Source organism: Carassius auratus, chromosome 30 (assembly GCF_003368295.1).
Source record: "Carassius auratus strain Wakin chromosome 30, ASM336829v1, whole genome shotgun sequence".
Classification (NCBI taxonomy): domain Eukaryota; kingdom Metazoa; phylum Chordata; class Actinopteri; order Cypriniformes; family Cyprinidae; genus Carassius; species Carassius auratus.
The window spans coordinates 24,787,122-25,236,756 of NC_039272.1; the positions used below are offsets into that span (position 1 = coordinate 24,787,122).

Consider the following 449,635-nt stretch of genomic DNA (forward strand, 5'->3'; position numbering starts at 1 on the left):
GTAAATACATTCAAATTGCAGAGGCTAAAAACAAACAAACAAACAAACAAAAAAAAAAAAAAAAGAAGAGAAAAAAGAAAGAAAGTTAATTAATCCAACCCCTGATCCCACTTTAATTTTTCTTGCCAGCTTTATAAGATTCTGTCAATACACCAGATTTTCTCGTTTGTGTTTTATGATTCATGAACAAAGTAGCTTATGACAAAAAGATTGCTTTTCATATTCCGATATATACTTTTCTGGTGAGTACCTCACTCCTTAAATGCTTATCTATCCATCCATCCATCCATCCATCCAATCAGTGTGATGTTATGAAAATAGAGTTGTGCCCATGCACTTGACTTTAATTCCAAATGTGATCCCTGTTTGCTTTCAGTCCTGTTTAACATTTGCACATGGCATACCTCGCATCTGACTAAGTGTCATTATTGTTCCAGTTTCTGGAGATTTCCTGTCTTGTAGGCACAGATGAATCATCTCTAATTGGTGGAACAATACAGCTGCCTCAGCAGTACAACAGAGATTGGGCACATCCATTTCAGTCAGCATCAGTCTATATAAATGTGAACTGAGCGGAGACGGTGCCAAGCATGTTTAGCCAATAAATTAAAAAGTGTCTACTCATCTCTTACCATCCAGAGCCAGCTATTAATCAGATTTTGACAAATGACCACAGCTCTCTGGCTATTATCTAAAATCCCACTGTTTGTTAAAATAATTCATGGATATAAGCTTAATTAGAAGTGCAAGTTCTCATCCAGGCCATTTCTGGCTACATTATACAACCAGACAACCAGTGCCCTATTAGTGACAATTGTAAATGTTATCAGTTAAATAGAGGTATAGAGAAGAATTTCAGTAAGATCATCTCTTATTTGTTCATATTCATGGAGTACGTTATCAAGCAAATTTGGATGGTTTTATCTTCTTAATAGAAGATTACTGGAATAGTTCACCCCAAAATTTAAATGTACAAAATAATTAAGCACCCTCAGGCTAGGGTTGTGCGATATGATGATTTTTTATCATAGACGTCTCCAAATCTGCTTTTGAAGAAATATAATATAGTGCTACAGCACACATTCAATCAGTTGCAGTTCTGGCGCCTCTGTCTCTATAATGTACAACTCCACATACATTCACATCAATGCTAACTCTGCAGTATAGTTACACTCACGGGACACTGCATTTACTCACAATCACAAAAGCTCATTATTTGCATGTGCTTCAAAGCCTTGCTGATTAAACATTTCATAGATGTGCTGATCTGACGTGTGCTTTTTCTTAGCGCGTACACCTGAAGCGTGCACACTAAAAAGCCAGTCAAACAGTGCCTGATTGGTGAACTATGTGATCTTTTGTGCTAATACTATCAAAACACAAGGTTTACATATAGACTCATTCAGGTTTAAAACTACTATTGAGTGAGTAAACGATGGTATAAAAATAAAACACTATGACAGAATTAACATATTATATAATCTTAATTTTTGTGTGAACTATTCCTTTAATGTTAATAAAACAACAAAACACAAAGAGAAAAATCACTACTTGACTGAAACTTGCCGTTGCTTTAATAAAAATCATTATAGTATTTTATTTTTATGTTTGTTCATTCAGTTTCTTGAATGCTTCTGCTATATACACTTATTGTACCTGAAATAAAGCACTGCTTGTTTTATTTTGTAGATTATGTGTATTTGTAATGTGTATCTTTATGCAAATTTTTTTTTTTAAACAAAGATACAATTATGTCAAAGATTTTTGTCTTTGCCCACTTTGGCCTAAATATCTGCCATCATTTTTATATCTTGTTACCTTGATAGGCTTTGTCTTAATAATAGGGAAATTAGTTTGTCAGTACTGCTTAGACAACTTTCAAAATAATAAATCCAACAAGAACTGTGATAAAATCATGAATCCTGATATTTAAAAAAAAAAAAAAAAAAAAATTGCGATATGATATTTTTGCCACTTTTCCCACCCCTATCTCAGGCCATCCTCATCGGAACATATTTGGAGAAACTGAACCTTACATCACTTGCTCGCCAAAGGATTCACTGTAATGAATGGGTGCCATTAGAGTGTGAATCCAAACAATTAATAAAACATCACAATAATCCACAAGTAGTCCAAAAGTAATGTACTCCAGTCCATCAATTAACATCTTGTAAAGCAAGTGTTTTGTTTAAAAAAACAAAACATAAATAAAAAACAATCTATCATTAAGATTTTTTTAACTTGTCTGAACCAGGATGGAAATATACACAGAAGGAATATATACTGATATAGTGATATACTGCCAAATTCCTACAAATCTATTAAAATGAAGACATAAAATCATCTACATCTTGGATGACTCAAGGATAAGCAAATTTTTAGCAAATTAAACATTTTGGGTGAGCTATTCCTTTAACGACTATTAGAATCAAGTCAGCTCACTAGATTGTTAAATAAAGCTATTATCTCCTTCAGTGGTGATCTGAAGTGCTTATTAACAGGCCTCTCTTTGAAACCTATCAGACAGCATTAAATTATGAATTAATCAATTTAATTTGATTAATCAAAACAATCAATCAATTAATTAAATAGAACTAATCAATTGTGGACAGCACTAAATCACAGGACCTACTGGCAGTGTCAGATAAAGCCATTAAAAGAGAGCAATGATTTGCTATCTCTGCTTTGGAATCAGTTCTTCTATTATTTAGCTACTTAGGATCTTCTAGCACTCTGTAGTAAGGTATAAATTAAAATGTTGGGAGTGGTCTGGGCACATCAGGGGCCTTTCACATTTGACTCATTTTTATGTTGTTGTTGAAAACATCTAGATGGAGCACAAAGGCATTTTCACGATTGAAATTTGCAAATAAAACAAAACAACAAGACTTATTTCAGAAAATTCAAATATAAACCATTTCTGCAGCTCACCAGGACCCCCTGCTGGTCTGGAGACTTGGGCAGATGCTCAGCAGGCCTGTGCATTAATCTATGTTTGTCTCAGTTGTCCAAGACTCACAGAAAAGTCTCCATTCCTCTTAATGAAATGACGGAAACACTGTGGTTGGTGCAGAATGAAGATAGAGCATCAGCCATCATAGCCCATATGCTGTGTGCTCAGTTGAAACAATACTTATTGTCACATTTCTTCATATACACCCTTGTTATGCTCGAAATATTGACCCATAGAGAAAGGTCACACACACGGTATTACTGCTGTAGAATGGCCTGGAAAGGTATAATAAATGACTCTCAATCATGGACAGAGCTTGTGGGGAGGCCGCACAGTGTGTGCATTTTGGAATGATTTCAATGAACTTGGTTACCTGGTAGTCTTTCAGAACAATTCACCTGTTTTAGAAAATAATTTATAAAACTCACAGAGATAGAGTTACCGGTGTAGGCAGGAGTCAAGCTGTCAAGTGCCTAAGTCTCAGTGGGCGGGGCCTAGTTTAGATTTACTCTGCTTGACTGAAACCTGGCTAAAACCAAATGATTATTTTGGTCTGAATGAGTCTACTCCACCAAACTACTGTTATAAGCATGAGCCCCGTCAGACTGGTCGTGGCGGGGGTGTTGCAACAATATATAGTAATATTCTCAATGTTACCCAGAAAACAGGATACAGGTTTAACTCTTTTGAAATACTTCTGCTAAATGTTACTCTGTCAGACATGCAAAAGAAATCTAATGTATCTCTTGCTCTGGCTACTGTGTATAGACCACCAGGGCCGTATACAGAATTCCTAAAAGAATTTGCAGATTTCCTCTCAGACCTTCTAGTTACAGTTGATAAGGCGCTAATCATGGGAGATTTAAATATTCACGTTGATAATGCAAATTATACATTAGGACTTGCGTTTACTGACCTAATAAACTCCTTTGGAGTCAAGCAAAATGTCACCGGGCCCTCTCATCGTTTTAATCATACACTAGATTTAATTATATCGCATGGAATCGATCGTACTGCTATAGATATTGTACCTCAAAGTGATGATATTACAGACCATTTCCTTGTATCGTGCATGCTGCGTATAACTGATATTAACTATATGTCGCAGCGATACCGTCTGGGCAGAACTATTGTTCCAGCCACCAAAGAAAGATTCGCAAATAACCTGCCTGGTCTATCTCAACTGCTATTTGTACCCAAAAATACACATGAATTAGACGAAATTACTGACAACATGGGCACTATTTTCTCTAATACATTAGAAGCTGTTGCCCCGATCAAATTGAAAAAAGTTAGAGAAAAACGTACTGTACCATGGTATAACAGTTATACTCACTCTCTCAAGAAAGTAACTCGTAGTCTTGAACGCAAATGGAGAAAAACTAACTTAGAAGTTTTTAGAATTGCATGGAAAAACAGTATGTCCAGCTATAGACAGGCTCTAAAAACTGCTAGGGCAGAGCATATACACAAACTCATTGAAAAGAACCAAAACAATCCAAGGTTTTTATTTAGCACAGTGGCTAAGTTAACAAATTACCAGACGCCACCTGATTCAAATATTTCACCAACGTTAAATAGTAATGACTTTATGAATTTCTTCACTGATAAAATAGATAACATTAGAAATACAGATAATACATAGCGAATGTAGATTCTACAGCATCTAACACTTCAGTTTCATCCATCGCACACAAAGAGTCCTTACGAGGTCAAGAAAATATGATCATATTACCCCAATTTTACAGTCTCTGCACTGGCTACCTATTAAGTTCCGTATCAGTTACAAATTATCATTACTTACCTATAAGGCCCTAAATGGTTTAGCTCCTGCGTACCTAACTAGCCTTCTACCACGTTACAACCCATCACGCAGGGTCACAAAACGCTGGACTTTTGGTCGTTCCTAGGATAGCAAAGTCCACTAAAGGAGGTAGAGCTTTCTCACATTTGGCTCCCATACTCTGGAATAGCCTTCCTGATAATGTTCGGGGTTCAGACACACTCTCTCTGTTTAAATCTAGATTAAAAACACATCTCTTTCGCCAAGCATTCGAATAATGTATCTTTTTAATTGTGAGTGTAGTTGCATCTGATCAAAGGTGCATTTTTATTCATTAGCTTGGGTTAAACTAATTTTACTTTGTTGGATCAGCAGCTATGCTAATGATGTCTGTATTTTGTTTCTATGTTTCGCCACTTAACTAGGATTTACACAAGCTCCAGTCTGGATCCAGAACACCTGAGAAGAGATGATGCTGACCCTCAGAGGACCTCAGATGTTGCTAACCCTGAATCAACAAACAGAACTAACAATTATTGCTAAATGTGTGACTGAATCAAATAATAACTTAATTAATAATATTGATAGTTCATCGTCAAGCTGACTACGTCTTGTATTATTATTATTATTTTTATTTTTTCTAAAATCCTGTCAAATGTGCACAAACTACTAGCTACTACTAAATATTGTAGAAACATAATTTACTGTAAAGTTGCTTTGTAACGATTTGTTTTGTAAAAAGCGCTATACAAATAAACTTGAATTGAATTATACTTTTCACAATATACAAATTACACTTTCAAATAACAATAAAATGTACACTTTCCAAACCCTGATAAAATTTGGCCTTAATTACACACACACACACACACACGTTTATCATGAATTTTCGATGAAGTTTAGCATGTGAAAAAAAAATAATTTCCAAGAAATTCACATGCAATGTTTCTGGTTGCCATGACAACTTATCTTCCTTCACAGTAAAAGCACTTTAATAATAAAAGCTTCAAATATTCCTCTATGATGACATTTCTCACTCCTTTTGCTTTAATACTTATACATGCTTATACATGCTTACAGCATTTACTGATCTAAATGATTCCGGTAACTTGTTAAGCTTGCTTCTAAAGTAACTATTTCAGGTTTCAGGCGAGAACTTTTAAATAATTAAATAATACATAAATAAAGGTAAAAAAAACAGCATTTTTCTTCAAATCATAAATTCTTTGAAGTTGTAATGTACCCAAGCTATCGTTGATGCCACTCTCTGATCAAAAATGAGGGCTATTATGATGTCTAGCTTTACACTTTGAAATTCTGTGGAAAAAAGCTTTCTGTTGCCTCTTTCATTTGATCTGCAGCACTTCTTATCAAAATCACCTCAGTCTATACACATCATAGGCTCTTCAATGGACCAAAAACCCTTTAAAACTTTGATAACACACCCAAGGAGAGGCAAGTGCTCAGTTTAAAAAAAAAGTGTTATTAGTTTAAGTTCTTACCTTGTAATTGTGTTCGCTCTTATTGTCACAATGGTTTTGTGCAGCTGAAATACAATTTGGACATAGTAGACTCATCTGTCTAGGTTTTGTAGTGAGAATGCAATGTTTATGACCCCGATTTGATCCCCATTTTTTTGGACAGTCATTTGGCATGTGATAGCACGAAAAGTGTGCCATTAATGCTTTCTGTATGATATAAAGTCTGGCATTGTATGCTTAATCAATCAATGTACAGTAGATATTGACTAGCTGAACAGATGGTTCCAATTTCATCATTTGCAGAGAGACAATGTAGTCAGTTAGTCCTAAACATTAAATCTGATAATCTATTGGGATCTGTGTGCAGCATGAACAAAGCCATGCACAGCTTCAACTACAGTCAATATCAGAGACTGTATGGTTCCAGTACCTATAATTACAGCTATAGCTCTGAGCTGTGGACTAGAGAAAGGGGCTTTTTAAAGGAAATATTCCAGGTTATTTACTATTTAATATCTGTGCAGTAGTTTTCAAATTGCTTTCGAATATCATGAGACCAGTGTGATGCAGTGGTCTTGCCTGCTCAGTTGCTATGCCTACATTGTAAATGAATACTGTAAAGGCACATTCTGTTCTCTTTTTATAAGCTAAGGGACAAGTATACATTTTTTTTCTCTGGAACTCAGTAGCATGCTTGAAAGCTGTCCATATTCATTAAATTGTAATTGACCCTGGATATTCCTTCAAGTATCGGCAGGCCTTTGATGTAGAGCATCAATCAATCATTAAATGTATAATTAACGCAAAATAAAAATTCTGTCGTCATGTCGTATAAAACATGTATAACTTTATTTCTTATGTGGATCATGGAAGAAAATGTTTTGGTTACCAATGACTTCCACTGTATGGAAGAAAAAAACATATTTCTCAAAATATCTTCTCACTTATGTTCTGTTTAAATGCAGCATAAAATATTCAAAGCCAACATTATAAGTAAACATTTAAGCAAGGGGTTCCAATTCATTCTTGGTAAGCTGAAACTATTAGCCTTAAAATATTTACTGAAACACCCTCTGAAAGTTGATATTTTAATAATTTAATGACTTGCACATTTTGCATGTTCTGAAATTGGTTAAAAGCTTTTATTTTAACCTTATAAACATAGTGTACAACTTCACCAAAAATATATTGTGATTATTTTGTTTTAATTTAGTATAAAAATTAAATTCTTATATTGCTACTTTCGCTGAGACATCCGGACAAAAAGAAAAAGAAGAATGTAGCCAACAAGCACTACAAGTTATAATCACAGGAAAACCCATTAAACTCACAGTGCTTGCAGAGATCGATTTATGAAAAACAGCATTTACTGTGAAATGAGCCCATGAAACACTGTATTATTAACTAATAAAATATGAATTAATCATCAGCTTTTCATTAATTTATAAACCTCCTGCAATTTCCTTATAAACCTTCATGGGTTTGCAAAGCCCTGTTTTGGAAACCCTGCTTTAAGTTATAAACGGAAAACTAGATTGAATTAAATTGTAAATGATAATGCTAATAATGGGTTTTTGTTATTATTAGAAATGTGAGTGGTGATTAATTGGAAGGTGTAAGAGATACTAAAGTACATTTCTGTAAGTGCATGAATTTGTATTAATTTAGAGGCTATATTTATGTTGAAATTTACAGAACACTATAAAAAGTGAATAAAAGAGTTGAAAGAACTTCTTAAGTTAATCCGAAGAAAGCCCGGGGCCACTCCAAAGCTCTGATTGAAAAATTGCATTAATGTTAAAGAATACTACTTAGACTTTCTATCATAATTGAAAAACTAAACTTTACACAGTCGTGAACCAGGTGAATCATTATTCAAAAGGACTAAAATCATGATGATTTACTCACAGGCACCCAGAACTAAAACAAGACTATTACTCTCCATACATGTGTCCTTTTATTTTTCATTTTATTAATTAATGTCTTCAATAAAAGCTTTCAGTTAGGATGCATTCCAAATGAACGTTTCTCTGCACTCCATCAAATGCCGGCAACTCTGTGATGTGCGATAACTCCCAACCTTTTAATTATGAGTGGCTTTCAAGCGGTGACATTCCTGACTCCCAGCTGATGAAATGTCTGGAAACATTGCATGGTTATATTAAAGGCTACTTCGCCAGCTGATGTGTGTTTCCACAATACACATACCCGGGGAGTGATATTACACTTCTCTTTTCCAGCTTTATAATATCAATCTTTGGTTACTGCTGCCTTTGTGTCAATGGTCTCTAAAAGAAGACCTTGGCTTTGTACCAATTAGACCAATGGGCTGAAGACAGGTTTTTTTTAACCATGGAAGACTGACAGATTTCCCCTATAGACCAATAGATCTGCACTGTGATTTAGAGCTTTTCTCTTTGATGACAGATGGTTATATACCTCCCAGGGAATTGACCAGTGTGAGAGTGTATGAGTGTGACTTTATTTATGACACACAGAGAGTTCAAAATCTGTTTTGTAGCTCTGAGATATACATTGTGTTGACACAGACCCCAATTTACATAAAGGACGATTACAAGAAGTCAAGGTGCAAAAGAGGCAGAAGCGCTTTTCTTTTCTCGCATTTCGGCCCAATATCACAGATCTGTAAGTGACGAAGTCTTTGCACCAGTTCAAAACCCACATTATTTCCCATGGTAGGTTTAAGCACAGACTGTACATCCTCGAAGGCAGTCACAGATGCCATGAAGGCGGTTGTTATTCTTATTTTACCTGCTACTAACCTCTAGAGTGGTTATGTGTGAGTCTGGTATTACAAAAGCAACGATCCGAAGCATTGAATGCCAAGCACAAGCCATTCTGAAGCACCTGAATATGTATTGAAAATCATAGAATTGTGTAATTACTGTTAAAGTAAAGTTTGTTGATTAAAAATCTTTCATTGCCTTATGCTTTGTAAAGTTCGGGAGTTAAGATGAATCCTTTAATTTAAAAGAACTGTGCTTAATTGTATTAAATGTGCACTTGGAGTATACATTTCCAATTTTTCATGTTTAAGAATTTTAAATGCTTCATGTACTGTACATGCAGATTGATATAATAATATCTTACTGAAATAAAAGACCACTTAGTGGTAATGAAAAGGAGTACTCTTATTTCTTAAGTTAAACTATAATTTCATAATTACTTCTGTTGTCTTTGAAATATGGTTAGGACTGCCAAATGTACTGACAGGCATATTTTTTCCTTACATTCTTTCTTGTAGCAATTCCCGCTAAGTCACACACCTGACTGAAGGGCTCATTATGCAGCTCATTATGGAGGCCTTTGTCTTCCCAGGTCTGAATCACAGCATTATGCATGAACATTCACGCCCTCTCGCATATACCTTTTCTACACAAAAAGTCTTAGAAAATTTAAGTCAATATATTGTATTCTGTATAGGAGTAAGATGATTTTCACATCATTTTGAAGCAAAAACTATAGACTTCAAGATCCAGTTCTCAAAAGTCTTGTGATCAAATGTTCTGTATTTGTTTTATGGCCTTATTTCAGTGACTTAAATTTATTTGTTTTTCACTAAACACGCATTAGCGTTGCTTTCTCAAAAACACAATCACGTACATGCTGCTCACATATGAGATTGTGCAGATTACAGTGTTATTAAACTTTAGACATTAAAAGTTTGCAAGTAAGCACAAATGTCAGGGCATGTAAAAAATTTTCCAGTACCCCCAAACACCCTCAGATCCCAGAGGGTTACGGTTAAATATAATACACTTTAAAAACACAACACTTAAAGGGGGGGGTGAAATGCTATTTCATGCATACTGAGTTTTTTACACTGTTAAAGAGTTAAGTTGTACGTTTGAAGGAGTATTTCTGTTCCAAAAATACTCCTTCCGGTTTGTCACAAGTTTCGGAAAGTTTTTTTTCGAGTATGGGTCTGTGTGACGTTAGATGGAGCAGAATTTCCTTATATGGGTCCTAAGGGCACGTCTGCCGGAAGAGCGCGCGCTCCCGTATAGCAGAGCACTGAGAGCAGAGACATTCACTGATCAGAGCGAGATCGTCGCGAAATGTCACAAAAGGAGTGTGTTTTTGGTTGCCAGGGCAAGACAACCCTGCACAGATTAGCAAAGAAAAAACAGCATTAAGGGACCAGTGGATGGAGTTTATTTTTACAGAGCATCAACGGAGTTGTGCAAGTGTTTGTGTTTGTTCCCTGCATTTCGAAGATGCTTGTTTTACAAACAAGGCCCAGTTTGACGACGGATTTGCGTATCATTTATTTCTTAAGGATGATGCAATCCCAACGAAAAAGGGTCACAATCGTGTGTTGGAACCGCAGGCGGTGAGTAAAACTGCTTAAAATATCTCTGCCTCCTTGTTAGTGCGTCCACCTCCCATGCCGGAGACCCGGGTTCGAGCCCCGCTCGGAGCGAGTCGTTGCTGCTGCTGCTCTCGTTCAGTTTCAGCCTCGGGATCTGATTCTGGATCATAAATAAACGGCTGAATCTGACTGTTAGCCATGGTTTGTTTTGGATGATGGTTTTTTCCTCAAGGTAATGTCACAGCTTCCAAACGCTCTCAACGCGAAAGCCTACTGGCGCTCGTGATTCTTTAGCTCCGCCCACACGTCATGCCTCCAGTCGGTCGTGTTTTTCCGGGAAAAATCGGTACAGACTATCTTTCTCTTATGAATATAATAAAACTAAAGACTTTTTGGAGTTATGAAGGATGCAGTACTACTCTATAGGTACTCAAGATTAACAGGATATTGAGTGAAAACGAGCATTTCACCCCCCCCCCCCCTTTAATACATATCAGTTGGCACCTGTATGCCATGCATTTTAACATATTTGTAATTACACCAGTGGATGATAAAGTTGCTATTTTTAAGGTGTACTTGTTGCACTTTAACTATATATTTGTAACTATATATAAAAGTTAATTGCATTCAATTATGCATAATTTATTGTTATTACTATAATGAAGTACATAAAACAAGTGCAGCACATAGACGCTAAAATAAAGTGTTAACTAATTTAACATATTTACAATATTTTACATATTGCTACATTTGTGTTATTTAACATGTAATTATTGCAGGTTAGCATCATATTCAGAGTCATATATGTTTTAATTAATTTTGATGAATACTAAATTAGTTTCATTAATGCAGGTTCACATTTAGTCTAGAACTACATCATGTTCACAGAGCACACACAAGGCCTGGGTACTCTGTGTTTTTCCACCACAGGAACCAGGAACTAAATAAAGTTCTGGATGAAAAAAAATGCCCCCCAGAAAGTCCCTGCTGGCGAGGTAGTAATTTTTCAAAGTTCTTGAACTTTCGGGGGCGAGTCTTAGACGCTAAACATCCTGATTGGTTGAGTTCACGCAGCATTGGCTGGTTCAACCACCATTTATTCGGATCATTTTCAAAATATTACTGTTATTGTGTCATGAAATATAATTTTAAAAGTATTTCAGGTGAGAATGTAGTTGTTTAAAACTCAAATCTGTGGTTTATTTATAAAGACAGTGCCTATTTAAAAATGTCTTTCGCCGATCTCCGAGATGTGAGCTCCACTCAATCAGCAGGAGCACAGTGCTCATGTATCCGCCAAGAAGCAGCCTTACCTCGGCTAGACCTTCTGATATGTGCTGCTGGTTCTGATGTCTCTTCGGTTAAACATAACATATAATTCGTTTTGGGTAAATATTTAGGTTATCTTTGGTCTGTATTCAAATTATCTATATGTAAAAATAAAAAATAAAAAAGGCAAATTTATACAATATTTAGTTTCACTGTAATGGCTGTATATATATACACACATATCCCTGAACTAAGTACATTTCTGCAGCTGTTATTATGTTTAAATGAAAACAAAGGAGGCAGTGGTATTTAATACCCCATTTAGTTTTATTGTAAATATACAGAGAAGAAAATTGCAGTAGCCATGGTCAGCTGACTGAAGTTATCAAGTACGCTGCTGTGTGCAGATTTACCGGATTTGCATCTTCGCGGACATCACACTCCCGAGAAGAATGCACAAAGTCCGCACTACCGAGGATGCTCGGTATTGAGAAACGCGCGCAGACCTACGTCATCAGTCTATTTGCCTAATCTTCCCGGTACTTTACACCATGGTGGAAATGCAGAAAGCAACAGATCTGGGGGGAAAAAAGTTCCAGGTACAAATGTTCCGGGTAATTTTGGTGGAAACGTGGCAAATGATGACAGAATTTTCATTTTTGGGTGAACTATCCCTTTAAAGTTTAAATGTGTACAATAACAATGTACCCATTTTGCTTATTTCCTCTTAACACTTAATAATTACTAAGTGTTAAAACAGGCAATTCCGCAAAAAGCTCACCTTGTCTCACTGTCACATCCACCTCACTGTCACTGCTTTCACCTGGCCATGATGAGAGGCCTGCTGCTGCAGGGTCTGAAACTGAAATATATGTCTTCAATATATACTTTTTTTTTTAAAGTGAAGGCTAAGTACAAGTTAATTGCTGATTATGTGTCTGTTTAAAATAAATGCAGTCTATAGAATCACAGGGTACACTAACCGCCAAACTAGACATTCAGTTTTTGAATTACGTTTTAAAATAAGTCATTTTCAATCATTAAGATGTGCATTAGACTGAGAACAATCTTAATGTAAGAGCGTGCGCGAGCTATTTTGCATAACAATGCGGCAAAATAGGCGCTAACGATCTGTGTTTTCGCTGGTGTTAGATTTTGACAATGGAGGGAAATATACAGCGTTTTCATGTAAACTTCTGACTCTGGGGAGAACTCCTCCAAGAGTAGATATTTATGTTAAAACAATGTCAATGCTCAATGATGCATTTTGGAGCTCACCTTTCTTTAAAAAAAAAAAAAAAACTGAGTGAGCAACTGCTTGCCCTCATTTGCCTTTCTCTTTTTAATCTTCTTTTCTAAACGATTTTGAGCCCCTGATTTTACTTTCTTAAGGAAAGACATGACTCTTCCCCTGTCTTCCTACTTCATATCACGGCTAACTCCAGCTCCTGTCTCTCATTAACTGATTCACCGCAGGTCCGCAGCAGAAGCACCTGAACTGCGGGTCGTACCATTTACATTGATTCGAGAGGGGTTGGTGGGGCCTAATAATAATACACCAATTAATTTTCAAAGACGTCTCCTCATTGAAGAAAATTCATCAGTGCACATTTAAATAAATAAATGAATAAATAAAATGTTTGTTTTTACAATTTTTTATTTAAAATGTAACAAGTGGCTTAAGCGTTGTAAAAACACTGCGCTGTGAGTCATTATTATAAAACAGCAATTTTGATAAGAATTATTATTATTATTATTATTATTTGTTGTTGTTGTCTGTTGATTACTGTTAACAAACAGCAATAGTCTTTATAAATAAATTAGCAGCTGTCTAGACAGCTCAGTAGGCTCATTAGACAGCTTTTGTTTGGACACAGCATTATAATACAAGGTACATTGTCAAAAAACGCAATACACAGACGCACACACACACACACAACACCAAGTTTATGCATTGTATTTTCTTTAATACTTACATATAAGGAGGGAAATACAACAGTTGTTTTTTTTTTTTTTTAGGGAGGATACAGGATGTTGTAACAGTGCTCTGTACATTAAGGGTATGGCAGCACATGGCTGACAGTACCGTGCTTCAGCAGGTCAGAGAGTACAGCTCAAATCTACACCACAACACTGCATGTGGTCAAGGCAAAGGCCTAGTAGCAGCTCCTCTTGAGAAAGAAAAATGAAAGCGCAGATATCGCAAATGCCGTTTCATATACATACATACATCAAATTAAAGTAGAAAGCAATATGAAACCTAAAATGTCCTGATAGTGATGTTAAACTTAGTAAAATAATTTTAGGAAATGGAAAAGTGTATTAGCTGCTACCAGAGACTTGCTAGTAGTCATATTGAGTCTTACGTACCCCATCAGAAGACTTCCACAGAAGACAGTGGAAATTATGTTCATTTTGATCATCAAGGGACAGTTTAAAAGTTTACATTCAGTTCTGAGCCTCCATAAAGGTCAAGTGTGTGTCAAACTTAACCACTGACCAACACTCCAGCTATCAAAACCTAATCCCTTGACATGTTATATAATTTCATCACACATCATGACTGAGGGTTTACTCATCAGAGGAGGTTACAAATCAGAGGACAAAGGTGGAGAGGTGTCAGTAACAAGTTCTCTGTAACTTATCTGGAGTGCAAAGGACCCCTGATTAAACTAGGAAGTTTAACTTTAAACTAGAGTTTAAAAAAATTATGTTATAATAAAATCTATAAAACAAAGAAACAAAATATAGGTGTTCCTTCCTAGTCACAGGAAAATGACTAATAAGCTATTAAAACAAAGTAATGGGTACATCCTGCATGTCTGAAATACAGCACAGTGGAAAAACAAACAGTTAATACAGTGCGTGAATTCTGATGTCCTGAAGAAACTTGGGGGGGGGGGGGGGTGGGTATCTGTAACCCTGAAACTAACCTGTGATAGGTCAGCAGCAATACAGATATTTTTTTTTGTGCCTCACCACAAAAAAAAGGTTCTAGACCTGTTACCAGCTTACCCCTTTCAAAACTAGTAAATGTTTAACATTTCGGGCTTGATCTACTGTGCTACCTCATTTTCTTTCTTTAACAAAAATTTAAAAGAAATAAACTAACCCCAAAACCTGCGATTTACATTGTGGCAGATGTTACATCTAGCTTTGAGATATTTCTTGGTATATTAATAACAGTAACCGTGGTGCTATATCAATATCTGGGGAGGATCTACTTCAACACAATAACCAACCCCTCCAGTGTGTTTGCATAGCATTTTATCCTTAACAGAGATCTTAACTCTATTACCGCCTGGATGGGAATTCACGGTGAGATCAGTAAAGATACAGAAAAAGAGAACGAGAAAAGAGAGCCTCACTGAAATTCAGGTATCTGGCTGCCAGGTCCCTATATGGCATCTGCCTTCCCTATTCCTCAGGCTAACAGAGTAATCAAGAGTTAAGCTTCAGCAGTCGTTATGTACTGAACATGGTATGTACACAGGAGGGAGGGTCTGGCACATGCATGTAATGCATGGTAACATGATATGTCCTCTATTATCATTTATGTATGATTAGATAATTCTCACAATACAAACATATACAAAAAAAAAAAGAAAAAAAAAGAACGCTAATTGTGCCTCCAAGTCTCCATTCATGCAGAGGAATGTTGGAGAAGATAACTCCACAATGTACAAGCTCCTGCCTTTCCCATGCCGACACATGTTTAACTGAGATACAGACTTCTATAGAGTTGCCCCGCTTTGACCCATACCAATGTGAACAAATGTGGTGTCAGCATAGAGCGAAGTTGTGACAAATGAAATCCATTTAATAAGGCATTAGACTTAACCAAGACAGTGAGAGAAGAAGAGGTGGCATCCAGATTGAGAATGAGTATGAAATACCAAAGACAGCGGAAGAACTAATTCAGCAACCAAGGCATGTGTTGAACCAAGATAATGGCAGGGGGATAAAACCATTCAACATTTCCAACACTGATAGAAAGAATCCATGGCATGTTCTCACGAACGTCTCTGACAGTGTCTGTGTCAGGTACATCAACAATGGCATGAAAATGATCCATCTTAAACACAAATCTGGGACAAAAGTAGAATCTGCACTTCAAAGGCCTCTTTGTTGGAGAAGAATCTGTTGAATTAAAAAAGAGAAGAAGAAGAAAAACAACAATGGACACAGTGCCAAGACTCCAGGCATTCCTCTGAGAAAGATCATATCCACAGCAGGGTGACCCACACATGATTGAGTACTTTAGGAATCCATTTTGATATCAGTGTTCACAACTGAAATTCTGTTTCCCTTAAAGATTGTACAGTCACCCTTCTGCTGAGCAGCAATCATACACACCGCTAAAGCCATTTTTGCTAGAATCCCTTAGACTCGTCTTTGGCTTCCTTGGCAGCGTCATGAATATTTTTTAGTTCGTACAAGTGTCAATGTGTAAGGGAAACAGCACTGTGCAGAAAACCCCAACAAAACTAGACACTAGGCCTTGGTTGTTTTTTCTTGTGAAAAGTACCTCCTCTAGAGTGAAAATTAAGAGAGAAAAATAGAAAGGAATGTCTTTAGAAAGCACATAGCCCGGTCAGGCTATTTCCTTTATCCTGCGCATGTAGTCGTGGAGTTCCTCTGGATCCTGAAAGCCCATGTCTTGGCATACCCACTGAATGTCTTCTTCGTTGGCAATGGGGATAGAGTTGTAGGGTAAATCCTCAGTGGGAAGGGTGAAGGTGGTAAACTTGACACGTTTGCGTTTGGAGGTCGGTGAGCTGGCTTCCTCTCCGTGGTCTTTGGTGGAACCTCCGGAGCTGCCATCTCCTCGGCCGTGGACTTGGCTTTGTACGCTAGTCTGGGAGCTGCCGCTACTGTGGTGGTCCCCATGACAACAAGTCTGTACCGCCTCCAAGGTGTTGCTGGGGCTCTCTACCGTCTGAGGCGAGAGATCACTCTGGGTGCGAAGGGGTTCCCCATTACCCAAGAACACCCAGTGGTGGGAATGGTCCATGTTGGCTTGGCCTTCAGGAGGGATGCGCTTATGCCGATACTTCAACACAAACACAATACAGTTTATAAGAAAGACCATTATAGCAAAACAAAACACCACGAGGAGAGCATACATGCCGATCTCCAGGTCGGTCATGCTGTGGGGACTGTGCACAAACTCATCATCCTCCTCGTCTTCTTCGGTTGGTTCCTCTGGATTGCTTATTGTAGGAAAGTTGGAGTAATCAATGGGCACACTCGCAGGCTGCTCATTAGATGGCTCATACCCTCCACCACCTGCGTTGGAATCGATAGCGGGCCTTCTCGTGTTGGAAGGTATTCTAGTGTCTTTTTCAGTCACTGTATCCGCTTCCTCCTCAGAGTCCTCATCTAGTCCAAAGCGGACTTTGACCAACACAGGAGAAGAAGCAATGACACTCTTGCGTTTAGTCTTCTGGCAGGTTTCACTGATGGTCATCTCCACGTGCACTAACTCTCCTGTGCCCTCACCTTCGGCCACGATGACTGGCCACCGCTGTTGAGGTTGTTGAGCCACTGTTACCACCTTATCGTCTGCTGTGGTGGCATTGAGGTTATAGTCTTTTGGGTCATACATACTCAGGGGGGCGGCGGTATTGTCACTGTAGTAAACCCAGATGGACAGACTGGCCTCCTACAAACACAAAATGAAAGATTGTAAGCTAAATAATGTTCAGTTTCTTGCACAGACTGATCGTTTCACTTTATAAGACCTCAATATGTCGTCGAGAGCCAGATATATTCATTTTGTGTTCTTTGATATGCTTTTTTTATTCTGTCAACTCATAATTTTAATTTTAATCACGATTTTTCATCAAATATTTTGTGCACTCTGGTCATCAGATTCACTGGTATTTTGACATAAAACACATCCGTCTATAGTATGGGTAATCCTGACTCAAAAAATCAGTATTTCCTATTAACTATTAACCTTCTGATAAATCCAAAATATTAGTGCACTATCGTCCTATCAGTCATCTCTTCTTACTCTATTTATGTGGTAAGCAAAATTTTATCTACTGTAATTTTTTTTTTTTTTTTTTTGTGCATTTTTTTTTTAATCACCAAGCATCAAGTTTTTAGTTAAAAATCTTTACTGATCTACTGAAGAGAAAAAGTCACTTGCTGCACATCCCAGATGGCCTGAGGGTAGTAAATTAACTGCAAATTTTCAGTTTTGGGTAGTCTTTACACTCGCTTTAATAATAATAATAAAAAAAAACATGAGCAGCACTCACTGATGCAAAATAATTTTCAGTTGCCTCTAAAGTCGTAGCTGGGTGGTATACTGAATGTCCAGTACATTCAAACAAAACAATGCTTTTGAATTTTATGGTGTTCTACATTGTCAATTTGCTGCTCCAGGTGTGCTATGCCAAGTGGGGATCCTTTTAAATCAAACCCTACTTAGGAATTATAAGGGGATTCTTAATGCAACATCAGCACTAGCATTAGTATAGCACACTGCTTCAATAAATGTTAAAATGTTGTACAACTTTTAGTAACACTTTAATTTTAGAACCCATTCTCACTATTAACCAGTTGCTTAGAAGCATATTGCTAGCTTTTTAACTGTTAATCAGTACTTATAAATCACATATACATGCTTTATTCCGCATGAACATATTTTTATTCAATCCTTTACCTCAACTTAACAACTACCTCACTAACTATTAATAAGCAGCAAATTAGTAGTTTGTTTGGGGAAAATTCTTAGTTAATAGTAGATGTGTTCCCTATTTTAAAGTGATAACCACCTTTCTCTTTACAACAAAGAGATTATCAATACTGTAAGTGTTATCATCTTTATCTCTCCTGACTTTCTCCTGACTCCAAAAACCTTTAAATATGAATTATCCTGAGTTTACTGGTCCATACAAGACAACTGTCTTGAGCAAGCAACATGCATCAGCATAACATCAGAAGGGCTTGCATGCTTTGACTGTTAGAAACACTGGCTGAGGGGAAACAGAACTGGTGCGACGCTTGTGTTCTTGTCACCTCATAACAAGCTTAAGCTTGACAGTTGCCTTCCTGCTTTGCTCTCTGCTAAAGGAACAGCACAAGACCTTACACCTGTTGGCAGGCAGACAAAACGAAACCACTCTGCCAGAGTGCTTTTAGTCAGAAATGAAGTGTCGCTTTGCTTTTATATTCAGAAAGAGAAGTATTTATCTGCCTCCAGTCAGCAATGGCCTGTTGTGAGGCTGTAAAAAAAAACTCTTCTGTCGCATCACTAACTTCAAGGTTGTTCTGACATTCGTGCTCAGGCTCTGTCAACGCTGCTTGTCAAGATGAAGAGAGTCTTTGATATGCATGATCTGAATAATACATTGAAGATGACGTTGTCTTCTCAGACCTTTCGAGATCACTCTAGCCACTAAATAAAATGGCATCAATCACGAATGGCCCTTGATTTTTGAAGCTTCAGTCTTTGGGAGATGACACTATAACTTTTACATGGATATGCCATTCAATTTCTAACGGTTAAAAGTGTTTGAGATCTATATTGAAGGTAATTTTGGATTCACTGTATGTAACAAACTACAGAAGTAAAATGTTCAAGCATCCAAGACACTTGGAACTTTGAAACAGAATAATTGCTTACACCAGCATACAGCAAAATCAATTATTTAAGGCTGCTGGTGAGACAAAGGAAAGGGGCATCTAAAATCTAAAAGAAGAAACAAGAAAACCAGTAACATGTTATGCAAGAAGGTTCAGTTTGTTAAGATTAATGCAGTCATGAACAACATTGACAAAATTTTTCAATATAGGAGAATATTCATCTTTACAGATATTGTTTAAATTACATTAGTTTGGATAAATTAACAATTAAATATGTTATCAACATACTTGAATTAGCAACTAATAATAAAACACTTTAACTTAACTACTTGCTTATTTGCATGCACATTACTAGCATATTGGCTGTTTATTAGTACATATAAAACACACATTACCATATTTTTCTGTACAACCATATTCTACATCCCTCGATCTTACCCAATACCTAAACTTAAGTAACTTACAAACTATTAATAAGCAGTAATTAAGAGTTAACTGAGGCAAAGGTTGTAGTTAAATTGTAGTGAATAGTGAGAACAAGCCCTCAAGCTAGGTTAATTGTAGCTTAAACTTGACATTGTAATTTTGGAATTATTTTAACTATCAACTAGTTGCTCATTGGCATGCATATTACTAGCATATTGGCTATTTATTAGTACTTAGAAAGCACATTTAATGTCTTATTCTGCGTGATCATATTAAGATCCCTTAATCCTGTGCCCATACCTTAACTTAACAACTACCTTAACTAACTATTAATAAGCAGCAAATTAGGAGTTTCTTGACACAAAAGCCATAGGTAATAGTTAGTTAATAGTAAGAATTGCTCCCTAAACTAAAGTGTCCCTTCACTTTTAACAAATTCTTACATTATATCCATCCTTTTGAACACAGACTAATAAATGCTATAGTTGTTCTTAAATGTTCACAATAACTAATGCGTTAACTAACACCCTCAAATTAAACTGTAAAATGTTACCTGGAAATCTAAGGCAACTGTAGGCACAAATGGTCACAAATTTAGTTATTTTGTGACTGCGGAGGTGAAGTAGGTAAGTGCAGTAAAGGATTGAAATGATGGAAATGCTGCAGTGGGGGAGGAGGAGGGTCATCAGTGATGTTTATAGCACAGTCTCCACAAGCACTTAGGCTGATACATTACGCTAATTAAAACCAAAGGTGGTGAAGCAGAGAGCGGGGGAGAACCGCTGGATGTTAATGCATGAATTAAAAGCAGCCACCCTCATCTGATGTTGGATGTTGGTCACAGGCTAAGTACAGAGCAAGAAAAAGGACCCCAAGCTCTCGCACCGGGGCTCCGTGACCTGCCCAAGACATTGTATAAATTAGCACAGCAGCATACGAGGTCCTCACTAGAAAATGTGAGCCAATGTGCTCTAATTAATGCTTTGAAAATATTATACAGCAACCGCACAAAGCTCCCCCGATGACACTCCAGAACAGCAGAGAACAGAAGCGGCGGTGGCTTCTTATTAAGCAAGATGCCTGCTCATTTGGTGTGCTGATATTAAAGGAGATTTGAATATGTCTGAATGCCAAACAAGGCTTCATTAAAGCAGTGAGGGTTGGCTGGAAGACTGAACTGAGGCTAATTTGCTGATGGTGTGTAACCTTCATGGAGACTCGAATCATCAATATGAGGCTAAACTCAGCCAGACTTTAACTCTTCACGAGCAGAATGATCCTGAGCAACAAGGAGGAATTTCACATAAATGTCACTTGCGTAATTAAAGCAAGGGTCCAAAGGTTAGAACTTTTTTTTCTGGACACAGCTGCAGAGAGTATGATGATGAATGACACTGTTATATTGAGACCATTATGTGAAGATATACATTTGTATGTTGTGTTGTGTAGCCTATAAATTAATTTATTTAATATTCTATAATACTCTTTCAAATCAGAATATATGATTTTGTACGACAATCTTCAGTGGGTCTTCATTCTTAACTATGATACAATGAAAATTCAGCTAAAATGAAACAACAAGAAAACAACAAGAACAACCAAAAACTCAAGATGGTTTTACATGGTTTATAGGTGGTTTATTGATGGTTCTATATGGGTTTTTAGAGATGATCAGCTGGTTCTGCTAATAAATGGGGCCCAAGTTTATTCGATGGTAGAATTCTTTAGACCAGTGTTATTTTAGTATCAGTAGTATTGATATACTATAGTTTTTGTTCAAGCTTTTAATACAATTTTATTGATTAAATATTTATAAAAGTTTTGTTTTCACTTTTATTATTATACAGTAATTTTGTTTTGTTTGTATTTTTTTTAAATGTCTATATAGTATTTGTTAATATAGTATTTTATTATATAGTATTTTATTTTAGTTTATGTAGTTTTAGTTATTTTAATACTTTAAAATATAAATTTTTTTTGGCAACTATGGATTAAAACATTTAAAAAGTTTAATTTATCACATTTTTTGTTTATCAAGAATTTCTTTTAATGGTTTGGTTTCATTTTAGGTAATAATAATAAACCTCCCTTGCACAATAAAACAAACCACTACAGTTAGTTCTAAAAATTATCTTGAGAACCTTAAGGAGAGTCTTCAGTCTGCTTAAATAATAATTCAGAACTTTAGACTGTCATAAAAAAGTTCTGATCTAAGATTATACCAGAGGATTTAACAAAATACCACCAAGAAAGCAACACGGCATGCCATTTATTGTAGAAGATATGAAAAACAATGAAGCAATCAACTATACCTGCTTAAGAGCTGAGAGAGTCTGCAGGCCAGTTGCCTTGGCAACCATGGTATGGCTGTTACCAGGGCTTGGCTGAAGATTAAGTGTCAGTCCTGAGATGGCATGAACACGTAGCTCGACTATGGACACCTTATCGTCTACCACAGAGAACTGCGTTTCACCCAGCACCGCCTCCACTGCCAGTGGAGATTCAACCTGAAACCAGCAAAACATGATGATATTTTACAGTAAGAAAGACAGCCTAAATGGAATAAAGCATGGGAAGGAGTGAAGACACAAAGAGAAACATTTAGTGGATAATCCCACGTATTCAAGACACAGCCCGCTGAGTATGAAGCATGGGAAAATACACCATTTCTCCAGAGGACGGCCAGCAATCGGCCTGCACATATATCCTCCACCTGACACTTCAAACCCATTATATGTCACGGTTTCTTCACCTCCCACCACTGTTAAAGGTCACCAGGGACTTACCAAGTGAAAAGTCAAGTGGGGCGGCACGACTAGGAGGGTCAGATATTCTCATTTCTTTTTTTCTGTGTGCCTTGGCTGAACCATGAGACCCTGGCAATCCCAAGAGCCACAAAGCGCCATGTTAGATAAAACAAGCTGCAATATAGGGATGGTTTTTCACTTTTCATAATTCAGGAAGATTTATTTGAACTCGCATTTTGCAAGATAAAAACAAGTCAGCCTACGTGGAGTGTTTTTTTGCCTCAAGAAGGACATAATCAGAGGGAGAAGTACATAGAGCTTGGATGAATTTTAAAACAGACTGAACCATTGCCAGTGGCCAACTCTTCAGTCTCTCCATGACAAACAGAAGTTTAAAGAATTATGACTAGTAAAGAACACTAAAAGATGTTGACAGAAACTGAAGTTTGTTTTTCTTTGACACCATCCGCATATGTCAAAATTAATAGTTCATAATCTTTCTTTTCAATTACAGCTATTCCAAACAAAGAACAGAAATATTACCTTCATATAATTGGCTTAATCACAGCAGAGCTAGTTACACTTAACCACACAGGAGGAAGCAAAGCTCATTTTTCAAGATAATTTAGCCCAATAAAGCCCATAATGACTTTTAATGGTGTTCAAAAATCTCCAAGCTCCGCAGCAAACATTTTCATCCGACCTGCTATTACTTGCCTCTTCAAAATTACCCATCTCCAGCTAAAAGCCCTCGACGCTGATGTAGGTTTATGAGCTAGGCATGCTGTTGATTCTACTTCGCCTGTGAAGTGACCATTCTCAGCCATCTTTTGGCATAAAAATCCCATCCAACCATTTTCCAGTTTTCTCTCACTGAAGCACATGGTGCTCTCTTGGCGTGCGGTGGGCACCAGGGAGCTGAACCCAGGCTTTTCCTAATCCAACCTAGACTTGCGACCCACATGTCCCAAATGCACATTGTTTGTGTCCCAATGCACTAATGTTTTGGAGCAGGCTGTTACAGTTCATTGACCATCCAGTCCTATAAAATCCCATCTCCTTACCTCCGGCTGGAAAGGGGATGTATACCGGGGGGGAAACCAGATGAATGTATAATTGAACTGAACTGTTTTGTTCCTGCATTTTTTATTTCCTGCATTCAAGGCAGGCTTTAAAGATAAATCCATTTGAAGGAGAGAGAAAAGGAATAACAGATAGAAAAGGGGGAACTAAAAACAAATTCTTTCCAGAATGGCTCGTCTGTTTGGTATCCAGGCGGTTGCAATTAGTTTTATTATACTTGCTGATATACCAGCTTTTGATGTTTGCATTATAACCAGAGCTTTGGATGCTTGAATAGAGTGTGTTCAAAGGCTAAAAAGGGTCTGCCTATTCCCCCAAAACCTAATTACTGTTACTTGGTGGACCTGGAAAGCCAATTAAGTCAAAGTAAATACGTACATGGGTTCACAGGCCCATTAAAGCTCAGTCAATGCTACGAATGGGTCAAGAATACCTTCTGCTCTTCATAAGATCCTCAAAACAGTGTGTTGTGAGAGACGTTCTAAGCATAAGGTTATGCATCTTTGTGTTTAGGTCATAGTGATGGGTGGAGGATGAACACTGTGGCAGATGAAGATCAAAGACCCACCAAATAAGCTTAAAAAAACCCTGTTGTGAGTTATAAACAACATTATTCATACTTTTATTTTATTTTTTGTAAGGGTGAAATGATGCTCGGTGCTCAGTTTCATTTATTTTCAGCTCTAATTCAGTGAAAACATTCCAATTCTACATTGGCCATTAATTATTAATGACCTTTGCAGTTTCCCCTAGTTTAATTACCAAACTTTTTCTTTTATGCTCAAATTTGTTTATGTAGAAAAACAGACACTCTCTGAAGCCAAACAACAGACAACACTTTTGGAGAGGTGTGATCAAGCTGTCACGAACAATCAAAACTCCCTCTGTTTGGACACAATGAACTGATTGTGTGCTGATTCAATGGAGAGAAAACCTTCAAGAATGATTCCCCCAATTTAACGCCATTGGAGTTTCATACCACACAGATAATTCTCTTTCCAAACACCCCAGCTTTTGAATAGCCTACTGGGACTAAATATGCATATGAAAAGCCTTCTAAAGAGGCATTAAAGGATAAAGACAGGCAGCAGAGCTGACTTGATAAATTCAAATAATTTATGATTTTATGTGTAAACTAAATTTATTTAAATTAGGAATCTGTCTATTTAAAAACAATTTGCTATGTTGGCTCTGGACTGAGAGCAATTGTTGTCACAAAATGAAATGGTGAGATTAGCAGAAATGATAAAATCCATTTATAGTTCCAGCAAACAAATCAAAACAGAAAAATCTAAAGAATAATAAAAAAATACTAAATAAATAAATAAAAATGAGTCCCCCTGCCAGTATACAAAGTATAACACCAGATAAATGAATAAAACTAAAGTTTTCTACTTGAATATACAGTATGAGACTGACTATAATTGTCCCTAAGACACTTTGTATTATGTTTTGACAGGTATAAAACCATAAGTAATATTAGATGAAGAGAATGTAATATAGTAAAATGTTATTGTAGGTTATATAGTTGCATTGTTATATGGTATTGCTCACCAAAACACATTTTTCATCCATACACCTACCCCCCCCCATTAATTCATCAATCTTGTATTTATACGATCTGTTCTTATTTGTATTCTACCTTCAGAGTGGATGATCCAAGCTCATTGGCCACGAGTACCGTCCTGTCCACCAGCTCAGCCACCCTGGCATCCACCACCTTCAGATGGTCTTGCACCAGTTCGGTCACATCCACTTGCCAGTCAGGACCCAGCATAGTGATCATCTGGTTTGTGCCTTCACTAGAGGTTGTGTGGAACTGGGTCAGAACCTTGACTTGGGCTCTCTGGTACTGCAGTGTACATCCTCTGCTCACTTTACGGTCATCATCATCATCATCATCGCTGTCTCTGGCCGTTCTGAGAAGATGAGTGAGAGGTCATTATGAGTTTCAATAGATAAAGAAATCTGTGTTCAATTCCATTCATACGAATCATAATGTGGAAAAACAGGCACACCAGCATGTGCTAAAAATGTTGGTCTTCCACTGTTTATTAAGTTAGCATTCAAGTTTAGTGAACTTTAAATGACAACTAACAAAGTGAAATGAGGCTAGACTAACAGATGATCTGAACATTTGCCTTTCAGTAAAAATACAGAAATAATCATATGTGGAACCACTTCTTTTTTGTGTGTAAACATGAATAATAGTGAATTCAAAGTTCAGTTTAGTAGGTGATGTGCACGTGTTAAAAAACTGTTCTGTAGTACACTTTAACATAAATTTGTTAATGATTAGATAGCTGAAAAGAAAAGATGTTTCAGAGGTGGAGCAAGTTATTACATTTTAATTAAAGATTATAAGGAAACTTTCTTTTTTTCTTTGGAGTAAGGTGGAGTAAGCAAACTATAAAGGATGAAATTATCAAAAATCACCAGTCTTTAATCTAATTGAATAATCCAGCATCCCAAAACATTATTTTGAACCTGGCCAAAATGTTATGGCATAAAGCAAAGCACAAAACAAAACAAAAAGTGCAAAGCAAAAATGTTTCTTGCCATGTTTGTCTAATTACCAAATTAATTTGCATTTCAAGAGTGTTAAAATAATAGACAATGCATGCAGAACAACATTCTATTTTAGTGAATTCCCCACACCAAGTTTGTTAGAAGTTCCAACATCAGAAAGTGCAGCATCTGGAGACCTGTTTCAAGGAGGTTTTGCATCAGTGCCTCTTGCATGCCTCACACATACCATCACATTCAATCTATCTCATCTGCTCCCTCGGCAGCATGACACCATGTGAAGTAAGTTAGAGAAAGCAGGGTAAGGGCTGGTCGGATCTTCAAAGCCGAATGCCACTTCATCCATTCTACACACATAACTAATTAATCAGATAACAGGAGTTGTAGAGACAGCTGTCTGCCTCTGACTGACAAAGCATGTCCTGCCCATCGATTAGCTTAAATTGAGCTGAATGTAAAGCGATGCGTTATCATGTAAGGAGACGCACTGCTTCTTCTCAGCAACGACAAAAGATTGACAGGCACACAAATGCAGATGGAGAAGACTCATGAAAGTAGATAGCAATTGTTGATCAGCACTTTGCTCTCTTCTGAGTTAAACACAGGCTTCTGTTGCCATGGAGGTGAAAAACAAGAGGCTCTTTCATCAGTTGAAGAGTGCTGAACCTGGCAGATAGAAGCACTCTGTGTTCTTGAGGACAGTTGCACTCCTCATACAGGTTAATAAGAGTTTCAGAGCAGAAGAACACACCTCAAATGTGGAGCTTTGCTTGAACTCATTAGGATGTTGGGAGAACTGGAGATTTCATGCACGGGAACCCGCTCATCCAATAAAAATCAGTGTCCAGTTTTGCAGATACATTATTGTTTCACCTGTTTAGTGAGCTATATCGATCAATCTGTGTAGAGGGCCAATGCGAGAAACCTGCCCACTGACACGTCTCAACATTGGGCAGTGTAGTGGAATGAAATGGACAGAGCAGAGGAGAGGAGGAAAAAAAACTAAAGGAAGGGAAGAGGGAAAGGAAATAAGAATAAGGGATTGTTCAAACAGGCAGCGTATTCTGTGGTGTATTGGAATCTGGTTAGTTTTTTTTTTATCATAATCATATGTATGAAAATACGTTTCAGTGTGAATGGTTAAATCAGGTTTCAAAATAAAATAAAAAAGTCATTTGGGATGGAATGTAAGAAGCATCAAGACACTAAACAGAGCTGAACTGCTGTGTCTGAATTTGCTCCTTTCTGCTTACATGTGAAATTCACTATGAATAAGAGAACAAATGAGTGGCTTTATACACAGAATATGCATGAATGTGTAAACAATACAGAAATGCCTTTGATGCTTGTGTTGCCTCACGCAATTTCCTTCCTTTTCTCCTTTCCCCACAGATCTATCAGTGAGGCTTCAATGGCCTTTATCCACACAAACAAGAAATCGTTAACTCATAATATACTGGATATTTCCTAGTAGTTTATAAGAATGTACATACTGTGCATAATGTTTAATTGTAAGTATGTCTGAGTATGTGTATATTGCACATTGTCCTGTTTAAGTCTGTATGTCTATATGTAAATTGTTTCTGCACTGTCTGGTGCATGCTCCCAAGAAGGCCCATGTGTTGTGGTGATGTGACAATAGAAGTTATTTGATTTGAAAAGTTTTTGCTGTTGTTGTAGTAGTAGAGAAATCATTACTTTTATTAAGCATTTAATCGCGAGACAGTAAATATTTATAATGTTACAAAAGATTCAAAGATTCAAGACTTTTTGAAAATCTAAAAGCGCAGAAAGTTTTGTGTGAGGGGTACGTTTAGGTGTAGGGTAAGGGGATAGAAAATAGTCTGAACAGGATAAAAACCATTATGCCTATGGATAATTCCTGTAAACCACCTATAATGTACCAACATGTGTGTGTGTGTTTTACACAATTTCCATTTCATGTTCACTTTAATTTTATAAGTCTCTCTTAAAAACAAACGATTTTGTAGGTGAAAAAAACACACTAGTCTGCTATTAGCATTGTCCACACAAATGTATAAACTTGCAGAGATTACACATTCTTTTTGAACATATTTCTTTAAAAGTTATTGTGTATAAAAAGGAACTGAAAGGAGATTCACCAGGATTCGCTGGCAGCCTGTTAGGTCTTATGAACCATAGCTCAGCACTGTGATATCAGGATGAATGTGAACAGAGACCAAATATTCAGTTTTGCCATCTTCTCTTTCCCTCCATAGTGACAGCTTATGTCTTTTGGTACCATGCTAACTCTTAAGTTATTACTACACTAACCAGATCAGTCTACCAGATCTGATTTCTTCGCTTGCAAAATGCCAGTGCAGACACTGGGATAAAGATTGGAACTAGAAGACAAATCAGATTTTGAGCTGATCACACAGAGACTGTATGTGTGAACAAAGCCTTGGAGATCTCGGGTCCTGGGAGGAAGCTAAATCAAAGGCACTCAAATTGAGGTCAAATGCAAATGTAACAACATACTTGCACTGTGTGTGTGTTGTCCATATAAAACAGGGGGAAAACACTGAAATATCACAGCACTGAGAGACTTTGCATACAACAGCTTGATAATAGTGAACCTTAATGCACTATCTATAGTTAATCTAGTGAGCTAAATGCATCCTAGCAGCTACACACGTGCACACAAACTGTATAGTTGATGAGAATAAATGATTTTTCAAATTAATGATTTTTATATGTTCTGATATATTCAAATGCTCCAGTGTTGCTTAGGAACCAATATGCCAAAGATAAACCTCTACCTCTGAATTTCTAATGGTTGACTTTTTTCTTCAGTCGCATGGCAGATGCGTCACACCGCCAGCCCTACATGAAGGCTAGATGTAGATTGACGATTTGCTCCCAAATTGGATTAGCATAAACGAATCAGATCATATTTCCATTTTAATGGCCCATTTGAATGAATTTAATTAGAGATTTACATCAAAAAAGAAAGACCTCTGTAAGGGAGCAATAATGATACTAGTGAGTTACCAGAATATTTTCCATCATGATTAATTCTGGAGAGGTTCCTCATAAAAAAGGCCTGTGCTGATATTCTGCCATGCATGGTGTGACAACACCCCTGCTTCAATTTGTCAAAATCACAGTAAATGGCCTGTATGAAGAATGACATTCGGGTCTCATGCGGCATCAGCTCTATCACCGTATTGTAGCTAACACAGCCCTTAGTGACCCAGCATTAAAGCTTTTAACAGCTCCACTAATTAATCTATAACACTGTTTTATCACCCTCATAACACCCACAAGTATAAGGACAATCGAAATAAACAAGCAACAAAATAAAAAGAAACATGCATTAGAAGTGCTACCAGGGAAATCAGTATGCATAAAAAGAGTGCAAGTATTTTCATACGCTTAGATCAGTGATGTTTCTTACCTGCGGTCGGGTAAGATGGGCACCCTCCAGCCCTTGATGAAGCTCAGTCTGTTGTCTGAGAGCTCCACTTTAAGGGGCAGTTTGGGCACCCAGACTGTGAGCTCAAGAGGGGCACTCAGGTGCTCATAGCTGAAAATCACCCGGGCGTTCATGGAGCCACGCGTCTCTTTTCCATTCACATACACATATTCACAGCTCGCGGACACCTGTTGAGGAGAGCAAAGAGAGATTTGATTGCTTTCACTGCATTCTCTGGAGAGGCTGCACAATACAAAAGCTCTTCATGGGCAACTGCAAGCGGATGTCAGTTTGAAGTCGGGCTGCAAATTAAACTTTTATTTGACTAAATCCAAATTAATTACATATCAATATTTGCCAGGGAATGTCACCCAAATTGATGTTGGCTCTAAAGCAGACTACTACCTAATGGTCTATGCAGCATTGCATCACCAAAATGTGGACATGGATGGGGACCGAAAGGGCTTAGGACATTGTTTTTTTTACAGCATCTCACACCATGAGCAACACACTTTTAAGATGCTATACTATAAATGTCATTCGAGACTACATTCATTGCGCTACGTTCAGCTGCTTTTTAACCGAGAACGCATCCAATGAATGGCTCCACATCATTTTATAAGTGTGGTTTGCAATGCCAAATAGCCTGTAGTGCTGTATGGGTAAAGGGATAAATGCAATATTTTTTATTTTTACCATATGCTTCACAATATTTTTTTATAATAAATTTATTAAATTAACACATTAAATTGACAGGCGTATTTTATCGTCATTTTCCTTTCAAACCAATTAACACTAGGGTTAAAGTGTCATTCTGATTTACTCTCAAAAGCATGAAGTAAAACGTGGAAATCATGCATTCAAAAGTAATAGCAAAAAAAGATCTTTTTACTCGCAACATGTTTCCTAAAATAACAACCCAAAGGAACGGGGTCTGACAGCTTTTTTCCTGAGGCATTGTGTTTTTAGTTTTTTTTTTTCCATAGAAGCAGTTATTATTCACTGCATTCTGTCTTCTTTTTCTAAGTGCACAAACAGACACACTAACGAACACAACACACACATATTTATAAAACTTAAAGTTCTGGAAATTTCATTACAGCACCCAATTTTTTTTTTTCTCTACTTCTCCTTCCGGTCTGCCAACACATTTCATATGTGCACTCAGCAGTCTTTAATAATAAATTATTTACTGTAATAGATAGCTGAAGCTTTGCTTTGGGGTACCATCTATGATTTATCTAGGGGTCTAAGGCAGCTGACACTGTAATCAGAGAACGTAATCTCCCTCAAATGGAGGTCGGGAGCTGGAGTCTATCCAAGACTAGAGATTCATCATAGTGGGGGATATCTGTGTAATAAAATATGTAGGCTTGCTAGACTGCTCCCCCTCTTATCCATACCATCAATATGGAGAATTGATCAGAGGAGACGGTTCTCTCTCCCCAGTAGCCTTTAGGAGAATCTGTGGGAAATCTCTGCTTGCCCACTTCATTTCTTTTTTAAAGGTACTGTTATTCAGTAAGAAGAGAGAGAGAGAGAGAGAGAGAGAGAGAGCGAGAGAAAACTGACATATGGTGAACGTGTAGAGAGGATAACAGCAGCGAGGGGGAGGTACAGATAGTGCTTTTCATGTTCAGATGAACCATTTCCTTGCTTGGCCTAAATCAAGATGTACAGAATCTGGTAACCTCATTTTTTTTAAGTATAGAAGATTTATAGTATTTTTTGTTAATTTTAATTTTATGCTAAAATGTTTTCCACCTCCGCAGCACCGCCTGTCTAGATCTGCTATGAGGTTCTCCCTACTTTACCTTCAGCAGCAACAGCGTAGCATATAGTCCGCCAAGATAAATCCTACCTACACTCTATTCTTATTAATAAATTGCTTTTAAATCAATATTGAGACTTGTCATTATTGAACTAAGTAAATCACTATGTGACGGCATCAATATATTGCTCTGTTTGCATCCCTATCGGCCAGAAAGCACAACATTGGCTCAAACAAGTTCAGTAAGTTCAGGTGGTTTGTAAGCTTGACAACTGGCAAACAGGGGGTATGTTTACTTTTTAATAAACACAATGCTATTTACATCCTATTTACATAGGAAATTACACCTTTACATTTCAGTCTGCTCATCACAGAAAACTATCGTATGAGTTCAAAAGATCTAAATAACACAAAACGGTCCTTTGGTTTTCAACGTAAGAGAAAATAAAAATAAACGATGTGAGTGAGATACTAGTAATACTAATAACCCCAAATAAAATAGTCACTATTGTTACTATCAGTAGGTGCAGGTGGGACACAACAAAAGCAGCAGTAGTCTGCAGTGTTGAGCATGTCCTGTCTGGTTTCCAGTGCATTCTACATTCTCGTAAATGTGTTCCTGCTGTGCAACTTCTGTTAACGTGAGCTCAGTCTTGACCCAGATGCTCCTGGGGCTTCTAATAAACTTGGATGGATAATTTTAAGTCAAAAGCAGTTAAGGACTGTGGGCGTCACTAGCCAGCAGGGGCCAGCTGAAAGTACTTTTTACTTGCCAGTCGGCAGTAAGAGTTCCACGGAGTCACTAATCCGCCCTGGCACCTTGCGTGGTTCCAGAGGAGTGGCAGGGGCGAGGTCAGGATAGTGCCTCTTATTAAGATGCCTCCAGCTCAACACACCCGCCAGCTGTGTTTAATCCAAAGAGCACCCCCTGTAACCCTCCACCATCCAGACTGCTGTCACACAGTTAAGCAGATGCACTTTTATCTGTGTTGATGGTATCATGCAAAGGCTGACTATACATGGTTAAAGACAAACATACTGCCTACAGCTTGAAGCAGAAGCTGATGACTTAATGTAAAATGACAGCTAGCTTCTAACAAACAGAATGTTTTCACATTTAAAATATTGGATTTATAATGAAGACTTCCAGTCCTGAATGCTTATTGGCAAATACAGCGTTCCAACTCTGCTAAATTTAAGCAACAATGTACAAGAGGCCAAGCTATATTGTAGTCATAGTGAAAGGGTGCTTAATTAAATTAAATTAGGAATGCACAATATATTAGTACAATATCAATATATTTATTGGTACTGACTGATATTGGATTTTGGATTTTAGTAAAATATAAATAAAAAAATTTAAATCATTAGCAAATCTTAAAACATTGTGATATTTTGTACATAATATTGTATAAAATTTGTATAATGCTATCATATGTATAATAAATAATTTTTACAAATAATTTTGATTGATTAATTAGTGGCTTTTATGTATTGACCAGAATTTCCCAACCGGTGCGTCCTAAAGTAAAATGTTATTTTGCAAAAATTCTGCTTCATATATTTCATATGACAATGATAGTGTAAATGTGATTTGTATCAAAGTGTAATGCATAGCACTCCTGGAATTCTGTATTGACCAATCGGTATCAAGGACCAGAATCAGGGCCGGCACCACGGGGGGTGGGGGGTGTCGTCCCCTCACTCAGTATCCCACCCCCTCACTCAAGTTGAGAGTGAAAAAATATTTTATTTATGAAATATAATGGTTTATTTAAAAAAAAAAATAGTTGCCAAATGCATAGGCTTTCTAGCATTAATCTAATGCTACTATAGCTACAATTTAGGACAGTCCATTTAACAAAGTCAAATTTTAATTGTTACATCTGAAAAACCTTTTGCGCAAGCGTTTCAGCTAAGAATGTAGCACTACTGAGTAACCTAAAGGGCTATGATGAGATAACTCCTTAATGTTTAATAGAGGGCTAGATGGTCGTAGTTAGTTGATAGTTTCGCTGTATTGTTATGGTCTGTTGCTTTTCAAGTTGTTCTAACTTAAATGATGCATCTGTTAAATCTGTCAAAATGAATGTAAGGAAATCAGTCGCAATAAGCTTGTGTTTTTATTGTAAAGCAGACACAAGTGTTGCTGGTGATTGTGGTGACTACACTTGTCTGCATTTGTATTAAAACTGCTGCCTAAAAGACGTTATATCCTGGATGTCACATTTTCGAAACTTGTTGCCTATGCGATTTTGTTTTATTCAATAGCTACTCTGCCATCTGTATTTGCGAAGTAACTTTAAGTAGGGATATTCATTCAGAATGCATTTTTCATTCCACTGTAGTTTTTCAAACATTGTATTTCAAACTAAATGCGCTACTGACGTCTTTGAATTTGTGCTTGAATGCTGCGCTACTCTCAGGTCATGTTAATTAATTAACAGTGTAATTAGATTACTGTACAAAATACTCACTCAAAAATTTATTTAATTACTTATTACTATTTACTTTCTAAATCCTATATCAACATCGACAAGTTAATGATACAAGGAAAGACATAAAATGCTTCTTTTAATTCATTCAAGTAACTACATAAATTATTCTGGTCACACTATGTTCTCACTATTAACTAACTATTAACTATGATTTTTGCCTCAAAATACTCCTAAATACAGCTTATTAATACTTCGTAGAGTAGTTGCAAAGTTTAAGAATTTGGTAAAATTTTTAATAAAGTCTTGCAGAATAAGAAATTAATATATGCTTTTAAGTAATAATAAACAGCTAATATCCCAGAATGCTAATAACCAACAAGTTAATAGTGAGAATTGGACATTAAAGTGTTACCAATATTCTTATGTAAAGTGAAAGTATTTAAAGTGAAAAAGGTACATAAACAGCAAGCATTTTAAGGTTAGACTTTAAACTTTGATGTTAAATCCACTATTGTATTGCGTATAAATGTTCTACAGCCTATACACGGTATTAAGATCAATTACATAAGAAGTAACTGTAATTAAATTACAGAAAAAAGAGAAATCCCTTACTTTTTCAAGGGAAAAGTAACTGAATTACAGTACCCAATTACTTAGTAATTAGTTACACCCAACAATGTATACTATTAATCTTTGATAGTAGAAACTATTTTAACATTTTAATTTAAAAATACATCATCTTTAAAGGCAGAATTTAAAGATTTAAAGGCAAATTTGCTATTATCATACATTATACATTATTCAGACATTAACTGTATTGTACCAGTATCAAGGTACGTGACTCATCTAATTATGGCTTCAGTTTTCTCTACATGGGTATTAATGTCTAAATGTGTTTGCTGTATTAGAAATGTGTGCAGTGAGGATGCAAGCTAAGAACTGAAATGGAATGGGAACGTGTGTTCTCAGATGGCCAGTGTGATATTAGAGTCTTGAGATCAGCTGGGACAGACTGTTTACAGCTTCCTGCTCCCAAACAGAACAATGTAGATGTTCATGACAAACACACAAATAACTATTTTTTATGCAAAAGATACACCTTACTGGTCATATGAGAGTTTTTTATGACCAGCCTTTATACAGGACCAGCGGCAAACATGATATTAAAAGTAATTTCCATGCATGCAGCATATAATGTCATTCTCACAGCCATGCATGTACCCATCTGTTCTGGCATCCCTACACAGAAGTAAAAGCATCGGCTCTAGGCGAATAAGCCCTGTTACAATAGATACTCGTGACTACCTTTTGAATAAGATAAGCAAAAAAAAAATGTTACTGGGCCCTGTAACCTTTGCCATTTGTATGACGCTTTGTTCGCCACTGCACATAGTGTTTTATTGAACTGTCAGGACTCACGTTGTCTCAGCTTGAAGGGCTCATCTTGAATTAGCTTCTAAAGTTCAATGGCCCGGGCGGCCAAGCAAACCCACTCAATAACACCAGAGCTAATGCTCTGCCCAGGCACTGCGACACACACGGCTATTCTGAATCTTAAAACAGATAAACAACAAATGCCCTTACAGACCATCTCGGATGACTTATGGATCTCAATCTTGCCGGACAGATGACACTCCGAAGCATAGTATTATTTCGCTACATTTTGGATATGGTTTATAGTCAAATTGTTTTCTACTTTAGATTCTGTCTTGCCATGGAACAGATGGCGAAGATTGTTGAAATGATTGTTTCCTTCAGAAAAGGACACAGCAATATTTTCTGGCCTGTATTTATAAGCCCCTCAGGTGGAACCAACTGTCCCTTTGTGTAAATATAGAGAAAATAAATTCATTAATTGACTAAAATATATAAGCTTAACCACTGAATTGATAGGGAATTTAGCTGAAGACACAATTTTATTTTAAAGCAGCAGATTTTAACTTTGTTGAACTGATGGCCCTTCATTGTCTAACACAATTTTCAAAGATATTTCCACTAGTAGTCTTTTTTTTTTTTTTACATACATTTTAAGAATTTGTAGGCATTCAAAAAAATTCATTTTTCAATTCAAGAAATTTTTAAATCATTTTCATTAAGTTATATTATAATTATTATTAATAGCATTGGAAGTAACAGTACAGGTAAAGCAAGTTACATAATCAGATTTAAGTGTCTACATCACTTTGTGGAAATATTTGTGTAATGCTGCCCAAATGTTCACGCAAAAAATGAAGGCATGGTTTTAGTGATCACAGTTAGTGTTAAAGTAGCCATGTCAGGGAGATGCTGTGTGTTTCTAGGCAAAAGCAAAATCACTTTATTTGGCCTTTCGCAAGTAGATGCATTTAGGAATCTTTAAGATTAATTACAACAGAACAGCAACGCTTTTTATGGACGACTGTTTCGTACTTTGCTACAACAATCTGGTGTAGCTGAATTAGCTACTGGAAGTATGTTTTGTTATTAGTTTAAGTATCTGCATCGTGTGTGTGTGTGTGTGTGTGTGTGCGTGCGTGGATGTGTGTGAGAGAGAGAGACAGGGTCACACAGTGGAGTCAGCTGTCTTTACCGTTCGTCCGTGGCATGTGTTACTACATACACATACAAGCTTCATCACTGTGTCTGTCACCCGAATCTGTTCCTCTTTCGGCCTTGAACTGATGGTAAAACTAAGGACTTTATTAACTGTCTTTATATTTATTTTGAAAGATGACGCTCATGGTTATGGAAAGGGGCATTACATTTCTGATGAGTGCTTGCTGTGTTCGGCCAATCACAATGCACTGGATCAGTTGGCCAATCAGAGCAGACTGCTCTTGTCAGAAGGAGGGACTTTGTAGAAAACAACACATTTGAGAGAAGCGGGGAATAGAGGATTTAAATAATGTATAGTATTTGAAAAATAATGTTTTTTTTTTTATATTAAAGCATGTCAACATATTCTGTTACTCCAAATACACAAAATAATGATCTTTAAAAAAGCATCATGTGACCCCTTTAAAAAGGAACAGTTTACACAAAATATATCGTTTTTGAGTCATAAGCTTACTGGAAGGAATGACTATTACACAATAGCCGCATTTCCACTGTCGGGCCAGTGCGAGCCAGGGCTTAAAGCGGGCCGGGCGGGGCTCATAGCCTCGGGCCAGTAGCACCGAGGCCAGAGTAGCGCAGGGTTTCCACAGGGGAGCTTGAAGCTCCGCTGCTCATCACTAAAACATGCCCTTTACACGCCTCTCAGAACAACGTCATAAAACCTCATTATTTCACTAGAGAAGTTATCAGAAAACTAAGAAATAAGTCACTGGAACATGCGCGATCACCAAACGAACATGATAAAAGCGGCCGTTTGTTTGCATGCTTTGTTATATATTCAAATTCAAAAGCATGGATGTTTTAACTATTGAATCAAGACTCAAAATTAATCACACATAAATACACTTTCTATTTTATTTATTTATTTTTAACGCTTATGAAAATAGCCTGCTTATTCAGTCGAGCCTGTTTCTGTTTATTTGTAGTCACAGTGGCCTATACGTCACATTAAGAATGAATGATATCTTTATTTTTATAAAGGTTCCCGAACAAAACATTATTATATTTTTATAATAGGCAACATGAGCTAAACTCTCGAGACGAGGCTTGTTGTAGATAATATAAGTTACTAAATAAATACACGATTGTGATAGAGAATAAGAAGCTGACGTCTGATTTCTTCAAGTGGTCATATTTACCATGTTTAATGTTAATGCCCAGCGTGCATAGTCTTTTACATCGCTTATAAATATTTCTGCCTTGTTTAGTGATTATAATCCACATCGGATCAAGTTATTTCAAACACTCGCTGCTGACTAAGAGTGAGTTTAGAGCTCAACTGATTTAAAAAAGTCTTTAATGCTGGTGTTAAAGTTGTTATCTTTCTGAAATGATTCGCGCTGACGCTCTCTAGACACGGAGAAACTCCGCCTTTGTTCGTAACCCCTCATCTAGCCCCAGCTGGCCCGCTTTGGCCCAAGGATTTCGTCGGGCCGAAAAAACCTGGCCGTTGGCCCCAATGAAGCCCCGGCGAGGCACGATTAAGCCCTGGAAGTGACAGTGGAAACGCGACTGGCCCTGGCACGCACTAGCACGCCCGGTCTTAGCTCGATAGTGGAAACACGGCTAATAATTACTTATAAGTGGATTTAGAGGCCTTATGGTGCTTCATTTTTGGACTTTAAATATCATGACAATTAACAAAGTATGGAAAACAGCTACATGAAAAAAAAATCCTTTCTATACATATTTGCATCTATAAAAGTTCAATATGACTTTGAGGTAAATGACACAGTTTCCACTTTCCCTCTCTTTAAACCGAATTGTCCAGCTCCGCTTGCAACTAATCCTCAAGATGTGTCATTTTAGTTTATAAAAAGAGCTTTGGTGCCCTGCTTTCTAGAAGACTCTTCATTTAAGGGGCATTAAACACAAGTCAAGTGTGTGGCCTCTGATGCTATTCAATGGGAAATGCTTCTCTGCAGAGCACTCAACCCTTCTGATGTACTGTCTGAGACTGAAAAGACATCGATACCTCAAGGGGATCATGAAAGCAGTGGCCACAGGAGCATATATAAACTCCGCTTAAATGAGGTTTTGATGGTCATTTTATGGTCTCTTAAGTAGACCGCAATTGATTATGAGAATAGTAGAGGAAGTCCTGGATCACTAAACCGCTCAATGTAGGCGGGACGTACCTTGACAATGTCCTCATTGAATGAACTGCACTTCAAAGGGGATTGCACATCAGTGACTGCTCCGTTCAGCTCTATGGAAACCACCTTGACAGGGATGGCCACAGTTCGGCCAGTAAGAACTGCCGTGTTGATAATCTCAGTGTCCTGGATATGGAAGAAAGAAAGAGGGGGAATGAGAAAGAGTATGAGTCAGGAGGAAAGTAGAAGTTCACCTTTCCAAAGACCTGAATGTTCAGGAAAGCCCTGGAGTCATGGCTAAACTGCTTAATAAAGTGTAAAAACAGTATCTATATTAAAGTCAAAAGCGATGGGCTTCCCTCTCTCTCAGAAAATGTCAGAGCAATATAAATTCTGGTTGACTGGAATTAGAATTAATTCAGACACCTGAAATTAGAAGCGTTCACGACGCAGGAATGCGTCCCTTCAGATTTTCCAATGCAATTTATTCAAAATGTGTATTTTTGATAATTATATTGCGTGATTTTTCTATAATAGTACAATATTGCAGAATAAATGACTGAAATTCAGTCACTCTCTGTAAACAAAATAGTCTGAAAAGGTTTGCATGATACTGATGCTCAACACATAAAAAAAAACTTTCAAACAAAAAATACCCACAAATCTCCTTAAATTTCCACACACAGATGCCAATGCTTGGTACATGAATCATAAGAATGGTTACAAATAACAATGATTATTTGAGAAAAGTAACAAACTCATTCTGACATCACAAGACAACTAAAGTTACCACTTGTGACACCATCATCAACAATAACAATGTAGATAAAACTGGCAAACAGTCAAACAATGCAACCATATACATTATTTATGCCTCAGTGAATGCTGGGAAGAGAGCAAATAGGGTTGATCCACAAAACCAGTGCAGGCTGACCTGAACTAAAATGTTGTGCCTATTTGAATAAAATAATAATAATGTAAAAGCATATAAAGCATTGAAAAGTGCATTGAAATTTATTTATTTTTTCTAAGGAAATTCTGTATATATATATATATATATATATATATATATATATATATATATATATATATATATATATATGAAATGCGCTGAATTCCTAAATTGAAAATAAATGGCAAGAGCATTTTGCTTTCTTAAGAAGAAAGCACTATTATGATACTGGAAAAGCACAATAGCTGTAAAGCTTTAAATATCTTATCTGAAATAAATGCTAAACAGAACATAAATCTTAATCAGAAAGTAAGAGAAGAATACATGCCGTAAAATATACGAAGCTTGAAGAATCGGATGTACCTGTTCAAAATAGTGATTTGTGACAAACTTAAATGGGATTGAGATTCTCATTTACTTTTTATAAATCCTCTTGGGCTATAGCAGTTATAGTACTCCACGGTAATGGATTAACTTTTAAAATACTCTGTCCTGAGCTTGCCAATTTAAAAGTTTCCCTGTTAGATGACACATGCAAATAAATCTATGCTTTCAATTACATCTCAAAAGCTGAAGCCAATTAAAGAGCACATTGGCTTTACAATTGCTTTCCAAGAAAAATCAGTTCATTATTTTGGATAGAATTGCTGCAGGGATGTTGCACAACTAACTGTAAATTATTTCCCTTGTGGCCGACAGGAATAAAGCAAAGATTATGCAGCTCTCTCTCCACTCTCACTCTCTCCCTCACGTTTCAATCAAAATGGCATATTTGAGAAGAAACTTTCTACCGAGATCCATTGTTTTTAAACAGGCATTTAGAAAAGTACAAATAAAAGCATGCATGTATGAATGAGAAAGCCAAAGTCTTATTTGAACTGGTTTCAAATCAACATCACTTGAATGTTTTTATGTCTAAAGTGCCCTTTTAGGTTGTCAGGGTGGAAAATAATGTATTCCAAATAAAATGGCTTGACTTCATTTGGAAAAGCTGATTTTCTTATCTTTTTGCTTTGGCAGGCTAAACTGCTTTAAAGTCCAAACCAGGTGCATCAATTTTGTCCACACTGAATGAAGAAGAATGATGCCCAGGGTTCCTGATCACAAAACATGCCATAGTCCTGCTGCAGGGTGGTATGAGGACTGCAGATGTGGCTTGAGCAATAAACTGCAATGTCTGTAATATAAGGCTGATGATACACTGGGCAACTTTTTGAGCAATGTTGCCAGGCAACTTTGGGAAATGTTGCCGTCAACAGGCAACCAGGTGAGACACAGGGCCCACAACTGATCTAAAATATCCAGATAGAAATTTATTACCAATTCTCAATGGGAATGTGCCCAAGCCAAAATATGCCCAGCAAAATTGCTCAAAAAGTTGCCCTGTGTATCATCAGCGTAAGACACCTAAGACAGAGCTACAGGAAGGACAGCTGATTTTAACCATGTGTCCCTCCAAACATATTCATGAACTTGCGAGTGCTTTGGTGGAAGAGAGTGGAATCATCTCATAGCAATAACTGGCAAATCTGCTTTAGTCAATGATGATGAGATGCACTGTACTTAAAGCAAATTTTAAAAAAATTGTCAACTGGCCACTAGGGAGTCAAGAGGGCTCCCCCCATAGACTCCCCATGTTAAAATGCCCAACTTTACAGCAGAAAAAAAAATGTTTACAGCCTGGTTCAAAAAAAGTTTCTTTATGACTGTGAGTTTTTATTTTATTTTTATAACTCATCCATTTAAATTATATTAAGCCTCAAAGTTTTGCATAATTAAGGACATGGCCACTTGAGTGACAGTTGGATTGCTACTGCTGTCACCACCGTCGAGCTAGGTGTGCGTGGTTTCAGCAAGCAGCTCCCGTCTCTTTCACCATTTTCGATTATCCGTGAGTGACGCGCTGCCAAGATGTCAACAGCTGGCTCCACTTACTTTAGGCTTCAAAAACTCTCTTTCAGAAACCTAGTGGTGACGTCACGGACACTACGTCCATGTTTTTATATAGTCTATAGTTAATACCACTAATAATAATGGTAATAGTACAAACATTCATGGCCATATATATATACATAGATACATACATACATAAAAAAATGAGAGAGAGAACTCGGTTGAGAAACAGTTAAGAAATCAATGTACATATAAAATACTGGTCACAAATTATTCACCACTTTCTAAATAATAAAAGTATATCGCATCGAACAATAATTATATATATATATATATATATATATATATATATATATATATATATATATATATATATATATATATATATATATATTGTCAATGCAAATATGTAATAAACTATGCATCTCTATACAAATTACAAGTTGTATCTGATGCACTTTTATGCTGATGCACTGATGTGAATCTTAGCATATACTATATATATATATATATATATATATATATATATTAATTAATGAACATTATTTTTTATAGTTTTATTTTTCACTAACAATAACAACCACAGTTGAATGGCACTAGGATTTTGTCACATTATTGCATTACATATTGTGATGCAGTATTTTCATTTTATTGAAAAGCACATACTTTTACTCTTTATTATCTCTCTCTCTTTTTTAGCATGAGAGAAGTCGTAAATGTTGTACTTGCAAATAACATCTGAATTAGGTTCTCTTTAATATCTCCCCACTGAGCAAATTAGTTATTATCTCAGAATTACTCAGATAGCTTTAGCTGAAACTGCATAATCATAATTTTAATTCAAAGTGCATTTCTGGCCTGCCTGCCATGTGGAAGTCCTGGGTACTTGCACTAAGAAATAAAATTCATTACAGGCCTCTGCAAAGGCTTTTCATCCTGTAGCCGACCGACTCTATTCTCTACCGGACATAATATTTTTATGCAAGGTAAACTTTAAAGGTCAACAACATCCACCCAATGAATTTATTTTATTTATACGATTCATGTTTGGAAAAAGCCTATTGTGCTGGTGTTGCCTACCACTGTCATTTCCTCACCTCTAAGCAAAAACTTAAACAGATGGTCATGGACACACAGGGACTCTCAGCAAAGAAAGCTGATTCAAATCCAGGTTTATTTTCAGCAAATAATAACTAAGCTCAGAGAAGACTACAGTAATAACATGAATAATAACATGAAGATTTACCTTTGAGTTTATTGAGTCTCTCATCCCTTGCAAAAAAATATTGTGCAGTGGTACTATGATGACGTTTCAGATGATAATACCATGGAATTTGATTCATAAAATGCTGTAGTATTACCATAATACATATGACCCCATACCATTCCTTTAATTCTTTTTAACCTAACAATTCTACACTTGCATTTACATGGTTCCCGGGGTAATAATAATGTGATAATAACATGTTTTTAATGATGCTTTTTAGTATCATAGTAATATAACAAACTGCTTCAACATAAGAGACGGGTCATCGCTGCCTTTCATTCTGAATCATTTTAAAGTGACAGCAGTGTGCGAGCATGTTGTTGGGAATGCAAGTATCATTTTCATGGTGGGCAGTATTTACAGTGACAGACAGTGACAGTGCAAGCTGAACAGTCCCACGTGATGGGTGAAACCACCAGCTCAGATGGATATAGACAGCTTTAGCTCTAAATAACAGCACGGGAGCTTTTGCAAGCCATTAAACATTTCACACACAGCCGGAGCAGGGTAAACCTGAGCCTGTTATCACATACGGAAAAGATACCAAAGATACAGGCTATTTGATATAAAACACTGCTGAGGTGACAGACTGTCCTAACCATGAGATTTTTCGAAGCAATTTATAGTTGTGTGCACTGTACTATGAATGACCAGCTTGGTATATAACAGCAAATGCTTTATGGATTCAAACAAGGATGTATGTTGCTGTGGTCAGGTGGCTTGCTATAAAATATGAGCATTTTACAGTCAACTTGAAATGGCCATTTGAATTCTGTAAAGTGATATAAAACAGGATATTTTACCTGATATTTCTGTCTGAAACATGTAAGGTAAGACTAAATTCTTTCAGTCAGAAATAAAACAGATTGTACTAGAGTGACTGTTTTAAAGTGAATTTAACGCTGAAAAGTCATATGTATCATATTTTTATTTACATTACATTCTAAGGTCAGGTAATTTATGACCCTGGACCACAAAAGGGTCATAAGGGTAAATTTTTTGAAATTGAGATTTCTACATAATCTGAAAGATGAATAAATAAACTTTCAATTGATATATGGTAGGACAATATTTGGCTGAGATAGAACTATTTGGAAATCTGGAATCTGGAAAGGAGCAAAAAAAAAAATAATAATAATAATAAAAATTTGTATAAAGTCATCTTTAATTTGTCCAAATGAAGTTTTTGAAATTGGATATTACGAATCAAAAATGAAGTTTTTATATATTTAACGCAGACAATTTACAAAATATCAAAATGATCTTTACTTAATATCCTAATGATTTTTGGCATTATATATACAGTATTGTTCAAAATAATAGCAGTACAATGTGACTAACCAGAATAATCAAGGTTTTTCGTATATTTTTTTATTGCTACGTGGCAAACAAGTTACCAGTAGGTTCAGTAGATTCTCAGAAAACAAATGAGACCCAGCATTCATGATATGCACGCTCTTAAGGCTGTGCAATTGGGCAATTAGTTGAATTAGTTGAAAGGGGTGTGTTCAAAAAAATAGCAGTGTGGCATTCAATCACTGAGGTCATCAATTTTGTGAAGAAACAGGAGTGAATCAGGTGGCCCCTATTTAAGGATGAAGCCAACACTTGTTGAACATGCATTTGAAAGCTGAGGAAAATGGGTCGTTCAAGACATTGTTCAGAAGAACAGCGTACTTTGATTAAAAAGTTGATTAGAGAGGGGAAAACCTATAAAGAGGTGCAAAAAATGATAGGCTGTTCAGCTAAAATGATCTCCAATGCCTTAAAATGGAGAGCAAAACCAGAGAGACGTGGAAGAAAACGGAAGACAATCATCAAAATGGATAGAAGAATAACCAGAATGGCAAAGGCTCAGCCAATGATCACCTCCAGGATGATCAAAGACAGTCTGGAGTTACCTGTAAGTACTGTGACAGTTAGAAGACGTCTGTGTGAAGCTAATCTATTTTCAAGAATCCCCCGCAAAGTCCCTCTGTTAAAAAAAAGGCATGTGCAGAAGAGGTTACAATTTGCCAAAGAACACATCAACTGGCCTAAAGAGAAATGGAGGAACATTTTGTGGACTGATGAGAGTAAAATTGTTCTTTTTGGGTCCAAGGGCCACAGGCAGTTTGTGAGACAACCCCCAAACTCTGAATTCAAGCCACAGTACACAGTGAAGACAGTGAAGCATGGAGGTGCAAGCATCATGATATGGGCATGTTTCTCCTACTATGGTGTTGGGCCTATTTATCGCATACCAGGGATCATGGATCAGTTTGCATATGTTAAAATACTTGAAGAGGTCATGTTGCCCTATGCTGAAGAGGACATGCCCTTGAAATGGTTGTTTCAATAAGACAATGACCCAAAACACACTAGTAAACGGGCAAAGTCTTGGTTCCAAACCAACAAAATTAATGTTATGGAGTGGCCAGCCCAATCTCCAGACCTTAATCCAATTGAGAACTTGTGGGGTGATATCAAAAATGCTGTTTCTGAAGCAAAACCAAGAAATGTGAATGAATTGTGGAATGTTGTTAAAGAATCATGGAGTGGAATAACAGCTGAGAGGTGCCACAAGTTGGTTGACTCCATGCCACACAGATGTCAAGCAGTTTTAAAAAACTGTGGTCATACAACTAAATATTAGTTTAGTGATTCACAGGATTGCTAAATCCCAGAAAAAAAAATGTTTGTACAAAATAGTTTTGAGTTTGTACAGTCAAAGCTAGACACTGCTATTTTTTTGAACACACCCCTTTCAACTAATTGCCCAATTGCACAGCCTTAAGAGCGTGCATATCATGAATGCTGGGTCTTGTTTGTTTTCTGACAATCTACTGAACCTACTGGTAACTTGTTTGCCACGTAGCAATAAAAAATATACTAAAAACCTTGATTATTCTGGTTAGTCACATTGTACTGCTATTATTTTGAACAAGACTGTATATATATATATATATATATATATATATATATATATATATGTATGTGTGTGTGTGTGTGTGTGTGTGTGTGTGTGTGTGTGTTTTAAATTTTGACCCATACAATGTATTGTTGGCTATTGCTACAAATATAGTGACTACTACAAAACAAAATGAAAAATAATAAAAAATATATAACTTTTTTTAATGCAATGAAAAATGCATTTCTGCTGTGAACAAATAAATGATCATGAAAGCCTGATGTATAAAAAAGTATCAATGTTAAAGTGTCAATGTTACTTTAGAAAAAGGTCAAGTTTAAAGTCTTAATCTATCCCTCAGGTTTAGAGCCTGAGGAAAAAACATAAGGTCATCATGACCTCACGTCCAGAATCTTCCCTTTTTCATATAACAAGACTCTTCCCTTGTCCGAAAGTTTGTGTATGTGTGTGCTCATGATACTAGCCCTGACTGGAAGGCTGTGTCATATTTTATTTATGATGTACTATTGAAGCAGGAGCAGAAGTGAAGCCCATGTAGGCAACACATCCTCTGTCCCCCGCGTGCTTATCCAGGACCGCCTTCACATGCCAAAACTGAGCTATTTCAAGAAAACACACTGAGCTGATCCTATATGCGTGTCTCTCGCTGGCCAGGTTTGAAAGAGCAGTTTATGAGGTTGAGAGACTGGCTTTGTCAGGTAAGAGGGCTAATTGTGGCCAGACTGAGCCTGTTGGGAAAAATGGCAGAGGTTATACATAAGTCATAGTGTTTCATCCAGTATGTAGAGACCAAAGTTCTGAGAACACCTCTGAGAATGCTTCTACTGAGGAAAAAAGGTAAATAGATGTTTTAAATTGAAGTGCAAAATTTGCCCAGAATATGTCTTTAATTTAATAAATAAGCTTTCAATTGATGTATTGTTTAATAGGATCGGACATTATCTGGCCGAGATACAATTACAGAAAATCTGGAATATGAGGGTGAAAAAAATCTAAATACTAAGAAAATCGCCTTTGAATATGTCCCCATAAAGTCTTAGCAATGTATATTACTAATCAAAAGTTAAGTTTTGATAAATTAACTGTAGGCAATTTATAAAATATCTTCATGGAACATGATTTTTACTTGATATCTTAATGATTTTTGGCATAGAAGAAAAATTTATAATATTGACCCATACAGCGACTTAAGGTTTTGTGGTCCAGGGTCACACATGTCAAATGTAAACAGATATGAAATATGATATGAAAGATGTAAAATGTAAACAGATCAGATACTTAGGTACCAAACTGATACAAAAAAAGTAATCTTAAAAGTCTTTTTAATAACATTTGTATTACATCTCAGATTTCAGTGTGGTTTTTGAATCCCACTGTGCTTAAACACCCACTTTCTCAAACTCTGCTTTGTGTCCAGGGATTTATATGTGTGATTCAGAAATTCATATGTGTGTCACCTATTGTATACGTATATGCATGGTGTTGTATCTGTATATGGGCGCCTGCTCTGTATGGGATACTCATTAGATGATCTGAATGTGAACGTGTCTGTGGGTGTATGAAGTGGGATTTGCTCGCCTAAATCAGTGCAGGATTCATTTCATGCGCTTTGCATGCAACATTTAGGATTTGCCATTGTTGTGTCTATAAACACCTCTTATATGAGCCTTACTGATTGCTTCCTACTTACAAATTCCCCAGTGAGGGCGAGCAGACTTCTTGTGTATTTAGAACATTTATAAAGAAGGTCTTTTCATGCATAAAGCCCACATAAACACATGGCATATCATGTATATTACATATTTTCCAGCTATTGAACACTCACATCCATGTGTCTAACACTTAAGCTCCGATCCAAAACCTTGTGAATTGCCTCGCTGTCTGCTGATTGATATAGACTCTTGTAATGACTGATTTGGAATGGTCTACATATTCACAAAATGTAAAAAACAAACAAAAAAAAAAAAACATGAAGCTAATTTTATTAACTATATAAAAAAAGTGTTTTCTCACAATCTTTGATTTATTTTTGCAGTTTGTCGCAGTACATTCTGGGATTTCCTACTCCGTAAATAATAAATGTGGTGCCACCTTGGAATTTAGGTCGAAATAAGGTATCTCAGGAAGCAAAAAATATCGGAGCCCACCAACTACGCTTTGAAATGCTGCCTACGGAAGCAGCTGACTAGGTTTTGGAACTGAGCTTATATCTGTTCTTATATTCTTTGTGTGTGTGTGTGTGTGTGTGCATGAAGGGAGGTAGTGAAAAATTGAGGCCTTGGCTCTTGCTCTGCCGCAGTTTTCAGTATTTCCCTCATGATTGCCTTGTTTTGTATTCACTTCTTGTTATTTGAACTGCTATATTCTGCCTGTGCGGGGCTTTGGAAACACAGCGATAGGTTTCAGGGAGGGATAGAGGATACTGACAGGTCAAAGAAGCCTCTCTACATGAAGCAAAGTGTCTTTTCTGCTGCACCTGGTCCCCGTGTACTGAATCATGCTAGAGTTTAAACATACACACATATTACAGGGGAGAGCTAATGGCCCTAAACAACCAAAGATGAATTTTGATAGCTGAACAATAGAGTGTGGTACTTAAGGCGGTCGCACACCGGACGAGAAGCGCCGCGTCGCGTCGCGCCACATATAGGACAACTCAAGGTATCGCACACCAGACGCACACATTCTATATGCGTGAGCTCAATTTCGCAGCAAGATGGGAGAGTTTTAACTTCATCTATTATTATTATTTTAAATATATGATTTTAATTGATAAAAGCTGAGTTTTGAACGTTAATTAATGAAAAGAATCTGTGTTGTTATAATAAGTCTGTTATTGTTTTGTTGTATCTGTTGTCTAGGCAACTGTGCAGCTGAAAACGTAACCAAACACTTTTTAATATTTTATTTGAATGAAACAAGTGTACTGTATTTTAATTTCAGTTTCAGTTTATAACATCTGGGTTTTTTAATATAAAACTATGTAGATGGCGCTCTGTGGCGCGGCAGAAATTTGAACAGCGTTCTGAGTCGTAGCTGGGCGCCGCGGACAGATGCCGAATGGCGCCGCCGGTGTGCGTACTCCCATAGAGAATAATGTGTTCGAATTTTAAAGACGTGGCGCGACCCGACGCGGCGCTGCGCTTCTCGTCCGGTGTGCGACCCCCTTTATAGGGGGAGTGGGTAAGCATCAGGAACCCTTTCTAGCCCTTTCCAGAGACCTATTACCTTTAAAAAAAACTATGGTGAAAAGTGTGATTTTTTTTTTTTTTCTTTTCTTCTTTTCATTTCGGACTTATAAAAGCCTTGAGAAAAAGATGTACACTTCAACAAACTTTTATATATATGTGCTGACCTTTATTTTGTAGATAAAAGAACTGCACTCTCTCTCTCTCTCTATATATATATTAATAAACAAACACAAAAGGGTTATGTGCATGGTATTTTGTGATTGACAGGCATTCCTATTCAGTGTGGCCACAGATGTCATGTGGGCCTCGCGATAAAGTATAAACCTATCAAAACCTATCAAAGTCAGCCTACTCTGAGCTCTAAGGTTGTTAAGTCATGGTATACTGTATGCATCTGTAGGACCCAAACTTCAGTGTGATTTCCATATCATTTTCAAAATCCAACAGTGTTTGCAGAATTTTGCAGGATGATTTTAAGAACCTTTTTTTTTTTTTTTGCTTCCAATTACATTTTTTTATTTGAATCGGGAAAAATAATTCCAGAACCAAGGCTGCTGAAAATGTGTCCCCTTGGAATTATAAGGTTCTATCTGACATTTTTGTCAAAATTGAGTTATTCACATATTCTTATTCTTATTATGTGATGTTTTATTTTAAGTTGTGTACATTTTGGGATTTTTTACTGAAAAAACAAAAAGGTTCTATCTACAGAAGTCTATGGAACACAAAAACTTTAAAGCTCAATATCTCAAAACTACTCAGAACGCAGATAGAACCTTATAATTCCAAGGGGACGAATTGTTTTGACATACTGGTTTGACAAGTTAAATTACATTTACAATTTCTCAAACTTTATGACCCTAGGTGGCAGAGAGGAAGAACTTCTTACCATTAAAAGTGGAATGATGGCTTGGATGTCCTTCTGCACAACCGTCAGCTCTGTGACCACCTTTTCTGCGTCCGAGGCTGGATTCTGGCCCCTGTAATCAATATTCCAGTTGATTCTTCTGGTGACTGATAGACTGGTGAAGTTCTCCATCTCAAAGTCTAGCTGCATAATTTCGATGCTGGCAGCCATGTCCCTGAAGAGACACAACAAGATCACATGACAGGGAGTGCCCTTCATGTATCAATAATAAGGCTGTAAGAAAATAACAAAAAATACTGGCTATCCACCAGATTTAACCATTAAGCTCATTTAGAAGAGTCTAATGAGGGTCAGGTATGTATTTAAAGCTTAAATGGTTTAATATGCTGGTCTTCAACTAAAACAGATGGTCTGTCATGTATTAGGTATTATATATTAAAACAATCAGCAAATTAATCAATCAGAGAGAGGCCCATCTGCTGTTGGGGACTTGATTATAGGGGCTAAAAATGGATTTGCAAATTACAAATCTAACAGAACAAACGAAAAGAGAGCGTGTGTGTATATACATGACCAAAACAGGTCAACATGCTTGAAGTTTTACTTCTTTACTTATCAATTAAGGTGCCTCAGATTTTTGGTAGGCAATTATATGTGTGTAAAGTCATGATAAAAGCATTTTTCATTGGAGAAAATATGGAGTCATGTGACACGTGCACATTTGATGCATTTTTATTGATTTTTTTTTAATAGTATTTGAGCTCTCCTCCTCAGATAAATGAGTGTTTGTGTGTGTGTGTGTGTGTGTGTGTGTGTGTGTGTGTGTGTGTGTATATATATATATATATATATATATATATATATATATACATATCAGTAATATCTAAGTATTACTATTTTACTGCATTTTCACAGCTTTTGAAGTGCATAATTTCTGTTGCCATCGAATCTGTTTGCAAAAATATTTTCCTGAACCCTTTTTTGTCTTCCATTGTTTGGTGAAACCGGACGTCCTGCCTCAGACTGTCTTGATTGGTTGAGCCTACCAATATTTGTGTGTTGGCTATTTAAACAAATTAAGAAGTGTTTTTGCTTTTTGGGGGAATAAACCTATAAATGGCTTACTTGTAGTTATCCCTGCATATTAAGCTAGGATAGGGGAAAATAGTGCAATAAAATGTATTATTATTACTGTAACAGGAAAAAATACACATCACCTTTAATAAAAAGCAATTTAAGCAAAAATGCTGCACATTCACATAACAATAATCTTTGATTTCAAGTGCATTGGTGAAATGAACACAGTCATAAAAACAGCTGAGCACAACATTTAAGTAGCATATTGGAATTAAATTGGTGACACGGAAAATATACGGCAACTTCGCCCGGCAGATAGTTTCTTCAGAGCCTTTGCAGGAAACCTCCATAATGCATAGTGACAGGCTAAATGAGTTCTGTCGGTTGATCTCATGCACACTCATCAAGGATTATTTCCTTTATCTGAGACTCCTGTTCTACAGGTAGATGTGTTGATAGCAGCTGACAACCACGCTGAGAGAGAGCGGCCAAAAAATAAATTCCCTTTCTGGGAGTGTGTGCGCCTGTGGAAAAATGCTGCAGGGTTATCAAAATGTTATCTGTGGGGGGTAATTAATGTGTCAGGGCTGCAAAATCAAGAATTCTTATGGGGAATAAGATACTTAGAAGAGTTTTATATGTGACATGAAACTAGACTAAATAATTTAAACATTGAAATGTAAAAGTTGATTTAAATGTACATTTTTTACAGTCTTACAGTGTCCTAAAAACAAATTCATACTTTATAAGCCATACTTCAGATGTAGGAATGTAAATGATTTGCATGACAAAATGTAAAAAAGGGACATCTTGAAACAAATTTCTTTCACTATTATTCATTTTAAGTGAATAAATGAAGTTTCACTTAGATGTACACTAACATTCCCAAAAAAAGAATAAAAAAGGCAAGGATGCATTAAATTGATAAAATTGACAGTAAAATGATATATAAAAAAAGTATTTCAATTAATATAGATTTCAAATAAATGCTGTTTTCATCTAAGGTTTCTTCCCACAGGCAATCTGCTTCATGAACAGTTAAATGTTCCCCACTTATGCAATAAAATGTGTGTGTGTGTGTGTGTGTGTGTGTGTTGTTGTTGTTGTTGTTGTTGTCTTTGTGTACTGGAAGCTTATGTCACTAAAACAAAATCCTTGTATGTGAAAACATACTTGGCAATAAAGCTCTTTCTGATTCTGATTTCTGATTCTTCTGCAAAAAAAAAGTTTTCTTGTTTCCATGAAAATATCAGGCGGCATAAATAATTGCAACATTGATAATACTAATAATAAGTAAAGCCTCTTAAGCACCATATTAGCATTGAGAATGATCTCTGCATTCTCTGCTAGAAAACAAATGCTGTATTTGGTTTAGTCTTTTAGTGTACACTACACTACACTAGTGGCCAACTCTATGGTCTACAATGCCCCTTTGTTAGAAGATACTGTTTTGTCACTAATTGTTGTTGGGATAATTTGCAACTGATGTGGCTAATTAGAACTACAAAGCCATTAAGTGTGACTTTCCCACTAAAAGTTTAATTACTTTTCCTTTTGTTTGGACAGAAATATTTCAAGGCGAATGGGAATCAATCTGTATCAAACGTGTTTGCTTTCTTGATGTCCGTTCGCTGGACACTGCATTAACAAAGTTAATATTGCCTTAATTATTTAGCCATTGCTGAGGATCGATTGTCCAGCACAACAAGAGAAGAGGCCAGGGAAGAGTTTTGCTAACAATCAGTCATTAAAGCATTGCTAGAACAGGAGCCAGCTTTTAAAACGCCCTGCATTTAGAGTCATTTTAGGCTTGCTTAATTCTGGAGTGCAGAAACACAAAGAGAGAAAGAATTGGCGCGTGTGTGCCAGCAACTGAATCACTAATTGAAAATACACTAATGGAATGATGAGGCTTGTCTTATACTGACAAATAATGCCGGCTTTGCCTCCAAGGCCAGCCCTAAACCAAATGCGCAACGTTTGCTCCTAGCAGTGGACTCACTCATTAAAACCGTCAGAAAAGATAGATGGTGAAAGAATATGGGTGGCGTATGCAAAGAAATTTGCAAGTCTAAGAAGTGAACTGCAGTCTGTGGACAGAACGAGCTGCGTTAACTGAAAATCTATACAAGGAAACGGCGTCGACTTGCTAAAAAGTATTCATCTTCTTAGACAACAAGCTCATGCAGGCATTATTCTGTTGCAATACAAAAAGCCCCCAGCCTGATCTAGACATATATTCTCCAAAACAAAGAGATGGGTTCAACTGTGAAATAGGCTCAAAACAAGCAGTGCATTTTTGTTAGTTGTGGTGAAAAGTGCAAAGCTGTTTAAACTTGCATTAAAAATAACAAGCAACACCTCTCTATAGTCTGGTGTCACATTGGCGCTTGACAAAATGTCAGAGGCTGCTGAAATGTGCTGCACATAAATAAACTGTGATAAGTTTTACAGCAAAACGTTCAAATTTTGCCATTTAAATTCCATATAAAAGGAATCATTTTGTGTGAGTGTCAGACAGTTCAATAAATTGGTAAGGAGGTGATATATATATATATATATAATGATTGAAAAAAAAACATGTCCTACCATTTTTGTAACAACACTGTAGCAAACTGATATTTTTTTTTCATGTTTGCATTAATAATAGGAAATTCTTTTTGAGCAGCAAAACAGCATTTTAAAATGATTTCTGAAGGATCATGTGAGACTGAAGACTGGAGTAATGACTGCTGAAAAATCTATATTACCATCATCCCAGGAATAATGTATTACCTACGTTTATTTTAAATGTTAATAATGTTTAATAATTTTAGTGTTTTTACTGTATTTATTTATTTTTTTTTCAAATAAATACAGCCTTGGTGAAGATTAACAAAAATATTTGGATAGTAATCTGGTTATTTTTGTACTAACCATTTAAACCATTAGAATGGATTTCCTATTCTGTAATTGCACTCAAATGAAGATGGCTTTAAATAGCTTTAGTATGCTACATCGTATTACTTTTTTACAGCTTCAAGGCTATGGATATTAAATCAAACAACAGGCACTGTGTATGTACCATAAGAGATTTCGGTCTGACAATCATTAATAAAATAAAAAACAAAATAAATTAATACAATTTTGGAAAACCTTCTCTCTGCTGTTGTATTATATATTGTCTTTTGCTGGGCTGCTTAGTTTTAATTGGTAGTATAACTTTTCCTTTCTTTTTTCACTTGACTTAAGCTCCATCCTGATGAAACACGTTCTCTGTGGCAGCTGTCAGAATACACTGCATGCCAGGAAAGGCAGGAGGTAATCCTGTAAAAGTATAGTTTTTCTGGTAGCATGTATTCAGTCAAATTGTAGGGTTGCAGGTGAGTGACATGGACTTTTCACATGTCTGACACAAAAAGAAAATTACATGCCAGGGTCCACTTGATACAGAGGAAAAAAATAAGTAAAAAGTAAAAAGGTTAAGAGGCTTAGAAACATGTACAAAACAGCATGATGTTTAATTCAAATGACCTTGTAGATAATCTCTAAGTCGACTCTCAATCACCATGTCTTGACCTACGGGACAAAAGGCAATTCACGAGTTCATCTTGCCGATAATAATGTATAGAGAAGAATATTATGTGCATTTGGTGTGCTGCCCAGGGAGAGGGCTTTGAGCTCGGCATCGGCCTGAACACAGAGCGCTTCCCCCCAGGAATGGGTCAACGGTGAGGAGTAGCTGATGGAGGGATGCTGAAAGACTAGAGAGAATGAAGGTAAGGCTGCTATGATTATTTATAGTGTTTCACTCATAGTGGTTGGATAGATTACTGTGATTACTGATTGTGAATTAGATGCGCTGATTATCTGTGCGTGCTGTGGATTTATAGAAATGTGCATCTATTTCTAGTTCAATTAATTTGTGTTTATAAAGAAATATATATTCAAAAATCAGATCGATAATATCTTTCTCTGTCTCTCACTCTCTAAAGTCAGAAATCAGTTAGAATTATAATTTAGAATCAATCCTACAAGAATACTATTAGGGTCAAATAAGAAGCCCCATGAAGAAAACATTATCCTATAGATACATTTGACATTTTTTATTCATTCAAGTTTTTGTTATTTGATTTGGACGGCTTTATTTGATTCCAATAGGATTAATTCCAAATTAGGGTTTACAAAAGGACTTTTATGTTTCCTTTTCTTTCTTTTTTCGAATAGTGACTTTGAATAGTGATCTTTTAATGTAAGCCCTGCAATAATAATTTAGCATGAAAGAATACACAGGAAGTGTTAATTAATATTAGTAAAAAGGTTTCATTGAATGTAAGCCTCTCCGATTAAACATCCTTAAACAAAGGTTTTAACTGAACAGACGGCATTCTGTTTTAGTTGAGAGTTATTCAGATTAACTACAGTAGCAGATGAGTGGGTGAATGTTATGAGTCAAACATGAAAGTTTTTGTTGCTGATCTGCAACCATACAGCCATTCACTACACAGTGCTTAGTTTTCCACTGGGGAAGCTGTTTCTAGATCAGTGTACAAAAAGTGGGGAAGCTGCCTTACCCAGGGACTCCACTGATCTTGCTGGCTTCCACGGTTGCAATGGAGTGTTTGGCCCCGGATTGAACATCCCATTCAACCTTCCATTGGTTACTCCTCGACTTGGTGCTAAGGAGGTTCACCCCTTTCTTTGCTTTCACCCTGTAAAAACAAATAACAAAACAGTTATGCATTTGAGGATTCAGAAGGTGATACTGGAACACTGGACACTGCAATACTTAAAAACACTGTTTTAGTGGTAACACTTTATTTTAAGGACCAATTTACATGATCAATTATCGGCATGCATATTACTAGCATATTGTCAGTTTATTAGTACTTATAAAGCATATATTAATGCCTTATTCTGCATGACCAAATTTTTTATCTTTAAACCTGTCCCATGTACCTAAACTTAACAGGTAACTTACCTACTATCAAGTAGGAAATTATGAGTTTATTGAGGGAAAACAAAGTTTTTTATGTTTGTATGTTTTTTCATGGACGAGAAAACTTTGCCTTTTTTTTTTTTTTAAGTCTGCATATAATTGGTCAGTTGCGTGCAAAAATCGGACCAAATTTTCATGGTGTGCCTTTATGTCGGTGTGAAGTTGGTGTGAATTACGTTTTTTATTTTTGCTACTGAAAAGAGCACGATACAAAACCAAAATGTGAATGGACTTATCTTGCAAAAAAACAAAAAGAAAGGAAAACAACAACAACAACAAAATAAAATAAAATAAAATAAAATCCGTGCTTAGTACTTGCAGATTTGGTTAATGTTATATGAACCCCACTTAGAAACATATTTATAGAAGGACTATAAATCTGTGCTGCAAAACAAATCCTATTTCCCATAGATAGCACACATGGCTTCTGCATCTTCATTATGACCTCTGACTGTACATCCAAAAAATAAAATAAAATAAATAAATAAACAAAAACTTATGAGCATCTGTTTATGCACACTAAAGCTTATATCCATCATACAGTCCATTTCACCTCTGAATTTCATTTCTGAATGAAAATTCAAAAACATCAGCCTTTTCTCGGATCCAAAACCAGATTTCGATGATAAAATCCCTGTGGAACACCCCCCGCTCTCTCACAGAAGCCATAACATCAAACAGCACAGTCGTGCTGGGTTTCCAGCAGCTTATGTTTCAATAGATGGAAACTACTGCTGTTCTGTGAGCATACATGTACTGCTTAACACCTTGAACAGGTGCAGTGACACAAGGCATGGTAAATCATGCATGTTTTAGCCTCTGGATTACTGAAAACTATCTGTGTCCCTACTCTCTGATATCTGCCAATGAAAATCAACCACTCTGAGGTCTGGCTGCAGCAAAGAGCCATGCAACTGCAATGCAGCCATGCTATACAGAAATCCTATAGCACACATGCAAGACATGAGGTCATAAATAGACAAAATGAGACAGAAAAAACGGAGAGAATTTAGAAATCATTAAAATAGGGACGATTTCAGCAGTTAAGCAATTAGTTCTCTATCAAATTACGAAAAAGTTTAGAATTATATCAAGATGTTTCTCACACATTATTAATCCTGCTTGTAAAAGTGGACGAAGCAGCTGTACATATACACAATTGTGACTGCACATCAGTTCAATTCTATATTAATGCCAGCATTATATTTTATAAATTTTTTGGACATTGTTAATAAAGATTACTGGCATTTAAAAAAAAAAAAAAAAAAAACTATTTCACATTTAGTTAAATGTGTCACTTGCAGTTTCTTCATTTTCAATTTCTGAATGAATGAATGAATTTTTTTTCTGTGTACTGAGTTGCAACAAACAATTAGAACGTCTAGATCTATCAATTAGCCTTCAGCTAATTAAATAAAATAGTTAATGAGGCTTATTCGCTATATCACTTCGCAAAATAATTGTTTACAGTGATTATTATTTTTAATTAATGTCTTTATTTGAACACTGGTGTGTTTTTTCATGTTGCTACTATTTAATATCAACAGGCTGTGCTGCAGTGCCTAAACTTCCTTAACCGTGATAAAATCATCGTAACGCATTGAGGCCTCACATTGATCATTGCTTTTATTGAAGAACTAGCTAAGAACTTTACAAGAAAGTTCTGTAAGACGGCTGTTCTGCAGTGCTTTAGAGCCTACGGGAACCACACTAAATGGTTGACCAAACACTCATAACGTGACGAAACATTCATTGATAGCAGAAAGTGTCTCCAGGATTAACCTCAGACATGTTAACCTCAAAAACTCAGGCCTTTCTCTTTGAACTGCTGCTTCGTATTGCACTTACCTGATAAAAGGCGGCCTCTGCTTTGAGGAGCAGACCATGACCAACAGCAGAAGCTTCAGTCACCCATTTCAACAACACGGTCAACAGAGCCTTATCTCACCCCCTCAGCCTCTCCATCAAGCACAGTATTGATGATCATAGGCTGTACTGCACTTTTATAAATAATAAATATAAAGAAAAAACGCAGGTCTGACAGCAAAGCCTGTCTCATTTTCAAATCAAACACAATATCTTTTAGATAGGAGCAGTAATCACAGATTTTTGATGTAGCTCTTCACTTTACACAGCAAAAAACTGGAAATGGAGATGACTGGCAGGCAACCTCATCATTTTGTGTGATGATAGAGAGTACCGTGCAACAATTAGATTATTCAATTTATTAAGCATAGCGCTGAATTACTTTATCTTAAAAGCCTTGCATTGTCCACGTTAATTAACAGCAATCCACACTCAACCGTCAAATTTAACAAATGTCTTACGTCTTCAGGCCATATGTTACTAAATGAGCAATTTCAATATCTGGATTTTTTTTCAAAGAAACGAATCAGCACTTGAAAGTACATTTAGTGTGTAAGTGACTCCACACACACACACACACACACACACACAAAGCAAGTGACCACAGTGTCTGCTCTATATAAAATAAAAAAATAGAAAAACACCTTACAAATGAATGTGACCAATTTTATATCTTCCCTTCAGTAAGGCCATTATTAGGTATACAGAACGTGAAATAAATTAAATTAACACACAATCATATTCCTAGTCTTACTCTGATAGATTGTTGCATGCATCTCTTAAAAAGCTTTTTAAAAGCTTCTACATTTTATTTTAAGGTCCAGTTCTCACTATTAACTAACTATTGACTTGTGTTTCAATAAACTCCTTATTACTGCTTATTAATAGTTAATAAGGTAGTTGTTAAGTTTAGGTACTGGATAAGGATGTATCATTTGCGGTTATTTCAGATCGATTCATACTGAAGACCGGAGTACTGACGGCTTAAAATTCAGCTGTGCCATCAATGGAATAAATTTGATTTTAAAATATTAAAATAAAAAATCAGATGAAAATCAAATGTGTACATGCTTTATGAAACAGCAGCCATTGCAACCCTTCAGAAAACACCAGGTGTCCTCTGTGGTGAGAAAACAGTGATGTTTCTACAGAAATGTGCCCTTTGACAGCCTGTGCATAAACAAAACACTTAAGCTTATAGGGTTGATCTAAGATATGTTCAACACAACAGAAACTATGGTTTGACTTTCTATATCTAGAACAATGACCAGACACTAAAGTAGCCTATAGCACAGTGTGAAACACAAGCAGTGATGAATAACTCTAGCCTTCCCCGTAGTCTCTTACCATAAAAATTACCGTAAAAAAAAAACAAAAACAAACAAGCAGGATGAGAAATGTCAGCAGATGCATGTCTCTAAGGCATTAGGCACGCACTCCCTCTTTCTCTGCATTACTGCAAAATCTGTCCCTCTCTTCAATGTCTAAATCTGGCTGGCAAAGATTTTTTTCCACCCATTTGTAGAACCAGGGCTTTCCATTAGTTCCACTAGAGAAAGGGCCACTTGACATGAATAAATGATTGCTGGAGGTCTGCAGGCAAACACATCCAAGTCACAACACACAAAGTTTAGTGCATGTCACTGGATCTTTTCCTTTAAATATTAAAATGACACCCTCACCCTCAAGTGGCACATGTACGTGAAAACAGCTCCTTGTCCAAACAGATAATAATTTTTAACTTAAAAACACCAACATCTACAGATCATGTTGCGGTTTTATCGCTGTTGTGAACTGCAATGAAATCAAGATGCTATCAATGTCAGACAGCATTAGTTCCACCGACGCCTTCATTAAAATGGCCATTTGTGTCTTGGATCAGTATTTTTAGACCATGTATTTGCATGAGTTCCGCCTTCCATTTAGCACCAACAGAATATCTGTTCCATAACAAGTGTTCCATACGTACAATACTTCCCCTAGAATGCCTCCGAGCCTATTTGGGTGTAGATCTATCTATGCATCTATTTACTGATACATAGAAATGTTTGTTTATTGATACATGATATATATAAACAATCAAAAATATCTGCTTTGATTAGATCTACTCCCGCACACAAGACTGAACTAATTAGACTGGCCATCTGAGACAAACATCAATAGCTCACATGATCGGACTCATTCTCTGTGTGTGATTGATCGTTTCGTACTATTGACTAGGAAGGATCTATAGAGGCAGATGTTTATTTTGCACAATTCGGTGTACTAAGATCTGCCACTATTCAAAATACTGTTAAACTAAGCACAATGAAAAATGACAATGTGTGTGTGAGAGAGAGAGAGACAGAGACAGAAAGAGGGTACGCTGGCACCGAGAGGAAAGGAATTATGGCGTTTCTCTGTCACTTCGGAAGAAGATTTAGAACTGAGTGAGACAGGGCTGAACCTGCCAGTGAGGATTTGGACAAAGATGACAATTCATCAAAGAAGGAAAAGCGGATATTCAGAGCAAAATTGGTTCACCATTTAACTTAGCAACACAGGGCATTCAGAATGAGATCATATCTACTCAATCTATTTGACTTCCGTCATATCAAATAAAAATGCTGAGGCAATTCGAAAATGCTACGGCTGAAAAAAATATGAAGGGGATGTGACACTATTCATATTCTTTATGACAGTATAAAAATGCATGTAGTCTGGTTTTTTTTTTTTTTTGGTGGTGAATCTAGCAAAAATATAGAACAACACATAAACAATACCATTTAAAAGTTCGGGGTCAGTCAATTATATATTTTAAACTGTTATTCATAAACAGACTTTTACATTGCGAATAAAAAAGGATATATTTCAAAGAAATGCAGTCTAAAGGACTGTGTAACAATGAAGACTAAATTAATGAAAATTTAGAAAATTACATTTTAAATATATTCTCAAATACTAAACGGGTATTGTATAGGTGACAACATTTACGATAACACTGCTTTTATTGTTGTTGTTTTTGTTTTGTTTTTCGATCAAATAAACGCAGGCTTGATGGGCCTAAGAGACTTTCAAAACCATCAAAAAAATCGTACCGACCACAGACTTTTGAACGGTACTGTACAAATCAAATATATTATGAAATACATATGAAATAAAATATATTATATTGAGGACTGTTGAATACTGAAATAAATCTATTCAGATTTTAATTAAAAATAATTATCACAATCATTGTAATATAGTGATTAAAGTCATCTCATTATTACCATTTTTATTAAAATCTGCATAAATGAAATATACTGTAGTTCAACAAAAACTACCATAATGCAAAGTAACTTTTTAACTTAATATACTGATTGATTATTGATTTCACGTAATTATAATGTGGAAATGTACTCAATGTACTCAAACTAATGCAAAAAATATAATGGATAAACTCGATCAATTATTTAAAATAACAACGTCACCACATTACTACATAGTAAGCCTTGATACAAGAGTGATGCAGAGACTCAAGCAGCCCCCTCTCCTCTCTTCCTGCTGAAAGCTGGGAAGGTCCTGTGTTTTCAATGCAGAGAGAAAGACCGAGAAAAAAGAGAATGAGCCAGAACAATACAGGGAGAGAGAGAGAGACTGAGGAACAATGAAGAAGAGAGAGAGCGAGAGCCATGCGGTGGTTTGCAATCCTCCTGCCTGGAACACAATTATTCTAAGTAGTTTTCCCATCAGTAGCAGGCATGAGCAGAAGACCCTCGGGTGAGCCAAAACCTTTTCTGCCGAGGCAACAGGGGGAAAAAAGCAGCTCTCCAATTTATTTGATAAGGCAAGCGGAACTCAGTCCTGCCAACTGCTGCAAAGAACAGGAAAATCACCCTCGTACCCTCAGCCAACTCTCACCAGGCAGCTGACATTTCGTCGGCCACTTCAAAACCGTGATATGTAACTTCATGATTCATATATGTGACCCTGGACCACAAAACCACTCTTAAGTGACTGGGGTATATTTGTAGCAAAAGCCAAAAATACATTGTATTGGTCAAAATTATTGATTTTTCTTTTATGCCAAAAATCATTTGGATATTAATGAAAGATCAAGTTCCATGAAGATATTTTGTAAATTTTTCTACGTTAAACATAATAAAACTTAATTTTTGATTAGTAATATTCATTGGTAAGTGAGACAGGGCTATATATATATATATTATCCGATCCTAACAAACCATTCATCAATGTAAAGCTTATTTATTCAAATTTCAGATGATGTATAGATCTCAATTTCAAAAAATTCACCCTTATGGTTTTGTGATCCAGGGTCATATATACTGTAGATGTTTAAAGTGTGGGAAATAAAAGTCTTTCTGCAAAGGGTAGAGCAAATCTGTACAACTGTTTGCACAGTCTATGCAACTAGTCTATACAGCTGGGGAAGCCATAAAAAAAATAATAATCAATTAAATTCAATTTTTTAAGAGAAATACCTGAAAATAATCCTAATCATTTTAAAAGCCTACTTTGTGTTTATCCATAAACATTCTCTCTTTCTGAAAGTGGCAAGGACTGTAAGGCCTGATTCCATATCACATTGTAACCTACATAAATTTCTTCGGTGCTTGGCCAACAACAACAATAATAATAACAGATTCAGAAAATGAGAATCCAAACCATAAAATCTAATTCAACAAAATGTTCAAAGCTTTTTGTTTGGGCACTTCCTCAGCTTGGCTTCCCTGCTAATGTTGCTTACACTGAGATGACTGCAGGGAGCAGCAGTGAGCATGTTATTGTTATGGCAACCAAATGTATTGCAAGCTGATTTGCTGAGAGAGATGGAAAGTATCAGTAACTTGCATCAGCAAAGAAATGCCATTTCTGCAATATCATCTAACCAAAAGCAATAGGAGACTGCAGTAAGAAGTCAAAACAGGGACATTTTAATGAAAAACTGGATATCTGGTCACCCTATGACTAAAATATTATGAAGCATCGAGTCTGTGATATCAATTTTATGGCATGTTATTACATAAATGCTGGCGTAGTGCCTTACCACACACTCATGAGTACTTTCCTAATCTTCACTAAATCACTCAGTTTTAGTGTGGATGTAGATGATCTGGGACACAACTCTAGTGTTATAGTCAGATTTGTCTGGATGCATGGCATGCTGGGATAGATCTGACGGCAGTGGAAACCACAGGAGGCCGCACACTGGGATTAAGTACAAATCAGATCTGAGTTTTATGTGAGTTCTAAGAGATTTTTTATTTCCATTTGCAAACATATTCATCTGCAAGCTTCCCTCCTTTCAGCCCTTATAAATGTCAGGCCGAGTGCTTCTGAAGTTCAACCAAATATCAGTTTCTTTTTCAACACCGAATCAGTGTCAAAAACAATGAGAGAACCAGCAGTTTAAGAGGACAGATGAGAAAGCAACAGACAATCGAGTGATAGCGACCAAAAGGCTTTTGAGAGCCCTGTACTGACTACTCTATGAAACAAAACCTTATCTCTCATAATAACAATAGACATTTTAATAGCTTATTAAAGAGTGTGAGGTTGTGACCTTGAAAACGTTTAAGGTAAACCAGAAGTTAGTATGAAATAAATCAGGCAAACTGTTTGCCACAAATCTAATGTGCATGAACGTGGCAAATTTGCAGTTATGTTTGCCACAGGGGTTTAGAACACATACTCTGAAAGAGTGTCTGAATGAGAGAGAAAGATGAAAATAAAGGTGTAAGGAGTGGAAAAAAGTGTAACGTGGAATTTGAAAATGTAATTCTGGCAAGGACTGCACAGAAAAACACTCATACATCTTATTGCCACTTGAGCATTTCAAGTGGATCAAGCCTCTATGGTGTGGTGACAAAACTAGCACAAGAGCCTTTTCTAATTAACTCCTCATGACAAATGCAGCAAAATACCACTCTCTCTCTTCTTTCCATTCACTCTCTTCCCATTTTTTATTTTATTTTTTTCAAAATTGAATCAGTGTCAAAGACAATAAGAGCGTGAACTGTAACAGGACAGACGAAAAAGCAACAGAGGACAGAGGAAGACAAAGAGTGGGTGAACGAGCAGCTTTGACTTCTGAGAACAGTTAATTGACAGCAAAAAACGTATCTCGGCCAATGGCAAATAACAGGTTTCATAATAAAAAAAAAAAAGTCAAAAAAGTCTTAAAATGTAATTTAAAAGTTAAAACCTTTAATTATTTTTAAACAAAAACTGAATAATTATCTCATTAATATCATTAGGTTTTGTGGGAATCACACCGAGGGAAATTTAGCAACTTTGGCATGCAAATATTAAATATTAATATCAAGCGCAAGGTTGGGGGTTCGATTCCCCGGGAACACATGATAGGTAAAAGTTGATAGCCTGAATGCACTGTAAGTCGCTTTGGATAAAAAAGCCAAAATGCATTCATTAATTTAATTTAAATATTACTAAGCAGTGAAGTAGTTTTGTTTAAAAATTTATTTTCCTAAGAAATAATAATAAAACCAATATAGACTCATAAGCTGTGTCTGAAATCGCTCACTCATTCACTCATTCACTAATCCCTACATAGTGCATGGCAGTTGAGTTCACTATATCAAGAAGGAGTGAACAAAAAAATAAGTGAATGGATTCGGACAGTGACGTATAGCCTACACTGCGCGTGAGACTTGGAGCTGTTGCAAAAACATTGCCATATGTACTTTTATATTACATGTACCTAATTTTAGAAAATAATACTAATAGCAATAATACTCAAAATTACTTTATATTGCAGTTATACATACCTCCGCGTCAGCTTTGTGGTTTCATCGATGGTAACGTTATATAATTATTATTTTTTTTGTAATGCTTTTATGTTCATAATCATTAAATGCTATTAAAATAACGTACTGAGAACAAAAATAAACACACATAAACACGTTCAGAATTATGTATTTATTATTTTTAGTATCTTGACACTCGCTCAAGCAGGATTTTGAGCTCAGATAAAATGGTTGTAGAGCGTCCTCAGGTGACCGTTAATTTTACATCAGAATAGACTACCTTTTATTAACGAAAAAATTTAAATTATCCACCAAATTATCATCATTTTTGTAAGTTAACGACGATGCCACCTCAGTAAATTAGTCAAATATTAAACTGGGTTATTGCCTACATAACATATTTTAATATAAATAATGTTGGAAAAACGTCAAAACAGAAATAATGAAGATGTAAACTTCATCTCTCATTCAAACTCGCTCGCTCCCGCTCTCGCTTCCAGCTCGACGCTACTCCGCATTGGATTGTGGGAAATAGTGCTTCAGCGAATGTACATCGGTTGTACACTCGAAATCAGAATGAATTGTGGGTAAAAAGTAGTGGACAAATGTAGGGAATGAAGTCGTTCACTCGGAATTCGGACAGCACTACAAAATGGCTGACACCCCATATAGTGCACTATATAGTGGATAGGGAGCGGTTTCAGACACAGCTTCAGACTAGTTTTTTATATGACCTCAAAATACTTTTACCATAAAACATGATATGTAAACTGTTTTACATCACATAACAAGCTCCATATGTATGGCTTTTCTAACATAGTAAACTTGCTCGGTAGCTCACCTGGTGCTGCACTGTACTTGCGATCTAGAGCATGAGTAACAATAAAAGATCTCAGAGATTCTTAAAAGCAAACTAAAATGACATGATTGCTTCAGAATATTGTGTTTTTATCTCATGTTTGCTTTTGTTAACACTATAGGTTAGATTTAGTGTAGATGGCACATTATTATTCTAGAGCACTAATCTTTAGCACAACTTGTGTGTGGCAAAATATGCAAATTGATTTTATTTAATTTATTCAGAAATTATGATCATCATACAAAATGTTATGTATGAACTACTTTTTTTTTTAATACCATCATTGACCCATCTCATAAGCACATTACAGTTGGTTTAACAGCGTAAAAAGTTTAACTGTAAAAATTAGTACATTAGTACATTAGTACATTTGTTGCAAATATTCATTTGCATGTGAAAATAACATTCATAACTCGCTTGCCAAACGAATCAGACTTCTATGTCAGGATGTCAAACCAGCTGAGGTGTGTGTTTATACAGCTTCAACACAAGAGCCTTTTCTCATTAACTCCTCATGACAAATGCAACAAAATGGCACATCTCGACTGCGAGAGCAGGCATATCTCTCGCTCGCTGTCTCTCTTTCCATTCCACTTCTTACCACACATCAATAGTTATTACATTCAGACCACTATCTTTCACCACCCACCCTTGCCCAGTCTCTTTCTACCTTCCATCTCTCCCACACGTTCTTGTGTATTTTTTCACTCGTACATGCTTTTCCTCTTAAATAAATCACTTCTTACTGCACAGATGCTCTATGAAACTTTCACTAGGCTTTGCTGGTGCCTCATCTCGATAATCAAGTCTTTCTTTCCTTGTAGAGGTGCTTGGAAAGGCTCTTTGCATTTATCTTTCACTTTGCAATGCCTGGAGTGTTACAAGCTCTTTGTGGACCAGCTTTATGATGGAGTCCACTTAAATAGGTTCTTGTTAAGACAGATCTATAAATAAAACACTCTAGTTGAAGTAATATGTGTTACATTGGGGAGTCGTTTTCTGTTTGTTCTCTTTTTCTTCCAGACACCATCCCGTATGAGCTGGGACACATGAAAAGCATTTAATGTACAGGACTGTCCTGGGAGAAACGGGACATCTGTTCCTTTCTCCTGTATTTGGTGTGGTGCAGCAAACCTAACTTCTATAAACCATGAATTTCTATAAGCACAATATTTATTGTCTCACAGATGGATTTTTTTGAAAATCTTCAGTCCACATTCCTCCACTCTGCACCACAGGAGGGAACTCTACCAGAACACAACACATTTTGGCCTTTTGCCACTTTTATTCATTGGTACAGTAAAGAAAGAGACAGCTTATAATGAAAAGTCGGGTGTGTTGCAAGCTGGATTCAAACTCATATTGCCTATGTTCTCACCCCAAGCATATGGGATACACACAAATGATTTCAAATTGTAAATAGGCAGCTAAATTGTTCTAAAAACCATGTAACACTACACACACAATCATTCTTAAAAAAAAGTTTGTTTCACATTATTTTCACAATTGAATGGAACTGAAGAACTGAAAATATTTATAAACACTGTCTAATTTGGTCAAAGCTGAGTATCTTAGAAGGCAGAATAATTGTGCTGTCTCCATTTAGCACGCCTGTGTTGTGTTAAAATGCTCAATAGACAGTGCATTGTTTTCAGCAACTATTTTCAGAGCTAAGCTGTCACTTTAAGTCATGGTTTCATCATTAAAATCACACAATGTTTTGTTAGTCCAGGAATAAATGCCACAAAGAAAGAGAAATTATATAAGGAAACAAAACAAGTATGCAATTGAGCAGACTCAAAGACTACCCCCCTCTTTGATCTTTGGCTCTCCACCACATGCCCGTTCTTCTGTTTAATATACTTAGCTGTCCTTATGGTCACCTCTATCCTAATCTTCTTCCCCTGGCACTGCTTAAACCGCTGTGCATCAGTTCCTGGCTTCTCATTTTGTCCCTCCTCTCGTTTGCTTTCACGTATGGATGCACAAACGCATGGCAATGTGCACAAATGCATGCGCACCCACATACATATACACAAACATTCTCTCCGCTGCTGTTGTCTTTGTTGTTGTTGTTTCTTGGTAGCTCTGGTCTAATCAGCCCACAGCAATGATGCAGTGATGACTCTGCACCAGTTATCTGAACTCATGTGGACATTGTGTATGCTTACAGGAACATTTTATTGCTCAGAGGTTGCTGTTTTATTCTTAAGACCCTGTGGCTTCATATGAGGAGGAATTATATTTTTGTGAATTTTTCTGAAACTGTACATGCCAAAGTATTTGAGTCTGGATGTCCTGTACAGATCACATTCAGGGCTTTTCAGAAATACCAAATGATTTGATGTTTCACCATGACCACTCCATCTCCTTGGTCTTCAAAAATGTCTGTAATTAATTTAGTGACACTCTTGTGGAAATATTATAATATTTTGAAATTATCATTTAAATTTGTCATTTTTGTGGGCCATAAATCAACATCTCAGGAAAATGTTATGGGGTTTCAAATCAAAATATGAATTTCTGTTAAGAAACAGGACGTTGATTTCATACATGTCCTTATATGAGGACACCGGGACTAAAAGCATGTTTATTACGCATTTTGGGAGACATAAAATATAAACAGTGAAAGAAATCATATTTCAATATTCTATGAAATATTATATATTATTATGAAAATCTTGTCAATTATTACTCCCATTATTACACTTATTTTTTCAATACATTTTGCCCCAAAAACACTTTAATATGCAAATTAGATTTAGTTTATAGATACATTGTATATAATGAGAAAACCTGTTTATGGCCATTTTACACATTTAGCAGAAAGAAAAATGGTATACTGAATAATTTGTTACAACATAGTTGAGAATCATTTTTATACAAATATCTTGAAAACTAAAAATGTATCATAAAATTCAATTGTTTTTGCATATATGCATGTTAATTTGTGTCTTTTTATTTTTACATTTTTTAAGAAATTGAGGACATAGCATAACAATACACACACACACACACACACACACACACACACACACACACACACACACACACATGTATATATATATATATATATATATATATATATATATATATATATATATATATATATATATATATATATATATATATATATATATATTTCAAATGATCTAAAAAAAGTAAGGACATTGAACAAACTTTTCCTAACACTTTTTTTTCTGGGGTATTAAGATGATAGCTCAGTAAACCTAATGTTGATGTTTCAATGGTATATTAACTGTTTTCTCCTAAAATTCATACAGAAGAAAAAGCTAACAAATAAGACAACTGTTAACATATACATATAGATTACACATATAGATATATGAAGTATAGTAATGTTTAGACTTTGCCCTTTTAGCAAATCTATGCACAGAAATGATTCATGTCTCTTCTGGAACTCTAAAGGTAAAGTGTGAAATTACTGGGTGTTTTCCTCAGGAACAATCAGCAAAAAGTATACTCTTCATTTAATGTTGTTACTGTCTAAATGAAACAACTAAGATATTAAAGAGATCTCATTTGTAATCTTTGATCTGAAACTCAAAACAAAAAATTAAAATATCTGAAAAAAAGATAGATCTTATAAATATTTTATCTGAGACAAAAGAAAAGAAAAGGACAAAAAGATCCTTTGATCTGAAACAGAAAGCAAAACAGAACAGAAAAGCAACTAACAAACACAAATTACAACAAAAAAACAATAAGCACTGCAGTAATACTGTTTTTTTATATATATATTTAAAGTATCCATGTTAACATTTAAATAACTCACAGTATTATAACAACATTTTACTGGTATATAACACAAAGTGATATTACCTGGTATTATCTGATATATCAATGAACCATTGTACCTATACAGATTTTTTTTTTTTTTTTTTTTTAAGAGACTGCAGCAATTCCAGCTGGTTGAACACACACTGAGCACACATTTGATGTCCATCATAATATTTTACACTCTGCCACACACACTATCATACATATTTCTTCTTTGTCTCTGATTGGCTGTGGGATTGACACAGTGACAAAAATCAAGATTTCTCATCATTAAATAATGACACATAAACCATTCACTACATGGACTGTAAGGTTGTGAAAAGCACTAAGAGTCTCAAATGTTAGTGAGATCCAGCCTGTTTAACAGACTCTGACTCTTTGGCTTGCTCAAGACCCAGCTTTAACACAAACATTCAGTCATCCATGGCACTCCTTAACTGCACCTCTCACTTTATTTGTTTGTGATCATACTGAGAGACACATTTAAATAAAAAGATGATATAAAGCAGAAACCACAAAACCAGTCTTAAGTTATATCTGTAGGAATATTTGTAGCAATAGTGAACAATATATTGGATGGGTCAAAATTATGGATTTTTTTTATGCCAAAAATCATAAGGGTATTTAGTAAAGATCATATTCCATATTATATTTTTTCCCCCATATTATTCCAAGATATTTTGTAAATGTCCTACCATAAATATATCAAAACTTAGTTTTTGATTAGTAATACACATTGCTAAGAACTTCATTTGGACTTTGAACTTAAAAGGCATTTTTTGTCGTCCAGGGTCACATTTGTGTCGGCAGAGTTTAACTCACATAAAGCCTGAAGATTCTTTGAAGATGAAAACATATAAAGGATGGAGTTATGAAAAAGTAGATCTGGAAGACAAGTGGAGGATGAGAGAGAACATTTCCGCAATCCAAAATCTGCGTTCCATCAAGGGATCAGACCAGATTACCACACAGAGCTGATGAGGCAACATTTACTTTTCACAAGCTCTGAAGACAGTCGCTTTATACAGCAGCGTTTGCTCATATGGAACAAAGAATTCTTTTTGTGTGTGTGTATGCTTGCATTTGTGCTTTGGGGGATTGTGTGTGTGTGTGTGTGTGTGTGTGTGTTAGGGGTCAGGGACTGTGGCAAGGATTCTCATAACTGAATTTCAAGGACTATCTGTTTTACCATACGATCCCCCTCATAAATTGCATTGTTTTCCACCACAAAAAAAATAAATAATGCTCATGCAATACAGATCCTGATGTTGACATTAAGCAAGTGACTAACTTTAACACTTCAAAACAACACAGCTGCATAAAAATAAAGGTATGAAAACAGCTATAAACTTCCACAATGATTTTTCGGATGGCACAGTTTGATTTTCACGAGCATGCATTCCCCTGTCTGACAGAATGAAGATGGTAAGGCTCAAATAACACTGGAACCTTCAGCTGTTCAATCATTTTCCTCATTATGTCAAATGAATCTAATGATTTATTAATGTAGAGGCAAATGCGCCAAGCTAGGTTTCCATAGAGACAAATGATGCCTTGCACCCAGCAAATTATAATATAATGTATGCCAATTTGAAGGGAATTGAGTGATTTTACTCAATTTTTCAAAGCTGGATTTAAAAGGCCTTTTTAATTAACAAAATAACATTCTAAATGCTGGCCAGCTGGGGTTATTTTTACTCCAGAAGTATTTTAGATTATAAAAGATGACATTTTTTATTTATTTTAGAAGACTCAAGTTCAAGATGTTAGCAAAGAGATTGCAAACTCTGAATCCTGACAGGTAATATAAATATTAGTATTCTGAACTACTGAACTACTTTTTTAATCCAAATTTCAACCCATCAATGCTGCATTTTATATATATATATATACATACACACAGTACAGACCAAAAGTTTGGAGACACCTTCTCATTCAAGGAGTTTCTTTATTTTCATGACTATGAAAATTGTAGAGTCACACTGAAGGCATCAAAACTATGAATTAACACATGTGGAATTATATATGGAATATTATACATAACAAAAAAGTGGGAAACAACTGAAAATATGTCATATTGTAGGTTCTTCAAAGTAGCCACCTTTGCTTTGATTACTGCTTTGCACACTCTTGGCATTCTCTTGATGAGCTTCAAGAGGTAGTCACCTGAAATGGTCTTCCAACAGTCTTGAAGGAGTTCCCCGAGAGATGCTTAGCACTTGTTGGCCCTTTTGCCTTCTGTCTGTGGTCCAGCTCACCCCTAAACCATCTGGATTGGGTTCAGGTCCGGTGACTGTGGAGGCCAGGTCATCTGGCGCAGCACCCCATCACTCTCCTTCTTGGTCAAACAGCCCTTGATGCCTTCAGTGTGACGCTACAATTTTCATAGTCATGAAAATAAAGAAAACTCTTTGAATGAGAAGGTGTGTCCAAACTTTTGGTCTTTACTGTATATATATATATTTACAATATATACAACAACATTACATAAAAAAAAAAAAAATCACGAACGAATGAATGAACGAACCAATGAATGATTGCAGAGTTGGTGGGTGTAAGAGACTTTTTTCAAAATCATTTAAAAATCATACCCCAAACCTTTGAATGGTTCTGTAACATGGTGTATGAACATAGAATCTAAAAGTATAATTTATTATAATTTACCATATGACACTGCACCATGGTAATGCCTCATAACCCTTTTGTAAGAGAGTGCAATAATCTTAAAATGAAGATTAAATAAAAGCAATTACTAAAATGTTGCTTTATTTAGTGACTATAGAAGAGGTCATTGAGTTCACATAATGTGTCCAGGGGAGAATTGTGTACCTTAATTAAGGCAGACATAATTAATCAAGCAGATAAATACTTATACTTTTAGAAGGTTGAATATTATAATCTGCAAGTTAAAAGCAGCAGTTTTAAAACAGAACAAAACTGATACTATTTGGAAAAGATGGTAATGCTTCATTGTGCGTATAAAACAAAAGCTCATGTGTGGATACGACAAACTTAAGTGTTACACAATGAAACAGCTGCAGTTCTGAGCACCCATTGATACAGTAGGAGCCAAACTCTGAGACTTAACATTTGCATATCTTTATGCACCTGCATGCATATTTTGCCAAGAGTACAAAGGTAAGCTCGTTCCAGCACTTCACATCTACCACCTTTCTTTTTCGCATTCACACACACTCCTACACACCCCTGTAACTGTGTAACTACCATACTGAGGTTCACCCCAGCGTTCACTCTCACCCAGCACACCATGAGGCTGAAACCGGCGAGGACCATCCATTACACACAGAGAGGAAGAGAAAGAGCACAAGGCCAGCGAGAAGCTATTTTCCTGAGGCAAAGTCTGTCTTTTCTCATCAGCTTACTTGCTCACTCTAAACAGGGTTTAGGTCCAGAAACCTACTCATGAGGTTGATAGAGGGGGACAAGTTGAGCTTTGCTTACCTACTGTTTGGGAAAAGATCAACCTAAAGGGAGTTGTGCTTTCAGAGAAAATGGAGACCTATTAGTCTTAAGGTGCAATCACACAGACAGGGATTGGTCGAAGCAGTCGTTCATACTGCTGGACACCATAAAGCTACTGATGTCTGGCTATTGAAAATCTGATCACAAATGGGATGTAACAGCAGGAAAAAAAAATCATGTGTCACTGTAATTTTAAATTAAACTATTTATTTGGCATTAAAGTAGCATTCTGGTGGGAAATGTAGTTGTATATAAATCACAGCAGTGCATTATATAATCCATCATGAATAAGATTTATGATTATTAATGCATGTATCAAGCTCACTCAGAATAAAAACAATAATACATGATGCAACCATGTCAGAAATAGTTTATACCCCTTTGTGTCAGATGACAAGTCATATAGTTAGCTAGATCATATAACTAGCTAGCTAAGGTTAGCTACGTCTCAACTATTTACAAAAAAAAAGTCATACATTTCATAAAGATAGACAGATAGATAGATAGATAGACAGACAGACAGAGACAGACAGACAGATAGATAGATAGATAGATAGATAGATAGATAGATAGATAGATAGATAGATAGAAGCTACAGCTAGCTAGACAGAAAGACAGACAGATAGACAGAATAGGTGAAGTTAGCTAGTTAAGTTTCAAACTAGACAGAGAACCAGTTATAAACTAGATCGTGAAGTTAGAATTATAAACTGCTGCCAAAAAGACATAACAGCATATAGTCCTGACCTAAAGATGATAGATCATAAATATAATACCACATACATTTTTTAATTGTTATTTAGGAGAAATTAGATGAGAACAGACTAATGTTATTACGACAAAGCGGCCAACTCTACCCCTGTTCTGTGAGCACCCTGAAGTCCTGCTTAAATAACCAGTTTATCTTTCTCTTCCTAAAGCAAATCATCAAGATCTTTGGACTCAAATTACTTTATTTAAAAAAGAAAGTGGCCCTCTTAAGAAGAGGGCTCAGTGAGGGACGAAGCACTAAACAGCCATTAAAGATGATCGGAGGCCAGCCGTAAAAGCCAGAGCGACTGTAGCTCAGTTGGCATGGAGGCGCCCCATAACAAGGCCACACTAAGATTCTCCCACTCATTTAAACCAGCCTCACGGAGTGGCCTCAGTTGCTGTGGCGCCCAGCCATGGAGAAGCGAGTGCTTCACATACACACAAGCACACACACACACACAGCGGTTTGAGCTGTCATAGGCTTCATGCTTGTTGTGAGTCTGTTGTATCATCCCAGACAAAGAAAGAGAGAAAGCACTAAAATAAAACAAGCACTGAGGAAAAAAAAAATATTCTCAGCAGGGCTTGTTGGCTGAGATAGACTGCAGAGATGTACAAATATGTTTTCTAAGATTCTCCCACTCTGAACTGCACAAGACAAAGATGAAACGCATGATTCATATATGAAGTCGGAATACATTTAACAACTACGTAACACACATAAACACACACCAGTGTTTCTTTAAATATCAACATTTTTCTGAACCAAAAAAGGTAAAAATAACTATTTAAATAAGTTTGAAATAAAATGGCTTATTTCATTACAGTATAAATTCAGCATTTCACAGTTTGCTTAGATTCTCATAGTTGTAATATATACTAATATGTTTTTTTATGATGGGTTTTTGTATTTTAAGTTTGAAAGACTTGGATAAGTAAGTAATTAAGTAAATACATTAATAAATAAAATTATTATATGGGAAATTCAAATGTAATATATCAACCTTAAGGCCAACAAAAATGCAGGAAACATGCATATATGGAGATACTGAGAAATATGAGGTATGCTCGTTTACAACGCACAGAAAAAATAAAAATAAAAAAATTATAATTTTACACCTACATTTAAAACCTGCCTGATTGTCACAGAACTGAAGCATCAAAAATGCTGTAAATTAAACTGATAGTGTAATACACCATTAGCCTGAAGTGCTTTCAGAAGAGATTGGAATAATATTATGTCCACATAGGATTACTGCACTTTTCTTTCTCCATATTTTAAAGGTGAATACTTGAATACACACTAACATGAGGAGAGATATGAGGAATGCCCCAGGGGTCTTTACATGGCATATCACCATTTTGGCAGGCAAAGCTACGAAAGTACTGGGAAAAATATATATTTTATAATGTCTATTTACAGTACCATTGCATTGACAAAAATCTATGTAAAGGAACGCTTGCCATGCCTCGGGGGGGGGCAGAGATCAGCAGCACCGTGTGATCATCTATTGGTGTAAATATATTAAAGTGAGCAGACATCCATATCTAGGGCAACATTCATTTGCTACCAGTTGTTATTCTAACCATTTCTTTGCTGTGAAAGCTTCTATGTTAAGAGCATAGATTTAGTTCAAGTGTGTAAGAGATTCATGAGACAAGGTGATAATGTGCTTTTACAGTTAAAGGTGAAGAACCAAATTCTGGGGTTGGATCAGAGTGTTTTGAAAGCACTGCCTCAGAGTTTAATACTGTTTGATGTAAAGACCTATTTAACAGTGGTTTCACACAGCCATCACCTGCTGCAGCCTTGTTGACTCTATTCACCTAACATAAAAACAGTGTAAAAACACAGTGTGGTGGACTGTGAATTATATTTCTTTTAATCTGTGGTGTAGTAGTTAACAAATGTGTCACAATGGTTAATGCAATGACCATGTATTACCAGTCATGGCTGTACAAGGCTTCAAAGGGACATATGGGTGCCCTCGGCTAACATTTTAATATCACTCAAACAAACAATTAATAATTTTATCATTTTATCCCATTATTTGACAATAAGATCATGGAATAAAATAATCAAGACTGACATTTCCACAATGGCATAGGTAACTAAAGATGTTTGTGTTGCGCCAAACCAAGCTCTCCCCTCCAGCCACCAGTCACTTACAGACCACTTTTCAAGATCTAATTAGTTTCCTATTCTCCTTTAATAATATTTCACTTGTAAATACCTCACACTAAAGAAGCAAAATGAATTGCGAAAGCTTTTTCAAGTTGACTTCAAATGTATAACGTAAACATGCACAGAAATATGCAAATAAGGACTGAATTGTTTGGATACATGTGCAAACACTCACTTCTATCAGGGAAAAAGAAATGAAGAAAATAACCACTTTCATCTTCTGTGCAGGAAATTAAAGCATTTTTATGCGTTATAATTACAAAAATGAAATAAATTTATTCCGCTAATCTTTCCACCTTCAACTGGTATGATTACATTTTTCAGGGCCCCACAACACGAGACGCTGAATTACAATGATCATAATATTTCCTATATGCCCTTTTAATTGCAAAATTAATTTGTGTCACAGTGAGAAGCCTCTTAGACAAGTCTACGTACCCCTCAAAAGAAGCTGGTAAAGATGAAAAAGCAAAGAAATGAAAGTTAAGTGTAAGAGGCTGTGCTGCAGTCGCAGTGCTGTAGCTACAGGGAAGATGTGAGCATGAGGGGTCTCATCCATCACATCTCATCCATCAGCTCCCTGAGGACTGGACACAACCCTCATGCTCCAGCAAAGCTGGATAGTGGAACCTGTATGAGTGTGAGAAGAACTTTTTTTTTTTTATAAATATATATATATAACAGCAGCACTTCATGATTTGCCCTGAGGGTGTGTGGACAGTTTGTAGCTTGAAACATCACCGTCTCTGAACCTCATCTCACTAGCTATGTTTTCATACAAAGATGCAAATTTTACTTATGCGCAAAACTGGAATATCGCATAAAACATTTGCGAATAAAGCACCGTTTCCATCCAATGATTCAAAGAGAACAAAAACATCACTTCCTATTAAACTGGCACTAAATATCTCTAAGAAAACTAGGAGAAGCCACTGAATATAATAATTTTCATATGTTATAAATTACTTGCGCTTCAGAGAGAGCAGATGTAACACAATAAATCCAGTCATTGCTTTTATAGGTGGATGCCTGCTGTTTGGGAAAGCAGTTATGTAAGAACGTAATTATACACAAATACTTTGATGACAGACTTTCCTTAGGCATGTCAGAATGACCAAAAGAACATATAGATGCTGTGAACGAGATCAGTCTGCTGGCTAGCCGGTTTACCCCGTCTCATAGCGCAAAGTCACATGACGTTTTCAATGCGCATTGTGGAATTTATCCGGTAAATGTTTTTCCATTGTAGTTTATGCATTTTTTTTCTTATAAGATAAAAAGTTAATCCTACTCAGTTGTGTGCACAAGTTTTTATGTGCATTTTTGGAATTGATGCGCATTATGGCATTTCCATCCAGCATTTTTTTATGTGATAATCCAAAATGCACATAAAAATAGGTTGATGGAAACATAGCTACTGACTCCAATATTCAAAATCAATTTGAAATTGTTATGAATATCCAGTGCTGCGTAGATTACTAAAAATTGTAATCTGTTACTGATTACAAATTACACTATGAAAATTAGAGTCAGTGATGAGTCAGTGATGTAATCTAGTCACAATATAGTTACTAATTTTAGGTAATGTATTTTGACGACTTTTGGATTACTTTTAGATTATTTTGTTTATAGATTTAAAATATTGTTATAAAAATAAACAAGAAAAAAATTATTCGCTATCAGTAACATGCACTGAACATTACATTTCTTGAATCTGATTATAACTATTTTAAAATGTAATATAATCTAATTACAAGTATTACATTTTGAAGATCTGATTATGTAATCCAAATGACATGATATCAGTTACTACCCAGCACTGTGAATATCCAAATATATACTCTATGAAAATCCACCCACACCACTTATATATTGTACTTTCATGACTGCAATCAATTCGTAGCAATGAAGGAAGAGGTATCATATCGATCACAAGTGCAGTATGGAGTACCTCAAAGCTCAGTACTAGGGCCGCTACTCTTCACGCTTGACATTTTACCCTTGGTAGATATCATCAGGAAACATGGTGTTAGCTTTCACTGTTATACTGATGATACTCAGCTCTATATTTCTTCACAGCCCGGTGAAACAAACCAATTTGAAAAACTAATGGAATGCAGAGTAGATATAAAAAACTGGATGACGAGTAATTTCTTACGGCTTAATTCTGAAAAAACAGAGGTGTTAATTATAGGACCTAAAAACTCTGCATGTAATAACCTAGAACACTGTCTAAGACTTGATGGCTGCTCTGACAATTCTTCGTCATCAGTTAGGAACCTAGGTGTGCTATTTGATAGCAATGTTTTCTTAGAAAGCCACATTTCTAGCATTTGTAAAACTGCATTTTTCCATCTCAAAAATATATCTAAATTATGGCCTATGCTGTCAATGTCAAATGTAGAAATGTTAATCCATGCATTTATGACCTCAAGGTTAGATTATTGTAATGCTTTATTGGGTGGTTGTTCTGCACGCTTAGTAAACAATCTACAGCTAGTCCAAAATGCAGCAGCAAGAGTTCTTACTAGAACCAGGAAGTATGACCATATTAGCTCGGTCCTGTCAACACTGCACTGACTCCCTATCAAACATTGTATAGATTTAAAAATATTGCTTATTACTTATAAAGTCCTGAATGGTTTAGCACCTCAGTATTTGAATGAACTCTTGTTACATTATAATCCTACAAGTCCGCTGCATTCTCAAAACTCACGCAATTTGATAATACCTAGAATATCAAAATCTAGCTATGTTTTCATACAAAGATGCAAATTTTACTTATGCGCAAAACTGGAATATCGCATAAAACATTTGCGAATAAAGCACCGTTTCCATCCAATGATTCAAAGAGAACAAAAACATCACTTCCTATTAAACTGGCACTAAATATCTCTAAGAAAACTAGGAGAAGCCACTGAATATAATAATTTTCATATGTTATAAATTACTTGCGCTTCAGAGAGAGCAGATGTAACACAATAAATCCAGTCATTGCTTTTATAGGTGGATGCCTGCTGTTTGGGAAAGCAGTTATGTAAGAACGTAATTATACACAAATACTTTGATGACAGACTTTCCTTAGGCATGTCAGAATGACCAAAAGAACATATAGATGCTGTGAACGAGATCAGTCTGCTGGCTAGCCGGTTTACCCCGTCTCATAGCGCAAAGTCACATGACGTTTTCAATGCGCATTGTGGAATTTATCCGGTAAATGTTTTTCCATTGTAGTTTATGCATTTTTTTTCTTATAAGATAAAAAGTTAATCCTACTCAGTTGTGTGCACAAGTTTTTATGTGCATTTTTGGAATTGATGCGCATTATGGCATTTCCATCCAGCATTTTTTTATGTGATAATCCAAAATGCACATAAAAATAGGTTGATGGAAACATAGCTACTGACTCCAATATTCAAAATCAATTTGAAATTGTTATGAATATCCAGTGCTGCGTAGATTACTAAAAATTGTAATCTGTTACTGATTACAAATTACACTATGAAAATTAGAGTCAGTGATGAGTCAGTGATGTAATCTAGTCACAATATAGTTACTAATTTTAGGTAATGTATTTTGACGACTTTTGGATTACTTTTAGATTATTTTGTTTATAGATTTAAAATATTGTTATAAAAATAAACAAGAAAAAAATTATTCGCTATCAGTAACATGCACTGAACATTACATTTCTTGAATCTGATTATAACTATTTTAAAATGTAATATAATCTAATTACAAGTATTACATTTTGAAGATCTGATTATGTAATCCAAATGACATGATATCAGTTACTACCCAGCACTGTGAATATCCAAATATATACTCTATGAAAATCCACCCACACCACTTATATATTGTACTTTCATGACTGCAATCAATTCGTAGCAATGAAGGAAGAGGTATCATATCGATCACAAGTGCAGTATGGAGTACCTCAAAGCTCAGTACTAGGGCCGCTACTCTTCACGCTTGACATTTTACCCTTGGTAGATATCATCAGGAAACATGGTGTTAGCTTTCACTGTTATACTGATGATACTCAGCTCTATATTTCTTCACAGCCCGGTGAAACAAACCAATTTGAAAAACTAATGGAATGCAGAGTAGATATAAAAAACTGGATGACGAGTAATTTCTTACGGCTTAATTCTGAAAAAACAGAGGTGTTAATTATAGGACCTAAAAACTCTGCATGTAATAACCTAGAACACTGTCTAAGACTTGATGGCTGCTCTGACAATTCTTCGTCATCAGTTAGGAACCTAGGTGTGCTATTTGATAGCAATGTTTTCTTAGAAAGCCACATTTCTAGCATTTGTAAAACTGCATTTTTCCATCTCAAAAATATATCTAAATTATGGCCTATGCTGTCAATGTCAAATGTAGAAATGTTAATCCATGCATTTATGACCTCAAGGTTAGATTATTGTAATGCTTTATTGGGTGGTTGTTCTGCACGCTTAGTAAACAATCTACAGCTAGTCCAAAATGCAGCAGCAAGAGTTCTTACTAGAACCAGGAAGTATGACCATATTAGCTCGGTCCTGTCAACACTGCACTGACTCCCTATCAAACATTGTATAGATTTAAAAATATTGCTTATTACTTATAAAGTCCTGAATGGTTTAGCACCTCAGTATTTGAATGAACTCTTGTTACATTATAATCCTACAAGTCCGCTGCATTCTCAAAACTCACGCAATTTGATAATACCTAGAATATCAAAATCAACTGCGGGCGGCAGATCCTTTTCCTATTTTGTGCCTTAACTCTGGAATAACCTACCTAACATTGTTCGGGAGGCAGACACACTCTTGCAGTTTAAATCTAGATTAAAGACCCATCTCTTTAACCTGGCTTACACATAACACACTAATATGCTTCTAATATCCAAGTCTGTTAAAGGATTTTTAGGCTGCATTTATTAGGTAAACCGGAACTGGGAACACTTCCCATAACACATGATATACTTGCTACATCATTAGAAGAATGGCATCTACGCTAATATTAGTCTGTTTCTCTCTTATACCGAGGTCACCGTAGCCACCAGATCCAGTCTGTATCCAGATCAGAAGGTCACTGCAGTCACCCGGATCCAGTATGTATCAAGACAGTGGGGACCAGGACAGCTAGAGCCCCAGATACAGATCCCCTGTAAAGACCTTGTCTCAGACGACCACCAGGACAAGACCACAAAAAAACAGATGATGCTTCTGCACAATCTGACTTTGCTGCAGCCTGGAATTTAACTCCTGGTTTTGTCTGGTCAGAGGAGAACTGGCCCCTCAACTGAGCCTGGTTTCTCGCAAGGTTTTTTTCTCCATTCTGTCACCGATGGAGTTTCGGTTCCTTGCCGCTGTCACCACTGGCTTGCTTAGTTGGGGTCACTTCATTTAAAGGAATATCATTGACTTGATTGCAATTGAATGCACAGACACTATTTAAAGGTGCTGTAGGGAACTTTTGTAAAAAAAATTTTTTTTACATATTTATTAAACCTGTCATTATGTCCTGACAGTAGAATATGAGACAGATAATCTGTGAAAAAAATCAAGCTCCTCTGGCTCCTCCCAGTGCTCCTATTGCCATTTGCAGAAAGTCATGCGCTCCCGGTAAAAAACAACCAATCAGAGCTGCGGTCCGTAACTTTGTTTGTGTTCAAAATGTAGAAAAATGAACATAATGAGCGAGTACACCATGAATCCATTTTCCAAACCGTGTTTTTAGCTTACACCTATAATAAGTGTTTATTTTCGGACTATTTTAGATTGCTTCGGGGGTACCGCGGCGGAGTAACCCAGTACCTTTGTGATTTTTCATAGACATAAACAGAGAGAAGTAGCTCCGGCTGCAATGTTTTTACGCAAGACGCAAGCAGTTCTGTTTATTAACCGCTAGAGCGTCAAAAGTTCCCTACCGCAGCTTTAAACTGAACAGAGATGACATCACTGAATTCAACGATGAACTGCCTTTAACTGTCATTTTGCATTATTGACACACTGTTTTCCTAATGAATGTTGTTCAGTTGCTTTGACGCAATGTATTTTGATTTAAAGCGCTATATAAATAAAGGTGACTTTTCTTGACCACACTTTTTAAAATGGCGTCAAGTTAAATCATGTATATTTAAAAAATAAAGCTGAAATTGGTTAAATTATTTAAGTTATGAAAAAAAAACATTTTGCCATGACTTACTGATTATATCTATATTATAATATGATATTATGCAATTATAGATATTATTATAAATACACAGAATATAAAAAATAAATGTATATATTTTTTTAAGTTCTGTGTTGTACACAGTGACATATCATTATGTCATGATGCCTTAAAATATATTTTCTTGTAATTCTAACATTGCAGAAATCAGGCTTTAAGTTGTGGTTTGGTTTAATCAACAATGTTAACTATTAATTTCATATTTAAAATAATACATTTTTATAGAAATCTGTCCTATATAAAGTGAGATAACCCATGGCTAGAAAGAGGCCACACCTATGTCGACATTTATTTTTTTTCCTCATAGATTTTTTATTGTTGCAAATTGCATTTTTACATTTTATACCATCCCACCAACCATATGCAACCTTACCCAGCCCCAACAAAGCAATACCCAATTTATGTCCGCATTTTAACAGGTAATCGGTAAAGGTGTGTGCATGTGTGTATACCAATATATCTGTGTGTACGAGGGGATATGCAGTGGTGCCCAGAGCCTGGCGTGTAAGTCCTGACTCTTTTGTTAATACAGTTGCACATAAGACTGCCTTATCTTTGGGCCCCAGGCAAACCACCATGAGGATTGTGTGTGTGTGTGTTAAGAGGACACCGAGAAAGGAAGGACCTGTCTGAGTAGAGTTGTTCAGACTGCAGGACAGTATGTCAGTGTCAGAGTAATTACTGTAATGTACTCCAATTACTTCCCTTTTAGTCTCATTCACTGTCTGCAGTTTAAACCGATACTCACCACACCAGTAGACAACGCAACAGCACATAATATCATCACTGCAATCTTAACCAAGACTATTACAAATCAAATCAGAAACCTTCACTACTGTATTACATATAACTACTGCATAATCATGTCTCTCCAATGGCAGTATTTAAAAGTTATTTTTGCATCATTCTAGGGCACTTTAAATGACCAGAAAGAGAAAGACTTTAGGAATACATTTTATGTATCCTTTTTAATGTAATCCTGTAAGTGTCAAAACAGAAAACAAGGCTGTCCCACATACAAGCTAAAGTCCTTCGTTAGACATTCTGACTACTCATGTTTTCCAAAGTCGCTCATCCACTGGAAATGGTTTGGAAAGATGTATTTTCAATATTCCATCGACTGAATAATCAACATCCAACAGTACAAACAAACTGGTCCTGGCCAGTCTTACTTGTATTCAGAGTAAATTATGGCATCTATCCTGATAGATAGGCTGTATTCTCCTCAAAATTGTTTCAATTTAATAGGGGGAAAATTTTACACAAGTACATAAACTTTCAAGTCTGCAGTTTCTCAGTGTTGACCTTCATCAATGCAGACAGAATATACATACAGCTGATAAGAATGCATCTCTATCAGTGCGCATCCACCCAGCAACAAAGATTATCTCGGATAATTAAATTTACTTTTGAAAAGTGTTTATTTTGTGCCACAGATAATTGATGAATGTTGTTCATTAGTGCTTTGTCAAATGAAATATGGTGTCTATAATGACTAAAATCTATTAGTAGATGGAAGCATAGTTAAATGTTACAGTATATACCAAACAAAAAGTAAAGGAGGACGATGTGGAGAACTTTAAATGATGTCCCAATTCTGATAAGGTCTACAGAGTTTGTGGGAGCAGGTTCCGTGTGGGCCTGTAATGAGTCATAATGAATTCAATCATGAAAAAATATCCTGCAGTGTTACAATTACCAGCTGGATGGCTTGGCGTAGAGTAACACCATGGTAATCACCGGAGAAAAAAAAAACAAAGTGATCTTTTCTTAACATAAGCGAACACCTACCACAGGCTTTCTAATAAACATGCCCTTTCGACAAGCACTACAGCAGAATAAAAAAACAACAAAAAAACAAACTGTGACCTTTTAGTCTTTAATAATTGTCTAATAAAGCGACCAGCTCAGAGACATGTATGAATATTCAACCATCTCGGCTCAATGACATCCATCTATATCACACAGCAGAGAGCATTTATCATGCAGGCGTTTCTAATGTGCCAATAAGGGGGCCCGAGTTCAGGAGAGTCATCAGCACAGGCATGTAACAGGAGATCTCAATATATTTGCATTCATTTTTATACTTCCGTGCCAACACTAGGAGGGAAAATGCATTTATAATGTCACCTTTCGCATGCATCCACCCCCATCTGATATAAGCATATACCCACACACACACACCGCTGCACGCCAGCACAGTCTAGTATTCATATAAGATAATTAATTTGTGGGATCTATCTGCCAGTACATGTAATGATTTGGACCCTCAGCCAATGGGCAATCCTTCTTGGCACTACGAAACGTAGCATGTGCACACTGGAATCAATATCAATGTCAGACAGTGGCCTTCTGACCATGCCATTTCATGCCATTGTTTGTGTCAACAGAACAGTGCCATGGAACAGAGGATAAATTATATGCACAATTTTATGTCATCTGTCTGACAGCAAAATGAGTTTGAATAGGTGATAAAATGAATGGAAGTATTTTGTAACAGCACCCAGAAATTTGCGCCTTAGATCCTCCTGAGATATTGAAGGAAAAACAATTGCTGTAAAGACATGGGAGGCACAGACCTCTTTTTCTAGTGTGAGAGCTTGCAAGAAGGGGCTTAGAAAGCTTCTTTTGAGACTGTATTGATCTGCACAAAAATGCAAGATCAAAAACATGAAAATGAAATAGCTTCAGGAAGCCTAAGAAACCAGTCGATAGAAAATGCTCAGGCAAAAATGGGTTGAAACTGCCTATTGTGCTCTGAGTCCCTCTTGCTGCGGTAATGGTAGATGATTTTGAGTGACTACCAGGAGTGGGAGGGGACAGTGCTGTCCCTTCTCTGCTGGGAGCCAAAGATTTCTGCATGATAGACAGGCAGAGAGTGTGGTAAACCGTTGATGGTTTGGGAAAAAAATGGTGGATAAGCTTTGCCAAACCACTCATTTACTATGAGCATTTTCATGTTTTCCCAGATGGTTGCATAAAGGTTTTTCATTTGTTCCTCAAGACAGTTTTATTTTTTATTGAAAAAAAAAATGTTTTTTTGGAATATACATTATAGAATAATATACGTTGAATAAATGGAAGTATTAAAATAACTACAACAATATTCAAATAGACCAGTCCACCTCATGACTTGATTAAGTCTACAGACCTACTTTTGGTTTATCCTAATAATTCCCCAAATCCTGGGACATTCCATACATTATTCCATAATTTTAAATTCTGTTATTTAAAAAAAAGAAGGAAAAAAAAGTGAGAAGCACATAATTAAGTTACAACAACAAAAATAAAAGGTAATTCAAAATATAATATAGTAATACAGTATATAAGTAATACTAAAATAACTATTTGGAATGCTGCACTGACTAGAAAATTAGTTTTCTTTGCAAAGTCATCTTTAAAGTAGAGGTTAATTAATGTATGCTGCTATGTGCCTGTGGTGTATTAATTAAAGGCTGTTCATTAATAGACCTAGGCCCTGTCCCACATCCCTAAGTTCTTTGTTGTCACATTTTAGTGACATGCTGCATAAAGTGTTAGGTAGGTGTCTGCTGTGGATCAAGCATAGGCAAAAGGTTACATCAAAGGCACATAGTGGCCACAATGGGGTGCTTATGTGCACCCTTCTGAAACGTAAAATGTCAGATTGGACACCCTATGGTCTTTTGGACCTCAAGGACACAACGCAAAACAGCAAGTACACATTAAATTGCAGCACTGTGCTGGTGGGGACACTGAAACAAACACAAATGTTTTATGTACTTTGCTGGGAGACCAACCTTTGTTACAGTTACATGCATATTAAACTGGAAAAAAGAAAATGTTATATAACAGAAGATTTACACACTTTTACCTTAACCACAGTAGCTCATTTGTACACATCACACTGTCAGAATGTAGCAGAGATGAATGGAATTCTTCAGTGATACTGAAATAACCAGTTACTGGCAGTACAATACTAGATTTGTGTAATATCAATTTCATGACAAATTAACCAATTATTCAACAGGAAGTGTTCTTTAGGAACGTTCACAGTCAGAATAACAGCTTGATTGCAGTACATAAGCACATGGCAAAATTCACTGCAGAATTGAAGTGTTTCTTTATAGCTATAATGACTCTGCTCTCTGGTAAATTCCTTGGTAAGCTAAGGCTTTCAACAATATTTATTTAGGTCGATCTTTAAAGACCCCATTAATTTACTTGTAGAATGCTCTACAAGTAAATTATTCTTTCCTGTTACCATATTTCCTGTTGAAACAGGAAGTTGAAGAGGGAGAAAAAAAAAGGTGAATTGTAAAAATTTAGGCTATTCTTATATATATCTAATCTCTCTCTCTCTCTCTCTCTCTCTCTCTCTCTCTCTCTCTCTCTCTCTCTCTCTCTCTCTCTATATATATATATATACACATTAGAATACGCCTGCATGGAGAAGATAACATCAAAGCTAACACACATGGATTAAATACTACAAAATTCCCTTTTTAATACAATCTCAAACCAGCCTAAGAATGTCTCACAGCATGGGCAAGCTGGGTTTTTTTTCTTCTGTGTCTTAGCTAAAAAGATGGATTCATTAAACTACATTCTGTGTAAAACAGCGCAGTTAACATAAGTCCTTTCCAAATGGCACAATTACTTGTTTCCTTGACCTTTGACTGTATGTGTTCATTAGCCACAAGAACATAGGGTGTAAAATTTGTCATTTTAGTATTAAGAAGGGTCCCTAAGAGTGACCTCTTTGTGTGTGCTATACATTCGTTTGTGTGCCAACAAAGTGTGGATAAGCTAGCCTAGCTTTGCTTTTGGCAAACGGAATCTAACTTTTATGTTGTTGGTTGTGTTTTTAAGATGGTACCAGAGAAAACAGAAACTGTGTGTGTTCTGACTGTGATGTATTTGCATGAGGTCAATTTTAAAATCTGTTTCTGCATCATCAAAAAGGTAAACATATGTTGGTTAGTGTAGTGAGAAGCGTTTAGCTTCTATCTTGGTCAGACTTAACCAAGCGGGGAAGAAAGTGCCGTAAATGTAGCACAATAAGATTTCAATTGACTTTGACAGAATGGTGCTGCATGACCAATTTGCTGTAATGATATAATCCTTGGCGGCACAGACGGCCATGTTTTATGAGCAAAAGAACTTGGCAAGTAAACCATACTGTTTTGCCAATACTGCTATTGCAAACATAAAATTAAGTGGCATCCTCAGGTGACAGCAGTTGTGTCGCTTTATACAAGTTTTATTTGAGCAAAGCTCTGAATTCATTTCTCCAAAGACATTATAATACCAAACCAAGGTCTTGAAAATTGATGCTTAAGTTAACAACCCCTTAAGCTCAATGAGTAATTTTATATGTGATATATTGTAATTAAAAGGCCTTGGTATGAACTAAAGGATTGTAATGTAAACACAACTGCCGAATCTGTGTAAGTTTGGCGGTATGCAGGAGGTGGGACACTCAGCCTTTTCTCAAGTATGTTAAATGAGAGGATGATGACTGCATTTGATTCAAATCTGTCTGTTTTAGCACTTAAATTTATCATCTGAAGGATAAGAGGCGCGGGAGAGAACAAGAGACCTTTCTCCTTTGAGAATAATAAATGTCATGTCGCATTTCAAACTGTCGATTAGCAGTTCCTAAATGTTACAGCCAGTATTTAAAAAGTTCAATATCTTCTAAAAAAAATCATAGAAAAAAAGTCCACAGGCAAAAAGACCTTTCATGTAAATTATTTCTTCTTCATTCTTCTTTCATTAATTTAGCTTGTCTTGTTGTAGTAATTGATGTTCTGGAAAATCTCTACAACCTCGTTGTTTCATTGTGAACACAACATTACCTAAAAGAAAATTATGCAATAAACTAAAATGCTCCCCCCACCCCAATTCTTTTTAGTGAATCGGTTTGTTTGGATCAGAAAAAAAAAATATCTATTTTGAGTCCTTGCATGACACTGAATGTCAATTTTCTTGTAATGAAACAGAAGCAGCAACAGATCTCTTATTCTATGTTGTGATGAACAATTGAATGTAATGGATTATGAAAAAGAAAATGTAGGGCTGGGACTTGTTTCTATGTTGTTTGTTGATCTGATTTTGAAATTGCAGATGTGTATGGGCTGGGTTTAACCTGTTAAATGTCACCCCGTCCCGTATACGGGACACCTACGTTGACTATACTATATTACAATCAAATCTAATCTAATCTTGACAAACTATATATTGTTGGAAAGGTCTAAGACTCCCAAATATATATTATCCCAATATTTTTTGTAAAAAATTATGTAGGAAAAGTAATAGATCAATTTATGATAAGAGTGCACCCTCAAAAATCTACATTACAAAAGGAGCTTTGACCTTTGTTTAAAAAAAAGACTTCCTCGTTGCCTTTTTCTATATCACATTTTAGAAATCATGAGAAGTTATATATCACTTGAAAACATAAAATCTCAAAATTCATCCTTCAAAACCCATTTTAAAATCAGACATTGCATTACCATGTAAATGGCACATCAAAATCATGTTACAAAATGTTTTCAGTCATGAAATATAAAAATTTAGGTTTGTATCATGCACATTCAAGTCTATCTTCAAAAACGTGAGTGACAGTTATCAGGTTAAGTGGATTAAATGTTTGGAGAAGCCTAATATATTGTCTCCAGAGAAAAGTCTGTCATTTTCATCAGATGACAGAGTATTAACATTCTGATCAAACAAGGTAAAACAAGCCAACAAAATAAAACACACATGGATGAATATTTCACAAATAGAACTATAACATTCATTTATAAAACAGATGAGAGCGTGAATTTCATTTCATGCCAATTTTAATTGTATTTTAAGTAATTGATCAGTATTTGATTTGTGAAGTTTAAACTTTTTTTGAGTTGGATAAATACTGCTCTGATTTATTTAATTAGATGAAATGTATATATTTAATTAAGTAGAATAAATAATTACTTTGAATAATTATTAAATACAATTTGCTTCCTGTTTAAACTGCTTCAATATAGTGGTTAACAGCTTGTAAATGTAGCCAACCACTTGCCTGCTAAACCACTTCCAATTATGTGTAGCAAAGTTGCTTCCCCAGTGCTAATTATCCGTTGTTAAACGTTTCCTCGTAAGGCACAAATAACCACAAGCTTGAGGTGAATGTTCGCACAGGTGGTGCGTTTAATTAAACTTTTTTTATGGCAGAAATAAAAAAAATCTAAGTGATGGCTATAAAAATTTAAGACTATGGGTGCGGTGAGCAGTGGCCAATGTCAGTGGGCCTTGGAATGGGGCATTGTGGTTGATTGCTACGCTGACGAGAGCGAGTATGACGAGTCCAGATGTGGCTGACCAGCAGAGCATAGTAGCATTGAGGTGACACCTCGTTGAGTCGCCCAATCAGACGTGACGACAGCAATGACACATCCTATAAGAAGCGTGGGGACAATAGGGCTCACTGAACACAATGAGCTATAGAACACAGTGCGACGATACACAACCTTCAGGCAATGTAGGTTTTTTTTTTTGAGAGGACTAAACCTTCCGCGGAGTAATTGGAATATATGTGCTTTCATAACCTTCACCCTCTGCTACAAACATCATGATAACTCATGGATTGTTTTGTGTCTTGCAGCCGCTCTGTTGTCTCTAACGGCTAGCTTGTATTCCTTTAAAAGTTACAGTCCTCTCATATATCGTTTATCTTGTCATAGATAGATGGATGTGAGCTGGAGCTGAAACATGCGGTCACTCTCCTTTCACTAAGTTGCTCTGATACACAAATGTTAACATCTCCATCATTTCTGGCATATTCAGACAATGGACGCCAGTTCTTGAATATAATTTATGAATTCACTAAGACATAAGATAACAATGATAAAGACATGCAGAAAACATTGTTTCAGCCTCAGCATACTGCCATGATCAAATGACTATGATAACAGAATTCATTAATCCAATAAAGCCTACTGTATCTTATTTGATATTTAAATTTGTGATCAAGACTTTGCCACAAAACCTGCTGTACATTATTAACAACATGCCTTGCATTGTCTGGTTGATAGTTTACACTTTTTAGCAAGCAAACAGCCTATAAGTATAATTATGTATTATGTTTAGTATGTATTTCAAGATGAACACGTACTAGATTAAAGCAACTCAGGTTTACTTGATTTTATATATATATATATATATATATATATATATATATATATATATATATATATATATATATATATATATATATATATCTATTTCAATCATCATGGAATTGCATTGCATTACGTTTTACACCCCACAATAACATCATTGAAATAACATCTTACAAAAACATGCAATTATATGTATTTTATGCGAGTATTCTGTTATGCTGTTATACAGATCTGACTGGCCTTACTTTCTTATTAATTCTAATGTATTTTGTATATCATGTTACATGAGCCATAAAAGCCTTGTGTATCATTTAAAGGGGACATTTTTTTACCAACTTGTACCAACAAAATGTTATTTTCTCTAAAGTTTCAATAACCGGTTCCTTTCATATGTCAGGCCTTACAGTGTTGTATATGTATGCAATGGATGAGTTGGGCAATAAAGAAATGAGTTCGTTGATAAAGAAACAGCATGCTGTTTTCCCATTATTACTTCACTGTTTGCTATCCAAAACTATATGTGAAATGGGAATGCAATTAATTTTCATGGCTTGAAAAAAAAATGTTCAAAACTAATGCAAACAGTGATCAGAACTTGATTTAGCATACACAAAGTGCAGTCTGACTTCCACAATGCTTTGGCTTTGTTAAGGTGCTCAGAATGTTGCTATGCAGTTTCTAAGCTATTTTGAGTTGTTGCTGCTTAGTGGTTACTAAGGAGTTTAGGGTTGTTGCTTACTGGCTCAAATCCATGGAGTCCACCTCTCATCTCTTATTTCTCGTCCTTTAATATTGACTCATTCAATGCATATTTAAGAGGTTGTTTTGACAGTTTTAACATCTGCAAGCCGAAGAGATAAATAATAGCAACAGCTCTTCAGAACATGATTCATGTCTGTAGATTCACACCAATATGCTAAATTAATAAACACTAACTAACCATATTCTGATAACTACTCTGGCCAAGGAACAAGGTGACAGGCCAACTATTCTATATTCAACAGCTCTGCATTCAGCTTGAAAACATTACATTTAGAATTGTTTCATGACCTCCTGGGTAGGCAAATGATTGAATGTTGCTACTGTTTTTTGCCTCACAACATCTGTTTGTCTGAATTGCTGGGAACCGATTGTACACGTTCTAATGTAGTCAATTTAATTTAAAAGACATTTAAATGCTAATAAGATACTCAGAACAATCTTGTATTGCCTCAACAGCTCTGAAGTAGCCCCCTGGCAGACCCAATTTTTTTCTCAGTTGTTAGACATACAATACACTGTTATTCCGCAACGGTGAGCCGGTCATTTTTACTCTGCGATTACTAGGGGGTCGACAATGTCAATGTAATATTTCTCCATGATTAATCCTTTTAAGATGCAATCTCTGTAAATAACAGATAAAAACAGTTGAAGATCTTAAACTGTAGGAAAAATGAAAGGAACCTGATGGTGGGAAGGAATGTGAAGTGGGTGGCGACTTCAGCTGAGCTTAATTCATATTTAAAGAGTTCCTTTATTACATCTTTAATAGGCCTTTTTGTTGGTATCCCTCAACTTTTGGCTCCCAGCACAGTTTAATTCACCTCCCATTGAGTTGACTGGCTCAGAGCTCTCAACTTGAGACTTTCATCTCCTTTCTTTCTGCCCAAGCTTTTATTGCTCTTCAGCTTTTCCTTGGAGAATTAATGCCACCATATTGGACCACAAAACTCCAATACGAGTGCATAAAAGTATGAGGTCAGAGAGATTTACTCTTTGGAATTTAATATCATAGCAAACTGAAAAACTACTGCAGATGAACTTTCATTAAAGATATTAGGTTGGCAAAAAGGTATTAAATCATTCCCTCATGACATGGAATAGAAATTAGGCAACTGCTTCTTTACAATATCAATCAGGTTGATGGCACTTTTTGCCAAAATTCCCCGGGATGAAATGCCTCTTCCAGATTTCACTTCCAAACTAAGGATAATTCTCTACATATGCCATAACATTAAGAGGATTAGGTTTACAAAATGGATCATGATGCTCGTAGTGACAAGCAGCAATGTACTCTGTCACTATCTGGAAATATCACTTTGATATGCCCACATCTGCTCTGTAATTTTAACAGGTTTTTCTTTTAAAGGATGTATGACATATAATATTGATTTATATGCCTTCAAAAGGAGAGCTGTTTTTAAAGGTGCACTCAATAGTTTTTACGTCATTAAAAATGAGATAAAACACAAACAAATGAACGGCACGTGTGAAAAATCTATTTAAATCATGCACACTCATATAAAAAGGAGCCTAATAAAAACTGATAGACTTTCCCACATTTGTCACAATATTGAGGCACTCTTGTTAAGAACATATCCAGATGAATATTATTTCAACAAGCTTCCTGTTGTTAGAAATCTTTGGTTGTTGAATAAATGAATCATATCTGCGAATAGGGCATAGTGTGATGCTGCATCCACACCACTAGGTGTCAGTATACCAAGACAATGCCATAAAAATGACAACCCAATGCATTCATTGTTACAGACCCCCACACATGACAAGCAGGGAAAAAATATAAGGCTAAATCGTGTGCACGATTTATTAATTTGTTCCCTCAATGTACTTAAACGTGTACACTATTATTATAGTTTTCCCTCGATTTACTATTGCTTTCCCTCGATTTGCTAAAACTTGCATGCTCCGTACATTGTTGCCAACTTAGCAATATTGCTGCAAAATTTAATTTCAATTCAGTATCAATTTACTTATAAGGCACAACCAAACACAACTACCATTGACCAGTGTGCCGTACAAAGTAACCAACCACAAACAGAATTAAAAACAAAGACAAAGGATAACAAATAGAACTAAAACACAGGGCAGAGCAATGCAAATCAAAAATAATAAGCCAGATCAAATCAAAATGTTTTTAACCTGGATTTAAAATGGATAGTGTAGGGGCAGTTCTGATTTCTGCCGGAAGACTATTCCAAAGTCTCGGAGCAACTACGGTGAATGCTCAATCACCCCTAGACTTGAGTCTGGATGTAGGAACCACTAAGAGCCCTAAGTTGGCAGACCTTAGAGCTCTTGTGGGTTGGTGGACTATTAACCGGTCCGAGAGGTAATAAGGTGCTAAACCATTTAAAGACTTAAAAACCAATAAGAGCACTTTAAAATTAATCCTGTAGTGCACAGGTAACCAATGTAACAACTGCAGGACAGGAGTGATATGCTCACGGTTTTGAACTCCCGTCAGGACTCTGGCAGCCGCATTTTGAACCATCTGAAATTTAGCAGCTTTTCACAATAACCTAGCATCTTTTTCTTCCAAAAGCACCTAGCAACAAATTTAGTTATTTTTAACATTTATTTGGCAACTTTTAGCAACTTTTGACAAGTGACTCAAACGATAAAAAGGCACACATTTTCCATTTAAATTACACAGAATGAGGAAGCCAAAGATGCATAGTAGTACACATTTCATGTGAATTAAGTTAGCTGCTATTAGCAATTGCTCAATTTAATAATAATAATTCAATAATTTAATAGTTGTTCATTTATGATACACCTTGTTAGTAGCTTGTACCTGCGATTGTTGATCAGTTAGTACACTGTAAAAAAAATATCTAGAAGAATGGAAAAGGTGCTATTAATTTTTAGGGATGCAATGAAATGAAAATTCTTGGCCGAAGCCGAACAAGATTAAACACTGGGCCGAAGGCCGAATTCCAAATACGGAACACAGGTTTTCACATTTTCCCAACTCACATTTTTGGAGTTGCTTCTTTTTCTCTGCTTTTATTTTGGCAGGAATATCTCAGTGCTTCTTTTTGCTGACAACAGCATGCAGATTAAAAAAATATTCTCATTATGATTTTGGAAAGATGTTTGTCGCACGTATCACTTACTACAAAAACGTTACAAAGCAACTGACGAGTAACAAGTCCAGTGCAGATTTTCCTCTCACTTTGGACTTTGAACCCTTGCGCCGCGAGCTCATGCAGTGCTGTCAGAATGTAATTTGTACGTGTGTTTGAAAACATAATATTCTGCAGTTTATTTGCTAATCGTCTGAAGTAATTTCGTGACTTCAGTCATCATACAGTAACCTAACCACCAGCATCAGCCACCTCTTTTTCCCATCGGATACATGATGCAGCACAAAACAGTCTCTCACTGTTGGTGCTTTGTGCTTGTAATTAGTTCTGCGTCTTTCTCTGATAGTTTTAAAATACTGTCACACTGCCGACATGTTTGCTGCATTAGTGTGTGTCTCTATTTGATCGTGTTAGTCATTGTTCGGTACATATTATTCAGCCTTTTTGCTTTTTCGGCATTCGCTTATATCATATTGGTTGCCGAATATTCTGTGCATCCCTAGTAATTTTCATACCTTCATATTAACAAAGTAGATTGTGCCCTATTTGTACAGATATTTTCGTAGAGTGTAGCATACTAACTAACTGATAATACACTGCTTAAAACTATAATTGTTCAGGGCTGTGTTTTTCAATAATGATTGATCTTAGTTCTTAAGAGTCATTTTACGATCATTCCCAAAAATGCACTTAACGCAATCGCACGTCGCTGTGCTTTAAGTTCAACTTAAAAGTTGCTATCCATTTGTCATGTGCTGAAATGTCACCTAACAGAATGAGTCGTAATTGTAATAAACACTAGTTTATTGAAATGTCAACGTAATGCTGTGTTCCAGACAACTCGGATATAATAACAATTATATTATATTATATTATATTATATTATATTATATTATATTATATTATATTATATTATATTATATTTACATGTATAATATTGTTACATAATAATATACAATATACTTTATACAAAAAATATATTATAGTATGTAATATCTATTATAGAGACATTATTTTGGGGTCCAATACACTGGTTCTTGTGCACATCAGTAAGTCATTGAAAGATTTTTTCCCCCCAGTCTTTAAAGCATTTTTCCTATATTACTTCTTTTATTTATTTATTTATTTTATTTATTTATTTATTTTTTTTTTGGTTGAGTTTCAATTTAGATGAATTACTTTATTTCTAATACTTTCCTGCAGGTGACCACATAAATCTGTCTTCTTACGATGCACTTAGGGCTTTACAATTACTCCAGAGGTCTCATATATCTACAATGATTTTTAAGTGCTAATTAAGTTACGATGCTTTTGGAAAAAAAAAAAAAAAAACCTGTAATACTAACATCAGTCATACGATAGTTTTCAGGAACTTATTAGGCTTACGAAGCTTTTGGGAATGTGCAGTTTTACTAGTTTACTAACTAATAATAATAATAAAAAATTAAATTTTAGGCCCTAATTGTTCAAAATTTGTAAGTATTCAATAATTCAATGTTATATTTAAAAATACAGTTATTTATATTTTAATATTATATTACAAAATAATATTACATACTGTATATAAAAACATTTTTTGCTCAGATTTGAAATAGTGACAATTTTGTGTTGTAATTATGTAATGATGTCATCGTGCAATGATATTACAATGTCATTTAGAAACTTTTAGTAACAAACTGACCTTCTTTTAGCAACTTCCAATGAAAATTAGTTGGCAACACTGAATGCACCCCCCATTATTTTTCTTCAGTACAGGTGCAATCCATAAAGTCAAACAATAATACAGCCTACATAAAACTATATAATACTCCACACACTGCAACATCTTCTGGTGCATAATGACTGTCAGGCTTCACAAAAAAAAAAAATAATAATAATAAAATGGGTCTACTCTGTAGACACACACACTAAAGTTCAGACTATGTCAGATAAAACTTAATGAACTATACTTGCTAAGGCTACACTACAGTTCTGCCTGCTTCTGTTCGGGTTAATTAGTTATCGAAGCCTAATTAATTTATGGTGAATTTCTAAATTGAAGTCTGTGAGTTTCCATTACAATTAGAAAGACTCTGTTTATTAAGTGTTCCTTCTACATGCCTCGAAGAGCAGCTAATATCCTACCTCCCCTCCCATTTATCTCATAAAAAAAAAAAAAATCCTCCTCTTTCAAAGATTTAAAGAATACATTTACTACACAAGAACCATAACCCTCTTATTTGGTTGACGATGAGAAATAAAATAAAACACACAGGCCAGATGAGAAATATGCCTCATATCCCCATGGCCCTAATTCGACAAGAACTGGGTCAAGCTCATGATAAATTTAATTTGAACAGATGTCAATTAATACCCTTTATGTCTTTACTTTGAAAAGCAGAATCCTTCTCACAATTTCCTAAAGCCTGGCACTCCACTAGAGATTTAGTTAGATCCTCTTGTGCCCCGTCTCTTTCCCAACTCTCAAATAAAGACAATGAATGACACAAGAATAAATTGTGACATGGTGCATATGTACTGCTATGCATTAATGGCAGTGCATATGCAATAGCTATGCAATAACTTATACTTAATAAGAAGAATTTGCTTATTATTACATATTAGCCCTGCTAGGACACCCCATGCATACGTAAATAAGAAATAAGAAAATAACTAACTTGAGTGTAAACTGCTCCACAGTAGAATTTGGGACCAGGAGCAGGTAGATGTTGAGGGTCTCTCCTGGTTTCAATGGCCTCTCTGGTAGCCTCAGAAAGAGGTTCTTGTCGAGCTGCTTGTCTACCACCAGTTGTTCCTGGCTGGGCTGGTACAAACTGATGCTCCCAATACGGAGAAGGGGTTGTTGGGATGAGTTCTCCCCTCTGGATGCCCCTCCTCTGCGTGGGTAGCTATCCCCACATTCATCATTGCTGTCTGGATCATGGAGGGTATAGTAAAGCTCCACTTGAAGGGTCTCTCCACTCAACTCAAGCCCATCTGTCCCTGAGGACTTTCTGCGACCCAAAGGCGCTACATTAACATTAAACCAAGTGGAAGGGAGATCCAGTTGGGCCAAGCACTGCGCTAGATTCCCTTGAAGTCTGCAGGATGTTTTGATTTCCCGAACATCTCTAAAAGCATGCAGTCTCACACATGGAAGCTTGTCCTGAAACTGGAAGTCATCCCAATCCCGTCCTGCAATATAGAACAGAACCCGAACCAGTGGGTTACTAGCAAAAACTCTCGATTGTACAATAAAAGCCCGGACCTTCCAGTTGACTGTCAGTCTTCCAGGAATGTCCAAAGGACTTGACGGCTGCAGTAGGTCCTTGGACAACGTCTGGTCTTGGGTGAAAGGTCCAAGTGAGATGTTGATTGCAGGAAGCTCCTTAGTCTGGAAGACCACAAAGCTTTCTGAACGCTGAAGAGGGTGTCCATGTTGGCTGTTATATGGTTGAACTCTGTTCTCTTGGAGAAAGAAGGCCAACTGTGTGTTGGAGAGCTTAAAGTTGGCAGGGAGGTAAACCTCTGGTGGGCTGGAGGTGGTACTAGGAACCGGGACAGTGAAGAGGGCATCTGAACTGGTAGGAGAAACTTTACCAGCAACTGCAAAGACAAGAAAGCAAGAAAAAATACAGTTATATATGCACTGACAAAAGACAGTATTGGTTGTACTTTATTTTACAGTACGTGTACTAACATGTACTTATAGTGTACTTACAGTGTATTTATCTAAGAAAGTTCTGGTAATACAAGGTAACTACATGGGGTAGGGTTAGATTTAGGGGTAGGTTCAGGGTTAGTACCTAGTTATTACATAGTTATTGTAATTACTATAATAAGTACATTGTATGTACATGAGGAACAGGACTGTAAAATAAAGTGCTACCACAGTATTAGCCAAGAATTGGAACAGCTAGCACATCGGTTTAAGATCAGTAGAGCAGATTCAAGAATTCAAGAACTCTAAGGTTCAAGGAACCCTGCACAGAACCCTTAAGTTGGCACTTAAGTGGGAACTTTATACAGCTTTACAAGGAAAGACCCTTGAGTTACAGCCCTGCAAATGGCTCTTGATAAAATAAATAAATTAATACAACTACTAGAAAATTACAGGCATCAATGTGCTGGCTTTATTACAACTTATTTCTGCATAAAAAAAAATTCAAGCGGTTAAATATTCTCTAATGTGCAAGAAAGTGAATGCTTGTTCTCCTTTTCATGCCTTCTGAGATAAGTTGGCTCTGACAATAGACACTGATTAATGGCATGCAAGAGTGTGAGGTTTCAGATAAGATGGATCTGTATAAATTCAAATAATGAGCAACAAATTCATACAGTGAATACAGTGCCTTCAAAGAGAGGACAGTGCTGGTCATTTTTAACAGAAATTCACAATTGAAGTGAGCGGAAATATTGACTTGAATGCAAGGGTTTGTCCGATAACATATTGTACACAGAAGACATCATTGATCTCTATTTCTTGGGCTTCTAAGATTAACTACCTAAGACTAGATGCCCAATCGATTGTTGAGAAACTTCAATGCACCGATCATAATCTCCCTGTACTGGAGAGAAATGGACACTTGAACTGTAACATTTAAAGCAAAGTTGACTATTATAAGAATAAAAGTATAAATCTTTCAAAGCTATAAAACCCCCCAAACTTGTATGGTAGAGTTACGGTATAAAACGAGACTGCCTTATGTTTTTGAGGGCACACATGCACTCTATTCAACTATAGAACTTGCCCTCACAAATCAGTTAAAACAGTAAAACATACTTATCATAATGACAAGTCGAAGTGTACAGAGAATCCATGGCAAATCCACTTGAACAACAAAATGTCCCATATTCCACAAATGCTTTGCATTTAAACAGGGTACTTCACAACTTGAATTACTTCATAGGTACACACACACAAAAAGTATCCATGCAGCTAAAGCCAAACCACAGAAAATTTTGATAGCTGCAGATCAAGCTCAGTTCAAGCTTTGGAAACCTGCTCAAAGTCTCCAAACTTGAAAGCACATGAGTAGTATCCTCTCAGTAGTAATCCAACTGTATCCAGAGCTTGCTCAAAGATCTGAGAGAGACTGATCACTTGTGCCTGTTGGGAGGCTCCGAAAGCACCTCCTGCCCTGCTGCATGATCGGAGTTAGTCCACACTAACATTCACTCACTCAATGTATTCTCCGCAGTTCCTATATGAGTGTGACTCCTCCTAGCAGATCCCGTTCTCCTCTCACAGCCCGAGACAAAGCCTAGACACCGCCCTGTCTCACCACACCTCACCTCAAACTGTAATAAACTCTTTAGCTCTCATTTACAGCCAGTGCAAAAGCACTCCTCCCAGGGCATCACCGTGGCAGACTACAAACTACCCTATTACATTCATCTTCTCCCACTGGAGGTGTTGAGGCAGACTCTGAATGTGTCTGTGTGAGGGAGAGTGTATTTGTTAGGGGGGCTGGGTTTGGGGGAGGGATGCACAGCTTGAGCGCCTTCAGGCAAAGAGTCGGGGATTAGTAGGAAGACCATTGATGAATTAGCTCGCTTCCTTTCCTCGTCCAGCAGCCTCTGCAAGACACATTTCAATTGAGATGGGGGGTGGGGGTTGAAGGTGGTGGATTGTCTACATTCCAATTGCCCAGAGAGTTCTCGGGAGCTCAGCGAAGCTGGGACGATGCTCTGTGCCAAGCTAAGCTACTACTATGACAAAAGAAAAGTCTACACAAAGAGCAGCCAAATATAATTAACATTTCTGATCAGTGCATTCCTGAGCCAGAATATGACTTATCGTGTGCCACTTTCTGTGATGACATTCATCATCATGCTCCACCAGAAAGACTCAGATTATAAAAGCCAGAAGATTAGGTTTCACTCAAGATCAGAGGTTTGAACACATTTTGGTGTGGTTATGGCCTGTGGAAACAGATATGAATACCTCTTAAAGGGATTAGCTAATGCCTCCGAAAGGCAATCCATTACAAACACATTGAACACCAAAGAGCTCCTCTCAACTACTTTTTTTTTTCTCTAGACACAGGCAGTCTAATGTATATATTTCAATAACATCATCATATTATGTGCTTGCAGTACCCATAGGGATAGATAATATTAGAGGTCACAGATTCAAATATATCATGGCCATCACTACCGCATTTTCCGGACTATAAGTCACACTTTTTTTCATAGTTTGGCTGGTCCTGCGACTTATAATCAGGTGCGACTTATTTATCAAAATTAATTTGACATGAACCAAGAGAAATGAGCTAAGAGACATGAACCAATAGAAAACATTACCGTCTACAGCCGCGAGAGAGCGCTCTAATGCTGCTCAGTGCTACTGTAGTCTACACTGAGCAGCATAGAGCGCCCTCTCGCGGCTGTAGACGGTAATGTTTTCTCTTGGTTCTAAATAAATGCGACTTATAGTCCAGTGCGACTTATATATGTTTTTTTCCTCATCATGACGTATTTTTGGACTGATGCGACTTATACTCAGGTGCGACTTATAGTCCAAAAAATACGGTACTTAGGTTCTGCACGGTGTCAAAAAGAAGGCACATATGGGACTACAACATGACACCAAAAATCCACTCCGATCCCTCTTACCAGCCCCACTAATAGACCTCTGGCTATAGTGGAGTGTCGACTGCTGTTGCTGAACTGAGTAACAGGATACACATCTGTTGGTCAATGAGTGTGGCTCGATACAATCCTGGGGGCTTTCTGCAGCCTTTTAGCCACAGCCTTATGAGAGATAATGGAATCGTCATGTGTAATACGTCTTTGAAATCCTGGAGTTTCACAGTTTAATTTAACTCGCCATTACTGTCATTTTTCTCTGTAATCCCACACTTATTTATTTTATTTTTATTTTTTTTTGCCACATGGGAATGTAAGATGCTGGAAGGAAAATAAGAAATTCCCCACAAGCATGCAGATTTCTTTTGAAATAATCTGTCTAGTGGGGCAATTGCTCTAGGAAATAATCCATGAAGCTTTTCCTTAAAAAAAAAAATAAAAAAATTAAAAATGACAACAATAAGCATTAGAAAAGAAATCCCCCCACCCACGTGCACACATTATGAAAGTGTGTGCAACCTACATTTGCAATCTTGATGCTGTTGTTCATTTCAGAGTCTGATCAAGTCTGAAAATGCTTAAATGGCATTGCATTTCCTGGGTTGAATTACTGAACAAATTGAACAGGGTAGTGTGGTAATTAATGAGCTGTACCTCAGAAACATCTCTATAAAGAGACAGGAGAAGTGCTAGTGGAATTGTTCCATTTGAATTATTGCATTCGAGTGTACCCAAAGGAAATGCGCAGAGAGGAAACTGAATGAAGAAGAGGCAGCAAGAATACAAAATGTGACAGTTGATCAAAGATTGGGATGATGCAATTTGAAAGGTAAATCACCATATGACAGCTAAAGAGAATGCAACGTTTGATTTGCAAAAATCTAAAATATACATAATTCTTTGATTGATAAAATCAAATCTGTTAAACTGATGTGAGAGTTAACTTCATAAACAGCTCTAGCATTTAAAGTAGAGGTAAAACAATCATCTATAACTGCTGATTGTTTCATTTGATACTGTAATAATTTCATTTTAATGAGTACAATTAACATTGATATACTTTTTTGGGGGGTGGGTGTCCCCTTGCGATCTCAGGTTATATATTGCGGTTACATGCGTCTACAGAAACCAGTACATTGAACAACTTAACATTCTTAGCATGGAAAACAAAACTGTAATATTTTGTATAAACTGTTTATAGAATGGATTCACAGCATTACAATGCTCCCATTATGTTATAATCACTAAAGCTGCTACTGCAAAATAAGGTGAAATATAAAACATTTATTTGCGTATCTATATCTGTGCTTCGGACTGCTGAAATCTCATCAGGTGTTTATTGTTATTGACAGGTCTAAAGAGAAACTTAAATGCCTCTTATTTACATCCCCACGCACAACAGACGCCCCTGCAGTTGCTTAAAACACTCAACTGAAGCAAAAAAAAAAAAAAAAAAAGAGACATAACTAGAAATGTATGATGGAAACTCATTTAGGCAGACCTAAATGGAATAGTGCAATCAATTGTTTCACGTTTAGTTAATCATTGCAGTCGTAATCATAATCTTGATTGTTTATTCGATTAAGTGCACAGTCTTTTACATTTGTTCTAACGTCAAATAAAGACTCCACTAATTCACCAAAAATACATGCAACAGGAATTTATAACTACAGGAACTCTGAAGCGCACACCAAACCTTTTGATCCATGGCTATGCTAACGAGTCTGTCAGTCGGAGTGATTCAGAGGCTATTGAATGAACTCTGGCTTGAGTTAGCATGAGAAGCAACAGTTGCAAATGAAGTGATTTACATAAGAAACAGGCGCTAGCATCACATCAGGCCTTGCCGTATCACAAATAGTAACTACCATTGCATTCTCTTCATTACAGCACTATGGGCTTCTGTTTTCACTGAAGAGAATGTGGTGAAAGGAAATATTTAAAGGGAAATTGGCTTTTCAGATATTTTGACTCTAAACCGTTGACCATATTTTGCCATTATTTCAGCATTCAATATCATGAGGCCTAATGTATTTTCTCCTCTTCGCGCCACTTGCCCTTGTCTGTCCTCCAAGTGGCTTTTGCGATGAGTGGATGAAAATTGACTTAATAACAGAAAACGTGAGATACTGAGCAGGGAGCTGATTGCTAATGCAGTAGCACTGCTCTGATGCAAAGTCATTTATGGCAGAATTAAATGAAAGGGAATGAGGAGATTTGTCATTAAGCATTTGACAGGATATAAATCAGAATCCAGTGAATTCGGATGGTGAGGCACATTGCCACACATTCAGATTATGAAATATTTAAGTGGCTAATTATAGCAACTAAGCAAAATTATGATTCTTGGCACAGCAGAGAAAAATATCCTCATTTCCAGAAGCTGTGAAAATGTGAGAATGACAATTTTAGCATTTGAACATGTATGGTTTTTATCTATTGATAAACTATATTATTTTAGAAATATATAAACTACTTTATAAACTACATAAAATTCATACTGTTGAATACTGTTATTTAGCATTGCAATGTGATTTGACTGGCTTAAAACTCATGGATGAGAGTGTGAAATAAGATGCCTGACATAAACAAGTGTATTCATACCTGTCCTCAAATACACACACAGAAACAAAAAAACAATCATTTTTGATAACTGCATTGATTGTACTTTAGAAGACTGTTTAACGAGCATGAAAAAAAAAAAAAAAAACTATAGAGAGAGACCCATTCCACTGAGAATTCTAATGAGTGTATTGACTGAGAAGACATCTGGGTACGTTGATAAATGATTATAAGTGCTTTCATTGCTTTCACCTTCATAAACAATACAGTCTGTAGCATCTTCAGTCCACAGAACAGATTCTTAATATCTGGGAGGTGTCTAAAAACATTTTAAAGGATTATTATTATTTTCTTTACAAAATTACTTGTGTAAAATCTTCTGCATTGCATTTGCTTATCATTTATTTAAATACATGTTTATTAAACATGTGGTTTGGTCATTTGGTCATATTTTATGCATATTTTAAGGTGCAAAGTAGATTTTAGTAGTACAGGTAGGTTGGTATATTAACATTATATCTCAGTTAATATGTATAAGGTAAATGGCATAATTTAGTCCTGAAGTGGCAATTTTATTATGTTAAATAATTATGTTTAAATATTTTATTTGTTTAATTGGGTTCTCTTCGTTTACATTCAGGACTTTATTAGAAAACCTGATTGTTTTGGGTCATATTTATGCAGAAGATTTAATGTTAATTATGCACCCTGTTGTGTAACAATTGCATTTTTAAACATTCCATGTACTTTAAATTATAAAATGCAATTTACTATATAAAATGTAACATGTAATTTACAACATAAAATCTAAATGCATATTAATTATAAAATAGGTAGCATGGATTTTTATTTCAACTTGAAAGCTTTAGATGGAATATGTTACCCAACAGGGACATGCCAACGACACATTGTCATCATAGTTTTTCATTAGACATGATTTGTACATCATATGGGAAAAGCATTATGGAGAGCTCTTATTCATAAAAACTTCATTAAAATTCAGTCAACAGAAAACAGAATCATAAATGTAATAAACATGTGTCTCTCATAATTTGGTTCTCTTCTTCTGTTCCAAAAGTAAAGAACTCTAAAATTCCCTTCCAAGTCACCATAAAACCAGCTTAAGGTTTAAGGACAGTACTTGTGAGGAACAAATGACAATAATACACCATAAAACCTTAAGCCTCGAATATTACGGATGAATTTGAAAAAGATTGTGATCTTGGCCTGTCAGCTGTTGCAATCTACAGTAGGACACTGCTATTCATAATCTATGAGTGCACTTACTCAAACGTAATCGTGATTTAAAAAATAAATGAAACAGACATGTGTCTCCCAGTTTGGTTCTTGTCTTTTTCCATTCCCATAGTTAAGGCCCCTAACCCCCATATCAAGTGATCACAACAACCAACAAGTTTTGGTACAATATTTATAAGGAACAAATAAAGCTAGAAGTGAGAATATCTTGCAATATCTTCAGATGTTCTATCTTTGAGCCTATCGAATGCAACAGATTAAGACCCACCACAAACACTTTTCATTAATGTCTGCACCAAGAGCACTATTTTGGAACAGTTTTCATTCAAGAAATGCTAGTCGTGGTCTTTTATTGGAATGATTTCACTAAGCTGGCAAGGATTTGGAGATGAACACCCTTCCCATTCCTGACAAACTGCTTATTGACAAGTAGTAAATACAATAAACCATAAGACCTTAAGCCTTGATTATTGCTGATGAATTTGAAAAGACTGTGATCTTGGCCTGTCAGCTGTTGTGAGCCGCAGAGGATTCAGCTCTTGATAAGCTAAGATTGTACTTATTCAAATTTATGGCAAATACGAACAATAAAGTTGAACGTTGTATTAAAAGGCACAGCTAAAACAAGGTTAAAAGCCAGACTAAACAACCGAAAATTACATGCACTATTACTGCTTTAGTTATAAAACACAGACATTTTACTGCAAAAGACAATTTTTATTAATAACTACACACTCATGTGACAAGTTCATTCAAATAATTACTGATTAGCCATTGGATATAAACATTGGCATGACATAAACGAAGATATTCAGGAAATTGATGTGACATGTCTTGTGCATCAACTGTGCCACTCAAGCTGTCATCAAACTCTTTCATGCACGACTGTCACTAAAATGCCTCTAAATCTCAGTGTGTCTGCAGGCACAATGGAACAATCCAGAGAATATGTAAGCATCATTCATATGAAGACCTAAGAGATGTATGTCTTTTGGCATTGCAAAACTCTTTAGGATCAGTTTGCTAATCACTCACTAATCTTCTTACATGATTAGGAAGAACCTTTTTGACATTTCAAAGGATGCACTGAACCCACTGGCAGAACAAGCAGATGGGGTTCATCATAGATATGTATCCATAGGTGACTCACTAGTAGTGTTGGGCAGTAAAGCATTACTTAGTAACGCATTACTGTAATTTGATAAAAAAATTTAAAGTAACAATTTTGAGTAATTAAATCCATTATAATTTTCAAGGTCTCTATATGCTACTGCCGCATTACATTGCTGAAAGAATGCAGTGTGTTAAAATCTAGATAGTAAAAAGGATATGCCACACACACTGCTCTCCGACGAAACCCGACTCAACAGACAGCGGCACAGAACATGGGTGAGTGTGGGTGCGGGCAGGTATAGACACTCATGTGTGTGCGGCTACGGGAGAATAAAATGATTCAATGCACTCCCGCAAAATAGATATCTTTAAACAAAGTATCTGAAAAAAATTAATTGTTATTCATCTACTGCACAAAAGCAAAAATGCCTAATACAATATATATAAAAAAAAAGATTAACAGGTGCAAGTGTAGGCAGTTTTTATTCAGGCTATAAAGCATTTGCTGCATTGAGCAATGTTATTAAATAAATTCAATGTACACAGACCAAAGTAGTTTAAGTCTTTGGTTCTTTTAATTATGATGATTTCGGCTCACAATTAACAAAAAAACAAAACAAAACAAAAAATTCAAAACGAGTCAACGTTCGTTCGTTATCTGGCTCGGCTCGGTGTTCATCTTCATTTCTCTCTTCACAGCAGTTCAGTCAGTGTACTGTTTGAGTAAATGAATTACTCCGGGATATTGGTTTGTTTTAACTCAGAGGGAGTGTCAGCCACATTAAAAAAGTTAACAGCTTAAGTCATTTGTGGATTAATGCTTATTGGAGATGCGAACCGTTTCAAACGATTCAGTTCGATTTGGTGAACTGGTTCAAAAAGATCCGGTTACATCGAGTGATTTGTTCGCGAACCGGATATCACTAAACTGCAGTGTTTTGAACTCTCTCACAACAGACACGGAAGAGAAGACAATGATGAATAAAGTCATAGTTTTTGCTATTTTTGGACCAAAATGTATGTCGATGCTTCAAAAAATTCTAACTGACCCTCTGATGTCACATGGACTACTTTGATGATGTTTTTATTAGTTTTCTGGACATGGACAGTATACCGTGCATACACTTTTAATGGAGGGACAGAAAGCTCTCGGACTAAATCTAAAATATCTTAAACTGTGTTCTGAAGATGAATGGAGGACTTACGGGTTTGGAACGACATGAGAGTCATTAATGACATAATTTTAATAAATGGGTAAACTAACCCTTTAATAAGGGGTTTCCAAGAACTAATGGGGAGGAAAGCCTCTAAAACTTGAGATCAGCCACATATGAGGTGGTTCTTGGAAGTTATAGTACATAAAAAAATTATCATGTGACTTTAACATATGCCAGGTGACCTATAAATGCGGAAAATTGTAGTTGCAGTTTTGTGAAATATTACTTTTGCATGAAAAACCACGTCATGCAAGTGTAAAAACCTATTCGCATTTTTGCAAAATTGACGTTTTTCCTTTGGGCAAATTTTTAATTAGCGTAATTCCAATTGAAATGCAGCTACTAACTGGTCACAAACTGTCAGATTTTGCCACTACCTCTCCTCTACCATCACGTTCAGCACAGGCTCTCCACAAGGCTGTGTATTGAGCCCACTATTCTACTTCTTGTACACTTTTGACTGTACTCTCACACATTCAACCAACACCACCCTCAAATTTGCCGGCGATACTATAATGATTGAACTTGTTTCAGGAAATGATCAATCAGTCCACAGAGAAACGAGATGTGTGGTGGTCTGATAACAACATGTTTTGGAACACCTCCAAAAAACAAATGCGCTCATTCTGGACTTAAGGAGATAGTACATCACATTTTCTTCCTTCACATTTGATGACCTCTCTTGGTCTGCTAACACCTCAGCAACAATCAAAAAGGCACAACACTTCCTCAGAGCTCTCAGGAGAAACAACTTAGAGTGTAAGCTGCTGGTGTCCTTTTACTGCTCCACCATCAAAAGCATTCTAGTGTACTGCATTCCAGTGTGGCCGTCCAGTTGCACCACAGCAGACGAGAACTCTCCAAAAGAAAATCAACACGGTCCAAAAAATTGCTGGCTGTTCACTTCCCTCCCTGGAAAGCATTGCTCCCTCCCACTATCTCTCAATGGACAACACATCAACATGGACACATCGCACTCAGGAAACTTGTTTAATCTCCTGCCCTTAGGCAGGTGTTGGAGATCCTTTAGAACAAGGTCTACTTGCTTATGGGACAGTTTCTTCCAGGTACTGTCAGGACTTTAAACTCACTAATGCACTAAGGCAAAGGGCAATGTGAAAATACTATTTTTGTCCACATTATTCAACTATATAGTGCTGCTTGCTAACAAGTTTTCTAACAAGTCCTGAAAGTAAACAAAGAGAACCCAATTAAACAAATAAAAAAATTTCTTCGTCGTTTATTTATTGAGAAAAAATTACCTACTGTTACATATGTGTGCATTGCAGGACATCTGTCCGAGAACTGAGGATCAAGGGCTTGGGCCCAAGCATATAAGTTGTTTTTACCAAAGAATGGTTAAAAAAAGAACAAATTTAATATTTTGGAATGGCTAAGTCAAAGTCTGGACCTTGATCCAATTGAACTGTGGTGAAAGGACCTGAAGCAAGCTTTACATAGGAGGAAACCCACCAACATCACAGAGTTGCAGCAGTTCTTATACTGAGAAATGGGCAAAAAATCCTACAAGCATGACTAATCAGCAGTTACAAGAAACATTACCTGCAGTTATTGTTGCAAAAGGGGCTCACACCAGATACTAATAGCAAAAATTTTGCAACACAGAGATATCTAACACTGGATAATTTTTCTCAATACATAAATTACAAACAAAATATTTTTTTGTGTAATTTGTTTGATTGGGTTCCTCTGTCTACTTTCAGGACTTACTTTCAGAAAATCTGATGATGTTTTGGGTTATATTTATGCAGAAATATAGAAAATTCAAAATGGTTCACAAACTTTCAAGCAGCCCTGTAGTCTCTTAATGCATTGCATTTTTTCTGTTTGTACTGCTGTGCATATACAATATACAGAATGTGCGATATGATCATCTGTACACTTTATATATCAGGACTTTAACAAATGCTCTAAGGCCCAATTCTACTCCTAAGCCCTTCCCCTAGGGGTGACTCGATTCTCTTTTGGTTGGAGGGGTAGGGGTAAGGGGAAGGTCCAGATAGCCCTTCAAACGAAGATTTTTCGTGACCACACTTCAAACGAAGGGGTATGAATTATCTCCGCAACTTGGCTGCTACAGTGAACAAAAAAGACACATTAATGTAAGCTTTTTTGGCATAAATAAAGATTTTAGTGAAAAGTAATAATTTGTTTTATGTTACATTCAATTGTGAGTTCATATTAACGAGAGAGAGAGAGAGAGAGAGAGAAAGAGAAATGGAGGTTGCGTGTATCTTTTTAGAGTGAGTTTACTTAAAAACAGCAACTGTATCCTCTCGTCGCTGGAAAATATAATGTAGCGATTCAGTATTTAAACTGTATTTAATAATAGTCGTGGGGCAGTGTTGACAAGTTTATTTTCTCCTCTATGTGTGAGCTGCACAATTTCCGATATGTGTGTTTGTTAGTAAGCAGCTCATTAATACAGAACGATAATTAAAGGCTCTAATGCACACCAGCACACCAGTATATGTGTGTATTGTAAGTGCTAGACGACGAACGCTGATGACGTGTGACGTCATGGTAGTGGTGTCCAAATCCTTGACACTCCATTTTAAGGGTACAAGGGGAAGGGGTAGGTGGAGGGGAAGGGGAAGGGGAAGGGGAAGGGGTATAAAATAGAATTGGGATTGGGCCTAAATGTGGCATGTTAAGGTGCAATACTATACATGCTCACTAATCACGACTGCCATTTATTCCATTTCAGTTTGTATTTTTTGTATAAACTTACTGTTTCATATCAATGTAGAGGTCAATTTGCAGGACTATCAATGATCAGACTGCTTTACTCAGATTGCTCAGTGTGCAATATTATGGCTCAGTCACAGTTCGTAGTCTTATGTAGTCTTATGTAGTCTTATTTATTGTCTGTGGTTATATGTTTGTTTTCTCACACCAATCTGGAGAAGTGCTCCTAATTTTGATTTATATAGAAAAATACAATGACAAATCAACCACTTAACCAGTTGTATAACTTAACATTTGGTACACATACATACACACATACATACATACAGTACATACACATTGTAATATTTCAGTGATATATTGTAAGTTTTCCATAATTTTTCACTAAAAACCTCAGTAAATTATTTATGATTGGCTAATTATTTAAATAACAGTATTCATTATATGCTTTAAACACATCCATCACACAGATTTTTATTAATAGCATTACACCAGTTAATTTGTGACTGTTATAGGTACTGACATTTTCAAATGTTGTATGTGTGTGAATGTGTATATGTGGATAAATGTATACATGTGGTTATGTTATATGTAAGTTATATGTATGTTATATTTGTGTATTTTTAACTGTACATACGTTTCAGCACATTTATGGGCCCCAGGAAGACTAGCAACCACATTGTGGAAGCTAATGGGGACCCAAATAAATAAACAAATAAATAAACTATGTAGTGAGCTAATGAAACTATATGTTAATTGTAGAACACTGTGAAATGACACATTAATATTGTTATGGCTTTTTTAATGATGTGATTCAGGTTGCACTGAATATTCCCATAAAATGGCTCTAATGAAGCATGGTTTATGAGGACGAGCGCAGGCCATCACAACAGCAGTGCAGTTCATTCTGAATGTTCAACAGGTGTTTACTATTGTTTTTGACAGAGCACAATCAGACGATAGACCTCAGTATCGATGGGATATCTATACCCTGGAGCTAAAGCGGTCATGTCAATAGATTGTTACCTGCTGACACTTCCCCAGAGAGAACAGAGCTATAGATGTAGCCTTGAGTTTGACAGGGGTCATCGATATCACAGCGCCTGAGAACTCATACCTCAGCTTCAGTGGCCGCACATTTACACCATTACCACTGACCTCCAAATATGACAGTTTTACTTACTCAGCAGACAAAAACTCACACAGTCCAACTCTTGGTACATTTTGACAGATTTGTTGTCCATTGTTTAGATTTGATTAGATTTGTATGTATCATTTTTGTATCTTTTTTTGCCAAACAACCAATAGGTGCCACCACGATGACTTGCTACTTCCATTGTAAAGTTTTCCATGACCAGTTTCATTAAAAATGGATTCAACTTTTACTGCATACAAAATTATTTGCAAAGCAAGAATTAAAAACTAGCTGGGATTCAATATGTGACCCTGGACCACAAAATCAATCTTAGGTTTTACTGGTATATTTGTAGCAATAGCCAAAAATACATTGTATGGACCAAAAATCATTAGGATATTAAAGGCACAATTTGTAAGATATTTGCAGTAAAATATCCAAAAACCACTAAGCTAGTTTTATATATGTTGTTCAGCTGATTACTAACAATATCTCTAATGTTTTCAACTACTTGTAAATTATGAGAAAATTCCCATTCTAAACAGTGACACGGGGCAGTGCAGTCGCCTGTCAATGGCGTTAGTTACCCTTTGTTACCGCCTTTACTGACGTAGAAACCACGACAACAGTGTCGTGGACAAATGCGGAAGTAGTGTCTGGTGTCCAGCAAACCACTAGCTTGCTTCAAGCAGTTCCTTATTTACTTCTTCTTGTACGTTTTATGGTGGATTGTGTTACTTATCTATGGAACATAATTACCGTTTACCGTCTGCCGCTGGTTCTGTCGACAAGGACAGCTCCCGTAAACGCAAGCGTACGGGCCAACAAAACGACCCAAGAAGATTTTGGGACAAGAGGAGATGCATCGTGTCTTTAGACCCGTGCGAGGACGCTTCTGATCCATAGTCTGATCGCGTCTTTTCATTCGTTAAATCCATGATTTATCTTTCCGTCTGATTGATGGCCGTCAGCGTTTGGGTTAAAAGACAACAAATCCCATCATTCCATGCTCTTTCTTAGCATCATCAAACCACTCGATTGTTATTGTTTTGGTAGTGCGCCCTCTCGTGGTAGGACCTACAACCTGTACCTTTAAGTAAAGGCCATGTTCCATGAAGATATTTTCTAAATTTCCTACCATTAATATATGAAAACTTATTTTTTGATTTGTAATATGCATTGGTAAGAACTTAATTTTCTCAATATTTAGATTTTTTTGCACCCTCAGATTCCAGATATTCAAATATTTGTATCTAAGCCAAATATTGTCATATCCTATATTTCGGAAAATTGATACTTAAGACTGTTTTTATGGTCCAGAGTCACATGTGTTCTGACTGCCACAAGAAAAAAAAAAAAAATTAAAAAAGAGAAAAATTCTGTAAATTAAATAAGAATGACCATGCACAGCACGATGTGCATTCATTTGATTTGATTAATTTTATTCAAAATACATACAGGGGTTATTTTTTTAATACATTTCAAAATTTAATTTATTCTGGCAATGACAAAGTTTAATTTTCAACAGCTATTACTTCAGTGTCACTTAATTTAATAGATGTGTTAAGTAAAAAAATGTTAGTCTGAATTAACTGTAAGATAATAAGATTAACTTTGGATAAAAGCATCTGCTAAATGCATTAATTTAATTTAATTTAATTTAATTTAAGTGTTCACTGTTTTTATTAAAATTCACTTTTGCTCAACTATCACTTGCTGTCATTTGCTTAATAAAAGTATTTATCAAAATAGTTACTTAATACTAAAGACAATATTCACTTGCAGGACTGTATATTCTGTTTTGGTTCCAATTACATCTCTGAAATAAATACCAAACCATTTCTGGGGGACCAAAATTATTCTTATCACAAAGTCTATACACATTTTCATGACCTTTCCTGCCCAAGTGGCCAGACAAGGCTGCAATGAGGATAAAGCTTTATGCTTTCTAATCAAAAATCTAATTAATTAGCACCAAACATAAAGCGAATAGCAGCCAGTTTGAGTCACATTCAGATTAGGTAGGCCTTTTAAGGACACATGTGATATCACTGAAGTCTTTTTCAATGGGAATGCTTCCAATTTCATAAAAGCATTGAAAATGAGGTCATGCTATTAGGTCAGAACAAATTGAACCTGTTGCACAATGCTTTCAACTCAGACTTGTCATGCTTCAGATCAGACCGATAAAAGGAAACAATGCAGAATCAATGGTTAGCGATGATTTCTTGATCTCTCTTGCGAGAGCCAGCAGATAAAAGGAAACAAGCCATTTCTATTAAATATTCAAGAAACTCTCACAAGCCAAGCATATGATTTATTGATTTAAAAAGCGGAACAATAGAGAGCAACTTTTTTAAAAGCTCCTTGGAGTGAAGGCAACTTTTTATTAATGTGTAAGAGGAAGAACTAGCAGGACCTCTCTAGAGCCATTTGAACGTTTAGCTTGGCTGTACTGGGTTTACACCATTCACAACACGCTAATGGACTGCCCTGGGAACTTTTCTCAAAGCTAGCACCAAGGTTAGCCTTCCTTCCAAACAATCCTTTGGGGGAGATATTAAATCCACCAAGAGACTGGAGAAATAGGCTGAGAGGGGGAAAAGCTGAAACAGCAATTTGTTTTTTAAATCAAGCAGAGGCTTGGGAATACCGGACGTTCAGGATCACCATACTACAAGCGCCTTTACAAAGTGGGTGTTTTATGCTATGTTGGGCTTTTGCTCCTTAATAGGCCACAGTAGAGAAGTCGTTTGCACCGCCGCTTTGCAGTCCATTGCATTTTGGCCTATCGATGCATTTATACAAGTTGTAAAGGCCAGTGTCCGTGTGCGGTTAAGATTGTCGTACCCCACCAGCATACACAAGTTTTGTTTGAGCTAATTTATGTACTCTAGCCTACAACAGTCTTCTCAACCTCTGTCCCTGGTGTCAAAAATAAACAGTAGAGTTGTTCTTCAGTTTTTACTGAAACTGGTACCTGTACCTTAAAGGTACTGCATAATTTTTGAGCCTGTGAATAAGTAATATTTTTCTTAATATGGGTCTGAAATTAAATTAAATTCAATTCAATTCAATTCAATTCAATTCAATTTATGCATTTAGCAGACGCTTTTATCCAAAGCGACTTACAGTGCATTCAGGCTATCAATTTTTACTTAACATATATATAAAACGCTTTATACATATTATCAAAGTTATTTCTTCGTTATGTGCTTGATGGAGCTGTAGTACAGTAGCAAAGGGTGCTTATAGATAAAAAAAATAAAACAATTGGTGCTAAAATATGAATTAGTTTGCATATTAGTTAGAATCAGAAATTAACAAAAGTAACTAATAAGCCCTGATAATCAATTCATTTCATTATCGAAAGAGCAAACACAGACAATACTAAAATGTAAGTCACTTAATATTAACTTGTTGTTTATTGAACTGTTGTATAAATCATATCACAATTGTCTTTGTGCTGCTATTTGAGAACAGCTTGCACAATTCATGCATTTTCCAAATCGCTTATCCTGTGAAGGGCCACAAGGGTGCTAGAAACTATCCCTCCAGCTTGGGTTATAAACAGTCAATATTCAGTTTTGGGGCATTTTTATTCATCTTGGTGTTATTTAATTTTGGTAGTTAATTTCCAACCTGATTATTAGCATCAACACAAAAATGACTCAGTGCAACATTTCCGTAAGTGTAAAATATACATTTTGTTTGCTTAAATGTCTTTGGCTTTTTAATAAACAAAATTTTCATTTATTAATTTATTTTTCAGTTTTGGTAGAAAAACTGCTTGAATGAACCACTATGGGTGTCCTGCCTCAGCCGTCTAGCTTGTTTGATGTCTCATCCCAGTCATGCTCATTGCCAAGCATGTTTCGTAGCCAGAGAGATTGGAGCGCCAGTTCGAGATTGCTGATTGGAGTTGTGACCTCATTATGAATAACAAGCAAGATGTTACTGTGTGACTGAGTAAACAAACATACAACATTAATTGCATTAAACCAGTAATAAAGTGTTGTGCAAAAGTGAAAGTGCTCACTTAGTCCTGTTAATCTTGTGAATTAAATTACTAATGAAAATTGGTGTTACCAAAAGGCACATGGATTCTGTCAAGTAAAACAAAGGTGGGACCAAGAAGCAACCTTCCGGTTTCTCTCATGAAACCAACATGGAATTTACTAAAACTACAATTTATTGCCTGCTCGATAGAAACTGGTTCCAAAAAAAAGTCAATCCCATAAGACTCATCGGGCCCTATTTAAACGATCTGAAAGGCAAGTGTCAAAGCGCGAAGCGCAAGTAACTTTGTGGGCGGGTCTCGGCGCTGTTGCTATTTTCCCGGCGGGATAAATGGCTATTGCGCCCGGCGCAAATCTAAAATGGGTTGGTCTGAAGTAGCTTCATTATTCATAGGTGTGGTTTGGGCGTAACGTGAAATAAACCAATCAGAGCGTCATCCAACATTCCCTTTAAAAGCAGGTGCGCAAGTTCCATTATGGATTGCTATTATGGCGTATTTACCAGGCGCACGCCAGGAGCGATTCACAGCCGAGGAGACTGGTGTTCTTGTAAGAGCAGCGAAAGACAGAGAAGTTGTATTGTATGGGGATGGGAGAAACCCACCCAAAATAGCGTCATGATTTCCGTCATCTCATGTGTTAATATTTTTTTAGTGTAACAATTTATGATTTGCAAAAATAACTGTTGCATCTGTGTAGATTACATGAGCAAAGTGTATGCGCGTTGTGCACGCTATACATTATGGTCAAGCATGCGCCCCTAAAATAGCATAATGAACAACGCGCAACGCGCCACTGACTTTAGACTAGGTTTTTTCTGGTCAGTGGCGCAATTGTTTAATGGAACAGCAAAATAGCACCAGGGATTGTTTGCACCGGAACACGCCTCCTTTTTTGCGCTGAACCGCCCAGGGAGCGCAAGTTCATTCACTAGTTTAGCGACGTGCTTCTGTGGAGGGAAAAGCGCGCTTTGCGCGGGTGCAAAATAGGAATGACTCATGCGTCGGTGTACAAAGTCAATTGCGCTGGGTGCAAGATAGGGCCCAATATGTTAAAATGCCCAACTTCACAGCAGAAAACAATATGTTGACAGACTTGAGTGACAGGGGGATTGCCACCACTGTCAACATAGGTGGGCGTGGTTTCAGCAACCATTCTTTTTTTTATACAGTTCTTTGGGTGGGACAAAGTGACAATTAGAGAGTCAATTACTGTCAGTTACTTTAATCATTAAGCCCGGAACCATCAACATCGTCAGTGGTCTAAGCTGATGACGCCTTTACGGAGTGTGTTCATTTTTTAATTACAGAGAAGATCTTCACTCCCAAAAACATTGTGAGCACAAGTTTATCGTAAACCAGTTATACTTAAGGTCTCTTTGGTCTGCTAAGAATCACAATGCTTTTTGGAAACGTGACTCACTGGCATAAAGTTGGCTTGATTATAGAAGCTCGGTATTTGCAAATTCAGGGACCATCTCTAAAGTTAAATACATTAGTATATTGTTTCTTGTTCCAAAATCATTTTAAGAGAATAGCCAAGTGTTCTTTGACGAGTCAGATATATTCAGTAATATTTACATATGATTGCGAACATCGAGCGCCTAGCGAAAAACCAACTTTATGCCAGTGGATCACATTTCCAAATGGTTTTATGATAATGGTTTTATGATAACCTTATGCTCACAGTGTTTTGGGGAGTCTTTTCTCTGTGATTACAAACTGAAGACAAGCCTGAGTAACCTCCACCGAGTGTCTAGAGGCATCATTCAAACTCATAGACGATGTTGTTGGTTCTGGGCTTAATGATGTAACTATGAGAATAAGTAACTGAATTCAGTCGCTATAAAAGAATTAGAAATAATAATGTGAATCTGTGAAAATATATTGGATCTCTCCAGTTGATCTGGCACAACAGTAGACTAAAACATGGGCACAACACACTCACAAATCGGATACTTCTTTGTGAGCTCTCAACCAATGATTCATCAGCGATCCATAAGGACAGCCTCCCTCATTTCCATGTTGCACACGGAAAAGTAAAAAGAAATAAATGAATAAATAAATCTGGAAATAAATACATGTAGGAATATATTATATGTATGGAAAAAGATGTAATAAATAAATGCATGAATAAATACAAATAAATAAATAAATAAGTTACATATAAAAATTAATGAAAGTATAAGTAAATAAAAGTTAAAAATAATACAAATAAAATGTTAAATAAATACCTAAGAAAAAAGTCATTTAAAAAATAAATTCAGGATAAAATGTAATTTTTAATAACTATTTTTTTTGTCACATCACTTGTTTATTTTCCTTTTATTACATTTATTTATCTCTCTCTCTCTCTCTCTCTCTCTCTCTCTCTCTATATATATATATATATATATATATTTCATTCATTTATTTTTAATTTCTGCAGGTTTGGTCCACCATAGAGTGGGGAATAAATTTGTAAATATCGAAGATATCAATTAACAACTCAATAAAATGTTTTTGAAGTAGAAAATTCTATAAAGAATAGCTTTAGGCTAATTACCTAAAATGCACTTATGTCTGAAAAAAAAAAAAAAAAAATCTAATAATATATAGTATGTAGGCTTGTATTCACAGCCATTATTCTTTTCATTCAATTAACTGGTGAGGAAACTAAATTTGTTCTGAAGGTTTTGCATTTATATAAAATATCTCACACAAAACATCTAGAAGTATCTTCCTTTTAAATTAATAAATGTTGTTCTTTAGAACTTTCTATTCATCAACATAAAACAAATAAATACATACAATAAAAAACACAAAAATCTTTCTTGAGGACCAAATCAGTGTTTTAGAATGATTTCTGATGCACTGTGTAACAATAAAGATGGGAGTAATGACTGAAAAAATTAAAATTATAGTATTTTACAATAATACTGTTTTTACTGTATTTTTGATTAAATAAATGCAGTCTTAGTGATCACAGGAGACTTCTCAAAGTTTTTAAACAGTAGTGTACAACATATGCCGCGTTTCCACCGCAGGAACTTTACCCAGGAACTAGGGACTTTGGCCTGGTACTTGGTGTGTTTCCACCGCAGGAACCAGGAACTAAATAAAGTTCCGGGTAAAAAAAATGCCCCTCAGAAAGTCCCTGCTGGCGAGGTGGTGCTTTTTCAAAGTTCAGGAACTTTCGGGGGCGGGACTTTGGCACTAAACATGCTGATTGGTTGACTTCACGCAGCATCGGTTGAGTTTAACCACCATTTATTCGGATCAACATTTTCAAAATATTACTGTTATTGTGTCATGAAATGTAATTTTAAAAGTATTTCAGGCGAGAATGTAGTTGTTTAAAACTAAAATCTGTTGTTTATTTATAAAGACAGCGCCTTATTTAAAAATGTGTTTAGCCGATCTCAGAGACGATGAGCTCCACTCGATCAGCGGGAGCTCAGTCCTCATGTATCCGCAGAGAGCAGCCTCACTTCGGCTAGACCTTCTGATATGTGCCGCTGGCTATGATGTCTCTTTAGTGGTTAAACATAAAATATAATTTAGCTGCGGGTAAATCTAACGGGTTTTCTTTGGTCTGTATTCAATTTATCTATATGTTAAAATGAAAATAAAAAAGGCAAATTTATATAATATTTCGTTTCATTGTAATGGCTGCATATACACATATCCCTGAACTAACGTTAAGTACATTTCTGCAGCTGTTATTATGCTTAAATGAAAACCAAAGGAGGCGGTGGTATTTGATATCCTATTTCGTTTTATTGTAAATATACAGAGAGGAAAATTACAGGATTCGCGTCTTCGCTGACATCACACTCCCCAGTCGAATGCACGAAGTCAGAACTAACTACCAATGATGCACGTCCAAAATCAGTGTATTTATTTTCTATTTTTTAAATCAGCGGTAAGTTACTTTGTATTGAGAAACGCGTGCAGACCTACGTCACCAGTCTATTTGCCTTCCCGGTACTTTACACCGCGGTGGAAACGCAGAAAGCAACAGGTCTGGGGGGAAAAAAGTTCCTGGGAAAAAAAGTTCCTGGTACAAATGTTCCGGGTAATTTCGGTGGAAACGCGGCTATATTGAACACAACTATTGAATACTGACTCAATTTTTACAGATATCTTTATCAAGACATAAAAATGATAAACAAGCTAAAACAAGCATATAAATGAACAGTGATCCTAATTTCATAGTATCCCATTTTTTCAATTATAAGAGCAGTTATTTGTGATGAATAAGAGCTTTTGGCTCACAGAGAACCAGAATTGAGTTTGGCCTGGATCATGTCTGAATCAGATTCCCCCTCTCTCGTATTTACTTTCCTGCCAATAAAGGGCAAAAAAACCCCCAAAATACAGTGTAACTTACTATCCATTTCTGCCTTGTATCCTTTTAACATTTTTGCAGTTTCAGGTTCTTTGCCCTACAAAGCCTTCAAAAAAAAAAAAAAAAAAAAATCTCCTAACAAATATTTCTGTTTTTCTGTCAGTCAGTGCCTTCTGAAACTGTCGATAGATTCCCTCGAGTCCAACAGGAATGTAAGAGGCTGAGCTCCATTATGTGCTTGTGCATTCTGGTCGAGATGCACTTTGACGAAGAACAGGGCACAAGGATAAACAGCACTAGCAGTTTTGTCAAAAGGGTTTCCTTGCTTGTGGAGCAGTCTATCACATCTCTGTCTCTGTCATGGTGATAAGAGGTGTGAATGGGAGATTAACGGCCCGCCTGTGACAGCTTTACCTTGGTTCTGCCCTCATAGAATAGCTAAAAAGACAAGGAAGCTAAACCCTCGGAAAACACTAACTGTCACTACTTAAATTCCCCTCACCTGCGAGTGACTGTGGGACAGGAGTGCTACAGTCTTAGCAGACTGAAGCAAAGCAGAATGTTTCACTTAAGTATGCAGTGCTTATCTCTGTGCATATTCATCATAAAAATTCTGCCAATCTAGGCCAACATTAGGGACATTAATTTCCTATGTAAATACATTTCCACTGGTCTGGATAGCAAGTCTCAAAAATATATATTTTTTTATATTTTAAACATATAAATATATTAAATATTTTTATATTTATTATTTTGTTTTCCCCCCACAGTTACACACTTCTGCTGCAAAGAACTGAATACAATGCAAAAAAAAAAAAGAGAAAAAAAGTCAATGTTCAAACCTGCGTTATAAAATTACATAGGTACACAATTACTGAACAAACTGATTTATGAACCAGCCTAAAACTCTCACACTGGTCCAAATCACCCAAAGGTATTGAACCGTTTGTCTATAGCAGTGGTTCTCAGACCTGTCCTGGAGTACTCCCAGCCCTACACATTTTGTATGTCTCCCTCATCTATAACACCTGATTCAGCTCATCAGCTCATTAGTGGAGACTGCAAGTCCTGAAGTGGGTGTGTCAAATATAGGGAGACATACAAAATGTGCAGGGCTGGGGGTACTTCATGGAGAGGTTAAAACAAGCAAAAAGTCCATACAATTCTTTATAAACTAATAAAATATTTTTGAAATCAATATGAAAACTAACAGGTAACCAGTGTAATGACTTTAATATGATCTGTTTTTTTTATTTGTTTATGTCAATATTCGAGCAGCAGTATTTTGGATTAATTGTAATTGGTTAATCGCATTCTTTTGTAAACCAGAAAAGGCATTACAGTAGTCAAACCTGCCAGTTCTAAATGCATCAATTAAATTTTTTTTTTTTTCTGTGTTGGTCTGAGAAAGGAATAGTCTTACTTTAGCAATGTTCTTCAGATGATAAAATGCTGTTTTGGTAATATTATGTACGTGAGCTTTAAAGTTAAAATCAGAATCAAAAGACAACTCCTACGTTTTTTTGCTACATGGCTTGGGCTTAATCAGTGTATATTTAGTTTAGGGGTCAATTTCTCTCTCCTTCAGCTTTATCTTGATTGAGTTGTATGAAGTTTTGTGTCATCCAGACATTTATGTCTTGGAGGCAGTTTGCGAATGAATCAATTTGCACAGGGTCTTCAGGATACACGGTTACATAGAACTGCTTGTCATCAGCATAGCTATGAAAAGAGATATCATGCCTTCTGATGATGATGTTAACAAGAGGTAACATACATAGATTAAAAATTTGTGGTCCTAAAAGTGATCCCTGAGGAACCCCACATGGTAACATGTAATATTCAGACAAAGTATTATTTATAGATACTACAAATGTTCTTTCACTAGGATATTATAAATAAAATAAAATAAATTTAACTGTTCCAGATAGACCAACAAAGTCACTTCATCTATTTAAAATAATCTGTATTGTATCAAATGCAGCACTCAAGTCAAGATGCACCTGAACTGAAGGCCAATTTCTGTCAAGGTTTATGTATATGTCATTTACAACTTTAATGGAGCAGTCTCTGTACTATGGCATTTTAACCAGACTAAACATCTCTAGTTTCACATTTGCATTTAGGAATGTACTCAACTGATTAAAAACTGTTTTCGGAATATTTTACTTATAAATTTAAGATTTGAGATGGGTCTATAATTACTGTGAGTTAAAATATCTGAGCTCCATTTTTTATACACAGGTTTTACTAGGGCATATTTGAGATCAGAAGGGAAAATGCCAAGCAGTGATTTAAGAATATCAATAGATATGGATTAAAAAATTATTTTAAAAAGAGAGGTAGGGATTGTATCAAAGAAACAAGTACCCTTACGGAAATTAACCATGGTTTTACTACAAATAAAACCAAAAAAAACATGGTTACTGTAGTTAAACCATGGTAACCACAAATTAACCATGGTTTTGCTATATTAACCATAGTTTAACCATGGTATTTGTAGTAAATCTGTGGTTTTACAAATGGCAGTCAATACGCCAAAAAACCATGGGTTACTACAATTTTACTATAATAAAACCATGGTTATTTTTTGTAAGGGTAGATTGCCTCAGTTCTGTCACAACCTTTAAGTAACTTCAGGGTCTCTTTATTAGTTGCTTAATAGCATGAATATTACTACAATATTAGCCATCTATTAGTACTAATTAAGCACATATTCATGCCTTATTTTACATCACCTTATTCAACAACAATACTTTAACTTAACAACTATCTTACTAACTATTAATAAGCAGCAAATTAGGAATTTATTGAGGGAACAGTTGTCGTTAATAGTGAATACGTGTTCCCTTATCCGAAGTGTTACCAACCTTTCTTAGTTTCTCAAAATCAAAGTAAAAGTAAAACTTTCCATTTTAATAGTATTCTCTACAATTAATAATGGAGGGAGCATATTTAACCGATTATCATTTATTAAACAGATTCCTGATATAATGTTTATAACTTTATCTCTGAAGTAGCAAACAAACTCACATTTCAAACTTGGTAAATCAGAACTCTAATGGATTTTATGATTTATTAGTGAAAATATTGCATTAAATAATAATCAGGGGTTATGAATGTCTGCATTTATAAGGTTTGAGAAATAAGCTTGCCGCGTTCAATCCAGTTTTTTTAATTATTGTAAATTTTAAGATTTGAAGTTTATTTCTAGTTTAGTTTTACACCATCTTCATTCAGCACTTCTACAGTAGTTTCATGGTCTGATTTGTCTTCCAAGTAATTTTCTTAGCCCTAACATCCGATGAATTGTCAACATGTATGTTAAAATCCCCAGTTAAAACACAGTTGTCATAACTCATAAAAATGTTTTTAAATTTAAAACAAGGTCTTTACCAGTGAGACTAATAAAAGTATCCTATATAAATATTATTCCAAAATGTTAAAATCAAACAGTGTTGGTGCGAATAAAACAAAGATGCAAAGTGTTTCATTCATCCAATTAAAAAAAAAAAAAATTAAGGTAATGAATCACATATATATTTTTTTACTTGAGCCAATGAAAAATAAATAACTATTGTCTCAAGTTAAAATAAAAATTATCATCCTTTACAGAACTGACGTTTACTTCTGGCTTTTCAAACATGTATGCAAGTTCTACTTAAAAAAAAAAAAAAAAATTAGCTTTGTCACGGTTTAGTCCGTTTCGTTTCTTGAGCTGAACATCCTTCACTGTCTCCACGTGTGCAGGGCGGGACTGGTACAAATACACTTGCGCAACTTCAGTGAGCGCTGGAAAGAGACTCTCATTTTGTGCAGTCCGCTTCCTGCTATCTGTGCGTCAGACGTGTAGCTCTGCACTTCCAGTGCTGATCGGCTGCCCGTGTCCTGCGTACAGATTTCAAAATATTTCCACACAAATTACATGATAGTGAATGATTACAATGTAGTCTGTACACACGGCCACATTTACGGGAAAATCAGCCAAAAAAAGACCAAAAACCGGCCGATTGCTGATCGCGTATTTAAGCAAAAACCGTCCATTTACGATTTATGGCTAGGAGACAGCCTTCGCTCCAGCCTTTGCTGCAGAAAGGAAAGCACGACCGCAATCGGGGCATCTTCTTCAGCCATTGAAGCTGATTGCGGCCACTCTAGTCAAAGCTTGTGTTTATTCCAGCCGTGGCACACACCCAAAATCCATCAAAATCCCACTGAAATCCATTGCCATGGCTTAACGCGAGAGGCAAAAGGTTATGTTTTAGTTGCTAAAATGATTTGTGCAAATCTGTAATGGAAATGCGGCTAATGTTTGCGTGTTTTCCAAGCACATCACAGAGTTTCGTGTGTATGTACAGTACCTTAGTTCTGGAAAACCAATGCATTGCTGCTTTAGCTTTTTAGGAAGGGAGTGAAAGCCCTCAGACGAAGGAATCACCGATTATCACAAGGCGGCAGCCATTGATAGTGAAGGTGGAAGAAATGTAGAATGAAAAGCGATCAAAGTTTGCTGACAGAAGTCATGTCTCAACACGCCGAAATTATTTGCCAACTTTAATTTCAGAGGTGGCAAAGTTTCATGCATTTCTTGCATTTTGCAATGCAACTTGGCACTTAAATATGCCACTAAATATGCAGGTAAATTATGTGGTAAATAATGTCTCGAACCTTACATATAATTAGTGGATTAGAGCTTTCTGGGAAATGCTTTCAACGAGCGCCTGAGAACCAAAAACATAATAACATGATTACAGGTTGATTCAGTAGACAGGATTTAAAAAATAAACATGAACTCTGCTGCACTCACTGTGGATTTAGGCAAAATACTTATCAAAAAAGCCTGGCAGCAATAATAACAATTCTCCTTCCTTTCTGCATCAGTTTAAAGTTGTTTGTTCATAAAGGATTACAGTTACAATATCTGCACAATTTTTGTTTGACAATTTTTTAAAGCACAATTCCCACAAGGTCCACATTTTACTAATTATATAAACATATTAATTGTAATTTTTTATATTTTTACAAATCTGATTGCAGATCAGATTTTTGTTTGTAAACACTGGAGAATCTATGGTTGTGTTATTAATTAACCCCACATTTTTTTTTGTAATTCTGTGTAGTAAATCAATCAACTCATGAATTCCCATTCACATTTTAAATGACACACAGAAACTGCAAAATGTAGGTCTACACATTTCATTCAATGTTTGTACAAATTAAAGGGATAAATCACCCCAAAATGAAAATCCTGTACTCACTTTCAAGTTGTCACAAACCTGTAAACATTTATTTCTTCTGCTGAACAAGTAAGTGGGGACTAGTTTTAATACTCCCATTCTTCAAAATATCTGCTTTCATGTTCAACAGAAGAAAGAAACATAGTTTCGGTCTCTTTAAGCCTTCTTGCGCCACAGTGTGTTTATCTAATAGCTCCAAATTTAATGAATACTTCTGTACTTTACTGCATGTAAACAGAGTCATTGTAAAACTCCTTGCATCATATATGAGCTGAGCTATTTACAGTATCTTGTTAAAAATGCTGAAAAAGTGTTCCTAATGTATTCTCTAGGTGGTTTAATCTAATAAATATTCCAAGTGCAAGTCTGTGCAAGTGGAGTTCTACATCCTAAAAGAACGTCTAACATTTTTTCTTTAGTAGACAGCTTTTTTTTTTAAATTGTGCATCTTCTTACAGTTCGACTTCCAAAACCATTTTCTTGCAAAGTGGCTGCCCACTAGTGAGTATTTGCTTGCCAAAGCCAATTTAATTTGCATTTGGAGCTTGGTGGGTGTTAATTTTACACTCTGACATGAGATGACAATTTTGTCATATCTTAAAAATGTGCAAAAACAAGATGTCCACATGCACACCAGCACATCCATACGTTGGTGGTTATGCTGCCCTACAAAGGCAAATGCAGTAACTAGGCCAACATTGAAAGTGAGGGGAAAATAAGTTTTAATTTTGATTTTATATTTGAATCTTCTCTTTGATTGTTGAGCGAAAACTTGCCTCCTGAGTCCTGGGGTTTGAGAAATATCTTGCACACCTTTTTTAGAGAGACGTTAAGGAATTTCTTAAGATAAACTCTTAGTTTGTAAGAATGTTATTTGCACTTAGTCTTTCTTGTGGTCACTTGGATACTACATGTGTGAATATGTCCTGTGCATTAGCATTCTCATATGCAGTGAAAAAGTCGGTTTTGTAAAGTTGTAACTAGGGCTGTCACTTTTGGTTCGAAAATCGTTCGCACAATCGATCGGACCAACCAAAAAAAGTTTCGAAAATGAAAATAGGGAATCGATTTTAACCAAATATGTACACTATTTATTTTAAAATTATTAAACAATAAAAAATATAAATGTAACAAAACTCACCAACAAGCAGAAAAAGAAAATAAAGAATTCCGAAAGTGCAGTATGGGCTGGAAAGCTAGACAGAAAATACCAACAATTTTACGCGCCTATAAGACCCAGTGACATCGAAAGCGACCTCTCTGCGTTCACACCAAACACGATTAGAGTGTCTGGCGCAAATTATTTCAATGTTAAGTCAATGTAAAGACAGGTTTACGCGCGTCTGGAGGTCTTGCGGCGCTGTAGACGCGAATTTGCCTCATTCGCGCATCTACTTACAGGAGATTCTGAGTTATAAAACTGACAAGCTGACAGCGACCCGCTTTTGTGATGGAAAATTGGCAGTAATACCCTCAACTTGGGCAACTGTACCTGAGTGTCCCTGGGACATCAGTGCGGTCGGAGCGCGTTTTCTTTTTGAACAGTTGTTTGAAATGGATTGAATCATTATTTCAAATAATCTTGGAGATTTTTGAATAGCCTAAATCATAAATGCAGCCGGGTTGAAGCCTGCAGTGATGTTTTTGTTATGGCAGCCGTCACCTCTGCATATATATTTTTTCGAGAATGTTGCACTCCTGTTGCTGTTTGTTGTCCTGCACGAAACTTCATGCCAATAAATAAAAAAATATTGCTGACTTGTGCGTTTCCAGCGCTCTTTACGTTCGTCCGTTATTTGACGTTGAAAAAGGAAACGTCTTTAAAAATCGAAAATGATTTTTTCACAAAAGTGACAGCCCTAGTTGTTACTGAATTTAGAATTGCAGCAAGAAAAGCACACTTAATCATGAGCAATCATTGTTTACATTATCTATAAATTGGGTCACTTCAGAGAACTTCCAGATTAATATGTAGGAGACACACAAACATTAGTGAATATATCGAACTAGTAATATTTTGAACAACCTAATACATTCATTAAACATCTCACCTTTGGGGATTTAAGACCAGTCAGATTGGTGTCCTAACTTCAAGAATATTTCTACACTGTAAGAAGTGAATTTAACTGTAAACGGCTATAAAAATTCTAAAGTAAAAACATGTTAAATGGTTAACGGCAAGTTCCCCTTCAATATAATGTGGAAAGCTTAACTGGACATTACATATAATCTTATGATAGTATACCATTTTTGAAAGTGGAATAATAATGTATAATTTATAGTGAATAACCATAAACTGACATTCCCAGAAATCCCTGCTTTACCTTTCAATTATTATTATTTTTTCAATAACTGTGTGTCCTAGTTTTTTTTTTTTTTTTTATCAGCTCTGTACATTAGGGTTGTATTTTACATCTAATGTTGTTAAATGAATGTTTATTGCATTATTTCAGTTTCATGTGTGCTACCTTGATGGTGTTTAGTATTTGTGTAAATGACACTGTGCACCTTCTATATGTGTTAATATTTAAAAGCTGCTTGTGATGGGCTTTGGTTCATTATGTGACTTTCTTATCACCACCTGCTTTTGGTGGTTATCATTGTATTACAAAGGTACACAATAGATTTCAGTTCTTCAATAGGTCGCTATATTAACATTATATCAGTTAATGAAATTACAGGATTTAAATGTAAATTTAAGTTAAATTCATAAAACCTAAAATGTTTCTACTGTAAAATTCTGGCAACCACAGTCTTTTTTTACTGTAAATTTAAAATTAAAACTATAATTTTACTATAATAGTTTTACTATAATAAAACTATAAAAATTATTTTCAGGAATTTGGAGTTTCTCAACAAACAAACAAACAAACAAACAAAAAAATCTAGAAAAAAAAGACACAAACATTCTTAATAAATGTTTTTAAGAACACTTAAACTATTTATATATATATATATATATATATATATATATATATATATATATATATATATATATATATATATATATAAAGAATTGTATTAATCTGACTCCAAGTTTTTTGTCCTAACTAAATTTTGATAAAATGTGTAGATACTGGTTTTTGCCTTTGTGCAGCAGTATAGTATAATGCTAAAGACTTAACCTGTTAATTCAAAGGCTACAAGTTAAATTCCAAGTCGGGCTGACTTATCATCTGGAGATTAACTGAGATTCCATTCCAGCCCCATTGTGTTCTCCAGCAAGGCGCTTGACCCTAAGTAGCTCCAAAGGGAACGTCCCCTACAATTAATACAATGTAAGTTGCTCTGATGTAAAGCATCTGCTAAGTAGCAGCCATTGTTCTCTTTGCATAATCTTAAAAGCTCTGCTGTCAACTCAGAAACTGTTTTCACACTCCAAACATAAACATTAAGCTATGTTCTGCTCCTGTAGCAATGGCGCTGAGCAAGCTGCAAGCTGGGTCCATCTGTTTGCATCTGCTGTATTTAGTACCCTTATGTGTGAACATCTGTGTAGAGGTCCTAGCATCTCCACCCTCATGTACGGGCTTGAAACAAAAGACTGTCTGCTCGCTGTAATCACACTAAAGCTCTTCTGATGTTGTCCCACGATACAGGAAAGCCACTTCAATTATGCATGAGGGCGGCATTAAAAAGGCTCTGGGAAAGTTTTGTATCTTTTTTTTTTTTAAGAGGTGGGGACATATTGAGGCTTGCCACTTCTGAATACTGTTTGAAGAGCTATTTAAACATATGCACAGGCATTTGTTGGCAATCTCTCTGCAATTGGTTATAACATTTAATGAGCAGAATGAAGCACTGGTGTTAAGGATCGAGAGTTAACAAAAAAAGAAAAGAAAGAAAGCACAGGCATTTATGGCACAGCATCTTTAAAAAAATGATCAAATATGGCATAAAAAAAGGTTTCTGTGATTTCCGTTCAGCTCTGAAACAAAAGGATGTGACGGGTGATGCCTAGATATAAACAAAGAAGATGAAAATACATTTTTCTAATTTGGCTGTCAAAATGACTGTGACAGCATGGTACTTAAGATTAATCTGCCCTGTGGTCGCGGTTCAGTCTTAAAGCTTTTTACTAAAGCTGTGCAAACATTAGATAAAGCAAGACTGGATTCAAATGAAATCCACTCCAGAGGTTTAGATATTAGGTAACCTCAACCAACCCAATCCAGCTTCCTGGAAGATGTACAAATGCATAACATTCACATGTGTTGTTTGACATACAAATTGTAGCAAATAGCAAAAATGTTTCCAAACGCAGATGTAACATTTGCATGATATGTGAAAAGATAACCAAAAAGGGATGACACAAAAATATAAAAAAAACTGATTAGGTGTTTTTCTTGCTGATTAGATGTATTTATTTTTAAGAAATTAATACTTTTATTTAGCTGAAATCCTGAAAAAAGTAGTTGAATTATATATATATAATATATAGAATAGTTTCAAGTGACGCTGAAGACTGGAGTAACGGCTTTCAGCTTTGCGGTCACAGAAATAAAATAAACTTTAAAATATATTAAAATAAATAAAAAATAAACTTTAAAATAAACAGAAAAAAGTTATTTTAAATTGTAATAATATTTTACAATATTTATCACACCCCATTGGACTTTTGTCATGTTTTCATCCCTCAAGAGCTCCTAGTTTTCCCTCGACTGATTGTGTCATTCGTGACAATGTGTATCATTGATTATCATTATCTGCCTTATGTATTTAAGTAGTGTTCAGTTTTCTGTTCCTACAACATCCCTATGTGTGCATCCTGCCTGTCCATCCTCTATCTACTCTCTTGTGGATTATTAAAGATTATTTGCATTCAACTACTACCGGAATTACACCACTAATGTATTATCCAGAGATTCATCTGTCATTTATGGTGATAATCTATTTTTAAATGTAAAAATAATAAATAAATAACACAAGTAGCATCCAAGTGATTATGAGATTGTAAGTCAATTAATATCAGTAAACAGTCTGCAGAATCTCAAAAATGTTCTTCGAATATTTTATTTTATATTATACGTTAGAGCATCTTTATTTCTGGCAGTCTGGTGGTAGCACTTTTAGCTTAGCATAGATCGAGTCTGATTATCATCCGTTAGCATCTCGCTTGAATATGACCAAAGAGTTTCGATATTTTTCCTATTTAAAACTTGACTCTTCCATAGTTACATCGTGTACTACGACCGACTGAAAATTAAAAGTAGCTATTATGCAACGCCTGAATGTTTGTGTAGTAGCAATAGCAGAGTTGCTGGGGACTATTTTCAGGTGCTGCGTAATATCATTGTGTCTGCTGCACCTGTGGTACAGCAGCAAAGTTCCTTGATTATTCCTTGATTAGATCGGCTAAATAGATTATAAAACGGTAAAACTCAACTGTTTAACACTAGTGGAGTTGGAAAATGAGGATTTTTTTAAGTGGAGCGTTCCTTTAAGGTTACAAACTGGCAAACCCTTATTAAGTGATAAGAATTACTTTGAGGATCAGATTTGTATTCTCTCGAGCAGTATGAATGTGTCAACACATGATTGTTCATTTCAGTTGGCTTGTGAAAGAGAACTGTGCTTTACACACGAACGATTAAAGTGATTAAACTCTATGATTGTAGAGCTGGATGGTACTGTCAAATAAGCATCACAAACACAAAGCCAGGCAACCTTTAGCCTGTATTGGGTGGTAATAATGAAAAGCCCTGTAGCCGGGCTGCTGAGCTGATCTTTGATATGGCCTATTTCCTCATTAAAGCCCCTGACAGCTGTCCACTTCTTCTGCCGTGCGTCTTGCTAAGTCAGTATCAGTCCTACAAGACAAACACACACTGACAGATTCCGAGCCACACAAACAGATCCCAGCTAATTAAGCTGCTTTGCTTACTCTCAATCCTCCCTAATCATCCCAGGATACTAAATACAAACAGATTAGCACTGGAATCAGGCCTTTAACGTAGCCACAGCACAAGCCTGGACATACAGTACTGTTACAGGTAGAGAACAACACGCTGGCAAAAAGTTAAAGCAAAAAGCAAGTTCTTCACTCGAAAAATACTGTTCCGAAGGTATTTAATAAAAAAACAGTGTGCTGCCATTTCTTTCCATTTTAAAGAATCTCAAAATAGTTTATATTGATCAGGGGCCTCATTTTGTGTAGAAACCATCCTACATTCGATCCTAAAATCAATTCTTAAATGCAGGTACATTTGATTCATTTGAGAAGGGGCGAGCAGCAAGAATCGCGTTTCCAAATATCTGCAGTACTGTGAAAAAGTGTGAAAATGCACGGAAAATCGTTCTTTAAGCCAGCTCACAGAAAGGACCAATGATTTGTTTCGGAATGGGACTGATTTGTTAGCAAACAGAAGTTCAACTCATTGATTTAGCGATCCGGTTGCAACAGTTCTTGAGTTCAAAGCTCAGTAAAGGAGAAGACTATTAGTGAATAATGACTTAAATTTTAGTCTGTTTCTTGTCACACGGATTCAATACCATCTTAAAACAGATTGTGAAGGAACTTCTATCTTGAACGTTCAAGGCTTCCAGAGTCAGCCACTTATTTTACCTGTATTGCAACTTGGTAATTATCATTTAATTCATTACTGCAATCATACGCTCACTGGTTTGTTGTGGAAATTGTTTTCTATTGTTTACTGCACTTTAGAAGATAATGAATCAGAAATGTTGCACTTTGACTAAAAGTAGCTTACTTCCACATATAAAAAATGTGGTGGATTTAATATTTATTATATCACATTAATATTAAAGACTTAAGATACAGTGCACAAGACATATGATACAATTTTAATGTGTGCATTGTATGATTATTATTATTTTTTTCTTTGGAGCTGAACAGCTGTGGTAATTGAAAACCACTGGTATTGAAAAAAAGAGGGTTAAGATTCTCAATTTCTTTCTTTTAAAAAAGAAAGTGACTAATGGGTTTGAACATGAGGATGAGTAAAAAATGACAGAATTTTCATCTACTTTACTACTTTACTAATGTTTGCAACAGAACTTCTGCCATTTTTGGAGGAACATTTTTTTTACCATTCACTTGCACTTAAAGGCTTAAATTCTGAAAGAATTCAAATATATGCAGGGGCCAATTTTGTGAACACTGCTTAACTTTTATGACATCCCCCCCCCCCCCCCACCCCATTTGAGTTAATGAAATCTCTCTCTCGCTCTCTCTCTTTTTTTTTTTTGGCATTTTAATCTGTTTGTCCAACTGTGACGTTCCACAAATGGTGACAGACAGTTCATTCAGGGTTGACTGTTGGATCATCAGGATGACTTGCCTGCCTCAGAATAATTTTGCCTGCCAACAGTAAAAGTGTCACATTAAAAATAGAGTGTCAAGGTGTCTCTTGAAGCCAGAAAACTGCTTCTGACTGCTTTAGAGTTGTCAGTGATAGCCACCACACTTTATTTATTTGAATACTATAATTAATCATCTCTAAATTAGTAAATTAGAGTGAACAAAACCTTCGCAAGAAATTTTGCTCTATAGATAGACATTTGGCTTAGAAAAATGATAATGTGACTACACTATATCAAATGTTTTGTGAAATTAGCTAAAATGTATTTAAACTGCTAATATCTAAAGTAATTTATGAAAATCACATCTGTATGTGCTTTTATCTAAATTAAAGGGATAGTTCACACAAAAATGAAAATTTGATGTTTATCTGTTTACTCCCAGGGCAGTAATGTAGGCAATGTTGTTTCTTAAGTAGAACACAAAGATTTAACACAAACTGTTGCAGTCTGTTAGTCTTATAATGGAGGAGAATGGGAATTACTGCTCAAACATAGAATAAAAAACAAAACAAAAGAAACATAAACAAAACCAAATTAAACCTTGCGGATCGTGACAATACATTGATGTGTAAAGACACAAAACGATCGGTCTGTGCAAGAAACTGAACAGTATTTGTAAAGGTTTCTTTTTTGTTTGTTTGTTTTAATGAAATAATGAGATTACTAGATCTGTCATATTAGAATACTGAATACTGTGTAAAAAAACAAAAACAAACAAACAACAAAAAAACCTTAAAGCCCAAAAATGAAAGTTCTGTGATTATTCACCCGCACTTATGTGGAAATCTGAACTGGATGACTGACTTCTCCAGAGCACAAAATAATGTTTTGAGTTATTCTGAAGAATGTTGGTAACCACTTGTGGTAACCAATGACGTCTTTTGTATGGACAAAAAACATTCAGACACTTCTCAAAATACCCTTTTTTATGCTCCACAGAAGTCAGTGAAATAGGCCTGGAATGCTTTGAGTCTTGCAGTTTTGTACAAATAATTATTTCAAATAGATGTAATTTTATCATCAAAATAATGTTTTTGTATACAATCTTTTCTATTGTCATTGTGCGTCATTGTTTCCCATGTAAATTTAGCTAAAACAACTGATGCTACTCAACACAAAAAGTTAATATATGTTTAATTAACTGTTTATATTGTTCCTTGGCAATAATTGTTAAAAGGTTCAATACATCTTGAAGGTCCCTCTACAGAAACAGACTTTCAGAAATAAATCCACCCTGAAAAATATTCAGTGAAATCCCCCAAAAAGTGTAAAGTCCCCACTTACAAAAATGAACACTCGGGGCAAAGATGCAGATGTTAGAGATTCAAGGAGAAAACAGTTCAGTGGCTAATTGCTCATTGCTGTTCTTTGAATCAGCTGAATATTTCCTTATATTTCCTCTTAATGGTCACATCTGGCAAGTTATGTGAGACCAGTTATGTTGAAATAGTGCTTCTGTTCAAATGAAGTGAAATTAAATTTGCAAAATGAGGCTCACGACACTTTCAAGTTACTACTGTTCTCTTTTTAAAAATACAAAACAGCACTTAATTTAATTCACTGTTCTGTAATAGGCTGCCTAGTAAAGTATTGGATTAGTGAACTACATGAACCTAAACAGCTGCTGGGCAGTGATTTCTTTCAACTTGACCTATTTTTATTATAATCTGCTTTTACTGTGTATTGCAGGGAAAAGAGTGGAAGTCAGAAAATTCAATCAAAAGCACATTTAAAGCTTATATTTTCTTCTGAATAGGCCGTAATTGGAATCAATGCAGCAGCTATTTGGCTAAGTGAAGCATCACCGGACAACTCCCCTTAATCATCTGAACAAAAATAGAGATAGCAATTTTCAAAAGAAAGATGACCCAAAATAGAGTCAAAACAATCTCCCAGAAGTCTGTTTTTCTCCATCTGTAAACACAAATGCCTCAGCACAGCTGTACACTACTGTTTGCTATAAATCATACACAACCCCCCTCACGGTGAACCAGAGCTATTGCTCGGGCCAAAGGGGTCCTCACAGGAAACACCCAAGCGAATCAAAGAAGCACTTCTCCATATTTCAACCAATTATTCCTAGCCTCAGGTGAGGTCCACTGGATGTGAATCAATAACAATTATCAACCTTAATAATGTTGCATCATTGTGCATAAATGGCTGCAAGACTGTCTAAATTAGTATCTTTGTCGTCATTTTTAAGTAGAAATTTCTAAATGTGCTTTAAAAGTTACATTTAACTGAGAAGGAAAGCCGAGTAAGATATGAATAGTTATATTATGTTCTGCTTCACTTGTCTGCAACATAGACTCACTAAATATAAGCAGGTTTTCTTCTCTACATTTATCCCGTTGTAAGAATGCTGTTAATAGTGCACTGTGAGTGTGTTATTGCTTTTAAATAGAGTTCAATGAACAAGTGAATACAAACCAAGGAGTGTCTATATTGTGTGTGGCGCTACTTTCATAAGCCAAAGATTCAAAATATGCAGGAAAAGTGTTTAAGACCTTGTTAATAATTCAAAAATGTCTTGTTGAAATTAACCTAAATGAACGGGGCAGCGTGATTGTGTTCTCAAGAACAGTAACAGTTCAATAAGAAGGCAATGTTGAGTAAATAACTTTTTTAGAACAAATTTTCCATTTATTTTATCTGTTTTTGTTCCGCCCATTAAAATAATTTTTTTTTTTTTTCAAACAAAGTCACAGCAGAACCCATTGTAACAAACAAAAGTAATGGTATGTTGTTCCAAAATGGCTTGGAATTTTTCAATGAATCAGATGAGTTAATTCTTCTATAAATAATGAATCAGCCTTTTTGCACATTGAATGAATGATTCAAATCATTAAAACAGTTGCTGTGTCACAATTAGCATACTATTCATCCTAACTAAGATTTAAAATTAGAATTAGCGTGTTCCACATGGAAGTATATTGAAATGAGGATCCCCAAGGTACCTTGATGGTCTACTGTTTCCACTGGACATTTGAAATGCAGATCTATTGCACACACTAATGACTATAGCCCCAGAATGAGTGTGCTTTGAAGGATTATTTGGTTGAGAACTACAAACACAAAAGCATTAAAAAACTACAAACATGGCAGAGGTGCAAGAACAATACTTAAGTATGAGGTTAAGATAAAGTGATTAATAATAAATATATTTTACAAGTTTGGCCTTTCAGCTACATTATAGTGATACAGTAGGTCTCTCGTTATTAAATTAATCAGTCCCCATATGGCAATTCAAGTAATAAATGAAGTAATCATATAATGCAAAAATTATAAACGCAAAGACTCCAGAGCAGATTTTATTTTTTCACCAGTCAACTGATGGCTTGTCAACTGCATGTCAATACAAGCAGTGAATTCGGCCACAGATCTGATTTAGCCACAAGATGATAAGAGTTCCGTGTGGACATGCTTGTCTAAATGTTTATGCCTGAAGCACACTTTGTTTTATGGATTGTATTAGATGATAAGTAAATGTATTTAATATTACACAATAAATTAACTCAGTCAGTTGGGAATGTTTTCTACAAACTAATGGTGATGAGATAATCTGAGTAGAGCATTCTTTCATAGTTTACTGGAATTATTTATTATTATATGAACAAATGGATGAAAGGTTCGTCTTCACAGCCATTATTCTTTTCATCCATTTGACTGGTGGAAAAACGAAATCTGCTCTGGAGTTTTACATTTGCACACAAAACATCTAGAAGTGACTTGCTTATATATATATATATATATATATATATATATATATATATATATATATATATATATATATATATATATATATATATATATATATGCCTGTATGTAATGTACATCTGTACAGTCCCAAAGGTGTGGGTGATGTATCACTCATTGCCATTGGATGGCATGGCGCAACATGTCACTAGAGGCTCATTATTAGCAGAGAGGTAATGTCAGTCGCACAACTCACACACTATTCTCAACACCAAACTACTCCAAAATCAGACAGAAATTGCCCCATCACTTCCTCCAGTCTTGCAATTATAATCCACATTGGCAATGAGACAGAATTCACCGCCATGTACAAAATCCAAAAATCTGTATCTCACATCACAGCTGAGAAATCTAGCTTAGACTATGTTTCATTTCCAGGTCAGTTCATGGGTCAATGACACAACTCAATGTTTTTGTCCCATGCATTAATTAAAAAAATACAATACAATTTTAAAGCAAACACATTCACCTGAATACACCTCTGCTATGATGCACATGTTTTAATTACTGAATTGAAATGACTTCATACTGTCATACAGTTATAATTAGGCTATTGTCCTCATAAAATAGTTTGGTGTGTGTGTTCAAAAGTTTGGTGTCGACAAGATTTTGTAATGTTTTTGAAAGATTTGTATTGAAATAAATACAATATAGAATAACTTTTCTTTTTTTTACATTTTAAAATGTGTGTGTGTTTTTGTATATATATATAATGTCTATATATATATATATATATATATATTACGTCTATATAATATATATATATATATATATATAATGTCTATATATATATATATATATATATATATATATATATATAGTATAATTTATATATTTATTACATTAGACGGTGACAATGGTTACATGATCCTTTTAATATGCTTATTTGGTGCTCTAGACACATTTCTTATGAATGTCAGTGTTGAAAAATAAAGTTGTGCTGATTTTTTTTTTTTTTTTTTTTTTAAGAACTATACATACATTCATGACCACTTCTTAGCAATTTTAAGTATTAATTCCTTAATATTAATTACTTTAACCTTTTTACTGTTAACCTTTTAAGTCAATTTAACTTTAACTTTAGACTCAAAACATATTGGTATTTATTAACTTCATACAATCGTGTCAATATGCCAATACTTTTTACTGGATTACACCATATGACATTTTTAGAGTCCTTAAATGGCAACACATGCTGGTAACCAGCTCAGGTGTTTTGTATCCGTTTGGTTGAGGACCTCCCGTGTTCATTTGAATTTGAATATATTGTGTCGTGCCTCACACTTTGAGTGATCAGAGCAATCATTTGTATGCGTATGAGTGCCCATCACCACCTCCACAAGAAGAAGCGTGATGTCACTGGCTCAGGGTGACAGGCGGCTGCTCGTGTCATCCGTCAGAGCCTCTGACAGCCTCGTCACTGGCTTGTCATAGCTGTTGTTTGTCAGGTCAGTGTGGCCGCCAGCAAGTCCACAGCCTTCGGGACAGCATAATACACCAGGGAGTGCATCGCAAACTAGGCCTGCCTGCCTTTGCTCACTGTGGCCATCACATACTCAGCTCACACATACTGAGGTATAATGAGACAGGGGAGACCGGGGCTGGAAAGGGAGTTGAGAATTGTTAATCTCATCCCGCACGGACATGGACTTGTTGTTTGACAGAGACAGATGCATGTCCATGGGCTAATGTGAGCGAATTACAAACCACCTAACACAAGACACTGTGCGTATGAAGACGCGTATATCTGTAAGCGAGCCAACCGCAACACATTTTGTGGTTTTGTGGGAAAGGTTGTGGATCTCAAATGTGAGAATGAGATAGAAATACACACAATATTGACACAATATTAAAATAATATTAAATATTATATTAAATAGCACTACACGCAATACGAGTGGTTTTAGGCAGTTTAGGCAATGAGATTTGAGGCCCTGTTATTATCTAGTATTGAGATGCATTTTGGTTGATCGTATCACAAGTAGATGAGGGAAACACATTTCTGTTTATACCTGCTGTTTCAAATTTGACCACTTTCGACCTTCTTTGAGGGAAGGGTCTATGGTTGTATGAGTGGGCCTTTTCTGATCTTTTGATATGCATATTTCGTTTCTGCTCTGATGGCAACAAAACTGAACACTGTGGGTTTGTTTGAATCAGGACTGATAAGAAAAAAAAATTTTCACTGTTAAAGCAAACTTACAATTTCAGACGGCAAAGTCCCAACTCGCTAACGCAAAAGTTGTGTGAACTTACTAGTTCATTATATGAAGCAGACAGTCTGCAACTAACTGAGGTTAATGTTAAGGTTAAAGTTAATAATAAACAGGGATGCACGTAAGTGGTGCAAAGGTGAGAATACATGACAAAAAAAAAAAAAAAAAAACCTTGTGTGTGTATGTATACAGGGCTTAAAGTATTCCGGCACCGTGCCGGATCTCCGGCGTGTGGCCGTGAGAAAGAAAATATAATCATTTTTGAATTTTTGCTGTCAGCAGAGGGATAGCAACAAAAAGATGAATCTTGAAATTTTCAGTAACTCGAGAAATTTCCCTTATTTTCAATGTTGACTTAACCTATATAAATGAATATTCAGATGTTATGGTCTCTGTAGTCGCGCCTCCATGCAGGAAAGCGGTGTAAAGTTAATCCATTCTCATTTTATTTTCCCCATGGCTATTATGTGTTGCGCTATTACACCCCACAATACAGCAACGGTTGAAAATGGTTCAAATAGATTTTTAATTCATCAAATTAAGACACACGGATGAGAGGGAGTATGTCTAAACACTGCGCAGTAGTCCGAGTGGCAGTAAAGGAAGCTTTCAACGTGGCGGCCACGCCAAGTAATGACGTCACGACGCCCAAGCCCTATAATACTGCCTGCTGATGCAGTGTTTATGCAAGTGGTACACGTTGAAAAATAGATTTTAGGACAATGTAAGGTTGCAATAAAATTAATAATCTAGCTAAATTTCCTTGCGCTCAGAAAGTTTGGCGTGACTTGCCTGGAACGGTACAAACTACAAAGTCGTTAGTCTTGGTTTGAAATAGTGACTTACGAGCTCAAAAACCTGCCTGGAACGCAGCACCAGACTCCGGTCATAGAGCCGCTGCCCATGCACTCAAACTTACCACGACGTTGCCGGGAGTAGAGACCCGCGCGGGAGGGATTTTTCCGTCCCGCTCCCGCAAAAATGTGTTATTTTCTCCCGTCCGCAAAATCCCGCAGGTAAACGTATAGCAGTTTTTTTTTTTATACATTGCATATTCTGCCTGCTACTCTTTTATTTTTTCACTTGCTCCCCTGTTGAATATCAATTTAAAAAAGAAACGGAAAATAAACAAATGTTTCGATTTATTTGCGTTTAATTAAAAGTATGAACATGAACAAGGAACTTTAGAACATAGAAACACAGTAAAAAAAAAATAAAGAAATATATATATATATATATATATATATATATATATATATATATATATATATATATAAATATATATACCTATAATAATTAGGCTATATAGCATAATAAATTATATATTAGTAATAATAAACCTGGATTTATTTCATGTTCAAAGGAAAAGTAGTTGCGCAATTCCTTCAAACATTTAACAAAAAAATCCTTATTCCTCAATAACAAAATAGACCAATTTAAAATATTTAGCTAAATAAATAAAAATAAACTGAATTCACAAAAAAAAAAAAAAAAAAAAAAAAAAAAAAAACTGTAAGACTACTTGTGCCCATGCAGGAATATCATGTCGCTCACTGTTGAGAGCTTCAGTTTAATCCGTCTCTGCTCCAGTATGCGACCGCAAATACTGAAAGCCCTATGCTAGCTGGAATGCAAAGTACATGGCGTGTTTGCTTAATCTCGGAAATTCGTCTTTTCCACCACTGGAGGACATCATCTGGTCTGCGTGCTTCTAATCCATCCAATTTGACCCTTAAATATCTCGCTATTTCGGAATCGAATTGCACGTCGCTGTCTATGGTATCATCCGCAGCATCCTCCCATTCCGCTAAGTCTATTTTATTATAAATAAAGGTCTGTTTGTTTCTAGTTATTTTATTTTGTTAGATATTTCCACTTTGCGGGAGTCCCACAAATAATTTTATTTTCCCGCAACCCAATAATATCTTGCCGCCCGCGTCCACATTCACTCGTCAAATACTGTCCCTGGCCGCACTCGGTGCAGGTCTCTAGCCGGGAGCAACTATTAGCTGACACACCGTTGTCTATGACTGACCATGTCTGCGATTAAAAAATACGTTTGTGCACATTTTTATACCAGAACATGATTTGTCATTCAGAATTTCGCAGCCACCTGTTGGTTTCAAATCATCATGCGAGTTACATCCTAGGAAAAAAAAGTGATAATAGCCTTGATTTCACTTCTAATCTTCAGTTTGGCAGTTCAGTTCTTTAGCACTTTGAGCACTTAATTATTTAAGCACTTTAAGCACTTGTTATTGTTTAGAAGAAAACACTTTATTTGACATAGTACTTTTAAATAAATGGTGCCAAACATAATTATTGAAGAGATTCATGTCTATCTCAGTCTGTTTACCATTTTTGTAAGCACTTTAAGCTGTTGTTACTGTATTTTTGTTATTATCGTCAATATTTGAATTAAGTCTGTCTGTGGAGTTTCTCTCCAAACCCCCCCATAAAAAAAAGTTCAGGCTCAGGATTTTTTTCCACTTTAACCCCTGTGTATGTGTGTGTGTGTGTGTGTGTGTGCGTGTGTGTGGCATATATATATATAAACTAAATAGAGTGCAATAACATTACTATCAATTTTATTTTCTATAGTTATATTTAATGGGTCACATTATGTGCAGATTGAGCACCTAACCAGATCTCCAGGTGTGTTCCTGAGAACCAGACTGAAAAACGTATTTGCACCCCTGTTAATGCTCTAAGTCCACGGTGTAGTTCCAACACTATTCTAGGTTAACTTTAATTTCATATCCACCAAATCTGGAATATTTAAGTTACAGCCTTGGTAAGCATAAGAGACATCTTTCAAAAGCATAAAAAAAAAAAAAAAATACTACCAACCCCACATAATTGTTCAAACTTTATCTTAGAAAATCTGTCAAGAACTGGTCTCTCAATACAAAATCCATTAGCTTCCCTTTATGGTGACATCTATTTCAATATGGGTTATATGAAAATAATAGATGTGTCGAATAACAAGAAGGTCACAGTAAAATGATGTCACCTCATTTCATCTGCACTCCTTTTTTTCCCAACCAGTAGGACTCTAATTTAGCTCTTTTGGGACTTTGGGCCAAAGCAATGGGATGGGCTTCCAAAAAACCCGGTAGAAATTAGCAGGAAATACATGCACTCTCTCTCTCCCTCCAACGAACATGAGCTAAACTCATTATCTGGATAGAAGGGCATGTGTTCCACTAATCTCTAACATCAAATCTCCGCTCATGTCCAACATGTCTGATCAGCTTGATTTGAGTAAGAGAGGTACATCGCCCAGCAAGATTATTCAGACAGATCTAGTGCAGGATGATTTAGTCGTGAAACTAAATCCCTGGTACATGACAGCCTATCTTCTGCAAAACACCTTTTAACGTCAGTTCAAGAGTTCTGTTTAACACCGTTATACACCATTCTGGCAGGAATGTCTGCAGAGGATCAGGTCGCGAATTTTCCCATCTCGGATTGATCTCGACATCTTGTGGCACTGCACACTCATCTCAATCTTACCTTGAAACAAATCTAGAAATTTGAAATCCGGTATTCACAAACGTTGACTGCGTGGCTTGTGATGTAGTTTCTGTGTGATGTGGTGAAAAGTACCATATTAAAGCACCTTTCAATAGCATCTTATGCCAACGATGTGACCCTAAAACAAAAGCAGTATCCCTCACCTTCTTGGCTCATAAGTAACAATAATGTGGCAGAGCCAGGCCTAATACATGCCTAATATCTTCAAGAAGTATGTCATGTTAATGACTGAGGAGGGGGAGGCAGAGGAGGATCTGATGCGGCGCTGACACCGTCTCGGAGAGTCCTCTGAGTGGCAGCTAGGTAATGAAGTCTTGTGACGAATCTGAAGGGAGATGGAGCAGTGATAAAGCACAGGCTTAATATACCGCAGCCCTGCTTGAGCCCAGTGCTTACAAGTGTACCGTGCTGCTACGAGTTAAGAGAAACAAGAACTCTGCCCTCTTAACAAAATAAAAGGCTTTTCGGATTTTTCAAGTAGATCACGCTGACAGACAGATTCATGCAGTTATTGTGTCAAAGGCAGTCGTCCTACGAATATCAAGATATACAGAGAGAGGAGAAAGAGAGAGAGACAGAGAAATAAGGAGGAAAAGTAAAACCCTACAATCTCTCCCATCTTCCATAAACAAAATGGCACTCAAAAGGGGGTTGGTAAGTGAACCCCCTACCTGGTTTAAGAGGAGAACACCGTCAGCATTTCAATGACCAAATGCACTGTGGTCACCAGTGGAATGGGAGGAGATTTTGCAGTGCTGCGACTCAGTGGTATCTTGCAGTGGATATTGCTCTGGCCTGTGTCTCTCAGCAGGTAACTCATGAACACAACGAATGCAGCCTGAGAGATCATTTTCTGGTGGGGTGGAGAGAGGGAGCATTTGTTCTTGCTCCATGTGCGATTCATATATAAGCAGGACATCAGTATAGCAAACACGTGTCAACCTTGGCTGCAAAGACTCCCTGCTTTATTCTTCTGCCCTCAATGGCAGGGCCATTGCTGAAGCTGTGAGGTGCACAACACCCCTCTGTGCACTTTGGCTTCTACTTTTTATTTTGTGTTCTTTCTCTCATACTTTCTGACCCATATACTTCCTTTCTCCCACTTTCAGAAGTTGCATCTTTGTGAGATTGATAGCACCAGCAGGGCCTGGTCCGAACTGGGGTGAGATATGGCAAGACTTCCACAGGCAGAAGATAAAGGCTCCTCCTATACCATTACACAACCTGGCAGCCCTACTGAAAATCAACAAGATATTATCTGTCCTCCAAGATTAATATGAATCTTAATATCTTTTGCTCCAGAAAATAAGCTATATTCTTCAGGAGATTCATTTCCTAGCAGAAACTGGGAGTGCAATATTATTTATTGGTGCAGATGGTATTATTTACTTAACTTTGAGGGCTGCCTTCCACAGGTTATTAAAAGATTCAATGTAGCTTCTTGCAGTGCAATGATGGGGAGTAGCTAACTGAAAGTATTGAAGCTGCTAATAAAAGCATCAAAATACAGCAGCTTTTGCAGGAATGTATAACTAAAAAAAAAAAAAAAAAAAGTATAGTATTAGCTATTATATAGCTATTAATGTCACATTGTATTGCGGATGCAGCTTTACTCGATTGGAGTTCAAGTTAATGGTCCAAACTTATATTAGGTGTCTTTAAATACTATGCACTTTTTTCAAAAAAATAATTGCTAGGTAAAATTTACTTATACTGTAGTATTAAAGTTGCATTAAAAACTCACTTTTGCTGCTATTAATGAGAGTTACAGTTAAGGTAAGAGACAGTCGGTTTATCCTAAATTATTCTCTCACATCTATCATCACAAAGTCTGATTCATTCTAGTGAATTGGTTCCTTGTAAATGATCATTTAGTATCAGAAAGTCTGATTCATTCTATTGTCCACACTTTCATGACAATGCCAATTTGACTGTCAGGTAGAAGTCTGTCATGGAGCTTGCCTCAGTGCGTGCTCGACAGAAGTGTGCATAGTGGCTGAAAGCACCCTTCTAAAAGCTAAAATGAAGAATGGGACACTGTACAATCTTGTGGATTTAACATATTCATACACTCAGCGGTCATTGTAAGTCCACAAGACAGCAATTGTGCATGAAGTGTGCCATTTAGAAAAGAACACACATCTAGAATCAGAAGGTCTGGTTCTTTCTATCGAATCGTTTCAACCTAAAAGGCTTTCTCAGATCAGAAAATCTGATTAGTTTTAGTGAATCAGTTTGTCCTTCATGATCCTATAGCTATCATAGGTAGTTTGCTTGCTTATAGGAATAAACATGTTTTTAAGGTTTACTTTTTTTTTTTTAATCCATTATCTAGTTTAATTATTTGTATTTACTTTAAATTCATTTAATGCTGTCATGCAATTTTTTTTTGATATTCAATCAAAAATAGTAATTGTTTTAACATCAGAAAAATGCTGCTTATTTTTCTCTTTTGGATCATTATAGTTTTAAAATATATTTCATAACCCTACAGTGGTTGCATTTTAGTGGCTTCGATTCATTTACACCCCAAAACTATGCTCAAGCAAGGTTGTTTGAAAGCAAAAAGAAAGATGGAAATGTGCAACGCAGGAGAGCTCTGTACTTTCCGTCTGAGCTGTGATCATGCATGTCTTTCTGATGTCTCTGTTAATTGGCAGCCTATTAGAAGTGCTAATAGTGCAGCAGGAAGCCACAGCTTGAGACATAAATGTGACCGGGCCAATCATTAGTCACGCCTCAATCAACCTGTGCCTGACACCTGCTGCCACCTATAGCAAATCAATCGGGCTCCATAATCTTATTAACCATAGCTGTCACACCATCTAACAAATCATGTAAAGTCTGAGGCTGCGGAAACACATGCAAACACACAATCAAGGTTTATTACATAAATTAAGCATGTGGAGAGTAAGATAGCTTGACACCTCATGGTTCAGTATAAACAAAGCTCAGTGTGATAATGATCATGGAAAATACAGGAATCATGTTGTTTATCTTGTGACATAATGCATCTTATTGAAATAATAATAAAAAAAAATAATAATAATTGTGAACCTTGAGCCATACTTGGTCAAAAAAGACCAATTTTAATATTTAATTATAATGGAAGTAGACAGCATAAATGAATACATAAACCACAGATTTATATGCAGTCTATCTGAAAGATTTATGCCAGTAAAACGTCTGCATGGGTGGCCATGTGGGGTCTTAAACTATTATTGATAGTAGATATTTCATGAAGTGCTTTCCTGACAGACACAAGAGGGCAAAGCAGGAGTCATTGATCGAGGAAACGTTCTACATTAACCTTCCGGAGATGAAATACACAGCAAAGAAAACATCTGTTAAAGTGCCTCTGAAGGTTGAGACGAAAGGGTGAGACTACAATCAGAGGAAAAGAGGGGGCTAAAATAAAATGTCTAGTCATTAAGCATAATAGGCCCATTTTTGACGACCTAGATGTAAATACACAGTAAAAACAGTAATATTGTGAAATATTATAACAATTGAACTCTTTTCTCTTTCAAAATGTAATTGATTCCTTTAATGGCAAAGCTGAATTTTTAGCAGCTTTCTGTTACTCCAGTCTTGAGTGTCACATGGTCCTTCAAAAATCCATTTTGATAATGCAATTTTTTTGTCCTAGCAAAAAAAGATAAAAATACTAAAATGTATTTGAAATACATTTATTAAATTCTATGTAAGCTATAAATACATTTACATACGTATATACTGAAAAAAAAATGGCAATTGTATTTTTGTTACTAAACTGGTATACTTAAAGTCTGCTAAATTGGAACTAATTGGAACTAACAACAACTAATTTTGTATTTAATGCACATTAATTGTGTGGAATTAGTGCTGAAGTCCAACTAAAGATATAATTAAGTATATTTGATTGTGATAAAGTGGAACTATTGTAAGTATACACTTCAAATATCTTGTATTTAAAGACTGATATTATTCAAAGATCATAGAATCCTCATCAATAATAACATTAAAACACATTTTAGGCTCCATATTAAGAAATGTGAGGAGTACAATTAACGTTAAATTAAAAAATAAGCAGTGAAAAAAATATATATATGTAATATATTCCATTTAAAAAAAAAAAAAATACTATCTTTAAATGTATAAAAAGTATATTACCATCATGTTTTTGACTATTTTCACAATACAACTTTTAACACACTTTAAAATAATTGTATTTTAGTATTTTTATAAAAAATATATTTTACAAAAATATACTGTACTTGAATTGAAAGTTGTTTATTTTTATTTTTTATTTTTAATCTAGTATATTCATTTGCACTTTATTATATTTTATAAATATTTTTTTTTAACTGTGTGCTGGAAATGATCATTGTAACAATGAATTGAAAGTATTCTTTTAAAGTAGATAATTAAATAACCTGAAATTGTAATATATTTTAAGTCACATTTTTGAGTAGCTTTTAAAGAGCCAGTTAGATGAAAATTCTAAGCTTCCTATCACTGTTAATAAGTCCTGTACAACAGGTTTAAATCCATCCAAGGTTAAAAAAACATTGTCATTTTGTCAAAATATCATTTTAAAATTACCTCAATTCTCAAAGATTCCCAAACGGTTCGCGCGAAGCTGTTCAAAAGATTCAGTTTCCTTAAAACCCACCTTTCGGTAGCATACTGTGTTCTGATTGGTCAACTGATATAGTCAGTTTTGATTGGTTGTTCCGCACACAACTTCACGGTAAACAATGCGTAAGCATCTTTTTTGGGTGAATTATGTCTTATTCCTCTCATCGCGAAGCAAACAGTAAAATAAAAAACTTGAAGAACAGTCTCGCTGCTTTTTCTTCTGTGTGGGCGTATTCAAGCCGCGCGCTTCAGTTTGAATCTGAATAGTGTGTTCAGCGCGGGGGCGTGGTCATGAAGGGAGACATGAAAAACAGACATCGCGTTGTTTTCATATGGATTACTTTATCACAGAATATCTGTTTTCGGCAGCACTTGTTTAGTTTTAAAGTAGACATGTCAAGCTTTCTATAGATATCTCTCTCATGTCTCTTCGTTGAGTATTCACGGAGTTACACTTCATTTTAATGACGTGTTTGTAAATGAAGATCAGCGCAGACAAAGGCTGCAGACAGCACACCTTGTTTGTTATCTTTATTTTATAAGTGCACAAAGTTATGTCTGTTTCCCAAAAAAAGTAGACCCTTTACAGATTCGATTGATGTATTGCTCTTATCTGTACGATTAAAACTGAAAGTGTCATTTAAGTTCTTTTCGGGGTTATCAGGGGAAAATGACTTATAAAGCGTATCCGCGTTAATCGACTCCAGAGGGTTAACATATAGTGCTAGCGTGACATACTTATAAGACGCTCGGGAGAAAACAAACACATAACTTCATAATCATACTTCGCGTTGTGATTCGGAGATGCTTGTTGGTCCAAATAAAGTTGGTAATGAACCCTCTTTTATGGCCAAACGCTTTGAAAATCCCGCCTTGAACTCACCGAGATTAGAAAAGCAGTCATCAGTGAAAAGTTGTGAACACAACAAAAGGGATCTGTTGTACTGCTCTGGTATTGTGGTAAAAATGAATTTTATTAAACACTGTCTATGTTGCATGGCCAAAAAATAAAGTTCACTCACTCCGCATTAATATTGTATCACTGCAATATTATAAAATATAATTAAAAATTTTATGGAGAAATAAAGCTGAAAAACAACAATTGGCATTGATATCTGTATAAAGCTGCAGAAGTAAGTTTTTAGTCTCTTTCAATACTGTTTGGAAGTGGGATGAGATATAGTTTGTCTTTAGACCTAATAATTACAAATTTACATTTGAGTGATTGAGGATGGACAGCAAATACATTATGAGGCACTATATAAATGTTGCGGATATATTTAGCTGAACATCTCTAAAACATTTTCCTCCTCGCTGGCTCTTTAGCTAAAACACAGAATCTGTTTGTGGTGGATGCAGAAGATGCCCCATCCTCACACTTGAAAGCCATCAGGGACATAATTTCACAGAATGTTCCATCACTAAACTGTACAACAGAAATGTTTCTCTTTTAAAGAGTCATGTTATTATAGGAACGATAAAGAACACCAATCACTGAGAGAGAGAGAAAGAAAAACATGGTTAGTGCATTTTATGTTTTGCAATGATAAAACCATTTGAGCTTTAAATAAACACTGTTTGAATTGTTAATAATGTGTCTCTGACTGTCATTGAAGTTATGTATTTATTGTAAAGGCCTTAAAAAGTGGATTCAGCATTGGGAGAAAATGAGCATATTTTTATTCAACAATAATACATCTATAGCATACTGCTTGTGCGTTTTAAAGACACTCATAATTAATTCGTAATGTACTTGTGATACAAAAACAAAGTACACTTTAATATCACTAATCAAGCATGTAATTAGGCATATACTTAAAGTTGTTCCAATATAGCATATAAAAGTACACTAAATACACTTAAAGTTATACTTTACTATAATTTGTTCCAAAAAAAAGCACACTTAAAGTTAATGGATCATTAACACACTTGGATCACACTACACAGGAATTTAGTTTGTCTGAAAGTATACTTAACATACAGTGTGTGTGTGTGTGTGTTAAGTATACTTGGGTGCTTTACTAGGGTGGTGCTCAAGAAACATTTATTGTTGTTATATTAACATTGAAAACATTGTTGTACTTCATAATATTTTTACTGTTTAATATTTTTATGGACTTTTAGAATTATTTGCTGAATAGAAAATCATTTTGAACATTTGAAATTGTTTGTAAATTTCCAAATGTATTTACTGTCACTTTTAGTCAACTTAATGTGTCCAAAATGAAATTAATACAATTTGTTAATTTCTTTAAAAACAAAAAGAATAGAAAGTGTGTATACATATAAATCCGAGTCTAGTATGTTAGAGCATAATGTCAGTGTTCATCACAACATAACCAAAGTGGTCATGAATACTTCATTTCATAAACTGACAGGGGGCATCCTTGGAAGGGAAGAGTGGAGAATTCATTTAGCACACTCACATATTCCCAAACACATACACACAAATTCATATGAAGCTCCACTGAATTTTATAATATTAAACAACCAAACAGGAGAGAGAATCAGATGGAGGGCCTCTTTAATCGAGTTATTCTGGGGGCCACTGAAGTTCTGCTGGCCCTTTTATGGCACATTAGATTCTAAACTGCAGCTGTCTAACCCCCTCCCCTCACTCCAAGCATATGAGTGTAATGAAATTAGACAGTGTGCTTCATGGTTCAGCATTGTCCTTTGCCTGCCTGGGCTCTTCCCTCACCGCTCTCCAGAGAGGAGTTACCAGGATGTTTCTAATCTCTCACAAAAGACGGATTAAGTAAGGAGACAACTGGGAACAGAATGTTAGGCCACCGCACCTGCTGGCCAACATGACAATCAAAACATTGCCCCCATCACCCACTGATTTCAGGACACCAAACACACATAAAACAAGCTTGCACGTTAAGCGCTCTAAAGAATAGAATGATGTAAGGCAGACTGGCTAGCTATCAATTTATTATTATTATTTTTTTTATGCAGTCAGATTTGTCCATATGAATGCTTGCCACCTGCTTTTAAAACACAAGAAAATAAAAAAAAGACTCATCATGATCAAGATCAAGATCATGCCATTATTAATGAATAAATTAAAGCCTAAAATGCACCATCATTAAAAATAGTTATCATAAAAAAAATTCTATTAGATGATCATATTAAAGGCAGCATGTTTAAAACATTTACAGTAAATAGTATTTTGCTTCATATTTTTCCCCTCTACCAAATTGACATATTTGTTCTTTTCTTAAATATAATAAGAGTAGAGTCTCCCCACAAGATGTTTGATGTTAAACATTAATGGTGGACAAAAGGAATGATTTTTTCAGCCCACAGACATTTTTATGTTCTTCTTCAAAGTGACATCAGAATGTTTCTACTTTTTTTACTCTGGAACAAATAATCTCAGATTCCAACTCAAAGAGCCATGGCCTACTTTTGTGGTGCTGTGGCTCTTAGCCTTCACAAAGAAACTGGACCTCCTTAAATGAGGGCTTCAAGTTCTGATTGTCACCCACCCAGGGTTTCTTTCCATTACACTTTGATCAGCTTTTTAACAGACCTGAAAAGACAAGAACCAAAGCATCTCTTATGATGACAAAGCTTTCTTATCTCTGTTCCTCAGGACGCTAACAAGCTAACAGACGACAGCTGGTGGCTAAATTATCGCTCTTCCTTGGAAAAGTACTGCAGTGGATTTTCTTTATCTCAGAGAACATATCCACTGTAAAGCTGCGTTACAATAAAAAATACAAAGCTCATGTTCTTAATCTGCTGCTTGTTAATGGTGTTGCACTTCTAAGGTATATAATGATGAGGTATACATCAGGGTTACGTACTCGGTCCTCATTATCTTCCTAGGTGGGCAGAACTGAAGAATGGTTTAGGGCTAATCACACCTGCAATACAGGGTAAGGCTCTTTTTTCTTTGAAAAAAAAAAAAAAAAAAAAAAAACTTTTGTGCACAGCAGAACACGATCCTCTATGATATTATGTCATCATTTTAAGAGATTTGCATAAAACTGTATGTATAAAAATGGCATTCTAAATTAATAATAACAATACAAGTAAATATATTTTCTTTTTGAAGAAATACATAACCTGCAGAACTCATCTCATGTTTAATTCAGCAGCCTTGGTGGAATCCTGGGAAGGCTACATTCGATGGTCCCTCAAGCGCGTCCAATTTCAGATAGGTTGACTACTGCAGCACTGAGGGGACCTGGGGAGATATTTGGTTGGCCAGCGATTTTGGAAATCCAGTAAGCTCAGGGGTACAGGGATCAGATCTCAGTGAATTTATAATAGGGGTTAGTGGGGGGGATTGAAATGGGGTTATTGAGTTACCAGAAAACATAGAGCAGGGCATAACTGCTGAATGACAATGACCTTGAAATGAGGCGTGAGGAGAAAGGTGATCTTTCATGCTGATCTGACATGAGTTAGATATTCCCTTTTTTGAGGATTCAGGGTTGAAAGGACTTATTTGTCGATTAGAGCCATGTGTGTGTGTGTGTGTGTGTGTGTGTGTATGTGTGCATGTGTGTGTGTTTTCTCTCCAAGCAATTTCAGATGAGTTCAGTAAGATGGTCCAGCTTAGTCAGTTGTTTAATACAGTGAAGTTATAGGGACTTTGGATATGCTTTAGTTTTTCCAGCACAGATCACATAAGAAACTGTTGGTAACTTCTTGGAAATAACAGATGTCAGTACATTTTAAATGTGTAAACTATTTTGTTCTTCTGCATACTTTTTTTGTTTGTAAGAATTTAGTTAACTCTTAAGGCTGTGGTCAGCTGTTAGCTAGTGTTGGGTCATTTTTGAGTGGTCTAGTTTTTGTGGTGTGCTCCACACCATTGCCCCTAGTTGGACCTTGGTTTAAGAATATTAATTTGGTGGCAGAACCTGTCAATGACAGAGATCTCTCTGATGGCTGTTCAACAAAACCAGCACATGAGAAGAAAACTGGAAGAGATGAAAGCAAGCAAATAATGAATTCAAGAGGGCACAATTCTGCTCTCAATTATCGTCTTCATCTCATCTGTGCATTATATTATATAAACGGTTTGTAATGAAGAAAGTAAAGCATTGCTTTATTTATAGGCTGTAAGCTAAAAATGCTGCCAACAAAGGTAGGATATAGGGGTAGTAAGGCAACAAGGCCCTTCTGAATCCAATGATTGTGTCATATCCTGTCTACTGAATAATTCATCAAGGCAACATAGATGTATCCTTTGTTGCCTATGATATCCCACTATCCAGGGCATTGGATTCCATGACAGTTGGGCAATTCCATGAAAGTACAGATGGGAGTGAAAAATTCTGCAGGTGATTTACTGACAATGATCATTTCCATAATGTCTAGCGCAATCTACCAAGAACAGCCCAAATCACTGCATCCTTTAAGACAAGTTTTTTGGGGGCATTAAATAATGGCACAGATACTAGTAAGTTAACAAGCACAAACGTTAGTTAATCAAGCTGCGTGATTCAATTTAATACTCTCCTCCCATAAATTTTGTATCTGAAAGTGAAACTCCTACAAATGCATATTCAATAAGGTCAGGTGTCCACGCATTTTCAACATTAATTCTTTACTGCACATCTTTAGTAAATACTAAATACTGACAGTAATATTTGAACACCAATTATGGTTTGTGCTGGTGTGAGCTGTTAGTAAATCTGGCCCTGTATCTGCAGTCCCCCTTTGGTTTTGCTGCCACCTGCTGGTATGGAGTGTTATTTTGTCTCCCGTAAGAGTAGAACGTTTGTGCCAATTGGCCATTTGCTGAAGCCTTTTCAGTGCGTACTAATGCTACTTTTTGGCCCAGATTTAGAAAATCCAGAGTCTGTTTTCATCTGCACTAGTTCTTTGATGTCGGTTTGTTGTGTCACACAACTACATGACCTCAAAGCTAACACACATGAACTAAAATGAACTATGATTAGCTGTGATGTGATTGTGATCACGCAACGCCAAAAGGTTCAATCTATGTGAGACTCTTGTGCTGCGAGGATACTGCTGTTTAATCTTCAACTAAAAAGCTGGGACAGTGAAATATAGCTATATGAGTATATCCTTTTTTAAAAGTCCTTGCCTAATGTCCCTCAGGTAAAAAAAGAAATAAATAAATAAAAAAACAACAACAACAGATCACTGCATATTGTTCGCCCTTGTTGATTGGAACCGAGAAGGTCAACTTCCTTGACAATAATTTAATGAACAATTACTTTCTGTACCTCATAAATTAATTACCCCAAACCCAGGGTGACAAAAACATAAGCGGCTAGTGAGGTGCCTCAGGCTCTTTGTTCTAATTCCCAGCATGCATGCAACCAATAAAGCAGGATGCTGTGATAAACGCTGACAAATCTAACAGACATTTATCCTGACAACTGACTTCCATAACAATCTGCAGGTACTTTGCTTGAAAGGGGCCGAGAATGTGCAATCTCGAAGGGCTTCGCAAAGGGATAATTGGATTGCAAAGTCTGTGGCCTAATTAAATTAAAGCATAAAAAGCAAAGCTGTTGCCCCTCTCATGTGTGGGAATTCATGCTTAATATGGACATGTCGCAGTTAGCTGGTGATGATGTCACCATCATTTGTTTTCCATGTTCACTTGGTTGGAGTGAGACAAGAGTTGAAGAGGGATGGTGAAGGTCAAGTGGAAGGAGACTTTGTTTTGTCAGAGGAAAGGGGCCTTTTTTCTCTCATTTTTCATCCATCTCGCTTATCTTTTGTTGCAACTGCGTAAGTGCTGCCAACTGAAGTGTGATATTAGTATCATCTGCCTCTTCAATTGGAAATGCAATTTTACTTCAACATGTCCCTTCTGGGGGTGGGACATTCTTAATGAAGGCCGTGCATCACCGGCCGTGCATCAGCGATCGTGCACCTGACTCGTTTCACATGTTGTGAAGCTCTCATGTAGTGTTGAACAACTGGCAGTAGATCAATCTCATTCTGTCTTCTTATGCCTACCAGTTTTGTAACTGGGATGTTGTTCTTTTCATGTATAACAGGGTCAAGTTAAATGCCTATGGATTAACGTATGCTAAACATAATTGTGGTATATTGTAACACAACAGTAAAGCATTTATCTCCAAAAGGCAGACTCATATTTGAGCTGGTTCTTGTGGCTTGTTTGTTGGTACAGAATATGACCAGCATGGGGACATGTGATACCAACAGTGTTAAATGCTGTGCAATCCATTAAATGCACCAACAAGCAAAGTCAGAACAATATGAGAAGCACTACAGCAAGTCTACTGTCAATCACAGCCTCCCTGACACGGTCCAGTACAAAACATCATTGCCCAGAAAATGAAAAGGAACAATTATGTCACTATTTGTTGTTCTAAAACATTCTGATGTTTATTTTTCTATATAGTACAAAAGCATCTTAACATTATTCATACAACCACAGTACATAAAATCTCTTTCAAGCTATAAAATGTGTTTTTTGTCCTTTTTGGAGCTTCACAGATGGGGCAGCTGAGACTGTTGTATGGAAAAAGAGTAGTACAAATTCTTCTATTAAAATTAATTTGGATATGTTTGTCCAGATGATATGTTTTCAGAAGTATTTCATAAGAAATGTAAAATCTCTTAATTTTGATTTCAGACTGTCAGATTTGAGACAAGCTTTTGCAAAACTACGAAAACATACATGGAAGTAAAACAACTACTTTTATTATTTTCATCAGTTATGGTTACAGGGATGGATTATCAATTAATAAACACTTATATTCACATGGTGGCCTTGAAGAATACCATGTTATGACCTTAAAACATTTTACCATTTTGAATGATTCATAAAATAATAAATTTGGATGTTTATATCCCATATTCCATCCCAAATTTATGGCTTTTCTGATGTAGTAAACTTGCTCGGAAACTCACAGCATTACAAAGCGCTCGTAATGAAATACGAGTCATAATAAAACAGCTTAAAGACTTGTAGATTTTTTTTTACATTGTCTAAATGTAATAATAAAATATGCCTTATTCGCTGATGTGACCTATCTATGTATTTTTCTCTTGACAATGCAATTTTGACCAGGTGCAACTTATTCGCTGTAAAATACATTAAGCAAATTAAGGTCTTCATGTGATTTCATGTATCAATTTCAAGGAGAATGGACTGAGTTATTAAAGGAATATCTCTGATGGGAAGGCTTTCTGCAGGAAAAAAAGAACGAAAGAAACCAATGGATTTGACTCTGAATTCCCATATACATGACATAAAAGCAAGAGAAATGGGATTAAACAGTTGAGTCACACTGGAGGCTGCTCAACTTGCCGGATGGAAAGAAAGTATTAGTAAAGGAGGGCAGGCAAGCAGAGGGATGAGTGAGCCTCTAATTGCAGCAGCCCCAGTGGATTGGGTTTCGGACTGAAGCGGTGTTGGCTATCAATTCTGCTATAGAAATCAATGATAGACTAAAGCTCAGTGAGGCTGGGCCTGCCATAATAGAGCTTTTCCCAGTCCTGAAGTAACCGAGCTATGAGAGACATTCATGTAATACCACTCACTCAAGAGACCACAGAAGAAGAAAAAGAATCTGAAGAAAGATATTTGAAATCCTAACAAAGAGCGACAAAGTTGAACTTGGAGGGGTGAACTCAACAAACAATTGTGCCACTTTCAGAATTAAAACTCTCAATCTTATTCACTGAACAGTAACAACATGACATGGTGAAGAGTCCTACAATAGTAAAGTACACCAGATTGTGCTATAGTGTTAAATGGGTATTTCAACTGTTACATTTTGCATAATCCAAAATTAGCTAGAATGCACAAAGTCCAGGTTCTGTACCTCATGTAAATGCTGGTCCTTGATTAGAATTTAATTAGAACGAAACTAAGTAGCAAATGTCACACAAGCCGGTCAGTCAATACAACTCCATTAACTCAGCATGCAGAGGATTACCATGCTGCACTTGTTCCGCCACCTACATCAGTCAATTGAGTCCTCTTTAATCTGCTAGAGACCAATGTAGAGGAAAAGCACTGCAATCATGTGGAAACACCCACAGCTAGCATTTATTTACACTTCTCAGGCTTCTCATATTGTGGGTTGTGTACTGCTGGAGGAACATTATGCTTATCAAGTGGTTAACAGGTTCATTCAAACCACTGCCAATGAAAGTCAACTGAAACAGGAACGGAGAAAAACACGATTTAGTAAATATTTGAAGCTGGAATGAGGTAATTGTGACAAGAAAATGCACAGTAGATAATTTGGCAAGTGTATTTTCATACATTTTAATGACCTTGTTGTCGCAAACCCCCTGCTTTACCAGTCAATTTACAGGAAGTTACAGCCCAGTAAACATCCCAACCTTTCCCTTAGCCTGACCCCTTGAAATCTGATATTTGTGCAGTTCGCTGTTACTAATGAAGCAATTTGGGAACATGCTAAACCAAATTCTAGTCAGGATTTGTGACTCGATTGATCGTGATCAAATTTAGCCTCTGCATGCAACACCCATTTCTTGTCTATTTAATTTCCTCCCTAAACGTGGTTGACATGCAACTAATAAACAAATGCAGATTTATAGCTTCTGCTTTTATAGAATATGGAAAATAAATAGCTTTTGATAAAATAAAGAAAATCACTACTGTAATGAGGCAACTATGACATGTATTGGCATGGCAGACATTTTAAATTATGTACAGTGTTTTCAAGCAAGGCTTTTTAAATTTTCATGTGTTTTCTATTAATATTGAACACATGATATTTACTAGTCAAGCTATAGTGCTTAATACCCCACTTAGCATCACAATGTCCCATTTGCCTTTAAAATATGATATTTGTGCGGTTTACTGTTACTTATAAACCAATACTTGAACATTCCCAGTCAAAATTAATTTCGTTTTCTTTACTTGATTGATCATGGTTAAATGTAGCCTCTGCAAAATCAATTCCTTCAATTACTGAACAGACTTCCTCATCTATTTAACGCTCTAAAATTGGTTGACATGTAACCAATGAGTGTATGCAGATCTGCCACTTTTGCTTTTATTGAATATGGAAAATAAATAAGAGGCACACAACAAATGATGTTTTGACGAAACTGAAGTGACTTGCGTGCTATTTCTCCTGTGTCTTGGCTTTTATTTCGCATGACATCACTTTTAAAATTGTGTCTGTGCTCAGATTCAGTGCTCTAACAATTTGAATACCATGAAGTGATTGCCAAACATGAAAATGCTGTTATAGAGAGCAGGACGGGTAAATAATTTACTTGCAGCAGTGCACCATGCAATTTGGAGAATAAGTTTTATTTATGTGTTTACTTCCCATAAACAAATCATTTTCAATCTTTCTGTGCTCTTTGACAGAGGACAGCCCATTTTTGTGTCTATTCATTTATTTTTTAACCGTGCAAAGGATGCAAAGCTTATCTAATTAACTAGTCACATGACAGGCAGCTGCCATGTTGATAAATGCCAATCCCAGTGCACAAGTCTGTGCAAATTAAACAGACAGCCATCCCTTGACAAATAACAGCTTTCTGAATTTACGCTCGCCTTATAGCTGTCATTCTGAGGTTATAGGCCTCGGGTCTTGATATACGACTCAATCTTCGGACGGCCTGACTTCATGACAGTGAACTGTCGGGCAGAGAGGAAATTCATTTGTTTTGCTAATTCAGTTTCACTCCGAGGCTTTTTCCACCAAAGCTGTCGTTTGGAGTCCATCATGGATGAAGCATAAGTAGCATCTGGGCCAGTATCCCCTTCATAAAGAAGTTACATCAATGCCATTGACGGATGGTGCATCTTAATGGCAGAACTGTGTTTTAGGGCAAATTGTATTTGCTTTCTATGCGATTCTTGGAGCTAAAAGGTCATGAGCAATTTCCTTCCTCCTCGAAAACAAACAAAATGGATGTTAAAAAATGTTATGTTTGTCTTTTGGCAGTAATTACAATGAAGAAAGACTTTGAGACTTGCAGTGTAAGTAAATTATTCAGAAGCTGGTGTACAGATTTCTTTTATCATCACTTTGCAGAATTCAAATAAGACTCAACATAATATTATTGGCCGTGAGTTTGCCGGTTCAATATTTTGCCTTTATGGCACACCACACCTCTTCCACAATTTAACTTCATCTTCCTCACATAAATCAAAAGCATGGTTATATAGCATCCTCAGCATAATCTGCTTGAAGAACAGAGAGAACATGTCAAAGCTTATCTTAACCAACCCGCAGCTGCTTTTTACATGAGTTATGACACAAACTCTCAAGAGTGCATGTACTAGATAACTTTAGTGGTTTATCGAGCATACATAACTCCTTACAAGAGGTTTAAAATTAAACTGCAACCGACCTATAACTATCTGTAACACTGTATCATCAGGTACTTTTCTCCACATGTTTTGGGAATGTCCAATTGTTGTCAGAAGAAAACACGACAAACAGTCCTTGGGTATGACAAAAAAAAAAAAAAAAAAGATCAATATTGAATTTTATTTTACATATAGGGACAGAATGGTAATGAGTCAGAGAGAAATTATTAAAATCTGCATAAAAATAATTATCTCTCTTATAACACACTTGTATATGTGTTTTATGGGGACCATCCATAGACGTAATTGTTTTTATACTGTACAAACTGTACAAATGTTATACTGTGAAAACTGTTAACTGTACTATTCTGTAAAAACTTTTCTTTTTTCTCAGCCACTTGGTTTACGGGGACACAGGGGTGGTCTGAAAGGGTTGATTTCAAATATGATGCCCACGTCACAGTCATAATGGACTATGGTTGTCTTCTTAGTCTTAATGTCAAAGCATGATAAATATCCAATATTCTCAACCGAGTGGAAAGCAAGGTCTCTCTATACCACCAACAGCTCCTCAGCAGAACAGCAGGACTGGGGTCAACACTGAATAATAAAAAATACAAAAACACCTTTTTTCTATCTTAATATGAACTTACTGCAAACATGACCTTTTTTGTTATAATATAACCATGATATTGGCACTAAAAAGCCATAAGATCCTGTGCATTAAATGATACATGACAGCAATAAATATTTCTCTGCCCGAGCTTTTTAACAGCCGACAGTTAGAGTAAACCAAATGATACAGGATCTAAAGAGGCAAATATGTAAATGACAATATCCTATAAGCAAGTCTAATGCTGATTAATCTCTCATTTTCATGACGTTCTTTTTCCAGGATGCCTCCAGGCATTATTCATTGCAAAATGAGTTCTTACTAATGCTAAATATGGTATATGTTCAATTTGCATGCGTATTTCAATACAACCACTGTCACCTTCAAAAGCTTTCAAAAAAAAAAAAAAAAAAAAACACTCACACAGCTGTGCTTTATTGAAGAGAACCAGCTGTAGCGTTTGGTCTGTTTCTTAGCTTAGGCTATTACTTAAAGACAATATTGTAATAAAAAATGAATGAGGCCAGAATCTTATCCTAACCAGGCCTAATATCCTGCTGCTGTCATTTGACAATAGACAAGCTAATAGAAATGTCCTTTCTTTAGATAGGAGGCTGGGTTTGTGTCGATAAATGCAAAGGATCTGGACTGAGGGCTGGGTTTGACTATGGGGAAGACAGAGACAGATGCACTCTGCATACTAATCAGGATAATCACCTTGCACAATCTCATGCTGAAATTCTCTTTTTCCAGGTAAGATTATCCAATGGGTGCTTATGAACTAGCCTTCTCTGTAATACCCTGATTGTACTCTGAACTCCCATCTGTATCGGGCTCCATTATGACTGCGTGAGTGATGACAGATGCACGGGTCAAATGCTCCGGCCACATACTGCAGTTTTGTCATAACAGACATAATCATTTCAGCTTTTAAAACATAGATTAATTTGCATGTGATGTCAGACTTGTATATTTATGACAGTTATTATCGCGTTCCGTCCATATAAGCTGCGAATGTGCTGCATACCCAGACCATCTGAGAGAATGAGTTCACGGGCTAATTAATATAAACATACCGTATTTTTCGGACTATAAGTCGCACCTAAGTATAAGTCGCATCAGTCCAATTTTTAGAACATACTCAGAATTCGTGCTCTGCATTAAAGCCATCCAAAGTGCACACACACACACAGCAGTGAACACACACACATCGTGAACACACACCCGGAGCAGTGGGCATCATTTATGCTGTGGAGCCCAAGGAGCAGTTGGGGGTTCGGTGCCTTGCTCAAGGGCAACTCATTCGTGGTATTGTCGGCCCGAGACTCGAACCCACAACCTTAGGGTTAAGAGTCAAACTCTCTAACCATTAGGCCACGACTTTCCTCATTAAAAGAGCTTATCAAAAAATAAATAATAAAAATGATGGTAACCACAGGCATTTAGAAACTCAAGGTTGGCGCATGGAAGGTCACAGATTTCTATATCTCTGCCTGGATTACATAAACATTGAGAAATAGTAAATAAGTTATAAATAACTACATTATTTAATGCCAGACTATTTTGTGCCTAAAACAAAAGCACTCACTAGGACACAGTCAATGTTTCTCAATGTGACATCTATCTATACACACTTGCATGGTTCTTGACGAATGTTATTGAGATTAATTAATTTAAAAATTTGTAAATAAAAAAAAAGGGATTTTATCAAATGTAGAAAATGGTCTGTCATGTGTTTACCTATGCTAATTATTACATTCTGAACTTAACATATTTATAGATGTTTAAGAACTTTGCCTAAAAGACATTATTTAATGCATCATAATGTTTCTCTTTGGGTTTATACTGCATTACTCCAAAAGTGAATAATAAAAAGTACAAAAAAAGGTAAACATGTAAAATAACATAGTATATAGTTATACAGTATTATACAATTATTTAATGTTTTTAATAGCATGTTTATTCATTCAATATTTGCTTGTGTAAATAGGTCTCTAATACATGAATATACATTAAAATGTGTGCAGCGGCTTACAGCACATCTGTGAAGCCCCCTGTCACGAACGAGATGGGGCCCCTCCCACAAGCAGTGATGTAATGTATGAACATATATTTTGCACCTGCTCCAACATAATACATAATAATACATCTCACCATTTACAACTGATTTAACAGTAATGAATGTGGTGAATTACCATTGCATTGATGCATTTGATGTTAACATAAAATAACATTATATAAGCTATACAATGTACATAGTGACTTGATATCGCTGTTTAGTCAAAATGTCACTGAAATCCTTGAAGAAAGTCTACGAATGTAGTAATTAGATTTTTATTTTAGCAAAAGCAGGAGGATCCTTTAACAATAATAACACACAAACATCTGTTATAGGCCATGTTAAGTTATTCACATGCTTTTTTCATCTTTGTGCTCACATCTTGTGTCTTTTGCAGTATCTTGACCATGACACAGTGTTCTACAAAAGTTTAGAAAAGAGACCTAGCATTTCTTTCCAAATTCCACTGCTGCATCTTGTGGGGGTGTCCTGCAAGCGACTGCATGTTGCGTATGTTTTAGGAAAATGTTTGTTACTCACAAAACCATGCAATGTGAATGTTGCCATATTTCAGCTCTCTGCGAACACCCGAATGCTCATCACCTGCAAAAGTGTGACAAAGCAGCTCGATGGCACCTAGATTATCAAAATGAATTTTGAACGTTTCCTATTTGGTGGCACAAAAAGGTCTGTGGCTAACACCTGTGAATGTAAAACAATTATCGCCAGGATAGGATTAGTTTCCAAATAATCACAGTGTTTTTTCTTACATAAATCAGGACTAAAAATGTGTCTGAAAAATTAGTTTTTCCAAACATCACATACATGCACCTGGACAAATCCCCACCTGCTCCCTCTGCTCTGTACCGCATGAATAAGCATGTGCTGGAACCCAACCAAGAGCACATGCACCGTTTCAAATCGCAATACCATCCTCCAGAGACGTCTGGATGGCCCATTTCTACCTCAAAGTTAGCCAAGGGGAGTGCACTAGCAGCTGGTAATTAACGTGCATATGGCTCACCCCCTTAATTAGCACCAGCACTCCAAGTTTCTAATGAGTTTCGATTTTATTTCATTCTGTTTAAGAGACAACTAAAAGAAAAAAAATGCAGCATACAATAGGCCTGGCAGTCTGGATGTTTCACATATAGCGTAAGTGATGTTGTGACAAATAAAGTCCTGATTTGGCAGGCTGATGCAAGACTCAAGCAACCTTTTCTTTTATATCACTGATATAATTTTACCACTTGGTTCCTGTATATACTCCAGTAAAGCTCACTGAACGAAAACTATTTTGAAGCAGGAAGGTCTCATTGAATGCACAGTGTCTAATTTGATTTGTGATCATGGTAATTGATGTCAAAATACAGAAATGACATTGACTGAATCAGCAGTTTCTCTTGCTTAATTTGACATAACCATGGAGGCTTTTGATCTACATGTTTAAGATTTTTGTATGTATATATATATATATATATATATATATATATATATATATATATATATATATCACACTGTCTTTAATTTGTTTAGAATTGTTAGTCTTTGTTTTATTTACGTCTTTATTAAATAAACTTTACATCTATATACATTTTTGTTAGACATTTGAAAACCTCCACTGGTTTATATAACATTACACAAAATGAAAACTTGATGAATGTGTCCTTATCCTCAGGCTATCTAAGATGAGTTCGTTCTTCTTAAATTTAAAGTTAAAATGCTTTAATGGTGGATATGTTTCTTACAAACATGCAACTTTTCACTTCACAATTTTAAACATTAATTGATGGACTGCAGTCAAATGCTTGTGGATGTTTTTATCAGCTGCTTGGACACTCATTCTGACGGCACCCATTCACTGCAGAGTATCCATAGGTGAGCAAGTTATGTAACGCTACATTTTGCCAAATCTGTTCTAATTTAGTAACAAACTCATCTAATCTTGGACGTTTTTTTTTTTATTTGAGCAATTTTTATTTTTGGGTGATCTATTAAGTGGGCTTTATCCACTATAAAACACACACACACACACACGCACACACACACACACATATATATTTTACTGATTGGTTGCCTGACAGATTTATTGTGTCAAAATTCACAGAAAAAACTTTAATAACTTACATTGTTGTTTGTTTGTTTTTCTAAAAATGGATTTACCAATATAACATGCTGTTTTCTGTATATGGAAAGCTATTCACAAAACTACACAGAACAATATTTGCATTAATAAACTTCTTATTCAGTAACCCAGACAATAATTACATTTCTAATAAACTCACCAAGCCTAGTTTTTGTGTATAAAGGCATTTTGCCTCAGGATATTCCCACTTACACTCAATACACACTCTCTCAGCAATTATATAGCAATTTTTACAATCTATTTTCAGCACGAGACCGATATTATGTATAAGCCGCATGTGAGAGGAAAAGAAAATACAGAAAAAAAGAATGATCATGTTCCTCTGGGAAAGAAGAAGAAATTAAATAGAGCCATTTATACCAGAAAGAAAATAGTTGTCCGTTTCTATGCGTTACACTGTGCAACATGTACGTATGATATTATTTCTCTTATTACAAGTATTTGTGTTACATATTGAATGTGCTATTCACAACATTAAAGTGTGTACATCTATGTGCATTTAAGTCTGCTTTTATAAAATAATGTCTTATTTTCTGATAATGGCCTAATACACTTTAATACATTTTGAAAGACACCAGAAGCCAAACAACTGAAAGACAATGTTAGACTACTCTCTCACTTCATATTTCTCATGATTTCATGGTTTAATCTCAATCGTCCATACACATTAATACTTAACGTTTTGCATTTTCTAGACCATGAAATACATGTATTAATCATAAGACAGCTGCTATGTGCACTGTCATGAATTACAGGAAGGATGTTTCTATTTATACAGTATCAGTAAAGTGCTCATGGATTTTGTTTGTCTGGACAACAAAGCAAATTGACTGATCAATAAAACGAAGGCCTCTATGAAGTGATGTCATTAAGAAAAATGTATCCGACAGGACGTCCCCTAAGCCTTTAGCCTGTGTCCAGTTTCAACTGGTTTTGCTCTTACTGGAGGCATTAGAGCTGTAATCTGAAGTAAAAGCTAATGCACAGGCTCAGAGAGGCTCATTTTGTGTTTACACACTGGGTCAACTGTGACAGGGAGCTGCAATAGTTTGTTTGTGACGGACTATAAGCTGTGGCTATAAACATCACATTATCATACACTTCTATAAACCTGTGGCCAACAGGTTTATGATGTTCAACAGACAGGACATTAAAACAGACACCTATTAAGCAACACTCCAGTCTGTGCAGGCTTGTGTCTTGGTGATCTGGTGGATTCTTATTTATTTATTTGATTCATTCTTATTGGACATTTCATGCCACAAGCCAACTTCTCATTCTTTAGAATTTATTTATTATTATTATTTTTTTTAATGCAAGTGTGATATGCAAATCTACAATATAATAAAAGTGAAATATAATGACAGTGCTTGTCATATTTTATTGATGGACCAATACTAACCCTAATGCAAATCACTTGAGCAGCCTACTGTTGCTATGGTAACCTCCTCAGGTGAACGTGACTTCTATTTGCAAAAATCTTTTTGTTATCAGATGAATATTACTAAGTTCTAACTTCTAACAAACATTTTACTCTGATTTTGACTCCTTATATAGGAGGGTCAGACCCAAAATGCCTTGTAAAGATAGAGACAAAACAAAACCCAGGTTTTGATTACATTTTAAATGTGCATGAATTTTTTTCTTTAACTAATATTAAATGGTAATAATATTAATAATAATATTACTGTTTTTACTGTACTTTCAATCTAATAATTAAAGAGACCCCCCCCCCCCCCCCCCAATAGTAGTGTATTATATAATAGTATTTTAAACTGAATAACTCAGTGACCCTGCAATAATTCTTATTTACAAGTAGCAAAAATGGTTGGCTTCATTTTTGCTGAAGGTCGAGTTGTCAAAGCGCTGCCAAAATAAAGCTCATAAGAATGCTTGTACACAATTATATCATTATAACACTGAAACCGCAGTCCTGTTCTCACACAAACAGAAAAGAAAAAACACTACAGACACACAAGAGCTCTCAGTCTACATCTACAGAACAGAATGTTCAAATTAAACTGAACTCCATATCTGGCTTATGAAAAGAACTATTTTTGATATATAAAATGGACTACGCTACCTAATAGATGTGAGGTTTCGATGACCTTTAAACTCATTCTGAGAACAGGTGGATAAAATGATGCACTTTTAATCTCTAATTCCCAGTGATGTGTGATACTTTTTTTTTTTAGGCCTTTCTCTAAAATGACCATCCATTTTCATTTCCATTTCACACCTTCAAACTTCAACTTAGACCTTGCAATGCCCTCATATATTTAGGTGGCAGTTTTTTTCTTTCACATTTCAGAAATAATGACAAGCTAGATGATTTGTCAATACCTAATGGCAGCCCTGAGGCCCAGGCATAAGGTTGATGCATGACTTTTGACCCTGTTTCATAGTTTCAAAAGTTTATTCATCATGGCTGTCCCATTAAATGCATTTGATGTTATTGAATGCAGTGCAAGGAAAACATGTTTTAATGCCATCATTGATTGTTAGTTTACCCATTGCCTGTGCATGAGCGATAGCTGCAGAGCTCCCTACATGTGAAGGTTGAACTATATATAGTTTCTCTGAAAGACCATTATTGTGATGCAGCCAAGAAAAATGCCTGCTTCCATGTTAAATAGCTGAAAAGGACTTACCTGCATTGTTGCATCAGGAATGGAGGAGCATTAGAAAAAGAGAAAGAAATAAAGAAAAACAGTTAGAATAACTTTGGCATCTGATAAAAAAAAGCCATTTTATTTTTTTCTGTTTTCCTAATTGGAGTGTTTTATTTAAAACATGCTTTGGTTTGGCTTGAATCACTGCACTGACAAACACTGTGAAAGACACCTTGATGAGTCAAACAATAATGCTTGAATCAAATTAACCCAATAACCACATACACACATCCATTCCTCAAATTTACCTCCTTCCTTATCTTCGCCCCAAACTCACAATAGGCACATCAAATGAAAGTTCAACACTGGAATATGTTAACGCATAAAGCAAACACTACATGGAGATAAAAAACGAGGATGCCCTGAAAACAGAAGGGGTGCTGTATTGATAAAGTTGAGCTGTCAACATTGTTAAAGGTTAACATCGCTTCTTCCAGTCAGCGAGTGTAATGGAGTGCCTTCATCACAGGTGATTCACTGCTCTGCAGAAGGGGAAAGACTCCATGCTGAGAGTGACAAATGCTGAATCCATGTACTGCTTAAACTCTTTGGAACACCTGGAGCAAAGCTAACATAGCTAGACTAAAACTACTCTCAGCCTCACGCCCACGGACCGTTGGCTAAACAGCTGATGCATATGGGACACAAAAGTGGAAACACTTCAGCTGTTTTTCGAAGTCGTCATCGGATTGGTTGAATTCCACGGGAATTCCGGGAGACCCATGTGTCGCGTTCTTTAATGTTTCGTCTAGAAACAAAGATGCCGTGTCGCCAAACCCCCCTTACGAAAGAAGAAAGCCTTTGAGTTTACAACTGTGACGACGAGTGCTTATCAGAATAAACTAAACACTGGAGTTTCAAAAGTAAGTTAAATATTTAACGTTTGCGGCATAGAATCTTTAAAATATGTCCGAGTTTTACACACTGGTCGGTTAATGTGGCGACATTTCCACACTCCGAAATGTGACGCTGAATGAAACGAACTGTGATTGGTTGTTTGACATGTCAGTCAAACGGCTTTATGGGCGGGCCTTGACCAATGAAAGCTACCATAGATTCCAGTACCTAAGCCATCAGTCTGAAGGTCTGGCTACATGAGACTAGACTACAACTATCAACTTACTACAGTCATTATGACCATTCATTCAATGGTGGGGTCCAAAAACCCAGATGCCTTTAACATTTTCTAATTAATTCTTCACTGCAAATTATATTATCAGCATAAAACCTTAAGTGAAAAGTTACACTGAAAAGATTAAAACTTCAGTCTTAGTATACCTTGATTTGAAAGCAAACAGTCTGTGCTATATACAATGATTTCAAAATGTTTCAAAGAGCATATTTTGCTTCAGCGGAAGTGATATCATCTGACATTTTAAGGATTTCTCATGGTCAATGTCACAAATTTGCTTGATTTGTGACCTAGAAATACTGTACAATCTTAAATATTTCTACTACGTTTCACATTACAGCTTTAAACAAATTGGTTCCCACTGTGCATATACTACAGTTTTTTTTATCTCCCAAGGACTTTTCATCATTTGAGCTAAAAGAACAGTAAAACATTTATATTATTACATATAATGCATTATATTAAAATGATTTCTGAAGGATAGTATGAAGACTGGACTACTGAAAATAAAATAAATCACACAGTCGGACGAGCATAAAAGACTTTTCAAAAGCAGTCAGAAATCTTTTTCAATGTCAGTGAAACTTTTCAAAGTCAGTGTACAGGTAAACTCACGCACACAAGTCTACTACTACTACTACTACTACTACTACTAATATTAATAATATAAAAAGTAAGTTAAATACAATAAAAATAAATATAATAAAAAAAAATGTGCAACAGCATTTAAGCACAGTATATATATATATATATATATATATATATATATATACTGTGCTTAAATGTAACTGTAGACTTTTTTTTTACTTCAAATAATTGACAGAGTATGTGTGCAGCGGTTTTGATGTTTGTTTTTTACCCATTACCCATGAGGCCAATCATGAGGCCAGTTAGAGTATGGGTGGGCAAGGACAAACTACAGAAATGTTTCTCTTAGATGTTTCCAGTGCAAAAGCAAATGGAGCACACACCATTTTGTACCTTTGCTGTAGAGTTTTAACAAATAATGACATTGCCTTGAGGGAGAAGGCAACATGTAGTGATTTACATTGAGTTACTGTGCTCTGCCAGCTGGGGATGTGAACACTTCTATGAGAATCCGGCGCCTGCAAAGTGAACATTTTTATTCTATTTATTGTTGTCACACATCTATTCTCTTTGTTCACAATAAAGTAATGAGACATAGCGGTTCAGGCCTAGCTTAGCCCATTTGCACAATAAAGAAACAGAGAGAAAAGGAAATAGTTATTTCTCAAGAAACCTCTAGGTACAGTAGGATGTTTGCCAACACCTCTAACTGTGTCAATCTCGCCAATGAAAGTGTTAACGAAGACGAGACGAAAAAGATGTCATGATGATAAAGGATTCATAAAAAAAAATATCAGGAATAGAATAAGGTAAATAATCCTTAAATTATATATTATGTCTTTAAATGCATATGTGAATGAAGTTACGTGCAGATCAAGAATGTGTAACCAAAATCTATTTAACCATATGCATTATTCAGGGTCACAACTGTGACCTTTGGTGGTAAAAACAGATATTAATGTATTATATGTGACCCTGTACCACAAAACATAAGTTGCACACGTTTAATTTGAGCAATAACCAACAATACTTTGTATGGGTCTAAATTATTGATTTTTCTTTCATGCCAATAATCATTAGAATATTAAGTGAAGATCATGTTCCATAAAGATATTTTGTACATTTCCTACCATAAATACAGTATATCAAAACTTTATTTTTTATTAGTAATATGCTTTGCTAAGAACTTCATTTGGATGACTTTAATGGCGATTTTCTCAATATGTAGATTATTTTTGACCGTTTAGATTCCAGATTTTCAAATAGTTTTATCTCGGCCAAATATTGTCCTATCCAAACAAACCATGCATCAATGGTTGTATAAATCTCAATTTTAAAAAATTAACCGTTATGACTAGTTTTGTGGTCCAGGGTCACATATTTGGTTTCACTAATATTTATACTTTCATATTTTGTATTTTGAGGAGAATTTCACACTACGAGACAATTTATTGTTATATCAAAGCACCGTCGCTGATTTGTAGACTGTATCCCCGCCAAAAGCAATTTTTCATATTTCCCATCCATTTACTATGGCACTTATTTCTGACTATGAGTGTGACTATTTTTAAGACCATTTAGCCATTTTTGATTATGTCTGCAGTTTTTTGAGTGGGTGTTAAAATGCAAGTGACACTGTTTTTGAAATCAAATCTTTGCATAGCTATGACAGGAAACACAGGCATCTAACAATGCTTTGAAAAAAAAAAAGTTATTCTTTAAAAATAAAGCATATTCAGGAGTCCAAATAGGAAACAAAACAGTTAGTACATAAGTGTAGTATTCTGTGTCCAAAACTCCTGAAACTTTGGCGTCTCATATTTTAGAGCAGTCAATACAATTTGGGAAATAAATCAATCAAATCTGTGTTTGTTTGAAAATCTTCAGATGTAACCCCTTTTTAACTTCAGTAACTAAAAGAGATTACAGCTACATTTATTTTGTAATTCAATTATGTAATTCCATTACATGTAACTAGTTACTCTCCACCACTGCACATCTGTGTACGATTTGCCTGACAATGTAGTGTACGACAAAAGTGAACTAATTAAGGCTTTGAAGGTGGAAGATGCTTCTGTGGTACTTAAACACACTGACTCATAGCTAATACTGAAGGGAAGGTGGGAACACAAACAAAAATGCAATTCAATTATACAGTGCTCAGTAGTGGGGTGAATGGAATAAGAAACTCCCTTTCAAAGGCCTCTGAGCATCACCCACACACAATCAAAATGCTGCTTACCCAGAGTCCCTTGCTATTACAAGAACAACATCGACCGGTCGCCCACACAGGACAAGAGTCATGACAAAAGCCACCAGGACCTATCCCATTTACATTTATGCATTTGTAGTCATGTATAATCTCTCGTGTCAAGCTGTTCCCTGCGCCGCTGCTTGAGATGTATCCACTATGTGTGTTTTTAATTACATCTCACTCAGGATTTGACCGAACAATAAAGAACAATTCTTTTTCTTGGCTTCTTACCCTGAATCGTGGTGCAGCCTTTTGCAGTACAAGCAGGATTCTGGTTAAACTGCACTGCTGGGCTCTTTTGAGGGAGCTTGTTACAGCATGTTGGAGAGATCACAGGACGGGTAAAGTTCACACCACCAATCCTTTTAGGAGTCCAGATGTTACCGTTGTTTAGTATTCTGCATACACTGTCTCTGAACATGCGCAAGCTGCATAGCAATTACACGAATGACTTAATGCTCACCAGAACAGTAGAACAAGATAGTGGAAACTACATTAAACACTCCAAGGCCATTGGCCAAGGTAAAATTCAAGAAAAGTTGAGCAATTTTGCTCTACCCAAATGGTTCACCTACATTCACTGAAAGAGATAGATAGATAGATTTAGACCTATTCGCTTTTTAAAGCATAAACTTCACTACCTTTATTACTTCATTCAAATATTGAAAAAAAAAATTTTGGTCCCACTTTATATTAGGTGGCCTTAACTACTATGTACTTACATAAAGAAATAAGTACAATGTACTTATTGTGTTCATATTGTATTGTAAAACACTTTTGCTGCTATTGAGGTGGGATAGGGGTAAGGTTAGGGAGAGGGTTGGAGGTATGGGTAAGTTTAAGGGTGGGTTAAGGTGTAAAGTATGGGTCAACAGTGTAACTATAAATGTAATTACAGAAATTAAATACAGATGTAATTACAAGTAGTTTTTTTTTTAAATATAAGTACAATGTAAAAGCATGTATGTACACAATAAGTACATTGTACTAAATTATTAATTAAAATGTAAGTACATAGTAGTTAAGGCCACTTAATATAAAGGGTACAATTATACAATTTTTTTCTCGTCAATTTATCTTATTTTAAGGATATTTAGATATTCTACTGGACAAAGACTAAAATGGCAAGAAAGTGATTTTTGCAGTGTATAACTTTATAACCAATGTATCTTTAATTGAACTGTTTGTAAAAATACAGTACAGTAAGCATCAGAAACGGCAGATTATGCAATATTTTCTTTCATTATATATATATATATATATATATATATATATATATATATATATATATATATATATATATATATATATATATATTTATTTTTTTATTTATTTTATTTTTTTGGGGTCTTCCACTTCATCTAATTACATATTGTCAAATGTTTTTAAATTATCAATTTGAGGAGCACATCTTTGTATTTTTCTCCTGCTTTGCAATCTGTCATAAAATTGTACTTGCAATCTAGACATTTCGATTCTGTTAGAAATGAATGACACCTCAATGGCACTAAAACTAACAATTAAGTCCAACAGTTTTGACCCAAAGGATTGAGGCTGTCTTCATTCTCTTTGTTACATGCTTTTCACACTAACACAGTTCCAGCTACATTTTAATTTATTATTATTATTATTATTATTTAGGTAACTCATCAAGTTACAAGGCTGAGATATGTTAAAGTACTCAAAATGATGTATAGCATATGTTAACACATAACATTTCTTTTTATTATAGCGGCATATATTATTTATACTTAATATTTATAAATACAAATATTTCAGCTCCAGCAATATTTCTAGGTCACTAACCAAAAAAAAAAAAAAAAAAAATTTGTGACACAGACCATGTGACATGATCATCAAAAGGGGGAGAAATTTAGTTTCTAGAATCTTGCATGTTGATTATATTAGTCTGTAAAAAAGGCTTAATTTTGGAAACCATCAAACAAACAAGTCTTGTGTGAAATTTCAATTGAGGAACCTGTAGCAGCCCCCCTCCATTCTCTCTTAACTTTCATGAGTCCTTTCTTCTCTTTAAATATGATTGAATAGTTCAGTTCGAAAAGAAAACACCATGCTGAGACTAAGCTTGAACCATTTTATAAAGATTAAACCCATCTCAGAAGAAAAATCATAATTGCATAAACGGTGTCTCTTGGCGTGTGGCTAGAGTTGCATATACGGCACCGCTAGGTAACCAACTCCGTTCAAAATATTCAACACATAATAAGGCGATCATGTTAATCCTTTTAAAGAGATCTAAGTAGCTAAGCCTCCTAAAGCTGAAATCACCAAGAGAAAGATAATAAGAAAATCTAAATAATAAAATTGTAGGGGAGGATGAGATTAATGGTACAGAACTAAAGAAACTAGATATACAGAGCCGTTTTCTTAGACAGAATCAAATGGCTTAGAGGTTTCCGAGTTTTCGTTTTCAACTTTCTGCTTTATGTCTTTGCTTCAAGGCTCAAAGAAACGAGTCCGAACGCTACCAAACCAAGCTTAGCTGTACTTGTCACTTGAAAAGTCATTTTTACCCTCTGAGGTATCTTATAAAGACACTGTACAGGTACACTTCAGCAGACAATCTCGTTCCCTGGCCTTGTGGGTAAAGGTCTCTATGAGAGAGTGGATATATCAGGCTCTCCTCTCGGAGATGTCAGCTGAAAGGCAAGACTATGACTCAAGCCTCATTATATTTTATGTGTACGGGGTATGTGACTTTTTCTCATCAGCTTACTGTCAGAAAGCTTAAGAAGGGGACTAATTTATCTGACACAGATCAAACCGTTCTTAATGCATATGACAGCCGTTCTGATGAGGTCTCTGCAATGTGAGACCAATAGGTTCTTGTACAAGAGGGTTGTTTAATTGACCCTCTCGCTCCATGTTTTATTCTAAGTTAATAGAGCAGTCTTTATTATCACCGGCGTGATTTCTGAGGAAGACAAAGTGAGAAGGTCTTTGGGATGTTAAGAGCCTTACACCTGCTCAATTAACACATGACACGTCGTCGAGAAAATCCCTTTCTCTGGCTCTTTAAGTAAGAGAAATACATTTCAACTATTTCAACTCAATATGCCTTACTGTATGTCAATATAGTTAAGGAGTTCAGGAAGAGGCTACCGTTTTTTACATCATATACTAATGGGCCTCTATCTACATTCTCAACTTTAAAAAAGAATTGAGATGTGAATGTTGGAGTGAGTGTGCAGTTTACAGCTGAAATTAACACTAGTAAAACAACAAAAATGCATTTCGTTCTTACACAAATGATCAATACAGGGACAGAATATCAATTAAATATACACAGTTTCTTAAATAATACTATGTTGTGAAACATCTTTACCACAGTGCATGATATGTAAATTAATACATATTAACTTTTGCATCTATTTAGCCATTTTAGTAGTTTACCTGGTTTAGCATAGCAATTGCATCCCGTGAAACTAAAATGGCATCATTTTTAAACACTATTGGTCAGGGTTTAGTTTAAGTGCTACTTGCTGCAGTGTGTTGTGAACATTGCAGCATACTATCACTTTTGCAGAAATATTGCAGCAGTGTCATATTTATTTATTTTCTCGATGAGCTTGGGTTGAAAGTTGGGGACCAGGGACTTTCCAGCTCTAAAATGATAAAAAACAACTCTTAAAAACCTTATAAAAAGTAATGTGCAATACATTTATATTTTATTTTGGGAGAGGATCAGAATTAATTGGAAGTCATTACATACTGATTATGTTTCCCTCTGAAACCTCATTTGTGCTTCTGCATATTCACGTTTGTGTTTGATTCCTGCATCTCTTGTAATCAATGATGTACAGTATGATGTCAAATCACCTCACAGCAGGGTCTTCTCAAAATGAAAAGATTTTAGAGCCATGATAATACAGAAGAAAGAAACTCAAACCAGTTTGAAACAACACGAGGGTGAGCAAATGATGAAAGAATAAAAACATTTTGCGAGAATAATCCCTTTAAGAATTCCAGACACTTATCACAGAGAATGAAGATTTTATCTTGTTATATTATTCATCTGTAATTTAATTCGAACAATCACCTCATATAAATGGGGGGAAATTTAATAACACCGCACATTCCTTCCTTCATGAAGATATAAGGGATGATTAACATATTAAAGAGATAAAAATAACATTTTAAATGGGTTCACAAAGGAAAAATCTGTTATGCACTCATCCTCTTCAAATATAGTTTCTGACTGATTAAGACACGGCCGTCAGGTGCACACAAAGTATTCATGCAGATCAGGAGTGTGTGTGATGATCTTTAACCCCCCAAGGTCCAAGAGCCCATCAAACTGCTACAGACCTCAGCACACACACAAGTCTTCACGCAACAGTAAGCAGTCCTTGGGTGATTAATCTAGTGGGGCATCCATGTGGGCGTAGACTGACGGGTCAAGGAAAGGTCTTGAGGAGATTTCACACTTGAGAATTCTGTCTTTGAGAAGTCTAATAAAGATTGAATGTGTTTTAACTTCAACTCTACCCAGAACAATATAACCTCTGTCTGAAGCTTTTAAGAGTAAGACAGTTCCCCATATAACATGGAACCAACACATGAGGATTCACAATCATCTTATTAGTCCTGTCAAAGGGATGTAACCGGAACAGACAGAGTGTAAAATCTCAGATACTTTGTCTTGTAATTTGAACTAGCGAGATAAAGATCAGGACCAAGGTGAAGTCAATGTGGAGTGACTGAACCGGAGGAGGTACCGCCTGGCCTGAATTCACAATAGCTAGAAATTTATGACCCCTTCAGCAAACACAGTGCAGGAAGAGGTGGATATTTTCCTATGACCTCCATTTAAGTTAATGAGCTTCCCTCTCTGTGTGTGGTCTGCTTGTCCTCCTCTTTGACACCGTTTTACTATTTTTAAACTCTAGGTAAATTAAATTGCTTGTCAATTAATAAGTTATAAAGTCCTGGTTAATAAACCGAGAAGAAATATTGCATTTCTCAGCAAACAATTACTTTACAAAAGTCATTAACAGTCACAATGTGATACGGTTAAGTGACATTACCAGTTAACTGAACGTTGCATATTAATTATTTAACTATTTAAAATCATCATTTGCTGTTTAACCAAATAAGCTTTAATTACAAATTCTTCAAACCCCATCTCAGGTCATACACTTGGTTTACAAACAGTTTGTTAAATGCTAAATTGCATACTAAAAGTACAGCAATTTGTTCGTAAGCATTACCACTGCTATTGTCAAATATCATGAGCTTTTTTGTCTTCACTTCCACAGGTAGTCAATGTAACTTCACTGCTTATTTGCATAAAGTTATACTATGTTCAAATCTGCCACATCGCCAATGGTTGCTGTCACTCATGTTGCCTTAAATAGCCAACTCGTTAAAAATGATTGACTTCACATCGCTGTATTAATCTGAACCACTGCAGCATGCCATTTAAGGTGATTGGCTCAAAAAAAGTTTTGTGGTTCTATGAGCTGATATTGCAGATGGGTCATGGGTGTTAAACAGGAGGCAGAATGTGTAAAAATGCATGTTTATGCTGGTGGTATTACCATTACTTGAAGCAGAATTATGTTGTTCTACAATTTCGATTAATATGCGACTTTAGAGAATAATTAAGAAAAATTACTTTTAAGACCAGACAAGTTTAAAGTACTAATTCACACAAAATTGTTATAATGTATTCACCCTCAGGCCATCTAAGATGTAGATGAGTTTTTTTTTCTTAATTCAATAAGATTTGGAGAAATGTAGTATTACATCACGTCACAACGAGAGTCCAAACATCTGATAAAAACATTAACAATAATCCACAAGTAATCCACATGACTCCAGTAGATCAATGAACATTTTGTGAAATGAAAATCTGTATGTTTCCAAATGGTGCCTGATCTGTGCATATTTCTCTCCTGATTCAAACAAGATGCCCTTTTCACTGGAAAAAGCAACAGAGAACTGTCATTCTGACGGCATCCATTCACTGAAGAGGATCCACTGATGACCAAATTATGTAATGCTACATTTCTCTAAATCTCTTCTGATGAAGAAACAAATGTATATAGATATTGGATGACATGAGGGTAAGTACATTTTCTATTGCTGGGCAACGATTAATCGCGATTAATCACATTCAAAATAAAAGTTGTTGTTTACATAATACATATGTGTCTACTGTGTATATTTATTATGTATATATAAATATACACACATGCATGCATACATTCATATATTATATGAACAAAAACCTTTATTCTGGATGCGATTAATCGCAAAATTTAATTGTTGCTTTTCAACTTAAAAAAACATCACCATCAAACCTCAAACTGGTTCTGATTGGCTGTGGTTCTGTCACATTGTTGCACCATATCGCTTTTAATAAAGACAGAATAAAAGTATGCATTGTCGCATTGCACCTGGTTAGGACATGCTGTAGATTTAAAAGACTGGAAAGGGGAGGTTATAGTGCACTAGCCTGGGAAAATAAGTGATGTGACGGAAAGGACATAATGGACTTCTAAATAGGACTCATTCTCCCTCTTTGTGCCTTTTTTCTCCCGCTGTATCTCTCCTCAGTCAGCCCACACTGCTCAGAGATAGCAGAGTAGGAGAACCATCTCCTAAAGCTATAATGGATTAAATAACTGACCGAGGAAGCGCCATCAGTCCTCTCAAGCAATCATGACCAATGTCGAATCCTGTGCGAGTCATTTGTTTCTCTTCCTCATCACTCTTTCCTTTCTCCTCCTCATCTAAAGTGGAGGACCACTGGCTGATAATGCAGCTGCGCAGCAGAAGTCATCAGCTGTGAGAGGTGAAAATTCAATTTGTGGATCTCCCGCAAACCAATAGCACAGAAACATTCACAAGCGCTTATTTGTTAAATCAGCCAGAATCCCATGCTACGGCACTGCATTACAATTCAAGCAATGATCATCAAGAGGGAACAGTGAGTAATGGTACATAAAGAGCTGGCAGCAGCTGTAATATTGACACAGCGGCAGTTTTGGCTCACTGTGTCCCTGAAAACCCCCGGAAGCTCACTGGCCTCTGTGCAGTTTAGTGCCAATGGCTGGCATTGAGATTAGTTCAGCTCTGTTCCAAAAGTTCTGTTCATCTCAAAGCATCATAAAGTAAGCATACTCTTGGTACAAATAGGTAGTCAAGATCATAATACTACATTCAGATTTAACTTTGGATAACTGAAAAAAAGTTACATTTATGCAATATATATTACATTGCTTTGTGCATGTTTCCGTGAATTGTCCAGTGAATGGAGCTAAAAGTGCATTCAGTTTTATCTGAGTAGATGAATGTGAATCTGCCATTGTTTTATTGGTTGTCTGTATGTATCGTCTACTGTATATAAAAACCCAGGTGAGTGGCGCTAAAAGGTTAATGCTCAATTACATTTGAAAATAAAGTACCACTGTTATTGTTAAAAATGAATTCCCCTACTGAGAAAATAAAAGTAATTTTTACTTATTGAACTCTATTAATTATAAGTTAAGTATTCCATACAGTGAACGATTTTTATGACTTGTTAGGGTGCTGCTTATATAGGCAGTGAATGCGTACTAAATTTTTGAACACATTGAACACACATTCCAAGTCAAGGGGTGTATAACACAACCACACAGGAACCTTTGACTTTTTCCACTAATGATTATCTTGTTGTAGAAAAAAATTATACAGTAAACTCTGACCTTAGATATTTGCTTCATGCATATGCAGTAGGAAAAGTAGATCAGATCTCTGAACTTACATTTATGACAAAATAAGAGATAATGTACAGTCAGACGGTCATTACTGCAAACTAATCCCAGACAGGGTCATCAAGGTCACGACATGCAGTGAAGGGGTCCTGAATCACCCTGAAGGAGTTTATTTTACAGTAATGACCGGCTGATTAAACATTATCGAATGTATGCCTATCCAAATAAACATATTGTGTTCTTTTCCATTGGAGACGGCAGTGAATTTTATGTATAGACAGGAAATCTGTTGCCCAAAACAATGGACAATTGCACAATTCAGTTGACATTATTTTAAAGAACAAAGAATTCTGCAACTTGACACATAAGAGTCAAGTACTTCAGAGATCTGTGTAATATGCATTAGCTTGACCCATTAGCATACTGATGCACACAGTCACAAATACATGCTACAGCTATTCAAAACACATACTGTGTGTTGCTTTAGATGTAAAGGAACAGAGGGGTATATCTGCATGAGGTAATTTTCAATTAGCTATCCAACAAGACAATGACCCACATGCACAAAACCAGAGACCGACTGCAGCCATTTACTGTAATTTACTGCACTGCTTAGCTGTGTTTCCGTGCTCATCCGTAATTAAAAATGTTTACAACATTACAATTATGCTGATGCCATTTTGGGCACAGTTGCTACGAAATTACATGCATGACTTCTGTTAACTTGCAAGCCGAGAAAACAAAAGTCGTGCAAACAATCAACTATCAAAAAATAAACAAACAACCCCTCCTGTACAAATCCCAAAATGCACCTGATGCACCTCCCCTCTGGGCTTGAGTGCCAGTGTCTGCCAGCACCGGTATGGGCAGTGGCTCATACGCAAAAGACAAGAAGTCGAGCAGCAGACTCCACCCCTCTTTGTCAGCTGTCGACCCCATTAGCAGTTTGGGGTCTGCGTAAATTATGCAGGAGCTTAAATTCATTTTTAAATTTTAATTGTGGGCTGTCTGGAGAAATGCATTAAGGGAATCCTCCTAAGTGATTCTCAGCATCCTAGGCTACACTTAACTGCTCATTACAGAGGATCGTAAAGTGGATGTGAGAGAGGGAGAGATGGATGGGAGGGGCAGCCACTTCCTCCCTTGAGAGCCTTTGCGTGGAGCTCTCTGACAACCACCGGCCCCTCAGTGGGTGGTGTATGCAGGCTCACTTTAGCCTCCACGGCTGCAGCTCTGGGGGGGAAATTAGCTGGCTTAACAGTAAGAGCCACATGTTGCAAAAATCAGCAATTAACCCACATTTAGCTACCACGAAATCATCCAGTTTCAAAGTGAAGTTTGTCAGCTAGTTGGGTTTCATGAGAACATTTTCGGAAACATGAAAAGAAGCTCCGATGCTAACCTACGTCTGTAATGCTGAATTAAATGTAACGTCCAGATGAGAGGACAAGCTGTACTATTATCAATCATTAGAAAAACTCATACATTAACATGTCCTCTCTCTGACCATTGAAATGTAATAGCTTATCTGTTGGTATTCCAATGATGCTAAAATATATTTTGTGAATAAGAAATAGTTTTTTATTATTATTATGTTCTGTAAATGGTAGGATTATTATAAAAGAGCTAAAGAGAAGCAACCTAAAATGGCTTTATTGTTTCAGCAAATATATTTTATCTTTAATTAAGTGATGAAGAATTAGTGTTTAAGGGCCATTCACCAGGTGTATAAAATAAATAACTTAAAATAACTTGATAAATAGTAGCCCAGTTATACTAAAATAATACTGCTATAATTTTACTATTTAAATAATATTAGTTGTTTTTACCCCCCACACTGCTTTCAGTTTTTATTTTTGAAACTATTTGTTTTGGGCTATGGTAATTCCAACAGGTGAGACAATGTGCTTAAGAGTCATAATGCAAACAACTGTAATAGGCTTTATTTTCTATAAGCAAAATATGATTGAACGTTGTGGAAATACCATACAGTAAAAATGTTTCTTGATAAAAAAAAGTGCTACAATTAAGAAGCCGTGTGAAGAAGCAGTAGCTGAATGTATGTTATTACTCAGAAAAAAAATTACACATATGAATGAACATCAATAGTACACACTAAACAGCTATTAAGGACACAATGTTCACCAGACTAGAGCTTTTCATCTAGACATTAACATTTTTATGTTTATTTTTATTCATTTTATTTAGGGGTCAAATATGACTGGGACAATGTTTCTGAAGTATTTTTTTTTTTAAATCACACACATATTGCCAACATAGTAACACAAGGTCGCATTCTAAAACCAATATGGGAAGGATAATCATCAGTTGTCTCCCATGCCTGCCAACAAATAGCTTTGCGCTTGCTTTGCCCTTTTCCACCAGTGTCGACCAGCGTCCCTTTTGTCAGCAGCAACACTTTAATCAGCTTTGGCTGTATGTGTGTTTACATTCAGCACACTGATTTCTGCCAAGACTGTCATTACGCATTATCTTATCATTTCATAAATATACATGTAAATGACCTCTAATCTACTGATGTATAACAGAGCGCACCAATAACTAGGACTAAGATGTCCAAGGAATTATGCAAATTCGAGGGGCCGAACCTGCAGGGGGCTTGTTTGCCCTCAAAGCAGCCCACATTAAACAGCTCATCTGGCAGAATTAGGCATTCCAAGCCAAAGTAGGTTTAATCCTTCATTAGTTTAGCTATGCATGAATAGGTACGCAATTGCGGGTGCCAGCAGCACTGACTGTACCGCAGATGCTGAGTGACACTGAAAATGTATTGGTTGATTTACATTTTGGCGATAACGTCTGTTATTACACAAGAAAATGTCCATTTCATCAAATGTGGCTCACCAAAACGGCAGAGCTAATTTCCACTACCCAAGGTCAAGATTAAATATTATTGGGCATAAAGATGAATGAAAGCGTGGCCATTCTTCTTATAATAAAGGGCCATGTCAGAGCAAATTCAACTCTTTCATTTGAAAGGAGACATTTTGAGATGAGCTAATCGTAAAAGTAATGAGAAAAGTAAAAGTCTATAAAGGTCTAAGGGTCACTGGAGTCATTAGAGAGAGATGTAGCTTTATACTGCAGGCTACTGAGTAGACAAGCAGCTCTTTGCAAATATCCCACTAGTGTTCCCATCTATTCTGCCCAAAATCTGTTCTACAGCTAGATGTCACGTGAATGTGGCTCTTTTTATGTTATCTTTTTTCAAATGTTTTCCGTTATTAAGATATCTGGAGGACCATGTGACACAATGATTGTGATTGCTACCATCACAGGAATAAAACACCCACACACAGTCTGGTCAGCTATCCTTGTAGGGACTAGGGGTGCGCGATAAATATCGTACGATAATTAACGCGCATCTTGTCAGTAAAGCCGGTTTCTATGTGATTTCACATAGAGCAGCTGTTACTTCACGGAGCCGTTGTTAACTGACTAGCTGCGCAAATAAACGATTATAATGAACGTGGATTTGCACAGCTAGTCAGTTAACAACGGCTCCGTGAAGTAACAGCTGCTCTTTGTGAAATCACACACCTGATGGAATTTACCGCTGATTAGAGAACCGGCTTTACTGACGAGATGCACATTCATTATCGTACGATATTTATTGCGCACCCCTAGTAGGGACTCTTCATAGGCTTAATGGTTTTTACACTGTATTTTCTATTGCCCTACACTTAAACCTACCCCTTACTGAAAACAATCTGCATTTTTACCTTCTGTATGATTTATAAGCTTTTGTACCCATGGGACATCAATTTAGGTCCCTACCGTGACATGAGTCCCCATGAGTCTTAGGTATTCAGGTTTAAGTCCCTACCTTGATATATAAACCTACACACACACACACACACACACACACACAATATACATAAATAAGAAATGAAAAATTGTGAGCATAAGAAACATATTTCAGAAATATTTTCAAGTCTTAAACTTTTGAACAGTAGTGTGTATTCAAGTGTAAGAGGCATAGTTAATCTAAAAAAGAACATTAATTTACACATTTATTCACCTTTGAATAAATGCATGGAACATTTTTAGGTAGACATTTAAAGATTAACTGTGCTACTTGGCATTTTCCATGATTTATTTTATTTTATTTTTTTCCTTATACGTTTTTTTTTTCTTTACGGTTTTTAAAGGATAACGGGACATTAGCATAGGATGCATTTCCCAAAATAATTATAGGCTAACTACGGTTGCAAGTCCCATAACACTTGAGACCATAGCTGCTTTTGGGAAACGCACTACTGTCCGTCTTGGCAGATGAATTTGCAGTAAAATACCGAAGAGTTTGATTAGACTACCATTAGCATCACCATCAAAAGATATGGGTAGTTTATTTTCCTTTTAAAAGCCTATTAATTCTGCTATTCTTACAATAATATGATTAGTTGCATTTTATTATTTCCATTAGCAATATACTAGTCTTTTAGAGAATCCAAAAATACAGAGCTTAAGAGTCTATAATGTAACATTAAAATAGTATTCCTCCCCATTTGCAGTCAACTCTATACAGTGAAAATGTTTCTTAATAAGAAGAGGTGCTGCAAAGAATCTCTATCTATTAGTGTAGGAGCAAAAAAGTACAAAGACACTCAATGATCATCAATTAATACACATTAAAAAGCTATTAAAGCCATTCATCCATAAGGACAGACAATGTTGTTTGACAGACTATATCTTTTCATTGAAAAAGCATCCTTTATTTTGTTTTAGTTTTAAAAACGCCAATCTGGCTGCAGAAAGAAACAGAGAACAAAACAGTCATTCTAATGGAGTAGAAAACCACATGTGGCAAATGTGGCAAACAGAAAGAGGAGAGGTCAGACAGAGATGTCCAACTGAATGCAGAATACATGTTATACAGAAAGCACAAAGAGACCAAACAAGGAAACACAAGAGGATTCTGAAGGGAAAGAAAGAAAATCTCTATAATCACCAACTGAACAGATGCCTCTTGACGTATTTGGTAATAAATACAACAAAATGGTGGCTTTGCCCTGTACATTTACAGATATTTGATGTCACTGTAAAATAAGAACATTAGGGTAATATGCAGTATGCTGAGAATCAACTATTAAGGTCTTCCAGCAGGAGAACAGGACCACAGCACAGCAGGCTGTTATGGCTGTGAATCAATTTCCCCTTCTTCCCCTTCTGATTATCACAGGTGTTTGGAGCACATAACAGGTGGCAACGTTTATGAACATGAGAGACAATCAAGCCTGGGAGGATGAAACCAAATGGCTTTTCATGCTCCACAACATTGACTACATGAAGTGTGCATAGATCGCAAACACACTTAAGCCATTCTGGCTCTTTCAGGACCCAATTCTTGTTGGGGAAAGTCGACAGAATAATCAAGCTCGGAGTAATGATTTTCCCTAGAAGGGATCAGTTGAGGAAGTTGTCTCATCAAGCAACTACTACTATTTGCGCCGGCTTGGCAATTTATATCTGTTGTTGGTAGTTATTTAGTGCAGGCTGCTGTTTGCTGAGAATTTAGCTGACTGGATTCAATGAATACAAATAGCCAATGATATATCCAATCCAGGCCTTTGGTGACATTTCTGTAAAATTATATTATGTTCCTGCACATTCCACAAAACTTTACAAGCAAAATGTCCAGTGAGAGGCACTAAAAGCCATACACAGATGAAAGTGAATCTGGAAAATGTTTTATTTTGGAAACAAATCTAGTTCAGAAATGAAACGTGACATGAGCGGTGATTAAAGATTAATGGTTTACTGAACTTGAAAGCAACATACCCTAAACCTAACCAACAATGTTAGCTAGTAAAACACACTAGCAGTGCCAACGATTCCATTTTTGCTTGCATTTAAGCACTTTTGTCGTGATTTGTTTCTTGGGACTCATACCCAAGCACTCCAGGTCACAAGAGTACCACAGTACTGGGTGAGGTATTGAGCAAGTTTACAGTTTCAAAAAATCCATACATACAATGCGAGTGTTTTTTTTTTTTTTTTTTTTCAATATCGTGCAGCCCTATTACTGGCCCAAGTTAAAAACAGCTAACCTCCAAATCTCTGTGACATTCTGTTCTGTAAATATGGCCCAGGTCCTTCCTTTAGTATATTGGATTTTTTTTCTTGTTTTGTTATCTGATTCTTAATTGGGTGTAGAGGAGTTTGCTTTTACACACTCAAACACATCATTTGAGGGAAACAATAAAACCGAGTAGAACAACAGCAGTCAGACATGATGTCACCATCTCGCATGGCTATTGATTTGGCCGTGTAAACTAATTGTAGTTGCTGCTATATATATATATATATATATATATATATATATATATATATATATATATATATATATATATATATATATATATATATATATGTAGCACCTGTTTGGTTCACATTCTTGAAACACAGAGGAAAGGAAATAACAGCAGGCGTTTGTGTACACTGACAGTGAAGAGACTAGGGAGATTAAGGGTCGACATGTGTGGGAGTGTGCGGGTGAGAGGAAGCTCTTCTTCTGCTGGCTGGGCCCGCTTCAGGTAGCGCTAATGAACTCTGCCAACCACACTCACACTCGGCAGCAGTAACTCAAGGGCTTTTAGTTTCCAAGGTGAAAGCGTAGGCATGCAAGTCTGCCACCACATGTGAAGACCTTCCAACTTTCTCGAGTGTTTCATTATGACATCGAGCCATGACAGAGTTTGTGACTTTTCAAGGGATGGTTTTCAGCAGCTTCTGTAGTTCTAGCTGAGGGCTTTGTGATTACATATGTCAGACATAAGCTCCAGTTCATCTTAAACATTCAGGCTTGTGAACCATTTGGAACTAAATTAAGAACTGCCATTAAAATTTGACTTAAGTTCAAATTAGAGTTTTAAAGGACCTGCAACCTAAATTAATAGAAGTAGAAAATGTATGCGCGCGTGTGTGTGTGTGTATATATATATATTGTAACTGCAGTAAGATGCCATTTTTAAATGCAGATTTTCAGTATGGATTGACATTCAACATAATGCAACATAAGGGGAATTTCAAGAAACATGATTAATGATTAACGATCAGAAAAAAAGATGAAAGTTGAAACAGTTGACATTTTTATACAAATCTGAAAACAACATGGTCGACTTTTTATGGCATTCTATGGAGGAAAAAGTAAAACCTCTGAAATCAGATAGAATCATTTGGAGAAACAAATATAATCTGTTAGTGGGAGAAATGTATTTACATGAGAGAGAATATATAGGCATAAGTAGTCAAAATGACAGATGTAATTATTACTGTTTTACTGAAACCTTGTTTATTTGAACATCTCTACTGACATTTACATGTACATTTAATCATTTAGCAGATGCTTTTATCCAAAGCGACCTAAAAATTAGAAGAGTTTTGATTTGAGTTTTGATTTAATTGAATTAAAATACTTTAGCATCTTTAATTGCTATCCAATAAATGCCTCATTCATATTCAAACTCAATATCATACGGGCATGGCCAATTAACTTAAAAATTCACACTAAAAAGGTAGCCATATCTTATATTCTTATTTCTTTCCCAACAGCCGGATTTGCATGCATGCTGCTACTGTGTTTGCAAAGTAATTTAACAACTTAAGAATGTACATGTGAAAGAAGCTATATATGATGTGTATATCCCAGCAGTTCAGTCTACAATGTGCACAGGTGTTCTATTGTGCATAAAAATGCATTAAATAATATGTAAAATAAGAAAATGCCTGAGGAAGCCTTTCCTTTTTCTCTTTACTCTTTTCTTTTCATAACAAAGCACGTTGTAGCACTATAAGGAATGGAGGATGCAGCTGGCTGGTCTGCATGGATACAGCAATGCACATCTCATGCTCATTAAAATGATTTCTCTACAGACTAATCACATGCTACATTTCAGAGCATATACAGTAGTAATGTGATAACACTGTGAGGAAACTGTCTTCCTCTCTGACAGTATTATTATTGAAACATATTTCTTGTTGGTACCTGCGAAAAGTAGCGCCTGCAGGCATGAGATGTTGTAAACCTTGAATATGGTGCTGGTTTTCACACTGGGTTTTATGACAATGTGATGCATGTACCTCTGGGTGTAGTCTTACGAGTGTGTGTGTGTGTGTGTGTGTGCGAGGCTCTAAGTGTCTTAGTGGATGTGTGCATCATTTGTTTGTGTGTATGTTGGCAGGAGTTGCGTCTCGCTTCTCAACTTTTTCAGAGACAGCAATCCTGTTAAGAGTCCCAGCGGCCTAGCGTAACCACAGAACTACAGTTTCTGAGTGCTGGCTTGCTGTGAAACACTGCCCTGCAAAATCAATGACCACAATGGCAAGCCCGAGTTCTGTTCTCTATAACTTGAATAAAATAAAATAAACTGGCCCAAATAAAATGTTAAAATACAAATAAGAAAAAAATTCCTATACACTTCAACATTTGATTGGCTCAAGCTTATGTGAAATATGATTTGCCACTATAGCTAGTCACACGACATCATATGTGTCATTACAATAAGGTTAGCTTAAAGGAATAGTTAATTTAAAAAAGAAAAATTGCTGAAAATGTACTCAACCTCAGACTTAGGATGTAGATGAGTTTATTTCAGATGTACAGTTGAAACCAGATATTTACATACACTTCAGAAAAAAACACAAAAACTTTTATTTCTTTACTGTCATACATTAAATCAGAGTAAACTTTTTCTGTTTTAGGTCAATAAATATGAACATATTTTTTGCATTTGTTAAATGTCAGAATTGAGCGAGGGAGTACTTTTATGTATTTTTTTATCACTTTAATCAAAATCAGAAGTATACATACACTAAGTTTAATGTGTCTTTAAACAAAAAAGAAAACTCCAGATGATACCATTCTGAGCTTAAGAACCTTCTGATAGGTTAATTGATTCCATTTGAGTTAATTGGTGGCATACCTGTGGATGCATATAAAGGCACACCTTAAACACAGAGTCTCTTTCTTTGACATCATGAGAAAATCAAGAGAAATCAACCAAGACATCAGGAAAAGAATTGTGGACCTCCACAAGTGTGGCTCATCCTTAGGTGCAATTTCCAGATGCCTGAAAGTCCCACCTTCATCTGTTCAGACAATAATACGCAAGTATAAAAAACATGGGAATGTACAACCATCATACCGCTCAGGAAGGAGACGGATTCTGAGTCCCAGAGAGGAACGTTTTTTGGTGCAAACTGTGCGAATCAACCCCAGGACAACAGCAAAAGACCTTGTAAAGATGATAGCTGAAACTGGTAAGACCGTGTCATTATCCACAGTAAAACGAGTCCTGTACCACCATGAGCTAAAAGGTTACTCTGGGAGGAGAAAACCATTACTTCAAAACAACCATAAAAAAGCCAGACTACAGTTTGCCACTGCACATTGGGACAAAAATCTTAATTTCTGGAGAAACGTCCTGTGGTCTGACGAAACAAAAATTGAACTGTTCGGCCATAATGATAAACGGTATATTTGGAGGAAAAAGGGCGAAGCTTTGAAGCCTCAGAACACCATCCCAACCGTGAAGTATGGGGGTGGTAGTATAATGTTGTGGGGATGCTTTGCTGCAGAAGGGACTGGTGCACTTCACAAAATAGATGGCATCATGAGAAAATAAAATGTTGTGGATATATTGAAGCAACATCTGAAGACATCAGCCAGGAAGTTAAAGCTTGGGCGCAAATGGGTCTTCCAAATGGATAATGACCCCAAGCATACCTCCAAATAAGTTACAAAGTGGCTTAAGGACAACAAAGTCAAGGTATTGAAATGGCCATCACAAAGCCCTGATCTCAATCCCATAGAAAATTTGTGGGCGGCACTGAAAAGGCAAGTGCGAGCAAAAAGGCCTACAAACCTGACCCAGTTGCACCGGTTCTGTCAAGAGGAGTGGGCCAAATTTCCAGCAAACTATTGTAGAAAGCTTGTGGAAGGATACCCAAAACGTTTGGCCCAAGTGAAACAGTTTCGGGGCAATTCTACCAAATACTAAGGAAGTGTATGTATACTTCTGACTTTGATGAAAGTGATAAAAAAAATACATACAAATTATCCCTCGCTCGATTCTGACATTTAACAAATGCAAAAAATATGTTAATATTTATTGATCAAAAACAGAATAAGTTTACTCTGATTTAATGTATGACAGTAAAGAAATAAAAGTTTTTGTGTTTTGTTCTGAAGTGTATGTAAATATCTGGTTTTAACTGTAGATGTAGATGAGTTTATTTCATTGGAACAGATATGTGTAGTATTACATCACTTGCTCACCAGTGGATCCTCTGCAGTGAATGGGTGCCGTCAGAATGAGAGTCCAAACAGATGATAATAATTCACAAGTAATCCACATGACTCCAGTCCATCAGTTAACATCTTGTTACACCAAAACTGCATCATTAAGATATTTTTAATCTTCAAACTGTTGCTTCCGGCTACAATACCAGTCCATAATCCACAATAAAGTCTCACTTTAAAATCCAACAACATTACCTGTGAATTATTGTTATTGTATTTTCATCTGTTTGGACTCTTATTATGTATATGGGGTTAAAAGAATAAGTTAATTATAAGTTCACAATCTCTTCTGCATCTCTTAACTAAAATTAGCAAATTAAACTTAAAAGCGCCACCCATGTATTTTTAAGCATATTTACTACACTGGTAAGATGGAAAAATAGCTAGACCCATACTGACCTACTACAAGAATTTTAGCAAAAATATTTAGCAATCCTAAGTAGTAGCTCTACAATGATTGAGTCCTAGTTTAACCAAGCATGCAGTTGATGCACACATTCTCTGAAGATTTCCCTTAAGGAATGATCTAGACTTAAGTGCATCAGCACACTCGGCTTTTGAATAATTAGAAAAACACATGGCTCCTCTTTGTACAAACTATAGATAAAAAAACACTAGTCATGTCCTTCTGATAAAAGCAAAGGTAACTAACAGTCAAATAAACTAAAAGCTAATGGAAAGGGAAAAGTAATGTACCAAAATGAACACGGCCTAAACCAAGCTCATTTTATGGGACAAGACATTACAAATGCACCTCCTTTACATTGAGCTGATGTGTTGTGCTACCTTAATTGATACAGAGAAATGCAGATGGCATGCTTTTACTTTATTCACATGCAAAAAGGATCCTTCTCACAACCTTCAACTGCACTGACAGAGTTTACATTTTTAGCTGAGCATAAATTCAGTTGCATGGCAACCTGCAATTACGTCTGCCAACCAACCAAAAAACTAGCCAACATATCTTGCGTTTGAGTTTACTATTAAAATCACACACTAGGAGAAAGGAAGCAAAAAGTGACCTGATCTCAGCTCACCAGGCCTGGTCTGATTCCAAAACTATTTCTTGTGCGATTTCATATTAGAGATCAATGCACGGCCAAAGATATTAGGATGCATATGGCTGAAGGCCAGCAGAGGCTTATGCTGTAAGGTGGCACAGGTCAGTAATGGATGTCCTGGTGCAAGAGTCTCTTTATGCTGCTGGCCACCTGCCCGGTGAGGTTAAAACTGTTGTCTGTTGACTGATGTCCAGATGATTGTGCTGCAATCCACTTTTCATTATAATGGAAACTACATCAGACCAGTGCTATATGTAAGAAAGTAAAATGATAGTGTATCACCATGAGTTGTCGAACATGCATTATTGTAACTTCTCCAAAGTACCTTAACTAAACACCATGATATACAAATAAATATGCATATTGTGTGAGTACTATAATATAATTGGCTATAGTCACATAGAGCTGTTTTGTCGTTTTTAATCTAAACAGCAGTTACACAAATTATGTGGATAGGTGTTTTTCATAAATGTCAAGTTGGGGCTCATAATGTTAAATCTTACACATTTATATTATTCATGAAATAACAATAATAAAAAAGGACTAGCTCACCCCAAAATATGTGTTTTACAAAAGTTTCTCTCTCAATTATGGTATTATCATCTGCTACTACTATCACCACCATGCCAGCACAGTAAATGTATGCTGAAAGGTCTTTTTTCATTTCACTTTTCAAACATTGGATTTTTCTAGGCTTTAAGAATTGATGGTTTAGTCTTAAACACTCACAGAATCCATTACCAAAATCTGCCTTAGCTTAGCCGTTTAAGCAAACATATAAGGCCCAGCAGTATATCAAACATATGATTCACTACTAATCTCTGATCATTTTCCTCCCTCCTGTGGTTATATAAACATTGTCCTATTTTTTAATACTTTATGCTCAGCATATGGTACTTATATCACGATTATTCTACTGTATCCTCGTTTAACTCAACTCTAATTCCCTGAACTTGTAGTCTCTGAACAGGATCCTATCGCTGGGAATCCACTGACAAGACGATTGTTGTTAGTGAGTATTATAGTGAAGCCTGGATACAAAGAACAGATTAATAAGTAATAAAAATAGGCAAGAAAAGAACAAATAAGCTTCATTAAATTGTTGAAGTGACATGTAGGTGAATACATGAACAGAACATTTTGGGCTTTCCTATTTAAATACATATTATCTGATGGATAGGCAGGTATGATAATAAATACTTGGTGTTCATCCTATAGTGTTCATTTAATGATGCACTTTTGTGATGAAAGGTTTTCAAGGACAGTATTCTCTTTTAAGCTTTGCTTTCTAACAATTTTAGTTTGGCCGGAATTTGATATGATTTTAATGTGAATTTAACACACATACACACACACCAGAGGAGATAATAACAAGATGCAATCAACATTTTCCTGACTAATGGAATGTATTACACAGTTTGAAGGTTATACAAAATAAAACTTATCAAATACAATGATAAAAATGCAGAAGTGAAATACCTAATCTTTACTACACGGCATTGCCCTCACAGAGCGCAATAAAACAAGCTTCAAGCAGAATCACACTTTTTTTTCATTCTAGCTCTGCTGTCTAGACACGAAGAGGCTTACAGATTTACACAACATAAGCTTCATAACAGATGTTACAACTTCCTAATGATATGTAGTCTGCAGGCCGCATTCAATATAATCGTGAGATTTTGTTTTTGGGCCATTTAAACTTAATATAGCATGGCAAGCCTTATGTTAGAACGCTCCATCACCATAGTCTATGCCTCTCAGATTCAAATCGCATTAGATACGTTCTTCATTTAAACATTGATATTTGTTTTGATAGCGCTACTGTATGTAAAGTCTAAAACTTTCAGTAGGAAAGTATTTCAATGCCAGGTGTGGAATTATGGTATGCTGATGCCTTGATACAAGCAGATGACACTTACCACAGATAGTGTATCAATTGAGGTCTCAGCCATTTAATATCTTTCTAATTTAATAGCGTTTCTAATAAAAAAATATATTTATTCATGTGATTTATGTCCTGTCTTAAGTATTAAATGATCCTTCTTATAATTACTACATTTTTATGGATTCGTTGTTGAACAGAATGTTAAAAAAGAATAGCATTCATTCAAAAAAGAAATATTCTGTAACATTACAAACGTATTTACTGTTACTTTTGATCAATTTAATAAATACTTGCTGAATAAAACAATGTCTGTCAAAAAAGATTTCTGACCTAAAATTTTTGAAAGGTTTTGTAGTGTATGTCCTTATTAATAAGTTTATTTTGTAACCTGTACAAGTGTCAGAAAGAATATATATATATTTTTTTTTTTCACACACACACACACACACACACACACACACACACACACACACACACACACACACATATATATATATATATATATATATATATATATACAGTATATAATATTTTTTTTTTAAATACTGTATAAGTGAAGTATAAAATGAAAATACATAAAGTATAAATCTGTGTCGATACACCATTTTCAACACAGATACTGTTTTACATTTGAGAAATTAATACAATCTAGTCTGTTATCCAGACTGTCTATATTAGTTGCTAATAAACCTGTATTTCATATTTCATGCTATGAGACTTTTTTCTTTTTTACACCGTGTATCTGTTCATAATTAAGCCCTCATTATTTTCATATTAAAACCTATAATTTGATTTTAGAGTGCATGACCACCTCAAGCTGCCAGCTTTCATATGCATCTCGATGATCTTCAGCTGAAGTAAAGCCACAGTACTCGAAGACATTTGAGTCATTGGCAGTGAAGTGCTGCACCTCACAACACGTTTCGCAGATGTTCCCTGTTAAGAACCGTCCTGAAGGATGACAGCTTGCTGTATTTTAAACAAGTGCTCTAGACAAAGCTTCTCATAAGAGGCTCAACTCGGAGAAACTCTGACATTTTCAAACAAACCTTCAACTTTCACATTCAGCCATTAGATCTGACAGCATACACTGGATTCTTGCTGCTATACTGACTTGTGAGTGTGCGCCGCATCCTAAAATTATAAGCGTTTTTGTTTTGTTTGTCCTTTTTAAATGACGTCGCACTTGTACACACTCGAAAAGACAAAGAAATGTACAAAAGCATGAAAACACATAGCTTTTGAACACAAAGATGAGCCTCTTTCATATCTACGTCACTCTGCTTTATACACAGAAGTCCTCAGTTCAACAAAGAAGCGTGATGTCGTAAAGAGCTCTGCAATGCCCCGAAATAGACACAGCGCTTCAGAGTAAAATAAATGGCGGGAAGCAGAAGAAAAGCTGCATCCATTAAGTCTTTCTCTCTCTTTTTTTTTCCTTTTTCAGTTCACAATTGCTTTGCTGTAGGCTGTAATTAACAATTATTTCTAGTAACATGCTCCAGCAATTAACTAAGAAACTGAAGATGTGGTATATATTGTGCAATGTTTCACATTGAAAAACACTGACTAAAACCATTTACATTCATGAAGTCCATTGTTACATATTGTTTTAATTTCTCTCTCTCGACCTACTCAATTAAAAGGATAGTATTACTTTTTCCATGTATAGTTGTTATATAATTATATATATAGTTAATAATAGTGTGTGTGCACGCATGTGGATAGTAGATCATTTTATGCTCCACTAGCAGTTCTGAAATGTTATGTAAATGTGATGTTAAACTATCTATAAAGGCAAGCAACATTTTGTGATGTTTTTAGTAATTCGGCTGTTTTGATATATGTAGCACATCTATTTTTGCACAATATATATTAACTGTATGAGTTTTAGTATTTTATCTTTGTTCATTGATGTCTATAACGACACTTACAGTACATACATCTGTGAACTGCACATCAGCACATTTGCCAAAAGTGCAGGTTAAATATCAACTAGCAATAGCAGCTCTCATGCTGATGAAGGATTAGTGTTAGTAAAGTAACCATGAGAGGGGTAGGGCTGGCAATCAACAAAGCATGTCCATCACTACTAAAAAAAGTGTATGTTTGACATTTGTCTCCAATTTAGTCCTAATCCACTGTTTATGTGTATTGTGATTATTGTATCAAGATTTGCTCATGCACATTTAACAACTGACCTATACTGAACAAATATAGTGCAGAAACACTTTTCAGAAATTGCTATAAAATGTAAAGTAATAAAAAAATAATAATAATAATAATTGGCAAGTAAATTTCAAGTAAACTAAATTTAAGTGAAATTAACCTTTAATCTTTTTTTATATATACACATCATTTTCTACAATGAAGGGTTGTCATTTTAGATACTACTTACTACAAGAATGGCTGAAAAATTCTACACTGGAAAATAATTTGATGTAGGACTTAATTTGAAATTGATAAGAAATTGCTAGTAAATTTCAGAATCAATTACCAATAAACAACAATAATGCACAGAAATAAAAATGTGACTTTGAATGAAACGTTTAAATGTAAAACGTACTCTAATAATCTAATAATAATAATATTAAAGGCTCTAATAATATTATTTACAATTTTGAAAAATCATTTTTACAGTGCACTAAAAAATAAATACAGTAAAGCTACATTTAGAGGGTGGGGCTTTACAATAGGCACAATAAAAGTTATATTGTTATATTATTAACTATTAATAACTAAAGCACGTTACTAAGGTATTCAGATTCCCAACTCTTTAGACTGTTGTGCCCTTTAATGTCAAACGAGACCAAAACACATCAAACTAGCTTGACTTAATAGCCAAGCAGTGCTGTCAAATGATTAATCATATCCAAAATAAACGTTTTTGTTTACAAAATATGTGTATGTATTGTGTTTATTTATTATGCATATACATACACACATGCATGTGTATATTTAAGAAATATTGTGTATGTATGTGTGTGTGTGTATATATATATATATATATATATATATATATATATATATATATATATATATATATATATATATATATATATATTAGTGGTGGGCCGTTATCACCGTTAACGTGCTGCGTTAACGCGAGACTCTTATCGGGCGATAAAAAAAATATCGCCGTTAATCTATTCTCAAAGTTGAGTTGGGAGCTGGGTCTATACTAAGCAAGCTATGATGACTTTCACCTTGATATTTTATATAACTGACTCGCTGAGGACAGCCTAAAAAGATGCTCAGGACAGTTGACGGGTCACTGCTACGCATCGTCACGAAAGCTCATCTTTCTCACGTGTTGTTAAGCCGTACCGCTTGCCGATTTAAACATTAAAGCATCCAAACACAAGACGAGGAAAAGCTGAAAAGAGTAGCGCGTTAGGTGCGCACGAGAGAGAGAGCCGCGTATCACGGACAGCGACACTGAACCGAGCTCTCTTCACCTCGAAGTTCCTCCTGCACCCGAACGAACAAATGCAAATCGCAGTTTGAACAAACAAAAAGATGTGAAAGAGCCCAATTCAGTACTCGTGGTGTTCTGGTGTTCAGGGCTCGCGCAGAGAAAGGGGTCTCAAAACACTAGAACATCGAATTTGCTTATTTTTGCTCTTGTGCCGACAAATACATACAAAATATGTCAAAATATCCACCTTGGAAATTATGCTCGAAAAAACTGTCAGTTATTTATTAAGTGGAAGTAAACAGCTGAGGAAAAAAATGGGATGTGTATTATATTGGATGCGTTCATGGTCTCTTAAAGTGACCGCGCCTAATTTAGCGACTGGCTGCTGTAATGTTAATCCAAGAAAATTAAAATTAAAATCACTCACTGCTCTTGACTGAATTTCTTTGTAGTTTTAACAGTCAAACCAAAAATTAATCAGAAACCAGATATAATTTATATATATATATATATATATATATATATATATATATATATATATATATATATATAGCAAAACTGTAATAATGTGAGAAATGTTGAAGGTGTCTGAATAAATGTAGGTTTGATTGTATATTTCATTTTTACATTGAAGACTATCCAGTGCTATTATTTGGTTTCTGTACCTTGACACCTACAAACTTGAAAAAAAAAAAACTTAAACATTGGTGTGAAACAGGAGTAATGTTGTTTGCACCTTGTGCAATGTGGAATTAGTTTACAGCTTTTTCAAGCACTTTGTGATACATTTTGGAAACAGGAGATGAGCCCCTTTTCTAATGCACCACCTAGCTTGATAAACCCCTTCTCAAAGACTTACTGTTTGTCAATATTATTTGGGTAACACATATTCTGAATGACCTCGGCAGAATTTGAATGAGCCATTTTAATCTAGATTAATCTAGATTATTTTCAAGATCACAGTGAGATTAATCTAGATTAAAAAAATTAATCTATGCCCACCTCTAATAATATATATATATATATATATATATATATATATATATATATATATATATATATAGAGATAGATAGATAGATAGATAGATAGATAGATAGATATATTTATATATAGTATATGTGTATTTATATAAACATAATACATATACACAGTACACACATTTTATCGTTATCAATCGTTTGACAGCGCTAAAGGACAGGATGTTTCAGAAAAGTGCCCAAAAACAAGATAATGTCTAAAACCTGCATTCATTACACAAGAATTTGCTGTGCTGAACAACACAGGAATGCACCGACATACTGGAGTCTGTGTTTGTGCTGAGAACCTTAGGCATGTTGTTGAGGGTGAAGGTGAGAGGCCAGAAACCCTCCCTGTATTGTTCTTTTCTGCCTGAGCGCTGCTGATCAATACAGAGGATGTTGACTAGATGAAAAGGTGCTTGTGTGTAAATCTGGATGTTTGCACAAACCTCCCCAAGCAATGTGTTTTACATTTGTTACACTTAGGGGAAGAACAAGAGAACACTTTTATTCCACATCCATAGACTGAGGCAGCATGAACCGCGAGAGGGAAGCAGGACTGTATCCAACGGCTGTTAATTGTGTGTGTTTACGTGCAGATATGTTGCAGGATAAACATGGTATGAGGCTTTGACTCAAAGGTCACCATTCTGGCATTCCCAGCACTCCCAGCTTCAAGCTGTAGGGCTTTATTTGAGCACAGCCGCATCTGTCACAAATAATATCCTACATGGGTATTACACACACACGCACACACAAAACTTTAAAAAAACAAAGACAGCTGCAAAATGGCAACATTAACAAACCATACATTTTTCAATTTAAGAAAGTGAACAGCAGTGTGGGTACATTAACATTGTTAATGTTGGCTCATTGTACTGTAAAAATGTCCATTGACTCACATCAAAGAGCAATGTCATTAGCGCTACATCTGTGACTAATATGCAGTAAATGAGTGCTGTACTCTATAGCTTTGATATATCATTTTCTGATTTGACGGTCATGTTCGTAAAGCTTTTTACCAAAATGACTAACTATGAACATTTAGGAAGCAGCCGAGAAAAAGGCTCTCTCAAAACCTGTTTGTCTGATACTCAAAAAACAATTAAATAAAAATAGCACCTAGTAAGTGTTTCATGCGCTGCATTAGATTGTTTGGGATTAATAAGATGGAAAAGATTTAGAAACAATTTTATGTAACCCTTAAACAAAGCAACAACAAAAAAAGACACATCTAAAGCACTTGACTAATATTCTCTATAGTAAATAATGATACAAAATACAAATTTTAAATGATATAAATTAAGGACGCATTAAACTGATCAAAAGTGCCAGTAAACACATTTACAGTCGTGGCCAAAAGTTTTGGACGTGAAATACAAATTGTGTTTTGCAGTTTTCAGCTTAAGCTGTTCTGGTGTTCATTCACATTGTTTCTACATTATTGTGTAGAGTGATCAGATGCATTTTAAATAATTGTTAAAAGCTTCATTGGCCAAAAAAAAAAAAAAAAAATCCTAATCCTGAAACAAAATGACCAGCTAACATTAATTGAATAATCATTTCAGCAGCACATGTGAAAGTGTGAATGAGTACTAGTCAGGTGAAATCACTATCATAATAATTATTGTAGATTTTAAGAGCAGACTGATTGCTATAAAAAGAGGGAAGGAGCTCTTTCAATCATAGTGTTCTTGTTAGCAATGGTTAACTCCAAAGAAATACCTTCAGCCAGCATCGCTTTGCTTCAAAATGGCCTCACAGGCAATGAAATTGCTACAAAGAATACTGTACCTGAAAGAAACATTTACTGGATCATCAAGAACTTCAAGGAGAGACGTTTGACTGCAGTGAAGAAGTCTTCAGGACGTCCAGCAAGTGCCAGGACTTTCTCCTCCTGAGGAGTCAGCTACGAAATCGTGTCTCCAGCAGTACAGAGCTTGCTAAGGAATGGCAGCAGGTTGGTGTGAGAGCATCTGCACGCACAGTGAGGACAAGACTTTTGGACAAGGCCTGGTGTCAAGAAAAACGTCAAGGACAGATTGAAATTCAGCAGGAAGTAAAAGGAATGGACAGCAGAAGACTGGACTGTTTGGGACATCTGGAAAATAAATTGTTCAGAGAAGCAAAGGTGAACGCTACCACGAGTCCTCTGTTATGCCAACAGTTATGCATCCTGAGACAATCCAAGTGTGGGGTTACATTTCAACCAAGGGAGTGGACTCTCTAATAATTCTGCCCAAAAACACTGCAATGGTAAAGAATGGTATCAAAACGTCCTGCAAAAGAAACTTGTTCCTATGATCCATGAACAATTCAGTGATGATCCGTGCATTTTCCAGCATGATGGAGCACCATGTCACAAAGCAAGAGTGATAAAGAAGTGGCTCGAAGATCATTATATTGAAATGTTGGATCCGTGTCCAGGCAACTTCCCGGATCTCAATCCCACAGAGAACCTGTGGTCAGTCCTCCAAAGGAGAGTGGACAAGCAGAAGCCCACAAATTTTTATCAACTCTGAGAACTAACGAGGCAAAAATTGATCGCCATCAGTCAGGATTTGGCCCAGAAGCTAATATCCAGCATGCCAAGGCGAATTGCAGAGGTTATGAACACCAAGGGTCAACATTCTAAATATTGACATTTTTTTGCCAATAAAAGTCTTTAAAACTTATGACATGCTTATTGTTGTTTTTATATTATACTATAGAAATGTGGAAAATTAATCCACAAATACTGAAGCAGCAAACTTTGCAAAACACAAAATTAAACTTTTTAATTTGACAAATAAAATGAAATCAGCATATAAGAATAAGCAGGATGCAGCTTTACCATCACAGGAATAAATGACACTGTACAATATAACAGAAAACACCTATCACGGTTAATCAAATTAAATTATATTTTTGACTTGAACAAAGCCAGTTAATTTAAATGCTTGGATGCACTGGACAAAACTGAAAGATAATTATTGAAATTGAAGAAAAACATGTCAAACCTGTCAGTTCAGACCATGTCAAATTTTCACACAAAAAAAATCGTTTTGACATGTCATTTAAATTGATGCCATCCCGAAAGGATTTTTTATTTTTTTTTTCTTGGCAAGCATCAAAGAGATATTCTTTATATAAGTCAACCAAGCCCTCCTAAAATGGGTGGTTTACTTAAGCTGTTAACTTTTTTTTTTACGTGGTTGACATTCCCTTTGAGTTAAATTAAATTAAATTTATGCATTTAGCAGACGCTTTTATCCAAAGCGACTTACATTGCATTCAGTCTAACAACTTTCCTAACATGTGTTCCCTGGGATTTGAACCCCCAACCTTGCGCTTTCTAACGCAATGCTCTACCTCTTGACTGAACTGCTGTGAATAGAGACCTTAAGATGAACACTGAGCCAGATAACGAACGAAAGATTGACTTTACAGAATGGAATTCTGTTGTAAAAGCCAGTTTCTTTCAGCTGAGACTGTTGGCTTAGTCAAGCCTTTCCCGCTGCATAAGGAGTTTGAAAGTATAATTCACGCTTTTAGAACATCTAGTCTAGACTATTGTAACTCTTTATATGTTGGTTTGGATCAGTCATCTTTTCAATGCTTGCATTTACATTTAGTCCAAAATGCAGCAGCTCATCTTTTTACTGGGACTACAAGGGATGAGCACATTACCCCGGTCTAAGTTTCACTTGACTGGCTTCCTGTCCTCTTCAGGATTGAATTCAAGATTTTATGTTTTGATTTTAAGATTTTAAATGGGATGGTACCTGCTTATATATCAAAGCTTTTACATGTCCACACTCCTGATAAAGCACTGAGGTCATCCAATCAGGTGCTCTTCGATGTTCCGAGAGCCAGGTTAAAAATAAGGTGACCAAGCTTTTTCAGTGGTGGCACCTAATTTGTGGAGTTTTTTAAATGTGCTATATAAATAAAATTTAACTGAACTGAACATGTACCTGGAAGTTTACCCTCTATATCATTTGCAAAGTTTCAACTTTAATATCTTTCTTGACTTTTTATTTAATCATACTCTTAAACATTTAGAAATGTATTTTATTAAAACTATGTATACAGTATACTGTACCTATATTTTTTGTCTTGTATTCACATACTAAGCCAAACAGAAGGCAGAATGCAGTACATACTGTTCAGTATTCACAACACAACCTACATCTGTTAAGCTTTAACCTAAAAAATAACAGATTGTGAAGCAGTAGTGTGCATTTCAGCTTTATGTTTAATACTAACATGCAGTATGCAGATACAGCAGGCATAATTGCACAGCTTTGCATGGTAATCCACATATTTTTGTCATTTATTTGTTTTATCTAATTTCTCTCACTAATCTTGGTTGCAATATAAGAAAAGTACGACCTTTTCTCTACAGCTTAAATGCTATTACCTTAATGCCCTCACTTAATGCCTCATTTATTTAGTTTGCTGATTGCCATGCTTCAGTAAAATATCTCTCCCATGAAATCTTTCTCTCACACTTTAAGAACAAAGTTGTTGGGCTTCTACTACTCACTGCAGTGGGATGAATAAAAGGAATCAGAACATGGAGCACAGACTCTTTAATCACAGAGCTTCAGTCTGTGCTCCTTTAAAGGGTTAGTTCAAGCAAAAATGACGATTCTTTCATCATCTACTCACCCTTATCTTACTTTTGTGAAGTCTAAACTGAAATTTGTCATTATTCACTGATGATCCCAGCTCTCAAATGTCCTTTATGCTTCAATATGTTCATGCCTAGCATGTCCATCTTAGCTGCATTAAATTTAATACATTAATAAATCTCACCTCCTTATTTTGTGGTGTGTGCATTTTGTCTCCTGCTGTATGCAAACAAATTGTGTGTATGATGAATGTAGCAGGGAAACTACGGCAGAAGACAACATTTTTGCCTTTTTGTTATAAATTATATGGCTTTGGGACACTTTGAATCATATGAATTACTGCTCTGGTAGTTTTTGTACTTCTTTTAGCATGATAGGCACTTTTCTGACTTTGATTTAAAAGTAAATGACAAATAAGAGAGTCCATGTTAAAGAACCATAATAATAAGATATATTTTTTGTTTCAGTAAATAAAAATTTACATTTATCAGACACTTTTATCCAGAGCGACTTAAGTGCACTTGGGCTATAAACATTTGTACTTACATATTTTTTTCAGCTGTAAATTGAACTAATGACCTTTTGCACTGCTAATGCAGTGCATCACCACTGAGCCACAGGAACAACATAATAGAAGTGTATTCCGGTTATCATAATAAAAGAAGTGTATTCGGGTTATTGTACACAGTGCTTATTGTTTAACTATAACTAAAGCTAAAAAAAATAATAATTCTTACAAATGTCTATGTAAATAAAATGCAAAATATGAATCAATACAATAACAGTATTTAAACAGTACTAAAGTAACACTCATATAAATAGCAGTTTTAACTATATTTGAATAAATTAGTAAATACATACAAAATATATAAGCATTATGTCCTTGACACAAAATTCGTAGGTTTATTCGACTGAAGAGATGACCGAGTCATGCAGCTACATAGCACAGCAAGCAACGTAGTACTCGTTCCTGTACAGAGGTTACGTTACTCGTACTGCATCTTGTTAAGACGCTTTGGGAACACAGTACATTCATCCTGTGCTAAAGTAGTTGAATGACTAAAAGTATCAAACTTCCATAAGCAATCAAAGCCCAAAGAGGAGTTTACAACAACCCAAGGCTATGATGGGCTGAGCTTCTTGAGGTCACACCCTGCCTGGTTAATCGTTCCAGAATTCGACACCCAGGGGTTGAGAGCTAACAGGTGAACTAATGCCAAATATACTGAGCATGATGGGGCCAAAGCATCTCTGCCAGATCTATTTACGCAGTGCGTGTCTCTTCAAGTGGAAAGGCCCCTGGCCTGCAAGGCCGGGACTTCCAGGTTATAAAATCTTATGAATGTGGACGGCGAGGCCCAGTAGGCTGCCTCACAAATATGCCAAAGACGAGGCGTTGTCTCTGGTTGAGTGGGCCCATACTCCAATGGGGCATTGTAGGCCCAAAGAAGAGTACGCTAGTGAGATGGAGCCAACTATCCATCTAGAGAGTCTGTGCTTCGTGACCGGAAGACCTTTGGTGTGGTTACCGAAGTTGACAGAGTTTTTCAGACCGCCCAGAACACTCATTGTAGATTGTCAGAGCTCTAACAGGGCAGAGCAGAGATAACTTTCTCTCCTCTTCAGAAGGAGGAAGCATAAAGAGCGTAATGACCTGTGCTCTGAATGAAGTGGAGAGCACCTTAGGTAGGTAAACACGGCTTGGTTTCAGGACAACTTTAGAGTCATTAGGCCAGAATTCCAGGCAGGCAGGGCTAATGGAGAGGGCCTGCAGGTCCCCTATTCGCTTTACTGATGCCAGTTCCATAAGCAGGACAGTCTTTAGCGATAGCAAACAAATGTTGGCAGAATAGCGGCTCGAAAGCGGGGCCCTCAGCACAGTGGGCAGATCCCCTGAAAGCACAGTAGGGGGACGAGGCGGATTCAGCCTCATGACACTCTTTAACAACCGGATAACTGTGCCGTTGTTTTTCTTTCTTTTTTTTTCCTTCAAATGTGCTGCTCTCAGCGAGTGTAGGTTTAGTTGAACACATTCCAGGAGGCGCTCTACCAGAGTGACGAGATGCTTCAAGAAGAGGCCTCCCTGGCCATTTATGTATTACACCACAAACATGTTGTCCGACTGGATTAGCACATGGTGCCCTTTTAGGATTGGCAGGAAGAATCGACAGGTTCAACATACTGCTAGCATTTCCAGGCAGTTGATGTGGAAATGTGGTACCAATCTCGAAGGAGGACTAGCCTCCATATGGCCAGAGCCTGTTCCGGCATGACTACAGCTCTCATTTGGGCTCAGTAGAAAATTGTTTCCAGGAATGATTTTCGCTGGCTGGGGAACAACGAGCTTTCGGCAAAATTGACCCAGAGTCCGAGGATATTAATTGTCTTATTGCGGGCTAGCACGAGTCAGTCGTCGAGGTAGTTGAGAATGTGGATTTCCATCTGTCTCAGAGGGGAGAGAGCCACATCCATGTACTTTGTAAAAGTGCGAGGGGCAGGGACAGCCCCGAAGGGAAGGAACATATATTGATAAGCATCTAAAGTGGGGACCACGCAACTGAAGCGCAGGGGTCTTCATGCGAAGTGGAGTGAATATCGTTTTATTATCCCCATAGCCAATCTCACCCCAAACCAATCATCCAGCCTGGAAGGTTCAGGATGCGGTGGAGGTTTCCACTCTAACCAGCTCCGCTGCTGAGCCATTGGTTTGTTTTTAATACACTGCATGAACCAATGACCATGCAGTTTCACTGTGTGATTGAAAAAAGGCTTTAGTTCAGGAGGAAAAAAATTTTTTTCCCAAAGCGTCTTAGCAAGACACAGTACGAGTGTAGTATGGAAAGGGAACTTTAACACCACCACTCTGCATGACCAAAAATCACATCACCTGATGTGTGCCAGTCTAACACTTGCCCTTTTAAGATGCAAGTGTAGTACAATTTGACCCTGACCCTACTTCCAAAGGGCATTGGACAGCTAATTAATGTCCATCTCCATGCTGGTAAAGAAATAATTATGCATTAGAGTAGGCAAAGGTTTTTCAGTGATACTTATCCATTATTAATCCTGAAGCCATTACACATTTTGTCCACTGCACACATTTGGGTGCAACAGCACCCCAGCAGGCAATATTTTAATCTTCCACGTCTACTCTTTGACTAAGAGTAATGTTGAAGGACAGGGACGTAAGGGCGAGCTATGCATCTAATCGAATGATGGAAATACACGCCATTCATTATTATAGTGGAGCCCATAATAGATCAAAGTACTAGAAACATGCCGCCACCAAATGCGAGCGCTTGTCTGGCATCTGAAAACCTGCCCAAGTGAAACAACAGCCGCCTTTTTCTTCATCAAATCCCTTAAATCATTTTTCTCAATGCTCCGCCAGCATGTTGTTGAATCTGCCCTGCATAATCTTTGCTAAGCTGTTACCTTTGCCATTTCCACTGCAGCCCGAGTACATGTGGTTAAACAGAAGGTAGCATGATTGGCTATGTTTGTTCAAAAAGCTAGTTTTAAACACATGTGAAATACTAAGTAATGTAGCCTACATGTTAACTTAAATTTAAATTATTAATAAAACAAATTCAAGAGAAGTTTAAAAAAAAAAATCCAAGAGAGGTTTACTGAAATGTTATGCAAATTATTTGTGTGTAAATATTTATTTATTTATGTGTATGTATGTATGTATGTGTATGTTTGGAGAACACCTGATAAAAGTTCAGAGACTATTCCTTTTTCCAGAATCTCTCCAGATCCTACAGATTCACATCTCCATGTTAGTGGTGCTTCTCTTCAGTTCAACACATTGTTTATTTATTTTTTTCTATAGAGTTGAGGTCAGAAGACTGGGACAGCAATGGCAGAAGCTCCATTTTGTGCTCAGTGACCGATTTTTGTGTTCATTTTAACGTTTGTTTTGGAATACTCTCCTGATGGAAGATCCAAACATGGTCCATTATAAGATTTCTAACAGGGGGAGGTTTAGATTTTTATCTGTTGGTATTTGATATAATCCAGGTTTCCATGCATCTGAAAAAAATATCCAGGACCTCCGGCAGAAAACAGGCCCACAACAACATTAAAGATCCAACAGTATATTTAACCGTGCAAATGGGGTACTTTGTATCCCTGTTTGTACTAAACCCATCTGGTGGGTTTGCTGCCAAAAAGCTCTTTTTTTTTGTTTCATTTAACCATAGAAGCCAGTGCCATTTGAAGTTCCAGTATTGTCTGACAAATGAATTTGCTGGAGTTTGTTTCTGGATGAGCAAGGATAATATTTCTTGAAACCCTCACAAACAACATGTGCTGGATGGAGGGGCTGTTTGATTTTTTTATTATTATTATTTTTTGATCCTTGGAGATTCTTTAGCCACTCAAACTCTCCTCATTCACTGTGCATTATGACGATATAGACACATGTCCTCTTCCAGGCAGATGTATAACATCTTTAGTTGATTGGAACTTCTTAATTATTGCCCTGATGGCGGAAATGGGGATTTTCTCTCTTTTCTAACAGCAACTTTCCATTTTGTGAAGCTCAACAGTCTTGTTCTGCACATCACTTTTCACAAAGCTGCGCCGGCACACTGTTGAACCTGCTCTGCATAATCTCCACTAAGATTTCACCTTTGCCTTTTCCTCTGCGTTCTGAGTACAACATGTGATCATACAGAGGGCAGCTTGACTGGTTGCGTTCGTTCGTGTCTCTCAGAGTAATCTTCCTCTAATACACTCATCCTCATTGATGTCCTTTGTTTCTGGATTGCGCGGTTTCTTGTTTTGCCTCCCTACTTTCTCTGTAACGTGTCAACCTATTGTGTACAACATAGAATTTCCAATTTGTACTATGGGATGAAAATGTAGGCCACAACATGAAAGCTGTATCATCTCAATGCCAGGCAGCCCGTTAGCGAATCACGCTCACCTCCTGTTTATACTGATTTGAAGAGAATAAATAGGGGGAAAGAACATCAAAATGCAATAACAGGGCAGCACTGGACACAGGTGAGTAATCAGCTTTCATGTATACGTCTTTCATGATGAGATTGTAAGGTACATCTAAACGCAGTCTTTGGCTCTTTTAGCTCAGACGGACTGAATGCAGCACGTTCACCACGAATGCATTCAGAATTACACATTAAGAGGCTTTTATTCCTGTGGCTTCAGGAGAGAGACTGCAGGCGCCGCTTTTAGCTCATCTGACAGAGGGTGAGGGTTAGTGTGCTTGTAATGATCGAAGTGTTAATGTGTGAAATTTAATTACACCGTCATTGGGACATTCATCCCAAAGTGCACAGCGCTCGGCGTACACTGTCGGAGTAAAAAAGTACAAAAAGACAAGTTGCTTACAAGGCTATCTACAGTCAGTCTGGCAGACTGTCATATTAGCAGTAGCGCATTGAATTAGAATATCAAAACAGCGCAAAAATGCCTTGTACAGCTAATTGCGTGTTTATACAAGTTGCTAGCAAATAAACAAACAAGAAAACAGAAAGCATGCCCTCATTAAAAAGAAAATAATTGGCATGGTGTCATGTTATTTTAAAACCCCATAAAGGTCACATGAGGTCAGCCACCTTGAATAGGCCAAACTTTTCAGATAGAAGAATAGTAATGCAAAGTATCTGTTAATTTGAGATTTGAGCAGGATTGGGCGATAACTAGACAGTCTTTTAGTAGTGTGACAGTAGGTCAGATGTTTTCAAAATTCTAGTGAGTTCCACTAACAAGCTGTTTAAGGTGAAGTGATGTGGAGTGAAAAATTGTTCTTTATAATTTCTACATACTGCTGTTTATCACTAAGTTTTGAATAATTTATAATGTCAACCTAATTTAGATCCTCAGTGTTTCTCTGGAAGATAGATTCTGCTCTGCACACTTTAAGGAAAAGATACTAGTTTTATTATTAAAGTTAAATAAAGTGATGTAGTGTAGGCCCACCTGAAAGCAACACCCTAGTACCCCCGACCACAAAACCCCATTATTTCCTTTGGCATTTGGTTTATTGCAGAAAAAAAGAAATAAAAGGTCTGTACAACTTTGTATAAATTATAGACATTTTTTTTTTCATTCATACTGTAATAATATACTTCCTAATCATCGGGAAGAAGGAGGCGGGAACCGGCGGACAATCAAATAACATTTTAATAATTCAAAATAAACACAAAACAGCGCACCAGCCCCTCACGGACGACTGGTGCGCTCAAATAAAAAGCAAAACATAAAATAAGGCCCAGGCCTGGTCCTCTCTCGTCCTTCACTATCGTCGCTCCAGTTTTATATCCTTCCATCTCCTACGTGGGACTCGAGACCGGCGGTGGCTCGCAGGTGTCGCTGATTTCCCAATTATTCCGCCCGCCTCACTCCTTGTTCCCACGTCCCTCGGCCCCGCCCCACTCGCCACATACCCCCATCGCCCCTCGCAGGCCGGGGGGTACCCTCGAGACTGCGCTCTACTCCCACCCCCTCCCCCCTCCGGGGGGGACCGCTCACGGAGACCTGCGGGAACCTGGGGGTATGACAGACGAGGCGAGAGAAAAGGAGATGGAAGGAGGAGCGACAGGGACGAGAGAGGGGAGAGAGAAAAAAAAAAAATCCGGTTCCCAGACGCACTGCTGCTCGGCCCTCCACCAGCTGGGTGATCTCCTCCACGGTGCCTGGCGGTGGCACTGGACGGCCCTCGGCGGATGGCACGACACTCCTCCGCCGCCCGGTGGACGGCGACGGCTCCTCCGGTTTTGGGCAGCCGGCAGGAGTCCCCCGTTCCCTGCTCCTCCGGATTCCTTCACGGAGGCAGCAGGCTCCGGCCCCCTGGCGAACGGCGCCGACTCCTCCGCTCCCTCACAGACGGCAGCCGCCCCTCCACATCGCGGGCGGCCGGCAGCGAGCTCGCCCGTCCCCGGCAACTCGCTCCAGCCCACCGTCTCGAGCGTCCATGGCGGCACACTCCCCACCTGCTCGATGGCACCGCGGATTCACCACATCAGCGAGGGATCTTCATCTTCGTAACGTTAAGCAGAATAGTGAGTTGATGAGTTTGGCGTGATGATGTTTAATATTCTCAACAACTAAAATTCTTGTTAGTCTTTGAGACGCATAAAAGCTTAAAAATCAATAATGGGGTGTTACTGATGTACATCATGGAATAAAAAATAGCTTGACCAGCTGCAGCGTTAAAGCATTTTCCATGACAAATGTTTTGAGAGTAGGTTATCATTCAGTCAATCGAAACACTGCAGCCTGGGACTTCTCTCATAAACAACAGTGCAGAGGTCAAGCTAGGCTAAGCTCACTCTCACCCTCTTCACCCACTACTCAATCCCACAGATCACTTGGGCTTTCCACCCCACTTTACTCCACTTCTCACTGCAGTTAAACTCAGTTGAGATGCAGGACTCTAACAAACTCTTTAATCTTATATTCAAGACTGGAAGGAATAAAGACCTCTTTGTTGGATTGCAAAGAATGCCATGGCAGAAATATGTGTCATTGCCACCAAATGAGGGTAATTATTTTTTAGGATTCTTTACCAAAGCAAAGTCTCTGAGAACCAGACACCTTGCACTTCTGGAGACTCCAAGTAGGTCGAAAAAAAAAATAGTGGCGCTGGAGACTAAATGGTTAATTCCTGTTGTTTTTTTGTTGTTGTTTTTTTTTTTTTTTTGGACCCTGCCTACCCAATGAGCATTTCGCTGTCCAACTGTCATGCCTTAACTTTGTCAATTCTATTGTTGCATTAGTATTGCATCCTTCTTGAGGGCATTTAATACTTTTTTTTTACTTTTCAGTCTGAGTTTAATCTCGTTTTTTTGGCTCATTTTATCCGTAAAAGGGAACTTGGTTAATTATTATGCACAGGAGTTTTTCACTTCCAGCCTCGATGGACAATTTTAAAACACTTATTATAAATAATAAAATAGAAGACAATTAGTAGCTGTGAAGATTGATGTGGTTTGGATTTGGTGATGTACTTGAAAAAAAAAAAAAAGATCAGAATATCAGAATATAATAATTATGCATGCACTGTATATGAAAATATAATAAACAATGTTTACAAATTCTTGAAGAATCACTTTCATAAAATGCCTCAAGTTTCATTTCACTGAATTTCAATTCCCCAAATCAAATCTCGCTTATCCTCCCTGTAAATGTCAAAAACTTTAGATAACCTTAAAAAAAAAAAAAACGCCCTACATATATTTAATACATGGTATAAGCAGTGGCAGTAAAATCACAAACACGTCGATCCCATCCTATTTCAGCATCAATGATTCCATCTTTCTTAGTAGCTCAACTGATAAGAGCATTACTGACGGCAAGGTCATGGGTTGATAAAACTGATACTTGAATGCACTTCAAATCACCTTGGCTAAAAGTGTCTGCCAAATGCATAAAAAAAAAGAAAGAAAAAAAAAGATAAAATTTGACATTTTCAGGAAAGCAATCATAGCTTGATATCTTCTGAGTCATACTGGATGGGTCGTGCTGCAAATACTTGAGGTGCATTTTCAGCACACCAGCTACTGCCCAGTTAACCACTCAGATTAACTGTAATTTCTAGTGCACAACACACCAAGCCGTGCAAACAAATGAGTTTCATCTGTAGCTAATTGGCCTCTCCAAGGAATCAAGAGCAGAGACAATAAAAGGTGCTTGATAATGAGGACAATTCCTACGCCTGGCCTGAGTTCCCTCATGTTGCGTCATTCGCGTCTCATTGCACTGCGGGCCGTGACCTTTGGCCAGTTATTATTAACTTAGTCTTGTTGAACAACTTTTCTGACTAATTAAATGTTCTGCTGTCTTCAAAATTACAAGTCAAATGAATGAGCATAGCAAAGGTTCTCGAACTTGAGGAGTTTTCACACGTTTTAAATAACCTAGAGGAAAGAAGCATATAAAAATATGGAAAGGAATATAGCACACCGGCACTATTTAACAATGCAAATTAAACCCAAATAAAAAAAAACACCCATGTGCAGCAAAACTGAAAAAAGAAATCACTAAACACCATCACTGGATACTTATCAGCACAACATCCGTAAATGCTGCCCGTAACATTTTTAAATCATTTTTAAAACGAACTAAACATTTTTTATGATTAACTGACCATTTTCCCTTTCTTTCTAGAAACACAGATTGACATTACAACTGTTCTTTTCCACAGATACGAGCATACAGCAAATACTTAATAATAATAATAATAATAATAATAAAAATACATAATATATGTGTATCTGCCTGATTTGTTTGCATCCAGCACTTTTGAAGAGGAAAATGAATAAATAAATAAATAAATACATTATTATTATTATTGTGGTTGTTGTTTATTTAGTTTTTTGTTTTTTAAATGAGGCTCCTTTTTCATTATTATATCAAGGAAATTGTATTAATTATTTTGACCTTATGCCCCCAAAAATGCAAAAATATCAACATTAATATTAATACAGAAATGTATTTATTAGACAGGACAGAAGAAAAACAAAAAATCATGAAATCATGTCATCGACTCAAATAATGATTAGCCTGTAGTCTTGCTTTGTCTTTTTTGGAGGACTGCAGTATAAATATACAGTTCTAATATGGAGAATAGGAGATTTCCTTTTAAGTTTCATGTAAAAAAAAAAATATATACTAAGCAGCTGGGATGACATGGGTTGAGTAAATGATATAAAACCAAATAGTGCTGCTACAAGTACACACAATCCCTCTTTGATCTGTTTGCTTTGTTTGTCGTCTTTCTTCGGAAGAGGAAAAGTCATAGTCTCCTTTAAAAACTCAAGTGAAAATCAAGATGAAAGCAAATCGTGGTCAGAATAAGAGATAAGCATGACATTTATAAACGCTTCTGTCGCTATTTGTTATTCAGCAGAGCACTTTTTTTTGACAGTCGCCATCAATGATAGTGTGCCGTGCATTTTGAACACTTGATAACACACAAACTTTCAAAAACTATGAATCATTAACTTCTAGATATAAATTTCTGCTATTACATTATTATTCTGTAAATGAATGCCAACACACTGCAGTGCATTAAATCAAAAGATTGATTTGTTCTGCAGTTAATGCAACAGACAGAAAGGCCATTTTTTCCCAGTTTCAGGCGATGTGCATCATTGTGTTTTTGAATATACGAGCACAACAGCTGTCTTTTTTGATGCTATTGACAAAGTAGTTACGATCGTGCACCAGTGTAAGTATAGCTAGATGTACAACAAGGTGGCTGTTGGCAGAGGAAAAAAAAGAACGTTTGCTGAGTTGTTTCGAGTCATCATCGTGGTAAATAAAAAGAAAGGCGCTGGAGCGCTAGCAGAATGTTTCATGTCAAGGACATTCTCAATTGAGCTTCAAGCACTGGCTGTTATTGTGCGTGCCGCAGGTTTATTGATCTCCACTGGTTTCCCAGCAGGTAAATTTATTCTCTGAACTGTAAAAGCAGTCTAGATGTAGCCACGGGCCTCAGAAAGCATGTGCAAAACGACCTGCACGACAGTCTGTCTCGCCAACAGGCTTTCTTTGAGTTGCACAATGCATCAGGTAGCTTCCATGAGCCAATTTATCTGTGTCGGGCCGCATGTTGGAACAGAGTTTCCCCAACAGCATCTGCCGACCACCCCCAAAGAACAGCCCGGCTTCAATCCATCTTAGGTAAAGAGCTTTAGGACTGCAGAATAAACATATTCTGGTCATCCTGCTTTCTCACAATGTGTCCCATTTACTAAGAATTTCACAAATGTATGCTTTCAGTCCAAGGTTCCAAAGTGTTTTTTTTTTTTTTTAACAAGAAACAGAGAATAACCATTTTGGGTTCCACAAAGAACTCTTTTTATCATAGTCTAAAGACTTTTAAAGTAACTTTTTTTTTTTTTTTTTAGTATGAAAAATGTTTTTTGCAATGGAAAGTTTCTAAGAACGTTAAAAGTTCTTCATGGAAATATTACTATCTGTAAATCTTACAATTATCATTTACCATTTTGTAATTTTCATTAGCAGACTACATTTACAATTAATAATAATATTTGAAATGTAAAATCTGACAAATATCCTTTAACATGTAATGTCCTTGTCATTAGGAAAAATACATAAATCTGACTCAATTAATCAGAAACTGGACTGACCAGGTCCTTGCATCCAAGTAGTCCAAATAATAAGTGTAATAGCCCACTGGATAGCAAGATAATCACTGAATAATGACTTTAATCATTGTATGTCTTTATAAAACTTAAAAATAGTTATTAGACCACTTTTATGGTGATTTTTGTCTTTTTTGACTAAAGCCTGGATCACACTACAGGATTTTTAGCCCGAATTAGCCTCGATTTCCCCCTCCCGAGAATCGGAGCAAACATCTTGTCGAGCACCTCGATCGGTCCTGATGTTCGGCGCGGATTATCTGGTAATGTGATGCGTTCACTGATTGAATCTCGCACCTACCGATCTGCTCGCACACAAATCAGGGCAGCCCCGATTATTATCAAACATGTTTGATATTTAGGATTTAAATCGGGATGATGATGTCTGTATGATTACGTCAGTACTTTCACAGCCGATGAGCAAAACTGCAAAACAGCCGATGTGCAGCTTCGTTGGATAGTGGAGATGGAGGAGAAAACGGTTTCTTGGCATTTTGTAGTAACACAACTGCCTGTATAATATGTCAAAAACGCATCACAAATGTAAGGAGAAAGAGAAGCGCTGGAGTATGAATGCACCGGGTGAGTGCACAAAGCTAGCATGCTAAATAAAAAAAAATAAAAAAACAGTGACGATCCCTTTGGCATGATAATCTTAATAATATCTTACAGTGTGTTGTGTGCCATGATGTTCAAATCTTGTAGTGTGTGCATGTTTAATATTTGAAGGAAGATAATCTGCAAAGATTCTCCTCATGTGTGTGCTGCAACCAGATTTCAAAATCAGTTATGATTTTAAAACTTCTGTAGTGTGAGCCCGGCTTTACCATGGTAAAATTATACCATATATATATATATATATATATATATATATATATATATATATATATAGTTTGAGACTGATTACATTCCCTGAAATAATACACAGTTCATTGTAAATTACTAGATGCCAGCACAGAGAAATATTACAGCTAAATAGCAACTAATTTAGTGATCAAGTCCTTAACTTTTTTTTATTGGTCTCAGATAAATTAAAAAAAAAAAAATAAGTATTTTTTTACACAATTATTATTTGATAGATACAATTAAGAAGAAGGTTCTGACCATGTTAAGCGCATTACACGTCTGGTCATTTTATCTCATCCAACACTTAATTTGGAAAGACAGGCTTCGTCAAAGTCCTGGTTCATCACCCTGATCTATTTCTGCACTGTCTAATGATCACCATATGCTAAAATAAAAAAAATAATAAAAAAAGTGCAAGGAAGCCTGCAAGCCGGCACTATTAGCATTGCCATGGTATTTTCCCATCATAGCCATGATATCTCTCTCCACCAGAGCACTCCTTTTACTCTAGGCTTTCATCTGCATTCAGTCCATGTTTTGTTGATCATGCAAAGCCGGTACACGCAGACAATCATCATGTATCTTACAGCCTCAGCGCTGGGGATTTGCTATATAGGCCTACTTCTCACCAACAGACCCCAGACTCAAGTGAAAGTTGAAAAAAAAATAAAAAAAAATCAAGTGAGTCTGTTAAATCCCATTCTGTTAAACCCCATAATTGGCAAGCTGCTTGCTGTGATAGATTGGAATATGAAGAAGTGATTTATACAATGTGCATGGGTAAAAGTACAGTTTCAATTTCTGCCAACTTCAGGAGAAGAAAACAGAGACACTCTCCATATCTTTTCACCACACAAGGCATTTGAAATCCACACTATGAAACCATTTTCACACTGTAAACAAAACAAAAAATGCATGGAATTAAGTGCATCTACAATGCATTTTTGCAATTATTTTCAATTTGGCTCACTTACATATAACTTCATAGCATCTGTTGAGCTTCTACCTAGGCAAATTATAATACTACATTAGAAATTACGCCTGTACATAAATATTTCAAAAGGAACAGACTTATAGTTTACCTTTTAAGAACCGTGGATTTCAGACATTTTCATGCCCCTCCCTTTTAGACAGTGCTTACACCTCTTGGAGAAACCTTGTGTTGGTTTCTATTGCTGACCTTTACATTGATGGTGTTTTTGCCTCTTTTGAACAGTTGACTTCTCAGTTTAATATTTCCCCCCAAAGAAAATTATGATATTTACAAATTTGCGATTTTGTATGAAAAAAATTGTCAACTTTCCAAATGCACCTCTACCTTCAGATTTAGTCAATATTCTGGGTGTGGATCCTTGTACTAAAGGGTCAGATTATAAATTAGTGAATGCAATTGTTCAATTGGAATCTTCAATTGGATTTACTCTTTGTCTGGTCCCAAGACATCAGTACTGAGATTAACAAGGAGACATGGAGGGCAGTCCTGAACAGGGTTTACTCCATATGTCACAGGCTCATACAGTGCAAGGTGGTTCATAGAGCCCACTGGTCGAAGACCAGGTTAGCACACATTAACCCGTCTACTGACTCAGAGTGTGAAAGGTGTCATTCGGGTTCAGCCACTTTAATTCACATGTTCTGGTCCTGCCCTGCCCTGACTTCCTTTTGGAGACAAATGTTTGTCTCACTGTCAGCCATTACCTTGGCGGATATCCCATTCTGTCCAGTCACAGCTTTATTTGGGGTTCTCCTGCCTGGCCATTCTTTGCCTTCTCACTTTTCAGATTTTGTAGCTTTTCTGACTCTTTTAGCTAGGCGTTTCATTCTATTGAACTGGAAAAGTTTTATGAAAATTAGGCACTCTCTTCACCGACCAAGCACCATTTTCATCAAGCTTTGGCAACCCCTTCGTGAACATATCAAAACTCTCCAGCTTGACCCTGCTCTTTGTGTGTGATCCCCTTATCTCCCCCCACATCTATCACCAGTCTAGATGTTGATACCATTCTGCTGCGATGGGTCCTGTGATGGTGCAGGTCTCTACTCGGAAGACGCCTGTTATAATGTTATGATCAAGGCTCTGGACTCTGAGCATAACTTGTTTTTCTATAACAAACTATAAAATATTTTCTATAAAAACTTTGAATGTCCTGGCAATGACAAACTGCTTGTTTTATAATGTATTTAATTGCATTAATGTTACAAGTTAAGATTTACGATAAATATTTTAATTGCTACTATGTAAAAGGAATACTGCTGTAATAAAAGCACCTTATTTGTTTATAGTGTTTGCAAACCAAATGTTATTGCACTTTTGTTCATGCAGCAGTACTTTTAAATGAAAAAGTGCACAATACTACTTTTGAATACATTATTAGAATTACAAAAGAAAACATTTTTATTATTGGCCAGCACTATATATATATATATATATATATATATATATATATATATTTTAATCTGAATAGGGCATTCTGCGCGGGGGCGTGGTCACATTAGATATATTGAAGGGATACGTGAAAAACTGACATTGCGTTGTTTTCATATGGATTACTTTATTACAGAATATTTGTTTTCGGCAGCACTTATTTAGTTTAAAAGACATGTCAAGCTTTCTATAGATCTCTCTCTCATGTCTCTTCGTTGAGTATTCACGGAGGTACAGTTCATTTTAATGACACGTTTGTAAATGAAGATCACCACAGACCAAGGCTTCAGACAGCGCACCTTGTTTGTTTTCTTTATTTTATAAATGCACAAAGTTTTGCTTTTGTATCTGTATACAAAAAAAGTAGACCCTTTACAGATTCGATTGAAGTATTGCTCTTATCTGTACGATCAAATCTGAAAGTGTAATTTAAGTTCTTTTCGGGGTTATCAGGAGAAAACGCCTCATAACGCGTATAAGCGTTAATCGCTTCCAGAGGGTTAAGGAAAATGTATAGTTGGGATATTTTTATTTTAAATGCCATAATGTCAGTTGAAACATTGCAAATTTTGTTTTAAAATACAACAATGAGCACCACAAAACCATTTAAAGAGTGCGTTCAGTGGTCTCTGTGTGGTATAGGAAACTTATTACTTGTACTTATATACTTGTTATTTTTGTGCCTCAATCCTGAGCGAGTAATTGTACATTTTGAGCACAGAGAACTATATTTTGCAAGCACATTACATTATATTTTGAACAGAAATTAACAATCGCAAAAAAAAAAAATTGCTTGTGCAAAGAAAAAATTCCGTGCTCAATAAATGTATTTGCTTGTTTGCTATTATCCATATTAACGTGCAGGAATAACCCCTCTCACACAGTTTACTCAGGTGCTCTCTCACAAACTTCTCTGCACTCCTGTCAAGACCCTCTCTCTCTCTCTCAACCTCTTATTCCGGGCGCGCTCAACTCTTGACATACGCTCGCTCAACTTACAACAGCGTTACAAGTGTGCCACAAAATCAACCAATCGGAAAATTAAAGGTCAATTGTGATTGGCTGTTGGTCTCCAATCAAATCGCTAGTAGAACCAAAGCCCTATCATTTCCTATTTAGAATTCAATAACGAGAAATGGAAAAACGGCTCGTTTATTCATTTTTTCCATTTAGTTTAACAAACGGAAAATGAGTTTTTGGCTCTATATCTCATTTTGTCGTTTGGGGTTTACAAATCGGTTTATGGCTTCAATATTTCATGCGAACTAGTGGGCGGCGCTGAAACGTTGCTTTCATCTGATTGGTCGAATCGCTCCACATTCAGCACGGTCTTTTCATTCTTTCGGCAGAATAAGAATCAGTACGAGTGCGGCACTGCAATGTCTCAAACCACCACTCACTGATAATTAGAATAATATTTGAAACAGATGTGGCTGGGCACATAATTCGTGCTGCTGTGACTGGCAAGTGACCCCTTTAAATTATTTCTAGGTTATAGTATTGTATGAATATTGTGCCACTGTAAATACAGTGCAAATAGTTCTGTCTCCTTGGATAAAAGTGAAGTGGAAATCAAAATCAATAATAGACTTAACAGTTTCATGATAATATGTCTGTAACATTTATTACTTTTGTCTTTTAAGTCTAGAGGCACTAGGTATGTGTGTGTGTGACATTAATAAATAATTGTGAAAATTAATATAGTTACATTTATGAAATAAATTAATAATATTAGTTTTATTACATACTAAATTTAATTATGTTTCTCTTCTTAGTATTCTTTGTTGGGCTTGAGAAAAGCCACACATCTATTCATAATCACATCTATTCATTTTATAATCCTGCTACTAGCATTTTATTCAGACTAAAAACCCTTTTATTCAAGTGAGAAAGCATGTGTGTGTGTGTGTGTGTGTGTGACTTTTGCACATCCTTACTGCGTGGCTGTAATAGACGCATTTTGCAGCATTAAGCTTATCAATTAATCGATTAATTGATCGTTAATTTACGACGATCGATCATGGAAATGATCGAAAATTTAAATCCCTTTATATATATATATACATATCCTGAGGCCACTTTAAAAGTTTATTGAACCTCTCCTAGTGGGCCCTGGCCTCTGTGAAGAGAACCACTGCTGTAATATAGGAAATAATAAGGATGACAATAATAATTCTTAAATTACCATAACAAAAGCAGACCATTCAGAAGCAGACATTCAGACTGAATACTTGTGCTGCCTTCATGTTCTCCTGGGAACTTCCTATTTATGAGTCCAGAAGTGGTAATTACGACATAATGTGCTTTCTAGTAATTGTGGTCAGAATAAAATGGATGTGTTTAGCAAAGTCATATTTATTCTCTCTTTCTCACTTACTGACAAATTCAGCCTGTTTTAGTGCTAATGCAACAAAATGAAGAGTAAAGGATGCGAGTTAGGAGTGTAACTGATGCTTTAATGTATTTAATCATGAATTCCATTCTTGTGCTGCCACGGAGAATGATGGGTAATGCAGTTCTGTTGCACAAGCTTGTCGCCTCGTGAACAGCTAAATTAGTAGGATTTCTTGGAAAGCTTTATAGATTTTCTTTATCTACAGCACACAAAATGTGTTCAAAATGAAACGTACACTGGACATGCACAATTAAAACATAATTATGACCCATTAGCATTTGTCACGATTCTCAAAGTAATTTAACATTTTAGTGGCTTTCATTTAAGCTTTTTTTTTATTTATCTATTTTTTTTTTTTTTTTTTTAGTTGCTATTGTTTTTAGTATGGCATAGCTTTTCTTTTTTCTTTTTTATCATTTAGTATTATGTTACAAAAGCAGTAAGTGTTGTAAAACTGATCACAAATTTTTATAATATATACATTTTCCAAGATGGTGTACAATATGGATAATAATAATAATAATAATAAAAAATTCCTTGCTTTTGTTTTAATATTTGTATGACTGTTGATTCATTTTATGTTAAGCACTTTGAATTATTATTGTGTATGAATAATACAATTAGTAATAATAATATTTGTATTAATATTCATGTAAATATTTCAGAAACCTTTTATTATGTATTTATTAAGAGTATATTATCATTATTATAGCACAAATTTGTGATGAAAATGAATTAATTTGAATCCACCCAGCTTTTTATGCAGTAATAAATGGTGTATCCTCTTTTTTTTTTTTTTTTTTTGTGAAAATGGATGTTTTTACATAGCAGTCAATTTATAGATGGAAAACTGGGAGTGTTAACTTCTTCACAAATCAATTTCATAATGAGAGGGTGGCTTTATATTTATCTCTGCTATCCCCTCATAACCCTGAGGGACGAGGACAGAGCGTAGTACATTTCCACTATAAAACTGTCATCACCGCGTGCCATGTCTAGACTGCTGTCGATCGCTGTGACTTTGTTTCCTTATCATGCAAATAAATGAGGTTTTTATTGACTGGCAGACCTCCCCAAAGTGGGTCTGCTAGTGATGGTGGCATGCCTGCAGGACAAATAACACCATGTGGCAGCCAATAAAGTGAAGATCATAGAATTTTTGCAACACTGTTTTAGCCAGAGGTACTCAGTCAAAACGCATAGAGCATTGCTTCTAAAAATAATTTGATCCTTACTTGCTCACCCAAAATGCATTAGGGCATGACCTATTGCCTGAAACGAAATGTTTGACCACTGGTTGGGTGATGTGGCTGTGTGGGCGGAGAGGGAAAGAGGAAAGGAAAGAGAGGAAAGAAGAGAAAAATCATAAAAAGAAAAGGATAAAACCTTTTAGAGAAAGAGAAAATAAAGGAAGATGAGAATTGCTGCTAGAGAAAAGCTGGTTAGCAATGCATGCTCAGCCTTTTGCCGTTTCTTCAGATTAACCTACAGAGCTCATCCACGGCAGAGAGAAAGAGAGAAAGACAGAGAGAAGTGAGGTTTTCACAGCGAGGTCATGGTTAAGATCATGCTGTATCTTAAAATATATATATATATATATATTATTTTTATTTTATTTTTTTAATTAATAAGTTTAATAAGATTTGAAATGTCTGATGTTGGGTGAAAAAATTTCACCAAAAAAGAAAAATTAATATGAATAGAATATTATGAGGTGTATTCTTCATTTTCTTAGCACCAAATGATGAAAAGCCAATATGATTACAAATAATTGCCACATTTTATATATATATATATATATATATATATATATATATATATATATATATATATATATATATATATATATATATATATATACTTCTTCCATGTCCAGATGAATGTAAACTAAATAACCTTGAACCTGTATAAATAAGAAATGTCTGGTACATAATTCACCATATACTCAAAAGAAAGAAAACACCAATTTGTATGAAGCCATTAAGATTTTAATGACATATTTATTAAGGAAATATATATATATATATATATATATATATATATATATATATATATATATATATATATATATTAGGGGTGTAACGGTTCACAAAATTCACGGTTCGGTTCGATACGATTCACTGGTGTCTCGGTTCGGTTCGGTTCGGTACGTTTTAGATACAGCAAAAAGAAAAAATTGGCAGATACATTTCCTTGATTTAAAAAAAATATATTTATTAAAACTAACAAAGTATGTTTTTTTTACATTGAACAATGATGGAGCTATTCTTTACCCATCTTCTATGGTGTTTTCTTAGTAGCATACTGTATAAAACAAAAACAGCTCCTTATAAAAAAAAAAATGAAAATTTTATATTATTGTTGTAGTAGTTATGAACAAATACAAAGATGTAACTTTTTATATGGAACTCTATAACTCTTTATATTGAGTGTGTTTTTACTCAATTGGTTCTCTATAGGGCTTTTGTTTTTTGGCACAAAGCAGGAATTACGGTCTGGCTGAAATGAGTTCGTGAAGGAATATTGTAACGGGGCTCAATTACATTAAGCATATTCTTAAAACCTGCGTTTTCCACTACAGAGCGCGCTCGCTCACTCAGTACGCGCGGCGCTGGACCCTGGGCTCAGCGTTGCCCTTCAGATACAACGCGATTTGGGCTGCACTATGCCAAGAGCAAAGTAGGTGGAGTTTTCAAAACTGCCCGTGCATACATTCTATTTATAACAGTTGTTCTATCTAATAACGTGCAGGCCTGTTAATTGTATCGTACTGCTCAGGAAATTCCGACACAGTACAGTACTAGTCCATTTTGATTTCCGTGCTTGCTCGGATGCCCCGATCGATTGGTAAAGTGCACCCAAACACCAGACCTGTTGGTTATTGGAGGATCTTATATTTCTGGTCTGTTAAACGCATTGGCCATTTTGCAACGAGCCTTCAGCGTGTACTGAGTGAGCGAGCGCCTGACTGAGTAGCCTATATAACATATAAAGTTGGTGTTTTTTTTTCTTCGGGGGTGTCAGGGGCGTTGCCTGTTACGTCGTTTGGGTTATTGAGCTACCTTGTTGAACGCATATCATTATATTTCACAATTTTTTATTTATTTTGCAAATATAATTAATCAGTCCAACGAACCGTTCGGTACATAATGCGTACCGCGTACCGAACCGAAAGCCTCGTACCGAACGGTTCAATACGAATACGCGTATCGTTACACCCCTAATATATATATATATATATATATATATATATATATATATATATATATATATATATATATATATATATATATATATATATATATATATACATTACAGACCAAAAGTTTGGACACACCTTCTCATTCAAAGAGTTTTCTTTATTTTCATGACTATGAAAATTGTAGCGTCACACTGAAGGCATCAAGGGCTATTTGACCAAGAAGGAGAGTGATGGGGTGCTGCTCTTTCACTGTACCACTTATTTAAAGTTCTTCAACTACCCATTCTTATGTTGTTTAGAAGCAGTATACTTTTTCTTATGGAAAGTGTTCAAGCTACTTTTTACACTTTCATACTATTAAAAGTGATTGTTCATCAGAGCGGGTCAAAACAGCATAAAAGTAGTTCATACGTGACAGGTGTGATAATCCATGTCTTCTGAAGCCATGTGCTATCTTTGTGTGAGAAAAATAAGCTTTTAAATCATCCAATTTTTCATGTTTTAATATATTCACACCAGTGACATGCTCATTTTGACATTAATGATGCCAAATGTCACTGATGTCTCATAACTGATCACGATGGGCCAAATGTTAATTGCACATATTTAAATCGCGCAGATTGCATGTCTCATTACGAATCATCAATAAGTTCTCACTGATTATGTAACATATGGCATCACAAGGATGGAATCTAGCATCCAAGTGGTACGGACTACTGATCTAGTAATTTTTATTTAATACTTGACATTCGCTCATCAACACTGCATTTCGAGAATTCATAAGGGATTTATCTGAGATCTGGGAAGGTGATAAAATACGCATTTACATCATTCAATTTCAGCAATTTTCGGTCAATTTAAAGTGCAAGATGCTCTAACACAGTCAGTCAAGTTGATAAACTGACCAGCGTGCGATGAAATCCATGGTTTGGATGCTAATTCTGGATCCAAATTAGACAGACTCGCTAATAAACTGAGCCTCTGAGCGAAGAACACACTTCCCTCTGCCAGGCAACTGTTTCTAGGTTTTTTTTTTTCTCATGAGGAGTTAAAGGATGAGAACTTCTGAGACTAAACAGATGTGCTAAAGGCTAACAATAACCTCAGGAGATGCATGCTATAAACAAGGCTAACTAGAGGTGACAGCCAGCACAAAATATTAATTAAGCACTATTAGACGCAAGGGAAGCTGGATGAATGGGAAGATGTCAGCATTTGGTTTTCTGTAAATGAGACTCTAATATAGCCCCCCTACTGTCATATAAACCCCTCTATCCGTACAAGCCACCAACTCATGCTTAAGTAATCTCTTACTCCTTCAACTCAGATTTAATATTCATTTAGGGACTCTTGAATGCTGTTGTCGTGTGAAGGCGCTGCTGATTCTGTCACTGCGGACAACAAAAGATTTGGATGGGTTCGTAATCACGTCAAGGCCAGATGGTTCAATCCACCCGATAAGACAGAACAGCGGGAGACGATCTGACATTCACTTTTATGATAACTACAAGGGACTGGGACATGCAAAAGAGAATGAGCAAATCAAAAGATTCTGATTCAGATCACAATCAGTGACCTTCATAACCTGATTTACAGATGAACCTGGAGTTGTGTCTAATAGCAGGAAGACACAGCTGAAGGTACCTGGCATTTTAGGTATGAGAAAAACTGACAGCAGGGAATGGGTCTGGTTATCCTAAAGAAATATGAGATATAGATATATCATATGTTATAAGATTTCTGATTCTAAGGTAAGATGTTTTGTAATAAAGTTTAATATTGTAACTACTCATATCTAAATTGAACCTACAAAATTAACTTACTAAACTTTTTTCTTCTTCTCATGAATTGTTTGTTAGTTATATGGTAATTTTAAATAAAATTAAATAAAATAAAAATAAAATTAATAATTACTTGAATGTTTGTACTTTACCCCAAATAACCTAAAATGTACATAATGTAATGTTTCATGGTTTCTTAAAGTACATTTTAAATATGTAAATATGTCTGTCTAATGGAAATACCACACACTGAATTATTACAAACCCCTGGATACATATACTCACTGTCATAGTCATTATTTCACTTCCCATGGTACATGCAAGAGTACAAAATAAATAAACAACTGAAAATGCCACCAGCTAAGAACATACTAGCAGTCAACATGTCTGCTGAGGCCACAAGCTCAGCCACTAAAAGCTGACATGAGCGACATATTTTGTGGAAGTGTGCTCCAAACTGTCCATACAAATTTTTATATATATTTGACAAGAAGCTTTTCGATAAAATCAAAATATTAGCTAATAACAACTAATGATGCATACAGGGCTGGTCTCAGCTGAGAATAAGATATACTGCCGAGCCTTTAATATTTACTTCATTTAAACTGACCCTCAAGCATTCTAATAAGATCAATCTCATATAGACTTCTTTAGAAACAGTCTGTTGGGTCAAAGGAGGAATACGTCTCAGACACGATCAGCTCTTTGATATTCACAGGCCGATGTCAGACGTGAGCTTGAGTTATGTGGAGTGAATTTTAGTTTACAGAGCTAATCAAAGCCATTACCTCCAGAGCAAGACGGCTTCTGGAGGATTCCTGATGCCATTTCAGAAAAAAACATCAAAAACGCCATTTAAAGGGATAGTTCACCCAAAAATGAAAATTCTGTTATCATTTACTCAACAGACTCGATAGCGTTATATGATGAATAGATTTAATTTAGTCTTTTATTCACATATTTACATTGATCAGAAAACATAGACAGAAGCTCAACTGTACTTTGCAGAAAACTGAACATTATGTGTGAGAACGAACCTAATTGGTTATCATGCATCAAGCATGCTTGAGCTTCCCTTTGCCATAACCGATGTGCGCATTGATGAATGTTTATATGTGAATAGAAATTAAATCTGTTCATCATACATCGGGATTTACAAACCCGCTGTGAACTTTTTGATGCGTCAAAAGCCACTTTTCCACCATTAAATAATTTCGCATGCTATTGAATATGAACTGTGGCATCATGAATATGCATTTCGAGTGATATTAGTCATGTTAATGATCTCTGTCATATTAGAATGTTAATTACGTCCAGACTAAATTAGTATTGCCCTGCATATGAAGTCCCATGGGAAATTCATGCAAATGCCCTTGCCTTCCAGTTCTTATTTCATGTGTTGCAGCCATCATAAATTAATTGCATGAAATTAAACATTTACAGATGACTCCGTTTAGAGAGGAAGCAGTGCTCCCCTCACATTCTGCCGTGTGACCAGCGAGGGACGAGGTCCAATCAGAGCTAATGCTGGCCATGGGTTGTGTTCTAATATTACAGACTGAGCTGTAAAGCTGAGAAATGCTAAATCATTGGGGGTTTTGGTAGTTTCACCTGGAGTCGAGGGTACTGGACATAAGAGGAATTAACTGAGGGGTTAGGCTCTAGAGTGCTCCACAGTTATAAAAAGGTACTTAGCGGTTGTCAGGACCACAGCTAAATAGAGATTAATAGATGCATAATGCTCTTAAATGATTAGAGGTAAATTGATCTTTATTGCTAGAAACTGTTATGGATGCATTACTGTTATTGAGCTATGCAACTTAACTGTTAGAGAATTTACAAAAGAGATGTCAGTATAAAATGACAAGCCAATAGCTTGTCAAAGAATCAGTTTTGTTCTGCAAGAAAATCCGGATATATATAAATGGCAATATTTGTGATGTTATAATGCTTTTGAAAGAAAAGTGTAATGGTCACCAACATTTAATTGACTTGATTTGACGGTAAAAACTAGCTTAAAATAACTTTTATTGTAACTTTAATTTTAAGTACTTTATTCCTGCAATACAAAAGCTGAATTTTCAGCATTAAGTCAAAGTGACAAAAAAAAGTGAAAGTGAACTGACATAAAGCCAAGTGTGGTGACCCATACTTGGAATTTGTGCTGTGCATTTAATCCATAAAAAGTGCACACACCACAGTGAACACACACCTGGAGCAGTGGGCTGCCATTTATGCTGCAGCACCAGGGGAGCAATTGGGGGTTTGGTCTCTTTATTGTTTGTTGTTTGGAAGAGAGCGCTTACATTCACTACTCCCGCCTACAATTCCTGCCAGCTTGAGACTCGCAGTCTTTGGATTACAAGTCCAAAGTCTAACCATTAGGCCACGACTTCCCCCGTCGCCAGTTAATCCAGTCTTCATAGTCATAATCCTTAAGAAATCATATGATTTGCTGCTCAAGAAACATTTCTTATTATTATCAGTATTGGAAAAAGTTGTGCTGCTTAATAATTTTTTGAAAAGCAAAAAAAAAAAAAAAAAAAAAAAGCATATTATTCAATATAAAAGGAACATTTATTAATTTATGGTATTTATTAATTTACTTATTAAATGACTGGAAATAGAAAACATATGTAACATTGTAAATGGCACCTTAGATCTGCATCCAAGCCAAAAAAAACTTTTATACTTTTACCAATTTTATGCCCCATACTTTACCAATTTTTAATGATGCTTTTATTTCAATTTTTTTTTTTCATATGTACTGTATAACTTCATCATATGACAAATGAGGACTGGAAAAAAAAAGTGTATTTTTTATATTCATATACACCAACTCTGAACACTGAATCATATCTAATTGTTATTCAGTGTGTTTCCCAAATATAGTAGTCAAAGTGGATCAAAAAAGTTGTCCAAAGGCAAGAACGCATTTTGGTTTTAGGACAACTTTGATGAAAGGTTTTGATCCAAATGTTGCCGATATCTTTTAAAAATATGTCTCAAAAAAAGTGTATCATATTGTCGCTAATTTTATTCACTGTGTACATCCTGTCAAGTTGTCCTCCAAAAAACGATGTTGCATGCAACCAATCACAAAACTGAATATTAGCCAACTTTTTGACATCTGTGTATAATGAAAATATATTAGTCAACAACATCGAGAACGTCTGCTGTAACATTGGCAATTAATGTATACTTTAACTAAGATCCCAACCCAATGCAGAAACAAAAACAAGAGTAGCCAGGAAGCAAAGCAACTCACAGTCTTCGCATATTTACCACATTCTTCTGTTCTGAGTGTGATCACTGGCACTAAGTGTAACCATAGCTTAAACAGAATGGGAGTTAATTAGGATGGAGAATGCATCATTTTTGCCTTTAATGAGACAACACCATGCCACCCGATTGACTCCTGTCAACAACAGCTCAACCTACACACAACATAAAGCATATACGGTAACACAAAAGCGCAAAAGCATCGGTAACAGATAGTACCAAACATGGCTGAACAACATCAGATGCGGTAATTGACTTCCTAATTGTGTTTGTTTAAGCTAAGCCTCCTGATTTCGGGGGGGATTGTTTCTGATGGCATTTTAATTTCTTCCTTTCACCAGTTCCAATATCCAGCTAATCCCACAGTGTCTAATCCTGTTTGGGTGAATTTCATCATGCAGACAGTCAATACAGCTGCACCAGCGCCTAAACACACACACACAGAGCAGCACTTCATGAGCACATATGATGTCTGATATAAACTTCACTGGAAAATAATACTGCCAATTCATCTGGTATTATCTTTTTCTTTTTCTTTTTTTAGGGTAAATACCTTTTTCCTTATTTGTATGATATTATAAACTATTAATAGTTTCTTACACTCACCAAGGCTGCATCTGTGCTTAAAATACAGTAAAAACACTTATATTATTTCAAGTATTGTTTGTCTATTGTAGCATATTGCACAATGTAATACCTGTGATTTCAGCAGCAATTACTCCAGTCTTCAGTGTCACTTGATCCTTCTGAAATCATTCGTATATGCTGATTTGCTGCTTAAGAAATGTATCTTAATGTTAAAAACAGCTGTGCTACTTCATTTTTATGCAAAAACCATGATATACTACCATTCAAATGTCAATATAAATATAATCAAATAGAAAGCAGTTAGTAAAAAAATATTTCACAATATCATGGCTTTTGCTGAATTATGGATCAGATAAATGCAGACTTGGTGAGCAGAAGAGAATTCTTTAAAAACATAAAAAAAAATCTTTGTTACAAAAACATTTGACTGGTAGTTGCATATTCTAATTGTAATAATGTTTCTATTTTTACTGTATTTCTTTATATATTGTATTTTGTTGCCCATTGAAAAAAAAATGGGCATAATTTTTTTCTCATAATTGTATGATATAAGTATGCACTCGAAATAGTGAATTATGGAGTCAGAATTGTGAGACGTAAACTGGCCATTACTCGAGATATAAACTTGCAATTGTATAAAAAAAGTGAGAATTGCACAGAATTTATTTATTTACTGAGTTTATATTTTCATAATTGAACTTTATGACACATGTGAGTTTACATCTCAAAACTCTGAGAAAAGAAATCAGAATTGCGGGATATAAACTCAAAGTCGTTCCATAAAATCATACAATCAACACAAACTTTTTCCCTATGTGAAAAAACAGGTAATATTATGAAAATAAATGTACAATAGACCATATATGCACAATAAACACGGCTCTATTCACAAAATGTGACACTACAGATCTGCTTAGAATTCAGACCTTTTCACACAAGGTCAATGATGCCTCTGTCCAAAGTGGAAGAGTTTAGAGTCTCATGGCAGTCAGCAAAAATTGCCTCCTGTAGTGTAAAGTACTTCTGTAAAGTGTAATGTGTTTGAAAACGATTGTGTATATGTGTGCGCTGAGCATGCACTTAAGTTAGCAGAAACTTGTTGTGATTTTATCAGGAGATTGAGCAGAGTGATGATGTGTGAAGGATACACACCTTCAACGGTGCCTATCAATATCTCACTCTACACTGTGAATCCTTGCTTGTGGATAAATTAACAGCTTTTCTAATCCATGATCCTTTTGCTCTGTCAACAGACAAAAGAGATTTAAAAGAAACAATAGGAGGACTCCGTGGAATTTCTTCAGATGCCTTGCGAAATATGTGCCCTTTATTGTTCAGTAGCTACATAACAAGATGATGTGATTGCACAAGTTTAAGCAAACCTTCAAAGAAATCTAACTGTCTGGCTGCATTTACTCTTCATAATGAAACTTAGATTTATATAATTATCTGCACTTACCAAATGATGTATTCTCATTTGCAAAAGTGATGGCTGTTATTTCAGAGGCTAATACATCTTGAAGTTCACTTAAAAAAGAAAAAACAGGACTTTTCTAAACCAGCACTTTTGATAGAAAAGGGTGTTCTTACTGAACTGTGAAATCATTAATATAGACTGACACTTCCCAAACCTACAAGAACCTTCAGACTCTGAGCCATGAATAAATTAGATCTACAATTCAAACTGCAGACTGTTTAAAAAGACTTAATTACAGTATTATTTCCCTTGTCACAGAGGAACTTTTTATTATTTTACAAAAAAATTTTGATGGCAAAAATTTTGTCACCATTTACTAACCATTAGGTCAATCTACTTTCTTCTGAGTAACATATATATATATATATATATATATATATATATATATATATATATATATATATATATATATATATATATATATATATATATATATAAGCTTATAGCTCAATACAACTTGTGCACTACATCAAAAGTCTTCCAAAACCCTGTCCCTGAAAATCTTGTTTTTGACAGTCATGGTCACCTTTTATTTAATGGAATAGAGAATTTACACAAATTTCAAAAGACATCAAGAATAAATGATGACTTCTTATTGGCTGAACTATTCCTTTAAGTATAAAACAACATTAAATGAAATCCAATTCCACTTTCCAATTTTACCATATGAAATGTTTCATGGCTCCACATCAGAAAATGTTGCGAGCGCATTGACCTTGATATCATAAATTCAGTCCTTCACCTTTTCTCACTGATTGTATTAAGGAGGTGTATTCATTTTAACTAGACGGTCTGGCCTTGTTTTTACACACCTATAAATTCCAGGGGAACAGGAAGTAACCGTTCATGGCGGCTTTCATTACTTTTTAAAAAACGTTTAAATTCATTTGGAATACTAATAGAGTGGTAGTATATTGTATGTTGTTAAGACATGCTTCTTATGAACTTTCATGTTCCAACTGAGTTTATGAAGAATTCATCACTAACCCAAGTGAACTTCTTTCTTTCACCATGGAATAAAATAGGCTAAGAGTTTGTCTGTTATGATTCAGACTTCTCTTTTCAGAATTGCAAGTTTATATCTCACAATTATGACTTGACATCTTACATTTCAGATTTTTTTTTTTCTTTCTCGCTATTCTGAGTAATTTATATCTTGTGGTTCTGAGAGACACACACACATACACAAAATACTGAATGGTCTTCAATAAATGACAATGTTATTAGCTGTCATTGATGTTAAATTTTAACCAACAAGCATAGACTTTAAATGGATATTCGTTTGAATATAGAAATTATGTTCATATTTTAAAACAAGCTTTTTTTGTAGAAAATTACTAACAAAATCGAATGATTGCGTTTAATGAAAAATAGAATAGTCCTGCAACTTCGCCCTGCTAATAAAATAAATGTAAAAGAGAAGAAGAACAGCATAAAGTACTCCACATTCTACATGAACTGTTTTTCTAAGGGTTCAGAGGACACGCTGCCCTTTCTAATGCCTGTGCTGGTATAACAGGCAGCTCAGAGCCCACCTGTCTTTCTTCATTTCACCTGTGACATTTTGTTGTTTGTTTTCCAGCAATTCTCTGTGGGGCCGTTTTTTAATCACTGATGATTGGGTCAGAGAGCAAAGCTTTACATCAACCCCCCGCTTCTGCCCCAAAAGCGGGTTCCTCGCGCTCTCCCAACGGAGCCTCTGCACGCTCACAGCTGTCACTCCTGTCTGGCCCGCGTCTGACCTGCTGTACGGAGGAGAAGGCAATAATCCCCTTCACTTGAGGCAGAGGGGCAAAGGAGCAGACGTCTACTGTGTGCTAGACCATCTGAGCATCAGCGTGGGAGCAGATACGAGGCCAGAGAGGTCTACTGAGGAAAGGTGATTGTTTTATAATAATGGGCACATGTGCTTTTGTAGTGGTGAATGATAAAAATTTCATGGCTCACCAATGTGTCAGCTTTATGTAACAGGCTTAATCATGCAGTCATGACAATAACATTGTCACTGAGATCAAACATCAGCATTTGGCATGATCTTATACCATTTTGATGAGTAAACAATAATATTCTGATAATTCTGGTAAGCCAAGTAAAAAGCCTTTATACTCTATTTTATTTTATAATAAAACTATTTCATTAAAATAATCTTATTTATTCAGTATTTAACATTTCATAGTTCCTATTTAATAGTAATAAATGTCAGCATATTAAGAATAAAAAATGTTCTTGCTGTCAAATATTTTTATCTTGTGTTAAGCAAAAATAATATTTTTATTGGGGTTCATGGTTCATGGTTAATTTTTTAATTATTTATTTTGCACAAAAAAATTTATTTTGCACAGCTGTTTTCGCATTACACATCACATAAATTACACAAACAAATCTTTATCTTTACTGTAAAACGCTATTGCTAAGCCTACTTTGTTTTTCAATTAACTATGCAGCGCATTTGACTGCATTAATATAATTAATAAGATGCCCTCATGCTCCCTAAGGCCAGATAATCGCCGCTTCTTAGACGTTAAGAGTCTTGCTTGTGAAACTGATGCAAAAGTGTACATTTCTGCTGCGTGTGCTAGTGAGAAATGAATGGAAGATGAAACAAGAGTAGATGATGAAAAACCTTTTAGCTCTTAAATGTATGTGTCTGGGTACATTAGCTCTTGCTATCATTTGCTTCTCAGGCTGTAATTTAAAGCAATGTGGGTCCTTGGGGATGTGAAGATGCAAGGAAAACCCATCTTCAGAACCATCAGTTAGCAATTCCTTTTATTGTAGAGCATAATAAATTCTTTCTACTTTTTAAAATGTGATTATTCCACAAAGTTTAGCAGTAACGAAGCGAAAGAGAATACATTTATCTTGAGTTAATCAGTCTGGGTTTGAGACCCCAAACCTACTTTTGTGGAATTAATTTGGTTTCTCCCCAATAAAAACGGGGGTGGACTTAGTCTATTCAGATGACCATGATTAATTTCATATTATGCCACAAATCAGCTCTACCCCCGAGATGGCTTTAAATTAGCTCATTCAAATGAAACCAAGAGGGAAATCATGCAATATCACTCCAAACTTGCTGGATTTTCTACAAGAGATGTTTAAGAATCACTTAGCCTCTGAGTTAGAGGAACTGGAACACGCTTGTGGCTTTTAACTGACAAAAACAAAAGTCTTAATGTCTCCTTAAGTCTAACTTCCATTAAAGGAATAGTCAGCGGCAAATTAAAATTTCCAGAAAATGTACTCATCTTCAGGCCAAACTAGATTTCTTAACTGAAACAGATTTAGAAAAATGTAGCATTAAATCATTTTCTCACAAATAGATCATCTGCAGTTAATGGGTGCCGTCAGAATGACAATCCAAAAAGCTGATTAAAACAATCACAATAATCCACAAGTTATCCACATGACTCCAGCTGATTAATTAATAAAAAGCTAATTCAAGATGAACTTTTTGCCCATATGCGACAATGGTTTAAAGTTAAATCTCCTTAATGGCAGATTTATGTTTACAAATCCTTTACCTATAGACTGAACATGGCACCTTCTTTAAAGACACATTTTTGTGGTTAACAAAAAGATGACAATAGTACCGTTTTCGAAATCATTTGAAACCCTTGCACAAAGTCTTGAAACCTGTTTTCAAATGTTTGCATTTTCAGACCCCCAAAACACTGCTGTTGTATAAATGAATAACACAAATGCATAAAAAAGTTTTCGATTTTTAGTTGAAAAGGATGTTGTGTAAATGCTTCCTCAATGAATGAGAGAACCATAAACTTGCGTTAACTTACCAGATCAATCGTTTCTTTGAAATGATCTAAATCAAAACAAAGATTTGTTTAGGACTCGGACATTCTCTAATGAATTCGCCAACGAGAGGTTTGTAATGACATAAGGGTGGGTTAATGATGACAATTTAACATTTTTTTGGTAAACTATTCCTGATTTTTTTGATAGTACAATCACAGTGTGAAGAGAAAACAACGTCAGTAGCTGTGAAATCCAATTTGACCATGCTAGCCACTGTGAAAAGAAATGGCAGAAGAAATGTTCATAAATTTCACTGCATTCAGCTCAAACATAAAAGCAGGTTGCTTTCACGGGCCTTTAGTGTATCAGTCCTTGTGCAAGACAAACTCCTTAAGCAAGATGCACACTGCTAGAAGATATCTTCAAAATCAATATACAGTCATGGTTTGTATGTTTCTCAAAACGCCTGGGGATTATTTTGACCTCTGTAATACTTTCCAGATTGTCAGTTTCGGTTAGAGCTTTCCATTTCATCTGCCTCACATTGCTGCACTTAGGCTGCCTTCATTTGGTGATCAATCACAGCCACATAAAACGGCAAAGTGCAGTTTACTATTTGGTTCAGTAGGCCAGCTATAAACCGGCATAACATAGGCCAGGGGCCAGGCCACATAAGGCCACCCAGATCAACAAATGAACTATCCAGGGTCAGAATATATAAATGGTTTGAAAATTATGAAAAATACAAACACATACACCATATTTTTTTGACTTCTACAATAATTGCATGACTTTTGACCACGCAGAATAAAGTAAATAATAATAATAATGATAATAAGTAGAAGAAGAAGAAGAAGATGACTGCAAATATGTTTTGCAAATATTGTTGTGTTGCTGCATTCAACCATGAATTCAACCAAAAATTGTCTTTATATTTGAATGAATTAAATTACAAACCAACATACGTATATGACAATGAGTTAGCTATTTTTATTTTTATTTAGGATGAAATTTTGTTCATATGTGTTCCACATTTTGGTTACAGAAGAAAACTGTCAAATCTCTTATAAAATTAATCAAAAATAGAAGTACTCCCGCCATTTTTAATTTGACCTCGAGACTGACGGAAAACTAAACACATACGTTTAAGCACCTCCTTTCCCCCTTCAAATGTCTATTTGAAATATAAAAATGTCAAGCCCAGATGTCTGCCCAATATTATTATTATTTTTTTTTAGGTAAATAAATTATGCAAATACATAATTCACTTACTTTCAATGTTAGTATAGCATTCTTTAAGTAAATTGTCTGTAGTGAACTTGAAGTGCAAATGATTGTCTACTGGTCGTTCAGGCACCCCACTGACTGTACATTTCAAATATCAGTTTTGCATATTCATAATAACTAACTGTTGACAACCACCACGATATGGCCCAGGTCTAGAGGTCAACATCCAAACTCACCAGAGGAAAGCTTAAGAGTTGAACATCCGGCCCCTCTACAGCAATCTTAATTAAAATGAAACACACTGACCCCAATTAAACTTTTCCTGTCAATTACGTGACATTTCCAGCCTTTCCTGAGCTGTTTGTGACCAGTGATTACATATGTCCCAGAATTACTTGACCACCACAATCTTCGTCCCGTTTTGTGTGCTGAAATGGAGTTTAATTGGCTGGAAAAAATATGGTGTCTTCCTTGATTATTTCACGCCACATTTATTAGGTGCTATAAAAGCTACAAAGAAATCCTACTGGCAGTAAGATACCATTACCAAGATGGTCCTCAGGGTCTTTGTGCTCTAAAAGAGACAGCTACTATTCCATTCACCATGATTATTTTCACTATGTTATTATATTTTCAGTAATGCAACAAAAATGTCTGCAATAGCACGTGGTCACTGTTTCATTCAGAGGAAAAAACAAATGAATCTATGAATGCAGTATTCCTTTCAGTCACAAATTAAAAAGACTTTGCAATGTATTATACGAGATGTACATTTCCATTAAGGGAACTGAATCTCAAATAACTGTTTAAATGGTAAAAGTCAAAGAGATTAGTTAACGGTCAAGGAAAAAGTTTGTGATCCCTTGGATTTAGGAGTTCAAACCCAACCGCTACAACAACAGAAACAAAGCTGATTTCAGATCAATACAAAATTGCTGCTTCTACCTAAACGACAAAAGAGGGAGTGTGATTTTGTGCAATCTCATTTAGTCTGTCAGTGAGATACCACAGCAAACACCTGTTTTTAAGACTGAGCCTCTGATCTGAAATCCAGTAAACTACAGATGAGATCACACGTACAAAACTCATCCATTCACCCCACTTGATATTTTCTACCACTTTCTGTGACACATGGGATTGTGTTTTTATTTTATTAATAGACTTTCACCCCACAGTACTGCCAAAAAACAGAATACAGCAACAACAGGCTGTCAATCACCCATGAAGGCCTACTCACAGCACCACCCACCAAAGCAAGAACGAAAACTACACAAGGATTATTGTTGCAGTCAGTGTCAGTCAAGCAACGTGCCCAAACTGAAATACCTCTCATAGTTTCTCTTCACTTTTTTTTACATGTTTCACTGAGAAAAGTTCCTGCACTCCCACAATGTGGCATGAAACATGAGAAAGAGAAATTTTGTTCCTTTCATCAACCTCATGTTAGCATTACAACTGAAGCCTGTTTCCTTCTCAGACTGAAAAAAAAGGTATTGTGACGAGGAACTACTGTACATAAACTCTTAAAAATAGGTGCTTCATAAGGTTCTTCACAGCGATGCCACAGAAGTGACTTCAACTCTTTTTTTTTTTTTGTTATTGCCATTATTACACAATGCATTTATTTAGCTAGCGAATGTGACTTTTGTTTCTCGTAATTGTTTCTACATATTTAAGAATGACTACGTATATAACAATTGCTACCGTTTCTTTTTATTATGACTATGTACCTCCGAATGTGACTATATAGCTCATGTTAATTGGACTTACAAAGTAATGTCCTGAGATATGCTGCATCTTATAACTGTTACTTTTTCTCATATATATCAGAATGTGACTTTTTCTTTCTCATTGTTGCAACCGTATTCTTTCTAGGAGACTATTTACCTCACAGCTGTTTCTGCTGGAATTGTGTATATATCTCAGAGTATGACTTTACATCGCACAACTGTGATTTTGTTTCTTGTAATTGTGACTATACTATTTATCTCAGAATGTGGCTTAGTTTCATGTAATTGCAACTACACATCTTAGAATATGACTCTCTCTCTACTGTGACCGTTTCTCGTAATTGCAACTATATCTCAAACCGGACAATATCCGGACAAACCGGAAGGAGTATTTTTGGAACAGAAATACTCCTTCAAACGTACAACTTAATTTTTTAAACTTTGTCCATGTTTAGCATGGGAATCCAACTCTTTAACAGTGTAAAAAACTCAGTATGCATGAACTAGCATTTCACCCCCCTTTAAATGTCACAATGTAACTTTATCTCACAATTAAAATATTTTTTCAAATAATCTTCACAAAGCTTTTTATAACCATCTCCAAAAAACAAAGCAGTTTAAATGAAAAACATGAACTGCACCTTTAGTAATGATGTGCATGATTAAGCGTTAATAGAGTTGACTAAGAGGAGGAAATAAAACAGAAAGCAGTGATCACGCCCAGCCACTTTTTCTGCTTCGATCTTCTGCCCCTAAAGGTTAGGCACCTGTGATGGACTGAGAATGCTGACAGATGCAATCCAGCAGCCGCTACACCAATGCTGAGTTTGCAGGGCTTGAAACCAACACCATGTGAAACTCTCTTAAAGAGAGGTTTCAAAATTAAGACCTTCACTATAGGTGAAGCTGCTCATCCTTTATCTAGTGAGCCTCAGGAGGACAGAGGCACTTGTACTGTATATCAATGAGGCCTGTGTTAATACGACAGTGTTTTTCTTACATTTTAAATGTGACTTCCAAAACATTACTAAGAACAATGTGGAGCTTTAAACGAGCTATACTTACAGTATACTCTCTATGCAACTCATTTTTCAAGGACTGCAGCTGTGCTAACCTTGCAGTGAAAAGTTAATTTTCACCACTTCAACAACCCGGGATCTGGATGTTCTCGATTCATATAACTTTGCTTTATTAAAAAAAACTGAAGTGCATTGTTTGTGTCCTGATACTTCCTTTTGGAAAGTGTCCTTCTCAGTGCTTGCAGTGCTGAATAAAGAAACTTGTATCAACATGAATTTTCATGATCACATTTTTGCTACAAAAGGCATTCATGTGTAATTGCTTATTGGTTGTGTCCAAAAATTGGCAGCGGTATCCAGGAAATGATTACCAGTCGATAGCCAAAATGGTTTGGAAAATTGGCTACATTGAGTTTTTGATGTCCATCCAAAAAAAAAAAAGAAAAAAGATATTGCAATTACAGATGTAAACGTACAAAAGATCCTTCTGCTATTGAAGCACTAAGAAATCTTATTTTTGAGAGCACTCTCCTATTCATCTGCCAGTAGATGTGACCTAGTTATGAAGCAAATTTAGCATATACAAGTTCATATGAAACAATATTCACAGAAAGACTACAATTCCCACTCAACTTTTCATATTTAATTCAAACTAAATTTGAATGATTGCAACCACCCATATATATTGGGAAGATGCAGCCAATAATCCTTCTTGATTTCCCCAGCCTGAATGTGAATCACATACAATAATTATTAAACAGTCCTCAGAGTATTTTAGTGTAACTGAATGCAGGCTGGCAGCTTAGAGCAAAAAGAGATTTCTTTCAGAGCACTCCAAAGGTTTATTTCCACTGAATCCCTGAAGTAACACTCATCAGTTCCAAAAGCAGGTTGATAAAAAAAAAGCCTTTACTTAAGTGCTTTAGAACTTTTACCCATAAAGGAAAACTGCCTGCCTGACTAGTACATTTATCACTGCTTTTACCTCAAAATTAGATCAAGAAGAAACAACACTTGAAACATCTCAACCATACTGAACTCTCTTGAGGATACTTTCTGTTGATACGATTGCTACTGGTTTAGACAGTTTGATTCAGACAAATTTCAATACCATATACATAAAAAAGGATGTTGCTCATTTTTAAAGCTCCAAATTTCATAAAACTGAATAACAAGAGTCGTTGTTAACCAAGATGCCATCCACCAGTTCTAAGCCATTGAGCCACTATCCGACCTGTCAAGTGTTGTCAATAGGCTGCTCTTGTTCCATTGGAGTTTTGTTGTTTGTGTGAAGAGAAGGAAACAGAGAGGGATGTTCCCTGACATGATGGCTGCATTTTCTGGCACAAAGCAGGATGTCAGTGCCAAATTGGCAGTGCTGACAGTGAGGTCTACCTGCAGTCAGCTGTCCCCTTACGACACAGTTCTCGTGCCCATGTATAATTAAGGCTGCAGTTCAGCTGTGCTGTCAAAATACTCTAAAGTTTCAGTTCATAAACAGTCTCTTTCTCCTTCGCCAACTCCAATTCGTTTTGAAAGCAGAGACTCTGGGCTAGTTAGACAGCAGAAGTGCCACGCCAGAGGGTTCCAGTGGTGTATTATTGTCTTTCCCCCAGGAACACAAAACAGCCACGATAATGGATAAATATAGGTCAACTTAGGCCAAACAGCAGGGACAGACATATATAAAGGCTTGGTTGCATAAAAAAAAAAAAAATTATAACATAATATAATATATATATATTTTTTTTGCCTTGAAGAAATTTGAAATCGCTACATGCTAAATGCTAAAATCAATGCCAAATGTAAATGAGGAAGCAAACCAATATAAATGGACATTGTAAAGGGAGCAAAATAAAAAGGCTTCTAAACTTTTAAACAGAGTCAGACATTTTTCCTGTCTTTAGCTGTCAAAGCAAAAGACTGAGCATACAATCAAAATTATTTAATCGGTCATAAGAAAATGAGAAATTAGAATATCCTTTAATTATTTAATAGTATAAAATATCATAATATCATTTTAGAAAAAGTTGTGTCTTCTCAATTGCAAAAAAAAAAAAAGATATCTATGTAGAATTTCCATCAGGTTTCAGGCCCCCTACCTGTCCGATCACTACCACTTTGTTTATTTAAACAGGGAGTCATCTCAATTATCCCAAGTAAAGTATGGAGTGCCACAAGGATCGGTCCTAGGTCCTCTGCTATTTTCAATATAGATATTGCCCCTTGGTAATATTATTACAAAATACGGAATTAGATTCCAATGTTATGCTGATGATACTCAACTAGGCTATATATCTCAACAAAACCAGAATAAACTTCTAAATTATCTAAGCTAACAGTGTGTTAAAATTTTAAAAGATTGGATGACCAATAATTTTCTCCTATTGAATTTGGATAAGACAGAGATATTATTTGTTAGACCAAAAAACTGTACACAGAATCTCTTGGATTACAATTTGCAACTAGACAAAACAGAAGTAAAGTTACTTCCTCTACAGTCAAAAATTTGGGTGTTATATTAGACAGCAACTTTCCTTTTGAAAATTATATTTCCCATATATATATATATATATATATATAAACAGCATTCTTCCATATTAGAAACATTACCAAGCTATCAAACATGTTACCTGTTTCTGATACAGAAAAGCTAGTTCATACATTCATGACCTCTAGACTGGACTATTGTATTGCATTGCTGGGTGGTTGTCCTGCATCTTCAATAAACAAGCTACAGACACACACTCTCTCAAAATTATGCATCTCTCAAATAATACATCTTATAATTTTGTACTGCAGTTATATCTGATCATATGCACATCATTATTCCTTAGCTTGGATTAAACAAATCACTTTTGCTTGGTTGGAAAAGCGGTTATGCTAATTATGTCTCTATTTGTTTCTCTGTTCTGTTGACATCCCGTGGTAACTAGGAATTACACAAGCTTCAGTCTGGATCCAGTCCCTTACAAAGACCTGAGATGACAGAACACCTGAGAAGAGATGATGCCAACCCCTCAGAGGAACTCAGATGATGCCAACCTTGAAACAACTTAAACTACCAAATTTTGCTACAAGTTTCATTGCAACATATAATTATTGCTGTTAATAGTGTTCATCATGTTTGATTACATCATTTTACCATACATTTCTGCCATATGTACATTCATTTGACAGTCACCACTGATAAGCTGCTACTAAATATATTGTAGAAACTTAATTTTCTGTAAAGCTGCTTTACAATGATTTGTATCATGAAAAGCAATATACAAATAAACTTTAATTGAATGAGAAATTAGCCTATTTAGTGTTTTATGTAAAATTGTTAATAAATTGTTTTTATTTTGTTTTATTTATCAAAGTTTTTTTTTTATTTGTAATGTTTTTATTTTCAATTTTTTTAAATATGTATGAAGATCTATAACACTGTGCTTTGTATTATAATACATATGGCATCAAATTCTAAAAATAAAAAATACATTTAAAAAAGGTGAGGATGTTTCTAATATGGCGGTTGTATGAGTGACTCGACTTAACTCAATACTACACAACTGTAGAATCAGACAATTGTACATCAAAAAAACTAATAAAATAAAATTAATAAAATAAAATAAAATGTGATTTTCTAACTTTTAACCACTCTTGAACATCTGTTAATACTGGTAATGAAAGGTAAAAGGATATTTATTCCCCCTCATGTCATTCCAAACTTGCATGAGTTTCTTTTGAATAATGTTGGTACTCAAACCCTTTCGGTGTTCACTGACTTCCATCCATAATGAAAAAATATATTTTATATTCCAAAGTAGAAGGAAACTCAGAGGTTTGGAACAATGTGAGGGGGTGTAAATGTTTAGTGTTTTTATTATTGTGTGAACTATCCCTTTAAGTCTTAAGCCCCTTTCACACTCGTCGGACCCGGCATATTGCCGGAACATTGCCGGGTCACCTTCTGTGTGAAAGCAAACACGTCCCAGGATTGATTCCGGCATTGAACCTGGGTCGGGGACCTAGTAACATTGCCGGGTTCAACCCGGGACGAGCGCTGTGTGAACAAAAGCCAGATCTAATGCCGTGTCGAAATGATGACGCGCGTTATCGCGAAACTCTTCTACCGGCTGTTTTGAAGGAAGATCAACATTTGCGACGAAAAACTATGTGCAAACTGTAATGAAGCAGAGATCAGTTTGTTACTCACTTTCTGCGCTGACGCCGAGATCGTTCGCTTGCTTCAGTGAAAGTATAACATGCCTAATGTTTTTGACTCGTACATTACACGTCACGCCGTGATGTCACATGTCGTTAGGGGATCTTTATGGGTTGTGTGTGAAAGCACGCACATATCCCGGGTAATCACTGGTAGTGTGAAAGTGCAAAATCTAGCGACCCGGGAACAATTGCCATAACACTTTACCCGTGTATTTGCCGGAATGGCAGTGTGAAAGGGGCTTTAGAAGCCATGAATCTAGTGCCCTCCACTATTATTGCCACCCTTGGTAAATAAGAGCAAAGGCGGCTGTGAAAATAAATTATTTTGAGTAAAATATCTCTGAAGTATATTACCATTAATATTTACAATTGTTAGCACACCAGGGGACAAGGAGCATGCAATTGTCCATCCATGACTTCATCTTCCACAGCATTATAAATATGAGGAACGCAAAGACCAAATACCCCTTAATCATCCATCACAAGAAGTAAAACCAAAGAATATAGTTCTTATGTGCAGACCAAGATAGCTGAACTTCACAAAATAGAAAGTGGCTGTAGGAAAAGTTTGAGTGGCGGAAGACTCTCCAAGGATTACAGCTGGAGAATTGCAGAGATTAGTTAAGACTTGGGGTCAGAAAACCTAAAAATAGAAAATAATTAAAAAAAAAAACCCTACATCACCACATGTTTCAAGAAAATAAAAATTCTCATTGATCATCCAAAAACAAAAACTCCAGCATATTCAGCTGGAATTTCAAATGGCACAGGCTTCTATGGTCAGACACAACTTTTGAGCAGCAAACCCACCAGATGGGTTAAGTACAAACAGGGATAAAAAAAGAACCCATGTCCATGGTTCAATACTGCAGGACCTGTAATGCTGTGGGCCTGTTTTACTGCCAGAGGTCCTAGATGTCATGTTCAGATATATGTCCTAATGTATTCAATCAGATCCCAAATGATAAAAAAAAAATCTGAACCTGACTACCTCTGTTCCAAATCTTATAATGGGCTGTGTTTGGATCTGAGCACAAAATGAAGCTTCTGCCATGGCCGTCCCAGTCCTCTGACCTGAACCATATAGAAAATGAGTGAGGTGAACTGAAGAGAAGAAGCACTAACATCTCTTCAGTCATTATAGGAGAAAACTCAGAGCTGTTATCTTGGGAAAAGGACATTGAAATAATTGGGTGCCAATAACTGTGGCCAACTTGAACTAGAGAAAATATTTATTTTATAATAAGGAAGAGATCAGGGAGATTTGTCCCCCCACTTTAAATTGCTTTACTTCAATGAAAGTTTAGAATTTTGTGAAGTTTTTGAATGAAAGATTGGTTTTATCATTATTATCTTTTTTTTTTTTTTATGGAGTTCTCTACGACACAAAATTACATTTGCTAGTTTTGCACTGTCATTGCCATCAGCTAAAAAATTTGTGATGGGTTGAGTTCCCCTCATGCTCCACTAATGGCATGAGATCATTATTAGTGGTGTCAGTGTGAACAGAGAGGCAGCAAGCTCACATACACCATATCCCATTGTGCTTAGCTATCTATTAGTAATAACAACTGTCAACAACACTCTAATTTCTATATTTCTGCCAGGACCATTTCACCTGATCAAATGCTCAAATTGAGCATCTTTTGCCAATTTATGGCTGGTGCGATGAAGTGCCCCATGAAAAATAATGCAACTCATGCAATGCATTGTGGGCCAATAAAAACAACTCCCTCATTAAGGTCCATCTTTCATAGCAGAAATTAATATTTCAAATCTCCTGTGGTGCATATTTTTTGCTTACTCAAGGCCCAGCGCAATTAAAGTTCAAGACAGCATCACTTAAAATAAGCAGAAACAAGTTTCTTTTTCTCATCTGTGGGGACACAATCTATATGACCATGTTCATAAAGAGAGAGAGATCGCTGCAATTAATTAAGAAAGACCTGGGAAAGAGCAGCAGTAGAGATAGAATGGAAATCAATAAAAGAGTAATGGTTTCATTTTGGCATGGATCAATGGGCTGAAAAGAATGCATTACACCTGGTGTGATTTCAAAGCTGGGCACGGCTGCCATTGGCAGGAGTGGTAAAACATCACAGGCTACATTTCATTATAATCTTTTTTATAGGTGAAAGAGAGAAAGATGTACGGTTGACCAATGCACTGATTATTAATAATACATTTGCAGTGATTTTGTTGAATATAAATAATGAAGCAAAATGAATACTGCAGTGCTTTTAATGGAAACCCAAAAGAGACTACCATTTAGGAACAAGGGTGTTAAGACAGTTTGCTTGATAATGTCTCACATTTAAACTTCAGCAAAATAAATCTTGGTAATTTATTCATATCTGTGAATCAGTTCAAACTTTGTTTCACAGAATTGAACTCATTTGTCTGTGTTGTTATTATTAACTAAAACTAATGCACAAAAAAAAACATTTCAGTAATTGATATTAAGGTGAAATAAAATATGAACATTAGATGAAATCAAAAATTAGAAATGTTGCTTTGGCAACCATATGAAAATAATTCGTTATTAAAGTTATTAAAACAGAAATAAAACAAACATCTAAATAAAAGCTATATATATATAATTAGAAAATGCTGTTTGAAAAATAAAAAATAATAATAACCTGAAGATTATTATTATAATTTTTTCTAATCAAGAATGAACCGAAATGAAAACATTTAGCTTTTTAATCCATGTATTTATATATATATATATATTAGGGTTGTAACGGTACGCAAAAATCACGGTTCAGTACGTACCACAGTTTTAAAGTCACGGTTCGGTTCATTTTCGGTACAGTAAGGGAAAGAAATGCATTAAACTGCAGGTTGTTCATTACTATAAACTTTTTTTATCAATTTGTTTACACTTTTTTTAAAAATATTTTTTAATAAAATATATATAAAAATTTAAAAAGAATAAGAAATAAAATACTGCTGCAAAGTTCTCCACTAAATAAAATACTTTCAGTCTCAAACCAATATCATATAATAAAATATAATGAAAAATATAAATAATAAATGACTATGATTACGTGCAGCATTACCAATCACTGCTTGGAGGCCTGCTCATATTTAAAAAATATATATACACACACAAACCAACATTTTACAATTACAGTCAGTTCGCAATCCGTCTCTTTGTACCACCTGGCGGTAATTTCACAAATGTTTTTAACACTCGGCTGACTTGCAGTTAACGCTGTGGCGGTATTATCCATTCTGGCTGTCCACCTACTGTGCGCAGACCCGTAGTGGATTTTAAAAATTATGTTCTTGATTCAAATTGTTCGAAGTTCCTTGTTGATGTGGAGGATATCCTCCTCCCATCCAGAAGCATGTGGGCACTCCAGCTCACCACAAGCCAGCACCATCCACATACTGCACAACTCCAAAGCCCACTTCCTCCTTTCCTTCAGCTCTTCCCGAGTCCTCCAGAGCTCCTCCCTGGTTCTAAGCCCAGGATCATCAACTCCAGCCCCAGAGCGATACCCAGGATGGGCTCTTGTTCTCAAGTCAAACCCAGGATGGGCTCTTGTTCCTAGGCCAAGCCCAAGATGGGCTCCTGATCCCGAGTTAAGCCCAGGATGGGTTCCTGTTCCAGAGTCAAGCCCAGGATAGGCTCCTGTTCCTGAGTTAAGACCAAGAATGAATTGGGTACAATGTCTGTTTACATTATTGTCTAAAATATTATGATGATCACAAAAAAAATAAAAAAATAAAAAATAACCAACCCATAGTCTTGTCATGTATTATACCATAATCCAAATCCTACAACTCTCAACTCAAGTCACCAACCCAGAATATTGTCAATTACATAAAGCATTTTCAAAATCATGTTCTCTGCTAACCATTTTATATTTAAAGGAGAACATGATTGCAAAAAGAGCCCTGGAAGATTAAGCCTGAACAAGGGCATTTCTATACAAGAAACCCATTTCAGTCTCATCATGCCCCTGTTTTAATCTCACCAAGGCTTCCAACCCTGTTTTAGACTCACATTTTCAACATAAAGGTGAAAAAAACCCACAGAACGAAAGGAAGGAACTCTACTAGAATTCAGCCATTCGCGAATGGTTACATTACAATTACGGTTATAGCTATTACCTAAACAGGTACCCAATGTATACGCACCATATACCGAAGCTAAACCTTGTGGAAGTACTGCGGGAATACTAATATAATTCTATTTTGTGAGTTACTGTAAAACTGGATCACACACAAACACAAAACACTAGCTGCAGGCTCTCAAAGCCTTTCAGACATGTTTTAGTATGGACACCTTCTCTGAAAACACAGAAATTGATAGAGGTGAAATGTTATTTCCCTTCATAAGCCCCACCCCCCACCCCCCAAAAAACTGACAGACAAAATCATCCCACAAGCTTCAGGTGGTCAGTTTCAGAGCACAAGAGACTGAGAGACTGTGTGGGAGGTAGAGGAGGGAAAAGAGAGAGAGAGCGCAGAGGTGAAGCAACTATTATAATGGCCACGTACAACAATGACTTTAAGGGCGCCTACATGCTACAGCAGGGATACTCAACGTCCAGCCCAAATGTGTCCTGCCAAGAATATTGATGGCCTGTCGCCACAACCTGCACTTTTGAGAATTCATTTTTTGCCTCTGTGTCTGCAGCACACTGTCAGTGGTTTTGACTGTCACCAGTCTTATGAAGAAAGCCCATTTTTTCAAGGGGGTGGGAGGCATGGACCAACTACACACCTACAGTATATGACTAAACTGCAATACATTATCAATTAAAGCCAATCATCAATGAAATATACACGAATGGTCAAAAGTTTGGGATCAGTAAGACTTGTAATGTTTTTTTTTTAAGTCATCAATGCATGTTCATCAATGCTGCATTTATTTGATAAAAAATACAGTGAAACAAAATACAATAAAAATTCAGCTTTGCTTCACAGTAATACATTAGACTTTTTTGTATGTATATCAAAATAGCAAAACTCATAGTATTAATATTACACAATATTAATTTTTTTCCTGTATTTTTGATTAAATAAATGCAGTATTGATGAGCATAAGAAACTACTGTAAAAACATAAAAAAAATCTTTCTGATCCCAAACTTTTGACCAGTAGTGTATGTATGTATGGAAATGTAAAGTATTTTATGCAATTTACTGACAATGTATGAAATGTTGAAAATAGCAAATGGGTCTTATTTTTAGTAACAAAAGTTATTTGCCTTGACATTTTCTTGACAATTGAAAAAATAAAGCACATTAGGAAAGTAATTCACCGGGAATTTGGCTGAATTTTATTTTTGACATTTCACTGACCTGATTGACCTGACCTGTACTGACCCCAAAAACTTTTAAATAGTAATGTATATTGTAATTCAAAATGTGTAATATTTGTCCTGATCCATGTCTCAATGGAGACTTTTACATTTAATTAAAAAGAAATATAAAGACCTCTTCAACTAGAACAATATCTTCCATAAGAGATTAAAATAACAGTAGTGTAATAACTCCTCAGGAAAAGCAGCGCCAGGTCCATTATAAGATAATCACTTACTATAAATTAACCATCAATTAAAATTTTATCTCATCCACTAAAAGGTGGAAGTTATTTTACAGGAGTTCAGAAAAAAAGATCATTATGCTGTTCTTTTACTAGTACAAAGGTAAAGCAGTGTTGAAGAAGCTATTGGAAGTAGTTGCTATTTGTTTTCAGATGCAATGCGTCAACACTGCAAATAAAAACTGCACATAGGGCAGTTTTTATATCAACTTTTTAATTATATACCTATGGGTCTATATTCTACAATGTACAAACTTTAAACAGTGGCTGTCATAAAAGCCTAATTTTCATGACAGATTTATTCCAACACACATTAAATAATGAAGGTTAAGTAGAAATATAATGGATTATACAATTGAGTGAATATATTTATAAAAATGTTCCTCTCTAGAATATTTTTTTCTAACAAGCTATGTACATTAAATGGCTTTCCTGAAGTAAATGTAACATTTCCTGACATACTGTTTACAAGCTATGTCTTGTGTGGTCTTAACACATACTAACTGAGCAATTACTTGAGACATGATATATTTCAGTACATTGTAATAATTCCTGAACTTTAATATGATAATTAGCTACACTGATGATATGGAGGGGGATAATATATTTTCAGTTGTGTCTGTAAGATATACATTTACTGCAGTTGGTGTACTATTATATGTATCTAAAAATTATTTTTACACTAAATACAACAAATAAGTCTATGAAACGCCACCAATTTATATACATGTAGTTGAGTTAAAAAAAAAAAAAAGGCCTCAAACAAACCTGCAATAAATTACCTCAAAGAGATCTGGCGATAGTTTTAGAACATGAACCATAGGAACGAACCAAATAAACAAAATCTGACTTATTGCTAATACGAAAGGATAGATTAGCATTGTAGCATTTTCTTGTCAAAAGTAGCTAACTGCCAAGACCTTAAAAAATCTAGCAAGAAAAGGCCTCAAAGAGACACATAATAAAAATACCTCAGAAATTGGGTGGATTGCTTTGAAAAATGTTACGTGAACCATCTGAACTAGCCAAATTAGCCAAATGAGCAACACTATGATTCTCGTCGCTACATACAAGAGCAATGTAGCATTTTGTTGTGTCACAAACGCACTGACAGCCAACCGACGTTCCAAGACCCAACTCAACATGTTCAACTGGCAAAGATGAGCACAAAGCAGTGCCAACAGACAGGGCATCTACACATCTTCTCATCCAAAGTTGCTAGCTGCTAAGCTACTGAAAAATACAGCTAATTTAACACCACTGCTGCTTTTAATTACTCAATTCCCAGCACTGTAAAACATCAGGATGTTTCTTCGCTGTAGATCTGGGAATCATGCCCCTCCCTCATATGCATTTTCTCCGTGTCTGCAGTTTCCTTAAAGCAGATTTAATTGCTCTACTGTGGAGCTCTCCAGCTAGCAAGAAGCTATTCAAATCATTATCACTTCAAAGAGCACCACACCACTGCTCTGCATCACATTTCCAACGAGGCCCCTATATGTTATCACTCACGTGGTATTAAATTTGTGCTTTGAGGTAGAGTTTTAAGTACATATCCTATTCTGATATCTCTACATTAGGTTAGCTCAGTATCCACCGTAAGGCAAGCATAATTTGGCACAATTAAGATATAAATCAAAACCGTTCTTAGTTGTTTCACTGATAAACATGAGAATTAATTACTGGAGTCATTTAAGAAACAACTGGGAGCTGTACAGGGAGGATATGCTTGCATGTATCACCTCTTGAGGCTTTCAGTAAGCCAGAGTAAAGTCTGTAGATATTTCATTTTAAATATATATATATATATATATATATATATATATATATATATATATATATATATATATATATATATATTTATTTATTTATTTATTTTTTCGATCTAGGGAATCTTTTAGACTTTTTTCCCCTTCCCATCTGAATGAGTAGCCGTGGGTGCTTGGCACCGGAAAAAAAAAGACACTCACAAACATGCTGCGAACCACAAATTTCATTTTCGAGATTGAAGATATTTGTGACATCTCAGAATAAAGCACAGATATATAGTTACTGAAAGTAAGAAAGAGAGGGAAAGAGCATTTTGTTGTTGCTGCTGTTGTTGAATTGTCTTTTAAAGTTAATATACAATGACTTGACTCATTATTCAGAAGATGTTTGTTACAATAAAACATTTTTTATATTTGATTATTCAGTTTCATGAGTCAAATAATGCGTCACAAAAAATCTCTTGTTGTGCAAACTATGGAGGCAAAATGGCTTTTCACTGCTGTTTCATGATGATTTTGTGTTAAATATAAAATTTGTGAGATAATCTTTGGGAATGTAGAGAGTAGAAATTAAAGCAGCGTTTCTCCAACTGGGATTTATAAGGGTAGTGCAGGAAGTTTATAAAAAGGTAATAAATAAATCATAAAAATGCTAAATTAAAATAAATAATTTTAAAATGAAAACAAATCTATGAAGCCCCGCACAAGACATGAGAAAAATAAATAAATAAATAAAAATGAATGAACAATTCACTAACTCGTTACCTCAATTTACCTAATAAATTGATCGACTTCCTGTCTGTATTGTCATAAAACTGTTGTTGCTATGTTATGCTATATGTTAAATGTTATGGACCCTATTTTAACGATATAAACGCAAAGTGTAAAGCGCATGGCGCAGATGCACTCAGGGCGTGTCCAAATCCACTTTTGCTATTTTAACGACGGAAAAAACGGTCCATGGAATGGGCTGTCCCTATTCTCTTAATAAGTAACGGGCATAACTTTCAATAAACCAATCAGAGTGTCATCTTCCATTCCCTTTAAGAGGGAGATGCGCTTGCGTCATGGTGGATCGCTATTTACACGGCGGAATTTGTTGGCGGAAATTTGTTCGCTTCTCAAGTGAAGAAACCGATCTGCTCGTGCGAGAAGTTAAAGTGCGCGAGCAGATCATCTACGGGACAAGCAGGAATCCACCAAAGCTTCCCGAGGTGCAGAAGGCATGGGATGAAGTAGCAGTGACTGTGTCCTCATCTATTGGCATCGCATTTTCTACCAACACGCTCTTTAAATAACAAAAAATATTGTGCCATTGACTATAGACCAGGTGCGAGTTGGTCTATGGTGCAGTCTATTTTCAGCTCCTTAAAATACCAATGTGCCAGCAATGTGCCTGAACACACCTCTTTTGTAGATGAGCACACCCATGGGCACACAAATTGGCGCAAATTAATTTGCTAATTAAAATACGTGATGCTGGACGGGAAAATGTGAATGGTGCCAGACTGAAACTAGCAAACACACTTGCGCTGCACCTTGCATCGCATTGCGTCGGGTGTATAATAGGGCCCCTTATGTTAAATGTTAAAATGTTATATGTTATGTTGCTGTGTTGTGTTATGCTATGTTAACGCTATGCTATGTTATTTTATATATGTTATGTTGTAATCTTATATGTTATGTTATACGTTATATTATTATATGATATGTGTTATGGACAAAGACACTTTAATTGCTTAATCATTTCATGCGCACAATTTAAATTTAAACACTTAAAATGAGGACAAGAATGTTTATATCAAGCATATGATTTAGTAAACCGAGAAAAAAAACAAAAACAATCCCTGCATGTCATGTGCAGGTTTCCATATAAATCAAAATTAAACACTTATTAAAAAATATATCGAGACTATTAGCCAACTGATATTACAGAGCTGTGAACATTTATTAAATTATTGAAATATTAACTTACAATCGCAGGGGTATTCATACATTAATTTATTCATTCATTCATTCATTCATTCATTCATTTATTTATTTATTAAATGTTTGTCTAACAAAGAAGTTTGGAAATCTAAACAAATCTGCACAGTGTGTTACAATACGAGCCTGATCAACCCGGTAAAAAAAAAAAAAAAAAAAAAACTATTTTATGAGGTAGTGATTTTGTATGAATTCATACAATGTTGTTTGTATTGAAAAGAACATTAATGCATTTAATGTTAAACCAAACCATCAGTGGGGTGTAAGCAGACTGTATGAAAGTGCACAAATGAGATCATTAAGAAAGTACACAAATTAGCCACCAATTTACCATTAAAAGTTATGAATTGCAATGATAGCGTGTTGGCCTGATGAAGATCCAATGGATCAAAAGGTACAGTAGCTAAATTTAGAATATTGCAACATTGTGCTTATATGCTCTGTGATACTTTATACTTTGATTCGGTACCAGTTTAAGTGTTGCTGGATGATTGTGTGCTTTATTATTTTCTTTGCCCTAGAGTTCAGATAAGGTAATTCATTTATAAAAGTAAAATCCTCCTTGCAATAACTCTCAACAGCCAGCACAGTTTCCAAAACCTAGTCATTTGTAAAGTGCACACAAACCATATTGAAGCTAGTGTCCTCTTCATAAGCCTCCTCTTTAACCTTGAATTTCCCCCTCTAGGCCGGGTAATCTCTCTCAGCGTTAGAGCGCTCGCTACTGGAATAATGAAAATTATGGCAAGTCTACATGCAACCCAATTGTGTGAGCGCAACACTCACAGACCGTAAGGCAGAAACTGATATAACAGAAAATTATTGTGTGTAATTTAATCTATAACACGGGCTTTTAAATTACACATGCATTATCACCTCTGTGGAAAAGCCTGAATACTGCTCTGAAGCATGCGTGTCTGAGGGTCAGAGAGAGGGCAAAAGCTTCAGGGAAAAGCAGGACCACCAACAAGGTCAAGTGAAGGAGACTTGAAAAAAATAAAAACGAAAAAGCAAAATCACACTACTATGAAATATTAATAATAATAATAATAATAATAATAAAGTATGTGTTTGAAAATATGGTTATGTTTGAGTCATTACATTACCATAAAGCACACAGAAGTACTTCATCAAATTGAACATGTACATAAAGAGGTTATGCGATACCAACTTTGCAAATTACTGTCTGAATCTGAATATTTGTGTATCGTCTGATATAACAGACCATTCAATATTTTTGAAAGATAATTCAATAAATAAACTGTAGTATTCAGTGCATGCAGTAGACAGTATGCACTCAGTAGTAAGCTAGAATCCATTGAGAACACAGTCAGAGTTAATTAAACTAAAACGATTTTTGCAAAACCAATTCCAGCTGCACCCATTTTGTGTATGAAAGTTTATTACACCTAAAAACACTCTAAAGGTGCTGGATCACACTCGTTTAAAATGTATAAAGCCATATACCTGACATTCAAAGAAGCAGAGAACATCTCTAAAATCCTCTTTTGAGCGATTTGAAAGTGTTTTAATGTTCTTTATTCAGCTGCTCAAACTGAAAGGTAACGTAATAAGCCAAGCTTGAACAATTTTTCAGATGGTCAGCTCTAAATACGGCGTTTCCTCTCTGTTGACTGCGTGTCTAAGTTTCCTTTAAGCTTGTTTCTAAGGCTGGGCCAAGGTCAGCCCTGCGCTCTGGGGCTGCCTCATTTTTATTCACAATCAGCTCCAAACTCCACTAATCACTCAGAGAGCCACTAAACTTTCAAGACGATGATGCAGTAGCACTGTGAACGTGCGAAACATATAACCGCTGACCTTAGTTTAACATCTTTAACCTTCCCACACATTGCACGGGGGAAGAGATCATTAGATTGGACTTACCTTCGTAGGTGGTTGGCCAGACGGGAAAAGCATAGGAGAGAGAAGAAAGAGAGAAAGGGCATAACGTTAGGAATATCATGTGCCACATGTGACAAATGCAATGCAAATCAATACAGGTATATTTCACACACTCTGATCTGATGTGGTTGCAGATGTCAGTTAATAAATGCTTGCGGTCAGAGGTGAAGCCATCAATCATGATCGAGTTAATTCAGGGAGGTGTTGATGTTTTATTAAGATTGTAATCTGCTGCATTTCTGGGTCAACCCTGTACTGCACGTATATAAGACACAATAGTTCAGTTTTTAAACCTAGCGAGATGCCTACTAAGAGAGCATTTTAAGGCATCATAGGTAAAAGGGAGACTTCTACTTTTTAAGACACCTTCTATGGACAACTTATAAAGGTGTGATCATATTTACTGTTGTTCAATGAGATTTAATTTCATTTCAGTCATTGCTCACTATTGGATCCTCTGCAGTAAGTGAATGGATTTAAACAGATGACAAAAACACCACGAAACATCACTCTATAATAACACTTCCATAATAAGGCTATGAACAACTAACAAGATGCTAATTGATTGACATGGATTATTATTTGTGGACTACCGTGTTGTTTTTGTTTCTCATTCTGGCGGCACCTATTCACTGTCTACAGAGGTCCACTGGTGACAAAGTAATGGAATGCTAAATTCTTCACACCCCTTTTGATGAAAAACAAACTCATCTGAATTCTGGATGGCCTGAGGGTGAATGAACTTTAAAAAAAAAAATCATTTTAGGGTAAAAAATGTCCTTTAAGTCAGCATTGCTTGTATCCTTCACAAAAAAGGCAATCACAATGCATTGCAAATGAGCTCAGTGGAGAGAGAGAGAAAAAGAAGCTGGTGGACAAGGCAAAATACATTATTACTGAATATAATTATACTTATTTCATTCAGTATAGAAAAATCTATACCAATATTTCAAATCTAATAAAAATTGTACTGTTTTACTCAATATTTCACTGTGCGACATATCATTAGCAACATGCTAACATCAAACTCTATTGGAATCAATTACTCCAGGATCAGGAGCATTACTTCTGCAGCGAGCGGAGCCCGTGTAGAGCGTTCCAAATGAGTCCCTTGTGAAGTTCAACTTCAGTCAGGATGCTTCCTTAGCAGAGAGCTGCCTATTTCAACATGATCTCATGAGGATTCGCATGCATTCTTAAGTAAAATGTGGTTCTACTACACATACTGTACATTACTTGTGTTTGCACAGTTACTAATACGGCCTGCTGAGAGCTTCTAAAATGTGAATCATTTACTAATGAACTTTACAGACATAAAAATGATCGTTCACGTTTTAAGGTCATATTCTCATCATTAACAAAACATTAACTAGGACTTTAACCACAAACTACTAATTTGATGCTTATTAATAGTTAGTAAGGTATTTGATAACTTTTGTTAATGTGTCGGATTAGGGATGTAGAATATGGTTATGCAGAATATGTGCTTTATAAGTACTAATAAATAGCCAATATGTTATTAATAGACAAGCTAATAAGCAGCTAGTTAATTGCGAGAATTGGTTCCTATAATAAAGTGTTACCAAATGATCTTTATGTAATCAATTAATAATTATAAAATATCAAATTAATTGATTGACTCCATTTATGATGACTGTGGTTTGTTTTTCAATTTTATTTATTAAACACTGTTTGCTCATTTACTTAATGTTTCATTATGTCCATGTCTGTTACATCAGTTTAAAAACAAATACACTTTAAAGTCTTGAAATGAGTCAAATTTCTGTAATCATTTAACCATTACTTACGTAACATTTATTTTGTTTGCCACACACACACACACACACACACACACACACACACACACACACACACACAGTGAATAAAAATGCACCATAATAACCATAAAATGCACAGTTATTTATCGATCTTCATCAACAAAACCAGAGGTCCTAACAGTGAAATCACACACTTGTTAATGTAATATTTTCAAAAGCATTACAAAGAATGGTTTTATGAAATTTGATAGGGATACGATTTAAGAAAGAGACAATAAAACAATAAATATGTACAATAATATGATGTAATGAAGTAAATTTTAACATTTCACATTTGTATAACTGTAAGACAATACTGGTTAGATTTGTCAGTTTATGTCCTTTTTTTCAGTCTCTGTCCAAAAGTACAAAAAAGTATGTTTTCTTTTATTTTTTTATTCATTTATTTATTTATTTATTTATTTTTAATTTACAAATTAAGTGAATAACAACATAGAAAAAAAGAGTCCAGACAGCACTCACTAGGTTTGAAACCGAGCCAATATGTTTGATTGCAAATGTCAAAAAAAGCAGCAAACATAATCCACATGTGGCTATGTTGTTAATGGCAGCATAATATTTAAGCACTATCAATTCACCTTATGCTCTTGCACAATGTTTACGAAAAAAGCTCACTGCGTAACAGTAACTATAACAAAACGACTAATGGAAGTAAGCGGAGATCCTCCTGTCTACCTTTAACTCTCAGGGCCACTGTCATTTTGGTTCCTTTTACGATGCAACATCAAGTGAGAGGAAGTCTGAGCTTTCATTAAATTTCCAACTTGTAATTATGAGTTCAACAAAGACATGAAGGGGTTTACAAGTTGGAAACTCATAATTACAGTGTTTCTGACATGAAAGCACAGATTCCTGCCTTGCCGTGAAACACAACATATTTATCTGGGCATCCAATTTTCACCTGACAGGTTTCTTTTTTTCCAACAGCAATTAACTATTCCTCAGCAGTATGAAAGGCTGTATCTCTGTCAGATCCATTTCAGCTAAACAAAATGATACATCAGCAGAGAGCGCGAGAACATGGAGGCTCTAAGCTTAAATCGTTAGCCAAGCTTAGTCTCTGAATTGATTTCTGAGATAGAGATGTATGAGCATATTTGTAATCTCTAAATAAGCGTTAGAAACACCTAATTTAGCAGCAGACACAATATGACTTGAAGGAAACGCCTGACTGTCCCGCTTCAGGTCCTCGGTCTAAAAAGGTCTGGCAGATGGCAGAGGGAAGATGAATGTGAAGAGTCTTTTCCAATCAGGTGGGAATGCTAAAGTGGTCAACAAAGGCCGTCAGGCATCACAAACCATAAATTATTTCAATTTGTAGTGGGGCAGCAAGTTGTTATCAGTCTCATAAGGTCAAAAGCATGGAAGCAAGTGCTCCTCCCCTCTTGGTGATGGAGTACTTTTTTTCAAAACTTCAGCAGTTAATAGTACGGCTGGTTTTATATCCTTCCATGTGAAAAGGTCAAGGTAAGTAAGATGACCAGTTAAAAGGTCACGCCTTACTCACAAATAGAGATCGGCCCTTCAGATCTCAGACAGGACAGGTTTATATATAGGGGTGCTTAAAGCAAGCCTTCCTGCTACTGTTGCTCATACTTTCAAACCTCCTGACTTTAATATTAAACTTGAGTTTATAATTCGTCCGTTTGTGTTAGAGACATGAATGATACCTCAATCACACTTCTTGGTGTGATTCTTCGGTGCGGTTTCTCTTCTAACAACTAACAAATCAGGTTGAAGACTTGGCAGATGATAAAACGGGAAGGAAAAAAGAGAGAGAGAGAAAAAAACATTGACTTACGTCGAAGCAGTGATCACAGAGACCAGAAAATAATCGAGTCAGATGGATGAGCCTCTTTTTTTATTTTTCACTACAGAACACTAACCACCTAGTAACAACTTATAACACCCTAGCAACCATCCAGAACAACAAAACCACTGCACAGTAGCTGTGTCCCACAATGACATACTATGCACTATATACTAGATTATCTATTCATTTTATACAGAGCCGATCCTCCCTATACGCAAAATATGCAAGCTGTGTAGGGCCCCCGAAACACCAAGGGCCCCCCTTGCTATCAAAGATGATTTCATTTTAGTTTAGTGTTTTAAATGTGGTTATGAAAACATGAATCATCATGAATAATAATTTCTTTTTATGCAGTGCACTGTTGCCCTTTCTACGTAAAAATCGGTCAAATCATGTAATGTGAATGTCGCACAGTCTTGCTCGAGACTAATAAAAAATAGCTGAAAGTGTACCGAGACATACAAGAGACACCATTTCTCAAGAAGGGCTTTCCGCGAACGCTATTCAAGACAGAGTGAAACACAGACAAATGTGTTTTATTAATTTGCCACTCGTACCCCACTCCTAATGTAAAATAGTATCATTGTTTAGTATTCATTGCAACATTGAGATATATCTATTAGGGCTTACATTAATTAAATAAAATAAAATATAACATATTGTATAAACCCCTAATGTATATAACACAATAAATATATTACATTAAGCAGACTCTTTAAAAAAAAAAAGATTTTTTTTATGTATTTAAATGTAAAAAATGTATTAATAAATTAATAAATCATTTTTTTACAGTGTAGATAAACTTGCTTTAATACATAGGGCCAGATTTACTAAACAGGGCAAATTAGCATGAGCACACAATTCCAAACCAGTGCAGATGGGTTTGTCAATTTCTGCGGGTTATTTACTGACAATACGCAAGTTAAAGAACACAGGCGCAACATCTCACTGACATATCAATCAACGCAAAAAGCGCAGCAAAAATTAGCATAGTCACAAATAAGCAGAAGTACAAAATAGTTAAAGACGTGCTTTTTTTTTGTGTCGTTAAATAATGGCACAAATAGCAGTAATTTGACGAAGTCAAACATTAGTAATCCGCATTGCGTGATTCATTTTAATACTCTCCTCCCATAAATTTTGCATCTAAAATGGAAACACCTACAATTGCATATTCAATGAGGTCAGGCGCAAAAGTAACTGTTTCCATGCCTTTTCAGAGCTAATTCGTCACTGCGAGTCTTTATAAAACCTGACAGTACTATTTTAATGCGAAAAAGTGCACTACTTTAACGCTTATTAATTAGTCTAGACTGCACAGTAAAATTAGGAATTTTTAGGAAAATTATGTCAATTGTGAATTTTTTTGCATCCACAAAAATGCATTCACACAAGCAGAAATTTCTAGTATTTTAATGGCAGAATATTTAACCCTCTGGAGTCTAAGGTGCGCGCACACTCAACAGACTTCAAACAACACGAGCGCTTCTTGCTCTCTCTCTCTCTTGTGCATATTAATCAACATCATTAGACACGATAGAAAAAGGGTGGAACGCCAAAGTTTCACGTGGAGCATTCGGAGATTTTTTTTCTCCATGACAGGCTGCTGGCTCCCACTGTTAATTTTTTTTTTTTTTTTGGAAAAGCACTCTCTGTATTAGCTTAAAGCCCTCAAGTTTACATTGGTTACTGTATTCTTTCAATTGCTCTAAACAAGTATATTGGGTGACCTTTTTTATTGAATGCTACACATCAAGTTGTTGTTATTTTCATCTGAAAGAATAACTATTTTTCAGTAAGCTGGGCCCTATGTGTTTAGTAAGCTTGTTTCAGTAAGCTATTTGTTTTCAAGGCTTCAAGGTTTTATTGAATGCTAAGTGGAAAGTAATGCATTCTTAGTCAGTCTTTTATTTTGTAATTTTAAGAGCAATAAACATATATTGCAATGTTAAGGAATTCATGTTTTTTTTTCATTCAAATATGTAAATCAACATGTATAAATTGTTAGTAGTCAATTAATGGGGAGATAATCAAAATCGAATCGGTCTGGAAAAATTAATCGTTAGATTAATCGATGCATCTAAAAAATATTTGCTAGATTAATCGTTTAAAAAATAATCGTTTATCCCAGCCCTAATGTACATGATTGTGTTTTTGAGAAAAACAATTGTATGCGTGGTTAGTGAAAAACTAAAAATGTTAAATCACTTGAATAAGGCCATACAACACATAAAGAACAATGGTTCCCGGGACTTTTGAGAATTGGAGCTTGTAGCCTATTTTTCTTTCTAAATGATGTGAAAATCATCTTGTTTACTCACTCACATAAAACAATATATTGATTTAAATTTTCTAAGACACTTTTTGTTGGTAAAAGTCATATGCCAGTAGGCATCAACTATCATGAATATCATTGGGATTTACACCTGAGAAGACAAAGACCCACATAATGAGCTGCATAATGGGCCTTTCAGTCAGCTGTGTCACTGAGAGGGAAGAGTTACAAGAAAGAATGTGAAGACAAAATAAATGTATATAATTTGATGTTTGTAGTTTATTTAGAATATATTTAATTATCTCACAACATAATTTAATATCCACTTGGAAGTGCAGGTAAACAGCTGACTTTGAAACTGAATTTTTGCATCATTACTCCAGTAACACAATCCTTCAGGAACCATTTTAACAATCTGATTTTCTACAAAAAATAAAAACACATTTGTTATTATTGTTATTATTATTATTAGTTATTATTATTATTATTATTATTATTAATGTTGAAAAGAGCTGAGAATATTTTTTCAGTTTTTTTAGGGGGAATACATTGAAAGAACAACATTGTGTTACATTTGTTACATTTACATTTATTTGTTACATTTATATTATTAACATCAAGCTTTTGAATTGTATAGTATATTGTATATTGTTATTGAACCTTCATAATATTTCACTTGATTATACATTAAGTCAGGAATTATAGTTTGGAAAAAGTCTAACTAGTAAAATGTTTACACTGGAAACTAGTACAAGTATATAAATAAATAAAAAGAGACTTACTCATGTTTATAATCTCTGCTGAATAAAGCGCTTCATTCTTTTTTTCCTGAGGAAATCCAAATCTCAAATCCTCAACCACATCGCATCTTATTGGGGTGAATTATGTCTTATTCCTCTCATCACGAAGCAAACAGTAAAATAAAAAAAAACTTGAAGAACAGTCTCGCTGCGTTGTCTTCTGTTATGGGCGTTTTCAAGCCGCACGCTTCAAAGTTTGAAACATTTTAATCTGAATAGGGCATTCTGCGCGGGGGCGTGGTCACATTAGATATAATGAAGGGAGACGTGAAAAACAGACATTGCGTTGTTTTCATATGGATTACTTTATCACAGAATATTTGTTTTCAGCAGCACTTGTTTAGTTTAAAAGTAGACATGTCTTTCTATAAACATATAGAGGCTTTGTAAATTGTGTTTGTAAATGAAGATCAGTGCAGACAAAGGCTGCAGACAGCACATCTTGTTTGTTATCTTTATTTTATAAATGCACAAAGTTTTGTTGTTATTATGTCTGTATACAAATAAAAGTAGACCCTTTACAGATTCGATTGATGTATTGCTCTTATCTGTACGATCAAAACTGAAAGTGTAATTTAAGTTCTTTTCGGGGTTATCAGGAGAAAATGTCTCGTAACGCATATACACGTTAATCGACTTCAGAGGGTTAAGAAATGATCTTATATCACATTTTACAAGTGAAAGGGTATCCACTCCTCTGCAGGATGAGATCAGAGGGGAACCACAGGGAAAAGCCAATCAGAGCTTTAGACTCATAACATTGCATCATCTTGTGCCTGGCACCAGACACCCCTCCTGAGAGTGTGGAAGTGCTGGAGTGCCATACGGAATTGGAAATGTTTAGATGATGTCCTCACTTCAGGATCTCTAATGTAAGCACATCAGTGCGCCAGACACAGATCAATCAAAGCTGGGAGAGAAAACTGCCCATCTTCTTCCTCTGCAGGGAAAAGGGATAGTGATTCAAGCTTTCACGTGAAAAAAAAAAAAAAAAAGCTTTCCACATGTAAAAAGCCAAGTTTAGGGCTGTGTGTGTAACTGTATGCCAAATCAATAATGATAAAATTTAACAGAAAAAATTGTGTTTGCATCAATTTCTCCTCATTGAATAATGTGTTATTGACCTTTAACCTGCATATTTCCATCACAAACCTGTGATACAGTAGCTCAATATCTTACTGTACACTTCTCAAGTTCAGCAACTGATGTATTCTTTTAAAGTTTCCTGCTTTTGCTTTAATGGGTCTCTGGAGACGATATAGGGAATCCTTTGAAATATTCAGAGTATGAACATACAAAGCCATATTCCTGAAGCCATGTGCTCTTCATCAATGCTTCTTCATATTCGTTTTCAAGTAAGTGGGGAGAGAAATGTACAGGCACCAAAAGAGAGACCCTCCCTTCTTTCAATGCTTAAAGGGATAATTTATCCAAAATGTAAATGCTGTCTTCATTTACTCTCCCTCAGGTCATTCCAAACTTATATGACTTTCTTTCTGCTGTGGAACATAGAAGGAGAACTTTTGAATATTGTATGGAACTATCACTAATCTGAGATTTCTTTAATGTTTTTGAAAGGTTCTAATGCTCAACAATTTCCTGGACCAAACGGTGTAAAAACAGTTATAATGTGAAACGTTACAATTTAAAATAACTGTTCTCTTTTTTAATGTCTTTTAAAAATGTAATTAATTTAGGTGATGGCAAAGCTGCATTTCACCTCATGATCCTGCCGAATTTTATTTTTATTTATTTATTTGATAACATTTTTTTTTAATTGTGACTGGACCACTGGAGCAGTCCTCTGAACTAAATCAAGACAAATCTACACCAAGAAAATTGCACACCACATCATATAAAACACAAGTTGCAAAGACTGTACCAATTAAATTATAAAATATTATACTTTTTTTTATTATTTTTTTTTTACTTGACAGCCATTTTGAGGAGAACTATCCTTTTCAAGATGACCACATTTTGAAGTTGTGACCATTTACAGTATTTAAAACCAGGTAAATTTGTGTACTTGCTGGGAATACAGGAATCATTCAAAGTAAGTGCTGCTTGCAGCTGGCATTCCAGCATAGTGGAAATTTAACAATCAAAATAAGAAAGTTTGTGGAAGTGTGCGTGATGAAGGCAGGGGGCGGAAGACTGAAATGGGAGTCACACAGAATAAACCCGAGGGCATTGACTGCTGCTCAGCCCATCCTAGACTTTAATTACTGCTAGTGAAGCAGCCATTCACATATCTCCAGGGTGGCTCGGCTTACCTCTGAATTAATGATGCACAGGGCTCAAGTGAATCCAGGGGCATGATTCTAGAGGTTAGATGACTTTTGACACTGGACATATGGCTATTTGAATGCTGAAACGGTTTAAGGATGCAAACTGTTTCAGAGGATACTTTTCACAGACTCTGCTGGATGAGATTTGCATATTGCCACTATGGCAACACTAGCATATATATATATATATATATATATATATAAGATTAATATATATATATATATATATATATATATATATATATATATATATATATATATATATATAGATAGATAGATAGATAGATATAGTGATGGCCAAACTTATTAGAACATAAGTAAAAAAAAAAAAAGAAATTCCAAACATTCATTTTGCCATGAAATGTAATAATCCAGTGAGATTGTTTTTTATATATATATATATGTTGCAGCCTTATTCTACAATTTTATGTTATTTTAATTCCAATTATTATTAATCAGTTACAATTAAAAGTAATTATTAAAGTCACACAAGTTAATTATTTTAATTTTACTTTTAAATTAATTAACACACCATATACCCCATCATGAAAGGTACTGAAGTACACAATAAAATACTATAAAAGTAATTGTAAAAAAAAAAAATTATATCTATCTCAATCAATCCATGATTTGTAATGCGGCAGCTTTGTGCTAATCTGCTTAATTTGAACTAATAATCATTCCCCTAAATGGCAAAGCAAGTTAAAACAGATTTATGATCATTATGCAACTTTGTAAATAAATAAACAAATAGAATTTGGAACCCCATATTTTGATAAGATTAATTAGTGGACTATATGAAATGAAACACATGAAACTAGCACCATGTATCAGATTGGTTGCTGAGGCAACAGTCAATTATATACTTTGGGAGCCATTGTACAAATACATTGAACCACAGATTGGCACAAAAGTGTATTCCAGAGAGCCGTGTAATAAGAGTTTTCAGCAGGTTTAGACTATTTCAGAAGGTCCTGTAGTACTGTAGTTTTTTTTTTTTTATAATGTTAGCATACACTATGTTTTTTACACACAGTAGACGGTTTTTGTTCTTGTTGAGGCAGTTTTGTTGACATTAATGATGACTTTCTTTCTCCAATGGTGGTTGGAGCTACTGTTGCTTTGTATTGCTCTGTCTCAACTGCACATTTCCAGAAAAATAGGTCTCGCATTAGTTTCTCACAGACCTCATCTTTCTCTTCATAGTTTTTTAGAGAAGAGTCTAATAAAAACAGTTTAAAACTTAGTGAAACCCACTGAGCTAATGAGCCATGAGATATCAAAAGGCCCAAACGAAACAAAAATGACTACAGGACGTGGGCAGATTGTTAAATTGCCACAAGGAGCCTTGAGAGTGATTTCAGTTTCTCTCATGCCTCCTATCCAGCGTGTCTCATAACTCCTCATAACTCCAGGCCTGTGTGCTACAGGGAGGGTCCGCAGAGTGACAATAACCTGCTGTGCCGTACATCAGCTTAGCGCCTTCATTAGCCAGCGCAATTGTATTGCCGCACCATAATTATCCCACTCCAATATCCCGAGAGCCACCGCCTCATCCTCATCCTCCTCTGCCTTCTGAGATGTCATAAAAGAAAGAGGGGGGAAAAAATGCTGGAAACATGTTGGATGGAGCTGAATTATTCATTCCATTCTGTTCTGTTTTGCGTTCATACTAGCCCTTTACTTTAACTTTACATGCCATTAGCTAGATGTCAAAATTATCTGAGCTACATGCAAACCCTGTTATTACAAAATAGCAGAAATAACAGCTGTTGCTTTCATGCTGTTGCTATGAAAGGCCATTGTGAAGCTATTTTAAGCAAATGAAAATATAAAATGAATACGATGGTAAAAGTGTTTTTTGGGGGGGAGGGGAAATGTATCATGTAAATACCATGGTTTATTATTCAGCGCCACAGTAAATATCAAGGTATCATGGTATTACCATTTGAAAGCTTCCTGGTGTACCAGCACTGTACTTTTCTGTAAGGGTAAGTAGAAATCATGAGATTCATCGACACTTTCAATCCCATAAAAAACACTTATCATAAGAAATGTATCATAGAAGTACGAGTCTAATGGAAATCAATGCCTTTTGCCCAGCAAAAATATATGGCAGAGGTAAGAGCACAGGTTTTGTAGAGCCCCAGGCAAAATCCCTGCAAAAAAAAGCATGAACAGGTTCTCTTCTTTTTTCTTTTTTTTATCATATATATATATATATATATATATATATATATATATATATATATATATATATATATATATATATATATATATATATATATAAACATATTTGGAAAAAAACATTTAAATAATTTAAATACAACCACTATATAGTACCATTACACCTTTATATTATAATATAATATAATATAATATAATATAGAAGAGTATCTTCAAAACAACACAAAATAAACAAATTAATAATAAATCAATCGATCAATCTGTTTATCTGTCTGTTAAAGTCATAGATATGTGGGGGGAATAAATAATGATTTAAATATGTTCATAAAGTGTTAAAAAAAATCTAAGGTGTGATTAAAATATATTATTGGAGTACACCTCATTAAACGAACAAACCATCCATCCATCTTGTCCTACAGACGCTGAATAAGTGAATTTATGTGTAGACTCGAGTGCTCTAGGTTTATATGTAATACAGCAGGACAGCTGGTGCAGTCCGTGGCATCTCTGAGGGCTGGTCGTAAATCAGCGATGTGGACTGTTAACCAATCAACAGCTGTAAATCAGCCAGGAAGCTACAGGGCTCTGGAGGACAGAGATAATATGTAATATGTGCCAATATGTAATTTGATATTGACATGGTATTCCCACTGGCCCAATAAATCTGCCGAATATAGGTCTCTCAAGGTTTCTGTTGAGAGGAGAGAGAGAAGTGTGGGGGAAAAGTACTCTGAAACCGCACAAACTTTGGAATACCAGTACCTCGGGTCTGAAAGTATGCTGTCAAAGCATGTGAAGTAATCACTCTGTAGTTTAACCACAGCACAGTGAGGCCAGTAAAGTGATGAGTCAGAATCTTACTCACACTGACATTACACACACAAGTGCAGTCTTCCACCTGCATTAAGAAGAGCAGGGAGTTTTCAGTCGTACGCCAGTGCTTCTCAATCTGCAGTCTGAGACAAACACTTCTTAAAAACAACATTCAGCCTTTCCTCTGATTAAACAAATGAAACGGACTTGAAGTCACAATTTAGCTATTATGTGTCCTCACATGAAACCTAGCAATTTTCTGGTGATCAAATGAACTCATTTCATATGCTACGTGTGTGAGGGAATTTTGGACACACAACAGCAATAAACATGAAATGAATGGGGCCTAGATAAATAAAAATTAATATATAAATACTATATGTGAGTTAATTATTTTTGTTGTTTTTATAAAATAAAATTATATAAATAAATACACAAATGTATTTGAGTTAATGATTTTTGTAGGGATGCACCGAATGTTCGGCAACCGAAATGATTCGGCCGAAAATAGCCAAAAAAGCACTTTAAACTTAAACTTTTAAGTAAAAAGGCCGAATAAATTTTGCCGAACAATGACGTTTTTAATGACGCAATCAAATAACCCGCGTAGAGTGATAGGCGCGCGCTTTATGCAGCAAACATGTCAGCAGTGTGGAAGCACTTTAAAAAGTGTCAGATAAAGATGCAAAAACGGCCGTTTGCAGACATTCTTCTGGATTTGGGAAAGCCGCTAGGTGATGGAGACTGTCAGGTGATGCACAGCGCAGGAGATGAAAACAGCGCAGAGAGTAAACGGGCTCGTACTACAGATGAGCCGCGCACAGTATCGCTGTCTGACATGTTCGATGAGATCCTCCAAGAGAATAACCCATTTGCAAGACAGAGGACAAGCTCGACTGCTCAACAGTTAGATGGGAAGTGTTGTGCCTGAACGCGTTCATTGAACGATAGTTCATGAACTCGTTCATATTTTGGGCGAACGTGAACTGAACGTGCTGTATTACTGCCTGATGAACGTTACTGTCAACTCGTTCATTCTGGTGTCTGTGAACGGCACGCTCTCTCAGGTTAACTTCGTTCAATAGGGTGCCAGATTTCTATAGAGCCTTCCTGGCGAAAACCCAGCTAAAACACACCGTAAACGGGTCTTAATATGTAGCGAAAAAACACTCAATCTGGCAACATCAGCCACCAGTGGCGCACCGCCGTCTGCCGCATGCGTGACGCGTCATCAAAAAAAAAAAAAAAAAAAAGGCGACAGCAGCATGTAGCAAGAAGGCGTATGATCATTTAAAAGAATTTTATGATGTTTATGACAAGGTCGGTGAGAATGGGAGACAAAGCATTAAAGCAACAATGGGGAAATGCTGTCCCCTCAATGCTAATGTAAACCCTGGTTGGATAAGGATTCAAAATTGGATATGATATGAAGATGAAATCTGACGCATAGCTTCATTGTTAAAACTGATAAAATAATTGCTGTCTGTGATTCTATATGGGCTGTGGCAATAATTGTGAAAAATAATAGCTTGCAGCAACATATGGAAAAAAAGAACTATGAACTAGTTCATTTTTGGAACTTAGTGAGCTTAGTTCAAAATTTTGTAGTTTGAACTATGAACTGAACTAGTTCATTTTAAAATTTGTGAATTGAACTTTGAACTAGTTCATGTAGAAAGTGAACTTTCCCAACACTGTAGATGGGTATCTCTCAGAAGTCCCCATCCCCAGGAGCAATAACCCTCTCGAATTTTGGAAGACAAATCAAGGCCGCTTTCCCGACCTGGTGCAGATGGCACGCAGGTAGGCTCCTTGTATGGGAAATTAATTTAAGATTTTATTTATATTTTGGATTATGGTAACACTTTATAAGTAGTTTCTATTTTTAACATTAACTAACAATGAAAAACCCTTATTAAAAGCATTTATTAATCTTAATGTTAACATTTACTAATACAGTATTAAAATTAAGTATCACATTTGTAATTTCTGAATTAAAAAGTACCAAAAGTGGTAGGCCTATTTGTTAAAATTGTTAATGCACTTATACTAACATGAACTAAATATTTTTTATTATCTTACATTAACGAAGATTAATAAATACCATAACAAATGTATTGCTCATTGTTAGTTAATGCAATAATGTTAACAAACATTGTAAAGTGTTACTACCTATATTTTATATGTATTTTGTGAAAATTTTACTATTTTCAGTGTAGTAAAATAGTAGGCCTACACTGGGTTTCAACCATTTCATTATCTTGAAGACATTGTTCGTTTTGAAATGAGCAACTGTCAGAAAACTGCAATAAAATTTTCAACTATTCTGCAGGTACTTGTCTGCTCCATGCACAAGCACCAACAGTGAGAGACTGTTTAGTGCTGCATCTCATGTCCATACCTGCAAACTCAGAAGGACTGAAAAAGGTGACAGATTGGCAAAATAAATGGAAAAAATGTGAAACACCGTGTTTGGCCTTCGGCCAAGCATTTCATTATTATTCGGCTTCGGCCAAGAATTTCATTTCGGTGCATCCCTAGATTTTTGTTGTTATTATAATTATTATAGTAATATAAAATTACTTAAAAAATTGCATTGTATCAACAATAGTTTATTATTATAATTATTATTATTAGTTTTTTTACATTTCGACATTATTTAAATTACTTTTAACATTTTCACATTAAAATGAACTAAAATGTTACAAATTATATTTTATAATATTACATAAAATCGCCTAAAATGATGACTGTTTGGTTGTACCGATGATGTCATACGCATGTTGAAATGATATGCTGCTTGTGAGTGTTGGAATAGAGGGAGAGGTTGAGAACCACTGTCATACACTTACAAATCAGCCTTGACTTGCCACATCACTTTGCTATATTGCCCCATCAGTCTCTCTGGGCTGATGAAGCCTCATCTATAGATCTCTCCCTAACTTGCCAGGCTGCGTGATGGATGAATATCCCACAAACCCATCTCTCCAGTTCATGTGGACTGCTGTAGCCAACAGAGCCAATTAACACAGGCCGTCTAACAGAGCAATCTAATAGCACACAGCCTGTATGTGTGTTAATGTCTTTTATATGCAGGTAATTATCATTAGAAAAATTGAGTACCAACTTAAAGACTCCTAGACTTGTGTTGTTTATCTTGCCCTTAGCTATGATAAGACACGAAAATATTGCAACCATAGGAAATATTGTTTTTGTGAGTTAATGAAAATTTCATGTTAAACATGAAAAAAATGTATTTATAAGATGAATAATTCTGGTTGTAAATCTGGGTGAATCCAAGAAAGTCTAAGGTCTTAATGAAAGTCGGTCATTAAGACTTTTTAGAGGGAAATGAATGCTTTTATTTAGCAAAGACACATTAAATTGATCAAGCGACAGTAAAAACAGTGTAATGTTAAAAACATCTACTTCAAATAAGTGTTATGTTTAACTTTCTATACATCAAAATGCATCACAGTTTCCACATAATTATTAACTGCTAAAAATATATATATATATTTTATATTTAAAATATATTTCACTATATATATATATATATATATATATATATATATATATATATATATATATATATATATATATATATATACACATACACACATACATCTTAAGTAAAATATACTTTTTTTTTTTCAAAACGTATTTTTTCAAAGTTTTGAATGACAGTGTATTGTATAACAATTTAACAAATTTATTTAAAAATACCAGCAGTATTTGCATATGGTACTGAGAACAGCTGGAAAATACACAAGTATATAAAATTATCTTTAAAATACAGTTTCCAGAAAAGGAAGAATGTTATTTTTATTTTTTGCTAAATTTAAGTGTGTTTACTAAAAGAAACAGAAGGATTATGAGGCAGGGCCAGTTAAGTCAAGCTCAATGCCTTTTAACTTTTTCACTGAAACTATAAGTCCTAAACTAATTAGTGAAATGAGCCGCTGCTTTCTGGAAATGAAAAAGGGGTGGGGGCTGAGAGGAAAATATGACAGCTAAATCAGTTTTTGTATTTTAATGGCAAGCTGCATGAAATATGGTGCAACTGCAAGTGCAAACAATACTCCATAACATACTAGTACAAAACACACACATTTACTAGAGCTGAGGAAACACTATCTCTTTGTGGCTCTTAGTCCGAAAAAGGTACAATGTGGACCAGATTTTGTTGTTTAGCCTCAGTTCAGGTTACTGAGAGACTTTTTTCTTTTGTATATGCCACTGATGGGAACAACTCTAAAATTTAGGGTCAAGAACTGGCAGGTTGGAACAACGTACCTCAAATAAAGTCTAACTAAAGAGCTCAAAATCTTCAATCTGAGGACAAAAGGGAGCAGATGCTGCTTTTCAATTGTTTTCCCAACATATGACAAGATATGACAGTGATCTGGATACAGGCCCAAATCGTCCATGCAGTAATCCCTCTCTTGTAAAAAAAAGATGATGGATATCTTTCTCTTAGGGCTTAATAAAATGCCTGTATTGCTCAAATGGGCATATAATAAAACACCTGGATTATACGCTGCCAAGGGTCAGCAAACAAAGTATGATATTATGAGGACTGTGCAAAATCACAATCCTGGCTTTCATATGGGATCACTCAAATGTGGGTTAATTTGTTAGAAAATGGAAATTACATTAAGTCTTTAAAGATCCACTTTCCACTTTATCCACATTATATTTCAACATGGAAGTTTTCTGTGTTCTGAATGTGTCTGTTTCATTAGCTGATATAGGAAAATAAATGGAACAATATCAAAGTGCAGTAAATGGTTAAACTGTATGTGCTACGAACCAGTGTGTTTATAATTAAGCCATTTTCAGTTTTAGAGGAACACTCCACTTTATTTGAAAATAGGCTAATTTTCCAACTGCCCTAGAGTTAAACAGTTGAGTTTTACTGTTTTCGAATCCATTCAGCCGATCTCCGGGTCTGGTGGGAGCACTTTTAGCTTAGCTCAGCATATATCATTGAATCTGATTAGACCGTTAGCATCTTGCTCATAAATGACCAAAGAGTTTCTATAATTTTTATTTTTAAAACTTGACTCTTTTGTAGTTGCATTGTGTACTAAGACTGACAAAAAAATCTAAAGTTACTATCTTCTAGGACGATATGGCTAGGAGCTATACTCTCATTCTGGTGTAATAATCAAGGAACCATGGGTACAGTATGGTGCAATGATATTATTCAGCGCCTGAAATAGTCCCAGCTAGGTAAATTCCAACAAGCCTATTTCCTGGCGCTGAGTAGTATCATTGCTCCTGCTGCACCCATGGTATGGCAGGAAAGTTCCTTGATGAAAATCTCTGCCAAAAAAAATTAAAAAAAATAATAATAAAAAAATAAAAAATAAACACAAATATAAATAAGCTAAAACTATATATATATATATATTTTTTTTTTTTTTTTTTACATTTCTCTTAAATATTCCAACATTTGAAGCTTCAAGAATACTTTTATGCAAAAAAACTAACAAAACAAAACACATTTTCATGTCAGATTTCGTTACGCATCATGGTCAAAAGCCTCTAAGATTGGCACGGAAATGAATAAAATGTTTTCTCTGCCTGCAAAAAGTAAGCTTCATAAAATTACAGATGAACTACTGATGTTGCATGAACTATATTATCGATGTCCCTGAAAGAGGTAGTTCTGTTTGGAATGATACAAGGGTCATTAATCCATGACAGAATTTGGGTTTTTGTATGAACTATCCTTTTAACAAACATAGAATTTTGGGAAACACTTTACAGTTTGGTCCCATTAGTTAAAGGGTCCATATGATGTGATTTCTAATTTTCCTTTTCTTTTGTGTGTTATGTAGCTTTTTGTGCTTCTATAAGGCTACTTCTACATTAATCAGGATACATTTGAAAATGGCTTTTTCATTTTAAAACACTCTCTGTCTACACTAGTGTCTCATCCACACTGAAACATCAGGAAATGTTAAATTAGCTTTCTGCGAATGCATAAAGCCCCAAAAAGGCTCACTGCAGACACTGTTCCTTTTACAACATTTATTTTTTAAACCATTGTCAAATGATTTCAAATTTCTTAAAGGGGGGGGGGGGGGGGGGGGGTTTCATGCATACTGAGTTTTCTACACTGTTAAAGAGTTGGATTCCCATGCTAAACATGGACAAAGTTTCAAAAATTAAGTTGTACGTTTGAAGGAGTATTTTTGTTCCCAAAATACTCCTTCCGGTTTGCCACAAGTTTCGGAAAGTTTTTTTCGAGATCAGAGATCTTCACTTATCAAAGCGAGAGTGTCGCGAAATGTCACAAAAGGAGTGTGTTTTTGGTTGCCAGGGCAAGACAACCCTGCACAGATTACCAAAAAAAAAAAAAAAACGCATTAAGGGACAAGTGGATGGAGTTTATTTTTACAGAGCATCAGTTGTGCAAGTGTTTGTGTTTGTTCCCTGCATTTCGAAGATGCTTGTTTTACAAACAAGGCCCAGTTTGACGACGGATTTGCACATCGTTTATTTCTTAAGGATGATGCAATCCCAACGAAAAAGGGTCACGATCGTGTGTTGGAACCGCAGGCGGTGAGTAAAACTGCTTAAAATATCTCTCCCTCCTTGTTAGTGCGTCCCCTCCCATGCCGGAGACCCGGGTTTGAGCCCCGCTCGGAGCGAGTCGTTGTTGCTGCTGCTCTCGTTCAGTTTCAGCCTCGGGATCTGATTCTGGATCATAAATAAATGGCTGAATCTGTCTGTTAGCCACAGTTTGTTTTGGATGATGGTTTTTTTTTTTTTTTTTTCCCTCAAGCAGTGTTAATTTCGTTGACTAAATATTTTCGTAATTATTTTCGTCACAAATATATTTTTGCGGACGAAAACGAAACGAAAACTAAAAAAGAAGGCACTGATGGAGACTAAAACTATGACTAAATTGATTGACATTATCGTCAACGAATAAAGGACGAGACGAAAATAGACTGTGACGAAAATCAAATCAGCAGACGGGAGAGATGCGAGGAATGAACAAAAGAACCCGCAAAACGGAACAGGCGAGACTGCATGAGAGAAGAGAACCAATCCGAGCCTGACTTATTGAGACGTGAAGCGAAGGTTTTCAGTTTTTAAATGAGCTCCCGGGAAGTCGGCATTCGAAGAGGTGATGTCTAAAAGAGCGACAAAATGTCCACAGCTCACTTCACGTTTGACGACGAACAGAACAAAACAAAACAAAGTGTAAAGCACGCGGAGCGCTCATTCGTGGCAAGAACACAACCAATTTGAAAAGACATTTACAGATGAGCCACTCTGACATTTTCTCAAATGTAATTTCACAACGATGTTCTTTTGTTTATTGAGCTAAGCAAAATTGGAAGACTGTAGTGCGTAGATGTTGTAGCATTAAATATTACGAACTGAAAGGTACTGTAAAATAGCCCCTTCTTCAAGTTAGATGAGAGCACAATACTAATACGTAATATTATGATACATACATTTGATTAATACTAATGTTTAGTATATTTTATAATGTTCTACTTGTTGACAATATCACAAATATTTCTATATTAGTCATGTGAAACGTGTATGTTCACATCCTATCATTATACATACTAATCTAGCAATATTGTAGTATTTAAAACATACAATATTGCTAGACAAATGAATACTTTATAAAATCTTGTTACTTTTATCCACCCAACTTATTAAATATTTACTTTAAATGTATGCACTTATTGTTCAGCTCAGCTGTAAGCTTTAAGGTCCTGGACCTAACTTTATTTTTCTTTTATTGATGGTCAATTGGCAGCTAGTTATTGTTTACATTATCATGACAGTGTTTGTTGCTGCACAAAAGCTTTTGAATCGAAATAAAGACACAGTTGTGTTGAAATAAAGTTGAATTTGTGTTTTATATATTTTGGTTAAGTTTGTTTCCTATACCAGCTGTAAAAAAATTGTCTAGTAAATCTGTTATTGATTTCAGTCTTATTTTAGTCGACTAAAATACAAAGCAATTTTAGTCGACTAAAATAAGACTAAAATTAAAACAAATCAGATGACTAAAACTTGACTAAAACTAAAAAGAATTATAGTCAAAAGACTAAGACTAAAACTAAATTAAAATTTCGTGTCAAAATTAACACTGCCCTCAAGGTAATGTCACAGCTTCCAAACGCTCTCAACGCGAAAGCCTACTGGATCTCGTGATTCTTTAGCTCCGCCCACACATCACGCCTCCAGTCGGTCGTGTTTTTCCGGGAAAAATCGGTACAGACTATCTTTCTCTTATGAATATAATAAAACTAAAGACTTTTTGGAGTTATGAAGGATGCAGTACTACTCTATAGGTACTTAAGATTAACAGGATATTGAGTGAAAACGAGCATTTCACCCCCCCTTTAAATATTAATCATGATAATAATAATAATTGTAAAAAAAATTACATCAGCTATCGGCCCACTTGCTTTCCAAGATATCGCATCGGTTGTCAAAAAACACATATCGGTCGACCATTAGTTGTCCAGTCCGGTTCCATTCACACAGCTGTGTTCCGAGAATGCGGTTGTCAGTTCTGAACATTTACGGGTGTGAGTTCGGTTACAGAATGCGGTTCACACCTGTAAATAACCGAACTGTGTGTGAACATAACCGTATTAAGGACTCAAATAAAGGACTGATATCCGTATTCTGCTGCTGTGTGGCCTAACTAACAAAAAGCCATACATTTGTTACAATATTTGTTGACTTTTCGTAAAGGGATGGTTCACCAATAATGAAAACAGTGTCATCATTTAGTTCTACCAAGCCTATGAGTTCACACATACTCCGTCTGCAGTCCGTATTTTTTTTTACGCACCCATGTTAACGGATTCCAGCGTTCACACTGCACGAGGTTGTGGTCCATCAGTGCATTCCAGGAGCGGTGTGTCTGCAGCAGTGCAGCGATTGTTAACGTACTGAGTCTATTTTTGCTGTGCTGCAGGCGCTGAATTAAAGTGAAAGTGCATTGTTCGCGGGAAAAATGAACATGGATTGACATGGGAATGCAGTCGTTTCAAAATAAATGTATACTAATTAAAGCTGTTTCACACACAAAACATTTGTTTTTGGCTAGGTTTAAAACAAGAAAAAGAGCACTTTTAGATAAACAAGGAAAACAATATATTCACTTTTATGGAGGCAGAAAAACAAAGTTCATTAGGATCCGTTGGATTGCTTGTGACAAAGATTTAAATGCAAAAGGCACAAGACTTTTTCTTTCTGTGGTGTTTTAATTTTAATTATTTTAACAGGGAAAAGTAGGCTAATTATTGTGTTTAAATGTTTTGCCGCTTGCTTGAGCAGCTTATTATACAAACCTAAAAGTAAAATGCATGAATTATGTGTTATTTAGTTTAAACTAATGTCTATAACTATGAAAGACTGTTACTGTTCTGTGATAAAAGACTCCCATTATACATTCATACAGACAGGTTTGGAACTAAATCTGAAAAGTTTGTTTTAAGTTTACCATAAAGATGACGTGCTCAAAACAATCCATGAAAACGACTTAAAACACTGCATGTCAGGCCGGTAGTTGGCGATGTCACTTTGTAAAGAAACACTATGAGCAAACACTAAACTAGGGGTGGCATGGTTAGCTGAAAAAAAAACAGAACCGTTCGGTTCACCCCACACGGATCGGCACTCGCTGGGACCGTGGTTCAACTTAAATCTGAAAAAGCATCTGTGTAATATATGGTTGCTATAAATATCACGTAAAACAAACTGGGTTCAACTAATATATTTTTATGTTGATGGATGCGCATTCTGGATTCCCAGACATTACAAAAATAGTGATGAGAAAAGAAAAAAGAAAAATAAACCCTGGACAAATCATTCACTCTTGATCAATGTTAATGACTCCCCATCATACGGTTGCTGACAGAGCGCGCGCACAGATGAGAAATGAACAGCACACGTTAATATGTATTTAAACTTAACTCATTTAAGTTTTGTCAGTTTAAACATTTAAGAGCCAGAGGACGCGAGCTCGCGCGTGCAGGGAGAAGATTTGTGAATGCGCTCACACACAAACCCGTGCCTCAGAACGCGCGCAAATATTATACTCTCTCTGAAGTATTGTTTTTAAATGGGCAAATTCACACAAAAATTATGTCAAAATGCCCATTTTGGTAAGTATCCTAGAGCAGACATAGCCGGTTGAACGTAGGCCTACTGTATCAGTGCATTACCTTAAAGTGACAGTCTTTTTATTAATCGAACAGCAACAACAAAGAAATCACTCACTGCTCTTAATTAAAAAGTATTGTATAGAAGGATAGAGTAGTTGGATAGAATATTCTTCTTCTTTTTTTTTATTAGAAAGTATAGTTTTTCCATAAACATAGCACATACCGAACTGTACCGAAAACCGTGATTCTAAAACCTTGAAAAAAGTTGAACCGTGCCACCCCTACTAAACACATAGCTCTAAACTAAACGTGTTGCAGACCCGCCCTGGAGGTCCACTCAACAGATGGGAAATGGTATTTTTTCAATAAAAATTGAGAGGGACAAGAGTTGTTGTGAGCTGTTTATCAAGCAGTCCTCCATGTTGTCTGAAAATGCCCAGGGTCGCCACGGCAACCTAAGCTCTTAACTATCACCCAGAACTTTGAAAACGCAGCTTAATTCTCTTCAAATACACTCATCATCTTAATGAAGTGAAAAATCTTCTAAAAGACATGTAAACACTACACAGAATATGTGAGCAGAGTGGAGCGGCAACAATTTCCCCTCCGCACTCCAAGCATTCAATAATCAATCCACTCCGGCTCCGCTCTGGGTTCACCATTACCCAGACCTCGCTCCACTGATCAGAAACACCGCTCCGGGGCTAAATTATTTCACTATGCTTGAAAAATCTAAGTTCTGTTCAGGAATTATATTAAAAGAAAAATAATTGCATAATACTAGAAGAATAGTTTTAACATGTTTTTTTGGAATGCTACAATTAGTCAAAGTCCATATTAAATGACTGCTTAAATGTCGCTTAGCTTACTTGTCTGTGCAACGTCTCTATGGCGAAGCTGGGGATAGTTATTTCAGAAACGGAAATTTTCCGTTTTTCTTCATTCCTGAATGTATGCGTGCAATCTGTCCATTATGTGCGAGCTTGTGTGCTCTGTCCGTGTGCAGCAATGTAGAAGCACATTAGTTTCGAACTGTACAACTTACAACATGCTTTAACTTCCCAGACTCGTCCATTGCCTTTTTAACCTTTGTATTTGATCCACATATCGGTCAAGCTAACAAATTATGTTTAATGTGTGAGATGGCATAATTTGTGCTTGTGACTGAGTGTTAGCGGATCGTGATTGGAGCAAGTGAAAACCTTAATGCTCCAACTTGCTAATGCTAGCTCCAGGCAAAGTCACGCCGCTCCACTCCGCTACACGTGCAAACAACAACTAATATACAGTACATGCAAATAACACAAAAATCTTCCGACCCAAATTCAATGTCGGGGGTCATTCATGTAATACACATGCAGGTGACACCACCACTTTCATAAAATCACATTTCACAAGTAGGCTTGGGCGGTAATACGATAATACGGTATACCGCGGGATCTAAAAATAGCAACGGTATGAGTTCCAATACCGTCATACCGTTAATAAAAAAAAAATAATAAAAAAAACAATGCACTTATATAGGAGACAAGGATTAAATATTAAATATAATTTATTTAATGCCTAAAAATGTGTATGCATGGTTGTCATCGCATAACAACGAGACGAGGAGAAAGAGAGAGGAGGGGAAAAGATGGCGAGTTGCGCACCGAGTGACCTGGTCTCAAAAAAAAGAACATAAATTCTGCAGTTTGCCAGTATTTCGGGTTTCGACCGAACGAGAAGGGAGAGGCGGTAAATAAGGACGAGGCTATTTGCAAATTGTGCCCTCACGAAAAAAGATGACTCTGGGAATATGCTGCAATAAAAAAAAAAAAAAAGCCGATGCAATGGCAGGTCTTGTCATTGTACAGAATGTAGCTTACACTTAACTTTGAAACTGTCTGCAAATCTTTTTTGCTTTTTTTTTCTATTGTTTTACATGTTCTTGTTAAGAAGCACGGGCATGTAAACATGATCGGGGGAAAGTCGGCTCCTTAGTCTGTTAAAAATAAGGCCGGCCGCGGAGAAAACGCACTCTGACGGCACAGACGTTGACAGGACTCACAAATAACGGTGTGCTAAGCGAATAAGTTTTGTGAAGCGCTTCGTGTTTTCGTTTCACCACTGAATTGGATCCTCATCTGGTGGAATACATGGCTCCAGCAAGAACTGTTCCCACTCGTCTCGGCTGGACTCTGTAATCATCGCTGAAGAACTGGAGAAGAAGAAGATCTTTTCCGACGAGTGGGCATTGCATCCTCTTTATCGTTGGTGACGCACCACTCATCTCGCATCAAGGAAAATGTTCTGATAATGTTCAAAAGAGTTTTTTTTTTCTTACTTCTTTCATGTTTTCATCTAGAAACCTGAGATCTTTGGGCCGAGGGTCTAGGGCAGATGCGAGAAGAGGAGTTTTCACTGCATTCTCCAAGTTAGCGGTGTTTATTCGTTGCTTGAGAGACGCCGGAACAATGTTCTTGAATGCGGTCACTTTCTGTGATTCTCCACGGCATATTTGAAGTACTGTAGAAGACCGCAGTTCATTCATTCATTAATTATTTTTTGCTTTCATACATCTTCAAATATGCCGTGGAGAATCACAGAAAGTGACAGAATTAGGTTTTATTGTGGACTTTTTTCCCTTTTTTCTTTACTTTATGGCAAGCAAAAATATGTCGAAATTAGAATATCATTTTTATTTATCAAATAATTAGAGCCGAACGAATATTATAATAATAATATCTGTGCACACCCCTAGTGATTTTATTGATTTTTGTGCGCATTTCTGCGCAAAAACTGTTCTGTATGTTTATGTTAATTTAATTATGTTTGACTATTGCTATTTGTTACTAATAAAAGTTGTATTGTTGTGCATGTCATTTTGTTACTGTTTCAGTATTAGTGTTTGGTATTCAGTTTCTGAATGGTTTAGGCACAAGCCAACAGTTTGGTGATGCTGTCTCAGCCTTACGTCATATTTTTTTTAATTATTCACGGTAATACCGTATACCGAGGTAAAATAGGGAGGAGGTTTGATGGTATCAACATTTGGATACCGCCCAAGCCTACACAGAAGGTATCAATTTCAAAAAAAATTCTTAGTTTCTTAGTTTTGTGCTTTGAGAGCCCCAAAATGCTGTTGTTATAAAAATTAATGGCCAAAATGCATACAGTTTCTAGTTGAAAATGATGTTGTGTAAACACCCCTTTAGTAACCAATTAGCAACCACAAAAACACCCTGGAAAACACATAGCAGTACATTACCAACAATCACAACACCCTGGCAACCACCCAGAACATCTTAGAATGATGGCGGGGAGTTTTGCACCAGCAGCCATCTCTCACAATCTAGTGGCATAAAAAGGCTTTCTATTTGGAAAAATGCACTATAATTACTGAGGATATGGTGCTTGAGCTAACTGGGTTTTGGGGACATACCCAACACTTTAGGGCAACAGCGACTCACAGCAGTCAGGAGAATTGTGATCAGAAAGAGGAGGCCATTAGCAGTGTGCAGTGTTATCTGCTCTTTGATCAATGTTGTAATACAGTCAGCATCAAGCTGAGGGAAATTAAATGAATAAGACTATAGAGTAGAGAAAAAAATCTCCCAACAAGGGAGGTATACACTTTCTCAGGGAGTTAAACGCTTTCATGCAATTCAATCTGTCTGATGTCATCCTGGTTCTGAGCGAGGACGTGTTTTCTCAGAGGATGGGTGGTGGTGGGAAGGGCTGATATGGCAGGATAGTGATTACTTTGGCTGGGTAACTTTCACTTGATTTAGTATCTCTGAGATGAATCGATTATCTGGATGAGGAAGCCCGAAAAGAGCTAAATTAAATTTGGCTTCTTAAATGTTATACATGTTTTTCCTGTGATCTTGTTTTATCAGTAATGTCAACGTAAACATCAGTAATTCCAATGTAAACTTTCAATGACCTGAAACATATTAATAAAAACAGTAAACGCTCCTGCATCACATGAGAGTAGTGTGATAGATAGTCATTTCTACTATGGAGGGCATTTTCATGTAATGTCAAAATACTATATAAAATATAAAATGTTCTTTCTTTTTATTTTATTTTCATAAAAATATTACCCTTTAAGAAAAAAATAGAAAAAACCTGATTAACAGAAATAACCCTCTCGATTGAACACATTTTTCCATTGTCAGCTTGAGTTTTGTTCAGTTGCCATTGAATAGAGATACCTAAAACAAGTAGTGTTACATCTCATTTGTGTTTGAGGTTACATTTCATTTCTTTCTTGAAGAGAAACTGAAAGGGGATTGTGAGTTGAGGGCGATTTCCCTCAGAATGTCTCCTTTAGATTTTTTACAAGCGCAGAAGCTCATTTTCAAAGCACAGAGATGGGGGAAAATGCACACAATGGAAGCTGAAAATGATAGCCTTGCAATCTTTGCAGTGTCCACCGCACATCTGTCACAAATGCTGTGAGCAACATTTAACATTACAGTGAAAACTGCAGCAATAAATAGTGTGGAGGAAAATGTAATTTAGCTGCAAAACTGCTAGCAGTAGAGACAATGTTTCCAATAACAATGGTGCAATAACAAACAGGATTTTACTGAATCCAACCGCTTCACCTCCAACACACTGTACAGCAGATGTATGGCAGAGAATTTTGTTTAAGTATAACTGTAATGAGCCTGTCTTCATCAAATTCACTGATAAAACCCAAAAGTAGCTAAGTTTGTTTAGCATTACTATGCTAATATAACATGAAAGTTAATTTTGCTTCACTAGTGCCTCTAATCAGAATTATAAAATAAAGTCTGTTGTTAAACTGGTTCCAATTAGACAGATCCTTATCCATGTCACAACACTGGCTGAGTTAATATATATTAGCTAACAATATTTTGAAAGTACCACAGAGTTATGGTGATGCACTTTTGAACAGAATAAGAGTACATTAACACGACAACGATGAACGAAAGTGAAAAACTAAAATGTTGTTCGTTTGTGTCTTTGAAAGGTTTCATGTGCCGATGACATAACTGTCAAAACGATCCCAGTAGGTCAGTAGCCGGGAACAATGTCAAGAAAAACGTGTATAATGTCACCATTTTCTGTCAAATTTGCATTTTCATAGTTTTTAAAAATTCTGTTGTGGTGTAAATGGATGGCACAATATAAAAAGTGTGACTTTTTTGTTGTTGTTGTTGAAAACAGTGTCGTACAAATGTCCCTTAAACCTACAAACCATGGCATAATTATATTTATCTGCATATTATATTAGGATATGGTGATAGTTCCTCAAAAGATTAGTTATTTTGATGTGGAAAATATGAAAACAAGCTGTATTTTACTCTGTATTCCTAGTAATAAAAACCAAATAAACTAGACACAAACAATTAAATTTTACCTTATGTACTGCAAAACAGGAGGTGTCAGATCAACAGTTTTGAACATTTGCATAAAAAGCCCCTTGAGACTGATTTCAATTTCAACATTAAGCAAAAGCCTGCATCCCTCAGTCTGTATGTTCAGCAGATTTTTCTAAATTAGTTTGATGCGTAATTGCATTCTTGTGCTGCATATACTGAAAACCAAACAAACAACTAATAAATAAATAAAAAAATAAAATGCAGAATAGTATAATTCTTAATGTGGCGTGTCACTGGGCCGTCATCGACGATCATGGCATGAATGACAACTCTGTAATTGTTATGGGAGAATGTGGCCAAGACTCCATAAAACTGTTACCAGGTAATAAACCAAGAGACAGATTCGTATCAAAAGTTTCAACAGCTCCCATATGTGTTGAGCTCAGGCCTGAAAGACGAGGCCGCAGGGAACACAGAGAAATATTTATTTATGACAAGCGTAGTAGCATTCTCCATCCATCCACAAAGGAGGATTTCACAGAAATGATATTATATTTTGTTATGTTTTTTGTTTTTTTTTGGTGCCCTTGAGAGCACCCTTTTCTCCTATTTGTCTCTGTTCATTTATTCATATTAGATATGCATTGACATTTCATTCTACATAATTCCCCCTTTTAATCCACAGTATAAAAAAAGAATATAAAGCAGAATTGTACACAGCTGAAAAAGTATATGAACCCCTTATTATGGATTTCCACATGCATTGGTCATAAAATATGATCTGATCTATTCAAATAATAAAAAAAATAAAAATACACAAAAGTCTTTAATGACCAAATCACCGGTCCCTTATTTGGCAGCAATATCATTTCCTCTGATTGCAGATCAGAAATTCTCTGAAATATTGATTTAGAACTTAAGAAAGAGTCTTAAGAAAGAGCGCAAAAAAAGCAAAAAAGCAAAAAAGTGCAAAAAAGTGTTTAAATAAAATATTGATCTATGACACAACAGACACATAACATCTATTTTAATGTTAATATGTAGACTCACGTGGTGAATCGAAGACCCAACCCTTCTGAAATCTTCATTTCCAAGAACAACAAAATTTCATTTTTCCACAGATAACATTAAGGGAGCAGGAAGAAAACATGTCTCCGTACCGATCAGAAGGTGCCCTGCAGATTTCCACTCTAGAGATAGTCCTCTAAACTTGGAGCCCACTCAAAAAGCATTGAATGAAAAGGCTTTCACAGCCACGCACATGCTATACTAAGAGAGGTTTTATGTTGAGTGATGCCCAAAATATATTAACATCAGATCTGTTTTCAACTGGTGCACTTAAGAGTTTTTCTATGGACTCAGATGCTGTGCTTTAAAAGTCAAGCTTTATTTTAATGTACTTCAGACATAATGTTATGCTTTGTGTTCTACCAGGTAGAAAGAGATATTATTTGGAAAAGTTTTGGCCAGATGGCTGAGAAGCACCTATAAATCATGAGCTATTTAATAGATAGCAGAAAATATCCTTTAGTAATACAATTAAAAGAGCAAAGCGTTGAAACCCAAATACACAAACTGACCCACAAAAGTAATCATGGTAATTCAATTGCTTTTGGTCAAACTAAAATTGGAATTTTGTGAACCGCACACATATATACATCAAGTGTGATGAAAAAATACAGCGGTTTTAAGCTTTTTTTTTTTATTAAGTAGTTGTGCAGCATGGCAAAATGCTGTTTTAATTTCACATTATATTGCACAAGAAGCCTTTAATTCAAGCTACTCCAGGGAATCCAGGAAGTCTATGTTTGTTTGTACTGATGGTTTATTTTAATGAATGGAAATCTGATTGAACCAATTAAATGTCTTTTCACACATTTATCAACATTACCAAAGTATTATCCATTTGTTTATGCAACATTATGTAACATGTAAATAAGGCAAAATACTTAATTTTTTTATACCAAGTAAATATTTTTCCTGGAATTTGACACAAAATATTTATACATCCTTTTCTTGCAGAAAAGTAAATAATTTGTTAAATGTTATGTTAACTGCTATGCATGTATAACATATAGTCTTTTTCATATAATCTAACAACAATTAGGAAAAATATTAAGATAACCTTTTGCATATACTTTTAGCATTTAGATATTTTTTCTTTTATTTTGCTATAAAAAAAATTATTATTTATATGATGCCAACGTTAGTATCAAAGTAGTTAGCAACGTGTCAAATGTGCCTGAGCAAATTCATAGAGCATAAAGTAGTATAGTATATACATTAAAGTGTATATTATACTATTACAGACCATCTACCATGAAGGAGAAATTTTTATATATATACACATATGCACACACAGTATATATCTACTATATGACTGTTTTCTATCATTGAAGTCTGGGAGGATCTAGACAGCTTTCACTGCGTTTTCACTGAGTGGTCGGTAATCACCACATTTGAGAAAGAGATCTCCTTATCCACAGACAATTCTTCTGTATGTTCATGTATTCTGTTTCAGCCTATGAAGCCAACTGAGAGCCTGAGAGAGCGAGAGTATGTAGGTATGTCTCTAAGACTTTGAATATAGGTTGGTTTATTGCCAGAAAAGCTGATCAGATCACTACCCACTGCCCTTTACATCCTGTCTGAGCTGGTCTGAGCTGCTATAGTGCATATTTCAAACATCCCAAAAAGGTAGATAATTTATATTATTATTTATTTATATTTGTATTTTATTACTCTTGAATGTATCGGTTTATTTGAATGAGAAATGAAATAATACATTTAGGGATGTTTGTGCGTGAAAACAAGTATAAAAAAGCAGTTCTGATCTAGTTACAGTGTCCAATATTTGCAACAAAACAAAACTGGGACCGAACCCAAATCAATCTAGCAAGATTCAGTGCCGCCACTCGACAGTATAATAACTGCTGTTCTTTTTAGCAATATCCCAAACACTTGCGAATTTATTTTGTTGCATAAATGTGTTTAGGTAGCATTATTGCCAATGCAGGTGAACAACAGCGGGTCAATTTAATCGTGAAGTGTCGGCATGGACCTCTGTTTGCACACACCACTGTTTATTAGAGGGAAAGGATGGAAAATAATGCTTCTGTAAACAGATAACAGACTTGCAGGATGTGATACAGCGTTCTGTAAACAACGCACATGCAACGAGAAGCCAGATGCTTGGCGAAAAGAAAAACGGAATAAGCTGTATTTGTCTGTTTGCTTTCAACTCTGTCCTGATGGTTCTATCACAGTTGGTCATCAAAGAGGGGCTTCTTTTACAGAAACCCGTTTGAAGTTGCTAACATTTTCCATTAAATTTACTAAAAGCACAACAACTTATGTTGAACGTAACAGAATAAACACATTCCTGAACATGCTGTTCATTTTCACAAAGTCTCTGGTGGATAAACCCCATTTTCATCTTACAAACTCCATATAAATTTGCATGCTATTAGTATCAGTATAAACAATATTCAATGCACAGGAAGTACAAAAGTGCAAAAGACACACACACACACACACACACACACACATCAGGGGGTATACAGAAAGCATGGGAGCTTTATGTACTTACTGTTGCATGCTAATGAGGCGAGATACTGTTCAATGGATCAGTTAACTGCAATGTCATTGTTTACTATGGTGTAAACTGACCCTCTACTGTATCCTCGTTCCACAGTCTTGATGCATCAGCAGAGAATTAAAAGCTACATTAATAAATACATAATAAATAAAGACAAACTGCAGCCTTTAAGTGCTCTAAAACTGTAGCAATAATAAATAAGGCGAAATATATCTTCATCTGTTCTCAGTGGCTTTTAGAAAATTAGAAATAAAATACATTTAGATTTAGGTTATGCTTAATAGGACTAGATAGTGATAAATTATCTTTGAAAACATATCTCATGCAAACTTTGCCTCAAGAAAATGTATAATTAAAAATGAAAATTTATATTGATATTTTATGTTGTCTCTAAAGGCATTATACAGTACATAGATTAAATATTTTATTTAAACACTTTGCCTAAAAGGATTGTCCACCCAAAAATGAAAAGTCATCATTTGCTCACAATCATGTCATTCCTAAACTTTACAACTTGCTTTTGTTGAACACAAATAAAGATATTTTGAAGAATGTTGGTAACTGCTGGTAAACAGTTTTGGTTCCCAGTGACATCGACTGTGTGGGCAAAAAAATACAATGCACATCAACGGGGACTGAAATTGTTTGGTTATCAGCATTCTTTAAAGGGGTTATATGATGTTGCTAAAATGAACATTATTTGGTGTAATGAAATGGGTTTATGAGGTTTAAGTTTTAAAAAAACACATTTTCCACATACTGTACATTATTGTTCCTCCTCTATGTGCCCGCCTTTCGGAAACGCTTCAATTTTTACAAAGCTCATCGTTCTGAAAAGTGAGGTGTTCTGATTGGCCAGCTATCCAGTGGGTTGTGATTGTGACGGAAATGTTTTGCCCCTTACTATACTGTGATGTCATGTGTCCCAGAGCGCAGAGACAAAATTATTAAAACCCATTATAAACAAGGCATTTGTTGCATCCTGTGGGGACATAATTACGGACTATAAAGACAATACCAGCAGTTCCCAATTCGAGTCCACGTGACCCCCAGCTCTGCATATTTTGCTGTTAACACACCTGATTCATATAATCAGCTCCGTGCATGAACTATGTTGCGATTACTTCGAACTGGAATCATGGCGGTATATCCTGTGGTGTCCACTTCGCAGGGCACTTACGTTCGAATAGAACAAATGTCTGAAGCGATAAGAGAAATATACAAAATGTATAGAGCAGGGGGGTGCAAGGACTGGAATTGAGAACCGCTGACTTATATTATCTTTTTACGCATTGCGTTACATCGCATCACGTAAACATAAAACCATGTCTGCATTTAGATCGATAGATGGACAGATACGGACAGACAGATTAATCATGTATAATATGTATAATATGCATTTACTGTTTATGTGTATATACTGAAATCTATAAAATATTCCCTAGTAGATCTAAAATACATGTAAAAATAAATGCTTCTGTAATTCTGATAGAAACAATGAGGGCCCACAACACGGGTGCATAATAGCTCACTTCCTGTCACAAATATACACACCACACTGATGACCCTGGGCTGGTACGGGGCATCCAGAGCTGAGCCAGCACTCTACATCCCCCTGTCAGCAAGTCCGGGTCTTTTATAAGTCTGGCTTAATTACAGAGGAAGGGTCCTCATGTGGGCAAAGAGGACTGTCTACATACAACACAGACATGTTCTTACTTATATATATATATATATATATATATATATATATATATATATAAAATTATCTCTGGAGGCACAAGAAAAATTTTTCATCCATTTAAACATTCAAGTAATGAAAAAAATATATTTATATTTTATTTATTTTTTTCTCTCTCTCTCTCTCTCTCTCTCTCCATAGAGTAAGATGATGGTACAGTATAACAAAAACCATTGTATTCACAGTGCCCCTGTTGACTGGATTAGCTCATAACAGTTGTTTTAAAACAGGATATTTGACATTCCGGAAAACAAATCCGATAATGTCCTGATCAGGAGTCACAACATAAGGGATTTCCACAGGAAACTGGGTGTTCATAGAAAGAGACTGAGTGTTTGAGAGGGCTGTATAAACATTACAAAGCAGATTACAGCTCCAGTAAGATGAACAGACAACACCTTTAGAGAAAACATCATCTTCCCTCTTTAAAACAGTCAGTTTAAAACCCTCAGTGTTCTCAAAAATGAAAGCTCATATCTAAAGAGAAAGATCTTTTTGGTTAATTGCACAAATTCAAGGTCAATGACTGAACAGAGACAGAAGAGTGGAGTATGAGCTGTGTGCCTCGGAGCACATTAAAGAAAGCCCAGCTTTGATCCGAGGTAGACTTGTAATCCCTTTGCAGGGGCAAACTGAGGCAGAATCTCAATGGATTACTATGTGATTTGTTTGAAGGCGTACTCCGTTTCCCCATGCTACTTTCATCTATCCAACTTGATAGATTGCTTTGTATGTGTGCAAAATGTTCTAAAACAATACTTGTGTATGCATATCTCACAATACATGTTATATGTACCGTAAGTGGATCTACTGACATTGTGAAGATCAGTGGGGCTTTAATCTGAACTTTACTGAGATTTAACTTGAACACTACAGCCTAACTTGCATCTCGTATGGGTTCATAAAAGTATACACTATAGCCCTATTCAGATGGAAATTGTTTCTCACATGGATATGTATAAATATAAATTTAAATGGAATTTTAGGGATAAAACTCATACATTTGGATGACTTTTTATACAATGGAGAAGCATGTTCTGTGATCCTACGAACCCGGGAACGTGCTGCTCACATGGGCAGTGGTATGTTTGTCTGCCATAAATAAATTGTCATATGCTTGGAATGCTCACATTCGATGGTGTCTGGCGCTTTGAAGAGGTGTTCTCTTCATGGATGAATCCTGGTTTTCACTGTACAGGGCAGATGGCAGACAGTGTGTATGGCATCGTGTGGGTGAGCGGTTTGCTGATGTCAACGTTGTGGATTGAGTGGCCCATGGTGGTGGTGGAGTTATGGTATGGGCATGCATATGTTATGGACAACGAACACAGGTGCATTTTATTGATGGCATTTTAAATGCACAGAGATACTGTGTTGAGTTCCTGAGGCTCATTGTTGTGCCATTCATCCATGACCATCACCTCATGTTGCAGCATATCCAAGCAACTTCACACAGCCATTGAAGAGGAGTGGAGCAACATTCCACAGACCACAATCAACAACCTGATCAACTCGATGTGAAGGAGATGTGCGAGGTAAATGTTGGTCACACCAGATACTGACTGGTTTTCAGACACCCCCCCATTACAGTAAAACTGCACATTTTACATTGCCCTTTTATTGTGGCCAGCCTAAGGCACATTTGTGCAATAATCATGCTGTCTATTCAGCATCTTGATATGCCACACCTGTGAAGTGGATGGATTATTTCTGCAAAGTAGAAGTGCTCACTAACACAGATTTACACAGATTTGTGAACAATATTTGAGAGAAATAGGCTTTTTGTGTACACATAAAAAAAGTCTTGGGGGCAATATATATTTGTCATTGAATCATTCATTCAAGAGATTCCAATTGTGATACAAACTTCATGATTCTTTATTTTTTTTATTTAAATGAATATATTTTTTAAAGATTTAAGTAATTAACATTTCATCACGACCACTAGTAAATTATGTAATTTTGTTTCGTTTTCTAATCTTTTTTTTCTCCAGAATCGTGAGAGAATCGTAATGTTCAATTTATAGATAAAAAACATGATTTGCAATTTATCCAGATTCGTGCAACCCTAGTTTATTTGTTGTTTATTGCTAAATATATAATATAATTTCATATAGCACAATTTGATTTCAAAAAGCAGAAATTATTATTTTTTTGTATTATGTGTTTTTCAGTTGAATAAAAGACAATTTTTCCCTAAATATTTCATTGAGGATTAAAAAATAAATAAAAAATCTTGTCTCCTTCTCATGAACTCGAGTCTCATCACACCCCTAGTAAAGTTGATTCGTTTATATATTTATGCATGTGATTGTATGCCTATATACAAAAACCTTGATATTTCTCAAAAAACAGTAGGTAATTTGACATAGGATTTTTATGCAGGTGGTGAAAGAAAAACATTCAAGAAACTATTCTGCTCCTTGAGGTCCAATGGCCTACAGATTTTATATCCAACACACTCGCCTGGAAGTTTCTAGTGAGTCTGAAGACCTTGATTAGCTAGTTCAGGCGTGTATAATTACAGTTCGAGCTAAGCTCTGCAGAACATTGGCCTTCAGGAAGAGATTTGGACACCCCTGTTCTACAGTATGATATGAACCTAATAATTCTAATCACACATACTATTTATTACTGACAGTATGCTAATTGGTACACAGCCCCAGAGTAATTAAAGTCTTTAAAGGAGAAGCACTATTCAGTTTTCCAGGAAGCTCTGTCACCTTATGTCTTTATCTAGATCCAAGATATAAATTGCGGCCAGTGGCAGGTGGAATGCAGTGTTCAGCATGTTCCTGAAGGCACAGGGATTCACACCAGAGCCCGTCTTCAAAAAACACTGACTGCGAGATAAGATTAGAGGGAAATATAGCTGCTCACTGAAGATAAGAGGTGACTAATTCCCGATGCCTTGGGCACAGTGCCTCCCAAATCCTCACTGCAGATCCCTGGAGACTGACGTCTATGGTGCAAGAGATGAGGAAACTGAGCTAATGATGAAGCTCTGAAATTTCCGTAACTCACTTTCTGCTCTGGACATTGGAAAAATCTGAAATCTAACAAGACAAAAATAAAAAATTCATTTTTTGTTTCTATTTTCTAGTGACAGTCATCTAAAGTAGGGATGAACTAATATTAAAATAATTTTCATGTTGGTTGATAACCAATGTCATTTATGCATTAAAACTGAAATGAATTTACATTTGTAACAAACGTTCTTAGATTGGGAAGGAGGTGACGGGAACCGGCGAACATTCAAATACTTTAATAATAAAATATTCAAACACATAATGAAAGTAAAGTGGCAGCCCCTCGCAGCTGACTGCCGCACACAAAACACAAAATAAATTGCAGGCCTGGTCCTTTCTCATCCAACAGTGTCAACACTCCTCCGTTTATCCTTCCGGAGCTCCTCCATGGGACTCGAGACCGGTGAGTGACACAGGTGTCCTGCATTCTCATTAACTCCACCGTCCTTGCTCCGTTCCCACGGCAATATTCCAATATTTAAAACTATTATTTGATACAGTATGAGATATTATTTTTAGATTTACATTTAACAATGTAATTAAATAATTTGTCTTTTTAAAGATTATCTTAAAAACAGCTAATGTCAGGGGGAAAATTAGCATGAACAGTTATAAATCAAGTACCAGCCTATATTTATCCAACATGATGAAAAAAGAAAATAAATCATCTAATAATTATGAGACAGAGGTATTTTATCACTGAGATATGTGTGTGTGTTTAAACAGATATTTATTACACTTTTACATATTTTAGTACATCAAGTTAAAACTAAACCAAGTCGAAATAAATAAAAGCTGGAAATGATGCTTTGCCATCTAGAGGTTTATATATATTTGGGCTGTGCAAAAAAAAAATCTATTTTAAAATGCAGGCGATTCTTTGTCGACTTTAAAAGCGATTTTGTGTTAGTTGTTGGTAAACTACATCTTTGTGTATTAACTGCCACTCCACCTGAACCAGTGTTGCCAAGTCTGCGGTTGTTTTTCATGTCCGCACGTCGAAGCAACCCCAATACCAATAACGTGATATTTAGCGCCTAAAATGTGAATTTAACCAAAGCAACCATTCCAAAAAAAATTATATTTTAACCCAGGGAAGCAATTTTTATTTTTTTTATTTTTCTAGTTTTTGACCAGTTTTGAGAAGAAACTGGGCAGGATTTGTTGTGAAAACCTGGCAACCCTGATCTGAACGCACGTGAAGGAGATATACTTCTAATTACAGGAGTGTCTTTATTTTCGTGGTCTTAATTTTAGCTTCAGTTTTAGTTAACTATAATCAACATGGTGAGATATTCCTTGTAAGAACTGTAATACTACTTTTATATGTGTCATTGATTTTTTCCATTTTACCAGTTGGAGAATTGGCTATTGAAAACCCACTGAATAATGCATCAACTGTTGAATTTGAACATTGGGCGGCTGCTTAATATCTAGTGGTTTACGGACCAAGAACTCCCCAAAGTGCCACCAACAAAAACTAAATCCTGAGCAAAGGACATGCATCTGGCACAGGCTCCAAGCGAGATCATTACATCATGCATGGATAAATCCATGTAGTTCCCAATCGCTCCCCTTGACTAAACGGCCCAGTCAATGACAGGCTAATGGGATTGCGGCCCTCATCATTGACACTGGCACTGACACAGCAACAGCCTGCAGTGCTGAGAGACATATGGACCACCTGCCATTAAATATGATGAGATCTAATAGAGGGAGGTGAGACGGGGTATTAAACCTGAAGGGGCTACTCATCAACATGGTCTAATCAATGTGTGTTCACCAGACCCTTTATCCGATGCCTTTTAACAGCAGAAGAACTCCTGCTCCAAAGAAGACTTGTTGCAAGGCACACATTTTTTTATGCTTTTATGAGCAGGTCTGAATACTGAATTGCGTTGAGTCTATATATATATATATATATATATATATATATATATATATATATATATATATATATATATATTCCACCACCCCCCACCCAATGCTAAACAAAAAGGCAAGAGAATACGGGCATAAACAATGAATAAAAAACTACAGAAGTGCTGTTATACCAGCTCAAAGGGATTAATATATATATATATATATATATATATATATATATATATATATATATATATATATATATATATATATATATATATATATATATATATATATATTCTCTCTCTTATACTACATGAACCAGCATGACAGAGGTTGGAACACCTTTGGTGCGAATGAACAATGCTTCTCTATTGTTATATTTACCCATGATCCAATGGGATCTGGAGCTCTTTAAAATGCAAACAATGAAAGAGAAGCCACTGCCACACATCGCAAAATATCATGTCCAACAGTGTCTGCAGTGAGTCAGCATTACAAACATCTTTGCAGAAATAATACGCCCTGGAGTACCTCAGGTAAGAGAGGAAGATGTAGACAATTCTGTATCTAGCTTCCGATCATAAAAAAATGCAGACATTAAATAAAGGAATGTTGTGACTGACATAGCATCTAAATCAGCCAGAAAACTGTTACAGTATGTGCATGATCAATGCATATCTTACATTGAAAGATGTATGAACGGACTTAGAAGACGAGGGGAAGATGTTAAATTCCTGGCATCTTAAATCACAGTGGAGAAAAACACAACCAAATACAACAACCACACGTTTTTCAAATACACGTTTGTCTGTTTCTAACCATCATTAAACACATACTGTAATGTTTAAAATGTAGACGTAGATTCCTGATAGTCTCCTGAAAAACAAATGCAAAAAGCAAAGCAAAACAAACAAAAAAAGCAACAAAATACAAAAAAAAAAAAAAAAAAAAAATGCAAAAACAAATAAAACCTAACAAATACAGCACACACAAATACCCCGTCCCAAAAAACAACAAAAAAACTAAAACAAAAGCAAAACAAAATCTCATAGTAATTCATTAAAAACAATACATCAAAACAACATAAAAAACTGAATTAGAAAGAAAGAAAAAGAAAGAAAGAAAGAGCAGTCGGCCTGTTTGTTGCTGCTTTTTTTCGTGCTTCAGATGCATGTTTGCCATTGATTCCGTCCATCAATAAACACATACTGTAAAGTTCTTGATGCAGACATGAACAGAGACTCCTGATATTCTCCTGAGCAATTTATTTGAATTATGTTATTCGAATTATGAGCATGATCACAGTAATAGGATTGCAGTATTCTTTTATACATCATCTCCAACTTAATCGCACTTTAAGGACGGATATAAAATGTAGCCAGTGACAGCTCTGAAGGAAAGCTAATAGTAATGATAGTCACTGCTGGACAGGTATTAATATAGCTTATGACAAACAGTCATGTCTCCAGCCTAAATGTTTCCATGTTTGTCACAGAAGTGTTTTAGCATTGGTTCCTCTGGGTAAGACAGGTTTACAATAAGCTCAATAATCTCACAAAAATGTGCTGAACATTGGGTGCTGGACAAACAAAATGCAATTAGCCTCACGTATATATACAATCTGAGAAGGGGGGAAAAAGTGTCCAAGATGCTTCTCAGGATAAATAAATGTTTTTTCACACATCATAAACTTCACGTTATGTTTTTTGGGCATAAATGCCATTTATTTCATTCTTATTTTTAAGTGTTAAGGTGGTGATCTAGTCAACACAAGTTTCAGCTGATCCCTGAAGAACCAGGACAGCTTCAGGTTTTTGACTGACAGCTGTCACAAGAGACAAATAACTGTTTGGTCACAAGCACATTCTTCTCAATCAGCTGTCACAGGAAGCACCACTGAGCTGGCATCACTCACACTTTAATAAAAATCTGCCAAATGACCCAATCTCTTGCTTTACCAATAACAAAGCACTATATTTTATTTCCATCAGATGTCTAAGAAAAGGAGGATCTCGCGTCACATTCTTCCTGTGTGTTGCCTACATGAGCCGAAGAGCCCCTGGAGGAATCAACGGATATTTCTGCCCAGGCTTGCATCAGCAGACAGCTCCACACAGCACATAAACCAGCCCTCTGATTCTACATGACATTTCTGAGCTGAAGAAGCAAGATCTAGCTTCTTTTTATAGTGTGAAAGAATTACACTTGAATACCAAGAGCTTCTGTGAAATCAGGTGAAGTGAACCGGGCTTCTGAAGGTGGTAATGTTTCATCACTCCTCGTGCCTCTTGCAGTTTGTGCTTTGAGCAACATATTCTTTGCCCTATTTCCAAATCTACTTGTACTATACAGCATCTGTTATTCTATTAATCAATTATTCTTCTTTATTATTATTATTCCAGCATATAGGCCAGAGCTCTTCATGAAATACCAAGATTTTTCTGAGTAATTAATTATCAGATCTGGGATAATCACATGTTCGTATTAAAAACAAAAGCTATATAAAATAAAATTTTTAGTTTTTATTTTATTCTGAAGAAGGAAATGCATTTTAAAGATTTGCTGAAAGCTTCTATTTTTGGACACTATCAACCTACATAAATAAATAAAAATCTTAAAATAAAATAAAATCTACAAACTGAACAAATAAAAATGCTTACTCTTACCTTTTAATTTACAAAAACGCAACTATGTGTTGAGCTATGGCCAGAAAAAAAGTTTAAACTCATACCCCTAGGCCGGTATGTATCGCTGAGCTCTAGCATAGATGACTGACATTTCTGCATTGAGTGCTCTAATAAGACAGCACAGATATTTCATCTTGATCAGAAGGCCAACACAAATGATTGACGGGTTGAATTTGGCCAACATGCTGCTAGTTTATGAGGCTTGATATAAGATGTCAATTACCCTGGAGTGATATTTAAAGCTGCTGTGATTAAGTTTTTCTACAAAATGTTTTTGTGTAGTCAAGTAGTTAGTCTTCCTCTGCCTGTCTTGAGTATACGTGACACAATGCATAACCAAACATCTGAAGGATTAAATACATATTGGGTGTTGCCTCTGTCTTCTTTTGGAGCAAGTGCACAATGTTGAGGCCAATCGTGATATGATTAATGCATATGTATACTATATATCTTCAGTTCTGCACGTATGTAAGACTCTCTTGCTCTCTCTGCTCTCACCAAAGCGACGGCGAGTGGTGCGCCTTTACAGTAGAGTTTACGGTACGTCAAACACAGGTATGCTGCGCATCCATTGAGATGAACTGAAAAATATCACATATCGGTTGACGGAGAGAGAAACTCTGAAGTGCTCAGTCAGAGTATTCGGTGAGTGAACATATATCTGAGCTAAACTTATTATTAGCCTCCAACTCACATACTGGCGAGTAAAATCTGAGAATGTATTAGCCATTGGCTAATATTAGACATCATTTAGTCGCCCAGTATGAAGATTTAGTCGCATATGCGAGTGATTTACTCACAATGTAGAGGGTCGGGTAGTTAAATTCCAAGCTCAGGCCATCTACAGAAGCTCAAGTAGAGTAATGTTGTGAAAGCCACAGAGCCAATGTTTACACTTTTCAGAGGAATCCATTTATTTGAATGGCTTACTTATATGTCTCCTCTCCACACATTACGCTGATATAGAAGACAATATTTTAACATATAAAAAACTGCACACATCCGCCTTAACTATATGGTCCTGTTGAAAATCCTATTTATGCTCAGCATATTCGGCTTCTGTAAAGTAATGCAGTTATTTTGGCTTAAGTAATAGGGCTAAGGTTGTGAGAAGGGCATCATTTTGGTCCTTTTCATGAAGTCTGGGCTCCATATACATGGAGAGCTTTCAATGTGGTTTTCAGTGATCTTTACTTACAAAAGCGAAGAAATGGTGTTGACGAAACCTTGTTAACTGTGGTCCATTAACACAGACCCTTGGGTGGTACACTGGTATTTATGGGAGCACTCTGCCGTCTTGCTAGAACAAATCCAGCTTTAGTTCCCTGACTAATTTCTGCTGCATGGGGAACATATGCACAGTGAGTGAGTCAATGGAACACCCAGTGGTGGGGTGCTTAGACAATGTCCGTACAATTTACTTACAACAGAGCTACATCTGGTGACACAAAAAAGTAAATTGGCAGAATATCAATGTGCAACGCTACTTGACAGGACCGGATGGTATAAATGATAAAACCCTGTTTCCCTTAATGGGAAGAGACATGTATCAAATCTGTCATTAAGCAGATGCTCGCTTATACAAGGTGACAGTATATTTCTTACACGGACAGAAACCCTAGAGCAACCTAAAGGCTTTTCTTAAGGGCACAATTGGAAAATGGTAACGCATCTCAACACTATGGAAAGAAAGGCATTAGAAGTCAGAAGGCACTTAAGTTAATTTATGATTTGCTGTCGGTCTGAACCAAAGAAATAAAAGAGAACTATCTGTACCATATTGAATTGCATAGCATATTTTTTTTTCCCTATTGCATTGGACCACATTGTGTTGAATCAAATAGAAATCAGATCGCACTGCATTGTTATAGGGGTGAATCGTACTGCATCATAATGGTAGCTGCTCCACATGTATCTTTAATGTATCATATCATTGGCTATGCATTGAGATTTTAAAAAAACATTTGAAAATTTATCTTTTTCTTCTGTTTTAATACAGACTTGAGAAGAAAAACACTATTTAATGAGAGTCTACTAAAACCAAAAAGCAAAGAGTATTTTAATTCTAGTAAAAAAAAAATTATATAATATATAATAAAAAAAATATATATATATATATATATATATATATATATATATATATATATATATGAATAACTAATCTTTTAGCATTGATGGCTGTAGCCCAACCAATAACAATCCCAGTTCTCTGTAGACCAAATTAGATGGGTTGAGATCTAAACGTGGTTTAGCTGATTCTTTTGATTCCTTTCATAATGGCTTATGCATTAACAGTGGAGAAAAGAAAGAGCAAACTGAATAAATGTCATAAATTGTGTTTTAAAAAGCTGCTACACTGGAGAAGGACAGATAATGAAGTGACCTCAATACCCAGGTAACCAAGGACAGCTGAGGTCTCGGGTCATATAGTTCTGCTATTTTTGAGCCTGACTCTTCAATTGGCATTTGACTCTCTTGCTCTGCCTTTTTATGACACATATCTGCAGAATGATTCATAATCAGGCTTGCTGGCAGTTAATTATCATGAAAAGGCTGCTCTGAAATCTAATAATGATACACAAAGTTCCTATATACTGTAAAGCCCAGTGAACACGATCCAGTTTTTCTTTCTGTCTCCATTGCCTGATTGTATGATCCAACCCCTGGGGAAGAGTCTGTGTAAAAGCAAGGCAGACTGTACAACATCAAGGTTCTTTTGTCAGACTGTAAGATAAGCATCAGAGGGCTTGAGTCACGACAGCTTTGACTGGCTGATCAATACCTTGTAAACACGCAAAAGACTTTGAGTTGACGGACAAAAGTCTTTCCATGAAATGTATTAATAATCAGTGAAGCGGTTCGCTAAATATATTCTCTAAATAATTCTAACAAAACATGTCCAGTTCAAGTTTTGGTCAAATTTGAGGTTTTGTCATTTTTATTATCTTTCTTTCGGTTTTAGTTATTTAGCTACATCAAATTGTATAATCGTGTATTTTATTTCAAGTCACAAAAAAAAGTTTGTTCTAATTTTAGTAAATTTTTATTTTCAGATTTTTAATTATTTATTAATATTTGAATAAGTGCTTATTTATGGTGGCTGAGATAGCTCAACACTCTGCAAATAGAAAAAAAAAAAAAAACCTGCAAATTAAGAAAAAAATTGACATGAACAACATGAACGCTGCAAATGCTCACAACAACCAAATAAAGCAATACAAAATACACTTCAAATAAAATTCTTTATTTGCTTATGTTGTGGGCATTTGCAGTGCATTTCTATATTTGGTTGTGTTGTGAGTATTTGCAGCGCACCTGTTATCAAATTAAGTTGTTTAATAAATTTGCAGGTGCTTTATTTATTTGCAGGGCGTTTCTTTTTGATTGTGTTGTGAGCATTTGCAGTGCATTTGTTGCCAAATTGATGAAGATGTTTTCTAGATTTGCTGGTGCTTTTTCTATTTGTATGTGTTTTGTGAATTTGCAGAGCTTTGAGCTCTCTCGGCCACCGTACTTATTTGTTTAATAGAGTAGAACAGTGTCACATTATTTATCCATAAACATTTTAATCTCTTTCACACACAACAATGTCATCAATTACAATAAGTATGTCACAACATGATAGACTGAATGTAAATGATTTTTATTTTGAATTTCAGAATTTCACCTCAGAAAGCAATTTTTTGGCCAGAACTGGGTGCACTTTGCTTCAAACAGTCAGCAGTTTTGAGTTTTGATGTAACTATTTTTCATTTAATCTTATTCTACCTGGTTACATGAGATTACAGCCAAAGACACGACACATTTGCACAAACGTTTGAAGAAAATACAATTCTGGTCAAGTATTCAGAACGGCAGAAGACATTTCTGTGACAGGTGGCAGTCCAGCTTCAGGAATGTGGCTGCACAAATGGGAATAATTTAAATGTAAAATGGGGAACTTCCTCCATTGTAGCTTCACTCCGTTTGGAAATCAGAATGACACTGAAGAATAGATTTCAGTGGCAAGCTTAGGATGAGAAGGAGAGAGTGCGAGAGAGGAGGGCACACAGAGACAGAACACACAATAAATCTAGGACAAACGCTGACTGCAGGGTGAAGGTTGGGAGAGAAGGGAAAGAGGCTTGTACGGTCTCCAAAAACGCTGGTACCTATTGTGCGGAAGCAAACAGAGGATCAGTTGTGAGTGGCCTCTCATGCAAAGAAAAAGAAACAGAAAGAAAGAGAGGGAGAGAGAGAGAGACTCTGAGCCCAGAGAAAACTGATAAAAGCCATCTTAACAAGACTGTACCTTAATCAGTAAAGTCAAGCAGATACCAAAATTAGCCTATTCACATTCTTAAACAGACAGTAAAGCAGATTTATACCGAATATTCAAGCAGCTCTTTTCCAGTCTATAATTATCATTCACAATAAAAAAATCATTAAAACAAATGACAGAGCCACTGAAAAAGTGGTGAAACTAAACTAAAAATAAAATACAGAGTACACTGAACCTGGCTATAATGTATAAGAATGTTGAATGAAGTAATTTTTAAATTAGCATCTCACTAGAGGGGAAAATTACATAATAATTATATAACCTGACAACTTAGAATTCCTGTCATGACATCAGAGAATGTCAAAAATTCAGAGAATGTTAGTTTAGTTTTTTTTACCACTGTAAATAAGTTTTATTATTATTATTATTATTATTATTATTATTATTATTATTATTGTAAACGTAAATTAACTTGCATGACTTACAGGTCGGATCTATTACAGTAACAGTGTTATAAAAAAGGAACTTACGGTTAACCAAAAAAACAGGTTTACTGTAGCACTTTTACAGTCGTTTACAGTTAATTGTAATGATTCTTTGGTGCATGTTACAGTAATAACTGTAAATCACTAAACCTGGCTGTTGTAATAGTACCAGTAAATGAATGCAATGATGATATAGTGAATAAAGCACAAGATGAGCATGCACAAGGTCAGAAAGGGCTTGTTATATGCAAACTTTTGCTGTAAATCTGAGTCCTCCTGCACCGCTATTGAAATCTTCAGATTTTCAGCCTTTATTCTCATAACTATTTCTGACTAATCTTTGAGTGTTTACAGGAACACAGATCCAAATGATTAGTAGAATTTGTTTAAAATGCAAATCCGTCCACCAAAGAATATGAACTACTTTGTAATCATTTCCAATAGCAAGCAGGCACTCATTTACAGAACTTTAAGTAAACTGATTGATAGACTCCTTATCCTGCTGAGAAGAGAACAGAGGAAGAAGTGGACTCCTTATGTGACAAGAAAAACAATTTCACAAACGACAAAAGATTAGGTTCATGGAGAAGGGCTGTCATTAGCATCTCAATGGAGAGTGCTGTCGACTGCAAATTGCGTTCAAGATTCAGATGATACATTTTCATGAGCAATTAACAGCAGCAAATACAACTGCAATTAGAAAAAGAAAAAATAATACATTTAAAGTCACCCATCTGCTCAATGTGGAAGCGCTCTGCACCTGAGCATTTGGCGCAGCTGATAACAGTGCCCTATGTAACATTAGATATGCAACAATAAAGAGTCTGAAGATCTGAAACATGGATTCTGTGTGGTGTGAATAATGAAGATTATTTGTGTGTGTGTGTGTGTGTGTGTGTATATATATATATATATATATATTTTAATTTATACACACACTAGTTTATTAGGTATACCTGTTCAATTGCTTGGTAACACAAATTGCTAATCAGCCAATCACATGGCAGCAACTCAATGCATTTTTATATATACATATATATATACACACATACACACACACAGGCCAGTTGAATAGCCCTCACATTTTAGATTTTTACCATCCAAAAATAAATAAAGTGAAAGTGACAAGACATGTGGCCAAGTGTGGTGAGGTGACCCATACTCTGAATTAGTGCTCTGCATTTATCCCATACAAAGTGCACACACACACTGTGAACACACACCCGGAGCAGTGGACAGCCATTTTTTGCTGTGGCACTTGGGGAGCAGTTGGGGTTGTGGTACATACACATCAGCATCCAGCACTGTAACCATTTATAATGGTAGATTATGTCTGTGCAGAAACACTAACTTTTTCTGATTCTAAGGTCGAGGTGCACCTCATTAAATACTTTGATGACTATGTCGGCTAAATTAAAAAATTTTGCTCCAAAAAATGATGAAACCTCAGTGAAAGGCTTCCTTAAATATTTGAGAATGTGCCTCGGGGTGACCATTGTTACTTAACAAATTAAATTATAGCCCTGCTCTGCAGGTGCACTATGAGAAACGCTCCCATGCTTATCTGATCACAGTTTCTTTTATGACAAAATTATGACCACTGCTGAAAATAACATTTATGCTAGGAAATTACCCTGAACCTGAGGCCATGAAAGGCCTGGGAAAAGAAAAGAGTGATAAGACTGTGTATTCATAAATACTATAGTCTTTTTATCAAAGCAATATTTAAAGAAGCAAACAGCAATATCTTGTTAGGCTGTTGTTTTGCACACGGAGGAAGGCTTCAGATCTGTGTTTTTTAATAAGACCAGTCTCATTGTCTATATACACAGGTATTTTTTATGTAATGGTCCCTACTAAGGATGGAGGTTTGGGTGCTACATCAACAAAACAAATAATACAAGTTTACATTTTCAGATTTTAAAGGGTGATCTTGCCCAGATTGGCACCAGAAGTCACACAGAATTATTGTGACATTTTACTAATCACTCTAAGGTGCAGCAAAATTCCCCAAAATTTGGGCAAGACCATGATGGAAGTCCCACACTAAGCATTCATATGCATACACACAATCATTCATATACATTCTTATCTTATATAAATGCATTGGGACACACATGCTTAATATGTTTACATGGAGAGCCCAAACTTTTTCAAATTCATTTTAAGTTTATTGTGCAATAAACCTGTCTACACCCTGCAAATAATCTTTATAAAACACAACCTAAAAATAGAGAGAAGTAAAACAAAGCCCTTGGGCGAGAACTGTCAAGCACAACTTAATCCATGCAGTAATGTTTCCTGAGTCATTAGCCACATCTGAAGTGGCTTGTAGGGAGAAATAACCTCGAGATGTGATTTTTGCTTTGTTCATCACAGGCTCTTTAAACATTTCACAGACCATTATACAAATCTCATTCTGAATCATACTAGAATGATGGTGCTTCAGAGAAATTTTAATATTTGTAGATCTCTTGCCCTTGAAAGGAGCAAAATCAGGAGTATATAAACAAAAGGTAAATGCCTGTGGGCTGACAATGGGTCTGTTCCAAAACAATGAAATTTCTGTCTACTGCCTACTAAGGCAGTACACTTAATAGAGATGGAACCTGGTAAGTGACAGATTTGGAACGCTCAATATAGCCAGCAACTCAGTAGTGCTCCAAACAGACAACAAGAGTCTACAAAAGTTTACAATCCACCTACAGTTTCAGACACAGCAGTTTTTTGGAATAATCACAGTGCCTAATCAGCTTAATTAAGTTTTCAGAATCTTTGGTTTCAATTACTATTATTTTTTGTTGTTGTTGTTTTGTTTTAGGTTGTCTGATATAAAGCACACATTTCATTTGCATGTTGCTTTCTAAAATAAACAAATCTGTAGTAACAGACCAACAACTCTGTCAATTATTTGTATTCTGTAAAACTTTGTGAATATGAAAACTTTAATTTTTCATATTTTGAATTTCATATTAGATTGTGTTGTGTTTTAAGGTAAACCTAACCAATAATGCCCTGCGAGGCCAATGAATCAGCTGCTCAAACACTAAACACTCACATGTAAATCCAAGTCATCCCACCACAAGTCTGAAAACACTTAAATTCAGCGTTTGTAATTTAATATTTCCTGTCATTACAGATTTAATTCTTTAGAATTAGCCATCAGCCACTCTATTCTCCAAAATTCAGGATCAGCAGTTCAAATAATCCAAACTAAAGTAATGCAGAAATAAAAATCGGTGTCAAAATCTAGTCATACCATTCAATTCAATGCATTTAGGCAAAGTGAAATGTTTGCCCAACGCATAAAAACAAAAATAAACTTTGCCATAAACTTCTTTTAAGTTAGTCAGAGGTACTTCTTGTTGTGTGTGCATAGGAGAAAAAGAAAAACAGAAAGATAAGTAGGCGTAGTGCGTGTATGCGTGTTTGTTTGAAATGGAGCACTTTGAGAAGATTCTAGGTTTTGACATCAGTTGGGAATGTAAGATATAAAGAGCATGATGCGTGATGTAGTGCGTTTCTGAGTTGTACGCATGTTGCTCTCTCGCTCGCTATAGAGTTTGATTTCCCATGGGTTCCAGTGCTTATTTCAGGGATTTGGTGTTCTCATCCCTCATCCTGCAACATGCTTGTCTGGGGTTAATCCGTTTCTACCAGAGGAGGTGTCACAATCTCACTGGTGCCATGTCTTTAGTCAACAATAAAAATGGCTTATAATGCCCGGAAAGCTATTTTTCTGCAAGCTATTCTCCTATCTTCTCCTGAGCTCCCTACTGAGTATAACAACACTGCAGGCAACAAGTTAGTTGATAATAAAAAATAAAGGAAGAAAAAAAGACAAAAACTCTGAGCATTCAAGGTGAAGCATGTCATTTCTACATTACTAAAGGCAAAAAAAACAGAATCGTTTTGTTGAAAATTCCAAAACTTGTCTTCTATTGTTGGTTTGCTCATTAAACTGGGATAGGAGAATAAATATGGACAAACAAGGTCATAAAAAAAGTTTGTAAAGACAAAATACCCATATTTTTTTCTTATAGAGAATTATTTCTTATATAAGAATTATAGAGAATCAATTAATTATGAATAATTTACTGTCTTTGTTCAAATAATATTGTAGGCCATAGGCCCACTCATGTAGGCTAATCCATAAAAAAAGTAACTGTAATCTAACTGTGAGAAAGTGTAATATACTCAGAAATGTATTATGTAATCCAGATTACATGTAATCAGTTACTACACAGCACTGGTTGCTAACATGTTTAACCATGTTTCCCAAAGTCAGTAGAATGGTTTAACACATTACTAAAATGTTACTAGCAATTGAGTTTCATTGCATGGACAGAAACAGGTTTACAGGTTTGGAAAAGCAAGAGAGTGAATGATTCATTTTGTGTTAACTATCTTTGTAAGGTTAATGAAACTGTTCTAATGAACAATCTGGATTGAAAACCTGATGGCCATTCATGAACATGTCAGCGTTTGCCAGGTTTTGCCAGGCATCACGTCAAAGAAGTGTGGAAACATGAATGTCTGTTGACTGATCTCAGGGCCTAGCAGACTGGCAGTGTTGCCAGGTTTTCCGGCAGAGCTTGGAAGGACAGGAAGAAACATACGGCTGTCAGTGACACTTCAACATATGATGGCTGAAACTGAGAGAAAAAGAAAAAAAAAAACTCCCAGCCACAATGCTAGAATTGCAGTACAAGCCCAATGGATTGGGTGTTTCAAGAGCAAACATGTTCTACATCTTTTTGGGAGGTAAAAAAAAAACAGCAGGGTCACAGTTTTACATGACCATCACAGAGATGAGAACCATGTTGAGGCACCACTGAGGTCTCCAGGGAAGACCATCACTGCTGTACTTGGAGGCAGCTTCTACTGTCTTCAAAACAAAGAATAAAGTCAGAGACAGAATGGGCACAGACAGGTTTGATCTCTCCCATTACTCCTCTAGACACAAAAATACTATACTGTAAAGTAGATTTAAATCTTTTATCAAAATAACTGACAGCACTTTGAACACAGTTGATTTTCAGTGACTTCTGCAGGTACAACGGTACTCTGATCAGACCTACGAGAAGTGGATCCCTCTTTCTCTTACTTTAGACTTTGAATGTCGCCATCATCTATCCAGAATGGCATGTCACCCACAAGCACGATTATTCTTGGAGGAGTGTGGAACTTCATTGTCAACTTCAAACTGACTCAGGAGGGATATTTCTGATATGATGAGCAGCTTGGAAGCAGTCTGCAAGCTATTTTAGGAGTTCCACATATGTAAAAATGTTGATCTTGAACATTTCCCTCAGACTTTCTTTCCGATGATTTGACATGTCGGTTGTCATGAACGGAAGTATTGGTCTTTTGCCAGTGCTTCTAAACCTGTCAGAAAATTTATATACACCATCCTTCACCTTTTTTACCTAATAAATAAGGCTTACATAAAGAAAAACAGACAAGGAAGGAGCTTATTGCCTTAATATGCAAAGCTAGTGTACTATCGCACGCTGACTGAGTCGTCCTTGTAATCTTTAATTCAGATCTCTGGCAGACAGCTGTGAGGTGTTTCAGGAGTAAAGATGTGGTTTCACCGTTGTGGAAGGATCCGGTAATATTGTGCAACTACATGTCCTGTGAAAAGCGTATACTGTCTTATAAAGCTCTATATAAAACGGCCAGTAAACTTTATTCATTCCTTTTAGTTCTAGTTCCCCCAAGGCCTAAAGGGAATAATGGCCCATTCTCTCAACTCAATCAACCGGTCTAGGCCAAAAAATATATACAGCACGCTTTTGCTTTACGCCTAGCAATATAAACACACTCTTACTTTAAAGGTGACACATCATGGAAGTATTTCCATGCTCTTTATTCAAAACACAAAACTCCTTCCCAGCTCATCCAGAACACTTAAGAAAACTAAGCAGCAAAATCAGGTCTTGGAAATCAGTATTTTCAGCAACAGCAAAGGTTTTCAAGGGTATTTTATTAGAATTCATGGTAACAATATTATCGCAAAATCTGTAGAAATTAAAATAAATAAATAACTGAAAACTGATAACTGGACTGAAAACACAGCAGCACTGGCCAAGAAATCACAGCAGCGTCTTTACTTCCTCCGTAAACTGAGAAGAGCCAGAGCCCCGCCCCCCATCATGTACACCTTCTACAGAGGCAGAGCATCCTGATGAGCTGCATCAATGTGGTATGGCGCCTGCAACGAGTCCTGCCGAAAGACTCTGCAACGCATAGTGAAAGCAGCTGAGAAGATCACTGGTGTATCTCTCCCCTCCCTCCAGGACATTTACAGAACCCATCTCACTCGCAAAGCCCTCTGCATCACAGGTGATCCCACACAACCGTCACACAGCTTCTTCAGTCTGCTGCCATCAGGGAGGAGACTGCAGAGTCTCCAGGCCAGGACCAGCAGACTGAAGGACAGCTTCATCCATCAGGCTGTCAGGAAGCTGAACTCGCTCCCGAACTTGCCCTCCGTCCCTCTTCTGCCCCAGGCACCACTGAATTTTCTTTTCTTTTTTTTTCTTTTTTATATTGAACGTAGCTGTTTATTTGGCTACTTGGAGAGACTGGTAACATCATGCGCATGCACTCTAACAACACGGCTAAGCACTGCTGTCTAACAGTGCCTAGAATTTCGGGCCAAGAATGGTTTTCAATCATGCCGTGCCATACCAGGCTCACGTGGAAATACAACTCTAACCGTTACTGACAGTCCTTACAACTTTTCAGCCTGATAGTAATAAAGTGGCTATATTTAAGCGCGAATGAAGGAAGTTTTGCGGGGGATGCCAGGTGTAAAAAGAATTTAAAATTTAACAAAAAATTAAAAGAAAAAATTAAAAAGAGAGAGATTATTCAACCCACCAAACGAATATTCAAATAATCAAATATTCTTGTCCAGCCCTAATCAGAACATGCTATTCAGTTTTTGTTCCGCTTTGTGTCATAGCCCACCTTCCAACAATGTCGCAGCATACAAAGCGAGGTCCATAAAGGAAGATTTACAGAGTATGATGTGGAAGAATCTGACTGACCTGCACACCTTTGGGATGAATTACCCCATCACCCAACATCAGTGTCTGACCTCAGTGATGCTTGTGACTTAATGGGAGCAAATCCCCACAGCCATTTTCCAACTAGTAGAAAACCCTTAGAAAAACCAGAAGAGCCAAGGAAAGGAAGACAAACTCACTATCACTATTAATGTTTTGGTTTTCAAACTGAATGTTGAGCAAGCACTTATGTGCTTTTTGGGTATCCGAATATATTTGGCCTACGAAAGCGTAGATTATGCCCCCTTTTAATAGTTTATTACAACTGTTGCATAATATTACACAGTGACACAGTCATTCGGTCAACCCACACACATTCCCCCCTCAGTGTGGCTCTGCACTCACAGTTTGAGGTTACTGTGCTACTGTCACTGTGCAAGCTTGAGGAATTTAAAAAGCAGCCAAGCAGCAGCCCAAGTGCCCAGCAGAAAGACTAATGAGTCACGCTGAGACTACACTGACCCAGTCAGCCCTCGTCGCCATCATCACCTCTCCTGCCACAGGTGTCGTTCAATTAGGAAAAGTAATGATGACCCCACATTAGTCCGAGACAGCTGATCTCAATATCTGGACTGCAGACCCGACCAATTTGCCGTTCTAATCATTCTTACTTTGGGTTGTGAAATCCTCATGCCAGACAAAGGCCTACAGCAGTGTAAGGAAAAACAAAAATGAAGCAAAGCTTAATGGCCGAGGGGACATCTAGCTGGCTTGGACACTTGGAGTACGAGTGACTTCTGCAGATTTGTTGCACTTGAGATATGGAGGGAGGGAGAGAGGCAGCGGCGGATATGGAGGAAGAGAGGAAGGGAGGGAGGCACACAGGAACACGTGAGGAGCCAAGAAATGCTGGAGGGCAAAAATCTGGCCATATTTCTTCAGCTTCCACTGCAGTGATCACAGATCATGGTCTCCCATGTGAAGGCAAAATGTCCAGTGGATGCTGACAATGTTTGGACTTTAAAGTGCTATTTACAACCTTGACAACCTGTTTAACATTTTACAGTGTTAGTGTAGTAATTAATGTCAAAAGACTTTTTTTTTTTAAGTACAGGTGTCCAGTATGATCGAGATCTTTTATCACAGGAAAGTATATATATAGTATATATACGTGTGTGTGTGTGTGTGTGTACGTAACATACATAAAGTTGTGTAAAAAAGTTAGGCCACCCTATTGAATTTCATGGTTTTCTGTATCAGGGCATCTGTTCCTTGGCAGGTCTTAAATTTTGAAAACTAAACCCTCAGATGAACAACAACACACTTTAATCACTATTTATTTACCAAATATAAAGCCAAAATGAAAAAGCCATGTGTGATAGATTCTGATTGGTCACAAACACACGCTTTACTAACAAGTTCTTCCTCTTTTGGGTTAGTTGTTGTGTGATGGATTTTTTTACTTCTGCTCTTAAATGTAAAGAACATAAAGCAGCCAGCCCACTGATAGCCATGCAAAAACATACTGAATCTATCATGGTAAAAATGGTAAAGCTGAATCTGTTGATGCTGGCGCATTTCTACCGTCACAGCCTAAGCCTTTGAAAATGGTTCCGATAATGATAATTCTACTCAAAAAGGCAAGATGCATTTTCCCAGCTAATCTATTTGTTTCTGTCCTAGCAAATGCTCCTATTCGACTAATTAATAGACTCCTAGAGCTTTTTCAGCCGAACAAAACATGCATCTCACATCTACTTCATGTTCCTGCAGCTACAGACAATTCTCTTATTAATAAGCATTCCTTTTGTCAAGTCACTAATCCTGTGCAGCTGGCAGGCATAAAACGACAGGCAAGAAACAAGAGTAGGAAATACAGGTTACAGTCTCCTGAGTCAGCCCTTTAATCATAGCCGCAGTCTTATTAAAGCAAGAACAGCATGCAGACATCCGTTCCAAAAAACACACGCCAAAACCAAGATGCCGCAAACGTCGGCCATTTGCGAATTTTTCCCTCATTCCTGCTGTCTGGGAGACGTTCCTGCTTGTGGTTCTCAGAGCTATCGTTTTATGATGACTGTATATGATGACAATGAAGGGTGTAAGTGATGAATGGACACAGTAGGTACCAAACTAAAGAGTCTGGAGGATACAAGCAGTGTCTCTTTCCCTGATTGGTTGACAGATGGGTCAGGCGGGTTGCCTGGGGAGAGGCAATTTATCTCGCATGACAAAGGGTCAACTTCAAACTCAAAGAGGATGTTTTAAAGATGGCAAAGTATAGCCATCTCATGCTATTAGGCCTTCCTTCTGAAGAAATAAAAGCACATTTTAAGGGATGTTGCCATGCTGGTGCGGATGTTGATCGCAGATCTTCCTTTTAAAGGGCAATGTGCAGTGAATATAAACAAGTTGCATGCTTTCAGAGGAAGGGCCATTGTGCCTTCAGGGCCGATGTGGGGGGTCTTCTTCAGTCATGCCATAGGCTATCTGTAGGAAGCACCCCTTCACGACACTGTCTTTCAGTGTAGCTAAAAGGAACAACGTTTACAGTTTCGCTGTGGGTGCCACTAATGCTATTAATCAACTATTTGATGTGCCGTGCCAAAGATTGTAAGTGCACGTGTAAGCCAGATAATTGAATGACATTTTATTTAACCCAGGAATGCTGAAATGAAATATTCTGCAAAAACGTCCAACTTCAATTTAAAACCTTTCACTTTTCTTTTTTTTTTAAATGTACGTTCAGGTTCAAACTAGGGCTGCACGATAAATCATACTAGAAGGCAATTCATCTGCGATTATGAATGCGATAGAGCCGTAGTTCACTGACAAGCTACACAATGTGTAGAAAATGGCGCTCCATCAAAAAGCACGTGATGGAGATTTCCTAATCACAGAATCGGCCTTACTGACAAGATGAGCATGACAATCGCACGCAATTTATCATGCAGCCCTAGTTCAAACAGACCTTATCTAGTTGGTAATTAAGCTGGTTGAGTTTACAAATGTCACACAAACCTAAAACCCATTAGGAAATCTCATTAGTTCTAGGTGAACCTGTGCAAATTCTGTCAAGTTTGTCAAGGACTTCATATAAAGCATTAGATAAAAAAGCAGGGCCAATTAATAATAAATGAGCACTTTCCTTGCTTGCCTAAAGGAGTGTTCGAGCTGTGTGGCTTGCCAAAAACTAGCAAAAGGTGAGCGTGTAATGGACAGAGGAGGAAACGGACACAGAAACTACCTAAGAGTTTGTCTAATAAAACAAGTTCAAAGAAAACCTTTCACAGAAAGATTGGCAATTATCTAGTAGAGTTTATACATCTGTGGCCGAAAAGTTCTTTAACATTTATTATTAACTTTGATGGCTGTTAACTTGAAACCTTCGAAATAAGCTCCAGCTGCCAATGTTTTTTCTCAAAGCACCTTAAAGAGATAATTCCCAAACATTCCATTGTCATCATTTACACAGCTTTCCAAGTGTGTTACTGGAAAGGAGTTTGAAAGAAGATATGGAAGAGTGTTTCAGTCCATACTATGAAGATCAGTGGGGTCTAAAACTTGACAAAACATACTTTTCAAAGACAAGTATTTTATTTTAGATTTTGCAGAATAAAGCAAGTCAAAAGAAATTGGAACAACATTAGAGTTGGAAAATGATGACAGCTGTTTTTATTTTTGCATTAACATTCCCTATGAAGAATGTTCCTGAGTAAACGCAGAATTTACGACAAGACAGAAATTGCTTTTTCTTTGTTCTGCTCAATGTATGATAACATAAAACATTCAAACCTCTTAAGACCATGAAATAGGAGTCAACTAAATCAGAATTCAATTAGAGATGTTGTCCAGAATAATTTCAGGATAGTTTGTCGTAAGGTTGAGGGGAAGCACATGGGTCTAACAATCAAGGCAGTGGTGCTCAAGCAATGCTCTTTTCCAGGCCTAATAAATAAAACAAGAGTACAAAACAAAGTGATTTCTTTCCAGGTGATTTGGTTTCACAAGGAAGCAGCTGTGAAACCAAACCAGGGCTCTCCGCACAGGTACTACACTGGATTAACAAACAAGACATTCCTAGAGAGCTCACGCCACGTCTCAGGTTTGTTGATGTTGACTTGATCTTTATGCCTGGTTCCTGTCTGTCACTTCTGTAACTGGAAGCGGAGGAGACACACTTGTGCTGGCCCAATTTATTGCTCAACTACATCAGTATCAACTGCAGATGAAGGCTGTCTGGATTACAAAACGGAAATGCACGACTGAGTGGCATTGCTGTCAAAACATGTGCAATTGTATTGGACGGTGCCTGACACATGACATTACGAGCACATCTGACCTTCCATCACTCCTGCGTTATATATATCCAGCGTATGAATCATGAAAGAGTGAAATCTAAACAAGTTGATCGAATTTAAATGAACAATTCCCATGGCATAACTCCTAGCTGAAAATACAAAACATTTCTAGAAACGAAACTTTCTTTCTGGTGTTCATATTTTCCAAGTTTCTGTCAAACACCATGATGGATTACAGTCAAGTCACATTACGAACCCTCAGGACTTTGATGACTCCCAAATGATGTTGCCTTTGTTCTTATGGTTTCATGAAAGGAAAATAAGGGCAGGGATCAGACCTCAAAGGAATATTTCAAAGGCATGTCTCCTCTCTACTGAGGACTGTCAATGTAATAATCTTAGGCACACTATATTGCCATAATAACATTCGGATTCTAAAGCAGCCCATTCATTATTTTTTTGTGTTTCAAATTAGATTCATCCTGATGAGATTAATTAAACAATAAGAGACAGCTGTGATAGCTGAAAAAAAAAAAAAAGAATAATAAAAAAATAAAATAAAATAATATTAATAATAATAAAGAAGGAGACAGACATAAAATGGATTCATATGACTGCAGACTGGCAATCAGATAAGCATCCTAAAATGTTATTTTACCATGTTCATTTGAAACTCCAGAGGACAAACAGAGAGCAAATCTAAAATGAACTTGAACAGGTGCTGATGCCTTGCAAACAAGCAACAGACATTTAGGAAATAATAATCCAAATATAACAAAGGTCCCCCTAAAATAATAATGCAACACTTGACAGCCAGAGAAAGAAAGAAAAAAAAAAGAAAAAAAGTCAACTTTAAATAGATCAAAACCAATTAAATCTTTCCATTGCTCATCTAAAAAAAAAAAAAAAAAAAAGTTCTGCTGTACTTTCCTGATTTACAGTATATATATATATATATATATATATATATATATATATATATATACACTGCTAGATAATAGTAATTATTAAGCTATATATATATATATATATATATATATATATATATATATATATATATATATATATATATATATATATATGTGTGTGTGTGTGTGTGTGTGTGTGTGTGTGTGTTTGTGTGTGTGTGTGTGTGTGTGTGTGTGTGTGATGAATAACGTACGCTATTTAATAACGTCGTTCTTGCTTAAAAATGCAATTCACATTGTTTTATAATTTGGGCATCTTTTAACAGGGTTAGTCTCAAGCCTCAGTCGTGCTCCCACCTTGCGGACAGTTGCTATGCTTGAATTACAAGTGTGTGTTGTGTTCAAAAACACAAAGCATTGCAGGCTATATGAATTCAAAAAAGCGCGTTAGACCCTTCCGTTGCCCCCAAAGCTGGAGACAACGAGAAAACAAGAACTCCAAGCGTTCAAATCGGTTGATTTTCAGCTCTGCGCTTTTGTGTATGCGTGCTGAATTACCAATTAAGACTTATAAAAATCCACTGCAGCCCAACATCCAAACATATAGGCTAAACCCCGCTGCAGTCATTCACAACAGCCAAACGTGATTTCGCAAACAAGTATGGTATGGAGAGAAAAAAATATATCAAGCGGACTTACCTTCCGAAATTAATATATACAGCAACAGAGTTTCCATCCAAGAGCGTATAACGGACATGGTAGTAGTTTCCACGATTAAATCCCGTTTCTTATGATAAACAACAGCGCTCCTCCAAAATATCTCCCGACCGACGTCTACAGTCCAGCGACGAATTCCCAACGAGAATCTGTTGGATTGTGATGCTGGTGAACTTTATCTAGAGCTGTCACGTCCATTATACCAAACCAGTTAAGAGTTCAATAAAAAAGACCGTGTCAACCAGCGACCGAAGGCGCAATGAAGAGCTTTCGAGAGAGAAAAGTTACAGGTAGCTCTCCGGCTCAGGTGTCTCGATTCCCTATGTCTCTCTCAGTAATCCACACGACATGCAAGACAGTCGTTTTCGTCCTTTAGGAGAGTGTAGTTCAAACTGTAATCCCGTGAAAGCGTGAAACGCCAGCAACGGTATCACAACAGCACAATACCAATGTCGTCCACGAGCTTGTTAGTTTGAGAGGTATCAGACACAAACAGCGGACACACGGCTGGTTCGTTTAATTATAGAGCTGGATGGCGATTTACGATTTCCGCTATAGTAACCTTGACATTTGCTCAAAATGTATTTTATGGATGAGATCCGGTTCTTCGATGTAGGTACACGACCTGAAGTTATGCGATGTTATACTATATATTGTCGCCTATTGATGCACGGAAACAAACGTTTAACGTTACTTGTCCGCTCCGATGGGGGAAAAAAGTGATTTCTTCCGAGAGACGAGTTGAAAATCTTCTCAGAAGGAACTGAAGTCCTGGACAAGCTTTCCTGGTACACTGTTAGGCTATATTTACAATTGATATCAATGTATGAAGCGTATCGCACCCATTTTTAAACTCTAGAGGACTAAAACAAACGCTGTATCCTTCATAACAATGCAGCGCTCCGGTCTGTAAAACAAGAGTCAGTGGAGGTTCGGCTTCACTGCTGAGCTTCGTCAGAAAAGATTTATTCAAGACCACCCCTCCTTATAGGTCACACAGCCTAACTTTGCGTTTCAACAAACGGTTTGTGAAGTGCGCGTTGCGTTCCGCTGGACTTCCAGTAGAGGGTGAATCCCTGTACCCTCCAAATCTCTTCGGTTCATGGTGGTCACGTGACACCAGTCTTTACGATCAGACCGCTCTGACGTGTCCAAACGACCGTTGTGAACGTGTGCATCTCACTGAAACATGACGGGGTTAAATTTCACCCTAAGATCAAAAGTTAAAAAAAAAAGGAAAAAAACAGTAAAAAATGAGATGATGATCATCACTTTTTTCCCTGCTGTAAGACGATCGTAATTTTTCTTTTTTTTTCTTTTTTCAGAGGTATTTTGTGATCCCAAGTTTTAAGGGAAACACACCTTTGTTTCTAAATAATTCTAAGCTCATATTCACATATCTATTTATAAAATATTCAACTTCGATCCAAACGGCCAATTATGATGGGTAACAGCATCAAATGGAAAACATCTAGACATTTTACATTAGGCCTACATCAAATCTTTAACATTTTAATTTAAATGGCTGAAATATAAATTATAGAGAGTGAGAGAGCGAGAGAGAGAGAGAGAGAGAGCAGACATTTTAATAAAATTAAATTTCAGAAAGATATAAAAATGCATAAACCATAAATAACTCTATAAATAGGCTATATAACATTATAGAAAGTCAACATTTGAGTAACTAACAAAACTGTGGAAAAAGTAGGCTAGGTCTATATATTGTTCCAGTTTGTGCAATTTTTGTGGGTTTAGTACAAGTACATAAAGTGTTAGGCTACAAACCTTGCCTGGTCAAAGTGTGTGTTTGTGTGTGTGTGTGTGTGTGTGTGTGTGTGTACATTAGCATGAACTAAATATATTTAATATTAAAGTTAATGCAGGCACAAAGTAGACATAAGAGTGACAGTGAAATATTTTCCTGCTTTGCAGCGTTATGTCTTTAGTTAGCAGGACTAACAACAAAGATGTTATTAAGACAAATTTCAAAACAAGACACCCCTAATCAACAAAATATCATCTAGAAGTGCGCGATACACAAAAGTTAATCTCATAAGGAACTGTATTTCATGAAGCTGACGTTGCTGAGGTGTCACGCGACAGTGACATCTCCTGGCGGGACACATTATTAGGGTCGTGTTCCAACATTCGAACAGCCTGTCAGTTTCACATGGCAGGACAGTGCTAAATAAAAACCACTGTCACGATTTTGACACTGTTAGGTGTTTCACCTTTTAAATAATATTTTCACTGATTGTAGGGAACACACCCTGAAAGCTGGTCTTATTTGTGTTCATTTGAAATTGTTAATGGCATAATAAATAACCGCATGCTTTAATGGCTAGAGCATTTCACTCCTGCAATTTGCATAAGATTTGTGCTTGTGCATAATACAAATAATAGAATGCACATCACAATTTCATATGCAAGCTACAGACCATGAGAGAAAAAAATGGGAATGATATTTGACAGTGCATAATATAGCTGCTGTAATAAAACGTTTCTCATTTTCTTCCACTGAGGGTAGCGTGTTAAATGTATGCTCACACATTAACTCCACGGTTTATGTTGCAGAAAACATATTAAGATTCTTCATTTTAACCATTTATTGTTTGGAAGTGCTTTTGGCTCCAGTGTCCCGTAATGTTTTGTTTAATGTACCGCTGATGGCTTTGTTTACAATGTAAGACTGCACACAGAAGGATATTGGTTACTTGGATAATCTTCCTGTATAGCACGGTCCCCTTTGTAATACACATTGGAACCTTTGGGTAATGGCCCTAGGCCTGGATTTTAGAGTACTTACATTGATTCATATCTCAGATATTAACTTGTTATACCTTCATTCTTCCTGGCCATTTAGATCTAAGGTTACACCCTAAAATGAGCATCATTTATCTGCTGTCACGTTGAAAAGCAAAGGGAAATTATTGACATCACTTATGAAACTTGAAATATTTAGTTGAAGGTAACACGTAGATGGTCTCATACAGTTTCCAAACACAGTCTAAATAAAGAAGACAGCTCTCTTTGCTTTCAGAGACAATGCATTATGGTGTAATATATTAATGAGCCAAGTAAAAAGGTGCCAAGCTGTCAGCATTAGTTCTAGTAGCAACACTGAATGCACACACACACACTGACATATTAGAATGATTTCTGAAAAATGTAGTCAGTCATACACCATAACTGCTTCATATTTTTTAGTTGCAAAGGATTTCATAAAACCTTCTGACCATTAATATATTTTGATTCGCTTTTTCCTCCTTTACGCTCAGTGCGAGGTTCATAAATCACATCTGATTAATAATTTAAAACATCTTTTTTTTCTCTTCATTTCCTTCGTTGGAATGTTAAAGACCAATATCATTCAAGAGATGTGCCATGAAGAAATGAATGAAATAGTTAATCAGGTGACCTTCTGATCACCATTTAAACATCTATTAATAATAGCAAGCAACAGTTGGAAATCACACAGGATTGAGAATGATAAATTGATGAGATTTCTAAACTGAATTGTTGCATAAGCTGTCAAAAATGGTTCACAATTCCCAATCAAAATAAAATATTAAACATTAAAAAAATTCCTCTTCTTCTTTCTTTTACAGAAGCATGAATTCTGCAAGATAGCAAACACGGATTGTTAACATAGAATTTTAGGTCAGAAAATATATAGACACTATAGTTATGCTTTATGCATATGCTTAGCCCACATTAAATCCTTTCGTCTTCAACGTATACAGTAGGCTTCAATGACCTCAGGACAGAGGGAATTCCGTTTTTGTACTTGAATATTATTAGTTTCCCATATGGGCATAAGGCACAGAGTTTGCTCTCACTCAGCAGCTTCCAAAAATAATTTGCATAACTCAGTCATTGGCTCCTATTTATACTGAGATGGCATGATTTTTGTAGGATTGCCAACTTTTGATGCAGTGGCTGGAATAGCTGAAATCTAAGTTATATTCAAGCAAAGAGATTCAGAGTCCCTAAGCAAGCAAGAGGTATCTTTGAAAGTATATTCCACACAAAATGAAAATTCTAACATTATTCATTCTTGATGTCATTCACTCACTCTCATGCTGTTCCAAACCTGTATGACTAACTTAATTCTGCAGAACACAAAAACAAAATATTTTTGTGCAACCAAACCACTTTTCAAAATCAAAATCTATTTTATGTTCGACCAGAAATATCAGACGTCAGACTCCAGTGAAAAAGCAAATGTTGCCTTTATCATTTCATTCTTTTTTCATTGTCTGTATTCACTAGTTTGTATATCAGTGGTATAGGCTTTGTTAAGCAGTGGTTATAACAAGTGTTCTGGGAAATGGGTGAAGAACAACAGTCTTTACGATAATGACTACAAACACAAAGCAAGACGTCATCAGCGAAAACTGAAAGTCAATAACAGGTGCCATCGAACACTAAAAAGGATTGTGTCCAAACAATGCACAACTGCAGCTGTAAAGTAAAAGCAAACCTCAAAATTCACCTTGAAGTCTCGGTTTCATCAAAAAACAATCTTAAAGCCGACTTCTATGAAAGAGCAGCAACTACTAAAAGTTTAATTACAGGCACCAGTGCCAAACTTTTGGTGCACCAGTTGGAACTGGAGCACCAGTATGAACTTCAATACCTGTCCTGGCTAGACAAATCCACCTGACTTTAATATCGTCAAACCACTGTTGGCTATTTTGGAGAGAAGAGTGAGAAACAGATTCCCTCTTTCAACATCTGGAGCATCTCTGAAAATCTCACTTTTCAAAAATGATACTGTATGAATCCATTCTAAGAAGGTTGGAAGCTGTTTTAAGGCATATTGTGGTAAAATACCTTAATAAAGAAATACTGCTTGTTTGCATTGTTTTGCATTGCTTTGTCCAAACTCTGTATGCATATTTGTACAGTAAATACCTAAATAATACTAATAATATGGTGATGGACTGGCTATCTGTCTAGAGAGTTTTTTCATTGCATGCAGCCCAGGATACTGGGATAATCTCATTATCACCCCATATAGGATAAGTGGTTTGGAAAATGAATAGATAATAATAATAAATGTGTTTTGGATAATTCACAATATGAATATTGCATTACTTCTCTACTAATACTCTACCAACACTCTAATGAGCTAGATGTAGGTGCAACATTACTAATAGTCAACAGAATGTGTTAAAGGGACCATCAAAATAAAGTTAAACTAAGTTATTTAACACTCCATGTTTTGAAAAATCTATTGTAGCTATGCAGCTTTCAACAATTTTAACTCAGTTTCTATGGTGTATTTACAGTCACATTTTTTCATTCATCAGACATTTTTAACCAAAGCGGCTTCAACACATTCTACAACTAAGTGAATTTTTTGCTTATTAATAATAATATTCACACTGTAATACTCTCTAAGCACCCAATGTAAAAGATGAGCTCTACTTTACTCATCAACGTCCTCCAAATGATCGATTAGTAAATGAGTGGACAGATATAACACATTAATTTTTCTGCAGTATAAGGAACTATGCAAATCAATACCAAACGTCTCTGTGCATTTAGACAAATACTTCTATTGGCATAAGTTTGGTCTCCATTGGTTTTCATTATGCTAACAGCATGCGCGATTAGCTTTAATGCTTTAAAACGACCTCTTTCATAAACAACAATTATATTAATTAAGCCTACTGCTGTTGTGAGTATCCGTTCTGCCTTTCTGTGACTTAACACAAGTGATTCTGGAGAATCCCAGCTGGATCTATTAGTAAGTCGGCTACCCTGCATTGATGTATGGTGTGAACACACATCCCATGCACCCACTAACCCATTCATCATCATTTCTATCACTCTCTCTTTATTCAGTCACTGCAGGTCATTAGGATTTACCAGGTCACACATTTCAAACACATAATTAACTGTATTTTCTATCACATGGATATGATTGTTCATCAGGACTTAATAAAATCTGAATCTTTTAATAAATGGAAAAGGTACTGTGTATAATGTGTATTGCAAGTATGACTAATAGTACAGTGTGTATATGTATGTGTATATTGCAAATTGTCATCTGTTTAAGTCTGTATGTCTATATTTAAATTGTTTCTGCACTGTCTGGAGCACACTCCCAAGAATTCCACTCATCAAGGCTCATGTGTTGTGACAATAAAAGTGATTTGATTTGATTTTCGGATTATATATTATCTGTTAAAGGAATAGTTCAAACCAAAACGATCATTTATTCCACCTTAGGTCATCCAAAGATATTTCTTTTTCTTTTGCAACAGATTTGGAGAAATTTTGTATTACAGCATTTGCTCACCAATGGGTCCTCTGCTGTGAATGGGTGCCGTCAGAATGAGAGTCCAAACAGTTAAGAAAAACCACAATAATCCTCTACTAATTCACATAGCTCTAATCCATCACTTAACATCTTGTGAAGTGAACAGCTGCATATTTGTAAGAAACCAAGGAATCATTAACATTATTTTGCTTCTGGACAAAATATGAATCCATAATTCAAAATAACACTTCCTCTAGTGAAAAAGTCTCTCCCTATTGTCAATTTAAATTACATCAGAATTCACACATTGACATTCTTATATAGAACCGTAATGGACTATTTTCACTTGTAAATGGTGCTTGATCTAGGTATATTTCTCTCCTGATTCAGGCGAGATTACTTTTTCCACTAGAGAGAGAAATAATATGTATAGAGGACATTTTGATTGAAGATAATGGTTTGAAGATAAAAACATTTTAATGATGGATTTCTTTTTAATTCAAATATTTCACAAGGTGTTATTGATGGATTGGTGTCGTGTGGACTACTTGTGGATTATTGTGATGTTTTTATCAGCTGTTTCAACTTTGATTCTGGGAGCACCCATTCACTGCAGAGGATCCATTGGTGAGCGAGTGATGCATTGCTAAATTTATCCAAATCTGTGCAAATGAAGAAAAAACTCATTTATATCTCGGATGCCCAGATTCTCATCAAATTTTAATTTTGGGGAAAACTATTTCTTTAAGATATCTGATTAACTCTACAACACAACACAATGCAAAATTCAAAATACAGGTAAAAAAAAAATAAAATAAAACTGGAGAAATCAATCAAAGGAAAAAAATTATTTTTACTAACACAGTAGATTGAGCCTTATTTTTATGGATTTTCTTAGAGGGCACTAGCAATATCACATATCAGACATGAACAATTTATTTCATAGATTTCATACAGCTGAATGATTTTTGTAAGGCCTCAGAAAAGACATCCAGAGCAGCAGATTCTCTCTCTTTAAAAAAAAAATAATGTTTTAATATTTAAACCTGCTTGCTAACCATAAATTCAAAAGGACGGTTATTTTTAGTAAGTCAGGTAAAGAGCTTCACTTTTAAAGCACTGAAAGCAATATTCACTCTATGTGTGAGTTTTCACGAAACAGTAAATCTCGTTTACCTAAATTACTTTTAGCTGCAGAACTAGACATTCTTTTACTAGTGTTAGAAGATACAAATTAGAATGAAGAGAAATACTTGGCTTTTTCATGTGAAACCACCAAATGTGTTGCTTATGCACAAAATCTGTTTATTTTCATAGTTTCCACTTTAAAAGACATGAACAAAGCAGGTCCCTGAGGAGTTCAGTTTTCAGCTCCAGTTTAATTCAGTCCTTCAAATATAACTGTATTACACTTATCAGCTTTCAGCTGAAATGTAAGTGTGTGCATTAGTTAATTTTCTTTTTTTTTACAAGCTACTTATGATTTAAGTAAAAGATAACACACTCAGTCAATTTCTGTGTATAGTTTGCAGCTTTCCCCACCGCTGTTTTAATCATATTCACAGTAGGTAGCATAAAACGACACAGCCATAACAAAATATAACAAAATAAAAGAATTCTTGGTGGGAATCTGTGGGCAACTGTTTCAGAGTGTTAGTTCTAAAAATAACCACATAAGATTAGTATTATTATTTACTTTTTTCAGTTTATTAAAAGTGGCCAAATCATTTTTAAATCATATTTCTTTTCATCTGTAAATACTTGTTTAATACTTCTGCTTAGTTTCAGTAAATTCTAGCTAATCATTTACTGAAAGCATTGACAGCTTAGTTTCAGTAAATGCTATTTTGTTGTTAGATGAGGAAAATTTGATTCCTCGTTTGTTCTTTAATTGTATAGCTGTTTGTCACAAATTTAATTATAATTAATCCTTCATTTCACAGTGTTGTATAATCGTCTGCATATGCAGATCTAGGGCTGTAGAACTAATTGTCTTACAAAGAGTTTGTCACAAAGACTGTATCATAAAGTCCCACTTAGAGCACTTCTGTGAACATGGTCCTTCAAACAAAAATTACAATAATCATTAGTAATTTTAAGACAAAACCACTCTGACATACAATCAGAAAGAGTCAGCTTTTTTATATATATACTGAAAGTTGAAATGTATTATAGACTGGTGCAAGTTATCCCCACTGTCACAGAAGGGCAGTGTATAATTTTTTTTTTTTTTTTTATATATAAATATTTTTTTTAACTTTTGTTTTATTTTTTCTTTAGTTGTAGCCAAACCATAAATTATAGATCTATAAATTGACTATAAATAAATAAATAAATGCATAAATAAACCCCCTTCCAAATATTCACTTGAGTAAACACGGTCTATATTTCATGCGTGCATTCCATACATTTTAGTTTGTTTTAGAACTTTTTTCTCGTGCTTTTGAAAAGTGACTTCTTGATCAGCATGCTCTAGTAGTTTAATTGAATGGGACACGGAGGACTTTGGAACATTCTATAAATAAGAGCAGAATTCTTTTATCGGTAGCCCTTCTTTGGCTATATGCTGCTCTGATGGTTTTTAAGTGCATTCATGCAGTGACATCCATAAAAATAAATGTCCAGTGGTGGTTGAAATGATGACATACTATTCTTGTCCAAGTGCAAAGTGATGGTGACTGCCAGCAGTTCTTTCTCTTCCTTCAGATCATGCTAGAATAAATAGATGCAACATAATGGCCAACGGCACCATCAGGCATTTTAATATTTGAAGAGCATTTTTTAAACTAAGTGCACTGTAATTTTTTGCCCAAAGTGGGTTGATGGTAACATGTCTTAGTGAGACAATGAGATGAAACCGATTATAGTAGAACTGTCTTCCATATGAAAGGTTAGCTTTCCTTCAGTCTGTCATTCTCAGCAGCGCTCATGTCGCTGGTGAAATGTTGCAGAACTTCTATTTAGAGTGTTACAGGGCTTGTTTACTGACCAGATGGAAACAGTATCGACCCATTTGGCATTTTGTTCTGACAGTCACTTTCTCTAAGACAGTAAAACGTATTTTCTGCCACAGTTTCTTGTTCGTCGGACCTCTATGGCAGAATACTGAACTCTGGTTAAAATTTAATTTGAGCAACTTTATTTTTATTCATGATCAATAAATAAAGAGTTCAGCAGAGAACATTTACTACTGATGGTTAGACCTCCGGTTGCCCCATAACACTCTGTTTTTGCCTGTGTTTTGCAATGTCCCGTCAAAAACATGTTCACTTTAAGATCCATTATTAGTGATTCTTTTATTGTTTCATCCCTCACATTTTGCTCTGCTCTCTTGCAAGTTTAAAGAAGTACTGTAGTTCCCAAAATAATTTTTCTTTTGTCTGGATTTCAGTCTGCTCCTCACACAAAGCCTGTGGCTATGGAAGACTTGGAAAAAAGCACAAGTCATATGGACTTCTTTCATGATGTTTTTTGACTCGCGGAGTTGAATGACACACAAGTTGATGCTCACATACCACAGGAAATATTTGTTTACTTTTCACAGCCATCTTTCAGCGTTAACTGGAAATTATGAGCATGATGAACACTGAACCGAGTTCAATGGCTGTGATGAATGCAAACAACAAATAGCCTAGATAACATAGCTTGACTCGTATCAACATCAGCCAGATGGCAGGTTCAGAAACGTTACTCCTTCATTTGAAGTATTGATCCTTTATTCTTTTCCACAAGAGTTGCATCATTCTCCTAGTTTCTGTGAAACAGGGGTTTGAGAATTCTGATTTGCAAATGAAAATTGCTAGGTTACTAAAGGCTTTATGTTTTATTCTAAACCTTTATCATTATATCATTAAGACAATATTGTTAATAAAAAAAATAGGTCACAATAGCTAATAATCTTTTATTGTATAGTATATCCTTATTTTTTCTTATTAATATTGTCAGAAACCACGCTAGACTCGTACATCGGTTGTTAGATATCTTTTACTGAACACTCCCGTTTATGTAAATACACATATGTAATAACCAATAAGAAGCTTGTTACAAACGCATACATTTATCACATCTTCCCCCTTTTTGGAAAAGTATGTCACTTTTACACAAACAAAATTAAATCAAAAGTTCAATTTTACTGCTGATTATATCACAAACGTAAAACAGTATGCGAAATGAATATTTCCACAAACAAGGTCTCTGTAATGCATTAATTGGACAACAAGCAAGGAGAAAAATACAAGTGTTTTGAATCCGTATTATGACTGGTAACGCAATGGCTTTCTTATCACTCGCCCACAACGTGTGGTCTTGGGTGACACTACATGTTGTGGAGTATGAAGCACAACTGCCGTAGGTTCTAAGGAAGGAACAGACGTTCCTTGATTCGCCTCGGGTAATTGCTCACTTGGAACCCCAGGTAGGTTACTTTCCTCATCTGTTGTGCAACTTGGTAGATCTTGTTCATGTTGTATAGCAGTATCCCCTGGAATTGCTTGAAGATGTTTACGATTCCTGCGAAATTCTCCATGATCAGTTGACACATAGTATGTCCTAGGCTGTTCAGTTTGACGACTTACGATCCCTTTCGTCATCCACTCCTTTTCACCATCCAGCTTTAGGCGCACTAAGTCCCCAGGAGATAGTGGTAATAAGGATCTAGCACCATACCGTCAATTGAAGAAGTATCTGTAAGAATCCTTGGCTCTGCGATCCTTAACTTCCACTCTTTTCAAGTCAGGCCATTTAGGGACCAAGTTACTTGACATCACCGGAACTGTAGTCCGGAGGTGGCTTCCCATGAGAAGCTGCGATGGACTACACCCTGTAGCTGCTATTGGAGTTGCCCTATAAGCAAGAAGGGCCAAGAAAGGGTCATCTTGCTTTAATATCTTCTTTGCTGTCTGAACGGCCCTCTCAGCTTCTCCGTTCGATTGTGGGAAGTGTGGACTGGATGTCACATGAACAAAACCATATTGTTCTGCAAATTTTTTTAACTCGACTGATGTAAACTGTCGAGCATTGTCAGAGCACAGCCTTTCCGTGATGCCAAAACGTGCAAACATGCTCTTTAGTTTGCCAATCACTTTTCTGCTTGTCCACCAAATGGGCTATTTGGGATATTACAGATATTACTGTTGCCCCTGCCAGTTTAGAAGTGATATCATCCAAGGTTGGCAAAACATACTTTTCACGAATAACGGCTTCGTTTAGTCGTTTGAGGTCGACACATATCCTAATGTCTCCATTCCTTTTGGCGACCGGCACCATTGGAGCACACCATGGAGTGGGCTCAGAAACCTCTTCAATCACGCCCAACCGCTCCATTCTGTCCAGTTCTTGTTTTACCTTCGCAAGCATTGGGATTGGTACTCTATGAGCTACATGAATGCTGTATGGCTCTGCTGTACTTTTAAGCATTATTTTGACTGGTTCACATGCCATCAGTCCCAAAGAGCCAAACACATTCTCTCTTATTTCGTCTATTCTTTTTATTAGCCCCATCTGAATTGCAGCACTGCATCCTAACAGATTCCCAACATGGGCTCCTCTCACCACATATGCATTCATGATGTACTTCTTTTTTTTTACATTTACTTTTGTCCTCATCTGGCCCATACACTCCAGCTTACCACCAGGACTGTTAAGAATGACATTTGTTTTGCTTAGTGGTATCTTATCTTTCAGGCTTTCGTAACTTTTTTCAGATATTACAGTTGCATCTGCACCAGAATCAAGTTTGAAATTGATTACTTGGCCTTCCATAAAGATGTCAACTGTCCATGGTGGAATGGGTGCATCCTTATTTTGAACCGAGCCCAAGAACATCACTGACCCTGCATCTTCATAAGATTCCTGTACTGTCTTAGTGTGGCAGACTACAGTGAAATGGCCAATCTTTTTGCACTTTCGACATTCAGCTTTTTTGGCAGGACAGTGCTCTCTTTGATTATGTGTTTTGTTGCATCTTGTGCATTTCTTTCTGTCACCCCATTTGTTTCTATAGCCTTGTCCTTTTCTCTGTCTATCAGTGCTAACTTTCCTTCCTCTGCCACGATTTTGTTGGGTAAATTTAACCTCTTCTAATTTACTTTCGCTTTGTTCTGCATTTTGGGTCTATTGAGCTCATGACTACGCGCTATTTCAATTGCTCTAGTGAGCGTCAGTGTTCCTTGAAGTTGCTCAATCCGATCACAATCCTGTCTCGGATGTATTCATCTTTTAATTCACCAAAATAACAATGTTCCAAGAGCTCATAAAGTCCTCTTACGAACGCTTCTACAGTCTCTCCCTCTCGCTGACACCGCTGATGAAAGCGTGCGCGTTCGTATATCACGTTTCTTCGGGGAATGAAGTGCTCGTCAAACTTCTGAATCACCACTTCATAGTTATCTCTGTCATCGTCATTATCAAATGTGAACGATTTGAATATATTCTCTGCATCCTTCCCCATGGAATAAATGAGAGCACTGACCTGCACATCGCCATCCACCAGTGATAATTTGGTGGCTGTTCTGTAACGCATGAATCTCTGTTTCCACCCTTGCCATTCGCTCGGCCTTTCAAACGGGAAACTTTCTGGCGGCGAAAATTTTAGCATATTCTCTACAGTGCAGCTCTTCAATTATAAAAGCAATATAGCAACAGTATATCAGAGTCCACTGAGCTAAAATCCCTCTTCTGACACCATGTCAGAAACCACGCTAGACACGTACATCGGTTGTTAGATATCTTTTACTGAACACTCCCGTTTATGTAAATACACATATGTAATAACCAATAAGAAGCTTGTTACAAACGCATACATTTATCACAAATATTGTACTTGTTATGATCTTTTCCCCCTAAATTTTAAGATTTGTCCCCCACCCAGATATTTTATTTTCCCCTCTATGAAACATTTATGAAAGCCAGGACAATTCTACTTGCCTCTTTTTTGTTGTTGTTGTTGTTTGATTGTTTTTGGAGAGAACTTTGAGAAAATTATTTTTGTTTCGATAAATCTGCTACTAATTTTTATAATTTGATTGTTTAAGCCCTAGCCCCCCCCCCCCTCTATTTTTTTTCCAAGCAGGGTGACGTTTGCACACTGACACATCTAAAAAGTGCAATTTGTGCAATTTTGTGCAATTTGTATTTGTTTGTTTATTGGAGACCCATGATAATTTATGACTTAATTTCTTTGTTTGATATTATATATATATATATATATATATATATATATATATATATATATATATATATATATATATATATATATATATATATATATATATATATATATATATATATATATATATATATATATATATATAAATTACAGACTCTACATTTTTGGTGTTTTTGGTCAATTTCCCTTTTTATTGTGAATAAAATGTTTGTTTTATTTATACTTATCTGTTTATGCTAATACATTTCATATCTCTAAAGAAAGTGACACAAAGAGCTATGATGACTATCATCCATTCAATGCCTGATTCAAAATGCATAATTGGAATGTTTTGTTAATTAAAAAACAACTAAACAATTTCACAAAGCTTTAAGGCAGCCAAGCTGGGCTCTTAGGGCATTACGGTTACATGACTTCAGTTGTTACCAATCAGCAAAACAATTTGCAATTTTTTTTTTTTTTTTTTTTTTTTTGTGATGATGGTTCAGAGTGGAGCACAGGAAGGGGGAATAAAATGCAGTGCAATAAAATGTTTGGCTTGGCTTACTTTGGAAAACTGGATCTATCTGTAAGTCTCCAGGTTTGAGTGAGTAAACTGTAGCCAGTGGCCATTATGCTGTCTCATAAACCATCCCTTGCCACTCTTTCTCATTATCCTCTCTGCCCTGTCCACACTCTCATAGCTTGGAGGCTTGTGGCTAAACCTGTTCTGAAATGGAGCCACTGGCAAACAGTCAGGAGAAAACTTTCGAAATGTTACTTTTTAAACATCCCACAGGGTGAACCACCCAAAATAAAAATTCTAGGTGGACAGAAATACAGTATACAGTTTTCTTGAGCCATTCGCCATTGAGATATACAGTATATAAAGTTCTTGAGCCATTCTATAGCATACTGGCACTTTCTTGAGAAGCAGCAATTTGTGATTTTTTTTATTTCATAGTATCTGTTAATACAAATGAGTGTCCATCTTACAGTACCTGTTTTGACTTGCACAATATATATATATATATATATATATATATATATATATATATATATATATATATATATATATATACAGTCTTGTTCAAAATAATAGCAGTACAATGTGACTAACCAGAATAATCAAGGTTTTTAGTATATTTTTTATTGCTACGTGGCAAACAAGTTACCAGTAGGTTCAGTAGATTGTCAGAAAACAAACAAGACCCAGCATTCATGATATGCACGCTCTTAAGGCTGTGCAATTGGGCAATTAGTTGAAAGGGGTGTGTTCAAAAAAATAGCAGTGTCTACCTTTGACTGTACAAACTCAAAACTATTTTGTACAAACATTTTTTTTTCTGGGATTTAGCAATCCTGTGAATCACTAAACTAATATTTAGTTGTATGACCACAGTTTTTTAAAACTGCTTGACATCTGTGTGGCATGGAGTCAACCAACTTGTGGCACCTCTCAGCTGTTATTCCACTCCATGATTCTTTAACAACATTCCACAATTCATTCACATTTCTTGGTTTTGCTTCAGAAACAGCATTTTTGATATCACCCCACAAGTTCTCAATTGGATTAAGGTCTGGAGATTGGGCTGGCCACTCCATAACATTAATTTTGTTGGTTTGGAACCAAGACTTTGCCCGTTTACTAGTGTGTTTTGGGTCATTGTCTTGTTGAAACAACCATTTCAAGGGCATGTCCTCTTCAGCATAGGGCAACATGACCTCTTCAAGTATTTTAACATATGCAAACTGATCCATGATCCCTGGTATGCGATAAATAGGCCCAACACCATAGTAGGAGAAACATGCCCATATCATGATGCTTGCACCTCCATGCTTCACTGTCTTCACTGTGTACTGTGGCTTGAATTCAGAGTTTGGGGGTCGTCTCACAAACTGCCTGTGGCCCTTGGACCCAAAAAGAACAATTTTACTCTCATCAGTCCACAAAATGTTCCTCCATTTCTCTTTAGGCCAGTTGATGTGTTCTTTGGCAAATTGTAACCTCTTCTGCACATGCCTTTTTTTTAACAGAGGGACTTTGCGGGGGATTCTTGAAAATAGATTAGCTTCACACAGACGTCTTCTAACTGTCACAGTACTTACAGGTAACTCCAGACTGTCTTTGATCATCCTGGAGGTGATCATTGGCTGAGCCTTTGCCATTCTGGTTATTCTTCTATCCATTTTGATGGTTGTCTTCCGTTTTCTTCCACGTCTCTCTGGTTTTGCTCTCCATTTTAAGGCATTGGAGATCATTTTAGCTGAACAGCCTATCATTTTTTGCACCTCTTTATAGGTTTTCCCCTCTCTAATCAACTTTTTAATCAAAGTACGCTGTTCTTCTGAACAATGTCTTGAACGACCCATTTTCCTCAGCTTTCAAATGCATGTTCAACAAGTGTTGGCTTCATCCTTAAATAGGGGCCACCTGATTCACACCTGTTTCTTCACAAAATTGATGACCTCAGTGATTGAATGCCACACTGCTATTTTTTTGAACACACCCCTTTCAACTAATTCAACTAATTGCCCAATTGCACAGCCTTAAGAGCGTGCATATCATGAATGCTGGGTCTCATTTGTTTTCTGAGAATCTACTGAACCTACTGGTAACTTGTTTGCCACGTAGCAATAAAAAAATATACGAAAAACCTTGATTGTTCTGGTTAGTCACATTGTACTGCTATTATTTTGAACAAGACTGTATATATATATATATATATATATAATTATTGGTGTTTACTTAACATTCAAATCGAATTTGTTTCAAACCTTAAAACAGCAAAATAAAATAAATAAAGATTTGTCAGATTGTCGTCAGATTTGTCGCTCAAGTCGCTCAAGGCTCGTTCGCGGCTTCAGTCGAATTCAGTGAGGCGCAGTGGTTTATGGGATGAGTAGTCCCTGCGCTCGAAATGAAAATATGTACACAGTCTTGTACCTTTGACTTTTTTTGGATTTTCTCTTAATTCTTTCACTTGAAATTATATGCTATATGCTTATGAGTTCAGCCGTTGCTGGTTATCCTCACACATGCTCTAAAACTCTTTATATGTATACGGATAAGGATTTTTTCGAAAGTCAATGGGAGAAATGAATGGGAAATTTACTTCCGCCACCAGAGCTCTCTCGGGCTGTGGGCGGGACTGTGATGCTCTATTGTTGACTGGAAAAGTATATTTGAACATTTAATTTGTTAAATATGACACTCTCTTCATAAATATTTTTAATGGGTTGTTTATTATTTTACTTCATTAGTTTTTAATCTTTTACACTTTTACATTTAAGAATATTTTTATTGTCTAGATGTACTTTAAGAAAGTTATACAGTACATAAAGGATTAACTATTTTCGTTATACTTTATTTTAATGTGCCACTGTAACAGTGTAATTTCACAAAGGAGTACTGTGTAATATTTAAAAAGCAACAAATTTGGCAGAGGGCTGTGCCAGAACACTGTTTTTTTTTTTTTTAGGAGAAGTGTAATTTTGTCTGCCAACAAGTTTTCTTTTTTTAAGTATCGAACATGACTGTTGACATCTTTACATTCAGTGATTAAATACAACTGAACTACACCTCAATCTTGGAACCTTTGATAGCCTTTCCTTCAGTGCAAATCTATAATGACTCAAATTGCACTCATGACATTTAAGTCACTCTAATACTTCCCGATTTAGGCTACTGTAATTATTATTTTCCACGACCACGTCCATGACAATCAGTTGCAATTACATACGTCAGGTATCACACCGAAGCGCCAACTCTAAATGGTTCATCTATTTCAAACAGCAGTGACACTGCCATCCAAACAACAGACAAATCACAGGAGGGACACATCATCACCACTCCGTATCTATGGCAACTGTTCAGCTGAATGAGCAGTAGTGATCCAGCCCGCTTTACGGATTCTCAGTCGCCCCTCTCTCTGCAGAAGTCTTCCTAATGGCTTTTTAGAGAGAGACAGAATGACGCACTTCGATTCTGATCTGAGGCCAGTTGCGCGGTAAGATTCCTAATGAATACTGCCAGTGTTTAGGCACAGGAAGCTGGTCAAGGATCAGCACAAAGAGGCACTAATGGCCAGTGTTAAAGCAGCTCTTATTACAGCAAGATTAAAGTCTGGTAATAAAGTCACGAAATGATCCTTAGCATTCCGTATTGGCTTTCTCTTATGACTGCTATCTCATGTCTGATTGGCTCTGAGAAGCACTTACTTTCACAGTCCGAGCAGGTGGCCAGCACTGGCACCAGCAACCTCTCAATTGCAGCTGCGTCTCCAAGCATGGAGAAAAAGCATTGACTAATTTAGTATGATGACAGATAGGAGTTAAAGCTACAGTCCTTAAGATCTGAAATTCTGGAGAGCCCCATTGCTGGTACTGATTGACAGGAATGTTCAGATTAACATTAACATGGCTATAATTGAGCATTCCTTCTAGGTCTTAATTTATCAAGGCATCCACCTGTGATTTTATATAATTGTACATGAAGGAGTTCTAGAATGCAAACATTTCCTGATTGCGTGCAGCTGAAGTGCAGAGGGTTCCTCGTTTCTGAATCAGAAAATGTTTGTGTTGTGATTTTGGGGTTAAAGGGTGTATGGGGGGCAAGGGTTCACATCAGCTATTTGTTTACATTTTTCTTTCCTAATTAAAGACTGCCAGACTGTAAACTGTGCGCATTATCAACCCTTCAGTATCATATTTGATATGTAAATGTCAAAGTCCTCTAAAGTATTAACATAATCAAAACTTTGCTGGAAAAACTGTTTTGCACAATCAACTAAATAACTTCTGTCATGTGATTAATAGTTTATACTTTTTCAGTATATTGATTCAGGCATTTTAGTATATCATTGTATTGTGTTGCATTATTGTTTTGTCTCACAATTAGAAAGCTTTACGGAGCTTTGATCATAATGTTTAGCATTTAAGATTGATTGATACTGCTATCATCTCTGGGTAAAATACAAAAATGTAAATTTGTAAAAATGGTGCAAAGTGTAGTGCGGAGTGGCGTGTAGTTTCTTTACAAGTTGCTATGTGGTATGTAGAATCTACTTAATCTATGTTGTATAGACTTAATACAGATCTATGTGAATGAAGATCGTTTTGACGACATTGTCATCTGAAGAAAAAAACTGTTTTTAAAATACAAAGGAAAACTTTTTTTTATTTTTAGTAAATAAAAGTTCATTTTCATGTAAACATACCCTTTCATTACAAGCTGTCAGAATTTCAGCATACTTTTATATGTTAAGCTTTGCAGGGTTATGTATAAATGTTATACATAACATATGTTCTTGATTCCTCTTTAAAGTTTTATTATTAGACCTACCTCATCAATGACAATTTGTTGAAACCCCAGGGCTGCTTTTCCCAAAAGCTTTGTAAGCCTAAGAATTCGTAAAAATGACCGTACAACTGATTTTAATATTACGGTCTGTTCAAAAGCATCCTAACTTAAGAAGTGCTTGTAAGTCATTGTAGATCTACAAGTGCTCTGGAGTAATCGTAAAGCCCTAAGTGCATCGTAAGAAGACAGATTTATACAGTCACCTGTGGGACAATGGGCATTCAAGTGCAATGTGATTATAATATTTTATTGTACACTTTATTACACTTTAAAGAAAAATCTAGGACCCACTTTATATTAAGTGGCATTATCTACTATGTACTTACAATTTAACTAATAATTTAGTACAATGTACTTATTGTGTACATACATGTTTTTACATTGTACTTATATTAAAAAAAACGACATGTAATTACATCTGTATTTAATTTCTGTAATTACATTTATAATTACACTGTTGACCCATACTTACATACAATATGAAGACAATAAGTACATTGTACTTACTTTTTATGTAAGTACATTTTAGTTAAGGCCACCTAATATAAAGTGGGACCAAAATCTATTTATAAATTAAACAATTAAAAAGGGCAGAAAAATAGATAAACTCATCTAAATTGAATGACTGAACCAAAAAAAGGACTGGAAGGAAAAAATCTGTCAGTGACTTACTGGCATTCACGGAAACAAATGTTTTGGACCCAGAAATAATGTCTCTATATAGATATTATATAATATTATATATACTATGTATATTATTATGCAAAGTATAATATAATACGTATAATATAATACATATAATATAATACATATAATATAATATAATATAATATAATATAATATAATATAATATAATATAATATAATATAATATAATATAATATAATATAATATAATATAATTGTTATTATATCCGAGTTGTCTGGTTAGCATTAGGTTAACATTTCAATAAACGAGTGTGCACTACAATTACTATTAGGTGACATTTCAGCACTTGACTCCTAAGTAGCACTTAAAGCACGGCTATGTGAAACAATAATGAACGATCGTAAAATGATTTTTGTAGAAAATGCTCTTAAGCGCTAAGATCAATCATTATCGAGAAGCGTGGACCAGAACAGTAGGCAATGAAAAATCAGAAATCAGGTCTCCATTAGGACCTAAAGCGATCCCATTGTGGATGCACAACAGACTAGGTACTTATTAAAGAATACAATGCAAATGTGTGTCAACTGACTGTCAGATATTAGAGAGAGTGATAATGCAGCTGGTATCAGTGTACTGATATTGCAGAAACAATACTTAATGTCAAATATTTTGTTATCAGTATGTGTATATGTATATATATATATATATATATATAAAATCTTTCTTTATACAAATATTTAAGTACTTTGCTAGCATAGGTAATAAAAAAAAATTCTAATTATTAATACTTTTCACATGATTCGCAGTACTTCATGGAAGTGGGCGTGCACTCAAGATCTTTTGGTGCAAACTTCTTTTAATCTAATGTTTTGATGTGTGGATGTCAGTCACTGACTGGTGTGGATATTATACTTCGGAATAAAAGATGTGCATCTTGGAAGTATGAAACAAATAAGAATTTTCAATGGATATTGTGATCTGAACAAGTAAGTAACAAGTCTGCCACTTTTGTTCTGACCAACTGAGGAAAAAAAGATTACAATAAATCACGCTACCAATGGCAATTCAATTTAATTACTTGTTTAGGAGATTATTTTGAACACTGGCTGGTTATATATTTGCTAAAAAATGTATTTCTTTCATTTTTAACCAAAAAAGTTACGGACAGCAGCATGATTATTAAAAGAAATAATTAAATAATTTCATTCATATATTTGCAATTATAAGCCTAGGAATTATAAATAATATCAATCTTTGTTTACTTCAAGCTTAAAGGATTTATTTATTTTTTATTTTTCATGTTAAGCATGCACATGCTTTCTCCTAAACATAAACAATGCTGACTGATTACATTCTGGGGAAAGCGCACATATTGTATGTCGTGGTACTCTCAAACATGGTGGAAGTTAACTCGATGAGAAGTTTTGGTGAATAAATTATGTTAATTAAGTTTTCTTTGCACACAAAAAGTGTTCTTGTATCTTTTCAAAATTGAAGTTGAGCCACTGATGTCACATGGATGTCCTTACTACTATTCTGGGTCTGGGAACAGTTAAATTACTGTTTATGCAGGGTCAGAGAGTTCTCAGATTTCATCAAAAACATCTTAATTTGTGTTCTAAAGATGAATGAAGGTCTTACGGGTTTGGAACGACATGAGGGTGAGTAATTAGGTTTTCAGAATTTTCATTTTTGGGTGAACTAATCTTTTAACTGTAACCGACTCGATTACATTGCACCTCAATTTAACTGGCATGGCTAATGACTGACACGTCTGAGGCAAAATTCTTAAAGCTTTTAAATATTTTATATATCTGAGCAAATGAAAAGTGTGTTAATTATCCCTGCTCTCCCCTACTATATAGTAATTGTCAAATTTGGGTGTGAGTTATATCGAATTCCTTTTAATCAACTCTTGAGGTCCCTATAGGTCATCTGTCTACTATTCCACAACATGAAAAGATAGCAGAAATATTAGCAAAATGAAATGTGCCAGTTTTTACAGAATGATCCACCTCATTTGAATACCAAAAGACATTTTGAACAAACCAGCAGTGAGTGGAAAAGTATGCAGAGCATGAAAAGAATATTAACTCCTAAATTCCTACGGAGCAATTCCATCCATTAAAGGCTGATTCTCTGTTTTGTTTTCATCACCAAAGAGAAAGACTTGAAAGCAACTCATCTCTGCAGGGTTGACTGGCTCTTTCTATTAGTTTTTCCCCAGTGTTGGGAGAGATTAGGTGGCTTGCAACCATACTGTCGAGAACATTTTCATGCTGGGCTAATTCTCAATAAATTCACATAGAAAATTAATCTGCAGTGCCAGCCCACCATAGAAATTGCCTCTCCAAGAGCCCTCTACTGTGCAGCACTAAAATCATATTCATAACTAAATTTGCTGACTCTTTGTTAAAGACCAGAACACTGTTGGCGCAGTATGTCTTCATCCTTGAATGCACGCAGTATGCACAAGTAAACACAAAACGTGTAAATAAACCTTTTTCCCATAATATTCCTGATGTCTAAGGATAACTGTGTAAAGCAAAGTTTTAAAGCAAACTATAAAAGATTTGCAAAACTATTGTGTTTGCAATCACTTGACTAACTATGAAATTACCTGCTTTAGATATCTCAAAATAACAGATTGTAGGTAAGCCAACTATCCAAACATTAATAATAATAATAATAATAATAATAATAATAATAATAGAAATAAATATACATTGCAATTTTTTATATTATAATTATTCAATTAGTTAATCATTTAATTTAAATCTTTTTTAAATAGTCTTAAAGGTTTAAGTTAGAATGCTTTAATGATGGATTTGTTCAAATGCCTTGCTGGATTTGTTTCTTACCAACACGCAGCTTCACAAGAAATAAATTGATGGACTTGAGTTGTAAGGATTACTTGTGAATTATGCTGATGCTTTTATCACTTTTGGACTCTCATTCTGACAGCACTCAATCACTTTAGAGGATTCACCGGTGAGATGGTAAATTTCTCTTAATCTGTTCTGATGAAGAAACAAGCCCATCTACATCTTGGCTAGCCTGATGGTGAGTACATTCATATTCCTTTATTGCCATCATTGCAGTCTATTTGTATAGGCATCTCTGATTGTTATGGACAAATTAACTGTTGTAAAGAATAATGGACTAACAATTGTCTATTTGATCCATCCAGTCACTAATTATTGGATTATCACCAATGTTTTAAGCTCCAGGAAGTGCATTATCACATACTGTGGCAATGGTTATCATTAAATGATTTGATTTAAAGTCTTGTACTTAGGATACTACTGAGATGCCAGACGGATAATGTCTTCCCTACTGTCCTTTGAGACTTCCAGCAGACTGGAACAAAAGCTTTCAATCTGTGGCCTTCTCGTATTACCAAAACCAATTACTGTAATCAGGTCCATGTTGTGTTGCATTTCAAATCACTTTTGACAATAGATTATGTTGAAAGTGGAGCAGAGGATGCATCTGTAACTTAAAGAGGCACCACATCAGTCTACAGCTACATAGTTAAACAGGTTGATTTGTCAACTGTTGAATTTACTTTTAAAAGTCTGGTTAAAGGACTTATTTCTAAAACTATTTACTTTTGTAAATACTGCACACGACATCATAACACAATAAATACTGGAGTTGTTAGGTGTGTTTTTTTCACATTCAGTGTTTTCAGGGCTAACAGGGCTTACAAACATTTAATGGTGCTTCTGAAATATAGATACCTGAATATTATCCTAATACAATAATGCGAATACGTTCTCAAAAAGGAGCTCAAACGGGGTAAAGCCAGTGGATGCTTGCGGGACTTCCCTGATCCCAAACAGGACGTATTGTAACTTTTGTTTCCAGTCCCACCTATGCTCTGCAGTCACCCACCGCAGCATCTGTTTGAGCATCTGGTTGAACCTTTCAACGAATCCGTTCATTTGAGGATGGTAAACAGTCGCCCATAGCTGCTTTACCCGAAGCAGGCGGCAGAGGTTAGCCATTAGCTGGGACATGAAGGGGGTTCCTTGATCGGTCAGGATCTCCACTGGGATGCCGACTCTGTGTTTGTGTTTACATATAGCTAATAATTATTTACACTGAAAATTGCTTTATGATGTGCTATTTAGTATTATATGCACAGTGTTCGCAAATTGTCTCATAATTAGTCATGTTTACAGTTTAAATGTCTGACATATTTGAACCTAAGCAATCCAATGGAACCAAGGAAAGTTTTATATGAACTACAGGAATCAAACACTTTGGACACCAGAAAACACTGATTGCAATAAAATACCAACATTTGTATTCCTTCACAAAAATTATGATTATCAAATAATCCATTATTGCATGGTTAATTGCATAATACTACTATATGACCTTCAAGCACTGTCACTTATAGTGCATGATTTGTAAACTGACACGTAAACAAACATATGTTTGCATCATACAACAAGTTCTGGCTTTTCTGACATGGTAAACTTGCTCAGTAGCCCACCTGATACAGTACTGCATTTAGGATGCAAAGGTAGGTGGTACTCTATATTTAAATGCAATACTGCATTGACCTTTTTGCATCACTCTTCGGACACTTCATTTCAGAACTGCTGCATTACGTACATCAACCAATGTGATTAAACATAGCCGGATTCACGTTCATCTGTTTTGGATAAAACTGAACAAGCGTTTAGTGCAACTCACCGGACAGTAGATTTTGAAAATGTTTTGAAATGTTTGAGAAGCAATTTGCCACAAGCATGTTTTACCACTGAGCCTGGGTTGGATGTTTCCCTTGGCAAGCAGTACTAAGGTCTAATGGCTGAGGATATGAGAAGACCTCTTTGCAGGAATTCTGTGCAAAGAACTAGAACTGTGTGCTAAAGTGATGAGAGTGCAATTCCCCTAAAATCTCCATATCTGACATTGAGAGGTTGAAATGAAGGATGAAGCTCACTCCAAAACAGAAACCTACCCTGGGGGTGCACTCATTAATGAAATTATATAATTACGAGGTGGTGACCCTGGAGTGTGGATCTCAACACAGAAGATGGCTCATCTCCTTCTCTACAAATGGGCTGTGCTATGTCATTCTTCGTGACAGTAAGCAATCTCTGGATAGTGAGGAAAAGACAAGAGCCAATGGGGCAATGTATAAATGATGGATCAAGATGGCTGATGTCCTTGAGCCTGAGCAGGTCTTGGAGAACATGTAGGATGTTGGTAGATTGCACACTGATCCGAGCTCAGTTTGGCAGGACCTCTTACAATAAGGAATTTAAGGGATTGATTTGGATGAACATAATCCTGCATCAGTGGAATAAAACTTGTCTGAGGATCAAACTGTTGTGGTTGCAGAAAGCTGACAGTCTCTTCTCTTGCCAAAAATGAAGGGTAATGAGCGGACAGGAAACATCTGGGAAAAAGGCAGCAGTCGGGGAAGCTATTGGCTAGGATAAATAAATCATTAGCAGCACCACAGTATTGTTTTTCTTTCTCTGAATCGATTGTCTTTACTAAACTATGTGAGAAGTATGATACATGGTGAGTGCTTAAAGTATCATTTAGTCATTTACTACTCATGCTGCTCAAAAACTGGATAACTTACTTTTTCCAGTGGAACAATAAATGAGATGATGAGAAGAATGTTCACACTGCTACACTGCACAAACAGCGTGATCCCATAATAATTTGTATGTATTTTATGTAAAATGTGGTTCTGTAAAACGTAAATTTACAATACTGGCAGTAAAATGTACAATACTGATATATTTTCAGCATTTAACTGTACAAAACTGATGTATTGACGACACCTAAAAATGAATCCTTATGTATATTGAAATCACAAAATTAATTTTATTATAATTGTTGTTTTTAGTTGTCATATCAATTAGCATCAATAAAAATTTACAAAAACGTACGTTTTGTGCTTGTGAATATTCTGTATTAATACCTACGTACGAACAATGAAACCAGGCTGATCTAAACGACTTTAACACATAGACTTCAGGCTGCTGAGCTCTGAAAAGGTCAAAAATCATCATATAAGCAGTTCATACAACTCATGGTCTATTTTTTTACGTTTATGTGTATGTAGGTGAAAGCAAAAGCAGTTTATTTGGCCATCCGAAAGTAAATGCATTTAGGTATCTTTAAAATTACTTACAATAAAACAGTAACACTTTCTATGGACAACGATTTCCTGAATTTAGGAGAGGAGGCAATTCTCACTTTGCTACGATAATCTGGCTCTTCTGAAACAGCTATGGTAAGTATGTTTTGTTATTATCTTAAGTATTTGCTCTTGAATGTTCACATGCAGATTTTTGGAGTGGAGTGGAGTGGAGTCAGTTGTTTTAACCGTCCGTGGCTTGTGTACTGTAAACCCATACAAGCTTAATCACTTGTGTTTGTCACGCAACTCTCTTCTGATGGTAAAACTAAGGATATTATTAATGGTCTGTACATTTATTTTGAAAGATGAAGCTCGCAATTATGGAAAGGTGCGTTACTCCAATGAGTGCTTGCTGTGATGGGCCAATCACAATGCACTGGGTCAGTTGGCCAATCAAAGCAGACTGCTCTATTCTGAAGGTGGGACTTAGTAGAAAACTACATGTTTGAGAGAGGCAAGGCATAGAGGGCTTACAATAATGTACAGAATTTTGAAAATGATGTGTTTTTACATTTAGGTATGTCAATATATTCTGTTACACCAAATACACAATATAATGATCTTTAAAAAAGCATCATATGGTAAACAGTTTAATTATCTATTTTAAATTCAATTTAATTTTAATTTAAAGTTTGTTTTAGTTAATTTGTTATGTGTAATACCCTTTTTTAGAATTTGGTTTAACTTTAATATCTTTTCATTTCAGTTAGTTTTCAAAGTGACATTTATAATTTTGGTTTAAGAGTATATTAACGTTTTATAATAGTATATTTCTTAACATTTTAGTTTGTTTCAGCTTTATTTTATTTAACAAAATAATAGTTTTACACTGACAGTGTGAAGAAAGTCTTTGAGTTTTGTTTTTCTAATAATATTTGTGCATCAGTATAGTGCATCAGTTTATGGCAAGAACGCAGTTTTGAACATGTACTCAGTTAGCAATGACATTTTGATATTTTTTTATCTCCCAAAATCTTTTATTATTATTTTGATTATTTATAGTGTATCAACATTAATCAGGAAACAGAGAAAGTATTTAATATCAAATAATGACACATATTTACTGATCAATCTTAACTTCCACCGTTAGCACTGAAATCTCATTTGCACATATTTTTGTGCATGAAGATGTGTAAGCTTGGTGTGAATGGTACTTCTGTTTTTGGTAATCAATCATACTGTCACAGTGCTACTGTGAGGGTGAATGGAGCAAGGAGCGAGGAACGAGGAGACACAGAGTACATCCACAAGGAGATTTAAATCAGATAATCCAACACAAGGGAACCAAGAAGACACACATAGCTGATGACATGAACAACACCAGACAAAAACTAACTGAATAGACTGGGGCTTTTAAACATGACAATCAGGGAGTAACAAGACACACCTGGAATCAAATTATCACTATCAAGAGGAGACAGAAACTGGTTCACGGAGCACCAGTTAGTAATATTTTACTAATATTCATTCTAATTATACACACTTACTTGCCCAGCTTCCCTATCAAACTCCTGCCTTAAACTACTGAACAAATTGCTTACATATGCTCTAAAAATAAAACGTTTTACTATGTCTTTTTGGCTTTCAAATGTACAAATATGCAGCAAGTCTCTGCATAACTAGGTGTCCTTGAATACATCTCAGCCTGAGGATACTGTACATTATGTAAGGATTATAAAAATACCTGTAAGTGCTGGGAGAGCACCACAGTTCAATAGCAGTATAAGCCTCAACACATTTAAGTTAGTAAACCGGAGAGACTGCTTAAAGTCAGAACTCACTACAGATGCTTTTCATATTCTGATGATTTGATAACACAGAGCACAGCGGACAGAACATTTGTCTTCGTCTGACAGGACGTTGTAAAGCACCATATACGCAGAGGCATTTTTACGATGCTGGCATACATCTATGTGAGGAAGGAGCCAAAATCCATCGTATCAAGGACCCTTTCGAACACACAGAGGAGGGAGGCTGAGCTCAGGCCCCGGGCCAGACGTTAGAGAATCTTATGATTAAAGAGCTGGACTTCCTGTCACTACTGTTTTTGACCTTGGCAATGTCACTCCAGCCATTTGTGCTCTTTCATACTCAATAGTTCTGCGCTCATCCAAACCCCATTCGCTCTGCAGCTGGGTCCATTTCCTCATAATTGTTCTCTGAACTGAACTCTTGATCCATCTGTGTTCACTCACGATTATTAACGCACTGTTGATTGTTTTATTTTGGAGCTCTGCAGCGGTCAAGATGGATGACCAAATGCTGGCTGCAAATGCCATAAATGTTCTCCGATACGTACTTGTGTTGGCCAAGCACACAGGCGCGAAGCCTGAATGAACCGCTGATTGGGTGTCTGCAACTGAAGTATCAATGTCAAGTTGTTCTAGAGTGCGAGGAACTGCTAAACAGGATGAAGCACAGTCCTCCTCCGCTTTGCTCTCAACTGTACAAGTGTACTCACATCCTTGTCTCCAGCACCCGGAGGACCACACCTTGCGTTCTTTGCATGCCCCACAGCACAAAGAAAAGGTCTCATCCACTTACTGCCCACACTTTGACTGCATCACACACATCAGGTGTGTGTGAAACAGCAATACACCAGGCTACTCTCCTGTATTAAAAAGTTCAGGCGAGCTGAAGTGTCAAGATCAAGAGGTCTAAAAGTGTTTGATGAAGTGGAAGAGGCAGTAAATTCAATGAAAGCCCACAGGCCGACAGGGGATGCTTTGAGAAAGCAGCTCTGGTTCTCAGAATGCAAAGACATGCTGTAGCAGCCACATGGATGGGGCTTACAATGAGCTTAATGCATCCTGACAATCATTGTTAGATAAAATAGTAGACTATTTGTCTGTACTGAATGTTTTCCATGCTAACAAGAATAGGCCCTTCAAATGCTCAGGGTCTAAAGAGCTCATATGCAACACACTTTCATTGGGAAACTAAATTATTTTTATCCTGCACCACCAAAGTATCCCTCTTGTATCTCCTTTACACAGCATTCAAATGTGTCACTGGCGGTGTATGCAACAGCTGATAGATTATTTTTTATTTTATTTTTTTGGCATTAAAAATCATCATTGCCTTCTGATACATACGTGACAGAATGCTAATTTATTTTTTTTGATTTATTAATTAAGAAAAAATGCATGCATTAAATTATTTGAATACACATCTTCTATGATGGGCATTTTCTAATTTATATAATTATGATTTAGCATTATATTTTTTTTATAAAAAATTTAAATGTATATGTTGGCAGGCACATAATATCATAATGAATTAAAAAGAAAATTATAATTTAACTTCATAATAAATTATAATAAAACTAAATCTTGAATAGAACATTTTAATACTGCGAGTACTTTGGCAAAGTCTTTTATTATTATAATTATCATTATTATTATTACAGAAGTTATACACTACAAAACTCAATGTGTAATAAAATCAGGAAAATAAATATTTCGCAAAATCATGTGCTGTAACCAACATGCAAAACATAAATATATAAATAAATAAATAAATAAATAAATAAATAAATAAATAAATAAATAAATAAATAAATAAATAATACTGTAGAGAGGATCCCTGGGGACCTCAAGTGTATTACAATATCAGATTATTTGCCATTTGTATAGGTTGTAAAAGGTATTGTGGTATGATTATTTAATGACCACTGTGAATTATGAATAGTCTGGAGTGATATTTATAAAGTTATACAATATATAATATCCTTATATTTTATTTGTGGTTACACCAGATTTTCATTAGTTATTAAATTTAATCATATATTTATGGTATGAAAGTAAAAAAAAAAAAAAAAAAAAAAAAAAAACAATATATATATAATAAAAAAAATAATAAAATAAAATAAATTAAAAATAAATTAAAATCACATGGAAATACTAAGAGTACTACAGTAAATCTGTCAGTGCAGGTTGCAGTGATATGTTAGGAAATCATCAAATAAATCTGTTGAGAAATGTGACAGTTAATCTGGCAACTTCATTGCCACAAAGAGGCTATAAGCAAATCAAGTTACCATCCATCAGCTCTGTTAAACGTGTTGATGATGTAACACCTCTCTCTGATGTAGCTTGAGTCATTCACTTGCTAATTAAGCACTCAAAGTCAGCACATGCTACCTGCCCACTGCAATTATCATTTCAAGAATTTAGGTTACGAGGGAAAAAAAATCATTGCTTACACTTGGATAAACTAATTTCTATTCAGCCCCTACTTAAGCTTAACCTGCTTTTAAAACCTTTCTTTTAAAGAGTTTTAATCAATAATACTGACCAAAAATATCATAATATCCTACTTATTCATCTTATTAATGCAAGTCACAAAGCCCTTTAGCATCACCAGCATGGTTGCCCCTAATCTCGCTTACATTGCTAATACTCTATTCACACACATTACCATTGTTTTTATGCACTGTTACTTGCTTTAATGGCGGATGTGTATATTCCTTTGAGTGCAGGTGAGGACATGTTAGAACTGTATTTGGTGCAGCTCGAGCTGGAGGCTGTGGAGAAGCAGATCCGCAACCTTGTGGAGAAGCAGTCCCAGCTGAGAGAGCGGAAAGCTGCTCTGGAAACATCCCGCTCACAAGTCCGGAGGTAAGTATATAGCATGCCACTAACTCTGCCACCACCTCTACTCTGTGTGTTTTACTGCACAGGCCTAGTGCACCCAGGACGCGATCTCTCAGATGTCCTTTACTCCAGCAGTGGAAGATGCAAGCCAGCCCCCGGGTAATGACCTCTTGCCCTCTGCATCCTCGGTCTTTGAGATTTCCACTTGGAACTGTTTCGCTTCCCTCCGCGAGATGGAAAGTGATGCTGTGATCACCGGAGATTCCATCGTCCAGCACGTCCGTGCTATGTTAGCTGAAGGTAAAATGGACACTCAGTGTGTCCCTTTTGCTCATGTTCTTGATGTTTCTGTGCAGATACCTGTGATCCTGAAGGGCGACGAGAGCATTGGAGAAGTCGTGCTTCATGCGGGGGTTAACGGCACCAAGCTGCAGCAGACAGAGACGATGAAGCGGGACTTCAGAAGCCTGATTGAAATGGAATGCAGCACATCACCTGTGATGATGATCATCATGTCTGGAACGCTTCCCACGTATTGATGAGAACACGAAAAGGTACAGTAGACTTTTTGCTTAATATTAGGAATCTTTTCTGGGATCATCCTAGACTTTTTCACGCTGATGGCCTGCACCCCAGCAGAGTCGGAGTGGAACTCCTGTCGGACAACATCTCCAGGATGCTATGCTCCAAGTAAAACAATTCTCAAATAACTGCTATGATGGCTTTTGTTCTAGTGCTTAAATGATTGAAGTTCCTGCGCTGTCCAAACTATAAAGACTGTGTCTGTTCCACGAATAGTGAGATCAAAATATTAATTTAATACAGGCTCTAGAAAAAATGTGATCGTGATTAAACCAGAAAAATGTTTAAACGAATGAACAATGTTTGGGCTCCTAAATAGTAGTTGAAATGATCACAGATAATAGATTAATCTACTCTGATTGACTGAATCTGGCTAAAACCAAATTATTCTATTGGTCTAAATTAGTCTACTCCACTAAGCTACTGTTATAAGCACGAGCCTCGTCATACTCATCGTGGCGGCGGTGTTGCAACAATATATAGCGATATTCTCAATGTTACTCAGAAAACAGGATGCAGGTTTAACACATTCGAAATACTTCTGCTTAATGTTACACTGTCAGATATGCAAAAGAGATCTATCTTATCTCTTGCTCAAGCTACCAGGACCATATACAGATTTCCTAAAATAATTTGCAGATTTCCTCTCAGATCCCTATTGGTTACCTTTTGATAAAGTGCTAATTGTCTGAGACTTTAACATTTACACTACTAATACAAATGATGCATTAGGACTTGCATTTACTGACCTAATAAACTGTTTTGGAGTCAAGCAAAAGTCACCAGGCCCTCTCATCATTTTAATCATACACTTGATTAAATTATATCGCATGGAACTGATCTTACTAATTTAGATATCGTACCTCAAAGTAATGATGTTACTGACCATTTTCTTGTATTTAGCATGCTATGTATTACTGATATCAACTATTAAATACATTTTTAGAACTGCATGGAAAAATAGGATGTCAAACTATATGCCCAGACCCGGGCGGAGCATATCCACAAACTCATAGAAAATAACCAAAACAATCCATGTTTTTTATTTAGCACAGTGGCTAGATTAACGGATAACCAGATGCCACCCAATCTAAATAGTCCCTCACAGGTCAATAGTAATGACTTTATGAATTTCTCTACTGATAAAATAGATAACATCAGAAATACAATAACAAATGTAAATTCTACAGCAGTAATACTAATACTTCAGTTTCATCCAACGCACCCAAAGAAAAACTGCAGTGCTTTACAACTATAGGACAGGAAGAGCGAAATACACTTATCACTGCATCTAAACCAACAACATGTTTATTAGATCCTGTACCCAATCAGAGTTGTTACCTGTAGCAGAAGAACCGCTTCTCAGTTATTATTATTAACTTGTCGTTATCGCTAGGTCACATCCCAAAATCATTCAAATTGGCGATTATTAAGACTCTTATTAAGAAACCAGAACTAGATCCTAGTGAACTGTCAAATGACAGATCCTTTTTTTTTTTTTTGAAAAGTTTTGTTTGTTCAACTCTGTTCCTTCCTGCAAAAAATAAAAATAAAATAATAATAAATAAATAAAAAATCTCTATGAAGAATTTCAGTCCGCTTTCAGTACCCACCATAGCACAGAATCTGTACTTGTTGAAATGACAAATTAATTGCTTCTTGTGTCAGACCAAGGCTGCATCTCATTGCTAGTTTTACTTGATGCATTCGACACCATATAATCATGACATCCTCATGGATCAATTACAAAACTATACGGGTATTCAAGGTATTCAGACTTTAAGATGGTTTAGATCTTACCTGTCCGATCGCTATCATTATGTTTATTTAAATGGGGAGTCATCTCAATTATCACCAGTAAAGTATGGAGTGCCACAAGGATCTTTCCTAACTCCTCTGCTATTTTCAATATACAAGTTGCCCCTTGGTAATTTAATTAGAAAATACAGGATTAATTTCCACTGTTGTGCTGATGATACTCAACTATATATCGTAACAAGATCAGATGAAACTTCTAAATTATCTTGGATAACAGAGTGTGTTAATTTTTTTTTTTTTTTTTTTTTTTTTCATTTGACAGAGATATTACTTATTGGACCAAAAAACAGTACACAAAATCTCTTGGAATCCAATTAGCCACTAGACGGATGTATTGTTGCTTACTGTACAATCAAAAATCTGGGTGTTATATAGGTTGTATGCACATGACGTCACTGATGACGTGCGAAATGCAGCTGGAGGGCAGGAAGTGATTTTTCTCCATAGGAATCACTACCAGAAACCTGTGTTTTGCATTGTTCATGAATGCTCAAATTGGCTAAACCGAGAAACTACAAGGAGCTTTTATCATGTCCGAAAATGTGTTGTTCATAAGTGGGGAGAAGTCAAGAAATTTATTGAAAAACACAGGAAAAAGTGGCTTGTAAACTTTGTCTGCGGTCGGGAGGAGAGTCAGAACGCCGAATAATGCTCAAGTGTGCAAATGTTTTATATAAGGTATAATAATATATTAAGATATTAATAAAGATATAAATAGATTGTGCAGCCACCTCTCACGCATTCAGCGTTAGACAGTCAGAATACACTCAGTGCTAAACGCCACACATAGACACAATGTAAATAAGAAAGGCCTATGATTTGCAGTTCAGATAGCTTCACTGAACGTATGAGATGGAGGAAAGTCCGTATCGTACTGTTAGGTATGGGGCATTTTCAAGGCATTTTTTTAATGTAGTGCTTTCATTGTATTTCTGTACACCTAATGCGCTTTATCATAATAGGGGATCTCTCTTCAATCACCACGATATTACAAGAGAAAGGTATTTATTATCACAACATATGTTGGACGTGATCCTAAAAAGCAAATAGCGTTATCGTAAAACTAAAAAGCTGTCACTTAAATTAATTTGTTATCTCACGATTCCGTGATATGAAGCTCTCAGAACTGCAAATAATATCTTATTTACATCATGTCTATGTGTGGCGTTTAGCATTCATTGAATTCTGAATTTCACCATTTATATATTTCTTTATTAATATCTTAATATATTATTATATGTTACATTAACCATTTGAACACACAAGCATTATCCAGCTCAGCTCCTCCCAACCGCAGACGCAGGTTTACAAGCTGCTTTTTCCTATTTTTTTTCAGTAAATTTTTGACTTTCTCTCCCTTATGAGCAACACATTTTCATACACAATGTGGTTTCTTGGTTTGGCCAATTTGAGCATCCATAAACAACGCAAAACACCAGCATTTTGAGTTTCCACTAGTGATTCCTATGGAGAAAAAAAATAAATAAATGCACATCATCAGTCACGTGATTGCAAACAACCTATTAGACAGCAACTTGTCTTTTGAAAATCATATTTCCCATGTTACAAAAACATAATTCTTCCATCAAAACATGTTACCTCTTTCTGATGTAGAAAAGCTAGTTCATGCATTCATGACCTCTAGACTGGACTATTGTAATGCAATGCTAGGTGGTTTTCCTGCATCCTCAATAAACAAGAAAATAGTAGTACAAAATTCAGTTGCTAGAATCCTTACCAGGTCAAGAAAATATGATCATATTACCCAAATTTTACAATCTCTCCACTGGCTACCTATTAAGTTCCATATAAGTTACAAAATATTATTACTTACCAATAAGGCCCTTAATAGGTTAGTTCCTGCACACCTAACTAGCCTTTTACCACACGACAATTCATCACGCTCCTTAAGGTCACAAACCTCTAGACTTTTGGTAGTACCTAGGATAGCATAGGATAAATTCACTAAAGGTGGTAGAGCTTTTTCACATTTGGCTCCCAAACTCTGAAATAGCCTTCCTGATAACGTTCGGGTTTCAGACACATTCTCTCTTTGGCCAAACATTCAAATAATGCATCTCATAATCTTGTACCGCAGTTATATTTGATCAAATGCACATTACTATTCTTTAGTTTGGGTTAAAAAAATAAATTTAGCTTGGTTGGAACAGCAGCCAGGCTAATTATGTTTCTATTTGTTTCTCTGTTTCTTGTAAGGATTTACTCAAGCTTCAGTCTGAATCCAGAACACCTGGAAGAGATGATGCCAACCCCTCAGAGGACTTCAGATGATGCCAACCCTGAAACAACATGCAGAACTACAAAATTTAGCTGTAAGTTTTATTGCAACATATAATAATTGCTGTTAATTGTTCATAGTTTGTTTGATTACATATTTAATTCATTTTTCCGTATATTTCTGCCATATGTACATTAACTGGCATAGTCCCCACTGATAAGCTACTACTGAATATATTGTAGAAACATATATTGTACAGCTGCTTTGCAACAATTTGTATCATGAACACCACTAAATAAATAAACGTGGATTGAACGGAGTTGAATCTCTCTAGCAAATTTTGAGCAAAACTAATATTAAAATTATATTACATTAAGACTTTTCAGCAAGTTTGAATGTGCAAAATAACATATAGTCTAGATGGAAATAGGGGTCCACGTGCACCTTCATAATCTGCCAGGTGCCAAGCTGAAATAATGTCCCCCAAAAAAATCAGGTGGCATAAAAAATACGGGGGGTGCGCGTGGACCCCTATTTCCATCTAGACTAATAAGTAACTAATTTAAAATCCTTTCAAAAAGCAGACCATTAACTGAGAACTGGTGAGGGGACTGAAAAAAAAAATAGCCTCTCAGTATTACCATGTTGGCTGTCTCTATGCAAATTAAGGTTTGAAGTGATGCTGAATGGTAAATTGTACATGGCTAAGTGACTCTTGATTCTTCTTGAATCATCTCGGTTTTAATGCATTTCTGACAGGAAGATTTTGAAGGATTTCAGATGAGTGCAGGAAAATGTCATTGCGCCAACCATTTTGAAAATGATCAAAATGGCCAGTTATATATTTAGCTTAGAAGAGATGACACTAAGCTGAATGTAATTTAGCATTTCAAGATATTACAGTTAAAATAAAGCATTAACCTATATGAGGACATGCCTAAAACATTCTTTACTGTGGTAAAAATACTGTAACACACAACATGTTGTGTTGTTTAATATTTTTATTACTGAACGACATGTAGGAATTATGAATGTTACTAACTAAACTGTTTGAAAGTACTGAAGTTAAAATGGTCAAAATCATTTTTACAGAGTACTGGTTGTTAAAGGAATAGTTCACCCCCCAAAAATATAAATTAGCAGAATATTTACAAAGCTTCAGGCCATCCAAGTTGTAAATGAGTTTGTTTCTTCAAGGATTTGTAGAAAATTATAGAATTACATCACTTGCTCACCAATGGATACTTTGCAGGGAATGAGAGAAGCCAGATTAGAATCCTAACAGCTGTTATTAGCGTCACAATTATCCATAAGCAAATCAAATGACTCCAGTCCATTAATCTAACCTTCCATAAACCTTCCATTTTCTTCATTGCCATTTGCAGGACTAAAAGTCATTGTGACATACAAATGATTTTCAAAATCATTAGATGCATATAGAGTCAGTTAAAAACATTAAAGGAACAATCCATTTCTTTTGAAAATGGGCTCATTTACCAACTCCCCTAGACTAAACAGATGAGTTTTACCGTTTTTTTTTTTTTTTTTTCAGCCAATCTCCAGGTCTGACTATTTTCAGATGCAAAGTAATATCACTGCGCCTGCTGTTTTTTTTTTTTTTTTTTTTTTTTTAAATATACAGCAATTTTCTTTCAATAATGTACAAAACTCACTGCTTATTAATTCAGAAGCAACTCACAAACTCATTATTTTCTGGAGAGAGTCAGGCAGCAATCCACTTTGAGGCTAAACAAAATGAGCCAATGCACATTGGAATGTGAGGATTGCTTTCAGATGTCACTGATCGCAGTGCAAGTATAACTAGGCAGAAGGTGCAACACATAAGTCAGTTTTTTGCTTCAGAGCTGAGCGATCACATCCTTTTGCTCCTGACTACTTTACTGGGAGAAGAAGACCATCTTTGGAGATCTTGATGTTGGCAGTACGGTGCTTCAGTGATGGGCTCAAATGATTCTCATGGTGTGGTAACAATGTGTGGGTCACAGTGAGCAAAGTGTAACCACACAGTTACACTCACTGTGTGCTCATACTGTGGTCACAATGTGAGGTCACTGCATACTCATTGTGCGCTCATACTGTGATCGATGTGAGGTCCCAGCTTAGTCCTATTCATTTCCATTAACTGGTTCATTTCGGACAGACCGGCTCATTGAACCAGTTCAAAAAGCTGATTCATTGTTTCCTGATGTCATCAAGCAATAACATCTCGAAGCATTTCTTTTTTAACAACAAAGATTCAAATAAGTAATTTGTGTCAACACATATTGAAACATCCAAATAAATAAAGACATTGATGTACAAACATGGATATGTTCTACAACAACTTTAAATGTAATATGCATGCATAATAAACTATTGTCAAATTTATTTACATCACTTGACAGGTTTTTGCAGGTTTTAATAAAATTTAAATTAACAGTCGTAATAAGCATATTTCCAGTATGCACCCCAGGCTTGCACAGTATTGTTAACTCACTCATCAGAATCTTCAGTAATCCTCTGCAAATTTTGCCATGCCTCATTCGGTTCTTGTTGAGTCCTCGGTAATCCTCAGCAAACTTTGACAGTTGCTTGAACCGGCTCAATCAGTCCTTTTTGAGTTGGACATGCTACTTCGTCTGTGCATCCTGTGTCTTCAACCTGGAACAAAGATTTGATTCAATCCTATTTATTAACCCGTTCGACTGGTTAATTCCTTAGAACCGGCAAAAAAATTACAATACCTTCTAGAACCGAACATCACTACAGCACATGCACTCACTGTGTGCTCATACTGTGGTCAATGTGAGGTCACAGCCACTCACTCTGTGCTCATACTGTGGTCACAATGTGAGGTCATAGCTCACTCACTGTGCACTCATACTGTGGTAACAATGTTTGTTGATCCTTTTGTTGATCCATGTTATGAAAACCTTAAAATTCTTGTTGAGACCAATAGCTGATTGACCTTTCACAATCCTACTCCACTCTCTTTTTCCACTTCTTTTCTTGTCAGATCTAAAATATCCTATCATAATAAAGGCAAGATCATTGCCAGATGATCTTTATCCCAGTGAAATATTTAAACTGCCTCATTTCAACATGTTCAAAATTGAATTCATAACGAGCTCACATATTAATAACATTGTATCGCAGTATGAGGATCGTTTGAGTTCATAATAAGCTCATGTATTCTTAACACTATGAGTATAACAGTATGAGGATCGTTTGAGTTCATAATGAGCTCACATATTACTCACTGTGAGGATTGCAGTATGAGGATCGTTTGAGTTCATAATGAGCTCAGGAAACTACTAACACAGAGTATAGCAGTATGAGGATCGCTTGAGTTCACAATGAGCTCACATATTACTAACACTGTGGTGATCACAGTATGAGGATTCTGCGATGTCACTGTGACCATTGCATGATCTCATGTGTTGACTGGGTGGTGCAGCCAGGGGGTACGGGGGACCCCCCTGTGGAGTGGTCGGTTGCGATGCAGTTGTGTTCTAATACCGCCTCCACCCGGCAGGGCAAACTGTGCCTGCCCTTCCTGGCCTAGGCCTGTGGAGAATGTGCCTCCATCTTGTGCTACAGCGTTACTGCAGGTTATTCAAGCTAAAAGCACTGAGGGACCTGTGCGATGATGGTCACAGTCCAGAAGTTCTGAAAGAGCTCCAAACCACAACTGATCTCATACTCCAAGTGATGAAGGTCCCCATGAGTTCTCTGGGTCGTGTGATGTCCATATTTGTGTTCCAGGAACATCACTTATCCTCCTCTCTAGCCAGCGGGTAGCAGCAGGTGGTTCGAGAGCATCGCCAAAGGGGCTACTCACACACTCTCTGCCAAATCATGGAACCAGGTAAGCGTTGCACTACACACTCAGGCCCCTCTATAGCCTAGCCATGAGCTGGGTCCCTGCGTTCCACCTCGCTGCCCCACCGCAGGTACATCAGTGGTCCTGCTTGTAGGGTGTCTGGTAGCGCTACCCAGCCCGTCCCTCCTGGGGACCATCCGACTCGTCTATGTTATTCAGTTCACCCGGCATCCTCCCAATTTTAGAGGCATCTACTTCACATCATGGAAGGCAGCAGATGCTCATGTCTTGGGTATGGAAATCATGCTCTGACTGGCGAAGGAAGTGATAGAGTCTTTCCTTCCAACCCATATGAAGACGGGGTTTTACAGACCTTCGGGCTATTCTTGTTGCCCCATGTCTTCACAAAAATAGCAGAGGCAGCCCTTGTTCCCCTGAGAGAGCAGGATATTTGCATTCTCAACTACCTTAGCAACTGTCTCATACTAGCTAAGGATTGGTTGTGCAAACACAGGGACTTGGTGCTCTCACACTTCAGCCAGTTGGGCCTTCGGGTCAACTGGGAAAAGAGTAAACTCTCCCCGATGTGGGAATTCTCAGTATGGAATTTGGAATTATCGAGTTGGATTCAGTCGAATAGACAGCACGCCTCATGCAGGAAAGTGCCTAGTCGGTGCTGAATTGCCTGAAAATGTTCAAGAACAGGACAGCGGTCCCCCTGAAACAGTTTCATAGGCTCCTGGGACATATTGCAGCTGCAGTGGCAGTCACACCACTGGGACTGCTTCATATGAAATAGAGCTGTAATCGGGCCTTAAAAGTTAGGCCCGACAGGACCCGAGCCCGACAGGTTTCGGCCCGAGCCCGACAAGTACATTTTGATTGACAGCTTTTTTAAAGCCCGAACCCGTTTACAGCCCGACATTATTCAAAAGTGCGCACGCACACAGCTCTTTTGCCTTTTGTCAACAATGAGTAATTTATTCATGTTTTAACATAATTTACTCACAACTAACGTAGACTAGACCACTTGGAAGTTGGAATAAAGAAATAAGTCCTCTGTAACATCGTAACATCTCAGCATTCTAGACATAGGCTCATTTAACCTATAAATAGACCAACGCACCAATAAAAACGAGTCATTAAAATTTTTTTTAATTAAGATAAATTTTAAATTAAGATGGGTATTTGGCAATAACGAAATTAAGATAAAGGCTCCGCTGGATTTGCTTTATTTTATAAAAGAATAATGCCAACATTAGCGTAAATACTGTAAATACTGTCAACATTATGAATTTAAGACTCAATGAATATTTAGTTATCATTTGAAAAACCTTTACTCAAAGAGATTAGGCTAGGTCTACATGTTTTTGTGGAGGAAAATGATTTAATCCACTGTAGATGTCTTCAGCGCGTTCCTGCGCTCACTGATGGTGCGTCATTATTCACTCATTATTCTCATTATAGACATGGTCAAAACTTTTCCACACCTCGCTCAGAGTTTGCTTTAGTTGCTGGTTCCTGCTGGTGCAACCAAAACGTAATCACCAGAGGCAAGCCTCCATTACACCTGCTCAGCATTCATTTTCACATCTTTCTCGCGGCTAATCGAAACACATCACATGACCACTCGTTTACCTCGCAAACCGGAGCGCAAGCCCGAGCCCTGCCCGAGCCCGCATAAGATGATATAAATTAAGACCGAACCCGTCGGGTCCCGACGGGTCCCGTCGGGTTCGGGCAAAGGTCTTCAGCTCTGATATGAAACCGCTTCAACACTGGCTCCATGTCCAAGTCCGGATGTGGATGTGGCAATGCGGCACTCACAGAGTCTAAGTCACAATGGCCTGTCGCCAAACCTTCACCCCGTGGTCAGACCTTACATTTCTCCAGGCAGGAGTGCCCCTGGAACAGGTCTCCAAGAATGCTGTGGTTTACACAAATGCCTCTACCACAAGCTGGGGGGCCATGAATAATGAACATGCAGTGTCGGGGGTTTGGACAGGCACCCCAAAGGCAGTCCATGCCCTATATTTGCTTGTCCCGTCTGAGCCTTGAGATGGTTCTTAGATGAGACACAAAGCTTCAGGACCTCAAATCAGCTCTTTGTCTGTTACGGAGCCAGTATCCTCCTGTGTTTTCACCTCAATAGGGTACTGAAAGTCCCCGGTTTAGTGTCGGCCTGAAAAACTGCTCCAGAGAGTCCGTACTGTAGACCCTGTCAAGCTTCACCATCCCCTTGGCAGCCAGATGTCGTGGAATGTTCAGCTCCAGACCGGCTCAGCTCCTCAGTGAAAATCTGAGTATGGGTTGCACCTGCTGCCTAGTTATACTCGGACTGCAATCAATGGCAGCTGGATGCAGTCATCACACGACAATGTGCATTGGCTCATTTAGTTTAGACTCAATGTGGATTGGTCATTCTAAATGAGATCCCAATTCGTCAGTCAGAGATGTGACGTCTCCGTTCCATCCTTCAGGGAAAAAGGGATACATATGCAACTGAGACGTTAGCCATGCATGACTCCTCGATTATGAGGGAAGAGAGAGAGGCAAAGGCTTGAGATGAGAGTTTAAAATCTGTGTAATCTCAATCTATGTGTGAGATGAAAGCTCCGAGTCACATAGAAGGTGTAACAGTTTCCCCTCAACCACAGATGCAGAACATGGCTACATATGAGGGGCCTTCTCTTCACTGAAGCTGTCATATTGTAATTCACTGTACAGGCATGCTTATCCGACACAAAGATACTCAGAAGAGATGCCTCAGGAAATACAAACTGCATCATGAAAATAAGACGGCTGAGCACTACTGTTTGTCAGATGCTCACACTTACTAGGCAAACTTGAACAAAATTATTTTCTTTTATTGTAGTGCTTCTCCGCTCCACTTCGAAAGGTGAAATACAACTGTAACACACAGCAGTCTTTCTAAAATGGCTCCTTTTTAAAAGATGTTTAATAGATTAATAGGCTAATTTATGTGTAAATATATTTTACAAATAATAATATAAAAATAAATGCTTCCTGAGAATTTGCAAAATTAATGGGTCCATGTTGTTTTTGGTCAAAATGGCACTCTTGTAATATGTATTACAATTATAAATATTTGATTGTAACAAACACCTACAATGAATAAATTTCTATTTTGCACAAAATAATTAAATAATTTTAAGTGATAAAGTAACTAGCATAAAATATATAAATAATTATACTGAACCATTCTTAGGTTAGTTTTCATGAGAAAAATGACAAAGGCCCCCTTCCTCCCAAAACTAATTTCTGCGCCTGTCTGCAGGTGCAACAGTGATTTGTAGCTGTTTAATTTGAAATGTTTAATTTGACTTGTTGAAGATCATAATGGATACTGAATCGTTATTTCTCAGCATGGATTTGCAAACACTGCCATACCAATTATGATACGCTAATTACCTTGCCGTTTAAACTGTCAGTCAAGCAGAAATTTATTACTTATAGCATACTGAGAAGCAATTCAAATGGACATTTACATTTTTGCATTTAGAAAACACTTTATTCAGAGCAAGTGACAGTACATTAAAAAATGCATCCATCCACACACGTGTGTGTGTGTGTGTGTGTGTGTGTGTACTTGTTTTTCTATTCTGGTGGGGACTTAAACTTGAATACACACAGACTCATGGGGACTCGTGTCACTGTGGGGACCTAAATTGAGGTCCCCACGGGTAAACAAGCTAATAAATTACACAGAATGAAGTTTCTTGAAAATCTAAAAATGCAGAAAGTTTCCTGTCAGGGTTAGGTTTAGGGGTAGGGTTGGTGTAGGGTGATAGAAAATACGGTCTGTACAGTTTAATAACCATTACGCCTAAGGAGAGTCCAAACAAGGATAGCTGACCAGACATGTGTGTGTGTGTGGTTCTGTAGTGTATTTTATATTTATTTGTAATTTTAAATATATTTGGATTATATAATGATATATTAAAGAGGCAATGATGTGGAAGAATTGCAAAAACTGTTTTCTTTTTATTTTCGTCTCTGGTCACTTTGCAGATAGTTTTTTCTCTAAATTGTTCTGACTCATCACAACTGTTACATGACATAGATATAAGTCCATAGTTTTGAGGGGCTTATAAATCAGACAGCATTAGATAAATCCCTCTTAATCAGATTTAATAGGCCTGGGCTTTGAAATGAGATCCCAAAGTCTGAACTGAAGAAACTGTTCCCCTTCCAAATGTAATAGTGGCATTATGATAATAGCAAAGCAATTCAATTTCTTCAGCTGATTCTGAGTGCTTCAGCTCTTTATGGGGACAGCAGTGTATGAAATATGACTTAAGCTGCGCATTGGCTCATCCAGCAAGTAATTCTGTCTTTTTATTTTTTTGACTCTATTTCATCCCCTGTGGGATACTGCTCTTCAATTGTATCAAGTATCAGCGATAACTATTGCATTGACATTTAAAAGATCAGCAAAATGATGGCCTGTGTGGCAAATTAGCCTAAAAGGGGAACTTGTATTCATTAATTATGATCTATAAAAGTATTTGAAATAAATAACTGGTTTGGGGAGATTCTTAACAGAATACGTCTTAGACATTCTCTAGATTACAGTAGAATATTACTCTCTTTACCACAGATAATAATATCCTAATAATCATCCAACACACATTTAACAAAATGTAGCTTGATCAGCATGATTAGGGACTCCAGTTATGAGCAAAACAACCTCGAGTGACATATAAGCAAGCCTTTATTAACACTAAATCCAAAACATATACACACATTCTGGCAGAGGAAGATAGATAAAGCTGAAGCAAAGAGAAGGATAAAAACATGAAGTTAGGGCAGTATTTGATACTCCGTAGATCTAAAGCCTGAAGAAAATATCAGTTTCTTAGTTCTGACACATCTTTGTGAAAAGAGGAAGGTGATACGTAACGTATAAGAAGACTGAGTTTAATACTCGCACGTCGTCCCTGTTTAAAAGAAAGTCCTGATGCAATTCATTCAGGCTCCAGTTCTCTCTCCGAAGAGGTATCTCTGCTGTGTTCTTTGACAGTCATCTTTTAAAGCATGAAGATATCACACCCTCAGGAGGAGAATGAGTTAATGCGGAATGGCAGTTTCAAAGGGAATGTTTGTGCTCTTTTATCTTCTAGCAAGGTGATTTGCATATGAAATTTGAATGGGTGATGCACTAAAAAACTTCAAGATTCTTATAACACTAAAATGCAAAAACAGGAATATGCAGGAAATTAAAACTGCTACTCATTGATGTCAAACATGACATACTTGTTATATGATTAACTATTCTAAAACATTAATTCAAAAGATTTATAATTTATAAAAAGGCAAAACATGCAAAAGGAAAATTAAGAGATAGGAAGATTCTATACAGTAAATACATTTTTAAATGGTTATATATAGAATGTATAGGACTAAAAGGGTTTATTAAGTAGATTCATTTGGGTTGTAAAACAGCCTTATCTTGCTGATGCGTCATTGATACTATGTTCAGATTCAGGGCAAGGAAATATAGTTATACTTTTAAATGAATGGTTAGAGGATATTAGCCTGCTGTCTTCGATGTTGTACCAGATATATAATTGGTTGTGCAAATTACAGCATCTCTCTGATTTGCTTCCTGAGTATATGTCTATGTATGTATTTTTTGTATATCTTAAAAAATAAATAAATACCAATAAAAGGCAACCTTCTTATGACCTTGGGAAAAGGTTTTTATCTTTCTTCATTTCTGAACTTTAATTAGCTAAAAAGAGTAGCACAAGACCTGGCACATTTAATTCAAATTATTGGAGATAATTCATGTGGTGTCCGCAGTAAATCGCATTAGCTCCTTCCTGTATATGTCAAAATGGCAGGAGAGGTTCATTGGAATGAAATTTCAGAGCTTCCCTTCACTAACCAAATTTGATTTGTGCTTTGCTAGTGTTGAAGCTCATTAGATTAGAGATGAATTATGACATTGTGAACTTATCCGGTGGAGAATATGGGGAACTGCTCAAAGGGTATGTAATTTATGCAGAATTCATCACACTGGCCCCATGCTTGGCCCAGATACAATTTTTGTGAACCCCAATGTATCACTCTCCCTTCCTCTCATTTTTCTCTCTGCATTTCATGTCCCTAAAATATGATAAGATACACCAGATAAAAATGCCCTTTTGAACTTCCTGATAAAACGTTTTTTTTTTTTTTTTATAATTAAGTCACAATTGCATACTTTCATTACCAGTTGGCTGGAATTCTTTTGTAAATGTGATGAATGAACACATTTCCATGAGTGCTGTAAGCAATCAATCAATCCTAACAAAACAGAATGTGGTAAAATTATTTATTTGCTCAATTTACTTTTAAATTGAATTAAAATGGTAAATGAGGTTTACTCAATTCTCTTTTGAATCGAATAAAATGGTAAAGGAGGTTACTGCAGTGTACTGTAACATACCTAAAAAAAAGAAAAAAAATATGTACACACATTACATTCATTATATTAACATTGATTTTGTTTTTGCGTGTACTCTAACATAAAACCTTTTGTTTTACTCAGTTTGAGTGCTACTGTGTTTGCTGAATCCATAGTAATTCATTCACCATACAGATTGCAAAATAAATAAATAAACCTCTCAAAATATCACATACATAAGTGCTATTCACTGCACGGGTATTGTGTATCCCATCCTACACAATAAGAGTATAGTGACTTGATAAATGTGTATTATTGGTGACATTAAGTGCAACAGTTGCATTAGCTTTTTGATGAAGAAAAGAGAGTTGGGATATTTGCCAACACACCCATTAAGAAGAATCTTAATTTAATCACATAAAGACTATTGTCCTAAAACACAGCTTTAGCACCAACATAATCTTTAAATAAATTGAGAAACAGTGAAGATAATATCATAAACTTTCATTTTTGTCTCTGGAAAAAAATCCTGGAGGTCTTAGGTTCAGCCTTCAATCACTGTTAAATCATAACTGATCATTCAGTTTTGTTTTATTCATTTTTTTTTACATAAAAAATAAAGCTGTCTGATGACCAGAATAATTCCTTACCTCCAGCGACTTTTCACTCAAATGAAATGAACACAGCAATTGGCACAATCTTACAAATTCACAATGGAGAAAATTAAGTCTTTTTTTACTTTTTTTTTTTTTTTTTCTTGGTCAATAAGCCATTTCACTTAGGTGTAAGTCACAATAAGGAAAGAATTTTGCCCAGAATGTATAATTTTAGAGAAAGTGAAATTAGAGAATAGGGTTGGAAACATCACATGTTGGAGACTGGATTTAAACCCACATATTTAGTGTAAGCACCAAGGTCCAGCTTGTCTCAAACACATTCACTAACTGACTAGTCATTAGCTGATTGATTAATTACCTACAATCACATTTTTCATAAAATTATTTCAAGGCCAAATTATTTGGGCTACATATAACCCACAATAAAAATGCAGCTCATACGCATATAAATATCAACACTGAAATTCATAATATTGGAATAAGACAAAGATAATATATATGATATCTAGAATGTTTGAATCAGTTAAAATGTATTGTAGTTAAGGTGTCATGAGATCACAAATACCTGTATGGAGCTGTCCTGATGCTTTCCCTTAAAAAAACAAACAAACCAACAAACAAACAAAAAAACATGAAGTGCATGTGCAGCACTAGAGTGGAGGATTTGTAAATGGAGTAAGAGGGGGAGAATCTGAGTTATTATTGTTGTTTAAATTATTAAAAGTTGATTTCAATACAAAAATTCTTACATTGTCTGCATCCTGAACAGAAAAAAAATTAATTAACAACATTTGTTTGGTCAAGTTTTATGTTCCAGTTAAAACGTTTGATGTTGGCAAAGATTCTTCCTTGATAGGTGTGTGTAAACGTAGAGAAGACATGCATGACAAGAGAACTGAGATGGTGAGCAAATCCCTAATGAGACATTCATCTCTTCATCAGTGAGAGGACCTGTTGCGTTGCCCAGTAGCCTACTGACAGTAGAGTTGTGAAGTTCGCGAACGAACCGATTCTTTTGAACGGCTCATAAACATGAACGATAGGAGCCGAGTCGCGACTGGAGAGGAGCCGTTCTTTCTATCGTTCTTTTTTCCTATGCGTGTTCATACAAATGAGCTCCTCCAGGAGACAGAACAGTTATAGGGGGAGGGGCGCACCCAGCGCAGGCCAACCCTTTATAGCGTGATGATATTAGTTATTAGTTGTGCATGCATTTACATTGCAGTTTGTGTTCATTTAAAACTTATTTTAAAATCATTAAAAATGTTCTTTTGTGATACTCTACTTGTATAGAAATTTTTCACTAAAAGCTGTTTTCCACAGACATTCATTGCAGCCCACTTTGTTATTGTTCATTGACTTGAAGGGGCTGATGTCCTATTTGCAAAGTTTACAGTAGTAATAGTATGTAGTATGTAGACATTTCCATTTTATTTATTCTAATTTTATCTACTTTAAAAAAAAATTAGTTTTCTATCAAAATGTTCTTGTGTGATAACAATGTTCTTGTGTGGAAGTGTTTGTAGTAAAAGCTGTTTTGCACAGAAATTCATTGCAGCCGATTTTGTTTTTTATGTTTATTTGTGAGTAGGTATTGTATGAATAACATAAGTCAATGTAGTTTTACACACACACACACACACACACACACACACACACACACACACACACACACACACTTTGTACTAAAGGTAAATCAAAATAATGATGTCACTGTCTAAGCAGAGGGATTTGTGCAACCCTATGGAATATAGTCCACACATGAGAAATGAGGTAATAATCAATATTTCAGAATAATTCAAACTCAGATATTGGTGTGTGATATCTGAGCTTTAATTATTTGACTACAAATCTCACCTCATAATACCTCCCAGTGATTATTTCCAGGATAAACTGAGATGCCCCCAAGCTGGCTTCTTAAAACTGACTAAATGTTTTAAAAAAACCAAAAGAGCCATTTCTTTTGAACGGCTCTTTGAAAGGAACGGATCGCGAAGATCCGGATCCCCTCAAAGAGCCATAAATCCCATCACTAACTGACAGAGCAATTGTACACAAACTTACCTTTATTACGAAGGAACTGAACTTCAATACACACAAACTGAACTTTATTTAATTTACTGCATGAGATGAACAATATCATACACCTTGAAGAAGGAAGTAGGAAGAAGGAAAGAGGTGGGAGGTGAAAAACCTAGGGAGGTGAAATTGTGTAGTGATAGGTACTCATGTGACCAAGAAGGTGATATTTGATATTTAGATCACGTTTCACTTAAAGTGTGGTTATGGGGGTCACAGGCCAAAACCTTAGGGATCACTCAGGGCAGAAACTTTATTCTGACCAATGAAAAGTCCTGTCTTTCCCAGGCTTTGTACCAAAGGTCTTCTTCTTGCCTCACAGGCTGGAGGCTCAGAACGTGGTCGTATCGGACACAAGCTTGTGTCTGCCTGTGGTCCTGGCATCTTTATCTGATGCCATTGGATAGTTTGCTCATGTTAGCCCACCAAGATTCAATCATTGTAGCTGACCTTTGTCCACTATTGTGGTCAGAAAGGGGCCCCACCATAAACTAGGCCCTGGAATGTGCTGCCCACTACAGTGTTGCCATACAAGCATCACAGATTCCACATTAAAACAGCAGCCAAACAGATCCTGCAGCCAGACTCTCTGGTAGCCTTGAAAGGACTGCAGATAAGGGAAACGCAGCTAGTATGGGACATAGTGAATGTTGTTTAAAAGGTGGATCATTTAAACTAGGTCCAGTTCCAGTTGAGGGACAAACAAAGTGTCCCAAGAATATATGCTGCTCATCTTATGCACACTTCGACACCAAAGGACAGCTAGTAACCCTGCCAAAAGTGCATGACACAATCCTACCTGATTACCAAGTGACAAACCTACCTGATCCCTAAGAGACAAATCTACCGGATCCTAAAGAGAGAAACCTACATGATTCCCAATAGACAAACCTACCTGCTTCTGAAGAAAGAAGCTTGTCTAATTCTGAAGAAAGAATTTTACCTTATCCTCAGTAGAAGAACCTATCTAGTCATGCAGAGGATAACTTACCTGTTGTACAGAGATCTGACATACCTGAAAGAGAATTGAACAGTTGCCACTGTCCTACTCAAACTATTCCAAAAAAGAATGGAAGCAGAGGTATCGTGGATCAAACTGAACCTGAAAATGAAAAGAAATATTTCAAAAGACAAGCTACTTTGAGTAAAGCACTTGCAGATTCCATAGTACAAAAGTACTCAGAACCTTGCAAAGTCAAGACAGTGTAGATTCCTAAGACAATGCACAGGAGCATTAAATAAAGAGGGGAGGATGTAACTCACAATAAAAATGCAGCTTATATGAATACACAATTAAATATGAACACTGAAATTCATAATTATTTCAATATTTGTATATTTTGTGAAAATATGATGTCATCACCCCACGTCTTGACTCTAGACAGACACCGCTCTGACACATATAGTATGCAACAGCAACAACAATGTGAACAAACAATAATCTCTTGTGTTTTTATTAAAAAACATTAACACAGATTAATAAATGTATTGTTCCATGTTTGTCGTCTTGTTGTTGTGTTGATTTTGGCAAGGTTTATGCACATGTTCCAAGTCTTCTTCTCAATTTTTAGTGTATCTCTGTGGCCAAATTACAGCCCCACCTATTGGTCTTATCCAATACGTCTTTTGAGACGTTTCAGTGATTTTTTGTGTATGTTTTTGATGTAACTTCACTTACCTTTTGTTACCTGTGTTATTTTTGTTTGTTTTTCTTTTCTTTTTTTTGAGCTGATCTAAACAATTAATTTGTGTTTGCTGTGCTACAGTAAAGTGTTATTTTTTATATACAAACTGCAGTTTCCTGCATAAGTTTTATATCTGTCCCCCACTTCGTTCGAGTCTAGAACTGGTCCACTGGATAGTATTCGCATTGGAGGATGCAAGTTCTACATACACATTTGTACTAATTTTATCTTGGACAAAGTTTTGACAATTTAAACATTTCCTACTTTAACATAACTGAGGAAAATCTAGTAAGTTTCATGATACAGCAATATCTGTGCAATAAAATTTGTCATCTGGGAATCAATAGCCCTGTGAATAGGTCAGATTCCATAGTTCAATGGAGAAAATGGGAACACTTTTATGGAATTGACTTTGTTGAACTAGAAAGACACTTTACAAGTTTTTAGAAAGCTCATGACTGTCCTTGAATCTGATCCCCCCCCCCCCTCCATTTGGCTCATTCTTTGTTCTCCTTGTACCTCTCTGATGGCTGTGATCATGTGACGAGAGGTTTTTCCTACTTATTACCCTCTTCACTGGAGCACTTCAAGGCATCATCCTTTTTTTATTTATTTTTTATTGCAGCTCCTCTCTGTCTTCTCCTTTCTTCACTTATAAGAAGGTCACAAACACTCGTCTCTCTGTTGGGGTCAATTTCTTTCTTTTTCTCCCTTTAGACACTCATCTAACTTAATCTCTCTTATGTTAAATTTGACCAGTGCCTGAGGTTGTGGATTTAAAGAGATATGATTTCATCATCTGTCCTTTTGGATGGTAGTATAGCTTGAGTTTAAAGAGCCTGTTACACCAGCCAGTCCACATTTTTAGGCTGCTTCACTTCAGTGGTCTTACTGCACTGACAAATGACAAAATAATTTAAATGGTCAATCAATTCCGAGAAAACCGACTTAATCTTTCACGGGAAAAAAAATAAAATAAAGTTTTAACAGTGAATTAGTGTTAAAATATAACATTATTAATATCTTTACATTTTCATTATCCCATAAATCATTTAATCCCTAAATCCATTAATTATTTAATTCATTTAAATTTAAAACATGACAAATAAATATTGTGGGGCGGGTCCGAGAGCCATGGGAATGGGTCGAGGCTGGTGGAGCAATTGGAAATGAGCGACACCTGCATCGCTCACCGGTCTCAGGTCCCACTGAGGAGCTCCGGAAGGATAAAAAGAGGAGTTACGACAGTGAAGGAGGAGAGAGGACCAGGTCTGGGTTTTATTTTGTGTTTTGGTTTTGTTTGTGCGCCACAGTCATCTGCGAGGGGCTGTTGTGCTGTTTTGTGTTTATTTTATTATTAAAGATTAATTTAAATGTTCGCCAGTTCTCGCCTCCTTCTTCCCATGACTACGAACGTTTTTACATTGTAACAGACACGAAAAAGATTTTTTAATCTAAAATATTTTATTCTTAAAATGTATTTATTGAAAGAAGTAAAGTCTATGTTGTAAACTGGTCATCTCCATTCCACTGAAGCAAAGTAGATTTGTATATAGACCAAATTAGTGGTATGTTTGATTGACAAATAGCTGCTGCTTAAAATATTCATTTGTCAAATGATTGCAAATAGTGTCTAAAAAAAAAAAAGTTCTAAAGCTGTCCATTTAAAAAAAAAAGTCAGAGTAGAGCATTTATTTACGCACGTACGTGATAATGTATAACATAGTGTATTGTGCATTAGATTATTAACTATGTAACAATTATCCATTATATGAAGAGTAGAATGATATTTAAAACCAATCAAGATGTAGTAAAGCATGTAACATTGCAGCATGTTTCAAGGTATTAAGCTAATTTTTTAAACTGTTAGATTTCCATATGCTTCGTTCATACAAACAGGCACAGCTGCAACTTGTTTCTTGCTTATCAAACAGAAATATTTCTCTTTTTAAGTGGGGGTGTGACTGCAGGACTCTATTAACCAACATGACAGTAGTTTCATTAAAAGGACAGACATTAATATTGCAAAATCGATCGTTCAGTTTATTTATTCATTTATTTGGTATCCTACCTATTTTTGGATAAGGCAACATTTTAAGATTAATTTTTTATTTAGATTTAAATAATAGACATTTTACAGCTGATATACCATATGCTAGCATATAAAACAAAAATATGTGCTGATCATGTAAAAACAAGGAACATAGCCTTGGGACGTGAAACATTTCTCTCTCTTTTTCTGACAGAAGCAAATTAGATCATGCAGTGCATTTTCATGTGAGCCAATTATCCAGTTTTCCAACAGTTTTATTGTCTCTTTTCTTTTCTCCTGACAGAATTAAATAAATGCAGCACAGAAGTGCTGATCTCAGACTGTCCCAAACTCTCTTAAAATGGGACTTGACAACATCAATGCTCATTTATCTATATTACTATAGGCAGCAGCCAAACAGCTACATTTGTCCTGTAGTCCTTGGACAGGTTGCAAAACCAATGAAATCAGCAAACAAGCAGTCCATAAAAATACATAAAAGCAGATAAACTCAGTTTTTCATAAACTCACTGCATTCCATTGACTGCACTGACATGTATTTAAACATCAGCAGCAGACATTAAAACATGAACACATACAACACATCAAATGGGAATTAAAATCACATCAAGTATCCTTACAGTAACTAATTAAGTAATAAGCAAAGCAAAAAAAAAAAAAAAAAAAAAATAATAAATAAATAAATAATTAAAAATTAACTTTTGTGCAATCTACTTTGGCACACATTTTCAGCCTTAGGTTGTCTCTTGATCTCTTAATGAGACTTGTTGCCTTCCAAAATCTGCCAACTCTTACACATTACAATTAACCTGTGCTTTCACACAAAGGTAATTTAAAAATGCTATTGAGGATCCCATGAAGTATCATAATAAAAAAGAAATAAAAGTTTAATTTTATTTAGAATAAAGAAAAAAGTGTTTCTTTTAACAACCAATCACTGAAATGTCCTTTGTAGGAACCAAAAATGGCATTTGCTGAGAAACAACTATTTTGGAACCTTTATTTTTAAGACTGTAGGGCAGTGATTCTCAAGCTTTTTTCCACTCCGCTACACTATGGTCAAAGTGCAAGTTTCAAGGGCCTATCTATGGGGCCACATATCATTGACATATTACAGTACGTCACCAATACAAACCAACCAGGTTGACCAATTTTGTGAAATTTGGCTCCAAAGGAGTAACAGCACAATGAAGTTGTGATTGTAAGTTGCAGTCTGTAAGACGCGCGCAGAAGTGTCACTTAATGCGTGACATTGCAGATAATGTGCGTTCAAAATGTAGTCTATGTTCTCACAGGGTTGCAAATGCAACGCCAAGTTTGTTCATTTAAATTTAATCAGTTTTAGCATTTAATAATTTATTTGTAATAATATCTGAAATGTAAATTGTAAGTGGGCTATAATAAACCCATGCTTATCTTTATAAACATAATTAATTTGACTTATGATGTTTTCTATAAGGTATTATTAATATCATAATCCTCATGTACACGTGACGCTGGCACATCGTATCAGACATACTGTAAACTATACAGAATGCAAGCAAGAATAACTTTCAAATAAGAAGATTTTTAAATGCCCATCCCAGCAAAAACTGCATCCGCAACACCAGCCTCAGCACGAGCACCACCGTAAGCAAGGGAACCAGCTCCAGCACAAGCATGGAGACGAGTAAGCCTAGCAGACCCATCAGCGCAACCACCGAGATTGATCAGCTCCTGTATATCTCTCCTTCGGACTCCCCTTCAGATAACATGATCAAAGAGCTAAAGCCAGCTAAAGGAGTTGGAGACAAACCGTTTCAGCCAAGATGGAAATTGCTTCATTATGTAAAAGATACAGACAAAGCCTTTTGTTTTATTTGCTGTTCTGCCGTACAGAAGAAACGAATTAATGATGCACGAATAAGGGCAGACTCTGCATTTGTGAAAGCAGCCTTTACGGATTGGAGGAAGGCCGGAGAAAAATTCAGAGAACACAAGAAATCACATTTTCATTTGGAAGCGGTAAATAAAATGGCAATAAAATACTTCAAGGGTATTGTTTTGGTGCCGCACATAATATGTCAGGTCTTAAAAACATTTATTCTTTATTTGTGCATTGCTGCAACCATTCCCTAGATCTGGTGCTGCAGGATCTCGTGCATTTGGTAGCTGATGCATTGCACTTTTGTTCAGAACATCGTAACAGTTATTAGAGAGCAAAGCACAAAAACGAGTCATTCTTCACGAAAAGCAGGATGTCACAAACATACTCAGGCTGTGTCCGGTGTTGTATCAGAGCTAAAGCAATATAAAAAATAATTCATGCCTACTTCCCTGTTTTGCAAACTCTAGATACACTTCAACAGGACCACAGTGTTTGTGGTGAAACGTGAGCAAAAGTATCAGGGCTTCGGAAGCAAGCCAGAAAAGGCAAAAAAAAAAAAAAAAATTCACCTCCTGTATCGTGAGGCAGCTTATGTGGCTGTGGCAAAAGCCCTTCAGAGTGAGCAAGCAAGTGCTGCTAGGGCACTGGAGTGTGTAAAGACGCTAAAAGGGCGCATTCATGCACTAAGAGATTAAAACTTTGTGGAAGAGATTATGGCCAGAACAAAAGCATGTGCAACTGCAAACAATCTCTAAATTATCATAGAGAATGACCTTGATTCTTTGCTGCTGCTTAGCAACATCGACATTGCAGCCCTGATGAAAATGCTGAGTGGTCTCACAAAACTCGAAAAGTTTCATAGTGTGTGTGTGTGTGTGTGTGTGTGAAGAATAGGATTTTTATGCCATCAAATTTTTTTGATGCACTGAAATTTCCTGTTACCAATTTCAATACCTCAAAAAAATTATAGCCCAAGCAAAGTAAACAGTCACAAATTATAAAAGAACAAAGATACACAGAAATTCAACCTACTTGAAAAACGTAAAAAAAAAACATTATTAGAAATATTATATTGTATAAAGTAAATGTACAAATAGACTGAATAATCTTCACTGTATAAATTCAATATACATTAATTCTTACTTATTTTACAAGAGTGATTCAGTCAAGGACAATTAATGATTTTCTTTCTGATGTTGGATTTACATTATTGACACAAATGGCAACAGCAGCAATACTAGACTGCCTTAAAGGAATAGCTCACCCCAAAATAAAAATGATGTTGTTTTTCTAATCCTGTATGAGTTTCCCTTTGCTGTTGTTCACAAAATATTATATTTAGAACAATACTGGTAACAAGAAAGAAAGAAAGAAATAGATGCCGCGAAAAATTACTTAGTGCACTTTTAACATGTGCATTTACCAACATGAATACTGCCCCACTGCTTAATGTCCATGAATAGTTTCAGATTATTTGTTTTTAAACCAAAATGCTTAAAACGCGAACAATTGACATTTTTTCTACCAGGCTATTTCCCAACATACATGGAATTTATGGCAAAACTCCACTTAATAATATTGTTAATAAGTGGAGGCTTGGTTTAGCATTTTCGCAATTGCCGTCAATCTACTCCACAGACAATCAGGGGTCCCCTCCTTGCTTGGGCTCGGGCTTCAGGCCCACCTAGCCCCATTGTTAATCCAGCCCTGCTTGTAAGTGTTCGTTAAATGAATATTGTTAATTACGCGAGTACACAGTTCTTCTCTGAAAATAATAAATAAAACACAAAATTTATTTACGTTATGAAAACATTATAGCTTATAGTTGTTTAGCACATTTTTGAATGAATCTAAAAATTCTAATGAACTGTAAAACTGGAAGTTATTTTTTTTTATTGAGTTCAGCATTGTGGGCCGCATTTGGATTCGTAACGGACCGCAGACTTGGATCCAATGGTGTAGAGGCACACTAAATTGTCCCTAGCAATAATTTTGATCAAACAATAAATAAAATACATTCATGTATAAATGCTGTTGTCTATCTGTGTCTTGTGAATTTTTATTTTTAACCTTTAACTAAGAAAACACTAATTGAGATAAATAATCTCTTTTACAAGGGTGTCCTGACTGAAATCTTGCTCTCTTGAGAACCCAGTCCCAGAACTCCCCCCAAAACAAAGCATTTCTATTTCTATAATTATGTTTTTGTTGTTGTTGTTTGTTTTTTTGTGGGGGTTCATGCCATTGAAATTATCTGGGAAGTTAAAGTATAGAAAACCCTGCTCATTGTTTAAGTGTTTAAAAAGCACACGCACAGTTCAGCTGAATGCCAAAATGTACTCTCTTTAAGTTAAAGCTTTTAAGCTGTTGAGAGTGTGTGGTTTATCTGTCAATCAGATGCATGAAAATGTTAAATTCACTACAGCAACCGCTGCGGTTTGGCATGCTCAAAAAAAAGTTAAATACTAAATTTAAGTTCAATAATGACAGATGACATGAAAAAAATTAAACAAAATAAAGTCCCTTAAAAAACTACTTTCAGATTCATCTGAATTTTAAAAAATGCATGTATTATAGTAGATACATATCTATATTTTTAATGTCTTAAAAGCAATAAACTTTCAATCCATCCAGACTGAATGATTCCACTCACCTGAACTATGGGATATATGATGTGTATATGGGATATGTAATGTATTTCACTGAGAATGAAATCTAATTCTTGGAACTATTAAATAACACAAAATATAAGATCAACTCTAACAATTATCATTGTGCCAGGGCAGTCCTTTTGTGCCATTTCTAAGTTCCTCATCTTACTCCAACTTTTCCCTAAAAAAATATTTGTTTCCAACATAAAACAAATTAAAAAATCACCATTTTAAAATGGAAAGTTATGGTCTTTTATTATGATTGCCTGAGCTGTATTCTGAGCTGTTGTAAAACATACCATAAACACACACCTGTGGCCTCGTAACATCAGTATTGTTGCACCCCTGTGGCTATGTGTTGCTTGGCATTTATACATATAAGCAATAAGCCCCATAATTGAAGGTGTTTTTAGAACAGATATGGGGGTTTTAGGCATGCTGCACATCAAATCTAACAACTTCCCATAACTGGGACTTTATGGGACTTTATTTAGTCATACAAATAATCAACAAAATCCAAAATAAATGAATAAATAAACAAATAAATAATCACAGAAGAAATAAAGTCAAATGTATTTCTGTTCTACAAAATAATGAAAGAAAGACATGTATTGAAGTGAGTAAACAATGCCAGAATTTAAATTTTTGGATGAACTATCCCATCAAGACTACACACACAAATCTCAACTTTTTTTAAATGCATGCAGTTTGGTGCAATAAAACTAAGACTGTGATTCTGTCTAGACATGAAACTACTTCTAAAATCAGGACAGTTCATGACATAGTCTAGTCACCCAGGGATAAGTATCTTCATCACTGAACATTTTTCTTACATCATTTTCCAAACTTTCTGTCAAGACGTATTTTATAGGGCTGATTTTATCTCTCAATCGTTAAATACAGTACATTGTTTGTATGTTTTCTCCCTGGTCCTCTGAGCAAATTTTTATACACACTTGAAACAGCCTTGTGCCCCGTCTCCAAAAACAGCAGATGATTTCAACATCTGCATAAAATCATCCCAGTAGAGCAGTTTACTTCAACATCGCCTTCAACATTCACTCAACTAAAAGTCTGAGTTATAGCTCAATCTGCTTCTCATGTGTCCCTGTCTCTGGCCTACAGAGATCCTCTCCATCTTATGCAGAAACTTGAGATCCCAAATGTAATGATTTAACTTACGACCTTAATTGGCATTGACATTAACAAATCAGTTACACATTCAAGAGTAGTAGTATGTGTACAATAAATAAATGTTAAAAAAAAAAATCCATAACCGAGCTTTATTTATCAATAAAATATGGATAAGCCTTTATAATTGTTAATTTATATAGATAAAATCCTGATGGATTTTTTCAACAAAACTCAGATCATTTGTAGTGTTTAAACGGCAGAGTTTAATTGTCATCCAAGCTCAACATGTCTGGCAAAACACCCTGATGATGGTGCTTTTAATGAGAAGACTGCAGGAGAACAGCTGCAACATCTATAATTCATCTTTGTTACTCATTATTTTCTTTTTCTAAAAAGAAGTGCTAAAAAGTAGACGTTTCAACGTGTAAAGATACGTTTTAGTATGTTTGGATAGACAATGAAATGAACAATATCATCATAATGACAGAATCTAAAACAAAATGCTTTTTATGAATGTACAAATTTAGACATTTACGACAGCCTCATAGCAAATCTGTGAAATATGTTTCTTTAGCATTTGTAGTTTAATTTAATGTGGCAACTTCATTTTCTCTTGCAATACTTTGCAAACATCATACCAGTAAACGTTATGTTATTACTTATTGTTCAAACATGCCTACTTTCCTATTTTCTATGTTTTTACATTAAAGCTTTATTTTTGTCCATAACGTACAGAGTGTTAATTGTAGGCAAAGGCTATTAACACTAACTCCATTTTGAGCAAGACAAAATAACAAAAGAAAGCAAGCTGATAAATGGACAATGGTGTAGACCATAAGTGGGTTTAGCTTTGGATGCAACCAAGTTCAAATCCGCTTTTTTCCTGATCTGATTCCTCTCCTTTTTCCCAACGCATATCAGCTTGAAGAGGCATTTATTTTGAACAACAATTTAAAGAAAATATTTTAAAAAGGTTGAAACAATGTGCCTGACAGGTATTTAATAGTGGTATAAATTGTTTAACTGGCAATTAATAGACTTAGGATTTAATTGGATGCATTTTGTTAAATGCTCAAAAACATGGCTCCCTTCCTGGACCACCAAGGACAGGCTTACTGCTCAGGAGGTTCAATTTTATTAAGGTTAGGAGTAGATGTAGAGTTGGGCTATAGATATAGGGGCAAGTCCCAGTAAGGCAGAATTCATTTTTATTTTAATAATAGCCTTTTACATATACACTGAATGTTTTGGTATTATTGCATACTGTTTTATAATGTAGGCTACTACAATACACTGCCACTATTTGCACTTCACATAGCCTAAAATGGTACTTACTTCTAATATATACACATATATATGTACACTGTATATATCAAAATGTTCCATGGATTAAAACCGTTTGGCAACTTCTTGGGGAGTTTTTAGCTGGATGGTCACTAGAATGTTGCTGAATAAAATTGCAGGCAGTAACTCTGGCAGAACATTGGTCAGACTGTTATGCTGCTGATTTTAGCTGTGTGTACTGACAGTTTGGTCAAAAAATAAACCCAGTACCCTTATACAAGAACCCTGTTTTTCACAAACTCCTCACTGTCTGAAAATACTGCTTGGGTTTTGCAGTTAGCGTATACTATTTTAGAGGCCGCAACTATGAAAATACCAAAAATAGAAAAAATGCTGAAGTTGCTGATATTTATATGGCAAGAAAATGAAATGAAATTCTGATATCCTGTAATGTAAAAGAATAAGATCTTAATAACAGTATTATGCATAATTCAATACAATACAATGATGAATAAGAGATGTACAAATAAATGCTCCTCAAAACCCTAATGTATCATATTTATCCTCAAAATTTAACATGATTAAAAAAAAATATATGGATAATCAGTTCAAGATAATCAAGTTGCTTCGGTCCAAATATTACTAACAATATAAAAGCTATTCTTACATTTACTTTATAAAAAGCAGTAAAGAAATGTGAACCGTGACTTGAAGGAGGAGGTTTTTAGAATGGTACTAAAAGGCCTTTTACTTGCTAAAAACATATACACTATCAATCAGATGACAGAAGGCACATAGTAGGTTGGAAAATATGAGACAGTAGGCTCTAATAAAGATATTGCAAAAATGATGTGTAGCAAAGTGGCAGCAGGAGATAACCATATCTGATGACCTTGCCCACTATCTATTCCTTTCACCTTCTCAGTGATCAGCTCACCCAAGACCTCAGTAAATCATTCACAGACAACATTAAACTCCTCAGTGACCATCTCTGATGAGCGAGTTCTGAACCTTTGACCATCCATCCTGCAATGGCATGCCAACCCCGAAACAACCACATCATCTGTCCTTCAGCACAATTCCCCTGGCCTTCTCTAATACCTGTTCTTCTGTCATCCATTCCTCACTTATCAGCATCTCTATCCCACCTGATTTAAAAACAGCTAATATAAACCCTATGCTGCAGCAAAGAAAAATACATTATAGACCACTAACCAACCTGGGACTCCAACAAACCCTACCACGAAAAACGACCTAATATTTCAGTCACACTTACTGGATGTTACATTTTCATAAGATCCACTTAGCCCATGAAAGCACACAAGCATCCTCCTAATTATCCTCATTTCACATCTGGATATGTGGATGACTGCTCTGTAGATTGCAGGCTGGACTGTGGCCACATTGGCAGCTCTGATAGAGGGCAGATGATATAGTGCTGAGAGTAAGCGCTGAGCATGCCAGGTTCAGTTGTTAAGCATGACCCACTGGTGAGGTGAAGTGAGTGCAGAGCCCACAGGAACAAACTGTTTACTTGTGTCTATTGCGTTGCATTTGAAAATGGGATTTTTGAAGCGGTTAATTACTATGATGCAAAGCTTGGACAACAGGCAATATCAGGGGTGTCTCTAAAACCCTTGTACTGCTGTGAAATATTGCTGAGCTCCAGTTAAATGATACTAATGAAACCCGATGAATCATTTTCCCTGATAATATTTCCATAAACATGCCTTGTGTGTTTTCTATCAGAACTAGCATTAACAGATTTGTGAATAATTTGATCACTCTTTTGATGTAATTGGTCAAGCGGCTTTGCAAAAGGTATGAAATTGTTCACAATTTAGTTTGATTCATTTTCGCACAGTTCACTCATATAATGAATATTTCCAGCAGTTTTTCACAGTTGAATAGTAATGTGAATCTTTGTAAGATAGATGACAAAAAGAGCATTGGATAAGGTTGATATTTCTCTTTCTACAGTCCTCTGTAGGAAACGAAATGGACAAAATGTCTTCAACATTTGTTAGCAAAGGCACCATTTAGTGCATGTGCAGCTTGTATCTTACATGTAAAGACAATTGATATCTATTATCTATCCATAACAGAATATATAAAAGAGTATTAAAATATGGGGACACCCATTTTAACGGGGGTATGTACTGATCGAAGGGCAGCAAGAGTGATGTTGCTGATTTTATATTTCACCAGTCCAATAAACAAGAAGTTAATTTCAGTAATGTACATTTTAGACATAATATTGCCAGTGGCTAAATTTGGAATAATACACCTTAATTTATTTAAATAATGTCCATGATTTATTAAACTGCCAGAAAAAATAAGTAAATCATGGCCACTAGGGGTGGAATGATACATGTATTCGTACAGAACCGTTACACTACAGACATCTCAGTTTGGTGCATGAGGCCTTACAATGAATACATGCATTCCAGCCCCAATCCAGAAGGGGGAGCCCACAACAATGCAACGCTGTTTGATACCCGGCCACCAGAAGAAGAACACTGAATGCAAGGCTGGTGCTGGCCAAATGAGAATGGATTAACTTTGCACCGCTCTCCTGCTTGGAGGCACGACCACGGAGACCATAACACCTGAATATTCATTTATATAGCTTAAGTCAACATTGAACATAAGGGAAATTTCCCGGGTTACTCATCCAAAATAAGGGTAAATTTAAACATTCATCTTTCTGTCGCTATCCCTCTGCTGACATCAAAGATTCGTACTACAAGACAGCTGCATTAACTTAACTTACGAAGCTAGGTCTGACATGACTTACAGATTGGTGTGAAATCGTGCTCTCACAACAACCACTCTTCTATCTTAAAAAGCCCAACACCACGCTAAGGTTTCTTTCAAGTAAGCAAAATGATGCTTTGAAAACATCTGTTTCGCTGGATGGACAAGGGGGTAGCAACAGGACAATGGTGACGTTACAGAGACCGACAGGTCCGATGGAAGGGCTAACAAGATATTTTACAGGAAAATACTAAAACGGGAAGACAGCGGGAAAAGAGTTAAAATACGTGAGAACCACGGGTTGACAGCTACTAACTACACTTTTGAAACACATAGTTTAAAGTAAATGTGTGAATGGTTGTTAGCACTTCCGGTTACTAAACTAGCAGCTAGGTGGTCCACAGCTTACCTTTGTCCGGATTACTATACTGTTTGGCGGTGTTCTGTCGATGTAACATAATTTGTCAGAATAGCATTCCGGAAGTTTAGTTTTATTACTCCTGGTTTAATAAAAATACAGTTTATACAGGGGTATGCTTTTTTAATAGGCCCACATTTGTGAACAAATGGAGTCACGAAAATTAACTGAAGCACAGCATATATAGGCTATGTTATGTTTTTTCCTCCCTTGTTTTTCTGTAAACTAAATATATTTCAAGAATGTATTCCTTGTATGTATAAATGTATTGCATATTGTATACGGTATATATTTAACAATGTAATAATATTTAGTATTTTCACATCTAGGAGCTTTTTTTTATTTATACTATGTGTTCAAAATACATTAAAAGAATCAGAGCATAGTAGACCCCCCCCCCCCCCCCCACACACACACACACTGTACCAAAATCGCATCGAATCGTGACCCCCCAAACCAAGGTACATACAGAACCTCGACATCTGTGTACTGTTCAACCTTTAATGGCCATATTGTAATTTGTTTACTAGTTTTGATTAATCTAAATCAAGGAAGATAATTTGTAAATTGTGGCTATGATTTTAATAAAATGAGGGAGGAAATTAGTCAATTAGAATCACTTGTTTTCTTTCTTGAACCGGTGCTTTTGGATGAACTGGTTAAACTAATGATTAAATGAGTCGTCGCTTGTCACCACCTACTGGCATAACAATGAAATTTCACTGAAATACACCCACAAATAATGTAAAAACTGAGTTTATATGGAACCACTATTAGTACATAACTCACCAGAATAATTTATATTTATTGGTCAATTGTAGCATTCTGCATTTGAACATTTTTTGGTAAATGACCCCTGAATTGTACAATCAATTGCTGTATAGTTTTATGTCCCTAACATTACTTTGCAGTCTTTTTTCTTTTCACATAACAATTTTAACTTTCTAAATAAATTGACAGGACATATTTACATACGTAATCTTGTAATAAGTGGTGTAATCCACAGCCATACACATTTTGTGGATCTGTTAACCTTATAATAATTGTGCTGTACATTCTGGGTAAGTATACAGTATTTCATATAAATATAAAAAAAACCGCAGATGAATGTATTTATGCTGTTGCATGATCAGAACTATTTTGAACTGTAATGCAGGGAGTAGTGGCAAGACTTCAAAAATCAGTTCAAACATCTTACATTTAGATAACGGAAGTTTCTATGGATAAATGTTGAAAGATGAAAAATCTATGTCCCTTATCCAACCCACACTGGCCAAAGAAAAGGCAATTTCCTGCAAGGATGTGATGAATAGGAGGAGAGAGATTATAAAATATTTGTCAGAAATACTAAAGCAATCCATGTGTGATTTGCCCCCATTGCAGTGGCAGCTTGTGTCAGATTCAGCAGCAACTAATCCTGAAGTGTCCAGAGAAGAATCCACTGACCTAGACAATAAAGAAATGGTGTCACATTTCCAAAGAGATTTTCAATGGCAGGGCTACAGAACAAAAAAAAAAATACCTGACAGGCTTGTTTGAGTGTGATTGAAAACAGTCTGTTCTGTGGAGATTTGGCTCTCCCATACTCATGGTAGTTACTTTAATTGGATTGATAATCAGCGCTAGAGAGTTGATACATATTCTTGTCTAAAGGTGAAAACCCTCATTGTTCTTGCAGGGCTCAATAAAAGCTTTTGTCTTTGTCTTGAATTGGTGCAATTCCAGAGGGAGTTCATGCATAATACAAAAGCTTTAGATAAAAGGAAAAATAAATAACCAGTAACAGATTGGATTGGTGCTTGTCCTGCTCCTAATTTAGATGTTTTGCCAGAGGGATTTGTTTTGGTCACAAAAAAGATATTCTTTGAGGTCTGCATTTCGCTCATTTGTCTTTTGCACCATTTATTCACTCTTAAATATTAAGTCCTCATGCTTGAGGATGCTTGTGAATTAAGGACCCCTTATAGTGCATAACTGCCATTATAAAGCCGTGGTCACAATAGACCTTCACCATGCAAATTTTTCTCAGATGCTGCCACGGTCATAATATGATGCCATACTCTGCAGTGTCGTTTTAATACTTTAATTCAGCACATAACTAATAATAATAAATCTAAAATGTAAAAACATACAGTCTACTACACTTTCCTGCAGCACTGCAGTTTTTAATTATGTTCTTTTAATTCAGCTATGAGGTCAAGCTGTTGTCCTGTCTGTCATGCTTGCTGAGTGGTTTGCAGATGTAGCTACATTTCTGTTGAATCTCTATCTTAATATCACTCTCTGTTGTTTAAAGTGATAAAATATAACTTAATTCCCACAATATTTCTGATATTATCTGTCAAACTATCTGATTAATTGAATCGTTCATTTTTATTCTAAAACCGCAAGTGTAGCATTTATTAGCCAGTAAACTTGTCATTTGTATTTCCATTTTCTATTCACATCTATTGCGGTTTTCTTTTTTCCTCACTCTGTTTCTTTTCTTCCTCACTCTATTTTTTTTTTCACAAGTTCAGCAAACAAAAGTGGTAAGTCAGAATCATTCATTAATCACTATGAGTAATGGCTTCTTCTCCTGCTATTGTTGTTTGCACCGCTTGCCACATGTATAGTTTAGCTCTCCCTGTTGGCGACGAGGGATTCACATGTGATAAATGCAGGGAAACAGTTAGGCTGACAGAGTAGATTTCAAAATAAGAGACACACATCCAAACTTTAAGAAAGGATAGTAAGAATGTGAGGGCTGTAGAAACAGCTTTGGATGCAACTAGCTCAGGGAGACCTGTACATTGTTCAGTTCCGGATACAGAGACACCGCAGCAGGGTGACTGGATGACTGTGAGGTGGCATAGTTGCAGGTCAAACACCTCTCTTCTGTTCTAATCAAAACATCAAACTGGTTCTCCCCACCCACTGAGAAACCTGATCAAAGTGCTCTAGTTATTGGTGATTCTGTTGTATGGAACCCTTTAAATAGAGACACCAGCCACCATAGGCCAATGTTTACCAGGAGCCAGAGAACAATACAATTAGAGATAAAATTGTAACCGTGCAATAAAGCTTTGCTTTCGACTATGCATTCTTTTAGTTTTTTCAAATTGGTATGATTTGCCAGGCCGAGAAGAAATATAGAGCTGAGTGTCTTCAGCATAACAGTGAAAACTAAAATTGTTTCCTGATGATATCTCCCAAGGGTAACATAAAAAGTGTCAAAAGTATTGGCCCTAGTACTGAGCCATGAGGCACTCCATACCGAGCTTGTGATCGATATGACACCTCTTCATTCACTGCTACGAATTGATGATGGTCAGATAAATAAGATTTTAACAATGCTAATATACTTTTACTAATGCCAACAAAGTTTTCTGGTCTATATAAAAGAATGTAGTGTCAAACGCAGCATTAAGATCCAGTAGCACTGACAGAGAGATACAAACACAATCAGATGATAAAAGCAGGTCATTTGGTAACTCTCAGTACTATGATACGGTCTAAATCCTGACTGGAAATCCTCAAAGATACCATTTTTCTCTAATAAGAAATATAATTGTGAGGATACTATGAGGATAGTACCTTTTCTACCTTTTCTGAAATATCAGAAAGTTTCTCAGAGAAAAATTGCAAAGAGCTTGAAGTTATCATCATCTATAGTGCATAATATCATCCAAAGATTCAGAGAATCTGGAACAATCTCTGTGCGTAAGGATCAAGGCCGGAAAACATTACTGGATGCCCATGATCTTCAGGCCCTTAGACGGCACTGCATCACATACAAGGAATGCTACTGTAATGGAAATCACGACATGGGCTCAGGAATACTTCCAGAAAACATTGATAACATTTTTTGACCTAAAACTCTATAGGTCAAAAAAGAAACCATATCTAAACATGATCCAAAAGCACAGGTGTTTTCTCTTGGCCAAGGCTAATTAAAAATGGACTGTGGTAAAGTGGAAAACTCCAATCAAAATTTGAAGTTCTTTTTGGAAAACTGGGACGCCATGTCATCCGGACTAAAGAGGACAAGGACAACCCAAGTTGTTATCAGCGCTCAGTTCAGAAGCCTGCATCTCTGATGGTATGGGGTTGCATGAGTGCGTGAGGCATGGACAGCTTACACATCTGGAAAGGCACCATCAATGCTGAAAGGTATATCCAAGTTCTAGAACAACATATGCTCCCTTTCAGACATCTTCTCTTTCAGGAAAGACCTTACATTTTCCAACATGACTATGCCAGACCATATACTGAATTAATTACAACATCATGGCTGCGTAGAAGAAGGATCTGGGTACTGAAATGGTCAGCCTGCAGTCCAGATTTTTTACCCACAGAAAACATTTGGTGCATCATAAAGAGGTAGATGCGACAAAGAAGGCCTAAGACAGTTGAGCAACTAGAAGCCTGTATTAGACAAGAATGCTTCACAGTTGTAAACATGGCCTTTTTTGAGATGTGTTGATGCCATAAAATTTTAAATCAACTTATTTTTCCCCTTTAAAATGATACATTTTCTCAGTTTAAACATTTGATATGTCATCTATGTTGTATTCTGAACAAAATTTTGAAATTTGAAACTTCCACATCATTGCTTTCTGTTTTTATTCACAATTTGTACAGTGTCCCAACGTTTTTGGAATCGGGTTTGTAATAAAAATCAGTGGCTATATTTGTTTTCTTCGAAAAGAGATGAAAAGTAATCAGATCTAGCCATTTTTAATGCTTTTCTGTAGGAAAGGGTACTTTCCCACCATGCAACAGGAAGTACCTAGTTTTGTTTTCCTTCAGCTGTGCTCCATTTTCTGGGGTTGGTCTATTCAGGGCGTAAGTGTGCTCATTACAGAACAGATGTAAACAGACTGTTTTCCTTAAACTTCTTTAAGCATAAAGGAGCAACTGTATCTAAAATGCTAGAAAAGAAATCCATAATTTATTTTACATAATCAAGTTGTTCCTTGGCTACTGAATATGCTGAGGAATTGAGATAATCAGGAAGATTACTTACAAAGCAGTCTTTTGTAGTAGAAGTGATGGTTGTACCACACTTGTAACAAGGATTAGAATTTGTAGTTTTAGCTATATAAAGTTTGCACAAGACTAGATAATGATCTGAGAAGTCATCACTTGGCTGCATTATTTCAACATCCTCAACATCAATTCCATGTGACAATGAGTATGACCTGTCATGTTGTTGTCTAACCCCAATATAATTCAAAATAGCTGTGAATGCTGATCAAAATGCATCTTTCTCATTATCAACATGGATATTACAATCACCAACAATTAAAACTTTAGCTGCAGCCAGCAAAAAATCTGCACATTCTTACATAAATTCTGTATGGTGCCCTGGTAGCCTGTATACAGTAACCAGTACAAACATCACAGGGGATTTATCATATTTAACATATGTTTCTCTAGATAATTTTATATGAAGCACCATTATTTCAAATGAGTTATACTTGAAGCCCGCTCTCTGATAAATACTGAAAATATTGTTATAAATTGTAGCAACACCTCCACCTTTAACTTTTGGACATGGCTCATGTTTATAACAGTAATCTTTGGGGGTAAACTCATTTAAAATAATGTAATCATCATGTTTTAGCCAGGTTTATGTCAACACATCTGATAGAAAAATCACAATACATTGGAAAGGGACCTGATATTCAATAAGCCGAGCTTATCATCTGTTTATCCGTATTACATCAGTTTTTTTATTTGTTGAACATCAACTAAATTGTTTTTTTCTTTTTCTATTTTGGGGAACAGACACAGTCTCTATAGTGTGATATTTAGGTGAAAGAGTCTGTGCTGAGAATTAACTGATTTCTGTGGTGTGAGACGGCTAGCAGACGGTTGGTTTAGCCAGTCTGTCTGCTTCCTGACCTGGGCCCCAGTTAGTCAATTAACAAACTCTAATACTATGTGCCATATTTCTAGAGAGAAGAATGGCACCACCCCAGGAGGGATGAAAACCATCTCTTTTCAACAGGTCAGGTCTGCCCCCAAAACTTGTCCAATTGTCTAAAAAACTTATGTTATTCTGCGGGCACCACATAGACATCCAGCCATTTAGTGATGACAGTATGCTATGCATCTTATCACCACGGTAAGCAGGGAATGGACCAGAGCATATTAAAGTGCCTGAATTCATACTTGCAAGTTCACACACCTCTTTAATGTTATTTTCGACTGGAAAAGTCTAACATTATTAGCGCTGGTGTGAATAACAATCTTACTGAATTTACATTTAGCATTAGCCAGAACTTTTAAATTTGCTAAGAAGTCAGGTGCTCTAGCTCCCAGTTTACAGTGGACTATGGTGGCTGGTGTCTCTATTTTCTCTAGAACTAAAATATAGGCTTCTATTTTTTATTTTATTGTTATTATACTTTACTTATATAAGGGAGCAGAAAACATGTATTTGGATGCAAATTTACCTGTCACTTGCTAATGTTTATTTTATCAACATTATTTAGCAGTTTTTGTTCTGTACATGTATTACACTGGTGAATCCATTTTTTCTTCTTTTTTTTTCTTCTGTGGTGTATGCATTTGCATAATTGTTAGGCTAACACCGTTTCTGATATTTACAATGTTTGATATTAAGGCAATGTATTTTGTACAAAAATGGCATTTTGTCATATATCCAGTATACAGCAGTTCATAACATTTGCCATCCAAAGCTTTCAGCAATCTCTTCTTTCCTACTAGCACTGAGGGATTGTTTTGGCTTGTGTTCAGTGCCATAAAATCTCCATTTAACAAAAACCCAGTGGCACAGTAATAGCGACACATTGTTATTATTTGGACTATTATTCGTTGCTCTCCTCTGTAAGGAAGTGAATTTGTGCTCATATTCAGGTAAGGTGATAATGGTCTGATAATTAGCCCCACCCTATTATGACCAGCAGACCATTAGCAGTGACAAACATTAAACACCTTTCCAAGAAGGTTTCATAGCTCATACCCTTCTCCCGCTTCAACTTGCTGCTAATGGAGCTGGCATTTGCAGGGAACCATTACTTTAATTTATTTTAATGCTGGCTCAAAAAAAAAAAAAAAAAAAAAAAAAAAAAAAAAGGGGGCTGACAAATTTTGAGAGCTATCCTTGTCGCCCAAGGAGCCACAGAGCTCCATAGATTCCCAGTAATGCATTTACATATTTAAATTAGTTCTGAGCAAGTAATTTATTTAGATAATGTTAAAATGCATGTTCTACCCAAAGAGGAATGAAGTGATTATGCTAGTCATCTACCTTTACTTTGAAAAAATAAATAAAAATAACATATAACATTCCAAAGCTCACATGCATATATTGTGCCACTCCTGAAGCAAATAAACCTCTATAAATTGTTGATCATGCTGAGCAGTCTATCACGCCTAACCTGATTTTACCAAGTGAGACATGTTCCTGGGACAACATCGTTGTTGACCCTGGAACAACATTGTGATTAACCAATCAGATTTGAAGAACCAGTTTATAGATTTAGTGAAGTTTATGCTTAAAATCAGTGTTTGGTGCTTGTACATCAGTGTCATTCATCTATCATTTCCTCTGATTTTAGGGATTACTCATGGTTAAGGTTAGGTTTAGGTGTAGGGATATGGTTAAGAATATATTTTTGGAGTAAAATGTTGTTCCAGGGTCAACAAAATATGTTGACCTAGGAACACATCGGACTTGGCAAAATCAGGACGTGCGTCTATCACCTTCAAAAACAGGGATGAATGTTTCCAAACCCTCTTCTGCTCTCTAACCCCATGTTTGTTACTAAAATAACTGTTCGGTCATTGAACTCACAAGAGGAAAGAAGTTTCACATTTTTTTGAAGGACAGTATCTCTGTCACAGAGACAGGATGTCTACACCCCAGTCAACACATATTTGCTTGTATTTCACACAACAACGGACACTTCCACAAAAGCATGGAACTAAGATTTGAGTTGAGTTCTACAATACAATTACAAAATAATTTCCCCAAATTTCATACTTGGCGCATAGAACACTTTGCATAAAATCTTTTGTAATTTTTTTTGTATGGACTGCTTTTATAGCCAGAAAGAACGAGTACAATTACAATAAATGTAGCAATAATAAACAACTTTGCTAATGATCTTCTACTATTTATGTATGTACAGAATGTATGCAATCTACACAGAAGTTTGGGGTGAGTTTTGTTATATTTTAGTGCGGGCAAACGATTAAACACATCCCCCAAAATTTTTTTTTTGAGTTTTGTTATATTTTAGTGCGGACAAGCGATTAAACATAAAAAATAAAAAAATAATAAAAAAATAGTTTCAGTATAAAACTCTGCCGGATTACTCTTCAATCTGCCACAAGAAACATTACTCTTCATTCAGTCTGCCACAAGAAACAGCAACATTAAAATCATGAACTCAAATGTCATTGTTTAAAAAAAACAAAAAAAACAATGACTGTAACAGTGCGTAAATCAGACCTTTCTGTAACGCTAACGTTAATAAGCTTAAACGAAAATAATGAAATAATTGTGTAGCGGAGTATTTTTTGTACACAGTGCCGTGAACTGTCAATCACTCCTGTATGCGTGCATCACTGTCCTCCTCGCAGCTGCAGCAACTTGCGCTCTCTCTCTTCATCAAGCTTTAAAACAAAAAGGGGACAAAAAGATCATATTGTCTTTGTGCATAGGCTATAGATTATGCACACATGCGCTATTCACTTGTATAACTTAAGGGTGAATGGGTAATGTAGTTTCTGCTCTGGGTGGGATGAATTAGGAAGCTTGCATTGTGAAGGGCGCTCTGAAAAGTGCAGGTAAAAGATTAAAACCTCTATTAAAACAGATGTCCAAATGAGCGTACCGGTACGCTACAAGCACGTTCTGGGCGCACGGAGAGGTGGCGGTACGCTCAAGAGCTATATTTGGAAGTGGCGATACTGAGTACTGGTGCGTACTGGCCCACTTAAAGCACTGGCAATGACTATACTTTGAAAATTTTTTGCAGTCCACTTAGAATTCAACATGGAAATCATTTTTGTTTTTTATTGGCATTGATTGTTTTGAAATTCAAATGGCACTTACATGCCTGTGTTTTTATTTCTGTAATAAATATGGCTTTCAAGCCAACAGTTAATTTGGAGGATATTGATGGTTTATTGCAGGTATGTTGTTTACATGAGAAAATCTGTGTTACAAGTTAAACAAAAATTCCAATAAACAATCATATTTTGAATTTAAATAGTTTATTTGTCTTGAGTTTACATTAATTATTTACATTTTACATTTACATATCCAAAAAAGTTTCAGTCTTTTAATTGCGATTAATCGCGATTAATTTTAAAAAATTGTGCAATTAATTAGTTAATTTTTTTTTAATCGATTGACAGCACTAATATATACATATATATATACATATATATATATATATACATATATATATATATATATATACATACACACCTTCACAAGAGAAAGAAAAGACCTTAGGCTGATTACATCATCATTGAGAATATAACAAAGCACAATAAAGTGCTGCTTATTCTGGTGCCTGTTTCTCTCCTCATCCACATATCCTCCATATCCTACCCATCCCAAGCCCACCCTCCAACCGCTAGCAAGATTCGCTCAAGGTATAGAACAGTAAAAAAAAAAAAAAAAGGGACACACACACACACACACACCTCAGCCCTTTCCCATTGCCACCTGTCCTTCCTACCTTTATCATTGTAATATCCCAAAAGATCTGCATAACATCATAAAGCACAGGGCAAGACATTGGACATTGTGTAAATTAAATAAATATCTCATACCTGAGAGTGTCAAGCACATCCTGACTTCTTCCCTCATAATAATAAAAAATAAAAAATAAAAACCTAGCCAGCATATGTTTAAGTCATATCAGATGTAAACAATAACCGAGCGAGAGAGAGTGGGGCCTTATTTACATCATTTAATTTATTTTCTCTAATAGCTCTGACCAACAGTCAATATTAAAGGTTTTGGTATAATGTAAACGTGCTGTAGAAAGCTCGAACTGAACAATATCCCGGTAAGAGGAGAGCCAATTCCTCACTAACAATGTATGTTGTGGTTTCCAGCAACAAACTATCATCCTTTTGGCGGCTGTCAAACAAACCAGAAGAAGATGCCTATTGTTGATAGTTAGCTTTAGAGACGATGTGTCTTTGAGCAGAAGCACGCATGGTGAAAGAAGAATGGGTCCTTTGATAATACTGGACAAGATGGATGAAACACATCTATTGACCTATGGATATTGCCACACCATATGGTAAAAAGTATCAGTAATATTGTCTGGACAAAAATCACAGTATGGGTTTTCCCTAAGTTTAATTTGCTGTAATCTTCACGGGGTTAAATAAAACCTATGGATTAATCTATAATGTATCATTTGATGATCAGGGTTTCTAGATGATAGGGGGGTGTTTGACCAAACCGTACACTAGTCTGGATCCTGGGAGATGTTAATATCTGTCTTCCAGAGTCTGAGAAGTGATAATGACTTATATAAAACTTTAGTAATAAACTTATATAACTCTGAGACAACACCGTTCATTTTACCCTTAGTATCAAAGATTACAGGAAGGGGATGATTCCCCAACTCTATACCCCAAGGAACGTTCACCCTGAGCACGCATAGCTGTACGTAACTGTAAATAAAAATAAGTGGCTGATAGATTATACACTCTCTCTAGGTCATGGAATGCACGAAGACCCTGTTCCCCTATGATGTCCTTGAGGACACAGACCCCTTTTTTGATCCACTGAGGGAACATAATTGGTTTCTTCTCAATTAAAAGTGATTGATTGTTGAAGATAGGGGATTGAGCAAAGAATGTGTTTGGGATTTTAGCAACTTGGTGGACTTTATGGCATACTGTGAAAAGATAAGAGATTATTGGACCAAAATCACGTTTAATTAACTGTTCTATGGGGTATATTAGAATATACCAGACTAGCCAGAAAATATGGATACATTAAACATTCTTCAATGGGATGCGCAAAACAAAGCTCCGGGAATACCATTCAAAATTGGGCAATTTAACACCTCCTGATAATCTGTGTCTTTGTAGAGTAGATGCTTTAATTCTGTTTTTTTCTGTTCCATAAGTAAGAGTTAATGATTGAATGTAGCTTCTTCCAGTAACCACCCAGTGGAGCTAGGGGGATCATACTAATCACAAAACTATCGCGAGGCAATATGTTCATCTTAATGATTGAAAGTCTGGACTTAAATGAAGTAGGGAGCATCCCCCATCTATTCAGGTCACCCTCTACATTTTTTATAACTTTATTATAGTTGTCAGCAGTTAACATGTTGAGTGAGGGACTGATGGATACTCCTAGATATGTAAAACTACTAACATTGGAATACTGAAAAGTGGTATCTGGTCATCCAGTTCCCCCAACAACATTAAAGCTGATTTTGTCCAGTTTATTTTATAGCCTGAAATACTGCTAAAGTTCTCAAAGATTCTAAGAAGATGTGGAAGGGATTTAGAAGGATTTTTTTTTGGTAAAAATTAGAATGTCACCTGCATACAAAGAGATGCAATGCAGTGTATCTTGAACAATGATTGTTTTTTAAAGCCTCTGACCGCCATATTGGCTGGGCAACAGGTTCCAAAAATAAAGAAAATATAAGTGGAGAAAGAGGGCAACCCCGACGGGAAGATCTTGTAACTGGGAACCTAGCAATTTTAATTTAGCAGCTGATGATATGACGCACTGAGCATTCTAATCACTCCGGTGTGACTGTATTAAATATAGAAAATATTAGTCGGCTATTTTTTGTCTTTTGGAAGCTGCATTCAAAATTTACCTGGCTCAAAAATCTGAGGGGGCATGTGCCTCCTCACTTTGAATTGACATGATGCCTCTGGATAACACATAGCACAGATTTAAATGATTTTACTCTTATTCTTACCTTTTTATCTTTGGAATTTTAGCTTGACACCCCGTGGCAAAAAGAAAACCCTAAAACAGTTTTACAAAGTTGAATACCCTCCTCCATAACAATGTAATACTTATTAAGTCTGTCACTCTGTCAAGTTGTGCTAGAGTTTGACATTGTACATTGCTTTATTCCCTGCTGCAGATGTACATGCCTGCTAATCTAATAGCTCTGACTGCTCTGTGTCTGTGATAGACAGAGATCACAGAGAGAGAGAGTCCCTGCTGTTTCACTGATGGCATCCCCTGATCTCCCACCCTGGCAGCAGGGATGTAATATCCCCTCCATGCAGGCAATAATACTCAGATCACAGTGCTGCTATATAGACATGGCGCACAATATATACAGCGAAGACCCCCTTGGCTCCTGCCTGCAGACACAGGGAGTAAAATCTACAGCAGATAAGAATAGAGAGAGATGTGTCCTCTAACACTGCTGTGAATCTAATACTACAGGAGATTCTGATAAAAGGCTATTGACATGGATTAAACTTCAATTCAAAGGGATGCATTTTAAAATGCACTGTTCCCATTTAATAGAAGTTTTCAAAGAAGTTTGATACTTTATATGCCGACAAAATCCTAAATGTGAACAGAAATCACTTTAAACAGATGTGCATACTATTAATGGCTTATATTTTCATCCAAAAGTTTGAGGTCACTATTTTATGTTTTATTGTAACTCTTTGAACAATGTGTTGACATTAAATAACTTTGCAACTACGTGTCAACTAATAGTCATTAAAAAATGAGTAGACTGTCTGCTTAATATCTGCTAACACTTTATTTTAATAGCCTCCCATTTGATTTTCTGCTGACTATAAATAACTATAGTTTGTCATTTGGAGCTTAACACCTGACTAACTGTTTGGAAATACTTGGGGGTGAGTAAATGATGACAGAATGATTGATTTATTAAGTAATTTATTCATTTAATTTCCTGTTAAGGTAAACCTGAACAAACTTGCAATAAGTTCTCATTTGCTCCAAGTCAGTGTCTTTTGATATTGATGTTGGCCAGAATAAAAGTATGTTTCAAAACAACAATGTGTGGCAGTGAATATATACACCTCAGGTGAAAACATCCAAGCACTTATCATGCTGTAGGATTATGAATTTCAAAAGACACCTTAATAACGGATGAATTACGCATCAGGATTTAACACATTCTATAGCACAATCAATTACTGAAAAAAATGTAAACAACCCAATACTGATTTGTTGATCTATGACAAAACTCTCTTTCTGTAACTGACAACGCATATAGTGCTTGGCAGGCATTGGTACAGTACCGGGTACCAAATTGTATAATCCGGACACACAGCTCATAGAATCAGGGACAACAGATGATATATCAAATTCCATTTTGGCTTTTCACTGTAGGGAACAAAACAACAAGACAATCATCACCCAGATTTGAAAAATAAACGATAATGATGGCACAAATATAGTCACCAATGTGGCAGCTGGAACAGAGAAATAAGCAAATGTAATTATGTCCCACAGACTGTTAGTTTTCAACTGCAAGGGACAAAGCATAAAGTACAGACCAATTATGCTGTATTTCAAAAATGTGTGCATGCATATAATAGTATAAATTATCATGTCTGAATTGAGATTTCACCCTGTACGTTTAAAAAAGGTGGGACATATTTTAATAACTGCTTGTTCATGTGTAAAAAAATTGTCTCAGAAATCAGCTATTTTTGTCATACATAATGCTATTCAAAAACTTGGTGTTTTCACACACACACATACACAAATATATATATATTTTTTTATTATTATTATTTTTTTTTTGTAAAAACGAATTATGCTTGCTTACCAAGGCTGCATTTAGTCAAAGAAAAATACAGTAGAACTGTTATTTAAAATGTTAAATCTTACAATTTAAAATAACCGTTTTCTAGCTGATTTTGAAATTTGTCATATCTTATGATTATGCATATTATTATTCTAATATGCTGATTTGGTGTTCAAGAAATATGATTATTCCTATCCTTTCAATCTTGAAAACAGTTATGCTGCTTAATAGTTTTGTGTAAACCAAGATTGTCACAGTGATGCAGGAAGACCGAGACAGAAGGTGCAGTTCTAACTAACTTCGTTTAATCAACAAACTTAGAACATGGGCAGAATGGTGAGGAAAAAACACAGCATAACATAACGATGATTGGAACACCAAAGACTGAACAGACTGTGTCTTAAATACATAGACAAATGAGGTTAATTAACAGTACACAACTGAACCAAATGACTAATAAAAATGAGAAGGAGAAACTGGGTTACGGGAAAGACTAGGGGAGAAAAACACAACAAGGCAGGAACACATTCCTAGTTCAGAAGTCCATTCCGGGCTGCTCTCGGGGAACAGAAGTCCTCTCCTTGCTGGACTTAGGGACACAAGACCTCTTGGTCTATATATACTGTATATATATATATATATATATATATATATATATATATATATATATATATATATATACAGTCACCTAAAGGATTATTAGGAACACCTGTTCAACTTCTCATTAATGCAATTATCTAATCTCATTAACATATTATCTATAATATTTCCCATGTTCAAAAACTGCATTCTTCCATCTTAGAAACATTGCCAAGCTACGAAACATGTTATCTGTTTCTAATGCAAAAAAGCTAGTTCATGCATTTATGACCTCTAGACTGGACTATTGTAATGCACTTCTAGGTGGTTGTCCTGCTTCTTCAATAAACAAGCTACAGGTTGTCCAAAATGCAGCAGCTAGATTCCTTTACCAGGTCAAAAAAATATGATCATATTACCCCAATTTTACAGTCTCTGCACTGGCTACCTATTAAGTTCCGTATCAGTTACAAATTGTCATTACTAAGGTCACAGAACGCTGGACTTTTGGTAGTTCCTAAGATAGCAAAGTCCACTAAACGAGAGCTTTTTCACATTTGGCTCCCAAACTCTGGAACAGCTTTTTAGCTCCCAAACTCTTTATTACAGCTGATAATATTTGGGGTTCAGACACACTGTCTCTGTTTAAATCTAGATTAAAAATGCATCATCTTAATTTGTGAGTGTAGTTGCATCTGATCAAATGCGCATTTTTATTCTCTAACTTGGGTTAAACTAATTAATTTTACTTTGTTGGATCTGCAGTTATGCTAAGGATGTCTTTATTTGTTTCTATGTTTTGCTACATTTACACAAGCTCCAGTCTGGATCCAGAACACCTGAGAAGAGATGATGCTGACCCTCAGAGGACCCCAGATGATGCTAATCCTGAATCAACAAACAGAACTAACAAATATTGCTACAAGTGTGACTGCATCATATAATAATAATTAATTATTAATAATATTAATAATGTTCATCGTCTGGCTGAATACGTGTTTTATTAATTTTTCTACAAATCCTGTCATACATGCACAAACTGAAAGTCACCACTTATAAACTATTACTAAATATTGTAGAAACATAATTTTCTGTAAAGTTGCTTTGTAACGATTACAAATGCGGTATAGAAATAAACTTGAATTGAATTCAATTGAATTCAATTGAATTAATCAACCAATCACATGGCAGTTGTTTCAATGCATTTAGGGGTGTGGTCCTGGTCAAGCCAATTTCCTGAACTCCAAACTGAATGTCAGAATGGGAAAGAAAGGTGATTTAAGCAATTTTGAGCGTGGCATGATTTCACAATCTGCTCAGTTACTGGGATTTTCACGCACAACCATTTCTAGGGTTTACAAAAGGGAAAAACATCCAGTATGAGGCAGTCCTGTGGGAGAAATGCCTTGTTAGAGGTCATGGAATGGGCCGACTGATTCAATCTGATAGAAGAGCAACTTTGACTGAAATGACCACTCGTTACAACCGAGGTATGCAGCAAAGCATTTGTGAAGCCACAACACGCACAACCTTGAGGCGGATGGGCTACAACAGCAGAAAACCCCACCGTGTACCACTCATCTCCACTACAAATAGGAAAAAGAGGCTACAATTTGCACAAGCTCACCAAAACTGGACAGTTGAAGACTGGAAAAAATATTGCCTGGTCTGATGAGTCTCGATTTCTGTTGAGACATTCAGATGGTAGAGTCAGAATCTGGCGTAAACAGAATGAGAACATGGATCCATCATGCCTTGTTACCACTGTGCATGTACATTTACATTTACATTTATTCATTTAGCAGACACTTTTATCCAAAGCGACTTACAGATGAAGACAGTGGAAGCAATCAAAAACAACAAAAAGAGCAATGATATATAAGTGCTATAACAAGTCTCAGTTAGGTTAACACAGTACACATAACATGGGATTTTAAATAACATAATAAATAAAAAGAAAACAGATAGAATAAAAAAAGAATAGAGCAAGCTAGTGTTAGAGGTCTTTACACACACACACATACACATATACAATTGCTGCATAATAAATGAAAAGACAATAGAATACAAAAAGATTAGAAAGATAATTAGATTTTTTTAAAGAATAGAATTAGAATAGTGAGTGTTAAAGTTAGATGCTCAAATAAAGATGGAAGAGATGTGTTTTAAGCCGATTCTTGAAGATGGCTAAGGACTCAGCTGCCCGGATTGAGTTGGGGAGGTCATTCCACCAGGAGGGAACATTTAATTTAAAAGTGCGTAAAAGTGACTTTGTGCTTCTTTGGGATGGCACAATCAAGTGACGTTCACTTGCAGAACGCAAGCTTCTAGAGGGCACTAGTAATGGTGTGGGGGATGTTTTCTTGGCACACTTTAGGCCCCTTAGTGCCAATTTGCCATCGTTTAAATGCCACGGCCTACCTGAGCATTGTTTCTGACCATGTCCATCCCTATATGACCACCACGTACCAATCCAGGGCAAGACTGTCGCTTTGACAGTCGTGGACCGGTTCTCGAAGGCGGCTCATTTTATCGCCTTGCCCAAATTACCTTCAGCCATGGAGACAGCGGTTGCTGTCATAGATCACGTCTTTCGTTTACATGGCCTCCCGATGGACGTGGTCTCCGACAGGGGTCCCCAATTTGTGTCCAAATTTTGGCAAGAGTTTTGTAGATTATTGGGGGCGACGGTTAGTCTCTATTCGGGGTTTCATCCCCAAAGCAATGGTCAATCAGAGAGGGCCAACCAAGATCTGGAGAGAGTATTGCGATGTTTGGTTTCCAAGAATCCTTCCTCTTAGAGCCAACAACTTTCTATGGTGGAGTACGCACACAACTCGTTACCAGTGTCAGCTACGGGCCTTACTCCGTTTGAGTGTAGTTTAGGTTACCAGCCACTAGTTTTTGCCAGTACGGAATCCGAAGTCGCGGTCCCCTCTGCTCACGCCTTCGTCCAGAGGTGTCACCACACTTGGACTAGAGCCCGTGAGACTCTTCTCCAAGTGGGGGCACGCACCAAGGCCAAGGCCGATCGCCACCAGTCAAAGCCTCCCATATACGTCGTTGGTCAAAAAGTGTGGCTTTCTACTAAGAAAATTCCTCCCCGCTCCGTCTTTAATAAGCTTGCTCCCAAATTTATTGGCCCGTTTCCTGTCACCAAGATCATTAGTCCAGTGGCAGTCCGCCTCAAACTTCCTCCTACGTACAGGAGAATTCATCCCGCCTTCCATGTATCAAAGATCAAACCTGTGTTTTGGGCACCTATTAATCTGCCTGTCCCGGTCACAGTTCATGAATTCACTCTCTCTCTCTTGTCTAGCGTGCTGTTGTGTGTGTGTCTGTGGGCGTGGTCACTGATCAGCGATGATCAGCAGCGCCAGCTGGTTTCAATTGTTTGTCTCCTATTTAAGTTCAGTAACTTGTGTTTCATGTTGTCAGATCATTGTTTCTCCCCGGTGTGCTCCCGTACCTGTTCCTTTGTCCCTAGTTCCTGCCTGAGAATTCCTGTATCGTCGTTTGTTCCTGGATCTTCACTCAGCACTGGATTACCGAGCACCGTCACGGGGATTACACACGCACCGGGATTCAAGGGATCATCACGGGACCGAGCACCACCATCTGTTGTCCAATGAAGTCCCTGTGTCACCGTTCCATCAGCCTTGTGTCCACCCACCTGTGTTTCCCTGTGATTCGTCGTGCATATCTGACTTTTGTGCTCTTTGTCAATAAACATGCCTTGCGATTACATCTTGTCTCTGTGTTACATAACAGTAATGGTCATTAGGAAAAACCATACTGCTAGATGCCTAGTCTGCTTATCCTGCAAACCCAACATGGATTTTTATTAGGGCCGTGACTTTAACGCGTTAATTGAGAGTAATTAATTACACAAATAATAAAGCGTTAATTAAGATTAATTAGTTACAGAAAAAAATTTCCCGCATTTTTTATAACTTATTTTTGCACCGCGGAACGTTTCTCACTGGATGAGTTTCGGAGGATCGATTATACTGAAGCACCAACTAGCGTTCGTATATCACCGCAGCACATGATCGAACCTCAAGTATCACCTCAACGCAAAACATATAGCAGCTAGCGTGGACTTTACACTTTATGTTGAACTATGCATTATTTTGTTGGTGCAACTGGCAGTTTATGTTAAACTCTTTATTGTTTTGGCCAAGGTTATTGAGAGTTGGACTTAGTATATTATGGCCTCTGAAGCAACAGAGAGATGTTTTCTAATAGTCAGGGTTTCCAATGTTCTGAATGTAATTGACAGTATTGTGTTTTACTTAAAAAACACTTTACAGAAGGTTCCAGCACCTATAAGCTACCTGAATTTCTGAAATGTACTATTTCTAAATTGTTTCTAAATATGTAGTACCTATAGAGTAGTACTGCATCCTTCATATTTACAAAAAAGTTTACTTAAATTAAGAATGACTCTTAGTCATGCCAACATGTCATATATTATTTTAGAATTTAAATCCATATTCAACAACATTTAATCATATGTATATTAATTTATGTATAATCAAAAATAAATTATTATGTTTACAAAAGTACATAGTTACCCTGTGTCCGTCCATCTTCTCTCATATATTAGGGCTGTCAAATGATTAAACTTTTTTATCAAATTAATCAGAATTTTCAGTGGATTAATCAGGATTAATCACTATTTGCAATTACACCTGAATCCTAACCATTTTTTTTTCTGAAATGCATACCAAAAGATAAATAACAGGACACAGATACATAATTTTCATGTATCGATTCATCAATATGTGGTTCTTTTTTTCTGAATTTCAAAAGTTTAACATTTACTTCATTTGCTCTGCCACAATACTTTAGGATCGATATTTTCACGTTCTGAAGGCTTCAAGTGCCAGTAAAACCAAGTAAAAATGCATATGCTTTTCCAAACAGCTGTAATTTTCGCTGCATTGCATGTAGGCGTTCTGCGCCTGTTATGTGCAGTGTGAAACACAGGACGCTATAACAGGAAGAAGCTCCAGTGTATCAACTACCAAAGTCGTCTCTGTTTATCGAGCTTGGCATGAATGTATTTGAGAGTAACTGGGGTAAAACCTTAAGCTTCTTCGGTGTTTTCGTCGTGGCGCTTTCCACTGTTTTTTACTATCTTGAGAGTTCAGAGATCGACGAGACTTTCCTGAACTGAATAATTTGTCACACTGTGCATGCGTGAAATGCATTAAAAAATTTGACGTAATTAACGACAAACAACTAATTAACGTCGTTAACGCGCTATGTTTGACAGCCCTAATATGGACCCATTTTATATTAAGTGGCCTTAACTACTATGTACTTACATTTTAATTAATAATTTAGTACAATGTACTTATTGTGTACATACATGTTTTTACATTGTACTTATATTTAACAAAAAACTACATGTAATTACATCTGTATTTAATTTCTGTAATTGCATTTATAATTACACTGTTGACCCATACTTTACACCTTAACCCACCCTTAAACTTACCCATACCTCCAACCCTCTCCCTAACCTTACCCCTATCCCACCTCAATAGCAGCAAAAGTGTTTTACAATACAATATGAACACAATATGTACATTGTACTTATTTTTTATTTAAGTACATAGTAGTTAAGGCCACCTAATATAAAGTGGGACCCCTAATAGGTACATATCTCAGTTCGGGGGTCAAGGTTTGATACAATTTTTGGTACTACAGGAAAAAAAATCTCTTAAAAGTTTATTTTTATTTATTCTGAACAGACATGAATACAGATGTTTGTTTTTTTGCACCTATATGTGAAAAATACTAAATACAAACCAGATTCCAAAAAAAGTTGGCACACTGTAAACATTGTGAATAAAAACAGAATGCAATGATGTGGAAGTTTAAACTGAGAAAATGTATAATTTTAAGGGAAAAATAAGTTCTCCTTTCTGATATTGCTCCACTATTTTTCGCCGCAGCATATGGGGAATTGGTGATCCTCTGCCCATCTTGACTTCTGAGAGACACTTCCACTCTGAGAGGCTCTTTTCATACCCAATCATGCTGCCAATTGACCTAATTGACAAATTGGTCCTCCAGCTGTTCCTTATATGTACATTTATCTTTTTCGGCCTCTTAAATGGCAGAAAGCTACATTAATTTTTTTCTTTATTTTATAAAACACAATGTTGTGAATGTACACAAATAAAATGAATGAGAGAGGTAGTATACACGAGCACAAAGCTCCATTTCATAAACAGCTGAGTGCAAAATCCTTTAAAGTGTACTTTGTCAGTCTGTGAGAGACGCATTTAGAATCAGCACGTGGTCACTGTCTAGTGGGCTTTGTTTTCAATTGTGCAACTCATTACTATTCTTCTGCTGGCAGCCGGTAATCAAACAGTGTTGCATTGTTGCGGGCTCCCCCTTCTGGATTGGGGGTGAAATGCCTGTATTCGTTGTAAAGCCTCATGCACCGAACCGAGATACCATAGCGGAATACGTGTAAGAATACGTGTATTGTTCCACTCCTAATGTAGATATATATATATATATATATATATATATATATATATATATATATATATATATATATATATATATATATATATATATTAGTGCTGGGCAATGATTAAACCATTAGGGGGCAGCTGTGGCCTAATGGTTAGAGAGCCGGACTAGTTAGCATTAGGTTGCTGGTTTCGAGTCTCGGATGCTGGTAGGAGTTGTAGGTGGGAGGGAGTGAATGAACAGCACTCTCTTACACCCTCAATACGCATGGCTGAAGTGCCCTTGAGCAAGGCATGAAACCCCCGATTGCTCCCCGGAGAGCTGCTGCCCACTGCTCCGGGTGCGTGTTCATGGTGTGTTCACTTCTCACTGCTGTGTGTGTGCACTTGGATGGGATAAATGCAGAGCACCAATTCCGAGTATGGGTTACCATACTTAGCAAATGTCACGACTATCACTTTAAATTCATTGCATCTATTTCACTGCATTGTGTGTAAGGGTGTATTCACATCTGTCTTGTTTGGTACGACTGAATCAAATTAAAGTTCATTTCCCCTCTTGGTGCAGACCTTTTTGGCAGGTGTGAATAGAGCAATTGCACTCAGGTGCAGACCAAACAAACGCGCAGATACACAGCTGAAGAGGTGGTCTTGGTCCACTTCCAAACAAACTCTGGTACGGTTAGTTTAAGGTGTGAATATGACCAGACCTTGATACGATCCAATTGCAGAAATCTAATGATTCATTTTCATGACCATGACACACAGCAAGCAACATGATGTGCTAAATAGACTTAAACTTGCTGCAAAAAAATGTCCATGACTATATTGGGGGAAAGTTGTTTATTTAAATTATTTATTAATAAACTAGTGATTTGTGTGTGAGTGTCGCAATGAAGTTGATGATCCTGACTGGCCATTTCATAATCGGAAGGGCCTTTAAAAAGAAATGCATCTTTAAAGATTACATAATAATAATAAGAGTTTTAGTTTTGGATTTCACTTATTTCAGATTCTGTTAAAACTAAGAAACAGCAATGGATATGGAGTTTATATCTCATTGGTGTAAAGGTTTAGGGCTAAAAAGCAGTAAATGCCAAAGCTGGTTACTTACATACAGTAGAAAAATCTCAAAAGAAATAAAACCCTCTGCCAAAACCCTGTGATATAGTAGCACTGTGTGACTGACCTTATCAATGCCCCTAGCGATAATTGAAGAAAAAAATGCCATGGATACCATGGAAACAAAGAGATTTTTGCTGAACCTTGCACACATACATTCATAAAGCACTACAATTATACACACATTTCCATCCTGTCTGTATCCCAAACCACCAACCTTCTACAAAATCTGGGAGTAAAGCAGGTATTGTTAAGTGACCTATGACCATGGATGCACTGTTTCAGTATACCTGTTCTTGTCAGGGAACACAGAATGAAGCTCAAGATGAGCACAGCTCTGCAGTCAACAACCTAAGAAAAGCAGAGGATTCAGATGTTGGAAGCATCTACTAGTACTGCTTTTATATCATACTGTATATATAACACTGATAATCTAATGTTACATTTCAAATTATTCTGGTTTACAGTCACTATATTTTTGCACAATATTTATTAATTTATTAATTATGTTTTTTAAACAAAATATACCAGTTGATCAGATACTGAAGATGCCAAATATGCTGTATTCCTGGATACAAATATACAACCAGAAAGAAAGAAAGAAAGAACGAAAGAACAAATCAAACTAATATAGATGGATGGATGGAGTCTGGAGTTACCTTAAAGGTATAGTTCACCCCAAAATGAAAATTTGATGTTTATCTGTTTACTTCCAGGGCACCCAAGATGTAGGTGACTTTGTTTCTTCAGTAGAACACAATCCGTAGATCAAGTAGATTTTGAACTCAAACAGTTGCAGTTTATCAGTCTTATAATGGAAGTGGATGGGAATAACGGCTAAAACATACAATAAAATGAAAAAATAAAAATAAATTAAACCCTGCGGCTCGTGACGATATATTGATGTGTAAAGACACAAAACGATCTGCACATGAGGCTTCTTCTTCTTCTTGCTTGAAGCCGGATCACAGACTTATAATTGCATTACAACCACCTATCTCTCAAGTGGACCATTGACACTCCTAATTGAGATTGTAGATAGAGTGTCAGTGGTCCACTTGAGAGATAGGTGAAGGTAAGGCACTTATAAGTCTGCGATCTGCCATAAAGCAAGAAGACGTGCCTGCTTGAGAACATGCTCAGGAGGAGAGTTCTAACAGTTTTGACATTGCATGAATCAGAGGTAAAAAATTATATAAATAATGTTCAGTTTCTTGCACAAAACATTTTGAATCTTTACACAGGTATCGTCATGAGCCACAAAATTTTAATTTGGTTTTGTTTGTATATGTTTTTTTTTTTTTTTCAGTTTTATTGTATTTTTTTTTTTGCCGTGATTTCCATCCACTTACATTATAAGACTGATAGACTGCAATGGTTTAAGCTACAAATCTCAGTTTGTGTTCTACTGAAGAAACAAAGTCACCTATATCTTGGATGCCCTGGGGGCAAGCAGATGAACATCAAATTTTAATTTTTGGGTGAACTATCCCTTTAATGTTGTCATAATAATCAACAAAAAATTTCTTTGCATGCATAATTTGATGAAAAACAGGTTATTAAGCTATATGAGATTTGAAAAACCACACTACCAGATTAAATCTCATAGTGAGCTATTATTATTATATTTCATCAGCTGTCCAATAAACATCAGTGTTTCAAAGTAAATAATATTTTTCCCTACAAAGCTATTTCTAGCTTTTCATTCATAATGCAATTCTATATAAAATATTGCTTTAGTATAATGTTACAAATTTTGCAAGGCACAGTCATCAAAAAGCTTCAGCATAATTTGCATTTCATAAAAATAAATCCAGTGGTTTTGATTAAGAAGACAATATAAAATGGTAAAAGCCTGTAATCATAGACCTGACAGGTCTTTAGACTGGGATTGGTTTGATATGTTCTGATGAGATGTTTGTGTAATGAAACTGTCATTTTCCCCCTATTTTCCCCACCCGTGTGATTTATATTTTATGTCATTGCCTGAAATTTGCTCATGCGTCACCAGGGTAACGACTTACTTGAAATATACCCTCTCTTTCTGCATATGAATCACAGTCTTGCGTAATACATTAGGGCTTCTATAGGTTCATTACTCAAGTAATTGGCCCTGGGTCAAGAAGGAATGTGAGCAAAAGGAGAATTTGCAGTTGAACAAATTTGCTCATATGGTAAATAAATACATCAGGGATTACTATACCCTCCACGAAAAAAAAAAAAAAAAAAAAGGTATATGGTCTTACCCTGTTGAAAGCAGTAAAGTATGTTGTTTCAGATGATGGAGCCCAGCAGGCTTTTTAAATATTTTCACCAATAACTTCAAACAATGTCACCAGAACAACCAGGCTGTGCAAATTAATTTAATTTATTCATTTTGTGCAGAAAGATTGGTGTTGGTCCATATTTAAACCAGCATGGAAATTCATCTTGGTCCAAGCTAGTCTTTACAATAGGATTCACACTGAATTTTAGATGACTTGACTGCAGTTTACTATGGTGTAGACACTCAATGGTGAGTTGAAGGTTATTGCCTACCACTGAGCAAAGAGGAATGTATAAGAAGAAGGAAAAAACATAAATGGATTTTCAACTTGTTTTTGTGAGTCAAAAATGGTTTGGCAGATGTTATCATTCATTACAGGGTTAGTTCACCCAAAAATGAAAATTCTGTAATTAATTACTCACCCTCATGTTGATGACCTTTGTTCATCTTCTGAACACAAATTAAGATATTTTTGATGGAATCTGAGAACTCTCTGACCATCCATTGACAGCATGGATATTACCACGATCAAGGCACAGAACTAGTTTGTAAATTGACTGAACTAGATTATTTGTCCTCTCAACTTAAATTGAATTGAATCAATTCAACAGCAATATCACGTTCTCAACATCACTTATCATGAGATCTCTTCATTCTCGTGAAGGCTGTTGCAGACAGAAGACAGTCGTCAGCTATACTGGTCAGCTTCTCCAGAAAGCTTGGAATTTTTCTCAGAATACAACTTTGGTAAGTAACATATTTGTATTTACTGTCATAACGTATAAAATTACATTTGTTGTCATAGGAGATTAAGTATGGTTTAAAGAGTCGTATTTATTGTATGTATGCAAATGTTCGTTTCGCAGCCCAGAGCGGCATTAGAGACTGTTTAAACGGTTTAGAACGGCGGGAATAAAAAAAAGGAACTTTAATCCCGACAGCATAAGGATATCAATTAGAATATACATAGATAAATAATTTGGGAGAAATACAAGATTACTAATCAAACTGTTTCTGTTCTGCATGTTATAAGGGAAACAAATGAACACCTCCCTCAGAGTTCTTTTGAAGCGTGTAACTTAACTTTACCTTTTGATATTGCTGACATAAGTTTGGTTAAGATGTTTTTTTTTTACAGTCTGTGTTTCAGATGAAGTTCTGAAGGTAACCTTACAAACTCTTCTTTCAGTTTTCTGAAGTAACATTAGTCATTCAAGTGCCTCACCAGAAACCAGTGTAATGCTGTGTGAATATACGGCCATAAGTAAATTGCATACATTCAAAACTATGGGCCCTATCATACACCCAGCGCAATTCGATGCAAGGCGCAGCACAAGTGTGTTTGCTAGTTTCAGTCCGGCGCCATTCACATTTTCCTGTCCAGCACCACATCATTTATTAGCAAATGCATTTGTGTGCCCATGGGCGTGTTGGTCTAAAATAGAGGTGTGTTCAGGCGCATTGCTATTTTAAGGAGCTGAAAATAGACTGCACCATAAACCAACTCAAACCTGGTCTAAAGTCTAAAGTCAATGGCACAATATTTTTTGGTTATTTAAAGAGCGGATAATTTGCATGTATCTCTAAAATGCATCTCTGGCTGGGCCCACTGTGCACGTTGACTTTGCTTATTACACACAGGGATGTGCATCACACAAACATGCCAAATATATAAAACAAAAGGATTACATTGTAAAAAATATTATTGTGTAAGCTACATAAATATAAAAATGCAATGATGGATAGTCATTGCGTGTATTAGAATTAGGCTACCTATTTGCAATTCAGCCTATTACTACTTATAATGATGAATGAAATTGGCTAATTAGTTAAACAATCATACCAATACACACACATATATATTAACTGACTCATCGCACAGCGCTTTGGTGGATTGCTGCTTGTCCCGTATATGAAGCGTTCAGCTTTTCCACCAACAAATTCCACCATGTAAATAGCGATCTGCCATGGCGCGAACGCATCTGGCTCTTAAAGGGATTGGGAGATGACACTCTGATTGGTTTATTGATCATTACACCCATTACTTATTAAGAGAATAGGGACAACCAATTCCAAAAATGCGCCCTGGCGCACTGACTGTTTTTCCGTCGATAAAATAGCAAAAGTGGATTTGGACACGCCCTGAGTGCACCTGCACCATGTGCTTTACACTTTGCGTTTAGATCGTTAAAATAGGGCCCAAAGTCTTTTTTACAGTGTGATAACAAATTTTATTCAGCAATTCTTCTCCCCAAGTTACTGTCTTTTGCCATTATAGAGAGAAGCCCAGAACGTAATCGACATAATCAGCATTGTTTATGTTCAGAATGTGCCCGCTGTCTACTATACAAAAAGAGTACAGCAAAAGCTCACACATGCTGAACGTAAGCAACGCTCATTATGTTGATTAAGTTCTGGGGTTTACTTTCCAAAATAGAAGACTGTAACTTTTGCGACTTACCACTGTTCTCTGTAGTCTTTCAAATAAATACGCCTCAAAACTAATTATGAAATTACATGTACAATAAAGAACTACTTAAGTTCTACATAAGCAAATAAAAGCACTAAGCAAGTAACGGCATTTATACATAATTTCAATATAATTTCCATTCTATATAGTTCCTCACTGAATATCATGTTTTGCTGAGAAATATTTCACAAAAATATCAAATGTGTTGCAAATAGCATTTCGCATTGACTTTAACTTAGTTTGGTTTAAATTAGCAAATTATTTGATTTGCATTTGTGCCATGAGCCTTATAAAATAGTTTTTGTATTCACAGTAGCATTATGAGACTGTACAACTCTACAGTACTTTAACAATCCATTTTGTTTTGCAAAACAGTGGCTATTGGCAGAGAGCGAGGCTCAGGTGTTCAATTGTCCACTGATTACCCAATTCAGTGAATGGTAAGGTTCACCAATTACCTCGGAAATAAGTCTGTTAAACAGTGCATTGCATGTAGCCCCTGAGTACAATTAGCAAACCCATTAGCATTCTGCTATGAACATAATTGTCCACCCATGTGAAAGGACACATAGACCGCCATAGTTAGTGGTTCACATCCCCTCAGCATCTTGTTTGATTTTTATTTTTTTAGGCAGAATCAATCCTGCATCCGCAGCATGACCATCACTCTAAGGGGTCTGCTAACCACTAGCACAACATCACCCCACCATGTAAATTGTACATACTTATAGAGAACACACTTTAAGAAATAAGAAAAGTGTCCTCTTTAACAAGCAACACAAGAGAACATAGTGGCTATTTAGTATATGCACAGTCATGATTTCAAGTATTATTGTAGCATATCAGTGTCATGTGATCAAGTTTATTTATTGGAGAACAATTAAAAATAAAGGTTCCAAAAGGGGTTTTCACAATCATGCCATAGAAGAAGCTTTTTTCTTTTCCTTTCTTTTTTTTCTTTCAGTGAACAGATCTAAAAAGATTACCATTTCAATAATCTGAAGAACTTTTCTAGTTTTAAAAAAAACTTTTGTTTAATGGAAATGTTCTGTGTATAGAATGCCCACATAGCCATTAATGCCAATAAGGAACCTTTATTTTTAAAAGTAAATGTCAAGATAATCTTTCCTTAGTGTCTGTATTTGACAAAGACAACTTTCTAAATTGCCATTTTTATAGAAGTTAGGGCATCACTTGAGAACATGACAAAAAATAGCCATGCTCCAACTAATGCAGTGAAATTACTTAAACTGACCCTTTATTGAGTATGATTTCCAATTCATGAGTTTACAGTATATTAAGCCAAAATATTAAGATATGTTGGTGTACATGAAGATGTCCTGCAAAGTAAGAATGCTGAGAAATGTGTTTGAAAAAGCACAAATGCAAATACTTAGGAAGCATTTGAAATGGAGATGGGAAATAAGAAGAGGCAAGAATTGAAATGATTGAAAAGCAAATGAAAAGCTGAGAAATCTCACCACCTCATTCAAATGTTGTAGGAAAGATCGGTTCAAAGAGATTTATATGCAAATTAAGTGAAGTCAAAGAATTTTGTCTACTAAATCGAGGAAGTTATAAGCTGCATTTAAGCAGACTTCAAGTCCTGATATTTGTTTTCATATTTGCTGACTGTCATCGCAAAATGTTAAGGTGAGTGGTGTGAGCTCAGAGACCTTTTTAGCATTCATGTGTTGGAATCTCATTGTTTGTATCTCCCCTTTATCCAGCTATCCCCATCCGCTCAAAAGTGGAGGTCATTTAACACTCTGTAATTCGGCCTGTCTATTTCATCGCCCCATCCAATGCACGGTTCTGCACCAGCACTTTTCTCTCCCAGTCTTTAGAAGATGATCTACCGAGCTTTCTCTTCAACAACCTTGTGGCTTTATGGTTTAAAAAGCTGCACAGGTCCCCAGGGCAATCACATTCTTCTTTGCTAAATCCGTAGTCGATTGCATTGTCTCTAAGAAAGCTCTGCCCCGGGACACTCATTTGTTGCCATTAATGAGAGGACGTCTTAGTGCAGCCCCTCCTTCTACTTTACGGTTCATTCGAACCCATTTCAGACATATTTCAGGTTGATTCTCAATTTAAAGGTGTAAATGAACCAAACAAAAAGGATTCTCTCTGCTGTTGATGCTTGTGAAAAAGCGTGTAAATGAACAATTCAGGTTTATATATGGCTTAGATGGAGACTGTGATAATAGCGATAGATTCTCCCTCAAAATATAACAACTTCTTCTGCTCATGATGGAATACATTTTTTTATTTATTTATTTTTTGTCCCTCACACACATAATATATCAATTTTCAGTTTCAGGGTGCTAACATCAGTTACTGCACTAATGTGATGAACTAACAATGTATTATATTTTATTATTGCATGGCTCAGTGGTATACTTGATTCTGATTGGTCAGTCACGATATTCTGAGTTATGTTAACAACCGGTAACAATCTGTACTCTTGCTAGGAACATTTTCTCTTCATGTAAGCTATGCGTTTGGTTAGCTAATAAAATATTAAAACTCACTTCAATATTATGTTCACAGTTATTTAATTATGTCATCCTGGCATCGCAGACTCGCTCTCATTTCATACAAATGTAGCTGCTGCCATTTTCCAATGATTGTTTTGTACACTGTAATGGATTATAAGATAACTAACAAACTGGAAAGATTTTTAAAAATATCATCTTTAATCAATATATTTTATCACATTATTTATGTAATGAAATGTTGTATAATAAATGGTTTGACTGCACCGTTTCCCTTAAATATCTGTCTACTTTGAAGTTGACGCTTGTTCGCAACTGCTGTCTTCATGGAAGCTTTGGGTTCAAATATTTCAACTCAAATCAATATTTTGTGTCTTATTGTTTACTTATGTTGCAAGTAGCCATGTAATAAGCAGGATAATGTATATCCAGCTGGTTGTTATCACAGAATAATATATTATTCTGTATTAGCCCTTATTATATTATATTATATTATATTATATTATATTATATTATATTATATTATATTATATTATATTATATTATATTATATTATATTATATTATATTATATTATATTATATTTAGTGGTGGGCAATTATTGGAGTTAACGTGCTGCGTTAACGTGAGACTCTTATCGGGCGATAAAAAGAATTATCCGTTAATCTATTCTCAAAGTTGTGTTGGGAGCTGGGTCTATACTAAGCAAGCTATGATGACTTTCACCTTGATATTTTAATAAATCCGACTGACTGAGGCCAGTCTAAAAAGATGCTCAGGACAGTTGACGGGCCACTGCTGAGGCTTATCTTTTTCACGTGTTTTTAAGCCTTACCACTTGTCGATTTAAACATTAAAGCATCCAAAAACAAGACGCGGAAAAGCTGAACAGAGTAGCTGGTTACTCGCGTGCTGTGTTCGGTGCAGACAAGAGAGATCGAGAGCCGCGTATCATGGACCGTGACATTCTCCTCAAAGTCCCTCCTGCACCTGAACGAACAAATACAAACAACAAATCACAGTTTGAACAAACAAAAAGATGTGAAAGAGCCCAATTCAGTACTCACGTGTTTCTGGTGTTCAGGGCGCACGCAGAGAAAGGCGTCTCAAAACACTTGAACATCGAATTAGCTTATTTTTGCTCTTGTGCCGACAAATACATACAAAATACGTCAAAATATCCAAATATCGTAAGGTTGTTTGCACCTTGTGGAATGTGGAATTAGTTTACAGCTTTTTCAAGCACTTTGTGATGCATTTTGGAAACAGGAGATGAGGCCATTTTCTAATGCACCACCTAGCTTGATAAACCCCTTCTCAAAGACTTACTGTTTGTCAGTTTTATTTGGGTAACACACATATTCTGAATGCCTTCGGCAGAGTTCGAATGAGCCATTTTAATCTAGATTAAACTAGATTAGTTTCAAGATCACAGTGAGATTAATCTAGATAAAAAAAATTAATCTATGCCCACCACTAATTATATTATAATGAACTAACAATGCATAACTATTCATGTACATTTTATAACAATTCATATTTAACAATTTATAAACATACTATTGTTCAGATGTATTTTGTGTTACCTAATGCATTTACTAAACTTATTAAAAAAAAAGTAAAAAATAAATAAATAAAAAAAATTGCTGTTGTATTTGTTTGTTTGAGTATCCAGGTGTAATAACATGACTTTAGCTAAAAGTGTATATAGCAGAGCTATCTGTTTTCCCAGCAAATATGATTTATGTAATAACCAAACCTTTTATTGACATGGTCACTGTATGTGTGCTGTGTACGTTCAGTGTCGTGTAACTAATTAATGAACATGTGCTGTGAGCAATTATGCCCTTGTCAAATCACTCTGAGATGTTCAATAATACAAAAGGCTCATTAAAATGCTCGCTGCAACATGATTTTCACATCTATCTAGGACACTTGTCTTCATCCTTATCTCTGTGACTGAGCTCTGCCATATTTGGAGACACATTGAATTATTGAATCTTATTTGGAGACAACGGCTGCTTTTTTCCACATATTATACTTGAGAGATCGCCAAAAAAAACTGTTGAATCCTTTTTAAATGCAGGACACATATCCAGATGCATATGCATACTTACTTCTCAGACTAACAATTAGAATTAGCAAACAATCGAGACATTTGAAGTGTTTACAACCTACTTTTTATGCATTGCTCACTTTGTATTAGATTATTTCACAACCTTTATTGCTGTACCTTTAATGCATTAAAGGGGTCATATGATACTTTTTGTAAAGATCATTATTTTGTGTATTTGGTGTAACAGAATTTGTTGACATGCTGTAATGTTCAAAAAACACATTATTTTTCAAACGCATCGTTTTCTATAAAGTCCCTCCTTTCGACAAGCGCAGTCTGCTCTGATTGGCCAACTGACCCAGTGAATTGTGATTGGCCAAACACTGTAAGCACTCATCGGAAATGTTATGCCCCTTTCCGTAATTGCGAGCTTCATCTTCCATAATAAATGTAAAGACAGTTATTAATTTCCTTCCATCGGTTCAAGCCCCAAAGGGAAACGGAGTGTTGTGACAGACTCAGTGATGAAGTTTGTATATGTTTACTGTACACAAGCCATGGATGGTTAAGACAGCTCACTCCACTGTATGACCCTATCTCTATCTCTCACACATGCGCAAACACACACACGATGTGCAAAACTCCACAATTGAACAGTCAATAGCAAATACTTTAACTAATGACAAAATATACTTCTAGTAGTTGATTCAGAAGTGCCAGAATGCCGTAACAAAGTCAGAATTACCTCTTCTACTAGTTTCACAAAACGTTCATCCATAAAATGCGTTGCTGTTCTGTTTTAAGTAATCTTAAAGATTTCTAAAAGCATCTACTTTTGGAAGGCCAAATAAAGTAATTTTGCTTTCTCCTAGATACACACAGCATCTCCCTGACATGACTGCTTCAACAATAACTGAGGTTACTGAAACCACACCTTCTTTCTTTGCGTGAACATTTGGGCAGCATTACGCAAATATTTCCATATAGTGACATAGTGATGTGGGGGCGTGTTTGAATAAGCCGTTTTAGGGGGGCGTGGCAGAGTCTTAATTTTGATAAAAAATATCTCTTTGGATTTGAGACTTTAGTCTTTGCATCTTCACAGATCTTCTTTATGTACCAAGAGCTTGTAACACTCCAAAGAGAAAGGAAAATTTAAATCACATCATATGACCCCTTTAAAGGAACACTCCGGCTTTTTGGGACTTTAGCTTATTCACAGTATCCCCCAGAGTTAGATAAGTCCATACATACCTTTTTCATTTCTGTATGTTCTGTAAGTGTTATTTGACGCACCCACCGCTAGCCTAGCTTAGCACAAAGACTCGATGTAAATGGATACTGTTAGCATAGTAATCCCAATAAGTGACAAAATAATGCAAACATTTTCCTATTTACATGTACAAATAACAAGGCTATATGAGACAGAGACCATTTTTAATCGTATAAATCAGAGGTCACTAATAGGCGGACCGCGGTCCGGATCCGGACCCAGCCGCCGTTCTATCCGGACCCGGACCAATAACCCATAAATTATTTAGAATTATTGACTTTTGTCGGAGCGTTTCTATTTTAACCCGCGCAGCTTTTCTAGCATCTATGGTACTGGTTTAGCGTGGCCCAGGAAACTCACAGACCAATAGCATGCGTTGTAAATCATGTCATGTGATACTACTCGAGTCAGACAGCGAGAGAGATACACACACACACACAGGGAGAGACGAGATGGAACGAGATGAGACGAGACGAATGAGAGAAAACATTTCACATGGCGTGCTCTAAAAAAAGAAAAGTGGACAGCGAAAACAGAGCTTTTAATCAAGAATGGACGGATTCTTACATGTTCATTCTTCCCACGGGCAGTTCAAATCAGGTATGTCTCATATGTTCAGAGACTGTCGCGATTATTAAAAGCAGCAATGTGAAGCGCCACTATGAGACAAAGCACAAATCTTTTGACCAAACATACCCACTTAAATCCGCACTGAGGGCATAGAAAATAAACGATCTAAAAGCCCAATATGATCGATCCAGCAGAATCCTAACACATTCATTCACTGCCCAACAACGTGCTAACGAATGTTCCTTTAAAGTTGCTTGGATTTTGGGCAAACATAAAAAAAACATTTACTGATGGAGGGGTTGTCAAGGAGTGCATGAGTGCGGTAGCTGAAACCTTATTTGAGGGGAAACAAAAAGACGACATGTGTGTAAAAATCAAGCAAATACCTATGTCAGCATCATCAGCAACAAAGAAAACAGAAATATTAACCGATGACGTGCTAGCTCAGCTGGATGAAGCGATTCACAAGGCACCATGCATAGGCTTAGCTGTAGATGAGTCCACTGATGTGTCTGACAATGCTCAGCTGTTAGTTTTTGTGAGGTTCTTCAACAAGGACAAGGAAGAGTTCTGTGAAGACCTGTTAGGTGTCACACCCCTTCAGACCAGTACGAGAGGAGAGGACATCTACCTGCCCATAAAGGAGATGTTAAAGAAGAGGGCAATAGAGCTGAAGCAAGTGGTTTCAATAACCACAGATGGAGCCCCTGCCATGGTAGGGAGAGAAAGAGGAGCTGTGGCAAGAATGAAAGATGACAATCCTCAACTCATCTCTTACCATTGCATAATTCACCAGTCAGTCCTGTGCTCCACCCTGTCAGACGAGTATGCTGTGGTGATGAACACAATGATGAGAATGATAAACTTTCTCAGAGCTTCCTCTTCCCATCAGCATCGCATGCTCCGGGAATTTCTCAGAGAAGTTGATGCAAATGCTGATGACCTTCTGCTACACAACAATGTAAGATGGCTCAGCAAAGGTAGGGTGTTGGAGCGCTTTTGGTCCATCCGAGGGGAAATCGCAGCTTTCTTGGCACAGCTGAAGAACCAAAAGGCAACAACATTTTCTCTCTTTTTGGAGGATGACAAGAAGATGGATATTGTGGCTTTTTTGGTTGACATCACTTCACACCTGAATGAACTGAATTTAAAGCTACAGGGCAAGGACATTTTCAGTTTGTGATCTGATGACAGCTGTCCGCTCTTTTCAGAGGAAACTTGTGTTGTTTAAGGAAGACCTGATGGCAGACTGTGCACACTTTCCAACTGTGAAGGAACAGGTTCAGTGTGAGAGAGATGTGTCTTCTTTTGTTGACTTTCTTGACAAGCTGATTGTAAACTTCAGCATGCGTTTTGACAGCTTCAGCCTTGGACAGCAGCTCACCCTCTTCATTCAGAACCCATTCCTTATCACAGATGTCAGGGAGTTCTCAAAGGAAGTCACACTGCTCTTCAAGTGGGAAAATGCTGGGCCTCTCCAGATCCAACTGATCGATCTACAAGATGGAAAAACTGATCCTACCACTTTCTGGATTCAAATGGTCCCAGAGACCGCTTTCCCAGGTCTGAGGAAATTAGCCTTGTACATCTTAACCATGTTTGGCTCCACATACAACTGTGAGGCAGCTTTCTCCACAATGAACATTATTAAAAGCAAATAACGATCCAGGCTCACCAATGAGCACCTGCACATGTGTTTGAGAATGGCCCTGACGCCATTCCAGCCCAGATTTTAAATCCTGGCAGGACAACCAAGGGCTCACTTTTCTCACTAAGCAAGAGAAAGTGTGGAAGTGGGATATAGAAGGGAAAGAAAGAGAAACGGAGGTGTTAAAGCTGTTCAATTGTTAACGTGTTGAGATTGTTTATTTTAAAATGTGTTTAAACTTAAGTTGTGAAAGGAAGTTAACTAAAAAGTAAAAGGGAAACTCAAGCTATACTTTTTATTTCCTTTTTCTAAAATTAAGCACTTTATTTTGAGATGCACATTTTTCAAAAGCTCTCTGTTGTGTTTTATTTATTTTTAATTTATTTTTAAATGCAGCCTTTATTTTATTTAAATTGATAATTTATTATTTATTATTAGAGTACTTATTGTTTCCCTACAGCTCAATATACAGCTCAATGGGGAAGTCGTGGCCTAAAGGTTAGAGGGTTGGACTCCCAATCGAAGGGTCGTGAGTTCTAGTCTCACGAGGGAGTGCATGAACAGCTCTCTCTCCACCTTCAATATCACGACTTAGGTGCCCTTGAGCAAGGCATTGAACCCCCAACTGCTCCCCGGGCGCCGCAGCATAAATGGCTGCCCACTGCTCCGGGTGTGTGCTCACAGTGTGTGTGTGTGTGTGTGTTCACTGCTTTGTGTGTGTGCATTTCGGATGGGTTAAATGCAGAGCACAAATTCTGAGTATGGGTCACCATACTTGGCTGAATGTCACTTCACTCACTTCACTCACTCACTCATATATAAACTGACAATAAATATTGTTGAAATATTCTTCAATTTGTACTTTCATTTTATTTGACAGTCGTCTCTTGACTAGGCTACTTACATATTTTCATACAACTACTAGGCTGTGGCACTGAATGATAACACAAGTTAGTTATTGTGATGTTGCGGACCTTTGGTTGCTGATTTTTTTTCTAACTGGACCTCTTAGAATTTTAATTCAATACCCCTGGTATAAATACTGGGAACTATATTCTCACTAGGCGTAGGAGCACAGCTAACGTTACTTGGGTGGAGTGGCTACTTGGGTCGAGTGATTAGCGCAGCACACGAGACGCCTTGATGATGGTTCCATAAACAAAACAAGTGACTAGTTAACTAGCTAGACGTGACTCGTGATCATGGCTGACTTTGAGGAATTGTCAGACTCAGAGGAATTTTACTGTGTATCAAACCAAGATCCAGAACCATATAGTTTTGAGCCAGAATACACAGACGAGGAGTTACAAACTTTGGAAGCTGTAAGACAAGATGTCGAAGGGAGAATCAGAACGAACAAAGACTGGTGCTGTAAATGTGGAACATGCCAACCTATGCCGACAGAAACCGAGTGCCTTTGTTGTAATGAATGGGACCGTTATTGCCATCAATGTCAAGGCTTGATGACAATTAAAATATTTGCGTCACTACCACGGAAGATTTCTCTCCCCTTATACACCCGGCAGTTGTCGTTTTTTTTTCCCATTGTGACAAGATCAACTGGAAGAAACGCCCCATGCCGAGTGAACCTAATGGTCAGCTGTCCACCAAGTAAGTGATTTTGTTATAATGATCACAAGCAGTGTGTTCATGACAACACAATAATAACAATAAAGGGGATACACGGAGCCCCTATTCACGTAAAAGTGTCACTACTTAGGTTATATTACATTAGCATGGCACTGTTACAGTATGGCTAATGTTAGTCATCTCAAAACATAACGGAACACTTACCGCAGCAACAGGTGATCCAATTTGTCCTGTCTTTATTATCGATGGGATGACTGTATCCTTTAGCACACGTTTCATGGTCCGTGTGGCAACTTGCATTTTTTCAAAATAGTCGTCTACAGTAAAATGTTCAGAGCAAACGAAAATAATTTGTGATGGTGTTTACAGGTGTGTTTGGAACAAGTAGCCATCGATTCATCAGGTCAGCGTTTTGGGTTGGAATTCTATGAAACATCATAGTATTACCTGGTCTCCCCTGTTTATTGTCGCAGCTCCTTACAATACAGCAAACACCCATGATTGGACACTATAAATTTACTATCTAGAAATTGCTGACTCTATTACTCCAACTCTGAGCGAACACTCTGCTCATCACCACGGCGCGTCTCGGGTGCTGCGCTAATCACTCCGCCCAAGTAGCCACTCTGCCCAAGTAACGTTAGCTGTGCTCCTATGCCTAGTGAGAATATAGTTCCCAGTATTTATACGATTAAAAATGGGCTTTGTCTCATATAGCCTTGTTATTTGTACACGCTGTGACTAAACAGATCAAATGTAAATAGGAAAATGTTTGCATTATTTTGTCACTTATTGGGATTACTATGCTAAAAGTATCCATTTACATCCAGTCTTTGTGCTAAGCTAGGCTAGCGGTGGGTGCGTCAAATAACACTTACAGAACATACAGAAATGAAAAAGGTATGTATGGACTTCTATAACTCTAACTCTGGGGGATACTGTGAATAAGCTAAAGTCCCAAAAAGTCGGATTGTTCCTTTAATAAAATAAAGCCATGGGACACAAAAATTTACTTTATTGGTGGAAAGTGCCATTTATTTTAGTGCGTTTTCATTTGATTTGTGCAGGAATTCGATTCAAATAGTTTGGAATAAATGAGAATTCAGGCATGATATATGGTAATATTTATAATACAGCATAAAATTTCTGTCTACTCTGCCATTTAACCCAACAATGAAAACGTTTTCCTAAAACACAAAGGGATGTTCATATTTATATTATGATCAGATAAAGTGAGAAATGGTATATGAGCTAAAATCAATTATAGAATCACAGAACATAGTGTTCAGTCACAGCGTGCAAGTAATGGAGACTGACAACTGTGGCAAAGAAAACACATACAGTAGCTAAGAGTTATGATACTACTACACTGCAGATCACCAGAAATACATATAATATGCAGACAGCATTTTATGACAAGCTGCTGTTATGAAGCCTTTGTATTGGCAAGAAAATTGTCAATAAAATCTTATGAATATTCATATTTTATTCTGGAAAACACATTAAAACCAATTTATATAAAGTCTACTTTCTCATGTTTGATATGCAAATGTATTTTACCTTATATTTCAGGATTAAAACTTACTGGAAAGAAGCATCTTAAGAGCCTCTGAATAAAATTGAGAATAAGCTCCACATTATTAATACCCTACTATGTAAGCCATAAAAAGCCTGATGTATCAAATATGATACTCAACAAAAAACACATATGCACATTTCAGTTTCTTTTTATGCTATCTAAAGGTTCAGTAAATAAAATAAAATAATTAAATTGAATTAAATGTAAAAAAGGGCTCATCAACTCTTGAAGGGCCACTCACACCATAATTAAAAATACCTTTTTTAGAATTTGCAAATAAATTCTGACCACAGTAATTAGCCTATTATTTGAGTTAGTGTTGGAACTAGTCTGTAGGACACTAGTCCACCAGTACTGGCGTTAAACTGACTCCTGACAAAAAAAATAAATGTAATCTTTTTTTAATTAATCTCTTTCTCTATTTCGCCAGTGTACCGTTTTGCCTATACTGCCCTACAAAGGCAAAGTGCAGTAACTACGCAAACACTGAAACTGAGAAAAATGCCTTTAAAGTTTTTACATCGGCCAGTCAAACATGTTGTGGGTAGATTAGTGGCAATGCATTCATTTAAAGCCTTTTTAAGATGAATTTTTTATAGATAAAAACCATGACATGAAAACCACTAAAATTGACCACTAAAATGCAGATATGTGCCTTTTCACAAATTTAAACTTTTCATGGCAATATAACTAGGGAATATAAAGGAAAATAAGGGATAATTGTGATTCTCTGTAGGAAAATAAGGGGCAGAATAAGGGATGCTCAAAATATTTGTACTGTACCACATCCATGTCTGTAGTTAAGTATATAAAAGGTGTATAACATTTTCCTAGAATTTTTTTAAAATAAAATAATAATAATATATACACTGTATATACAGTTTGTGTGTGTGTGTGTGTGTGTGTGTGTATATGTATATATATATATATATATATATATATATATATATATATATATATATATATATATATATATATATATATATATATATATATATATATATATACATATTTAATTAAGAATTAAGAAATTATTATTTTAACCATATTCTTTGGCTACCGGGCTGTATTACATGAGATCATCAGCATTCAAATGAAGTGTATCATAAATAAATATAACAAAGTGCATAATAAAATATAAAAACTTTTTTATCCATTCTACAGTCTTGTAAGTCCATTAATTGATAGTCTTTCCCCCATAATATGTGTACATTATTATTATTATTAGCCTATTATTATTAGTTATTGTAACAATTTATAAACTTCATAATCACTTGAAAAAGGAGGCGGGAACCGGCGGACATTTAAATCAAAACTTTAATGATAAAATAAACACCCCTCACAGATGACTGCCGTGCACAAGCATAAACATGAATTATGCAGAACAGTCTGAAAACCAAATTAGATTTTGTCTGAAAGAAGAACTTGGCCATAAAAAACATGGGTCAAACACAAGATAAAATCCAGACCTGGTCCTCTCTTGTCCTTCACTGTCGTAGCTCCTCTTTTGTATCCTTCCAATCTCCTCTGTGGGACTCGAGACCAGTGAGTGGTGCAGGTGTCCCTCATTTCCAATTACTCCACCGGCCTCGCTCCGTTCCCACGGCTCTTGGCCCCACCCCACTTGCCACAGTTTATTCGACAAAATGATCTCGTGGCCACAACATAATATGACGTTGCCACGAGTTAATATGACGTTCCCACAAGTTAACATCTCGTGGCCATGACAAACCTAATTAAACTGAACAAGTTGCCTCACGGGCACCGTACTGCACAGTTTAAGGGTCTATTAAAACTCAATGGTTTCTGGCAAGGCAAGAGACACTGGACTCCCTCTGTACCTTTACCTGCTGGTGTCACTGTTGGACAGTTTTTCTTTAGAAAAACGACTGATTTATATGGTTTTTATGTCATATTTTGTAATAGTTGTGTTGTTTTATTTTTGTACCATGACCTTTTTTCTGAGTAGACACTGCCTCCCTTGCGTCCTTGGAGGAAACACCCATGGCTTGAGATGTTTGTTTGTATCAAATGAGCGACACCTGCTCGACCCAACGCTCTCGAGTCCCACGGAGGAGATGGAAGGATATAAAACTGGAGTGACGACAGTGAAGGACGAGAGAGGATCAGGCCTGGATTTTAGTTGTGCTTGGTTTTTGTTTGTGCCCGGCAGTCGTCCGTGAGGGTTTTGTGTTAATTTTGTAATCAAAGTTTCATTTTGATTGTCCGCCGGTTCCCGCCTCCCTCTTCCCGATGATTATGAAGTTTGTAATGCGTTACAGTATCAAAAATGATGGTTGTTTATTAAACGTGCCTGTTTTAACGATTTTCTATTGACATGTTTTAGTGCTTTGATTCTCAGCTGGCTCATTTCGAAATGCTTTGGGCAACCACAAAGATCAACTTCTTAAAACTATTCAAAAGGCCAGTGTTTGGATGAACTGTTATTTTAATTTCTTTTGTGAAGCCTAAAATGAACTTTTTACCAAAATGCCACAGCAAACACATGAAAAGTCTATTACGCAATCAGGTTCCCAAGATTAGAGTAAATAATATTGGGTCATACTAGGCACTGAACTCCTGAAACCTTAAGAGACCTTAGAGGTGGCAGTCTCAAAAAAAAATTCACAAAAAGCTCTGAGACGCAATATTAAATCAACTGCAACATATTTGTCTTAATCCTGCTTTATCCAGAATCAATAGTGTCTGTTCAGTCAGGGCATTTCTTTAGAATGCAGTGGAGCACTGTGGTGTGAAGCTCTGATGCCAATACTGATGCCCGACTCTGGCTCCAGTAATGCCTGCAAAACAGCAGACAGATATGAGCCCTGTCACTGAAGTGGAGCTTGATTTGTTTACCTTGATTCTAGAGATGTTGAGAGGCTTTCCACCAGCATGAGAGCTGAATTTATTCCTGCTGCTGAACACCACTTGATTTTGCAGGTCATTAAGAATCCTTAATCCATGGGAGGGAATACGTCATTCCAAACCTACATGACTGTCTTTCTTCTGCAGAACACACACACACACACACACACAAACACACACACACACACACACACATATATAGATATAGATATAGATATAGATATAGATATAGATATAGATATAGATATATAAAGAATGTTGGTAACTAAATGTTGATGTTACCTGACTTCCACATAGAACAAACAACACTGAGAAATTTCTTACAAATATCTTATTTTATATTATGTTATATACTGTACTTACATAAAATATCTGTCAATATTAGTTGTCACTCTATATCTCCAAATAATGTCTCAGCAATGCTATTTAAATGTGTTCTTAGTCCAGTAAATGATAATCTTGAAATATACAGAACAATATAAGAGTTATTTGTATGTTTACTTCATAAAACAAAAAGATCCTTGTACCACAGGGGATATGTTTTAACTATACTAAAAGATCATTTACTTGTTAATAAAATATGAATATCAATCAGATGACAGAAGGCATGTAGTAAATATTGTACAGATATTTTTGATCATGTAGGTAATTTAGAGACCTTAGAAGCTAACAAATTCATTATGATACAGTAGGCCAAATACCTTTACATTGTATAGTCAAATACATACTTTCACTTTAAGAGTGAACACATGACAGAATATCTAAAACTCGTATTAAATGTAATATTTAATTAACTTATTTCATCAGTCCCAGCAAGACAAATGATCTATAAATGAAATTAGGTGAAACCAAAGTTATTTATTGAAAATATGAAAAGATGGCAGCTCAAAATATGGCTAAATAATATGTGGAAAGATTCAACCACAGAAAAAAAAACAAAAAAAAAAAACACAAACCGTTCAAAAATCTATCACATGGTTGATGGGGAGAAAAAAAACATCTCAAGATATTGCAAATATTCTTTGGAAAGATGAAACTGAGGATAAGTTGTTCGGCAAAAAAAAGCTTCCCAACAATACAGTAGGGTGGAGGGTTTCATGTTTGTGGCTTTACTGCCTCGGGCCCTAAACAGCTTGCTATCATAAAAAAAAAAAAAAAGAATGCCCAGGTTTTTTTGGACATTTTGCTGGAGAACAAGGCCATCTGTTGGCAAATGAAGCTCAACAAAACTTGTGTGATGCGACAGCACAAAGACCCAAAGCACAAGAGTAAATCAACAACTTAATGGCTTCAACAGAAGAAAAAATGGCTTTGTAGCAGAGGCTTGACCTCAACATGATTGAGATGACACTAGAAGTCCAAAATATTGCCGAACAGAAACAGTTTATAGCAGAATGGTGCTAAATTCCCCTTAACCATTGTGCAGGTTAGATCCACAATTACAGGAATCATTTGGTGGATGTTATTCCTGTCAAAAGAGGGTAAACAAGTTATTAAACTCGAGGGTTCACATACTTTTTCCATCATCCACTATGAATGTTTACATGCTGTGTTCAATGTAGTCATCAAAATACACCTAGTCTGTCTATTGCTTTGACTCCTTGCTGAAGATCCAATCATATTTTATTGTCAATTTATGCAAGAAATCCAACTATAAAAGCTCTCTTCCTCAGCACAGCGAGACAAATGAATTCCATCCTTTTTTGTTCTCCTCCCTATCGACATCTGGAACCAGTCTCTATTACTTTCACCTGAGTCGCCCCATGAAACATGCTAGGAGCTGACATAGAGTACGCAGCCTGGTGTTCTGGCTGAGGGTTTCAGAGCTTCTAAGGTTTCTTTGATATCTGGCCTACATGCTACTGCCACTCCCAGCTGATCCAGGCTTCCCCACAAGGAGGCTGGAGAGTTTGATGGGAGTTGGGGTCCTGATGAAAGCTCCAATGCAAATAAGTGTGGGTTATCTTCTTCTCATTTATGACAACTAATTGATCCCTCAGTGCATTCTCGCGTGGTTCTGGGAGAGACTGAGAGTTACATACTGAAACCCCCTGAATGCACACAACATACCAGCACAGTTATCACCTCAAAGGAGCTCAGAAACATGCTTTTCATGTCCACGCTTGAACTATTATCTACTAAAACAGTACCAGCAATGACTAAAGTTTTTTTCTGAACATGGTACCATGGTATATTTTATGTTGTTGTTTGTTTATTTAATGTAATGTAGCAATACCATGATTTTATGAACATGACCAGTGGTATTCTTTTAATGTAATCTGGAAGATAATGTAAAACACCTTGGTAGATGAATATGATAATCATTCAAAGTAATCATTGTAAAATATTTTATGTAACATATTGTTTTTGCCGAACAGTATAGGGGGTAATGTATTACAAGTAACTCCATTTACGTAATCAGATTACTTTTTTCAAGTAACTAGTAAAGTAACGCATTACTTTTTAATTTACAAGAAAATATCGTAGTTACTTTTTCAAAAAAGTTACGGCAGTTACTTTGTTTTCCAATTTATTGACTGACAAGAGTCCTTTCCCCATATTGGGAGAAATCATTAATTCATCCCACTCCCACATCCCACAAAATTATATATATACATATATATATATACATATATATATATATATATATGTATATATATATATATATATATATATATATATATATAAAAAATAAAAACGGATCAAAATGATTTAAAACAGTGAAATGCAAACTAAGAATATGACTCAAACCTACAACAATTAAATTGGTTGACACAAATGGATCTAATCCCATCTTATTAACTAATTTCTTTGCTTTGCTGCTGTTGTTGATCCCGTTCAACCATACTAATAAGCAAAAATGACTTAATAGATAAACTAAAAATTGTGCTTCAGTGTTACTATTATTATTATTATTATTATTATTATTATTATTATTATTATTATTATTATTATTATTATTGGTGAGGAGTGTTGAACCTTCTTCTCCTGTTTTCTACTGTACAGATGTGAATTTACTTTTCCTTCAGCCTGAGGTTTATTCATTACACTTTTTGGTGTGAAAGGGCTTTTACATTTGATATAAATAGAACTTCTTATATTAAAAACAATCAAGCCCTGCTCATATTTAAAAAGTAATGTGAAAGTAACACCAAAGTAACACAGCGCATTACTTTCCATAAAAAGTAACTACATTAAGTAACACAATTAGTTACTTTTATAGGGAGTAAAGGGGGTCGCACACCGGACGAGAAGCGCAGCGCCGCGTCGCGCCACGTCTTTAAAATTCGAACACATTATTCTCTATGAGTGTACACACACCGGCGGCGCCATTCGGCGTCTGTCCGCGGCGCCCAGCTACGACTCAGAACGCTGTTCAAATTTCTGCCGCGCCACAGAGCGCCATCTGCATAGTTTTATATTTAAAAAACCCATGTTATAAACTGAAACTGAAACTAAAATACAGTACACTTGTTTCATTCAAATAAAACATTACAAAGTGTTTGGTTACGTTTTCAGCTGCACAGTTGCCTAGACAACAGATACAACAAAACAATAACAGACTTATTATAATAACACAGATTCTTTTCATTTATTAACGTTCAAAACTCAGCTTTTATCAATTAAAATCATATATTTAAAATAATAATAATAGATGAAGTTAAAACTCTCCCATCTTGCTGCGAAATTGAGCTCACGCATGTAGAATGTGCGCGTCCTGTGTGCGATACCTTGAGTTGTCCTACATGTGGCGCGACGCGACGCGGCGCTTCTCGTCCGGTGTGCGACCGCCTTAACGCAATATTAAATTAAATTAATGCATTTAGCAGACGCTTTTATCCAAAGTGATCTTACAGTGCATTCAGGCTATACATTTTTACCTATCATGTGTTCCCGGGGAATTGAACCCCCAAACGTGCGCTTAATACCGCAATGCTCTACCAATTGAGCTACAGGAACACTAATATTATAATGCATTACTTTAAAAGTAACTTTCTCCAACACTGTTGCCGAATGTAAGCATTTATGCTAAACTAAGTTAGACTTGTTATTTCTGTTGAAATTAGTAAAATGCGTTAAAAGTACTTTAAATATAAATTACATAAATACTTAAAATTTACTGTTGAATAACACACTAGACATAAAAATACAATCAATTACATGTCCTTTTAGATAAAACTTTTATTTTTACATTAACAATGTTGATTATTACAAAGTGCGCTTTTTAAAAGTAGAATTGTGTTAAGAAACAGTCATGTAACTCTCAACATAAGTAGCTTTTTATTAGTATTATATATCTGTATCTGAAAGTACAGTTTGTTTCAAAATATAATATATTACGATTTGAAGGACACTACAAATACAAATTAAATAGAGTAAAGTTCTAGGAACCTTTGTGATCTATCACTGTATCATAGTACCATCATAGTACCTCTTTTAAAATATTTGTTGCATATTTAGTCATTTTCAAAATTCCTACCAAAAGCGCAACAACTGCAATGGGTCACACTTCAATCCAGTGTAATGGTTTAGTGATGGTGCTGTGCAAGACTTTAAATCTTTAAACTAAGAACTAATGTAAATTGTATAAGGTACTACAAGACACCGCATGAAGCCTTAATTCCAGTCAATATTAAAGCAAAATTCTGACCATTGCAACTAAACTGTTCAAATATTAATGGTGTGAGATGTCTTAATATAAATCATTTATGCACAGATATAATTTTGCCACATCACTCAGAAATCAAGAGGGCTTCAGTTAGTTTTATGATAAAACTTGACAAGAAGACTCGGTTTCAGTTCTAAAGCAATTTTTGTTAACCCTAAAATGTTTCTAGAAAAGTGAACAGCATCATACTGTATTCAAATGATTAAAACATGCCGAGGATAGAAGCAAAAGTGCACTGAAGGCCAATAATAGAACACTAGACAGCAAAACAGCAGATCCTTTTTATTCGTTAAGGTTTATAATCCACTGATCCATCCATCTAAATCTTCATGCCTCGTTTGATATCTCCTCTTAGGTCTGCAACTGAAGTTCTGGACATTTGTCGATGATACAGTATCTACTCATGAAAATCACCTCAATTACTGCAGATTTGTTTATGGTAAGGATATCGAAGACCTGCCATGACCACTTTTCCAATGGCCAATTTTGTATGTCCAGTACCTGAGTAGAATTGTGTTTGTGGGTGTTATATTGAGTGGCGATCTGGCAATATAATTCTCGAAGCACCCATGTGCCACCTTTCCACAGCTTGTTGTTAATAGTAAAGTCACATATCAAAACTCAAATATGTGACAAATTGTCTCTGTTCTTAACAATACAACTGCAATTTTAGATTAAATTAAAGCTCATATTAGGGCAGATAAGAATCATGTAGCCTCATTCATAAAAATGTGGGTATAGCATTATCTAAAATACGAATGCATGAGAATTTCCAAAATGTTGCTACGAATGGTTGTTCAATCTTCCATTTTATTCTTAAATTCAAGCACACTTTGTTTGGAATAATAAACGCTCTTGAAAGAAGTCTCTTATGCTCACCAAAGCTGAATTTATTTTAAAAAGACTTACGTCATATATCAAAATATATTTTCAATGTTATTATTATCAGAGTTGAACACAGTTTTTGCTACTTATTTTTGGGAGGGGGGGGGGGCACGATACATTAATGTTAAAAAGTTTGGTAATATACAATTAAAAGAAAGTATTTATATCATTATATCAATAAAGTAAAAAAAATTATCATGATTAAAAAAATAAGATTCATAAGATGCATTAAATTAAAAAATACAGTTTCCACTTCAAACTTAATTGCACAGGTTTTTTTTTGTTTTTTTATTGCTTTTTTTTAAAGGATTTCAAGGATCCTAAAAGGAAGGATTTCAAGCTTATATAATAATACAAAACAATTATATTATATTATATTATATTATATTATATTATATTATATTATATTATATTATATTATATTATATTATATTATATTATATTATATTATATTATTGTCAGGAACTCACGGTCACAGCCAAAACACATGATAGTTTCTACAACTTTTTCACATCAGTTTTTATTTTTTTATAACTATTATATAACTATTTATTTATAACTATTTATAACTCTCGATTTGTCTTCACTTTTGACATAGGATAAAATTCATGGATCATTTGTAAGTTTTATCAGACCACTGACCTATGGAAGTCCTTGCAGGTTCATTGAAGTAAAACTGATTAACTGTAGCCCCAAACCACTGTGTAGTGAGAACTTCATGTTTATAGCAGACCAATGTACTGTTTAACATTGTATATATTACAGACATAATCAGTTCATCACATACACTCTGTTATGTATTTGTTATGTATTTCCATTTACAAGTGTTTACAACATAAAATGTTTTCTATGCCTTATTGATCCCACTAAACATTTGTCAGAAAAACGCTGGTTCAATCTCCCTCTCTCTCATTAAACTTTACACATTCCTGGAGCTTCTTCCTCTAGGGAAGTATAAGTCCACTGATTTAGTGAAGACTACAGTGATCCTCCTAGTCTTTTCATTTTTAATAGCAGAATTGCTGTGTCAGAGCCACATAAAAAAATGACATTTATAGTGCATTAATATGCCAAAACACCAGGGCAGTTTTAAAGGCAAAGTCATCCTTCCGCCTTTACTTTAATCGTGAGTTGTTGCTAATACTTACCCATCACTTAACTGCATATAAATCAGCAATTCATTAGTTCTGAAGGAGGCTTTCACATATGGGTCTAGACCAGTCTCTCAGCAGCTATGAAACTGTCAGACTAATCTTGGCATAATCTTGTTCATATCTGTGGTCATAATATGAGTTTAAATTAATTTATTTTTAGCACAATCACCTATTCTTATCTAAGACATACAGAACTGACTCAACACATTTATACACACAGGACTGTCTAACTGTCCAGTCACTAAAATAATGTTACACTTATCTTGAAAAGTGTTGGGGAGTTCCTAATTAAAAGCAGCGATGCTATTAATATACTGTTACTACATGTGTGACAGTATTTCAGCTGTTTTTTTAAATATTGCAGCTTTTGCAGTAATGAGAAAAGTAGCAGCGTAGATGACATAAACTGCAGCCTTACAACCAAGTGAGTTGAGGTGATAAAATAACAAAACCTCCTCTTTCAAGCAGCACTGAAAAGAGGCCCAATCATTTTAAAAAAGTTCAGATGGTTTATTTCAATGAACGCATAAAACGATTTACTAATCAATTACATTTTTCACTCTTTTCACTCTTTTCATTTTTAGAGCAAATTAAATATTTAGCTAACTACTGCTGTTTGCAATATGTTTTTGACTCACTTTTGAATTAGAATGTGTGTGTGTTAGTTCTATTACTTGCACACACAAAAAAAAAAACTTATACAACTTACAAGCTCAGTCTGCTCTGATTGGCCAACTGATCCAGTGCATTGTGATTGGCCGAACACCGCAAGCACTCATCGGAAATGTTACGCCCCTTTCCGTAATCGCGAGCTTCATCTTTCAAAATAAATGTAAAGTCAGTTAATAATGTCCTTAGTTTTACCATCAGTTCAAGCCGAAAGAGGAACAGAGTGGCGTGACAGACACAGTGATGAAGCTCCTATGTTTTTGCACTACACAAGCAATGGATGGTTAAGACAGCTCACTCCACTGTGTGACAGTCTCACTCTCTCTCACACACACACATGCGCGCACACACACACGTAATGCATAAAACTCTGCATTTGAATAGTCAATAGCAAGTAGGCTACTTTAACTAATAGGGCTGTCACTTTTTATTCGATATTCGAATGCATTCGAACATGACGTGAAATATCCGTAATCGAACTATAAATAAAATATACAGTTTTTAAATGCCATGTGTAGTGCATTTTTACAGTCTATGATTAGACCGTTTGTTTTTTATTTTATTCTTTTCCATCTTATCCAGTAGAGGTCACTCTAGACGTATTGTAGCATAAGGCCCATGACTAATAAAAGCTAGTAGCCAGGTACGTCTGTGTGCTCCGAACGTGTCTTCTCCACCGCGGGGAACATTGTAAATAAAAAGAGAGCCGAACTTATAGTTGATAGACTGGTGTTTCTTGCAAACAATATTAAGAAATGAATTAGGCTAGGCTATATGCCTTACTCCTGCTGCTGTTTAAGTTGTCACGTTATTGTTTGTGTCTGTTCTGGATCGTTTTTTCCATTTAGCGTAATGTTGTGGGATAATCATAGTGGCACTTAATAAGTTGATATTCTAAGTTGATAACCTGCGGTTTCAAACATTGAGTAAAAAAAATAATAATCCATATAGTCCTGTTTATGACTCACTGTTAATACATTTGTGATTGAATCTCCATTAGGCTACGGTGTTTTTTTTATTTTTTTATTTTTATTTTTTATGCGCGGGGGGCGGGCACATAAATGTTCGAATATATTCAAATACATTGCATGATATTCGATATCCGTTCGAATTTGATTTTTCTCAAACGTGACAGCACTATTAACTAATAACAAAACATACTTCCAGTATCTGATTCAGAAGCGCCAGATTGTCGTAGCAAAGTCAGAATGACCTCCTCTCCTAGGTTCACGAAACGGTCGTCTAAACAATGCGTTTCTGTTCTTTTTTCAAGTAATCTTAAAGATTCCTAAATGCATCTACTTTGGAAGGCCAAATAAAGTGGACAGCATTACGCAAATAATTCTTATGTTTCAGTTGACAAGAATATCTTTATTAGCAAAATAAGACCATCATCATCGCATGAACATACAAATCTAGTTTGGCTGAATGCAGTATTATTACTTTGAAAAACTATAAAATAATTATTGAGACAAAAGCCTTACAGCAGCAAGTTGCCTTGTTTTTTTTTTACGGTTTCCCAACAGTTAATTTTTCACAGTGTAGTTAGTTAGCTACTTATTACTAGTAGCTACCTTTCATTGTAGAGAAACTATTGTAACTACGCTAATTTAGATGTTTTTAAAATAGCATAGCTTTTCCAGTAACCCTATCTTTTCAGTGTGAAAAGCATGTCAAACGTCAAAATGTAAAGGTTATATATTTGAACTCTGTTTGTTGTGTAAACTTCTAATATTTGCACATCTTAACAAAATTAACATTTATTATTTGTTCATGTTTTTGCAATAACCAATCTAAAGTTGAGACTTTTCATTATTCGTAAATGTTTATGAACATTTAATAATTATTAGTACCTTTATGAGCAGTCATCTTTATGGCAAAATGTATCTCAGATGACCTGAATTCACCCTAATTACATACTTTTATAAATTAGTTATTAATAATTTGTGACGCTGCTCCACAAAACCAGTTTTAAGTTGCACAGGTATAAATCTAGCAATATCCAACAATAGTATGGGTCAAAATTATTGATTTTTCTTTTATGCCAAAAAACAGGATATTAAGTTAAGATCATGTTCTATTAAGATATATTGTAAATTTCCTACTGTAACTGATTTTTTATTAATAATATGCATTGCTAGGAATACTTCATTTATGCTTCATTTGAAAAATGTTAATTGCAATTTTATCAATATTTAGATTTGTTTTGAACCCTCAGATTCCAGATTTTCAAATAGTTGTATTTCACCAAATATTGTCATATCCTAATAAACCATACATCAATGCAAAGCTTATTTTTTTCATGTTTTATAAAAAAAAAAAAACTTATGACTGGTTTTGTGGTCCAGGCTCATGTTTTTCAATCTAAAGTGGAGCTATTACTCTTCTGTAAATGTTTAGGAACATTTACTAATCAGCTCAAGTGTTTCTAGTTTGTTTGTATCTTTATTTATTTTTATTGTTTTGTAGTTGGGTTTAGTCTGTTCAAGTTTAATGCTTATTAAGATCTTTACAGCTTCAAATTATTCATAAAAAGATACAACAGATACATGCTCTCTACAGTTCTCATACATTATACATTTATGTACACATATTTGCATTTCTTTGACTGTTCACTGTTGATTATACCTTCTTGTATGCCAAGATTGGTTGATTATGTGCCTGCACACTATTGGCAATACTTTTCAGGCATCACCTTTAGCAAGTATGAAATCATGACTGTAGTTACTTTTTATGAACAGTTTGTTGCATCATAAAAGCCACAGTTTCAATATTGTTTCCCCAACCGTAAGGTACAGCAGTCCTGTCATGACAACATACAGTGGTGTTGCTAAATAAGCAATTCTTCTTGACTTACAGTATGTTTTATGCTGTCAAATAAATAGTAACAGGCACTACATTTTATTGTAATATAATTACACAGCCTTCTTCGCAGAGCAAAGAAAAATAAGTCACTAGTACATTCCGTGATATTTGTATTTGCAAGTTTATGAGAAAGAGAGTCCTATATACTGTAGGACAACGGCAATAAAGCACTGATTACATCATGTTCTTTTATGCCATTCCTGGTAATGAATTGTGGCAAGAATCTGGTTCATCTGGAGTGCATAATGTGTAACCAGACCCACATTTGAATTCAGGGACACTTGCAAAGTACATACAGAGGGCACGTCTGAATTTCACTGTGTGCAGGTGAGAGGTGTCGACCCGCAGGGAGTGTCACTTTGGGAAAACCCCGTGGTTTGTCTATGCCAACATCTGCCGGCACCCCAAGTTTGTCATCAGGGTGTATTTTTGGAGAATGTGGAGAGCCATGTGAGACCTTTTATATCAACACACATGTAACAACAGGACAAAAGGGCTCTCCATATGAACAGAAGAAATAATGATGGCTGGTGCTATACATGCTGTGTGATGATAGTCACAAGAACAATACAAATCCAATTACCCACAGCACTCCCTCTGAGTTATATTGCAGCGGCAAATTCACTTTTTTATGCACTCTAACATGTGCAGAAAATTACATTTGGTGCCACATGAGATTTTTTTTAGATGTTTTGAGAGTGGACAAATAAAAACATCTTGTTACCACACAAGAATTTGATGGAAATTATGTTAAACTAGACTCTGAAATTAGTGAAGTTGATCTAGAAGTGTCCAGATGTAGTATGGAAATATGCCCAGATGTTATACAGAGAACATACAAAGAGTGCTCCCTTGATGATCACTAAAAGATGCAACTCAATTCAGTTCATTGCTGCAATTATGTTTTCTTGTTTGTTCGCATTCAAAACAGATCTCAAGTGGGTCACCACATTAAATTTTTTCACAGACTCCTACTGCAGCTCTTGCAAAAAACATCCTTTATAATAAGTAAAGCTTACTGCACAATGATTTCTTTATGTTGTATCCATACTTTGTTATAATAAGAGAATTCACAAATATGCTGAACTCAGCACTGGACAAAAACACCAGCATTCTGAATGTTACTGGATTGATTCTATCAAACTTAAAGACTTCTAATTGACCACTGCATTCAAGAGATCAACAAACATGTCTGTGACTATCTAGATAAAAAAAAATAAAAAAATGCAAAAAAGCCTTTGTTGCTCTCCAGAGTGCAAACGTTTTATTTCAAGTATGCTGTTACAATATAACCCAATCTCATTATTTTTTTTTTAATTTTTATAATTTTCATTTCATTTAAATGAATAAAAAAATTATGTCAAATTTGTATGATTTTAGTTGCATAAAAATATACAATTTTTAGAACAAAAAAAAAAGGTCCACCCAAAACCTAACCTCCAGTACGGTGTAAGCAGATCATACGAAAACATACAAATGTGATTGTACAAATTAATTTGAATTCTTCACCTACAGTATACACCATAACAGAAGTGTGTGTATATTTAACATGAGAAAATACAAGATTTTACACTTTATCAGTTTCATAAGAGCCTTATAGTGTGCATATAAGCTTATGAAATTTGAAAGTGAACAGTATCTCATTACGCAAGCATTTGATCAAAAACAATTCACATAGAACATAATTACCAACACTTATCAGCAAAGTAGTTTTAGCTGAACAAGATACAAGAATGTGTGTAATGCTATTAGTGTTAAAATGTATGAATATGTTAATTTATGTATTACAATCCATTATTCAAATAAACTTTTAATAAATTAATTAGATGTTTAACGTGTGTTTGTGTGTGTGTGTGTGTGTGTGTAGTTTAAAATAGATTTAGAAAAATGAAAAAAATTAATAAATAAAGATCTAGTCACAACTTTTTTATGTATTCGGAAATGTAAAGAATGTTCTTCTGGTAAAGTCTGGCAATAGCAAAGCTCAGGTCTGTTTGATTCCCAGAAAAGCATGTATTATTCCAATACATTGCTTGAATGTCTTGTAAATTCTCTTTGAATAAAATCATCTGCTCAATGCATAACTGTAAAGATGGCATTGAAGTACCTATATTTCCTTGGTGTAAATAATGCATTACTACATACTGTACACAGCCTATTTCCAGTTGCATATATACTCAATATACACTCACTACATCCGTTTTGTGAAACAGCTGAGGCAAAAGATGATGAGAAGAAGAAAAGTTCATCTTCTACGAAATCTGTGTTCAGTTTCTAGCACAACCACTAGATTAATTTGAGAGATTTTGATAATACAATAATTCATTTGTTAATTGAGTAATTTTCCTGAAAATCCATCTCAGAAAATCGTTTGTCTGGTTTAGTAATCTTTCAGATGTCTTCTGTGACATTTTCTACAGCATGGCTGTGAAATGTAATTAGTGTGACCCAAAATGCAGTTCTATTATTTATTATTTTCTAAAGTTGCACAAGGGACAAATAGATGGATAGTTCAACACTAAAAGATAAATGTGATGTAAAATATTTTTTTTCATTGGATGGAGAACTTGATAGATGAGGATTAATTTTACTACAGGGCTGAGTCTACTGAATGCCAGGCTGATGTGTTGAACTGGATCCAAGCAGTCCATTAGGTTGAGATTTAAGCAGTTAGCTCAATACTCTTCCATTATGAAAACATTGTGAAGTTGTGGACAGGACCTTAGTAAGACTTCTGCTATTCTGGCTCATGGTATACTGTGGGAAACACTGCACAGCATCCTTGAGAGCTCCATTTAGAATGTAAAATTCATTGAACAAATAAAAGTACATATATTTTATATATATATATATATATATTACTTTTTGAAATACTTTGTGGAGTGAGGTTCACAATTAAGATCACACAAGGAAATAATTATTTGTCCATTTAAAGGGGTCATATGATGCCATTTCAAATTGTCCTTTCTCTCAGGAGTGTTACAAGCTCTTGGTGCATGAAGAAGATGTGTAAAATTGCAAAGACTAAAGTCTCAATAATTTATAAAAGTGAGTTTATAGTGTATATTTTCCATCCAAAGGGCATTAAAGTGTACGAGACGTAACTTTTTATATAACAAATAAATAGGTCCATAAGATAAATAGATTTTTACTAAGTAATAAACTAAGAAAATGAACGAAACATGCAAATGCAGAATCCTATTTTTCTTTAGGCTTATTTTAAGCACAAAGATTTGTTTTTATTGTGAATGTACAGAAATAAAGGCAAACCGTTACAATTCTGATTATCTTTATGATTAAAAGAAATATTGTATAAGTCGCATCAGTCCAAAAATAAGTCATGACGAGGAAAAAGACTATAAATTGCACTGGACTATAAATCGCGTTTATTTAGAACCAAGAACCAAGATATATACACACGTGAATCTCAAAAGATTTTAATATAATGGAAAAGTCTATATTTTTTGTAATTTAAGGGTGCTTTCACACCTGCCTCATTTAGTTTGGTTGAATCGTACCAGAGTTCGTTTCCCACTTTGGTGTGGTTCGTTTGGGCAGGTGTGAAAGCAGCAATCGTACTCGGGTGCACACCAAATGCGGACCAAACAAGCGTACCGAGACCTGCTTGAAGAGGTGGTCTTGGTACGCTTTCAAATGAACTCTGGAGCGGTTCGTTTGTGGTGAGAACATGATCCGACCTCGAACAGACCCAACTGCAAAAATTACTGATCATTTTTGGACTAAACCAGCTGCCATAGTCAGCTGCGCTGTGCATTATGGGATGAGGAAGTGTTTGTTGACAGTTTGCACTTTAGCATGGCAGCTCGTGAACAAACTTGGAGTAGTGAGGAGGTGCAGAGCCTCATAGAAATTTGGTCTGATGACCATGAGCATCTCAGAGTTAAGAATAATTAATGCAAGCCTCCGCTTGAAGTTATGAGCGATTCCCGCTCGCCGTTTGCAGTGCATTAGAACGTTGTTGTCATGTGACTGCATTTTGGTTCGTTTCAACTGATTCGGACCAAAGCAATCAGTGTGGTGTGAAAAGGAACCGAAAAAGCTGAAAAATGCTACAATGTATAATTGTTTGCCCTTGGTTCAGTAATCGAATACAAAATATATTTCTGTAAAGCATGTAATAATTATGCAGTAAAATATTACATTTGAACTGGGATTATTAAAAGAAACTGAATCGTTTGACACTTGGAAGGACAGTGTAAATGCTTGGAAATATTTCACGTCTTTAATTCTATTCATTATTTGTAGTGTGCCTGCCATCCAATAGTCGCAATAAGTTTTGTGCGGTGTTACTTTTGATCAGAAATAAAAGTCCAGCAAACAGATTTTGCTTTCAAATATTTTCACAAAATACAAACTATAAATGTGTTTTTTCAGCCACAGAAAGACGGCAGTAAAACACAACATGTCACGTGAAGTCACATTTACCTCAGGAAAGACATTAATTGCACATAAACTTGATTGTAGCCTAAGCTATAAAAAATAACTCTAGAGAGAAGCATTGTATTACATTTATTATATTTTACTTAAGTTTCATGAAATCTGCAATGGAATGTGGGCATGACGTATGAGACTGAGACTACATTTCAAAAGCTTAAGCCCTCTTTGAACATTCATGAAAAATATATTGATCTCTATGCCAATGCAAATTTGTCATTTTCTGGCACTGAGTCATTAACTAACCCAGTAAAATAGTTAAACAGCACATATAAGTGAAGTTTTCAGTGTTTATAGATGAGTAAGTATATGGAGCAGACAACATCACTTGCGTCTGCTGTTGCATCTGCCCATTTGTACTGTCTGATCATGCATTTGTGTCTGAAATACCGCGCATTTTGCTCAAAGAGAATGATGGGTTGATTTGCTTTATTGTGTTCCCCCATGGACTTGATAAAGGACAAGGCAATTTCAACTATTCTGTCCATAATAATTGCCATTTCCTGACACCCGCTGAGAGACCTGCGAAAGCACTAGTAATCTACAATAGCATCATTATGTACAACCCAGAAGAGTTCTTTCAAGCACTGCAACTGAAACTTTAGATAATAACATTCAATTCTACTTCAACACACAAGGCAAGTACACGCACAAAAAAAAAAAAATCTGCTTGTCAGAGATTTGCATGTTTGAGTCTCAAAAATTTTATCATAATAATATAAGATTGGAATATATTATCTAAAAGATATATATTTTTAGCTCTACAATAGGTGAACGAAAAATCCCAAAAAAAGGTCTACAGACTTTGACTACTTTGCTGCACTGGTAAAAGCAAAGGATCATGTTTTATAGATGACAGATAATGTTACTGACATTAATATTTATCCATTTGAAGTGCAACTACGTGAAATGTTTAAGTTCAAGAGATTAAAGAACAGCAAGTACTTGCGCATTGATATCTTGCCAAATAATTTTGGTTGCAGCACAAGAACAGGCCTTTTCTAAAATCATGCATTAGAGTGGTATATGAACTATATCATTTCATGGGATCTCTGTGTTTTAACCGGTGGGTCCTCCCATACAGTATACTGAAGTTACCACTCGTCATTCCCATTTGGTCTGTTTTCACTAAGCTGCCTTCACAAGCTACCAGAATGACCATTAATAGGAATGTGGTAGTTAAAAATTGCATTTGGAAGCAATGTGAGATCTGTATAACTGTCACGCCCCTAGACTCATTATGTTGAGTTTTCATTCCTAATGTTCTCTGTGTGACCTAGTTTCTGTCTCGTGTTACCCACAAAGTAAATGTCTTGTGGACCAGATCTGGACCAAACAATCACTTTTATTTTAAATAACACAACATATGGTTATGGAAAAAGCAGTTAGCCATCTTTGGTGTTTCATCGAAGAGCAAGAACATTGTTAAATAATGACAAAATATGTTGTTCAACCAAAAATGCTAACATTTCTACCAAATCCAAGTCTTTGGACCCATGACAGCACACGCAGAGAAGGCTTTCCATACAATTTAAAAACCCCAAGGCTCACTGCTGGGTCCCTTGATTATTTGGAAACCTCCCTAGAGATTAATCTCTGACTGATTCAGAGCCTGTCACACTTAGACCCAGCAGTGGAGCTAAACTACCCCCTCTAGTGATCCTTAACAACACAAACAAATATCAGGAAATAAAAGCTCTCTCTGACAGCTCTGACACATGCATGATAGATGCTTCATTAAAGCATTAATTATGATTTCAGCCATTAAAACAAACACGGCACATTCTGTAATCACCCACCACTATATCTCCTCATTCACTGCCCGACATTAAATGCACAAATTTCAGCTGGTGTCTAACAGTCTGCGCCTTCTTGATAAGACTCCCTGCAGATGCAGTGTGGGAGACTGATTGAGTCTTTATCATTCATATTTCATACTGACAGGCTGATTGATAATCAAAGTTAAATGGTTACATGCTCCGTGTGTCTGTTCCATATGTGCTGGTAGCCTTTTGATCCTGGGTTGCTAATAGAGAAAAAGGTTCAGTCCCAAACAGGGCTTTCCTGGAAACTGGAGTGATAGTGAGATCATGGTCACGCTCTTCGCTGCGCCCTTGAGCTGGCAGGTAACCGGGGCTTGAAATGTGCTGGCTTTGATGGTGAAGTGTCTGCTAAATGGAAGTTGAATATGTGAAGTAGATTTTCTGTCAAGACAGAACTCAAGAAAACTCTCCCACAGGCCTTTACTAGAACTTTGAAGAAATTAATACATTTTATTAACAGTTCAAGTTTTCTCCCAGAAGAAAATCTTATTGCTCAGAGGTTGCTGTTTCACAGCTCAAAGAGAATTAATGAAGTTTTCACTTAGTTTTATTTAAAGGTTATATGAGTGTTATTTTTGGAAAGAATACTTTCTCTACTCCTAGCTAAAAATGCAGTGTCTAATACATCGTAAGGAAGTCTTTCATGGGATTTTTCGCCCAGAAAATCATATGCAGGTCACAATTTGGTCTCATTTCAACTGAGGAATAAATTACAATGAATACACCTCACAAGGAATAACAGTCAATTTTATAAATTTTGCTTTTCAGTAATGAGACACATTCACCATAACACTGTGAACCAGCAATAGTGACTCAACCAATGGCGTGAGTTTGGAGGAAGGATATCTGTTTGGCCCACCAGTTGCAGACAAGGGGAGTGTTCTGGAATCGGTTTACAAAAAGTCACCATTTTTGCTAATTTGCTTGGTGCAGCAAGTGTACAAGTATATCAGGGGTGGTTGGTGGCATGCTGGTTAAAGTTCAGGGCTCATAGTCAAAACGGTTTCTTGTTTGATTCTCACAGCTGCTACAGTTGTGCCCACAAACAAGATGCTTAACCCTGGGTTGTTTCAAGGGGGACTGTACAATGGTAAGTCTACTATTGGTTGATTTACTTGGATCAAGATTGGTCTGAGGTGAAGTCACATTAACACTGCACAGCTAAATTTTACAGGTGAAATACAGTCATTTAACTATGAATATTTTTAATAAATAAAAAGTCAATTGTATATGTTGTACAAGAAAATAATATTTCAGTCTTTGTACTTAATATTTATTATTTTATTTTATTCAATGTCTTACTTGCCATTCTTTTGTCATTAGCTGTGAAATTTACAAGCATTTCTTTCAGAGTAGGAACTTCCATGATGAACGTCTAGATTGACTTCAAGTGGCTATTAAATTTCCCTATTTGAATTTAACACCAGGTTTAAGTTTGGTGAATACTGACACAAAACTTTGCAGTGGTGACCAGAACCAAACCTCTTAGGTCGGCAGCGACCTCTGTGTGGGCTAAAGATCCTCAATGGACAAGGTCCTTATTCTGGTGTGTCTACTTTGTGTAACACTAAAAGGTCACTCATTATACATTTTATTTAGCAAAATTATAAAATGATTCATAAAAAGGATCGTGTTTGGAAAACAGTTATTTAGGTCTCATCTGGCACAACAGTTTGGGATGTCTATTTTGTTGGCATTATTCCTTATTTTATTCATGTTATTGTCCCATCAGGAAATCCCCTTTCTTTTTCCCCTGTGAAATTTTGCAGAAACTGCTGTAAATGTGACTTGATCCTGATACTATACGTTTCTTCTAATATTTCAAGAAAATTTCAAAGAGAAAAATTGTTGACAAAAAGTGATAAAATTAATGTGGATGCAGGAGCTCAAATAAATTTCCCATAGCTCGATCCTGCAGCAAGATCACAGGCTTGATTGCCTGGCAATGCATGAACTGATTAAGCTTATATCATGAAATGCAGTGTAAAGGCTGGGAGAAAAACACTCTTTTAAAATCTAAACAGTGTTTAAAACATTGGCATCATACACTTCCTGACTTTGACTTTGCGACTCGCTGCTAGGAAATGCATGATGTAAAGGAAATGACTGTAGTAGCTGTAGCCAGTCTGTCTTCATGAATAGTTATTTTTAAAAAAATGAGCCAGTGATGTATTCTTGATACACAATGCAATGTGAGTTGGAGGTTAGAGGCTTACCAAGGTTCTTCCAACATTTTTTTTTCTTTCAGTCAACACTTGCAGAAAAATTTGCAGATTTTAGGCAGTCAAATATTTTAGATTACATATTGTTTTCATTTGCCATGCTTCTCCTAGTAATGTGACACATGATTCTGAGTGAGAGTGTTGTGTTCATACCTGAAAACCTGTATGATACAGTGATTTAATCTATGATGCCTAGTTTTCCTCAGTAGCTATTTATAAAAAGTCAGCATGCCTACCTTTGGTCACGTCCAACTTTACAAAATAGTCAACATGTTTGACATCCTTCATCTGGATTGAATCAAGGCTTGACGCTGTAAATCGGAATCTGTGCCCATCAGTTTCTGTGAAATCTGTCAACTCCTACTACCCAACATTGGCAGACTGAATCTAACTTAGTGTCAACATGTCCAGACTGCAAATTGGGGCAAAAAATCTGAGCAAAAGTTGTACAATGAATTCCAATCTTAAGGTTTCATATTTTATTTTATCTTATTTTATGTATTCATTTATTACTGCCAAATGCAAGTATATTTTGGCCTTGGACAAACTGAGGAGAACATTTTGAGTATCTATGATGTCTAATTACAGATTTTGGCCAGTCTGAGCACAATGTGTGACACTGTTGAGATCGTATAAGAGGAAAAAATATATTTAAAACAATGGAAATCTTTTTACTTCATTTAATCCCTTAGCCATTTTCCCTTCCAATGGTCCATTACTAATGAATTAACTTACTAAAATCAGTTGTCAAAACTGCAGGCTAAAAGTATATGCCCAGATTTGTTGAGCAAGAACAGTGAAGTCCGCAGTGAACCCTTTACAACCAAACAGTAATTTGCAAAGCAAATATGTTCCAATAAGCCAGCATTATCCCAACATCACAGACTGAAAGCTTTGATCTGTTTTATCAAATTCATTTTTTAGCTTGTGTTTTCTCATATTTATGAGATTATGTTGACAGTGTTTGTTATTAATGATTATTCCCTTCCTAGATTTAAGAGGAAATCTAAAAAGACAAAATGAAGGAACTGGGACTGTTTGTTATCTTGCAAAAATAATAAATCATACAGCGAAGTTTTTAAGACAAGCTTATTTTTGTATAGCATATTTTTTACACTAAAAAGCCCCATTGCTCCATTCACTGGGTCTCGTCAAAGGGACTATTTCCAGTCGCCCATCAGCCCGGTTGGCAAATACGTAAAGAATATCACCTATATAATTGTTTTTCAATGTTTCTAACCTGTGCCAGCACTCCAGTAATTGCCTCAATTTCAGCGTAAGAATAGCTCAAGAAATGCAATAATTTGTCTAACTAACCAGAACCTGGTATAAGTGAATTAGAATCCACTGGGAATATCATAAAAAGAAGAGCTGAACCGAAAAGATCAGCTGCTGCGCTTTGATGGAAGCTCCTAGAACCATGTCATCTGGATTCAAAGTGATGTACATTTAGTCTACGCACTGCTGAATATTAAACCGATTAATCCAGTGAAGTCTATTTATAAGTTTCAAGCATAGATCTTACAGTTTCAGCTGTGTGTCACATTTCATGAGAGCTGGGATGCACATTTCAGTCAGTAAACTCCCACAGCCCTATATTTGGAAAACAAATGAAGGACAATAGAGAAATGTAAAATCAGATTTGAAGGGCAGCCCTATATGTGCTCATGAATCAAGCCTACAGGATTCTGTCAAATCATATTACAGTTTGTCACAATCAAAAACATGTCCAGTTATATTATCTGGACATTTTTGAGAGTGCAAGACAATAGCACCATTACACAAAAACAACAACAACAAAAAAAGCATGGAATGATGTTTAGGTTATTCCTGTTATGCGATACTGTACCTGTAGCTTTAAAATAATAATAAAAAGATAATATTAAACACACACACACAAACCTCTGAGATATGTCTTAATAAAATGCGATTTCAAACTCTGAGATCTGATCTGGACACATATTTCATGTATACTTGTATGTGAATATACATGCATTACCATAAAATCTAGATTCAAAGATTCATTGATGTGACACAGATTCAGAATTTATAACACATGTGTAAAGCACCAGCAAAAAGAAATATGGCTGACACTGCAGTTCTGCAGAGAGAGAGTGGAATAAGAAGCTTCTCTGATAGGATTTCAACATTACTCACTAAATCAAAGTTAAAGTCCATGCAAAATCAAAATGTCTTGAGTAAATCTACTGCATGAGGCAGACTTTCTTTTTAAGAGGAGAAAAAGAGGCAGCCACCACAGACCTGATGTAATTATTGCTCCAGCTTTGTCTTAAGATAGACCTTATGAAGCTTCCTTCAAAATCTGGATTGTATTTTGCATTGTAAAGAATAGAACCAAGTGTTTCTGAATGAGTGACAAATGCATTACTCAGACCCACTGAGGTTTGTGATTCAAACTTAACATAAATCAAAGATCATTCTTGTCTCCTTCTACACTGAATATAAATCCCAAGGATTTCCTCAGCTGTGCAATTGCATTACGCTCCATGCCAGATAACGCTCCTTTGTTTATAATGTTACATCGGATTCAGTTGAGTCTCTGGCGCAGTCAGCCTGGCTTCAGAGCATTAACTGATCTGCTTTAGGGATTGTAAGTCTAATATGATGATGGTGCATTGGAGATGGAGAAACAATCAATTTAGCCTTGACGAATACACAGCCTTATTTTCTGCAATAATATATCTAATCTAAATGCCTTGGATTCATTATTCTTAATAAAAAAAAAGAAACAATGTAATAGCATAATGGAATATATGTCCAGCAATAATGATATTAAAGCTACATCAATTTATTTTGTATTAAATGCAATGCAACAACAAAAACAAAACAAATAATATGATTAAATGTTATTAAACCATATACTCAAATATAAAAAAATACCCTATTTATTTAACTTGAATGAATGAATGCATGAATGAATGAAGTGACAACCATGGGTCAAGTTTAACTTACAATAAGCATAACATACAATTTAGGCTCAAAATGGCCACTTTGTCTGTTTTTGTTCTGCCAACAAAAATGTCTAAACACAGCTACTGCAGAATCCCTCAAGTGACACACATTAGTTAAGTTATTCCAGAAATATTTAGCATTTTTGAATGATATGGATGAATGATTCTCATAAAGACTATATTTCTGTTTTTGAACAAACTGGTTGTATGAATGATTCAATGACTATCTTGGTCCCTTGTCTCCACCAACTGGTGTAATGATGTAACCTGCAGAATAAATCAGTGAAACATCCCCATCACAAATGCATAAAAGGACTATCCGGTTTTGTCCAGAACAGATTTGCCACAAGTAAAAATGTCAGTTTGCATATTTCCAGTAGGGTCCTTTGCCAGTCAGACAACTTCCACTGAGATGAATGAAAATGCTAATGGATATCTCTCTCCAGGCGCTATAGATATCCGTGGTGGGGACTAATATGATTTTTTTTATTTGCCCATTTGTTATGTTGGTTATCTGAGGCCGCAGCAAAAGAAAAGTCTTCCCACTGGCAAAATATGAGCAACAAATGAGTCATAGACAAACAGAAAAATAAATGAAGAAAAAAAAATAAATAAATAAAAGCTAACAGGCTCAAGCTTTTTTTTTAATCCATTTTGAAAAATATCTACTATTTGATTATTTAAAACATTCATTATTTTTCCATCTTTTCTTCCCTTCGTTCGTTGATTTATTCATTCAACTTTCATGCATGAATGAAATGCATATTCTATTTGCCTTGATATTTTATTTTGAAGTGTGTATTGTGCATCCAGATAACTTTTGTCTTAATTTTAAATAGTGTGTCTATTATTTTATAATTTGATACAAATATAATTATGATTCTTCATGATATGTTTTATGAGCAAACTTTGTAGAAGTGTCTGTGTCACTGCTTCAACACAGTCATTCCTATTTGTCAGTAGTTATCATCAGAACATGTACAAAATCCTTTTGGCCAAAAGCATTGAAGACTTACACTGGCACTCTTTCATTGTAAATAGTAAAAAGAATACTTCTAGATAAATATTTAACACAATTACCAAAGTCAGACACACTTACACTTGGTTGGGTTTTAAGTAAAACTCCTAAGTATCCCATAAATTCTGTGAGTTTGCAGCCTGACTGCCTCCTATTTATTGTTAGTGTTCCCTTTGGTAATTAACTAGCACGCTTGGCTAAGGTTAAACCATTAGCCCTAATAAGGGCCAAAATTACTTTCTATGTTTCAGGCTCTACCGCCATTATTACTGTCTGATGTCATTAAGTGAATTAATTGGATGGTCATGTGGTGTAAGAGCACGTTTATCAAAGAATCCTTAACAGAGAGAAAACTTTTGTGTGTCACAACGAGACTTCTACCAAAGAAACGCATGCCTGAAATCCTCAGAAAGTCTTTGTTTACACAGTTCAGTGGATGGTGAGGTTTTCTTCCAATGTCTGGGACCTCTTGAAATTTGAATTCATGAATTTCATTATAGCTAATGGTTCACAGCACACATTTGGGTCCTGCATCCCAGAGGTACAATTATATCTGACAAGAGACCTTTATCAGACTAACGCAAAATAAAAATTAGCACAGTTCCTCTGCTCAGGTCTAAATTCTTGCATAAAGCACAAGAGATGAGGATAATGTCAACATCCTGGACGAATATTTGTTTATTTGCTTCGCGCAGTTGTGCATCATCTGGTGAAGTCGACAAAAGTGTAAACAATCTCAGAGCTGGCCAATTTCCACCTATAATAATGGGCCGTGAAACAACAGAAGGAAAAACAGCATGAAGGAAAACAGAGGAGAGAGGTGAATTCAAATACACTCAACCTTGACAGAAAAATAAATGTTACCTGTACCACAGCGATATGAAATAACTAGCCAGAAAAATCGAGGACTGTACTGGGGAATTAAACATGAAGTGCATTCGAGACTTCATAATGCGATGTCATGTGTGTATTGAATATGTGTTCTCTTGAAATCAGGCTTAAGAACACGTGTGTGTCTGTGTTCTTATTTCGAAAGAACACAGATTAAACTATGATTGTTTCTTCTTTCTAAGACTATCTTTTCACATCCTTCAAAAAATCCTTGTACTTTATAATCAGGTCTGTTTCACTGTCGGCGGTTTGCTACATTTTGACATACAACTGAATAAATAGGATATAAAAGAAAATGCTTTATGCCTTGTGAAGAGATTGTTCAAACATTCTATACATTTGTTTTATTGATTCAATAGAATAGCTCTAGAGCTGTGAGGAGTACCTATGTAATGATATATATGCATTGAAACAATTGAGTTATTAAAGAGTTCTTTTGTGATTTCCCCGATGTGATTTCACAAATGAATCAGTGAGCTGTTTGAAACATTACACAGCCTATACTGCATTTATTTTAGATATTGCCTCTAATGAGAAGAAGCTTATTAAGACAGGTGAAGTTGTCAGGCATGGATTGTATTGTTTTTCCCTTTCTTTAATTGAACCCTCCGAGTGCAGAATGCTGGGACATCGCTCTTCCTCTCACGCTCCCTCAGTCTACTGATGAGACTTTTCATCAAGATCGTGAGTGTCAGATGTGGCTGTGTTCGACACTGAGGAAAGTGTTTATCAAGGAAGAGTGACACACTCAGAGGTGTGAGGTGAAATTGCACACATTTTGGATTGCTGAAGTTATTTAACAAGAACAAAACTTAAAATCATTGTCACTTCTGTGCTTTTCACAGGTTTGTGGTACAAGTCATTTTATTGAAATATAACACTTCCTATAATGCAGAGCTCAAACAAATCAGTTTTATAATAAACTATAGTTTCATTTTACTTATTTACTGTATATTCAGGCCTGTAAGACCTAGGAGAAAATTATAAAATTGAGAGTACACATAATTATTAATCAATATAAATATAATGAACTTTGTATGAAATCATGTACGTAGATATAAATGAAGTGTAAATAATCTGTTGTAACGTAATTAAATCTTTTGATATAATGCACTTATTGTGTCAATATTTTTATGTTGTAATTATATTTTAAAATAACTTTTGTAATTAATTTCTGTAATTACATGTATAATCACATTGCTGACCAGTGGTGGACAGGGACAAAGTAAAAATACAAAAGTAGCCTACATTTTCAAGCATCTGTACTAGTTGTTTTTAGGAAGGGTGGGGAAGGGGGCTACATTCCAAATCATATCATCATACTCCACTACATTTCATAAAAAAAAAATAAAAAAAATTAAACAATGTTTCTCAAAATTGCCACCGAGCTTTCTCTTGATTTGTTAACATGAACTTTCCAATGAATATTTCAAATTTGTTGACAGGTTGCACTTAATTCATTAATGAAATGAACCACAGACAAAATGAGTCGAGAATTGGGATATTTTAGTATACTGAAGTCTAAAGTTTTAGCCTTACTAGTGCTGGCTAGAATAAATAATAAACAGGTTTTATCGATCAAAATATATTAAACATCTAAAACATTTGTACTTTTGTAGAATTAATTAATCATTTATTATTATTATTCATAATATTACTTTTACGCAAGTACTAAATTTGTGAACCTTCATCCACCACTGCTTTTGACCAAAAATAAAAAAAAAACTAACTAAACCTAGAGAATTCCTTCAACATCACTCAGTTAAACTGCATTTAATGTCTTCATAGCATAATTTGTTTGGAAAGTGTGTGTGGACACTTGTACCGTCATGTCTGTCGGTGTAAAGAATGACAGAAAGGGTACGAAACAGATCAAAGAGGTGCTCATGGACCTCTTCAAAGAAGAAGACTTCAGAGGGAGCGAGAGAGAGAGCAGGAAACTGGCAAACCAAGTCTGCTCTGTCACTAGCTATGTTTCCATCCAAGGATGCAAATTTAACTTCTGCGCAACACTGCGGAATATCGCATAAAACATTTGCGAACAAAGCACCGTTTCCATCCAAAGAGTCAAAGAGAAAAAAAACATCACTTCCTGATAAACTGGCACTAAATATCTCTAAGAAAAGTAGGAGAAGTTACTGAATATAATGATTTTCATATATAATAAATGACTTGTGCTTCAGAGAGAGCAGACGTAACACAATACATCTTGCCATTTCTTTCAGAGGTGGATGCCTGCTGTTTGGGAAAGCAGTCATGTAAGACCGTAATTATACAGAAATATTTTGATGACAGACTTTCCTCAGGCATTTCAGAACGACCAAAAGAACATACAGATGCTGTATAAACAAGATCGGTCCGCTGGTTAGTCAAGTTATCCCATCTCATAGCGCATTGTGGACTTTATTCTGTTAATGTGTTTCATCTTTTAAATAAATGTGTTCTTATCAGATAAAAATGTTGATCCTACTCAGTTGTGCGAATAGGTTTTTTATGCACATTTTTAGAATTTATGCACATTTTGGCATTTCCATCCGGTGTTTCTTTTATGCGATATTCCAAAATGCACATAAAAATAGGTGGATGGAAACATAGCTACTGTTGCCCATAGTAAACAGAGAACTCACCATGACAAAGACTGCAGAACAAGCTCACGACAATCTAACAGGGTTAAAGGAAAAGTTCACCCAGCAGTTCATTGCATGGGCCCACCAATATGCAACAGTATTACCATGACATGAATATTCAAAATGATTAACATGACATAACTGTCTAAAATCTAACATCGCATTAAAAAGAACAGCGACACATTTGACAGTGTAGCACTGTAAACAACTAATTGTAAACCACTAATTATACTTCTATAGTAGTAGTTTTAAAATCTATTTTGTTTTCATTTTTTTTAGCTTTTCTACACTATTTTTCTTATCAAATTGTTGTTCAGACATAGATGTAGGTGTCCATGCCTGCTCAAGTTCGCTGTAAGATCGAATGTGTGAGCCTCACAGTATGCTCTTATGCCAGTTGTAAAGGCAAAAACTTGCAAATCAAAAGGAAAGTTTGTTATACTTCATTTTTTTATATATATTTCTTCTTTAGTCTGACGTTCTTTCTTAAAAAGTTTTCAAATAACTTTCTTTATTTGAATGTGCTAAAAGGAAACTTTATACACTGACATGTAAGTAACATTTCTAACATCTAAATATGGATGTGTGGCTCTGAACATCAAGGATGAGGATTCATACGCTGTCGTACTTGCATCAAACTCAAATCATGAGTGAAATTACTCTGTGTAAGTTCTAGGACAATTTTTTAGTTCAGTAAAAAAAAAAAGGCAAGTTTCAAAAGCAGAAGTAAATGAAAAACAAACTTTGTGTGAGAGAGAATGTTCACATTAATAAACAAGACATTCTGAAATGTTGACTTGGAAGACTAATCAATTAATTAGGTCACATATAAACAAAAATCCTGTCATCATTTAGTCCCCCTCATGTTGTTCCAAAAGAAAACAAAGTTAAATTAAGTCAAGTCAAAGGGACTACTTTTAGCATTTCGGTTTATTATTATTATTACTATTTAAGAGTTTAAGACAGTGTTTTTTAAGTGTTTTTAGATGCATCACTTTTTTCTTTTTTAATGAAATTTCGTTTCTGTTACGGTCATTTTTACATATCTCAAATTGCAGCATACCATGGAAATTCTTTGTTAGTTAATTTAATGAAATATGATATATCATAATGTTTAAAAATGTAATGAAAATTTATCAAAATAAACATTACATGTATTATATTTCACTTTTTATTTAGATCATTAGAACTATTAATTCATATTTACATGATTGTCAGTTTAAATTTTAAAATCGGGATCAGAGACATAAAAAAACATTTTATGTAGTAAAAATAAATGAAGACATTCTTTTGATCTTCAAATAACAAAAAAAAAAACATTTTACATTTAATTAAGGGTGAGTAAATAGCAATGTAAATTTTTTGGTTAACTGTTGCTTTAACAGTTAAATTGTAATATCATTTTAGCCATTTCCAGCAAACAGATGTCATGTTGGACTGCGTCTAAGAATTTCACGACAGCAATAAACCGAAGCACCAGGTGAGAAAGTGTGTGGCAGCTTTCCAACTGGGAAAGAAACAGACTGTGAAGCTCTCCGCTGGAATCCAAGTTATTCTGGCAGCGGGGCAAAATCTTTTGGTCGCTCTACCTACAGCAAAGCTGAGGCTTTGAATTGCCAGTTACACTACTGCATTCACAGAATGCCTGTCTAATACACCAGACCTCAGAGGTTCAAAATCATATATCCATCAAATCTGAAAATTCAATCAGTGCCCAAGGCCGAGCCTCCTCCAGATGCCTGACATTCAGTGTCAAACCCAGCACGAGACAGAAATAACAAAATATTTTTCACAAAATACTTGATTTAGAATAGCAGAGATTAGCCATAAGCCACTGGAGAGAGATGGGAAATGCCAATAATGAAACATGACATGGAAAACCTGCAGGCAGGGAATGTTTTCTGAAGGTTATGTCACCCTCAACACTTCACTGTTGGAAGAAGGCAGGAAAAGGTTAACTAATCTCATTGAGAGAGAGATGAATGTGCTGTCGGGATGAGTGGTGAATGCATGTAAATGACACCAGAGCTTCAGATCAAGTAATACGAATACTTGCTCTGGTCTAGGGATATGTGTTGCAAAGCTATAAATGAACTGAATATGCAGTCAGGAGATGACCAGGATGCTGTGTAGGTGTTTCGACAGTAGAATTGATGTGCCCTCAAGTGGGCTGATTTAGCCCTTGACTCACACTGTATCAACAGTCACAAGTCAGTCTATTCGGGTGTCGTTTCTGCTGCTTCCAAATTTTCTCCTAGATTGGAAAGTAGTTAATCACAGTTTTGTCTTTTTTCCCCGTCTTACCAGATTCAACTGAGAAATCTGATGTATAAATGTATCTGTTAGCTGGATAGTTCTCTGAATGCTATTAAATGTTGCCAAAATCCTAGGAGTGAACCATTCACTGATGTGGAAACATTGGTATACACTCTTAAAAATGAAGGTGCTTAAAAAGGTTCTTTTAGCGATGCCACAGAAGAACTTTTGAATTCACAGAAGAATTTTTGGTTCCACAAAGAACAAAGGGTGTCGAATCTGAATTTTCGAATCTTGCTGATATTCGACTGATAGTTGAATCATATGTTTGGGGACAGGGCAAAATACATTGAGTCAAGTCAGACATTCGACTAACAATTACTGATGTTAACACACAGGGAAAATGTGTAACAAATGCCTCGCAGATACAAACAGGGTAAATAATGTTTTCATGTTTTGTTTAAAAGATAGTTACCACTAAACGTCAGCGAAACCCTAACAATTCACAATTTTTACAATAGTGCTCTCATTATAAAGTTAGCCTATATGACAGAAGTTATTAATGTTTTGCATTTCTGTTTTGAGCTGCACACGCTGAGTAGAGTGAGCATTTGATAGCAAGTTTTTAATCAATGGGATTAAACTCATAATTACATATAGAATATGCTGTTATTTATACAACATAACGTTAATATTTGGACTTAAAGGTTATCTGCAAAAAGAGCCCGAATGCAAATGAACATGTCTGCGTGGCTCTGAATGAACTAATTTTGTGGACGCGTTCTTCATGAAACAATATAGAGAAACACGGTAGCTAAACTCTAAAAATTCACAGCGTTTTATTATAATGGTGTTCTCATTATAATGGTATGGGTGTGACAGTCCAGTCATAGTTATTAATATTCTGCATTGTAGTTTGACCTGCTCGCGCTGTGCGCTGAAGAGATATTACCGTAGTACTACCATGAAGTGCTTGACTCAAAACCAACTGCATATATATACACCGGCTGAAATGTTTTGAAATCACTTGGACCCTACCTGTTCGAAAAATCCAGTCTCTGCCTGTGTCAGTTTGAGTCTTGGTAAAGTTTTAAATCTCTGACACCAAGATGCTCCTCTTTCGGTCGCGGATTATGAAAAGTGAAACTTATATAGGGGTGGTTGGATTTATTCACGCACTTTAAAATATTTATTTGAAGCTTGTTTCTTTTCAGATTCTTATTGACGGATTTATCATAATAGGCTGCATATTAACTTATTGGTAGAAAAACGCAAGTTCTATGTGAAATCAGACATTTGAGCGCTCACATATAGTCAGAATGGCATAATCATAACAGCCCGCAAATATTCGACTGTTAGATTGATAGTCGAATCAGGCTCCTTGAATCGAAGCATCGAAATGTCGACTATTTGGGGTAACCCTTACAAAGAACCATTCAGTCAAAGATTCTTTAAAGAACCATCTCTTTCTTACCACTTTATAATCTGAAGAACCTTATGTGAAAAAGAGATATGTGAGTTCTACCATTCTTTTTTTATGTTTTCAAAAGAAGTCTCTTATTCTCACAATAAAATAAAGAAAATACCATAAAAAACAGTAATATGGTCAATTATTATTACTTTTATTATGTTTGATCACATGATACTTTGGAAATCATTCTAATATGCTGATTTGCTGCTCATAAAGCATTATTATTATCACAGTTGAAAGCGGTTGTGCTGTTTAATATGGAAACCATGATGACAGATTTGCACATTTTACTTTTACTTACATATCATTAGTTCTGTTGTTTAGGAATAAAGAATCCATCCTCACTATTTGACAAAAAGCTGCAGTAGTCGGAAGTAGGAGTGAGTCATTTTTGCAGTTTAATACAAGGTCTTTTTAGATTGGGGACTTTGGACTTCTGAAAGTTATAGTATGTTTTCACAATATAAATAACACATTTATCTCAAAAGATCAATAATAATTTGATTCCTCATGGATATATGACCCTTTTAAAATATGCTTTTGAAGAATTATGTTTCAGAATTTGTCTCCATAGAAGGCAGCTATTTCAGAACATCCAGATTTTTCCCTTTAATTTTTTGAAATAAAGGAAAATCTTTTGTTCTTATTTAGACATATAGGTCACTGATCCAGAATATGAAGACTTCACCATCACTTCCAGTGTAATGTAACAACACGATTATAAAAAAGAAAATGTTAGGACAACTGTAATTACTTCCATTCATTCAGCAGCAAGGATTTAGCTGGAGGACAATGGTAGATCAAATGAGAGAAAGTCTACATACAAAGCCACTCTAAAGCATTTGTTCTCCTATATAATTCCCTCTGCCCAGTGATCCAAAAATTACCACCCCAGTCTAAATCAAATCCTGCATTATTATTAAAGGCACAGGAATATTGCTTCAGATCATCAACAAATGGCTTCCACCAGCATTCTATATACAGGGTATATACAGTGTGTGTGTGTGTGTGTGTGTGTGTATACACACTGTATATACACATACAACATGTCTGAGCCTCAGCACTGTGCACTGCCACACACTAGCCTTAAATAATAAACAAAATTAGCCCAGCATTAAAAAACATTTATGTAATATCACTGTCTTCAATGTTTGTAGGCGGTCTGTCATTAAAATGTTCCGGGTCATTAAAATTCTATAATCGGTGTCCATATAGAAGGTACAGCAAGGAAAGCAACACATTTGTTAATGCCACAGCATGTTGACTTGTCACAGCTTGAAAATGAGCTTGGGTGGCTAAAAATGACAGTGTCATTATTTTCTCATCAGAATACAGAAACCATGTCCTTACATTTTTCATAAATGAACAATTTTGATGACAAGCGTAAAGCTTAACCTGACTAATGTGGATTCCTATTATTCAGATATTTTGACTGGAATCCAGCTCTATGTTTATTTATATTTGTTTCTTCCCATTGAACAAAATGCACATGTTCTCAGTTTCTCAAAGCTGTTTATTTAGTTATTTATTAGATAACATTATACCAATATTCAGAAACAATATATCGACTTAAATCACTTTTTGTTTATATTAACTGTAAATGAAAAGTCTTTAAATTATTTTAATTTTGGGGAATTTTACTACAGAAATATATATATATGTGATTACCTACAACTACTTACATCAGTTAGTTGCCATATAGTATAATTCATTCAAATATAATTTTTAATTGATACGTTTTTCTTCATCTGTATGGTTAAATACTGGATGTACAGCCATCATTGCCAAAGGGTGACATTTGCATTGAATGAAGAAAGAGAATAAAGCTGCTCTTTTCTTGAATGGGTTGCTGTCTCTTATATTCACGCTCAGCAAAGATTGCTTTCAGCTTTCGATGTTTAATATATGCATGTCAAAAGAATCCAGGAAAATAGGCTGAAATCTGCAAAGAAATTCAACACTGTAACTAACAGCACACAATGGCTGCACACATCATAAACATTTAAAGCCATTTTCGAAATGAAATAATGTGGACTCTTTTTGCAGGTGTGGTGACATCACGTACGTTCCATAATTGAGTGTTTGAGGTCTTACATTGAACTTAAAATGAAAAGGTTATGTGCTGAATTCTTATTTAGAATGCAAAAGGCATTTCCAACTGTGAGCAGGATCAGCAATATATGCAAAATTTATTTTATTATGTTTACCTTATATATAAAAAACAACTTTATATGCATATTTTAATCTTTTAATCTGTTTTTTTTTAAGTTTTGAAGTTGACTTTAATCTTATTACAATGTGATGCAGCACATCATCACAAAGCACTGTATTTTACTATCCACCAAATGCAAAAGTGAAGCTTTAAAAATAACAGTTTCATTTAAGAATGAATATTTATTGATCCAGTATTACCTTGCATAGGTTTCTAAACTGGTAGTCTCCTTGATCTCAGCCACAGTCTTGTAATTGTGTTATCATGGAGTGCTATTGATTGTCTTTAAACCTAAAGTGCATGTAGAGTCACAAATTGATATTGCTGCCCTTACATTAGGACTATTCAAAGACTGAATGGTTCTGCTTGTACCAGTAATGATAGAGGTAGTTACCACTCTTAAATAATGTTTCCATTATACTTAGGAGCTCTACTACTTAACTGCTGTCTCCTCCACATTATGTACTTGAGTCATTCTAGTTCATGTTCATAGGATATGGTCTTTCCTGAGGCCAATAACTTGATAAGAGAAAGGTCTTTATCTGATTGTAAGTTTTAAGTTCTATAATTTTAAAATTCTATATATAGAGAGAGAGAGAAAAAAAGAAGCCACTTCTACTGTTGTTTTGCTTTGTTTAACTAACAAAAAGTAGATTTTTGTTCTTCAAAATTGATGTTTCATAAAAGATAGTAAGTCAAGAAACAATGTATGAGGGGATAAAACTGTCCATTTATGGTGAAAGTATTATTATATCTTTCTGTAAGCTATTTATTGTGACTGATTTAACTTTTTTTGACTTAACAAATAATGAGTAAGTGATATGATTCACTCAACAGATTCTTTCAGAAATGCTAAATCAGAATGGTGTTGCTCAGAGACAAAAAACAGTTCTGCTGTGGCTTCATTTGGAACTATTTGAACAAATGAATAAACAAATTAACAAACAAATTATGCACATTTGTATGACTGGGTTACCTTTTTCTACTAATTATTGTGACGAGTCGGCTGCCTCGTTATCATCCCCTAATTATCATCATCACCCTATCCCTTAAACACTGCCCTACACCAGGCTCCCAGCCAGGTCTGGAGACGTGTGATAAGGCACACGTGAACCGAATAGAGACTGGTCACTGCCAATGTTAAATGCAGAGCGCGCCTCTCTTTGGGAGACCGGTCTCTTCCCCCATGCATGTACGCTGTTGTAATTGTGGGTACAGGAACGGAACGTAGAGGGACTCCCGCAACGCAAATGACACAAGCTGCAGGACCTGCAAGAACTGCACCCCTTATATGGCTGAAGGGCCAGGATGACGGACTGTTTACACCCGTGAAGCATAGTGGGCCAAGCAGGACGCAGCCGCTAGAAGAAGCCACCGCCCACTCACTCCCCGGACCAAAGTGGGGAGCACGTACAGCCTCCAGACTCCGCCTGGACCCCTCCTTCCTGAACACTGCCCTTCACGACTTCCTCTGCATGACGATGACACCAGATCTCCTGTTCATTTATGGACAATTTATTTCCCATTTTGGACACTTGTTTAACAAAAGCCTCTCTGAGGCTTGACACCACACCCACTGTGTCTGTTGTTTGCACCTCCCATAACATTATGTTGTATTTATAAGCATTAAATGCTATGGTTATAATTAGGGGTGGAGCAGTACACAGATGTCACTGTTCAGTACGTGCCTTGGTTCAGAGGTCACAGTTTGATACGATTTCGGTACAACAAACAAATCTATTATGCTCGGTGTCTTTTCATTTATTTTGAACAGACAGTAGTACAAATTTAGAAAATGTCCACCTAGATGTGAAAATACTAAATATTATTACATTATGCTAAATATATATAATCTGCAGTACACATATACATTTAAGAAATACATTCTTGAAATATATTTGATTTAGTTTACAGATAACTATTTGTTTTCTTTATGTTACAGAAGCACAATGTTTTGTTTTCATTGTAAGTGTACACAAATAAAAGTAGACCTTCATACAGTGCATTATTAATGCATTATTAATAGGACAATAAGCACTTAAAGTTCATTCTGCTGGTATAAGCTAACAGCTTAAGTAATCTTGCCGGTGCGTGATCAAACACATACACACACAAATCACATCAGTTCCAGCATTACTAACTTTACAGCACAGCTGGTACTTTATCAAAATAAAAAAAGAGTGAACCAAACATCAGTGTGCTCGCCTCTGTGTCACCAATGGAACTGAAGTACATAATAGCATAATAGCATAATAGTAAATGAAGAATTGACATAATAAATAATAGTTTAGAATTCTGTTACGTTACATCGAAAATATGGAAATATTATGGAATATTTGGATTTGTGTTGAATGAGAGAGGTAGGATACGCGATCACAAGCTCCATTTCACAAACATTTGAGTGCACAAGCCTTCAAAGAACACTTTCTTTGTTTTCTTTGCTTTGTTTTCAAGTGCACAACTCACGGCATCTGCTGTTCTTCTGCTTGCGGAAGGTTATCAAACAGTGTTGCGTTACTGCAGGTGCCCCCTTCTGGATTGGGGGTGAATTGCCTGTATTCGTTGTAAGGCCTTATGCACCGAACGGAGATGTCTATACCGTGACGCCCATATGTATTGTTCCACCCCTAGATATAATATATAAAATGGAAAAGAGAAGAAAGGGTTCGGAGTGAATGGGTTTGGTGATGCCTATGGTGTAGTAACAAACAACAAAAAAAGGTTTATTCAAACACTCCCTGTGCTTTTTATTATGTTCACACGGCAAAGGCTGCTTATATTACTATTAAGGTTTCAAGAGTTGCTCTCTGATTCCAGCCTCAAAGTAGAGCTCTATTCTGAGACAGGCAATGTGCCACAGTGCCACTGGGACTGCTTCCTGGTGGCCTTTCAAATATGTGATGTGAACAATTAATTACTGAGACAACTCACGATGACATATTTCATTAACATTCAAAGCATTCCCCAGCCTGCCAGTGCAGCCTGAGCTTCAGTAAGGATGGCAGGGGAAGGACACACAGCTGGAGGGAGGCCAAGTCTAAAACCCAAGACAACTGTGTCTCATTTTCTGGAAAAAGAAATTAACAAATACTAAGTCATTTCAAGGTCTATGCACTACAAATTAGACAAACACTCAAACATTATGTGGCACAGGTTAGTTATTGTTACACAGGGTTAGGTATAACTTCAGACTAGGGATGTAACCATTACCGTTTTGATGATAAATCATGATTAAATTCCCACGGTTGGTATTACCGTTTATCTTTTATTCATCATTAAAACCGTATTAGATTACCGTGATTTGAGCAACTCGTGATTAATAAATACCGTCCAGCATAAGGCACAGTTTTCAGTAACAGTCTCATGTGTGCACAGCATGTAGTTTCGTTTTGAGTGAAAACGGCGGAAAAGATGGGAGGTTTTAAAAGAGTGCTAAGGGAATTAATCAAATGAATATATGAATGAATTAATTATATGAATGTACCTCTAAAGGTTCTGTCTTCAGAAATGATTCAATGCCATTTTGTTTATCTTCGCTCCATGTATTACCTAAAGGAAGTGTTCTTAATCGAATTACTGCTTTGTCCACGGAGGTTATGTGAAACAGCTCTAATTCAGCTTTTCCATCAGCGCCACCTGCTGTCAGTGAGTGGATTTACATTCAGCCTGTGTGCAGTTTCTGTCCTGCCGAAAACAGACCAAATTTGTAAATTTTGATGGTTAATGTAAAACAAGCTTATTATGGATTCTACACATTTAAACAATTCAGGTAAGTTATCTCGAATTATTTATGGAGCAGGTAAAATACATATACAGTGGGGCTCGAAAGTTTGGGCACCCCTTGCAGAATCTGTGAAAATAGTAATTTTCAAAAAATAAGAGAGATCATACTAAATGCATGTTATTTTTTATTTATTACTGTCCTGAGAAAGATATTGTACATAAAAGATATTAACATTTAGTCCACAAGACAAAAAAATTGCTGAAATTATTAAAATAACCCCCTCAAAAGTTTGGGAACCCTTGGTTCTTAGTACTGTGTTCTGTTACCTGATGATCCTCGACTGTCTTTCTGTTTTGTGATGGTTGTGCATGAGTCCCTTGTTTGTTCTGAACAGTTAAACTGAGCAGCGTTCTTCAGAAAAATCTTTAAGGTCCTGTAGATTCTTGCAATTTTCACTCGCATTTTCGCATTTCTCATTTCGCATTTTTACTCGCATTTTCACAGATTCTGCTAAGGGTTCCCAAACTTTCGAGCCCCACTGTAATCATTTATTAATCAGTTATCATTTCGACTTGTGTCTTTTCTTTATTTAAAAGCTGAAATGTGAGGTTTACCTTTTTATTAAACTTTTTCAAAGCTTTATTTGAACATTTACATTCGATGCTATTAAATTCGATTGCTACATGCTATTAAACTGTTCTCAGTCAAGTTGTCATTTAAAATGCCAACATCATTGGTAATGCTATTGTTTTAGTGACTATGCAAACAAAAAGTCATTTTATTTGTTGTTTGTTGATTTTTAAATATAAAACTTGAAGTGATTTGTGTCGTTACTTTCTCCAGCACAATACCGTGATAATACTGATAATCGTGAAATTTTGGTCACTATAATCTAAGAAATTTTCATACCGTTACATCCCTACTTCAGACGCTTCATACGGATAAAGACAGGTTTATTTTAAAGAAAGATCAATTTATAAACATGTTTAACATAAAAACACCTTGAAGCTTTTAACATTAGCCCCAAAAGATACCTAAACCACACTTAGATAACAAAAAATACCAAAGTAAATTAGACGATGAAAAAGCTTTTCTCTCTCATTTTAAATTTTTTTTGCTATGACAATGGGTTCCAAAGTGATTTTTGGAAGTCAGACTTTAGAAGTTAGTTCCTTTAATAAAGTTTCATTCATTCATTAATTCTTTCATTCTTTCATTCATTCATTCATTCATTTTTTTTTTCTTAAGTGTCCTAATGCTCTGTGGAACCACTGTTAAAACACTATCCAGTAGGCTGAATATAAGAACATCAATCTAGAAAGAATCTGAAACTATTAACCATTTTTTAGGTGATGTTAGCCTCTTCGTAGGGAGTAGGATTCTTTGCTAAAACAAGGGATATGTATTCATTATACATGTTGTTTTTCCTAACCAGCATGACACTCGCTTGCTTCACAGACACAGCATGTGTTCATGGATTAACACGAGAGAGTCTTCAATACTTAATTCCCCTTGTAACCATTGTGAGTTCTTCTCCTTAGCTTTCTTCAATGAACAACATCAATCACAGCTAATAAATACGCAGCAAATGGAGTTATTCTCTCTTCTGCTTTCAATATTTGAGTGAATATTTGAAAATTAACAATCCCTCACAAAATAGGAAAAATACTGCCTTTGGTTAGCGCAGAGAGGCAACTTTATGACTCCAACATTATAAAAAGTCATAAAGGAGTGATAAAAATTATAGCTGGTTGACATAAAAAAAATTATTCTTTTCATGTTCAGTAATCAGATTTTAGTAATTCATTACCTCTGATATTCTGAAAACACCTACTGACCTATTTTAACATTGTCCTGAGTAAACACTGCCTCAGATTACATTCAAATACCATTGTAAAGGTCTTTTCTCCTTGGAAATGACAGATTTACAGATTTGACTTTGTGCTTTTTGTGAAAGTCATACATTTATATTATAGGTTGAGATATCTATTAAAATTTTATTCTTTTTTCCAAGGGACAACAATTTAAGAGACTGTTCACACAGGACACGTTCTTGCATCAGCCTGCACTTTCGTGTATGTGTGTGTGTATGTGTGTGTGTGTGTGTGTGTGTGTGTGTGTGTGTCTTTTTTTCTAAATAAACAAAATAGACCAAGGTTTATCATATCCGGTCCTGGACAACCACACAAAAGAGTAGTAGTAGTAGTAGTAGTATAGTAGTAGTAGTAGTTTTAGTAGAAGAAGGTAAAATATTTTGTTAAATGAAAATAAGACATATATTGGCAATTTAATGTGACATTTTGTGTTTTTGTACACCTTACCTCTTTCTCTGAGGTGCCACTGCAACATACATGGCAACAAACTCAATATATACACTACCATTCAAAAGTTTGGGATCAGTAAGATTTATTATAGTTATTTACCGAAGTCTCTTGTGCTCATCGAGGCTGTATTTATTTGATCAAAAAAAAATATATATACATTATGCAAAAAAAAACAAATCACAGTTCTGAAAACAAAATTGCAAATTATGAATACAAATCAGAAAACAAATCAGAAAACACAACAACCATTCCAAAAACATTATAACAAGTCAGAAAACACAATGACAAATCTTAAAACAGTTGTACTAGCAGAATAGTGGTAGAAAGTTCAGAGATGGTCTCTAAGTAACACAGTTTAAATATTTTGTATGAATTGCATTCATGTACATTAACAACACTGTACTTATATTACCTTTTGAATTATATCACAAAAAAACAAAAACAAAAACTATAATTAATGCTAATGGGAGTATTTGTAATACAGTATCTATGTGAGTGATGGTATATTTGACACTCTCTTCTTACCTCAGTCATGAAAACACTATTGTGGCAATTTTCTTTTGATATCTGAGCAAATGGGAATGCAAAAAAGAAAAAAAGGCAGAAGCGTGTTAAATTGGGATTTTTGTGAGGCAGAGAGAATTTAAAGGGGAGAATATAAATGCAAAATTTAGGGTTGAACAGCCTTTTTATTAGGAAAATTAAACTGGAATTGAGTTATATCAAACCGCGTTAAGGATGCTTTCACACTAGCACTTTTGGTGCGCACCCGGATAGATATCAGAGTTTGGTTCATTTGGATGATGAATGCTGTCTTCCAAACTCAGGTGCCTGCAAACCGTATCCGATTCTGCTTAAAAAGTGTGGTCTCTGACTCTGGGGAACGGTTCATGTGAACTCCGGTATGGTTCGCTGCTGATATGAATAGAATCGTGCCAAATCACGGAAGTGAACCGATATTAATGATCTATTATTTGTTTTTTGTGTGTGTGTTTTTCATTTACTTTCCTGACGAGCGTGGCTGATGCGCTGCAAGCAAAGAGCTGTATATCGTATATATGTATTTTGTATATATCGTATATATATGTATTTGGATAATTTTTTTATGAATAAAAAGTAAAATAATTAAATCTTTTATAGCAATATGAGTCTTTACTATCATTTTTTTTAAATCAATTTAACACTTATTAAAAGATTAATAAAAGTACTCCAAACTTTTGAATGGTAGTGCATATTGTAACACAAGATTTCCATTTTGAATAAATGCGTTTTTTTGTTGTTGTTTTTTTTTAATAAGAAACCTGAAAATAAGTATCACAGGTTCCAAAAAACATGACGCAGCACAACAAGTTTGGTAACATTGTTAATAAATCGGCATATTAAAATGATTTCTGAAAGATCAAGTGACACTGAAGACTGGCCTAATAACGCTGAAAATTCACCTTTGCATCGCAGGAATAAATTATATTTTACAGTATATTAAAATAGAAACTCTTTTTTTAAATTGCAATAATATTTCACTATATATATATATATATATATATATATATATATATATATATATATATATATATATATATTGTAGCAGAAATGAGTCGAACCAGACAAATCAAAGAGGAGACTGTTTCACGGCTGTTCACGGAGACGCGCCTGCGGTTCAGTGAACGAGCCGTTTAACATCAAATCTGCGCTGGATACTAATATCCAAACTATAGTGAAAACACTATTAATTAGCACAGTAACAAGATCGGCAGTTCAAGACATTAACTTGTAAGCACAAAACACAAGATACTTCTCTTTTCAATATGAATAAAGCTTTATTAGATAAATCTAAGACATATAAACTAATCTAACACATAAACGCACGCACTCACACATTCACACAAGTTGCAGGAAGATCGAAAGTTAGGAAAAGATGAGTTTAAGAGAATGGAAATATGGAATTCCGAGTTTACAGCAATACGTTAAATTGCATAGACATGAACAACCATCAATCACGTAATTACAATATATATATATTGTAGCAGAAATCAGACAACCAGACAACCAGACAAATCAAAGAGTCTATCAGAGCTGTGTGCATTGAAACGAGAGCCGAACTCCTCAGGAAGTCATAAATCAGTTCTAGTGCCACAAGAACCAAGCAAGATAACCAACCAACCAACTTGTGCACACAACAGCTTTCAACATTAACACCAATAGAACAATTATTGACAATTTTAATTCGAAGAAGAGATTGTCAAATTTATTGTTCGTGATTGAAATGCAACGCTGGACATCACATGTAAACCCAGGAGATCAAGTTAAATACTTGCATTGACTTCCCCCCACCCAGAAGAACCAGACTGAAATTCCTAAGGGGGAAGGGCTTTAAACTTTTGTCTTCACAGAAAAGTCCTTTGCCAGAGAATGGCAAAGAAACTGCTTGTTGTACATTATATATGGACCAGAATGAACTCAAAAAGACTTATAAACGAATCATTCCATTGCTTAACTCCATATTCATTTATGTGTAACCCACACATTTGACTATCATGTATAATAACTTATTGTGTATGTCTTTTGATAACTATAGGATACATAGTCATGTC

General features: G+C 35.9%; 2 protein-coding genes and 1 long non-coding RNA gene across 4 annotated transcripts; 2 read left to right on the forward strand and 1 right to left on the reverse strand.

Annotated features, from left to right (window-relative positions):
* Positions 1-13,769: 13,769 nt before the first annotated feature.
* LOC113049761 (transmembrane protein 132E) lies at positions 13,770-307,494 on the reverse strand. 2 transcript variants are annotated; one of them, XM_026212377.1, is made up of 9 exons: positions 306,393-307,494; positions 96,268-97,195; positions 55,252-55,389; positions 49,643-49,835; positions 38,582-38,725; positions 29,622-29,827; positions 25,317-25,593; positions 22,157-22,351; positions 13,770-17,484 (listed from the first exon to the last, which is right to left on the reverse strand). In XM_026212377.1, the coding sequence occupies exons 1-9, from the start codon at positions 306,448-306,450 to the stop codon at positions 16,414-16,416; spliced, it is 3,210 nt and encodes a 1,069-aa protein (XP_026068162.1). In that variant the 5' UTR covers positions 306,451-307,494; the 3' UTR covers positions 13,770-16,413. The 2 variants fall into 2 exon arrangements, with proteins under 2 accessions (XP_026068162.1, XP_026068161.1); XM_026212376.1 differs by lacking the exon at positions 306,393-307,494 and adding an exon at positions 98,373-98,766.
* On the forward strand, positions 198,567-204,030 carry LOC113049762 (uncharacterized). Its single transcript, XR_003276643.1, has 2 exons — positions 198,567-199,272; positions 199,323-204,030. It is a non-coding gene; the product is annotated as an uncharacterized LOC113049762 (long non-coding RNA).
* Positions 307,495-401,483: 93,989 nt separating the features above from the next.
* On the forward strand, positions 401,484-402,783 carry LOC113049978 (protein ZBED8-like). Its single transcript, XM_026212706.1, has 2 exons — positions 401,484-402,236; positions 402,334-402,783. The coding sequence occupies exons 1-2, from the start codon at positions 401,484-401,486 to the stop codon at positions 402,781-402,783; spliced, it is 1,203 nt and encodes a 400-aa protein (XP_026068491.1).
* The last annotated feature ends 46,852 nt before the right edge of the window (positions 402,784-449,635 follow it).

Bases quoted from the DNA above. Each gene is read 5' to 3' on its own strand.
- LOC113049761 (XM_026212376.1), bottom strand. From the start codon at position 98,442: ATGGGACATTTTGTTGTTCAAGTGGATTTGCCATGGATTCTCTGTACA. The intron at 97,196-98,372 runs GTATGTTTTACT...TTGTCTTTGCAG, and splicing joins TCGACTTGTCATTATGATAA to TTGCTGGTAAAGTTTCTCCT. The intron at 29,828-38,581 runs GTACGTCCCGCC...TCTCCTCAACAG, and splicing joins TCAATGAGGACATTGTCAAG to GTGTCCGCGAGCTGTGAATA.
- LOC113049978 (XM_026212706.1), top strand. From the start codon at position 401,484: ATGTGTGTAAAAATCAAGCAAATACCTATGTCAGCATCATCAGCAACA. The intron at 402,237-402,333 runs GTTGACATCACT...CGCTCTTTTCAG, and splicing joins TGGATATTGTGGCTTTTTTG to AGGAAACTTGTGTTGTTTAA.